At 38.7% G+C, this 576,716-nt stretch overlaps 1 protein-coding gene across 2 annotated transcripts; it reads left to right on the top strand.

Moving 5' to 3' along the window:
* The first annotated feature begins 170,620 nt into the window (after positions 1 to 170,620).
* On the top strand, positions 170,621 to 527,273 carry GHR (growth hormone receptor). 2 transcript variants are annotated; one of them, XM_043990446.1, is made up of 10 exons: positions 170,621 to 170,808; positions 239,256 to 239,386; positions 364,225 to 364,305; positions 488,818 to 488,941; positions 503,562 to 503,722; positions 507,852 to 508,030; positions 512,204 to 512,384; positions 515,950 to 516,040; positions 522,347 to 522,416; positions 524,120 to 527,273. In XM_043990446.1, the coding sequence occupies exons 2-10, from the start codon at positions 239,305 to 239,307 to the stop codon at positions 525,089 to 525,091; spliced, it is 1,941 nt and encodes a 646-aa protein (XP_043846381.1). In that variant the 5' UTR covers positions 170,621 to 170,808; positions 239,256 to 239,304; the 3' UTR covers positions 525,092 to 527,273. The 2 variants fall into 2 exon arrangements, with proteins under 2 accessions (XP_043846381.1, XP_043846388.1); XM_043990453.1 differs by lacking the exons at positions 170,621 to 170,808; positions 239,256 to 239,386 and adding an exon at positions 339,671 to 340,021.
* Positions 527,274 to 576,716: the final 49,443 nt, after the last annotated feature.

The raw sequence follows: 576,716 nt of genomic DNA, 5'->3' as shown, positions 1-576,716 counted from the left end.
TATTCAGAGCACATTGTCTGGGTTCCATTGCATTTATTTTGTTCTACCTTAAATTTGAGTTCTCTAAGTAGATGTCTAATACCTACTTTTAGAGTGTAAGCTCAACAAGGGCAGAGCCTGTGTCCTTTGTATCCTCTGTACCTAGCACGATGCCTTATGCAACTGAGGCCCTTGATGCTTGTTAGATTGAATGGCTGAAGCCATGGTACCACAGGGAGAAAAAGCAATGAGATTTGGTTTCAGACTTCTTGAGTTTTGTTCATAATCCCAATGAAGACAGTGTGATCTTATGGATAAAGAACAGTTTAAAGGCCAAGAAAGACCTGCGTTCAAGTTCTGTCTCTTAAACAAAGTGTCTGTGGGACTCTGTGTGAACAAGTCAATTCACCTCTCCATGTTCTAGGCCATTCTCAAAGACTGGTGAGGTCAAACTCAAATAGAAACAAAGTTACTAATCCTTACATAAGGTCCCTTTCATATGGTATATTGGATTAAAAAACCACATGTTAACATTATCTATGTTTGATTATTATTTTATTTATGTTGCTAAATATTTCCCAATTATATTTTAATCTGGTTTGGGAGCACTGAGGCATGTTATTCACCAAGATCAGACCCTGCCAGGTTTGACACCTCTGCTCTAAAACTTTATGTCTCAGAAAAAGGTGCTGACCTTTTGTGTGTGAAAAGAGAGTTTCCTCATTTGGGAATTGTACCCACTAATGGAACTACAGTTTCAATTCTATCTCTAACCCCAGGGGGAATAGCCAGCGAATCTTCAAAAAACCAAAAACTAATTTGCCAACAATTCAATAAGCCCTGGGCATGAATGTGGAGTAAAAGAGAAATATTGCAACAGCCAAAGAAGAAATTGGAAGGAAAGAGAGAACATCAGGTTTGAATTTTCCTATTCTCAAGTTTTTAGAACTTTCTCCTCAGAAGCCACATCAAGCCTATTTACTGATGATTTGCTGGGTTTGGGGGTAGGGGGTAGGGGGCCAGTTCTGTTTATTCCTCATCCCAACCAGGCTGGATTGAATCTTCAGAGAGTAAATGTACTCTTTCTTTTCTAACAAAAAGGAAAAACAACTAAATGAAAATTTATCCAAGAAAAATAAAGCCTTCTTTCCTTGTCCTATTTCTGAAGTTATCTTCACTGGTTAAGATAATTTAGTTTTATTCTTTTCTTTTCCCTGCTACTATTTTGTTGTGTGATGTTAAGTAATTAAGTTCACCTTAAAAGGCCTCTTTTCCCCAGGCGTATAATAGGATTGTGGGGTTGTTGTTATTGCTGCTGGTGTTTTTGAGTTGTAAGCTATGAACATAAAATATTTTAAGCTCTTTATGATCAGAATATTAAGTAAGAGTATGAAGACTCCTGAGGTTTCAATTATTAATTGCAAAATAGTAAGAGCAGATTGGCATCTCCCCTACCATTTAAAATGCTCTTGACAATCCTTCACAAGCAGAAGCCCATTATGTGTTCCGGGAATATAAACTGGTTTTCTTATTGACCTGCTGATATAGGTATTCATGTAATTTGATTTGGAAGCTCTTATTTTAGTTATCAAAATCTGTCAAATCCAATCAGATCAATTATTCATAATTAGATTTTTCTAGGTAGTCAACCTCTGAATGGTTGACCTAGGTAATGCCATCAACCATACTTTCCCTTAGGTCCACTTTGCCCTTATTCATGTACATAGAGAGAAGCAGTACAACTTACTGCATAGAGAATTGGACTTGGACCCAGAAAGACCTGTGTTGGAATCCTACCTTCTCCTTTACTAGATCTTCATTCACATCATGACCGTGAACCAAGGATATATCTTGGGCCTTCTCTTCACTCTCTATACTATCTTGCTCAGTGATTTCATCAGCTCTCATGCATTTAATGATCACTTCTACGGAGATGATTCCCAGATTCAAATATCCAGTCCTAGTTTCTCTATCCAGCCCTCCAGACTCTGATTCCCATCACCAATTGCCAATTAGATGTCTTGAAATGGATGTCCCACAGGCCTCTCAAACTCAACATGTACAGAATAGAACTCACTATCCTTCCGTTGAAACCCTCCATTTTCCCCAATTTTCCAATCACTGTGGAGGACACTGCCATCCTCCCAATCACCCAGGCTCCCAAGCTCAGCTGCCATTCTCAGCTCCTCATTCATACTCACCCCCCATATCCAACCTGTTGTCAAATCTTCCTATGTCCACCTTCACAACATCATTCATGTCTGTCTCCTCTCTCTACTCATATCATCTTGGTAAAGTCCCTTATCCCTGCTCATCTGGACTATTACACTGATTTTCCATTTGGTCTCCTTCCTTTATGTTTCTTACCGGTCCCTTTCATCTTCCCCACAGGCAGCTAAAGTGGTTTTTTGTAAAGCACATGTTTGATTGTGTCACCTCCCTACTCAATAAACTCCATTGTTATTGTTATTGTTTGATCATTTCAGTCACGTTCAACTCTTCATGACCCCATCAGGGTTTTCTTGGCAGAGATTCTGGAATGGTTTGCAATTTCTTTCTCCAGATCATTTTACAGATGAGAAAACCAAGGCAAACAAGTTTAAGTGGCTTCCTGGGGTCACACAGCTAGTAAATGTCTGAGGCCAGATTTGAACTCAGGAAGATGAGTCTTCTTGACTCCAGGCCCAGCAGTCTATGCACTATAGCGCCACCTAGCTCACCTCCAATAAACTCCATAGTTCCCTATTACCTCCAGGTTCAAATAGGGCATTTGAAGCCTTTTGCAACAAGCCTCCTTCCTACCTTTCCAGTCTTTTTACACTTACACTTCCCTATAGGTTATGATCTAGCCAGACTCACCTTCTTGTCGGTCCTTTCACATGACTCCATCTCTTGACTCTGGACCTTTGTACCTGCTGTATCACCCACCAAGAATGCTCTCCCTTCTCACCACAGCCTCTCAATTTCACTGACTTCCTTCAAGACTCAGCTCAAATCCTACCTTCTGCAGAAGGTCTTTCCCAGTCATTACTCTGGATACACTTATTTACATATTGGCTGTCTCATTCAAATTTCAGCTCCTTGAGGGCAGGGACCGTGTCTTTGTTCAGTCCCTGGCACAATGCCTGCCACACAGTACTCACCTAATAAATACTTTTTGAATCACTCGCTCACTCATTAGCTCTATGACCCTAAGCAAGTTGCTTAAAGTGTCTAAGTCTCTTCATGTATAAAATAATGATAATAAGACCTACCTCACAGGGTTATTGTGAAACTCAGATGAGATAATACATGTAATGTATTATAATGTATACATGTAATGTATTATAACATGTATTACATGTTATATATATATATATATAACTATTGACATGGGGCTTAGGATAAATCAGAAGAAGTTTCTCCTATGAGAAGCAAAACCAAAGATGACCAGATAACAGGACAGACATATGGAGGAATCAAGGGACTCTTAAAGTTTAGATTAACCAACTAGATACCAGGACAGACATACCTAAGAAGTAAGGGGAGATAAAATTCTAAAGCAGGAAAGTCAATTAGGTGTGGCTACTACCTGGCCAGAGTTAGGAGACAGAGATAACCTTCATTTTAAAAAATTTCCCCTGACTCTCAGGAATAAGCATCCAAGCTTTCCCCACCCCACCCCAAAAGGGAACTTCCCAGTTTTCAAGTGGACTCCCCATCTATCCTCTATAAAAGCTTTTGCCTTCCTTTTGTTCTGGGAGGAGGGGAATGTTTCTAAACCCTGCTCCCCGGGGGTGACGTCTTTGACTTCCCACTCGGTCACTTTCCTAGCACCAAATAAAACACCACTTTAATTCTAATTGGACTGTATGTGAGAGTATAATTCTTTACTGAGGAATACCTGAGGACCATTACTTCTCCCCTGTGACAGCTACCTATTATCATTGTTTATTGGTGAAATGAGCATAATAGTAGCAATTATCTCATAAGTTTGGCTGTGAAGATCAGTTGAAGTTCTTATATAAAAAGTACTTTGCAAACCTTAAAACACTATATAAATGTGAATTGTCATCATGACTAATGTTATTGTTGATGATGATAACCCAGCTCTGTATTCTCTGGGACCACCCATCCTCATCTTCACACCACCCTAACTGTATGGCTTCCAAAATGTTCCTCTCCCCCATCCCCATTCCACCTCTCATCCAAAGAATTGTTATGTAATCAACACCATTATGGCCTCTGAAGAGGGCATGTCAATGAACAACCCTCTTGCTCCATTTACCATCTCAATGACTTCTACATCATGACTCTTCCCTGGCCACCACTTCCCTGTATATGTTATCTAGAATCTAAGGTCCCTGAGGGCAGGGATTATCTCATTTTTTTTTAATATTTGTATTCCCAGTGCTAAACATAGTGATTGGCATATATTAAGAGCTTATTAAATGCTTTTCATTGATTCACAACAAAGGTAGGGCTACTGAGATGCCCCTCAGACACAAGCTTCTTAGGCACTTGAATCATTACTGTTTCCTCACAGACAACCCTCTGCTGTCTCAGTGCCTTTGTATCAATTATTCTTGATGCCTGGAATGCACTCACTCACTCATTCACTCACTCAAGCAATAAACGTTTGTTAAGCATCTACCGAAACTACACTAAGTGATGAGTATACACAAAGAGGCAAAAGAAAGGCTCTGCTCTTAAGGAGCTTACAATCTTACTTTCTCTCCCCTCACCACTGCCTCTTAGAGGCTTGCTACAAAGCTCATCTCAACCACCACCTCTTTTTTTGTGTGTGAGGCAATTGGGGTTAAGTGACTTGCCCAGGGTCACACAGCTAGTAAGTGTTAAGTGTCTGAGGCCAGATTTGAACTCAAGTACTCCTGACTCCAGGGCCGGTGCTCTATCCACTGCGCCACCTAGCTGCCCCTCAACCACCACCTCTTAAGGGAGACCTATCCTGATTCACCTAGTGACTAGTGCCTCCTTCCCATAAAATTAACTTGTAGTTTACAATAAAATGTAAGCTCCTAGGAAGTAGAGATTATTTCATTTTTGTCTTTATATCCCAAGGGCCTAGTATGGTGACTGACATGCAGTAGGTATTTAATAAATGCTTGCTAATTAATTGATTCCCATATGCTACAAGTGGTGATTACTGTGCTCAGATACCTTGGACTCCTGGGTTACTGCTTAAACATCTATTCTAACATTGTTTCTGAAATCACATTACACAATTCTGGCCCCAGTTAGATACAGAGAAGCTGGAGTTTTCAGCATAGCCTTTAAAAGTACTTCACTGTTCAAAAGCTTATCTAATAGATATGAGGTATTGATTGGCCAAATCACTTTGATGACAGAGCATGGCACTCTCACCCACCCATTAGGTTCCTTTTCTCATTAAGAATCTCATGGGACTACATCAGGAAGTGAAGGATCCAAGATGGAGTGCTTTAATCTGGTGCTGGGCAAACATATCCCAGACACTCAGGCATTTGGGCTCATTTCATACATGGAAAGAAAAAAAAAGAAAAGAAAACATTTATCATCTCTCCAAGTACATTAGGAAAACATGTTGGGTAATTTTAAAAGCAATTTTTCCCTCTTTCCCACCCTTCATTCTAGTCCCAAATGAAAGCATATGACAGAGTCACAGTTGAACTTACTCTGAACTATGAGTTGGGCTCATGTTGGCCTTCTCTCTATTGTTCTGCCCTCAGTACCATCCCCTCTGCCTCTCTTTGTCCTTAGTAAACAAGTCCTCAGTTACACACAGTGAGGAACAGAAGTGCATACTTGATAACTCAGGCTTGTTGGTGAAAATGTCAACAGTCCCGTTGGTGGATATGGAATAATTTGGCACAGAGTAGAGTACATGCTATATAGAAAATGGAAACTGACAGAGATAAAATAACCTATTGGCATTCTCTTCAGTCATCCATCAGATTTTCCAAATTGATGCATTTTCAGGGAAAAGATAGGAAGAGGATGGGATTCTATTGACATCAATCTGGGGGCATGCCTGAGTGGGGTCTCCTTTATCAGGTAGTCTTTGAGGCTAGATGCTCTAATGTTCTCTGATTCACTACCTCAAAGGACATCTATTGGATGCTAGGATATATGGCACTTTTCCATTGCATGGCAAATATTTCAAGATCTGTATGTTTCTTCAGCAGACTGTTGTGTTTCAATTTTATCCCCAAAGCCCACCCTAACAAAATGTTTCCTACAATCATTGCACAGGTTCAAACATGGACAATCCAGAATAGATGCTTTTCCTCTTGGAGGTTAGTCTGTGAGAATAAGAGCTTCCTAGAGAAGACAAGAAGAAATAATGGTTTCAATAGGCAAGTTCTTTAGTCTCCTGCCCTTAATCACCTTTCACCTGTACTATTCCAGAATATCTTCCTACTTCACATTTCTCCCCTCTCCAATCCATCCCCTAGACAGCTGCCAAGCTCCATATACATTCATACATACATGTATGTATGCATACATACATATGCACGCAAGTATATATATATATAGAGAGAGAGAGAGAGAGAGAGACATGTATTATATATACACACATTTGCGTGTTTACATATACATAGATATAGATATGGATTTTTTTAAATAGTCTGACTATATCAAGTTACTGCTCAGTGAACTCCAGTGGCTCCCTATTACCTCCAGGATCAAATATATGGTGTCCCAAAAGTTTTAGTGCAGCTTTAAGCTTTAAAGGTTTAAAACTTCCCAGGCTTCCTTACATTTTGCTCTTCTCTGTTCACTCTGTGTGTGATCTAGCAATGCTGGCCTGCTTTTAACTCCTTGAACATGTCATTCTAGTCTCCTATATCTCTGTACCTTTTCTTTTCTTTTCTTTTCTTTTCTTTTCTTTTCTTTTCTTTTCTTTTCTTTTCTTTTCTTTTCTTTTCTTTCTGATGAGGCAGTTAGGGTTAAGTAACTTGCCCGGGGTCACACAGCTAGTAAGTGTTAAGTGTCTGAGGCCAGATTTGAACTCAGGTCCTCCTGAATCCAGAGCTAGTACTCTATCCACTTTGCCACCTAGCTATCCCCTCTGTACCTTTTTATTGGCTGTCTCCCATAACTGGAATATTCTTTCCCCTCACTTCTGGCTCTCATTTGGCCTAATCTCCTTCAAGACCTAACTCAAATCTCCCTTACTCTCAGAGGCATTTACAGGTTCCCCTAGCTGCTAATAACTCCCCTCCAAGGTTGCCTTTCATCTGTTTTGTGCATATCTTTTACATACCCAGTTGTTTACATGTTGTGACTCCCAATAGAACATGAGATAGCTGAATAAAAGAACTGGTTTTTGCCCCTTTTTTATATCCCCAGTGCTTAGTACAATGCCTGGAAAATAGTGAGCATTTAATATATGCCTTTTGGCTTGACTCTACATGTCTCAAAAGAACAAGATAGCTCTGGGTCTAGAATGATTGAGATTGGAAATGATTGCCTATTGGAAAGAAGCAAAGCAAATGAAGAGGCTAGGACTATGCTCTCATGGTTGGATTAAAAAGACCAAAACATTAAACCCATTTTATGGCCACAGTTCATTTATAACTGGTTGACCCTTACAGCAGGTGTTGCCTCACCTTATGTACGTGGCTGACTGAAATGGCTAAACTGTCTCCAATATCAATCTTCCTGAATTCTCCTCATAGTTATCAATGCCAAGCTCACTTTGATCTGATTTTTCTGGGAGGAATGAGGAACATAGATGGCTGACCTGTGACTTTAGAAGAGTAGCAGAGCTACTGCTGAAATGAGATCTGAGGCTCAATTTACATGCCATAATTATCAATAACCACAGCTGTTGAGGGCAAGCTGAGACTGGGGGAGGAAGATTGGGGGGGCGCCCATGGGTGAGGAGGCCCTCAGTGGATAAGTGGCAAACCAGGATTAAATGCCAATTGGAGACCCTCAGGCTAAGAGGCAACAAGAAAACTCAGCAAGAAAAGCAATTGAAGCAAGTATTTAATTAGAGATGAAAACTAATTCAAGAAGCTCTAATCAAATATAATTTTACATTTTAATTACTGCTAGTACTTAAATGTTTTTACCTGAATATACTGCCTACATAGATTTTTATCTTGTTGGTGAAGAAATTATTGCAGATCCAGTCAACAAATTAACTAGGATGACAAGAAAGTTGAATTTCTTTAGTCAATTATATTGCAGCTTTCACCCAAGTTAAAATATGGCCTCCATGCATATACATAAATATACCCTTACATATGTGTGTTTATATGTATGTAGTGGAAGCAGCTAGATGGCTTGGTGGATAGAGCACTGGGCCTGGAGTCAGGAAGACCTGAGTTCAAATCCACCCTCAGATACTTATGACCCTAGGCAAATCACTTAACCTTCATTTGCCCTAATCTACTGGAGAAGGAAATGGCAAACCACCATCTTTGCCAAGAAAACTCCATGGACAGTATTAGCATGCTATGGTACATGGGGTCACCAAGAATTGAACATAACTGAACAACCGAACAAAAATGTATTTATGTATGCATGCATGTATGTATATCTCCCCAAGAAATAAACAAAAACCTACCAAACCAAGTCAATAAATAGCAAAATAGGGTGACTCTAAGTACAGCCAAAAATAAAGGATCTCAGAGGCATAAAATGGATATTTCTACTAAAGTACTTGTTAATATTTCCTCTATTCTCAATTCTCAATTCTAAAGTCTGTTGTGGGCATCAAATTGTAATTTGGAGCTATTACTACACTTTGAGAGCTCCAACACCTTCATCATCATGAGGAATGACTTATTATGACAGAGAATCTTTCATCAACAACAGACATTCTTCTGTAGCTGAAAGAAGCCAGGAGGATGCCTATTTTTTTAACTTTACACAATAAGGGAAAATTATGTTTATTTTCTAATTCCACTACCCTTACATTAGAACAAGCCCAGACCAAAGGCGCCTCAGTGTACCAAGGAATGTCAGCGACTGAAACCGCTTAATGTTGCAATGGATTTCATTACCTTTGGGACAGCTCAAGGAATATTAACTAATAGCCTGCTTATCTTAAAAAATATCAGTTGTAATAATAAAACAGGAAGGCAAGTGGCATTCAGCATCATAATGGAATGTGAAAACTGGAAGACACCTCGAGAGTATTTAGTCAAAATCCTTCATATTACGGTGGAAGACCTTGGAACTTAGCTGAAATCCAAATCCAATAAACATTTATTAAGTGCCTACTATGTGCCAGGCACTGTGCTAAGCACTGGAGATGCAATTTAAGAAAAAAAAAGATAGTCCCTGTCCTCAAAGAGCTCACAATCTAATAGTGTGGAGGAGACAACACACAAAAGGAGGCAGAAAAAGGGGGAAAGGGTGGGAGGGAACCAGGGGCATCTTAGAATAAGTTGAAATCAGGCAGAGCAGCTGGTGTAGAGAATCATGGTAGTTAGTTATTAAGAGTGCTTGGAAAGGCAAACCATTATAAAGTAAAGCTGGCCCTTTATAAGATCCTAGGATTTAGAGCTAGGAGGTATCTTTGAAATCATTTAGTTCAACCTTCACATTCTACAAGGGAGGAAACTAAAGCTCAGAGAAAAGAAATATCTCTTCCAAAGTCATCTGGGTGGCAAGAAACAGGGGCTTGGTACATGGTATCCATCTGTTCTGATTACTCTATTTCCAATAATATCCAAAAAAGTACCAGGGCCATGTTGGTGTTGATTTCCTCAAACATTTCATCCATGTAGGAGACAACATGATACAGTAGAAAGAATGCTGGTTCTGACATCAGAAGACCTTTGATGACTGTGTTATAGTAAGCAAGTCACTTAACCTCATTAGGACTCAGTTTCTTCCACTGTAAAATAAGAGACTTGAATTAAATTATCTCAAATATCCCTTCCAATTCTGGATCTATCATCCTCTGAACCCATTTGAAGAAATGGTTACGAAAACATGAAAATCTCTACTCAGTTTCACATTAGACTGTGGTCATTCTCAAGTTATGTGATCTTTCCTCAACCATTTGGGTAAGGAAATCTCTAAGTTATGGGCCACCCTCCACCTCATTAATAACAAAAGAGACAAATTTAAATAACATTAGGTACTAGCTCCTACCCGTTAAATAGGCAAAAAGATTTAAAAACAATGAAATGGGGCAACTAAGTGGCTCAGTGGATAAAGCACCAACCCTGGATTCAGGAGGACCTGAGTTCAAATCCGGTCTCAGACACTTGACTGTTACTAGCTGTGTGACCCTGGGCAAGTCATTTAACCCTCATTCCCCCGCAAAACAAAAAAAAAAAACAATGAAAAACAAAAACAGCTTGGATTCTGGATAAAGAGGTATATTCTTTTATAGTTGGTCAAATATCAAACTTGTAGAATTCCTTTGGAGAGAAATAGGGCAGGATGCAATAAAAGTTACCAAACACACACACACACACAGACACACACACACACACTGAATCAGTAATTTCATTGTGGGGAATATATTCTGATAATATTTTATTAAAGGATCAAAGAGCTATCTATTCAAAGATTTTCATTATATCATTATAGGTAATAAAAAAATTCTGGAAATAGCCTACATATTCAATAATAGAGGAATGGTTAAATAAATTGTGGAACATTAATGTCATGGAATATTATGAAGCAATTAAAATGGAAAATCATGAGGAATACATAGAAATAAAGACCTTTATGATATAAAGCCAAGCCAAAAACCCCCCAAAAACCATAACCAGAAGAATACACTAACTACAATCATATGAGGAAAAGTGAATAAAGAGAATCCCAATGGGACTCTTAGAAGGCAGTTGAAAGAGTATTATAATTTTTTATGTGTTGAAATTAACTTAAATATAAACAGTTAAGCAAGTAGAGTTGCCTATGGTAATCTTTAATGTGAAGTTTATAATAAAACATTTAATTTTTAAAAATTCTATCAAGAATGGTCTCTGCTAACAAATAAAAGCCAGGATGAAGGGCTCCCAACTTGGGTCACAGTATTATATTTAAAGTGCTTTGTGTAATGGTGTTTTGTGGCCCATCTCCAGGTCTCATTGTCATCCTATTACCACATTATTATAGACTGCACAAGAACCTGGGTCAGGGCACAGAACCTAGAAAGAAGAATCACTGTAAACAAGAAAAATTATGTCAACCTACAAGGGGGAAAAAGTAGTTCCATGGGGACCATGTAGTATTGTGGAAAGAACACTGGACATAGAATTGACCCGAAGATATAGGTTTGAAGCTCCCTTGCTAACAGAATAGTCCTGGTTGAGTCATTTGATCTAAGTAGCATAGTGGATAAAGCACTGAGCCTACAGTCAAAAAGACACCCACCCTGGATTCAAGAGGACCTGAGTTCAAATCCGGCCTCAGACACCTGACACTTACTAGTTGTGTGACCCTGGGCAAGTCACTTAACCCTCATTGCCCAGAGTTCAAATCTGGATTCTGATACTTTTTAACTATGTGACCCTGAGTAAGTCACTTAACCTCAGCCTACCTCAGTTTTCTTAACAGTAAAATGAGGCTCATAATAGTACTATGTCCTAAGGTTATTAGGCAGATCAAATGAGAAAATCCTGGTATGGTATATAGCATGGTGTCTGGCACATAGGAGACACTTAACGAATACATATTTCCTTCCTTTGAGCCTCACTTTTCTTATTGTAAAATGGGGGTAATATTTTATATATTGTCTGCCCCAATGAGCCTCTAAGAGGAAAGTGCTTTTTATACTCTGGGGGTTTTATCGAAATCTCTATTTTCATCTATGTCAGAACTCCAAACATTAATGCAGATTGACATTTGTCTGTAACTTTTAGATTGCTGCCTGGGGTGCCTGAGAGTTTGAGCCATTTGATCACAGTCAAACAGTTCATATTTAACATTTAACATGATTGTAATATATAACCTATATCAGATTGCTTCCTGGCTTTAGGAAGGGGGAGGGAAGGGAGGATGAGAGAAAAATTTGAAACTCAAAAAAATATCTTTACATGTAATTGGAAAAAAAATTTTAATGAAATAAAAATTTTTTAAAAGCTAGTATTTATCACAGGTAGCATAGCTACAAACTCAGAGGCTGTGCTGCCTAGTGGGGAGTGCCCTCACATGGCCCACTACAGCTAGCCAGCGTTAGGCATCCTTCAGAGGCACATCCCTCTCCCGCTCCCCGCTTCCTACAACCTTTCTGGTTCTGTGGTCATAACCAAGCTCATAGCTTTGTTGTTCTGGGAAAGGCTCTGTCAGTTTACCCTCCTATAACTCCACTCACTATTCCTGTGACTTTGAAAACCAAAACCCCTCCCTGGCCCCCTCTTCCCTATATATGTTTTTTCTACTATTAGAATATAACCTTTTCTTTTTCTTTTTTCTTCCTTTTTTTCTTTTCCTTTTTTTTTTTTTTTTTTTTTTTTTTTTAGTGAGGCAATTGGGGCTAAGTGACTTGCCCAGGGTCACACAGCTAGTAAGTGTGTGTTAAGTGTCTGAGGCCGGATTTGAACTCAGGTACTCCTGACTCTAGGGCCGGTGCTCTATCCACTGCGCCACCTAGCTGCCCCTAGAATATAACCTTTTTAAGGTTAGGGACTATGTCTCTTTTCTATTTGTATCCTCAGAGTTTAGCATAGTTCTTGGCATATAACTTTTTTTTTTCAGTCATTTGATCATGCCCAACTCTTTGTGACCCCATGTACTTGTCCATAGAGTTTTCTTGGTAAAGATACTGGAGTGGTTTGTCATTTCTTTCTCCAGTGTGCCCCCACTTTACAGATGAGTAACTGAGGCAAATAGGACTTAGGTGACTTGCCCAGGGTCACATAGCTAGTGTCTAAGGCTGGATTTGAACTCAGATCTTCCTGACTACAGCACACTATCCACTGTACCATCTAGCTTCCCATCTGGCATGTAATAAGGGCTTCATAAATGCTTTCTCTTTCATTTTTTCATTCACTCATTCATTCCTGACTCTAAGGCTTTGAGCCCCTCTATTCACTGTATTACCTTTCCTCTCCTGTTATGATGTGCTATTATTAACAAAATGATCATCCTCCCCTGGGGCCCTGGGCTTCTGATTGGTGAGCCTTCTCCATTTCTAGATTGTTATCGGGTTGGGACATATCAAGGAATTTGGGAATATTAAAGTTTAAACTGACCAGCTTAAACTGAAGGATGAACACACCTTGAGAAGAGAGATAAGCCCATTAGGCATGGCTGCTGCCTGATCATTGACAGGGGAGAGAGATACCTCCAGAAGTCCTGACCACCACCTCTCACTCAAGCTTTCCCCACTCCCAAAGGGAACTTTCCATTGTCAGGTGGTTATCCCATCCAGTTACCCCGGTTACCATCTATAAAAGGTTTTTTACTTTTTTCCTGTTAGAGGAGATGGGTATCTCAGAGAATCAGGTCTCTCTGAACCATCTCTGTTTGAGAGAAGTCTTTCACTTCTCTCTTGGTCATTTTTCCCTAGCACCTAAGTAACTGATTATTTTATTCTAATTGGATTAGTGTGGTAGAGGGTGTAATTCTTTAAAGAGGAACACCTGAGGATCCCCTCACAATTTCCCCCATGACATAGATCCTCCCTGTTGCTGGTCCCTGGAGGTCTTCATGTCATTCTGCTATATCTATAATCTACTTCTTAGTTTCTATTTCCAAAAATAGACTTCAGTTTCTTTTGTTGTTGTTGTAGTTGGTTTTGGTTTTGGTTTTTTTAGACTTCAGTTTCAGAAATGGATCCCTGTGCAGTTTGCCCAAACTACTCAGTATAGGGTCAGCTAGGTGGCACAGTGGATAGAGCACCAGCCCTGGAGTCAGGAGTACCTGAGTTCAAATCCGGCCTCAGACACTTAACACTTACTAGCTGTGTGACCCTGGGTAAGTCACTTAAACCCAATTGCCTCACAAAAACAAAACAAAACAAAATTTAAAAAACCCAAATTACTCAATATAGAGAATTTCATGGTTATTGCACCTGCTAGATGGAACTTCAAGTGGATTATTTATCCCTTTCTATCCCATCCCTTTTTTTTTTACAGGGAAATGAGAAAGGTCTGCTGTATAATTGTGAGGGGCCACAAAATAAAGCTCCTACTAAAACAGGAAATGGGCCACACTTGGGGAAATACCTGGGAGTTTTCTCACCCAACCACCCACTAGCTTACTACTGAGGACCCCTTGACTTTGACCCTCTGCTAGGTGAAACCGCTGGGGAAGATGCTTTTCCCACCCACATGATGAAGCCATGATGAATATCCATTATTGGACATGAGAATAGAGAAATGAACCACAAACTAGCATGAAGATAGAGGGAGGCCAAACAGGAAGAGAATTGTGATGGAGGAGACACACAGAAGACATGGGCATTCCTAGATGAAACTCAGCCCTTCCCCAAAGTCTTCCAGAACTATCCACAAACACTCTCCAGGTACAGAGACAAGATGGGACCCATGCTTTCATTTACCAGATTAGTGAGTTTGGAAGACTTTGAATCCTAATTATTCAGGGATGGGAAGGAGCTACTCATTCAAGCATGTGTCTTTTTATTACTTTAAAATTCATTTCTGTTCCTCCCCCGCAATTTTTCAATACCATTTCTTGCCTGATCTGTTAACCCCATTGAGTAACTAAAAACCTAGGTCTGAGATACCTTCAGAAGTCTCCAGTTTTTAGACTGAGTAGAGGTCAAATGAGGTAATTGCCAACTATTTGAGCGCAGGTCCATGTGGAGAGGCCCCGCCTTGGAGCAAAGAAGGGAGAACATTATGGGCTACATACCTATGGTAGGCAATATTATAGTGCAAGCATGTGATGTTATTCCCTGTGAAGTGCAATATGGTAGAAAGTACAGTGCTGCTGCTGGTGGATCTCACCACTGGCCAGCTGCGCCACCAGCCTGCCGAACCAGGATCAAGGGGCCTCAGTTGCTTCCTACTGACTTGCCCCAACTTCCTCCATGCTGTGCAGCGCTGAGGTACACTGGGCTTTCCCACTGCCCAAATGAGACCAACCTTTCCTGAAGTCTTTTAAATTATCTCAGATTGGAAGATTGTATCTCTCTTTCTTTTTGTAGATTCTGATGTTTCAGAATCTATTTAGAGGTTTGATTTTATGTTCTTTCTGAGGGAACCGAAGGAGAGCTTAGGCTTCTCTCTGCCATCTTGGCTCCACCTCCCCCAGGAGTTTCCTTATCTATAAAATAAAGTATTTGGGCCTAAAAATCTCTTCCAGCTCAGTATCAATGATCATATGACTTCCTTACCATTCCTTTTGACTATCCATGGTTGATTCTGCAGGGAATTCTAGAGAAATGCTATAATGTCAAGTTCAGTCATGTTGAAAGTCTGTACATCCTCGCCTGTTACAGATACTAGGGAGATGATTCCATCATTCCTTTGAAGAAAATAAATAGCAACCTCTACAATCTGTATCACAGTCTGTATTTCATTATCACTGAGTTCTGTTACAAAAACCAAATTTCAATGGAATAGAGTCCCTGTGTTAATAGGGAAGCTAGGTTGCACAGTGGTTACAGCACCAGGCCTGGAGTCAGGAACACTCATCTTTCTGAATTCAAATCTGGCCTTAGATACTTCCTAGCTATGTTACCCTGGGCAAGTCACTTAACACTGTTTGCTTCATCTGTAAAATGAGCTGGAAAAGGAAATGGCAAACCACTCCAGTACCTTTGCCAAGAAAATCCCAAATGGGGTCATGAAGAGTCATATGATTGAAAAACAGTGATGACCAGTGTTACTAGAATTGTAATAGATTTTGAAGACAAGGACACAAAGTTGAGTCTGCTCTAACAGAAATGAACCAAGGAAAGACCAGGGACTGAACCTTAGAATGTTAAAGCTTAAAGGAACTTTGGGGTTTTTGTTCTCTAAGTCCCTCATTTTAAAGATGAAGAAATGAAGCCTGAAGAAATAAAGTCATGTGGTCGCTGGTCTTTAGACTCCAAATGAAGCATTATACAGCACATTATTTTTAACTAAGATTTCCTTAAACTTTTTGAAAGCATTGCCATCTTTTATAATGATACAAACACACAGAATAAGAACCATAGCCAACACTTATGTAGAACTTTAAGTTTTTTGAAATATAAACATTTTTATTTATAGTTTTCAATTCCAGTTTTTATCCCTCCTTCCTTCCCTTCCCAACCCCTCCCTGAGGTAGTAAGAAATCAAATATGGGTTATACACATCCAATTTGAAAAGTGCTTTATAAATATTATCTCATTTGAACTTCAAAACAATCATGAGAGGCAGGTACTATTATTAGCCTCATTTTACAAGTGACATGAGGAAACTGGGGCAGACCTAGGTTAAGTAATCTGATCAGGTTTACACAGTTAGTAAGGTGTCTGTAGTCAGATTTAAATTCAGTTCTCTAGCTACTGAAAAGGGCCCAGCACATCCTCACACCAGAGATGCTAGTCCTCCTGAACTCTCCATAGAATAATTACTTAATAAAATGTTAGAGTTGAAAGAAATTGTAAAGACAATCCAGTTCAATTCCTTCATTTATCATATTACCCCAATTTTACTGATGAGGAAATAGAGGCCTATACATGTGACATTCCTGGTTCGAGACTGAACAACTAACCCTCACAGAACTAGTCTCTTCAATTAATCAATTAATCAGCATTTATTAAGTGCCTATTATATTCTAGGCATTGTGCTAATCATTTTGGGATACAAAACAGGCAGAAGACAGTCCTGGCTCTCAAGGAGCTTACAATCTAAAATAGCAATCTCAGTCTTCCAGTGCTTTTTTTTTCCCACACCACAAAGATGACCAATCTTTTATCTTTTTCTGGTTATTTATTATTCTACATACATTTAGAATGCTGCAAAAATCCTATCACTCAACTCTAGGGAAGTAGAAGAAGACAGCAACAAGAACCTTGGCTAAGGTATTTCTCCTTATTGGATCTCATTTTCATAATCTATGAAATAAGGGGATTAAACTAAACTATCTCTGAAGCATCTTTTAGCTTGAAATCTTGTGATCTTGTGTAAAAACAATCATAAACACACACACACACAGGATTTAGAGTCAGAAAATCTGGGTTCACATCCCAGCTCTGCTACTTAATATACTATTATAGGCAAGTCATTTAATTTCTCTGGAGCTCAATTTAATTATCTGTAAAATGAGATAGTTGAATTAGATCATACCTTAGGTCCCTTCTAATTCCAAAAATTTTATGATGCTATGAGAGTTTCCTGGCATAAAAGGTCTGGGAATTTTCTCACTTCTCTTGGCTCATATACACCCACTGAGGAAACTTTAAATAATCTGTGTATGGCAATACTCACAACCACAAACATGAAGAATCCTCCAACTTTTCCCCCAACAAGTGCTGTCTTCCTTTGCTGGTGTGCACCACTCAAATAAAGAGCCACTGCCTCTCCTGCCTCCTGTCATTACTATGGCATTGTTTTCCCCAGCTTTGCAATATGACTACATCTTTCATTCAGCTTTTCAGGCAAATTGGAAAAAAAAACCATCCTCTAGGATCATCAGTCTACCCATTTAACACTTGGGGAGAAATTCATAATTGCCCTTGTTTGGAAGGAGCCACAGATCACCCTATAATCTCTGCTAGTTAACAAGCATAACTCTGGTGTCTATTTCATTATTGTCCTCCTTAAGGACACTGTTATTTATCTTGTCTTTGCATCACTTAGACTTAGCACAGGACCTTCTTCTTAGTAGGTGCTTAATAAATGCTTGTTGAATGAGTGAATGCTTTTCCTCAGAATGTTTCCATTTTCCTAAGTCTGTAGTGGGGAAGCAGTGAGAGAGGCGATACCAACAGGGGACACAACTATTCAGTAGTAACCAAGTATACAAGCATCTGTGGTTTCATCAGTGCAGGGAACTTCCATTGTGGAAATTCTTTCTACCATCACATTTCAATCTAGCCATGATGTGGTAGCCAAATCTAGGAAATTTCCTGGGACTCATACAGGTCAAGTGACTTGCTTTCTCTATCACACAGCTAGCTAGTAACTGTCAGAAATGGATGTGAATCCAGATCTTTTTGACTCCAGACTCACTTTCTTTTCACTATGTTATATGTCACTGCCACAGATCTTTGTCCATCTAATCAAAGACTTGCAGTTCAAAAGACATTCAGAGGTGTTCTCATAGAACTTTGATCAAGACACTGTGGATAATTCCTAAAATGGCATTGGCCATACATAACTCCTCCACACATTATCCTGTCTCTCTCCCATGTCCTCCCATCAGTCCTCCAGAAGGGATACACCCAGTCTTTGTTTTCTGCTGAAATTTCATTTTTAAATCCTCTCAGGATGATCTGACTTAGTGCCTCACTAAATTTTCCACACAAGACCTTTTTCCACCTCCACTACTTCTCTCTATTTGGTGAGGCAGTATGGCTTATAATTTTCACACATCCACCTTCATAACATTTTATAAAGAAGTTTACATTTTAAACCGACGTCCTTGACGGCCAACAGCTATCTTGTCTCTGCTTGGCAAGGACATCTAGTGTTTACTGATTGGGATGATACCTAGGATTTTTTGGTGGAAGAAGAAAGGCATATCATGGGAAGCAGTGTTGAACAATAGAAAGAGCAATGGTTAGGAAACAATATATCTAAATTCAACACATAAACACCCACAAGTAGACTGTTATATTTACTACTACTACTACTACTACTACTACTACTACTACAATCTTGGGTAAATCAATCAATCTTTTTGGGCCCAAGTTTCTTCCTCAGACTATAAGACTTCTGAGGTTCTTTCTCACTCTACAGCTTAGCATCTCATAGTTTTGATTAATTTACATCAATTAATCCTCCTTGGGAAATAATAATAGTCTGCTAATGTTTGTTCTTTTATCCACTTTCCATATATCAGCACCAACAGATCATTTAATAGGTCAGGTTGGAATTGCCTCAGTTGTATACCACATCTCATTTTTATTCTTTCTTGTAATTGATTTTTTTATTTATGGTGAAGGATTCCTCTTCATTTTTATTCATTCAAATAGCAATATTTTGTTCATTTTCCAAAATTGGCATTCTTCTCTTTATCACTTTTACAATCATTCTTTTCCTGATCTCAAAAAATTATTGTCACTACTGGTAGTAAGAACATATTATAAGCAACACTGAACTAATGTTTAAGTCAGGTCTGGTAGCCTACATTTGGACCTACTTAGAATTATCTTCCGGGAAATTCTACCTTATTGCAATTTAAACCAATAAAAAATTACTTTTGAGAAATCTTATTACTTGATTTTCAGTGTACATTTCATATCAGATTTCTATTCAACCTTTGTGTTGTTATTCCTAGCTATGTTCTCTTGGATTCTAAACAATTTCCTTCTCTTGGGCATTTTATAATTTTCAAGTACCAGAGGATGAGGAAATCCTGTTGTAGCCAAGACCTCTGCCTTCTTCAACTCCAGCTTTGATTTCTCCTTAATCCTGAGATGTGTTCCCCAATAACGTAACACAGAACACCAATTCTTGGAAGCAAATATTACCACAGGCGGTAGGACATTGGAGCTGAAGGGGCAGAAATGCTACATCAATTGCTAATCACCTTAATAAGGGAAGCAGCCTTTCTTCTAGGCTGCCTGAAAACCACAGGCTAAGATGAGCTAACGCCTCCAAGCGAAGTGTTAGTTATAGGCCAGCCCACTATAACTATAGATTGGATTGGGGAAGACAGCATGACGCAGTGGAAATATTACTGGATTTCAAGTCAGAAACTGTGAGTTCAAATTCTGGCTTTAGTTACTTATTACATGTTTAACTATTGACAAGTCACTTCCCTTTTTTTACACCTTTTCCCCCCATTTGTTAAATGAAAGGATGGAACTAGAAGATGTCTCTGATCCTTTCTAGTTCCCCATCCATGATCTTAAGAAAGGGAAGTCAGAAAATGAGGTGAGACACTTCTTCAGGCAGGACAGGGAGCCCCTGGGTGTTCTGGGTGACCCTGGGCAAATCATTTAAATTCTCTGGGCCTGTTTCCTCAACTACAGAATGAGAGTGTTGACTCCTTGATTTCTAAGCCTCCCCCAGAGCTTATCATGATACCTAGCACAATTGATTGTTAGATTTTAGCCTCAAATCTGATTCTCACCCTGGGTGACTCAATGCTTTGGGTGAGGGGATAGAAAAGTAGAGGCTTTTGGGGGGAAATAAAAAAAAACAATGAGTCAGTTCTATTAATAAGTGAAAGGTACTGGATTCATCATTTGGCAGCCCAGCTTTGAATTGGGACTGATTTTTCATTTTTCAACCCCTTATGTTGATATTCTCTAGATATCATTAATGATCTAAGATAATTCAAAGACCTTCCTTAGCACCTATGTCATTACCAAGGAATTATTTAGACCCTGGGGCAGATGAGGACCCATAATTTATTACTCTCCCCATTAGGAACAAACATACAGCAGGAACACAGTGGGTATTTTGGAGGAGGAGGATGAAATGATAACGCATAGTTAAGAATACCCCCAAGCTATTCTCCAGAGCAGGCCCCTATCCCTTTAATCTCCCAGCATACATCAATCTCTGTCAATGAGTTTCATATGGCAAAGGGCTTACTCTTGGCACCAAGGAAATACCTAGTAATTATCCCCTTGCCTTAGCCTTCCATCTCTCCCTCCTACCCTTCATCATTGCTCCCCCTTGAACTCCTGCCAAACAGATCTACATCTACCTAGCCCTAAGCAGTCCCAATGGCAACAGAGCATTTCATGTGCAGCCTCATTTAGATATATTTGCCTCACAAGGCCCCAGGGTCCCAAGGCCATAAGGTCAGAGAAAGAGAGGAGTTATTCCTTTCCCAGGCTGTGACATGATGCCTCTTGTAAACCAAAATAACCCTGGCCTTTCTTGCTTTGGGATCACATTGCAAAATCCACATTGCCCCTTCTCCCAGAGGCCTCTTTTCACAATATTGCTTTTGAGGTGGTATCTGCCCATCATAAAGCCTATGGTTTGGATGCTTCTCCCCCCAGTCCCCTCCAGATGCATTAACTTATACTTTGCCAAATGAAGCTCATTTTGTTATTTTCTGCCCAGTACACTTTTATTATTGCTCAGTGCTGGCTGGAGCTTCTACTGCTTCCCTTTTTAGTGCCATCTGCAGATTGTATCTCAGTGCTCATTCTCTCTTCCAGCACACTAATGAAGGCATTCAAAATGATTTTCCCTAATACTGAAGTTTATGCCACCTCACTAGTCTTAAGACATAGACTTTGCCTTTTGAGTCTCCCTTAATTTACAGTCATTCACCCTACCCCCTTTCAATCTGCTTGATTGAATCTCCTAGGCAAATGAATGCTTTCATTAAATCAGATTTTGAGGCATTTTTAAAAATGAAATCCAAATATTCTCTAAGTGGCCAGGTCTCAGCAAAAGTATAAAGCAAGAGAAGTTTTTCTTTGAGTCCCATTTTCCACTTTCTGAACCCCTTTTAAATAACCTTTATTCCCATATTTCCTCCATACTCTCAGCACCATAAGGCTCCCACTTTTGACTATTACTACCTGGGAGACTATATAATAAAGTTACTTAGACTAAAACATTATGGACTTACTGTATTTGTTTCTGTATATATTCACTGTATTTGCTTCTCCAAGAATATCTGCATTTTAAAAGATGACTTGAAGAACAGGGATAGTACAGGGCTGTGCTGGAACCACCTTGAACTGACTCATATAGGAGCTGATGGATAAACTTTCAATGTGATCATTTTATACCTTAGAAATAAGCAAACACTTCAAATCAGCACTTGATTTATTGCTTTGTTGATTTCTAGACTTTAAAAGTATTAATAAGGCAGGTTAAACTTAAAATATGTGTGCATACATTTTATTTTCTGGAGAGAACAGTTATTAAACATTTACCAGCCTACACCTGTATTGTTCTATAAACATTGCCTGAGCTTAATAGAAGTGCAATAGAAGGCTCAAGAAATGAAGCCATCACCAAACTGGAGACCTGGTAACTGTACAATGATGATGATGGTGGGGGGGGGGGTTATGATGGTGGTGGTGGTGATTATGACGATGATAATAACTGGCATCTATTTATATGGTGCTTTAAGGTTTGCAAAGTACTTTATGTCCATTAACTCATTTGAGACTCACAACACCCCTGGGTAATGGTAGGATTTTAGACACAAGTGAGAAGATACATATGTTTTTATGGAGAATGTCTTTCCACTGAGTCTGTGGCCTTGACAATCAAGAACAATATTTCTATAGCAATTTATGCAAAAAAACCCCTTTCATGTTCTTTTATTTGATCTTATAACTTCATAAATTAAAAAAAATAAAGATAAGAAACTGAAACCAAGCAAAATTAGTTAATTTATCTGAAGTCAAAAAGCCACTAAGAGACAAGATCAGGGTTTGAACTCTGGTCCGATGACTAAAAGTTCAACACCTTTCCCACCATACCATAATTCCTCTCTATTTAATGTACAGGAGGGCTGGTACTAGAAATCAGGGCTCTCGTTATTTCTACTGAGCCATGCTGCCTGATGCCTTCCTATTTTCTGCCATTGAATGATTACATAAAATAAAGCCAAAAGTCTTCCTAAAAGCTTCTTCAACATTGAATTTCATCTCTGATAGTTTAGAATCCTGAGGTCATTCCTTTAGTTTGTAAGAGCAATCTGTATCTACCCTGAACATTACTAGTTCTCTATACCCTGGAGAACTTAAGTCTCAACAACTAAGACTAGGAGATCATTTGAAACACCTCAAGGTAAACTGAACTTTTTACTCACTCTCTGAGTTTAAGATTCATGGTTCCCATCCTAAGGATACTTTTAAATGTTTATAGACTTACAAGGTGATGTGGTAGAAAGAACATTAGATTTAGTTCCAATATTTACAAACTGTGGCTCTGTACAAGTCATTTGACCTCAGTGAATCTCAATTTCTCTACCTGGAAAATAGGGTTAATACAGAGGTATTGTGAGGAAAGAGCCCTATAAATGTTTGTTTGGGTTTTTTAAATTTGTTTTGTGGGGCAATGAGGGTTAAGTGACTTGCCCAGGGTCACACAGCTAGTGTCAAGTGTCTGAGGCTGGATTTGAACTCAAGTCCTCCTGAATCCAAGGCTAGTGCTTTATCCACTGCGCCACCTCGCTGCCCCGCCCTATCAATGTTAAAGCCCTTTATAAATGTGAGCTATTATTACCTGTATTATTGCTGTGTTTAATAAAGTTTTGCTTTCATGATGTCTTAGAAGCATTTAATATTCTCCCCATACTTGCCAGCTGATCCATCTCACAGATATGTGAAGGAATAAACAAAAAGCCTCAAGTGAAGGTTAAACTGTTTGTTACTCCTAAGTAGCATGCTTTAAAGTTTGGAGACCGACTTGGGAGTTAATATTCAAGAGTCAAAAGTTAAGAAATTCAGATTGTAAATCAACTTAATGGTATCTTTGGGTTTGGGGTGGGGAGGGGCAGGGTTTGATTGCTATTTCCTACCTTCTCTTTTGGGAATGTACAGATAAAATACTTCAAAGATTCTATTCCAAAGTCATGAGAGCGAAGCCTTGTCGCTATGTAATAAATAATAATTTTCAAGGCTAGTTATGGAATAAACCAGGCTGTCCTTCATTCATTTCCCTCCTTCACCCTCTTATCCAATTGTATTGCTCAAAGATCTCAAAGCATTTTGGCAATGGAAGCAACAGATAATTTGTCTCCCCATCACTCACTGCTCTAAAATACCTGAGAAGTAAAGAAATTGATAGCATATCACAAGCCTATATCGGAGAGAGGATTCTTTGTATATAAGGGGAAAGCTGGGACTCTAGTTCACTGTTTTGTGTATACATATTGTATTCACCTGTTGGTATTGGATTGAGTAAAGTCTCAATTCAAATAAAAATATCTCTCACACAAGAAGCACTGAGAGAATCAGTCCTAAGAGGACCAGCAGCAATGCTCTTACCTTCACTTTACACTGCCAAGTCATTTGTGAGCCCAAATAGCCTTCCAAACGCTTTTCTAGGATACATCAGGTTTGTGCGTTCATTCTCTAGTCTAGGTACTGGTTTCACAAATTCATTCAATTAGAGAATATTTACGGCTCAGTGGTATGGAAAGTAGAAAAGGGAGTATGATCACTTCTTCAATGAGATATTTGTAAAGTACTTGGAACACTGCCTGGCACATAGTAGGCTCTTAATAAATGCTTGTTCTCTCCCCTTCTTGCCTGCAGTGAACTTCCTTTAATTCCCAAACTAAACCAAACAATTCACTCTGGTGGAAATAAAGTGGATATAAACTGAATATTCCTCTGATATGGAGCATGGTAGGTAACATGTTGAATTAGTCAATCAGCATTTATATCTTAGATAGAACATGGGATGGACAATGATCTGGACCCAGAATTGAATAGGAGGAGAAGATTGAGCTGGATTGTATTTGGGAAACTGTGCAAGCTCATCTCTTTAACACCAATGTTCTGATGATTCTATGTGGCTGCAATTATGTTTTCAGAAAATTTAAATGACAATCCAAAGGGCAATTGAAAGATGCATGCCAAGAATGCATGCCACCAAGAGATAACCAGCAAGAGATAACCAGCAGTGCTTGATCTCAAGAGGAAATAAAAAAGACTTTATGGCTAGGAAAGGAGGTGGCCCAGTCACATGACTGTTTATTGTACCAATCATAAAGATGATTGGCATCAACTTACTTCCTGGCCAATAGTCCTCTTTCAAAAGAGGAAATGTTGACTAATGGTTTGAGATAACCTTTCTCCCTCACATCGATCATGTGGAACTACTAGACCAATAGGAGACTCTGGATCCAGTAGAGAGCAGAGCATATTCTTACAGACATAGAGAGGGAGAGACAGCCATATTCTGTTAGCAGAGGAAAAAAGAGCTGGCTTTGAACTCAATAAAGGAGTAGACCCAGAGAGTCCAATTGAGGGACCCCACAAGGAGAGAGAGGACTTCTTGACCTTGCAGTATCAGGAGCTGTAAATTGCCTTTGCCACGTGTATATTCTACACCTGAGTCTAACCTTTCTCTGAAGAACTTTGGAATTGATTCCATGACATGGGAAACACCATCACAGGCCCACCCCGCATGGTGTGCCCTCATCAGAGAGGGTATTGTGCAGGATTTGCAAAGCAGAATTGAAGTAGCTCAAAAGAAATACAGGATGCACAAATCTAGAGAGTTCACCCCAAATATTCCCATGGACCATTTGTGCAGTAAAGCATTCCAAACTCATATTAGTCTGATTAGCCACAGTTGGACACACTTGCCTCTAACATAGTGATGTCATTTTGGTCCTCTTCAAGAACGAAGGACAATAAACAACCAACTCTAACCTTGTATTCTAGGTCTGAGTCTACTCTCCCCATTGATGTCTTTGTGGAAGAAGGCAATATTTTGTCACTATTGTTCTAGCTCTACAATTTGAGTAAATGGTCTTTGCTAAGAACTAATTGATATCCCAGCTGACTGTCATGGGAAACAGGCAGGTAGGGGAGAGCTATGGTGTCAGGAGTGCAACCGCACAAGGGTGGCCCTAGGATCTAAAGGGGAAACTGCCATTTAGGATGCTCTCATACTATTAGTGTGAAAGCAAATTCAAGGGAATTTCCTAAAGGGAGCCTTATAATCCATATTTCATTTAGTTTCATTTCACTCACTGAGAGTACATTGTACAATGTTCAAAGTAAATCCAATTTTCACATTTTTTAGAATACTAGTGAAAGGTATACATGCACATATATACATATATATGTATATATATATATACATATATACATGTATACACACACAAGCAGTCAAACTACTCAGATTAACATGTGAATGTGATTTAATTAATGACTAAACAAAACAATTGGCAAGAAGGAACTAATTACCATATTTATTTGCCTTTCGAACTACATGTGTTTCCCATCAGTCTGAAGTTAGTATTCCTGACTAGCCTGAAAGCTATAAATAAGTTTATAAATATAAGCTTATTTTAAACAGATAGACCATCTAGAAAAAAAATCTTCTAGTTGGAGCTGGTCGAAGTGTTTGCCAATATTGTTAAGTGCCATGTAATTCTATGGAAAAATTATGTTTTTTCATAAACGAGAGAGGGAATTAATGTATTTCAGCAACTACCATAGTTGGAAAAAAAACAAAAAACCTGAGGTGATAAGGAAACCAGGGTTTCTCTTATGAACAAGTAAGATGCTAGAGTCGAATATTATGATCATTTATCTAATCATAGCTATAGTGGGCTATTTCATTTATTAAATGAAGAAAAGGACTTTGAAAGAAATTATCATCTCACAGGACACGATTTAGGGTTGGAAGGGACCATAGAGTCCATATTGTCCTGTCTACCCATTTTATAGATTGGGAAACTAAGGCCCAGAGAAGCTCATTAAGTGACATTCTCAAGGTCCTGCCAAAGTTAAGTTGATGTCAAAGGCAATAAAGCCTATTTTTCCTGCCACCTGGATTGGGTTGGTATGAAAAGAAGAAAATCTCCCCACATTACTAGCCTGTGTGTGGTTTAGTAATGCTTTCAGAGTTAGAGTAAAATTGAAATGGAACAAACTTGACTTTCAACAATTAAATATTTATTCATTCTTTCTGGAAGACCAAATCTAGTATCTCATTATGGTATAGAACTAATCCAGGCAAAGACTGTGCCAGTGGAGAACTGGCTATACCAAACCCCATCTACCAAGACAGAAAGATTTTCAGTATGGCCTAACACCTGATTACAAAAGTCTGACGTCTGAAGAACAGCCTGCCTAAGTTGGGAGAGGGTGACCAGGGGACGAATCTTTTTAGTCACAAAAACTCACAAAAGTATTAACTAGAAAGTGTGGATTTTTTCTCTCTATTAAAGAGAGTTTGGAAGCACATATCTTCCAAAATATTTATTGAGCACTGCCCTGATCCAGGTTTCTGATAGACTGACCTTTATTTAATGAGAAAGATGAGACATTAAAGGGCCTAATCTCTCAACTCCAGACTTTCAATGGATCATTCCATATTTTCTACCTTCTGCTCTGATGGGTGCCTCTGGCTGATATTGCTCTGATTTTTAAAAATTCTATTTTCACTTTATTTCATCCAATACCAGGTGGTCTTTCCTCCTTCTCCTTCTGACACATGATTTGTTCACCTGAATGGAGATCAACTCCACCTTCTTCCCTCCCTTCTCTGGCATGACTAGGAATAACCTTTCATGTGTTATATCCCAGTGACTGGATGTGACATCCCCTGTTCCATGAAACACGCTACACCTTACATACTAGAAGAGACCTAAGGAAATAAAAGACTCAGTTTTTGCCCTCAGAGAGGTACACTTTAGTTCATTTCAATAAGTGTTTTTTGTTTTTTTGTTGTTGTTGTTGTTGTTTTTGGTGAGGCAATTGGGGTTAAGTGACTTGCCTAGGGTCACACAGTTAGTAATTGCTAAGTGTCTGAGGCCAGATTTGAACTCAGCTCCTCCTGAATCCAGGGCCAGTGCTCTATCCACTGAGCCACCTAGTCAATAAGTGGTTTTTGAATACTGATTTTATGTATCTTTCTTTTTGCTAGGTAGCATGGCAAAACAGAGAATGACAAAGCTCCAGTTCTTTAGAAATCTGCCCTTGTATACACTGGAGATGAGATAGAAACCAATGAAAAAATTAAAGGACAATACAGGGAAAATAGAAATACGTGCCAAAATATTTGGTACTGTCAATAAAGGACCAGAAAGGTTAAGAAAGAAATGATCAATTTTGGCAGAGGTTATGAAGGCTCAAATTATTGGATCATTTTCAATGAGAACAAGAAATCTTCTCAATGGTCTTTTTTTTAATGCTACAGTTTAGTTTTCTACCAGACAGATGAATCATCATCATCATCATATTATTATTATTAGTGTTATTTTAGTTTGATTATTATTAAGTGTTTTCTGTTTGTTTTCACTTTAAATGATTCCCGGGAGTTGGGATCCTTAAAACCCCAACAAAATAGACCATGACAAGTGAAAGCATTTTTTGTTGTTGTTTAGTCGTTTTTAGTCATGTCCAACTCTTCGTGACCCCATTTGGGGTTTTCTTGGCAAAAATCCTGGAGTGGTTTGCCATTTCCTGCTACCACACAATAAAAATAGCTAACATTTATATCATACTAACTATTTGCCAAGCACTGGGCTAAATGTTTTACAATTATTATCTCATTTAATCTTTACAAAAACCCTGGGAAGTTGGAACTATTAATATCCCCATTTTACAGATGAGGAAACTGGAGCAAATAATGGTTAAGCGACTCGTTCAGTGTCACACATCTAAGTAAGTGTGTGAGGTGTCGGGCCTTCCTGGCCACTCCATCATCTAACTACCTAGCGCCTCCAGAAAAATGGCTTCCTGAGCAAAACAGCATAGTAATATAAACTACTAAATTGATCTGGTAAAAAATACCATCTAGTCCTCCATGACAGGCTCGGAGAACAAAGAGTGCCCATGTTGGCTTGGAAGAGGACTTGGAAGAACAGTGTGTGGGTTACTACTAAGTTACTACTAGTTGTTACGACTAAGATAGTGTCATACCCTATGAGTAGATAGAGGAAGGAGTTTCCTACTTGTTGAAATCTAATAAAGACCATAGAAAACCTCTCTACTTTTAGCCCCCAAAATAGAGCAACCCTACATGGAAAGGGAACTCAGAAGATATCAAGTCCAATTCTCTCATATTATCCATGAAGAAACCGAGGCTCAGAGAATCTTAAAGGCTACAGGCCCACAGTTGTACAGGTTGTTGTTGTTATTGTTCAGTTGTTCAGCCATGTCAGGCACATCATAACATGCCAGGCCCTTCTACCCTACATTATCTCTTGAAGTCTGTCTAAGTTCAAGTTCAATGCTTTCATGATGCTATCAATCAATCTCATCCTCTGTTATCTCCTTTTCCTTTTGTCTTCAATCTTTCCCAACATTGGGGTCTTTTCCAATGAGCTGTTTTTTTTTTCATTATGTGGCCAAATTATTTAAGTTTTAGCTTCAGTATTTCACCTTCCAGTGAACAGCCTGAATGAATTTCTTTAAGAATTGACTGATTTGAACTAATGAAAACAAATGCACAGGAAGGTGGGCTCACTGTACCAAATCTGAAGCTTTACTATAAAGTAGCAGTCATCGAAACTATTTGGTACTGGCTAAGAAATAGAGTGGAGGTTCAATGGAATAGGCTAGGCACAAGAGACACAGTAGTAAATGACACTAGTAATGTAGTGTTTGATAAACCCAAAGACTCCAGCTTCTGGGATAGGAACCAGTATTTGACAAAAACTGCTGGGAAAACTGGAAGATAGTATGGCAGAAATTAGGCATAGACCAACATCTTACACCTTATACTAAAATAAAGTCAAAATGGATACATGATTTAGACATAAGAGGTAATACCATAGGTAAATTAGGAGAGGAAGGAATGGTCTACCTTTCAGATCTTTGGAAAGGAGAACAGTTTATGACCAAACAAGAGATAGAGAATATTATGAAATGCAAAATGGATTATTTTGAATACATTAAATTAAAAAGGTTTTATACAAACAGAAGCAATGCATCCAAAATTAGAAGGGAGACAGAAAGCTGGGAAACAATTTTTATAGCCAGTATTTCTGATAAAGGCCTCATTTATAAATATATCAGGAACTAAATCAAATTTATAAGATTTCATAAGATACCAAGTCATTTCCCAATTGAGAAATGGTCAAAGGATATGAATAGGCAGTTTTCTGATGAAGAAATCAAAGCTATCTATTGCCATATGAAAAAATGCTCTAAATCACTATTGATTAGTGAAATGCACATTAAAACAACTCTGAGGTACCACCTAACACCTATCAGATTGGCTAATATGACAAAAAGGAAAATCATAAATGCTGGAGAAGCTGTGGAAAAATTGGAACACTAATGCATTGTTGGTGGAGCTGTAAACTGATCCAACCATTCTGTAGAACAATTTGGAATTATGCCCAAAGGGCTATAAAGCTGTACATACCCTTTGACCCAGCAATACCACCATAGAAGAGGGAAAAGGACTGACATGTACAAAAATATTTATAGCTGCTCTTTCTGTGGTGTCAAGGAATTGGAAATTGAAGGGTTGCCCAACAATTGGGGAATGGCTAAATAAGTTGTAGCATATAAATGTAATAGAATGCTATTGTGCTGTCAGAAACGATGTGCAGGAAGAGTTCAGAGAAACCTGGAAGGACTTGAATGAACTGATGATGAGTGAGATGAGCAGAACCAGGAGAGCATTGTACACAGTATCAACAACAATATATGTTGATCAACTGTGATAGACTTGATTCTTCTCAGCAATACAATGGTCCAAGATATTTCCAAAGGACTCATGATGGAAAATGCTCTCCAAAACTAGAAAAAAAAGAACTGTGGAATATAGATGAAGATCGAACCATACTATTTCTATTGTTTTTGTTGTTGTTTTTCTTTTTCGAGGTTTTTCCTTTTTGCTCTGATTCTTCTTTCACAGCATGACTAATGCAAAAATATGTTTAATGTTATTGTACATATATAGCCTATATCAGATTACTCACTGTCTTGGGGAGGGGGTGTGAAGGGAGGGGAGGGAGGGAGAAAATTTTGAAACCAGAAATCTTATAAAAATAAATGTTGAAAACTCTCTCTATATGTAACTGGAAAAATAATAAAATACTTTTATGGGAAAAAAGAAATTGAGTCACAAGGTTAAGAACCTTGTTTTCATCACAAATTTGTTGTAATATGGCTATTTTATTGGTCCTGGATACCTCATTCAAAGACTAAACTGATTTTTCGAAGGAAAATAAAGCATGTAAAGAACTAATTGAAATATAATGAACAAAAAAGAATTGACTGATTTGGGGGCAGCTAGGTGACACAGTGGATAAAGCACCAGTCCTGGATTCAGGAGGACCTGAGTTCAAATCCAGTCTCAGACACTTGACACTTATTAGCTGTGTGACCCTGGGCAAGTCACTTAACCCTCATCACCCCACCAAAAAAAAAAAAAAAGACTGATTTGATCTCCTTGCTGTCCAAGGAATTCTCAAAAGTCTTCTCTAGTACCACAATTTGAAAGCCTAGATTCTGTGCAGCTTTCCTTAGAGTGCAACTCTCACAGCTATACATTGCAATATATTGGTAATGAAAAAAAACATAACTGACTATGCAGACTTTTTTTACTCACACAGGTAATAAGTAAAGAGAGAATTCAAAAGTAGGTCCTTTCCATATCACAATGTAATAATAATGATGATGATGATGATAAAGATAATTCCTGCTACTTTAAGTCTACAAATCGATTTCTATTTGTTATCTCATTTGATCCTTACAACAACCCTAGAAGGTAGGTGCTGTTATTACCCCCACTTTGTAGATGAGGAAGCTGAGACACAGAGAAGGCTGGGCAATTTGCCCAGGGTCACCCAGCTAGTATCTCAGGCAGGATTTGAAATAACTTCTTGCCGACTTCAAGGTCACTACACTTTACCACCCAACTACCTCATCAGTCATGATTATTAGGATTTAGGCAAATAACAGAAGGATAATTCATACTGAGAGACCCTCAGGGCTGGCTCCACCCCAGGCTCTACTGCAGGGATTTCTTGTGGTTATACTCCCCTTGCCAGATCCCACAAGTCCCCCAAAGCACATAAATAGAAAGGAACCTCATTTCCAGACTCTAGGCTTGACCCAGGCAACATAGGAAGTCATGGGCTTGTGAGCCAGATCAGCAGGTGCTAAGGCACCTTCCTCCTCTCCCCTCCTCTGTCCTCAAATAGTTGTCCTTCTATCTTGTGGCCAGCAAGAGGGAGAAAGCAACTGATTTCCTCTGTTGGATATTTTAGTATACATACTCAGGTTCAGCTCAGCAGCCAATTAAAAGACACAGTTGGAGGACAGGAGACAGTTACAGTGTACTCTATAAATGTTCTGATTTGGGATTCGGATCTCTTCATTACACACAGTCACTCCCCGAAGCAGGTTTATCATGCCCCATTCCTTTTCCTTCCTCCAGCTCAGGTTGGCAGTAGTCAGAGCATACTATCTGTGCATTAGGAATTGGGCCCCCAATGGTCAGTCTTCCGTTACACATGCGACTGATGAAAAACAACAAATAACCTATATGTCCAACACTAGGAGAATGGTTGAAATGTGGTACTTTAATGGAACAAAACACAATGAAGACCAGCAATTATGAGGGATATGAGTAAATCTGGAAAAATCTTTACAAAAATGTCCCAACTAAAATCCCATATTCTACAGGAATCCTATCCTAACCCCTCTTAATTCCAGCGTCTTCCATCTTTTAGTCTTTTGCCTATTTATCTAGTAAAAAGCTTATATGTATGTGTTGCATTGTGTCCTTCATAAGATTGTAAGCTCCTTGAGGGCACTGTTTTTTGACTCTTTTTATATTCCCAGTGCTTAACACACTCCTGGCCAAAAACCTGATGAAAACTTAGTGGTTGAATCTGAAGACAAACTTTTATGACTGTTATATGGTGAAATGAGTTAATTTAAAAGTAAATTGTTTCTAAGTAGGCTTAATTGGCTATGTTAATACTCAATGTTCAATTTTAAATGCTACATTTAATATTTTTTTAAATTCAGCTAATGACTTGTTGAAAATCTATGAAGGGGACAGCTAGGTGGTGCAGTGGATAAAGCACCAGTCCTAAATTCAGGAGGACATGAGTTCCAATCCAGCCTCAAACACTTGACACTTACTAGTTATGTGACCCTGGGCAAGTCACTTAACCCTCAGTTGCCCAGAAAAAAAAGAAAAGAAAATTTATGAAGGAAGGCATTCTGTGGGACATAAATGAAGTAGAAAACATGGTTTTTGTTTTTAAGAACATTATGATTTAATATAGTATATAAGAAAGAACACATACATAAAATAACAAATAACATCAATAAATAAATTAATTTAGTGGAAATTAAGGTTTTATATGTATAGGAAAGAAAAGTGAATGAGATCTGTTACCAACAGTGGAGGGAGGAGATTGTAGCTAGAGAGGTATTTGTGCTCAACTTTAGTATATAAATAGGTGAAATCATGAGAGTGGACCAGATAATTACAAGAATGGTATGTGTCTGTATTACAACCAGTCTGTGGAAACCTGCTTATTTAAAGATAGGTGCTGAGTTCCATGGATTGTTTAGAGACATTCAAAACCAACTGAAATGTCAACAGGCTCCAGGAGGGCTTATAGGAATGCAAATGTCAGATTGTTTACTCTATTTAGTTCATTAGAGCTAATGGCAGTGGTTTTGAATGGTTTTGAATGGTTTTTCAGACTTGGTCCACAGCCATCTGGCCAACTGTCAGGAGGGTCAGCTATTTACAGAGAAATGTAGGAGGACTAGAATAGGATGTTGGTAGAAGTTCATTTATCAAGTGAGAGGAGAGAGAGAGAGAGAGAGAGAGAGAGAGAGGTTTGTCCATGTCCAACCAAGACAAATTAATGATTTGAAAGAGAATTTCATAGTATCTCAGACCTGATCCCTTCTTCAGATGGATCTGAGGAGATGGACCCTCAGAACATAGACATTCAGTTTTATACAGGGCCTATGATTTAATTGATATATTGAACTCCCAGGGAGAAATGTCCTTCTACCAATGCAGTTGGCATCAGTTCTTCCACATAGTAGTCTTAAAATGTTTACTAGGGCTCAGACAAGTTAAAAGATTAAGTGACTTTCCAGGGTCACATGGCCAGAATTCAGAAACCAACCCTGAATCCAAGTATACTCTTTCTACTCTTCCACTGTCTTTCTCATAATTGACATAAGAAAAAAAATATTCTGCACATTTTCTTCACCATAATGATTCCTAGTGTTGACCTCTTTACCCGTGTTGCTCATAACATAAACAATTCAGCCTAGATAGAAACTGAGGACTATAATGAAGATTTTGTGTTTTTGCCTCTTCTATAGCCATCTTTACACACCACCTTGGTAAATTCTGTGTTCTGGATCAAAGGACTTTTCTTTCTTTTTTCTTTTTTCTTTTTTCAGGACAATGAGGGTTAAGTAACTTTTCCAGGGTCACACAGCTAGAAAGTGTTAAGTGTCTGAGGCGGGATTTGAACTCAGGTCCTCCTGAATCCAGGACTGGTGCTTTATCCACTATGTCACCTAGCTGCCCCCTGGGTCAAAGGACTTTAAAGCCTAGAGAACCCCACTCTTAAACTTCTCTATCACTCCTTAAACCTTTAACCTTAATTATACCTTACACATGCAGTAGTGGGTACCCAATACAGTTTTGTTAAATATTTAAATGGATGATATGCACCTTGTGCCATCAAGAAAAGGTTAAGTATTTGTTATTATAGTAATTTAAGGAGTCAGGAAAGTATATAGGATATTTGAGAATAATTTTCATTTATTAGTTAAAATAATAGAAAACAAGAACCATGGAAGAATAAAAATTATAAGTAATCTAAAAAAGTACTAGGAAGATCCATGGTAGGTATAAGCAGGCTATGATCTATTACTAGAAATGTTTATGAATACTAACTCCTCCCCAATTCCCCACTAGATACTATGAGAACCAAAAGAGGGACCTCTAGAATCTTAATTGGAAATTCTAAGGAGGTTTTACAGAAAGATATGGAAAAAAAATCATCAAGAAAGAAAAGGTTTAAGAATTTTTCCATGACTGAGTTCTTGTGCTGTGAGGGGTGGGAATGGAGGGAAGAAGAAAAATTTTTACTATATTTTGGAAAATAAAATTCTATTCAAAAAAAAAGAAAAAAGAAATACACAATAGAGTAGCTGCAATCTGTGTTGAAGGAAGGACCATCCACACTCATGAAATCACAATCCTAGACAAGTTCCAAAGTAAGTCAATCAAAAGGCAAAATATCAGTTATCTGGAAAATGAACTTTGACAGAACTGTTCATTCTCTGAAGGTGCAGAATGAATAAGGTGTGATTATATTATGCTTTTGTTGGGAGTCAGTTGAGGTCCCTTGGCTGAGAATTTATCAGTTCCCTTTTTTTCTTGGCAAATTACTTTGCTAACCAATCATTTGCTATTTACTTTAACCTTTAAAAAAAAAAACTAAGCAATTCATCTATATTCACATGGAAGCAAGTAATTGCTACAATGTATGGTATTTGGGAGCCATCACTTGTATGCCAGACCAAAAAAGCAAAAAAAGGTTTTTCTTCCCTGGAAGCTTTTAGGCCAAATGATACTTGTAGCACTGGGAGAGTAAGATGCAAAGTACAAAAGAAACTCAAATGAACAATTTTCTCATCTGTCATTAAATGAACTGCACCACAGCAGAGATCTCAGATTCAACTAGAATGTTCTTCTTAAATTTACATCAATCTATCTGAAGTACATACTACTATCTAAAATCTTTGCTTTTATTCATAAGGATTTGTTAACCCATTTGGGTATTTGCCTAAACAAAGGGATAAAGCACTGTAAAATATGATGGGGGGTTGAAGGAGGGGAGGTCTTGCAAGTAGCCTGAAACATCTATTGGGCCACAAGTTAGGGCACTGGATTAGGTGATAGAACTTTATGATTCTAATATCAAAGGGGAAATGTGAGGGGCAGCTAGGTGGCACTGTAGATAAAGCACGAACCCTGATCTGAGTTCAAATATGACCTCAGACACTTGACACTAGCTGTGTGAACCTGGGTAAGTCACTTAACCCTCATTGCCTGGCCAAAAAAAAGGGGGGGTGGGGCATGTGTTATTAGAATCTTCAAGAAAAGCATACACAGAATAGTAGATTTAAAGCTGGAAAGGATGACCGAGGTCATCTAGTCCACTCCTCTAATTTTGCAGATGAGGAAACTGAGGCACAGAAGGGTTGTCACTCACTCATGGTCAAACAGGTAAAAAGCATCAAAGGTAGGATCTAAACCCACGTTCTCTGACTCCAAATTCTGCCTCTTTTTCACAGTACCCTAACACTTACACAAAAGGAGTGAATAAAATCAAGAAATAGGTGAGGTTTTTTGGTAAAAGAAGCTTCATATTTTCATCCTTTGCTTGGTTTCCATGGTAAGCAATCAGATATATTTTACAACCATTAGAGTCATGTGTTTCTAACTAGAAATAGCAATATCAATAAAAATAAAACTCTCAGTGCTCCAGTGCTCAGAGCGAGAAAACGTGGAGACCTTGCACAGAGATACTTTTGAGAATAGCCGAATATGGGGCCCTGGGGATCTATTCCTCCTTGGCCTAACTCCATCCTGACCCTGCTCAGACACAGAAGCCATGGAGATGTCACTGGATGTGACAGGATGGTAACAATCTGCCATTAAAAAAAGAAAGAACTTCATCTGAAGGAACAAAAAAAATCAACAATCTCAAAAGCTAATAATGAAGAAAAAGAAAAGCAAAGGGGAAAGAGGCCCACATGTACTGGATCTCAAACTATAATACAAAGGTATAATCATCAAAATTATTTGATACTGGTTAAGACTCACAGTCTAGGTATCAGTCTCACTCTTCACACTCTTTCACCCCACCCCTTTCATCCAAACTATTGCCAAGTTCTGGAATCTTACATTCACAAAATCTCTCCTTACACTCCATCTTCTCTCTCTGGTTCTGTTAGACCCCTGGGACCCTTATTACCTCACACAGGGCTTATCACAAGAAGTTGCTGGTTGTTCTCCTGGATGCAAATCTTTCTCCACTCCAGTCTATCCCATACTCAACAGGAAAATCAAAATGATCTTTGAAAGTGAGGGTCTGACCATGTCCCTTCCCTTCTCAAAAAACTCTAGTGGTTCCCCATTATGTCCAGGATTAAATATAAAATCCTCTGTTAGTCTTTTAAAGCCCTTCCTACCTTCCTGATCTTTTCATACCTTATTCCCCTCAGAGTAATCCATGATCCAATGACTGGCCTCTTTGCTGTTCCTCATACATCCATCTCCAGACAACCCATTTTTCTTAGCTGTCCCTCATGCTTGAAATGTTCTCCCTCCTGGTCTCCACCTCTTGGGTTCCTGGGTTCCCTGGTTTGCTTCAAGTCTCAATTAAAATCCCACTTTCTAAGTGGGAGAGGGAAGGAATGGGGGGGGTGTGTGAAGGAAGGGAGGGTAGATTGGGGGAGGGGCAATCAGAAGCAAAACACTTTTGAGGAAGGATAGGGTAAAAGAAGAGAGAAGATGGACTGAATATCATGGGGAGTGGATAGGATGGAGGGAAACACAGTTAGCAATAGAAACTGGGGGAAAATTGAAGTAGAGGCAAGAGCAATGTCAGATGAGGATGATGAGGATGGTAGGATGATGGCACTTACTTTGCTGGGCTATTATGAAGAAAATTGTAAGGCATAAGGTACTCTATAGATGTTGGCTATAATTGTTGTTGAAATAATCAACCTCATGGGTGTTTTGTAAGGAAATCTCCCTTTAAAGTACTATATAAATATAGTCTACTACTTTAAAAAAAAGATGAGCAGGATGCTATCAGAAAAAAACCTGGAAAGACTTATATGAACCAAAAGCAAAGTGAAATGCACTGTGTACAAAATAACAGCAATATTATAGGATGATCTGCTGCAAATGACTTATTTTCGGCAATGCCGTGATCCAAGACAACTCTGAAGGACTTATGAAAAAATGCAATTCATTTACAGAGAAAGAACTGATGTTATCTGAATACAGATGGAAGTATATTTTGTTGTTGTTGTTAGTTCCTATGTCTAAAGTTTTTTTTGTCTGATATGTTTTGCACGACTGCACATTTATAGCAATGTTAAATTGCTTGAGTTCTTAAGGGGGGAAGGGAGGGAGGAAGAGAATTTGGAATGCAAAGTTATAAAAATTGATGTTATAATTTGTTTTTACAGGTAAGGTGGGGGAAATTCTAAACAAATAAATAAATTTATTTTTTTAAAAAATCCAACTTTCTCCAAAAAAGCCTTTCCTAGCTCTCTATAAAGTTTATATCTTCTCTCTAAAATGATCTCCAATTAATCCTAGATATAACTTGTATGTACATAATTGTTCATGTATTTTCTTCCCCGTTAGACTGTGAGCTGCTTTAGGCAGGGACTGTATTTGCTTATCTTTGTATCCCCAGGGTTTATCACAGGGCCTGACACATAATAGGCATTTAATAAATGCTTGTGGACTTGACAAGAAATAGAGAGGTTGATTAGCTGAATACATTAGATACACTACATATACAAGCAAATGAAAACTAGTGTTTGGAAAACCCAAACACCCCACTACTGGAGTAAGAACTTGACAGTCAACAAAAGCTACTGTGGGAAAAAAAAAACTGAAAAGCAGTTTGGCAAAAATTAAAGATCTCAATATCTTATATTGTATGCAAAGATAAAATACAAATTGCTACACAACTCAGACATAAAGTAACATCATAAATAAAGTAGAGGAATGAGAAAGAAATTAACTTTCAGATCTATGAATAGGGGAAAAATCATGACCAAATAAGAGACTGAGAAAATCACAGAAAATAAAATAGAAAATTTTGAATACACAAAATTAAAAGGGTTTTACACACACACACACACACACACACACACACACACCCAATATGATTAAAATTAGAGAAGAAGCAGATAAGGGGGTAGGGAGGGAATATTTGCAGTGTTTTTCTAATCAATCTCATTTCATATCTTTATATCTGTGTACAGATATACCCACATATGTATGCATACATATGAAGAATTGATTGAAATAAAATCCATTCCCCAATTGATATTTCACATTTTCATCAATTTTTCCATTCTTTTGATTCTGTTTGACTAATTCTTGGTGTTTCATAGAGTCATTAGCTTCCATCTGCCCAATTCTAACTTTTAAGGCATTATTTTCTTCAGTAAAGTTTTTGTACCTCCTTTTCTATTTGGTCAATTTTTCCCCATTTGTATTTGTATTATTCCCCATATTGTATTTTTAAGGAATTGTTTTCCTCAGTCAATTTTTGTGCTTCCTTTTCCAGCTGTTGACTCATTCTTCATAATTTTCTTGTGTAACTTTCATTTCTCTCATTTCGAACTAACCATAACTCCAGAAAACCAACTATGAACAATATAAACTGTGATGTCTAAAAAATCTATGGTGTGGTCTCAAGTTAAGTTCAAAGTCTAGCTTCTGGGAATAAGACATCACAGTTTGGTGACCACAAAGGGATTGCTAAACCCCTCAACCTTCTGATCTTCACATTGGGTAAGAAATTTTATGTTTGATAGTTTCTCCAATTTTCATTGATTTTATGTGCCTCTCACTTTAAATTTTCAATTGGGTTTCTTCTACTTGCTAAATTCCTCCTAAGTACCTGCTTTTCTATAACTTTAGTCTGGTTAATCAGACAAACGGGGGATAAGATCATGTTAACGCTTCATTTTTGTGGATTTTCTATTTTGATTTATCTTTACCTGCTTTCGCCTTTAACTAATAACTTTATAAAGCATTCATCTTATGAAAGGACCAACAGAGAAAATAAAGGGGTTGAAGAAAAACAAGAGAAACTTTGTCATCATCATATTTCAAGAATCTACTTCTATTGCCATAGACAGGGCCATATTTTGCAGAAATGCAGAAATAGACAGCAAGATATTAAAATAAGATCTGGAGATTTTATATATCAAAATAAAAAATACTCTAAATTCACTCAGATAAATAATATCAGTTCAAATGTTACATAAAGGTTTTTTTCTATGCTATCTACATTTTTAAATTAATAGCATGAGTTTATTTTATAAAGATTTTCATGCTTTTAAGATTGTGTTTAATGCAGTTCTGATGAACTCCCACTAATCGCATCCAGAAATGAGTTCAGCCACACGAAAAATCCAGATAGGTGCCAACAAGAAGCCCAGAGGTGACTCAGTTGAAAAAGGAACAGTCATGGCACTGAAAACTCCACTGTGCAGTGATATATTTGTTTCTCTTTAATAATAATCTTCTGGAAGCCCTCTTCTGGCTCTGGAATCGTCTAATAAGTGAAATGCCAAAAGAGTTTCCTCATGCCTCTATTACTGACCCTTGACTGTTACTTAAAACAGTGTTATCAAACTCAAACAGGAAAAAAAAGTATCCAGACATAAGGATTCCTGAAGGATGCATACTGATTTATCTCTAAAATGTGATATTATCTATGTTTTATTGTATTTTTGCTTATTTAGTTAACTAAATCCCAGATTTTTTAAATCTGCTTGGGGAGTGTTGTTGGCTTCCTGTAGGGGAGTCGTGTTTAATACCTCTAACTTAAGATAAACAACTTAGAATTCCTACTTTATATTTCCCTCCTTGCCAACATGAACCACCTTGTTTGTTCAAAAGTGATCGGCTAGTTGGTCAGGATCCTAGGCTGATAAGAATGAAATCAAAATCAGAAGCTCAATCTCAAGCTAAACAAGTCTGTATTGTGTCTTCTATGTGCCAGGCACTATACTAAAGACTTGTAAAAAAAAATACAGAATGGAAACAGCCCTTGCCCTAGAGGAGGCAGCTAAGGTAGTACAGTGATTACAGCATTGGATCTAGAGTCAATCAATTGATGTTTATTAAGCACCAACTATGTGCCACGCATTGTACCAAGTGGAAAGGCAAAAAACATTCTATATATATATATATATATATATATATATATATATATATATACTCTTTGTGGAGTAAATAGGAAATAATTAACAAAAGAAAGGTGCAGGAATTAGAGTCAAGAACACATAAGTTCAAATCTGGTCTCAGACATTTAGAACTGTGTTGCCTTAAGCAAGTCATTTAACCTCTGTCTGCCTTAGTTTCCTCAGCGAGAAAATGGGTATAATAATAGCGCCTATCTCCCAGATTGTCAGGAGGATGATATTTATAAAACATTTTGCAAACCTTAAAGCACTTGCTATTATCATTATTTTTATTGTTCTCTTGAAGGAGACAACATGAATAAATCTAAATATATATAAAACATATACAAAATTGATACAAGGTAGCTTGGGGGAAGGGGGCCAGCTAGATGGCACAGTAGATAGAGCACTGGGCCCAGAGTCCTTGAGACCTGAGTTCAAATTTGACCTCGGATACTTACCAGCTGTGTCACTCTGGGCAAGTCACCTAACCTGTGTTTTCTCTAATCCATTGGGGCAGCTAGGTGAACCAGCATATAGAGCACTGGCCCTGAAATTGGGAGGACCTGAGTTCAAATCTCATCTCAGACACTTACTTGCTCTGTGACTCTGGGCAAGTCACTTAACCCCAATTGCCTTAAATATCCGGGGCTATCTCTACTTGTCCTGATATGTATCATGCCACTGCACCCAGATGGCTCTGGAGGAGAGAGAAGCTGGTGACCTTGCACAGCCCTTCCTCACTTAAATCCAATTCACTGTAAGTTATGACATCACCCCAATGACATGGTCCTCTTCAAGAATGAAGGACAAGGGGCAGCTAGATGGCACAGTGGATAGAGCACCAGCCCTGGAGTCAGGAGGACCTGAGTTCAAATCCGGCCTCAGACACTTAACATTTACTAGCTGTGTGATCCTGGGCAAGTCACTTAACCCCAATTGCCTCACTAAAAAAAATTTAATAAGATAAAATAAAAGGAATGAAGGACAAGCAAAAAACAAAAACAAAAACAAAACAAAACAAATCACAAAGGGGCAGCTAGGTGGTGCAGTGGATAAAGCACCAGCCCTAGATTCAGGAGCTCAAATCTGACCTCAGACACTTGACACTTACTAGCTTCATGACCCTGGGCAAGTCATTTAACCCTCATTGCCCTGAAGAAGAAGAAGAAGAAGAAGAAGAAGAAGAAGAAGAAGAAGAAGAAGAAGAAGAAGAAGAAGAAGAAGAAGAAGAAGAAGAAGGACAAGCAACAACAACAATGGCCCTAATTTATTGGAGAAGGAAATGGTAAACCACTCCACTATCTTGGCTAAGAAAATCTCATGGACAGTATGATTCACAGGGTCATGAAAAGTCAGACACAACTGAACAAGACAATGACCTGGGCAATGGGGCAAGGAGGCACCAGTCACTAGGAGAACCAGAAATGGTTTCCTTTAGTTATATAAATTCTTATTCCTCTCCTTACTAGTATACTGATGTTGAGGCATGTCATGTCTATATTTTAAAAGAAACAAGCAAACAAAACATTATAATGATTTTGGATATAAAAGGGCTGAACTAAGATGGGTACATAGTTTCTTCTCAAAACTAATACTATTTTCAGGAAAAAAAAGATACAAAAAGATCAAGTTTAGCCTTTATCATCTTTATCACTAGAATCTTGATTCATTAACATTTATTTATTTAGGCTATGCCTTTTATCTTAATATATCTCAAATACTGGGTAAATATCTTCAAAAATGGAATGCTAACCTAATGACAAACACAAAAGGGTCCTGGCAGGGCAAACACTGGGAGAAGAAATGAAAGGGGAGAGAAATAAATATGACATAGTAAATCCAAATGGCGGCTTAGACTGAAGTACCAACTTTAAAATAATGTCCACCAGTTTTGCATTTGTCCCAGTCAATCATTCATTGAACACATTTTTATTAAGTACTTTTGGGGCCAGATACTGTGCTAGACACTAGGAGTACAAAGACAAGCTTAAAGCAATCCCTGATCTCCACAATACCACATTCACAATGCACTGTTGGCTGAAGGTATATCAAAACTCTGGCTAGCTCCATCATTGCTAATTAAATGGGGCATCTCTCTGAGCTAAATTGTCACATCCCATAATCAGAGGTAATGACACTTATGACTAAGACAATAAGGTTTGGGAATATTGTATTCTAGAACTTATCAAAAGAGATCCCTTAAATCCTTAAACCAGGTCATTGGATCAAAGCAGGAAAACCTCTCCCTATCCACCATCGGCAACCTGTTATTTCCCCTACCACCATCACCACAACCATCAAAACAAACAAAAAATAAACCAAAAACAGAAACCCTGGAAATACAGAATTTCCAGCTAAAGTTCTCTATATATTTATATTGATGTAGCTGAATTGAATTATAAAATTTATAACTGTAAAAAGCAATTTCAAATATAGTGCACTTTAAAATATTAATATGTTTTTTTCACATCACCTTCATTTCTGAATATATCCCTCCCTCTTCCTGTACCCAATGAGCATTTTTAAAAAGAGAGATTTTAAAAGAACAATTTAATGAAATATTATCAGCTAATTCTGACAATGCATGAAGTGTTCCATACACATAGCTCTCCCATCTCCACAAAGAAGGGAAGGAAGTACATTTTAACATGTCTTTTCAAGAGCCAACCTTGTTCATTAAAATTGCATAGTGTAGGGGCAGCTAGGTGGCATAGTAGATAGAGCACCGGCCCTGTAGTCAAGAGGACCTGAGTTCAAATCTGGTCTCAGACACTTAACACTTACTAGTTGTGTGATCCTGGGCAAGTCACTTAACCCCAATTGCCTCACCAAAAAAAAAAAAATTTAATTGCATAGTGTGGCCCTGGATTCAGGAGGACCTGAGCTCAAATCTGGCCTCAAACACATGACACTTACTAGCTGTGTGACCATGGGCAAGTCACTTAACCTTCATTGCCCTGCAAAAAAAAATTGCATAGTGTTGCATTTGTATTTTTTTGTTCTTGCCATTTATGTTGGTGTATTCAAGATATATGTTGTTTTTTGTTCTGATTCTGTTAGCTTCAACTCTGCAGAAGTTAATTTGTCTTCCCATGGTTCTCTGAATTCTTCAAAACTATAGTACATTCTTAATGAAATGTTATTTTTAATTGTATCAGTAGGAAATTCAAGGCCTCACTTGGAGACAGATTTTAGAAGTTACTATTTCTCTTCCTATTGTGCATATATACCCATTGATGGGGTAAGAAAACTAGCTAACATTTATATAACACTTTAAGTCTTGTAAAACATTTTGTATATTTTTTCTTTTTCTTTTTTGGGGGTGGGGCAATGAGTGTTAAGTGACTTTCCCAGGGTCACACAGCTAGTTAAGTGTCAAGTGTCTGAGGCTGGTTTTGAACTCAGGTCCTCCTGAATCTGAGGCCAGTGTTTTATCCACTGCACCACCTAGCTGCCCCCATTTTACATATATTTTCATTGGATCCTAGCAGGAACAATGGAAGACAGGCTCCCCATTACAATGTGAACTCCTTAAGAACAGGGACAAGTTTTGCCTTTTCATTGTCTCTCTGTTGCTAATCATAGTACCTGGCACATAGAAAGAACTAAATAAAGGCTTGATTATTTGACTGAATATAATTCTTTATTTTAAAAGTAAACATTTAAATAGTGTGTAATTACTACCATTATTTCATAAATTTAAAGCAAGATACCATATTAGTACATTTTAATATGATACCATTAAAGTTGGAGTCAAGATCATGGAAGTAATTTAGCCTAGGTTGCCACTATCCTTTCTCCATAACTATTTAGAAAATGCATTATTCCTAATTCTAAATGGGAAAGTCAAGAAAAAGTCACAATGAGTCAGTCATAGTCTGGCCAGGAGCCCTCTCAGGAGTAGGGAGCATTCTAGCACCCAGGGATGGAAAGAAAGACAAGATAGAGCACCAGAGTAGGAAAGGATCCCAGAGAATTCAGTAATTAGAGCTGGGGACAGGAAAAGGTGCCACATAGCAATTCTGTCACCCACTACCCAGTTCTGGGTTACAGATACAAGGGTGGAGAAGAGTGATCCCTAGTGTAAGCCCTGGCTGTGTACTGAACAAGAAACAATGTCTGGAAATGTAGGTGTGTGGCTCTGATTCTAGAAGAGTGGTGACTTAACTCTAGACTTTAGCTCAGCATCTAAGCCTGCAATGGAATAAAAAGGGCAGGAATCCCACACCAAAGCAGAGCCAACAGTTCAGTCATTCCAAAGCTATAGAGTCTTCCAGTAGGCTAAGAGTTACTGAGTTCAGCAGCAGTCTACTAAAGCTCTTAACCATGCATAAGCCAACAGACCAAAAACTGGGTCAGGAATTTGCAGAGTTTATACTAAGAGAGCAGTGAACCTCCCAGATCATGCAACTTTGGGAACTTGCAGGCCTCCAGACTGAGCAGCAGAAGGATGTAAAAAAAGATAAAAGCTCAGACCATACATCCTTCCAGAAGTGTGCAGAGCCCAACATAAAGCCAGAAAAAAAAAAGAGCCCTACCATAAAGAGCTACTATGGTTACAAGGAAGTTCAAGGCACAAACATAAAAGAGCAGAATGATTCAAAAACCTCTACAAGCAAATCATCTAAGGGAAAAAAAGAACACAACTTGGACATAAGCTCAACAAGAATTCTGAAAAATACTAAAGAAGTGGGTTTTTTTAAAGATCAAGGAATGATTTTAAAAGCCAAATGACAACCATGAAAGAGAGTAAAGAAAAAGAGAATTAATAGCTTGGGGAGGAAAAGATACAAAATTTTTCTGAAGAAAATAACCATTTCAAAATTGTAATTGAAAACCTATAAACTAATGATTCCTTGAGATATTGAGAAATAATCAAATGAAATAAAAAATCTGAAGAAACTAGAAGAACATGTAAAATATCTCATAGGCTAGACAATAGACCTGAAAAACAGATTAAAGTGAGTTAATTTAAGAATTATTGAACTTTCTAAAAGCCATGAACAAAATAAAGAGCCTACAGATCATATTTCAAGAAATGATAAAATTACACAGATATTTTAGAAACAGAGGGCAAAGTACAATTCACAGAATCCACTGATCACCTTTTAAAAGAAACACCAAAATGAAAACTCCCAAGAATGTTTTAGCCAACATCTAGAGATTGACATTCAAGGGAAAATACTGCAAGCAGGAACAGCCAAGAGCACACAGAATTTAGCAGCCATTACTATAAAGAACCAGAAAGATTATAATATGATATTCCAGAAGGCAAATGATGTAGTCTGACAACTAATAATAATCTACCTGGCAAAACTGAGTATAATTGTATATGGGATAAACTGGATCTTTAATAAAATAGAGGACTTCCAAACATTCCCAATTAAAAGAAAAGATTGAATAAAATTTGATGTACAGCACAGCAGTCAAGAAAAAGGTAATCATGAGTGAAAAACCATAAGGGAATAAGAAAGATTGAACTGTTTACATTCTTATATAGGAAAATAATATAAGTAAACCCTCAAAACATGATCATTCCAAGAGATCTTAGAGGGAGTCTAATTAGACAGAGGACAGGGTGTGAGTCTATTATGTCTGGATGATATCAAAAGGAAGACAGAAGGGTGGAGACTAGGAATGCACTCTGAGAAGAGGGAATGAAGAAGAAGAAGGAAGAATGGAAAAAAAATATGTCACATAAATGGAGTATAAAAGGAAAAGTTTATGCAACAGAAGAGGTAATGGTGGGAGTAGGTGACATTTGAACCTCACTCTCATTTGACCTGATTAAGTGAGGGAACAACATACATACACACACAGTTCAGAACAAAAATGCATATAATCCAAAAGCGAAGTAAGGGGAAAGAGAATTAAAGGAAAGAGGGACAATAAGGAGGGTAGATTAAAGGAGGGAATAGTCTCACAAGCAAAACAGACTTTAAAAGGATGGGAAAAGGCGCAGCTAGGTGGCACAGTGGATAGAGCACTGGCCCTGGAGTCAGGAGTACCTGAGTTCAAATCCAGCCTCAGATACTTAATTAACACTAGCTGTGTGACCCTGGGCAAGTCACTTAATCCCAATCGCCTCACTAAAAAAAAAAAAAAGGGATGGGAAAAAGGAGAAGGAAATATGGAAATATATAATAGGGTGAGTGAAATGCATATTTAGCAGTTATAACTATGAATGTGAATGGAATAAATTCATTCATAAAACAGAAGAGAATAGCAAAATGCATGAGAAACTAGAATCTAAGAATAGATTGTTCACAAGACAGACACTTGACAGAAAGATACAGAGTTAAAATAGGTGGCTAAGCCATAATTTATTATGCTTCAGCTGAAATAAAAAAGACAAATGGGAGCAAAATGGTAGCAAAAATGTTCTCAAACAAAGCAAAAGCAAAAATAGAACTAATTGGAAAAAAGACAGAAACTACATTTTGCTAAAGCATACTCTAGACAATGAATTGATTTCAATACTAAACATGTATGTACCAACTGTTATAACATTGAAATCATTTTTTTTTTTGGAAGCAATTAGGGTTAAGTGACCTGCCCTGGGTCACAGAGCTAGTAAGTGTCTGAGGCAGGATATGAACTCAGGTACATTGGATTCCAGGGCTGGTGCTCTATTCACTACTCCACCTAGTTTTCCCACCCCACCCCCCATAACATCTAAATTCTTGAATGAAAAGTTAAATTAATGATAAGAGGAAATAGACAGTAAAACTTTAATAGTGGGGGAATTCAATTTATCCTTCTCAGACCTAGATAAATCTAACTATGAAATAAAAAAGAAAGATCTTAAAGAAATAAATAGAATATTAGAAAATTAAGATATGTTAGATTTCTGGAAATTATTGAATGAGAAGGAATGCTATGATATCTCAGCTCTCTCTCTCTCTCTCTCTCTCTCTCTCTCTCTATATATATATATATATATATATATATATATTCACAAAAATTGACCATGTGTTAAAGCATAAAAACACATAAACATATGTAGAAAAGCTGAGATGTTAAATGCATTTTTACTGATCATAATGTAATAAAAAAGCCATTCATTAAAGGATCTCTGAAACAAAGACTAAAAACTAATTGAAAACAAAACAGCTTTATCCTAAAGAATGAGTGGGAGAAAAAACAAATCATAGAACAATAAATAATTTCATTAAAGGTAATGACAATGAGAAAACATGTGAAAATTTGTGGAATTCAGAAAAATCAGTGCCTTGGGGAAAACATATATCTAAACACATAACAATGAGAAAGAGCAGATTGATTAATTTGGTATACAACTAAAAAAAAACCCAGAAAGCCAGAAAATATTTTAAAAATTAAACACCAAAATGAAAATTCTGAAAATCAAAGGAAAAGTTAACAAAATTGAAAGTTAAAAAAGTGAACTAATTTTTAAAAACTACATGCTGCTTTAAAGGGGGAGAGGGGAGCAATAGATACCATTAGCTAATATGTTAATTAAGAAAAAGAAAGAAGAAAATCAAGTTAACAGATCAAAAATGAAAAAAGTTGAACTCAGTGAATAAAGTAATAAAAGTAATTGTTAGGAGCTATTTTGTGTAACTATATGCTAATAAAAACTGACAATCTAAATGAAATGGATGAATATTTGCAAATATATAAATAGCCCAGATTAACAGAACAGGAAATAAAACACTTAAATAACCCTTTCTTAGAAAAGAAAGTGAACAAACCATAAATGAACTCCCAAAGGGAGTGCGAAACAGGACCAGAAGAATTTATAAGTGAATTCTACCAAACATTTCAACATTGAATTACAACCCAACATAAACTGTTTGGAAAAAAATAGGCAAATAAGGTATCTTCTCAAATGTCCTCTATGATACAATATAATATTGATAACCAAAATAGGGAAAGTCAAAACAGAGGGGTGGGAAACTATAGACCAATTTCCCTAATGAATATTGATGCAAAAATTTTTAATAAAATAATAGCAAGATGTCATCAATATATTATAAAAATTATACAGTATTGTGGTAAAAATTATTTGGGGTAAAGATTAATATTCCCGTTTTTAGCTAACTCATTTGGGAGGGGCCAAACCTGGCCCACCCAGAGGTTATGAAGGCAACTTTTTGAAGGCCCTCCCCTTTTAGGGGAGGGGAGATTGAATGCTCCTGGAAGGGAGGCAGGCTACTTCCAGTACAATAAGCTTGCTCTCATTCTTTTCTGCTTGGACCCATGTGGTGGTGGTGCATGGCGCATGCTGGTTCTCGGTCTGGCAGGCTGTTCAGGCTTGGGTGAGTTAATGATGGAAAACCCTAAATTCCTTTGAACTAGCTTAATTGGAAATCAGTCTGGGGTTGCATAGGTTAAGTTTAGAGTTAATAATATGCATATGCATTTCCATTTACCTATTTCCTTTTATTTTTTTATTAGTTTCACCTTTGTTGTTTAATTAATACCCAAGTAATAAAATCTGGTCCTTTTGTGAATGAAAGCTTAGAGGCTCCTTTCTTATTGGCCTGGGAGAAATATCTAAAAAAAGGGCTGTTCAGAAGGGAGGGTTAAATCTTAAAGGTCCCTCATATTTCCGGGACCCCAATAATAAGGCGAGTCACCCAAATAACACTCAGTATATCAAATTTTGGCCCTCATAGTATGACCAGGCTGGGATTATACCAGGAATTCAGTGCTAGTTTAATATCAGAAACACTACATACATAATTGACCATGTTAACCACAAAAACAACAAAAACATATGATTATTTTAATAGATGAAGAAAAAAGCTTTTGATAAAGTATAACTTCCATTTTTGTTATTAAAAAAGAATAGATGTCATAGGAATAAATGGAGCTTTCCTTAAAATGATAACATCTATTTGAAACCAAAAGCCTGCATTATCTGAAATGGGGACCAGCTAGGGAACCAGTAAGATCAGGAATGAAACATCAATGTCCATTATCACCATTATTATTCAATATTATACCCAAAATGCTATTTATAGCAATGACAAAGAAAACAAAATAAGCAAAGCCAATAAGGAAACAAAATTATCACTTTTAATAGATGATATGATAGTTTACTTAAGGAATTTTAGAAAGTCTACTAAAAAACTATTTGAGGGGCAGCTAAGTGACACAGTGGATAAAACACTGGCCATGGATTCAGGAGGACCTGAGTTCAAAACCAGCCTCAGACACTTGACACTTACTAGCTGTGTGATCCTTGGCAAGTTACTTAATCCTCATTACCCTGCCCTAAACCAAGCCAAATCAAACCAAACAAACAAAAAACCCTATTTGAAACAGTTAACAACTTCAACAAAGTTGTAGGATATAAACTAAGCCACATAAATATCAGAATTTATATTTATTATTAACAAAATCCAGTGGGAAGAGATAGAGAAATCCCATTTGAAATTGGACAATAGAAAACACTAGTAAGTCTTCCTGCCAACACACAAAGAGGAATATATTTTTTTCATAAAAGTATTTTATCATTTTCCAGTTACATGTAAAGGTAGTTTTCAACATTTGTTTTCATAAGATTTTTAGTTCCAAGTTTTTCTCCCTTGCTCCTTCCCTCCCTTTCTTCCTCCATCCCCAAGACAGAAAGCAATCTGATATGAGTTATATATGTACAATCACATTAAACATATTTCTGCATTAACCATGTTGTGAAAGAAGAATCAGAACACAAGGGAAAAACCTAAAAAAAGAAAAAAAAAACCAAAAAGTAGAAACAGCATGGTTCAATCTGCATTCATAATCCACAGTTCTTTTTTTCTGGCTATGGAGAACATTTACCATCACAAGTTCTTTGGAATGTCTTGGATCATTGCACTGTGGAGAAGAGCCAAGTCTATCAGAGTTGATCATCACACAATGTTGCTGTTACTGTGTACAATGTTCTCTTGATTCTACTTACTTCACTCAGCATCAGTCCACTTAAATCTTTCCAGGTTTTTCTGAAATCTGCCTACTCATCACTTCTTCTTCTTCTTCTTCTTCTTCTTCTTCTTCTTCTTCTTCTTCTTCTTCTTCTTCATCTTCTTCTTCCTCTTCTTCCTCTTCTTCCTCTTCTTCTTCTTCTTCTTCCTCTTCTTCCTCTTCTTCCTCTTCCTCTTCTTCCTCTTCTTCTTCTTCTTCTTCTTCTTCCTCTTCTTCCTCTTCTTCTTCTTCTTCTTCTTCTTCTTCTTCTTCTTCTTCTTCTTCTTCTTCTAGTGAGTCAATTGAGGTTAAGTGACTTGCTCAAGGTCACCTAGCTGCCCTTACTCATCATTTCTTAAAGCACAATAGTATTCCATTACATTCATATACCACGGCTTGCTCAGCCATTCCCCAATTGATGGACATTCCCTCAATTTCCAATTCTTTGCCACCACAAAAAGAGCTACAAGGCAGATCTAAATACTTGGAGAAATATTAATTGCTCTTGTGTAGGCCAAGACAATAAAATAACAATAAAAATACAATACCAAACAAAACCACCAAAGCTTATTTATTTATTCAGTACCAAACAAATCAAACTACCAGAGGACTATTTTATAGAGACAGAAAAATAATAAATTTCATGAAGAATATTAAAATAAATGAAATAAACAATAAGCAGCATTTGGTCTCAAACTATACTACAAAGTAATCTACTTTTATTTGGTAACATGCAGGAAATAGAAAGTTTGATCAGTGGACTAGATTAGTACACAATATATAGGAGCAAATGAGCACAATAACCTAGAGTTTGATAAACTCCAGAATCCCAAGTATTGGTGCAAGAACTCACTATTTGGCAAAACCTACTGCAAAAACTGGAAAGTAGTCTCGCAGAAACTGGGCATAGGCCAATATCCCACATAATAAGTTCAAAATGGATATATTTTGAGATAAAGCGTGAAAATACAAGCAATTTAAAGGAACATGGAAGAAATTACCTATCAGATCTATGGATGGAGGAAAAGACCATGCCCAAATTAGAGATAGAGAGGTTCACAGGGGTAAAGGATAATTTTAATCACATAAAATTAAAATTTTTCTGCACAAACAAAACTAAAGCAGTTAAAATTGGAAGAAAAGCAGGAAATTGGGGAAAATCTTTGCCAAGTTTTTCTGATAAAGGTCTGATTTCTAAGATATATAGAGAACTGATTCGAATTTACAAGAATAAGAGGCATTGCCCAATTGATAAAAGATCAAAAGATATGAAAAGGCAGGTTTGGAAGGATTTAAGGAAGAAATTAAATCTATTAATAGCATACAAAAATTATTTAAATCACTAATAATTTGAGAAATGAAATTTCAAACCTTTCTGAGTTACCACCTCACATCCATCAGATTAGTTAAGTTGACAAAAAGCAAAATGCAGATGTTGGAGGGGCTGTGGGAAAACAGATTCTTTAATATACTGTGAGTGGAGCTGTGAAGATTCAACCATTCTGAAAAGTACTTTGCAGCTATGCCCCAAAAGCTTTCATACTATTCATACCCTTTGTCCCATTGGGACCCCTACTAGGTCTATATCCAAAAAAGATCAAAGAAAGAAAAGAAGACATATATATATATATATATATATATATATATATATATATATATATATATATACACACACACACATATATATATACATATGTATGTATCTATACATATATATGTATCTATGTATATGTATACACACACACACACACACACACACACATATATATATATATATATATATATATATATATATATATATGTACACACACACACACACACAGCAACTCTTTCTGAGGTAGCAAAGAATTGGAGGAGGGAAGCCCATCAATTTGGGGAATGGCTAATCAAATTATGGTATATGAATGTGATAGAATGCTACTAGGAAGTGTTGTAAGCCAAATATGTATATATATTTATGTGTGTGTATGCACACATGTTATGTATTATGTATATATGCATATGATGTGTGTATATACATGCATGCACACATTATATATGTATACACATACATATTATATATATACATATAAACATAGTTCTCCCAGTTCTGATCAATTTGGTAAAGTGTATGTGTGTATATATATATATGTATATATATATGTGTGTGTATATGTATATGTATGTATATATATGTATATGTATGTAGTAGAGTGAGCAGGACTAAGAGAACAATATATACAATAATAGCAATATTGTAAGGATAATCAACTCTGAAAGACTTGGGAACTGTGAACAGTGGCCAACCACAGTTCTTAAGGACTTATGATGAAATTTGTGATCCACCTCCAGATAGAGAAGAGATCCACAAAGGGAACAAATAAAAATATTTTTCTTTTCTCTTTTTTCCTTACCTTCCTTTTCTTTCCTTTTACCTTTTTCTTTTGTTTCTTTTCTTTATCTCTCCTCTCTTTCCTTCCTTCATTCCTTCCTTTCTTCCTTTTCCCCTTTTTTTCTTTCTTTCACACATGGCTAATGTGGTCATTTATTTTGCATGACTATACGTATTTGTATTGTTCTTTGGTTTTCTTGACTTTTCAATGGGTGAGGGAAGGAGAAAATTTGGAACCAAAAATAAAATTCAATTGAATTGAATTTGGGGGGGGGGGGCAATGAGGGTTATATGTCTTGCCCAGGATCTCACAGCTAGTAAGTGTCAAGTGTCTGAGGCCGAATTTAAACTTAGGACCTTCTGAATCCAGGGCAGGTGCTTTATCTACTGTGCCACCTAGTTGCCCCCTAAATTGAATTTGTAAAAAATATTAATACCAGTATAGTATAGTGGAAAGAGCACTGACTCTAAAGTTAAAGGGTCTTGGTTCACATCCTCCCTCTAACACTACCATGGGGTGTTCTGGTAAATGCCCAACAACTGGCTCTCCAAAAAACAACACATGTTTAGACTGAATTTGCATTATTAATATCTTTCTGATCACCTTCTTAAGGCTAGACAAGTGACAAATGAAGCACAGATTGGTAGTACTAGTGGATTCCCAAGTGAAAGTATTCACATTGAAATTTTAATAATGGGAGAAAGCCATTGGACCTGGCTCCATCACACTCCTGCAAGTTACTACCCATCTAACCTTGGGGAAAAGAAGGGAATAACCGTTTTTTAAACACCAACAATGTGCCAGACACTGCGATAAAATAATGGGACGTGGCAGATGCACAGAAGCCCCCACCTGAAGTTTGATTTGGAATTGATTGAATTGGGTGAGACTAAGAGACTATGTACCTACTTGTGATGATTAAATCAGGACCACACCTGGCTGGCCCTGAGTAGGGTATTATCCTCAGAAGTTGAACCTAGTTAAGGATGATTAAATTGAGATCATACGTGGCCAACCCTGAGAAGAGTGTGTTCTCAGAGGTGATGGACTTCGACATCAAGAGGAGACCATTCTCAACCAATCAACTTGAAGAACCTCCCATTTTGGAGAGGAGGACAGGAAGTAGGAAGTGGGGGGGCACTGGTGGACTGGAGTTGGCTCTTTTGGTTCGAGACATGAGCTTGGTGGCAGGACTTCATGAGGGCTGTTAGGAAAGCTAGGATTTCCATGCTATAAGGAATTTGTTCTCAATCTTTCTCCTCACCAAATTCTTATGCTCCTTAATAAATGCTTAAAAATCTAAACTCTTGCTGATTTTTATTAGTGATTTTAGCCAGTTTCCCCCCAAAACTGGGGGGGACAGATTAGAACTGACATTTAGATTTTGAAACAACACAGTACTTTACAAATATTATCTCAGTTGATCCTCACAAAAACCCTGTGAGGAAGGTGCTATTAAGACTCTCATTTTACAGTTGAAGAAACTGTGGCTGAGAGGAGTTAAATGAATTGCCCAAGGTCACATAGCTAGTAAGTACCTAAGGCAGGATTTGAATTCAGTTTTTGACTCTGGGTCCAGGAGCCCATCTATTATACCATACTGCCTCTTAGAAGCTTTCCTATAAAACTATATCTATGTAGAAAGCATCAGAACTTGGGCAATTCACTTAATTTGTTGATATCCATAAAATAAGGAAGTTGGAACAAATAACTTTTGAAGTCCTTTCTAGCTATAGAGCTTAACTTAAATACAGATTGATATCTTCAGAACACAACAGCTCAACTCTTTGCATTCATTTAAACTAAATATTGGGTTACTTTTTGTGAGAAAATGAGGAATGGTCTCCTCTCAATAAGAATACTCACCATTCAAATTGCACTCCTTTGGACCTGTTTGAGGAAAAGGTCTCCTTCTCCATCCCCCCTCCACCCCTCTTCCAGCAAACAAAATCACATGGTTCAGGGAAGCCCTGAGCTGGTCTCAGGTCAGCTCCTGAGCTATGTCCATATAGGGAAGGATTGAAGAATTGTCCCTGTATCACCTCCCCCATTGGCTAAGAAATACTGCATTCTGGTTAGCTAGTTTTTGCATGCAGATTGTAACTCTTGAGTAATCAGACCAGTGATGAAAAAGGGGAGGGTCCATTCACATTAGAGACTAAGGTTTAAAACAGGGCCTGGGAGCCACATTTCTTGGCACCCACCAGCTTCACACTGGGTTGCCCATTCTCCCGAGAATGACAATAAATGAGCCTTTGACACATCACCCACTGCTGAGTTCCAGAGAATTATTGAACAGGAGTTGTTTTCCTCACACCTTTCATAGAGTTAAAAGCCTTAAGGACTTATTTTGACAGTACTTTGGACTTTAGTTGGACTAAGAAGAGGAGGTATGGCTTAATATGAACTTTTTCTTTGGGAAGAGAGGGTCAGAAGACTTTTATGATCTGCTTACTCTTAATACTCTAGTTGAGACATTACTTATCTTTCCATTCTTCTAAATGCAGGGACCTCCAGGCTTTGAAATTTCTTTTCAAGGAGAATCTTACCACCCATAGTTTCTCTTTGTTCCTTTTTCCTTTCATAGTCAAAACATAAAATGATGAGAAAAATTATCTCTAATCTTTTCCCTGATGGCATGAAGTATGCATAATATCTGAAATGATTTTCTAATCAAATACCTTAACAACCAAATTACTAAATCATTTAATTATCCTTGTCCCTACTTTATCAAGACACAGCAATGAATTATTTATGGGCCATATAATATTATAAATTATATCCCTATAGTATTATACCCAACTCGGACCAATTTTTTTCCTAGAGTGACCAAACCGTTTTTTGTCAAATTATAAACTTATTTGGACAAAACAGAATAGTTTTTTATGTATTTTGTTTCTCATAAACAACATATTGTTGGATACCATTTTTTAATCCTTTCTGCTCTTCTCTTCTTATTTATGGGTGAGTTCATCCCACACACATTCAAAGTTATGATCATTAATTATGTCTTTCTTTTCATCCTATTCGTTTATACTTTTTCATCTCTTTGTTTCATGCCCTCTCTTTATGAAGAAAAAGAGGATGGTGTCTGAAAAGTACTAGTGCTCTACATTCAGTATAATCTGGTTCTTCTTCCTTTCCTTTTCCCCTGGCCAATAATAAAGTCTTACTTTTTTTTTTTCTTTTCCTTTTAAATCCATCTTCTAATCCACCTTGCGTTGTATATTTTGTTTAGTACTAATCTCTCCCTTAACCTACCTTCCCACTTTTTCTCCCTCTTCCTTTTTTCTCCTGTGTCCTCCTTGAATGAAATGCATTTCTAAATCCAACTGTTTGTGTATTCTGCTTCTCTTTGACCAGGTCAAATGAAAGTAAGGTTCAAGTGTCCTCCTCTCTCCTTACCAGTTTCCTCCTTGTTTGAATATTCTTCAGTTTATGCTCCCCAATTATGTGGAATTGTTTCCCTCATCTTTCTTACCTCCCCCATCCCCAGTATATTCTTTTCCCCCTTCCCTTTCTTTGTTCATTTCTTTTTTTTTTCAAGATCATCAAAATATAGCAAAATCACTCTTAGACTCTACGTGTTATTTCATTCCCTCTGTGACCCCTGATGATATTAGTGTTCTGAAAGGACACTTGTATCATTTTCCCCTATTAGGATGTAAATACTTAATCCTTGTTGTGTCCCTTCTGATTGCTCACTCATATTCACTCCTCTATAACTTTGTTATCCTTGCCTCTTTTTTAAAGTTTTTATTCAACTCTATCATTTTTATCAGGTATGCTTGGAAATTCCCTATTTCATGAAAGGTCCATTTATTCCCCTGTAGGATTATATTGAGTTTTGCTGGGTTATAAACCTATATCTTTTATCTTTTGGAATATCATGCTTCAATCTTCTTTTTTTTTTTTTTTTTTTTAGAATAGAATTTTATTTTCCAAAATATATGTAAAAACAAATTTTAACATCAATTAAAAAAAAAATTGTTCCAACTTCTCTTACCTCCTCTATTCCCACCCCCACCCACTAGAACTCAAGCATTTCAAAATAAATTATACATGAGTAGTCATGGAAAACATTCCCACATTAGCTAGGTTGTGAGGAAAAAACAGTCAAAAAACTCCCAAAACTTCAGACTGAGGAATTGTCAAAGAGAAAAAATGTGTTTCCAGGGGCAGCTAGGTGGTGCAGCGGACAGAGCACTGGCCCTGGAACCAGGAGCACCCGAGCCCAAATTCAGCCCCACACCCCCAACACCCACCAGCCACATGACCCCAGGCAAGCCACCAACCCCAATTGCCTCACCAAAAAAGAAAAAAAAGAGAGAAAAGAAAAAAAAATGTGTTTCCAACTATTTCAGATACTATCACTTCTTCTCTGTAGATGGGTTGCCATTTTCATAGTCCTTCAGGGTTATATTGGACCCATTGCCTTGCTGAAAATAACCACATGCTTCCAGCAGGTCATTTTACACTATTGTCTGTTATTTTGTATACAGTGCATTTCACTCTGCTTCAGTTCATGTAGGTCTTTCAGGTTTTTCTAATAGTATCCTGTTCATCATACCCTAAATAATGTACCTTAAACTGACAAAGAATTTTCTTCGTATTAACCCAGCAAAGTCATCATAACTATTTCCCTCCATCCTATTCCCTTCCATGATATTTACTCTATTTTCCATCTTCTTTTAAACTATTCCTCCTCAAAAGTATTTTACTTCTGACTGTCCCTCCCCTACTCTACACTCCTTTTTTCCCACCCTTCCTTCCTTATCTCTTCCCCTCATACTTTCCTGTAAGTTAGATAGATTACTCCTCCCAACTGGGGTGTGAATGTTATTCCCTCCATGAGCCAATTCTGATGAGTTTAAGGTCTTTGAGCTAATTCTATGTTCCAAATTTTCTTCCTCCCTCTCTCCTCAACCCTCCCTATGAAATCAAGCAATTCAATATTTCATACTTGTGCTGTTATGCAGAACGTCTTCACCTTCCTTGAAAGTATTTTGCTTTTTACTACTCTCTCCCAGAATCTGCCCTTCCCTCCTTCCCCTCCCCCCCCCTTATCTCCCTCCCTCCTTCAGGGCAAAATATATTACTATACCCACTTGAGTATGTATGTTAGTCCTTCTTTGAGTCAATTCTGATGATATTAAGGTTCAATCACTCCCCAATTCCTTCCCCCTCTTCCCCTCCCCTCCATAAGCTTTTTCTTGTTTCCTTCATATGCATAACCTCTCCCCAGACCATCTCTCCCCTTCCCCCTCCCCCAGTCTATTTCTCCTACACCTCAACCCTATTTTAAGGATGTCATTATGGGTTAGTTAGGTGGCACAGTGGACAATGCACCAGCCCTGGACCCCAGGAGGCCCCAAGCCCAAATCCGGCCCCATACATAAGACACCCCACAAAGAACAAAACATACCTTCCCTTCGTATTCAGTTCAGACCTGTGTCCTCTGTATTATCTTCCCATATAGGAATGTTAACGTTTGATCTTTTAATATCCCTCATGAAGTCTTTTTCCTGTTTATCTTTTTATGCTTCTCGGGGTGTTGTATTTGAAAGTCAAATTTTCTATTCAGTTCAGGTCTTTTTCATAACAAATTGCCTGAAAGTCTTCTTTCTCCTGAAGTTCCATGTTTGCCTCTGAAAGAGGATGCTTAGTTTTGCTGGGTATGTGATTTTTGGCTGTAGTCCCAGTTCCTTTGCCTCTGGAATATCATATTCCATGCCCTCCGGTCCTTAATGTTGAAGCTGCTAGATCTTGCTTTATCCTTATTGGAGCTCCACAGTATTTAAATTCCTTTTTTTCTAGCTGCTTGCAATATTTTCTCCTTGACCTGGGAGTTCTGGAATTTGGCTATAATATTCCTGGAGGTTTTCCTTTGGGATCTCTTCAGGAGGTGATCGGTGGATTTTTTCAAGTTCTATTTTAGCTTCTGCTTCAAGAATATCAGGGCAATTTCCCTCACAATCCTCTTGGAGGATGGTGTCTAAACTCTTGTTTTGGTCATGGTTTTCAGGTAGTCCAATGATTTTCAAATTATCTCTCCTAGATTATTTTCTAGGTCAGCTGTTTTTTCCAAGGAGATATTTCACATTGCCTTCTATTTTTTCATTCAATTGGATTTGCTTTACTGTGTCTTGGTTTCTCATAAGCTCACTAGCTTCCATTTGTTCAATCCTAATTCTTAGGCAATTATTTTCAGCAGACAGTTTTTTTAATCTCCTTTTCCATTTGGCTTTTCAAACTGTTGACTTTTTTTCTCATGACTCTCCTGCATTGCTCTCATTTCTCTTTCCATTCCTTCCTCTCTTTCTCTACATCTTCGTTCTATCTCTCCTACTTTCTCTTCAAAGTCCCTTTTGAGAGCTTCCAATGGCCTGAGACCAGTTGATATTTTTCTTGGAAGCTTTGGATGTTGGAGCTTTGACCCTATTATTATCTTCTTCTCTGAGGATGTATTGGGTCTACCTTTCCCCCAAAGAAGTTTTCGATGGTCTTCTGCTTTCTCTGCCTACTCATCCTGGCTTACTGTTTCTTGGCTTTTTACTCCTTTAAAGTGTAGCACTGCTTCCCGGACACACCGTTGGTGCTACAGCGTGGCCCAGGGGGTGATTGGGCTTCTTCTCAGCCTGCCTGGCTTGTGAGTAATCACAGCCGCTTTCTCTTTGACCCGGAAACAGAAGTCTGATTGAGCTCTGATTCTCTATGGTTGGAAGCTTGGCGTGCTTTTACCCCTCCCCCACTGGGCCACCACCACTCGATTCAGCCCACTGGTTCAGAACCAGGGCACTTTGCCCCAACTCCAGCAGATACTGCCTCCACTTCACCCCCGGCCCTACCTCCGAACCCCCTCACCAGTCCGTGATCGGAGCCTCAGAAGCTGCTGGTGCTGAAGACTCTGACATGCGCTGGAAGCAGTGTCCCTGGCTGGGTCCGGACTCGCGCGCTGAGCTGTTCAGCCTGATCAGTAGGTGATCAGAATCGCCCTCTTTTGCGGAGAAACAGTCTCACTCTGTTCTTATGTGCATTAGGCTGTTCTGGGTTTTGATTTTTACCGCATTATTTGGGCGTGAATGGACGGGTTTATCTGGAGCTTGTGGGAGTCACAGTCTCTCCTCCGCCATCTTGGCTCCGCCGCTTCAATCTTCTTTTAAGAAGAGGCTGTCAGGGGCAGCTAGGTGGCACAGTGGATAGAGCACAGGCCCTGGATTCAGGAGGACCTGAGTCCAAATCCGACCTCAGACACTTAACACTTACTAGCTGTGTGACCATGGGCAAGTCACTTAACTCCAATTGCCTGAAAGAAAGCAAAGAAAGAAAGAAAGAAAGAAAGAAAGAAAGAAAGAAAGAAAGAAAGAAAGAAAAGAAAGAAAAAGATAGGAAAGAAAGAAAGAAGAGGCTGTCTAAACTGTGTCATCCTATGTTTCCTTTGTACTTGAATCTTTCTTTTGGACTGCTTGCAGTATTTTTTTTTTTATATGGAAACTCAAGATTTTGACTATACTTGAGAGTTTTCATTTTGGTGTTTCTTTTTAGCGGTGATCAGTGGATTCTTTCTGTTTTCTATATATGAATACACATATACATACACATATATGTATATATATACATATATATCTAAACAAAGATCAAGAAAACAGATAGTTATAAACAAATTAAAACACATTATCTTTTTAAAATCTTTTGTTTTTTTTCTTAGTATTTCTTATTGTTTTCTGGACTCACTAGCTTCTGTTTTGTCCATTCTAATCTTCAGGGATCCTGTTGTTTGAGTAAGATTTCAGTCCTTACCGCTAACTTTCTAGAACTTCCATATTCTTCAGCTTCAAACTTGACCCCTTTTTGTGTGGACCCCCCCCCCCCCCATAATACTATTTTTTCATTTAGGGAAGGAGCGTGACTGGTAAGCACAAACTCAGCCTAGGACAAATTGAAACTAGGACAGTTGATGAGCACTTCTAAACTTTCAAGTCCCTTGTCAGTCTAATCTTAACTTGTTTGTTCATACTTTTGGCTTCTGTGACTCTCTTGATTCATTCTAGAGATTTATGGTTTTGGCTCCTGTTTTTGGCTTCTAATCTTGTGTGATTAATTTTCAACCACTCATTTCAGTTCTTTTTTTGCTTTATAACAAATTTTAAGGTGAGCTGGTTGCTTTCAGTTAAGATTTTGATCATTTCTACTTTACTATTTCGACCTCCCTTTTTTAGAGAATGTTGTTATCAGTGGACCAATCTAAGAAAATTACTAACTTCTCTGCTTGTGACAAAGAGGATCAGGAAGAGACAAGAGTGTTGGAAGGTGGAAGAAAATGAAACAAAGGATAAAGGCAAGAATACAAAACCTTGGAACCAAGTAATGGATATTTCTTCCCAAAGAAGAAGAAGTCGACCCTCTTAGAAAGAAGAAATCAGGAAGAAGAATTGGAAGAAGATGAACTACAAGAAGAATTAGAAGTAAGGAAAAACTAGACCAGAAGGAGGAGTAGGAGGCGAAGGGGGACAAAAAGAAGGAGCAGGAGGAGGAGGAGAAGAATGTACCCCAACATATGAACATTTACTTGTAATCATTTTGGTGTTAAGAAATTGAAAACCTTAGGGAATCGAGTGGTGTTTTCATATTGCTACCAAGTTAAGAGTTTCAGAAGAGAATGGCAGGGGAGCAGCTAGGTGGCCATAGTGGATAGAGCACCAGCCCTGGATTCAGGAGTACCTGAGTTCAAATCCAGCCTCAGACAATTACACTAACTAGCTGTGTGACCCTGGCAAGTCACTTAACACCAATTGCTCACCAAAAAAGAAGACGAAGAAGAAGAGAATGGCAGACTGGATAAGAAGAAATTTTTGAGAATGAGAGTTGGATTAGCTGAATAGTGGTTTAAAATAGAGAAATAACAGGCTCTTGGCCAGGCATGGAATGCTCTCTAACAAGAAATTGGTAAAAATATATTTGCCTAAAGTCTTCTAAGTCCAATCAAAACTGAAAAGGAAAGGACAGGGAAAAAAACTGCTTCTACCAAGCTAGATGCCATAAAGAGTCACTATAGTCTAAGGAAGAAAAATAGCAATAGAGGCACATACAAATTTACAGAAGTATAATAATACAAAAAAAGGAATCAAGTATAAAACCTACAGCCTCAGTTGTCAATAAAAAATTACATAAAGTATGGGGAATGAGGTGAACTGTTTGAATGAATACAAGGAAGCAAATTTGACCTCACAGGTATCCCTTAGACCTTTGATGGGATGGAACCCATAACTGAAATGTCAATAAAGGGTATACCTTATTCAAAAGGAGCAGTAGGAAAAGGAGTTTTTGCAGGTAGAGTAGCATTGAATATAAAGAGAATATGTACAAACTAGGGACCCACAGAAGAGAAAGTATTATGGAAACCATTTTGGCAAAGATTAACAGAGACAGAAATAAAAGTGATACTTAGTGATTCTTAATGACGGTCTGAACGGGAAAAAAGGAGAGAAACAAATAAGGAATTTAGAAATGAGACCACAAGATTAGTTTGGAGATATGACATAGTAATGATAGATAGCTTTGATAATCTGGATATCTGCTAGAGCCAGAGTCATAGCTAGATTTTTGTACCCTCTACAAATGGAACAAATGTCTTCAGATAGACAGGTAGATAGATGGATTGTTGATGATGACATACATAGATATATAGTAGGTAATAGATAACTCCATTAAAAGGGATAAATAGATGGTAGAAATTTAATAGTTGCATAGATAGAGCCTTTATTAAGCACCTACTATGTGCCAAACACTCTGCTAAGTGCTCGGTATATAAATGCAAACAATTATGACAGACCTTGCCCCCAATCCCCACCCCCCCCCATATTCTAATAAGGAAACGAGGGAACCAAAAAGCATCTGTTTGGGGAAAGAGGACAACAATTTTACTGAGCTCTGGTTTCAGGCAATATAAAGTGAAAGCTCATCTAGTAGAGCCCAGGGTAGTTCCAGGAGCAGAATGCAAGGTTCCTGGCAGGGAAAGGGGGTGGTGGAAATGAGGGTGACAGCTGGAAAGCAGGTGGACTGGTTTGGAAATAAGAACCAAGAATTCATCTTTAAGGGAGCAGACACTTCTACAGCAGGCTTATTCTTCTCAGGGCTGTACTATCAGAACAACTCCCTCAGGAAAAATGTCTTCTGTCAAGCCAATCAAAGAGTTGGATTCCTCCTCTTGACAGTAGTCATCTGGACAAATTCAGTTGGGGGCATGAGCTTCGAACCTTTTGAGGGGAGAAATAGCAGGTTACCATGCCATGGCAGGAAGATAGAGATGAAACCATGGCTCTCCTGGATTAGAGACTGCAATCCATTAATAGAACTCTCCTCAAGAGGCTCCATCTAGAAAATAAGAAGGAAGAGTACAACTGTCAGAGGGAAAGATGAATCATACCTTGTTGTACTTCCTAGTTAATTATTCTTGTTAATTAGGTGTTAAGCTCAATTATTCTAAACTGCTGGCAAATGTTGTCAATGGCCTCTCATCTGGCTTCCCTAGAGTAAAGCTCTAGTATCAACATCTTAATTCTACCTCTGGTGAGAGTTCTCTCTTTGTCACAAGCAGAGAAGTTAATAATTTCTTAGATTGATCCACTGATAACTTCATTCTCTAAAAAAAGGAAGGTCAAAATAGTAAAGTAGAAATGATCAAAATCTTAACTGAAAACAACCAGCTCACCTTAAAATTTGTTATAGAGAAGGCAAAAAAAGAAATATTTAGTTTACATGCATCCTTGATTTGGGGAGAACAGATTTCAAAGGGTTCTAAGAAAAAGGAAAAGTCCTATGAACTAGACTTTTATGGAGAAAGCCAGCCCAAGGAGGACCAAAGACTTTTGAGAATGAAGTTCTGAAGATAGCAACAAAAGTATTCTATTAAGGAGGAAAGGGTGAGCTCTCCAGCTGATTTAGAATTCATCAAAACTACCAATTAACATAATACGAGAATAGGGGAAATCTGAGTTAAGGACTTGAAGAGAATTTTAGAAAAATTATGTATGATAAACCTTTGTTGATTATTGAATAATAATAGAAAGGAATATATATATATATATATATATATATATATATATCAGATGTGTATCATGCTTTCACAAAAATCAACCAAATATTAGCTAAAAATCTCACAATGTAGAGAAGAAATATTAAGCATATCATTTACAATTTGCAATGCAATAATAATTATATTCAATAAAAGGACCTCTGAAAAAAGCATTAAAATTAATTTGAGATTAAATAACTTAATCATAAATAATTTGTGGGTTAAAGATCAATCAGAAAAGTAATAAATAATTTCTTTAAATATAATGACATTTTAAAATCATATCAAAATTTCTGAGATGAAGCCAAGTTCATTTTATGGGAATATATGTGTCTCTAAATACATTTAGCAACAAAATACAGGAAAAATAGATAAACAAATTAAGGCCTAAAACAATCTATAAAAACCCTAGAAAACCAACAAATTTTAGAACTCCAATTAAACACCAAAATGAATTATGAAAATCAAAGAGATTAACCATGTTGAAAGAAAAAATAATTAATCATTTAGACTAGGAGTTGCGTTTTTGTTTGGGTTTTTGAGTATAAATAATTAATTAGCTTATAAAAGGAAAGAGGAAAACTAAATAACCAGTATCAAAAATAAAAAGAGAAATTACAAAAAAATTAAGAAATAAAGGAAATAGATACTAATTTGTCTAATTATATGCCAATTAAACCAACAATTTAAATGAATTAGATTAATATTTATAAAAATGTAAAATTCCCAGATTAATAGAATAAGAAATATAGAATTTAAATAACCTAATTTCAAAAAAAAGGAATTGAACAAGCCATAACTGAGCTCCCACAAGGAAAATAATTCTGGGGCCCAGATGGATATTTAAAGAAACTTCTATCAAATATTCAAAGAAACTGATCCTTCTAATAATATGTAAAATGTTTGGAAAAATAGGGGGAAAGAAAATAGGAATTATATGCAATTCTTTATACAATACAAATATGAACTTTAAATCTAAATCAGAGAAAGTCAAAATAGAAAAAGAAAGCTGTAGACCAATACCCCTAATAAACACTGATATAAAAAACATTATTTGAAGTATATTACACAAAGTGAACCAAATAAATATTTACATAACATCTCCTATGTGTCAGGTATTGTGCTAAGTACTTTATACAAAGGCTACATCATTTGATCCTCACAACAACCCTGCAAGGTAGGTGCTATTATTACACCCATTTTACAGTTGAAGAAACTGAGGCAATTAGAGGTCAAGTAACATACCCAGTGAGACACAGTTAGTGTCTGAGGCTAAATTTGAACTCAAATTGTCCTGATACCAAAAATAGCACTCTAGCCATTGTGCCATCAATTGCCTACTGATTAGCCACAATTATAAAGTTTATATTCTATGGACAAGTTATAATATATCAGGAATGAGGGATTGCTTCAATATCAGGAAAACTATCATTATAATAGACTACATTAATGACAGGAATAGCAAAAATCATATAATTATATCAAGTGATGTAGAAAAAACTTTTCGCCAGGCATAAGTATTCCAGTTAAAACTACTAGAAAACATAAAAATAAACATACATTTCTTCAGTGCAATGAGTAGTATTTACCTCAAATCTAGATCTGGCTTTATGTATAATGGAAAAAACTAGATGCCTTTCCAATGAGAACAGGGGTAAAGGAAGGAGGTCCATTATTATTGTTAGTATTTTATATAGTACTGTAAATACTAGTTATAATAATTACAAGAAAAGAATTGAGGCAATAATCACAAAGAGAAAACAAAAATCATCACTTTTGCAGACACGATGTTTTAGTTGGAGAGCCCTAGAGTCAACTTAACATTAATTGAAACAATAACTTCAGTAAAGTCATAGGATATAAAATAAATTTACATAATTACTTGCATTTTTGTATATAACCAACAAAATCCATCAAGGATATTTAGAAAGAGAAAAATCATTATCAAATACTACAGAATATCTGAAATACTTGAGAGTTTATCTGCCAAGAACATACACAAGAGCTTTATGAATGCAATGGCAACAACACTTTGTAGAAGTAATTGTTGAAGTGTAGTATCACTTTGTAGTATTTGGAGAAATGTAATAAAATTGACACTACAAAAATTAATTTATATATTCAGCATCATACAAAACTACCATGGGATTATTTCATAGTCAGGAAAAAGATGAAATTCATGTAGAGAACAGAAAATCAAGAATCTTAAAAGAAAATAATTTTAAAATGTGGAGTTTGGAGAAGAAAGAGATCTCAAATTTTACTTAAAAAAGTAATCATCAAGCAGTTTGTTACTAGTTAAGAAATAGAGAGGTCGATCAGTGGAACATAACATACAGATGGAAAAAAAATAATCCAGTAGCATGGCTTTTGATGAACCCAAAGACCCTAACTACTACTGTCAAAACTCAGTATTTGACAAAAACTGGAAAAACAGGAAAGAAATCTGGCAGAAAACTAGGTATAGGCCAACATTTTGTCCTGTATACCAAAATAATTTATCAATATCATATATGTGTGCATATGTATTATTATAATATATTATTCTATAGCTTATACATGTATATACATGTATTCTTATATTATGTATATAAAACACTTTTGTCCGTGTATATGTAATATATATGTATTCTGTCCATGGCACTATAAGGTGCCTGAATGTAAATATATTAATATACATATATGTCTATATATGCATATGTATATTGAGATATATATGTATGTATTTATATATATTCATATATAGTACAGATAAAATGTCATAAGCAAATTAGAAGAGCAAGAATTCAATTACCCTTTAGATCTATGCATGGGGGAAGAATTAATGACAAAGCAAACAGGAAATAGAAAGGGTCTTGGAAGATAAAATGCAAAATTGCTATTAGATAAGATGAAAACCTTTTTGTACAAACAAAATTAGTATAGCTAAGATTAAAACGAAAACAGTCAACTCGGGGGACAATCTTTTCAGAAAATTTTTTGATGAGCATCATTTCCAAAATATATAATAAATTGGTTCAAATTTATAAGAATAAGAGCCATTTCCCAATTGATAAATGATCAAGGTTATGAATGGGTAATTCTTGAAAGAAATCATTCTAAGCTATTACTAGTCATAAAAGAATCCCAAATAATTAAAAATTAAAGAAATGCAAAATAAATCAACTCCAGAGTTCCTACTCCAAACCCTGTCGCCTGTCCTTATCCTCACCATAACTTCTAATCCTTCTACCCCTCAGCTCCCCACCACCACTACCCACCCCAGCCCAAAGCCCCTACACTGGCAACATTCTCTTTACTTCTCCCTCTTGAACCAGTTCAACTGTACACTGTCTCCTTCTCTAGTCCCTTGCCCTTTGAAGATCTTTCCTTTACAAGCCCCAGCTTTGGATTACTCCCACCATCCCCAGCCTTTGTTCCTACTCGCACGCTGCTGAATGAAGCCAGAGAAAATCACAAAATTGTGCTGATTTTCTCCACTACAAGTTTATGTTATTAACCTCAACTGGGTCCTTACAGCAGCAAATATGCCTGAAGCTTTTATCAATCCTCTACCCCACTCCCCATAGGGATTTCTCCAAACCTTCATTCTTCTTTAATCCTCCCATAGCTATCCCTCCTTCACTCTCTCAGATGAGAACTTGGCTTCATGCTTCACTTGAAAAAGAAAAAAAGGGGAGGGGAGAGGAGGGGAGGGGAGGGAAGGGAGGGGAGGGAAGGGAGGGGAAGGGAAGGGAAGGGAAGGGAAGGGAGGGGAGGGGAAGGGAGGGGGAGGGGAGGGAAGGGAAAAGAAAAAAAAAACTAAGGCCATGGTAGAAAACCATTTGTCTCCCCTCCCCCTCATCTCACATTATTCAGCTGCCTTCTACCACTATCTCCTCCTTCATTTCTGTTCCACATAAAGATGTGGTCCCTCCCTTTGCCCAAGGAAACTCTTCAATATACACAAGTAATCCCATTCTAACCCATCTTCTCTAGCACATTGCCCTCTCTATCCTCCCTACTCATTTTCTAATCTCCTTGTCTACTAGCTGCTTTACTATAGCCCCGCAAATATTCTCATGTCTCACCATCCTTAAAAAATACTCACTATAAACAAAAGTTGAGAACTATCTTTACATGTAATGGAAAAAATAAAATACCTTATACATTAAAAAAAATACTCACTTGCTCTATGAGTATTTCATGATATCATCCTATATCCATTTGTCATATCATCCTATATATTTCCTCCCTTTTTTCATTAATCTCCTTAACAAGGCTATTTACAACAGGTGATTTGCACTTCCTTTCCTCTTACTCTTTTCAGATCCCATGGTTTCAATTATTACCTCTAAGGAGATGAGTCTCATTTGTACTTGTCCAACCCTAAACTCACTCCCAGTCCCCAGTTTAAGTAGATATTTTGAACTGGATGTATTGTAGATATCATAAACTCAAAATGTCCAAAATCAAACTAAGTATCTCTCTTGAAAAATTCTCCCCTTTTCCAAATTTCTGTATTACTGTTGAAGACACCACAACACTACCAGTTACCCAGGCTTGCAACCTAGGTGTCATCCTCAACTTCTCCCTCTCTGTCATCCACATATCCAATCAATTTTTAATTCCTATCTTCCCTACCTTCATAACATCTCTCATATGTCCCTGCCTTGGTGCACCTTGCACCTTGCACCTTGTTTCAATCCCTTACCATCTCACACCCAAGACTACTACAATAGTAGTTAGTCTCACTATTTCAAATCTCTCCCCACTGGAATGATTGAATTGATCCTGTATGATTGAATTGATCCTATTTACAATTAATTGATTTTGTCCTGTAACTGCTTAAATCATGTTTATTTGTCTCTAAACTTAGTTTAGAGACCTGTAATGGGTTATGTTTAAAAATCTAACCGTACTGCTGATAACTATTTCATTCTTGCCTCAAAGAATTTCGCTCTCCTTGGGGGATGCATTGTCACCATGGAGTCTTGTGTAATACTTTTATACCAACAAGCTTTCCTTCACGGAATGTATGGTTTTCCAAAACTCCAGTCCACTATCTGTCACCTGTACTCAAACAATGAGCATTTCTTAGTCTCAGGAGGAAAGAAGGGGATCGTTGCTAGCCCCTTGTTTCCAAAATTCCAACCAATTGTGTTGTTCCCCACACCTCAGCTACCAGTTATATTGTCCTCAACCCCATGATGTCAACTACCCTGTTCTATTCTTTGTTCTGTATTCCCCCAAACCCATAACCTTTCCAATTCTGACAATCAGTGATTCTGTGGTGGTTGGGCTCCCATGTAAGCCCATAATTGTCTTAGATATCCAAAGGGGATATATTAAATGTTGTTCCTTGAGATCCTAGTCTTCAGATCCCCAACACCTAGCATAGTGCTTAGCATATGGTAGGTATATAATAAGTGCTGGTAGACTAACTGATATATATTGTAACTTTAGGACTATAGATCGTACCAATCATATATAAAAATCTTTGTAAGCAAAAAAAAAAATGCCTTTTACATTGCAGCTTTGAATTACTGAAATGCACCAATTTTCTTGGAGACTCCAAATCCTGAATTCCCCTGTGACTGGGAAGAGGCATATGTCGTAAGAGTCTTTTGGTCATCATGATCTCTTTGGGATGCATTCTTTGGGTTTCTGTGCCCTTCTCTAGGCTTCTTTACATACACTAACCTTGAGCATGGCAACCTTTATCGTAGGTGCTTCTCCCCTCACCCCCGACTAAGTTCTTAAATCTCTGTCTAATCATACCCTAGAGCTAATATCTTCATTCTTTATCTGTGAAGAAGATGGGATCGATGGTTTCAATAGGTGTTCCCTGGATCCTACTGATCCCTCAATCTAGCCCCACATCATAGCCATATATTTTGGCTCTGTACTTTTTTCCTGGTTCTACATATCTCACTCAGGCTGGAAGTGCAGGAGCTACTTACTGGCCAGTTCCCACTAGTGATAAACCTAGAAGCTCTAACCTACTGTTTACAACCTGGCCTGGCTCACCCCTCCCTAGGCAGCCTGGCACCCTTATACTCTAAAGGATCACCATATTAATGCCAAAGTTGGTTACCCAATTGGCATGACCCATCACTGCTCAGAACTCAAGAGCTGGGGTTGCAGTGTGTACCACCATACAGGTCACATATTTATAAAACACTTCTACCTCTACCCTACAGAGGAATAGAATGTGGTTAATTAACTCAATACCATGTTCTGGAATAATGGAGTTTTGTGCTATTTATAAGCCACTGACTTATTGATATTTCAGGATATAACTAACTATTCATGTCAAGCCCCTGCCCCCAAATTTGCCCAAGTAGTAATGAGGTATTTGTCAGGTGGCAGGTACAGCATTATTTCTGGAGAGGACTCAAATGAAGGCAAAGATAACTAAGAAAACCTCATAACTGTCTCTGAAAGGAAGCATTGCTTGACTCTCATTAATTCTTTAACTCAATTATTCGAGGCTATCCTATTCATCTGGCCATAATCTCTTCTTCTAGCTGCAGAAAATCTGTTTCTGAAAAGATTTATTGCCTCATGGATTAGCACATTCCCATAAATAAAAATGTCAGAGTTAAAACCAGAAATTTTGGCCCCTGAGGTATACTGCTTGAAAACCCTATCCTGAAATCAACTTTTAAAGGTCAATTCAGTTGAGGAAGGGAAAGAGACATCAGGACAGCATCCATTTAGGGGACATCCCAGGATACTGTGAGGTCAGTATTGGGGAGGCCACTGAGGGAAGAATAGTCCTGAGAAGAAGCTCACCTGGGATGTGGGTCCTAGAGATGGGGTAAGGAAGAAGCATGCTATCTTATAAAATAGTTTCCTATTCTAAATAATTATTCTTGTTATTTATGTGCTAAGCTCAGTTATTTCTCTACTGATGAAGGCTAAATTCCATCAATGCCCTCTAAGTTTGGGTGCCCTGAGGGTAAAAGTTCTGGTTACCCCCCTACCCTTTTTATATATCTGTTTGTGCTATTCCTCAAAGATCATTCTCCCACTTTCCATATAATTCCCAGTCAGGACAACAACCAAGTTGGTAAATGGATATAGTACCCACACCCACACATTTTGGGGCTCACTCTACCTACTCTCAATCACACTGGTAGGTTGGATATCCAAAAGACATTTGATTACTACTTTTCTCAAGGTTCTGAGATTGTCAATTGAACCTCTGATGACTCTCATGGATGTCCCAAATTCACAAAGACATTGTCTGTACAATTCCACCTCAGGATGATTTTTCATCTATTTTTTCAAATTGCATTTATTTTATTTTTTTAAGTGATAAACATTTTTATTTATAGTTTTTAGTTCCAATTTTTATCTTCCCCACTCCCTCCCCTAACCCCTCAGGCAGTAAGCAATCACATTTGGGTTACATATTAGTCATTTTGTACAAGAAAACTTGAACATAAGAAAAAATGAAAGAAAGTGGAAAATAGCATGCTTCAGTCTGTATTCCATCAATATCAGTTCTTTCTTTGTAGGTAGATATTATGTTGCATCCATAGTCCTTTGGGATTTTCTTGGATCATGGTATTGCTGAGAATAGTCATTCATAGTTTTTCATCAAACATTAGGAAAGAATAAGCAAACAAACAAAAACCAGAGGCATCATGTGATCACAGGAAAATGGTGCCTAGATGGGCAAAGTAGCTGCCCTTCTCCTCACCCAGCAGGCAGCTCACAGCGATACTGTGTCTTTCACTGCCAGGAAGGGAAAAAGTTGGAGAAGTCTACCTCATCCCTTGTGACACACAACACTGCCCAAGTCATCAATTCTTCCAACTTTGCAGTCAATTAGAAAAATTTTTTTTGTTCTTTCAACATATCAACTCTTCAATAGCTCCTCCCAGAAGTTCCACATGTTGGATTAAAACCAGACGGGGCGGGGGGGGGGGGTGCAGCTAGGTAGTACAGTGGATAGAGCACTAGCCCTGGATTCAGGAGGACCTGAATTCAAATCTGGCCTCAGACACTTGACACTTACTAGCTGTGTGACCCTGGGCAAGTCACAACTCCCAATTGCCTCAAAAAACCAGGCAAGGAATCTCTGCACATGCTCTGCATAGTCCACTAGGAAGGACAGACCTGAACATACTCCAAGAATGAGCCCTCATCATCCACTCTCCCCATTACACTGTTATCTTTCTATAGAGTAAGAGGATAAAGTATGTGGAGATAGAGGAATTTTCTAACATCAGTTACATCTGCTAAGATTATATCCAATCCCTAAAAAGCTCAAACAATATGGACATTTTCAAATTGGTCCATAGCCATGTATGTTTTGAGTGGGTAGAAACAGACAAGGGTTAAACAAGTGAGAGAGAAAACATTAGTGAGGAATGGGGTGTTCTCTCCACCTTTTGAGAAAGCTGGCCCCCAAAAGCCCCCCATACACTGTTAAAATCAAATTGTTATTGCCTTGCAACGTGAATTCCATGTCAAAGCAGATTCCTTTTATTTAGCATTGATAAGCAGTAAGTCATACTCTTAACTTGGCTTTCTCTCATCTTCCATCCACTGAGAGCTGAAATTACACCCCAGGCCTCAGATACATCTTTCATAACTTCAGCTTTGTTTTATAAATTGCCTTCAGGAAAATACCTATAACTACTCCATAGGACATAAAAGCAAGTCTCTCTCCCCTTGATGCTAAGCCATGAACTACAGAGGAGGCAGAGCATTGACTCAGGAGACTAGGATAAAGTAAGAGCAAATAATCCTGAAATGAAAAGTCCCAGGTTAGTTATTTTACTGTTATAAAAGAAGCTCTCGGAGTTGTGCCAAGATCAAGGAACTGGCAGCAATATTTTTGTCCTTTGATTGAGGTCCATGACAGCTGAATTTCCCCAGACTTAAGGCCACATTATCAAATATCATCAGGGGAGTAAGTATTATACTAATCACTTCTGCAAGAGGCAAAGGAAAGCAAGGAATACTTAGATCAGAACAGAGAAAAGCCACTTAACTCCCACATATACTTAAGTTTAGAAAGGAGACTTGATTTACCAAATGAATCCCATCAAAATACCAGGGCCTTAACACAGGTGACTTATGTCTGCCAAACTTGGCTGTAATTCTTCTAAGACTAGGGCATTCATCTGGTGAGACATTGGTAGATTCCTGCTTCTCCAGAGCCTAGAATGCTGGGGTAATTTTTCTCTGGGTATTTCAAAACTTCCACAGCTGCTCTTTTCCAGAAATGGGAAGTGAAAGCACTTTGTAATGGTAAAGAGATGCAGGAATGCGTTGTAATTATTATTCTAAACTAAAAACCATTGACATTTCTAAATAAAACCATTCCAATTAAGATTTTAATTCTAAATAAAAGCCATTCATTCAAAGATCATTTATTGAGCACTAATTCTATGAAAGGTGTTAAACTGAGTGCGGTGAGGGGGTTACAAAGATAAATGGCACATAAATTTATTTTCATGCCTAGGTTATAGTCTAGTAAGGGGGAGAAAAAGAAAACAAAAAATATATTTAATACAAGGTAAACTGTAAAAGTACATTCAGAAGAGCATAAAGAGAAATCCATGGGAATCTCAAGGAGGGAGAGAGATCACTTCCGGCTTGTGGTTGGGAGGGAAGAGAGGAAGAGGATGACTCAAGGGAAAAGATTTACATTTGTGAAAATTTATAACTGTTTATTGATGGTTTTTCCTAGAAAAGTGATTCTGAAATCTTACCCAGAGAGGATGCCCCCTGTTCTTCAAGGAACACAGAAAGAACTTCATGTTCTTTTCCTTTTCCCTGTTGAGTAACAAAAATATCAGGCAAGAGTCAAAGACCTAAATGTCAGGTAGGAGAACCAAGGCATGTCTGTGATAAATAGCTAAATTTGTCTACTTAGGCCAAACTTTGAGAACCCAGACCTCCAAGATCTCAAGCCTAAATGCCCTATAAATAACAATATGACATTCTACAACCAGAACTAGAATGCATAGATAGCAGCTGGGAAAAGCCACAGGAGCTGACATCCAAGAGGAGATGGGAGAGGATGGGGATGAAAATGCTTTCTTTCTTTCTCCATCCCTGCAAAAGGACTAGATGGTCTCTGAGTTAATACATTCTGGGGTTCAGACTGACTGGGTCCAGATGCAGGATAATTGGTGGATCAATGGTGAAGAAAACCCAAATATTCTAGCCACCACCCCAACACCCCCATAGTAAACTCAGACCATGATCTCTCACACATTTTTCTGCCTTTACTTTCCACTATCCTATATGGAACTCTCCTCTACTGATTTATAGAAACAAGGAAACAAAAACCAACCCTCTTTCATTCTACAGCTCTTCTCACCTTCTTTCCATCTTCTAGACAGTTTACTGATACTAAGGTTTTTTTCTAAAGACAGAAAACCTCTTGGCACTTTCTTCAAAGCCGGGCTCCTCTCTCACTCTCTGAGGCACTGGGACAGGAGGAAGAACTTGGCATACTCCTTGCCCCTCATTGACATTTCTAGACCATCCTTTTGCCACCATCACTTAGCAACTACCTCTTCCTTTTAAGGATACTCACTTCTGTCCGGATCTTTGTTGCTGTAATCTAAAAAACCTTCTAATCATTCTCTTTCCTCTCCATTAAATTCGATGCCTGGCTGACAGTCATCTTGAGGCAATATGGCATGATGAATGGAGTGTTGGACTTGGAGTCAGGAAGTTCTGGGTTCAAATCCTGTTAAAGACACATATTAACTGTGTGACCCTGGGACTCAGTGTCCTATCTGTAAAATGAGGATGTTGGACTCAATAACTTCTAAGGTCCCTTCTAGCTCAAAATCAATGATCCTATGGTTTTTTTCAACCCCTTGAACCATGCCCCCTTCAAACATTCTGTCTTCTCACTTCCTTAACCCCATGGCACATCTTCAATTTACCTCAACCATGTACAAATAGTGTCATACCTTAAACTCTCTTCCATCCTCTCCAGAATTCCTAGTCTAAATGTTTCCTACTCTTCTGGTGTCCCAGACACCTAGTCATTGTCTTTCTTTAATAGTATTTCCATCCTCCTAGAATCTTCAGGGAAAGTTCTCTCACAACATGTATTATGAACTATGGCACTGAATGATTTCTAAGTGTTACCCCATTCCATGCCATCAAAGGTCAGGGCAATGTGTTTGTGAAACTGGAGACACTGAACACTAACATATGTAACCCCACGTTACAAAATCAATGTCCACATGTAATGACCAGCTGAATTTTCTGGCATTAAAATATTTGTATTATTTTAATAAAATTGTCCCTCAAGTCATCCCATTGAATCTCTCATCCTTATCTTGTTTCCCTTTCTGCAGGCTCCTTTCCTCTTTCCTACAAACACACAAAGGTCTCCTGTATCCTTCAGAACCTTTTCTTGACTCTCCCATCCTAGACAGGAACCTGCTGATAAATGTTTAAAAACAGGGCTGGGATGGGTGCTGGGATGGGTAGGTGGAGCACGCACACATACTTTTAAATCAATCTGCTTTATTAATCTTTTCTAAAGTCTAGGCAATCACAAAACAATAACCCAAACTGGATTTGTAATATTACTGATTTCTGAGGCATAAATACTTTTACTGAAAATTCAACTACAGCTCTCAAAAGCCGGTCAAAGCTGGTCACAGCCCATCCCTGCTCCTATTTCTCTCTTTTCTTGCTAAATTCCTAGATAAAGCAGTCTACTTTCCTAACTTGCTCAAAAAAGCATTCATTCTTTAGCCATTTGCAAACTGGCTTCCAACTATCTCCCTGCCCAAACTTCTGAAACTATTCTTCAACTATCAACAATGACGTAAATCCGTTCCCTTTCCTCAGTTCTTTATCCTTCTTGACAAACCTATGTGGCTTTGACCTTGTTGACCAACCCCTACTGCATACTCCTCCCCTCCTTGCTTTCTGCTAAAATGATGTTGCTTTTATTTTCTTTTCTCCTATCATTCTCCTCCCATTCCCTAACTGCGGATAGCCCCTTTGGTCTTCCTCTTCTCTCATTATACACTCATTTTGATCTCAACCACTCCAGTGAGATTTATGTGTTAGACTTGTCAAATCTCTCTATCTAACCCTATCTTCTTGAATATCTAGTCCCTGCAGCTGAGTTGCATCTGGGTGGATTTCAGATCCAACAAAGCTAAAACTGACTCCTCTTTTCACTTAACCCTAACCTTCTTCTCCTCCTCACCACCACTTTCTAGTTCCACAGTTTAAATTCTTGGTGCTGTCTTTGATTCTTTCCTCTCCCATACCCCTAATATCCAATCAGTTTTCAAGCCCTAGCAACTCTGCTTTCACTGTATTTTAGCATCCCTTCTGTTCTCCTCATATTGCCACCACCCTAGTTCAAGGCCCTACCAGCTCTTGCTTGGAGTATTAAAACAGACTCCTAGTTTTCTCATTTGTAGTTTCTCTCCTCACTAGTCCTTAAGGCACAGGTGTAACAACATCAGTGCCCTATTCAAAAACCATCAGAGGCTTTCCATTATCTCTAGAATAAAATACAAACTCATTATCCTGGTATTTTAGGTACTCCACAGTCTGTTCCAACCTAACTTGACAACCAGGACTGCTAAAGACAGTATCAGGAATTCCAAGGACCAAAAGAGGAGGCAAACCAAAAATATCATATTTTATATTTACAAAAAGTATTACTCTTGGGGCAGCTAGGTGGTGCAGTGGATAGAGCACCGGCCCTGGATTGAGGAGTACCTGAGTTCAAATCCGGCCTCAGACACTTACAGTTACTAGCTGTGTGAACCTGGCAGTCACTTAACCCCAATTGCCTCACTAAAAAAAAAAAGAAAAAAGTATTACTCTTTTACTATATCTATTTCCAGTATTGTGCTATCTATATCCAGTATCCCCTGATATATGGATCATAATGGTCTCGAACAATAAAAAAAATAATATCAACACAGTAGGCAATGGAGAAGTTGCATTGTGGATATGAGAATGTTCTACTCTATCACCACAAGGAACTTTGAAGGACAATGTCAATGGTGAAATGTATGATTAGGAAAAGAAAAAGGATTACTGGTTCTGTTGGTTAAAGGCAAGTGATGGCAGGCCAAGTTCTGAAGCACTCCACAAGTACAATTTACAATAGCAAGAAAAAGCAAAGGAGGCCTCCAACATGTTTGTGGCCCTGCTGTGGTGATTTTCGGGGAAGCTACTCATTAGTCAGACAGGATGATTGAAACTGCTGGTCTAGATCTGCATCATTGGAGGGAACTAGCTAAATCAGCGAGATTCCTTTTGTGGATTTCCCTCCAAATGCATGTTATTTTGAGCCACTCACAGGTTATATTGGCTTTTGTCAGCTAGGGTGTAGGGCCGAAATTTTAATATACAGAGCGTTAATGGGTGACTCACCAAATATTGGGTCCTGGAAATAATGAAGGACCTTTAGGTTCAAAGTTCCCTCCCCTCCTGAACTGCGCTTTCAGATATTTTTCCCAGGCAATAAGAAAGGAGCCTCACAGCTTCTTTTTTCACAAAGGATTAGATTTTATTACCTGGGAATTAATTAAACAACCAAAGGTGAAATTAATAAAATCAAAGACAAGAAATAGGAAAAAGAAATACAGATTAAATTCTCTTAACTCACCACACCTGGAAAGTCTGCTAGCTTTCTCAAAACCCTGAGACAAACCCATGGAGCAGCTGGCAAGCGCTAGAGCATTCTGGAAGAGGCTCTCCTCCCCCTCAGAGAGCATTCAATCTCCCCTCCCCAAAAGGAGAGTTCCTCCTTCTGGACCTCAGTAGCATATGTAACTTCAGGGTGGGTCAGGTTGTGGCCCCTCCCAAAATGAGTCAGCCAAAACTCCAATAATTGTTTACCACAAATAATTTTTTACCACATGGGATAGGAGCCATAGCATCACTAATATACTTAATATTTCTCTCCTTCTTCTCTATTCTCACTGGCCACTAATGTCATATAAACCCTCTCTACCACCTCACCAGACATCTTTCAATTTTTCCCAGTTCCATTGTCTCCCCCACTCTAATCTATCCCTCATAGCACTTTTAGAATAGCCTTTCTAATGCACAGATCATAGCCATGTCACATCTGTGTTCAAAAATCCTACTCTTACTCCCTATTACATAGTAAGGAAAATCCAACCTCTTTCAAGCCTCCAACAATCTGCAACCACCCCTGTGCTCCTCTAGCTTCTCTAGTATAACTCTCTTTCATGATCTCTAGGTTGTAAGCAAACCGGACTATTCGTAATCTGAATACTGACTGTGGTTCTCCACCTCGTCTGTGTCTGCTATTCCTCTCCCTTCTCTATCTTCACCAACTGAAATCTAAAATTCAGCTCCTTTGTGACGCCTTTCTTGATTTCCTATCCAACTCTTCTATTATTAATCTCCCCCCTTTGGGTCTCATACCACTTCGTATTGTGCCTTTCACACGAACTTACCATGTCCATATCATACATTATTGATACCTGTCTTTGTGTCTTATCTCCATACTTTCCAAAAACTCTGTGAAGAGTTATCTGAACTTTACATCTCTCTCAGTGACAAGTAATTGCTTACCACAGAGCTTAATAAATCGTTTATTGGAATTAACTAATTAACCTCCTTTATACTACGTAATCATAACACACACGTGCCTAATGTTTTGTTAGATTGGATTAGATTGGATTGAACTGAACCAAACTGAATTGAATTGTTATTAGGAGAAAGAGAAATTCTGAGTTCTAAGCAACTGTTTTAAAAGAAACTTAAGATATTGCTTACAATTGGGAACTTCCTGTGCTTGGATAATTTATCCTTGTTAGCCGTGTTTCAAAGTCAAGAAAGGAACAATCTTTTACATACCAACAAAAACCCGAGCTCTTTTTGAAACTTAGATTTTTGTTTTGCTCTCTATGCTGCCTCTCATCCTGCTACTAAGTAAAGTTCTAGTTATGATTACAAAATTTGGAACTTTAAGCTTGGGCTGTACAATGAGACCGAGACAAGATGTGAATGAGAAAACATGATTGGGCAAATCACAATTACAAGTAGGTGGTCTCTTCATTTACTGCATTTGCAGTGAAAATTTCCCACTTGATTTTCTTCTGCTGAAATATAATGCAAGTCTCTTTGTTGCCTAGACATTGATGAGAAAAATCAATCCTGAAACCAACAAAGCACCTAAAACGCAGACTCAAAACCATATTTTTCTATTGGATTTTCTTTTTGACCTGAATTGATTGTTAATTTAAGGAATTATGAAATGGAAGTACACATACCTGTTTCTTCGGGTACTCACTGGAATGACCATGATTGGCAGTGGGAAATGGGGCAGCAATCACACTTTTATAACTACAATGAACGTAGAATGAATCAGTAAGAAAATAAAAGACAGCCAATGAAAAGTAGGGATACAGAGGCCGACTAATGCAGAACAACAAAGAGGGGGGAAGGGTAAAGGGAGACAGGCAGCATGAAAAGAGGGATAGAGAGAGGATGAATTCATTTAAATAACCATGGACTGGAGTTGGGAGCATTCAAGCAGCATGGACACTTAAGAGATGGAAGAATAATGGGAAAGAAATTCTCAGGTGTCATTTTTATGAGTTTTGGGGGAAAGCAGGACCATCTCCTATATGTGCCACCCTGGGGTTAGTTCCCTACATATCCAATTATCTCAATTATCAGTAAAACTCCAAAGTCATATCTAAAGTTATCAGCATCTTTTGATGTTCTGTTGGTCTGGAACTGAGGAGGTTGGGATTTTGTATGGACTTTACTTATCTCGGAAGCAGAGAAGATGAAGCTCTGTATCCAGAAAAGTGATGAAATAAATGTCTTCTCCAAACAGTAGAGCTGAGAGGAAGCCATTGTTTCTGGCATTTGTTGTCTTTTAAAAAATTGTAGTTCTGATATACTTGCATGAAAAGTTCATCTGGGGAAGCAATGTGGCATTACTGAATGCAGAAAACTAGTCTTGGGGTTAGGAAGACCTAGGTTCATATCCTACCGCTGACATTTTTTGACTGCATGACCAAGGCAACCCATATAACCTCTCAATGCCTCAGACAAACTCTCTAAGATCATGTTACAGAACAGGTGCATCTGATTTGGAAGAAGGAGTTTATTACACCAATGAATCTCAGGTTTGGTTCAAAAAAAAAGTCCTTCTTAGTATCCTTCTGTAGGATCTTGGGTCTAAAGTCAATTCTAGACTATTCTAGACTAGAAAACTGCTTTGCAGATGATGAGACATTATTTTTGATGGCTACAACTCAGAATCAAAAGCACCAGAGAGGCACTCAAGAGTGTTATCATAGAATTCCAGAAACATTTATTAAGTGCATAAGATGTTCAAGGCCAGAATTGGCTCCTGGATAGAATCGTAGAATAAGAGGCCATGCAGTGAGGGGCAGGGGCAGTTAGGAGCAGCTCTGAGGAAGTGGGGAAGGGGGAGGGGGTTCCATTGAACAAAGGTAGTGGGGGGGGCTTGTGATACTGAGAGGATTGGCCAGGTTGTTGACTTCACTCTCATCTAGAACCTGAAGAAATCCATATAAGAGTGGCAATTTTTAAAAGACAAGAAACAAACCTCCACTTTGAGAAAAGAATTACATCATTATGAATAGAATGAAGACCCATACCTCTTTTGCCCCAGCTTCCATCTGCTCCTCTCCTCATGTTTTTCAGTTTTCTTACCCCATTTTAACATGTCATTCTCTCTGCTCCTCCTGATTCATCCCCAACTCCCCTCTATACCTCTCGCTTTGGAGAGAAAGAATAGAGGGCATGGCTTAGGGAGATCAGACAAGAAAGAAGAAGGCATAGTACAGAAGCAAATAGAAAGATGGAGAAAAGAAGGGAAGGAAGTTTGGAGTCAGTGAAAAGGCATAGAGATAGGTAATTAACTATGGGGGAGGGGTGTAGCGAGGTGGTGGAGTGGATAGAATACCAGGCCTAGAGTCATGACATCTCTTCCCAACTTCAAATCCAGTCTCACAAGTTACTAGAATGACCCTGAGTAAGTCACTTAACCCTGTTTGCCTCAGTTTCCTCTCTGTAAAATGAGCTGGAGAAGGAAATGGCAAACCGCTCCAGTATCTTGCTAAGAAAACCCAAAATGGGGATCGATGAAGAGATTGGACACAACTGAAATGACAGAACAACAACAAACTAAGCATATCTAGTATCTCACTATAGAAACAAGTCACTTCTCAATGTAAAATTGTACTCATGGGAAAGGGTGTGAAGAGGACTGAAATAAGACTTTCAGGTAAGGGTTTAAGGTGTCCCTCAAATGAAATGTCACCCCATCCCAATACTCCAGTGTGCTTATAGCCCCAGAATAAAAGTAAATTTCACTTTTGAAAAACAATGTCATACATCTATACATACATATACATCATATACATATAATATTCCTTGGGAGGAAAGGGAAAAAAGTCCAGGATACATAGAAGTGGGGTGGAAACAAGAGAAAGAATACCAAGTGTGATTGTGCTATAGTGGAAAAAACACATTTTAGGAGTCCAGTTCCCCACTCTGGCTTCTGACATTACCTGTGTGACCTTGAGTAAGTCAGAGGCCAGAGTTCAGAAATCTCTTGAGTCTTAGTATCCTCACCTGTCAAATGACAGAGTTGACATTTGAGGGTTCTTCTGGCTCTAAAGCTGTGATCCTATAATCCTATCCTATCTTGCAATCATTTTGACTGTCCCTGTAGCACCAGGATACTGATCACTTGCTGACCAAGGAAGATCCCTCAGAGTTTATTAACCAGATTGAGAATTCAGGAGTCAGTGGGTGTATGAGCACACATGCTCAGCCTCTGTCCACTCTGGGACATACGTAATTGTTGTAAACTAGTTTCGGACTTGGTTCAGACCCAGATAGGTCCACAGCTAGCATTTTTTGTGTGTGAGGCAATTGGGGTTAAGTGACTTGCCCAGGGTCACACAGCTAGTAAGTGTTAAGTGTCTGAGGCCAGATCTGAATTCAGGTCCTCCTGACTCCAGGGCCAGTGCTCTATCCACTGTGCTACCTCACAGCTAGCATATTTTAAAATAGTGTTGCAACCATCTTACTAAGCTCCAGAAAGTAGGTCAAAGGCTAGCTCACAGTGCCCATGTCACATAATCATGCTTATGAAATATAGTAGTGAATCCTAAGAGGGAAGAGAAACTTATGAACACAGGGACCACTATGAATTGTAAAGTCATAGAATCCCACCACAGTTGCACCAATGATCACAAAGAATAGAGGGCTTCCATCCAAGTATCAAAGGATCTTGATGTAGAACTGGAAGAACCCCAGAGGCGTCTTTATCCCACACCCCTATTTTAGTTTGATGAACCTGAACCTCAAGGAAGTTACATGTTTTACGCCAAGTCACATAAGCATCATATACCATGAAAATGTAGGAATGGTTAAAGACAAACATATTGATGGTGTGAGAGTCAAAATTGGATATATGGAGCACACACACACATATATATATATATATATATATATATATATATATATATACATACACACACATGAAACACGTACTCTGCCAGGTCCCCGGACACCACCAGCCTGAGCTCCCCGTGTAGGCACAGCTAAGTCAACAGCCAGAGAGCGAACTTCCATTCCTGCCATCACTTAAGAGCTGGCATCCCAGAAAGTTCCTCACGGTTTCCTCCCCAAAAGGGGACGGTCTTCAAAAGCCACTTCAGTAGCATGCGCAACCTCAGGGTGGCCCCTCTCAAATGATTCGGCTAAAACTTTCAATATTAATGTTTACCACAAATAATTTTTACCACAGTGGAAAATGCCAGGTTGAAAACAGTCAATGTTTCCAATATTGCTCCATATAAATAACTAGGGGCAGCTAGGTGGTGCGGTGGATAGAGCACTGGGCCTGGAGTTAGTAGGGTCTGAGTTCAAATCTGGCCCAGACACTTAACACTTACTAGCTGTGTGACCCTGGGCAAATCACTGAACCCCAACTGCCTCACAAAAATAATAAATAAATAAATGAGGAAACCATATAAATAACTACACATATGCTAACTTACCAAAGGAGAATATTCCTTTCTTATGCTGGTCTAATTTCCAAAATGTCCAGATCTTATCATAGTTCTTGATAGATAGTTAGATATATAGACAGACAGACAGACAGACAATTTATTAAACACTTATATTCCGAGCTCAGGGTATACAAATACAAGCAAGCAAGACAGTCTCTGCCTGCCTTAAATGAGCTCACCTTCTAATGGGGGAACACAGCAACATAAAATGGAGCTAGAAGCAGGGATCCCCTACTTTCCAAAAGTGAGTGATGGCCAGAGTGTAGACAGCATGATGAAGACATCAGGCCAACAAATGGCATGGAGGCCTGTTTTCAGGCATGATGAGGCAAAAGTTCACATATTAGAGCATAATGAAAATACTTATACTAACCTATCTCACAGGTGCTTGGTAAATATTCATTGTCTGACTGACAATTCCTAATCTTCTCTGTCTTTCCACTGGTCCTCCAATCTTTCTGACTTCCTACATGCCAACCATGGTGTAAACCATGCATACATGTGTATATCTGCACACACAGATTCCCTCCCTCTTTACCAACATTTCTATCCCTTTAGTCAAAAACTGGCAAAGAAAAATGAGGAAACATATAAGGGACAAGATGAATATGTATTTTGAAAAATATTTTTATTATGAATTTAACATACATCAACAATTAGCATTTCAATATAGACAGAAAAAAGGGATTGTATATGAACCTGACTTCTGTCATGTTCAGTTTATAGGTTCCATTACATACAACTTTTTATATGGTTCAAATTTTAACATTGAAGTTCTAACATTGGCTTGCTTATCTTTGTCCCTTTCTGAAGTTACTTCCGTTCTCTTCAATTTACTTTTTTTTTTTGGGCAGGGCAATGAGGGTTAAGTGACTTGCCCAGGGTCACAACAGCTAGTTAAGTGTCAAGTGTCTGATGCTGGATTTGAACTCAGGTCTTCTGAATCCAAGGCCAGTGCTTTAGACCACTGCACCACCTAGCTGCCCCCCTTCTTCCATTTACTTTTTTTTTGTTTTTTGCAGGGGCAATGGGGTTAAGTGACTTGCCCAGGATCACACAACTAGTAAGTTGTCAAGTGTCTGAGGCCGGGATTTGAACTCAGGTACTCCTGAATCCAGGGCCGGTGCTTTATCCACTGTGCTATCTAGCTGCCCCCTTCCATTTACTTTAATGACTTATTGACACTCTTCTTTTTTTTTTGGTATTAGTGTTTCTATACCTATGCCTTACTCCCCCTAACTCTCTCACACTCACCTTTCAAAATTTTCTTCCTTGTAAATCCAACCATATGAGAAATCATCAGGCAAGACAGTTATAGTAATAATAATAGCTAGTGTTTATCTTTAGTATTTTGTATACATTATCTCATTTGATCATCAGAATATAATTTTTGAGATAGTACGTTTATTTTCATGCTCTGATATAGAAACTTTTTGCAGCATCATACCTGAAGCCGGCCTCCATGCCACCTTGCTGGCCTGATCTCTTCAACATATTGTTGCATCATTCTCATCACTTCTGGAAAGTTGGTGATCCCTGCTTCTAGCTACATTTATGTTACTTGGTTTTCCCATTAGAAAGTGAGCTCAATTTAAGGCAGGCAGGGACTGTCTTGCTTGCTATATTTGTATACCCTGAGCTTGGAAAAAGTACTCAATAAATTGTCTGTCTGTCTGTCTATCTGTCTATCTACTTCCCTATATGTCTTCTGTCCATCTGTGTATCTATTACCCATCTATTTTATCTATCTCCCTTTTGTCCATCTGTTATCCATATCATCCATCTATCTTACTTATCTTCTGTCCATTTTGTATATCTATTATCCATCTAGTTATCTAGCTAAATGAAGAAACTAAGGGTCAGAGAGGTAAAAGTAATTTACCCAAAGTAAACAAGTAACAAAATGGCAGAGCTGTATCTGAACCTAGGTCTTGACTCCCAAGCCAATATGTTTTTTGCTATGCCACATGCTTCTTCAAGGAAAAAAAAAAACAATTTATCATCAGAAGAGCTGTTGTACAATCTACCCATATAGGCTAAAGGAGAGGGTCCCAGGTAGATATTCTTGACTAAACCAATTGGGATGACTCATCATCAGTTCTGCAGGGGGTCAATTATCTAGTAAAGTGCTTTTTAAAGAGAAAAACACTTGAAGGCATGTTGTTGCTCTACCTGCATTCTCAGTCATTTCCTTTGTAGATTCTTAAGAGGTCTGAAATGCTTTCCTATTGAGCAAAATGGAAAGAATAATCTTGAGAGCTAGAGCCCGTCTTGGAGTAGAAAAACCTGCATTCCAGCCCTGCCTCTGACACATATTAAGTATGTGACCAAAGGTAATCATTTCAGATACAGATGACTTGTCAGTCTGCCTTTGGTGTTCATAGTGTGGCATCTGGGACTGTTGGGGACCCTTTCAGGGGGATCTGCAAGTTCAAAATTATTTCACAATAAATACTGATGCTTAAATGTCTAAATTGATCAATATTGATAGATATAGATATAATCCACATAAACAAAAGCTCTTTGCAGGGGTCCTCAGTTTTCAAAAGTGTAGGAAGATCCTGAGAACAAAAAAAAAAAAAGTTGAGAACCACATCGTTTTGGCATTTTCATACTGGGAACCTCCTTATACCATGAATCATAATTTAAAAAAAAACAACATTAGACAGAAATAAAGCTGGCTTAAATTGTTCTGTCTCATCCTGCATGAGAAGTTACCCTTTAACCTCTCTGAGTAGATTTGTAAGAATTCTGTTTCCTTGTTCTGAACAACAAAGAAGCACTTCATGATTTGTTACTCACTAGGAAAAAACTGGGTGTTGGTACAAGAATTCACAAGGACATGATACTTTGTGATTGGAGGAAGAAGCGGGCATGGTGGGGAGAAAAGATACGACATTTCCCCTCCCCCCATTCAAGATCTCCCCATGGAGGGGGTGGGGGTGGCGGCTAGGTGGTGCAGTGGATAAAGCACTGGCCCTGGATTCAGGAGTACCTGAGTTCAAATCCAGCCTCAGATACTTGACACTTACTAGCTGTGTGACCCTGGGCAGGTCACTTAACCGCAATTGCCCCGCAAAAAAAAAAAAAAAAAGAACTCCCCATCACATTTTTTGGTGCCAATCTCTAGCCACCTCTATTAAAGGGACACAGGACTGAGTTCAGAACCTCAGGGCATTGAGGTTCAGACACAAGACTCTAGCTGAATCTTGTACCCCGCATCGTCCAAGTTTAGACTCAATTTGGGATATACTCTGCCCGGTTTTTTGTTTTTTTTTTTTTGATCAGCGCAATACCCTACCTGAGTCCCCACACAGGAATACTTGAGAAATGCATACACACCACATGAGCTCCCGACTACCTCTCCCTGAGTATCAGCCATAAGGGCTACACAAACAAACATGCCAAGGAAGGCAAAAAACAAAAGACAGTAGAACCAAGGACTGCATTTCTCCCTGGAGTCTTATCTGGATGTTAGCTCCCCAGGGTCTCCACACGCTGCACTGTGAGTACCGTTAAATATTGCCTGGTTTGATTATTCTATAACCAGCCATGTTTTGTAGTGCTAGCCTCATCTGAATGATCTCTCCTCTCTCCTCTACCTTCTAGATGGGTCTCAGGTGTTTTCATTTGCCCTCACATTAAATTTAGCAACTTAACTAGAGGGTGACTGAAAGAAATGCTTGGTGTGTGTGGTGTGTGTGTGGTGTGTGTGTGTGTGTGTGTGTGCAATATTTTATAGACAAAAAGGTGACAGGATGAATGATTGGCAAGGGGTTGCTGCATGATATAGTTTGTTTGTTTGTTTGTATATGGGGTTTTTGCTGCGCTATTAGGGTTAAAGTGACTTGCCCAGGGTACACACAGCTAGCTAAGTGTCAAGTGTCTGAGGCCAGATTGAACTCAGTATCCTGAATCCAAAGTCCAGTGCTTTTTCCACTGCGCTACCTAGCTGCCCCGAGTATTAGATTTTTTTAAAAAAGAAAAAATATTTAAAATCCAAAGCCATTTTTTTAAAAGGGAGGAAATCCTTTGAAAGGGATGGAAAGAGTCCCCACTTGTGCTCAAAAGATTTGGTTGTGATCACTGCTCTGCTGCTAAGTAGTTGTATGTACTCAAGCAAATCACAAAACATAGATTGACTCATCTCAGATTGAGAAGGAGGCTCAGAGGCCCTTGGTCCATCTGTACATGGCAGAGTACCCCTTCTATCATATCTCTAAAATTGTTTTCACCTCACCTTTCTCATAAGAGGCCCATCATTCAGGGGAAGGGCAATATGTTCTGAACATTGCATAATCATTATGACATTTTTTTCCCTCACATCAAACCCAAATCTATTTCTCCCACAAACTGCCTTTTACTCCAATGTCTGTAGGCAAACACAAATCTACGTTATACTTACATAAAACAGTCCTTCAAATAGCTTGAAGATAGCACTGGGCTTTGAGTCAGGATGACTTGAATTCAAATATGGCCTCAAAAACACTTACTAGCTGCATATCCCTGTGCAAGTCACTTAAACCTCAGTTTGCTTCCATTTCCTCAACTGTATAACAGTTAATATATTAACACTTGTTCTACCAGGGTTGTTGTGAGGACAAGGTGAGATAATATTTGTAATGTGCTTATGCACATGACAGACACTTAATAAATGTTTGTTTCCTTTCTTCTTTTCCTATATTTCTCCCTCCTCAGGTTCGTCATCCCCATTCCTTCAATAAATATTTGTATTTTTGTAAAGTGCTAGCAGTGTCCTGGGACATAGTAGGTGCTTAATAATGCTTATCCTGGGGCAGCTAGGGTGTGCAGTGGGATGAAGCACCAGCCTATGGATTCATTAGGACCTGAGCTCAAATCCAGCCTCAGATACTTGACAATCTTACTAGCTGTGTGACTTTGGGCAAGTTCACTTACCCTCATCGCCTGTAAAAAATTAAATAAATAAATAAATAAATACAGTAATAATGCTTATTCTTCTTCTCTCCTCCTTTTAACTACTTCTCCCATGACATATTTCCAAAGCTCTATACCATCCTGGTCACCTTCCACTGCCCATGCTCCAGCCTATCTAAGCCCTTTTCAGAAAATGTGGTCTCCATAGCAAATATAATGCGTCCTTATCATAATCAGACCAGAGTGGAATACAATGAGTCTCCCATGCACTTTATTCTTCAACACTATTTCAACCCTAAGGCAACTTAGAGTATCACCAGTTTTTTGGCCCCCCATATCAAAGTGATGGCTCATATTGCCTTCATCCAGTAAAACCCTCTAATAATTTTTTCAGACAATCTGCTATTCTCTAGCCATACTTGTAGCCCTATCTTGAACTTGTGAAGAGAGTATTTTTGAACACAAATAGTAAGACTTTACCTTTTTCCTATAAATTTATCTATTGGATTCAGTTCAATATTCTAGTATGTTTGAGATCGTTTTGAATGCTACTAAGGTAATTATCATTCTCAGCTTTTATCATTTGCAAATTTGATAAGACTATCTATTTCTGCCTTTATTCATGATAAGTGTTTTCACTGAACATCAAAGGACTGGACACACATCTCTGAGACATTCTGTATCTTTACAGATTATATCGAACCTCCAAGGCTCTGCTTTTAGTTCAGTCCATTCAATGAATTTCAATCAATCTAAACACACTATTGTCTAGCCCAGGCTTCTTAAACTTTTTTGCTCAGGGCTTTTTAAACTTTGTTACCATTCACAACGCCTTTCCACGAAGAAACTTTGGGTATATATGTATATAAAATAGGTAGTACATAACATCTTACTGTTGCTGAATTTTTAATGACCCACAAGCCAGTTATGTGACCCCTGCATAGGACCCAACAGTTTAAGAAATTAGGGTCGGGGCAGCTAGTGGCACAGTGGATAAAGCACCGGCCCTGGATTCAGGAGTACCTGAGTTCAAATCCATCCTCAGACACTTGTCACTTACTAGCTGTGTGACCCTGGGCAAGTCACTTAACCCCATTGCCCGCAAAAAAAAAAAAAGAAGAAAGAAATTAGGGTCTAGCTTATTTCCCTTCATCTCTCTTGAAACAACAATACATAATATTTTGTCAATAGCTTTGCTGAATCTAGACAAAGTATGTCCACTACATTTTCCTGATCTACAGTCTAGTGGTTTGTTGTTGTTGTTGTTGTTGTCATTTTAGTTATGTCTTTTTGTTTGTTACCCCAGTTGAAGTTTTCTTGGCAAAGATACTTGAGTGGCTTGCTGTTTCCTTCTCCAGCTCAATTTACAGATGAGGAAACTGAGGCAAACAGGGTTAAGTGACTTGCCTATGTTCACACAGCTAGTATCTGAGGCCAAATTTGAACTCGTGTTCCTGAATCCAGGCCCAGCACTCTGTTCACTGTGCCACCTACCAGCCCGGTTTTCAAAAAGGAAATTAGGTTAGTTTCATAATCACCACTTTTGTTTCTAGATGTTTCTAAATAGTATATATCAAAATTCTTCTTCAAATTGAAATCAAGCTCTTTGGTCTATAGTTTTCATATTATACTTTTTTCTAGAAATTGAAGGAATTAGAATAGGCAAGGAAGAAACAAAACTATTGCTCTTTGCCGATGATATGATGGTATACTTAGAGAATCAACTAAAAAACCACTTGAAACAATTAACAACTTTAGCAATGTTGCAGAATATAAATAAATACATATAAGTCATCAGCATTTCTATACATGACCGCCAAAGTCCAGCAGCAAGAGATAAAAGAGAAATTTCATTTAAATGTATTTGTAGACAATATAAAATACTTGGGAGTCTACTGCCAAGGTAAACCAGGAACTATATGAACATGACTACAAAACACTTTTCACACAAATAAAATAAGATCTAAACAAGTGGAAAAATAAAAATTGCTCATGGGTAGGCCATGCTACTATAATAAAAATGACACATTCTATCTACATTAATTTACTTAGTACCATACCAATCAAACTACCAAAAAAATTATTTCATAGAGCTAGAAAAATATATAACAAAATTCATAGGGAAGAACAAAAGTTAGAATATCAAGGGATTAATGAAAAAAAAGTCAACAGAAGGTTAGCCTAACTGCACCAGATCTAAAACTATATTATAAAACAGCAATCATCAAAACTAATTGGTATCGACTAATAAATAGAGTGGTGGATCAATGGAATAGGTTAGGCACACAAAACACAGCAGTAAATTAATATATTGATCTCCTGTTTGATAAACCCAAAGATTCCAACTTCTGGGATAAGAACTCACTATTTGACAAAAACTGCTGAGAGAGCTGGAAAATAGTATGGCATAAACTAGGCATAGACCAACATCTTACATGGTACACCAAAGTAAAGTCAAAATGGGTACAAGATCTAGACATAAAGGGTGATGCCATAGGCAAATTAGAAAACAAAGCAATAGTTTACTTGTGAGATCTGTGAAGAGAGAAAGAATTTATGACCAAAGATGAGATAGAGAACATTACAAAATGCAGTATGGATCATTTTTATTACACTAAATTAAAAGGTTTTTGCACAAACAAAACCAAATGCAAACAAGATTAGAAGGAAAGCAAAAAGATGGAAAATAATTTTTACAGACAGTGGTTCTAATAAAGGCCTCATATCTAAAATATATAGAGAACTGAATCAGATATATAAGGATACAAGTCATTCCCCAATGGAGAAATGGTCAAGATATGAAACAGGCAGTTTTTCAGATGATGAAATATAAAGCTATCTATTGCCATATGAAAAAATGTTCTCAATCACTACTCGATTAGAGAAATGCAAATTAAAACCGTGGTAAAAATTATTGGAGTTTTAGCTGACTCCCCCTTGTTTTCTTCGAGAAGCATGTGTGGTTTGCTCAAAGAAACAAAACTATTCTGAGGTACCACCTCACACTATCTGATTGGCTAATAACAACAAAAGGAAAATGATAATGTTGGAGACTGTGGGAAAATTGGAACACTAATCTTGGTGGAGCTGTGAAACTGATTCAACCATTCTGGAGGGCAATTTGGAACCACGGCCAAAAGGCTATAAAACTGTACATACCCTTTGACCCAGCAATAGCACTATTAGGTCTATATCCCAAGACTCATAAAAAAGGGAAAAGGACCCACATATACAAAATATTTCTAGCTACTCTTTCTGTGGTAGCAAATAATTGGAAATTGAGGGAATGCCCATAAATTGGGGAATGGCTAACCAAGTTGTGGTATATGAATATAATGGAATACTATTGTGCTATAAGAAATGATAAGCAGGGGTCAGCTAGGTGGTGCAGTGGATAAAGTACTGGCCCTGGATTCAGAACCTGAGTTCAAATCTTACCTCACACACTTGATCCTTACTACCTGTTTAACCCTGGGCAAGTCACTTAACCCTCATTGCCCCACAAAATAAATAAACAAATAGACAGACAGACAGATAGATAGATAGATAGATAGATAGATAGATAGATAGATAAAAATAGATAGAGTGAATAAATTAATAGATAAATAAGCAATTAGATAAATTAAAAAATGAGTGAGTAAGTAAAAGAAATGATAAGCAGATGGATTTCAGAAAATCTGAGTTACATGAATTGATGTTGAGTGAAATGAGCACAACAGGAGAACATTGTACACAGTATCACTACATTGTGTGATGATCAACTGTGATAGACTTAACTCTTCTCAGCAATACAATGATCCAAGACAATGCCAAAAGACTTATGGTGGAAAATGCTCTCCACATTCAGAAAAAGAATTATGGAGTCTGAATGCAGACTGAAGAATACTATTTTCATTTTTGTTGTTGGTTTTTTGTTATTGTTCTTGTTTATTCTTTCTTGCATTTTTTTCCTTTTGTTATGATTCTCTCTTACAGCATGACCAATGTGGAAATACATTTAACATGACTGTAACATATAACCTATATCAAATTGCTTGCTATGCTGGGGAGAGGAATTGGAACTCAGAAAAAATATCTTTACATGTAATGGAAAAAATAAAAATATAAAAAAAAAACAAAAGAAAGTTGGAAGAAAAAGTTATGAAGAAAATATGAACATTGCAATTAAATGTAAAAATGTGTCATGTAAAAAATAAAATAATTTTTAGATTATACTGTTTTCCTTTTGGAAAATTTTGAATTTGTCCATCTTTAGTCCTGTAGTGCTGCTCCCATTCTCTACAATCTCTGAAAGATCACTGCCCAGCACTGCCCAGCACTAAGATTCACCAGTTCTCTTTTGGCATGTATTTCACCTGAGTCTAATTTCTATTAGTCTTCTTTGTTCTGCCCTTATTTAGTCAAAGGATCATTCTCCCAGGCAAAATAGAAGAATCAAATAAAAGCAAAGTATTCTGTCCTTTCTCCAATGTCTGTAATCACCACCTACATCCAACCCAGGCAATGTCCTCGTATAATGAAATATAATTCTTTTCACCAATATGATGGAATATACCAATGTTATTCATTCCTTACCTTTCCTGAATAACCATAAGCTCATTCTGAGCTTTAACACTTTTCACCCGATTCTTATAGAGGACAGTGACTTTTCATTGATGTCCTTTTTCTTTTTTACTGTCAGCTGAGGAGGAGACCTAGAACACAGTAATGACTAGATAAATGTTTACAGGTTGATCACACCATTGTATGTATTCTGAGGCATGCCTCCGCCTCTCTCCCTCTCTCTCTCTTTTTTAAATCTGTTAGTCAATGAGTTTCCTCAGCATCCACAATGGGTCATTTTAAATAGCCCTTCCTGTTCTATTTGTGCCTTCAGGAATTTCATTATTGAATTTGCTATCCCTCCTGACCTCATTTTCCCTTTCTACCTCCCCATTGAATCAGTTCCTAGGATTCTAATTATCCTTTCTCTGAATCCTTTCAAATCTGTTGTCCAAAAGTCTAGAGTGAAAATTAGATTATGGCATCTTCCTTCTCTTTTCATCTCTGTCTTTATCTCCACATCAAGAAGATGTCCCCTGCATGGCTTTTCTCCCTCAAATAACCTGTATCTTTTATTGAATACTGTGACCTTCCTAAAGTTTAAGGAGCTGCTGATGTATGTATGTATACATTTCTACCTATACAATGATGGGTCAAGCTGTGGACAAAGGCTCTGTCATTGTTGTTGTTATTACTTTTATTATTGTTGTTATTTATTGTATTCTGAAACTACAGCACTCCTTTCCTAAGTAGAAAGCACTGTTATAGTAAGTGTGATCTATTAGTCTTTTTTTGCTTAAATGTTAAGAGTTAACGATTTGAGGGCAGCTACATGGCGCAGGTGGATAAAGCACCAGCCCTGGATTCAGGAACACCTGAGTTCAAATCCAGCCTCAGACACTTGACACTTACTAGCTGTTTAACCCTGGGAAAGTCACTTAACCCTCACTGCCCTGCAAATAAACAAATAAATATTTTTTTTAAAAAGAGTTAATGGTTTTCCCTGAAGCATAGCCATATGTAATCTTGTAAATTTGCTTTTCAAAAGTCCAATAAATGAAAGCACTTGTTAAATATATATCCAATTGCTTCCTCTCTCTGGGAGGGGGAGGGAAAGAAGAAAGGGAGAGAATTAGGAACTCAACATTTAAAAAACAATGTTTAAAACATTGTTTTTACATGTAACAAAATAAAATATTATTTTTAAAGTACAATAGGCTTTTTTCCCTTTTTTTATTCTAACTTCTTCAGAAGGTTTCACTCTTTCTCCCCAGAAGATGTTAGTAAGAGATAATAGGTAATATATCTGAGTCAAAGGGCAAAATTGTTTAGTAACTTTTTGTGCATAATTCCACAATTGCTTTCCAGAATGGCAGGACCTCTTTACAGGTCCACAAAACAGTGCACCAATGTGTCATGTTTTCCTACATTTTCCTTTTTCATTATCTTTGCCAATGTCTGGGTGTGAGGTAGAATCTCAGAATTCAATTTGCATTTCTCTAATTATTAGTCATTTGGAGCATTTTTTCATATGGCTAAAGATGACCTAGATTTCTTCCCTTGAGAAATGCCCTATTTGTATCCTTAGATCATTTATCAACTGGGGAATTGTTCTTACTCTTAGAAATTTTGGAAATGAGGCCATTATCAGAGAAATGTACTGCAAAGATTTTCCCTCCCCCATTGTTTCCCTTTTAATCTTAGCTATATGTTTATGCCAGTAACATATATATGTTACATAACATATGCAGTAACATTTTTGTGTAAGTCAAAATTATGCATGTTCTTTCTGTGATCCTCTCTGTCCCTTATTTTGTCATAAACTTTTTTTCCTATCTATAGATCTGATAAGTAATTTCTTCTTTCTTTCTCTAATTTGCTTATGATGTCCCCTTTCATTTCTAAGTCACTTATCCATTCGGATTATTTGTTGTTTCTTACAGAGCATTAATATTCTATGACCACAATTTGGTTTAGCCTTTTCCCAACTGATAGCATTGTACCAATCAGGCATCATTGTACCAAACAAGCATTGATGAAATAATTACTATGTACTAAGTACTACGGATAGAAAATACAAAAGAATGAAACAAGAATAAAGTGGTTGGAGAACATTGGGTTGAAGATCAGTTGAGGAAAGAATGGGAGCAATAATGTGTTGGAGCATATGACAAATAATACACAGAAGGAGAATATGGGGAAATACCAGAGGAAAGTACCAAACCAGGCACAGAGGGTATAATGTATAAGAACAAGGATACTTAGGTATCATGGACATCTGCTGACACTTTTTCTCTCTGCCAGAAGCAAGACAGGTGATACATTATGAGCTACCTTAACGATCATTTTTTTCCAAAATGTGGGCAAAGTAATAAAGTAATAAATGAATGACAGTTGGGTTTTAGGGGAGAAGAGAACAGGAAAGGGCCAATACATTTTCAGTTTGTGAGGGACAAGGGTAAAGATGGATGTAGTCTACCATGCTCACAAGATCTGAGGAAAGAGTTTCTATTCAGAAAAGGGACAAGTAAAATTTCATGTCTTAAATTGTACGAGAAAGTTAGCCCAAGAAGGATGGAGGTCCTTAAGAATGTAATTCTTGGTGGTAGCTAGGTGTGGCGCAGTGGATAAAGCACCAGCCCTGAATTCAGGCAGGACCTGAGTTCAAATTTGACCTCAGACACCTTGACACTTATTAGCTGTGTGACCCTGGGCAAGTCACTTAACCCTTATTGCCCACCTCTATTCAGACTGCTAGAAGTGGCTTGAGTCTCATGATCAAACCATGTAATTCTTACCAAACAAACAATACCAATGAAAAAGAAAAGGGGAAAACTACTTCAAGAGAACAAATAAGTGTGCTGGGAACTGTCAACCATCTTAATTTAACAAAATATGTACAAGAGATGGAGAAAAAAGGCAGGATGAAGATAAGCACATTGAGTGGCACAGGCATGACCCTGCAAGAATAGACTCTGAAGCTTGCAGTGAATGTTAGACAACAAAATTTTTTTTCCTTTTTAAGCTCTATTAAAGGCAAGAAGAATATTAAAAGGATAATAACACTACTGTTCAGAATAACTGGGATTAAGGGAATGGACAACCAAAAAGAGGTTTCCAGATCTGTGAGCTGTTTCTAAGATGTGTGTTTGTGCTTTGTTTTGTAAAGGCCATGCTGTAAATTTAATTTGTTTGTCATTGATGGCTCCCCCGCCCCTCCCCCCCCCACCAAAAAAAAAGAAAAAGAACTAAGTTCTTTGAAGAAAGGGGCCTTCCAGTTCTGCACTACCTTTTACCATATATATAACCTTGGGGAAGTCACAACCTCTCTGTGCCTCTTTCTTCATCTATAAAATGAGCTGATTGAACCAGGACAACTTCTGAGACCCCATCCAACTTTAAATCTATGATCCTATGTCTTCATTTCTGTTTTTGTCTCTGTTGTAGCACCCTAGTACACTGTTAGGTATGCAGAAAATGCTTTGGAGTCATCACCCAGTGGACGTAGCTGGAGAGTGGAGAAGTGGGTAGCCTTACTGGAACAGAGGTTGATAAGGAAATTGGTGAAAAGTCTAAAAACTCCTCACCCAGAATTTGGTTTCAATTCCATAAGTGGCATCTCTAATTTATTATGAGCATAGTTTTACTTCCTAGAAGTTAACTGATACCACATCCTTTGTCACTGTTTTGCATGTGTCTGTGCGTGCGTGCATGCATGTGTGCGTGCATGTGTGTGTGTGTGTGTATGTGTGCTGTATATAACAGAAAGCTTCACAGAGAATTGAACTGCAGGTCCTTTGGCTTAAGTCAGCAGTTTCTGACTCAAGCCCACTTGTTGGTGCCCACCTTGTTGCTTTGGGCACCCCAGTGCTGTCTCCTCTAATCCTGTGTTGGTCCCTGATTGTGGGTTAAAAACAAGGTCCCTGGCAGAGTCCAAGGCCAGAGAAGCAAAAAGCAATAGAGGGTATGAAATTATCCAGGGGTCAGAGAGGCATGAAGTCAGGAATCCCCCCAAGCAAGAACTTCCGAGCCAGAAGGGATCACTGAATCCAACATTTTTATTTTAAACATGATAAAAACTGAGGTAAAGGACATGTCACATCACTATAAGTGGAAGGTCTGAGACTCAAATCTAGATTTTATGGTTCCAAGTCCAGTGCTCTTGGCAGCGTTCTTTCAATACTATAAAAATATTTTTGAGGTAGCCAGGTGGTGCAGTGGAATAGAGCCCCAGTCCTGGATTCAGGAGGACCTGAATTCAAAACCTGGCCTCAGACACCTTAAACACTTTACTGGCTGTGTTGTCCCTGAGCAAGTCACTTAACCCCAATTGCCTCACCAAAAAAAAAAAAATATATATATATATATATATATATATATATATATATGTATACACACACACATATATATACACACACACACACACATTATATATATATATATATTTTTCTTCCTTCAAGATCCATCTCGATTATTACCTCTTGGGGTGTCCCCTTTCTTAGGTATGATCTCCCTATCCCCTCCTCTTCCCTAATATTTTATTCCTCTCTGTGCAGCATTTTCTATTTTGTAAGATCATTATTTGTGTAGTTCATTGTCTCTACTAGATGGTAAACTCTTTGAGGTGAGGAATTTTAAAAATTTCCTTTTTATATCCCTAGAACCTGACAGAGTAGAATGAACATAACAGGCATTTAGGAGTACTTGCTAAATTGGCCCTGAGGGGCATGGGAGTAGCAGAAATCAGGAGGAGGAGGAAAAATCAGTCAGTAGCACTAGACCCACCGTTCTTCATCTCGTTTGTGTCATAGATCTTGTGAGCAGTCTGGTGAAGTTCGTGGACCCTTTCTAATAATAACTTTTTAAAACAAATTTCATAATTGGAGTAAATCTTTCAGTTAGAGGTTAATGAAACTAAGGTGCAATTTTTATTTTCCATCCAAGTTCACAGACCCCATGAAACTCCAGACTAAGAACCCCAGCAAGTCAAATCAAGTGAACAAGCATTATACTATAGACTGGGGATACAAAGAAAGGCAAAACCAGACCCTTCCCTCAACAACTCAGGTACAACAGGACAAAAATATACAAATACCTAAGGACAAACAAAATATATTAAGTGGAAATGGGAGGAAAGACACTAATGCCAACTTCCTCCTTTCTCTATTAAAATTGGAAATATACTCAAACCAAAAAATCTGAATGAGAACTGGCTTCAGCTTTTACCTAATGATAATTTTGCACCAAAATCCATAGTTTATCAAAGATAAGGTTGCCAAACTCCACCTTTCCCCTCTCTTATTTCTTTCAGTTTTCTACCTTTGCATTTTCTGCACTTTTCACTAGAAAGTTAATTTAATACAAAGTTCTGATTCAGGCAGGGGTGTCTTACATACTCTTTCCTTTGACAGGATTAATTCCCAGAGCATGGGCAGCCTAAGCCTGCAGAAGAGAGGTATTTACTGGATTAGAAAGGAAACTGAGGCAGAAGCAACAGAAGGCAGATTCTGGTTCATAACTGGAGCTGCTCACTATTTCTTTCTCTGGTCTCCTCTGCCCTTTCAGGACACTGGTATCTTGGGTTCCTTAGTAACTATTTTCACTAGTGTCTTAATTTTCTATCACTATCTCAGTCCCAATTGCTCCTTCCTCACATGAGTAGCAGAATGGTCTTGGAAATGCATACTTAGTTGAACTTTGCTGCAGCTGCACCTACTGTAGCAGACCAAGCCTTGTAGTTTCCACCACCTCTAATTTATCCTTTTGGCTTTACATAGCAATCCAGGATAGCTGCCAATACCTGTTGTACATGGTTATGCAAAAAGGAATTCTATTTCACGCCAAGTACTCTGAACTAAACCCTCTTATGAAACTGTATGCAGACTTTGTATCTTTTTCTTTGAATCATTGATTCCTGGCCCCTAAAACCTTTGAGATACCATGTATTTCCTCTGTGCTTGGGGTCTTATGCTTACTGACTTAGATAATTATAACATGTTTTCTATTCAAACTCCATTGGCTCATCTTCCCACTGTCACTAACAATCTTCATGCTGAAACAATTAACTGTTGACCTAGGTTTTGGGAAAGATGGTCTGATAACTTCCAGACCCAGGTTATTGATTTAGGATGCTTTGGATGAGAATCAGAATTATTGTTTCCTTAACAGTGGTGTTTGTATCTTAAAGATCCCTCAGGTCACATCTGGTATTTCACAAAGCTAAAGCATGAATTCGTGGTTACAGAGTAACTTCTTCAGGACTAACAACATAGAGGCATCAAATAGATCAAATATTAGTGCCGCAGAATATGTGGACACTCTGAGGGGTTTTGCGAATAGAGAAAATGCAGAGCCTTGCCCTGGTTGTGTTAAAAACAGAGGAAAGATAAACAAATGGATATAATATGGAGAGAAAATATATGTTAGATGAATTTTTGAGAGTAAGGAGGATAAATATCAAGTACTCCATCTCTCACAAGCTCTCGAGCCAAAGGGTTGCCTGTTGGAAGAAAAATTTCAGACTCTCCTTTTCTGAGTCCCAGGACTTTGTGAGAAAGGATGTTCTCAGTTGTCCCTCTAACATCTGTCTGAATTAGGTCACAAAATCCCCAAGGGCAAGGCCTGTAGAATTGCCATATGAGACAGTCACTGGAAGAAAGATCACAATATCCACAACTGATTCCAAACTCTTTTCCTTCTCATTTCCCACTCTCTCCAGCCCAGGTTCTAGAGCTGTTTGGTATGGTTTTTTTCTAGAATTCACCTGCCCAGTTTATCATTTTATAAGCATTGTTAGAGCTAGAAAGGCTCTTAGAAGCATTCTATTCCAACCTCCTCTTTTGAAAAGATAAGGAAACTGGAGCCCCAAAAGATTGTGACCTACCAACATTTCAGCTAAATGTCCCAGTTGAAGTCTTTGACCCTCCCTGTCCAAAGCTCTTTATGCATCTAGATGCTGCATACAGGTGGGTAGGGGGTGGGGGAGGGGAGAAGATGTGGAGAATTTGGGGAGGGTTCCTTTCCTCTTATTTCAGCTGAGACAAGGTTGAAGTTTTTCAAAGAGAACATTTTCTAAGAAGCTTAGGGAAAACACATAAGCAAAGAAATGGGATTTTTTTTTAGTGAGGCAATTAGGGTCAAGCAACTTGCCCGGGATCACACAGATAGTAAGTATTAAGTGTCTGAGGTCCAATTTGAACTCAGGTACTCCTGAATCCAGGGCCAGTGCTCCATCCACTGTGCCACCTAGCTGCCCCAAAAGGGGAATATTTTAATAATATCTAACCACAGGTTAGATTGGCCAGTGTGGTTTGTGAGACTCTCCTGCCCCTGAAATCAAGGATCGTATGGTACTAGATTTAGAGGTGAAAGGGGGCTTTAAGGGTCTAACTTCTGAGTTTTAAAATGAGCAGCTGAAGCCCTGAAAGGCTTTTCCTCTTGGTACATTGAAAAGAGTGCTAGATTTGGATCCAGAGGTTCTGGGATAAATCCCAGCTCTGCCCAATCTGTGTGACTTTGGACAAGTCCCTGAAATTCTCTAGGGATTCAGATTCCTCATTTACAAAACAAGGAGTGAGACTAATTCACCTCCCAGGTCCCTTCCAGCTCTAGACCAGTCATTCTAAATCTAGGGGATCTTTCAAACTTATCTGCCAATGAACATTGAATAATATAACTTTAATCACCATGTGACTGAACGACTCCATGTCACCTGCTTTGCTCAGTATGGTAAAATTTCCAGACTTATAATCTGAAATTTAGGGCATCCTTTAAACTCACTTTCAAATTCCACTAATATAACTTTAATCACTTTATGCGTCCAGATCATCTGCCTTGCCCTGTGTGGTAGAATGGAAAGCATTCTTCCACTTACTATCTGTGAGACCTTAGGCCAGTCACTTACCCTCAGAGCCTCGGTTTCTTCATCTGCAAATTGAGTATAATAATATTTGCACTGTCTGCCTTGTAGGCCCTCATCACCTTTCACCTAGACTCTCACAAAAACCTCCTCACCAGGCTTGGGTTTCCAGTATCTCTCTTCTCCAACTCATCTTCCATACAGATGCCAAAATAAGCTTCCTTCTTTTTCTTTTTTTTTTTTGGGGGGGGGGGGCAATTGGGGTTAAGTGACTTGTCCAGGATCACACAGCCAGTAAGTGTTAAGTGTCTGAGGCCGCATTTGAACTCAGGTCCTCCTGACTCCAGGGCCGGTCCACTGCTCCACGTAGCTGCTCCTCAAAATAAACTTCCTAATCTTCCACTAGTCTGACCAAATCATCAGCCTTTTTCCTTGTTGTCTCTAGACTAAAATACAAACTCCTCAGCTTGTTATTTAAGTCTTTTACTGTCTTACTCCAGCTAAACTTTTAAGACATTTCACATTATGGTCCTTCATGTTTTCTGCATTTCAATTCAACTTATTTACTAGTTGTGTCTGTCTTTACATGGCATACCCTGTATTCTTGGATTGTACTCCCTTGTTTTATCTTAGAATGCTCAGTTTCCTTCAAGGATCAATTTAGGTACTTCCTCCTAGGAGAAAAATTTACTAATTCATTACCATTACCCCCACCCCCACCCCCACACCTAAAGTACCTCTCCTTCTTCAAAGGCATTCATCTATGTAAACACTATATCTTATCCTCTGGGAAAACATAAACTCCTTGATGGTAGGGGCTACTTTGTGGGGGAGGAGGGGATGATGGGAGGTGAAGGGAAAGAGGTGGACATTGTATTAGTAGAACTTAGAACAGATTATAGATTTATAGCTATAGCTATAGATTTGTATATGTGTACATGTAGCTATTTGTAGTTCTGTTCTAATACTGTTCTATATATCCACAAACCCATATGTGTGTATATCAGATTCTTAGTAAATGCTTATTGAAGTAAATCAACGTTTAAATTACAATAGAAATATAACAATAAAACAGGATAGTAGAGCCAAGAGAATGGGGACTCACTTTTCTCTCTTTTCTACTCATAGTTGCTCTACTCTGGACCATTCACATGGACCAGGTTCAGTCATAGATTTTGACTGCCTACAATATGGGTCAGACATCTTTTCTCCCACTCCTTGGTTCATTAGATTCCCCTACCTGAGGGCAGCTAGGGTGGTCAGTGGATGGATTCAGGAGTATCTGAGTTCAAATCCAACCTCAGACACTTGACATTTACTAGCTGTGTGACCCTGGGCAAGTCACTTAACCCCCCAATGCCCCACCAAAAAAAAAGAAAAAAGAAAAGAAAAAGATTCCCCTACTGAAGCTTCAGGGAAAAACACTTAAGGCTTAGGTTTGGGCTTATGTCTAGATTCTTCCCCAAGGAGGGAGGAGAAAGGTATTCCATGTACCACAGGAATCAGTTATTGGATAGATATTTATTTCTCACACTACCGGCTCATTAAATAGCCTACCCCAGAGAAAAATTGCTTAACAAGGATGATTTCAGAAAGGCCTGGAAAGATTTGTATGAACTGATATATAGTGAAGAGAGCAGAACCAAGAGAACTTTGTGCACAGACTCAGCAATATTGTTTGACGAAGAACTGTGAATGACTTAACTGTTCACAATACAATGATCCAATCCCAAAGGACTATTGATGAAACATAGTATCCACCTCCAAAGAAAGAACTAATATTGACAGAACACAGACTGAAACATGCTATTTTTCACTTTCTTTCATTTTTTTCTTTTATTCAAGTTTTCTTATACAAAATTACTAATATGATAATGTTTTACATAATCGTACATGTATAACCTATATCTGATTGCTTACTGCCTCAGGGAGGGGGTAGGGGAGAGAGGGAAGAAAGGATAAAAATTGGAACCCAAAACTATAAATAAAAATGTTTATTACTTTTTAAAAAATTGCACTAAGGAAGGAAAAACTGCCTTTTAAATATTCACTGAGTCACAGGTGCTTTCTGCTCCCTGGTCAATAAGTACCACTAATGTCTTTGCCATCTCAAAGCACCAAGCCCTCTCATCATTGAGTCACACACACATAGTTCCCTGGAAGCAGGAAGGATAGCTTCTTGTAGGGTGAGAAATGACCTTAGTTACATTCCCAACAAACATTAGAAATAACAGACACAATTCACATTAAGTGAACACTAAAAGCCTACAAACACCCAGCACGGTGCCCCTTCTCTTAGGGAAATCAATATTAATTAAATGTAATTGGGAAGGTTTCAAGGGTACATGGAATAAGGAACTATGAACAAGTATCATGTGAACATCTTTCTCCGTGTCCCTTATCTTTTCACTAAAGCAAAGAGCTGAGATCCGACAGCTCTCCCTTTTCTTTCTGTGAAGCAGGGAGCACACTGTGAATCCTTTTAAGCTATTCTTGCTACTCTATCAATATTGTAACTAGGGGAATATAGTGAACCTACTGTGAAAGGAGTGACTAAAGTGCATCAGAAATAATTCAGGGGCACAGTATATGATGAAGCATCCTTTTTTTACTTGAGTGGGGGGGTAGAGAAAGAAAGAAAACAGATGGACTAAGCCCACATAAGCCATTAGTGTGGGGAAAGCCAACAGTGGCAGCTATCAAGGTAATCAAGGACCTAGTATCCTTGAATGTTTAAATACTAGGAAGACAGGAAGGGGGACCTATTAGGGGTATAGCTTTATCCCTATTCAGGGATAACTCATAATACTATGTCTAAGTTTGGTACCTTCAGTGAGGTACAGAAGAGGGAAATATTTATAATTGAATAAATTTTTAAAATAATTTATTAAGTGCTCCCAATATGACAATGGGCTGTGTTGGGGATAAAACTACAAGCAAGCAAGACAGTCCCTGTTCTCGTGGGGCTTATATTATAATAAGGAGAAATGATGCAAATGGGGGACTCATGGCCAAGGAAGGAAGTCTTGGTCTGGAGAATCACAGGGATGGTGGATTGCTCCACAGCACAATTGATTGACACTTCCTGTTTAGAAGCAAATGTAGTATTGATGATCAAAAGGATGAGTCTGTATTGACAGATACAGTAATTCATCTGCAGTCTAACCTACATTTCTGTAAAGTGAATGTAAGACTCGGTCAAGTCTAAGAACCCCAGACTTTATAATTTGTGAGTTTTTTTACTTGTGCAGTAGTTGGTATGCCAATGCATTGTCTTACATTCCACTGAAGATTTTGTTCTTTCATTGATGTTGTCTCCTTCAGAAGAGTAATTCATTGTTGAGGTATGATCTTTCCTTCCTTTAAGTACTTGTCACCCTATGGATACCCAGTGACTTCAATGGATTGGTTAGTCTGCCAGTTCATCAACCTTTAAGGCCTGGCCTTTAAAAAGAGGCGGAAAGTTAGAGAAAGAATCCGACCTGGGAGGTCAGAAAGAGAAGTTGCAAGTCTGACACATTTGGCTTTGTTTCCCTAGAGACAAGCCTTTGAATCCACATAACCCCTTCAGGGACCCATGTGTTCCAGGGAACCATAAGAAGTAAGAATTTCTTGGACAGAACCTCCTGGCCCCAGTACTATAGTTGAACTTGCCTAGACTCAACAGCCTAAAACCTAAAATACTTGATAAAACACAAACTTGTTCCATTAAATAGAAAGACTTAAAGATTGCTGGTCAATATATTTTTATTTAGCTCATTATATATTCTTCTAATTACAGATTTTAAGAAGTTTAACATTAATTTTTTTGTTTGTTTTGTTTTGGTTTTTATTTTGTGGGGCAATGGTGAAGTGACTTGCCCAAGGTCACACAGCTAGTAAGTGTCATGTGTCTGAGGCTGGATTTGAAAGGGCTGATGCTTTATCCACTGCACCACCTAGCTGCCCCTAACATTCATTTTTTTTTAAATTTTGAGTTCCAAATTCTCTCCCTCCCTTCTAACCCACCTCCATCCTTTAAGAATGCAAGCAACATTATACATGTGAAGTCTTGCAAAACATATTTCCATATTAGCCATGTTACAAAACAAAACACACACAGACACATACAGAAGGAGGAGGAGAAATAGAGTAAAAAAAGGTATTCTCCAATCTTCGCTCAGGGTTCATCTGTTCTCTCTCTGGAGGTGGAGAACATTTTTCATCATGGGTCCTTTAAAATCATCTTGGATTATTGTCTTAATCAAAATAGATGTCTTCTACAGTTGATCATCCTTATAATATTAGAGTTACTGTATACAATGTTCTGATTCTGCTCACTTCACTTTATATCAATTCATATAAGCTTTCCTAGGTTTTTCTGAAACTATCCTTTTCATCATTTCTTATAGCACAATAGTATTCCATCACAATCATATATCACTTGTTCACAGCCGTTCCCCAATTGATGAACATCCTCTTTCTTTCCCAGTCTTTGCCACCACAAAAAGAACAGCTATAAATATATTTGTACAAATAGGCCCTTTTCCTTTTTCTTTGATCTTTTTGTAATACAGATCTCATAGTGGTATGACTGCATCAAAGTTTGACTAGAATATGTACAGACCAAAATATAAACAGTTTGATAGCACTGTGGGCATAGTTCCAAATTATTATCCAGAATGGTTACATGAATGTACAATTCCATTAACAGTGCATCAGTGTCCCTATTTTCCCACATCCTCTCCAGCATTTGTTATTTTCTTTTTCTCTCATTTTAGTGAATCTGATAGATGTTGGGTAGTATCCAAGAATTGTTTTAATTTGCATTTCTCCCATCAATGGTGATTTAGAGCATTTTTTCATGTAACTATGGACAGCATTTCTTTCTTCTTCTGAAAAGTGCCTGTTCATATCCTTTGACCATTTATCAATTGGAGAACAGCCTCATATTTTTATAAATTTGCCTCAGTTCTCAATATATTTGAGAAATGAAGCCTTTATCAGCAAAATGTGCTATTAAAATTTTTCTGTTTCTTGTTTTCCTTCTAATTTCGGTTGCATTAGTTTTGTTTGTTCAAAACCTTTTTAATTTCATGTAATCAAAATTATCCGTTTTATTTTCTGTAATCCTCTCTATCTCTTGTTTGGAAATAAAATCTCCCTTTATTCCTATATTTGATAGGTTTTCCCACGTTCCCCTAATTTATTCATGATATCAACCTTTATATCTAAATCATGTACTCATTTTGACCCTATGATGGTATATGGTGTGAGACGTTAGACCCTACATAGTTTTTGCCAAACTGCTTTCCAGTTTTCCCAGCAATTTTTGTCAAGTGGTGAGTTCTTATCCTCAAAACTTGGATCTTTGGGTTTTTCAAACACTAGATTGCTATGGCCATTTACTATATTGTGAACCTAATCTATTCCATTGATCTACCACTCTATTTCTTAGTCAGTATGATATTGTTTTCAGAATTGCCACTTTGTAATATAGTCTGACATTTAATTTTGCTAGGTCATCTTCCTTCACATTTTTCCCCTTGATATTCTTGACCTTTTGTCCTTCCAGATGAATTTTTTAATTATTTTTCCTAGTTCTATTAAATATTTTTGATAGTTTGATTGCTATGACACTGAATAAATAAGTTAACTTAGAATTGTAATTTTATTATATTGGCTCAGCCAATCCATGAGCCAGTAATATCTCTCCAATTGTTTAGATCCGCTCTTATTTGTGTGAAGAGTGTTTATAATTGTGTTCATATAGTCCCTGGATTTGTCTTGGCTGGTACACTCCCAAGCATTATATATTGTCTGCAGTTATTTTCAATGGAATTCTGCTCATCTCTTCCTGATGAATTTTATTGGTAATATATAGAAATGTTGATGATTTATGTGGGTTTATTTTATGTCCTGCAACTTTGCTAAAGTTGTTAATTATTTCAACTAGTTTTTTAGTTGATTCTCTAGGCTGTTTTAAGTATACTATCATATCATCAACAAAGAGCAATAGTTTTGTTTTTTCATTGCCTATTCTAATTCCTTCAATTTCTTTTTCATGTCCTATTGCTATAGCTGGTATTTCTAATACAATACTGAATAATAGTGGTGATAGCAGACAGCCTTGTTACACCCTTAATTTTACTGGAAAGGCGTCTAGTTTATCTCCATTATAGATAATGTTTGCTCTTGGTTTTAGATAGATATTCCTCATCCTTTTAAGAAAATCCTTTTGATTTCAGAAAGGCCTGTATAGACTTGTATGAACTGATGCATAGTGAAGTGAGAAGAACCAAGAGAATGTTGTACACAGTGACAGCAATATTATTTGATGAAGAACTGTGAGTGGCTTAAATATTCTCGGCAATTCAATGATCCAAGACAATCCCAAAGGACTATTGATTAAATATACTATTCACCTCCAGAGAAAGAACTGATATTGATTGAATACAGACCAAAGCATGCTATTTTTCAGTTTCTTTCATCTTAAATCTTCTTTTATTCAATTTTTCATGTATAAAATGATTAATATGGTAATGTTTTACATAATTACACATGTATAACCTATATCTGATGGCTTACCTCCTCAGGGAAGGGAGGGCAGGGGAGGGAAGGAGGAATAAAATTTGGAACTCAAAACTATAAATAAAAGGGCTTGTTATTTAAAAAAAAGAAAAGATTTTTTGATTCCTATGGTTTTTAATAGAAATGGAAGTTGCATTTTGTTAAAGACTTTCTCTGCATCTATTAATATAATCATATTATTCTTGTTGGTTTTGTTATTGATCTGGTCAATTATGTATAAACATAATTTAAAACTATAAAGTTTTCTAATACTGACCTAACCATACAATCTGGTATAAATGCCACCTAGCCACAGTATGTGATTTTTGTGATGTGTTGCTGTAATCTCCTTACTAGTATTTCATTTTAAATTTTTATATCAATATTCATTAGGGAAATTGGTCTGTAGCTTCCTTTCTCTTTTTTTCTCTCCCGATTTAGGTATAAAGCCATATTTAGATGATAAAAGAATTAGCAGGACTCATCTATTTTTAAAATAGTTTATATATTATGAAATTAATTTTTCCCTAAATGTTTGATAGATATTCACCTTGTAAATCCATCTTATCCCTGGGATTTTTCCTCAAAAGCTCATTTTGTGATTTTATTTCCTTATTTAGTTAAGCTTCATTTATTCCTATGCTCTCACGTTATTTATTTAATAGGAATTGGTGCTGTATTTTGCCAAAGGCTTTTTCTGATCTATTGAGATAATCTAAGATTCTAGAGTTTTGTATTGAGATGGTTAAATTATTCTGATAGCTTTGCTAATATTGAACTAGCCCTGCATTCCTGCTATAAATCCCCACCTGGTCATAGGTGTATGATCCTTGTTATAATCTCTTCGCTTGTATTTTAATTTTAAAATTTTTGGCATCAATATTCATAGAAATTTGGTCTATAATTCTTTCTCTACCTCTGGCTCGTCTCTGGTTTTGTTTATCAGCATCATATATGTAGCTACATAAAAGGAATTCAGTAGGACTCCACTTATTTTCACAATAGTTTATATAGTATTGGGATTAATTGTTCTCTAAGTGATTGATAGAATGCACTTGTGAATCCATTGGTGCTGGGATGTTTTTTTTAGGAAGTTCATTGATGGTTTGTTCCAATTTCTTGGATTGAACACAGACTGAATTATTGAATCCCATATGATTTTTCTTTCATGCTTACCTTTTTTATGCTTCTCTTGACTCTTGTCTTTCAAAGTCAAATTTTTTTATTCAATTCTGGTTTTTTCATCAGGATCTTCTGAAAGCCCTCTGTTTCATAAAATACATTTTTTTTCCCTTGAAGGATTATACTCAGTTTTGCTGGATAGGTGATTCTTGGTTGTAGTCCTAGTTCCTTTGCCCTCCAGTATATGTATATTCCAAGCCCTCAGCTCCTTTAATGTGGAAGCTGCTAAATATTGTGTTATCTTGACTGTGACTTCACAATATTTGAAGTGTTTCCTTTTAGCTGCTTGCAATATTTTCACTTTGACCTGGGACCTCTGGAATTTGGCTGTAATATATCCAGGAGGTTTCATTTTGAGATCTCTTTCAAGAGGTGACTGAAGTATTCTTTCCATTTCTATTTTACCCTCTGGTTCTAGGGTATCAGAGTAGTCTTCTTTGATAATTTCTTGAATATGATGTCTCAGGTCTTTTGTTGATCATGCCTTTTAGGGAGTCCAATAATTCTCAAATTATCTCTCCTCAATCTATTTTCCAGATCAGTTGTTTTTCCAATCAAGCATTCCCTTATTTTCTATTATTTTGACTTTGTTTTATTGTTTCTTGGTGTCTCATGAAGTCATTACTTTCCACTTGCCCCATTCTAATTTTTAAAGAGTTCTTTTCTTCTGGCAGCTTTTGTCCCTCTCTTTTCATTTGGTCTTTTCTGCTTTTAAGGGGTTCTTTTCTGCAGTTAATATTTGTGCTTTTTTTAACCATTAGGCTAATTCTATTTTCTTTTAGATATTATTTTATTCAATATTGTTTGTACCTCTTTTAGCAGGCTGTTAGTTCCCTTTTCTGATAGTGCTCGGCCAGCCAGGCGCCAGACCCCGGCGTCTGATCCCACCGTTCGTGGCCCTCTCGGCCGGTGCAGGTAGGTTTTTCCACTGTCCTTCTTGGCCACCAGATTTTTGAACCAGGTTCTGGAAGCCTCAGTTGTTCGGCTGTGGCCTGCAGCTCCTGCTGACTTGCCCCGACCCCCTCGGTGATGGGTTGCTGCCCTGCGCTGGGCCTCCCTTTTGCCCGAGTCAGACCGACCTTTTCCTGAAGTCTTCTAAATTATCTCTGGTTGGAGGACTGTGTCTCTCTGTCTCTTTGCAGGTTCTGTAGTTTCAGAATCCATCCAGAGGCTTGATTTAATGTTTGTTTTGAGGGAACAGAAGGAGAGCTCAGGCAGCTCCGCCTTCTTGTTAAATTCCCTTTCATAATTTTTCTTGTACCACTCTCATTTCTTTTCCTAATTTTTCATATATCACTCCTATTTTTTTTCTTAGCTCTTCCAGGAATTCTTGGTTTGTCAGTGTCATTAGCATTTTACTTTGAGGCTTTGGTTGTAACAATTCTTAAAATGTTATTTTCTTCTGAGTTTGTATCTTGATCTTCCCTGCCAAATTCCCCAAATTCTTTTTTGTTGTTGTTTGCTCATTATTCCCAGCCTACTATTGGCTTTGAATTTTAATTTAAAGTCAAGCTCTGTTCACCGGGGCTTGAAGGCACTTGCAAGCTCTTGCAAGCTTGGCTTGCTATTTCAGAGCAAATTCTGAGGGTCTACAAGTTTTTTGGTGCTTCCAAGGTGGTGCAAAATCTCAGGAAAAGTGTGTATTCACTGCTCCTCTGGTCTTACCAAGGGAAGGGCCCCTGTTCTTTGGAGTTGCCAACTCTAACACTCCTCTTGACCCTGGAACTGTGATCATTTTCCCCTGATTGCCTGCAGCACATGAATACTATCAACTCCTCTCTTCCTTGAACTGCAACCTAGGGCTTCTGCTCCCTTGTGACAAACCGCACACACTTTTCTCCACCCCAGAACTTTGACCCAGAACTGCATTTGGGTAAATAGAACTGCCAAATAGTGCCAGACTCTATACCCAGTGCCAGCAAATGGTTCCCAGTAATCTCTTTCTGACCAGTTATCTAACTCCATTACCATCTCTAGTCTAAGAGTTCTTGAAACTTCTACTGCAGTTGCAAAAGCAGCTGCTTCCATTGCCTACTGCTGGTGTTACCACTCCAAGCACTCCAGGCCAGCTCCAACCTAGGTGAAAAAGACCTCTCCTGCCAACCTCCTAAATTGTCTTAGATTGGAAAAAGTCTCATTCCAAATTCTTGTTGGCTCTGTTGCTCTAGAATCAATTTGAAGAGCTATTTTAAAGTTGTTTGGAGGGGACTTTGGGGAGAGTTCAGATGGGTTGTTGCCTCTACTGTGCTATCTTGGCTCTGCCCCACTGGAACATATTAATTTTCTTGGCTGTTGACTCATATTGAGCTTACAATCCACTAAAATCCCCAGATCATTTTCAAATTAACTTTAATCTAAGTTTTTCTTGTTTTTGTATTTTTTAAGATTGAGATTTTGGTGTGTGTTTTTTAAATTTTTAACAAGAGCATAAAGCTACGCTTATCCCTATTAATTTTATCTTATTAGATTTGACCTGTCCCCCTCCCCTGTAGAGTCTCCATGATCACTTTCAGTAGTAGCTCAACAATGACACCTACCAATTCTTTCCGTATCAGAGGATGTACCTTTACTAATTAGTAACAATGTGACTTTAAACAAGTCACACTGTCTTTTTGAGATACTGTTTCCTAAGTAAGCCTGCTGATATTTAAAATGCTTCCTGTAAAGATTTAAGGCTCAAATAAGTTAATTTAGAGCATTTCGTAAGCATAAAACGCTAGAATTGTGATTTATTAAAGGAAAACATTTTAAAGTTTGAATTATTTTTCCATCTCTACAAATTTATATCATTATCAGGATAACATTTATATAGCACTTTAAGTTTTGTGAAGTGCTTTACATATATTATCTCATTTGATACAACTCTATAAGGTAGGCACTATTATTATTTCCATTTTATAGGAGAAAACTGAGACTTGGGGATGTAGATTCTCAAGGTCATGCAGCTAGTATCTGAAGCAAGATCCAAACACGGGTATTCTTGATTACAAGTCCTGAGCTCTATCTATTCCTCCCACCTACCTGTCTCTTGATTTTTTTTACTGATAGCTTCTGTTTTTACATCCCATTTATTTATTTGTTTGTTTAGTTTGGGAGAAAATCAGGGTTAAGTGACACAGCTAGTCACACAGCTAGTAAGTGTCTGAGGCTAGATTTGAACTCAGGTCCTTCTGATTCCAGGGCTGGTGCTCTATCCACTGAGCCACCTAGCTGCCCCCATCAAATGTATTTTTGAATCTATCTCTATTGGCTCTTCCCTATTGAATAAGCCTTATAGCAAAGATTGAATAAGAAAAAGAAAAAGCTTACCAAAACCAACCAATATATCAATTCATTTGAGAAGATATGCGATATTCCACACTAATAATTGCCCAAGCTTTCCAATGAAGGGAAGGAAGATCATTTTCTCAATTTTTCTCTGGGTCAAAGCTTGTCCATTAAAATTACAGAGACTAGTTTTGGTTTATTATTGTTCCCGTTTGTTGCAGTCATGTATATTGTTTGTGTGGTTTTTATTCTACTCTTTATCAGTTCATATAAGTTTTCCTAAGGCAGCTAGGTAGCACAATGGAAAGGGCACTGGGCTTGGAATCAGGAATATCTGAGTTCAAATCTAGCCTCAGATACTGGGTAAGTCACTTAACCGTGTTTGTCTCAGTTTATTCCTCTATAAAATGAGATGGAGAAGGAAATGCAAACCACTCCAGTATCTTTGCCAAGAAAACCTCAAATGGAGTAACAAAGAGTTGGACATAACTGAAAAGATACAACAACAGCAAGAAATAACTTTTATGTTTCTATGAATTCTTCATATTCAACTATTCTTACAATGTTTCAATCTTTTATTACATCCATGTACCACAATTTGTTTAGTCATTCCCCAATTGATGGATGCCTACTTTTTCTAGTTTTTTTCTATCACAAAAAGCAATGCAATGAACATTATGATACGTGTACATACATGTATATATGACTTTTTTCCCCATCTGTCTTTGACCTCCTTGGGGCATACATCTAGCAATGGGAACTCTGAGTTAGAGTGTAGAGATTTTAATAACTTTTTTTTAAATTCCAAATTACTTTCCAGAATGGTTGAACCTATTCACAACTTCACCAACAGTGTATTACCATACCTGCTTTACTATGGTCGCTCCACTAGCAACTAATTCCATGTTATTTTTATCTTTGCCAATTTGTTGGGTTTGAGGTAAACCCCATCTCAAACCATTATGGGAAGAATGTATTCTTTTAAAAAGTGAAGATGTTAAGAGGTAAAATAGTACTTTAGCTTTATATATAACCTTTGAAACTCATTAGGACTGCAAAAAAGACTCTTAAAAAACTAATTTGCATTGGCCCTTTTATGTCTCTTTGCTCTCCTAGCCAAACCTCTCCTTCATTCATTCCCGTTGGGTTAGTTTTGTTTTCCTACCTGGAATATAAATCTCTCAACATCAAAGACTTGTCTTTCATTCCCCATTGGGCCCATAATAATTGCTCAACAAATGTTTCTTCCTGCCTTCCTGGATTCCCACTTCCCTCCCTACCTCCTCTTTTTCCTCTTTCTTTCCCCCTTCCCTCTCTACCTGCTTCCTCCCTCCCTTCCTTCTTTTCTTCTTTCTTTCCTCCCTTTATTCCTCCTTCCCTGTCTTGGTCCTTCCTTCCTTCCCTCCTTTTTTCCTCCCTCCATCCCTACTCCCTTTGCTCTTTCTTGCCTTCCTTCTTTCCTTCCTTCTTCCTTAAGTCCTACACTCAGCATGGTCCTAGGCAGCCAAAAAGACAGGACTGGAGCTCTGTCAATCCAGTCTTTTCAGCTATGGTGACTATTTCTCCAGATCACTGAACAGCAGGTTCACTGTGTTTCTACAAGACAGATCATGATGAGGATAAAAATGATTGCATGAATCATTTTGGAATTGATTCAGGAGCTCCACCCAGACAAAAGCCTAAGAAACTCTACTATCAAGTGAGAAGATGTACTCTGAAGCCTTTTCCTGGGCTATTAGCATGACAGGGCATTACCCCATTAGTTAATATGCTCATACTCTAGCTAGAAGGTATTTAGCTCTACCCTCCCTGCCATGGATAATTTCACTTCTGTGTTCCCCATCACTCTAGCTGAGGTGATAATGGACCAAAATGTCGATTCTATTCTTTCCATTTTAGCACAGAGACACTGTGGTATCATGGGAAAGTCTAAGGTCCAATCCTATATTCTAGTCCCAGTTTTGCCAACTGTTTGACCTTGGACAAATTCCCCCCTTTATCCCCATGTCAATTTGGGCTTTGTTTCTTTATCTACCAAAGTCGTGAATTAGAGAAATCTATGGTCCCTTCCAGCCCTGACATCCATGATTCCATGATTATTAGAGTATGCCTTCTATGCTTGCTTGGAAGGAACTAAAAAGGATGCCCTCAACCACTTCTGAAACCTATTTTTCCTAAGAAGTTCCATGTGACCCAAAGGACCAGTTATGGAGAAGAATTGGAGGTCATTGCTAAGTCTCTTCAACATCTGAATTTGGACATTTCCAGGAGGAAATGATTTGAACTCTGAGAAGGCATCTCTGTAGCATATGTGAAGGCATCCTGAACCAAGGAAGGATCACTGGAACTGTGCTGGTGAGCAAGCTTCCATGTTCAATACTCCTTCCCTGTTAGGAAAGCAGGGAGGCTGGTACATGCAAGCTATGTTTAAAAACAAACAACTCTGAGTATGCCAAACTCATCACTCTATTGTCACCATGTTATCTTTTTGCTTATTTTACATTCTTGGATTCTGTGACTTCTTGGCTCACTCTCCTGGTTTGCAATCTTTATTCTTGTTTCAACTCTTAGTTCTTTAACCTGAAACAATACCTGTCCCCAAGAAGTTTATATTCTACTGGGGAGAAATAACAGATTCACTGACAAGCAAATACTAAAATAAACAAATGAACAAATGAATAAATAAATAACAAATGAGTGAATGAATGGATAAGTGAGTGGCTAAAATAAATAAATAAATGTGAAGTGATTGAGGGGAAGGCACTAACATCTCAAGGAGAGGCCTTATGTAGAAAGGTTGTATATTAAAGTTGAGTTTTGAAGGTAGTTAGGGATTCCAAGGCAAAGGGAAAACATTTTAGGCATAAAGTATAGTCTACTAAAAGGCAAAGCAGTGGGAGAAGAAACATTGTGTATAAGGAAGAGCAAGTATGCCAGTTTGAATGAGATGTAGGTTGGATAAGAAAAAAATGTGAAATCAGTCTGAAAAAATCAGCTGGCGCCAGACTATGAAGAGTTTTGTATACCAGAAGGAAGATTTTTATGGTCTTACTCTAAAGCAGTAGAGAGTCACTTTGGTGCTGGACCTGCAGTCATTAGGACTCATCTTCCTGAGTTCAAATCTGACCTCTGACATTTCCTAGCAGTGTGACCTGGGCAAGTCACTTAACCCTTTTTGCCTCAGTTTCCTCTTCTGTAAAATGAGATGGAGAAGGAAATGGCAAACCACTCCAGTATCTCTTCAAAGAAAACCCCAAATGGGGTCACAAAGAGTCAGACATGACTGAAACTGAAACGACTCAACTAGGAAAATTTTAAGCAAAGGAGTGACATAGTCAGACACGTGCTTTGGGAATATAAATTTGGCATCCTTAGGTTAGAGAGGAAAGAGACTAGAAGCAGAGAAACCAATTAGGAGGCTATTACAATAGTCCAGGCAAGAAGTGAAGAGGACCTGGAATAAGGTGGTAACCCCGTGAGTGGAGAGAATGAATAGAGATGAGAGAGACAATCCTTCTATTCCAACTGTTAATACTATTCTGTCCCCTGATATGGCTCTTGGGCTCCCATCTTTCTGGTGGGTGGGCATTTGGCATCACCTCCCTATAAACAGTACTCTTTAATGATTTCTGATATCCAGTCAGCTCCTTACCCCAAAACCTAGTTTGCCTGACACCCCAGTACCAATCCAGTATTCCTTCTTCCCTTCTTTCCCAGCCCAGACAAGACAACCTATGGAAGTGCACTGTAGGGGGGGGCATCTACCAGTGTGAAGCTATATAGTCTTGAAGAGGAGCTACCTTAATGCGGTTTGCAGGGCCTTATGAACAAGTTCTTTGAGAGGAACTGTTCTCTTCAAACAGCTGCTTTCGTGTGTTTCAGTGGAGTTATTGCCACACACTACCCTCTGGAGCTGAGAGAGTTACAATGAGCTCTAATACTGCCAGCAGGCCTGGAAACTATTTGAGAGGGTGAGAGATACCTCACAATCTAGGCAGTTGGATGCCAGAGACAAGAGTGTAAGGAGCTATACAATGAGGTGAGTCACTTTAGACAAACCCAACTACCTCCCTCATAAACTTACAAATTCAGGCACTAGAAGTTGCTCAAGTGGACCCAAGCCATCAGGGGCTATACAGAGGAGAAGCTGACCCTGGAAACAACTAGACTAGAGATTCAGTTTAAGAAATACTGAGGTTGTTTAAAGAGAACCCAGAGGCCTCTGTCCTTCCTTTGGAGGAAAGGAATGTGGAAGGCCTCCCTATTTATATACATCTAGGGGTAGGAGAGATGCCATTCCCTTGGCAAGAGAGTGGTAATTCCTTTCTAGGTGATTGGATGATGCCTCAGGAACTCTGTGGAGGGGCTTTAGATGCTTATACAATCAATCAACAGGCATTTATTAAGCTCTTTTTTTGGCAAGGCAATAGGGGTTAAGTGACTTGCCCAGGGTCACCCAGTTAGTACGTGTCAAGTGTCTGATTTGAACTCAGGTCCTCCTGACTCCGAGGCTGGTACCAGTTCTATCTATTGCGCCATCTGACTGCCCCTAAGCACTTATTTTATACCAGGCCCTGTGCTAAGCCCTGGAGTTGTAAAAAAAGGCAAAAATATGTTCCCTGCCCTCAAAGAGCTCACATTATTATAGGGTGAAAACATGCAAATGACCACATACATACAAGATAAACACAGTGTAAAAGGAAGAGAATCTCAGAGAGAAAGCATTGGTGGGAGTGGGAGATAGAGGGCTGAGATAGAAAAGGCCTTGGGCAGAAGGTGGCATTTGGGATGAATCTTGAAGAAAGCCAAGGAAACAAAAAAGTAGAGGTAAGGGAGCAAAGTATTCTAGGTATGTCCAGGGGGACAGCTCACAAAAGGTATGGAGTCGGCAGTCTTCTGCTGGAGTGTTGGGTGTGAAGAATATCAAGGAGATGAAGTTGGCTGAATCATAGAGTGCCTGGAGAGGAGAAAGTGAAAGATTGGAAGGTATGAAGGGGCCAGGTTGGGAAAGTTTATACAGACATTGGATTATAATAATCCTCCAATTCCCATGGAAGGGTGGGGCCCAGGGAAGAAAGCTGCAAGAAAAAGTTTGAACAAGGGAATTTTGCTTTTGCAAGATTATTACACCATCTATCTGGTTTATCCAAACTTCTTATAAGTAAACTCCCCAAACACCAAGAGAAAAGGCGGGGAGGAGAAAACACACACACACACACACACACACACACAAATAAAGTTATTATTCCAGTAATGAAGGAGATTTTATTAACCAAACAGGAACCATGTTCATGTGGCAAACATAAAGGTCCAGGCACCTGAAAAGTTACTTTCAATTCAGCATGTGGGGAGGGGTGGCAGAGGGAAGGAAATAAAGATTTCTACAAGTAACTATTATGCACCAGGCACCGTGCTAAATACTTTACAAATAATGTTTCCTTTTGTTGCATACCATCTATCCAAAGTGCAAAGAGTACTGGATTGCAAGTCCAAGGATCTGGATTCAAATCTCTCTCTGTTTAATCTTGGGTGACTAACTTCACTTTTCCATGCATCAATTTCCTCAACTATACTGAGACTTCACCTACTGATTGGCTGGTTATGCCAGTAACCTCCAATTTAAGAAGGACCAAAGCAAAGATGTCTTCATTCCTGACTCATCTCATCTCTCTAGGACTTCCTCTGCCAAGACCCTACTGGTACTTTCTTCCTATTTCTCACACTCTCTTTTTCAGTTTCCCTCATTGGAATGTAAGCTCCCTAAAGGCAGGTACTGCCTTTCTGTTTCTGTTTGTTTTCTGAGAATATAGCACAATACCCAACTCAAGATAAGCACTTAATAAAATGCTTGTTGAGTGATTGATAAAATGAGGAAGTTGGACTAGATGACCCCACAAGTCCTTTCCGGCTCCAAATCTATGGTGCTAGATTCTGCATGATGGGGAATATAAGAAGTATAAAACATAATTTCTTGAGCCAAAGGGGTGTCTAGTCTCTTTTTCAGAAGGGGTAAACAATGAAATAATTTGGCAGCAGAGAGTAAGCTGAAAATTCAATCCTTCTGAAAGCCTCTTAAGTTCAACATAAAAAAAATTTCAAAGAAATCACTAAATATTTTTAAACTTAGAGAGAGAGCTGTATGGCAAAAGAGGTGGGTGGGTGGTGTTTAGATCACTGAAGGGAAATGGGAAAGCTAGAATGTGTGAGTGCTGGCGAAAGGACAGATAGAAGGAGCCTGAATAAAAAGTGGCCCCAGTGTTGTTTAATGTGGAATCAAATCTGGACCTGGTATCTAAGCAGACAGGAAGTGATCTGAGATGAAACTGTTAAGGAGCCCTTGGAGCACTGGGGAGAGAAGGAAGAGAGGAAGGAGGGTGGGAGGGAGCAGCTGCTAAGGTACTTTTAATGTTATTTCTTTTGTTTGAATTCTAGACTTTAAACAACAACAACAACCAAAAAAAAAAAAGGAACCAGGGTGGAGATCTTGCAGCTGGAGAGAGACTAATGGGAGGAGGAAAGGAAACTTGGGGAAAATGCCTCCAAAAAAGTGTTTTTTGAACTACTTCAAACTGGGCTGTGGGTCATACTAAGCTGATGAAACCAGGGTTAAAACTGGCAGAGGTTTAGAGAAGGAGCATGAAACTAGAGATGAAGGCCAGCAAGAGCTGGGCCCAAGAGCTGAGTTCATACACAATCTTAAGAAATTTAATGAGTTCCCTCCAATGAAGTATAATAATGGCTTCAAGTGGAGAAGCTAAAGTAAATATATACATTAAGCCCTCAGAGATTGTGAGTAGCCTACTACCCCATTTCAGATGCCCCACTTTTGAAATTTGGAGCAACTCAGAGGCTGGCCTGAAAGGATTTATTAAACAAAATAATCATACAAGTAAGATCACTGGGGGAACGTCTACTTTTAATAGTGCTAAGGTACCTTTTTTAGGTAGTCTCAAGCACTTAAGAAGTATACATTTAGGCTTATGTGCAGATTTAATGATAGTATCTTACAGGTGTATCACACCTCTGGGGTAGAATGCATGTTCCTTGTTCCTTGATACCAGGGACTTTTTTTCTCTTTTTGTTTTGTTTCATATCTTTGTGTCACCGGGGACTAACATGTGCCTTGCACACAGTAAGCTTTAATAAATGCCTGTTGAATAGTTGTTGTTCATTCATTTTTCAGTTGTGTCCCACTCTTCATGACCAAAGTTGGAGTTTTCTTGGCAAAGATACTGGAATGGTTTGCCATTTCCTTCTCCATTTTACAGATGAGGAACTGAGGCAAATAGGATTAAGTGACTTGCCTACGGTCACATAGCTAGTAAGTGTCTGAGGCTGAATTTGAACTCATAAAGACCAGTCTTCCTAAGTCAATGTCCAATGCTCTATCCACTGTGCTACCTATCTGACTGATGAATGAATGAGGTCAACATTTTTCAAAGTTCTGTCCTTACTATGTCTCACAGTACTAACTGCTAGAGGATATAAAGATAGGCAAAAACCTTAAGGCACCACATAAATATGAGCTGTTATTATTATTTATTATTCCATTATTCACATTTTGATACTCATTTATAACCCTGTCATTCCATCCTCCCACCCCATTACTTTCCCTGGGGTTACAAAGGAACAACTAAACCACAAAGATCTGAAATGACTTTCCAATAGTCTCATAGGTTGTCAATAAGCCAGCACTAAATCCCAGTTTCCTGGTGCATTGATGTCCTTTCATTAAAACAACCTGTTTTATGGATCGCTGCTAAGCAACATAGACTGAAGGGGGAGGGAGAAAGGTAACAAACATTTCTGAAACACCTACTATGGGCCAAGGCATTGTGGTAAGCTCTTTACAATTATTATCTCATTTGATCCTCACAACAACCCTGGAAGAGAGGTGCTATTTTCCACATTTTGCAGATGAGGCAACTGAGGCAGAGCTTAAGTGACTTGCCCAGGGTCACACAGCTAGTGAGTGTTTGAGACCTGATTTGATCTCAGGTTTTCCTGACTCCAGGCCAGGTGCTCTACCCCTCAAGCCACCAGCTGCCTCCAGAAAATCAGAGCAGTGACTAGAGTTCTTCCAGTCCAAGTCCTTCATTTTTCCAATGAGGAAATGAATTTCAGACAATTTCAGTGACCTACCCAAGATCACATATTGCAAAGCTAATTTGATTTGAACCCAGGTGTCCTGACTCTCAATCCATTGCTTGCTCTACTACACCTCAGTGCCTTTGTAATCTTAGCTCCTAAGGAATACAATTACACATCTTTAAAAATAAAAAGGGGATCTAATGTGATTGAGTCTGACAAAGACTAATGATCCTACAAATTATAATTCCAGCCAAACCGAACCCCTGTTCTCCAGCCTCATCCTGTTTCCTGCTACCTCAATGCCATTGGCTTCCAAACTTTGTTTGCTCACGGCCCCGTATCAGTCTTTGTCATGAGATATCAGGCATGCTTCAAGATAGGCATGCATTTTCAAGAGAATGAAAGTGTAAACCCTATACAATTCTCACTGGCCCTTTGAGAATACAGACTTTTGTGAACTTGCACCTGCTGGTCACCATGCCTGCAGTACATCCCCTGCTTGTCTTGGCTTGGTGACATCCTCCCTTTTTTCAAGGTCTATTCAGATGTTACCTTCTCCATGTCCAGCTTTCCCTGAACCCTGCTGGCTAACACCTTGTCTATGCTTACCTTATTCTCTCCCTTCTCAAGTTTCTGGTCCTACTTTGCCCTCATTACATTCTTTTATCATTCTTATAGGTATTCATATCTAATCTTTCTTCCCTCCCCCTTCTCCCTTATATTATGAGCCAATTGATTGTGTCTAAGTTTCTCCCTTATATTATAAGCTAAAAGACTGTGCCTTCTCTCATTTTTGTATTTCCAATGTCTAATGTGGTACACACAGTGGCTGTTTAATCATATTTGTTCGATTTCATTGACAGTTGTCACAAACCAACAAAATCTAGCCATTTCCCAGGGAAGTAAGCAGGTGTTTATTAGTTAATAAAACAATCACAGATTCTATAGGACTGGGGGCAGGATAGGAAGGAAGAAAGGGGAGGAAGGAAGGAAGGAAGGAAGGAAGGAAGGAAGGAAGGAACGAATGAACGAACGAACGAACGAACGAAAAAAGGGAGGGAAGAAGGGACAAAATCACAAAGCTAGCTATTGGCAGAGATGGGACTAGAACCTCATCCCCTTGACTGCCTTTTGAGTACTAAAGCTCTTTTTCTTTTGAATACTAAAGCTCTTATTCTACCTTGTACTGCTTCTTCCTATAGAATCCCAATCCTGAGGTATTTTTGCAATTTTTCAGTCAATCGGGGTGATGTTCATTGCTGGTGGTTTCTATGTAATATCCAGTAATTCTAGTGATCTTAAAAAATGAATTGTGAAGCTGAGATCACTTAAAAGAACTGACTAGTTATGAAACCACAAAACAAAATTCATTTGGACTGTGTGGGAGCATTCTAGTGGCAGAATTCATCAGTTTAGGGGTGTGGTTCTCAAATATTTTCATCCCTCTCAGAAGTGGCCAACAGCTGGGTTGTGGAAAGAGAACTGGATTTGAGGCAAAGTCTCTGAAGGTAAAACCCTGTTGTACTAACTGAAGCTTGTGTAACCTTGGGCAAGTTGGTTCACCTCTGCTTCTTAGTTTCATTTATAAAATAAGAGGAGTGGACTAATTGGCTTCTGAGACCCCTTTGAGCTCTAAATCTGTGATCCTGAGATCTCCCTACATCAAGAAGCTATAATGTGTCTTTGTATCTAAGTGTCTCCCTCTTAACCCCAAAGCTAAACTTCATGGGGGCGGGATAGGAAGGAAGAAAGGGGGGGGGAGGAAGGAAGGAAGGAAGGAAGGAAGGAAGGAAGGAAGGAAGGAAGGAAGGAAGGAAGGAAGGAAGGAAGGAAGGAAGGAAGGAAGGAAGGAGGGAGGGAGGGAAGAAGGGACAATATCATAAAGCTAGCTATTGGCAGAGATGGGACTAGAACCTCATCCCCTTGACTGCCTTTTGAGTACTAAAGCTCTTTTTCTTTTGAATACTAAAGCTCTTATTCTACCTTGTACTGCTTCTTCCTATGTTCCTGGGTATTCCTTTACAATTCCTTTTTTTTTTTTGGTGGGGTAATTGGGGTTAAGTGACTTGCCTAGGTTCACACAGCTAGTAAGTGTCAAGTGTCTGAGACTGGATTTGAACTCAGGTCCTCCTGAATCCAGGGCCAGTGCTCTATCAACTGCGCCACCTAGCTGCCCCTACAATTCCCTTTTATTAAGTGCTTACTATGTTCCAGGCACTATGTCTGCATAATACAATGGAATCAGACAATCTTTATTCAACTCCCATCTCCAATGTTTACTACCTGCATGACCTTGAGCAAGGTTTACCCAATCTCTCTGTCTCTCAGTTGCTTTACTGGGATATGAGAACTTCACAGTAGATGATCTTTAAAGGGACTTCCAGCACGAATTATTATGATGCCAAGTTAAGTAAGAGGCAGTTAGGTGGCTTAGTGGATAGAGTGCCAGTCCCAGGGTCGGGAAGACTCATCTTCTTGAGTGGCTGAAGATACTTCCTAGCTATGTGACCTTGGGCAAGTCACTTAATCCTGTTTGCCTCAGTTTCCTCAACTGTAAAATGATCTGGAGAAATGAGAAACCACTCCAGCATCTTTGCCAAGAAAAACCCTAAATGTGGTCATGGAGAGTCAGACCCAACTGAAGAATGACTAAACAACAAGATAAGTTAGAAGAGTCAGGTTCTAGTCTCAATATAGAAACTCGCTAGCTGTGTGATCTCTAGCAAGTCTTTTTTGACTCTTTGGCATCAACTTCCTTATCTTTTATAAAATGAAGGGTTGCTTTATATGATCTTCGAGGTCCATTCCAGTTCCATCAATTAATCAACAAGTAATTATTAAGCACCAACTCTGTGCCAGGTGCTGTTCTAGTTTCAAGAGACAGCAGATACATACATAGATCTAGCAGTAGTGTGGTGGTGGTGTATTACGATGCTGATATGAAGACCTAGTCACTCCCTCTCACTGGCCCCCCACCCTAGTGAATGACTTGACAGCCCTGCTTCTTCCCAGCTCCTTCTCTCGGGTCTAGCTTTTTCTCTAGCTACTTCCTCAAGTATACTTCTCTAGAGCAGGGCTTCTTAAACTTTTTCCACTTGCAACCCCTTTTCTCTTAAGAAATTTGTAAGTCGTTCCGGGTGTAAACGTATATGAAAGAGATATACATAACCTTTTACTGTTGCTAAATTTTTCACAACCCCCCACTTTCAGTTACAGTTTAAGAAACTAAGCTCTAGAGTAACAGTTTCCCTATTAAATTAGCTTCAGGAAGACAATGAGAAGGTAAAATGACCAAGCAACCCCCTTCCATAGTAGTCCTAGCTTAGCCTTCTCCCAACAAAGTTACTGTTAATGTGTTGCCTCTGTGTGTGTGTGTGTGTGTGTGTGTGTGTGTGTGTGTGTTTATGTGTTTTCCCTCCCTGCTCTGGAAAGTTACAAAAGAAAAACCAATAATTCTCTTTAGCTCATTTCAATTTCCCAACCAGTAAACTTGTCCTGGTGAATTGGTAATTTGCTGTTCCCTTTGCTAGGCACTCCCTACCTGTTGCTTTTCTCTGCTGCATTTGAGAAATAAAACAAACATCAGTAATGCAATAGTTAGCCATATTCAAATTAGAGAAACCAGCTTCAAAACAAAAAGGAGAAAGGAAGTAAACTATTACATAGATCCAGGGAATAGTCATACCTCCCTTGAGAAAAGAGAGGAAGGGAAGACTAAAAGGAATCACCAGCTTTGGTCTTCAGCAGTCTGAATAGTTTAAGCAAATCCAGTGTCTATTCCTTGTCTCTGACTTTTCTCTGTCACATTGTTGCTCAACCTTCCTGCCTGGAGTTCTGTGTGTCTTACTCCAATGCTGGTCAACACATTTCCCCTCTACCTTGGGCTGCTTCCCATGGCTCCTGTCCTTTCCTCTCTCTTACCACAGAAGGGCAAGCATGTTAGGCAGAGTTTGATCCAATCAGTTGGGGGGGCAAGACTCTGTCAGGGGTCAAAGCAACTCTCTGAAGATCAAGGAGAGGATACCAGGTTGACTGGCTCACCCAGTGTTCTTTTCTAATATCTATACCTCTTTGGGAACTCTAAGGGGCACTACAAACACATATAAAATAAATACAAAGTGTCTTGGGGGGAGATTAAAAGACACCACCTGACTTCTCCTTCTCTTCTCTTTCTTCTCCTCCTTCTCCTACTCCTTCTTCCTGATTAGGAAAGGTCCCATATGTAATAGTGCTTGAAAGAAAATAGAGATTCCAAAAGAAGCAGGTGAGGAGGGGATACCTTCCAGGCATGTGAGACAGCCAATGCAAAGGCAGGAGATTGATTGCCATGTATGATGAAGAACAACACCACCACCACAGTTTGGCTGAACTGTAGTACATATGGTGAAGATTCCCTCTCTTCCTTCTTCCAGCAAGCAAGCTGGAAACATAGCTTGGGGTCAGACTGTGACAGGCTTTAATTGCAAAACAAGGGAGCTTATATTTGATACTGAAGTTTATTAGATGAGCAACACAGTCAGATTTGTGCTTTAGGAAGATCAGTTTTTGTTGTTGTTGGGCTGTTTCAGTCATGTCCAACTCTCTGTGATCCCATTTGGGATTTTCTTGGCAAAGATCCTGGAGTAATTTGCCATTTCATTCTCCATCTCATTTTACAGACGAGGAACCGAGGAAAATGGGGTTAAGTGACTTGCCCAGGGTCATACAGCTAGTAAGGGTCTGGGGCCAGATTTGAATGCATGAACATGAGTTTTCCTGATTCCAAGTCCAGTGTTCTACTCACTGAGCCTTTAGCTATGTGAAACATGGGTCAGAGAGAGGTGATACTTGAGGTAGATGTAATTGCAATAGTCTACGTCTGGGCTTCTTAAACTTTTTTCCACTCAAAAGCCCTTTTCTCCAGAGAAATGTTTATGGGACCTCGGGTATACAGTTATATAAAATAGCTATACATAACCTTTTACTGTTGCCAAATTTTTCACGACCCCCACTTACTCAACCTAATATGGGGTCATGACCCACAATTTAAGAAATTTTGGTCTAGGTGACAAGTGATGTCAGCCTGTACCAGGATGGTAATCTTGTGGGTAAAGAGAAAGGGACAGAGTCAAGAAATGTTATGGAAGTAGAAATCTTAAGATTAGGCAACTGACTGGCTAGGTGGGATGAGCAAGACTGAGGAGCTGAGAATGATGCACAGGGCATGGAGCTGGGTGACGGGAAGGATGTCTATAATAGAAACAGTGAAGTTCAGAGGAGCAGTAAGAACTTTTTGAGCCTATGGCTCTCTTCCAATTCTAACGTTCTTCAGTTCTTCATTTCCTCTCTCCAGGGGCCACTGAAATCACAGCCCCAGACAAAAGGTTCCCATCAACAAAGAAGGCCATCGACTCTCTTTGGCCATGGTGGGGAATTGAGTATTTACACTGAGGAGCCAGGTCAGTTTGTTAAACTCTCACAAGACATGCTCTGAGGAGTCAACTCAGAGGCCCAACCAGAGCTCCATTTAAATACTCCAATCTGCTCAGTGCTTCTTTCAAATTGATTTGGAGATGTAACAGAAGCTGTAGCCCCAGTGCCAGATGACAAACTTTGCATGGTGGTGATATGTAACAGCACTGCAAGCCTGCACAAAGCTAGGAAGCTTTGCAGATGTTCTGGTTAGCATAGGTATTTCCAGCTGCTCTTTGCTGATTCCAAGGGTTGGCATTTTGTCGAGCTCATGTTTTCCCTCCCCTCCCTGCCACCCCCTTCATTTCCCTGGAGATACCAACCAGCTGTCAAAGGATAGCTAATTGCCCAGCAATTACTAATGAGAAGCAGACGTCAAAAAGAGAGGTTCCGTTTGTAGGATGGTGGCACATCGGAAGATTAAAAGGCTATTTCCAGGGAAGATCTATGAAGAATGGACTAATTTTAACATATTTTTAGAAGCTCCGGTGACAGAGTTAAAATGCCTCCAGCCGACTTGCTTCCTACTGAATTAGCTCAGGGTGATGAAGCTCACTGTGTCCGGGATGTCTCCAGCTGACTCACCCTGCACAAACACTGCTGCTCCCTGTTAAATCTAGCCTCATCATCTCCACTCTCTGCCCCCACTACAACAGATCAATTAAGTTCCCCCAGTAACCACTGATGAACTCATAATAAGGTGGAAAAGAGTTGAGCAAATGTATCAGCTTCTCATGAGGAGAGGAGCAGGTTATGGCAGATGTCTTTTAATTCATCTAGGCTGAAATAAGCCTATCAATTTGTTCCTTGGAATAGAATGCAAAGTTCAAACATGGGGAGGCATTCTTGGGATTTTTCTTTCAGAATAGTTTCTGTTGTCCTGGTAGTGATGATTTCATCATAGATAAGTCTGTGTGTTTAGATTTGGGGGACTTAAAAGATAAAGTAGGCCTTTGCTTTTGTCACATAAAGTGAGAGATAAAAGTATAATCTCAGTGACAATACTTCTGAACACCATTCCCAACCCCAACCAAAATGCCCAGAATTCTCACCATTAGCTTCATTCTTTAAGCTCCTTAAATTTGTTGTTGTTCTGTCCTTTCAGACTCTTCATGACACCATTTGGGGCTTTCCTTGGCAAATATATTGGAGTTTGCTATTTTCTTCTCCTGCTAATTTTACAGACAAGGAAACAGAGGCAAGCAGAGTTAAGTGACTTTCTCAGGGCCACACAGCTAGTAAGTGTCTGAGACCATATTTTAACTCAAAGAGATGTCTTCCCATTCCTGAAACTCTATTCCACCATGCCACCTACCTGCCCAAGCTCCTTAAATACATCATGACTATGATAAGGCATTTTATCTCTGAGAAGAATGAGACCAGAAACTAGATAATTAGTGGTAGCCATACTGCTTAATCTGTTTCCACCTATTGGCCAACAACAAGGCCAACAATAAGATCCTAAGGGAATGGGATAACCCTTAGCAAAGTTGCAAAAGCGCTCAGCTCTGACTCCCTCCCTTCCCTTTGGCCTCATTTATTTTATGAGACAGAGTCAGAAGTATTGGGGTTCTGGTCCTACCTCTGACACTTTTTCTGTGACTGTGGGCAAGTCATTCTCTAAGCTTTGTTTTCCCCATTTGTAAAATGCCCCTAATAGCTTATGTGTCATCCACCCCAAAGGGGTCGTTTTTAAACCTTAAGTTATATGTGGTTGTTGTCACAGTCTTTCAACAAATACTAGCTTCTCTCTCAGGTACCGTCTAGCTCTAAGACTCTAAAACATTCAGCACATAAGAGCATAGATGTAGTAAAGGAGATGTTTTTGGTGTCATCTGGTTCTACTTCATATTGCAGATGAAAGAAAGAACTTCAACAGAGGTTGTTGATTATTGAGAGCCTGCTCTGGGCCAAGGTATTGTATTGGGCACCAGGGGCCCTACAAAGATATAATGTGCCTCAAGATACTTAGAAGCTAGTCAGAGAGACATGACCTGCATATACTGTTGCTATTCTTACTTTGTTCTCAAAGAATATCAATGGCATCAGAAGGAATCAATGTCTAGACTTGTGAGTGAAATGTAAGTGAGCCAGAGCTGGGCAAAGTCATCAGCCTCATTCTCTCCTCCAGAGTCATTGGAGTCCAGTGGCAAGACATAAGTCAAGATGACTAACAATGGCCCAGGATGCAGTGGGCAACTAAGGTCTTCGTCAGATCTCCAATTTGTCTGAGGCAACGTTCATATGAAATATGCACATATAATGTCAACACTAGGCAGATAAACACCCTTTAAGATATCTGAAGGCAAGTCAATAACAAGAGGATTTTATCATATTTTCAAAATATTACACTTCAGAAACATGAACAAAAATGTTGCCAAATGTCTGTAAAGACAGCGGACAGGTTTACAAAGCCTTTTTTACATTCACTGTCTCATTTGATCCTGACAGTAAACCCTAAAGGTAGGTACTAGATTCCATTATTCCAGTTTTTATACATGGAGAAAACTGAGTCTGATTAAAGTTAAACAACGAGTCAAAGGAAGTATTCGAACACAGGCCTCTCTTGACTCCAAATCCAAAGTTCTCTCCTTTATCCATGTTACCTTTCATGTTAGAGTGAAGAAATGCCTTTAAACCTAATTTTTAAAAATATATAGGTCAGGGCAGCTAGGTGGCTCAGTGGATAGAGCACCGGCCCTGGAGTCAGGAGTACCTGAGTTCAAATCCGGCCTCAGACACTTAACACTTACTAGCTGTGTGACCCTGAGCAAGTCACTTAACCTGAATTGCATCACTAAACAAAAAACAAACAAAAATATATAGGTCTGACCCTGTCAACCTCCTATTCAATAAACTCTGGGGGCTCCCTATTACCTCGAGGATCCAATATATAATATTCTGTTTGACATTTTAAACTCAACAACCTGGCCCCTACCTACCCTTCTAGTATTCTTACACTTTACTGTCCTCTGTGTATTCTATAATCAAACCACACTCTCCTAGTTGCTATTTTTTTTTAACATGACACTCCCCCATTGTGCCATTATACTGGATGTTTCCAGTGCTTGGAATGTTCTCCATCCTCATCTCTGCCTCTTCATTTCCTGGACTCCAATTTCACCTTCTTCAAGAAGGCCTTTCCCATTCCTCTTTCTACCAGGGCTTTCCCCTCTCAGATTACCTCCCATTTTTCTATAATATATACTTTGTATGCACCCAGTTATTTACATGTTGTTTTCCCTATTACTATATGAGTTCCTTAAGGGCAGAGTCTATTTTTATCTTTCTTTGTATCACCAGCACTTAGCACAGGGCCCAACACACATAAGTAGTTAATGTTGTTTGTCCTTCCTTTTTGAAGAGGACCAATGACATCACAGGATGATGCATAAATTGGATTTGAGTGAGGCAGAACTACAGAGTCGTCGATCACACTTTCCCTTCCTGAGTCATCCAAATCGAGGAGCAAGGCAAAGGTCAAGAGACAGGCAATGGCCCAGGATGCAGCAGATGAACTTGGTATCTTTGATGTCTAACCAAATTTTAAGTGCTCCACAGCACCTGCTTCAGCCATTTTCATGTCCATTAGAACAAATTGTTCTCATCCACTGATTCCACCAGTGGAAGTCTTCACATACTTGAGGGAGACATTTCCCTAATTCAATGATGGGTTTGAGAAGCGTGGGTCACCCTCAACCTGGTTTAGCTATTTGCCAAGATAGTTTTACTGGGGTGTGGCTGCTCATGCTACAGCTTCTTAGAGCCACAGGTGAGAGATGAGTGCCAAGTAGACACCAAAGGTGGGTAAGCAGCCCTGAAAAGAGCTAGGTGAGCCCTCAAACTAGAGGGGCCAGTCCTCCTCAAACACCCATATACCTCAAGTGCTTAAGTACTTAACAATTGCCTTTTGAGTGACTAATTAGAGCAAAGAAACACATTAGACTTGATTTCTACAAGACCTTTGACAAAGTCTCTCACAGAGTCCATAAGGAGAAAAATGGAAAGATGTGGACAAGATGGAAAGATAATTATATGGATTTTGTGGTGTAGAGGGACCCTCCATTGATGCAGAGTCTGCCCCCTCCATTTCTTGATAGAAATGAGCTTCTTCATGAGCTTCTTTTTGAAGAGATTTGCCATCTAGTGACTAACCTTAGGATGGATCCCACTAAATTTAATTAGACTGATCATTGCAGAACAAAGAAATGGTCCATCTCAGGGATTGTGCTTTTTTATCATTACAGTTTAGAGAAGTGTTCAAGAGCTTGCACTTCATAAGTAAGCAGGGCCTTCATGAACATATATGATGTACACATACATATTCTTTTACTACATACATGTATTTGGTATATATAGATATATGCAGAAATTCTGAGGGTCTTCCCACCCCCATCCATCCATCCACCCATCTATTTATTTATTTAGCTGCCTACTCATTCATTTGCTTAATTATTTATTTGTCCATTCATTTGTTCATTCATTTAGTTGTGTTTATCTATCTATTTATTTTTTGAGTAGGTAAAGGAGGTCTTTGCCTCATTTCTTACATAGCCTTAATCACTGAGAGGACATAGTCTCAGACAAACTAAGACCTGGGAAAGGCCTTAGCTTAAAAGGCCAAGGTCTCCCATTGCATCTGGGACCATCTCCAGTCATCCTTACTGATATGAATATCTTGCCACTGGACCCAGTTGGCTCCAGAAGAGAGTGAGGCTGGTGACTTTGCATAACCCCCCCTTAGTTAAATCCAATTCACTGCAAGTTATGGCATAAAATATGTGGGACAGGCAAAGCTTAAATCTTACCCTCATCAAAAATTGGCTCAAAGTTAGAAAAATATACTCAGTTGGATATAGAAATGTATCTAACCTTATAAGGAAGTACAAAAGGGACAGGGATAATAGAAGGGGAGAGGGGACTAAAAATTGGGAAAGGTGGTGATCAGAAGTAAAACACTTGTGAGGAGGGGAAAGTTGGGGGGAAGGGGAGGAATAAAAAAGCAAAAAATAGAATGGAGGGAAATACACAGTTAGTTATCATAATTATAAATGTGAATGGGATCACTCATTAAACAGAAGCAGATAGCAGAATGGATTAAATATTTAAATCCCCCAATATGTTGTTTACAAGAAATACATGTGAAGCAGAGAGATACACACAGGGTAACAGTAAGGGGCTGAAAAAGAATCTGAAGCAAAGAAAGCAGGGTTGGCAATCATGATTTCAGACAAATTAAAAGCAAAAATAGATTACTTAAAAGAAATCAAGAAGGAAACTATCCCATGCTGAGAGGTACAATAGACAGTGGAGTCATATCAATACTTGACATAAATGCACCAAATGGTATACCATCTAAATTGTTGAAGGAGAAGTTGAAAGAGTTATAGGAGGAAATAGATAATAAAACAATACTAGTGGAGGACCTTAAACTTCTCCTCTCAGAACTGGATACATCTAACCAAAAAATAAACAAGAAAGAAGTTAACGAAGTGATTAAAATTCTGGAAAAGTTAGATATGATAGATCTCTGGAGAAAATTGAATGGGAATACAAAGGAATATACCTTTTCTCAGCAGTGCATGGCATGTACACAAAAACTGACCATGTGTTAGGACATAAAAACCAAACAAACAAATTCAGAAAAGCAGAAATAGTAAACACATCCTATTCAGATTATAATGCAATAAAAATGACATTCAATATTAGACACTGGAAAGATTAAAAATTAATTGGATGGGTGGCTAGGTGGCACAGTGGATAAAACACCAGCCCTGGATTCAGGAGTACCTGAGTTCAAATCCGGCCTGAGACACTTGACACTTACTAGCTGTGTGACCCTGGGCAAGTCACTTAACCCCCATTGCCCTGCAAAAAAGAAAAGAAAAGAAAAGAAATAAACATTGGTTAATTTTATTTTTAAAAGGAAAGAAAAAAAAACAAATTACTAGTATCAAAATTTAAAGGGGTGAACTCACCATCAATGAAAATGAAATTAAAATAATTATTATAGACTATTTTGCCCAATTATATGCCAATAAATTTGACAATATAAATGAAATCAATGAATACTTACAAAAATATAAATTACACAGATTAACAGAAGAAGAAATAAAATACTTCACTAACCCAATCTTAGAAAAAGAAATTAAACAAGCCATCAATGAACTTCATTGGATTCACAAGTGAATTCTACCAAACATTTAGAAAACAATGAACCCCAATACTATATAAACTATTTGGAAAAGTAGGTAAAGAAAGCCTACCAAGTTCTTTTTATGAGACAAATATGGTGTTCATACCCAAGGCAGGAAGAGACAAAACAGAGAAAGAAAATTATAAACTAATTTCCCTAATGAATATCAATAAAAAATTTTTAAATAAAATACTATCAAACAAAGAGATTATAGCAAGATATCACAAGTATAATAAACTATGACTTACATAAATTGATGTATAGTGAAGTAAACTGGACGAGGAGAATATTGTATACAGTAACAGAAATGTTGTTCAATGAAGAACTATGAATTACTCTCAGTAATGCAATGATCCAAGACAATCCCAAAGAACTAGTGATAAAGCATACTATCCACCTCCAGAGAAAGAACTGACACTGATTGAATACAGACTGAAGCATGCTATTTTTTACTCTTTAATTGTTTTTAAAAAATTAAGTCTTCTTATAGAAAGTGACTAATATGGAAATGTTTTACATAATTGCACATTTATAACCTATATTTAATTGCTTGCTACCTCAGAGAGAGGATATGGGAGAGAGGAAGAGAGGGACAGAATTTGAAACTCAAAACTTTATTTTTTTATTTATCTTGTCAATAATTTCTCCCATTAAGTTTTATTTTCCCAAATTACATGTAAATACATATTTTGGCATCAATTTTTTAAAACTTTGTGTTCCAAATTCTCTTCTTCCCTCCCTCCCCCACCAAGTACTCAAGCAATTCAATATAAGCTATATATGACTAATCATGCAAAACATTTCCACATTAGCCAAGTTGTGAAATAAAACAAACAAAAACAAAACTTCAGATAAAGGAACTAACAAAAAAATTATTCTTCAATCTGTATTCAGACACCATCACTTCTCTCTCTGTTGATGGACTGCATTTTTCACAGGACCTTCAGAGTTGCCTTGGATCATTGCATTGCTGAAAATAAGCAAGTCATTCATAGCAGATCATCTGACAGTATTGCTGTTATTTTGTATACAGTGCATTTCACATTGCATCAGTTCATGTAGGTCTTTCAGAGTTTTTCTGATAGCATCCTGCTCATCATTTTTTTATAGTAAACTATATTTATATAGTACTTTAAAGAGAAATTTCCTTACAATAAACCCATGAGGTTGATTCTTGCAACAACAGAAATAGATGACATTTATATAGTACCTTATACCTGACAAAATATTTTCTTCACAATAGCCCAGCAAAGGGGGCAGCTAGGTGGCACAGTGGATAAAGCACTGGCCTTGGATTCAGGAGTACCTGAGTTCAAATCCAGCCTCAGACACTTGACACTTAACTAGCTGTGTGACCCTGGGCAAGTCACTTAACCCTCATTGCCCTGTCTGAAAACAAAAACAAAACAACAACAAAAAACCAATAGTCCAGCAAAGTACCATACATTCATCATCATCATCAATTCTCATCATCAGCCCATCCTCATTGTCATCAATCCCCATCTTCATCCAATCATCATCAATCCATCAATCAATCATCATTGTCATCATCTTACATTACTCTTGCCTCTGCTTCAAAATTTTTTTCATACTATTAACTGTTTCCCCAGATCTTATTCCCTTCCCCATGATATTTATTCTATTTTCTATCTTCTTTCACCCAATCCCTCCTCAAAAGTGTTTTTCTTCTTTCTTCCTCCTCTCCCAATCTGCCCACCCTTCTTTCACCTCTCCCTCCTAATCTCCTTCCTCTCCTACTTTCCTGAAGGGTTAGATAGATTACTCCATCCAATTTAGTGTGTATGTTATTCCCTCCTTGAGTCAACTCTGATGAGATTAAGGTCTTTGAGCCAATTCTGATAAGTGTAATGCTCATTTACCACCCCGCTCCTCCCCCATCTCTCCCCCCACTCCCTAAGCCCTTTCCTGTTTCTTTCATGTGGGATTTCACCCTATTCTACCTCTCCCCTTCACCCTCCCCCAGTGCATTCCTCTCACCCCTAAATTTTACCCTAAATATGTCATCATGGGGCAACTAGGTGACAAAGTGGACAAAGCACCCACCCTAGACCCAGGAGGATCTAAGCCAAAATCTGGCCTTAGGCACAAGACACCAACCTGCTGTGCGACCCCAGGCATGTAACCCAATTCCAACCACCTCACAAAATAAAGATAAACTAAAAATAAATGCTTTGGAGATATCATACCCTCATAATCAACTCCCACCTGTGCCCTCTGTCCAAATTTATTTCTATCATCTGCCTTAATACCAAGAAAGTTCTTATGAGTTAGACAAATCATCTTCCCATGTAGGAATGTAAAGAGTTTAAACTTTTAATATCCCTCATGACTTCTTTTTCCTGTTTTCCTTTTTATGCTTCTCTGGAGTCTTGTATTTGAAAAGTCAAATTTTCTATTCAGTTCAGGTCTTTACATCACAAATACCTGAAAGTCCTCTTTTTCATTGAAGTCCCATTCCCCCCCCCCAAAAAAAGATTATACACAGTTTTGCTGGATGGGTTTTTTTTCATTGTAATCCCAATTCCTTTACCTTCTGCTCAGACCTCTCACCAGACCATGAGCTTAGTTCCAGGAGACAGTGGTACTGTAGCTGATTCAGAGGCTCTGGGGGTTTCTTTCTCTGGTGAGGCCTGCCTGGGACTGGATCTGTGTCAGCGTGACTGTGGGGTTTTGCTCCACTCCTGCCCCAGCACAGCGGCCCCCTCCTTCCGACCTTCTAAGTCAGCTTTAGCTGGAAAATGATCTCAGCCCATTCTTTTGTGGGTTCTGCTGCCCCAGGAATTGTCCTATGGAATTATTTGGAGGTTTTTTTGGAGCGATCATGTCATGAATTCTGAGAACTTACTGCCTTTCTTCCACCATCTTGGCTCTACCCCTGAAATCCCCAAAACTCAAAATTTTAAATAAAAATTTTTATTTAAAAAGAGTGAGAGAAAGAGAGAGAGCGAGAGAGAGAGAGAGAGTAAGGCTGATGACTTTGTGCAACTCTGCCTCACTTAATTCCAATTCATGCACAAGTCAAGACATCACCCATGATCTCACTGGTCCTCTTCAAAATGAGGGATAAACAACAACAGGTTCAGGAATCAAAGGATCTGAGTCTTTTCTCTTTGGGACCACCTTTTGTAAAGAATATTTTTGGAAATTAGTAGAAAGGATCAGTCTAAGATTAGGGATACCATTTCCTTACAAGATATATCTAACATTCCACACCACTTCCTTCTTCTTTTCTTCCTCCTGTTTCCACTAGAGCTCTGCATATTCTTTTCACTCCCAAAAGTCATCTTATGAGTAGGTCTCCATAGAAATGTAACTCCAATGGGACAATCAAGACTTTACCAAAGGGTACTGACAACCCGTGTAGCACTTTAGCAATCTAAAAGCAAATTGATTTAGCAAGAATTTAGTTAGCATGTTTTCTATTTTCTTTCTGATTTCTATAATATCTGAAAGTTGACACTTTCACAATCCATTCACTTTCTTCTCCTTTAACCAGAAAGGCAATGGAAGAATGGATGGATGAATAGATAGATAGATTGTAGATGGGTAGTAGATGGGTAGATAGAATGATAGATACCAATATATGTGTCTATAAGTGGATTAATACTGATCCATCTATATCTGTCATATTTTCTTCTATTAAGGACATACATTTCCCAGATGGTTAGCCAGGTTTAGAAGTCAGGGGTCCAAACTGGGTGACTTGTATATACATACACATGCACATACACACACACACACACACACACATACATATGCAAATTCACAATATACATTTATCTCTATAAATGTATGTTGCATAAGATCATAGGAAAATTAATCTAGAGTCGGACAGGACCTCAGAGGTCCTTTAGGCCAACCCCCTCATTTTTCAGATGGAAACTGAGATCCAGGTCACACTTAAGGTGTGCGAGGGCCAAAATTTGATATATAGAGCGTATTAGAGTGACTTGCCTTAATATTGGGTTCCCAGAAATATGAGGGACTCTTTTAGGTTTAATTTCCCCTTTGAACTTTACTTTTTATATATTACTCCCAGGCCAATAAGAAAAGGAGCCTCTGAGCTTTAGTTCATAAAGGATCAGGTTTTATTACTTGGGAATTAATTAAACCACAAAGGTGAAACCAATTAAGGAAATAAGGAAGTAGAAATACAAACAGATAGTCTTAACTCTAATCTTAGTTCATGAAATCCCAGAGTGTTCCCAATTAAGCTAGTTCAAAGGAATTTAGGGTTTTCCGTAAGTGACTCACCGACCCCAGGGTCAGAATGCAGTTTGAGACCCAGACCGCTAACATGCCGCCACCAGACTGATTGCCAGGCCAAAAAGCTCGAACTCCTTGAACATGTCCTGCCTCCCGGAAGTTCCCTCCCTTCCAGTCTTGTTCCATTTTTTTCCCTCCCACAAAAGGGGAGATCCTTCTCAGTAGCATACGTAATCTCAGGGTGGGCCAGGTGTGGCCCCACCTAAATGATTCAGCTAAAACTTATCACAAATAATTTTTACCACAGGTGTGACAACTTAAAGTCACATAGGGAGTAAAGAACAGATGGAATTTGAACCCAGCTTCTCTGACTCCAGAGCTACTTTTCTTTTTTTTTTCCTTGGTAGCAACATATATGTATGTAGATGTAGATAGAGATGCTATAGATAAGTAGATAGAGATAGAGGTATGGATATGGATATGGTTAGAGAGAGACAGAGAGACATAGATAGAAACATATAGGCATGATATAGATATGGATATAGCTATGGATATAAATTGATATAGACATAGATATAGGTATAGGTATAGGTACAGGTACAGGTATAGATATATAGATATAGATATGGATATGGATATGGATATGGATAGAGATAGAAATAGAGATAAATATATGTATAGATATGGAAATGCATATGGGCATGGGTATGGATATGGATATGGATAAGGATATTGTGAGAATCAGAGTGCCACCCCCCCTGCTCAGAAAGACATTGTGAGAACCAGGGCAATGCCCCCGTGCAGAAAGCATGTGACTAGCATCCAGAAGTTGAATCTATTCATAGAACCTATGAGTCATGTCAATCAATGCTACCAGCCAATTAGCTTGGAGCTCTGTGTGGGGACTGTGCCTGGGCAGGTCCACAGGGAGCGTCTACTGGAGGAGAACAGGGGAAAGCTCTTGTGCTTGGAGGTTGTGATAGGAGCAGTGGTACAGACTGGCCCCTTGGACTTCTTATATGATTTTTCAGCAGACTAGTGGGACCCAGCCAGCTTGGGAAGGTCCTTTCCAAGTATTGCTAACAACTCCAACTGCCATCAAAATTGGAGAGAAGGACTCATGGATACACTGCTCCCACATAAAACTGGTACCAGCATATGTAGACCATTGTATTTCATTGTCTCTTATTCTCCCATGTGTATTTTGTTCTGTTCATCCTATCTCTCTAATTTTGAACCAATGCAAGATGATTTTGATTTCATAAGACAATATTAATTCTGGAGTGTTGTACTCCATATTCTAAATTGTTTCTTTTTTTCTAATTGATTATTTGATCAAATTCTATAAAGCATTTCCCTGGCAAATTGATTGCCATGGAAAGTGTAAATTAATTCTAGAAGTATTTGCTAAGCATTAAAAAAGGGGAACATTTGTAAAAGTTTTTTTATATTCATGTAATCAAATTTATTATTGCCATAAATAGGGACATATTTTGCAAAATAATAATATGATAATATGCAATTTGGGGATTTTAGATATCAAAATAAAAAATGTTCTAGACTCACTAAAAAAAGTCAGTTCAAATGTTTTATAAGGGTTTCTTTTTTATGCTATTGCAACAACATTTTGAACTCAATAGTATGGGCTTATTTTCATAGAGATTTTTTATTCTTTTAAGATTGTGTTTTAACCTTTATTAAAATATGTTTTGATTTTCAAAAAGGTAATTTATACATAGTAAAAAATGATTATTTGGAATTATTGCATAATGATATATTATATTCTGAGTCAAGGCAGATTCACATTTTTTGTGGTCATCATTATCCTCAAGTTTAAATCATATGAGACTTGCATTATGAGAAACTTATCATTTAAGACATTAATTACCTTCATTCTGAGTATACCAGATTCCAGGTGGCCTAGATGACAGCCAATCACAAGAGGAATACATGCAAGAGCAGACATTAAACTGTCACAAAAGAGGAGACACATATGAAGTCCAAGTATTGCACTGCTTTGGGAAAGGCCGAGAGAATAGTTATTGGCAAGAGTCAAGGTCAGATTCTCTTAGTTTAATTTTCCCCCCACATGGCATCTGGTGGCCAGGCTATGCCGTCTCATTTGACATCTAACTTCGATTCCCCCTCCTATATGCCTGATATCATGGACATCTCAATCCTATGCATTTGATTAAGCCTGACTCAGTTTCCCCCTGTTTCTTTTATGATAACCCCATAATTATCTCAGATGTCATGATGAATACAATGTTGGATTTGGCCTTAACATATGCTACCAATTATATTAGATCCTTTAATTTCTCATAATGGCATGAGGATAATTAGGCAGATGATGCAAAAAGTGATGAAAAAGATTAAAATTATTTTCTAAATTAACATCAAAATTGTCTTCTCAAGTCATTCTCCACAGGGGGAGTGTAGTAATATTAAGTTTTAGAGAATGTTTTGATTTTTGTTTTTATTATGTTTCATTTGTAACAACTGAATAATAATTTTAAAATCTCTAAAAGAGTATGAATTTTCTTAGACACATTTCTGAGAACTCTCATTGTTTGATTTGATTATTGGCAAAGCTATTTAAAGTTGTGTTAAGCTCAATTTTGTAGGGAAATTTCTCAGCTAATTATCAGTATCAGAAACTCCTAAGGTACTTTACAATCAAACCCAAACTCTACAGCTGAGACTTGCTAGTCTTGATCATCAGCATCCACACCTGAATTCCATTCCACAACTACACCCAGAGGACATCCCAAGAATCATCTGAGAAAAGACTTCCAAAGACTTAAATGGACATTTTCCTGTTTTCCTTTTCCTCATTGTATACACTGTTTATAATGTCCACTTACTAAAGGGGAGTGCCCCCTTTAGCCTTCGTTAATGCATTACTCAATTTCTTTTTCTCTCTTTTCATTCTCTTTACTTTGTTAGTCATAAGTATCTTTAATGTTATTGCTTCATGTAAGGAAACAATGTTTCTTCATGAAGCACAGGGGTGTGTGTGTGTGAGAGAATCAGAGTGCCACCCCTCTGCTGAAAAAGACATTGTGAGTACCAGGGCAATGCCCCCCTGAGGAGAAAGCATGTGACTAGCATCTGGAAGTTATATCTATTCATAGAACCACCTGTAAGTCATGTCAATTAATGCTACCAGCCCATTATCTTGGAGGTGTGTTGTAGGGACTCACACCTGGGTGGGCTTAGCAGGGAGCTTCTGCTCTAGGAGGACAGGGGATCACTCTTACAGTTAGAGGTCATGGTAGGAGGAGTAGGTGCAGGGAGCTAGGCTCTTTCCTTCTGAACTCCATGTGTTCTCTTTACTAACCCCTGATATACTTTAATAAATACTTAATTCCCCAAAATTGATGTTTCTAATTTAAGGCGACCACACATTAGATTTTTAGACATCACAATTAGATTGTAAACATCACAATATGGAAATGGATATAAATATGGAAATTGATATGGATATGGATGTGGATATGGATGTGAATGTGGATAGAGGTAGAGATAGAGATAGAGATAGAGATAGAGATAGAGATAGAGATAGAGATAGAGATAGAGATAGAGATAGAGATAGAGATGAGATAGAGATGAGATAGAGATAGAGATAGAGATAGAGATAGAGATAGAAATAGAGGTAGAGGTAGAGGTAGAGGTAGAGGTAGAGGTAGAGGTAGAGGTAGAGGTAGAGGTAGAGGTAGAGGTAGAGGTAGAGGTAGAGGTAGAGGTAGAGATGGACATGGAGATAGAGATAGAGATGGAGATGGAGATGGAGGTGGAGGTGGAGGTGGATGTAAATGTGGATGCGGATGCGGATATGGATATAGATAGATATAGACGTAGACAAAAACATAGACATAGACATAGATGGATATGGACATAGACATAGACATAGACATAGACATAGACATAGACATAGACATAGACATAGACATAGACATAGACATAGACATAGACATAGACATAGACGCAGACACAGACACAGACACAGACACAGACACAGACACAGACACAGACACAGACATAGACATAGACATAGACATAGACACAGACATAGACATAGACATAGACATAGATGGTTATAGAGATAGAGATGTAGGAATAGATAGATAAAGATACAGATAGAGAGCTAGATAGAAGATAGAGATAGAGATTAAACTAAATTCTATTGGGGGTGACTATGATGATTTTTCAAACATATAACTACATACCCCAACTACCTAAAAATTCCATCCAGGTAAATTGGTGAATGGTTTAGAAGGCAAGCAAGAAATCTCTTAGAACTGAAGGTGGAACAGTTCTACTCCCTCACAGAAGGGCCTGATGCTGCTATAGGTGGTTCTTAGTTATTTCCTAAGCAACACTTGTAATCCTTTGTTGCTCCAGGGACTGCCACAGGATTCCTGAAAGCATAAGTTCATAGATTCAAAGCTGGAAGTCACCTTGAAATGATCTAATCCAAATTTCCCATTTTGTAGTCACAAAAGCTGAGGCCTGGAGAGGTTAAGTTACTTGCCCAAGGTCACACAAGTACTAAGTGGCAGAACTGAGATTTGAACCTTAGTTCTCTTGCTACAGAATCAGTACTTTCCATTTCATCACATAGCCCAGCTACTTGGAGCATGGTTGTGAGATCAGTTCATGCATGAGCTGAATGGATTTGCTGTGTTCTCTAGTTATTGACCACTGGCTCCTAACCCTGACCAGCCATCTGCAAATAAGCTTGCTCCATCATGAGGAGATCAGGAGAGATGGTGATGGATCAGCATGGATCCATTCCCTAACTGAAAAAGTAACACAAAGAACACCATATGTTAGTAGCACCATCTTTGCTTTGAGACCAAGGGAAGACAATGAATTTTATCCTTTATATAGCTTGTTTGTGTATATTTCCTTGCATGTTGTCTCCCCAATTAGATTGTGAGTTCCTTGATGGCAAGGAATGTCTTTTGTCTATTTTTGTATCATCAGCACTTAGCATAGTGCCTGGTACATAGTAGGTGCTTAATAAATGTCTATTGATTGATTGAGTACCAGAGTTGTAAGGAACTTCAGAGGTCTTGTTGCACCCAGACCTGATCGAGAATTCTTGCTTCCACATCAGTCATCCAGACTTTGTTTGAAGGCCTCTAGTGAGGGGGACCCACTTTCTCCCAATTCAGTCCATTTTACCTTTGGATCACTTTCCTTGTCAGGAATTATTTTCTTTGAAATCTGCAGTCAAAATGTGTTTCTGCACAACCCCCACCTATTGCTTCCTTCCAATTATGTTATCTGGGGCCAGGCAGGAAAAAAAATCAAAATATTCCAAACTGTGGTAAGGCCTAAACAGGATCCAGTTAAACCACCACAGAAGCTCTTCTTTCCCAGACTCTATAGAGTTCTTAAAAATCTCCACACCCTATAGGAAACAATAGATAGTTCAAGGAGTGAGAGGAAAATAGTATTTCACCAGCCTCCAAGATGGCCAGCTGTGGCCCCAGGCACTATATCTATTTACCAATATCTACATCTATATCTGAATGTATATCTGTATGTGTCTATCTAAGTATGTATCATCTATCTATCTTTTAAATCAGAGAAGTTTATTTTGGGGAAAGATCTTAATTAGAAATAATTTAATACAAACTACCTTCTCCCTTGAAACCCAGAAAGTAATTTACTAAAGGTCACAAAGGATTGGTGTGAGAACTCTAACTCAAATCCAAGTCTCTTCACTTATAGGAAAATGCTTTTTTCACTTCTCCGTGATGCTTCACTTAGAACAAATGTGGGAAGTAAGAGGGCAAGGGAGGGGAAATAGATTTTATGCAAGGGCCATATTTGGGGAAGGAGCGATTTCTAACAATCATGTACTCCATTATAAAACTCTTTAATATGGTGGGGAAAAGGAGATGTTACAGAGCAATAATAGGGGTTTATGCCATATTTGTTGAGAAAATAACTAATAAATATATTCAATTAGGAGAATGCTTTATGGATACTTATCAGACCTACTGCTATTCCATGTTGATGCCTTCAGATTTGATTTTACAATTAGGAAATATAAGATGTCTTTGGCTTGCCTTAAAATTGATTATTTTGGAGGTGATTTCAGTCTATGGGCTAACTTATGGTCAACCAAATATGAAATGAAACATTGCAACAGATTGCACAGGGCAGTCTCCAAGATACACATATTCATATTGTTGAGACACAATCTAGTATTACAAGCAGGGAAAAGCAAGAAAAAGATGGAGGAAAATCATAGATCAGAATGAAGGAAGCAACTTGAATTTTAACTACCGGCATGTTGCTTGGCAAAAACATAACAGTAAATATCATAGTACCTTGATCATGAGAGCAAACAAGATATACAACTTATCATTTTTACATTATTCAGTAATTCTCAAACTTCACATCTCACAGCCTTGCCAAAGTTCCACTACCCCCACCATTAATATGAACATGCATATAGCCCACATGAATTTTCTTATGCCTTATGAAATAAATTCAATAGGTAGGATTGGTAAACACACAAAACAAGATACCATGCCACATGCTAGAGTTCCCAGGAGTATCACACCATTGATACTCTTTTCCCTTCTGATACTTTATCATTTCATTCTAAATAACTTGAATAAAAAGTACAAAAGCCAAAGGTTCATACAGGGTGTCCCAAAAATCTTAGTGCTGTTTTAAAGTGGATTTGGACCACCAAGGACATGGCATAGCTTGCTGTGCCTATATCATCAGGTTTTTCCTATTGGGATTCAAGGAGTAAAATATGTCTTTCAATTTACTCATTTCAGAAGTGGACTGTATGACAACAAGACTTGAAATATCCCCAAACCCAAGACCCTTCACATTTATCCTTGGCTAATTCCACTGTTCCCACAAAAAGGATAAAAGTCTTCCTCTTCTTTAGATGGCTTTTTTGAGACCAGGGTGTGGGCACACACTCCTCTCCTAGATCTTATTAGCACATCCCATTCCTTGTGGTCAGTCATTTCTATTACAAATGCTACTTTAGCACAAAGATAATAATTAAGGTCAGCAAAACTATCTTCTGATATGCTCATACTTCAATAATTTATGCTTTCACCAGGGTTGGTATTCCCCTCCACTGATACACACCCTAACCCTCTACCTATGCTATAATAGGTTGTCTTCAAAGTTGCTGTGGCTGAAAATAATGTTACCATCCAATGGATGACCCTTTATTTATGAACCTCCTTGGATGACAGCCAGATTGATGATTGCTAAGTCTCTAAAGCTTTCCAGTTTGGCAGTGCCTGCTGGGGTTCGCCTTCCTTGGACACATATCCTCTAAGAAACTACTGTGACCTCTGTGCCACAATGAAGTTATGTGCAGGAGTAAATTACAGAGATGGAAGTTTAGTCCTGGGTTCAATTTAGCCCAGCTTAACACCTAAGCCTGGCTTTTAAAATAGATTTTGTTTCATCACCACACAAGGTAAGCTATCATCCTTAATTCTGATCCTTAGGGAAGACCAGATTCTTTCTAGAGAAGCTCCAGGGGCAACAGCTCTATTAGTCCAAAGTCAAAACGGCATCATCCACAGTCAAACTCATCATGCTTTCCTTTGGCTTCCAAGTATGTGGCCAGAACTCCCAAATTTTTCTCCCTTCTGGGTCTGCTCAGCATAATTAAACTTCCAAGTGAGACTTCTCTCCTCATTCTCTAGAATTAATTCTCTAGATCAACCTTGTTTCAGAGGTGGGAGGCACAATCATTGCCGGCCAACTTCCTTGTATTCAGAGAGGAGGAGTGATTGTCTTCATTTAGGTCACCCTCTTTTCCATATCCTTCAGGTGCTGAATAATCTGGGCATTTTTGAAGAACTTCAATCTCAACCTATATCAAATTTCTTGATGGCCTTGGGAGGGGAGAGGTAAGGGAGGGGGGAGAAAAATTTGAAACTCAAAAAATATCTTTACATGTAATTGAGAAATATTAAAATAAAAAAGAACTCCAATCTCCCAGAAACAGTGAATCAAGTCAGCTATAAAGAGAGGAAGGTGATGGAATGGCTCTCCCTCCCCTTTCCTTTGCTTTAAGAACAGCACAACTAAGTAATTTATGAAAACACAACAAGTAATGGAGAATAGTTATTCTAAATAAATTGATTAAAGGAAATTCACATCAATAAGTGGCTAAAATAGCTGAAACTTCAAGTGTTGTTCAGTCAGACAAATCTAGATATACCTGAGCAAGCTATGCTCATGTCTGCCCAATAAGGGTCCAAAGATGAGAGTCACCTCCTGTAGACTTACCATGGTAATGTGGTTTTGGAATCTGTTTTCTTTGCATATATTTCATTAGCTCTTCTTGATTTTCTTTCCTTGGGGAGTTATAAAGCTTTTTAGGGCTTAACTATTTCCTATCAAGTGAATATCTAACAAAATCCATGTTATAGTATTATTCCATGTTAACACCTCCAGGGAAGCCCAAAACAAGTTTGTGTGTGAGTGTGCATGTACAAGTGACAAGATGTGACCACAAGTCTATATTAGTGTAGCCTTTCCATTTTTTTCCTTAGAATCTTCTGAGTGGTTTAGCTAAACATGGAAATATAAGAATGTCTTGACTAATTTGAAGGATAAACATATAAAAAGAGACCAATATACAGTAAGATAATGGACAATATTTCCCCCCTTTATTAATTATTTTTATCTTTATATATCACCCTTCTTTCAAAATGCTCCAGAGTACAGAGGAAAATGAACTGTCTCTTGAGTCAAAAAACCTGTGTTCAAATGCTACCTCTGAAACTTATCACCTATGGTAATCTTAAGCAAATTACTTACTCTTATTGGATCTCAGATAGGTCCCATCTAATTCTAAATATGTGATCTAATGACTTCCAACACCTCCCATTCCAGTAAACCACCCTTGGAAACAAAAAATGTTCTTCAAAAGAGAAACTAACCCATCAACCAAATCTGACAGTGTGGGCAATGTTCCATAACCACAGTCCCCACCCATGCAAAGGAGAAAAAGAGATGGGGCCAAGCTTGGTCGTTATAATCACATGGTGTTCTAGCTTAGTTATTATAATCACATAATTTGGTTTAATTATTTTCTTACCATTTCCATTTCCATTTTTCTTTTCCTGGTTCTGTTCACTTCATTCTGCATCAGTTCATATGTATCTTCCCAAAGCAGAACTTTTTTCTTTTCTTTTTTTTAACTAGCATAATTGCTGTATTAAAATTACAGACTTTCCCCCACACTCTGGGAAAAGAAAAAGAGAATGACATTTGGTGGACTAAAGTGTATCCACCAAAAATAGAGAAGATGAGTCAGAGAATCTAGTACTAAATCTTGGCTCTTTAACATACTACTTATGTGACCTTGGGGTATTTAATCTCTCTGGTCCTCACTTTCCTTATCTCAGTTTGCTCACCTGCAAAATGAAGGAGTTGAATTAAGTAACTTCAAGATCATGTCTAGCTCCAAATTTATGATTCTATGATTCTACTCTTTAAGAAAATGTTATTTGCATACAACCTCACACCTATCAGAGTGACTAATATGACAAAAAAGGAAAATGATAGATGATGGAGGGGATGTGGAAAAACTGGGGTGCTAATCCACTGTTGGAGTTGTGAACTGATCCAACCATTCTGGAGAACAGTTTTGGAACTATGGGCCAAAGGGCTATAAAACTGTGGGTATCCTTTGATCAGCGATAACACTGCTAGATTTATATCCAAAGACATCCAAAAAAAAGAGAAAGGACACATTTGTAACAAAAAATATTATAGCAGCTCTTTTTTTGAGGTGGCTTAGAGTTGGAAATCAAAGGGATTCCCATCAATTGGGAAATGGCTAAACATGCTGTGGTATATGATTGTAATGGAATATTATGTGCTATAAGAAATGACAAACAGGGATAATTTCAGAAAAACCTGGATTACATAAACTGATGTAGAGTGAAGTGAACAAGAACCAGGAGAGCATTGTACACAGTAACAGCAATATTGTTCAGTGAAGAACTGTGAATGACAACTATCCTCACAAACACAATGATCCAAGACAATCCCAGATGACTAGTGATAGTGATTGAAGTATACTATCCACCTCCAGAGAAAGAACTGATATTGATTCAATATAGACTGAAGCATGCTATTTTTTCACTTTCTTTCTTTAATATTTTTCTTATACAAAATGACTAATATGGAAATGTTTTACATAACTGCACATGTGTAACATATCTGATTGCTTACTGCCTCAGGGAGGAAGGAGGTAAGTGAGGAAGGAAGGGAGGAGCAAAATTTGGAACTAAAAATATTAAATAAAATATTTATTATTAATAAAAATAATAAACATGATTTTACACTCAAATAAAGAAAAGAAAAGAGAATGTGAATTGCTTCTACCCCAACTGTTTCTGCCAAAAGGGAAAAATGGCTTTTGGAAATCTGTCTCAATGGGATGGTTCAGTATGTCCTCAGTCAGATGTTAAGGATCATTTCTTTTGAAAATTCAAGGGAAGATCTAGTATTCTCTTCATGGTGGCAAAGATTCTAGCTTAAACAACGTACATGGGGAATGTCCAGATCTCACTAGGGACAATACTGGGGGAAGGGGTATGAGGAAAGAAGGGAATCAGATACTAAGCTTAGGTTTTCTTAGCACTGAGCCTTTCTTGTTGACTAATTGAATACTGATCACTTATTTTTGGAAGAAAAACTAGGGTGGGAAAATTAGGGTTTTGTTCTAGGGGAATGATAGAAAGAACTTTCCTCTATTCCAATTCCCTGGCCCCTTCCCCAAGCTATTTTTTTGTCTTAGGCGGAAGAATTTCTAGTTACTTCTTGCCTTTTTCAGCATACCTCATTTTATTGTACTTTGTTTTATTGTGCTTCAAAGATATTGCATTTTTTTGTCAAATTGAAAGTTTTTGGCAACCCTGTATCAAGCAAACCTTTCTGCACCATTTTCCCAAACAGCTTGTGCTCACATTATGTCTGTGTCACATTTTGGTAAGTCTTATAATATTTCAAACTTTTTCATTATAATTATTTCTCTTATGGTGATCTGTAATCAGTGATCTTTGTTTTGGGGCACCAGGAACCATGCCCATATAAGATGGCAAGGTCAACTGATAGATACTGTGGTGTTCTGACTGTTCTACCAACCATTCATTCCCCTCCGGTCTCCTTATTTCCCTGAGACACAATAATATTGAAATTAGGCCAGTTAATAACCCTAAAATGGCCTCTAAGTATTCAAGTGAAAGGAAGAATCAAACTTTATTGTTGCCTTATTTTAAAAAATTGCCATAGCCACCTCAACCTGCAGCAATCACCACCTTGATCAGTCAGCAGTCATCTCCATTGAGACAAGACCCTCTACCAGAAAAAAGATTATGACTCACCAAAGGGTCAGATGATTATATTTTTTTAGCAATAAAATATATTTAATTAAGGTATGTACATTTTACGCTATCATACTATTGCACACTTAGTAGACTACGCTATAGTGTAAATATAACATATGCTCTGGAAAAACAAAAAAAATTGTGTGACTCACTTTATTGCACTATTCACTTTATTGTGGTGGTCTGGAATGGAACCTGCAATATCTCTGAAGTATGCCTGTACTCAGGGGCTGTTCCAATCTATAAATGTGAATACACAATTACACTCATATTGAATTACCTCCCAGGGAAGACAGACCTAACAGGGAACTCACACAGTCTGATCATGTGCTAAATGAGGGTCAATGATTCTCTTCAATGATTTATGGGATGGTTTCTAAAGAAGCTATTCCTAGACTTGGCCTTTATCTCAGATATCTCAGTTGGCTAGCACTATTAAAGAAGAGCTAGTTTACTAGGTTTATAATGAGTGAAAGTCGTTCATTTAAATGTAATCAAAGCATAGAACCTCAATAACTATTGGGTTTCATCTGAAACTTGAAAGAAAAGATACTACCATAAATGCTTATGCAAAAAAAAAAGGAAAAAAGATGGGTGATACAGTTTTGATTAATAATAAGTCAGGCAGATTTTTGTGTGAGGTTTACAGTGATTCATGTGGTTTGTGGGGTGGGGGAGATGGGGCTGGACATGAGGGTTAAGTGACTTGCCCAGGGGTCACACAGCTAGTTAACTGTCAAGTGTTTGAGGCCGGATTTGAACTCAGGTCCTCCTGAAACCAAGGCTGGTGCTTTATCCACTGCACCACCTAACTGTCCTCTTCATGTGATTTTTTTTTAATTAAGCATGCTTTTAAACTTAAACCAACTCTCCCAGAGGATGATGATGACATTCCTTCATGAATTTAACTAATGTCAATTTTCTTTGCTCAGCTTCTCGGCTCTATTTTCAGATCAGAGAAATCATAGTTTGGCAAGCAAAATCAATATGTGTATGGACTTGCTAGCTATGTTGTACAAGCTTTGCTTCCCTCATGGGGTGCAAGGAATGCTTATTCAGATATATAACATAGGTTACAAGGATATAAAAGCTCCTGGCTTTAATAGTGTATGGTTCTGGCCAATAAAATGTATAGTCCTTAGCATAACAGTGTGGGGGAAAAAAGAAAGATTTGGACCAAATTTTTGCAAGAAATTCTAGACTCTATTAACTACATAAATCCATTTAGTGCTAGTGATATTTTCCCCAAATGTATGATTACATATCGTATATGTGTGTATTACACATATGTGTATATGTATAAATATGTATACACTGGTGTGAACATATAGGCATCATTTAACCCTGTTTGCTTCAGTTTCTTCATCTGTAAAATGATTTTGAGAAGGAAGGAGCAAATCACTCCAGTATCTTTGCCAAAAAAATTCCCAAAAGGGGTCACAAAGAGTTGAATGTAATTAAGAAAAATAACAAAAACATGTGTGAATATAGATATCAACAGATCATGCCAAACTAAAACTTATTAATACAAGAGAATTTGAAAGATATAACATAAATAAGTTTAATTGATGATCCATTAATATCAAGAGAGTCATAAAACAGAAAGACATATGCATGTCAAAGGGGTTCAACATTGTTGTCAAGGAGATCCAGCATAGATTCAAAGCCAAGGTGGGATTCCTCATACATGATAAGGTCCTATAGATCCTCCTGTTTGTGGGTGGCATTGAATCCAACTGCATGCACCTACCCAAAAATAATTCAGAGGTGATAAATGTGGGCAAGAATTCTTTAAGGAATCTGGCCTCCGGATCCACACAGGGAAAATTAAGTGAATAAAGAATACTTATTGTCTACTAGGGTTTTTTCACCTGAGGTTTGCAGATGACTAAAGAATCCATGGATAGATTTCAAGGGGTTTGTGAACTTGAATGGGGGAAAATTGTATCTTTATTTCAATATAACTGGTTTCCTTGGTAATCTTATGCATTTTGCCTCATGAACTAAAAAACATTATTCTGAGGAGTCTATTGCCTTCACCATATTGCCAAAAAAAGGTCCATAACACATAAAAAAGAGTGACGTTTAAAAAGGTTCAAGAAAATTTTTGGTTGTATTTAAACATCTTATTAATCATGACAGCATTTTAATAAAAGGATAGTTATCTGGTGTCTCTCTCTGAGACTAAAGACCATTATAGTGATGTGCTCACAGTTTTAATGTCCTTTGAAGAGTGTTTCCCATGGTGGCAGTCAACTCTGATTGACTAACAATTAAAGAGAGAATGTTGTTTGTCCTTCCTGAAGAGGACCATGACATTGGGGTAGTGTCATGACTTGCATTGAATTGTATTGAAGTGAGGGAGGACTGTGCAAGGTCACCAACCTCACTCTCTCCTAGATATAGATCAGGACAACTAGAGATGGTCCCGATGTTTAAGGCAGTTGGGATTAAATGACTTGTCCAGGGTCACCCAGATAGTAAGTGTCTGAGGTGAGAGTTGAACTCAAGTCCTCCCAATTTCAGGGCCATTGCTCTATCCAGTGCACTACCTAGTTACCCCAATGAGAGAATGAATATTACAATGAAGGTCTACCCCTGAACTTTGATTGTCATTTACTTCTAAGTTAGCCCCAGTCTTAGGCAATCTACTCAAAGAATTTATCCCTACCCAAACCTGAGTGGAACGCAATGTTTGGATGGAGAAGAATGTTAGCTCAACCTTCAGAGAGTGAGCTCTTGATAGGGGGATAAAAGAAAAAAAATCTGAATCTCCCAAATCAATGGTTATTAATAATTATTCTCTAAAAAGGTTAAGAATACCTTGTTTAGACTGTAATAAAAAGTTTAATGAACAAACTTAGAGAGTCCATCTATCAGTAATTGTATATGTATATATATATGTACATGTTTTCATGTATGTATATGAATAAATGAATTATGAACAAATAAATACATAAAATTATTTAAGTGTTCACTGTGTCTTAGGCACTCTGTTAAGCCCAAGTGATAAAAATAAGCAAGCCTGAAAGCACCTGCCCTCAGGCAACTTATATTCTAATGGGATAGCATAACAAACAAAAGCAGAGTTAAAGACAATGGAGCCCCAATTCCACCATATACTCCCTTCCTAAGAGTTAGTAGCATGGTTACAAAATGATCAGGAAGTATTATGTTGTGCTAATTCTGGGCAAGATAAGGTAAAAGTTCACCTATGAGAGACCAGGGTACTCAAGGCTCTGTGTGTGTGTGTGTGTGACAGAGAGAGAGAGAGAGAGAGAGAATGAGAGAGAGACTGATGGAAGAACTCTCTGATTTGTAGTTTGGGGATCTGTTATTTATCAGTCCATGAAAGGTAAGTGAGCTTCTGTTGTATAATTCTAGCCATCAGTTCATGTCTTCCTAGATATCTGATAAGCACTACATTTTTGCAGTGTGCAATGATGTGTTTTATAGTTCCTGCTGATTCTTTCCTAATCTCCATTGATCTCTCAGTCCAGACTCCTTATGGGTAAACTTTCTGTGAAATTTATGGTGTTAATGACCTGGCTCTAAATTACCACCATAAACCCCTCCATTTCCATAACAAAACATCATGACACTGCCTGCCATTTGTCTTTGTGGACATATTATTGGCTGAGTTCATACAGACATTGTCCATGAAGGGCCTTTTGATTCCACTCGTATCTTAGCTGTTTTATAAGCTCCATCTGCAGGTAAACAGCTTTTCATTATACATTATAAATCTGATGGCATGTACCTGATCAGAATTTACTACTGCTCAGCAAAGTAGTATCAGTTAGTTTCAAAAGTATTTCTAGAGGTTTTTGGTTTTACTTACTTCTTTCTTCTTCATTTTAGGAAAGAACCTATTCATCTGTCCTGTGCTTTGATCATACACAGATACATACATATGTATACATATATGTACATGTTCCTTGTGTATGCCTATGAATGTACATATGCCTACATATACATATATATGCATATCTACACATATACACACAAGTTTTAGTTAGGATACTTTCTAAATCTTTATCCATTTTTTATTATTTTGAAAAAGTACATTAAGACTAAAATTGCATAGGTGATATTTGCTTTAATAGCATTTTCTATTTGTATCCCAATGCTTAGTACATAGCAAGTATTTACATACTATTACATTCATTCAATCAAGTAGACCATGCTCAATTTTAAAAAAAATTTAAATAACCTGGGAAAATATATGTAGAAACAGATATTGAGTGGACTCATTAGGCAGGAGGGAGATGCAATGTTCTTATTATATTCTTCTTGGAAGAAAAATGCTCTGGTATTTGTGAAAGACAGATAGAAGGAATTGAATAATAATAATATAAGGAAATGGCAAACCACTCCAGTTTCTTTTCCAAGAAAACCACAAATGGGGTCACAAAGAGTTGGCCACAGCTGAAAAACAACTGAACAGCAATAATTGCTTTAACTATGTCTTTTGAATTGAGCTTTGATTTCATGATTCTAGTCTCTGATTGTTGTCATTATTATTTGTTCAATAGATTAGATTTTTCATATGTAGTATTATATTGTCCCAAATTTCAGGAAAATAGGTTCATAGGATTATAGATTTAGAACTAGGAAAAAACCTTAGAAGTATTCAATCCTTCTCTTTACAGATGAGGAAACTGAGGCACCAAGAAATTAAGTGATTTCCTCAGGGTCACATGTCTAGTAAGTTTCTGAGGTAGGATTTGGACCTTGTGCTTCTAGACTTTAGCAGTTATTCTGTGCTGCCTCCAATTCAGTTGAGCAGACATTTATCTAGTGCTTACAATGTTCATAGAACTAGAGGCAACTAGATGGCGCAGTGGTAAAGCACCGACCCTGGATTCAGGAGTACCTGAGCTCAAATCCAGCCTCAGACACTTGATATATACTAGCTGTGTGACCCTGGGCAAGTCACTTAACCCTCATTGCCCTGCAAAAACCAAAAAAAAACAAAACAAAACAATGTTCATAGAACTGTGCTAGGCTCAGTGGGAAGAATAACCCATAGTCTCAACTCTCAAAAAATTTACAATCTCAGTGGAGAGACAAGAGGAAGCAATCCAAAAACAATGTAGGTCAATATGCAAGTGATAGAATCAATGGCATAAATAACAAGAACTGGAGGGAAGTAAGAGTAGGGAGAAATCCAACCATGCCTCCATGACTCTCCTTTACTCCCTACTTACTATCCTACTCCCATTCCAATCCACTAGTTATCTCAGAATCCGCCTGGCTTAGCCAAGCAGAAGCAAGACCAGATAGCACCAAAGACAATTTCCCCTTTCTCCCCATTTTAACCTTATACCATCCCAGAAATAATAGGATCTCTGTGAGGTGAGAAGACCTACCACCACAAGGGGCATCTTCCCTCCTTGATCTGAGGAAGTTAGGTGGCATGACTAATAGTTTATTTGACCTGTAGTCAGAAAGACTTGTAGTAGTCAAGTTTCCCCTTAAACACTTACTAGCACTCTGATAGTGGACAAATCACTTAACCTCTGTCTACTTTGGTTTCCTTATCTGCAGAATAGGAACACAAAATAGCACCTACCTCCCAGGGTTATTGGATGGATAAAATGAAATAATATTTGTAAGGTGCATCACAAACCTTAAAGCATTATAAATGCTAGTAGTAGTAGTAGTTGTTGTTATTGTTGTTGTTATGAATCTCCCTTCATCTGCTTCCCCAGGCTGAGCCACCCAAGATTCACCTGGGTTTCTTAGCTACTCACATGTCTTGGATTAGACTGTACTCTGTTCCTTTTGGCAAGATGTAACATTACTAAGCCTTATCATCTGCCTTTGAACAGCCTACTTATGATGTCTAAGCCTTACCATTTATTCTCCTGCTGCATCCTAAGGACTACTGGGCTTTTCCATTGGTCCTACAACTCAGCTTTCTTTCCCAGGTTGCCTCCCCTGATTAGAGTGTGAGTTCCTTGAGATCAGGGGCTGAATGGCATTTCCTATTTGCAGTCCTGTGCTTAGTACATATAAAATATTTAAAGACTATTGCATTCATTCAGTCAATCAAAGTAGAACATGATCAAGTTAAAATTTTTGCAATAACCAACCTGGAAACATATATTGAGTGGAATCAATCATTAGGTCAGAACGAGATGGGGGCAGCTAATTGGTACAGTGGATAGAGCACTGGCCTGGGAGTCAGGAGGACCTGAGTTCAAATCTGGCCTCAGACACTTGACACTTACTATCTGGGTGACCCTGGGCAAGTCACTTAACCCCAGTTGCCTCACCAAAAAAAAAAAAGAAAAGAAAAGAAAAGAAGAAGGAGATGAATGTGCTTATTATTTTCCTCTTAGGAAAAAAACTGCTCCAGTATTTGTGATACAGATAAGAGAGCTATGAAAGCTAAACTGTTACCCATACACAGAGTCTTCAAGATACTATTCTGAACCCAAAGGAATTCAGTCAGCAAGCCTATAGAGATAAGGTTCTGAAACTTAAAAAAAAAAAATAGCAAAATTACTATGCTCTGCTTCTCCTTTGCAAGCTACCTTTGATTCCCAGGAATCAATTTCTTTTTTTGTTGTTGAAATGTATCTATCTATCTATCTATCTATCTATCTATCTATCTATCTATCTATCTATCTATCTATCATCTATCTGTGCACATCTATTTTCTAACCCTTGTACATTTCCTCCCCTCCTCCCTATTGAACAATAAAAAATTAAACCCTAATAAAATATTTTTAGTTCAGAAAAAAAAGAATTCTCACATTGATCACATCCAAATATGTACATCTCCTTCTTCATTTTAAGTCCATCATCTCTCTGTTAGAAAGTCTTATGCTTTATCTCCATCCTCTGGAGTTGTGTTTTATCATGGCACTGATTAAAATTCCAGTCTTTCAAAGTTACTTTTCTTTATAATGTTGTTGTCATTCTGTTTCTGCTTGCTTCACTTTGTATCAGTTCATAGAGATCTTCCTTGTTTTCTTTGAAACTGTCCATTTTATCATTTCTTATGGAGCAATAGTATTCCATCATATCCATATATTACAATTTGTTTAGCCATCCCCCAATAAGTAGGTACCCTTAGAGTTTCCAATTTGGGATTGCTGAAGAAAGTTACTATAAATATTTTTGCACCTATGAATCATTTTCCCCCTTCTTTAATCTCTTTGAACTTTAGTCTTAGAAGTGGTATTTCTGGATGAAGGGATATAGTCAGTTTACTGGTTTAGGGGTATGGTTACAAATTATTTTCCAGAATTGCCAGGCCAGTTCACAGCTCCACCAACAATGCCTTAGAACACCTGCTTGTCTTCAACTCCTCCAACATTTGTCAATTTCCTCTTTTTGTAATCTTTACCAACCTGATGGTTGTAAAGTAGAACTTCAGAGTAGTTTTAATTTGCTTTTCTCATTATTAATGATTTGGGGCACTTTTTTCATGTGGTTGTTGATAGCTACAATCTCTTCCTTTTGTGATGAAATAATGAGATTTAGCAGATACTCAAAGACCCACCTGGAGATTAATCTAGACTGATTGAATCAAGTGAGAGTGATTAACTGCTGATTAGCCTACTTCAAGTTAACTGGATTGTAATCACACCTTGAGAACACCTTCAGAACCAATGGATTTGGATGACACCAACCAATCAGCTTGAAGCAGTGTGTAAGGACCGCCTCTGTTCCAGACCTATAAAAAGCTCCCAGAATCAGTATGCTGGAGAGGGTTCTTGATTGAAGCAGGCTTGTGGCAGAGGACTTGAGGAAGAACCAGACCAGGCTGGAACTCTAGTCTAAATAGGCTTTTTTCTTAACTTTCTGAACTTTATGGGAATATCTGTATGTTTTAGTAAATATTTAATGCCCAAGGACTGGTGCTAAAGCTTCTAATTTAAGGCAACCACAATTTAGATTTTAAACATTACACTTTGAAAATTATCTTTACATATCCTTTGACCATTTTTCAACTGAGAAATGTCTCTTATTCTTATAAATTTGAATCAATTCCTTATATCTTGGAATGAGATATTTATTAGGGAAACTTACTGCAAAGTTCCCTCCCTCCAGTTTTCCCCCCGGTTAACTGCTTCCCTTCTAATCTTAGCTGCATTGGTTTTGTTCATTTTATCTAATCAAAGTCATCTATTTTATCTTTTGTTTTCTTCTCTATTCCTTATTTACTTGTGAAAACTTTCCCTACACATAGATTTATTTAAAAAACAATGTTTTTCCTTACTCCTGATTTTCCTAGGAGGTTACCTTTATGTTTAAGTCTTCATTTACAATTTAAAGTTTCATTTAAAGTTTATCTTGGTATATGGTATAAGCTGTTGGTCTATACCTAATTTCTGCCAAACAGCTTTCAAATTTTGCTATCAGGTTTTGTCACATAGTGAGTTCTTACCCAAGGAACTGGGGACTTTAGGTTATCAAATATTTTGTTTCTCTATGTTGTGTACCTATTTGGTTCCACTGATTAACCTTTTTATTTCTTTATTTTCTTAGCAGCCTCTAATCATTTTAATGACTGTCGCTTTGTAGTATAGTTTGAAATCTAGTAATGCTAGATTCTGTTCTTTCCCAATTGTTTTAATTACTTTTAGGAATCAATTTCATGTGTTTTAGGTACAAACTGCTGATTATATTTTCTTGGTGTTGAAATATAAAGTGAGGAACATGAAGGGAATATATAAGATGAGAAAGAGATTAGTAATTCAATGAATTGAATTTTTGTTGGTCTCCTGATTTTTTTCTCTTCAACTATATTGTTTAAGATATTTTCCAGTTTTTATACCCTTACAGTGGGGGTCTATATGGCAATCTCCTAAAGTGATATGGCTCCATAACAGGTCAGAAACTTCTTTCTTCAGTCTAAATCAGGCGTACCTACAGATGGTGAATGCCCTTAAATGTTTTAAGTAAGCCCCATTAGGCTGTAGACCTTATACCTTCTGTAGGACCTTTTCCTCATGTCTCAGGTTGCCATTTGGCTACAGCATATCAGTTTCCTTAAGTGCCCTGTCTCAACTGTGTTGTTCAGTCATTTTTCAGTAATATCTGACTTTGTGACACCAGCAAAGATAGCCTGGTTTGCCATTTTCTTCTCCGTATTTTACAAATGAGGAACTGAAACAAACAGGGTTAAATGACTGCCCCAGAGTCACACACAGCTAAAAAAAAATGTCTGAGGCCAGATTTGAACATAGGAAGATGAATCTTCCTGAGTCCCAGCCCAGTGTTCTACCCACTGTACCAAATCTAGCCACCGGCTGACTTTAGGGGGACAATGAAGCACAAAGGAAAGTCTCTGGATAGGTATATCTTTCTCCTTTTTATACTTGAAATTGCAAACCCCTTTTCTCTTATTTTATTCTGCTCTTAGAGAATCCTATTTAGCAATTCAAAATAATCAACTATTTAGTAATTGTAATATCCTGTGTGAGCCTTTTCAGCACAGGAGGTTTCTATGAGGAACTGAATTCATATATTGTCTTATCATTTTCTCATTCATATCACCTTGGGCTTTTACCATTTTTTCTTTCTTTAATAGAAGTTTAAGTAAGGAACAAAAAATAAAATAGAAACAAGAATTATAAGGACTAAAAGCTTAAGGAGGATCAGCGATGTTGATGGCAACAGTAAGAGAATAAGATGACCCAAATAGTGTTATAAAGTTCTACTTTCTCTAAGAGTATAGGTCAAGGGCTAACTTATTTAAAATAAAGAATAACATATCTATAATATGAATTATAACTGGTACTAAATTATTTAGAATATTACTGTGTTGTAGTTCAATGAAGTAATCATTTGGTAGTTTGATTTGGCATGGCACTGAATAAGTAAATTTAGGTAATATTGTTTTTATTATAGTGGCTCAATCATGAGCAAATATGTCTCCAATCATTTAGGCATGTGTTTAATTCTATTAAAAGCATTTTATAGCAATATTCATAAAATTTCTATATGTGACTAAATATTTTATACATCGATTAATCTGAATCTCAGTTTCCCCACCTATAGAATGGGGATAAAGATTCTTGCACTATCTACCTCACAGTATTATTGTAAGAAGAGTACTTTGTTGTTCTTGTTGTTTGTCCTTCATTCTGGAAGAAGACCATGACATTGGGAGGTAATGTCATGACTTGCAAAGAATTGGATTTAAGTGAGGAATGGCTATGTACGAAGTCACCAACCTCATTCTCTCCTCCACAGCCATGTGGGCCCAGTGGAAACATATATATCAGGATGACTGGAGATGGCCCGGGATATTTAAGGCAATTGGGGTTAAGTGACTTTCCCAGGGTCACACAGCTAGTAAGTGTCAAGTGTCTGAGACCATATTTGAACTGACTCCAGGGCTAGTGCTCTATCCACTGTGGCACCTAGCTGCCCCTCAGTACTTTGTAAACCTTAAAGCACCATATAAATGAGATTTATTACTATTAAAATAATGAGAATAGCCTATTTATTCATTACTGTGGTCTGAATAAAGATACCTTTCCAGTTTTATACTTCTAGTCAACTGTTTCACTTCAATACTTTTTTAAGTGTTAATTTATTTCTTCTTCCTTTTCATGCTCTTTCCGTCTCCCTAATTGCCCCCCCAAAAAAATTTTTTGTTCCATTTCAATCCATCAATTACCAAGCATTTAGGTACCTCCTATGTGCCAGGTGCCAGAGATACAAATACAAATGTGGAACCCTTGCACAAAGAGTCATTTCATCTCTGTTTGCCTCAGTTTCCTTAAATGTAAAAGGGGATAATAATATCTCCCAGGATTGTTTTGAGACTCAAATAAGAAAATATCTGTAAAGCATTTAGTATGGTGCCTAGCCATATTATATACTAAATGCCTATATTAGGTATTTAATGATAATACCTATCAATATCAATATCACTAATGATAATGAATGCTTGTTTCTTCCTTTATGTCTTCCAATGTAATAATCTCTATAGCTACCAAACAAAGACCAATTAGGAAACATCAGCCCTGAGGCCTGGGCTTATTCTGTTTTGTTTTTGTTTTTGTTTCTTGGTGTGTGTGTGTGTGGGGGGGTTGTTTGTTTGTTTTCTGGGCTTATTCTGATTTGATGTTTTGCTTATAGGCAGTTCAAGGTAGAAGACAGACTTTCTGATACCCTCCTTCAAGCAGCTGTTACCAGCTGTTGCCCTTCTGTTCCCATGGTCCAGTCCTGCCTTTATGACTGTGCTAACAGGCAATCTGTAAAAGAGAGAAGTTTATGAACAGAAGCTGGTGTTGTGTTATAATTAAACAAATCTATGCCAGGCTTGCATATCACACTTAAAGAATTATATGGCAGAAGTCATGTCTTATGTCATAGGCTACAGTCCTATGAAAGTGAGTTCTTTAATATTTCCTTAGGAGTGAAGAGGATTTTAAAATTTTGATTAAAGAGTTTATACTCTCAGGATACCATGATATGGTTTGTTCTTTCTCTTTTTTCTTTTGCCACAAAAGAAAAGCATGGAGTTATCAGAGAAAACATTATGAACCTTCTAGGTGAGAGAGTCTCAGAAAGCCCAATTAATATCATCTATTTAATAATAAATCTAAAAGCCTAAGCAGGCTGCCTATAGCTAAGAGATGGGCTTGGAATAAGAATACCAGAGTGGATTTGAAGCCCACATTGTTCTTTACTGTCTTACTGTGGCCACAGAAAAGTCATTTAATTCCTATGAACCTAAGGCCACTCATCTCTAAAATGGGGAGATACAAAGTAACTACCATACAGCATTGTTGTGAGAAAAGTACTTTGTAAACTATAAAGTGATATATAAATTTAGGTTACTATTGAAAATGCTAGAAAACCTACTAGTAGAAGAGAGAAGCTGCTGGTAGGGATTTCTGTGCCAAGTAGGTTTCAAATTCCAGAACTAAAATGATCATGACTTTGAAGTATATTCAGGGTGAGTAAGAAAGGTATTGTCATTGAAGTCTGGGAATAAGACCAGTGTTGAATTAAGCAGTCGATTATAAAATTAAAGATTAATGAGAAAGCATCAGACTGTACCTAGATACTTATTTCCTTTAAATTTTTGCTTTGCTGTTTAATGTCTATTGTGTTTTATTATTGTAATAAATATATATGTATGCACACATATGTATATATATGTATGTATGTATGTATATACATTAAAGACAGTGGAGTAGGATAAGGATCTCAGATCACACTTTGTTGTTCTGAATGGAGGTCCCTCCTGCCACTTGGTGGCAGCATACTCCAATTGCATAGACAACAGTCTATAGATGCCTAGCTGCAATTTTGAATTGAAAAAATAAATGATCAGCATTATATTATCAAGCACATATTAAACATGTATTGTGTACTAACCATTAGGGACACCAAGAGTTATAAGGCATGGTCTCTTCCCTTAGGAAGTTTGCAATTTAGTTGAGGACATCTAAAATGTGTATATGTATATGTGTGGATATGTGGATGTGTATAAATGTATACTATGTATGTGTATTGGTATATGTATATTTGTGTACTGTTTATGAATGTCTTATATGTGTACTGCATTGTGTATATAGATGTGTTTTGTATGTGTCAATGTGTGCATACTGTTTGCATGGTACAGTAGATAGAGTGCTGAGCTTATAGTAAGGAAGACCTGAGTTCAAATCCAGCATCAAACACTTACTAGGTGTGTAATTCTAGACAAGTACTGTTTGCCTCAGTTCCTCATTTGTAAAATGAGCTGGAGAAGGAAATGGCAAACCATTCTAGTATTTTTGCCAAAAAAAACCCCAAAAGGGAACATGAAGAGTCAGACATGACTGAAAATGACTGAATAAGAATATGTTTATATTTATGTACCCACATGCACAGATACATGTGTGTGCATAAATGCATGTGTATATACACATATATGTAATCAATTAACAATTTAATTGACATTTCAAGTTAACATAGAGCAAATATTAAAATCCCATTAATAAGTGTCATAGGAATTCAGAATAGGGAGAGATAATGGACTGGGACAATAAAATTTTCTGGAAGAGATGGGAAAGATGGAATTTAGAAGAATAAATGAACAACCATTTATTATATGTGCCAGGCACTTACTGTACTAGGTGCTGGTGATGCAAAGACTAAAGTGAGAAGTCCCTGCCCTCAAGGGGCTTACAATTTAAACCAAGGAAGACAGCATGTACATAAATAGGTATATATACAATAATAATAAACAATAAACAAATATTTATTAAGTGCTCATTACATTCTAGTCACTCTGCTAGATGCAGGGGATACATTACAATATCTGAAATAATCCTACTCACAAGATGCTTACATTATAATGGGGGAGAACAAGTACATATATAACTATACATATAATAAATATACAGAGAATAAACACACATAAATACAAAGTATTTAAATACAAGTTAGTTTGAGAATAAGGGCCTTAAGAGTTGGAGGGATCAGGAGATATTTCATATAGAAAGTGGCCTTGAATTATGCATTGAAGGAGGAAAAGGGATTCTCTGACCTGAATTAAGAGGGAGATGGAGAGGGGCAGCTAGGTGGCACAGTGGATAAAGCGCCGGCCCTGGATTCAGGAGAAACTGAGTTCAAATCTGGCCTCAGACACTTGACACTAGATGTGTGACCCTGGGCAAGTCACTTAACCCTTATTGCCCTGAAAAAAAAAAAAAAAGGGAAAAAAAGAGGGAGATGGAGTATGCATTCCAGGGATGGGGAAATGGATAGTGATTGAGAAGGAAGATGGAGTGTCTAATGTGAGGAATAGAGAGAAGGCTAGTTTGGCTTGATTGCAGAGTATGGGAAGAAGGGGAGGACATAATGGGGCTCAAAAACCAGATTGGGGTCAGGTTCTGAAGGGTTTTAAAAGATAAATGAAAGAGTTTATGTCATATCTTAGAAGCAATAGGGGGATGTTAGAGTTAAATGAGTAGGAAAGTGTCAGATTTGAGCTTTTGGAAAATCACTTTTGCAAATGCAAAATAGTTTCTAATAACTTCCTTTTTTTCTTCATTTGTCATGAATTACCTTTTGCATTTTTATTACTAGTAATTAGGTTTTCATCTTTTAAAAAATCAGACCAGTTAGTAGTTTTTCTATTTTATTTTAATTTTTAAAGCTCTTAGTTTATCAGTTCAGTAAGATTTTTTTTGCTTTAATTGCATTCATCTCCTTAGATTTTCAGAATTTCTATTCTGTTGTTTAAATGGTGTTTACTAATTTGTTTGTTTTCTAGGTCTTTAATTTGCTTGACATTGATCTGTTCTTTCTCTATTTTGTTGAAGAAATGTTTAGAGATATACATTTTTCCCTTAGGCTAATTAGGAAGAGGTGGCATTTATCAAGGCTAGAGGTGATGAGGTCCTAAACAAAGGCAATAGCTGTGTGAGTAGAGAGGAAGCATTAGAAACAGAAGATGAAATAAACCTAGTAGGAAGAAATATGCTATCTGAAACCATAGAAAGAACTGATAAACAGAATTCATAGAATAATTTTACACATGCGCGCGCGCACACACACACACACACACACACACACACACACACACACACACCTATTTGTGCCTAATGGTAGCCATCCCTAAAGTAAGGGGAAGAAGAAAAAGAAAATGTAAATGATAGCTTTATTATATGTTTAAAAGGAATGGCAAGTTGTACATAATAGATTTGCAGTTTAATGTGCAATCATCTTTTTATTATACTATGTTATAGAAATGCTTGTTTTATTCCATAGATTAAAAATAAATGAAAAATACCCCCCAAAACAAAGAAAAGGGGGAATTGTCCTAAGTTAATGAACAGTTGTGATCAGTTTTATCTTGTTCAATTGGGAATTAGACATTGAATGTTGTAATCAGAAAGAGAAAGAGAGAGAGAGAGAGAGAGAGAGAGAGAGAGAGAGAGAGAGAGAGCGAGAGAGAGAGAGAGAGAGGAAGAAAGAGAAAGAGAGAAGGAGGGAGGGAGGAAGGGAGAAAGGAAGGAAGGAAGAAAAGAAAGAAGGAAGGAAGGAAGGAAGGAAGGAAGGAAGGAAGGAAGGAAGGAAGGAAGGAAGGAAGGAAGGAAGGAAGGAAGGAAGGAAGGAAGGAAGGAAGGAAGGAAGGAAGGAAGGAAAGAAAACATTTCAAGGGCATGATACAGATGGTGAATTAGCAAAGGATAATGAATAAGAATAGTTTAAAAGGTAAGAACTAGGAGAGAATATCGTCATGAAAACCCAGAGAAGAGAAAATATGCAAGAGATGTTAAAGAGTGAAGGTTAAAGAAGGTTAAAGATTGAAGAAAAAACAATTAGAATTGGCCATTCTTAGTAGTAAATTTGGAGAAAGCAGTTTCAGTTTAAGTGATGAGAAAAAATGAAAGGGGGCAACTTGTATAGATAACTTTTTTTCAAAGTTTACCTGAGAAAGGAAGAAGAGAGAGGAGATGGTAGAATCTAATGAAGTTTTTTGTTTTATTTCGTTTTGTTTTTTAAGAAGGGGAAAAACTTGAGCATGTTTGAAGGCACTTGGGAAAAGACTAGTAGATAGGAAGAGGTTGAAGATAAAAGGGATGATTGGAATTGCAATCTGCTGGAAAAGACAGGATCAGGAGCTTATATTTATGGGTTGGCCTTGGCAAGAAGAGCCACCTTTTTGTCAAGAGACTAAGGTAGGGGCAGCTAGGTGGCACAGTGGATAAAGTGGATAAAGATAAAGCCTGGATACAGGAGGACCTGAGTTCAAGTCGGGCCTCAGACACTTGACACTCACTAGCTGTGTGACCCTGAGCAAGTCACTTAACCCCCATTGCCCCACCAAAAAAATGACTAAGGTAAAGGAGGAGAAAGTTGGGGACGATGCTAAGGATTTTTGAGATAAAGAGAAGGGCAAAAGTGGGACAGAAATAGGAAAGTTCAGAAAAGGACTAGGTTTTAGATTGAGTGAGCCTATACAGCCCAGATACTCCATTGTACAAGAAGCAAGGTCGGCTGAGCTTCTCCAGCACAATACAGTTATCCCTTCCACATTGGGTAGCGGGGGGAGTATATTAAGCATGCAGCACTCCTTTGATCTAGAAAATCTGTGTAAAATTTTTTGACCCTCCCTTCGTACCAGAGAATTCTGGGGTTTTTTTCTTTTTCTTTTATGGGATGTTTATGGTAACTTATTTTAAAATTTGGGTTAAGTATTTGGTCATAGGCTCAGTGTCATCTGTTGGCCTTCATCTGTGGCTTCCACAAAACTCCCAAAATATTCCCTTTTCATTTCTTATGTTGACCTGCGACATATCAAAACTGCGTTGTGAAAAGTTGCAACATGGAAGGGATAACTGTACTGTGTCAACTTAACAGTGGAACAGCTGTGGAACATCACAGAAGTCAGACTTTGAAGTGAATTTTGTGACACAGCCCCTTCACCACACCTACCCCACAAGAAACTGTATCAGTACCTGCAAGTTGCCTTAGACATTTGTGTTACCTACAGATGTGCTGCATTGTCATTTATCTTAGTACAATTTTAATATGGTTCAAATGCCAAAATCCAGTGCAAAGAAACACTGAATACAGAAAACAATACAATAAACCTGCTTTGTTGTATTACAATTAGAAAGCATAGTCCAGAAGATGGAAATAGGTCAGGTTTGCTGGTGCCCCATGTGGAATTGGATGCCCCAAACCATTAAAGTCTCGTGATTTTTATAGGGTTCTTATCTGGGTCTAGCAAAGCCAGCAATTGGGGAAAGGGACAGAGAAGCCTGGACCTGGGGACAGGTGTTCATTCTGGTGGGGGAAAAGGAGATTCCTGGGGAACTGGAAGCTAGTTGATATTCAAGTTCCACCTCTTCTCCCCATCCCCAACAGGAAAGGGACTCTCAGTTTTACCACTGACCTACTCAAGAGTTTTGAACCTCCTTGAGGCATTTTCATTTAGTGGGGTGGGAAGGCTACTAAGGTCCTTATACCACTGTAGTTTCTTTGTGTCCACTCTTCTGGCTACAAACTGTATATTTGCAGGAAAGTGGACCCTAGGTTTTAGGGCAAAAAAGTTTTGTAACAAGTCTCTATTGGCTAATTGTTAAAAGGAAGCACTATGGTGGGAGTTCATGAACTACAGGTTAGGTGGCTAGCCATCTTCAGGGTTACCCCCTAGAATCTTGGCAGTAATACCAACTGCCTCAAAGTAGATACAACTTGCCAGTTTGGGTTAGAGAGTAAGCCCAGAGGGTTCAAGTCTCACTAATTCTTGCTGTGTGACCCTGGGGACCTCTCCTAGCTTTTGATTGTCCTAGGCAACTCTCTTTAAGTTTCATAGAAGATACCCAGGAAAGTCACTGTGAACAAGTGTGGATCTTGCTGAAAAAAAATGGGGGAGAGGGGAGAGCTCTCCAGAAAGGGTAGAAAAGAGGAAGAGGAGAAGAAGGAAGGGAAGGGAAGGGAAGAGGAGAGAAATAGGGGGGAGAGAGGAGGGGAGGAGAGGAGAGGAAAAGAAAGGAAATGAAGTGGAGGGGAAAGTACCTATCTTCTCAGAAGGTCCCTAAAAATCTTTACATGACATTTGTATTGATATGGAAAAATTAAACAAAAGAACACCTAAATGTGACTTGTCTGGCATATAAATGAAACTTAGAATAGGAAAAGAAAATATTTTTTCTTAAATAACATTAAAATAAAAATTGAAAGAACATTTGAAAATCTTAAATCACGATCACAAGTCACATTATTATAATTCACATTATAGTAAATACTAGAAAAATGTAACCTTACATATTGAAATGTTTTTGCAAATTTCTATATTTGTTGTAATGAATGAAATTAAAATTATATGCCTGCAAAATGCAACTATGTTTTTCTAAAAAGTTAAATTCTTAAATGTTCATAATTTTGGCAGAGCTTTTTTATTTGAAAACTAAGAGATACTAGAAATATTTTTAAAAAGTGTTTTGTTTCTAAAATATAAATACCCCCCTTGAACTTTAAGGATTAAAAATTTAAAAATACAATTTATCATAACAAATACAATTGTGCCCCTCATTTTAAAATTACAACTTTATTTTAAAAAAATAATTGATTTAGGAAAAATGGACTGTATATAATGAGATTGCATTGTCAAACCAGCAAAATGTAGAAACAAAGTTCATATAGGGTCAAAAATGCATTAAAATGCTTGGTTCAAATGTACATATATTTTGTTAAGAATTAAAATACAATTACAGTCTGTAATTTGTAATTAGTTATTCTTTCATTGTTTCGCTTTCATTGTTTCATTGTTTTGACCAATAACTGACAGAATTTTTTATATCATTTTTTCTTTAAAATCCACAGATTTTTACAATGGATTTCCAGAACAATAGACAAAAATAATACTACTGAGAAAGACAAAAACACATGTGATATAATTAGCCCCATGCCCAAGACTACTAGAGCCTCGTAATTTGGACTACTTTATTCCCGTTACCCCACTCCTTACCCCTATCTTGCCAGCCTTGAAGATACCAAATGAAATCACAGGCCATATGTGTGTGTTGGTGTGTCTGTGTGGAGTGGGATATAGTCAGTAAAGGACAGGGATCGGAATTAGGAAAACCTGAATAAAAGTAATGACTCTGACATATATTTATGGATGACCCTAGGCGACCTCTTGGGCAGCTAGGTAGCACAATAGATAGAGTACTGGGACTGAAGTCAGAAAGACTCTTCTTCCCCAGTTCAAATCTGACCTCAGATACTTGCTAGCTGTGTGACCCTGGGCAAGTCACTTAACCCAGTTTGCCTCAGTTTCCTCATCTGTAAAATGAACTGCAGAAGGAAATGGCAAACCACTCCAGTATCTTTGCCAAGAAAACCCCAAAAGAGGTCACAAAGAGGTAGACAGGACTGAAAAACAACAAAAGGCCACCTCTCATTTCCTCAAGCAACTCTCTAACAATCACCTGAAGAGCATATGCCGGTATGCATTAATAAGAGGGAGTTTCTTCACTGGGCATATAGACCAGATTAACAGAGAGACAGACAGACAGAGACAGAGAAAGAGAGAGGGGCAGAGAGACAGAGAGAAAGAGAGAGAGAGAGAGGCAGAGAGACAGAGAGACAGAGACAGAGAGAGGTGCTAGTAGATGCTAAACAACCAGCTCTTGGGGTATGGGCAGATGCTACATGTGTGTGCACATGCACTCCTGTATACGGGTGCGTGTACATGCACGTCCATGCAATGGTGTGCTAGTCAATATTTAACAACCAGCTCTCTGGAGGAGGAAATGTTCACAGGATACACTTTCAAATTTAACCCATATTATTGATGTTTTCTCCACCACGTTCTTAAGTCTGGACAATCAAAAACAACAACACATCAAGCCCTTATTTGTAGATTTTACTCATTTCCACTTTAAGGTGTAAATACAATGCAAATTAAATAGGTTCCCACAAGTTTGTTAAAGCTGGCTCCTCCAGCATGCTCCTGTATTATATACAGGTGTATTCATAACACATACGGTATATGCTTATATATGGATGGATATATGGAGCATGTGTATGTTATGTGTGTATAGTTATATATGGAGTATGTATGTATGTATGGTTAGCTAGGAACTATGTGACTGAGGCCACAGGTTCTGATGACCTGAAGCAATCCCTGTCCTTTGTCCTTGTAGCTTGCCCTGTGAGGTTTAATAACCCAACAGTAGAATAAGGTTCCCCATTCTCATATTCATTGGTTCCTCACACCCACCTCTGCTATTCATTCCAGCAACAATTTGATTTTGAGCTCTAGACTAGCCCCAGCCTCAAAAAGGAAAGTAAAGGAAGCACCCAATACAAATCACAAATCTGTCCTCCAACATATTTATTCCCACACAGAAAAGGGAATCCTATGGAAGAAAGAATCAGAATTATTTTATACAGATTTACATATTTTATACTGATTTTTATACAGAGAATTCTGTAACATCACCACTAGAATATAATCATTGAAAGGCTAATATTCAGGTCTTATTGGAACATAAATAGCTTCATTTCAAGGATGCCAATAAGCCATTTTACCTTCCATCTCCACTGAACACAAGCTGCCCAATACCAAGCCAAATCCTCTTTCTAGTGCCTCCCTCTCCAATGGAAAGGGTTTTCTTGTCTCAAGCTCAATTCTGCTACTGCTGCTGCCATTACAACTTCTCCCCTTTTTGCTGGCAGTTACTAAGTCAATGCTAGAATAAAGGAAAACACAACAAAAAAGAGGCAGGGCAGCCAGGGGCCACCTAAGCCTGGCTAAATGAGTTCATGTTCCACATGGGAAGAGAGGACAGCAAAGAATTCTGGTATACCATTATGCTATGGTAGAGGATTCTTCCTTCTTCATCCCTGACTGACATCACCCTGTGTTTTTGATGATTACCTTCAAAAACCCACCAGCCAGAGGTTGCCTCTTCTACTCCTGTGTGGCAGCCCATGACAGAAGTTTTCCAAGCTCAACAACCAGGGGGAGACAGGATAACCAAACCCAGCTTTAACAGCTTTAACAGGAAGTAGGGCAAAAGATATCTATGAATATCCAAATTTCCTTGAAAGTCCTCATGGGTCAGACAGAATATCTGCTCATGCTCTGAAATTGTAAGGTAGGGGTGGAGTGAAGAGAAGCTCATGCATTTGATTGAAATGCCCTTATAAGACTGCAGGATGCTATAGATATAATAAATAGTCAAATCATCATTTCTTCAGCATCCCCACTCTAATTGAGGAGAAACCTTAAATGTCAAGTGTCTTCAAAGTCCTTCAGTTTCTTCCATAAAAGAGGAAACTGCAATGAAGAGAGATATATTGTTTATACCAAAGTGTGCGGAATGATTTTCCTAATACAGATTCCAATTATTTTCCTACTTCATTTACCACTCTTCATATTTCTGTGAGATAAAATCTACAATCTTTACCACGTGCACAGAAAGAATGGTTAATAAGAACACCTCGTCTGGGTATGGCATTTTTCACTTTTCAAAGCCTTGGTGCGTCTAACGTTTTCCTGTTATTCTCAGGGCGTGTCAGCAGGTAGATATAGATGTTATTGATGGATGGAAGAATTCTAGTACAGAGGGCAAATGACTTGGCCAAGGTTCGCACAACTCTTAAGTAGGAAGGTAAAGACTAAGACCCAAGTGGGCCAACTCCAGCCATGTTGTTTTTCTACTTGAAAGAAAGAACAGCTTTGGTTTATAGAATGAGTTATGGCTCACTTTGCTTCATTCAATCCTCCCAACAACCTAGTGAAGTAAGAGTACAGGTATTATCATTCTGTTTTTACAGGTGAGAAAACTGAGGCTCAGCCAAGTGAAAGGCTTTAGCCAAACCAGTAAATTAACAGAGCCAGTCCCTTGGATCCAGTCAATTTCTTTATAACAATAACAATTCACATATGCACACTTTTTATAGTTTAGATAGTGATATATATGTGTGTGTATATTCTTTTCTCATATAGATGTGTATCTATAAATATATATACATTGTCTCTGTCTACATACATATGTTTGTATATGTTTATTTACATAGGCCTATATGTATTATATGGGTAGGTATATATGTATGTATATATATGCACAGGGATGTATAAGACATAGATACACACATTTATGCATGTAGGTGCATGGGTGTCTGTATATATATGTATGGGTATATATGTACATCTATATTTATATCATCTATATCCACACATTCACATATACCTATGCAAAGGTATATGTGTCTTTATACATAGACATATATATTGTATGGGTACATGTATGTATGCATTACCTGTATATAAATATGTGCACATACATACATAGATAGATATAGAGGCCTTCTAAATGTGTATATATATATATATATATATTCCTATGCATGTAGACATATATACCTTTGTGTGTATGGGTAGCTATATAAGTAACAATAGATTCTTATGTATATATGCATATCTACCTATGCATATACATAAACAGATATACCCATGTGTATATATAAATAGTTTTTACTTTATTTGCATTACAAAGAATTCTGAAAGATATCCTCATTCCAAAAAACACCTAATTTTACTGACAGTACTTCGCTCTCTCAGCTCCTGCTGCTTGTCTAGAAATCTTTGACTCCCCACCCCCAGTCCATCCAAAATAGACCTCAACCTTCTGATCTGGTGCTTGACCTGAGACCTCTGGGCACTGAGACCTTTGCCTGCCCCTTCCTCCCCCCAACAAGTGTCTGTATATATGTCTACATATGTATCTATGCCTACCTATTTATGCATATAAATAGCTTTATTGCTGTTCGGTCATTTGTCTGACTTTTCATGACCCAATATGGAGTTTTCTTGGCACAGAAATTGGAATGGTTTGCCTTTCTTTCTCCAGCTTATTTTACAGATGAGGAAACTGAGGCAAACAGGGTTAAGTGACTTGCCCAGGATCACACAGCTAGACGTATCTGAGGCCAGATTTTAACTTACAAAGAAGAGTCTTTCTGACTTTGGGATGGCACTCTATTTACTGTGCCACCTAGCTGCACCATACCTATCTATCTATCTATCTATCTATCTATCTATCTATCTATCTATCTATCTCTATCCATCCATCCATCTAGCCACACATAGACATATATATATATATACACACACATGCATGTGTATATATGTATAACTAGACATATACACATATCTATATGTTTATATACACCTATGCGTTTATATGTACCTGTATATATACACAGGCACATACCTATATAAGCCTATACACACACACACATATATACACGTGAATATGTATGTACCAATGCACATACAATATACTATATGTATACATGCTTATCTATATATGTATATAAAAATATATCTAAGCATATACATATAAACTTATACCTATGCACCCATATATGCAATATACCTATGTATATACAACACGTGTATACCATATATGCATATACACACAGGGTATAGTCAAACTTATGCATATATACATGTGTAATACAAAACATGCATATACACATGTGTATGTGTAACTATACATACACATATGTGTGTATACTGAGATGATATATGTATCGATGCATCTATATGAGGAAAACATTCAATATACATCACTATCGAAATCTTATTATATATACTTATTACATATATTCGTATAAATATACATACATACATACATACATACATACATACATACATACATTCAGATCTCCTCATAGGAGCCCCGTGAAATACTAGGAGTATTATGCCCACTTCGCCCACGAGGCACTGGAGGTTCAGACTGGTGAAGGAACTTGTTCCAAGGTCCCATAACCCGGGTGGTAGAGGTGCTTTTCAAGCTGGCTCCATGTTGCTAAATAGCCGTTTAGAGGCCGGCTGGGCGTTTTAAATCACTTTCCTCCTGAATTTCTCTTTCCACCCCATGAAGAGAGATGACATCAGCGTTCTCCTGCCAGTGCTCGCATTTGTTTATTTTCTATAGTTATCTTTCGGACCCTGTTTTCTTTTCGCGAGTAGGGGTGGGCCTCCCCAGAGGAAGGAAGTGTCCTGCACCAGCCAGTGTTTTCCTCTAGGAGGAGCCGAGTCGTCCAGATGAAAGTGACACGCACCAACTCCAACTCCTCGCAGGCAAAGGCAGCAATCTGAGCTCCCAGGAATTCGCTCCCCGGGCGGCTCTCGCCTCCTCCCCAGTCCATCTCCCACCAGCTGCCTTCACTCCTCCTTTGCCTGGACCTCTCCCTCCCCTCCCGTCAGGAGCCTAGAACCGGGAGCGTGTCACTCTCTCCCGGTTTCAACGCGATCCTCGGCCCGGCCCCCCACCCCCCCACCCCCTTCATCCCAGCAAAAAAGCTGCCTCTCCCTTTCCCTGGTTCCCACCCCTCCCGTGCCCTCCCCTCCCATCCCCTTTACCCCGCCTCCCTCTCCACCCCTCCTCTCCCGAAGCCTGACAGCCAGAGAGCTGCCAAGCGGGGCGCAGCCATGGGAAGGGGAGGAGGTAGAGGCGGCGGCGGCGGCGGCGGCTGCTGCAGCAGCAGCGGTGGCAGCTGTGGCTGCTGCTGAGCGCCCCGGCAGCGGGGACCCCACTGGGGCACCCGGGCGCAACCAGCCGCTGCACGGAGAGAGACCCTCTGCTCGCCCTGCTACGAGGCTCAGCTCCAAGGTAGTGACCGTGGTGGTGGGCAGATCCGCCGGCGAGGGGGTCACTTCCCAACTTTGGGCTGGAACTCGGTGTGGGGGGCGGGCGGGGGCAGGTTTATTTGGGGTGCTGGAGGTTTCAGACTTATCCGCAAATACAGTGGGGGCTAGAGGTGGGGGGAGAGCCCCGATGGCTTGCGCTTCCTCCCCAAGAAGTTGTTTTCCGCTGGTAGGTTGTTGTAATCTGATCCATACCATGGACGTGTGCGTGCGTGCGTGTGTTTCTGTCTGTCTGTCTTTTCTGGATTCCTACCCCCCCCCCCTTTTCTTTTAGGGGAGAGAGTTGGGGTAGTCAGGATAATAGGACTAAACGTGTTTACGCGCAGGAAGCGGGGGTGTCTTATTGAGGGGCTAGTGTACAGAAGGACTTATTTTGGAAGCAGTTTGTGGGTGTCTTAAAAGTTTCCTCTGTGAGACACTCTCTCTCTCTCTCTCTCTCTCTCTCTCTCTCTCTCTCTCTCTCTCTCTCTCTCTCTCTCTCTCTCTCTCTCTCTCTCACTCTCACTCTCACTCTCCCTCTCTGTTTGACATCTTCAGCCTACTTGGGCAGGAACTCCATCTGGAGCTCAGTCTCCAGAGAAGTGGCTGGATGGTGGAAGAGGATAGGGGAACAATGGGGCTCCTCCAGATCCTGCCTTTCTTCTATCCTTGATGCAACTGCTATATATTTTTGTAAAGATCTTTAGCCCTATCGGAGACTTTGGATAAGTCAACTCGGTTTGGTTGGGTAGGATTGCTTTGGAAATTGGGGCTGCAGCAGTTTCCTCACTAGTGGCCCCTCACTAATCTGCGGTTTTGAAAAGACCTCAAAGTTTTGACAGCCAGCGCTAACGGAGGCGGTCGAGAGTGCCAGCGGGTGCCTGGTCTCAGCGACTCCCCGCTGTTCCGTGGCTGGGACTTTAGAGGGAGGCAGAGGGCGTGGGGCGCGCTGTCTGGGTGGGAGACCCTCTTTGTACACCACATTGAAAACTGTTGCTAGAACTCTAGCTGCCTGAGTATGTTTTGCTGTGGTTGGTGGTTGTAGTGGTGGTGGTGTTAGCCGTGGTGGTGGTGGTGGTAGCGGCGGCAGCGGTTTTGTGTGCTTGCACGGCTGTACGTGCTATGTATGTGTGTCGGTGTACAGGAGAGCAAGCACAACGTGTAGGAGTGTCCCTTAGCTAAGAGATCGTACTGTGGGGATAGGCGGAGGCCCTAGGAGGTGGTGGTGGTGGGAGGGTTGTTTATGTCTCTACGGTGGACAGGACTGGGGTAAGGTAACGGGAGGCCGGAGGGTGGGGAAACTGGAGAAGTTCCCTCAGGGGTAAACTCCCTGGTCTTTTAAAAAGGGAGCTTCCCTTCGGGCGAGGGACTGGGAACTAAGCTGTTCCCTATTCTGCATTTGCAAGCAGCAGCCTTACTGTAAGAAGTGGCTCCTTTTTCCCTGAAAAGGAACCCCGTAGAAAGACGAGCACAACCCCAAGCTAGAGCCCTGGTGCCCTGCAGTGAATCCCCGAAATGAAGGGAACCCGGGATCTGCATTCTCGCCCATTCGCTAGGGGTATTCGTTTGCCTTCAAAACTTCAGCCTGAAGAAATATTCAGACACACTGCCCTGGGGTCGTAGGCGTTGCCTGGACTCTCTGGCTTTTAGAAAACTGCTTCTCTAACCCAGAAGCGTTTGCTGGGGATCCCTGATGTTTCCCGGGGTCCCTGAAATCATAACATAGAGTCTCATAGAAAGAAAACTCTTGAAAAAACAAACTACTGAAATAAAGGGGAATAGGGCAGGATGCTGGTCTGTACTTCATTCATTTGATATTTGGCTGAGTGGGGGGATGGTGTGTTTGCTCTATTGGCGGGGGGGGGGGGGGGGGGACCCCATGAAGACCCCGGGAAGAGAAACGGACATGTCTCTAGTCATATATTTGTCATGGAAGATTTGCTTTAGCCTAAAAGTCTGTGAGACATACTGTAATTTGTAGCCAAGAAGTTTTCTCCTCCTACTGCCAACTTAGAAAAAAAAATTGCCTAACATTACTAGTTAGAATAGGTGACTCAATGTTCAGCTTTCCTTCAGAGTAAATATATACATTGAAATTATTCTACCATTGGCCTCCTGAAGTATTCTCAAAGCAAACATTGTGCTGAGGAGGATGGGAGATGAGACACTATAAACAAAAAAAGATAGGACACATGCATTTGTTTTTTGTTTTTTAAGTGAGCATAACTCTGACGTATAAGTATTTGTCTCAGCCAGAGTTTGGGATTGTATTTTTTTTATTATTCCTTAAAAAAAGAAAAGAAAAGAAAAAGAATCCACAGCATAAACCACTTAAAATTGATATTCGCTACAGCCTATCTCAGTCACATCTCTGGTGCCTGGTGAACAGATGTTTACTGTACTCAGTAACCTATTGGACTGTCATGTTGAGTATCTTGTTAGCTCAGGACATAATGTTTATAGCATAATGTAATAAATGGAGCCACAGTTGCAGTTGGCCTGTGCCAAGCTCAGGAAGCGCCCCAGCATGGAAACAATTCCTGAAGTTGGTCCAGCTCTGCAAGCCCTGCTGGCTATCTGCCTGCTAGCATTGTTAATGTAAAGATAAATCTAAAAGATATAATGAGAATGTAGGGCAGCAAGATGTTTAGTTAAAGACTTAAATAATGTTTTCTATATCTGTTCATTTTCAGTGAAAGCTTCACCTACCACCTCACTGATATTTACATATTTATTGCTACACTATGAAATGATTAGGTTTTTTCTTCTTGGTTTCACTTATTTTCCTCATGATAGACTTTGAGTTTTTAAACAATAATTTCTGGAATTATATAGCATTTTTAAAATATAATTTTACAGCAACCCTGGGAAGTAGGTACTACTATTGTCCTCATTTAACAGTTAAGGAAACTAAGGTAGAGGTTAAGTGACTTGTCTAGGGTCACAGACTAGTAAGTGTTTGAGACCAGATTTGAATTCAGATTTTTCTGACTCCAGGTCCAGCATTCTATCCACTATACTACCTAGCTGTCTCTAGGCAGATTTAGATTAAAATCTACAAAGATATATTTTCTATTACAAAACTTCTTAAACTATGTGGGTCGTGACCCCATACTTAACTGAATGGAAGCTTTGTGGAAAAATTTGGCAACAGTAAAAGGTTATGTATACCTATTTTATATACCTATAAACACGGGGTCGAGTAAAAATTTCTTGGGCAAAAAGGGGTAGTGAGTGGAAAAAGTTTAAGAAGCCCTCATCTATAGTACGTATTAATTCCAAAATGTACTAGAGGAGTTCCAGTACAATGGATGCTTGGTTAAATTCTACATCAACTTACTTTTTATCCTTTATTTTTCTTTATGATCATAAGATGGTTATAAGAAACTTCAAAACATTTGTGCAATACTTCTAACCCTTCTGTGAATGCTCAGCCCATGTCCTCTTCATTTCTCTTTGTCAAGGAAGATTTAACTTTAAGAGGTAGTATTTGTTACTATCTGTGTGACCGTGGGCAAGTCACTTTACTCTCATTACTCTGCCAAAGAGAGAGAGAGTGAGGGGGGGGGGGAGGGGGAGAGAGAGAGAGAGAGAGAGAGAGAGAGAGAGAGAGAGAGAGAGAGAGAGAGAGAGAGAGAGAGAGAGAGAGAGAGAGAGAGAGCATTTGTATGACACACTGAAAGCCAGGAAAATCAAAGCTGAATAATTCAGAACAAGTAGAAAATTTGAAACAGTCCCCACATATAATTTAATTAAAAACTCTACTTCTGTTTTGCTCAACTTAAATCCTCAGAATCAATCAGTAGGAAGGGAAAGAATGCCTTCTGTGTTTGTTCCAGAGACATTCTACCTTCTGATTCCAGTGGAGGTAAAAGGTGCTTTGGAAGAAATGCTTCCTGAGGTATGGGACATGTCTAGTTAACAACTCATTTTTGCTCTTGAGGCAAAGGAGATAGGAAATGCAAACATAAAAGAAGTCTGATTTGTTCATTCCTAATGAACCAAAGTGGGCTGCTGCCTTCTGTAGGGCCTGAAGTTTCACACTCCATAGGATATTAGTGAAATTGGACAGGATAGCCTCTCATTCTCTACTTATCTAAGTTTTCCTCAGCAAGAATGAGAGGTAGTGAGGTATGGTGGAGAGAGCATTGTTTAAGGAGTCAAAATGCAAGGGTTTGATTTGTAATTCTTCCATTTTACTAATTGTGTGTCCCCAGGCAAGCCTCTAAGACTCAGTTTCCTCCTCTCTAAAATGGGGTAAAAATGCTTGTTCAGGGGGCAGCTAGGTGGCAAAGTGGATAAAGCACTGGTCCTGGATTCAGGAGGACCTGAGTTCAAATTTGGCCTCAGACACTTGACACTTACTAGCTATGTGACCCTGAGCAAGTCACTTAACCCCCATTGCCCCACCAAAAAAAAAATGCTCATTCAATCTATCACACAAAATTGTTGTTTGCAAAGCACTTTGCAAAGATTCGAGTTCTTTATAAATGGGAGTTATTTCGAGTTAAATTCTACTGTGATGCTTCATCCTGAATGTAAATGTGAACCTGAGACCTTATACTCATCTGGAGTTGGCCCTGACTTCTCAAGGGCTGGGCCTGTGAGAACAAGCTCTGGCAGGCCCTATTAAGCTGAAAGGTTGAGTGTGGGGCCAACAACAGAACAGGCTCAGCAATAGACTATGCACTTTGTCCATGCAACTAAATTGGAAGAGACTCATCACAAAATGGCTTGGGCCACCCAAGTGCTGAAGTTGTTTGGCCACACACACCAACAAAAACTATCTACCTAAACTTAGATTTATTATCATTCTGGATCACATGAATATTGTTTCTAAGGTCTATCCATTTTTTTCAAGGCCAACCTCAAGTCCTTCTTCTAGGAGACACCGATCCTTTCAGTATTATAATCATCTACACCAGTGATGTCAAATTAAATAAAAATGAAAGCCCCTAAACCATACATAAGGATTCCTGTGGGTTTCATATTGACTTAGAAAAACCACATATTAACATTATCTACATTCTATTGTATTCTTATTTATTTTGTTAAATATTTCTCAGTTGCATTTTCATCTGGTTCTTGTTCCACCCTGGAATATTGCCAGAGAAGCACAGGTGGTATATTTCATACCTCTGAAATAGACTACTGATTCGGCATTTAACTTGTATCACCTTAATTTCATAGGATATTCCCCTGCATTTGAGAGCTAGAAGAGACTTAAGGGGTCACCTAGTCCTATTTTCTCATTTTACACATGATGTTCCCAGGGAGTAAATAAGTCTCTCAAGGTCACACAGGTAGTAAGTTTATAAACTGACTTACACCAGAGTCTTTGAACTTTAAATTCAGTATTCTTTCCACTACAGCATGTGATTTTTTATCTTTTTCACTATATGTTTTATCTCCCCAACTATACTCTAGAGATCCTAAAGGGCAGAAATTGGGACTTGTATACCCTGTACTAGCCACAGGGCAGAGCTACTGATATTTACTGTTTATGAAGATACTGCTGCCACTAACAGTTCTGAATATGGGAGAAGCTGCATTTCCTCACCAAGCATAAATGGGAGAAATAATACCTAGTAAATGGTGACGTCTAAGGATGTTTAAGAATCATCTTGGTTAACCCCTTCAAGGCAAAGGTGGTACTGATTCTCCAAGATGGAAGGTCTCAGGAATCTTGTCTTGTATTCAACTCTATTGTTAGATTTTGGGGTTCCATCTAGAATAAAGTTAATTGGGAACAGAAGACAAGATCCAAGATGTCTAAATAATATTAAAAATAGCTGAAATTTACATGATAATTTACATTTTTTCATAGTCCTTTCACTAACATTTGATCTCCATGACAACTCTATAAGGTAATTAGGGTAAGTGATACAATACCCATTTTGCAGATGAGTAATTTGAGGCAACGAAAAGGTCTTTTCTAATCAGGGATCTATTTTATTTTAACAAAAATCCCAGTAGGGGACACTAAACAGCATTTTCTCATTCATGTTATACAGAGCAGTCAACCAAGTATTTATTAAATAACTACTACCGTATACCATGGCCTGGGAACACAAAGACAAAAATGATACAATCGCTGCTCTCAAGAAACTTACAATATAATGGGGAGATAGTGTATATCCATACATATACTCACCCAACATATACATACATGTGATTACATACATATGATTCTTTAGGTAATAGGGAGCCATTGCATTTAATGATGGAGGAGGTGTGACATGATAAAATCATGTTTGAGAAGATCATTTCAATTGATATGTGGAGGATGGATTAGAGTTCTGAGAGTCTTGAGGAAGGGAGACCAATTAGGATTGCAACACCCCAGGTGAGAAAAGATGAGGATCTGAATTAGGGAGGTAGCTGTGTGAGTGGAGAAGTGATATATGTAAGAGATAGTCTGGAGATAGAAATTATTAGCTCTATCACCTGCTTGGACATATGGGTGTGTAAGAAAGAGGAGTCAAGGGGCAGCTAGGTGGAGCAGTGGATAAAGCACCAGTCCTGAATTCAGGAGGACCTGAGTTCAAATTTGACCTAAGATACTTGATACTTAACTAGTTGTGTGACCCTGGGCAAGTCACTTAACCCTCATTGCCCTGCAAAAAACAAAAAAATGAGGAGTCAAAGACACAAACTTGGATGCATGGCAGTGACCTACCTCAATGGTAACAGGGAAGTTTGGAGGAGGGGTATATTCGGGGAGGAGAAGTAATCAATTCTTTTTTGGTCATGTTGAGTTGGAGATGCCAATGGGACATATAGTTGAAAACATTCTATAGGCCATTGGTAATGCAAAATTGGAACTCAGGGAGAATGGCTCTGAGTCATCTGCACAGAAATGATAGAAGCTAAATAGGTCACCAAATAATAGAAAAGAGAAAAGGGCCCAAGACAGAGTCTTCAGTGTGGAGCAGGTCTATCCATAATGGAGGGAGAGGTGCCAGTAAGGAGGGTGAGAGTTGTTAAAGGCTAAAATTCTAGCTATTCTGTCTAAAATATCTAATGAGTGGTTGCCAATAAATTATAACCTTTAGCAAGAGTTAGACTTTTAAGCATTTATTAAGGAGAATAAGAATTTGGTAAAGAGAGAGAGAAAGGCCTACATTCATCTATCTATTAAAGGGAGAGCACATTTCTAGCTCCGCTCTCTGACAGAGTCCCCAGGAAAGAGAGTGAGTCAGAGCGCCAGGCTTCCCCCTTCTTCCTCCCACCAGTAAACATCACTTCCTGATGCCAAAGAAAAGACTCCTCGTCTTGCCCTCAAAGACCTTCACTTCATGGCGGAGCTTTTCTACAGTAAGCCTCCAGCAGGTAGCATCATTCCAAATGTTACAGAGTGAAGATTCATCAGAGGTATGGGATAATTGAGGGCACATCATCATAGAAGAACTGGGAAGGATGGGATCAAGAAAACAGGTAGAGGGAGATTAGAATTAGAAAGGAGAAAGACCACTTCCTTTGTGGTTCTGGAGGAGTGAGGATATGGAGAGTTTTGGAGCTGGGCGAAGAGTTAAGGGAGAAGAGAGTTGAATAACTTCAGTAATTTCAGATACTTAGCTGATTATGAAGGTCAGAGAGAGGAATTGGGAATGCATTCTTTCAGGATAGAAGAGATTATTTGGAACAAGACGTGTATGACATTTAACAGAGTCAATTAAGAGATGAATACAAGGATTGCTAAGGAGCAATAAGGGACCAGTTACCAGTGGACCCATTCTAATTTTATTGTTTTCTCAAGCCCCTTGAGCCACTTAAGAGTCAGTATAAAGGAGATGGGTGCTAGGAGTTACCCAGATTTTAAGATTAAAAAAGAAATAATGGAAGGTCAAGGAGGTAAGGGAGTCAAATGGGTGATCATAGAATCAGAAGGGAGGGTGAGAAGTGGGACCAGAACAGGTTTAATAGATTGGAAAAACAAGGAAGAATTGAAAGGTTCGATTCAATTCAACAAGTACCTAATATAAAATTGGGGAAGATGGTGCTCTGTTATGACCTAGAGGAACCCAGATCGCCCACAAACATCCAAGTCAACTCTAAGAATTCAATGATCAAGGAAACCAAAGAGAAATAGCTGTAATTTCCATTTAGCCGAAGATAACACATGCAAAAAAAGACTGGTAGAATCCTGTAGGAGCTTTGAGCAAACGCAAGGCAGGAAGGTAGAAGGAAAAGCATATAAGCAGCACATACCCAGACCTCTAACTTGTAAAGGGCCCAGGCCTGAACTGCTGTAGAAATCATTGTACGAGGGGGCAGCTAGGTGGTGCAGTGGATAAAGCACCAGCCCTGGAGTCAGGAGGACCTGAGTTCAAATCTGGCCTCAGACACTTGACACTTACTAGCTGGGTGACCCTGGGCAAGTCACTTAACCCTCATTGCCACCCCCCCAAATCACAGTATGAAAAAGGGCCAGAGGAATATCTGAGAATCAATGCACCTGGGGTCCTTCAGGAAGCCCTCTCCTAACAGGAACAACAATGTTTGGTTAGGACCTGTCAGGCTCATAGCAAAGTATGGAATCAGCTTCAGGTTTGAGATTGTGAAAGCAGAAGACAGAGAATGAACCAAGGTGATAGGCCAAGTTGAAATGCCAGGAGACTGAGCCAAAATTCAAGATTTCTACTAAAGTACGATTATAGTTTTTTCCATGGATCCATGGGTCCATGTCTGAGCAGGGTCTTCCTACATCGTTGGTAGGTTGTACATAATAGAGATTCACAATTTTGTTTCCAGTCCTCTTTTTTTATTCTATACTGTATATGGAAATGGCCATATTATTTGGCATTATTGTGTTACTGATTATTCTTAATTGTATTTGTCTTTACAATGTTGTAATATAAATTAAGTTTAGAATAAAGAACAATTTTGTGACGTGATGTGATGCATTTGATTCTGTTAGCCCAAGAATAGAAGTAGACAAAGTGAGAGATAAGAAAATAATTGTTATTGTTTTCCCTTTGTTTTCAAAGAGGATATCATAGGTAATGTCTTGTTAGTGAATTGGAGTTCTGTGAGGCACGGTTGGGCAAAGTTTTCAGCCTCCCTCTCCTTGAGGCATCAAAGTCTAGTGAGAAGACAAGTCGGAATGACTGGAGATGGCCCAGGATGCAGTGGGTGACCTTGACATCTTCAATATCTGACCAAGCTCTAAGCACTCCACAGCACTTTCTTCAGCAGCCTTCATGGCCGGTGAAACAAATTCTTCTCACCTGCCCATTCCATGAAGTTGGGCAGGGAAAGTCTTCACATGCTTGAGGTAGACAATCCCCTTAACTCACTGATGGGTTTGAGCTTGTCAGTTACCTTCAACCTGGTTTAGTCCATTTGCCAAGAGATTTTACATGGGTGTGGCCCCTGCTCCTCTTAGAGCCAGAGATGAGAATTGGGTGACAGGTGGACACCAAAGGTAGATGAGCAGTCCTGAAAAAGGCTCAGTAAGCCCTCCCACCTGAGGTGCTAGTCCTCCCTGAAAACGCCATGCATAGAGAAAGTAAATTGGGGTTTAAAAAAATTATTTTCATAGTTGAGGATTTAGGAGTTCAGATTGTTCTAATGGCTCAGTAAAGTCTTAAGATGTGACTCCACTAGTATAGATAGGCTGTTAGAAGGCTTATAACAGCATCCCCAAGATGATGGCAGGAGAAGTTATGGAGAAGAAGATAGCCAGCTAGGCTAATTTCTTCCTGTCCTCTGTCTTGGGACTATGTTATTCAAGCAATAAAAAATGAAACCACAAATCAGAAAATCACTTTGGTCAACACTTTACAGGGAGACAGAGTTCTTGACATAAATTGCTGTTTGTGGATCTTTCTTTCTTTCTCTCCTTTCTTCCTCCCTCCCTTCCTTCCTTTCCCTTCCTTCCTTCCTTCCTTCCTTCCTTCCTTCCTTCCTTCCTTCCTTCCTTTCTTTCTTTCTTTCTTTTTCTTTCTTTCTTTCTTTCTTTCTTCCTTTCTTCCTCCCTTCCTTCCTTCCTTTCCCTTTCTTCCTTCCTTCCTTCCTTCCTTCCTTCCTTCCTTCCTTCCTTCCTTCCTTCCTTCCTTTCTTTCTTTCTTTCTTTCTCTCCTTTCTTCCTTTCTTCCTCCCTTCCTTCCTTTCCCTTTCTTTCTTTCTTCCTTCCTTCCTTCCTTCCTTCCTTCCTTCCTTCCTTCCTTCCTTCCTTCCTTCCTTCCTTTCTTTCTTTCTTTCTTTCTTTCTTTCTTTCTTTCTTTCTTTCTTTCTTTCTTTCTTTCTTTCCTTCTTTCCTCTTTAAAATGACCATCAGACTTACTTTTAATAACCCCAGTTAATACAATTTCTTTAGGAGATTTCCAACCTAAAGTTAGAAGAATTTGGTTTCAGTGCCAGTGCTACCACTTACTAGCTGTGTGGCCTTGGGCAAATCACTTTACTTTTCTAGGTTTCAATATTTTCTTATCTCTAGATCAGTGATAAAAATACCTACCCTGCCTATGCTGCAAGTTTGTTATGGGGATCAAATGAGATAATACAGAGCTGACAGACAGCTGCTGTGGGGACTCAGCTGCTCGGTATCCCACAAGAGGAAGCACAGGAGTCCATGACAAACATCATTCCTCTGCATATATATTTTAGCTGTTTATTTCCTGTCTTAATAAAAGCCTTTGTGATCATAGGTTTCAAGTTGCAAAGGACTTTGGAGGCCTTTCAGTCCAATCACCTCACCTCAGAGATGAGGAAACTGGGGTACAAGGAGAGTGACTTCCCATGAGCCACACAGCTTATGATATGTAACAAAGGATTTGAACTCAAAACTTGCAGACTTTAGATCCAGAGCTGGACTCTCTGCCACCTTCCTGGCAGGCACCTTAGAAGCAGCTAGTGGCGAAGTAGATAGAGCACTGGACCTGAAGTCAGGAAGACCTGAGTTCAAATGTGACTTCCATCGCGAAAATTTCTAAGTCCAACGAAGGAAAAGAAACAGTGAAGTCTCCAAGCCATAGAAAGATAGGTTTATTGAGAGAGGGTACTTGTCTCACAATAAAGCCAGTCTCAGCTCTAGGACCCAAAGACCCAGAGCAGTGCCGGTCTAAGATTTTTATACCCCTATGAGGCTTAAATGCTTATATACCATACTCATTTTAGACAAACTCCTCCCAATTTACAGTCCATTGTGAAACATAAAAGTCAATTAAAATACTGTATGTTTGGACTTTCAGTCTACAAATGAACATGGCATACTACCATGTAAAATGGGACGGTCTAATTTTTTACTTTATCTAAAAAGATATTCACAATTATCTACAATAAGTATTTGTCAAGGCTGAAGTCAATCTTGTCTTTAATAGCATTTTTGTTTTGTTTTGTGAGGCAATTGGGGTTAAGTGACTTGCCCAGGGTCACACAGCTAGTAGGTGTCAAGTGTCTGAGGCTGGATTTGAACTCAGGTACTCCTGAATCCAGGGCCAGTGCTCTATCCACTGCACTACCTAGCCGCCCCCTAATAGCATTTTTATAAGCCCTAATGCCTTATTTGCTTTATAAGAAATACCTAAACAGGTTAAATCACAATGTATATACTATATACTGATTATTAAATACTGAATAGATTACTTATACCTAAAGACACAAATCACATATCTAAGGTTTGGGGAAAATCTCACTCACATTTCAGACACTTACTAGACACTTACCTCTGTTTGCCTCAATTTCCTCATCTGTAAAATAAAGATAATTACATCACCTGCCTTGCAGAATTGTTGTGAAGAACAAATAAGATATTTGTAAAAGCACCTAGCACAGTGCCTGGCACATAATAGGTATTATTTAAATGCTTATTCCCTTCCCCTGGCCTGTGGGATACAAAGTAAAAGAGAACACTGGACTGGGGAGTCTGGAGGCCTGCATTCTAGTGCTATCATTGTAACTAACTAGAAATCAGAATTAGGATTATTGTGAAATTGCTTTGACCTCTTGGACTCCCCGAAAGAGTATCAAGGATCCCTGGACCATTTTGAGAACTGCTAGTGTAGCGATGCTACACACCTGGAGTCAGGAAGGCTTTGTTAGAATCCTGTCTCAGAATGCCTCTCACGTATGACCTGAGTCAAGTCACTTCTCCTGGCCTCAGTTTTCTCATCTGCAAAATGAGAGGCTTGGACTCACTGATCTCAATAGTCCCTTCCAGCTCTAAAATCCATGAGTTTGTTAACGTGCCTGATGCACCATGAGTGAAACATTGTAAACTTCTAGTCCATCGTCTTTCCTGTCTCAAGGCTCTAGGCAGGCAGATAGAGTGGAATAAAGGCCATTTCGGTGATGTGGAGGAGCATGCACAAAGCCATGAGAGCCTGAACTTTTACCATTACTCTCTTCTTAAAGGAGATGGCAGGAATTGCCCTTCTTCATTTATGAAAAGATGATGGATATCCTGGGAGCTGCCTTGTCTTTTCAATACAATCAGGAGAGACACGATGAAAAGTCAGGACTTTTGTCATGTTAGTCAGCATAGCACCTTCTATTCCTTAGGGACCTTTACAAAATAAATGCTTACTGGGCACCCCTGACTGATTGACTGATGTGTCTCTCTTGGTAGATATTTTTTAAATCACAGGATAAAGGACGATGAAGAAGAAAGAGCAAAGTTGAAGTAGTAAAAAACGTGGAGAGTGGAGAACAAGAAGTAAAAAAGGGAGGAATTGGAATAATAAACCCCATGCTTTCTCCTGCTGTTGATATAACAATAATTGTTCACATCCTTCTAGAGTTTTAAGGTTGTACAAAGAATCTTGGGAAGAGAGTAGTGTGAGGTTATTATCTATGTTTTAAAAATGAGAATCTTGATATTCAGAAATTTTAACAGTGAATATGTGCAGTAGAATTGGAATGACAGCTCAAGGTCATTGGTCCACCTTCCAGCAGTGATCCTATGCAGGGACTTTATAAGTGTCTTGAAACTTCTAGTAAGGCACGATTTGAGAATGTTTTACATTTCTGATGAGGTGTCAGCAGACAAAGGTTCCATTTCTCACTCCACTAATGACATATTGTGATGCTAATCACTGAATCTGTACAGCTTTTATATGCTGTCTTTCAGTTTCCACATTTGGAATATTCTTTTTTGATTACTAACTCTGTAAGAACTAATGACATCATCAATAAGACCCTATAGAGTCCATTCCATAATGATGTGGAGCAGCCAAACTATGGCTGTAATAGATACTGGCCTATAAAATTAGTCAGACCATCAAACTGCTAGTTTTGGAGAAGTGACTCCTAGAATCTTAGAGTCCTGATTTCAGAACCAATGTTCTTTTTCCAATACTGTTTCCAGGGCTGTCCTAGGCACTGAAATACTTAATACAAACATACATCTATACCTATACCTATACACATACACATACATACATACATACATACATGCATACATTCTAAATATGTATACACTGGGCTTGGAATCAGGAAGACATCTTGAGTTCATATCTGGACTCAAATACTTGTTAGCTGTGTGACCCCTGGGCAAGTCACTTGACTCTGCCTCAGTTTCCTCATCTGTAAAATGAATTGGAGAAGGAAATGACAAACCACTCCAGTATCTTTGCCAAGAAAACCCAAAATGGGGTGACAAAGAGTCAGATATGACTGAAATGACTCAACAACAAGAGAGTATTAAGTGTATATTTGTGTGTATATGTGTGGGAGTATGTATACACAATGCATATACATTGAAGTAGCCCTGGGAAGATTGGTCTAAAACACATAAATAATTAAAGAATAATTGAAGATAATATTCATTAACTATTGAATAGGTTAGTGGAAATCTGGTGGAAATTCTAAATTCTACAGAAATTCAGAGAAGTTATGCTTGGTGTACAATGAGTATTTGGGATAGGTCTCATGGTAGATTTGAAGCTTGAGCTGAGCTAAAGAGCCAAGTTTTTATTTGGTTTGTCAGATGTAGGAGGGGACATTCCCAGTGTGATAATTGGGGATAGCATGGCACATTTGGGGTTCCCTGGGGATTAGTAGAAAATAAGATTGAATACTTAATATGGGGTCATATTACTAGGTTTTGAAATCAGTCAGAAAGGTTTAGACTTGATGCAACACGCAAGAAAAGAGTCATTGTAGATTCACAGATTGATAAATCCATATAAGCCTAAAGTTGGAAGGGACTTTCAATGTCATCTAAACCCTAGCTTCTCAAACTGTGGGTCACGACCCCATAGGAGGGTCACATAACTGAATGTGGGTGGGGGGGTCACAAAAATTTGGCAACAGTAAAAGGTTATGTATGCCTATTTTATAAACCTAAATACCCAGGGTTACATAACAATTCTCAGGTGAAAAGGGGTCATGAGTGGAAAAAGTTTAAGAAGCCATGATCTAGAACAATAGTTCTTAACCTTTTTTGTGTCATGGCCCCCGTAGCAGTCCAGTGAAGCCTATGGACCCCTTCTCAGAATGTTTTTAAATGTATAAAATACATAGAATTTCCAAAGAAACCAACTTATTAAAATAAAATTATCAAAATATTTTTAAACAAATTCATAAGCCTGAGGTTAAGAACTCCTAATCTAAACTAATATACTGTCCAGTACATAGATCTCTGCTATAACATCCCAGACAAGTGGTCACCCTCCATCCAATGCCTCAAGTGTTTGTGGGAACTCCTTCCATCACAAGGTGGCCTATTTCCTATTTGGGCAGCTCTGTTAACAAGCTAAGAATCTGCTTCCCTATAACTTCACAGACTGGTCATGGTACTGCCCTCTGGCATCATACCAACCAAGTTTAATCTCACAAATTAGAAGACATTTTGAAATTCTTTAAGATTTTTGAAGAAAGTTATCATGACCTTCTGAAGACTTGTTTTCCAGCCTAAGCACGCCCCAGTTCCTTCAATCTTTTCTTTCATGACATGATTTCCAGACCCCTCTCCCTCCTCTGAAAATGTCCCAGCTTATCAGTATATGAGACAAAACAGAGCACAATAGACCATGTGTAGTCTGGCCAGGAAACTACAATGGTCCTATTAATTTTCTTTTTTCAGGATACCATCTTTGTATTACTATAGCCTTACACAGCACTGGCTTCTTGGGCCCCAGCATCACACTTTTGGCCCATCATCATCATAATTAGAGAGAAATATTGTGGCATATTTGATGAAGTGCTGGCCTTGGAGTCAGGAAAATCAAGGTTTAAACTTTGCATCTAACCCTTAATAATCTGTAGCCATTAACTTAAACCCTTAGATCCTCAATCTACTCCTTCTTTAAAGTGGAGACAATAATACTTATAAAATCTACCTCAGAGGATTGAGAGGATCAAATAAGATAATGTATGTAAAGCATTTTATAAACCTTTCAGTGCTACATAAATATAAATAATATTATTGTTATGCTATTAGCTCGTATAGAGCTTGCAGTAAAAAAAGGGAGCAATCACTATGTCCTAATTCTTCTTCTCTATCAGAGAGGCCAGTTTACATTTAATAAATATATGGTTTGATTGCCTATGGAATTAAAATAGAGGACAGTCTTCTAGTAGGCCACTAGAATAGTTTCCTTGTTTTCAACAATCCTGAATTTCAAATCTGGAGTTTTTCTTGGCTTCCCCAGACAAGTCCTGCTGCTAACTGACACTGAAAACTTTATGACAGCTATATTCATATGCCGTGAGTCCCCTTTGCCTTAGGCACCCTCATGGCTTTTTATATACAGCTTCATGAAATTCTGCTTTGGTCTATTTCTTATTATCCTATGTGTCTTCTTCTGCTAATCTGCCTAGATGCTATCCATCAGTGATCAAAAGTCCACCAAATTCAAAGATACTTTTGTCCTTTCTGTTTGAAGATTAAACAATTAACAGTAGTAGTTATCAGCGTGTGCACTGATTGAAAAAAGTGAAATTATGATCAACAGTTTTTCAACACTATATATCATAGATTCACCTTTGATTTGGGATTGTGACTAGTATTTAGTATCTGTGACTCTTTCTGAAACTCTCCTAGACCAAAAACTTTGCTAGAAAAAAAATTCATTCCATTTCTGATTACTGATCAATTTCCCATTGCCTTTTGCCAGTAAACTACATTTGGTTCCTCAGTATGTCTCTGAAGTGTTTTTATGCCCCTCCTGAACTTAGTAGCCTTACTTCATAATTATATTGCTTTCAAAGTGTTCGTTTCCTGTTTGTGAATTCTTGCTAATGTGCCTACTCATTGATGACTTAGGTTATTAATGAATCAGAAATGGAAAATATACTCAAAGACTTTTCAGTAGCTCATTAAATATGAATTTTAAATTAAATAAAAAACATTCCTAAGAACAGATGTTTCTCATAGAAGTTACCATCTGTCATTTGAGAGACACTAAAAGCATATTACCTTAAGTTTTTATTAGAAAAGAAATAAAGCTTAAATCCTTAACTTCCCACTTATTGGATCTATGTTTGCCAAGGAAGAATTCTAAACTAGCAGCTATGAAAATTGGGTTCTAGCTCTGCCACTAATTTACTGTATTTGTTTTGGAAGTCACAGAATTGCCAGATCTAAGGGTTGGAAGGGAATGCAGAAGTCAGTTAATCCAACTTGTACTTCAACTAAGAACCCCTTTTACAACCTTACAAATAGGTGGTCATCCAATCTCTGCTGAAAGACCTCCCATCTACTGTCTCTCAAGGTGGTCCATTCCACTCTTGGATAGCCCCACTTATTAGGAATTTACTCTCTCATATTTAGCTTAAATTATCCCACCCATTGCTCCTGGTTCTGCCTCTTTGGACCAATCAGAAGAGGGTTAATCCCTCTTCCATATAACAGTCAATAAATCAGTCAACAACTAAGCACACATTATATACAAATCTCCAGGGATATGGAGAAAGGGAAAAAAACAGTACCTGCCCTCAAAAAGTGTACATTTTAATGTGGACAGTCTATCACCCCAAGGTAATTAACATTTCTCTCCACATCTTTTCTTCTCCAGGCTAAACAATTCTAGTTCCTTCAACCAGTCCATATAGGGTCTGGCATCTAGTCTTTTCATCATCCCAGTCCCCCTACTACTATTACACATATAAGGCTTAGCAATGAAAATATGCTTAATATCTTAATTTAAAGTCCTTTCCAATTCAACCGTTTATATTGCACAATGATGGAATGAAACTTTATGCCCATTCATCTTTAAAGATCTTTCTAAAATTAAGCCTTGCACCATAGCCTAATTAGGAACAGTCTAGCACGTGTTGGTCCTGATATAAGATCATGTGTCCAAGTGTCAAAGGTTCCCTGATGTCCAGAAATTAGACCATCTTAATAGACCTTCTGAACATCTTTATCACATCTGGGTGGGATCACTACCTTTTGAGTGACACTCCACTTTTCCAGTCTTGAGTCATACTAACCCCCTCCTTCTACTCTGTGTTCAAGTCAAACGGAACTCCCTGTACTCCAAAAATGCTTCCCTGCCGCCAGTCCTGAGCTCACATCCTGAGCTCACATCCTTTTCTGTGCCTGGAATGTCCTCCCTCCCTCTCTTTGTCTGGTAAGAGTGGCCTCCTTGCTGTTCCTTGAACAAGACATTCCACTTCTAGCTCCAGCTCCAGCTCCAGGCATTTTCATTAGCTGCCCCCCATGCCTGGAATGCTCTCCCTCCTCATATAGGCCTCCTGGCTTTTCTGGCTTCCTTCAAGTCTCAGTTAAAATCCTTTCTTCTACAAGAATTCTTTCCTCATGCACCTTAATGCTGCTTCCTTCCCTCTATTAAGCATATAGTTTATTTGAACATAATTGTTTTCATGTTGTCTCTCCCATTAGACTGTGGACTACTTGAGAGCAGGGATGGTCTTTTGCCTTTTTTTTTGTATCCTTAGCACTTAGCACAGTGCCTGGCACATAGTAGGTACTTAATAAATGTTAACTGACAGAACTCCTATCTATCCTTTAAAGTCCATCTCAAATGCTACCTTCCCCCTGAAGCCTTCTCTGACCTCCCAACTTGATAAAAACCCATTTCCATTTTTATCTAACAAAGTTTTTCGTTTTGCTCCTCTACTCTCATGATAATCCCATCTCGGCTATTGTAGTTATTACTGTATTTCTCATAGCCTTCTTCTAGAGTTTAAGCTCTATGTTGGCAGTCACCATGTTGACCTGAACTGAATTGACTTGAAAGACAGATAAACAATAGGAAATTTCAGGCTAACCCTGGCAAAATACTTTTGAGCTCTAATTATATTCTCAAGGTAAGCAATTTCAAGCTTAGTTTATTTTATATTAAAATTGTTGGAAACCCGGCATTCATATCTGCTAATACAAATAATCTCTGGGCAAAACATGGATTACTGGTTCAAAAACAGCTCTGTCTTCCAAGGAGTTGCAAAGGAACAATCATGTAGAAGCAAGATTTCTTTTTGAAGGCACAACTACATATTAACTGTGACAGGATCCTTGTACAATATTGCAAAATTTCCAGAAATGGAAATTCATCACTACTCAGGATACATGTGCATCCCAGAGCCCTTTTCTTTCATTGATGAGGATGGCATGAACTTGGATCTTATGCATATTTAACTAAAAACAGGTAGGCTTTTAAATTTGCTGATCCATTCAGCTTACCATGACCTTTATACTCATATGGCCTTTCAGTAGGGATTAATCTGAATTTTCAAGACTTGACACATCACTTTATTTCTTTGGTTATAGGGACTTTTATACATCTTCTTATCACTCCACAATAGTGAGTCCTCTGCCTTACACATGGCCAGTACTCAGGAAATGTTTGTTGACTGACTGACTGATCTTTCTACTACCATTTCAGTTTTACATTGGAAGCCCCGAATGGTGTAGCATCATGCTTATTTCCATTGCAGTCATTCAGTTGAGATGCAGCAGCATCTAACAGGTTAGGTGCCAGCACTGGACTCTGGAAGACCTAAGTTCTAATAAGAACTAGCTGTGTGACCCTGAGCAAGCTTAACCTCACAGTAAGCTCACAACTCTCAAAGATTCTAAGGTACAGATTAGTTGAGTCTGCATGTAGGGAGTTTCCCTACATTATCCTAGACTGGGAACCACCACCACCATAAAAATCAGGAATTGATTTTAAAAGAATTATATCGATTTTACTTAATCTTAAATTTTCACACCCTTGTAATGCAAGGGGTTTGGAAAAGTAGTTTCACTAAACCATAGGCAAACTTCCATTTTAACAGAAAATTTTAAATTCTCAATTTAGCCATTAAATACCTCTAGGATTTTGTTGTTTTGTCTTCTTCACATGCAAAGAAAATTGTGTTTTAAATCCATCCTCTAATGAAAAAGTGCCAATTACATTGCTGCAGATAGCCTATTTACCTTTAGAAGGTGGGAAAAAAGAACCTTTTGAGAAAAGCTGAAAAACATTCATTTGTAGTTTGTTAAATTATCACTCATAATCTAAAACTGTCAAAAAAAAAGCCATGCTTGTACTTCACATGATTTAAAGAAGGAAATGAAACACAGCAATAATTTTAACCTTTTCCCTTGAGAATTTGCTCAGCTATTCAAAAGGGTCTTCCAGGCTAACAGGGCAATTCATTTCTTAGCTTGCTTTACTTGACAAATTGATGTTAACTCTTATTTTATGGCTATTTGCAGTTTAATAAATGACTTGGACTTTGATTTATGTCGCTAGAGCTTATGAACTCACAAAGCCTTCAAGAAATTGCAGTCTTTCTATAAAGGATCATATTCCTGAGAAGGTAGAGGGAGGTGATGATTTATTTCCAAGGGATGTTGGATTTGGTGTTGGTGTGTCAGCCTTAGAAGCAGACCCAATTTCAGTAATTATAAACTATACTACCTATTTTACCATCTTTCAAGTGTCAGAGTTTTCTTATATAATTAAAGATCATATCCCTCCTGCTATATACTGTAACGTCCCTGGGGGTAGGGAATTTGTGCTAAATTTTGTATCTTCCTCAAGGTTGCCTTGCTTATGAGTTTATAGGTAGTAAACCTTTTGAGCATGGGGCTTCAGAGGAAGTAGACCTTTCTATCTCTGGAGAATAGTACAGTACTCTACACACAGTAGGCACTGATTAAAGGGCTTGGAGTCAAAAAGACCTATTTTTATGGAACTGAATTGAATCTAGTCTCTGTCTGGAAGGCTTTCTGATGGCTTCCATTGGAGTCACATGATGTCTCCCTTTAACTGGAATTAAACTATGGCAAAGAGCAAATTATACACGTAAATACATATATCTACATAAAAAAGAAATATACTTGAATACATACATATACATATATTCAAATAACAATAGGGACCACACCACTGATTTCATTGCCTATGATCTGCAACTTTTAGTCTCTCTCTCTCTCTCTCTCTCTCTCTCTCTCTCTCTCTCTCTCTCTCTCTCTCTCTCTCTCTCCCTCTCCACACACACACACACACACACACACCCCACACACACATTCTGGTTGAATGAGAGAAAGGACAAGCCACACAGTTACTCCAGAGTTGGATTGGGGTAGGGATTACAGATTGGGTTTTTACAACCACGTTCCCTAAACTGATTTTTTTTTTTACACCTAGCTCCCCATCCCTGACATGTCTTAAGTGGAAAAAGCCTTTGGTGATATGGTAACATTCTGAGCCAATTGTCCTGGACCTGAATTGGGTGGGATGCAGGTTAAAAATGAGTGGCATAGGGGGTGGCTAGGTGGCACAGTGGATAAAGCACTGGCCCTGAATTCAGGAGTACCTGAGTTCAAATGCGGCCTCAGACACTTGACACTTACTAGCTGTGTGACCCTGGGCAAGTCACTTAACCCCCATTGCCCAGCAAAAAAAAAAAAAAAATGAGTGGCATATAAACTCCTTTACGGCAGGAACAATATCATTTCTTTGATCTTTGTATTTCTAGTATCAATGTCAATACCTTCCGGGTAGCAGCCACTTGGGCAGCTAGGTGGTGTGGTTGATAGAGTATGACCTGGAGTCAGGAGGACCTGAATTCAAATCCAGCCGCAAACATTTTCTAGCTGTGTGACCCTGGGCAAATCAATTAACCCTGTTTGCCTCAGTTTTGTCATCTGTAAAACGAGCTGAGAAGGAAATGGCAAAGCACTCCAGTATCTTTGCCAAGAAAACCCCAAGTGAGGTCACGGAGAGTCAGACCTAACAAACAGCTCAGCAACAACAGCAATCACTTAATAAATGTTTGTTGAAATGTTTGGCAAGGGCCAGAAGCATTCACTTAGCAGCACTATCACAAGAAAGCATTTCTTCAGGATCTTCCTATGGGTAGTACTGCATGTTCTTCAAAGCTGCCTTGTGCCAGATTACAGATATAGACAGCTCTATTCCCAGGTAATTCTAATTAAAAAGGCTCCCCTCAGTTTTTAAGACATTAAACCAAGTAAACAGAAGGAGTTAGGCTTCAAATAAGGGGTTCGTCCATGAACTTGAAAAATCTTCTTGGTAAACTACTGCTGGAGGTGATCCAGCAGGGCTACCCTCTATCCCTATATAGTCAGGTCTTTAAAGTGAAAGGTGGGGCAGCTAAGTGGTGCAGTGGATAGAGCACAGGCCCTGGAGTCAGGAGGACCTGAGTTCAAATTTAGCGTCAGACCCCTGGGCAAGTCACTTAACCCCAATTGCCTCAGCAAAAAAAATAAAATAAAGTGAAAGGCACACTTTTCTAGAGCTGTGAGGGCCCAGGAAAGAACAGGGAAGGCTGAATAAGATCTGAAATGTTGAGGAAGAAAAGGTCTTATTGTCTATATTTTATTAACAATTTCCCTTGAAAAATGTAACATTTTTGAATTAAGGTATTATTTTAGGTATGGAGGGGGGAGTTCACAGGAATGCAATATTACATATAATGTTAGCCTTTTTATTTTTTTATTTCTTACTCTTTTAAAAAATTGTTATAACTGTAAAAAATATTCTGGTGAATGGGACATTTAGGCAACGTGAAAACAACAGATATTAATAAAATTTTATCTATCTACATATTTAGAAGACTGATTCTTCCCATCCAACAGATATTAATAAAAATCTATCTATCATCTATCTATCTATCTATCTATCTATCTATCTATCTATCTATCTATCTATCTATCTGACTGGTTCTCCCCAGCTTACCCATAATAACATGTTTATATACTATTTTAGAGATGAAAAGAAATATATATATATATATTCATGTATATTATATATATATATAATTTAGTAAAAAGCCCCTCATGTTAAAGATGAAGAAGCCATCTGTTATATGGCTTATTATATAATATATTCAATAAAGGATGTAGGAAACCTAAAGAGGGTAGTGAGTTACCCCAGAGTTGTTAGGCAGTTTGTATCAGACCTAAGATTTGAACCTCAGTCCTTTCATTCAAAACCCAGTGTTCGGGGGTGGCTAGGTGGCACAGTGGATAAAGCACCGGCCCTGGATTCAGGAGGACCTGAGTTCAAATCTGACCACAGACACTTGACACTTACTAGCTGTGTGACCCTGGGCAAGTCACTTAACCCCCATTGCCCCATAAAAAAAAAAAAAAAAACCCAGTGTTCATTCCACTACCTTATCACACTTTTCTCTCACTTTATGTTGTGAGGTGGAAAATGCAAATATTTTCATCCCTGTTTTTACAGAGGAGGAAATTAAGGCTTAGAAAGGTTTACCCAAACTCACCTAATTAAGTAAAATAGCCAAAACTCAAACTCAGTCTTTCCCAATTAATTTTAATTCAAGAAATATTTATTAAGCAAGGCATTGTCACCTGCTTCCTCCTCAACAATAAATGTGAATATTGTTTTCTAATTGTCTCCTGTTTTGTAAACTCTCTTTCCATAAGTAGGTTATCATTTCCTGAAGGCAAGAACTGTATGTTTTACTTGTACTGTCTCCTGCAGAGAATTCATTCTGGATAGAAAACTTCAGAATGATTTCCTACAACCCAGTCAGATTGAGGACAAGACATCGTCTCTGATCCTGCTAACTTCTCAAACTTCTCCAAAATAGCAGTTTTGTGAAGGAGAAAAGGCAGTTTACACTGTTTTCTTGGTGTGAGGGTGGCCATGAAAGTTCTGATGAACCTTTATGTGTCATGAGCTTAGGAAGGTTATCCCCGAAAGCGAAGAACTTATATTCAATAGTCTACAGGTTTTCCAATATATCAGGATAATCAGTGTGTATATTTTTCTTTTAGTTTCATTTATTTTTTTCTGTATCAGTTGGAGGACTCTAATGCCCCTTTTTAAAAAGAGACCAGGCCAGGGGCAGCTAGGTGACACAGTGGATAGAGTACCAGCCCTGGATTCAGGAGGACCTGAATTCAAATCCGGCCTCAGACACTTAACACTTACTAGCTGTGTGACCCTGGGCAAGTTACTTGACCCCAATTGCCTCACCAAAGAAAAACAAAACAATAGAGCCCAGGCAAAAACATGACACTAAATTTAAAGGATTATATTAGGCTCCTGAGATGCATGTGGCAACTGTATCACCTCAATTTGGAAAGAATTCTATTGTCAATTTATGGACAACTGTGATTCTTGTGGTGTTTTCCATTTGAGTATGATGAAATAAAGGCTTTTCTCTCATTAAAAAAATGGGCTGTGCATTGAGCACATAGTAGGGATTCAACTAAGTTGATAAGTTGATTGAATTTTAAATTAAATTTTCCATCTAAAAGAAGTCTCATAGAGAAGACTTCATTGAATCTATTAATCATAGTTACTGCTAAACTACACAAGTGAAGGAGACATACTTTACCTTTTGGACACATTCAATTCGTTGAGTTCAGATATGGACTTTTTGACTGGATTGTAGATGTTTAAGCATCTTAGTGGTATTCTCTGAAATATTAGGAGGAGGAAATTGTAATATATTCCCAAGTAGAGAACGTCAATAGCTTAATGTATTAAAAGGTCTCCATAAATCTGTCCTTTGGCCAAAGGATAATCAAAAGTGGTTTAATAGTCTGAATTTCCTTTATCCATACAGCTGTAGCTGTGGCATAATGTCAAGAGCACTAGTTTGGAAGTCAGGAGAAGGAATCTCAGATGTGCTACTTACTATGTGACTGTAAGAAAGTCACTTCCCAAGGAGATCATAAAAAAGGGGAAAGGACCCACATGTACGAAAATAGCTGCTCTTTTTGTGGTGGCAAAGAATTGGAAATTGAGGGGTTGCCCATCTATTGGGGAATGGCTGAACAAGTTGTGGTATATGAATGTAATGAAATACTATTGTGCTGTAAGAAATGATGAGCAGGCAGATTTCAGAGAAACCTGGAAGGATTTACATGAAGTGATGCTGAGTGAGATGAGCAGAACCAGGATAACATTGTATACAGTATCAACAACATTGTGTGTTGATCAACTGTGATAGACTTGATTCTTCTCAGCAATACAATGGCCCAAGATAGTTTCAAAGGACTCATGATGGAAAATGCTCTCCCAATCCAGAAAACAAAAGAACTGTGGAATCTAGATACAGATCGAACCATACTATTTCTATTGTTTTTTGTTGTTGTTGTTTTTATTTTTTGAGGTTTTTCCTTTTGCTCTGATTCTTCTCTCATAACATGACTAATGCAGAAATATGTTCATGTGATTGTACATATATAACCTATAGCAGATTACTTGCTGTCTTGGGGAGGGGGGGAGGAAGAAAAATTTGAAACTAGAAATCTTATTTTAAAATGTTGAAAACTATCTCTAAATGTAACTGGAAAATAATAAAATATTTATATGAAAAAAGAAAGTCACTTAATCTCTTTTGCCTCAGTTTCCTTCTGTGTAAAAGGAGGGGGCTAAACTAGGTGATCTTCAAATGCTTCCTAAATGCTACTATAAGCCATGGTTTAGAAAGGGCTCTCAGTTCTAAGGGATGGGGCTCAAACTTGAGGGTTGGTTTGTTGTTGTTTTAACAAAATACTCAATAATGTATTCGCCTCTATCCAGGGGCTCATACTCTGAATGTATCTAAATTGGCTTTTTCTTCACTTTTCACTGAATCTTCAGTTCCCTTCTTAGTATGAGGATAATAATTGACGATTAGAATAATCATGATAGACAACATTTATATAATGTTTACTGTTTCATACTGTGCTAAGCAGTTTACAATTATTATCCCATTTGATTCTCACAACAAACCTGGGTTTAGGTGCTATTATCAGCTCCATTTTACAAATGAGGAAACAGACAAAAGTTAAGTGTCTTGTCTGTATCCTTGGAATATTCTTCTGTCCCCCACACCATGGGCAAAGAACTGCCTACATCCCCCCAGAACCGTGTTGATTATTTTGACATGAATCTACTTGGTGCATGCTCACGATGCTATCCTCTTATGAGCCTAATTAGCAGCCATGTCTATGGTTTTTAGTGAAAAGCAGATAAAAGGTGGTTAGAATTGTTTCTGGGGGCAGCTAGGTGGTGCAGTGGATAAAGCACCAGCCTTGGATTCAGGAGGACCTGAGTTCAAATGCAGCCTCAGACACTTGACACTAGCTGTGTGACCCTGGGCAAGTCACTTAACCCTCATTGCCCCAGCAAAAAAAAAGAAGAAAAAAAAAAGAAGTGGTTCTGTTTATTAACAGAGACTATGAAATGGAAAAAGCTTTTATTGTAACAGGACAGATTTAGGGCAGATAGGAAGAGCTTTTGGGGGATGACGATTGTTAAACAAACCAATACCTGATGCCAAAGGAAGCTATGGCACTCTTTTCTTTTTCCTTTTTTTAAATTTAAATTTATTTATTTTTTGTTACATTTTAAGTTCCAAACTCTTTCCTTCCCTCCCTCCCCATCCCACACTAGAGAAGGCCACCATTTCACACATAGGTAGATAGATAGAAAGAAAGAAAGAAAGAAAGAAAGAAAGAAAGAAAGAAAGAAAGGAAGGAAGGAAGGAAGGAAGGAAGGAAGGAAGGAAGGAAGGAAGGAAGGAAGGAAGGAAGGAAGGAAGGAAGGAGAGGGAGGAGAGGGAGGAAAGAAGGAAGGAGAGAGAGAAAGAAGGAAGGAGAGAGAGAAAGGAAGGAAGGAAGAAGATATGTAAAAGTATACTATGCAAACTTTGACTTATCAGTTCTTTCTCTGGAAGTGGATAGCATCTTCCTCCATAGGTTCTTTATAGTTGATTTGAATATTTATAATACTCAGAATAACTTAGTCGTTCACAGTTATTCTCTGAACAATATTGCTGTTTGCTGTATACAACGTTCTCTTGATTCTGCTCATTTCACTCTTCATTATTTCATTGAGTCTTTCCATGTTTTTCTAAAAACAACCTACTCATCATTTCTTACAGAACGGTAGTATTCCATAATCATATACCACAACTTGTTTAGCCGTTTCCCAGCAGATGGGCATCTGGCACCATTTTCTTTAAATAACTTTTTTAGATATGAGAATCATTTGGCTCATGGTTGATCTCCCCGGGAATTCAGTGCCATGTTTTATGCTGATTTCATGACCCTGAATCACATAGTGCCTTATGTAGCTCTGTAGGCAGAAATGTCTTTGTCACTGATAGGTGGAAGAGCAATTCATTTTAGGCCAGGCCAACATAAAATGAAGGGGCAGAGCCACAAACACCAAGGGCTCTGTAAAGAATAGCCATGATCACCAACATAAAGATGGCTAATCTATGAAATGAATGTTTAAGGGCTCAAAAGCAAGTGGTAGTAGCATACAGCACATTCCATAACTCAACAAGATCATAAATTCACAGCAGGAAGGGACCTCAGGAACCACCAAATATAAATCCTTAATTTTGCATGAGGAAACTGAGGCTCTCAGAGGTTAAGCAAATTTCCCAAGGTCACATGGGTAATAAGTGGCAGAGGTGGGACTTGAACCCAGTTCCTTTGACTCCATAAAGCCAATGCTCTTTCTCTTATGCCACACTGCTCTTTGGGGGGGGGGGGTGTCTGTGTGTGTGTGTGTGTGTATGTGTGTGTGTGTGTGAGAGAGAGAGAGAAAGAGAGAGAGAAAGAGAGAGAGAGAGAGAGAGAGAGAGAGAGAGAGACTTCTCTTTTAGAATACTCTGGGGTTAACGGACATATAACATTCTGTAATGCTTATTCTTTGGCAAAGAAAGGATCTTGCCAGTACCTTCTAAGGATACAAGGAAGGCTGCTATTTATTCTAAAATCCATGGAGATAGAAATGTGGCAGTCTGACACCCATTTTTGAAAACTGGGCCTCTTCATATTTGATCAGGGAAAAACTTAGAATGTAGGCAGATATTTAAGCAAGGTTCTCTTTCCTCTAAGTTCCGGGCAGGAAAAAAATATATCACATTTAAGCAGCAAGTAATAATAATAGCTAAGTTTACATAGTACCTACTGTGTGTCAAACACTGTACCAAACACTTTATAATTCTTATTTCATTTTATCCTCACAACAACCCTAGGAGGTATTCTTGTCTCCATTTGACAGATGAACAAACTAAGTCAAACAGATTAAAGGACTTGTCCTGAGTCACAAAGCTAGTAAGTATCTGAGGTCTTCTAGACTCCAGGCCTGGTTCCACTGAACCACTTAGCTGCCCTTGTGATACTGGCAGACATTCAGTTCAGTTGCAGATCTATAGGCAATGCCACTGTTAGTGGTGGTAATGGGGCTGACACAAGTAGAATTGCCCTCTCTTTGTCCATTCCTAAAAGGGAAACTTCACAGAGAATGGGGTATGGCCCTTGTGAATAGTAGAAGTATAGATAATGCTGTTTCTTCCTATATGATTATTGGGTTGGTATCAACGGTGACATCAACGAGATGCTCAGGTTGTGAATTCCACATGTGACATGCTTCTTAAGGACTGGCTATATTTGTTGACACTATTTCTGCACAATGTTGAATCACTCCTTTGATGGAACATTTATTGCTCCTGATTTCTGCCCTGGTCCATTAACTAAATGTTGCCTGATAGCCCCTTGATTCAATAAAATTTGAGAGTCACCAAAGGTTTTTCAACCCGAATTTCTGCATCAATTTCTCATGCTTTTACATACCTCTTATGAGCTCAATGTACCAGGGCATCCCTCCAGATTTTCTGCTTACTGGCAGAATTGTGGCATTTGCCATTTCGCTTTTGTAGGCAAAGTGTTTAGATGGTGTTCTCTACTTGAGTAGAAAAGAACTGGGCTCCACTCCAGACTCTGCTTCGGATAACTGTGTGACCTTAGGACAAATCTCTTTTCTTTTCAAGGCCTGTGTCTTCATCTACAAAACAAAGTGGGGAGGAAAGGGAGGCAGGGGCTCAGAATTATAGACTACAACCTGCCAGATAAGTGTTCTTCCAGCCTTTGCTTGAGGACCTCCATTGTGCTGCTGGGGCAGCACTATACATATAGGCGTTTAGGAAGCTTTTCTCAAGTCTCAATTTGCCTCTATGCAATTTCCAGCTCTTGATCCTGCCCCCAGGGACCAAGTAGAACAAGCCCAATGCCCATTCCACTTGACCTTCCTTCAGATTCTTGGAGCTATCGTGTGCCCTTGAGCTTTTTCTTCTCCAAGAAAAACACCCCCAGTTCCTTCCCCTGAGCTTCCTCATACTTAGTCTCAATGCCCTTCACCATCTTCTTTCTCTCTCTAAAAGTGTGTGGCCCAGAACTGAATCTAACACACCTGATGCAGACTGACAAGATCAGAGAATGGTGGGACTATCACCTTCTTGCTGATTCAACACAACATGCATTTATTAAGTGCCTACTGTGTAGGATCCAGACACTGCTAGGCACTGGGTATACAAAGATAAGAAAAATAAAAGCAGTCCCTGCCCTCAAGAAGTTACATTCTGTCTGGGAGAAACAAACATGTCCACAATCATACAAAGTAGATACAAAGTCATTTCCTAGGGAAGGGCACTAACAACTCAGAGGATCAGGATAGGCTTCCTGTGTTACTTGAGCCAAGTGTTGAAGGAAGCTAGGGGTGCCAGGAAGTGAAAGTGAGCTTCCATCCAAGGAATAGGGGGCAGAATATCAGCAATGTAAGGAGAACATCAAGTTGGCAAGTTTGCCTCGAACATAGAAGAGCAATTTGGAATAAGCCTAAAAGTGGAGCCTGGAGCTGGGTTATGAAAAGTTTTAAATGCCAAAGGAGTTTGTATTTTACTCTACAGGGAAGAGTGAGCCGTTGGAACTTTTTTTTTCTTTTTACCAGACCTTTATTTTTTTAATTACATGTAAAGATAGTTTTCAGCATTCACTTTTGTCAGATTTTGAGTTCCAAATTTTTCTCCCACCCTCCCTTCCCTCCCTCCGCCTGAGACTAGCTAGCAATCTGATATAGGTAGACATTAGTACCATGTTAAACATATTTTCACATTAGTCATATTGTAAGAGAACAAAAGAAAAAACACAAGAAAGAAGAAGCAACAACCAAAAAAGCAACAACAAAAGTGAAAATAGTATGCTTCAATGTGCATTCAGACTCCATAGTTCTTTTTTCTGTATGTGGAGAACATTTTCCTTCACGAGTCTTTTGGCATTGCCTTGCATCATTGTATTGCTGAGAAGAGCTAAGTCTATCACAGTGGATCATCACACAATGTTGTTGAAACTGCGTACGATGTTCTCTTGCTTCTGTTCATTTTACTCAGCATCAATTCAAGTAAGTCTTCATTGGAACTTCTTGAGCAGGGGGATGATATGATGAGAGATTTTGAAATATGATTTTGGCAGCTGTATGAAGGAAAGATTGTTGAGGGGAGAGACGGAAAGCTGGAGGATTCATGAGGAATTTACTGTGATAGTCTACTGTAAAGGAATGAATGAGGGTGATGACGGTGTGGGTAGAGAGAAAGGGATATATACCAGAGGTTTTGTGGAGGGAGAATGGACAAGACCTGACAATTGGATATGAAGAGGATGAAAGAAAGGGAAAGGTTGATGATGACTCCAAGATTGCAAACTGTGGGAGTTAAAGGATGATAGTGCCCTCAATAAAAATAGCATAGTGAAGAAAAGGGGAAAGTTTGAGGGGAAAGAGAATGATTTCTGTTTTGTACATATGGAGCTGGAACACTGGGTTTAGAGTCAGGAAGACTCCTCATCTAGAGTTCAAATCTGGCCTCAGACACTTCCTAGCTGGGTGACTGTGGGCAAGTTACTTAACCTTGTTTGCCTCAGTTTCTTCATCTATAAAATGAGCTGGAGAAAGAAATAGCAAACTACTCCAGTATCTCTGCCAAGAAAATCCCAAATGGGGTCACGGAGAGTCAGGAACAACTAAAAAATGACGCAACAATATGTGACATTTAGTTAGAGATGTCCAGTAGACAGGTAGTAAGGTGGAACTAGAGTTATGTTTCTTAATGCAGATGAAGATCCCCCTGGCTTTTTTGACTGATAGCATGTGCCTGACTTAGAATGAGTATGCAGTTCACTAAAACCCTTAGATTTTTCTTTTTCAGACAGACACTTGTCTGACCATGCTTCCTCCATCTTATATTTGTGAAGTTGATTTCAGAACTCTAAAATGAACCTTCACATTTATCCTAAGTTATTTCATTTTATTTTAAAGGTGTTTTATTGAATTTTAAACGTCCCTGACTTTTCTCAACAACCCCAAACCTACCTTTTTAATAAAGAAGTTTAAACAGCTAGACGGCCTAGTGGATAGAGCACCGGGCCTGAAGTCAGGAAGACCTAATCCAACCTCAGACACTAGCTGTGTGACCCTGGACATGTCACTTAACCCTGTTTGCCTCAGTTTCCTCATCTGTAAAATGAGCTGGGGAAAGACATGCATGCCAAACTACTTTAGTATCTTTGCCAAGAAAACCCCCAATTGGCTCATGAAGAGTCAGGCACAACCAAAACAACTGAACAATAACAAAATGAAAGGAAAACAAATGAATGCTTTAAACTTGTCTGACAGCATTTACCTGAATCCACAACTGTAGCCTACCACTCCTCTTACTGATAGAAGGGATTAGATTTAGCCTAAGGTTCTAGACTATTGGCATCTTTTGGGATCTTGTCCATTGTACATTGCATTACTTCTCCCTCCCAGTTTTGTGCCACCTGCACATCTGCTAAGAATTAAATTAGATGATCCATTTCCCTTCAATGTCCTGTGATCCTCTGAGTAGCTTGTTTCCCTCGCTTTTCGAATCTGCCAGTGGGTGATCTGAGCTGTGAATTACAGTAAATCAAGTGGATCTTCATACTTAAGCAAGGAAAATACAAGGGTCCTGATGAAGAAGAGGATGTTCTCCATTAAAATCCTTAATGAAGCTGTGTTTAGCACCTGAGGCCCTGCACTCAGGGGCTCTTGCAGAACAGGTTGAAAGCTCAGTTGCTATGGCTATTGAAATGAAGAGGGAAGGATTAGTTTCTTTATACTTTCTCATTATTTTATAGGGGATTCTTAATTAGGCTCTGTTCATTCTTTCGGCTGAGAACTGGATCATTAGCCTGGATGTGAACAATTTCCCTGGGAACAACAGTGGTTTTTTTTTTTTTAAAGGAAATTATAAAAACTGTTACCCTTCTCCCCCACCCCCATGGTTGCTGTAATTTTCGACTTGTTGCTCCAGAGCCCAATGCACTCATTCAACCCAGCCTTGTGGCTTGGCATGTCAACCTTGAAGCTGACACCTGAGGGGAGCGTTGAGCCTATGATATCTGTCAGCATCTCTCTCCGGGCCTGAGACAGTGGCTGTTGAATTTGACCTGAGGATGTTATGTCTTTCTGCAGCTTGAAAATATTTAGCTTAGCTAATGTTTAAAAGGAACCCATGCAGAATCATTCTTTTGTAAAGTGAATAGTCACCCCTAAATATAGATAGATGTCTTTACAAAAGTTCAGAGTTTTGTGTATTAGGTTCCCTTAAACCTAGGCACATCTACAGTACAGAGACTTCTGCTCTTCTCCTTTTCACTTTCCCTGGTGCCAGAGGTTGGGCTGTGGATCTTCTGCTGGGGTTGTCTGTGATCTCATTGTTTTAGAACCCCCTCCAGACATACAGATTACAACCCATCCATGGCTGCCCATACTCTGTGACTCAGGGCCTTGCATTCAGCACAGGAAGGGGTCCACCCAGCATTCTAAAACTTTCTTTCTCTTTCTCCTGACATGTGAAGAGAACCAGTGGTGGTTCTGAGTGTCCAACAGTCCTTCCTTACCCTTATCACATAACCAGATCATCCTCTCTTCCTATCAGACTGTTCCCCAGTGAGATCTTTTTCTCCTATTTTATGCTTCCAAGTTCTTTCTTGGTTAGATGCTGCTTCCTGCTGACACACCCATTATAGGCCTCTCCATTGCCCTCCCAGTGATACTCATTTTCAGCTCTTTGGAGACTGTTGTATTCCCCATCTTGTGGCCATAGGACAGTACAGACAGGATGCTATTAAAAAGATAGGCCTCTGTGTGACCTTGGGCAAGTCACTTAACCCTCATTCCCCCCCCCCAAAAAAAAAGATAGGCCTCTGTGTGACCCTGGGCAAGTCACTTAACCACAATTGCCTCACCAAAAAAATAAAAACAAAACACAAAACAAAAAAAGATAGGCCTTTGTTAAGAAGAAGCTAGGAATCCTCTACAGAAGATGTTTTGTCACAGCTCCTTTAGCATTTCTTCTTCATGCTCCCTCTTTATATGCATCCCATAACAGTATTTCTTGTTGCAGCAAAGGAGGGGGTCGTTTCATTATAAGTGACCATCCTTGGAGTTTGTGGGATGGAACAGGCTAAATCTCTTCACATATTTATTATTAGGCAATGCTGACTGATAGTCTCAAGTCTTTGATGAGACATTGAAGTATTCTCATTCTAGATACTTGGCTGAAAACTTGTGTTGTTCAGGCATTTCAGTCATGTTCAACTCTTCATGACCCCATTTGGGGTTTTCTTGGTGAAGATATAGGAATGGTTTGCCATTTCCTTTTCCAGCTCATTTTACAGATGAAGAAACTGAGGCAAACAAGGTTAAGCAACTTGCCTAGAGTCATACAGCTAGTTAAGTATCTAAGGGTGGATTTGAACTTGGGAAAATAAACCTTCCTGACTCTATACCTGGCATTCTATCTGCTATGCCTCAATTGGTTTGGTTTCTGGGACTAAAGTTATAATTGCACTTTCTCACAAGAAGGAGGTCTCCCAGCGTGTCTTTGAACTACCTATGTCATGGCTTGACCTCGTCAATAAGCTGGTGCTGGAATCTTATCTTTATGTGCATCATCCATGCCAATTTGTTCACAAAAGATTTACTGAAAAAACATCCTCTGTCTGCTAAGTAATTTAATTTATGAATCAAGCCTTTCATTCATTGTTTTATGTGTGGTTGCATGCTTGTCATAACTAATTATCTTTCTGGCCTGCAGCTGATTTTATGGAGAAAATGGTTGCCTTTAAAAAGGAACTACTCTAGTGAGAGAGGACCATAATGTTCTTCTCCAGCTCCTAAGACCAATAATTTTTTTAAAATAAAAGAATTCTTGTTTCATAACTGATCCCGTATACATGTAATGAGGCTTTTCTTCCACTCTCCTGGAGTGGCGTATCAACAGAAAATAAGTAATATAATTGACATGCGCCTCACTGGATACCGCAACTGGCAAAAAATCTGTTTGATTTGCATTGTATGCAAACCCCCAAACATTGATATAAGCCAAATCCTTCTCAGAGTTTATAATATCATAGAAAACAAATGTTGATTAACCCTTGTAGCACCCCTGGAAGGAATGGGAGGTAACACTTCTAAGTGTAATTCAGATCATTATGATTCAATAAACATTCATAATCAATTGCACTTTAAGAAAAAAAAATGTGTTCTATTGAAAAAGAGCCAGGGCAGCTAGGTGGCACAGTGGATAAAGCACTGGCCCTGGATTCAGGAGGACCTGAGTTCACATCCAGTCTCAGACACTTGACATTTACTAGCTGTGTGACCCTGGGCAAGTCACTTAATCCCAATTGCCTCGCCAAAGAAAAAAAAAGAGCCTTGAAAGCAGAATCAGAAAATCTGGTATGGACTCCACCATTTTGGGGCTGTGTTGATAATGGGCATTATTTTACCCTCCTGTGTGTCAATTTCATCATTATGCCAAAGGCAACATTAGAATTTGCATGGCCTAACTTAAGGGTTGTTGTAAAGAAAGCACTTTGTAGAATTGTGAAGCATTATATAAATGTGAGCTATTATTAAAAAGAAGTTTTAAGGTTTTTATGTGAGAAATGAGTGTATGTCATTAATTTTTTTAAGGGGCTAGGGACTTGCCCTGTTATTTCATCAGAGATATTTCTTCCTCTGCCAATGACAGTTGGGAACTTCTCTGCAATTTACCATCTCAGAGAGTTGCTTAGAACATTGAGAGCTTTAGTGACTTGCCTAGGATTTCATAGCCAGCAAGTATCAAATGCAAGATTTGACCCAAAGAACTTAATAAATGCTTGATGATTGATTGGTTCTTGGCTCCTGTATCAGTTCTCTATGTATTGCATTATTCTCTCTCTCTGTCTCTCTCTCTCTCTCTCAAACAAACTCTTAAGTGTAGTTTGTCAATATTTATGTTATTCAAATTAATTTTCAAGGTTAAAGCCATTCAGTATATTCAGATCACTGGTTTATAAGTGGTGAATGTTGTTTTTCCATCTCCTTCAAGTAACTTCTCACTTGAAAGAAACTGGTGGCCATACTACAGAGAGCCGTTCCAAACCACAGCACGGAGTACCAACTTCTTGGCAACAATATGAATTGGTCTTTTGATTAATGTCCAGCAAATTAATGAATTATCCTTCTGTTTATACTGCAGTTCCAAAAGCTAAATGTTAGTTCAGATTCTGCTTTATGCCTTAATCACAGGTGTTTACTAAATTTAGTTCCCTAATATAAAATGCAAGATTTAGGGATTTTGAATACTGTTTCCCTTACAAATGGCCTGTAATCAAGGTACAACTTCTTAGCCCCCCCTCACCCCAAATCAATTGTTAGTTGGTTTGTTTGAAGAATAAATAAGACAGTTCAAGACCTTGATCTTGTTTTGCACTGAAAAGTTTCAGTCTTGGTGAAGCCATCATTTCAGCAGGTTCACACTTGCAAATATCAGGGAAGTTTCTTATTAAATTAATCCAAGCTTTGCCTTAATTCCTATAAAACATGGCTCTTCTTGAGCCCAAGAGGTTTAGAGTAGACCTCTAATGGAAGAATCTGGGAATGGTTGTTTCTCTGCGATGAGGCTTTATCTCCATTTATGGTGGTCCTACTTTCCTAGTTTTATATAGGTGACACCTGCTGAATTTTACCTGCTATTGGACAATTCTGAGGTAAAAAGAGTTATAAAATTGTAGTTAATGGCTAATGGGTTATAACATAGTTAACAGGTACCATAAAACTAAGGAAAGAGACTTGAAGGAAAAACAATGGTTTTTTTTTTTCTCTTGGTTTTTTTGCAGGGCATTGAGGGGTAAGTGACTTGCCCTGAGTTACACAGCTAGTAAGTGTCAAGTGTCTGAGGCCATATTTGAACTCAGGTCCTCTTGAATCCAGGGCTGTTGCTTTATCCACTGTGCCACCTAGCTGCCCCCCAAACACAGTGTTTTCATCAAGGATAGAACAAGGCTCATGTAGATGCTTCTCACTTGAAGTATCAATAAAGAAACCAGAAGGATCAATCAACAAAATTAAGACCTAATATCAGGGATCCAGGATGTCTTCTTTAGACTCTGAAGGTCAGAACACGCTGCTGATTTAGCATGATTTGAAGGATAGCCAAAGGACCATTTTTTCATTTACTGCCAAATGTCTCTTTGGGTCAAGCCCACTACTTGTAGGTACCCATTCTACCATTAATAATACTTTAGCCCTGATTAGTGTTTTATTAGATTAGCTCTAACACATCTCAGAGGTCCGAGAAAAAAGAAGATAGATTTAGCTTTGTTTATTTTTGATGAAAGAGAGAGAGGAAGGAGGGAAAGGTCTGCAGTATGATACTGTGTCCTGCAGGGAAAGCTGGTCAGAGAACAGCAGCACTGTGGGAGACCTGGGCAGGCAGGTAGCAGTGTTTGGGCACCCCACCCTGCCTGGGGCAACGAGAGGAGGAAAGAGGAGAAAGTACTGAGAGAGAAAAGGGGATGAGAGGCATGGAAAACGTGTTTCCTAGGCTTTATACTTTTGCCTATGCCCCAGATCACAGATTCCTACAGGATTATGTAATTACTTCAAATTCAGCAATTCTATTCAATTCCACTAACGTTTTTTAAGCACCTGCACAGATGCACGTCATGCAACGTCTCAGAACATCCACATTCAACTAGATTGAATGTAGACAGGTTCTTAGGACAGTGTTCTTAGTCTGGTCTTGAAAACAGACTGTAGAAAAACATACCTGTCATTTTACATGTGTCCATTCAGCACAATCTCTGAACATAAAATGTGACATAAAATCCTAATATGCGAACTGAAACTAGTACTGTTAGGCCCCATCCCTTTAGGGTCTTTTGATTATTATGGTCTTGTGGAAACTAGAGACCATAGACTTTTCTTCAGTTATGTCTTTATTATTAACTAATTATCCATTATATTATTAATTAATTATTAATTTCTTCAGTTGTCTCAGCAGAAGTCGGTATCTGTAGAACTCAGGGTAAGTCTGACTTTTTCCATGCAGCAATAAGAATTCTGCATGCCAAGTTGTGCCCTCAATTATGTTTGCCTCAGTTTCCTCATCTGTAAAATGAGCTAGAGAGAAAATGGCAAACCAATCCAGCATCTAACCTCAAGTGGGGTTACAAAGAATCAGAGATACAACTGAAACAACTGAACAAGAAGAACAAATTAGATTAGTGGCACCTGGTTTGAATTTTTTTCAATTTCTTAGGGAAAAGAAAGACATAAAGGAAATTCAATGAGGAGTCTTTATATGATAATAATTTTCTAAATAAAATATTGATTTCTAAGTCAAACCAGAACAATTTTAGCATGCCATGAAAAATTATTTTCTGGAGAAAGGTTTTGCATGTTTGTTTCATGGATTATAAAGACATTTTCTTTAAATATGCATAAACTTACCTCCACCATCCATTATTAGAATCCAGCTTATACCCTAGTTCCAATTACATCATGAGTAGAGAAAAATTTGTTTTCAGCATAAGACATCAAACTACTTTTTTGTCAAAGCACATATAGCTAGGGAGCATGTCGTCTTGAAATGAAGACATCTGATAAAAAGAGCACAGTCTTGTTGAGTAGTTTTTTATTAGGTAATCATATATCTGTGTGAAAATAAAGTTTAAAAAAACCTTTATGACACTTTTTGCTCTTAGATCACAGGGTTTTCTTGTTTTGTTTTTTTGGTGAGGCAGTTGGGGTTAAGTGACTTGCCAGGGTCATACAGATAGTAAGTGTCAAGTGTCTGAGGCCGCATTTGAACTCAGGTCCTTCTGACTCCAGGGCCAGTGCTTTATCCACTGCACCACCTACCTGCCCCTAGATCACAGTTATTTCAACACATACCATCAACCTTCCTGGTAGTGGAAGTGAGCCTTCCCTTGATATAAAGAAAAATGGCAAAGTCAGAGCAACTAGGCATCCCCGATCCATAGACTTCCATGTCTCCTGAAAAAGGAGAATGGTAAATTGTCTCATTTTTTTCTCTGAATCTAATATTGATAAGTATGAATATACAGAATTCATCAGTTTTGAGTGTTTTATTTATATTATTATAATCATTATGGAAAGGGTATCTTAAGGCAGTTTTACACTATTGAAGGTTGTGTTGTATAAGCTTTCCCTATGCATGGTGCTGGTTCAGCTTTCTTTACTATAATATGCTTCACTCAATTCTTTATGTCATTTGTTTCTCATGGCACAGTAATATTCTTTTTTTTTGGCAAGGCAGTGAGGATTTAGTGACTTGCCCAGAGTCACACAGCTAGTAAGTGTCAAGTGTCTGAGGCCAGATTTGAACTCAGGTCCTCCTGAATTCAGGGCCGGTGCTTTATCCACTGTGCCACCTAGCTGCCCCCAACACAGTAGTATTCTTAAAATGGACCATCAAAAGAAATTGCTGACACTGATTTTAAGAGTGTGAGACAATTAGAAAAGGGTGGAAAGTAATTATTACTGAGGAATCATGAAACAGAAAGTTTCAATATTTTCCAGATTTGTTCACATTCAAATCAAGATTGAAATAGAAATTTGTTGTAGGCTCTAATTTGAAATTTTAAAGCCCAAAACCATTTCCCGAGAAACAATTTTACAATAACTTATTTTTTGTTCTACTGTGAAAAAACTGATGAAATATTTCCATAGTTAGTTATTAAAGTAAAAATATATAGATTATCTTATTGCTTATACTACAGCCCCGCCAAGACTGCAGAGACGTGAAACATTTATTTAACCTGTTCCTTCTTCATTCCACATAAAATTATTCTGGTCTCTCTGAGCATTCGTGTAATAACATGTGGGTTTACTCTTGTCATTGTAGATTATCAAGGTAAATAGGGAGTGCTCATGAGTGTTTGACAGAGTTTAATAAGAAGGTGTCTCTGAATTAAAAACTAATGAAGTTTTTCTCTAAAATGGCAGTGTAGGGAGTCAGTGAAGAAAGACTTTAAAGCAATTTTATGATTGCTATGCCTTGAGGAAAAATGTACTCACACTTCCATTGTCCTGTTTACCATATTTGTAGACATGGAATTTGTGTAGAAACAAAAATCACATTCAAAGAATATGAGAGGGGGCAGCTAGGTGGCACAGTGGATAGAGCACCAGCCCTGGAGTCAGGAGGACCTGAGTTCAAATCTGGCCTCAGACACTTTACACTTACTAGCTGTGTGACCCTGGGCAAGTCACTTAACCCCAATTGCCTCACTAAAAAAAACAAACAAACAAACAAAGAATATGAGAATTTTGGAAATTCTAAATTGCAATATTGTGATTAAATCTTGAGTGGCCAAAGTATTCCATAGCAACTGAAATAACAAGGATTCAAATTAGATATAAGAAAGAACTCCTGACTAATGATGGAATGGGTAGCCTAAAGGGACAATGAACTCTTTTTTTGGAGGTTTTCAAGATGAAAATAGACATCCATCTGTCTAAGAATGTTAAGCCTCTATTCAGAAGAAGCATCCTGGACTAGAAGCCATTTAAGAGACCTTTCAAAGTTTGCAGCAATTCAGTTACATTGGATCAAATCCTACTTAATTACATGCCATTTTCTAGTCTTCCTATTGATTTATAATACTGATCTGATGAAACTAAAGCATTCTTATTTTTTATTTTCTTCACTGTTGGCCCAGAAGTGTGTTGTCATTCTTAGTTTTTGGAGGGGTTGCTGTTGGCACTTGGACTACCATCAGAAAGAATTCCAGAGAAGGAGTCAACAGTTCATAGTCCTCGGCCTAGAAACCAGTTCATGACAAGGGCTAGGAGAGAGGACTGAATAAAAGCTGGAAAGATGAGGGGAGGCAGGTAACAAAGTTAAGTGAGGAAAGAGTCAAGACTAAATAGGGAAAAGAATAGAGCCAGCAACTATGGATCCTGTGGGATACTCATGCTATTGGATTAAGGGATGTTAACCAGACAGGGAAAAATGCTAATGGGATAATGAGAGAGGAAGCACAAACCACCAAGATTCAAACTTATATCTCAGTTTTTTCATCTATAAAATAATAGGGCTGGGCTAATTGACATTTTGTTATTCTTTCCAGCTCTAATTTTTTTTTGTTTAAAAATTATTGATGTCTTTTTATACCACTTCTGTTTCCCAATACATTTATTGTGCATTACCTACCCTTTTATAACAAGAAATTTTAATTAAAAAATAGTCAGGGAAACAGCTAGGTAGCACAGTAGATAAAGCACTAGCCCTGGATTCAGGAGGACCTGAGTTCAAATCCAGCCTCAGACACTTGACACTTACTGGCTGTGTGACCCTGTGCAAGTCATTTAATTCTCATTGCCCAGTAAAAAAATTAAATTAAAAAAAAATAGTTCATTCAAATTACCAACACATCTGTAGTGTTCCACATTTCCATAGCCTTCCACCTCTGAAAAGAAGGGAGGGGGTACATTCTCATATGTCTTCTTTGGGTACAAGCTTGGTCATTATAATTTCACAAAATTAATTTTCTTATTCTTGCTTCCATTTTTACATTGTTGTAATCATTGTTTGTATTGTTTTTCTGGTTCTGCTTACTTTGCTTTATACCTGTTCTTCTATGTCTTCTCCTGCTTATCTGTATTCATGATATTCATTGTTTTTTTACAATTTAGTAACATTCCATTACAATTTTATTCATGTACCATAACTTGTTTAGCTGTTTCCCAGTCAATGCAACCCTAATCTAAGAATACAGTGGCAGATTGCGCCTAGACCTGTGATTTGATAGATAGAGGGAACTCCCTGAGGAAGAAGTTCCCTTTACCAATGTAGGTCAGCATCCTCTCTGCAACTAATAAGAGTAGAACACCAAGAAGTTAAGTGACTTGCCCTGGGTGACATAGCCAATATATGTCATAGGCGGGTCTTGAACCCAGGACATCCTGGCTTCAAGACTAGCCTTCTATCCTTTATACCATATTGCCTCTAAAAAAATATGAGTATCATCAAAAATAGTCAAGTGCAATTAATTGTTAACGATCATTCTTTAAGCACCCAGGTAGCTTAGCTCAATCCAAACAATCTCTAAATACAGGTGCAGGTCTAACAGGTTTCTGATGTCCTGGGGTCCCCTCCAATGAGTATGTTTTTTATATATACACATACACATACACATACACATACACATACACATACACATACACATACACATACATATACATATACATATACATATACATATACATATACACATACACATACACATACACATACACATACACATACACATACACATACACATACACATACACATACATATACATATACATATACATATACATATACATATACATATATATATATGTCTCACTATTCCTTCAATCTTGTAAGCTCTCTTACCTGAGCCAGCGTGGACCATAAGGTCAGATGGAAGTCCAATTATGGGTAGTAATCAACAGGCCCTTATAATGCAAATAAATATAATTCAATTCAGGACAAGGACCTACATAGAATGCAGTATATTATGAGATAAGATGAGGAAGAGGTCACCACCACCACTACCACTACCACTACTGCTACTACCACTACAACAATAAAGATTTATATAGCACTTTAAGGTTTGTAAAGCAATTTGTATGTCTTCTCTCATTTGATTTTCACCACAACCCTGTAAGATAGGTGCTATTATTCTCCCCATTTTATGGATGAGGAAATCGAGACAGACCAAAGCAATTTTCCCAGGGTTACACAGCTAATAAGTGTCTGAGGCTTAATTTGAACTCAGTTCTTCTTTACTACAAATCCAATACTGAGCCAGCCTAACCATAAAGTGGTTTATAAAGTATACTGTTTCCTATTAGAAGATAAGTTCCTTGAGGTCGGGGACTGTCTTTGGCCTCTTTTCATATCCCCGGGGGTTAGCATAGTACTTGGCACATAATGAGTATTTATTATTGATTATTCTAAGAAATGGCAAGTAGATTGAGGGTCAGGTCTGGAGGCAAGAAGACTCATCATTCTGAGTTCAAATCCTGCCTCATATACTTACTAGCTGTGTGACCCTGGGCAAGTCACTTAACCTTATTTGTCTACGTTTTCTCATCTTTAAAATGGTAAACCATTCCAGTATATTTGCCAAGAAAAGCCTAAAATGGGGTCACAAAGAATCAGACCCAACAAAAAAGCAACTGAACAACAAAAATTCTGAGAAAATAATAATGAGGAGATGAATAAACATTTCTCCTTTCTCTGGAACACTTTATTTTCTATTTCTAATGGAACACCTCAATGAACTTCCTGAAAATAGAACTGAATCATACTGATTGATGTAAATATCATCACCACTATCCTACGAACTATTTAACTCATGGTCTAGTTCCTTTAAGCCCAAGGTAAACATGAAAACATGCAAGATGGAACAAGCTGTACAGTCAACTAATAACACGACTCAGACACAAATAACTCAAGTAACTGCAGTAACAATATATCCAGAGACCCACGATACTGTCAAAGAGGGAGTAAAAACAATGACTTCATGCATAAGAAGGTAGTTTTCTTTATACTGGACTTGATTTGCCCTTTGTGAGCAAAAGCCAGCAAAGGTTTCAGACATGATTAATAGGCGAGTAAGTGACTTTTTTTTTGTAATCTGCTTTGGGAAAGTAAATTTACTGATAAGCCTGATAAACTCTTTTGGAATTCTACAATGGAAAGAAGGCTATTCCCAATATCAGGTGTTTCTCATTCTATAGGGGATTTCCCCCTGACTCAAGAAACAGAGGTGGCCTAGTAATTCGGAACCAAATGAGAGCGGCAACATGATATAGCGTGGGCTTTGAGTCAGGAAGAAAGAGGTTCAAGGGCAGCGTGGACACTTTGACTGTGTGACTATTCTCAGCGAGTCACTGAACCTCTCAAGTAATTCTCTAAGATGCTGTGCCTCAGAAGAGTTGCTGATTTGCATTGTTAGAGGGATGTGCATGATGAAAAATTCCCTATACCTATGAAATCACAAGTCTGGACCAAAGAAACAAGGCAAGGGTCCTAAATGTTTGTCCTTGATAAGAAATCAGTCAGTGAGCATTTATGAAAGCACCTACTATTTGACAGGCACTGTGCTAGGTGGTGGAGATAGAGAGGAAATATGAATAATTCCTGCCTTTAAGGGGTTTACAGTCTAGTTAGGGAGACAATATGTATAAGTACATACAAAATAAATACATGGTAACTGGAAGATAAGAGTGAAAAGCAATATAATGTTTGGCTTTAAAAAAACCCAAAAGTGGGGAAGGGGGGCAGCTAGGTGGCACAGTGGATAAAGCACCAGCCCTGGAGTCAGGAGGACCTGAGTTCAAATCTGGCCTCAGACACTTGACACTTAATAGCTTTGTGACTCTGGGCAAGTCACTTAACCCCAGGTGCTTCACCAATCAATCAATCAATAAATGAATAAATACATAAATACATAATAAACAAACAAACAAACAAATAAATAAATAAATAAAAACCCCAAAAGGGTTGAGTTTAAGGCAGTCCCAAACAGTAGATGAAGTAATGACAGAAAAATGTGGAAGTCCCCCCTTGCTTTAAAACCAGCTAAGCAAGGGTAAAAAAGAGGGGTTCATACCCCATCTGGCAGAGGGAAGGACTGCCTGTGCAAAGTGTGTCCCTGGGCTTAGCAGAGGGGCCATAGAAGAACTTCGCTTCTATTCATGATTCATTGCATTTTCTTTGTTTCTAGAGCTAGGCACTTCACACACCTTCCTATCCCTGGACCTAGTAGAATGAATAATAATGATAATGATAATAATAATAATAATTGTTAACATTTATGTAGCGCTTACTGTGTGCCAAGCATTTTATAATTATTATCTCATTTGGTCCTCACAACCATGGGAAAGTGATTACTATCCCCATTTTATAGATAACAAAACTCAGGCAGACAATTGTTAAATGACTTGTTCAAAGTCACAGAGCTGGTCAATTTCTGAAGTCAAATTTGAACTCTGCTCTTCTTGACTTCAGACCTGGAACCCTATCTACTACCCCACCTGACTAATGCTTCAAAACTAGTGACAAATTAAAGGAAAACCTGGAGATACAAAATCTTGGGGCAGGGAGAGACTTCAGCAGACATCTAGTCCAACTTGCCCTTGAAACAAAAATCTCCATTACAATAAGACTTAACTTACTGGTAGTCTGCTACTCAACAAGCATCTCACATTTCCCTGCTTTTTAAAAGCTTGCAAGTGCAATAGAAAACACAAAACAGAGACAAGGAAACGTATATCCTTAACACCAAGAAGTCATCCTTCACAGATGTACTGAAGACAGCATAAGGTGGATTCCATCCTAGCAGGTAAACCTCCTGTGGCATGCAAAGGAGCCCTCTGTCTGTGTGCTGGGACAGAGAAGACATGTGCCCTTAGGGAACTTGAAGACTAATGAGGGTGATGTATTTGAAGGATTCATAAGGTGAGATTTAGAGATAGAAGAGACTTCCTCATTTTACAGATAAAAGCTTATTCAGGGACACATAGCTATAAGTATCTGAGGCAGAATTTGAAATTGAAGTCTTTCTGACTCTAAGTTCTGAGCCCTACCCACTATACCTGTGATGTCAAACAAATAGAAACAGAGCCCACTAAACCATACATAGGATCCCTGTGTCGGCATATTGACTTAGAAATACACATTAACATTATTTATGTTTTATTGTATTTTTACTTATCTTGTTAAATATTTCACAATTCTATTTTAATCTGGGTCAGCCCGCATTGAGAGTATTGTAGATGGCATGTGGCCCTCCAGCATCTTGTTTGACCCATCTATACTATACCATGACTTTAATCAATTAATCAGTAAGCATTTAACTAAGTACCCTGCCATGTGCCAGGCACTATACTAAGTATTGGGGAGAGAGAAAGAAGCAAAAGACAGTCCCTGGCCTCAAGGAGTTTACAATCTGACGGCGGGGTCTTTGAAGATCCTAGCCCCCTGAGCTTTGTGAATTTTTACAGATAAAGAAATTAATCATGGGCTGGGCAACCCTCTGGTGATAGATTTCCCTACAGATTAGTAGACTGGCCATCAGACATTCAAACAGTCCCACACTGCACGAAACCTGAAGCCTCACCAGATAATATTACTCACAATAATGATAGCTGATATTCATGTAGGATTTTGGTACTTATAGATTCCTCTCCCCATATATCATACCAGCAAGGAGTTACAGTAGATAGAATCCTGGTCTTGGAGTCAGGAAGACTTGAATTCAAATTCTGCCCCAGGTACTTGTAAACCCTGGGCTAATCACTTAAGTTCTCCTAGACTGTAGCAATGGAGATAATAATAGCACCTACCTTACATAGCTGTCCCAACGATCAAATGAGATAACACGTGGAAAGTCCTTTTTGAACCTTAAAGTGCAGCATAAATGGTTAGCTATTAGCATTCCCCTTTAAGCCCCACAACAACTCTGTGAGGTACAGGCAACAGGTGTTATGAAACCTATAGAATTCAGAACATTCACTGTCAGTCCCTGCCAATTACACAACAGGAGAATTAGCTTGGTGGGTGGGGGTGGCACTGGGAAAGACATGATGCAAAGTTAGAAACTGCTTTGGGTCTCCACACTTGTGTACTCTGCCTGGAGCTGTTGCTTCATTTTCTGTTTACTCCCTTCTCTGGACTCTCCTGCCAACCTCATCGTTAGGAGGCTACTGTTTTTAGAATGTCATTCAGATGTTCTGAAGTGAACTCATGTACTGCGTCAGTGTGGACAGTTTTGTACAGATGAAGAAATAGTATCTCTTTAGAGGGAGCCATTGATCAGCTGCCCTTGGAGATTGGAGGCTTCTAGAGTGATCCTTTCATGGTGAGGACAAGCCAGCTTGCTGGAGGAAGAGTGGAGAGCAGTGTGGAAGCACAGATTGGTCTAGGTATCAACGATGGTGCAGAAAGTCATTTGCCAAAGGGTCACATAAACTAGTTGGTGATGTTAACTAACAATGATTTCCTGGATTTCCTTGCTGAAAATCCTACTCTGAATTTATCACCTCTAATTAAACAAGCTTATCATAATCAAAGACCAAAACAAAAGTTTTGGGCCCTAGAGAATTTACATTCTAATGGAAAGTAAGGGTGAAGGAATAACATGACTGGTGGGGAGAGCACTATTGATCATGGGGATAATGAAAGCGGGTGTGCTGTAGGTGTCACTTGACAAAGTGGAACCTTGAAAGGAGGTAAGGATAGTAAAAGGCAAAGGTAAAAGAGGAGAGCATTTAAAGATGGTCAGCTTGTACAAAGGTGTACAGACAGAAGATGAAAAGGTACAGATAGGGAACAGCAAGGAGCTCTGCTTGGATGTACCCTTGATTGGGGAGAGGTAGTAGCATAAAACTAGAAAGAAAGGTTGGAATCAAAGTATCTTTTCAGTCATGTCTGACTCTGTGTCCCCATTTAAGGTTTTCTGGGAAAAGATACTGGAAAGTAGACACATCATCCCATATCTGTAGAATGACCTCCAGCCCTCTTTGGGAAGAAAGCAGATGTGTTCCTCCTCTTTTCTTTTCGTTGGCACCAAGGTCATAATTAATTTGAGCTTGGAGGCATTTTAGTGTTGTTTTCATTAATGCTATTGCATTCATCATGTGTATATGTGTGTGTATATGTGTGTACATGTATACACATACATGCATCTTGCATATAAGCGTACATACATATAGATACATACACACGATGCACACATGTATCTATGTATAGTTCTAGTCTATCCAGCAGTGGATAGAGTGCTGTCCCTGAAGTTAGGAAGACTCATCTTCCTGAGTTCAAATCTGGCCTCAGACACTTACTACCTATGTGACTCTGGGCAAGTCACTTAACCCTGTTTGCCTCAGTTTCCTCATCTGTAAAATGAGTTGATTCCAGGAGCAGTGCTCTTTCAATTTTTGTGTTCCCAGTGCCTAGCCTACTGAGTGCCTCATACAGAATTTGTTCAGTAGTTTCAGTTGTATCCTACTCTTCATGACTCCATTTTGGGGTTTTCTTGGCAAAGATACTGGTGTGCCATCCCATTCTCCAGCTCATTTTCCAATTCTCCTACTAATGAATTGCAGAATTCTTCTATATGATTATTGACAGTTTTCATTTAATTTCTTTTTTTTTTGGTTCATTTCTTTTCTTGAGAATTTTTTACATTCATAGGCTGACCATTCATATCTCTTAATCTTATCTGTCTCAGTTCCCTCTCTATATATTGGACATCAGACTTTTTTTTTTTTTTTTGGCGGGGCAATGAGGGTTAAGTGACTTGCCCAGGGTCACACAGCTAGTAAGTGTCAAGTATTTGAGGTCGGATTTGAACTCAGGTCCTCCTAAATCCAGGGCCATTGATTTATCCACTGTACCACCTAGCTGCCCCCACGCATATTAGACTTTTAAAACAGATATTTACTGTAAAATATTTTCCTAGGGAGCAGCTAAGTGGCACAGTGGATAAAGATAAAGCACCAACCCTGTATCAAATATTTATTTGGACCTTACTGTGATATGTGGTATGTTTGTCTATAGTAATTTTCTGTCAAATGCCTTTCCAGCTTCCCCAACAGTTTTTGTCAAACACTGAACTTTTCTTACATTTGTTTGTGTTCTTTGGTTTATCAAAACCTGACTTACTGTTTTGAGTTGCTTCTGGGTATTATTTGTTTATCCTGTTCTACTTATCTTTTCTATTTTTAACCAGTACCAAATAGCTTTTATGATTATTGCTTTGTAATGTAGTTTGACATGTGTCATGCCCTCTTCATTCCTACTTTTTTCCTTGAGATTTAATAACTTTAGTTACTCCAAATTAATTTTGTTATTGCCAACTTTTAGAATGTAACTCCTTAGTAGTTTAATTGGGATAATACAGAATATATGAATGAATTTAGGTAGTCACATCATTTTTATTATATTGGTTGAGCTCATCTATGAAAAAAAAGTCTCTATGATCATTTAAGATCATTAAATCTTTCTTTGCTTTTGTAAAGAGTATTTTGTAGTTACATTTATTTAACTACTGAGTATATCCTGGAAGGTTAACTTTTAGATGCTGTTTGCACTATGAAATCATTTCATAAAATATCTCTGGTAAATGGTCATTTAAAAAAAATAATTCCCTTTCCATTATTTCCTTCTGGTTTTTGTATCTATTGTATAAAAAGGTAGATTATTTTTACGATTATTTTTATTTTGTGTTCTACTATTTTTCTGAACCTTTTTATTGTTTTGATTAGTTTCATTTTGGATTTTCTGGTGTTTTCTAAGTAAACAGCTATATCATCTTCAAATATCTTTGTCTACTTTGTGCAGATATTTATAACTTTAATCTTTCTTTCTTATCATAGTGTTGTAGCTGGCATTTCTAGAACTATGTCATGTAATTGGGTGGGAATGGGGACAGGAGGAAGTATCCTTGCTTTATGCTATACTTATTGGGAAATCTTCTAATGTTTCTTTAATGCAAATATCAGTAGCATTTGCTTTTAGGTATCTGTCTATTCAGGGTATCTCTCTGTCAAATATTAAATAAAGACCTTACAATGCTTATGCTTTGGGGACTTTTATTTTTTTAGCAAAAATTGATGTCTTTTATGAAAAGATTGTCTATAGCTATTGATATATTCATGTGATTTTTGTTGCTTTTGTTCATCATTTGATTAACAACATTTTTTCCTAATTTTAAACCATCTTTGCCACCTAGGTATGAGTTCAACTTTCTCATAGCAGATTTTTCCTATTATATTGCTATAGCTTCTTTGCTAAGATTTTATTTCACATTTTTGGACTGATTCATTACTGTGATTACATAGTTCATTTAATCAATAAAGTTCCTTATTTCTGATTTATCCCTTCCTGGTTGTTTATCAGAACATATTTGTCTCATAAAAAAGAATTTAGTAGAATTCCTTCTCTGTTGATGATTGAGGATATTTTTATGGCAGATTATTAAGTTTTCTTAAACATTTGATAACAATTAACTTGTAAATCTATAGGTCAGATTGTTTTTCATTGTCTTCCCCTCGTTTGACAGTTGTTGTTCTTTTAATTAATTGTTCAATTCCTATATGTGAGATTAAGTCATTTAAGAACTCCCAGATTGGGTCATTTAAGAACCCTCAGTTTTGTTTTTCAAAAGAAATTATGAAGAATTACCTTTAACCAATGGCATCCCTTATATTTAGAAATGGGTGCTAATAAAAAACCCAGAGCATTCCAGTTCATGCTCTGAAACAAGGGATTTTCACACACAAACTTTATTGTCCTCAATTTCGACTTCCTCAAATACCAAAATTAAGCATTTGACTAATTTTTATGATCCTGGTAAATGTTCGCCAATAAAGGAATGAGCAACCATGCTAATATTTTTAATTATTATAACAACAATAGAACAATTGTCAGATTATGCAACACATGCCTTATCCAGTAATTTGTTATAAAATCTTTCATCCTTCCTTTTACTTTTTAAATGACAGCACAGCACTTTTATTATCCAGAAGTGGGATTCAAAACAATGTCAGGATGAGATAGAGTAAACTTTTTAAAATTCCTGCCTAGGTGCTGAAAGACAAAAAAGCTCATTCCAAGTATGCTGGACTCATTCCATCCACAGCATTAGCCCAACAAAGCCACTGCTGCTGTTATGGGTGCTGTCTCATTTCAGATGAAATATTTAAGCTTGTTTGATTTCTAGTCATTCATGATCTTAACAGCACCTTTCAAAAGATTAAGTTTATGACTATAGCCTCCAAAACCAGCTCTGTCCTATACAGTTCAGGATAAACAGCTTTCATAGATCTACTCTTTGGAGAGAGAAATCCCAAATTAACAAGCTAGTTTTCCTTAGATTCCAGATTGAGAGTTCCTGTGTACCCTTTGATGCCCACAGTGAGACAGAAGCATTTCCCCTCAAACCCTGACCCATATTTGTGAATTTATTATTCCACTGAGCTCATTTTGCTCTATATTTTGCTCTATATTTTTGCTCTTTATTATTGTGGGCTTCTCTAGAAAATTTTTTTAAATCTTTTTTTTTAAAAAAATAGCAAAGATGACCGCATTGAAAAATGTGCAGCAAGGGAATTAGACAAGACGAAAATGCTAAAGTCCAAAGGGGCAGCATCAGATGAGGAATCTTGTGATCTAGGGAGGGAAGAGTTCAGTCATAGAGCATGGTGTGGGGGCTCAGGAAATCTTATTATTCACAATTCCTTCAGGGAGAACAAAAATATAGAAAGAAAACTATAGTCCAATTAGTGCAAAGAATTTTAAATAAAAGACTAGCAAGTAGTTTATAGAAACATATCACAAAAATCATACACTTTGACCAGGTGGAATTTATACCAGGAATGCAGGGCTAATTCAGTATTAGGAAGACTATAAGCATAATTGACCATAGTATATCAAAAGTAACAAAAAATTATATGATTATCTCAATAGCTACAGAAAAAGCTTTTGGCTAAAACCAAGAGCAAGCAATATTTGTAATGGGGATAAACTAGTTGCATTCCCAGTAAGATCAGGGGTGAAGCAATGATGTCCATTATAACCACTGTTATTCAATATTATATTAGGCATTTCAGCTATAACAAGAAAACAAGAAAAAAGAAATTTAGGCAATAAGGAAACAAAACTCTTTGCAGAAGATATGATGGTATACTTGAAACACCTGTTAAGGGTTAAAATTCTAGCTAGTCTGTCTAAAATATCTAATGAGTGGTCGCCAATAAATTATAAGCTTCAGCAAGAGTTAGACTTTTAAGCATTTATTAAGGAGAATAAGAATTTGATAAAGAGAGAGAGAAAGGCCTAGATTTCTATCTATTAAAGGGAGAGCACATTTTTAGCTCCCTTCTCTGCCAGCGTCCCCAGGAAAGAGAGCGAGACTGAGCGCCAGTCTCTTCCTTCCTCCTCCCACTAGCCCGCGTCACTTCCTGACTCCTGGTCTTGCCCTCAAAGACCTTCCCTTCATGGGCAGAACTCTTCTACAGTAAGTATCCAGGAGGTGGCGTTATTCCAATCATTACAGTCCCCCCTGTTGTTCCTCAAGAAACAAAATGTTTCCTTGACGGAACAGTAAAAAGAATATAATAACTATTGCTAACTAATAATATGTGAACAACAATATAGAAAAGGAAGAGAGGAAAGTTTTGTCCAGAGGGGCGATTTTTTTTGTCCTCATGAACTGACGCTTTGACATTAGTCTTGCAAAGGGAGGGCCTCTGCAGAGAATACATATTACAGATGGTGTATATTATAACAGAAAGAGAAAAAGGAAAAAAATAACAAAAACAAAACTTTTCATTTAAAGTCTCTGAAAGTCTTTTCTCAGATGTCCTCTAGGTGTAGTCGTGGAATGGAAGTTTTTTCAGGGGTTGATGTGTGGATGCTGGTAGTCAGCCAGGAAAATTTCCTACAAAATTGAGCTTAACACAACTTTAAAATAGCTTTGTCAACAATCAAATCAAACAATGAAAGTTCTCAAAAACATGTCTAAGGGAATTCAGAATCTTAGTTGTTACACATGAAACATATAATAAAATAAAATTGAAACATTCTTTAAAATTATAATATTACTATAGTCCCCCTTATGGAGGGTAATTGAGAAGACAATTGCTGCAATATTAATTAATAAAAATAATTTTTATCTTTGTTTTATCACTTTTTGCATCATCTGCCTAATTATCCTCATGCCATTATGAGAAATTTAAAAATCTAATATAATTGGTAACAGGTGTCAAGGCCAAATTCAACACTGTATTTATCATGACACCTGAGATAATTATGGGGGTTACCATAAAAGAACAGAGAAATGATGGGATATGAGCATTCCCACACTTGAGCAATATGTACTGCCCATACAGTATGCCAGGCTTAAAATAGGTGGATGGAATATATGTCCATGCCACCGAACATATTGGAAGAAACTGAGTCAGACTTAATCAGATGCATGGGATTGAGATGGTCCATGGCATCAGGCATATAGGAGGGAGCATAGAAGCCAGGTGTAGAAGTGAGATGGGTGGGATCAATACTTCCAGCCATCTGTACAATATTGTGGGGAAAAATAAAATAAAATATTAAACCAAGAGAATCCAACCTCAACATTTGTCAAAAGCCGTTCCCTTGGCCATACCTTGACTTCATGCATGTCTCCCCTCATGTGACAGTTCAGTGTCTGCTCTTGCATGTATTCCTCTTGTGATTGGATGGCATCTTGGCCAACTGGCATCTGATAACTCAGAATAAAGGCAATTAATGTCTTAAATGATAAGTTCCCATAATCCAAGTCTCATATGGATTTAAAAATTGAGGATAATAAATGATTGCAAGAAATGTGAATACATCTTGACTCAGAACACAATATATAGTTATGCAACAATTTCAAATAATATCTTTTTTTTTACTTAGTATACAATTACTTTTGTGAAAAATTGAAACATTTAAATACAAGTTAAAGCACAACACAATCTCAAAGAAAACTTTTTTTTTTTGAAAATAGAAAACTTTTACAAATGTTCCTCTCTCTCTCTTTTTTTTTTTTGGAATATGCTTATCAAAAATAATACTTCTTTACACTTGCCATGGCAACCAATTTGCCAGGGAAATGCTTTAAAGAGTTTGATCAAATAATCAGTTAAGAAAAAAAAAATTACAAAAACAAATAACTCAGAATATGGGAGCACAATACTCCTAGAATTAACATTGTATAATAAAATCAAAACCATCTTGGAATGTTTCAAAATTAGATAGACAAATGAATAGAAGAAAATACACATGGAACAATAAAAGACAATGAAATTCAAACTAAGGAAATCTAAATGAATATGAACTTAATATTAACAAGAGTATTATAAAATATAAACCTGATCACATGACTATAAAAAGCTTTTACAAATATTCTCCTTGTTTTAAAAACTAAGTATAAAACACAATCTCAAAAGCAGGAAAATCTCTACGAAAATAAACCCATACCATTAATTTCAAAATGTAGGTGTAATAGCATAGAAATCCTATGTAACCTCTGAACTGACATTAATACTCTGAGTGAATTCAGAACACTTTCGATTCCGAAATCTAAAATCCCCAACACTCATATCAATACCTTGCTGCTTACTTCTACATTTCTCTAAAATATATACCCTTCCATGGCAAAAGAAGCAGAGTCTTGAACTATGTTGATGGTTGTCATTCTTATTCAGCTTAAGTTTTTCTTCTTTAACCCCTCTATATTGTCTGTCAGTCTTTTCACCATACAAATGCTTTATAAGATTACTAATTAAAGACAAAAGCAGGTTAGCAAAATTATGAACAAAACGAGCATATCTGGAATTTAAAGGGTTTTCTAAGGTTGTCTCAGAAGCACAGCCAGGCTGGGGAAGGGCTGAGCCTAAAGCTGCAAATGCAGGTAGAGAAAGCTGCACATGCGCATCAGATCTCTGGACTTCCCAGGCAGGGGAAGCAATGGGCTTGGCCATGGGAGGAGTAGAGGGTGGGGTTTGGAGAGGAGGGGAGGGACCAGCACAATTAGAATCAGACTTGATTTTGAACTCAGGCCTGGATTCCTCTTCCCCCACTTGGCCTCCAGGTGCTAGGGGATTAAAAGCTTCTAGAGGGTGGGTCATTGCCTCCAGGCATGCAAAATTAAAGCAACAATTAGTGTTAGAACTGGGAAAAGCTGCGGGAATCTCTTCAGGTTTCTCTGAAAAAGCATGGTTGGGAGAGGGAGAAATATTTCCTTGTGTGAGTAAGTTGCTGGCTCTTTTAACAAAAATAAAAAGAAAAATAGAAAATCCACAAAAACAAAGCATTAACATGATCTTATCTCCCATTTGTCTGGTTAAACAGACTAAAATCAAAAATAGGATAATTAGGGAGTTTAAAAGGTCCATTCGAAAAAATTTAAAGGGAAAACACAACCAGTATGCCAGTACTTAGCAGTTAAAGGGAGAGGGAGGGGAAATTTCTTACCCAACCAGAAGATCAGAAGAGTGAGGTTTAGCTTTCCTCTTCGTGGTCAGCCATCTGTTAAGGGTTAAAATTCTAGCTAGTCTGTCTAAAATATCTAATGAGTGGTCGCCAATAAATTATAAGCTTCAGCAAGAGTTAGACTTTTAAGCATTTATTAAGGAGAATAAGAATTTGATAAAGAGAGAGAGAAAGGCCTAGATTTCTATCTATTAAAGGGAGAGCACATTTTTAGCTCCCTTCTCTGCCAGGGTCCCCAGGAAAGAGAGCGAGACTGAGCGCCAGTCTCTTCCTTCCTCCTCCCACTAGCCCGCGTCACTTCCTGACTCCTGGTCTTGCCCTCAAAGACCTTCCCTTCATGGGCAGAACTCTTCTACAGTAAGTATCCAGCAGGTGGCGTTATTCCAATCGTTACACACCACAAAGAATCAAGTAAAAAACTAGTTGAAACAACCAACAATTTTGGTATCCTAATTTTTTTTGTGTAGTGAGGCAATTGGGGTTAAGTGAATTGCCCAGGGTCACACACCTAGTAACTTTCAAGTGTCTGAGGCTGAATTTGAACTCAGGTACTTCTGACTCCAGGGCCAGTGCTCTATCCGCTGCACCACCTAGAACAACCAACAATTTTAACAAAATTGCAGGATATAAAATAAAACCCACACGAATCATTATCATATATATATATATCCAACAAAACTCACCAGGAAGAAATAGAAATTCCATTTAAAGTAGCTGCAGACAGCATAATATATAATAAAAATAACAATCCTACCTAAATTAATTTACTCATTCAATGCCATACCAAAGTACCAAATAATTATTTTATAGATCTGGAAAAGAAAATAAAATTCATCTAGAAGAATAAAAGGTCAAAAATATTAAGGGAATCAAGGAAAGTAGCCTATCAGTATTAGATTTCAATGTATATTACAAAGCAATAATCATGAAAACAAACTAGTACCAACTGAGAAATAGAGTGGTAGATCAGTGGAATAGTTGAGGTACATAATACACAATGGTAAATGACCATAGTAATCTAGTGTTTGATAAACCCAAAGATCTAAGCTTTGGGGGCAAGAACTCATTCTTCAACAAAAATTTCTGGTAAAGGGGCAGCTAGGTGGCACAGTGGATAAAGCACTGGCCCTGGATTCAGGAGGACCTGAGTTCAAATTTGGCCTCAGACACTTGACACTTACTGTGTAACCCTGGGTAAGTCACTTAACCCTCACTGCCCCACAATTAAATAAACAAACAAACAAATAAATAAATGAGTAAATAAATATGCAAATAAATGGATGAATAAAAAAATAAATAATCAAACAAATAAATGAATGAATGAATGAATGAATGAATAGCAATTTTTTTTAAATCCTGAGGACAGTAGTTCAGATTATAGGATAATAGCTGATAGGTAAAAGGTATATAGCAATTTGAGGTTTACAAAATACTTTATCTCATTTTGTCATCTCTACAACCTTGAGATAAGTGCTGTTACTATCCCATTTTATAGATAAAGAAAGTGAGGCTCAGAGTTGAGTGACTTACCCAGCTTCATGCAGATAGCAAATGTCTGAAATGGAATTTGAACTCAGGTCTTCTTGACTCCAAGTCCAGCACTCTATGCACTGTGTCACCCAGAAGGTACCTCAGAGGCCATCTAGTCTAACCTTTTCCTCTTGCAGGTGACTAAACTGAGGCCAATGGAAGTGGTGACTTGCCCAAGGTCATATAGATAGTATAAGATTTGAATATGGATTCTTTGAGTTTGGGGTCAGTGTTATTTTCCACTCTACCACACCGACCTGTGTGGCAACCTTCTGATCATTTTCCCACTGCCATTCATTGCCATTTAGGATTTTTTTTTCCCCGCCTTAAACTAGAATAGCCGGTAGCTCTGTGTTGGCTGAGATTTGATATTTCTAGAAGGAATTGTCCTGTGCAACATTCACATTCCTGCTGTTCAACATCACGTTTTTTAGTTTTGCTCTTATTCTGGCAAGAAGCCAAATGGCACTCACATTCCTCAACCTTTCAGACAAGTAGGCCAAATAGTGCTAGCTGGAAGAAATTCAGTCCATCAAAACAAGCAAAAATATGTGCTGAAATAATGACAGTATCACCTAATATTTAAATATCTACTTCATGTAAGGCACTGTATCCTAAATGACATTTCACTGACAGTTGAAGATAATTCTGATGCATGTGCTAGTTTCATCTCCTATGGAGCAATGTGGTTATGAAGCATTTTAATTGTTTGGTCTTGATGAGTCTAATTGATAAGCAAGTCCTGAGGAAAACAGAGATCTCATAAGGTTCTTATACTCTGATAGGCCATTAGAGCTAGAAAGTACTTTGGGATCATTTTGTCTAACTCATTCATTTTACATATTAGGAAACTGAGGCCCAAGGAGGTTAGGTGACTTGCTCAAAGCTACTTAGTAAATCAGCTGAATCAGTGGAAAAACAAAAGTGTCATTTAACTATCCAACCCCTTAAGAAAGACTTCTGACCTAGTTGGGGCTTAATACTTAAGAATGACATGGGAAATTTGGGGTAGCAGTAGTAGGGGTAGCAGAGACCAACAGAAATGATTGAAAGCTGGTAAATAGAGCCTAAAGAGAAAGTTTTCTTTGCTGGGAACATACAAGAGATTTTTTTTGGAAGGATTGTCTCATGTTCTCCCTCTCCATCAATGATTTTTGTTTTGTTTTGTTTTGTTTTGCAGGGCAATGAGGGTTAAGTGACTTGCTCAGGGTCACACAGCTAGTAAATGTCAAGTGTCTGAGGCTGGATTTGAACTCAGATCCTCCTGAATCCAGGGCCCATCAGCCCTTTACCACTGAGCCATCTAGCTCCCCCCAACACCAATGATTTTTTTACAAAAGAACCCTAACACTAGAATGACCAAGCATTCAAATGATGCAAAAATTTTATCATCATTTTATTTTGGAAGGTTTATTTTCAGCCTATCTCTACTTTCTTTGCTTTAGGATTCATACACACTACATATATGTGTCTAGATCTAGATCTAGATATATCTAGATCTATCTAGATAGGCAGATCTAGATCTAGATAGATAGGCTTCAATTGATGCAGTTTGGTCCATTTAATTATTCTTCAATTTTAGTCCTACACAAAAGGAGAAAATGCTGCATGACAATTAATCACAGGTGTTTTCCTTCTTTACCAGTTGAATCAAAGAGTACTATTGTAGTATCTAGATGTAAAAGGTATGGAATTATCAAAGATAATTTTTTTCTGACTGTACTCATTTAAAATATTACAGGATACATAGTAGGTGTTTAACCAAAGCATCTTCCTTCGATTCAGTTGTTCCATGGGATAAACAAACTCCAAAAGGCCATTTTGAAGTCAGAAAATATGGACATGAAGCAAAATGATCATTGAAATCTGTCCATTTTTCTAAAGTATTCATATTCCCCCACTGTTTCTCCAAGTCTCCTTCTGTCATATATCATTCCTTTTGTGTATACTATAGCCATTTCAGAAGCTAGACTGGTGACACTGGGGCAAGAGTGATTGAATCAGTATGTACAGGTACCCCATTGGTTTGGAAACTTTCTTATCAGCCCAGGCAGAGCAAGAACTCATCTCTGCAGGCCCAATTTTTATCAGAAAAACCTTTTGAGGTATGCAGAGCTGTAATATCCCAGGAGGGAGGTAAATCAGATTAAGTTATTTATTTTAAAAAAGTACTTCAGAATTTTTTTTTTGAGGGAGTAGAGTTCTGATCTGTAATTTCATAGGTTTAGGGGGAATTCCCATTGTGGAAATTCCTTCCTCCAATGCAATCTGCAACTTCCCAGCAATTTATATTCTCCAAGAATCTCCTGGGGGCACAGAAAGGTTAAGTGATTTGCCTGAGGTCATGCAACTAGTATAAATTCAAAGTGACAGGACAGAATCTAGATTTTCCTGTCTTCAAGGCTAGCCTTCTACCCACTGCAAATGTCAAGTGTCTGAGGCCGGATTTGAACTCAGGTACTCCTGAATCCAGGGCCGGTGCTTTTTCCACTGTGCCACCTAGCTGCCCCTTACAAAGCACTTTTAATACATTATTTTATATGACATAACAACCCTGTGAAGTAAGCCCCACAAGTATAGATGAGGAAACAGACCTAGGGAGGGCACTGTGATGTTTAAAATCTAATGTGGGTCCTAACCTGCCCCCTCCCCCATTCTGGGGGGGAAGCTGGCTAAAATCAATGATAAATTCAGCAATAGTTTAGGCTTTTAAGGATTTATTAAAATGTATTAGAAGTTAGCGAAGAGAGAGTTGATATAGCCAGAGAGAAACCCTTGCTTTTCCTAGCAGTCCATGTGAAGTCCCTCACCACACCAAAGTCCTGGATGGAAAGGGGGGCCCTCCTGTTTTCTGTCTCCTGCTACCAAGCCAGTTCCAGACAAAAAGAGGCTGATTTAGCCAGTGAGCCCCACCTTCTTACTTCCTGTCTCCTTCCCCAATAAGGGAGTTCTTTCAAGCTGATTGGTTGACAGTTGTTTCTTGCTGTAGTACACAGTACTACACAGCCTCTGAGAACAACACCACAATCAGGGTCAGCCAGGCATGGTCTCAATTTAATCATTCTTAAGTAGGTACTCAGTCAGTTTCTCAGTCTCACCCAATTCAAACAATTCTAAATCAATCTTCAGGAGGGGCCCCTGGGCATCTGCCAAATCCCATTATTTTATCACATTCCCCCCTGTGCTTCATTAAGAAACAATTGTTACCTTAATAAAGCAATAACATTTGATACTTATGACTAACAAAGTAAAGGGAATGAAAAAAGAGAAAAGAAATTGAGAGATGTATTAATAAAGGCTAAAGGAGGCACTCCCCTTTTAGCATGAGGACTTTACCAACAGAGAAAAACTAAAGGGGGTGCTCCACTTCAGTAAGTGGACATTATAAACAGTGTATACAATGGAGAAAAGGAAAACAGGAAAATGTCCATTTAAATCTTTGGAAGTCTTTTCTCATATGATTCTTGGGATGTCCTCTGGGTGTAGTTGTGGAAAGGAAGTCTTTCAGGTGTGGATGCTAAAGATCAACTAACAAGTCTCAGCTGTAGAGTTTTGGGTGTGATTTTAAAGTTCCTCAGGTGTTTCAGGTACTGGTAATCAACTGGGAAAGTTTCCTCCAAAATTGAACTTAACACAACTTTAAATAGCTTTGCCAATAATCAAATCAAACAATGAGAGTTGGCAAAAACATGTCTAAGAAAATTCAGAATCTTTTAGAAATTTTACAATTATTGTCCAGTTGTTATGCATGAAACATATAATAAAAACAAAAATTGAAACATTCTCTAAAACTTAATATTGCTACATTCCCCCCTGTGGGAAATAAATTGGGAAGACAATTGTGATATTAATTAAGAAAAGATTTTTTTTTAAATCTTCATTTCATCACTTTTTGCATCATCTGCCTAATTATCCTCATGCCATTATGAGAAATTAAATGATCTAATATAATTAGTAGCAGATGTCAAGGCCAAATCCAACACTGTATTTATCATGACACCTGAGATAATTATGGGAGTTACTATAAAAGAACAGAGAAATAATTGAGTCAGGCTTAATGAGATGCATAGGATTGAGATGTCCATGACATCAGGCATATAGGAGAAAGAATTGAAGTCAGGTGTTCAAATGAGATGGCATAGCCTGGCTACCCAGTGCCATGTGGGGGAAAATTAAACCAAGAAAATCCAATCTTGACTCTTGCCAATAGCTGTTCTCTCGGTCTTTCCCAAGGCAGTGCAGTACCTGAACTTCATGCATGTCTCCCCTCATGTGACAGTTCAATGTCTGCTAAAATTGAGCTTAACGCAACTTTAAATAGCTTTGCCAATAATCAAATCAAACAAGAAGAGTTCTCAAAAACATGTCTAAGGAAATTCAGAATCTTTTAGAGATTTTATAATTATTGTCCAGTTGTTAGCACATGAAACATATAAAAAAACAAAAATTGAAATACTCTCTAAAATTTAATATTACTACAGCACATAGATACATTGTCCCATCATATATTGTATTACACATTATCCCATATTACATGTTATACATTTATCCCATTATTCCAGATAACAGTCCTGCATCGTAAACAATAAAAATATGATTTCCATTTTATGGGTAAAACACCTGAGTATCAGAGAGGTTGAGTAACTTTACCATGGTTATATGGATCACAAATCCCTCAAATCCAAGCCCCCAAGCCTAGTGTTCTTTCCATTGTACCATAGTCCCTCTCCAAGAGTTATTTCCCAAATGCTATCAATAGAATGCTATGATTGTCTACACATGTACACACATGCCCACAAGCATGCACAGACTCTTAGCTCCCTTTTAGACTCACTTTCAATTTTAATCACTAACACGTTGAACTTTTAGAAACACAAAGGCAGCACCAGCCCTGGATTCAGGAGGACCTGAGTTCAAATCCAGCCTCAGACACTTGACACTTATTAGCTATGTGACTCTGGGCAAGTCACTTAACCCTCATTGCCCTGAAAAAAAAAAAAAAACAAACACCAAAAAACCCACACACAAAGACAATGAAGCATAATGGACAGAGCCATTGCAGCTAAAGTCAGAGAACCTGAACTCAAAGTTCTACCATCCAGATGCTGTGTGACTCTAGACAGTTCATCTAACCTCTTCAGGCTTCAGTTTCTTCATCCATAAAATGAGGACATTGGATTAGATGATCCCTAAAATCCCTTTCAACTCATCTGATCTATGAATTTTACTTCATAGGGCAGTGAAGATCGAATTGGCGATTTTAAAAAAATAAACAATAAATGCATGTATCCATAAATCCTTCAAATGCAGCACACAAATATCATATACATGTACTTATGTAATTAGCTCATTTAATGATTCAAAAAATGAGATTTGTTAAATTAGGACTAATTGTCTACTGTTTACAAAAAGCAGACCTCTGAAGGAAAAAAATAGGAAAAAATATTTCTTAGATATACCATAATGTGTTTGGGGTTCAAAACATGCTGATCAATGAATGTGGTAGAGAACATAGGACATTTATGTAAGTAATTATAATTCAAAGAGAATATAAAGTCCCAGTAACAGGTACAAAGTACTCTCCATGGAGTTAAGAAGAGAGAGAGGTGATTTTCAGTTAGGGGTATCACAGTAGTCTATATAAATTAGATTAATAAAGCAAAGGCCTACCATACAGATGCTGGTGACTCAGGGCAGGTTGCCTAACCTCTTCATTCCTCAATTTCTTCATCTGTAAAATGAAAACATTGTATTAGACAATCTCTAAAGTCCCTTCCAACTCCTCTGATCTCTAAGTTTTACTTCATAGGGCAGTGAAGAAGGAATTGACTATTTTAAAAAAATCAAACAGGTGCATGCATCCACAAACCCTTAAAGCATAATTTATGAAGCACTTAGTTTGTGAAAGGCACTTAGTATGTGGAAGTGTCCAAAAATTATTTGATTTTTCATTTTTGAGTTTTACTTTCTTAAGCCTTACAATTGTTACATGCAAACAAGTGGAGGGCATACAATGCCCTGCAGCTCTACTCTTTTTGCAGTTTTCAAAGAGGTCCACTTTAAAAGAGTCTTTCTCTGACAACTATTACTTTATACTTGAATTTTTGCAGTTTTTAATAAATAAAAGTTCTTTTCCTGCCCTCTCTAAACTGTTCTCATACAAAAGAAGCATTCCCCTAAATCCTTTACTAGGTGATTCAGCCTTTACATTTATTCAACAATTTACTTGCTGTACTTTTTTGCAACCAATTTGCTCACCACCTATCTAACACTATTTCGTTATATTCAGATTTAGCAGGGTTTTTTAAAATTAAACTAAAGTTGATTTTTCTATTACTTTTGGGCCACCAAATTGTTCATTTGTGGAAGAGGTAAGACCTCACATCCTTTACCTGTTGAATTAGTTATTACTTTTTCCATCCCTTTTGACTCCAAACTGCTTTAGTGTGAAAGGGACAGTGCCTAAAAGGGACAGTATCTTACTTTAAGATGAATCTGCCCATGATATATAGGGTGAATTATAGGGCACTGAATGGGGAACAGGTACAAATTAAGATACTGTTTTAATCATAAATTGTTGTTTTTGTTGTTAAGTCATTAAAGTCATGTCCCACTCATCAGGACCCCATTTGGAGTTTTCTTGGAGAGGTTTGGCATTTCCTTCTACAGCTCATTTTACAGATGAGGAAACTGAGGCAAACAGGGTTAAGTGATTTGTCCAAGGTTTCACAACTACTAAGTGTCTGAGGCCAGATTTGAACTTGGGAAGATGAATCTTTCCTGACTCCAGGGTGCACTTTACCCAGTGCTGCCACCCGTCTGCCCCATTGTAATCATTTAGGCAACAATGAGTAGGGGTCTGGACTAGATGATTAACAGTGGAGGCAGAGACAGGATATGGAATTACAGAGGTAGAAACAATAAGATTTGACAATTGTTTGAATGGTCAGAGTGGGCAGCAATTCTGGAGAGAGGGAGAAATCAGAGATGAGTATGCCCCTTCTTTATTTTCTTTAAATTAGCTTTTGGGATGGGGGAGGGGAAAATTTCCCTAGTGAGACTTGGTGATGAAAAAGCAAGAATTCACAATAAATGATTATTGTCATGCTATTCCTGTTATCATAAGGGCCATGTAATCTTTTCTTTTTGGCGGGGGGGGGGGGGGGGGGGGGGGGGGGGGGGGGGGGGGGGGGGGGGGGGGGGGGGGGGGGGGGGGGGGGGGGGGCGGGCGGCGGGCAATGAGGGTTAAGTGACTTGCCCAGGGTCACACAGCTAGTAAGTGTCAAGTGTCTGAGGGCCAAATTTCAACTCAGGTCCTCCTGAATACAGGGCAGGTGCTTTATCCACCATGCCACACCTAGCTGCCCCCATGTAATCCTTTTTAGAGCCTCCTGCATTCTATTAAAGCAAAACTAATGAACAATGTCCTTGTCTATGGAGGCAGTAGGGGATGAACAGTAGGTATGATAGGGCCATTGTATTGAGCATTCAGGGATTATTTGTTAACTTTAGAACTTTCCACTCGAACATACCCAGTTGTACTTCAGTGTGTTTCCCGTGTCCAATATGAAACTATTTGTGTGTGTGTGGGGGGGGGGGGTGTCAAACCTAAGAATTTTGTTTATGTTAGTATGGGCCACATAGTATATAGAAGACACCAAAGAAAAACTCCTTTTTGCCTAGGGGTTAATCATCAAACTTAAGGAACAATGACCAGGTTAGAAAAGAGTCTCTCCAATGTTTCTTTTCCCTAGGCCTAAACTCACTGGGTCCATAGACCCTACAATCCATGTAGTAGTGCTGGAAGACAATGGGCCACTTCCCAAAGTCCAGACCTGGTGATTGTAATGCTCTGGCCTACATTCCAAGGACTGGCCCTTATTTTTATCTTGTGCTTCAGATCTCAGTCCAAGGTTTTCTCTGCCAGCTCTGTGCACAGAGGAGACACTTAATAAACCCTTGAGGCTGATTGATGGGACTGATTAATTTAGAAACAGTCCCCTCTCTGCCAAGTGCACTTCCTTTACCTTTAAATGCTTAACTATGACGATTTCATCTCTAGCTCTTGCTTGTATATTGCTAACAGACTTAGGAATCCTAGGAAAAGAGATTTTTGCCAGACAAGTATATGACTCACTTAAGGCTGAACTTAGGACTCCGGTAAATGCTGCTCTTTGGACCAACTTTGTAAGCCTCATGTGAACAGGGCACGATTCATTAACTAAAAATATGATTCATACTTCAGCTTAAATTAGACTTCAGACACACATCAGGCAGTTAATCAGTAGGTTGGCCTTTTAGGTCTGGTTGGGGCTGGGGCAGCAGTTTTTCAGAAGTTGTAAATATGATTTTTCAGAGAAATTTTAAAAAAAAGGTTTTCCAGAGGAGTAAGGTAGGTGCTTCCAGGGGTCAGCCAGATTTTGAAGGCTGAAAAATGGGGAATCCAAATGAAAAGAAAAACATGTTGTCTTTGCCTCATCCTCAGGAATATGGGGCATACTACTTGTCTCATGGTCAGGCTCACGGCCCTGATGAGAACACTGAGCTTTCTTTAACTCAGTTTCAACTCAAGGACATCTGCTTTCAGTTCAGTCCCTCTGAGGCATAGCCAAGGCAAGAAAAGGTGGCCTGGGTCCTTTGCCAGTGAATTTCAGTTCAGTAATGAAAACTGGCTTAATTTCAAAAGATTAGTCAAAGGTTCACTGTAGTATGTACTATTCGTTTTTCCACCTTGGTATTTGCTTCAATTCTGGGTCTCGAAGCAGAATTCCTCAGAGTAGGTCTTCCCCTACCTAACCTATATAGAGTCATAGAATCATAGAGCCATAGGATTCTTTCACACAGCTGCCAAAGTGGTTTTCCTAGAGTGGGGTTCTGACCATTTCACACACCGAAGTCTTCTCACATTGCCTCTAGGATCAAATTGAAGTTCCTCTGGTTAGTTTTTGAAACCTTTCACAAAGTTGCTCCAACCTACCCTTCCAAATTTATAATCCATCAATCCCCCTTCCAACACTCTGTTCTGCCTAGTGGGCCTCCCTGCTGTTCCTTATGTTCTACTCTCCATCTCTTGTCTCCTTTGCACTTGCCATCCTCCATGCCTAGAATGCGTTCCCACCTCATCTTCACCTTTAGATTCACCTGTTTCCTTCAAAGCTCTGTCCAAGTGACATCTTCTCCATGAAGCTTTTCCATATCCTCCCAGTGACTGGTGCCTTCTACCTCTTCAAAATTTAACCTATATTCTATTTGTATAACATTTTGTATATTTTTCTTAGATTTATTTTTCCCTCAAATGAAATGTAAGCACCCCTAAGGGCAAGGTCTTCTTGATTTTTGTCTTGTATCCCTAGTGTCTACCACAGTGCTTGGCACAGTGAGTGCTTAAGAAATATAATGATTGGTTATTTGATTGATTAATAGATTTAGAACTTTATTTATTTATTTTTTATTTATTTTATTTTTTGGTGAGGCAGTTGGGGTTAAGTGACTTGCCTAGGGTCACACAGCTAGTAATTGTTAAGTGTCTGAGGCCGGATTTGAACTCAGGTCCTCCTGAATCCAGGACCGGTGCTCTATCCACTGCGCCACCTAGCTGCCCCTGATTTAGAACTTAAAACCCATCTAGTTCAACAGCCCTTTTTTACAGATGAGGAAAGTGAGGCCCAGGAAGTTAAATGAGCTGTCCAGAGGTCCTATAGAAAGTAGGTGGAAAGTTTGAGATTTGAAGCCAAGACACTGACTCCCATACATTGCACTGGGACATAGATAATGCCTTCATAAAACTACTTAAGCAGTGCGTGTGTATGTATATATGTATATGTGTACATAGTGTGCATATATATACATGTGTATAGATATTATACCTACATATGTATGCATACAGTTCATATGTCTTTCATTGAAAAAGATGTCACAAGATTTACAAGATTACGGTTGTTGAAACCAAAACCAGGCTATTCAATTTTACTTTCTGATTCTATTATCTATTTTTCTACTTTTTTAAGACTCCTGAAAATTTTATTTCTTCTTTTTCTTGGTCTGATTCTATAATTTTAATGCTACAGGAAACTCCTTCTAGTGCAAAGAGCAGCTTTGACACAGTGGCTAAAGAACAGGCTTCAAGGTAGGGACAGGTCTGGAATCTAGTATTTTCTCTGATACGTCTTGTCTGGGTGACCCTGCCATTTAACCTCTTATATTCCCAGGCAGATCTCTAAAACTATAACTTTCAGATTAATTGTCAATCTGCATTATAATAACCTTAAAGCTAAAGGGACGTTAGCTTTATCCTGCCTTGTGATTTTACAAATGAGAAAATTGAAACCCAAAGAAATTAAGTAGATAGCTAATTAATAGAAGAACCAAGATGCTTCCTAACTTTACATCCACTAAATTTTCCACTATACCTTTGGTAACAGATTAGATTGAGTGTGTTATCTTCATTTTATCTTCCTTAGTTTGCAAACATGGTCATATTACAAAAGTTTACTTGGGTAAAAAAGTTTACTTGGGTAAAAAAGTCATGCTTGGTGGTGGCCCATAGTCTAAAATCTTACCTTCTATAGAAGCCTTTCCTGACCCCCTCTTAAGCCTGGGGCCTTCTCTCTGAGATTATTTCCAATTTTGTCAGTATATATCTGTACATAGTTTGTACAGTTACATGTTGTCTCTTGAATTAGATTGTGAGTTCCTTGAGAGCAGAGACTTCTTTTTAAACCTTTATTTGTATTCTCAATGCCTAGTGCAGTACCTAACACATAGCAAGCACTTAACAAATGGTTGTTGACTTAGCATTGGCTACCTATTGCCTCTGTTATGTGAAAGAAAGGGAAAAGTCAAAGACTTTCAAAAATTAGGGAATAATTGTGCCATTGATGGTGATAGTGAAGTCAAAGTTTTTAGATCAAGATGTTAATCTTGACTTGGAACTTTTTGAGTTTGAGGAGTTGTTGGGGCAGATATGCTGTAGTCATTTGAAGAGGTAAGTCCGGAGCTCAGAAGAAAGGTTGGGGCTGGAGATTCAGGAATCATCTACATAGTTATAATAGTTGAACACATGGATGTGAATGAGATTGCCAACGGGAGTGTAGAGATATAAAAGAAGGAAATATGCCCAATAAGGGGCCAAGAGAAGGACAAGAACACAGTGAAAACTACAAGTAGATAATGGGGAAGAGACTCAGAGACCCAGAATGGGAAACATGGAAATTGACTGTATGTATCTGTCATTCATACAGTTAGTATTAGTAATTCAAAGACTATGCATTTGTTTATATATTACATATATGTGTTTATTACAATAAAATCGAGGTTATCTGAAGATTTCTCTAGCATCCTCAAACTTCTGAAATGGTAACAAATTTAGGTGTAAAGCAAAAAAAAAAAAAAAGTACTTCTTTCCGGTGTCAAAGAAATAATACTTGAGAGTCAGCACAAGAAGACATTGTGATAGGACACAATAACCCAAGAATTGAACCTAGGATGCTATAATGTTTGGTTTATCTGCCAAAAGAAAAAGTGTTTAAATTTGCCTTTGATATGGAATAATGTAAAGGACACTGGACTTGATGTCAGAAGAGACAAATTTATATCTATTTCTACAATTTAATTGATGTTTGATCAATGACTATTTGTTGATGAGCCTTAGTTTCCCCATCTGTAAAATGAGAAGCTTAGACATGACCTCTAAGGATCTTTCCCAAACTAAAACTTATTATGCAACTATATTTACAAAGACTTCTATTTTTACCCTGGAGCAGAGTGAAAGCAACAGGAGACTTAAGCAAGAAATAAAAAGAGAACAGATAGAAGGAAGAAAGTGGCAGAAATAAAACCCAAGAAGGGATATAGATCAGCAACGGCTAAAAGTATCAGACAGTAACAATAGAAGCAGGAGAGAACAAGAGGGATCTAGGTGTACAGTGGATAGAATTCTGGGCCTGAAGTCAGGAAGACTTGAATCCAAATCTGTCCCCACATGTTTACTAGCTATATGAACCAGTACAAGTCACTTAATCTGTCTGCCTTAGTTTCCAGGTGGTGTGTGTTGTGTGGTGTGGTGTGTGTGTGTAGCAAGTATATACATGGAATTAATACAAATACATGGAAAGTAGTTAAATACAAAGTTGGGAAAGAGGATCAGGCAGAAAACAGTGCCTGAGCTGCATCTTCAAGTTTGAGAGGAATTCTAGGAGGCAGGCAAGATTAAGGATAGAGTGCATTACATGTATATGGAATGGCCACTGAGGATATAAGGAGCTAGATATGCAAAGTGACTTACCAAAGGGCTGCACATTTTGTTAGTGGCAGAACAGGGATAAAGCCCTACCTTCAGAATCTTTGACCCTTTTGTTTTCCCACTTAACTTGTTCTGTTATATTATGACTGATTTAAAAAAAAAACATTTCTTAGAATCACATAATTGTTTGTTTTGTTTGTTTTGTTTGTTTTTTTTTGCGGGGCAATGGGGGTTAAGTGACTTGCCCAGGGTCACACAGCTAGTAAGTGTCAAGTGTCTGAGGCTGGATTTGAACTCAGGTACTCCTGAATCCAGGGCCGGTGCTTTATCCACTGCACCACCTAGCCGCCCCCTAATCACATAATTGTTAGTCATATTCAGTTAACCCCCCTCCAACAAATAAAAGTAAAATTCAGTGACACCATAATACTCTTCTTTGCTTACCAAAAAGCTAGAAATGGTTGAAGCTATACCGCTTCTGAATGAATCTCTATTGTAAATGCCTCCGTTCTTGAAGAGGACCGTGACATCACCCTGATGTCATGACTTGTACTAAACTGGATTTAAGTGAAGGAGGGCTGTGCAAAGTCACCAACCTCACTCTCTCCTCCAGAGCCATGTGGGTCCAGGAGCAAGATATACATCAGGACAACTAGAGATGACCCTGGATGTTTTTAAGGCAATTGGAGTTAGGTGACTTGCCCAGTGTCAGAGCTAGTAAGTGTTTGAGGTGACATTTGAACTCAGGTCCTCCTGACTTCAGGGACAGTGCTCTAGACTCAAGTAATTGGGGAAGGGGTATTTACACAACTGAGAGGGATCCATTTATTAAAATGCTATTGCATCAGCAATACTTCCTTATGGTATTTGTTTGTATGTAAAAGTGAATCAAAATTTTCCTATGCTTAATAATTTTTTTGTTAATGAATGGGCATTTAAAGTTTTGGATTTGAACTTTAAAGGTGATGACTTCCTTCTGGCTCTCAATGATTTTATTTTTACATGCGCTTTGGTTACATTGCTTATCGCCATTGAAAGCCAGTTTATAAATGTGAAACATGAAGAAGTCTGCCAATCAGCTCTCTCCATTTCTAATTCATTCTTAGGATTAACAAGAAAAGAAATCATAGAATCAGGAGCTGGAAGAGGACCTTAATGGGCAAGGATGGAGACAACCTCCTGAAAGCACTATTGGCCAAATTCCCGTGGTGCCAAATCACAAGGCAAGGCTTCCAAGGTCAGTGTGTCAATGGTTATTTTTCTTATTCTTACTCTCTCTCCCTCTTAGAGTGCATTTTACCATATGGATCACCAGATACTTATCACCTTTGGGAATAAGTAGATTCCATTGAGAGTTCATCCCTTATGTTCTTCTGCCTTTGGGTAAAATTACACTTAAACCACCCAGAGAGATTGTAGCCCACACTTTTTCTTTAAAAAGACTCTGCAGTTTCCATTAGTGATATGGCCTAGTGTCTCTCAACCCTCTTAAGCCTGTGAATTCTAACCAGAATCCCTCTTTGGCTAATTTAAGTCCAGTCTGTCTTTTCCTGGACACAGTGGAAAGGGAGAACAGCTGGTCACTGTCACTTATGCAGCAATCCTGCCTATATTTGCAGCAGCCCCCTATGCAACCCTAACCCCCTCCCCATACCCCCCACACATACCCCAGGCCTGAACCTCACCCCTCTTCTTTATGGGCCAATAAAACCCAATTCTTTTATCCATTCCTTCCTCTTCCTATTCTAGGAAGGCTCATAGTCTCAACTCCTTTCTGGGTTTTGTGCCATTTTGTAAAATTATTTTGTCAGAAATCATTATTCATTGTTATTTGTTCTGGATGGTGTTTTGTTTGTAATCTCACAGGTTTCTGGCTATGTTCTTTCATTTTCGTCTCCAGATGCATAAATTATAGCTATTCATCTTCATAAATTCTTCTTTCAAAAAATAAGGAAGCTTGGTATGTCTTTTAATTCATTAGCAGTCCTTGGTAAAACTGACCAGTAGAGCGCCTCTCTTGTTTAGCCTTGAAGAGTTCAGAACTCACCTCTGTGGGTACCTTGCAGGTTACCTGCAGAGAAGAGATGGGTGGAAATGGGGAATGGCAGCAATAGTTGCAAAAGGCAGTGAGTCAGTGACCTGCTCACCCAGAATAAGATAGGAATGGTGCAAACATGTCAAATAGGCATGTGAAAGGTAGGAAAGAAAATATGGAATAGCTCCTCTCATATGAAGAATGGAGGTGTAGGATTACTGAGACATCCACAAACAAATGCAGCACTGATTAGTATGCAAGTAACTTAAGCGTGCAGACGATGGATGAAACACACACATATATAGTTTATATCATAAGATTATAGATCCAGAGCACAAAGGAACTTCAGGAGACCTGGGTTCAAATCCTGCCTTTGTCACTACCCTTGTGATATTTGGAAAGTAACTTAATCTCTCTGGGCCTCAGTTTGAAGGAAATAGCTAACCACTCCAGTATCTTTGCCCAGAAAATCCAAAATGGAGCTATGAAGAGTTGGACACGACTGACCAACAAGAAAAAGAGACTATCGCCATTCTCCTGGAGCTTACAGACTAGTGTGAGATTTAAAATTGGATATTAGATCATAAATCTCCCCTACTTAACCCTTCCCTTAATTTATCTCCCAGACTAGTAAATGGAAGAAGCTTCTGGTTTTCTAGATAGAGCCTTTATTGTATATAAGGTGTTGTTGATTAGAAGGATAGGAAAATAGAAATACAGTACAAATCGTCTTAAATCTAGGCTTAGTCTATATTCCTTATAAAAACTCACCAAACCGAAAAAGGCCACCTTTGGAGTGACTCAGACCGTCTGTGCCGCGCCGCCAGGAGTCCCGCCAAGCCGGCAAAAAAGGCTACTCTCCTTCTCTCCACCCCAGAAGTCAAAAAGCCCGGCAGGCAGTCTGACATGCGCAGCAGGCGGACTGTACCCGGCAGGCAGTCTGACATGTGCAGCAGGCGGACTGTCCATCTCCTCCCCAAAAGGGTGGTCCTTGAAAAACTGGCGTCTTTCAGTTATCCTAACCGACTGTTAAAAACTTTCATATTTTACCACACTAGTCAGGGAATATGACATATAGACAATGCAATGTAATCATATTATTACATAATAAGTACCTTGAGGTGGGGGTAGGGAGCAAAAGAGACCTGTGATTTAATAATCTTTTTGTTGCTCAGTCATTTCAATTACATCCAAGTCTTCATGACCCCATTTGGGATTTTCTTGGCAAAGATACTGGAGTGGTTTGCCATTTCCTTCTCTAGCTCATTTTACAGATGAGGAAACTGAGGCAAACAGGGTTAAGTGACTTGTCTAGGGTCACAAACTAGTAGATGTCTGAGGCCAGATTTAAACTAAGGAAGGTGAGTCTTCCTGTCTCCAGACCTGATACTCTATCCATTGCACCACCTAGCTGCTCCTTAATCATCTGGGAAACTCCTTATTTGGGAACTCCCCCTGCCAATTCAGATCAGTACCTGCTCTGTACCTCATAGTATTAACAATTGCCTGGGGCACTGAGAGATTGTGCTCACACAACTAGTATGTCAGAGGTAGGGCTTGAAGCAGATCTTCCCTCCAAAGCTAGCTCTCTGTGCCTCACTCTACTATATGGTACATTACATAGGTTCAAAATAAAGTCTGTAGTGTATATTGATGCCACCTGTAGAGAATAGTTTTCTCCTCCCTTTATTCCTCCCAGGAGGGCACCACATTCTACCTGAAGCTATTTATACCATCTACCAGTGATTATCTCTTTCTTCTAACAACTATGACCTTGTTGTGACTGGAAGAGTTGAATGCCCTACCCTGCTTTACCATACTGTACATTTTAGTACCCCTTTGGTATCACAAAAGTGTGTAAAGTGTATTTGTATCCTTGGCCTAGAAACTTGAGATCTCTTGGCAAACTCAGATTGTGCAATTTAATGCACCTGATCATATTTACATTTGTGACAGCTGGGATAGCCACTATTGACATGTGCTTGGTGCAGCGTTATCCAGAGCCTTGAATGAAAAATGAAAAATCAGTATGAATCAGAATTCTCTATTGCCTAAGGAAAACTCAGTCAGTTATTTGAAGGGCATCATTCACCTTGCCTCTAATCTGTGACCTGACCTGGTATTCACTAAGGTTCCCAGAACAATTTATTTGGTAGATAGGCTTCCAAATGTGACAGAAGTCTCCATGGGAGGTCTGTTGATTTTTTTGTCTGTTTGTTTTAAATAAGGCATTTCCCTCTCTTTCCTAACCCTTCCCATAAAAAAAGTTAGCATTGAATCCTGTAAACAACATGGTGCATTTTCTCACCAATGCAGATATGATATTGATCTAAAGAAAAAAAACTAACCATATGAAGTAAAAGCCCTCTGTAACGTTTAACCTGTCATACTAAGGATCATCTGATCTTGTGAAGGGACCCCTTTGTGTTTTAAATCACTACACAATTCAAGCATTAAAAGATAAATGAAATTTTTTGTTTGTTTTTATGAAACAAACATGTTACTTGAAGAGAAACCACTACTAACTCATGAGAAAACATTTCATTTTGGTTGCTGAAAATGATGTCATGGTATTCCTAGGGGTAGTGGGGGGGAGGGGCGATAATTCTATCCTCAACGAAATAACTGAGTGCACAGGAATAGTTCTGAAAGGAAGCACTGATACTTGTACCTGGGACTTAATGAGAATTAAGCAAAAGATTTAAATTGTAAAGTCCTTAAAGTTGTAGTGGAACATGGTTTGATTATCTTATTTAGTAAATGGTTATTGAAGGACTACATGTTGGAAGAATGTGATTTTTTTTTTTTTGGTGAGGCAATTGGGGTTAAGTGACTTGCCCAGGATCACACAGCTAGTAAGTGTCAAGTGTCTGAGGCTGGATTTGAATTCAGGTCTTCCTGAATCCACGGCCATTGCTCTATCCACTGAGCCACCTAGCTGCCCCGGATGAATGTAATCTAATGAGGAATTGAAAATATACTCTGTTCTGGATTTTCTGAGCTTGAATACCTCATTTTTTGATTCCCAACAACAAATGTTTAATTCCACACTCATTTCACCCTGTCACTTAACACTCTTACCCTTGGTTTCCTGTCCATCCTTAATTGGTCTATGCTTAGGGAATCCAAAGTAACATTATGAAGTCATATGATTCTTACCAATAAATACTTATTGAGTTATTTGTAAGCCACTGTGCTAGACACTGAGGATGTTAGGAAGTGTGAGGTGGGTTCCCTGTCCTTCCTGAATTTACACCCCTAACTGGAGAGACAGGACACTATAGCCAACAGCTAAATAACAACACAAGATAGCATATGCCAGGTGGAAATGAGCAGGACACACAGGGAGTGTTAAAGCATTGCTATAAGCTGGGATAATTGGGGAAATTTTAATGAAAGCAGACCTTGAACTGTTCCTTCAGGGAAGGGTTAGAAATCAATATAAAGGAGGAAGTAGGGTATTATTTGATTATAGGTGCATGGATAGATGGAGAAATGTCATGAACAAAACCACATAGGGAATATATGTGACTTGTTCAAGGAGCAAGAAGTAGAGACCACTAGGTTTGGAATATGGGGTTGGCGTAGGACCATGGTAGGAAATAGAGAGGTAAGAAGGTACTGTTCTGTGAAGGATCTTGAATGCTAAGTCAAGGAATTATTTTATTTCTATTTTCTCTGGGAAAGAAAATGTCATTTATTCTGAAAATGACAGAACAAAAATGATTAACAAGGTATTGATATCCAAGGTAAGTAAGGAGATGGTAAGGGAGAGCCTTGCAGTCCTTGATAAAGCCAAGTTGTCTGGTCCAAAGGAACTACAGGCACAGGTCCTGAAAGGAACTTGCAGATGTAATTACTGAGCCAATGTCAGTGATCTCTGAAAGGTCATGGAAAACAAGAGAGGTGCCACAAGATTGGAGAAGGGCAAATGTTGTCCTGGTTTTCAAAAAAGGAAAGAGAACAGAGTGTGTAAACTATAGGCCAGTGAACTTGACTTTGCTTCTTAGGGAAGTTCTAGAAAGGCTCATTAAAGACATAAGGTTGTCAAACATCTGCCAGTAGAAAGAGGGAAAGTGAAACTAGCATGGCTTTATCAAGGACAGTTTCATGGCAGACTAATTTCATTTTCTTATTTGATAGAATTATGAAATTATAGATGAGAAGGAATGCTATAGATGTAGTTGGCTTAGATTTTTTAGCAAAGCTTTCAATAAAATATCTCATTCTATTCCTGTAGAGAAAGTAGAGGCTTATAGATTAGATAATACAGATGGATTTGGACTGGTTTGGATGGCAGACTCAACAAATAGTTGGTAATGGTTCCATCTCAACATGGCGGAAGGTCTCCATGGCAGAACCCCAGAGATCTGTGTTTGACTTTGTGCTATATTTAATATTTTCATAAATGACTTGGATAAAGGCATGATAGCTTGCTCATCAGATTCACAGAGGACACAGGGCAGGGATAACTCGATCTGGACAGACTTAAAGCAATGGCTCAAATCTAACAAGATGAGATTCAGTTTGTTGGAGTAGGGATTCTTTTAATAATATGGGTTAGATGAGATGACCATTGAGTTCCCTTCTGACTCTCAGGTCATTCTGTGAGTTTGTAAATTTGTCCTAATGGTCTAACCAAATCACAATTTAATTCAATGTATTCTTCCACTGTCCAAACCCCGACCTCACTGCCACTCCACATCCCTTCACCCCAATCATATACAGGCATTCCTTGGTTTTCTTTGTGGTGTGTTTCTGGAAACCATGTGATATGCAAAACCAGAATGGTGTAAACATGTAGTTTTAGCTGTGTGTTTATATTGCCTGCTAAGACTATAAGTTGCAGAGGAGATAATGTTTGGCATTGATGAAGGATGTTACTACCCGGGACTTTGATGGTTGAATGGAGGTTGGATTGACGTAGGAAGAGACTTGAGGCAAGCAGACCTACCAGCAGGCTATTGTAATAGTCCAGTTTTGAGGTGATAAGGGTGGCAGTGGTGGCAGTGTCAAAGGAGAGAACGAAATGTATTCGAGAGATGTTGCAAAGGTAAAATCAGAAGACCTTGGTAAGAGATTGGATATGGGAAGAGGAGAGAGTGAGAGACAGTGAGGAGTTGAATTTGACAGCTGGGTGGCAAACCTGAGGGATTGAGAGGATGGTGTTGTTCTGAAAAGTAATAGGGAAGGGGACAGCTAGGTGGCTCAGTGGCTAAAGCACTGGCCCTGGATTCAGGAGTCTCTGAGTTCAAATCCATCTTCAGACACTTGACACTTACTAGCTGTGTGACCCTGGGCAAGTCACTTAACCCCAATTGCCCCTCAAAACAAAACAAAAATGTAATAGGGAAGTTGTAGGGTGGGGGGTTGGGGAAAAGATAATGAGTTCAGTTTGAGACATGTTGATTTTAAGATGTCTACTGGTTATCAAATTCAAAATGTCTGGAAATGTGAGATTGGAGGTCAGTATGTAGAGTAGGTGGATCTGAGAATCATCAGCATAGAGATGGCAATTAAATTGATGGGAAATAATGACATCACTTGGTGAAATAGTATGGAGGGGGAAGAGAAGAGGGTCTTTGTGAGATACCTATAGTTATAGAGTGTGCCCTGGCTGAGGATCCAGCAAAGGAGACTGAGAAGTACTCAGATGCAGGAAGAGAAACAGAAGAGAGTGGTGTTCTGAAAACCTAGAAAGAAGAGAGTATCAAGAAGAAAAGAATTATCAATAGTGTAGAAGGCTTCAGAGAAGTCAAAAAAATGAGGATTGAGAAAGGAATGTTGGATTTGCCATTTAAGAGATCGGTGGGAACTGTTGGGTCACTATAGTTTATAGTTAACCACTGTATTGTTGGATAGCATTCCTCCATCAGTAAGATAAAATGGTAAGTTTAGAAAACCTAGAGAAACTGAGCAAGATACTGAACCTGATATGTAAGCATTTCAAGAATAGAAGCTGTGGGCTGTTTGTATTGGTATTGTGGGGTAAACAGATAGATGCAATTTGAAGCAGGAATAAAATGGGGACTGCCTGTCACGCATTTAATTTATTTATTTATTTGGGGGGGGGTGCAGGGCAATGAGGATTAAGCGACTTGCCCAGGGTCACACAGCTAGTAAGTGTCAAATGTCTGAAGCTGGATTTGAAATCAGGTCCTCCTGAATCCAGGGCCAGTGCTTTATCCACTGTGCCACCTAGCTCTCCCTTCAGTCATGCATTTTAACACCATATAGAAATGATTTTTAGATGATTTATGAGATGTCCCATTCTGTATAATTAATTTTTACTTAACTTTTATTCTCTCTGTTTAGCTTTCCTAGAAATAGGAATGTGTATAGGTGAAACACAAGGCAGCTAGATGATGCACCAGAAAGAGTGCTAGGTCTGGAATCAGGAAGACCTGAGTACAAATTTGGTCTGATACTTACTTGCTGTATGACTCTGAACAAGTGACCTAACCTCTGTTTACCTTAATCCACTAGAGAAGGAAATGGAAAAACCACTCCAGTATCTTTGCCTAGAAAACCCCATGGACAATATGGTCCATGAAATCATGACAAATTGGACACCACTGAATGACTGAACAACGACAACAACAGGAATGTAGGTGAAACAAACTGGATGATATTTATCCAGCTAGGTGATTGTGTACTGTTAGTCTTTGGGGGATGGCAGAGAGATGTAGTTGAAAACCAGAGAATATGACATAGGATACGTGGCTGGGATCAGTGCTTAGGCTAAAAAGCAGAATGGAGAAGCACTCTAACAAAGGTGCTGTTTTGTTAAAGCATTTCAAAGAAAGCTATGGTTCTCTTGTGTTTTATATATATGAAAACTTGGATTTCCATTTCATACCTCTTATTTTTTTAAGTACATAATAATTTCAAATGTTACTTTCTTCCTTGTTTTTCTTTTTCTTTTTTTAATTAATAGGCATTTATTTTCTCTCCCGCATCTCCCCTTTTGGCAAGAAAAGAAAAGAAAAAGAAAATACTCATGACTACATCCTACATTTGCCTTGTCCACAAATATATGTCTCATTCTATATCTTTAGCCATCTTGATAGTGGATGGATAGTATTCTTCATTATTGTTTCTCTGAAATAGTACTCGGCCATTGCATTAATCAGAGTTTGTTCAAAGTCATTTGTCTTTACGTTGTTATTGAATAAATTATTTTCCTGGTTCTGCTCATTTTACTAGTTCATACAAACTCTCCCAGGTTGCTCTGAAACCATCTCATTTCTTGTGGCATAATAGTATTCCGTTATATTCATATACCATAATTTGTCCAGCCATTCTCCACTTGATGGACCCTTTTAGTTTCCAGTTTTTTGCTACCACAAAAAAAGCTGCTATGAATATATGTGTGTGTATAATTATTTTATATATGGGTTCTGTTCCTCTGTCTTTGACTTCTGTGGAGATGTATGTCTAGTAGCAGTATCACTGGGTCAAAGGGAATACACAGTTTAGTGGCTTTTTAGTGCGTAACTATTTAGGAGAAAGAAGACTGAAATAGTTTGGAGTGGTTGAATGTTATTTTGGGCTACAAAGTCAAAGAATTATTATTTTAGGAAGCACAGTGGTAAAAGTTCTCTCCTTGATTTTAATGACAGCCTTTCCAGTAACGAGCTTCCAAGTTGGACAGCTTGGGCAGGTGCATTTTTCTATGAACTGGATAAATAGCTTACATTTACAGAGTACTTTGTGGTTTGCAAAGTACTTCATGTATGCTATCTTTTTACCCTGCCAGTTGAAGTAGGTGGTAGAAATACCATTATCCTCATTTTACAATTGGGCAGGTTGTGATTTGCCCATGGCCACATGGTGAGAGCCTTTCAGATCAGGAAGTCAAACTTAAGAGTTCTGACTTCAGATCTGGGCCTCTTCTACCCCACCACAGCTGCCTCTCAAAGTGAGGTACAGGATGGGGTTGAAACATGATGATTTTCAATGAGTCAGGATACAAAGGAAAACCAAACATTTTGTTTCCAGAGGATATGCTTTGAAGAGTCAACAAGTGAATGAATGAATCAAAAAGCATTTGTTAATCGCCTACTAGGCAGCTGGCCCTATACTGTGTTCCTGACTGCAGGAAGCTTACATTCCATCAGGGATGACAACTTGCAACATGTATACTTAGTATATACAAGATACAAAATAAATATAGTGTAATTGTGTGAGGAGTACTAGCAGCTGGGGGGATAAGGAAAGTTTTCAGGTAAAAGATGGTGTTTGAGCTGAGCTTTCAAGGAAAGCAAGGATTCTAAGTGAAGGTGAGAGGAGAGTGCATTCCAGTCATGGAGGAAAATGACTGGGAAAGTAGGTCAGGGCCCAATAGTTAAGGCTTTTCAATAACAAATAGAGAACTTAAATGAGAAACTGGAAAAGCAATGGGATATGGTTGGATAAAACCCTAGTTAGTCTACAGATATTTGAAGGGTAGAAGCATCCAAGAACGTTAGGAATTATTTAGACCACCACAAGTAATAAGTAATAACATTTGTAATAGGATGAAAGATTGGAAATCAGAAGTTTTGCTAAATAAGTTTGTCACAAGATGCTAGAGAAATTCCATGAAAGCAAAAATGGAACTATTTTCAAGGAGGTACTGAAGACCTGAGGTGAAAGGGGGGGTGGGGAGCAGTATGTACATATTTGCTATCTAGATGCTGCTCTTTTAAGGAATTCTATAGGTAACAGAGACTTTTCCCCCCATTGCCAGATATGACAGAGGAGGTACATGAGGAAGGGGTTTATTTTTATTTTTATTTTTATTTTTTTTGTAGGACAATGAGGGTTAAGTGACTTTCTCAGGGTCACACAGCTAGTAAGTGTCAAATGTCTGAGGCTGCATTTGAACTCAGGTCCTTCTGAATCCAGGGCCGGTGCTCTATCCACTGCACCATGTAGCTGCCCCCTTAATTCTTTATTATTTAAACTATCAGGATGTTATCTGTGAAAAAGAAAAAGAAATCTAGTTTGTCTAGACTGGTGTGTGTGTGTGTGTGTGTGTGTGTGTGTGTGTGTGTGTGTGTGTGTGTGTGTGTGTGTGTGTGTAAAGGAGTCATTTTAATAAGATCCGAAAAGCTAAGTAGGGGCCTATTTCCATTTGGCTCTAGAGTAGCAGTTCTCATAGTGTGGTCAGGGAACTCTTGGGAGTCTCTGAGATCAAGATTAGTTTTGAAATAATACTATGATGTTTTCTTTTTTTTTTTCAGGCAATGAGGGTTAAGTAACTTGCCCAGAGTCACACAGCTAGTAAGTGTCAAGTAGTGTCTGAGGCCAGATTTGAATTCAGATCCTCCTGAATCCAGAAGCAGTGTTTTCTCCACCACACCACCTAGCTGCCCCCAGTGTTTTCATTTTTTTAAATTTTTTCTCTTGTTTAGAATTTGTTTAGAATTTATTTTCCAAATTACATGTAAAAGCAAATTTTGACATCAATTTTTAAAAACTTTGTGTTCCAACTTCTCTTCCTCCCTCCCTTCCCACCCCCCCACCCCAATAACTCAAACAATTCAATGTAAGTTATATATGAGTAGTCGTGGAAAATGTCTCTACATTAGCTAAGTTGTGAGAGAAAACAGATAAAAACAAAACTTTGGATTAAGGAGTTGTGAAAAAAATGTGTTTCAGTCTGTTTTCAGATACCATCAGTTCTTTCTCTGTAGGTGTATTGCAATTTTCATAAGTCCTTCAGAGTTATATTGGATCATTGCCTTGCTGAAAATAACCATGTGCTTCCCAGCAGATCATCTTTACACTATTGCTATTATTTTGTATACAGTACATTTCTCTCTGCCTCAGTTCATGTGGGTCTTTCCAGGTTTTTCTGATAGCATCCTGTTCATCATAGCTTTTATATAGTACCTTAAACTTGATAAAGAATTTTCTTCACAATAGCCCTGCAGAGTAGGTATCATACGTTTTGCCATTGTAGTCAATCATCATAACTATTTCCCTCCATCCTATTCCTTTCCAATGATATTTACTCTATTTTCTATCCTATTTTGCCCTATTCCTCCTCAAAAGTGCTTTGCTACTAACTGCCCCCTCCCCTGCTCTACCCTCCCTTCATTCACCTTTCTCTCCTTATCCTCTTCCCCTCCTACTTTCCTATAGGGTTAAATAGATTACTCCTACCAATTGAATGTGTATGTTATTCCCTCCTTGAGCCCAGTCTGATGAGGTTAAGGTCTTTGAGCTAATTCTGTTTTCTTAAATTTTTCTTCCTCCCTCCCTCCTCAACTCTCACTATGAAATCAAGCAATTCAATATATGTCATACATGTGCTGTTATGCAGAACACCTTCACCTTCCTTGAAAGTGTTTTGCTTTTTACAGCTCCCTCCCCCAAATTTCCCTTCCCTTCTTCCCCTCTTCTCCCACCCCCCTTTATCTCCCTCCCCACCCACTTTTCCACAGGGCAAAAATATATTACCATACCCACTTGAGTATGTTTCTTATTCCCTCTTTAAGCCAATTCTGATGATAGTAAGGTTCACTCACTGCCCTATTCCTTCCCTACCTTTCCCTCCCCTCCATAAGCTTTTTCTTGTTTAATTCATGTGAGCTACTTCTCCCCAGACCATTTCTCCCCTTCCCCCTCCCCTAGTCTATTCCTCCTACCCCTCAACCCTATTTTAAAGATGTCATCATGGGTTAGCTAGGTGGCACAGTGGACAAAGCACCAGCCCTGGACCCAGGAGGCCCCGAAGCCTAAATTCAGCCCCAGACATAAGATACCCCAACCTGTTTGCCCCACAAAGAACAAGGATAAACAAAAAATGAATGCTTTATAGATATCATCCCTTCATATTCAGTTCAGACCTGTGTCCTCTGTGTATTCCTTACTGAGAAAGTTCTTATGAGTTGGCAGTATTATCTTCTCATGTAAGAATGTAAACAGTTTAACCTTTTAATGTCTCTCATGATTTCTTTATCCTGTTTACCTTTTTGTGCTTCTCCAGGGTCTTGTATTTGAAAGTCAAATTTTCTATTCAGTTCAGGTCTTTTCATCACAAATGCCTAAAAGTCCTTTTTTGCATTGAAATCCTATTTTTTCCTCAGAAATATTATACTCAGTTTTGCTGAGTACATGATTCTTGGCTGTAGTCCCAGTTCTTTTGCCCTCTGGAATATCATATTCCATGCCCTCTGGTCCTTTAATGTAGATGCTGATAGATCTTGTTTTATCCTTATTAGAGCTCCACAGTATTTGAATTCCTTTTTTCTAGCTGCTTGCAATATTTTCTCCTTGAACTGGGAGCTCTGGAATTTGTCTATAATATTCCTGGAGGTTTTCCTTTTCGGATCTCTTTCAGGAGGCAGTTAGTGGATTCTTTCAATTTCTATTTTACCTTCTGCTTCTAGAATATCAGGACAATTTTCCCTTACAATTTCTTGTAAGAAGATGTCTAGGATCTTATTTTGGTCCTGGTTTTCAGGTAGTCCAATGATTTCCAAATTATATCTCCTGGATTTACTTTCCAGGTCACCTGTTTTTCCAAGGAGATATTTCACATTACTCTTTATTTTTTCATTCAGTTGGATTTGCTTTACTGTGTCTTGGTTTCTCATAAGGTCACTAGCTTCCATTTGTTCAATCCTAATTCTTAGGCAATTATTTTCTTCAGACAATTTTTTTATCTCCTTTTCCATTTGACTTTTCAAGCTGTTGACTTTTTTCTCATGACTTTCCTGCATCGCTCTCATTTCTCTTTCCATTCTTTCCTCCCTCTCTCTAAATCTTCCTTCTATCTCTCCTACTTTCTCTTCAAAGTCCCTTTTGAGTGCTTCCATGGCCTGAGACCAGTTTATATTTTTCTTGGAAGCTTTGGATGTAGGGGCCCTGAGGTTGTTGTCCTCTTCTGAGGGTGCACCTCAATCTTCCTTGTTGCTGAAGAAACTTTCTATAGTTCTGAACTTTCTTTGCTTGCTCATCTTGCCATCTTTTACTTGATTTTTAAATCCCCACTAAGGGGCCCTGCTTCTAGGCTACACTACTGTACCCACCTTCAGAGGGTCCCAGGTGTTTTGGTTTGAGGGAGGGCAGGTTTTTCTCTCACCTGGCCTGTTCTCTGGTCTGAGATAACCTCAAGCCTACTTACTAAACAACCAACCAGCAAAGCTTTCTGTGGTGTGATTCTTAGTTTGGATGAGCCTATGACCCTCCCGACCTGGGCCTCCCACCGCTCAGGATTTCTTCCTGGTTCCCCGCTGGGGAGGGAAAGCTGAATTCCTCCCTAGGTCCTGCTGACACCCCTGAGCTTTCCCCCCAAGCCAGCTGTTCAGCCCTCTCACCTGACCACAAGCTCAGTTCCAAAACATGCTAGTGCTGCAGCTGATTCAGAGTCTCAGGGGTTAAGTTCCTCTGGTGCAGCATGCCTGGGGTCTCTGTTGGTGCAATCGCAGGGTTGTACTTTATCAGTAACTCAGCACAGCCCCCTTTAATCTGTCTATGGCTGGAAAATAATCTCAGCCCATATTTTTGTGGGTTTTTCTGATCCAGGGGTTCTTTTATTGCTGTTTTCGGGGTAATCCTATTAGGAGCTCTATGTGTTTAATGTCTTTCCTCTCCCATCTTGGCTGCACCCCCTGTTTTCATTTTTAATGCAAAAATATCAATACATATAACCTACATGAACAAAAATTCTTTGTTCAAGAATTTTTAAGAGCGTAAAGGATTCCTAGGACCAAAAACTTTGAGAACCAGTGTTCTAGAGGTTATAGGGAGTCACTGGAATTTACTCTGTAGGGAAGTGACATGGTCCAATATATACTTTAGGAAAATCCCTTTGGCACTTGTGTGGAGGAAGGACTGGGGCAGAGGAAGACTAGAAGCAAAGAGACCAATAAGGAAATTATAGCACAGGTGAGAGGTGATGAGGGCCCAAACCAGAATGTCAGCCATGTGAGGAGAAAGAAGGGGATGAATAGGAGAGAGGTTGCCAAGGTGGAAATTACAACAGAGTCAGCATTTAAGTGATTGCAGTTAAGTTTCTGATTTAGCTTTCCAATAAAAGAAATGATGAAAGTTTCTAGCTCTTGAAGTTCCAGTTTCAGAATGTGTAACTCTTATGCCAACATCTTCAGTTTATACTAAAAGGGTAAGGACAAAATTCCATAAGCTTCAGGTATAGTCTATGTGGTGACCTGGTGCTATTAGGCTACAAGAAATCTTGGGGTAAAGAATGCAGAAAGTGGCTCTTTAGGGAAGTATTGTGGGGGAAAAAGGACGGGTACCTAATAGCCACCCAATAATTTTTTGCTAATTGATTGCTTTGCTAATAGTGGGCTATTATTGATGAACAATGAATATTGACATATTTTTATTCTTAGCACTTCATGACCCATTATTTTTTCCAGCAATATAGCAATATGTAGAGATTATATATTTTTTGGATTATCCATGGTATATTTTAAATTCAGGCTGGTTAGCCTATTACCCTCAAATGACCCTACCACCTCTACCTCCAATTCCCTAGATTATTTATTACTAAGATGTCTTTTCTTTTTTAAAATAAGTTTTCCAATTACGTGTAAAGATAATTTTTAACATTTATTTATTTAAAAATTTTGAGTTCCAAATCTTCTCCTCCCTCTCTCACCTCCCCCCTCCCTGAGAAGGTAAGCAATCTGATATACATGTGCAATAAGAAGTCTTTTCTTACAAAACAGTTAGTGCAGGATCAGAAAACACAAATGCATTTTAGTATTAGCCTAAGTAAAGCATAATATAGTATAATATTTTTTCTTCCTTTGTGTGTTTTTCTCCCATCTTTAACCACATAACATACTGCAAAGCCAGATCACAGAATCAGAAACTTAGAGCTGAAAGAGAACTTAGAAATTATCTACTATAAACACAAAATTTTTAAAAAATTATTAAAATTTGTATTTTGCATGTAATTTGGGAAAATAAAATTCTCAATATTGGGAAAAAAACTCCTTCTTACAAGGCAACCCTCTGGTGATATTTTAATATCAATAAAAATTACATTTTAAAAAGTTCAACCAAATAAAAAAACTCAAATAGGAAAAAACATCTACTGTAACCTCTTCATTTAACATGTGTGGAAACTGAGACCCAGAGAGTTTATGTGATTTGTGCCACCAGTTAGTGACAGAACTGTGACAGTTCTCCTAATTTCACATTCAGTGCTTTATCATTATCTGTGTTATTGCATTTCTCTATTAGTCCAGATAATTGAATAGGATCATAGATTTGGAGCTGGAGGGAACCTTAAAGGCTGTCTAGTCTAACTCGCTCATTTTATAGGAGAGAAAACCGAGGTTTAGTGACACCCACAGTCAAAAAGAAAGTGACAGGTGGGATCTGAATCCAGAGACAGAGTTCTTCCCACTGTACCATACTGCCTCTCTCCATATAGCCAACAATACAGTTATAGTATATTGAATGCATATAATTCTTTTCAATACTCTTAAACCAACATTCCCTTATTTGGATCCAAACAATAACCCTATAAGTTAATCAGTGTAGGTATTGTTATCTCTGTTTTATAGACAAACTAACTGATGCTCAAACAGGGGCATCTAGATGGAGCAATGGGTAGCATTAGGAAGACGAGTTCAAATTCTGGCTGTGTGATGCTGAGCAAATCATTTAACCTTTTTCAGTCTCCAATTATTCCCTTACTGTGGAAATAATAATAGCACCTACCTCATAGGGTTATTGTGAGGATCAAATGAGATACCATGTATAATAAAGTGCTTGCAAGCCTGAAAGTATTATTTAAATCCTAGCCATTATTACTTTTGGTAACTCCTTCAGGATTCCAAAGCAGATCTAGAGCAGAACCTAGACTGTAACCTAGACCACTGCTTTTTCTCCATGTCTACACTGCTGTACTGGTTAGCATTGATGAAAAAAGTGAAAATGCCTGACTTGCCACAGTTTTGTAGAGGTGAGGTATAGAAACCCCAGAGGTGTTTAGCTATGTGTGGGCATGGCTCCAGTACGTGCAAGATTATGTGTAGCAAGAATCAGCAGATGTGATTGCTAAGCCACTGTCTATGATCTTTGAAAAATCTTGGTGAAAGAGGGTAGTACACCGGGCCTGATGAAAGGTAAAAGTTGTCCTAATTTAAAAAAAAAAAAAGGAAAAAGGGTGGTATCTGCAAGGAATAGAACAATAAGCTTGACTTGAATTTCTTACCAATTTGTAGAACCCTTTATCAAGGGATTGTGTTGCTGTTATTCTGTCCTTTTAGTTGTGTCTGACTCTTCATGACCTCATTTGGAATTTTCTTAGCAAAGACACTGGGGTGGTTTTTCATTTCCTTCTCCAGCTCATTTGACAGATAAGAAAACTGAGACAAACAAGGTTAAGTGACTTGCCCAGGGTTACACAAGCTAGTAAGCATCTGAAGCCAAATTTGAATGCAGGGAAATGAATGTTCCTGACTACAAAAAAGTCTGGCGCTCTATCCACTGCATCACCTAGCTGCCTCAGGCAGATTTAGGACTTCCTAATAATTAATTGTTCAGGTAGGGAGTGGACCAGCATCCGTCATCACCTGAGTTCTTCAAGGTGACAGCTTGTCAGTGATCTTATAATAGAAAGCTTTCCTGCTCAGCTTTAGTTTGCCCTAGATTGGCCCTGAGGTCCCTCCCAGCTCTTAATTTCTGAGATTCCGTGGCTTTTCTTATAGATTCTGGATGCCAATGTTTTTGTCCTCCACCAAAACAGTTTTAAAGAGCAAGCAGAAATTTTTTTTAAGTTTTTTTTTTAAAATAAGGGTTACCCCTTCCTGAGGGTCCCCCTTTTATCTTACAGTGCCTACCCCAGTGCTCTTTTACAATGGGGTAGATTCCTGACAAAGTTTAATGGAGTCTCCTTCCCCAACAGCTGTTTTGAAGGACTCTGGAAGGAATCCAACTTCCAGATAACTTCTTGCCTTTTCCTTTGTGATCTTTCTTCCTGGCACTGTAGGCTAAGCCTTCTTGCTTGTTTAGATCATAATGTCATGGATCTAAAGCTGGAAGAGACCTTAGACATCATGTGGCTTTCTTCTCTCCCTGCCCCACCCCCTCCACTTTACAGGTGAGGCCCAGGGAGGTGAAGTGATTTGCCCAACATCACACAGGCGGAGATTAAGAATTTGAATTCAAGTCCAGTGACTCTCACGTTTAGCATTCTCCACTATATCATACTACCTTTTTTTTTTTCAGGGCAATGAGGGTTAAGTGACTTTCCCAGGGTCACACAGCTAATAAGTGTCAAGTGTCTAAGACTGGATTTGAACTCAAGTCCTGCTGAATCCAAGGCTGGTGCTTTATCCACTTCACCACCTAGCTGCCCCCTACCATACTACTTTTGTGTCCCCTTACTAGACATAAACAATTACATATATCAATTCTTAATATTAGGTAATGTTTATTCATTCCATAGTTAATTCTTTTTAATGTATTAGGCACTGTTATTGTTCAGTCTTATCTGACTCTTCATGACTCTATATGGGGTTTTCTTGACAAAGATACTGGAATGGCTTGCCATTTCCTTCTCCAGTAGATTAAAACAAACAGAGATTAAGTGAATTATCCAGGGTCACACAGGTATATAGTGACTGAGGTCAGATTTGAACTCAGGTCTTCCTATCTCCAGGCTCAGCTCTCTATCCATTTTACTACCTGGAGGAACAAAGGAAATAAAATAACAACACAGTTTCTGCCTTTAAAGGAACTTATGTTCTATTGGAAATTAACAATGACAACCAATATGATAACAATAAAGCTTTCTGATAATAGAGAATTAGCTCCTCAGTCTTGCATAAAGGCCAACACCCCTGCCCTGTTAATTGGTCTTATATTTCCCTTTTTTCTTAATGATTCAATATGTATGAGAAAGATTATACAATCTCAGAATTTTAGGGGAGTTCAAATGCCTCCCACTTCAACCTGTATCTGAATAAGAATCCCATCCATAATATCTCCAACAACTGGACACTTATTTTTTATTTGAAACCCTCCAGTTAGGTAGAACTCATACTTTCCAAGCTGGCTTATCCTATCATGGGTCAGCTCCAATTATCAGGCTTTTTGCCCTTATTTTAAATATCAGTTTGATTCTTTGCATCTTTTAATTACCAGTCCTGGTTCAGCTTTTGGGGGCCAAGTAGAACAAATCTAATTTGTCTTCCAAGACAGAACTTCAAACACTCGATAACAGATTATGTCTTCTCCTGTTCAAACTAAACATTTCCAGTTCTTTCAACTGGTCCTTATATGGTGTGATAATTAGTATTAGAGGTAGGGAGTCTTATTGTAAAGTGAATGGTAAAATGTGTAACATTCAACAGGTTTGTCAAGGTTTTAGTTATATTCTGCTGAGAGATCTCTGACCACGGTTCCTTCCTAGGTATGTGACATAGAGGTAGTTTCTGAAGTTAAGCAGTTTCCTAATAATGTTTTAGACTGGGTGGCATGGTATCCAGCTAGGTGGTATAGTAGATAAAGTGCAGGGCCCGAAGTCAGGAAGACTCATCTTCCTGAGTTCAAATCTGACCTCAGACACTTCCTAGCTATGTGACCCTGTGTAAATCCTTTAACTCTCTTTGCCTCAGTTTCCTTATCTGTAAAATGAGCTGGAGAAGGTAATTGCAAACCACTCCAGTATCTTTAACAAGAAAACACCAAATGGGCTCATGAAAAGTTGAATATGACTTAAAGGACTCAACAACAACAACAACAAAGAGAAAAGGAAAGACAGCATAGCTAACTACCTCCCTGTTTACCAGCTGGTTTTTTGTTTTTGTTTTTTGTAATATCAATGTTTTATTGTATTTTATTTGATAAATATTTAACAATTCTATTTTTTAAAATAATAAACATTTTTATTTATAGTTTTCAGTTCCAATTTTTATCCCTCCTTCCCTCCCCCCTCTAAGAGGTGGTAAGCAATCTGATATTTACCAGCTGTTTTGAGTCAGTCATTGCACTTCTGGGCCTCAGTTTCATCATCTGTAAAATAAAGGATCTGAGGGGGGTAGCAGTGGATAAAGCACTGGCCTTGGATTCAGGAGGACCTGAATTCAAATCCAGCCTCAGACACTTGACACTAAACTAGCTGTGTGACCCTGGGCAAGTCACTTAACCCTCATTGCCCTGCCCAAAAGAATAAAATAAAATAAGGGATTTGAGACAGATAACTCAGAAGCCATTTCTCACTCTCTTGTCTGTAAACCCTTGCTGTTAGCCCCCTGATTTCCCCGGATTCCTTTAAGTCTTTTTTTTTCTTTCTGAATACAATTTATTTTCCAAAATATATGTGAAAACAAATTTTGACATCAATTTTTTAAAACTTTGTGTTCCAACTTTTCTTGCTCCCTCCCTTCTCAACCCCCACCCACAAGAACTCAAGCAATTCAAAATAAGTTATACATGAGTAGTCATGGAAAACATTCCCACATTAGCTAGGTTATGAGAGAAAACAGTCAAAAAACAAAACTTCAGATTAAGGAATTGTCAAAGGCAAAACATTTTTTAAAAAATTTATTTCCATCTGTTTTCAGATACTATCAGTTCTTTCTCTGTAGATGGATTGCAATTTTCATAAGTCCTTCAGGGTTATATTGGACCATTGCCTTGCTGAAAATAACCACATGCTTCCCAGCAGATCATCTTACACTACTGCTGTTACTTTGTATACAGTACATTTCACTCTGCTTCAGTTCATGTAGGTCTTTCCAGGTTTTTCTGTTAGTATCCTGTTCATCATAACCTGTATATAGTATCTTAAACTTGACAAAGAATTTTCTTCATATTAGCCCAGCAAAGTAGGTACCATACGTTTTGCCATTATAATCAATCATCATAACTATTTCCCTCCATCCTATTCCCTTCCAATGATATTTACTCTATTTCCTATCTTCTTTTGTTTTGTTTTTTGTTTTTTGCAGGGCTATGGGGGTTAAGTGACTTGCCCAGGGTCACACAGCTAGTGAGTGTCAAGTGTCTGAGTCCGGATTTGAACTCAGGAACTCCTGAATCCAGGGCCAGTGCTTTATCCACTGCGCCACCTAGCCGCCCCTTCCTATCTTCTTTTAATCTATTCCTCCTCAAAAGTGTTTTACTTCTGACTGTCCCCTCCCCTGCTCTGCACTCCCTTTGTCCACCCTTCCTTCCTTATCCTCTTCCCCTCATACTTTCCTATAGCATTAAATAGATTACTTCTCCCAATTGGGTATGAATGTTATTCCCTCCATGAGCCCACACTGATGAGATTAAGGTCTTTGAGCTAATTCTGTGTTCTGCATTTTTCTTCTTCCCTCCTTCCTCCACCCTCCCTATGAAATCAAGCAATTCAATTTATCATACTTGTGCAGTAATGCAGAACATCTTCATCTTACTCAAAAGTGTTTTGCTTTTAACTGCTCTCTCCCCAAATCTGCCCTTCAATTCTTCCCTTCTCCCGCCCATTTACTATACCTATTTGAGTATGCAGGTTATTCCCTCTTTGAGCCAAATTCTGATGATATTAAGGTTCACTTACTCTCCCACTCCTTCCCCCTCTTCCCGTGCCCTCTATAAGTGTTCTTCTTTTTTCCTCATGTGAACTACTTCTCCCCAGACCATTTCTCCCCTTCCCCCTCCCCCAGTCTATTCCTCCTACACCTTAACCCTATTTTAAAGATATCATCATGGATTAGCTAGGTGGCACAGTGGATGAAGTACCATCCCTGGAACCAGGAGGCCCCAAGACCAAATTCTGCCCCAGACACAACACACCCCACCCTGTTTACCCCACAAAGAATAAAACATAAATGCTTTACAGATATCATCCCTTCATATTCAGTTCAGACCTGTGTCTTCTATGAATTCCTTACTGAGAAAGTTCTTATGAGTTGGAAGTATTATCTTCCCATGTAGGAAGTCCCTCATGAAGTCTTTTTCCTGTTTACCTTTTTATGCTTCTCCAGGGTCTTGTATTTGAAAGTCAAATTTTCTATTCAGTTCAGGTCTTTTCATCACAAATAGCTGAAAGTCCTCTTTTTTATTGAAGTACCACTTTTTCCTCTGAAAGAGTATAAACAGTTTTGCTGGGTACATGATTCTTGGCTGTAGTCCCAATTCCATGCCCTCTGGTCCTTTAATGTAGATGCTGCTATATGTTGCTTTAGCCTTATTGGAGCTCCACAGTATTTGAATTCCTTTTTTCTAGCTGTTTGCAGTATTTTCTCCTTGACCTGGGAGCTCTGGAATTTGGCTATGATATTTCTGGAGATTTTCCTTTTGGGATCTCTTTCAGGAAGTGATTGGTGGACTCTTTCCATTTCTATTTTGCCTTCTGCTTCTAGAATATCAGGGCAATTTTCCCTGACAATCTCTTGGGGGATGGTTTCTAAGCTCTTATTTTGGTCATGGTTTTCAGGTAGTTCAATGATTTTCAAATTATCTCTCCTGGATCTGTTTTACAGGTCAGCTGTTTTTCCAATTAGATGTTTCATATTGCCCTCTATTTTTTTATACTGGATTTGCTTTACTGTGTCTTGATTTCTCATAAGGTCACTAGCTTCCATTTGTTCAATCCTAATTCTTAGGCAATTACTTTCTTGAGAGAGCTTTTCTATTTCTTTTCCATTTGGCTTTTCAAACTGTTGAGTTTTTTCTCATGACTTTCCTCCATTGTTCTCATTTCTCTTTCCATTCTTTTCTCCATCTCTCTAAATATTCCTTCTATCTCTCCTACTTTCTCTCAAAGTCCCTTTTGAGTGCTTCCATGGCTTGAGACCAATTCACATTTTTCTTGGAAGCTTTTAATGTTGGAGCTTTGACCCTCTTATTATCTTCTTCTTCTGAGGGTGTATTGTAGTCTACCTTTTCCCCAAAGAAGTTTTCGATGGTCTGCTGCTTTCTCTGCTTACTCATCTTGGCTGCCTATTTCTTGGCTTTTAACTCCTTCTTAAAGTGTAGTGCTGCTTCTAGGACACACTGTTTGAGTTACAGTGTGGCCCAGAGGGTGATTGGGCTTCTTCTCAGCCTGCCTGGCCTGTGTATAACCATGGCTGCTTTCTCTTTGACCCAGAAACAGAAGTCTCATTGAATTCTGATTCTCTATGGTCAAAAGCCTGGCATGCCTGTGCCCCTCCTCCACTGGGCCACCACCACTTGATTCAGCCCACTGGTTCAGAATCAGGGCGTTTTGATCCAACTCCAGCAGAGAATGCTTCCACTTCACCTGGCCTATCACAAAACCCCTTCATCAGTCCATGATAGTTTCAGAAGGTGCTGGAGCTGAAGACTGATGGGCGCTGGAAGCACGGTCTACTCCTGGTTGGGTCCAGATTGCATGCCAAGCTGTTCAGCCTGGTCAGTAGGTGATCACAATTGCCCTCTTTTGCTGAAAAATAGTCTGCTCTTGGGTTTTTTGTTTTGTTTTGTTTTGTTTTGTTTTTTACCACATTATTTGGGAGTGAGTGGACATGTTTATCTGGAGCTTGTGGGAGTCACAGCCTCTCCTCCGCCATCTTGGCTCTGCTTCCTCCTTTAAGTCTTTTTTTTTTTTAATGAGATATTTTATTTTTTCCATTACATGTAAAGATAGTTCTCAACTTTTGTTTATACATGCTTTACAATTTCAGATTTTTCTCCCTCCCTCCCCTCCCTCCCCCCCTCCCCTAGACAGCAGGTAATCTGATATAGGTTATATCTATATATCTCTATACGTATACATATAGATATATATATATACACACATATATATATATACACATAATAACATTAATCCTATTTCTGCATTAATCCTGTTACAAGAGAAAGAATCAGAGCAGTGATGCAAAACCTCAAAATAGAGAAAAAAAAAAACAACAGCACCCAAAACAAAAGAAATAATATGGTTCAATCAGCATCTATACTCCACAGTTCTTTCTTTCTTTTTTTTTTCTTGGATTTGGAGATCCTCTTCTATCATGAGTTCCCTGGAACTCTTCTGTACCATTGCATTGGTGAGAAGAATATAGTCCATCACAGTAGGTCAACACTCAATGTTGATGATACTGTGTACAATGTTCTTCTGGTTCTGCTCATCTCACTCATCATCAGCTCACGTAAGACCCTCCAGGTTTCTCTGAACTCTTCCTGCTCATCATTTCTTACAGCACAATAGTATTCCATTGTATTCATATACCACAACTTGTCCAGCCATTCCCCAATTGATGGGCACCCCCTCAACTTCCAATTCCTTGCTACCTCGTAAAGAGCAGCTAGAAATATTTTTGTACATATGGGTCCCTTTCCCCCCTCCATGATTTCTTTGGGCAAAAGACCTAAAAGTGGGATTGCTGGGTCAAAGGGTATGCACAGCTTTATCTCCCTTTGGGCATAATTCCAAATTGCTCTCCAGAATGGTTGGATCAGCTCACAGCTCCACCAACAATGTATTAGTGTTCCAATTTTCCCACAGCCTCTCCAACATTTATTATCTTCCTTTTTTGTCATTTTAGCCAATCTGATAGGTGTCAGGTGGTACCTCAGAGTTGTTTTAATTTACATCTCTCTAATCATTAGAGATTTAGAGCATTTTTTCATATGGGAATAGATAGCTTTGGTTTCTTCATCAGAAAACTGCCTGTTCATATCCTTTAACCATTTCTCAATTGGGGAATGACTTGGATTCTTATAAATTTGATTTAATTCCCTATATATTTTAGAGATGAGGCCTTTATCAGAAGCACTGGCCTCAAAAATTGTTTCCCAGCTTTCTGCCTCCCTTCCAATTTTGGATGCATTGCTTCTGTTTGTACAAAAATTTTTTAATTTAATATAATCAAAATCATCCACTTTGCATTTTATATATACTCTATCTCATGTTTGGTCAAAAACTGTTCTCCTTTCCAAAGATCTGATAGGTACACTATTCCTTTCTCTCCTAATTTACCTATGGTATCACCTCTTATGTCTAAATCATGTATCCATTTTGACCTTATTTTAGTATAAGGTGTAAGATGTTGGTCTAAACCTAATTTCTGCCATACTATCTTCCAGTTTTCCCAGCAGTTTTTGTCAAATACTGAGTTCCTATCCCAGAAGCTGGAGTCTTTGGGTTTATCAAACACTACATTACTAGTGTCATTTACTACTGCATTTCCTGAGCCTAGCCTATTCCATTGATCTACCACTCTATTTTTTAGCCAGTACCAGATAGTTTTGATGACTGCTGCTTTATAGTAAAGCTCCAGGTTTGGTACCGCTAACCCACCTTCCTGTGAATTTTTTTTCATTATTTCCCTGGATATTCTTGATTTTTTGTTTTTCCAGATGAATTTTGTTATTATTTTTTCTAGCTGTATAAAATAATTTTTAGGTAGCCTGATTGGTATGGCACTGAATAAGTAAATTAATTTAGGCAGTATTGTCATTTTTACTATATTAGCTCTGCCTATCCATGAGCAATTGATATCTTTCCAATTATTTAGATCTGATTTGATTTGTGTGAAGAGTGTTTGGTAGTTGTGTTCATAGAGTTCCTGGGTTTGTCTTGGCAAGTAGACTCCCAGGTATTTTATATTACCTACCGTTACTTTAAATGGAATTTCTCTTTCTATCTCTTGCTGCTGGACATTGTTGGTCATGTATAGAAATGCTGATGATTTATGTGGATTTATTTTATATCCTGCTACTTTGCTAAAGTTGTTAATTGTTTCAAGTAATTTTTGACTTGATTCTCGAGGATTCCTTAAGTATACCATCATATCATCTGCAAAGAGTGATAGTTTTGTTTCCTCCTTGCCTATTCTAATTCCTTTAATTCCTTTCTCTTCTCTGATTGCTAAAGCTAACATTTCTAGAACAATATTAAATAATAGGGGTGATAATGGACATCCCTGTTTCACCCCTGATCTTATTGGGAAGGCCTCTAATTTATCTCCATTGCATATAATACTTGATGATGGCTTTAGGTAGATACTGTTTATTATTCTAAGGAAAGCTCCCCCTATTCCTAAACTCTCTAGTGTTTTTATTAGGAATGGGTGCTGTACTTTGTCAAAAGCTTTCTCTGCATCTATTGAGATAATCATATGATTTTGGTTGGTTTTCTTATTGATGTGGTTGATTATGTTAATAGTTTTCCTAATGTTGAACCAGCCCTGCATTCCTGGTATAAATCCCACCTGGTCATAGTGTATTATCCTGGTGATCACTTGCTGTAATCTCCTTGCTAATATCTTATTTAAGATTTTAGCATCAATATTCATTAGGGAAATCGGTCTATAATTTTCTTTCTCTGTTTTTGCTTTGCCTGGTTTTGGTATCACCACCATATTTGTGTCATAAAACGAATTTGGTAGAACTCCTTCTTCACCTATTTTTCCAAATAATTTGTATAATATTGGAATTAATTGTTCTTTAAATGTTTGGTAAAATTCACCCGTAAACCCATCTGGCCCTGGGGATTTTTTCTTAGGGAGTTCATTAATAGCTTGTTCAATTTCTTTTTCTAATATGGGTTTATTTAAGGATTTTATTTCCTCTTCAGTTAACCTGGGCAGTTTGTATTTTTGTAAATATTCATCCATTTCATTTAGATTGTCAAATTTATTGGCATACAGTTGGGCAAAATATTTCCTAATTATTGCTTTAATTTCCACTTCATTGGTGGTAATATCACCCTTTTCATTTTTGATACTGGCAATTTGGTTTTCTTCTTTCTTTTTTTTAATGAAATTAAGCAATATTTTATCTATTTTATTGGTTTTTTCATAAAACCAGCTCTTAGTTTTATTGATTAATTCTATAGTTTTTTTGCTTTCAATCTTATTGATTTCTCCTTTGATTTTCAGGATCTCTAATTTAGTGTCTAATTGGGGATTTCTAATTTGTTCTTTTTCTAGCTTTTTAAGTTGCATGCCCAATTCATTAATCTCCTCTTTCTCTTTCTTATTCATGTAAGCATTTAGAGCTATAAATTTTCCCCTAAGCACTGCTTTGGCTGCATCCCATAGATTTTGGTATGTTGTCTCACTATTGTCATTCTCTTGGATAAAGTTATTGATTGTTTCTATGATTTCTTGTTTGGCCCATTCATTCTTTAGAATGAAATTATTTAGTTTCCAATTGATTTTCATTCTACTTTTCCCTGACTCTTTCTTACATGTAATTTTTATTGCATCATGATCTGAGAAGGATGCATTTACTATTTCTGCCTTTCTACATTTGACTATGATGTTTTTGTGCCCTAATACATGGTCAATTTTTGAAAATGTGCCATGTACTGCTGAGAAAAAGGTATATTCCTTTCTATCCCCATTCAATTTTCTCCAGACATCTATCATGTCTAACTTTTCTAGTAATCTATTCACCTCTTTCACTTCTTTCTTATTTAATTTTTGGCTAGATTTATCTAATTCTGAGAGGGGGAGATTCAGATCCCCCACTAGTATAGTATTACTATCTAATTCCTCTTGTAACTCATTTAACTTCTCCTCTAAGAACTTGGATGCTATACCACTTGGCGCATACATATTCAATATTGATATTACTTCATTATCTATAGTACCTTTAAGTAAGATGTAATTTCCTTCCTTATCTCTTTTAATGAGATCTATTTTTGCCTGCACTTTGTCTGAGATAAGGATTGCTACCCCTGCCTTTTTTACTTTAGCTGAGGCATAATATATTCTGCTCCAGCCTTTTACCTTTACTCTGTGTGTATCTCTCTGCTTCAAATGTGTTTCTTGTAAACAGCATATTGTAGGGTTCTGGTTTTTAATCCACTCTGCAATTCGCTTCCGTTTTATAGCAGAGTTCATCCCATTCACATTTACAGTTATTATTACTGACTGTCTATTCCCCTCCATTCTATTTACCCCCTTTGTACTTTTCCCCCCTTCTTTCACCCTATTCCTCCTCACCGACGTTTTACTTCTTACCCCTGCCTCCCCCAATCTGCCCTCCCTTTTTATCACCCCCCTCTCTTTTCTTTACCCTTTTCTCCCTTGCTTTTGTCCTCCCTTCTATCAGTCCCCCCCTTTCCCTTCCCCTTTTGTTTCCCTAAAGAATGAGTTAAGTTTTTTTATCCCAATGAACGTATATGTTATTCCCTCTTTGAGTCAAATCTAATGAGAATAGGGTTGAAACCATGTTCCCCCCTCCTTTCTTTTCCTCTGTTATAATAGGTTTTTTTCCACCTCTTCATATGATATAATTCATCCCATTCCACCTCCCCTTTCCTCTCCTCCCCATAGACTCCCTTTTTATCCCCTTAATTCTTTTGTATCATCACATCAAAGACAATTTATATTTATACCCTCTCTATAAAGTCCTTCTCTCTGCCCAAATACATTTACAGTTCTTAAGAGTTATGCGTATTATCTTCCTGTGTAGGGATATAAACAGTTTAACCTAATAGGGTAACTTTTTTTTTCCCCTCTGTTTACCTTTTTAAACTTCTCTTGAGTCTTATATGTTGAGATCAAATTTTCTATTCAGTTCTGGTCTTTTCACCAGGAAAGATTGAAAGTCCCCAATGTCATTAAATGTCCATCTTTTCCCCTGAAAGAAAATGCACATTTTTGCTGGGTAATAGATTCTCGGCTGCAATCCAATCTCCTTTGCCTTCCGGAATATCATATTCTAAGCCTTGCGGTCCTTTAATGTTGAAGCTGCCAGGTCCTGAGCAATCCTGACTGTGGCTCCATGATATTTAAATTGCTTCTTTCTGGCTGCTTGGAGTATTTTCTCCTTCACCTGATAATTCTGGAATTTGGCTACAATATTCCTTGGAGTTTTCCTTTTGGGGTCTCTTTCAGGAGGTGATCGGTGGATTCTTTCAATGATGATTTTATCCTCTGATTCTATGATATCAGGGCAGTTCTCCTTAATAATTTCCTGGAATATGGTATCTAGATTCTTTTCTGGTCATGGCTTTCAGGCAGTCCAATGATTCTCAAATTGTCTCTCCTCGATCTGTTTTCCAGATCAGTTGTCTTTCCAATGAGGTATTTCACATTTTCTTCTATTTTTTCATTTTTTTTATTCTGCTTGACTGATTCTTGGTGTCTCATGGATTCCTTATCTTCCAACTGTCCCACTTTAATTTTTAAGGCATTGTTTTCTTCAGTGAGATTATGCACCTTTTTTTCCATTTGGCTAATTGAATTTTTTAAGGTATTGTTTTCTTCAGTGAGATTATGCACCTTTTTTTTCCATTTGGCTAAGTGAATTTTTTAAGGTATTGTTTTCTTCAGTGAGATTATGCAGCTTTTTTTCCATTTGGCCAAATGAATTTTTTAAGGCTTTGTTTTCTTCAGCTTCCTTTTCCAAGCTGCTGATTCTTTTTTCATAGTTTTTTTGTTTTGCTTTCATTTCTCTCCCCATTTTTTCTTCTACCTCTTGCAATTGATTTTTAAAATCCTTTTTGAGCTCTTCCAGGAAGGCTTTTTGTTCTTGCGACCAATTCACCTTCCCTTGTGAGGCTTCAGATGTAGACAATTTGAGGCTATTGTCCTCATCTGAGTTTGTGTTGGCTTCTTCCCTATTGATACAGAAGCTCTCAATGGAGAGGGCTCTTTTTTGCTTCTTACTCATTATTGCAGCTTATTTATTTATTCTTTAAGTTGAGGTCTGCTCTGGGGACACCAGGGTCCCTGTTTTGGGCTTCTTGTGCAGGTGTATAGGTGCTGTGTGACCGGGCTTTTACTCTGAGGCCTTTATGGTGTGTGGAGATCCCCCACCCTGCACTTCCTGTCTGATTGTGCTCGGCCAGCCAGGCGCCAGACCCCGGCGTCTGATCCCCCCGTTCGTGGCCCTCTTGGCCGGTGCAGGTAAGTTTTTCCACTGTCCTTCTTGGCCACCAGATTTTTGAACCAGGTTCCGGGAGCCTCAGTTGTTCGGCTGTGGCCCGCAGCTCCTGCTGACTTGCCCCGACCCCCTTGGCGCTGGGTTGCTGCCCTGCGCTGGGCCTCCCTTTTGCCCGAGTCAGACCGACCTTTTCCTGAAGTCTTCTAAATTATCTCTGGTTGGAGGACTGTGTCTCTCTGTCTCTTTGCAGGTTCTGTAGTTTCAGAATCCGTCCAGAGGCTTGATTTAAGGTTCGTTTTGAGGGAACAGAAGGAGAGCTCAGGCAGCTTGCTGCTTCCTCTCCGCCATCTTGGCTCCGCCCCCCTCCTCCTTTAAGTCTTAACTAAAATCCTACCTTCTACAAAAAGCCTTTCCTAGTGCTCCTTAATGCTAGTCCCCTTCCTATGAGCTTTTCTCCAAGTTTTCTCATCGATGTCTATACCTAGTTTGTTCATAGTCTCTCTCTTCAGGGACTGTTTTTGTCTTTTTTTTACATATACCCAGTGTTTAGCACACTAACTGACACAATGTGAGTACTTAATAAATAATTGTTGCCTTGCCTTGACTTGTAAAAAAACAGATATGACTAAATGCAATGTTTTACTTCATATATTTTTTTAAATTATCTCTGGACATAAAGTTCCTGGGACTTCAGCTGATCACAGAACACCAGATGGAAACATAGAAGTGTAATCATGGGGACACAAGGTTCTTGAAAGGTCGCCAATATTATTTAGCACTGTTTGTTGAGTGACATGTAAGCCTTCTCTTATTAAATGCTTATTACAGCTGCTCAAGGACAAATTGCCTTCAAGGAAATTGTCAAGCAGTGTGACACCACTGATGGGCCAGCACATGTACTAAGTGACATCTTGACACAAAGAGATACCATCCAATGTCTAAGTACAGGGGGCCATGTCAGATGAGTTTGATGACTTCCTAGGTCACACTGTACTCAGTTTTTTCCCAGTCCCAGAGTAATGGAGGGACCCTTCCCTAATTTTGCCTTATTTTTCCTCCTGTCCATGATTTAGGACTGCAAGACCTCATGGAAGAGCTTTAGAGATACTCATTTTGGCCAGTCATGTACAAAATGCAGGATCTTGAGAGAAATCAGTTTTTCAGCAGTATTAATAAGAGCTTCCATTTTTTCTAGCACTTTAGAGAGGGTTTATAAACATTTCACAGCAACCTCAGGAGGAAAGTGCTGTTATTTTATATATAAGGAAATTGAAGCTCAGAAAGAGTCAATAACTTCTTAGGGTCACATAAGAAGTAAGTGTCTGAAGTGAGATTTGAACCCAAATCTTTATGACTCAGAGTTCAGCCCTCTATCATGTCAGATTGCCTCTGTAGGGCAGAACTGTGCAGCAGTATGCTAAGGAAACATCCTCTTAAGCCATTAGAATAACTTCACAGGCCATTTTCTCAATGTTATCCTCAGTTACTTTGTTCAATATTTGTGTCTTGGTCTGTGCTGGTTCCAAGGATTCACAGAATTTTAGATTAAGAGATAGAAAGAACTCTAGTGATTGTCTAGTCCCATACTCATTTTATTGATGAGGAAACTGAGGCTCAGAGAGACGGTTGAAATCACACAGAGTGGCACAGTTAGAACCAGAACCCAAGGCTGGTGATGCCTAGTCTTCCCTTCCTGATATTTCATTACATGCCCTCTTACTGTACACCCTATATATTATTCTATGCCCGACTCTTCCCCTCTCCCCACATTTCTTCTTTAACAAATTTTCATGTGTTTTCTCCTTCAAATTTCTTCAGGTCAACAAGCATGTGCCTGCTAGGTAGCTAGGTGATGCATTGGTTAGATCATTAGGCCTGATCTATTCAAATGTAGCCTCAGACACTAGCTATGTGATGTTGTTGTTAAGTCTTTCAGTTGTGTCCAACACTTTGTGACTCCATTTGGAGTTTTCTCAGCAAAGATACTAGAGTGGTTTACCATATCCTTCTCTAGCTCATTTTAAAGATGAGAAAACTAAGGCAAACAGGGTTAAATGACTTGCCCAGAGTCATACAGCTAGCGTGTGAGGCCAGATTTGGTGGGTGATGTTAGGCAAATAATTAAACTCTTTGCCTCCGTTTCCTCATCTGTAAAAAGGGGATAAAAACAGCACCTAGTTCTCCAGGTTATTATAAGGATCAAATCCTTTTTTATTTGTAAAGTGCTTACCTCATTCCCTGGCACATATATAAATGCTTATGCTTTTCCCTTCCCTAGTAGGCACTATGCTAAGAACTGGAACTATAAAGAAAAGAAGAAGACAGTTCCCTCTCTCAAGTGGAGGAGATAACATGAAAGTAACTTTATACAAACAAGATAAATTGGAGATGACCACAGAGGGAAGTGGCTAGCACTAAGAGGTATCAGCAAAGACTTTTTATAGAAGGTTGGAGTTAACTGGGACATGAAGGAACCCAGGGAAGTTAGGAAAAAAGAGATGAGGAGGGAGAGTATTCCAGGCAAGGGGAACAGCCAGTGAAAATACCTAGAGTTGGGGCAGCTAGATGGCACAGTGGATAAAGCACCGGTCCTGGATTCAGGAGGACCTGAGTTCAAATCCAGCCTCAGACACTTGACACTTACTAGCTGTGTGACCCTGGGCAAGTCACTTAACCCTCATTGCCCCACCAAAACTAACAAACAAATAAATGAATGAGTGAATGAACTAATGAACAAATAAATAAATAAATGAAGGAATGAATGAATAAATAAATAGATGAATAGGTGGATGGATGAATAAATGAATGAATGAATGAATTTTAAATAAATAAATGAAATTAAAGTTAAAGGAAGGACACTTTTATGCACCATCCACACTGCACAATTCATACTCATCCTAAATGAGACTTCAAGCAATAGTCTGGCACATAAAGACATCAGGAACAAGAATAATTTATGGTCTTGATAGCTTCTCCACAAATTTCCTCCCTGCTAAGCAAGGAAATTGGTACACAATATGGTGGGATTGGGACTGAACCTCTCATTTCATTGGTATAAGGCAATAGTGTCAAACTCAAATAAAAAGAGATTTCTGATGCAGAGTGCCTTAAAAAAAAACATTAATTAACATTATCTTTGTTGTCTTTTTATTCATTTTGTTAAACATTTCCCAATTGCATTTTTTTTTTTAGTGAGGCAATTGGGGTTAAGTGACTTGCCTAGGGTCACACAGCTAGTAAGTGTTAAGTGTCTGAGGCCGGATTTGAACTCAGGTACTCCTGACTCCAGGGCCAGTGCTCTATCCACTGCGCCATCTAGCTGCCCCCCAATTGCATTTTAATCTGGTTCAGGCTACTCTAGGGAAGTTTTGTGGTTAGAGTGCGAAACTCTTGGTATAAAGAGCTCCCAGGTGAAGAAACTCTTTGCAACTCTTAGTGAGTTGCCTAGAATATTGAGAAGTTAAGTGACTTGCTCAAGGTCATATAACTGGTATATGTAAACTGCAGGCTTCATAGCTCTGAAGCTGACTCTGTCCTTTACACCAGTCTCTCAGTATGCAATATGGTACGTAAAGTAAAATAGCTTTCCTTTTCCTGAATTTGGTTTAAAACTATAGAATCTTTCTCTCTCAATGCATTTGCTAACCTTCTTTCCAAGTTATCTTGCTTAGTGAATTGCATTTGCTGAGTAATCTTAGATATTGTCCTGTAGCATTCCTGTTGACACACTGGAAAGAGAAAACTTTTATCAGTAAGCATCTATTTTGATTCATTAGTGTTTTTGACACATTAGGAGGGAAGTGTTTTTGTGAGCAGCCTCAGGATTCTAACCCCAGTCTTAAAGGATGACTTTTTCCCCCATGGACCTTCTTCCTTGGGCAAGGGAGGAGAGATCACTGGAAATTATGGCAAAATATATCAAGGCTGCTTTCTCCCTAGGTAAATAATGCTCTTCTCCTATTGGACAGCTGGCAAGATCAGAAATGAATGGAGAGGGGGCAGCTAGGTGGTGCAGTGGATAAAGCACAGACCCTGGATTCAGGAGGACCTGAGTTCAAATCCAGCCTCAGACACTTGACACTTACTATCTGTGTGACCCTGGGCAGGTCACTTAACCTTCACTGCTCCACCAAAAAAAAAAAAGGAAAAGGAAAAGGAAAAGAAAAGAAAAGAATGGAGAAAGGAGATAACAAGATCTTTTTCTTTAAAAAAGAAAATATTCCATCTCTGGTCAGAATTTCTAGAACTTTTCCTTTTGCTTTCAGTAAAAATTCTGTCTGGCTCAGATTTTTTAAAAGTAAGGCATTTTCTTGCTGTGAAGGGTAGCATTTGCAGAGAGGTTGAAGAAAACTCATGGAGATTTTTTCTGCTTTCTGGCATTCTCAGTGCCAGGCTTCCTCTCCTTTGAGAACTATATCTTGATGAGGTGTCTACTGATACTATCAGTACTTAGAAAACGGCCCATATGTGGCAATATCTTGTGATGAGAAGAGTACAGGGTCAGACAATCCAGTTCCTCACCTATATCGTAATGCTGTGACCTTGGACAAACCATTTAGCTTTGTAGGTTTTCAGTTTCCACACCTGTAAAATGAGAAGGCTGGAATGAAATTCTTTCCAGCTCTAGAATTCTGTACTGCAAGTTGTGTTTTCAGTTTTTTTGTGGGGAGAAGAAATATTCTGCCTGATTTATTCTAGGATTGTTTAATTTATCTACAGAACTGTTTATTGAGGATAGGATAGGGGACCATGTCATAAGTATCCTTGCATCTCTCTTGGTACCCAGCAGTGTACTCTTCTTAATAAATATTTGTTGAATGAATGAATCATTGAATACCTATATGACTATTTGGGGATGCTACAGGGAACAGAGAAGAAGTAATAGAAAGCCCTGCTCTAATACATAAGCGCACCCACCCAGAAACTATGAACAAGTGAATTATAATCATTACTACCTAACTACCAAGGGAATGATCAGCAGGGGAGACAATATCTTTTGGGGGGAGGGCAGAGCAATGAGGGTTAAGTGACTTGCCTAGGGTCACACAGCTAATAAGTGTCAAATGTCTGAGGCCGGATTTGAATTCAGGTCCTCCTAAATCCTGGGCTGGTGCTTTATCCACTGCACCACCACCTAGCTCCCCCCGGGGGAGCCAATATCTTGAACCAGGTCATAAAGGAAGCAGTGGATATGGGTTGGTAAAGAAAAAAAAAACAGGAATAAATTAGAAATGGGAGAGGGGGCCAGGAAGGGGTGGGGGGTCTCAGGAGCAAAGCGCTCTGAATGAAGAAATGAACTTTAAGTAAAGAGACTGACTTAGCTCACTACAATCTCCAAAACCTGTTAGGCTTTCCCTGAGGCCAGCTTCATTCGCCTCTTTGTCCTTTTTTCTTTTCCTTCCTCCCCTACTCCATTTAAAGAATATGTTTGTGATGACTTCCATTCTTTGCATTGTGGGCTCACTTTGTGGACTAGCTTAGAAAGAGGGTCTACAATCAATAGTGATTGACCTTTCCCTCGTTCATAGGATATTAGGCTTTGGCACTATTTTCTTCCATTACATTAATACTTTTTCTTTACATCTCCCTCCTGCCCTACTTTCCATGGAAAGAGGAAAAGCCTCCCTTCCTTATCAGTGTTCCCCATTCCTCCTCCCTTAATAAATTACCTTGGCCTTCACATAGAGCCGCTCATGGACTGGATGGCAGATTTCTTGTTCCCGTGTACTTGAAATAAAGCCTTATTTATCTTAACTTTATGTGCAATGCACTTGAATTCACTGCCTTTCCTTCCTTATCACTATTTGCTTTTGTTCCGTTAGCATTTCCAAACTCACAGCTCATTCCATGGAGCAAATGCTGCTTCTAACACTGGATGAACCTGGATCTTGTTATGCCCTCCCTTGTCCCTTCTCTCCCCTACCTCAAGTCACTTTTTAGGTATTGCAATGGTCTTTTAGGCTGTTGTTTTTATATTATATTTATATTTTATGATATGATGGGTATCATTGGTGAGAATCTGATCTCTTACTGAATATTATTTTTTCATTACTTTTCAATTCAATAAACATTAAGTGTCTACTACATGCTTGGCACTGTACACAAGCATTTCATTCAACTTTCCCATATCCTCTGAGAAAAGGAAAAAGCCTGAGTTTGAAGTGGCCTTAAAGAGTTGCTCATTAGATGGAAACATCTTCAAAGTTTACTATCTCCTTAAAAAGTTGTCCAGGGCAGCTAGGTGGTGCAGTGGATAGAGCATTGGCCCTGGATTCAGGAGGACCTGAGTTCAAATCCGACCTCAGTCACTTAACACTTACTAGCTGTGTGACCCTGGGGAAGTCACTTAACCCCAACTGCCTCACCAAAAAAAAAAAAAAAAAAAAAGGTTGTCCATATGTGAAATAAATCATCTAATCAGAATGGATTAGATATCTAAGGTGTCAAGAGAGGTGAGGAGACGCATAAACTCGCATACCTACCAGTTTCCATTGAAATGTGTATGTGCATGTGTGTGTGTGCATGTGTGTGTGTGTGTGTGTGTGTGTGTGTGTGTGTGTGTAATCTAAATATGTTCAGAGAACTGTTTCTGTTTAAGGAAGTTACTCCCTACCATAATATGTTTTCCTAAGAATTAGGCTGGATCTGTTTCCCTCCCTGATTTAGGGAACCCAAAGAGGCTTCCTTATTTCTCCCTCTTTTTGCTTTAACTACAAGCTTCCAGATATAAGGCATGGTCTATCATACTAGTACTCTCAATGTCCCCATTGTGAAAGGCACCTCCTCTCCTGTCATGCCCTAGCCTGCTCCATTCCCTCCTCCTTCTGCCTGTTCACCCCTGCAGGGGACCTCTTCTGCATTCCCAGAGCCATGTTTACTTAGTACAAGTTTGTGCCAGTTGACACAGAGTCAAGAAACTTCTTACACAGAGGCCTGCTCTGTAGAGACTGGTGGAATAGGCTAGACTTGAAAGGATCGCTTGCACAATTTCCCCATGAAAATGAAGACCTAAGAAGAGAACATGGCTATAAAGGACCTCTTCTTCCTCATCCCATCCACCATGTGAATTAGCAGGGTGATAACAGGTGAACAGGTAAGGATGCTAGAAGTCATATGACACAGTCCTTTGCTTTCTCACTTCTAGCACTAGCAGTGGCCAAGAAGGAATCTCTAGGTTTGGGGGTTTTGTTTTTTAAGTCATAAGATTGCTATACAGGTTCTCTCTGGTCGTCCTCACTGTCTAGCTTCTTCCAAATTCTGCCTATTGGCCCTGGACTGTGACACATAAAAAGCCAGGATCCCTTATTTAAGATGCCTTGGCTCAGTGATCTTCATAGTTAAGTGACATGTTTTCTCAGCAAACTCCATTAAACATGATGCTAAAGTGACTATATGCAATGCCATGAGAATGTAGTTATTATTCAGCTGTGGTCAAGTTCAAAGTCTATATTGTGTAGAGCTCACTCACTATTAGGCAGTATCCATTAGATTATAATCATCTCTATCTCCCTTCCCATCCTCTCCTCTCCTTTCTGTCTCCTGTTTCCTTATGCATGCGCGTGCACACGCACACGCGCGCGTGCGCACACACATACACACAAATGCTATTACCCTTTTACATTCAGTTGTGACAGCTTGATATTTATAATCAGTACTTCCAGAAGCCACGATTCTTTTGATCGATCACAACCCTCCAGTACCTTAGAAGACAGTTCTCAGGGTTTTATGCACCCCCATCTGCACCCCCATTACCACCTGAGGCCAGCTTTCTGGAGATGAGCCTTTCTGAACCTGAGCCAAGTTGACCCTCCAAGAACAGATAGAGTCCATTGCCTGAGTCACTTCAACACCAGGATGAAGTATCAGACATTATATATACCCCATCTCCATTCATTAATGATTTTCCCAGGTATGTAAGTACTGATAAACCATGAATCTTTGAAGCATTGGCAATATATGTACATATATATATATATATACACATATACATATACATAGATATAATATTCATTTCGGGAACTGACACAATTCAAGGCAGAAGAATATGTCTTTACATATAATATCCAAATCATCAAATAAATAACATCAGTTTAACACATACATATATGTGTATTTATAATGCACATGTATCTGTTAATTATTTCCTATTTATCCTGAATATAGCTTGCTTTGCATATATTTGTTTACATGGTTGTTTTTTCCCTATTAGATTGTGAACTCCTTGAAGGCAGAACTGTCTTTAGCCTCTTTTTATTATCTCCAGTGCTTAGCACAGTTCAATGCACATAGTAGATGCTTAATAAACGCTGATTGATTGATACCTAAAGTGCCTCATATCACTTATATCAGGCTTTGAATGCCTGAGCAAAGAATCCAAATATGAACTCTAAATAAAAGAAAATAAATATTGATAGCATTGAAGAATAGCTCATCAGTATTTCTTTTGACCAATCTGTAGAACTCTTTTTTTTTTTTTTTTTGCAGGGCAATGGGGGTTAAGTGACTTGTCCAGGGTCACACAGCTAGCGAGTGTCAAGTGTCTGAGGCCAGATTTGAACCCAGGTACTCCTGAATCCAGGACCAGTGCTTTATCCACTGTGCCACCTAGCTGCCCCCTCAATCTGTAGAACTCTTAAATAAGGTCACTATGATTGGCTAAATGCTCCCTATCTAAATACACTGAGCCATTTAGTGATATTCAAATCCAAAATGTAAGTAATCTTTTCAAAAAGGGCTTATAATGAAGAAAATGGCAAGTTACCCATGACTTATTGGAAAGCCTTTTTTTAAATCAACAAATCCAATCAAGGACAATTGCGACACATCCAGACTTTGAGAACTTTAAAAAGTTTTAAAAGTAGTTGCCCAGTACCCATTGGCTACTTTATTCATAGGATCTCAGAGTTGGAAAAGGTAATGTGTTCAACCTTCACCTGAGAAGGAATCCCATGTATGCTAGCCTCAGATTTCCCAGAGTGGTGAATATGATACCTTCCAAAGGAACTCATCCCACTTTTCTGCATTTCTCAACTCTGGGATTTTTCTCCCTTATCTAGCTGAAATCGGCTTCCCTACAATTTCCACACATTGCTCCTAGTACTGCCCTCCGGTGCCAAGCAAAACAAGTTTAATGTCTTCAGATACTTGAAGACAGCTTTTACTTCCCCCTTCTGTCTTCTCTGCTTCCTCCAGTCTGAACATTGCCAATACTTTCAAATAGTCCTTATGTGACTTGCTCCCCAGGCCCCTCACCGCGCTAGACTCCTTCCTTTTTGTATGTGTCCATTCAGCTGGGCGTTATCCTTCTTGAAATGTGGCCTCTGTAACAGCACTTAATGATGACCGATTCACTGCTGAACAAACTGTCATACCCCTTTGACTAATGTGTGCCTCTTTAGATGCTGTATCATGTTATTTTCTAGCCACATTTCTCTATATTCTGTACTTTTATAATTAAATTTTTTTCTTTTTTTTTTCTTTTACTTTTTTTTTTTCTGGTGAGGCCATTGGGGTTAAGTGACTTGCTCATGGTCACACAGCTAGTAAGTGTTAAGTGTCTGAGGCCGGATTTGAACTCAGGTCCTCCTGAATCCAGGGCCAGTGCTCTATCCACTATGCCATCTAGCTACCCCTATAATTAATTTTTTTAATCCATGTGAAGAGTTTTTAAATTTCTTTATTAAATGTTATTTTATTCCATCTTATTGAGATTTTTTTGAGTCCCAGCTTTATCTTTGATCATATTAAATATATTCTCCAACTTCTCCATGGCATCCCTAAATTGAAGCATGCCATCTATGCCTTAGGCCAGAATAAAAATGTTGGTCAGAAGAGGATCAATGACCTATCCTGGTATCATTCCATGAGAAGCTTCCCTGCAGGTTAGCCAATATTTTGTTCTGTTTGTAAACTCCCTCTTTCTTTCCTGTATCTGAACTAATGGTCTGAGCATTTTACATGCACACTGAGTGTACTGTCCACCCCTGTGGCCTCGGCCTCTGATTGGCTGGTTCCTCCCAGAACTTCCATTTTAAAGAGAACGCCCAGCCAAGCCACATCTTCCTCTCCAGGTTTCACTCCTGTGTCTCCTGGACTTTCTTTATAATTGTCCCTCCCTTCAACTTCCCCCACCCTCTTCAGCTTCTTCTAATGTATTTCTTATGTATTTCAGCTTCTTCCCAGAGTAGAATATAAGGTCCTTCGAGGAAGGTCTTTCTGTTTGTGACAATTTTTATTAATTCCTTAGCTATGCAGTTCTTTGATGATAACCCTATTCTTCATTTTCTTCTGCCTGCTTTGTAATTTCTGAGTGCTTTGTTTTTGTTGTGGAATTATTTGGTGGCTTTCTTTTTATTACAATGTGAATTTGGCCTATATTCTACTATCTCCATGGGACAGCTAAGAGGTGCTGCAGATAGAGTCTTGGGCCTGGAGTCAGGGAGACTCATCTTCCTGAGTTAAAATCCTGCCTCAGATATTTGCTAGCTATGTGATCCTGGGAAAGTCACTTAATGCTGTTTCCCTCAGTTTCCTCATCTATAAAATGAGCTAGAGAAGGAAATGGCAAATCACTCCAGTATCTTTGCCAAGAAAGCCCCAAATGGGGTCAGGATGAGTCAGACACAACTGAACAACAGCAACTCAGCTCTGCCATTCTCACAGCCATATGCTGTATTGGGTAACTGAAGGCTTGGAGTTCTTCAGCAATCTCCAAATTACTATGTTTATAAGAACAATATCCCAAATTACAGGATGTGCCCTGAATCCCTGGAGGTCATACTATGGGTTTAGAGTTAGAAGAGAACTTAGACATCATTCATTCTAATCCTACTTTTTTTTTAAATTGAGGAAAGTAAAGCCCACAAAGGTTTAAATGATTTGCCCAAAGCCATACTACACACACACACACACACACACAAACATATATACATATATACATATGTATATGTATATATAAAAACACATAGGGGGAAGCTAGGTGGTGCAGTGGATAAAGCACTGGCCCTGGATTCAGGAGGACCTGAATTCAAATCCAGCTTCAGACACTTGACACTTACTAGCTATGTGACCCTGGGCAAGTCACTTAACCCTCATTGCCCCAGGGGGAAAAACACATATAACTTTATATAAACATAATATACATGTGTATATGTATGTATGTGTACATATATTCTATATATGTTACATGGAGGCATCTAGGTGGCATAGGGAATATAGAACACTGGGCCTGGAGTCAGGAAACCCTGAGTTCAAATGCATCCTTACATATTCACTAGCTGTGTGACTCTGGGCAAGTAAGTCACTTAACCTTTGTTTGCCTCAATCCACTGGACAGCTAAGTAACAACATACATACATACATACACATACATATATATACACACATGTGTGTGCATGTATGTGTATGCAATACATGTGAGTGGTATATACATGCATGTGTGTATATGCATATATACATATGCATAACCACAAATATATGCATAATATCTAATTATATATGTGTGTGTATATATATATATATATACACATCCATACACACATATCCCTTCTTCATCACACACACATAATTCAGTGGGCTCTACCAAACTGTGCTTTTGTTAATGCTAAAACATTAAAGTGTATATTCTGATTGATATATATATATATATATACACACACATATATACACACACACATGTTCTTTGCCTCCAAAGCAGACCCTTTCTACTATCTCACATAATCTAAACAACTTGTGCAACCTCATCCTAATTTATTCCTGAATGTGAATACTATCTCCTTTCTTTCCTTCATTTAGACCCCTGTAGACCAAACCATGTTGTACTAAGATCCTTCCCAAATCTGCAATGGCAATAATGTAATAGCCCAGGAATTCTTAAAACTGGGGTCCGTGGACCCCTGAGTGTCAACAATTGCATGGGGGCCATGAATTTGAATGGAAAAATAAGTTTATCTTCATTTTCACTGACTTATTTCCATTTTCCTCAATGATGAATGCGGGCAACAGACATTATTTGAGAAGAGGTACATAGGCTTTACCTGACTGCCAAAAGGATCCATGCCATAACAAATTTTAAAAACGCCTGTTCTAGGGAGCAGCTAGGTGGTGCAGTGGATAAAGCACTGGCCTTGGATTCAGGAGAACCTGAGTTCAAATCTGATCTCAGACACTTGATACTTACTAGCTGTGTGACCCTGGGCAAATCACTTAACCCTCATTGCCCTGCAAAAACAAAACAAAACAAACAAAAAACAAACTTGTTCTAGCCACACCAAAGTAGCCTCAGTTAATGTTGCTACCCAGACTTTCAAGTGAGAGGCTGAAACACAGCAGATGGGACAGGCTCCCACTGACCCAAAGACATGTCACTTAGGAATAGCAACTGAAAGGGTGCATCAGGACAGCCATGGGGAAGAAAAAAGAAATTTTGAGAGATTTGGTGATGTCTTTGGCACCTGGTTTCTCTGTAGAGGAAGACAGTAATTAGAAACCCTTTTTAAGGGCCTGAAGAGCTAGATGCTGCTCAGAGCTCCTAGACCACATTGGAATGGAAAATACTTCATGTAATAGTATGCCCTATCTTGCTATTAAGGTAGGAAAGTGCAGCCATCAGGTCAGACTGATGACTGTCCTTTGAAGCATTATTGCTTCTTCCTGTTTATTATACCATCACCATTTTTCTCTGCTCCCTCCCTATCCATTACACCTCCCACATGTCCCATGCCCTATTGCTACCTGCTAGAGAAGCTTGAGCCGGCAAGTGAAAAGCTTCATGCTGGAAACACTCAGGCATGTGCCATAGGCATGTTGATGGGAGAGTGTTGTAAAAGGAAGAGGTATCAGAAGCTGGTGTACTGCCCATAGCCAGGGGCCATCCACAAAAAGAGATTACTGCTATCATTTGCTCCCTGAGACAGGAACAGAATGTTCCCAGAAAAGACAAGACTTTCTAACCTGAAAGGAAACCAGAAGCCTCCCTTCATCAGGAATGTAAGGCCGTTAAAAATATAAGAGAAGCTCTGGCCTACCTTAGCCCCAGAGGGCAATAATGTGTCTTGAACCATCCCCTTTTTACCATGAAGCAGGTAAACAATGACTTTCTCTTCTTTGGTGGTGTGGTTTGGGTGTCGGGGGTGGGAAGGGAGAAAACATGGCAAAGTAAAAAGGAAGAAATGAAAAATCGTGTTCCTTGTGTCACCATTATCCCTTCTCATCATGAGCCCACAGAACCCATTTTCCCATAAAACAATGTCATAAATGGTAATTAAGGTCCTGAGCCAACCCACAAAAATCTATTTAACCCATAACATGGTTGCAGTAATACTATAGTTCAACTATGGGTTAAACAGACATTTGTGGGCTGGGCTGGGCAACTAACCACCATTTCAAAAATTGTTTTTATAGGAAAATGATTTCCAAATTTCAACAAGTGAAAATAACCATATATAAATTCGGGACTATCTATATTTCCGTTGTATCTCCTATTGTACCTAAAATAATGCTAGGTATATAATAGTTTTTATTTTTTTGTGTGTGTGAGGCAATTGGGGTTAAGTGACTTGCCCAGGGTCAGACAGCTAGTAAGTGTCAAGTGTCTGAGGCCGGATTTGAACTCAGGTCCTCCTGAATCCAGGGCCAGTGCTTTATCAACTGTGCCACCTACATGCCCCATAATAGTTTTTAGATAAATATTTATTGAATTGAATTAAATGAACTTAGTTCTAAAAAAAAAAGGAAAATCACAATAAAACAAAAATAATTAATGTGAAGATCTACAGGAGTCCAGCAGCTGAAGTATTTACTTTAACTAGGCTGAGATGTGCATCATGGTATCTTTCTTTCTCACAACTTACATCTTTCTAAAAGTTAGAATTTCCAAAAATGTGTGGTCTTTGACAACTTGGTCCTATACAGTGCATGATCTAGTAAATTCTTGATTTCCCCAAATTTTGTCATTCCAAAGTATAGCCAGGAATCAGGACTACTCAGCTAAAGTAGATGTCACAAAGCATTCCATGAACTAGAGAAGTCCCCAGACCCTTACATATTTTGTTACTTAACAGAAATCTGATAAATTTAGTTATCTTTTTCTAAACTTTTCTAAATAGGTTAGAATCAAACCATTTGACATGGGGGGAGACATTTCTATAAGCAGACATGCTAATTGCAGTAAGACGTGACACTTGACTATTTTACAACAAGGAAGGAAGCAAAAACCATAAAAAACAAATATCAGACTACATCAGTCTAAGGCCATGTAACATAAGGTAAATCACCATACATCCAACCTTTAGTAGGCTTAGAGGCCATCACTATATTAAAGCAAATAATATTTTTTATTATGATGACCCTAAAAAGTCAAAAAAAGATTAAACATTCTTCCATATTCTCAGTTTAAGAAAGCAACGGAGCATCTTATGCATCTTCAAAAGATTTCCAAACAAAATGTTATGATGTTTGTCATTCTTACCTTTCTGGAAAACGCTACTATCCAAGTGATCTTTAATCACAAAATTGAAGTTATTAATTTTGGATACCAACTGAGCACCGAAGGCACACCAGAGTTAAGAAACTATGGCGAGATGTGGATATAAATTCAAATCCTGTGCCAGTCATGAAACATAGTAGTCTAGTTTTGGTGAAATTTAAAGAATGAAACCTCATACTATTACCATCACCCATATCTCAGGGCTCTATAGGTGAATGAATGAACAAATTAATGAAAAAAATAAGCACTCTACTAGGCATTGTGAATACAAATATAAAAGCAAGATAATCTCTGACCTCAAGGAGTTTATAGTTTAATAGGAAAACAGAAAATGTATTGGAGAGTGGTAACCAGGGGCTGAAGTTTCAGTCTGGAGAGTGACTGGGATGCTGAGTGGATCCATAGGCTAGTCCCATAGATACAACGGTAGTATTGGTTTAACCAGCAGGAGGTAGGGAAAGGGAAGGGGGGTGTGGAAGAGGGCCACTAGGGCAGATGGTAAGATGGTTGAATGGGATGTAAAGTCTTGGGTTGACTAAGTAAAGTGGGCTAGATAAAGTCATACTCATTGATCAATCATATAGTCGGTAGACAACTCAGTCCCAGAGCAGGAATTCCAATAAATTTTTTTCAGGGCAGTGAGGGTTAAGTGACTTACCCAGGGTCACACAGCTAGTAAGTGTTGTATCTGAGGCCGGATTTGAACTCAGGTCCTCCTGAATCCAGGGCCGGTGCTCTATCCACTGTGCCACCTAGCTGCCCCCTCCAATAAATATTTTATAATTAAAAAGAAATTGTAAAGCCACTTGGCAAAAATTGGCAGGACTAATCTGTACTTCAGAATACTTACCCTCTCCTCTCTCTGTTGCTACTTAATAGCAGCTGGCATTTATAGTGTGTTATGGTTTGTTAATGTGATTTACATATTTTTGTATTTGTTCCTTACAACTTGGCATAGTAGAAAACCTCAAAGACAAGAAGGCCTTATGTGTTCTGACTCTGTGACCCTGAACAAGTCCTTTAATTTCTCAGGTCTCTGGAAAATAAAAATGTTATGTTTTAACGAAGGTGTCAATCTGTAATGTTAGAAGGATTTTCCTTACCCTGGAGTTCCTTATACCAATGCAATAAGTCGAGTCTCTAATCCTATGCTTCCCCAAAGTTCTGCAAGATAAATGCCATTAGTGGATCAGTGGAGGCAGCTCAGTGGATAGAGAACCCAGCCTGGAATCAGGAAGACCTGAGTTCAAATTGAGCCTCAGACACTTACTAGCTGTATGACACTGGGCAAGCCACTTAATCTTTGTTTGCCTTAATCCACTGGAGAAGGAAATGGCAAACCACTACAGTATCTTTGACAAGATATTGGCATATTTTGGTCCATGGGGTCACAAAGAGTCAGACATGACTGAACAAAGTGGATCAATGATGAAGCATGCTACCTTTTGATAGACAGATGATGGACTTGTTATAGAATGAGACCTTTTAAAAATTGTTTTGCATGTGCTTATCTGTCTCAAGGATTTTGTTTTGCATTTTTCTTTGTGCAATGTTAAGAAGAGATGGTAAGGAGAGAAAATAATTTGTGCTAATTGACAAAAAATTTAAGGTAGGTGTTATTATTATCTCAGTTTAACAGATGGGTAAAAAGAAGCTCAAAACGTTTGAGTGACTTTTCCAGGACTACATAGCTAGCTAAGTGACAGAAGGGATTCTATCCCAGATCTCCCTGAGTCCAAATCCAGTGCACTCCCTCTCTCCCTCTCTCTCTCTCTCTCCAACAAGTCCAGTCAGTCAACAAACCTTTATTAAGCAAGTACTATGTGTCAGGCACTGTGCTAAACTCTAGGGATTATAAAGGCAAATGAAATAAAACAATCAAACAGAAACACCAGTTCTTGCTTTCAGGGAGCTCACAGTCTAACGGGAGAGACAACATGTAGACACCTATGTACAAGCAAGATACATACAGGAAAAACTGGAGATAATCTCCAAGGGAAGGCCTTAATATTGAGGAGATTTGGGAAAGTCTTTTAGCAAAAGGTGGGAAATTAACTGAAACTTGAAGGAAGTCAAGAGGCAGAGATTTGGAGACAGAGAGTTCCAGGCATGGGGGATTAACTGTAAAAAGCTCCATATAGAGAACTGGTGCTGTGTCTGGGAAACAACAAAGATGCCAATGTCCTTAGATCACAGGGTGTGTGGAGGGGAGAGAGATGTAAGAAGACTGGAAAGGTAGGAAGGGGGCAGGTTATGAAGGGCTTTAAAAACTAAAAAGCATGAGGCAGCTAGGTGGTGCTGTGGATAAAAGCACCGGCCCTGGATTCAGGAGGACCTGAGTTCAAATCCAGCCTCAGACACTTGACGCTCACTAGCTCTGTGACCCTGGGCAAGTCACTTAACCCTCGTTGCCCTGCAAAAAACAAAAACAAAAACAAAAAAACCCTCAAACAAACAAAAAAACCAACTAAACAGCGGATTTTATATTTGATCCCAGAAGTAATAGGGACTTGATTGCATAGAGAAGTAGCATGGGCAGACCTACAGTTTTCAAAGATGATTTTGGTTGCTGAGGTGAGGATGGCATGGAGTGAGGAGAGATGATGCAGGGAGACTAACCCATTGCAATAAACCAGCCATGACATGTTGAGGGTGCACCAGGGTGGCAGCGTTGTCAAAGGAGAAGGTAAAAAACAACAACAAAAACAGGACTTGGCAACAGGTTAGATATACGTTAGGGTGGAGGAGGGAGTGAGAATGAGTGAAGAGTCAAAGATGACACCTCAGTTTAGAGCCTGAGTGACTGGGAGGATGGTAGTTCCCTCAATAGTCATGTGGAATTTAGGAAGAGGGTAGGGTTTGGGGGGGGGGAAATAATGAGTTTGGTTTTGAATATGTTGAGTTTAAGACATATATAAGATATCCAGTTTGAAACATCCAATAGGCTGTTAAAAATGTTAAGCCTGAAAGTCAGAAAAGAGGTTAGTGCTACACAAATATATCTGAGAATCATCAGCATAGATATGGTCATTGAAAGCATGGGAATTAATCAGATCACCAAGTGAATAAGGATAGAGAGAGAAGAGAACAGGGTCCAGGACAGAGCCTCAGGGAACAACCACAGTTAACAGGCACCATGTGCATGAAGATAGACAAAGGAGATAGAGAAGGAGCAATCAGAGGAGGAGGTGGAAAACCAGGAGAGATCAGTGTCATGACAACCTATCAAGAAGAGAGTATCAAGGATAAGAGAGTGATTGACAGTATCAAAAAACAAAGAGAGGTGGAAGGAAAGAAGGAAGGACGAAGGAAGGAAGGAAGGAAGGAAGGAAGGAAGGAAGGAAGGAAGGAAGGAAGGAAGGAAGGAAGGAAGGAAGGAAAGAAAGCCTTTAGATTTGGCAATTTAGAGATCACTGATAACTTTTGAGAAGGTGGTTTTATAGAATGGTGAGACCAGAAGCCAGATTGCAGAGAGGTAAGATGGAAAAGAAAGCAAGCAGAGGTCCATCTTGTGGAAGACCTTCTCAAGGAGCTTACCCATGAAAGAAAGGAGGATGATGTAGGATATTAGCAAGAAGAAACAGATGAGGGGCAGCTAGATGGTGCAGTGGATAGAGCACCAGCCCTGGAGTCAGGAGTACCTGAGTTCAAATCCGGCATCAGACACTTAACACTTACTAGCTGTGTGACCCTGGGCAAGTCACTTAACCCCAATTGCCTCACTGAAGAAGAAGAAGAAGAAGAAGAAGAAGAAGAAGAAGAAGAAGAAGAAGAAGAAGAAGAAGAAGAAGGAACAGATGGATCAAGCAAGGGGGGTTTTGAGGAGGGCGAGACTAGGACATTTCTGTAAGCAGTAGAGAAGCATCTGGGAGACAGGGAAATCTTAAAGATCAGTAAGAGACCAGGGAAGAGAGAGGGGGTAATCTGTGGGAGAATACAGGCTAGAATTCACATTGCGCCCTCAGCTTGAACCACTCATCAGAAGCGGTTGTAATTTTTATTTGGCTTTTTTGAAAAAAAAAAATGACAGTGCCCTTGTTCCTCTATAATTAGTAGTTGATTTAAAGGTGAAAGAGTAAGGCAGGGGGAAAAATCCTGATTGGACAGCAGGCTTATGAAGGACACCACAGAAAGGAATAGTACAAGATGTTCATTTGGGAAATAAAAGCTGTGATCACAAAGTACCCTCCTCTGTCTGGAAGTACTTCATGAACTCCCAGAATATCAGAGTGAGAAGGAACCTCAGAAAACCTCATCTATCCCCCTCATTTTACAGATGACTTAACTGTTTCTTGCCACTTTTGTAGTATATGCCATATGTTGCCAGTTTTCGTCCTTTCTGTCCCTTTAGGTCTGTTTGCTGAGGTTATATCTCTGTATGTACCAAGAGTAGATAGTAGTGGTGATGGCAGCAGTAGCATCTATTTATAGCACTATTTATATTTATTTATATTTAAAGTGCTATTTTATAGTGCTTTAAGGTTTACAAAGTGCTTTCCTTATGTTAACTCATAGAGTAATATGAGTAAGCTCTATTCCCTTTTATTTTCTCCCAGATAAGCTATGAACTCTTGAAATCAAGCATGAATTTTCCTTGCACTGGTTCGTAAAAGTCTTTGTTCATTCTAATTGCTGATTTAAATTCCCAGCTTCAGTATTTGAGGATTACTGAGTTCCTCCTCATAAAGGATGAAGTACAGTCGCCTGGGCTGGAGCAGACACTTAATCTACCCACAGGCTCCCAGAGGTGGAGACACAGAGGTGTTGGGCTGAGTAAGGATTCAAGGAGATGTCTCCCATACATCCACAAAGCCTCCATAGGAAACCATGTGCCTCTAGGGGATAGCATCTGATGGAGACTTAGAAGGAGACATACTACCTTTAATAGGGACCTCTGGGACTAAGGTAAGAGATATGGCAGCAAAGGAATTCAAAGTCTTAACAAGAGAAGGTAGAAGAAGAGCCAGGGACACTTAGACTTAGAGAGAGTTCCATGGGCCACATTATCTTGATCATCCCAAAGGGCTTTCATCCAAAAGATGAACAATGTATACCGAGTACAACCTAGACATACCCTTCTCTGGTTCTCTCATGTGGTCATGTTTAAAGGGAAGGTGGGACCCATTAATAATCAATCAATAAACATTTATTAAATGTCTACTAAGTACACAAAAGGGAGGATTGCTTGATGTCTTCTGCAGAGGGGAAGGAGAATTTTCTTGACTGCTTCTGGTATAAACCCATTCTGTGTTTTTGTAAGGTTAAATAAAACTTGTGCTATAGCTGATGGTATGCTGGTAAATGTTTAACAACCAGCTCTCCAGGAGAAAAAAGTGCCCTGGCACATGTTTAATTTTAACCTGCATTATTAAAGTTTTCTCCATCTCTTTTTTAAGTAAAAACATCTCCAGGGAGAATAGGATTTCCACCTTGAGGAGCAGGAGAAAGGCTGGATATTTATTCTTTCACTATCAGATTATATCTATCTACCATACATTGTATATTTGTAGTCTGGGGGATACAGTGCTTTTTTTTAGGGTCATGGGGTTCATAAGAATATATATATATATATATATATATATATATATATATATATATATATATATATATATATATATATATATATATATATATATATATATATATATATATGACTTGCCCAGGGTCACACAGCTAGTAAGTGTCAAATATCTGAGGCCGAATTTGAACTGAGGTCCTCCTGAATCCAGGGCTGGTGCTTTATCCACTGTGCCGCCTAGCTGCCCCCTGTATTAAGTTTTACAAGTATTATCTCATTTGATCCTCACGACAACCCTAAGAAGATAGTGCTATTATTATTACCGTTTTAAAGTTGAGGAAACTGAGGTAGGCAGAGATTAAGTGACTTGCCCAGGGTTACACAACTAGTAAGTGACTTAGGCTAGATTTGAACTCAGATTTTGCTGACTCCAGGATATGTGATTCTATCCCTTTGTGAACTTCTTCTTTGTTTCCTCCTGTGTATTTTTGTTATTCTTGTTTGTTTTGTTCTTGTCATTCCCTTCTTAGGAATGAGCATATTCTGTTCCTGGATCATTTTATGTCCATTCCCTTAACTGCCCATTCTTAAAAAGCAAAAAACTAGAGGTCTGAGTCTTCCACACCTGGCACAGCTCTGGAAACCCAAGATCCTGTCCATCAGTGTGTGTAAGTCAGCTTTAGTTGCATCATATTGACATCTGACATCTGCTGTACCCATGAGGAGTAGCCTAAGTACACTTTTCTTTTTTAAAAATTATTTATTTATTTTTAATTTATGGAATAAAACAAGAATTTCTGTAACAATATAATTTTAAGAGATTACAAGTGAAACTGCAAATCTATTATGTATAATGTAATATTCTTTTTAAAAAGTTATCATGTAAAGTTTTTTCTTTTTTCCCCTTTTTTCTCCCACCTTCCCCCACCCTAGAGATGGCTATCATTAGATATAAATGTGTATATATATATATATATATATATATGTGTGTGTGTGTGTGTGTGTGTGTGTGTATGTATACACACATATATGTAAAATCATTCTATACATTTATTTATCAGTTCTTTGGATGCAGATAGCACACACTTTTTTTAAAGCAGAAGAGGAAGAGTTCTAAATGTGTGTGTGTGTGTGTGTGTGTGTGTGTAACAGTTCTTAATCTTTTTTGTTCCATGACTGCCTTTGGCAAGTCTAGTGAAGCCAATGGACCCTTTCTCAGAAGAGTATTTTATTTTATTTTATTTTATTTTATTTTATTTTATTTTATTTTATTTTTAGTGAGGCAATTGGGGATAAGTGACTTGCCCAGAGTCACACAGCTAGTAAGTGTTAAGTGTCTGAGGCCAGATTTGAACTCAGGTACTCCTGATTCCAGGGCTGGTGCTCTATCCACTGCGCCACCTAGCTGCCCAAGTATTTTATTTTTTAAAGTCAAAAGTCAAAGGAAATATTAAAGTTTCGTTAGAAGTGACTGAAAATAAAGATGTGATTTTCTTCCACCCAAGTTCATGGATCCCCTGATATCTATTCATAAATGGCCAAAGGTTCCCTGAACCCAAGGTTAAAAGTCCCTATGGGAGAGACTCTTAATCAGCAGTTTCTTCAGGCTACAGTACCATATTCTGTGCTTACTCAGGTGATAACAGGTGTTTTTCCTAAGACTATTGCAGGATGGGGGGAGGGGGGTGTCTTCTTTGCTTGGTAACAAAGACGGATAGAAATATTCTTTATACATTGATTCAAGTTGCTTCACTGCCACTTTATGAAATGTTTTGCAAGTTTGGGCCTCAGTTTTTCTCATTTGTAAAAAAGAAGGGATTGGATTAGATATTCTTCTACAAGTTCTTTCCAGTTCTAATAATCTAATAATGTGATTTTCTGTGGGAGGGGGTGGGAATGAGTTGGAAGATCACTAAAGGAAAACTGAATTCTGAGTAACTGAAAAATCAATAATGGCCCAAGAGAACATATAATGAAATCAAGCTCCTCCCAGCTCAGGGGATTTGGGAGGTGGGGGAGACTCTTGGAGCAGAATATTATATACATTTTCAGAAGCATTTACTGCATCAAAATGTTTTGTTTAATGTCAGGAGAAAACAAGAACATCTCCAACATCTTGGATTAATTGGCCCCCTGTGGTGACCTTATGGGAAAACATGGACAATAGTCACATAGAATGGGCAGGCAGGTCTATGTGAGCTGTGTTCTGAATCATTAGAGGGACACATATGAGAGTCATCCACCAGTAGAGGTTTTATGCCATTGGTTGTCAGTACCTGTCAGTTGTGAATGCAAAAAAAACAGGTTCAAGGGCTTCCATGAATGTCTTCTTACTTTGGAGTTCTAATTTTCTGAGGGCTTTCCCCCTGTTTGCTAGCTCTCTTTGCCAGTTTTCATAGGATACTAGATATCCTTTTTTTGTACATTAAAAAAACAACCTTTTCTGTCTGCTTCTAGATTGCTGATGCACCACATCCCCACAGCAAACACCCAATTGTCCATTTTGGTCCCAGTTTAGGTAAAGATATCTAGCTTCCTTCTCTACAATGGTTTTAGTACTGTGCCAATAACGGGATTGGCAAACCACAGGTTGGTGAAGGAAAGAAGGAGGGAACACCATATATTCTGGATGATCAATAGCTTTGGAGTCTGGGAGTAGCCCCTGGAGAGAATAATGTGAGGGGAAAAAAACACACTTTAACACTAGGAACCCTAAACATCTTTGGTAGATTGAACTGTGGCATTTTCAGGAATGGAAAAAATACTTTTATACTGGGTACTCTATTATACTGCTATGTCACTTTTAAATCGCTTACCTATATTTGAAATAAAATAATGTATGCAAAGAAATTTCAAATTTTAAAGTGTTAGATGAATGTCATCTCAGAATCAAATGACTATCTGTCTCTATCTGTCTCTCTAATAGTCTCTCTCTGTCTCTGCTTTTTTTCTAATAGTCTCGCTCTGTCTCTGTCTCTGTCTCTGTCTCTCTCTGTCTCTGTCTCTCTCTGTCTCTCTCTCATCTGTTTCTATCCCTCTCCTCTGTTTCCTCCAGTTTAGCCCTCTCACTGCCAGTGAGCTCAGTGAAGCTAGGATCCTCCCCCAATGAGATTTGAGTAATGAAGCCTGAAGGTGGGTGCATGACCTCAGAATTCTTGTGAAGTTAAGTAGTGATTTGGGCATTTGTAGCAAAGATTCTTGAAGTTGTTGCCCCGAAAAGCAAAGAATTCTAGACTCTGCCCTCATTTAAATATTCTAATCTTATCTGTGTTTTGTAGGTGTTGAAATGATATTGGATCCTCCCAGACTTAATTCTCCACGAAGTAACTATGAAAGTGCTTCTGTGTAGTATTCCTTGAGCTTCTGAATTATAGGGAACATTTTAGATTAATCTGGGGAGGGACACACATAAAAAACCACAGTAATAATTTTGCTCATCATTCATTCCATAATTCACTCAGCACATGTTTAATAATAATGCTAAATTTCTCATCATTTGTTAAGACCTAACTGAAATAACATGTCTTCTCTGAAGCTTTCCCTGATCCCCAGAATTCATCGTGAATTTTCCTTCTTTATAACCTACATATTATGTTGTTTGTTCCACCCTTAAGGTGCTACCTATTGGATACCTTAAACTCAAAGTCACATGATGCATCTCAAACTCAGAATATCCAAAACAAAAAAGATTACCCCCCTCAAAAAAAATCTACCCCTTTTCTGAACTTCTAAATTGGTATTATGCCAATTACTGTCTCAGATACCTGATGCCCCAAAGCTTCCCTTTGGCCATTGTCCTGTTCTCTTCTCTTCCCTATACCTCCTCTGCTCTTTGGGCAAAGGCTATCATAACACCCTCCCTTGATCACAGACTCTTAGGTAGATGGACCTTAGAGACAGTCCACATCTCTGCACAATTCTTGAATCTTCATAGAATCATCCTTCTTTCCAGCTTTTGCTTCAGCACAGAGGTGCTCACCCTTGTAAACCCAAGTGTGCCTGGGGGGAAGGACAAATGATAATGTTCATCTGTGATCCATTGCATGCTCCATGAATGCTCATGCTTAAACACCTGCAGTGAAGATGAACTCACCTTCCCAGAACTTATTTGTACTGTATGCCATTTCCTTACAATCCTGGGGAGCTAGACAAACTAATTCATGATTAAGGGTTAATGGATAATAATAGTTTAATGTGTTGCCTATCTCTGGGCTTATCTCAGAATTATTTATCCCATATCCATCAAGATTTTTTGTGACCAGATCTCACATATGTACCTCCTCTGTACCCCCTTGACTACCCTTAGCTACGTCCTTTAAGCCAAGTAAGCAATGAGGCCAAGCTGAATGAATATTTCAAAGGCTTGTGACCAACACAAGTGACTAGGGCTTTAGTCCCAGATCTGTCTTGATTTGCTGTGCATTCTCTAGGGAAGTCCTTTAATTTCTCTGGGCTGGAGTTCCCTCATCTGTAAAAGGAATTTGAGTTTGGATTTTCTTTAAGAGACTTTCCACTATAACATTCTATGATTCTGCCTAAATGGACAGAATGGACAGAGAAAGGACAGTCCTTGATATCTAATACCTTAGCCCAGAAAAATTTCAGATACATCAGCCCTAAGGGAAGTCTTTGGAATTAGGAATTTCTTGATTCCTTCAATCATATTATTACATAAATAATTGCTTATTCCTCCACAGCCACAGGCCATTTTGGATATATGTCAAAGGGTCCATGGACTTGAATTGGTGGTGGGGGGCAGGGTTGGGGGGGAGGTATGCATCTTTATTTTTACTAACCTCTAACTAAAATTAAGCATTTTCTTCAATTAATTGAAAACATTATTCTGTGAAGGAGTCCAAAGGTTTCACCAGACTGCCTAAAGAGTCCATGAAATAAACATGGTTAAGAACTCCCGTCTTAGAGTAAGGCTGGATCTTTTGGCACTATAAATCACTTGGCTGACCTGCTTGTCTGGTTCCTACTTCTCTTCATAAGCAATATTCTTTTTAGCCACCAGGAGGTGAAGTTCAGCCCAGTCAATTTGGTTGTTTTTTAGCAACTCTGAAAAGAGGGTTAAGGGTTGGGGAGATGATTAGAGAGGGAATGAGATTAAAGCTACTGATTAATGAGGGTTGGGGATTATCTATAAATTTTATTTATTTGTGCTCTCTGTCCCCCCATTTCCCAGGATTAGTCAGGAGCTGGTTTTAAGTCTTAACAGGGATTAAGACAAAGATCTTCAGTATATGCTTGGAAACACTTGAGATCAAAGTCAAAAACACTTTTTGCCTCCGTTTTTTTTAAACCATTAACAGTGAGCAACTGCAATGTCTGGATCCACCCATGTTTCTTTGGGCAAGTCATGTCACCACTGAGGACCTCAATTTCTTCATCTGTAACATAAGGGGGTAGGGCTAGGTGATTTCTAAAGTCTCTTCCACTGCCAATTAGTACAAAGTACAGCAGACTGCCTGCTTCAGGCTGGCTGAGTCACCTTTTAAAGGATTTTACCCCCGAGTTTTAGAATGAGCCCAGCCTTCCTGTATGCTTCTGAATGCAATAGTGCAACTCAAGATATTAACAATGGTTTTCAAATATCCTCCTGCATCCCCTGACCCAAGACTCACCTTTATTCACTACAATATCCAGTCCAGGGCTATTAAGGACATCAGAAAAGATCAACTTCCCCCAATATCATTTGGCTCTTCCCTATTTCTGGCCCTAATCCAGATAACAAAAACAAAAACAGTCCATTGCCCTCCAAGAGTTGGCCTATATTCACACATACATGAGAACACATGCATGGACATAGAACCTTATAAGGCCCCAAGTTAAAGGAAGAAGATAATCATCTAATCAAGAGGGAAACAGAGCAATAAACACATGCAATCCAACCAGAAATACTATCAACCAATTCATATTTGGGAAACTGTATTTGAAGACTAGAAATGGAGAGCCTGAAAAACTGATGAAAGGAGGTACTGAGTGAGAATGGAGTGAGGAAGAGGAAGACCGTGACCAGATCAGTGAGGTGATTACTTCCAAAGCAAGTAGGGAACTTGTATAACAAGGTGCTTGAAGAAACCTTATGATTCACTGTTGCTTGTGGAAAATCATAGGATCTTTGTTGCTTCAGAGGGCAGAACTGTGACCCATTGGCTCTTTTGACTTCTATTTCACTCACTTTTTAAAACATACTCATCCATGTGTTCTCTGCCTTCATGTTTAAGGATTTCCATGCATATCTTCTTGAAGAGAAGATCTATTTGCCTGTCCTGTATTCTAGCCAATGTGTTTCTTCCTAATAAAATATACCCTTCCATCAAAGGGCAGTGAGAAGGCAGAGTAAATAAAGTTCTGGCCCTGGAGTCAAGAGGGCCTATGTTCAAATCTTCTTTCAGACACTTACTAGCTGTGTGACCCTGGGCAAGTCACTTAGCCTCAATTGCCTTAAACATCTGAGGTCATCTCCTGATATATATTTTGCCATTGGACCCATATGGCTCTGGAGGAAAGAGTAAGGTTGGTGACCTTGCATAGCCCTCTCTCATTTAAATCTAATTCAGTGCAAGTCATGAAATCATCCTCATGTCATGGTCCTCTTCGAGGACTAAGGACAAACAAAAACTCTTCTATCACCATGGTCCAATCACAAATGCCATCCCACCAATCTCAGTGATCATTGGGAGACACCATTTGCTATCTTAGGTAATAATGTCAAGTTTATTTTGTTTCTTTGTGAAGTGGTATGTGTAAATATAAGATCATGACTTTAATTATTTTTTTGTTTTGTTTTTTGGTTGGGCAGTGAGGGTTAAGTGACTTGCCCAAGGTCACACAGCTAGTAAGTGTCAAGTGTCTGAGGTCAGATTTGAACTCAGGTCCCCCTGACTCCAGGGCCGGTGCTCTATCCACTGCACCACCTAGCTGCCCCCTATGACTTTAATTCTTGATCCTTTCCTTTACCTTTTCATCTGAATTACTGAGCAAATCCACTGCTATTTCTTTTTCTGCATTATAACTACAGTATTTTTAAAATATTGAAACATTTTATTTTCTTCATGCTCCTCAAATTTCAGTTTAAAGTAAATACAGTATATAAAATACAGTAAATATAAATTTCAGTACAAAGTAAATAAAGGAATACCTTTGAAAATATACATGATTCAAACTGTTAGAAGAATAGATTGGGATCTTAAATTATCCAGGCTTAGTAAAGGAAATAAATATAGTTGTAAAGGAACTATAAAAGGAAAAAAATCCTAGTTCTGATGAATTCATAGGAGAATTCCATCAAACTTATAAAGTTAGTTAGTACCCATGCTTTACAAATTATTCTCAAAAATTGAGAAAAAATTGGCCTATTAGATTCCTTTTATGAAACAAATATAGTCCTAATACCTAAATCAAGGAAAGAAAAAACACACAAAGAAAACTATAAGGCAACATCATTAATGACATTGACTTAAAATTTTTAAAGAATATCCTGTCAAACAGACTGCAATTACCTATCCAAGAAATCATTCATTATTATATGAGCATGGCTCAACATTAGGAAAAAGTCAACATAATTAATCATATTAAAAACCAATATATCCAAAACCACATGATCATCTCAAAAGATATAGGAAAAGCCTTTAACAAAGTACAACACTCTTTTATGCTAAAATCCCTAAAAAATATAAGCAGAGAGGGACTTTTTTAATATTGTAAAAAGCATCTACCTAAAATGAAGAGCAACCATTATGTCTGATGGAGATACATTCAAACCATTGTGGACAAGAGTGACCACTCTCCCCTCTATTATTAGATATAGTTCTGGGAATACTAGCAATACTAATAAGACAAGAGAAAGGAATAAAAGGGATAAAATAAAGTGAAGATAAAATTATCCCTATTTGCTGATAACATAATGATTTTCTTGCAGACAATAGCTTCAGCAGAGTTTCAGGATACAAGATAAATCTTCAAAAATGAACAGCATTTCTATACAATAATAATAAAACACAAAAGCAATAATAGAAAGGGAAATCTCATTCCATATAACTACAAAATGCATAAAATATCTGGGGACCAGCCTACCAAAGCACCCTAAAGACTTGTATATATTTAATTGCAAAGTAATTGCAAAGTGCAATTAAATTAAATTAAATTAAATTAAGGAACAACTTAAACAGCTGGAAGAATATTCAGTGCTTATAACAAGGCCAAACCAATGAAATAAAAATAACAATACTATCAGAATTAATTTATACTTTTAATGCTATTTATTTATTTAATGGTATAATCTTATAAGGTTACCAAATAAATGCTTTACAGAACCTGATAAAAATAATAACAAAATTCATTTAGAAAACAAAAGAACTAGAATATCATAGGAAACAATGAAGAGAAATAGGAACAAAGTGGTTATCTACTTTCACAAATTATATTGTGAGGCAGCAACAATAGCTAACAACTGAAAACAAAATAGATATCCATGAATTAGAGAATGGATAAACAAAATTGTGGTACACAGAAGTAATGGAATATTGCCTTGCTATAAGAAATGATGTGTGTGAGAATACAGAGAAACATAGAAAGATTTATATGAACTGATGCAGAGTGAAGTAAACAGAGCCAAGAAAACAGTACACACAGTAACTACAACAATGAAAATAGAAAAAATAACAACACATCAAAAAATCAAAAATAAATGTAAAAAAAACTATAAAGGGGGCAGCTAGGTGGCGCAGTGGATAGAGCACCGGCCCTGGATTTAGGAGTACCTGAGTTCAAATCCGGCCTCAGACACTTGACACTTAACTAGCTGTGTGACCCTGGGCAAGTCACTTAACCCCCATTGCCCCGCAAAAAACAAAAAACAAAAAAACAAAAAAAACTATAAAGACCAATCAAGAGATAAAGAGATATGAGAAAACACCCCTTCCTGAAAGTGGGAGATCTGCAGGTATTACACATTACACATGTTTGGGGACTTTTTCAGTGGTGCTGATTAGTTTCCCTTTCAAAAAAAATGTATTTGTTATATGAGATGGCTTTCTGGGAGAGGAAAAGGGGTGGAGGTACAGATACTTGGGATAACCATTATGATGTAAGAAACGAAGGATATTAATAAAAACTTACTTTAAATTTTTTTAATTAATCAGTTTAAATTTATTTCCCATACTCAAAATATGTATTGCTTCCATGCCAAGAGCCTATCATTTTGAGATTTTAAGCCAGAGTCCTGAAAAATAAATGTTCTTTAATACTACTCAGGTAACCGATTAATCACTTTCAGGGTTTTTCTTTTCCAAGTCCAGAAGCTCAGATGGAAGATTCTACCTAAACTATTTTCTGGGCCAGCTCTGCCATGACACCCCATCTGTCATCTCTTGTCTTCTTTTCCCTGTTGGTCCTCCTTGCCTGAATCGAACTCCCAATTCAGGGAGAGGGGATCTCTTTCCCCTTTCAAATCTCATTTCCTTCAAATGTCTGCTCAAGCAATACTTTCTATTCGAAGTCTTTTCTCTAGCTGCTAGTGCTTTCTGCTTCCCCCCCCCCAAAAAAAAAACCCACTACTTTTTATTTATTTGTATTTGTATTTATTTTACATCTGCTTATTTACACACATCTTGTCTTCCCTCAAAACAAGTGCTTTGAGGACGGATACTGTCACATTCTTGTCTGTGTCATTGACACAGTGCCTGATCCATAGTAGCTGATTAATAAATGCTTGTTGGTTAATTGTCTATTGAAATTTTATTTGTCCTTTAGGGTGCAGCTTCTATTTCATGAAAACTACCTAGATCCCTTTGTCCTTAGAATGGTGATAGCACTTTGTCTTTACTTCTCTTCTAAAACTCATTCACATTCAGTCTTTGTGATAATGATGATGATTGCTATTATATTAATTTGTGGACCTATTTTAAACATCCAATCAGAGGATATATATCATAGTGGAAATAACACAGAACTAGTGGTAAAGAGGCCTTAGTTCTACTAAGTAAATCTGCCACTGATTTACTGTCATTTAATTAATTAACTAGCATTTTTGTTTTGTGAGGCAATTAGAGGTAAGTGACTTGTGCAGGGTCACACAGCTAGTAAGAAGCAAGTGTCTCTGATAAGTTTATATCCCAAAGACATTCCCCCAAAAAAGAAAAAGACCTATTTGTACAAAAATATTTCTAGCAGCTCTTTTGGTCATGGCTAACAATTGGAAATCAAAGGAATTCCCATCAATTGGGGAATAGCTAAACAAGCTGTGGTATATGATGGTGATGGAGTATTATTGTGCTATAAGAAATGATAAGCAGGATGATTTCAGAAAGTCCTGGAAAGACATGTATGAACTGATGCATAGTGAAGTGAACAGAACCAAGAGAACATTGTGCACATAGACAGCAATATTGTTTGATGAAGAACTGTGAATGACTTAACTATTCTCAGCAATACCATGATCGAAGACAATCCCAAAGGACTAATGATGAAGCACCCTATCCACTTCCAAAGAAAGAACTGATATTGATAGAACAGAGACTGAAGCATGCTATTTTTCACTTTCTCTCATTTTTTCTTTTATTCAAGTTTTCTTATACAAAATGACTAATGTGGTATTGTTTTACATTTAAAAAAAGAAGAATCAAGTGTCTGAGGCCAAATTTGAACTCAGGGCTTCCTGACTCCAGGGCCAGTACTCTATCCACTGTGCCACCTAGCTGCCCCAATTAACAGTATTTATTAAGAATCTACTATGTGTTGGGGGGGGGGCATCTAGGTGGTGCAGTGGATAAATCACCGGGCTGAATTCAGGAGGACCTGAGTTCAAATCCAGCCTCAGACATTTGACACTAGCTGTGTGACCCTGAGCAAGTCACTTAACCCTCATTGCCCCACACAAAAAAAATTTAAAAATTAAAAATTAAAATAAAAAAATAAGAATACACTATGTGCCTATTATGTGACCTCTGGCAATTATTCCTCTCTGGGCTTGTTTTCTATTTATAAAATGCAAGGTTACTATTATAATTTATTATTGTGTATTTTATATCTATTCTGTTACATTGATCTACCTTTCTATTCTTCAATTTCTTAGCCACTGCCAGATAATTTTGATAATTACCTCCTTATAATACAGTTTTAGATTGGGTACTGCTAAACCGCCTTCCTTTACTTTTTCTTTCATTAATTCCTTTGATATTCTTGACCTTTTGTTCTTCCAAATGAATTTTGTTATTGTTTTTTCTAGCTCAATAAGATAATTTTTTTGATAATTTAATTAGGATTGCATTGAATAAGTCAATCAGTTGAGGGATAATTGTCATTTTTATTATATTGGCTTTGCCCACCCATGAACAATTAATATTTTTCCAATTACTTAAACTTGACTTTATTTGTATAAAAATGTTTTTAAATTATGTTCATGTAGTTCCTGGGTTTGTCTTGTCAAGTATACTGCCAGGCATGTCTACAGTTGTTTTAAATGGAGTATTTCTTACCCTTGTAGAGTTTTGTCAGTGATGTATAGAAATGCTGATAAATTGTGTGGATTTATTTTATAGCCTGCTACTTTGCTAAAATTATTAATTGTTTCAACTAGCTTTTTAGTTGAATATCTGGGATTTTCCAATTATATCATCATATCATCTGCAAAAAGAGACAGTCTTATTACCTATCCCCAGCATTCTAACATCTACTTCTCACCTCCCACCTTCTCCAAAATGTGATTGAACATGATCCAGACCCATCGATTGGTCCCAAAGCACAGGCCATAAAACTCCACTTCCTTAATCAGAGGGCAACAGGCATTATCCATAGTTGCAACATCCATTTGAAACCCAGCTCTATGGAAAAACATATTTCAGGGAACTGAATATATAGAAGACCAGAAAGAAGTGCAGACGAGCAGGACAGCTTTGAAAGCTACAGGCTGTGAACTTAGATACTTAAAAAAGAAAAGCAAGCGTATATGATAGATATCTTCAGTTTTATATACAAAATAAAATACATTTTCTAGTACTGCCTTTTCATTGGTGAAAATACCTAATAAGCAATATTGTCACGCTTCCCAGACTTTGCCCTCAGACATCCAAAGAGCAATCAACTCTTTGGGGAGTTATCAAATCATTATATTTGAACAGGAGTCTGGTGATCTCTCAGGTCAGGTAGGGCACTTGGGCACTGAAGCTAGCAAAGATTTCAGCAATGAAAGGTGCCACCCACCTTTTATCAAAAATGCAAACTGTCCCCAAGTAAATGACCTGGGCCTAGGGGTCAGGGAATATGATAGCACCTTTCCCATCAGCCTTTTACTATTTCTGTCCTTTAGACTGGAATGACATTGGAACATCCCAGTATGAGAAGCCTTCAGGCTATCATGGTTCTGGAAATCTGGAACAAAAAAATTTTAAATGCCTACAGATCTTAGAGGCTTCATTGGTTTTGGTTTTGGTTTTTTGCAGGGCAATGAGGGTTAAGTGACTTGCCCAGGGTCACACAGCTAGTTAAGTGGCAAGTGTCTGAGGCTGGATTTGAACTCAGGTCCTCCTGAATCCAAGGCCAGTGCTTTATCCACTGCGCCACCTAGCTGCCCCATGTGTTGATACCTTTTGATTTTTATATCTTTTATTTTCAAACACACACTTTTGAATATTCCTCTGTAATAAAGAAAAACACTAACTGAAGAGTGCATATCCTGTTCCAACAGCATATGCAACATTTGGTTCCAGTAGACCCCACCTCTCCATTCAGAGAAGGGTAAATGGGTTTCATTATCTCTTCTCTAGGACCAAGATGGGTCATAACCATTCATCTGAATTCAACTTCCTTTGAATGTTGCTTTCATTTCCACTCTTAGAATCACAGTGTCACTGTGTCCATTATCCTCATGGTTCTGCTCACTTTACTCTGCATCAGTTTATACAAGTCTTCCCATCTTTCTCTGAATTCCTTATATAAATTGTTTCTAACAACACAATAACATCACCACAAATTCACAGGCTACCTTTTGTGTAGTCATTCCCCAATTAATGGATGCTTCTTTTATTTCCAGATTGTTTGCTCCCATGAAAAGTTGCCTACAGATCTCAAAAGCAGTCAGTTTAATTGGTGAAAACAGCTTTTCCTTTTTAATTTATTTTGGCCTTCATGTGCTAGTGACTCGTTGGTCCAGATAGCTACTGTTTACAATGTTTATTTTTTTCCCCTCTAATCCTGGTCCCCCTTTATCTTCCTTCCTTTATGTGGTAAAACCTTGGCAATTTCTAACAGGATGAGCTTTGGGACTGCAGATATTTTTTCTTCTTTTGGATAGTAGTAGTTCATATCTCTATGCTTTAGGTGGGAGTAAGCAGAGTTGGCATCATCTCCCTTTGAGTTGGGGGGGCAGAGAAGAATAAGTTAAGAATCTGATCAGTTTTCAGGGAGGATTCATTTGCTCTCTAGCTTACTAGAATTCCATCTTGTCTTAACACCCTGAAGATGTTAATAGATGAGGGGAGAAGTTAGCACAGGTTGGCCAGGGCTTTTTGGGTTATCTGATAGAGTATTGATTCCCATTCCCAAAGGGGCACCAAAAAGAGAGCTCTAGCTGGAGATTTGGCTTCAATAATAGCTTAGAGAACAGTTCTGAGGACATTTTGACCCTCAGCCTTTCCAAGGCCTCTGCACACTTCAGTTTTGCCTGGAACATGTCTTTAGTTTAAATTAAGACTTATGTGCTCAAAGAGAGAGAGAGAGAGAGAGAGAGAGAGAGAGAGAGAGAGAGACGTGTTCATTAAAACCTCCTCCAGATCCTGAAAAAAAAATTATAACAATAAGAATTGTTTTTAATAGAAACAAAAAGCTGGGGGGGGGGGGGTGTTGGGTCACTGTTGGGGTGGAGAAGAGGTTTTTCTGTTTTTGTTTTTTTAGACATCTGAAGCAGATCTCTGTATTTGGTCCTGGCCTCTGTAAAGATCTTAATGGGTTGGTAGCTGGAGGGGACTAATGACCTTTAAAGAAGCCCCACTCTTAGCACAGGCCATCTGCCCTGAGTGCCTGTGCCTGGTGCAACAGCTGGATGTAAGCCCAGTCTTGACCCCATCAGACTAATGCAGAATAGCAGACAGTGTTCTTAAAGTTGTAGAATGCAATGGGCATTTAAATTGGCTACTTAAGAGAATTATTGCTGGAAGGAAGCTTAGAAATATACATATTTGTGTCTCATGGTAACTATGGGAGGGAAGGGGGTAGGGGAAAGGGAAGAAAAGAAAGTTACAGGATAACTTTATTTCATATATATACATATACATATATATACAGAGAGAGTTGTACATAACAGATTTGGAGTTTTGTGTGCAATCATCTTTTATTAAATTCTACAGTTATGGAAATGCTTGTTTTATTTCATAAATTAAAAATAAAATATATTTTAAAAGTTTCAAAAGAAATAATCCAGGGGACAGCTAGGTGGCACAGTGGATAAAGCACCGGCCCTAAATTCAGGAGGACCTGAGTTCAAATGTGACCTCAGACACTTGACACTTTCTAGCTGTGTGATCCTAGGCAAGTCACTTAACCCTCATTGCCCCCAAAACAACAAAAAGAAGAAGAAGAAGAAGAAGAAGAAGAAGAAGAAGAAGAAGAAGAAGAAGAAGAAGAAGAAGGAGAAAGAATTATCCAGTCCAACACTACTCCCTACTTGATTTTTTTGATAAGGAAACTGAGGACCTGTGGTTAAATGACTTGTCCAAGGTAACAGCTATTAGGTATTAGAAACAGGACTTGGAGGTCACAGAATCCTGTATTTAAAGCTGGAAGGAACCTTAGAGACCACTGAATCCAATATTTTACAGTTGAGGAAACAGAGGCACAGGGTCATAATTAGAACTCAGGTCTTCCTGACTCCAAATCCAGTCTCTAAATCTTCTAATCCCTAATCTTCTATTCTTCCTATTATAACAGTTGCTCTTAAAGCAAGACTTTTCAAAATAGGATTACCTGATTTTTTTTTTGGGGGGGGGGCAATGAGGGTTAAGTGACTTGCCCAGGGTCACACAGCTAGTAAGTGTCAAGTGTCTGAGGCTGGATTTGAACTCAGGTACTCCTGAATCCAGAGCCGGTGCTTTATCCACTGCACCACCTAGCTGCCCCGTGATTTTTTATATAATATTCAGCTACCTAATTATCTCTTTTAAATGTCATTTAAACCTGGATTTACCTCCTGCTTCCAACATGTTCTGGCCTTGTGATCCTGGACATATCACAAAGTTTCAGGACTCTAGGCCAGCTAGAATCAGATCCTTCTGTGGGCTACATATTGACCTAGAAAACCACAAATTAATATTACCTACTTTAAAATCATATTTCTAGTAATTATGTTAAATGTTTCCCAATTACACTTTAATATAGTTTGGGTCCAATGGGCAACATAGGGTGTGTGTTTGACCCCTTTACTCTAGGACCCTCTCTAAGACTCTGTTAGTCTTAAAGAATGTGCCAACCTCCATTGATAAAGGGAGTTCCTCACCCCAGAGTTCTCTGTGCCAATATAATCACAGGTCTAGTCCCTAACTCTAACATTTTAAAATGGACTTTACAAAGGATTGCTCAGTTGTGTTTCCGTTGTTTCAGTCATGTCCAAGTCTTCATGACCCCATTTGGGGTTTTCTTGGCAAAGATGCTGGGCTGGTTTGCCATTTCTTTCTTCAGTTCATTTTATAGAAGAAGCAATTGAGGCAAATAGGGTTAAATGACTTACCCAGGGACACACAGTTAGTGAGAGTCTGGGGGTAGATTTGAATTTGGGGAGATACATCTTCCTGACTCCAAGCCCAACATTCTATCCACTCAGCCAATTAGCTGCCTCTTCAAAAGATTAGACTCTATTACATTATAACCTATTTGAAAGTACATTATAGTGAGTAGACTGAGCACTAGAACTGGAATCAGGAAGACCTAAGTTTAAAACCCTATTAGAGACACTTATAAGCTGCAGGATCCTGGGTAAATCTCAACCTCTCACTGGATCATAATTTTAGAGCTAGATGGGACTTTGGGGGCTCTCTGGCCTATTCCCTCCATCCTCCATTGCATATATAAGGAAACCAAGGCCCAGAGAAAAGTTATGTGACTTATCCAAGTGAAATTCTAACCCAGGCCCTCTAGCTCCATGTCAGCATGCTTTCTACTGGACCATGAACCCTTGTCATTAGTTATCTGTCATTAGAGAGGGGAGCCCTGGAAAGGGAGGGGATGATCTCCATGTCCCCTGACTAAGAACCCTTCCAAGTCTAAAATTCTGAGACTGTGAACCAGGGGACCCCTGACAGAATGTTGTGTTCCTGTTGAAGAGGCCTGTTCTGCAGGGTGTCTTTTTTTTTCATTTGCCTTTCTCATGTAACATGACCCTCTTAGGTTACAGTGCAGACACATGCGTAAGGAACAGAGAAGACTGGTTCATTCATTTATCCAACAAAGATTTATTTATATAGTAATGTCTTGGGGGGAGGAGTTTTGTGGGAAGTGGAGAGAAGAGGCACTTGAGAAGGATCTGAGAGAGGTACCCAGTGATGCTGATTTCTTCTGGCAGGATTGTTAATAATAGCTGACATTTTCATAACACTTTCAAAGCACTCTACAGTCACTCATTCATTTAATCCTCCCCACCCCATGAGAGAAGTAGCAAGTGTTAGCATTGCCAAGTTGGAGCTGGAAGGAACCTCAATAACCATCCAATCCATTCCCTAATTTGATAAATAAGGAAATGAAGATCCCAATAGGGTTAAGTGACTTATCCAAGGTCATACAGGTATTAAGCTGCAAAATCAGAATTTGAACTGAGGCCCCTAACTTGAAGTTCATCTGTCTTTCCACTGTATAACATTGTCTTGCCTCCTACTCCTCATTATAAAAGTAGGAAGGGAACCCTAAATGACTTGCACAAGTCATATAGCTATTGACAGAGCTAGGAGTCTGGCTTAGCTTTTCATCAGCTTTCCACCAACAAAAGATGGGAATGTTTTTGGTTGCCAGTGTAGATTTCCTTATAGGGTACCATCAGGGAGTCAGATGAGATAGCTAGGGGTCGGTACCCACGGTATGAAGCAAACACTCCAGGAGTATTGGGAACAACTTCCCCTACAAACTGAAAAGAGATTAATGGGTGCTGGGGATGAGGGGAGGGGAGAGTAGACTGGTGAAGGACAGGGTTGATCGTTCACATGAAACTAAATTATTAGATTTTCAACCTGCCCTCTGGGAAAGTTAGGAATGAATGACTCTTCAGTGCTTTGGAAAAATTCAAATACCAAACAGTCAGAATTGAGATTTCCAACTGGAGTAGGTAAAAAGTGTGAAGCTTTCCTCAGGTCATGGGACTTGTTGGTTCATTCAGGGGGCCAGCGGGTCTTTGTGGTCTCATCTGGAAAGAGTCACTAACTCATCGTGTCACCTTGGCAAGTCAGCTGATTACCCTGTGCCTTAGCACCCAGCCCAGCTGCAGGAGGGGTTGAAAGCAGGACCTCACTGAAACCAGATGCTGCCTCTGTGCAGGGCTCTCAGCAGTAAATAATATCTTATATACTTTGTTCCTGGCAGCAGATACTAAAGTTTCATGGAGTATGAACTGTTATAACCCCCTGTTTTCACTTGCTTCTAAATTTCTGGAAATTTCTCCTTTGGGCTTGAATTTTTCCGTGCTTGGTCTCAGCCCAAAGCTTTTTGGAAAGTTTGATTAAAATCCACTCAGCTGTTTTTGCTGAGTTACAGAATAATATGGGGAAATGTGGTGTTTTTCTGATCTGAAAGACAACTTCAAATGCTCTTTGCCCTCATGCTTCAGAATGGTTGAAACAGGGGCAGCTAGATGGTGCAGTGGATAGAGCACTGGCCCTGGAGTCAGGAGTACCTGAGTTCAAATCTGGCCTCAGACACTTAACAATTATTACTAGCTGTGTGACCCTGGGCAAGTCACTTAACCCCAATTGCCTCACTAAAAAAAAAAAAAATGGTTGAAACAAAATGCTAACAAGGTTGACACACTTTACCCTGGAAATTTGTGGTATAAAATGAGACAAGGGACATTTCTGAGCATCCAATCCATCCCTCTTTGCCTTTAAGTAGGACCACACATAAGCCACTCAAGAGAGCAAAGGCTCTATCCTATTTTTAAAGACCTCTAATGGGAAGATGTCACACACTCCCTCAGGAATCCATACCAGGTTACTGGTAAGCAACCCCAGTTACTATAAATCCTTCAGCCCTTTTTGGCTCCTTGCTGTGTGTTTTCAGGCCTACATCCAAACCAGACTTCATGTCTGTATGTAGGCCTGCCCCTCCTCTGCATTTTGAATCCAGGTTGACCATGAATACTTAATACTTGAAGATATGCCAACAGCCTCTATACACTTTTGATCAGGAGGTGTAGTTATTCTAGTTGGAAATTTTCCATATTGTGGTTAGGCCTGTTTTTGAGTTATCTCTTATTTTAAAGAATGCACAGAAGTTCTTAAGGAGCAATCACAGACCAACTCAAATAATTCTTTCTTTGGAGTTTCCATATATTAAAGTTGAGACTCTAAGTGGACAACAGACTTCTGTGCATGGAAGACTTAATTCAAACAGTTGTCAGCAACTATTAATTAGCCTCTCCTGGGTCTCTAAGACAGAGTCTCTGGGTTCTGGGAGTTGGTGATTGAGCATTGTGGGTGTCTTGGTGTGAGGTCTGGCTCAAGGGAGTATGTTTATGATGCTGTGGTTATTGAATGAGAAAAGTAGAAAGAGATTTGAGGGGGGAAAAAACAGAGCTTGGATCATTTCCATGATAGAGGAAGAAGGCGAGAGGTGGAAGGAGGAATGATAATTGGGAATAAATGTCTGGGAGAAAGAGTTTGTCAGTTTAGAACCTCATAGTTAATTCTTTGCTTATAGCTATGAGGAAGGGCATCTGTGTGTATGACCTTGTGAACATCCCAGCTAGATCTATGAAAAGTGGGCAGAAGCTGACACTCCTACCAGTGTAGACTAGCTAGAGAGGGTATTCCATGGAGGGATATTAAGGAGGGAACTGTAATTACAAAGCTTTGGCAGGCATAGATATCAGATTGGCACAGTTCTTAGCCTATAGTGGTCTACATGTGGGAGAAGAGTGTGCACAGGAAGTATAAATAAAACCAGGGTTTAGTGAAATATTGAGCATAAGAGCCTTCTCTTGTGGGTCCTTGTCATTATTGCTATACCACTAAGGAACTTATTAACTCATTTAGAGCATTGTGTTATTATTACTTTTTTGGCAGGGCAATGAGGGTTAAGTTACTTGCCCAAGGGTTACACAGCTAGTAAATGTCAAGTGTCTGAGGCCAGATTTGAACTCAGGTCCTTCTGAATTCAGGGCTGGTGCTTTATCCACTGCACCACCTAGCTGCCCCACATTGTGTTATTATTAATAAGGCCAAGGTCAAAGATCCAATGGGTTGGTTGGCTTAACTTCCTCCTATGGCCACAGACCATACCATCCAGCTACTTCCCAAATACTTGTCTTTGGTCAAGAAGAAACAGTCAGAAGAATATGGATATCAGAGCAAGTCTGCCAATATGGTTGGAAAAACAACTCAATGTACATTCTTTTGTTGTTCATTTGTTGTATGTTCATTTGTTATTCACTCATTTCAGTTGTGTCTGATTCTTTGTGTCCCCATTTGGGGTTTTCTTGGCAGAGATACTAGAATAGTTTGCCATTTCCTCCTCCAGCTCATTTAGAGATGAGGCAACTGAGGCAAACAGGGTTAAGTGACTTGCCCAGGGTCACACTTCAAGTAAGTGTCTGAGGCCAGATTTGAACTCAGATCTTCTGAATCCAGCACCCAGCTTTGACCCAATATGCTTTAGAGATAGAATGGAATTTGGGTTCACTGGAAGGGAACTTAGAGATCACCCCCTCTGAGGTGGCTGAGAGGTTGGTTATTCCACGTAACTTATTATACAGTATCAACATACTTAGTTTTATTCTTGTCTTTCCTTGATTTTCCCCTGGACCTGATGGCCCTAAGATATGATGAGAAAATCACTAGACTTGGAGTTAGAAGACCAAGATTTGAGTTCCTGTGGGCCATTTACTTTCTGTCTTTATCAGCGAGTCACTTAAACTTGAGAAGCTAAGCCTCAATTCTCTTACTGTAAAATGGAGATCACACCTGCACTATTCATCTCACAGCCGTAGTGTGAGGAAAGTGCTTGGGGAAATATAAAATCGGGAGCCATTAGAGAACCTAACACTGTAAGGAATGGAAGGAAGATTGGTAGGCTAGGTCGCTTCTTAAGAGAATGTGTTAGGCTCCATACTTCCAGTGGGTTTCCCTCCATTTGACTTTTTTTTAGGTTACTTTAATAATCAGTTATGTATTTACTGTGTGTAGCTCACTGTTGGGTGTTGACTTCCTCCTTATTTCTGTACTTCAGGTGGCTGTGATTTTATCGGTGGGAATATTCCCTCCACTCATATAGTCTACATCCCCTTAAAGATTTAGTTTCTGGTCACTGAATGTTGCTATGGCTAAAAGTTCCATCCTCCTGGGGACAATATGCTGGGCCCAGAGTAAAAGCCTTTTCAGCCTGGTAGTACCTACTGAAGCTTGTGCTTTGTTGATAGAAACTTCAAGAGCCCGTGGTAACTTTCAAGGCTTGATGAGGAACGAGAATAAGGGTGTTAGTAAAGCTAGTTGAGCAGGAATAATATACACAAGGTTTGTGTTCTCAGGGAGCATACAGGCTGTCAGTAACACTATATCATGAGCACACAGAACCATAATACAAAATATCACATGATAAATGCACTGGAAAGAAGCAAGGTTAGATGGGATGGACAAATGCCATTATTGTAATCCCTTTCCCACCCAAACTTGGGACAGTTTGACAGTACTGTGAAACCCATGCTTGGGATGCAAAGAAGGGGGCAGCTAGGTGGTGCAATGGATAAAGCACCCTCCCTGGATTCAGGAGGACCTGAGTTCAAATCCAGCCTCAGACACTTGACACTTTCTAGCCGTGTGACCCTGGGCAAGTCACTTAACCCCCATTGCCCTGCAAAAACAAAAACAAAAACAAAAAAGGATGCAAAGGGAAGCATGCCTCCTGACTGGCTTGAGAGACCTCTGAACCAATGACATAAATACCTTTGAGGGGGAAAGACACTTCAAAGAAGGAGTTAGTGTGCAGGGACCTTAAATATTTGTGTCATCGACTCCTTTGGCAGTCAGATAAAGTCTATAGACCCCTTCTGAGAATAATGGTATTAATGCATAAAATAAATTACATTGAATCACAAAGCTAATTATGTTAAAAGGAAGATATGCATAAGTACATACATATGCATACACATACATATTCACACATGCATTGCATATGTGTGTGTATATATGTGTGTGTATATGTATATATATGTTGGGAATATATAGTCATTCATTCATTCATTCGTCATTCATTTATTCCCAACCAAGTTCATAAATGCTGCAATCTATCCACAGACCCAGGTCTTGAATCCCCAAGTTATAGGGTTTGAGAGGCAAACTTCAGAGCAAAGGTCACTGATCCAATCAGAAGACAAGACTCCCTCTCCTCACTTCACTCATCCCATTGCTGTCCCTTAGGAATAATCACCAGAGGCTTGGGTAGGAGTGGAATTACACTGACTAGCTGGATTGGGTAGACTTTATCAGGATATTACTGCATCAGCTGTAGTTCTCAAAGCTGCCCCAGCTGTGAGCTGTGAGCTGTCCCCCAGACTGTCTTTTCCAATTTACTTAAGACAGGGTTTTTCCCACCTCTATTCTCTGTGGTAGGACTTTGGTATTCTGGCTTCTGCATCTTCCAGATCAAATGTTTATATTCAGCTGAATAAGTCTTCCTTTAATCATTGTCATGAAGCTCCAGTCCTTTCCAGATGTTGAAGCTATATCATCCATGGAAGGTTGTGATCTGGCTCTAGAATTATGAAATCATAGGACATTGAAGCCAGGAGGAATCTTAGAGATCATTTGGTTACTGCCTTCATTTAGTAGGTTTAGGAAATCTGCACTGCTGTTTCCCATCAATCAAAATATCTTACCGTAGAGGTCAAACCTCCTTATCTGAAACATCTCCTACGATGAAACAGTTTTCAGTTTGCTCGCGTTAATGATTTTCATCTGCTTCTGGTTTATTGCTGCTCACTGAGTAAAGATTTTCTTGGTTAGAATATAGAACTAAAGATTAAACTTTTAAGTGTATCTTTTTCACATTGCTTAAAGAGATTGCTTTCTTTTTAAGTCAAGTTTCTTCCCTTTTTTGGATTTGTTGAGAAAATCTGTTTGTATGCCAGGCACTGTGCTAAGTGCTTTACTATTATTATTTCATTTAATCCTCACAACAACCCTGGGAGGTAAGTGCTATTCTTATCTCCATTTTGCAGATGAGGAAATTGAAGCAGAGGTTAAGTGACTTGTCCAGGGTCACACAACTAATAAATGTATGGGGTTAGATTTGAACTCAGGTCTCCCTAACTTTGGGCCCAGCACTCTATCCAATGAGCAACTTAGCTAGAGACAACACTAAATGTATTCAGAATTACAGAATGTGCTTTGTCCACTATAAGATGTCAAAACTTTGCAAAAAAAAAAAAAACAAAAAAAAACTTTGGAAGTGTTTGAGGGGAGGGAAGAAAAGAAATGTTGGCAAATCTGCCACCTTTATCATTTTAGCATGTTTGTGTGGATCTCCAGTATTGAGGATATTCTTCAAGAAGAAAGATCTAAGACCGGTACCCCCTTACCCTCCACACTTAATGTTAACTCCCTGAGCTTGACAACTGGGTGTTATGAATCTCCAAAACAGAGTTTGCTATAGAGGGAATGTGGATGGAACCTTTGTACAAAGTTCCAGAGCCAAAATAAACATCCCATTATTCCCTAGTTTTCTATTGTGCAAAGGAAAATATCTCTGCCATTATTGTACTAAGGGGACCCATATTACCAGCTTTGGAAGGAGAAGCCAGTGGCTAATGGAGGCACTTTGTGAGTGAAGGATGGTACGAAGTTTATTGCCAAAGTTCTATCAATGCAAGAAAAAAAACATTTATACACTTTATTTTTTTCTCTTGCCCATTTTTATTAATAATAACTGGGAGGCAACATGGCATAGTGAAAAGAATGTTGGATATATCAGCAGACTCAGGGCCAGTGCTCTATCCTCTGTACTACCAGGCAGCTACATAGTATAGTGGATAGAACACCAGGCCTGAAGTCAGGAAGACTCATGTTCCTGAATTCAAATCTGACCTCAGATACTTACTAGCTGTGTGACCCTGGGCAAGTCACTTAACCCTGTTTGCCGCAATTTCCTCATCTGTAAAATAAGCTGCAGAAGGAAGTGGCAAACCACTCTCGTATCTTTGCCAGGAAAACACCAAATGGGGTCATGCAGAATCAGATGTGATTTGGATGACAACAAAAATTTTTGTTTGGGGATAAGACCTCCTTCTACTAACATAGTTCAATACCTGCTCTGCAATTTATAGTCTTAGAGCAAGATTTCTTAACTATTTTTGTGTCATGGACCACTTTTAAATCTGCTAAAATCCATGAACTCCTTCTCAGAATCATTTTTTAAATGCATAAACTAAGAAACATGGAGTTACAAAAGAAATCAGTTCTATTGAAATATATTTATACATCAGAGTTCCCTAGGGCACTGAGAAGTGCAATGATTTGCACAGGGTCACATGGCCAATATGTGTGAAAGACAGCTTGACTTCTGCCTGGCACTGCAGTGAGCTCTTTACCCTGCCTGCCTCTCTTAAGATATTATAGTGGTAATAATAAAAACACTGTTTAAAGGTTACAGAGCAATTTCCACTTATTATTTCATTTGATCCTGTGAGGTCATGCAGTTAGTAATGAACAGAGGTGGGATTTAAACTCAGGTCTTCTGGCTCTAACCCAGGGCTGTTCTCCTGTACTCACCACCTTGCTCATTAGTACTTAAAAGAAAAAAAATAAATTTTTAAAAATTTATTTTCATATTTCCTTATGCTGTGGACACACCTTAGTCAAAGCAACTGAATGCTGGCATCTAAAAGTCTCCATAGTAAATACCAAGAAATTCTAATTTAAAACAAAAATCAGTCTTTCTACCATTTTGTAGTTTTCTCCCCACCTTGTCTGTCTCTACCCACCACCTTCTATCTTCCCTTTCTGGGCTTATAAGAACTATGTGACTAACTGATGGAGACAGCATGGTATGGTGACAATGTACTGAATTTGGTGTTGTAGCATCTGGTCTCAAATCCCAGCTCTCCTGCTTATTCCCTTTGTGACATTGGATAGCCTGAGGCAGTGAGAAAGATGGTACAGTGGAGAGCACTGGGCCTGGAGTGAAGAAGTCCTGAGTTCAAATTTGACCTCAGATACTTGCTATGGGACCCCGAGACAAGTAATTTAACCAATGTCTCCTTCAAATGTAAAATGGAGATAATAACAGCATCCACCTCCCAGTGTTGTGAGGATCAAATGAAATGATGTTTGTAAAGGACTTAGAACAATGTCTGGCATATGAGTCCTGGTTTCCTTATTTGTAAAATTAGGTACTTGGACTAAGCTTCCTCCCAGCTTTAAATCTGTGATGTCTTGAACTTCCATCCATAAGTAAGTATCCTATTAGATGTGACAAAATTCCATCCTCTGACCTGATATGACAGCCTCACACTCCTAAGCATTACATTGCACAGTCTAGATGGGCCTCATCATTGTCTAACTCCATGGGTTGTTTCCCTTGCCTTTCTGGCTAAACTGTAGGGGGTCTTAAAACCCAGAAATGATGCACCCTGTGCTTCTGTGTTCTTAGGTACTTCTGTCCAACAAATGACTGGTTTACTAGTGGAGAAAATGTTAAATCTCAACCAATAATAATTATTTAAGCCCTTACTGGGTTCCAGGTACTGTGGAGATGAGGATATAAAGAAAGGCCAAAATAAGTCCCTCCTTCCAAATATCTTGCATTCTAATGGTACTATTATAATATTACTTAGAATTTCTACAAGGCTTTATGGTTTGCAGAGCTCTTTGCTAATAGTATCTCATTTTATCCCCACATCCAACCTAAGAGGTAAGTGCTATTATTATCCCAATTTTGCAGGTGACGAAAATGAGGCAGATGGGATGTAGTGATTTTCCCAGAGTCACATAGCTAGTAAATTTCTGAGATTAGATTTGAACTCATATCCACCTGACTACAGGTCAGATGCTCTTTCCACTGTGACACTTAGCTTCCTCATTCCCTCCTAGAACACACAGATACAAGTCTTTTCAAGTCTGCACAATGGAAGTTCTTTGATCTCTAGTCCTCTCTTTGGGACAGTGGGCATCAATTGTCAAGTCTCAAGTTTGAATTTAACTATGTTTTCTCAAACTCTCTGGCCTCAAATTCCTTAACCTCAGTATGAAACTTGGGTAACTAGGCATAGAGAGGCATAGACAAAGAAACTGACACAATCTTGCCTCTTTTCCACAGTGGGTTACTTGATGGATAGACTGCTAGACCTGGTATCCAAAAGACTTGCATAAATATGCCACTTTAGAGACATCCCAGCAATGTGACCCTGGCCAAGTCCCCTCAATTCTCAGCCCCATTTCTCTGAACTGATGACATGGTGTGGCCCTTATCAAATTCTGCCTTGTATGATGCAGTTGATATGGGATCAGAGGAACCATAGAATTTAGAACCAGAAGAGACCTCAAAAAAAAAAAAAGCTTAGAAAGATTTAACGACTTGTCCAAGTTTTCATAACAAACTGGTAGAGTAAGCATTTTGATTTACCAGTTCCAAATCCCATTCTCACCTGCGTGAATGACTTATTCTGCCCTGCCCCCCCATGGTATTGTAAGCTTCTCCAGGTCAGGAGCTGTGCTTTTCTCATCTCTGAATCCCCTGACCTTCTCAGGGGCTTAAATAAGACAATGCATGCAAAGCATTTTGTGAACTTTTAATGCACTATAAAAATGTGAGCTATTATTACTTTGACTGGTCAGTCCATAATTAGTTAACCAAATAGGGGGCGTGGGGAATGTTTAAGACTAAATGAAGCGTTGAACTGGTCCAGTTCAGCATCTTTTACATTCTCACAGAATTATTTGGCTGCTTTTGCCTTACTTCTTTTGAAAAGACTAGACTATAGCTCAGTATAGCAGGTATTCAAGAGGACTTTCCCCTTGTTTCTACATAACTCTCTCACCTGTCAGCCTTTCAGAAAAGCTGTTTGCAATGAAGACATGTCACAAGGCTGCCAAATATTCTGAGACTCACCACAGCACTCCTTGGGACTCAGTATAAATAATGATTCAGGGTACACATGCTCTTACATTGCATACACTTTGGTAGTCAATGGCATAGGCCACATAATATAGGCAGGGTGAAGTTACTGCCCCACCCAAAAGCAATGACGATCTTGATTTCTCATTTTTCTGAATAAGGAAGGGATAGCGAAACAGAAGATTTCTGGGTATGGCTTTATGGTCTTGCCAGCTCAAACTCCTTGGGAAATGTTTATCAAAGAGTAATTAACATGCATACCAAGTAAACATGAGGGAATTTTTTTAAAAAGAGAAATCCCCACATTTTAAAAGTACTTGTTTTAGAATAAATGCCATAATTAGAATAAATAAATGAGAATAAATACCATAATTTAGAATAAAAACCCTAATTAAAATGCCATGAATTTGTGGGTTTTTCAATAAAATTTTATTGCTATCTTTTGATTTATATATAACCCATGTTTTTACCTTTTTCCCTTCCTAGAAAGATATCCCTTATAACAACAGCAACAAAAAAAGATTTAAAAGTGCAGTTCAGCAAAACTAAGCCATACATCAAAAAAGACTAAAATTATATCCCATCTTCCATGGCCATAGCCTTCTGCCACTTTAAGGAGCTGAAGGGATTTCTTCTCTTCTCTCTCCCTTGTATCTTAAGCTTGATGATTATAATTTTATAGCATTCAGTTTCATTTGTTTTGTAATTGTTACCATTGTTTCTTTTTACATTGTTGTAGTGATTGTGTATGTTGTTTTTCTGGTTCTATTTACTTTACTTTGCATCAAGTCAAATAAATCTTTCTAAGCCTCTCAGTATTCATCATGTTCATCATTTCTTCCATCACAATAATGTTCTATTACATTCATGTCCCTAAATTTGTTTATCCAATACATCTTTGTTGGTTTTTTTACATCTGCTTTGCTTCCAGTTCTTTGTTACTACAAAAAGGCAACTATAAATGTTTTGGTGTCTATGGGGATTTTTCTGTCATTGACTTTCTTGGAGTTAAACCTTAACAGTGAAATCTGTGAGGCAAAAGTATAGATACTTTAATAACTTTCCTTGAATAATTCTAAAATGAATCCAGTTTTTAAGGACTACTTTTATCTGACTAAGTAGATTTTAAGATGATGATTCCCAGTGGTTACAGTAGCCTAAGATAGAACTCAAAACCAATTTAAATATCTCCTACCTTCCCTGTTACTATCGAAGGCAAACAATACTATCCTCCCGATCCCTCAGGCTTATACATTCTCCACTCTTCACATCTCTCACCCCTCTTATCCAAGCAGTTGCCAAGGCCTGTTGATTTCACCTTTGTAACAGATATGCCCCACCCCCTTCTCTCCTCTGATACTGCTATCATCTGCAGAGACTCTCAACACCTCACACCTGGACTGTTGCAATAGCCCACTTGTGGATCTGCCTATCTCAAGTCTCTCACCACTCCAGTCCATTCTCCATTCATTCACAAAAGTGATTTTCTGGAAAGGCATGTCTGATCATGTCTCCCCCTTACTCAATAAATTCCAGTAGCTTCCTATTTCCTCTAAGAGCAAATACAACATTCTCCGTTTAGTATTCAAAGCACTTCATAACCTAATCCCCTCCAACCTTTCCAGGTTTCTCACACCTTACTTACCCCAAAGAGTACTATTCAATGCAGAGACACTATTCTAGGAACAAGATAATCTGTCTTTCAGCTATGGGCATTTTCTCCAGCCTCCATACCGGGAACACTCTCCCTTCCAATGTGGAAGGCTCTGTGCTAGAAACTGGAGGTGGGGATACAAAGACAAAAATGACTTCTTAGTGTAGATATAGCTCAAGGTTTTCTCTCAGATAATGAAGGTGAAAGTGATTTTCTGGGGAGGGGGTGCATAAATTGAGATACTCATGGGTTCAGAGATGACTCCTTTTTTTTGGTGGGACAATGAGGGTTAAGTGACTTTCCCAGGGTCGCACAGCTAGTAAGTGTCTAGTGTCTGAGGCTGGATTTAAACTCAAGTCCTCATCAATCCAGGGCCAGTGTTTTATCCATTGCCCCACCTGGCTACCCCCAGCGATGACTCCATATGAGAGCTGCCCACAGTTGTCACCTTGGGAACTCTGGCATCTACACAGCTGCTGACCAGCACTCTTTCTAGTTAATCACTGCTTTCTTTATCTGTTGCTTTTCAAACATCTGACTCTCATTGTACAATATATTGTATGTTTGTGTATTTTAGTAGATGCATGAGTTTTGCAGTAGACAACCTTGGTAATTTTGTAGGCTCTCTCATATGGTACTTTGATCACCTATAATCCTTCACAGAGAATTCTTTTTAAGGGAAAGCATTTGTGACCTCCTTAAACACAATTTCTTCTGAGTATTCTTCTGTTAAACCTAGCAATACCTAAATTTAAATCTTGCCTTAGACATTGACTAGCTATGTGACCCTGAGCAAATTCCTTAACCTCTATCAGCCTCAATTTCCGTTATCTGTCAAAATGGAGACAATGACAGCACCTGCCTTATAAGGGGGTTTTAAGATTCAACTGAGATAACATGTGTAAACTGCTTTGCTGACCTTAAAGTGGTATAAAAATGCTGATTATTATTATAAGCAAACATAAGCCCAATAATCAAAAAAGAGTGGAAAAAAATCTTCCTTTGGTATGGTTCAGGCTGTTTTAGGAACAAAACTATATAACACCAAACTATACAAAGTTTAGTTTGCTTTTTCTTCCTAGAAGCTGAGACTGGTTATTTATCAAGGAAATATTCCCCAGTCCAACATCTGGGGTTCAGAAAGTTTCCTTTAACTTTAGCGGAGAGACAGGTTTAGCAGAGAAGAGGATTCATTCTGTTTTAGATGTGTTAAATGTAAAGTGTCTATGAGACATCGATTAGATGTGGAGTAAGCAATTAGTGAACTCAGAAGAGAGATGTGGCCTGGAAATATAGATATTTGGGAGTCTTCTGCAAAGGGATGATAATTGAATCCATGTTTCCAGATGAAATCAACAGATATGGTTTAGAGAGAAAAGAGAAGAGGACAAGAGCAGGGTCATAGTTGATGTGCAGATTCTCAGTGATGATAATCCAACAAGGAATACTGAGGAGGAACAATTAGAACAGAGAAGTGAACCAAGACATACAACCACAAAAGCCCCAAAGGGAGAGAGTATACAGGAGAAAGGAATGATTAACAATGTCAAAAAGCTGTAAAGAGGTCTAAGATTATCATTGAAAAAAAAAAAGGTATTAGGACTCACAATTTAAAGAGGGGCAGCTGGGTGGTGAAGTAGATAGAGTACCTGACTTGAAATCAGGAATACTCATTTTCTTGAGTTCAAATCTGGCCTCAGACACTTATTAGCTGTGTGGCCCTGGGCAAGTCACTTAACTCTGTTTGCCTTAGGTACCTCATCTGTTGAATGAGCTGGAGAAGGAAATGGAAAACCATTTGAGTATCTTTGCCAAGAAAACTTCAAAATGGGGTCATGAACAGACACAATTGAAAAACAACTGAACGACAATCTATAACCATTAGTAGAATGGTTACAAACACCTCCCCCATAGTCTAGGAAATTGACTGTGAAAGAGAAGCAAGATATGAGATGGTAGCTAAAAAGAGCCAGAAGGGTTAAGTAGGTTTTTGCTTTTTTGTAAGTTGGAGGAGACTAAAGCATGTTTAAACCATAAAACTTTCATTGACTTCCCATTACCCATAGAATGAAGTATAAATGTTTTCCCTTGCACTTCAGGTCCATTACGATCTACCTGTTACCTACCTTTCCAACTCTCATTTGCTCTGTTCCTCTTCATACTCTCTATGTTCTAGCCAGTCTCTATTCATTATTCTTTTTTATTAATTTTTTTTGTGGAACAATGTGGGTTAAGAGACTTGCCCGGGGTCACACGGCTAGTGTCAAGTGTCTGAGGCCAGATTTGAACTCAGGTCCTCCTGAATCCAGGGCCGGTGCTTTATCCACTGTTCCACCTAACTGCCCCTTTTTCTTTTCTTTTATTTCCTTTTTATTTCTTCTCCATACTCTCTATATTCCAGCCAATCTCTATTCCTTATTCGTGTCCTGCCTCCCAACCCCCTGCCTAAAACACATCTTTGCCTGTTGAAAATGTTCTGTACCTTCAATGTTCACCTCAAAGGCTACTTCCTTTATGAAGCCATCCCTGATCCTCTCCAAATAAAAGTGATTTCTCCTCCTTCAAATTTCTTTTTTTTTTTTTTTTTTTGGTGAGGCAATGGGGGTTAAGTGACTTTCCCAGGGTCACACAGCTAGTAAGTGTTAAGTGTCTGAGGCTGGATTTGAACTCAGGTCCTCCTGAATCCAGGGCCTGTGCTCTATCCACTGCGCCACCTAGCTGCCCCCCTCAGATTTCTTATGCCACTTTGGATCTTTCCTTTGCCTTTATCATATTCTCCACTGTATTATATTTGGTTGGGATCACAGAGAATCGTTGGATCATAGGAGTCATAGGAAGGAGCCTCAAAGAAGAACTAGTTCATCCCTTTTGTTTTAAGGATGAGGAATTAAGAAGTAAAAAGGTTTTTTGACTAGTCTGTGCTGACATAATAAGTAGCAGATTAGGATTCCAATTTCCATACTCTGACTCCAAATACCCTTCTCATCTATACATACATCTTCTCGCTTTTCTCCCCCATGTGCTCTAAGTTACTAAGGGGAGGGATGGTGCCATTTCTTTTTATCTTTGGATAAAGAGTACATAGCCACATAAATGGCAGTAGCTTAATAAAAATTGGTTTAATGAAACTGGATATAATTAGAAATTGAATTTCCAAGCAATGGACAGGTTTGGGGGTCATTAGTACTACCAAGATACAGGTGTCACATTGTGAGAAGAAATTCTTAGATCTAATATTGTGTACCAAATTTATAGATATCATGAGACATGCCCATTTATTAATGTTTGTGTCATTTGAAATACTGGGGGAAAGCCTGTCCCTGTTCTGTTATTGGGGAACTTAGCTGGGGTTTCTAATATATTGCTACTTATCAATTAATGGCTATTGCACTAGTTTTGGGGATTAAGCATTTATTAAATCATATTAAATGTTAGTAAAGAGAGAGAGAGAGCACAAGGCTCCAAGTAGAGTTCAGAAGCCCTATGTTACCTAGATGGAGAGAAGAGCAAGGGGTGACCCATGGCTGCCTTCTCCAGCATCCCAGACCAAGAGCAAGAGCAAGCTTCCTGCAGACCTGAGGAGAAGCAGCCCTTATACACGGTTAATTGGCTAGCATCAATCAAATCTATTGGTTTATGGCACCTGAGGGTGGTCCATATTAAAATGAGCTGTGCTGGCCTGAGTTCAAGGTCAGAGCCTTTGTTCTAAGGGCAAAGGCTTTCAGGTAGGTGTGGTTTCTATTGTCTACTGAGTTAATTTGATCTCTAATGTACCTTTGGGGCTGGCTCTAAGAAATCTGTCAGAGCCCCCTAGGGGAGATTTCCCTTGGTCCCCCCAAAACCTATCACCAACAATTATTTTCTCACACATTATAAGAGGTAGCTTGGTATAGGAGATAGAGAGCCAACCCTAAAGTCAAGAAAAACTGGGTTCAAATGTCACCCACTTTGGACACATACTGGTTGTATGACCTCGGGTAAGTCGCTTAACCTCTTCATACTCTAGGTAACTCTCTAAAGTTGCAGAGAAAATACCAACCTGCACCAAGGAGTTCCTATACCAGCAAAATAACAGATCCTTATCTCACTCCATGAAAGACACAAAGTGAGGAAACTGAAAATCTGTGAGTGTAGGAGTCGGAAGACCTAACTGAGTTCTAATCCTGGCTTTGCTACTTATTGGTTTCACGATATTTGGCAAGTCATTTAATCTTTCTGAGATCCAGTGTTATAATCAATAAAATAAGAAGAATAATACCCTTTCCTCAGACCTCATGAGGTGAGATGTATGCTGTGTAAACATAAACACAAATATGCTGATAGTATTTATGAGCTTCGATGTAATTTCATTAAATTCACAGGTGTTAAAATTCTTGGTCTTACATCAGACATTGACTTTTAAGAATGAACAAGTCTAGGGGCAGCTAGATGGTGCAGAGAATAAAGCATCAGCCCTGGATTCAGGAGGACCTGAGTTCAAATCTGGCCTCAGACCCTTGACACTTACTAGCTGTGTGATCCTGGGCAAGTCACTTGACCCTCATTGCCCCACCAAAAAAAAAAAAAAAAAAAAAAAAAAAGAATGAACAAGTCTTACATGGATTGGTAGCATTGAAAATAGTTTGTATATGTGTTTGCCAGTGTTCATGTGTGGATGAGGAGAAGGAAATGGAAGGAAGGGCCATTAATGGTTTAATGAACCACACACCTCTCTATTCCTCTCTGGAAAATCAAACTTTCATTGTTTAGAGACTGGGATATTCATTACCTGCATCCAGAGAAATTTACTGAAAAATTATGTTCCTCATGAGCTACTTACCTTTTTTTTTTTTTTTTTTTTTTTTTTAGTGAGGTAATTGGGTTTAAGTGACTTGCCCAGGGTCACACAGCTAGTAAGTGTTAAGTGTCTGAGGCCAGATTTGAACTCAGGTACTCCTGACTCCAGGGCCAGTGCTCTATCCACTGTGCCACCTAGCTGCCCCAGCTACTTACCTTTTAACTCTAACTCTATTGCTTTTGTTTGTAAAAGAACTTGTGTTTTTGCTGAATCAAAATTGTACAATTTATCTCCTGTGATCATCTCTATTTCCTGTCTGATCAAGAACTCTTCCCGATCTACAGATGTAAAAAGAATCTTCTTCTGTTTCCCTCAGATATATTTATGATATGATATTTTGGAGATTATTATTGTATATTCCATGGTTAAGTAGTTATTAATAGTGTTTAAGTCATCTTTTTCGGGTAATAATGAAGTCTATGATTCCCCTCCCCCCCCCCCACACACACAAGTTTTTGATGTACTCTAATCTTATAGTTGTCTTGAGAGGCTATTCCTCAAAACTATGCCACTATCTATGCAGAGCTTCTGTATTTGTCACCATCATCATTCATAAGATTTTACAAACACAAATCTACATCCTAAACCAGTGTTCTCATTGGCTCCTGTATCTTTCTTCTTGGCAAGGAGATCAAATATTTGCTGAATAGGTAGCAATTTGCTTATAATAATGGTCTATCTTCTTAGGAAATGGTGCCACTCTTTGTTGATTATTATTAATAATAATTATTATTATTATAACTTTTATATAGTGCCTCCTATTGTCAGCTACTCCAAAGCACTTTACAAATATTGTCTCGGGGGTAGCTAGGTGGCACAGTGGATAAAGCACTGGCCCTGGATTCAAGAGGACCTGAGTTCAAATTCGGCTTCAGACACTTGACACCACCTGTGTGACCTTGAGCAAGTCACTTAACCCTCATTGCCCCACCCCCCCAAAAAAAGTATTATCTCATTTAGTCTTCAGCACAACTTTGGGAGGAAGGTGCTGTTATTATCCTTATTTTACACTTGAAAAAAATGGAGGCAAATAGAGATTAAGTGATTTGCTAATAAGTATCTGAGGCAGGATTTAAACTCAAGTTTGATTGATTCCAGGTCTAGCACTTTATCCATTGTGCAAACTGCCTCTAATCCTCATTTTTCATGGTGAATACCTTATTTAAATCAGTCAAGCTGAAGACTTTTAATTGTGTGCCTTATCTGCCTCTTATTTTGACTGTTTCTTCTAATCTAGTGTTGATTTTGATATCCACTCTTGCTGTAACAAGCCCATACTCTGACTATAACCAGACAGTCCATTTCAACTCTCTCCTGTTTGACTTCTGAACTATGTTTTCCAAAATATTTTTTAGCGATCGCTCCTTTGCATTGGAATCACCAAGGATTAAAGTATATGTTGATTCCATCAGAGGGTCTTCTCAATTTCTATATTGAAGTTTCATTGTGTGTGTGACTACTGTTGGCACATGGGTTGCAATTGGCTTCATGATTTTGGTCTTTTTTACAATGGCTTATTTGCAAACGTTATAACACGAGATACCCACATGTCCCGTGAATTATGTTTTCCTGTTGACTTTGGACTTACAATAAACCCAACTCCTTTATTTTCCTCTCTAAGAACTTAAAAGCCTTCCTTCTATTTGGTAGAAACTTCCCCTTGTCCTCTGGTTTCATTTAAAATGAGAAAGTCAAGGTGCTTATGACAGAGTTCATACAGTGTATATCTGTAGATCTGTAGATCTGTAGATCAGAATCTCACTGTTAGAGTACCAAGAACTAAGTTAATATTTAGAGATAGATGGTCTAAAACAATGGGATTCTTAGTGCTCTCTGCCCCCCACCTCCTTTACCACAGGAGCAAGGGGGTTGCATAGGATTGAAGGGTCATCTGTTTCATAGACTGCCATGGCCAAAGAGCTCATCACCAAGAAATTAGCCTTCTATGGTATGTCTCTCCGTGCTTAGCTGTACTGGTCTAGGAAAGCAGACACAGTCACTGACCAGGACTGCATCTAAAGCCATTTCAGTATACATATCTTACTACTGCTTGTTCTTTGCTGGTGTAGCCTGCCAGAATTTGGGGACATCTCTCTCTCTTTCTCTCTCTCTCTCTCTCTCTCACACACACACACACACACACACACACATGGTAATGGCACATCAGAGCACTTTCAATTCTTAAAATGCCTCAAGAGTATATTTATCCTATTGCCATTATTATTAAGAATAAGACTATTAAATGAACTATGTAACAAAGTCTCTTTGACACTTTCTAAAATTGAGTTGTGCAGTGGACTATTAATGTCGCTGTCATTTTGATGTTATGAATTTGATGATAAACTGATATAATTTAACATACAATGAGATTTTCAACTGAGGAGAGCTGTAATGATAAAAATAAATTCATTTTGAGTCTGTAAAAAAGTATAGGGGCAGCTAGGTGGCACAGTGAATAGAGCACCAGTCCTGGAGTCAGGAGTACCTGAGTTCAAATCCAGCCTCAAACACTTAACACTTACTAGTTGTGTGACCCTGGGCAAGTCACTTAACCCCAATTGCCTCACTAAAAACAAAAAACAAAAAACAAAAACAAAAAAAAAGTATAGTCAAGGGGGCAGCTAGATGGCGCAGTGGATAAAGCACCAACCCTGGATTTAGAAGGACCTGAGTTCAAATCCAGCCTCAGACAGTTGACACTTACTAGCTGTGTGACCTTGGGCAAGCCACTTAACCCTCACTGCCCCTCACAAAGAAAGTACAGTCAATATATGTGTTCAATAATCACAAATGTGACTTCTTTACCCTTCAAAATATGAAAGTCTCTCCTAAAAGTTTTTCTACAAGTTTTCTTTTTTTTAAATGTATATATTTTTACAAGCATTTATTGTCCCTCACTTCAACTGCCCCCCCTTGAACAATTTTTAAATGAAAAATAAAACAACCATAATAAATATGTATGGTCCAGCAAAACAGATTCACCTATTGGCCATGGCCAGAAATGTATGTCTCATGCATTTGAAGTCCATCCCTTCTGGCAGGAAATGCCAGATGAAACACATCTGCTGGATCTTCATTCCTCTGTATTTGGGGTTTATCATTGCATTTATCAGAGTTCTAAAGTCTTTCAAAGTTGTTTTTCTACATGACATTGTCATCATACAAATTTTTCTCTTGCTTTTGCTTACATCCCTCTGCATCAGTTCTTAGAGGTATTCCTAATTTCCCCTCAAAGTGTCCATTTTGTCATGTCTTATGGCACAGTAATATTCCATTTAATTCCCATTCCATAACTTATCTAGCCATTCCCCAATAAAAGGATATCTCCTTATTTTCTAAGACTTGATACTAAATATATATTTTGTCCTCATAGGTCCTCTTTCTTTATTCTATAGGATGTAATTCTGAGGTAGCTTTCAACATTTCAAAGGTTTTGAACTTCTCACACAAACTATATAGCTAGAACAAACATTGGAGGTTATTATTTTACACGTGAGGACACATATACCCAGAAAGGTGAATAACTTGCCCAGGCGTCAAGTGATGAGTCATAGATTAAGGATTTAACCCCAGGCCCTCTGGTTCCAGATCCAATGTGCTTTCTAGTAAATCACACCATCCATCTCTCCAATTCAATCCAATAAACTCTTTTTAAGTTCTTATTACATATATGGCATCATGCTGTATTCTGGTGATACAAAGCAATTTGATGGCCCTATATTTCCAGGATCTTACATTCTACTATAAAGATAGAACATAGACATATGTAAGTATAATGCTATATCTAACACCAATGAGATACAAACTCATGCTCTACCAGAAAACGGGAGCCTAAACCTAGAACCTAAGACCACTTAACCATAAAACCACTAAATTTAAATACATTATATGGCAGTAGAAAGGACCTTGGGCACCAGAGAGTCCAGCTAAGTGGTCCAGTAGATAGAGCTTTAGACCTAGAGTCGGGAAGACCTGAGTTCAAATCCTGTCTCAAACATTCACTAGCTTTGTGACTCTGGGCAAGTCATTTAATCACTCTCATCCTCAGTTTTCTCATCAGTAAAACAAACATAATAAAAGACCTCCCAGGGCTGTTATGAAGGTAATATTTGTAAAGCACTTTGAAAACCATAAAGTGTTAAATAAAACTAGCTATTGTTCATTATAAGCTATTTGACCTTGAGTCATTCACTTCTTACTGGGTATATATTTACTCAAAAGTAAAATGAACAGTTTAAATAAGAACATCCCTTAAATCCCTTCTAGTTTTAAGAGGAAATTATGTGTACCATCCTTTTTATAGCTTTCAAATCCTTTATCATATCATACATTCAAAAGTATCACGCTGTGTTTACCCTTAATTTGCTAATTTTAAAAAAACTGCACCAAAATGCACTGGAAAGAGTTTGAAATAGTCTCAACTACTTTAGTCACATTTTAATTACAAAGAACTTGGCTGAAATGGGATTGTGAGAGTATATGAGAAATCAGAGGACTGAAGATAAAACATTATGGCTTTAACAATTTTTGTTTAAATTTTAATCTTATCTCTATTGATGTCTCTTGTTTCTATATCACCTTCATTCCTGACTCTCTCCCTCCTTCCTCCCCTTTCCATAGCAATAATGAAAAAAGAAAGAGGAAGAATAGAAATTCAGCAAAACCAGCCAGTATACTAACCATGCCTTGCAATACAACTTTGCAAAGAATGTCAGGAAGGTACATTTTATCTATGCTTCTTTGAGCATAATTCTGGTCACTATAATTACAGAGTATTCACTACTTTTTGTACTTTCTCTTTCCATTTTTGTAGTCATTGTGTATTTACCTTTAATAAGTTCATCTTTTGTGGTCTGAATGTTCAGTTTCATTAAGGTTTCCTCCCATACTAAGTTGTTTTTTTGTTTTTGTTTTTGTTTTTGTTTTTGTTTTTGTTTTTGTTTTAGTGAGGCAATTGGGGTTAAGTGACTTGCCCAGGGTCACACACCTAGTAAGTGTGTGGTAAGTGTCTGAGGCCGGATTTGAACTCAGGTACTCCTGACTCCAGGGCCGGTGCTCTATCCTCTGAGCCACCTATCTGCCCCCCATACTAAGTTTTGAAGTGTTCTAGTCTTCCTAAATGTTTAGTTACTGTTTACCTTTTGTTTTCAGTTATTTAAAAATGCTTGAGTTTTGTCCATTATTAGTAATTGGGAAGGATGGGAGGAAGAAATGGGAGAGTGGACTAGGAAAGAGTAGACTTAGAAGGAAGGATCTTGTTGTACTTGAGGAAAGCAGATGGAGAAACTCAGTCCCATTACTGTCCTGTACTACTCCCCACTCCCAAGGCTACCTACCAAAGGAAGTTTTCCTTCCCTTTCATCCTTCTTTGTTCCATCCTTGACAGAGGGATAGGAAAGTAAAATGACTCAGGTAGTTTATATCTTGATTCATTCTGTAACCCCACCATTTTCCCCTGCCCAGCTAAGTATTCTTCCAAAAGTGGATGAAAACCTCCATTTTTCTAATTGTGTGAGATTTGACAAACGATGACACTCTAAACACAGTGACTGGACTTCTAGTGCCAAGATGGCAGAGTGAGGAAGAAACCCTCTGAAGCCCTCCCAAATTTCCCTCCAACCAACTAGATAACCACTTCTGAATTGTTCCAGAAGCAGGGAAGCAGCTTGCCAGCCCAGCATAAAAGATTTGTCTTATCTCAGTGGGAGAGGAGTGAGGTCCAACAGGAGCAGCAACAGTGGCTGGAGCCATGGTGGCCACAACAGCACTGACAGCAGCCTGAAGCAGTAGCAGCAGCTGCAACAGGCCTCACAGCAGGGCACCTACAACAGGGCTCTAAGCCTGGGACAGTTGGCCATTGAGGACTGTCCTTCCTGGAAACCAGTGGGCCTCTAGGCAAGTGAGCAGTATAGGCAAGCATAATAAGGCCTAATGCCTGCGACCCAACCCCCAGCATGAGCCACCAGGGAGGCCTTGACCCCACTGCTGACTAGTAGTAAAGCCCTTCCCTGTGTGCCTACAGTGAGATCCCAACCCTTAAGTTTACTGAAAGAGACTGTTTTCATGACAACCCAGCAGCAGAGGACCCTCAACCAAGTCACCCCTCCCCCAAAAAAAGGCATAAAAATGAGCAAGAAAGCAAGAAAAAGTTTGACTGTAGAAAGTTACTGTGGTGATAGGGAGAATCAAAGCATAAACCTAGAAGAGGACAATATGACCAAAATGGCAACAGGTAAAGCTTCAAAGAAAAATGTAATTTGGTCTCAGGCCCAAAAAGAATTCCTGGAGAAGCTTAAAAAGAATGTTTAAAAGCAAATTAGAGAAGTAGAAGAAAGTTTTGGAAAAGAAATGAGAGTAATGCAAGGGAATCATGAAAAACAAAAAAGAGTCAATAGCATGGGAAACAATATACAAAAATTTATCAAGGAAAATAACTCCCTAAAAAATAGAATTAGACAGTTGGAAAAGGAAACAAAGGGTCACTGAAGAAAATAATTCCTCAAAAATTTGAATAGAACAAGTGGAAATTAATGACTTTATGAGACATAAAGATGTGATAAGACAAAATCAAAAGTTTTAAAAATAGTAAAAATATGAAATTTCTCATTTTAAAAACAACTGACCTAGAAAATAGATCCAGGAAAGATAATATAAGAATTATTGGACTACCTGAAAGGCATAATGAAAAAAAAAGCCTGGAGAATACCATTCAAGAAATTACCACAGAAAACTGTCCTGATATGTTAGAAATAGAGGGTAAAATAGAAATGGAAAGAATCCATCAATCACCACCTAAAAGAAATCCCCAAATGAAAACTCCCAGGAACATCACAGTCAGATTCCCAAGCTCACAGATCAAGTAGAAAGTATTATAAACAGCCAAAAAGAAGCAAGTCAAGTTTTGTGGAGCTACAGTCAGGATTACACAGAATTTGGCAGCTTCTATAATCAGAGGCCTTGGAATATGATATACCAGAAGGCAAAGGAGTTAGGTTTACAACTTCAACTTCTTAGTTGTAAACCTGCCCAGCAAAATTGAATAGAATCTTTCAGGGAGAAAATGGAAATTTAACAAAATAGAGGACTTTCAAGCATTTCTAATTAAAAGACAAGAGCAGAATAAGAATATGATCTCCAAATACAAGACTCAAGGGAAACATAAGAAGGTTAAAAAAAACATGAAAGAAAAAAATATAAATTCAATAAGGTTAAACTCTATATTTCTATATGGTAAGATGATATTTGTAACTCTTAACAGCTTTATTACTTATAAGAGCAATTGGAGGGAGTTTACATAGACAAAGGGTATGGCTATAAGGTAACATTGATCAAATGATTCACTGCGGGACAAAATAAAGGTGTAAGAAAGAAATTGTACTGGAAGAAGAAGCGGGGGAGATTGAATGAGGTAAATTACACCACCTAAAAGAGGCAGAAAATAGCTATTATAATGGAAGGAAAGGGGGTGGGGATGGGCAAAGCTTAAGCCTTACTGACATCAAAATTGGCTCAGAGATGAAATAACAAAGAGGGAAATCTATCTCACCCTATAAGGAAGAAAAAAGGGATGGAGATAATAGAAGAGGCAAGAAGGGATAATAAAAGTGAGGGTATATTGAGGAAGGTGGTACAGAAGTAAAACACTTAGGAGAGAAAGGGGTGGGGTAAGAGAGTGGGGATAAAAAATTGAAAAATAGGATGGAGGGAAATACACATTTAGTTATAACTATAAATGTGAATGGGATGAACTCACCCACTAAATGGAAACAGCATAATGAATTAAAAACCAAAATCCTACAATATATTGTTGAGAAGAAACATATTTGAAGCAGAGATAAACACAGGGTAAATGTAAGGGGCTGAAACAGAATCTATTATCATTCAGCCAAAGCAAAGAAAGCAGCACTGGAAATTATGATTTCAGACAAAGCAAAAGCAAAAATAGATCTAAAGAAGTTGAATGAGTTACAGGAGGAAATAAATAATAAAACTGTATTAGTTGGGGACCTAAACCTTCCCCTCTCAGAACTGGATAAATCTAACCAAAAAATAAACAAGAAAGAAGTTAAGGAAGTAAATAAATTCTGGAAAAGTTAGATATGATAGATCTCTGGAGAAAATTAAATGAGAATAGAAAGGAATATACCTTTTTCTTAGCAGTATGTGGCACCTACACAAAAATTGACCATGTATTAGGATATTAAAAACCTCACAAACAAATGCAGAAAATAAGATATAGTAAACACATCCTTTTCAGATCACAATGAAATAAAATTATATTCAATAATGGACAATGGAAAGAGAGATTAAAAATTAATTGGAAATTAAATAATCTAAGCCTAAAAAACAAGTGGGTCAAAGAACAAATCATAGAAACAATCAATAATATCTCTAAAGAAAATTAAAACACTGAGACAACATTTCAAAATTTATGAGGTACTACTTGGAAAAATAGGTGAAGAAGAAATCCTACCAAATTCCTTTCATGAGACAAATATGGTTCTGATACCCAAACCAGTAGTAGACAAAACAGAGAAACAAAATTATAGATCAGTTTCCCTAATGAATATTGATGCAAAAATTTTAAATAAAATACTATCAAAGAGATTACAGCAATATATCATAAGGATCATACACTATGACCAGGTGGGATTTATACCAAGAATGCAGTTCTGGTTCAATATTGGGGAAACTATCAGCATAATTGACCATATCAATAACAAACCCAACAGAAATCATATGATTATCTCAATAGGTGCAGAAAAAGCCCTTGACAAAATACAGCATCCATTCCTATTAAAAACACTAAAGAGCATGTAATAAGTGGAGCTTACCTTAAAATGATAAATAGTATTTATCTAAAACCATCAGCAACCATTATATGAAATGGGGATAAGCTTTCAGAAGCCTTGCCAGTATAATCAGGGGTGAAGCAAGGATGCCCATTATCATCTCTATTATTTAATATTGTATGAAAAATATTAGCTATAGCAAAAAGAGAAGAAAAAGAAATTAAAGTAATTAGAATAAACAATGAGGAAACAAAACTATCGCTCTTTAAGATGATATGACATTATACTTAGAAAATTCTAGAAAATCAACTGAAAACTACTTGAAATTATTAACAACTTTAGAAAAGTTGCAGGACACAAAATAAACCCACATAAACCATCAACATTTCTATATATTACCATCAAAGTCCAGCAGTAATAGAAGGAAATTCCATTTAAAATAACTGTAGGGGGCAGCTAGGTGGTGCAGTAGATGAAGCACCAGTCCTGGATTCAGGACGAACTGAGTTCAAATTCGGCCTCAGACACTTGACATTTACTAGCTATGTGACCTTGAGCAAGTCACTTAACCCTCATTGCCCCTCAAAAAAACAGACAAACAAACAAATAAAATAACTGTAACAATATAAATACTTGAGAGTCTGCCAAGAGAAATCCAGGAACTATATGAACACAACTATAAAAACACTTCACACAAATAAATTCAGAGCTGAACAATTGGAAAAATATTAATTGTTCATTGATAGGCCAAGCCAATATAATAAAAATGACAATCTTACCTCAATTAATCTATTTGTTTAGTGCTATACAAATCACACTATTAGAAAATATTTTATAAATCTAGAAAAAATAATAACAAAATTCATCTAGAAGAACAAAAGGTCAAGGATATAAAGGGAATCAATGAAAAAATGCAAAAGAAGGTGATCCAGTTGGACCAGATTTCAAACTGTATTATAAAGCAGTAACTATCATAATACTCTGGTACTGGCTAAGAAATAGAGTGCTGGATCAGTGGAATAGAATAAGTACAAATTGCACTATAATAAATTACTATAGTAATCTATTATATGATAAATCCAAAGATCCAAGCTTTTGGAACAAAAACTCATTATTTGCCAAAAATTTCTGGGAAAACTGGAAAGCAATCTGGCAAAAAATTAGGTATAAGCCAACATCTCACACTGTATACTAAAATAAGGCCAAAGTTGGTTCATGATTTACACATAAAGGCTGGTACCATAAGCAAATTAAGACATCATGGAATAGTTTATCTGTCAGATCTGTAGACAGGGGAGAAATTTTAGAGCCAAAGAAAATATAGAGTGTATATAAAATAGATAATTATGATTATATAAAATTAAAATGTTTTTGCACAAACAAAGCCAATGCAATCAAGATTATAAAGAAAGCAGAAAACTGGGAAAGGATTTTTATAACAAGTATCTCTGATAAAGGCCTCATTTTTCAAATATATAGAGAACTGAGTCAAATTTATAATATAGGTCATTTCTCTATTGAGGAATGGTCAAAGGATATGAAGACAGTTTTCAGACAAAGAACTGAAAGCTATATGTAGCCATATAAAAAAAATGCTCTAAATCACTATTGATCAAAGAAATGCAAATTAAAACAATTTTGAAGTATCACCTCACACCCATCAGAGTGTCTAATATGACAAAAAAGGAAAATGCTGGATGTTGAAGGGGATGTGGGAAAACTGGGGTGCTGTTGGTGGAATTGCAAGCTGATCCACCCATTATGGAGGGTATTTTAGAACTATGCCCAAAGGGCTATAGAACTGTACATACCCTTTGATCCAGCTATACCACTGCTAGGTTTATATCCCAAAGACGTTCAAAAAAAGAGAAAAGGGCCCATTTGTACAAAAATATTTATAGCAACCCTTTTTGTGGTGGTTAAGAATTAGAAATCAAAGGAATGCCCATCATTTGGGGAAATGGATAAAGAAGCTGTGGTATATGATTGTAATGGGATGTTATTGTGCTATAAGAAATGACAAACAGGATGACTTCAGAAAAACCTGGAAAGATTTATACGAACTGATGTAGAGTTAAGTGAACAGAACCAGGAGAATATTGTGCACAGGAACAGGAATATTGTTTGATGAATTGTAAATGACTTAACTATTCTCAGCAATACAATGATCCAAGACAATCCCAAAAGACTAATGATGATGCATACTATCTGCCTCTAGAGAAAGAACTGATACTGATTGAACACAGACTGAAGTGTGCTGTTTTCACTTTCTTTCTTTCATTTTTCTTTTATTCAAGTCTTCAAAATGACAAATATTAAAATATTTTACATAATTGTACATGTATAATCTATATCTGATTGTTTGATGCCTCAGGAAGGAGAAAGGGGAGGGAGGGGAGAGAAAGAGGAAGAGATATAACTTGTTTTTTTTGTTTTGTTTTTGTTTTGTTTTTGTTTTGTTTTGTTTTTTAGTGAGGCAATTGGGGCCAAGTGATTTGCCCAGGGTCACACAGCTAGTAAGTGTTAAGTGTCTGAGGCCGGATTTCAACTCAAGTCCTCCTGACTCCAGGGCCGGTGCTCTATCACTGCGCCATCTAGCTTCCCCAAGAGATATAATTTGAAACTCAAAACTTTAAATTAAAATGTTAATTTCAAAAAAAAAAAAAAAAAAAGAATGTCTGTCCATACTTTTTTTGGGGGCGGGGCAATGAGGGTTGAGTGACTTGCCCAGGGTCACACAGCTAGTAAGTATCAAGTGTCTGAGGCCGGATTTGAACTCAGGTCCTCCTGAATCCAGGGACGGTGCTTTATCCACTATGCCACCTAGCTGCCCCCATACTTTTTTTTTTTTTTTTACAAAGGGCTTCTGTAAAAATACAGAAACATAATTTCAGGCTCAGTAATATACCCTATTTTCCCCCCTCCCCCTCAAAATGAATGCTGAGCTTCTTTTGAAGTTTCTGTAAAAACAACACCCCAATTAGGTGGGAAGCCCTACCAAAAAGAAAAAATTCCACACATAGTGGTTAGACAGTGACATTTGCTGTTAAATTAAATCTTCTACTCGTACTGTCTATTGAAAAAAAATGACTTCCCATGGGTGTGCCCTTGGGACAAGTTGTATTCTAAAGCTATATCTGAACCTTGGACCAGGATTATTCTAGAGGTAATCTAAATCTAGCTTGGGAGTCTGGTTTGGTTAGATCACTGGAGGCTACCCTTATTTCCAAATTTGTAATCCAGTTGCCTAAAATAGAGTATGGCTTGTTATGGTCTTTTTATGTCATATGTCCCCTTCTTATCCCCATGATATCTTTCTTTTGACCCTTACTCCAGTGTCTCTGTCTATAAGGTTTGGGGAGTGTGTGTGTGTGTGTGTGTGTGTGTGCGTGTGTGTGTGTGTGTAGTTTCTATGTGGTATATGATTAAACCAATTATTTTGAAAGACTAGTATATGTTCCTTGTGTGTTCACCTTAAACATTGGCTTTGAATACCATCACAGATGCTTAAGAGTGCTATGTTGCATAGTAGAATGCTGTCTTTGAAGCTAGGAAAACCTGGATTAAAATACTGATGACACATACCAAGTGTGTGACCCTCGACAAGTCACTTAAGCTTTTAGTACTCTAGGCAACTCCAAGACCATAAATTGTCAAATTGCTGGCTTACATTAGCAGAAGGATTTCCTTATCTGGGAGTTGTCTCCTATACCAATGGAATCATAGAATTAATACCTATTCCTACAAGAAGTTGCCTAGTATAATTAAGTTAGAGGTAATATCTCAAGGCCAGTAAAGAAATATACACCTGAGTGCTAATTAATGTTCTGGTTTTGAACCAAGAGTCCAAACACCATTTGAATCTAGTTTCTCTCCTGAGCCACAGTTTCACATCACCATCTACTTTTTAAACATCTCAAACCAGATGTCTCATAGATAATTCAAACTCAACAAGTCTACAGTAGAACTCATTACCTTTCCCCCCAAATCCTCCCCTCTTCTCAATTTTCCTATTCTAAGGGCACCACTGTCTTTCCAGTCACCTAAACTCCTCACTCTCACTCCCCCACACATAGCTATTCTGTTGTCAAATCCTGTCGTTTTTACCTTAACAACTTCTATTGTACACATCCTCTTCTCCCCACCCCCACAGCCATGAAACACCTTCATTAAAGTCCTCATCACCTTTTTCCTGGACTATTACAGTCATGTCCTTCCTAATTGTTCACATTTTTCCCACCTCTCAAATCTCTCTCCACTCCAAACCCTTTCTCTATACTCAACTGCTAATGTGACTTTCCTAAAGCTTGTGTCTGACCATTTCATTTCTGCTCAGTAGATTCTAGTGGCTCTTTATTTCTTTTAAGACGGAACATAAATTCCTCTTTGGCATTTAAACTTCACAACCTGATCTTTTCCTACCTCTCCAGACTTTCGCTTTTCTCCCTTCTATATACTTCACATTCTGCTACACTGTCCTCCTTATAGTTTGTTGCACACACATTCTATCTCCTGACTCTGCATCTCTACCTGCTCCTGGAATGGTTACCCTTCTTGCTTCCATAGCTTTCTTCAAGACTCAGCTCAAAACCCACCTGCTGAAAGAATCTTCCCTCCTCCCCTAGTACTTTCCATTTGAGATTGTTGTTCACTTGTTCAGTCGCCTCCAACTCTTTGTGACCCCATGGACTTTGTCCATGAGGCTTTCTTGGCAAAGACACTGGAGTGGTTTGCCATTTCCTTCTCCAGCGTGTCCTTATTTTACAAATGAGGAACTGAGGCAAATAGGGCTTAAGTGACTTGCCCAGGGTCACACAACTAGTAAGTGTCTGAGTCTGGATTTAAATTCACAAAGGTGAGTCTCCCTGATTTCAGACCCAGCACTCTATCCACTGCACCACCTACCTGTCTGCACTGCCCCCCCCCGATTACTTTCCATCTCTTTTATATGTATATATATATATATAGTTATAGATAGTGATATAGTCATAGTTATAGTTACAGTTATAGTTATTTGTACTGTATATATCTTCCCTTTAGAATGTAAGCTCCTTGAGGACAAGGACCATATTTTTGCCTTTCTTTGTATCCCTTGCTTATTATAGACCTCGTCATATAGTAAGTGTTTGTTAAAGGTTTATTGACTAATTGACCTCTGTATGAAGAATTTGGCATTTTTATACTAAAATATTTTTTCCTTCCCTTTAGTAGGAATGGTTAATTTCTTTATATCATCCAATATCACAGGCTGATAAAATCATGGATTTGTAGCTGTAAGGAACTTGGGAGTCCTTCTAGTCCAATTCCCATATTTTACTGATCAAGGGTCAGAGAAGGCAGTTATTTTTCCCATAAGTGACAAATCTGGGATTCCAAACCCAGCCCTCTGACTCCAAAAGCAGTTCTCTTTATCATGCATTTTTTTTAAATTTTTAATTTTAAAAAAGTTTTATTCTGACAATTCATCTCAAGTATAAAAAGTCAAAATTCTTACACCAATCTTCAAAAGAAAACCATGCAGAGCAATTAAAACTGTTTACGGCCTTTTGTTTCCTTAGCTTGCTTCTTTATACTAGGTTGTTGTCAACAGAACAGACTTTTCTTGAAAAAATTCCACATTGTTAGTAAATCCTGGGTCTGAGCCATGTATATTACCCTAGGATTACTGCCTCAGTGGATTCTCAGCACTCTAGGTTCTTTTTAAAATATATATATTTATGTTTTTTTAGTGAGGCAATTGGGGTTAAGTGACTTGCCCAGGGTCACCCAGCTAGTAAGTGTTAAGTGTCTGAGGCCGGATTTGAACTCAGGTACTCCTGACTCCAGGGCCGGTGCTCTATTCACTGCACCACCTAGCTGCCCCACTCTAGGTTCTTAAGTGTTAACAAGTATATACTACCTAATTTTAAAATTAGCCCATTGCTTTCTTTTCTGATCACTGAGGATACTTCTTCAGGGGCTACTTATGGGATCTGAGGTACTTCTTTTGATTTCCATTTAAATTATAGGAAAGCCTAGGAGATGCAATGCCCTACATCTAGGCTTTGCACAGGGAAATGATTTTCCCACTTCTACACCACAGTGAGACTTCTATCCTAGATTCTTGGTCCTGCCTTCCTTGGTGATTTATTGATGAGGACCCTGCAATTAAAATCCAGATTTAATCAGAGCCTGGTATTTGGATAGTAACACTATCTTTGAAGTCTATGGTTTAGGATGCAAAGAGTTTCTAAAAAACAACAATAACAACAACAAATTCAGAGGCATCATGGTGCAGTAGATAGAGTACTGGAATGGTATTCAGAAAGAACTAGGTTCAGCTCCTACCTAGGATGCTTACCAGCTGTGTGACCCTAGGTATACCTTTAACTTTTCTCTGCTTCAGTTTCCTTATCTATAAAAATGAAGGGGGCAGCTAGGTGGCACAGTGGATTGAGCACCAACCCTGGAATCAGGAATACCTGAGTTCGAATCCGGCCTCAGATGCTTGACACTTACTAGCTGTGTGACCCTGGGCAAGTCACTTAACTCCAATTGCCTCACTAAAAAGAAGGAGGAGGAGGAGGAGGAGGAGAAGAAGGAGAAGGAGAAGGAGAAGAAGAAGAGAAGGAGGAGGAGGAGGGGAAGGAGGAGAAGAAGAAGAAGAAGAAGAAGAAGAAGAAGAAGAAGGAAGAAGAAGAAGAAGAAGACGCAAGACGCAAGAAGAAGAAGAAGAAGAAGAAGAAGAAGAAGAAGAAGAAGAAGAAGAAGAAGAAGAAGAAGAAGAAGAAGAAGAAGAAGAAGAAGAAGGGTACAGGGAATGGTTGGACCTAATGGCCTCTAAGTTCCTTTCTAGCTCTAAATCAAATAGCTCTCCACATCTGCTGATATTCCTGTTTCCAAACACCTGTGCATCACTTTTCCTTCTATTCCTTGGTTTGAAAAGAAACCATAGTTTTTGACGTGTTGCATTTAAGATTTATCCAGGACATCCAGTTTGAAATTCCTACTAAGTAGTTAGTGTTATGGGAGTAAAGCTTTGGGGATAGATTAAGGATCTAGCTATACATATATATTTGCATTATGTAATATATCTTATATATAGTAATTTTATCTATGTGTTATATATCTGAGAATCATCTCCCTAGGTTTAGTTTCCACTTAATGATCTTTTCACTTATAATGATGAGATTATTGTGTATATTATTCTATTGGTTCTGCTTATTTCACACTGAATCAGTTCATGTAAATATTCCCATGGTTTTTCTTCATTCCTCACATTCATCATTTTTTTACTACACAGGATATTCGTCAATGTTGCACAAAATTAAATATCATTCAGCTTCTAAAGAAGAAAGAAGGAAAATAAGCAGAACAAGTTGTTTTAGATCTTTCCTTTTGTGACTGACCTGTTTCTGATCAAACTAAACTAAATATCCTCATCTGGTCAGAGAGCAACCTTTGGGAATATCTGAGGGTTGAACAACCTAGACTATCACCAATGAAGCCACACACCCACTGTGGTAACTGCTGATTATGATCCCGGTGTTTTTCTAAGATTCCTTGTCCTCTTGAGGAAAGAAAGGTCTATTCCCTGAGGCAGTCAATGAATCGGATCAGATTGGCAGAGATTCAGATGCACTTCCTTTCGCTGCATCTAATTAGAGGGGTAGAGAGAAGTCATCCCTTGCCCCACTGTGCTGGAGGCAGCTCTAAGAAAGCTGATTGTTAAATTTTGAGTAGTTACACTTTGGAAGTCCTCAAATGCTACAAGTCAAGGCTTGATTTCTTCTTTTGTTGATTGTCTAGTCTTAAGGAAGTGATGTAGAAAATGTTAAAAACCCCATGCTTACAGTGGCTACAGCCACAGATACAAGAAGCAATCATTTGTTTGAACCATAGGGGGAAAAAAACACACCACCCAACTGTTGGCTACAGTTTTCAGCAACAAATCTACAGGACTGCAATCCAAACTTAATGGAAAATATATAACCATAGATTATTAGAGATAGAGAGGACCTTGGAAAGCTCATGACTCTCTTTAAAGAATGAAGTAGGGGTTTGCCTTGTGAGATTTAAAATTAGATATACTAGCATTAAACTACACCTATAACTTTTCCCTTATACATCTCCCAGACCACTAAGAAAAAGAAGCCTCTGAGCTTTAATCAGTGAGGGATTAGTTTTTATTGTTTGGTAATTAATTAAACAACAAAAGGTGATACCAATAAGAGAAATAGGAAAGTAGAAATACAAATTAATAATCTTAGATCTAAGCTCAGTCTATATTCCTATTATAAAACTCAACAAATTCCAAACTTCCTGCCAGGCTGAGAACCAGCACCGAACACCAAAAGCGTGTGCCATCACGGCTAAGCTGAAACGCCAGAGCGAGAGAGTGAGAGAGAGCCAACTTCTGTTCCACCCTCAGTATTTGAACTGCCGTCCCGGAAGTTGGTGCCCTCGGACACGGCATGCTTGGCCAGCTCTCCAGGCAGCAGCAGGTGCACGGCCGTTTGTCGCGGTCTCCTCCCCAAAAGGGTGGTCCTTCAAAAGCTGCTTCAGTAGCATGCGCTCAACTCTCAAATGATTAAGCTAAAACTTCTGTTTTTTACCACGTTCCCCACTTTGTTTCATTTGAAAAATTAATGAGTTTGCTCAATATAACAGCCTAAAGTTATACAAGGAACATTCCAGAAAGACAAGGCTAAAACTCAGGTTTCCTGATTCCTAGTTCAGTGCCCTTGTCATTATATCACAATATGTAAAGAAGTGACTTTCCTGGCACAAGCCATGAGAAGTGAATTTGTAGGTATGAGATAAAGTAATGAAGACCAAAAAGTAATGGTTTTGTTCATTGTATTGACTTGACATCCTTTGTTTTCATTTTTGAGACCAATCCTTCCCTTGCTACATATTAAGAGCATGTTAATCAAATGATCAATTAACAAGGATTTATTAAATGTCATTATGTTCCAGGTATTGTGCTAGGTATTAAGGATACATAGAGAAAAATATATAGTCTCTATCTTCATTAACTTACCTTCTACTGGGACAAACCTGGGTCTGTAGACACCTAGGAGGTCTGTGGATAGATTTCAGGACAGGATGTGAACTCAGATGGGAAAAAAATGTACATCTTTATTTTTAATAATCTCTAACTGAAATTTAGCATTTGTTCCAATTATGAAACAAACATTATTCTAAGAAAGAGGCCTTTTGACATCACCAGACTGACAAAGGATCTAGGACACACAGGGGGTTAAGAACTTCTGTACTAGGGAAATAACATGCACATCGATGCACAAGTACAAAATATACACAAAGGAATTTCATAGGTTGGTGGGAACAACTGGTGAGATCACAAAAGGCCTCACAAAGGAGATGACCTTTTACCCAAACCTCAGAGGAAGCTAGAATTTCTTTTTTTTCTTTTCTTCTTTTTTTCATTTTGAATAGAATTTTATTTTCCAAAATATATGTAAATGGAGGGGGGAAGAGAAGTTGGAAGCTAGAATTTCTAAGAACCGGGTTGGGGTGGAGGGCAATTCTAGGCATGAGGGACAAGAATGCTGTCAAAGAGGCCAAAGTTCAATTATTAGAATTGTAACTGGTCCCATATATAAAATAGTTATAGCCAATTAAGGCCTATTAAAACTTGAGGTTCAGAAGATACTAATGGTTCAACAGCCATCCAACTGTAGCACTGTAAGAATAAAATCTTTTCATACATATACAAGATCAGGAATGTAAGGACCCAGAAAGGCTCAAATGATGTTAGAATTACACAAATTAGCCCATCAGATAAGAAATGACCAGATCACCTTGACAGAATGGTCTTTTGGTCTCTTTCCACCTCTAAGATCATTTTACTCAACTGTAAAAGGAGGGGGTTGGACTAGATGTCCTCTCAGGGTTCATCACTGGAGCCTCCCACTCTAAGACTGTAGTCAGTCAAGTGCATTTCTAGAATTTTGTGTCCCTGTGCTGGCCTGGCTAGCAGGGAGGCACCTCCTGGGAGATTCCAGCATAGCCTTGGGCTGTGCTTCAGCTGGCAGGGCACAGAGGCTTGGTGGGCAAAGGTTAGAGGGCTTGTTTTACATTAGGCAATGGTTCTGTGTGCTTTATTTTACTTTTCTGGTACCAGGGAGTATCAAGGGCACATGCAAGAAGGGAAGCAGCAGAAGGACAGACAGACAGACAGACAGACAGACATTAGAGTAGACAAGGAATGAACTGGACTTGGTGCAAGTTCATAGACCAAAGCTACAAGATGAAGAAACCACAGATCAGGACATAAGGGTTCGGTGAAGAGAAAATTTTCAGCCCTGATTCTACCCCCATTCCAGCGGTCCTTTCCTCCTTGCCAAGTGTTCACCAAATGAGTATCATGTGGCCTGTGGAACAAAGCTGAAGGAAGGAGTAAGGGGAGTGTGTCATGAAGCCTAATGGATACTATGGGACCCCCCAGCCTCTATTTCAGAAATGTCTACAAGACTGTTGGTTAGTAGTCACTTCTCTCTATGTCTAATATAAAGGCCAAAGGGTCAAGTGTTCGTATTTGGTTTTCTGTTATATTTGGAGCTCTGACTTCGGTTAAGGAAGGTGTTGTCTTTCTTTTCCCATCCCTCTTCTCTCTCGATGAGGTCAAATAGATTATGGAATTTGGTGTTTGAGAGCCTGAATTTGAATTCCAGCTCTCTGGCGTCTACTTACCCATCTGACCTTAGAGAAGTTACTTTGCTTTTGTGGATCTCAATTTCCTCACCTCAGAGAGAGGTTGAGAGAGGGAAAAAGACACAGAGACAAAGACAGACAGATACAGAGATGGAAAGAGAGGGAGCAATGAAGACAGAGAAACAGAGGGAGAGAGGAGAGAGACAGAAAGACAGATGGAGGTGGGGGTTGGACTAGCTAGAAGGGTCTCTAAGATCCCATCTACTTTGCTTCTCCATCCTTGTACCTATATGTTCACTTTTTCTATTTCCTGTTCCCCATTCTCTTCAACTAACCTTGCTTTCTCTTTACATTGTCTTTTGCTTAGTGGTATTAAATGTTCATTAACAGAGGCCTTAGAATCTCTGTGATAACACTGATATGTCATTGGGTTTCTATTGGTTGTTCTTTGACTTAAGAGCTAGTCCCTTCAGCAGTTACTGAGAGGGTACAGTTTGTACAAATCAACTGAAGTTATAATTTGCATTCAGAAGAAATTGCAGGCTTTTTCTTCTACTCCTTGTTTTACATTTGAGTTATCTGTCCATGTTTAGAGAAGCTGATGAATGGAAGTAATGACAACACAGTAGTATGTTGGGTTGATATTTAATCTTCCTAAGTCCCAGTTTCCTCATCAACAAAATGAGGGGGTTAGATTAGATTATCTAAGGTTATAGGGTTCATATGGAATGGACTATAAGGTCCACCTAATCTAACCCCTTCATTTTAGAGATGAGAAAACCATGACCCAAAGACATTAAGTGCCCAAGATCCCTTCCAGCTGTAGAATTCTGTGATCTGAACTTACTTCTGTGGTTTTCCAAATGACCTTATAAATATTCAGAGCTTTAATAAATAGGAAAAGGTATTGCTCTGGCACCTAGCCCTGCCTTCTTGCTGTCTAACTGCATTTGTAATTTTCTTCTCTCTATGACTACTCGCGACTATTCTGAATGTGAACTCTGGCACAAACTTCACCAGCTAGATGCTGGTAAGAATTGGTTTATTCGTATTCACAATTATCTAATGTGCCACTGAAAACCATGGAGATAGGGAGGAAATAAAATATGTAAAAATAGGTAAGGAGGATATTCTGGGCATAGGAAATAGCATAAACAAAGTAATATAATCAGGAACATGGTAGATTCAAGGATAAGAAAGAAATGTAGCTTGGCTAGATCATATGAAGAGGTAAATTAGTAAAATAAGATTATAAAGGCAGCTAGGTGGTACAGTGGATAAAGCACTGGCCTTGGATTCAGGAGGACCTGAGTTCAAATCCAGCCTCAGACACTTGACACTTACTAGCTGTGTGACCTTGGGCAAGTCACTTCACCCTCATTGCCCCAAGGGAAAAAAAACAATAAGGGTAGACTGGTGCTGTGTTGTGAAGGTTGTAAAGGTTCTTGAAAGCCAAGCCAAAGAGGAAGAACTTAGTTTGCACCATGCACAATAAGCATCTAAAAAAGATTTTTAGCAGCAGTATGATGTGACTAAATATACAAAGAAAAGTTACCCTGGCAGTAAGATGAAGGATGGATCAATGTTGCTGTTTATCCTTCATCCCGGAAGAGGACCATGACATTGAGGTGATGTCATGGCTTTCACTGAATTGTATTTAAATGAGAGAGGTCTGTGCAAGATCACCAACCTCATTCTCTCCTCCAGAGCCATCTGGGTGCAGTGACAAGATGTGTGTGTGTGTGTGTGTGTGTGTATCAGAATGACTGGCCCTGGATGTTTAAGGTAATTGGGGTTAGGTGACTTGCCCAGGATCACACAGCTAGTAAGTGTCTGAGGTGAGATTTGAACTCAGGTCCTCCCAACTTCAGGACCAGTTCTTTATCCACTGTGCCACCTAGCTGCCTTTGATCAATGTAGGGAAAGAATGAAGTGAAAAAGATTTGTAACGTAGCTATTTCCAAGGTCCAAGCAGGTATTGAGGAGCAGAGACATCACCTTGCTGACAAAGGTCCATATAGTTAAAACATTGATTTTTCTGGTAGCAAGGTATGGTTGTGAGGCTTAAAATATAAGGAAAACTGAGCACTGAAGAATCAACACTTTTGAACTGTGAGTGCTGGAGAAAGCTTCTGAGAATCCCTTGGATAGCAAGGAGGTCAAAGCAGTCAATACTTAAAGAAATTAACTCAGGCTATTGACTAGAAAGTCAGTTGCTAAGGCTGAAGCTTAAATATTTTAGCCACATAATGAGAAGATGAGACTCAATTCAAAAAGACCCTAATGTTGGGAAAGATTGATGCAGAAGGAAAAGGGGATGGTGGAGGATGAGATAGTGTCATGGAAACGATGAGCATGAACTTGGACAGACTTCAAGAGATAGTGATGGATAGAAGGGTCTGGTTTTGCTATAGACCATGGATTCACAAAGGGTCAGATAAGACCGAATGACTGAACAAAAAAATACAGGATGATGATAGTATAAATGACAAGAAAGGAGTGGACAGGAGAAATCCTATGGAAATGGAAACAATTGAACTGATCTCTTTGGGATATAGACCTAGTAGTGGTATTGCTAGGTCAAAGGGTATGCACAGTTTTATAGCCTTTTGGGCGTGGTTCCAAACTGATCTCCAAAATGGTTGTATCAAATCAAATAATAAATGTAAAGTGCTTTGCAAACCTTAAAATGATAGATAAATGACAACTATTATTATAATTAAATAATAATTGTAACTTACATAGACCCTAAAGGTTTGAAAAACATACTGCATCTTCTGATTTGATCATCACAACAAATGACCCTTCAAGGTTGCTGCTAAAGATGTTCTCATTCTTATTTAACAGATGAGAAAATTAAAATTCAGAGAGGTTAGGCGATTTGTCCGAAGTCAGAAAACTAGTTAGGTCTTCCTGACTCTGCATCCAGCCCTCTATCTTCTATACTAGGGAGGAAATAGGAGTATATTGAGTAGGACAGATCAACAATATAAAATGCTGTTGAGAGGTCAAGGCAGAAAACTTTTTTTAAAAAGCCTTTGGATTGGTTGATTAGAATCATTGACGACCACAAAAAAGTAGTTTCAGTAGAATAGTAGTCTTCCTGGGGGCAGCTAGGTGGCGAAGTGGATAGAGCACCCGCCCTGGATTCAGGAGGACCTGAGTTCAAATCTGGCCTCAGACACTTAACACTTACCAACTGTGTGACCCTGGGCAAGTCACTTAACCACAATTGCCTCATGGAAAAAAGAGATTAGATCATGAGGGTAGCTAAGTGCCAGGCCTAGCATCAGAAAGACCTGAGTTCAAATCTAGCCTCTGACACTTCCTTGCTGTGTAACTCTGAGTAAGTCACTGTTTGCTTCAGTTTCCTAATCTGTAAAAAGAGCTGGAGAAGGGAATAGCAAACCACTCCAGTATCTCAGGCAAGAAAACCCCCAAAAAGGTCACAAAGAGTCAGACATAACTGAAAGGGCTTGACAACAACAACAAAAAGAACTGGAATGGGGCAGCTGGGTGGCGCAGTGGATAGAGCACTGGCCCTGGAGTCAGGAGTACCTGAGTTCAAATCCGACCTCAGACACTTAACACTTACTAGCTGTGTGACCCTGGGCAAGTCACTTAACCCCAATTGCCTCACTAAAAAAAAAAAAAAAAAAAAAAAAGAACTGGAATGTGAATCTGGTTCTGACTGACGTAGATTTCGGAAAGGACATTTGAACTGTGGGGAACTGAGGTTTGCAGTCTAACAAACTAGTCATTTTACCTTAACTGGAGCATAGATAGAGACAGGACCTATAATTTCATTAGTATGGAATAAGGAAATTCCCTCTACCAATGCAGCTCAGCACCTTCTCTGAAACTTAGTCAGTCTAAAGAGTGATGCTGTCAGGTTTCTGCAGGGAAAAAATGCAAAGGAGACAAAATTTAACTACAAAATATTTTGTCTTTGTCATCTGTTTCCTCTCATCTGATCCCTGGGCTTCCAGTATCTTCATGCTATCTTATAACTATCTGTCCAGCCTATCTTTATCACCTAAATTTCCTCTTTCTTCCCTTCCCCAATCAAAATTCCTTTATCCCATAGATCATCCCCTTGTAGTTCTCAGCTGGTCTCTGATCAGTTTAGCTTATTAAAGTAATTCACACTAAGGTATGAAAGAAACTTCCATATTTATCTATATCTATAGATAGATATATAGATATATATGGAATCTGCATTTTAGACAGTGAATAAAGACAATTCATTTACATAGTAAGACATCCACTCTATATCTTTACACATCACTCTTCCCCATTCATCTTTTGTTTGTTTGTTTGTTTGTTTTTTGTGGGGCAATGAGGGTTAAGTGACTTGCCCAGGGTCACATAGCTAGTAAGTGTCAAGTGTCTGACACCGGATTTGAACTCACATCCTCCTGAATCCAGAGCTCGTGCTTTATCCACTGTGCCACCTAGCTGCCCCCCCATTCATCTTTTAAAGGAAATCTTAGGGCCTAAAAAAAAAAAAATCAAACAATAATCATTTATTAAGCACCTACTATGTACTCAGCACTGTGTACTGTGCTAAACTCTAATGATAAAAAGGCAAAACAGAGTCTGCTCTCGAGGAGATAAGTGTTCTAAAAGGAGAGGGTGGTATATGGGAGACTCTGTGTGTGGGGAGGGGGAGCATGTAAAAATATATTCAAATTAAGGAAAAGGAATAAATTTCAGGTGTTATAGCTAGTTTATCAGGAAGACAAAGCTTCATTATTTTGCAAGAGATTACAATTTATCAACAACCACAGATGGGGTCGTGTAGAGGAAAGGAGCCCATAGAGATGGAATCAGAAATCCTGGGTTCAAGTTTAGGCTCCCCAGTTTACTAGCTGTGTAGAAAACCAAGCCAGTTGCTTCTAGACCTTCTTTCTCTTGTCTGTAAAATGAGAAGTTTGGACTTGACCTGTGAGGTTCCTTCCAGCTCTAAACCCTATAATACTATGATCCTGTGAAACCATTTCTTAGGATGGGTCACTGCTGGGAAGATTTCCACAGGTGGCTCATCCCATCTATTTAGAGGAATTATTATTAGTTTCATTTTCAAAGCGACTCATTTTTTTTACCTTGTCCCCAAATTCTAGGGTTACTAGACACTATTCAGACCTGGGCATTGTTAAGGGCTAAAATTCTAGCTAGTCTGTCTAAAATATCTTATGAGTGGTCGCCAATAAATTATAAGCTTTAGCAAGAGTTAGGCTTTTAAGCATTTATTAAGGAGAACAAGAATTTGGTAAAGAGAGAGAAAGGCCTAGATTCCTATCTATTAAAAGGGAGAGCGCATTTCTAGCTCCCCTCTCCACCAGAGTCCTCAGGAAAAAAAAAGTGAGAGCGAGCGCCAGTCTCTTCCTTCCTCCTCCCACTAGCCCGCGTCACTTCCTGACGCTAAAGAAAAGACTCCTGGTCTTGCCCTCAAAGACCTTTGCTTCATGGGCGGAACTCTTCTACAGTAAGTCTCCAGCAGGTGGCGTCATTCCAATCGTTACAGCATTGGCTTCTAGGCACCATGGAGATATCTCAGATGGTAAGAAAGAAGCTATCTTGCCTTTTAGATGAGAACTCCTTGGGATGTTTGCTATGTGCTAACAAAAGGAAAAGAAATAAATGGATTATCCAGCTGGAAGGGACCTTTGGCATCATGTGTTTGAATCTCCTCAATTTATGGGTGAAGAAACTGAGGTCCAGAGTTCTTAATAATAGGTCATATCTATATGGACCTTCATGGTTTACAAAGCAACTTCCTCACAATTCAGTGAGGTAGGTAATACCAGTATTATTATCCCCATTTTGCAGATTAGAAAACTGAGACTCAGAGAAGTTAATTTTAGTTAATTTTTCCCATCATGGGAAGTATTCAAGCAGAGGCTAGATGAATATTGCAGCAATTACTCTTGCATTTGGTGGGAGACTGGACTCGAGAATGTCATATAAAACCTCTTCTACATTAAAGGTCTATGGTTTAACTATCAAAACTAGAATTTAAGCCCAGGCACACTAACTTCAAGTCCAATTATAGCGCCTTTCAGTAAGTTGTGATTAGTCACACAATGTGGCAATCTCTGAACTTTTTTAATCATGTACCCCATCAATAAAATTTTGTTGGACATACATCCCTAAATTTACTTATTTATAAATGATATACATGTATGCCTGTATCAATAGTTTTACATGTTTAAAACTTATACGTAAATAGAATTTTAATAATATTTTATTTTCCCCCAGTTACAATGCAAACACAAATGTTAACCTTCATTTAAAAATAATTTTCAAGTTCTAAATTTTTTCTTCCTTCCTCCCTCAGATGGTAAGCAATTTGATAAAGGTTATACATGTTCAATCATGCAAAACATTTTACAATATTAGTCATGTTGTGAAAGAAGACACATATCATAAATAGAAATTTTAAAATGGAAAATAAAAACAAAATAATATTTAATCCTACAGTCAATAGGAAGCCACTGGAGTTTATTGAACCTGGGGAGTGATGTAGTCAGACCTGTGTTTTAGGAAAATCACTTTAACATCTCTGTAATATAGCCTGTATCAGAGAAGGAAGAGGCCTTGAGGCAGGGAGATGAATTAGGAGGCTGGTGCAATAGTCCAGGAAAGAGATGATGAGAGCCTTCAACTAGAGTCATGACTGGGCAAGTAAATAGGACAGATATGAGAGGTGTTGTCGAGGTAGAAATGTGAAGATTTAGCATTTGATTGGGATATGTGGTGTGAAATTGAAGATAATACTAGGTGTACTAGGTGACTAGGAGGATACTGGTGCTTTTAGAAGTAACAGAGGGGCAGCTAGGTGGCACAGTGGATAGAGCACTGGCCCTAGAGTCAGTAGGACCTGAGTTCAAATCTGACCTCAGATACTTAACACTTACTAGCTGTGTGAGTCACTTAACCCCAATTGCCTCACCAAAAAAAAAAAAAGATTGCTAAAAGTAACAGAGAAGGGGCAGCTAGGTGGCACAGTGGATAAAGCACCAGCCCTGGATTCAGGAGGACCTGTGTTCAAATCTGATCTCAGACACTTGATACTTACTAGCTGTGTGACCCTGGGCAAGTCACTTAACCCTCATTGCCCCACAAAAATTAATTAATTAATTGATACATAAATAAATAAATTAAAGTAACAAGAGAAGTTTGGTAGAGAAATAAGTTTAGGGAGAAAGATGTAACAAGTTTTGTGATACAGTTTAACAAGCCGTCAATGCCTGTTCATCTGGTGCCATTCATTCTGTCCCCTGTAAAACTAAAAGGGGGAAGATAGATCTTTTACTGGCCCTTCCCTTGCACTCTCTAAGGGTTCCTGCTACAGCCATGAAGTAATCTGAAGAACAGGAGGAAGATATTTTTGAGAAGAGATGGTGGGGTACAGGGAAAGTGATTTTCCCAATAACATCTAAGCAGTTAGTTACTTCAGTCAGTGCCTGGGCTCTAACTTCTCTGTGGACCTATACTTGGATTAGAAGGAAAAAGGTTGGAAACGTAAAGAGCTGAGAGATGAGGCAGAGTGAGTGGGTGTTGGGGGGTGATGTTTACTGTGAATGTGCTGGAAATAAGCTGCCTTATTGGCCATTGCCCATAGGATGGTATATGCCCCATTATCCACTCTCTGATTAAGTGATCAGATACCCTTTGAATTCAGGCCACAGCTCCCTTGGGGTCAGATGCTGGGTCACCAGGAAGCTTTGGTCTCTACTTGTTATACTACTGACATAATAACTGACCTGACATTTAGACTTTATCATATTTTATTCAGCATTATATTTATATACTCATGGGGAAGGCTAGGTGGCATAGTGGATAGAGTTCTAGGCCTGAAATCAGGAAGACCTGAGTTCAAATCTGATCTCAGACACTTCCTAACTGTATGACCTGGGGAAGTCAGTTAACCCTTTTTACCTCAGTTTCCTCATAAGTAAAATGAGCTGGAGAAGGTAATGGCAAATCTCTTCAGTATCTTTGCCAAGAAAACCTCAAATGAGTTCACAAAAAATCAGACATGACCAAAACAATTGAACAACAACAAAAATTGTATAAAAACTATGAAAGTAGATACCATTTTAAAATTTTCTTTTTATCCTTCCACATTGCCTAACAAAGTGCTCTGTACTTAATAAGTGGTTTTGGAATTTATGGATGAATGACTAGAACCCAGGTCTATTAACACAAATACTGTGGTAGAAATAGCCTTGGATTTTGGAGTTAAAAGACCTGGGTTGGGGCAGCTAGATGGCGCAGTGGATAAAGCACCGGCCCTGGATTCAGGAGTACCTCAGTTCAAATCCGGCCTCAGACACTTGACACTTACTAGCTGTGTGACCCTGGGCAAGTCACTTATCCCCCATTGCTTCGCAAAACAAAACAAAAACAAAAGACCTGGGTTCCTGGGGCAGCTAGGTGGCTCAGTGGATAGAGCACCGGCCCTGGAGTCAGGAGTACCTGAGTTCAAATCCGGCCTCAGATACTTAACACTTAGTAGCTGTGTGATCCTGAGCAAGTCACTTAACCCCAATTGCTTCACACACACACACACACACACACACACACAAAAACAAAAATATCTGAGTTCCTATCCTACCTCTGTGACTTCTCTGGGCGTCATACTCTAGACAACAAGGAACTTGAGACTAGATCCTTCCAGCTCTAAATCCTGGGATCCCAATTCAATTCAATTCAAAGTATTTGTTAAGTGCCAAGTGTATACCAGGTATCAGGGGCACAAAGACAGAAGCAAAGGTCTCGTCTTCAAGGAAATTATATACAACCAGGAAGAAACAACATGTGCACAAATAAGTACATATACAATTATGCAAAACAAATGCAAGTAATGTTGGAGGGAAAGAGAGGAGAATCTCAGTAAATTGGAGAAATCAGGAAAGGCCTTGTGTAGAAGGTGGCACCCAAAGGGATCAAGGGATTCTAAGAGGCAGAGATGAAGGAGGAGAATATTCCAGAAATGGAAGACAGTTAGTTGTATACAGTAACAGCAATATGGTTCTAAGAACAACTTTGAGCAACTAAGTCATTTTGACTATTATGAAGATCCAAATTAACTACAAAAGACCTATGAAGGAAGACAAGATTTGTATTTAGAGAGAGAAATGGTATATAGAAGTACTTATGGGTGCAGTTAGGTGGCACAGTGGATAAAGCACTGGCCCTAGATTCAGGAGGACCTGAGTTCAAATCCAGCCTCAGACACTTGACACTAGCGGTGTGACCCTAGGCATGTCATTTAACCCTCATTGCCCCACCCACCCCCAAAAAGAGTACCTATGGAATGGTTTTATATGCATATTCCCTTCTAGTAGTAGCCATCTCTAAGGTGGGAGGCAGAGGGAAGGGAAGGAAAAAAAAGGGGGGTGGAAGATAGTTACATGATAACTTATATATCTAAAAAGAATAGCAAGCAATACATAATAGATATGTAGTTTCATGTACAATCATCTTTTTTCTATTCTACTATGTTATAAGAATGCTTGTTTTATTTCTTAAATTCAGAATAAAATAAATAAAATTTTTTAAAAAAGAAAAGACACAGAAACAGAAAATGGAATGTTATTCATGGGAACAGTAACTAGCCATTTTGGCTGGAACATAGCATGCTTATGGAGGAATAATGTGAAATTGGTCCAGAATGAAAGGGTAGAGCTAGATCATGAGAGGTTTTAAATGCCAAGCAGAGAAGTTTGTGTTTTGTCCTAGAGATAAAAGAAAGCTGCTGAAACTTCTGGAGCTGGAAAGTCATCTGCACAAATCTTTGCTTTACGAATTGTAACGATTGGAATGATGCCACCTGCTGGAGACTTACTGTAGAAAAGCTCCGCCATAAAAGGAAGGTCTTTGAGGGCAAGGCCATGCGGCTTTTCTTTGGCATCAGGAAGTGACATTTGCTGGTGGGAGGAGGAAGGGGGAGCCAGGCGTTCTGCCTCTCTCTTTTTTCCTGGGGATGCTGGTGGAGAAGGGAGCTAGAAATGCACTCTCCCTTTAATAGATAGGAATCTAGGTCTTTTCTTCTCTCTTTACCAAATTCTTATTCTCCTTAATAAATGCTTAAAAGTCTAACTCTTGCTAAAGCTTATAATTTATTGGCGACCATTCATTAGATATTTTAGACAGTTTAACTAGAATTTTAGCTTTAACAGAATATTAATTTGGGGGGCAGCTAGGTGGTTCAGTAGATAAAGCACCAACCCTAGATTCAGGAGGATCTGAGTTCAAATCCAACCTCAGACCTTTGACACTTCTTACTAGCTGTGTGAACCTGGGCAAGTCACTTAACCCTTATTGCCCCGCAAAAAAAAAAAAAAATTCCATTTGGCATCTATGCAAAAGATTGGAAATGGGAAAAACTAGAGGAAAAGGAAGCCAATTAGGAGACTATTACAGTAGCCCACTAATCAGGGCCTCAACCAAATGCAAGAGATATTAAGGAGGCAGTCTCAACAGGACTTGACAACTGATCAGGTAGAAGATCAAATCAGAACTGATCAGATTGAAGAGTCCAGGATGATTCTAGCATGTGAATCTTGGTAACTAGAAAAATGGTGGTGCCCTTAATAGCAATAGTGAAATCAGGGGGAGAGTGAGTTAAAACCTTAGATAAACATATTTTAAAAGAGTTATCTAAATGCTAGGTATTGTTTGCTATGTAAACTTAGGGTGTTTTATAACATTCCACCTTTCTCTTTTTGTGTACTGATTCTTGACCAATAAACTAAATTTCATCACGAAAAAAAATAAGGGGGGGTGATTTTAGAGAGAAAGACAATGAGTTCAGCTTCAGACATGGTACATTTGAGATGTCTATAGAGCATACAGATGGAGATGTCTAACAGGCAGTGCGTGATGTAATATTTGATCTCTGGAGAGTGATGGGGACTTTATTATGTAGATTTAGGAGTTTTCTGCTTAGAAAAGATAAAACCATGGGAGCCAATGAGATTATTCAGAGAGTCAAGAAGGTCCAGGACAGAACCTTGGTCCAAAGATGACCTGGGAAATGAAACTGAGAAGGAACAGTCAGATGGGTGGGAGAGAGAAGTAATGCACCTGTAACTCACCCCCTTTTTAGAATCCCTACTTTTCTTTCAAGCACAGAAAAGGTGCTTCCGCCTACATGAAGCCTTTTCTGATCTCCCCAATCATTAGGGAGTTATCCCTCTTAAATTACTTAGTATTGCTTTGTATATATTTAGTTATTTACTACCAAATTTTATCTTTCCCAGTATAATGCAAGGTCCACAGGAAATGGGATTTGTTTTTGCTTTATTTATGTTCCTAGTTTCTTGTAGAGTATCATACTCATAGGAGGTGCTTAATAAATCTTTACCGAATTGAATTGAATTGAATTGAAGCCTGGAGATGATTGAGTATCCGTGAAGAGGAAGTTAGCAGTATCAAGCCAAATGTTCAGTACAGAAGGACTCCACATGCAGTATTTTTTTGACCAACCTTACAAATAAGGGATTTGTAGTACTTTCCAATAGTCATTCATTTATTGGTTCATTCATTTATTCAACAAGCACTTGAGACTAGATCCTTCCAGCTCTAAATCCTGGGATCCCAATTCAATTTAATTCAAAGTATTTGTTAAGTGCCAAGTGTATACCAGGTATCAGGGGCACAGTGTATACCAAGTGCCAAGTATATACCAGGTATCAATGCTGTGAGGAGAGCAGTGTTCCAGGTTCAAGGCACCAACAGGCTATTCTAATATCCAGGATTTTGTGATAAATGTATTTGAGAGATCTACAAAACAAGCATCTTACTGGAGCACACTGCTTCTTTTTTTTTACAAAGCTATATGTAGTAACTCTTTATGAAATAGACTATATGGCTATTTGATTAACCAGAACACTCTATTCCTAAACCATGCAAGATTAAAAGTGTTTATGGCATCAGCTACTAAGAATGTAACACGTACTATACAATGACCTAATGTTTCCTAAGATTTGTGCTCATGTTTATGCATGCCAGAAGTTTGTTTGGTTTTTGTAACAGCACTATAGTATAAACTCATGTTTGCACTGTTATTATCTTTAGCTATTTTACCTATGGTATGGGTCTCATCCTACTACTCTAAGACCCTTTTACCTTGTATTTCTACACAGTTAGTTCTTTATTACTCTGTACTTATCCTTCTTTCTTCCCTTATTTTCTTCCTTCCACCCTTCCTTCCCTCCCTCCCTCCTTCCTTCTTTCCTTCCTCCCTTCCTCACACCATTATTGATCATTCATTATGTGCCAGAAAGACATAAAAATACCATACTTCTTCACTAATTGACAAGACCTGCTCATTTCTGGGAAAGAAGTCTCTCTGCAGACAAACAAACAAACAAACAAAACAGCTAAGAGAATGAGCCGCATCTCAGCAGTCGGGATCTCTCTTCCTCTTGAGCAGTCATAGACACAAATACCTTACTCTGTTGACTAAGTGGCTCACCACATGCCTCTCTTCACCCTTAGATCCACTCCAGAGAGTAATTTCCCTTCTTAACAATAGGTGGACAAAATCCAAACTGTTACACCTCCTTTCATTTAAAGGGAGTGAGTGGTATGTCATAAACTTCCTGGAGATGGGATATGACATTGATCTGTCCTGTGTTTGGCATCTCTCTGGCAGCCAGTCAGTCTAGCCTAGTACATGTCTTTCTATTTATAGCCCTTGAAATAGAAGGTAGTGTGGTTGCCTGTGGCCCATAGAGATCCACACCTCCTCTTTTTTACAGAGTTTGTATTAAAGTAGAAAAGACCCTGTGGGAGAGCTGAAGGACCCACATTAATGATGTCTCCTTTCGACACCTACACTGCTTTTGTTTTAACATTCAACATTGAATTAACTTCATTAGAAAATTCTACAAATTACATACGGGCCCACAAAGGTGAAGTAACTTGTCTAAAGTTATATGGCTGGTTAGTAGCTCTAGGATTAGCATTCAGGTCCCCTAATTTGTAGTTTCAGTCTCTTTTCTATAAATCATACCAACAATAGCTTTAGAGTCAAAAGACCTGAGTTTTAGTAATGATTGTTTCTCTTACTTTTTTTTTTTACTTTTTTTTGTGGGGCAATGAGGGTTAAGTGACTTGCCCAGGGTCACACAGCTAGTAGGTGTCAAGTGTCTGAGGCTAGATTTGAACTCAGGTCCTCCTGAATCCAAAGCCAGTGCTTTATCCACTGAGCCACCTAGCTGGCCCCCAAATGATTGTTTCTCTAATTTGCCATGTGACCTTGGATAGTCACTTCAGTGGCCTGGGAATCAGCTTCCCCATTCATAAAATGAGAGAGTTGGATGAGGTGATCTGTGAGATTCTAGGAGTTTATAAATCTCTCTGGCCCATGGTTTCCATTTTGCTCTTAGAAACATGACTCTTAAGAGTTTCTGGTCACTCGTGGTATCCTTTCAATGTCAAGAGGCAGAGGCAGAATGACTTGGTGGTTGTCCATGTTTGGACTTAGAGTTGGGAAGACATGGATCCAAATGCTACTTTAGCCTTTTATTAGCTTAATGACCTTGAGACCCAACACTTAGCCTCCTATACCTCAATTCCCTCACCCGTAAAATGAGGCTATTGAACTTGATGGTCTCTAAGGACCTTTCCAATCTGGACAATGATTCCATAATCTGTGATTTGAGAAAGATAGACAGCATGTTAGATGGACCTCCTATGACAAATATCAGCAGGATATGGACCTAGTTGGGGAGATAGCACTCACAAAGCACCATAGACATCCCTTTTCCCATCTATCTGGGGATAGTGCTTTCCCAGGGTAAGCATCTAAAATTGGGGATGTCTAAAAGAGAGCCACAGGGATATTAGGAAATGATTACAAAAGAGTCTGATTGATTGGACAAGAGTCACCCAGGATGGACAGGATCTGCATCATTAGAGGGAACGTTCACAATATTAAGATCACAGACATATCTAAGGAACAGAATATAAGAGCAACTTGATTCTGCTATACTGGTTTTACTAGAAGGAGAATAAAGAACATGGCCTGATTTGGGGAAGAAGCATTGGTAAAAGTAGGCAACCACATGTACAAGAGAATAACATAGACCTTATGCCTTCACTGGTAGTATGAGTCATGTAAACTGTATAGGTCCTGAGGGAAGAAAGTTGAATTTACCAAAGAATTAGAAGATTTACCTGGCCACTCAAAGGTTCAGATTAGAATCTAATTGCATTTTTATCAGGTTAAATAAACCTAATAGATAATCAAGTGTTTGCCTGAGTGCTTGCAGAGGGAGTGGAACACTTTCAGCAAAAGCCATGAAACAGATTCTGATGTTTCTGGGGAAATCCTTGGTGGAAGCTCTTATGACAAACCCCCTAAGATTATTCCTAGATCCATAGTAACACTGGGTAACACATAGCAACACAATGGGTGCATCTTCAAATAAATGAGTTAAAGATGTCTTTAGTACTCTATGTGTAAATTGCATCCTTCCTGCTCCTTGCTCCCCCAACCCAACCAAAGTAGCATATATGTTCCTTGAAAACAAAGATTGTTTTATTTTATTGTTTTGCTTTGTTTTGTACCCATCACACTTAACATAACGTCTTACACATAGCAGGTGACCAAGAAATCTTTTCCTAAACCAAACTGAAGTGGTATCTATACCTCTTAAATATTTTTAATTTTTAAAAAAACATTAATGATTCCTTTTAAATTTCCCCAAAATAGTAGTTTTTTAAAGCATCACTTAGAAGAAAGTGCTAACATTTTCATTTTTGTTCAAGGCTCATTCTCTAGATGGTAGTTAGAATGTTGGAAAAATGAAGTATGTCACTCCTGGAATATATATCAAGGGAGTACATTTTTCCTTTCAGAGGAACAAGGTGACTGAGGAGAAGTGATCAGTTAAAGTAATGTAACATAAAATTTTACCTAAATGGGAAGACTTTACCCAAACAAGCAGGGCAAGGATCCCTTCCTGGGTCTGTCTCGGAGCAATGTTTCCCTAGAACAAATGTCTTATACTAGGTATGCCTGCAAGAGGACCATGTGAGCATTTACGAGTGGTTATAAAATAACCTGAATGATTACTGCTGAGTGTTCAGGTGTGTCCAGACAGACTCACTGAGTCTGGAAACCCATCTCTACCTGCCCAGAGAGGAGCAAAGGCATGAGTAGAGAGCATCAGCTTTCCCCAGTCTAATGACCTCCTTTGCTAAGTCTTCAATTAAAGGAAAAAGAAAGATCAAGGGTCGTGACCCTAGCAGGCTTCCACTAGTTCTCACGGGAAGATTTTCGACTCTTCGCCAAGCTCCTTATCATTGGAATTCATCTGCCTACTTTTCAAGTAGTAGGAATCCATAATTACACAAAATAAGTGAGCTGTGGATCTGGTCAATTCAGCTCCCCTTCTGCTTTGTCCCACCCACCCTTTGCTATGATAGAAATTCAGGGGGCAGTGCCTGGATTACTCCCCATAGCGTTCCCCTTGGGAAGAGTGCCATTTCACTCCATCCAAGCCAGAATGCCCCATATTTCTTACATCTGAAAGCATGGCCCATTGTCCTGGAAGTGGGAGACAGAAATTCCAGCACCAGAGGCTGCCTGAGTCCCTTAGGTAATGGCAAACAAAAACTAAGCTTTGCATGTCAGAAGCATTAAGTAAACAGGTTTGCACTGACCAACATTTAAACTTGGGACTAGCTCATGGCCCACTTCACAGAAAGACTAGCAGAGCTGGATAGTGTCTTTGTAGCCATTCCCTGAAAGAAAAGTAATAAGTAAATAACAGGCTATGGCTTTCTGGGAGGGAGGCAGAAAGGAGGGAAGAATTTATTGGGAAATATAGGTGATAGTAAAAACCAAAATATGCCAAAAGAAAATTATTTTTAAAAAACAAAACAAACCATGGAATCTGCTAAAGGAGCTATAGTCATTTATTCTAGATTTCTAAGAGTATTACTATGATCTACTAAAGAAAATGTGGTTTAATGGAAATACCAGTGGCCTAGGAGTCAAGATGGGCAGCTAGGTGGTGTAGTGGATAGAGTGCTGGGCCTGAAGTCAAAAAGACTGAGTCCAGATGTGACCTCAGGTATTCAACTAGCTATGTGAACCCGGGCAAGTTACTTTACCCTCTTTGCCTCAGTTTCTCATCTATAAAATGAGCTGTAGAAAGAAATAACAAACCTCCAGTATCTTTGCCCAGAAAACCTCAAATAGAGTCGTAAAGAGTTAGACACAACTGAAACAACTGAATAACAAACAAAGAGTCAATAGCTAAAAAACTAGCTGTATGATTATGGTTTAGTGCCTCACCTTTCTACACTTCAGTATACTTATTTATAAAAATAGTCATTAGGGTCCATAACAGCCAAGTCCTGTTCTAACTCTGAAATATCTCTTCCATGGACTCTCTCCTCTCCACTTCAGGTGGAGAATAGAGCTTTGGTGTTAGCTTAGTTAATTATCACCTCTGTTATTGTAATAGCCTTCTAGCTGGGCTCTGCTTCTGGTCTCTCACCTCTATAATCTATCCTTTACATAAATGCCATAGTAATTTTTCAAGTGCACAGGACAGATCTTATCACTCCTCCACTCAAAAATCTAGCCCTACCCTGCCTTTTTAGCCTTATTCTATCTGGCTTCTATTCACTCATTCTATGATCTTGTCAAATTTGATTACTCATTTTTCTTCAATACCATTCTGCCCTCCACTGCCTCTTTACCTTTTTGATACCTAAGCCCACCACATTTCATCTTAGAATTCCTTTGCCATTTTCCCCTTCTGTCATTCCCAGTTCAAAGACTGCTCTCTCCATTGAAGCCTCTTCTTTCCCTACACCACATTCTCTCAGCCAGAACTAGAATTAATCCTTCCTTTCTTGAACTTAAACCATCCTGATTGACTTCTCCTATGAACTTCATAACTTTCTACCTGTATCACCATTATTTTTGCACACATTTTATTCCCTCTGCTAATTTACAAACTCCTTGAAGACATAGACTTTTTTTAATTGCCTGCGCCCAACACACTGCTTTGTTAATAAATGTAGAATCGAATTGAACTTGTAAAATGTAGAGGCTGAACTAAATGTCCTTTGAATATCATAGATCTGGGGCTGGAAGACAGTCAATCAGCAAACATTTATTTTTTAATCATAAAAGTATTTATTATTTCCAGTTACATGTAAAGATAGTTTTCAACATTTGTTTTTATAAGATTTCTAGTTCCAAATTTTTCTCCCTCCCTCCTTTCCCTCCCCGCTCCCCAAGACAGAAAGCAATCTGATATGTTATATATGTACAATCACATTAAACATATTTCTTCAGCAAACATTCATTAAGCTGCTATAGTAATACACCAAACAAACACTGCTAAGTTCTGGGGGTACAAAGATGAAGGTGAAATACCAAACTTCCTCATTTTGTAGATCTGAGGCCCAAGGAGATTAAGTAACTTAATTCAGGTACATATAGTAAATGTGTATGAATTAGCTATTCTCAGCAATACAATGATCCAAGACAGTTCCAAAGAACCCATATGAAAAATGCTCTCCACCTCCAAAGAGAGAACTGATGGAGTCTTAATGCAGACTGAAGCATACTATTTTTCACTTTATTTTTTTGTGATTTTTTTTCTTTTGGTCTCTTTCTTCTTTTATAACATGACTGATATGGAAATATGTTTTACATGAGTGCACATATATAGCCTATAGCAAATTACTTACTGTCTTAGGGAAGGGGAGGAAAGGGGAGGAAGGAGAAAATTTGAAACTCAAAATGTTTTTAAAGTGATTGTTAAAAAATTGTCTTTACATGTAATTGCAGGGGGGATACTATTAAAAAACACAGATAGTAAACCTCAGAGGTGGATTTTAATCTAAGGCCTCTGACTCCAGAATCAATCTTCATTCTGCTACACCACACCAGTCCTTCCATCTCTATAGTACATGATTCTGCTGCCCCTTTAGGGCAGATAGAAAGCTATCAAGCTGAGCCTGGAATACAATGTCCCTGGCATCTTGTTTCAATGTCAGCAGATTGTTCAATCTCTGTACTCTGTACCTGATACCTCATTTGTAATGCAGTTTCTGTCATTCTGGCCACTATTGCTCAGACAAAAGTACCATGATTTTCTACATTGCTGAAAATAAAATATTCACTGAGACTAATATGTGAGGCACTTTTTTACTATAAATGCATTAATATTTCTATCTCTAAATTTTGTTCCATACGTTCATTCTGTTTAACATATGTATAACAGTGGCATTTTTAACAACATTTTAAAAACCCATCTTATACTTTTGAGTTACTTTCCCATAATTTCTTCCCCTAGCACACAGAGGGAGAACTCAATGAATGTTGTTGTTGTCAGTTGTTCAGTCATGTCCAATTCTTGGTGACCCCATAGACCGTGCTGTCCATGGGGTTTTCTTGGCAAAGGTACTGGAGCGGTTTTCCATTTCCTACTCCAGTGATATTGAATGACCTTATATATAAAATGGCTATGAATTTTTTCTTCTTCCCTAATGGGAATGAAATAAATTGTCATTTAAAAAATGTGTAGACCTGACCAGTTTTCAAGTAGGTCCTAAAGTAAACTTGGGGAAAGAACATGAAATAGAAAAAGATTGCTCCTCAAATCAAGGCCCATCTTTCAGTATTGCCAATTAGACTTTTCAAATTCCCTTTGGGATTAGTCTCTTCCTTGCATAGCTCTGAATTCTTAGAAAAAGCCTGACCGGGAAATCAACTGGGTTTTACTGTTGCAATATTTTATTAGTAATCAACACCACCATCTAAAAGTACACATTTATTTTTCTGTTTACTTGAGGTCTTGGTTTTGCAAGATAACACAGTGCTGTTAGGTGGTGGTGGTAGTGATAGCAGTAATGTATGTGTGTATGTGTTTTAATCAAATTTTTATTATTCATTATCATTAAAGGCTTTTGATCATCAACATTTATATATACATACATGTGTGTATATATGGAGAAAGATAAGGACACAGGAAGGAGGGAGGGGGAGAGAGAGAGAGAGAGAGAGAGAGAGAGAGAGAGAGAGAGAGAGAGAGAGAGAGAGAGTGAGAGAGCTTGCTACTTCTAATGGATTTGGCTCTTGCTTTGGCATTCTCTTTGGTTCTGCCCTAAAAGCTCCATTGGCTCTTATCTTCAGCATTTAAAATATCCTCCCTCTTAATAATACATTAACCACATGTGACAAAGTCTTTGCCACCCCCCCCAATCTCTTCTCTTCTTTTTTTTTTTATCTTTTCTATCAAATTCATGAACCTTTTCATAGAGAATGGAATTTGGTTGGTTTTTTTTTCCCAAAAAATTAGGATTTTTTTTTTTGCAAATCACAACTCCAGATATAATAAGATTACCTCCCATATAGCTTAATGTTTGGGATATTACTAATGAAATAGGTCAGTATTTAGAGTTGCTTTGAGAACTAATACATTTTCAACTAGCTCCTAAAATAATAGAATGTTAACCTGAGAAGGGACCTGAGACGTGGAGTCCAACCCCCTCATTTTATAGAAGACAAAACTGAGACTCAAGTGAAAGAACTTGCCCAAGGTTACACAGGTTAGTAGCAAAAATCTTTCCCATTTAAGGAAGGCTGGCTCTAGACCTGAGGTCTTCTGACTTCCCAGGTCCAAATTACTTTCACTCCATTGTACTGCTTTCTTTTTTTCTGAATACCTTAATGTAAATGTCCCTCACATTCAGCCCAATTCTCACTCTCAAGCTCCAGGCCTATACATTCAGCTGCCTAATGGACATTTTCAGATTTTCTTTTTTGTTTGTTTGTTTATTCTTTTTTTAATTTTTAGATTTCTACATGTCATGCTATAACTTTAAATGTAATATACACAAAATAGAACTTACTACTTGTGCAAAAATCCACATTCTCCTAAAGAGTTCCCAATTTCTATTAATGGCACCATTATTATTCTAGTCATTCAGAATCAAAACTTCCTTTGATTCCTCTTTTTTCTTCATTCCCTAGATCTTTGTCTTTGATCATGCCATTTCTCTGTCCTCAAAAACCTTCTCTGATTCATTAGTTCAAATCTCATCTCTTCTTTCAGCTTAAATTCTATCTCCTCCATGAAATCATCTTATCCCAAATTGATCTCTCAATTTTCTGACCTCCAAATAGCATCAGTGTTCTAACTCATATGATCATGTTGTCATACACTATATTGCTCAATGCTGTTATTTGCTTCATCATGGAAGTATTTTATCTCTCCAACTAGATGGGAAAATTCTACCAGACAGGGACAATGTCTTATCCCTCTTCCATATTTCTGTGCTTAGATTAGAGTGTTAGCACATGACAAGTGTTCAATAAAGAAATGTTGAATTAAGCTGAATTAGCCAGAAAAATTGGTCATTTAAACTCATATGCCCAATACTTGTTTATGTACTATTATATGGTTGAGGCCTAGAGGTTGACTATAGGAACAGTTTTGTCATCTGTAGGCCTCCTCTGTTGTGCTGTCTGAAATAGTAAGGCTCATGCCAGCTGGATACATTGGTGTCCATCCAGCCTTCAGTAGAGGAAGGGTGAGGAGACAAAATGCCTCGGGCATAGAGGGTGGAATTAGTGTGTGTTTCATTATGCAAGAATAGAAGCATGATTTTTTTTTTTTTGCTATTTCAAATCTTGCCATGAGGTTATTGCCGAAGAATGCATAAATATCGAAGGAGAATTAAAGAGGGCTTTTCCCTAGGAAAATATTGCAAGCTTTAAGAGCCCAGTAAAGTAAGGAACAATTTAGTAGATTCCTCTTAAATATCTTCTTTCACTTCTTTTATTAGCCACGTGCCTGGCCCTTTAGAAAAGTACTTTGGAAATACTCCAATACTTTGAGGTTAATGGGACTATGTGATGAGTTTGAGTGTGGCTTGGGGGAGGAAGTTTGGGAGAAAAGGAAAGTAATGAGATGATAGTATTTCTCCTGCTCAGATCTGGGGGGTTTCATATTATGGACTGAATTAAAGTACTATTCCCTTGGGAAAATGCAGATCCACATACATTCATGCCCAGTTATCTCCAGGGAACAATTTCAGCCAGAACCTGCCCCGCCCGCCCCACCCAGCTGCCCCCCTTTCCCCATAAGGTTCTTTCACCCACTCATCTCATTGAGCCTGGTCAAGAGAGCACAAAGTCAACACAACTGAATGTCCAATGACCCAGGCCTTGTGACCAAGTCAGAGAGATAGTTCTCCCCAGAGTTCAGTGAAGGAGTGCAAAGGGGATTTCTTTCATACCCTTTTGCATTATTTCAGCACTAGTAAGAATGCAGTGAGTGACTCCGGACAACAAGCTCTCTCTTTCTATTCCTTGGCTCTCCTCTAATGAAGCAATTAGCCCTGACTAAATCTTACCACATTCCCTGTTCTCCCCATTTCCCTCCCCCAATTAGGACTCTGCTCCTTAGTAATCCTCCCAGGGACAGTTGTCAGTGTATATCAACTCTCATTTATGGGGAGAGGGATATACATTTTAACTCTCTTTTCTACCATTAGATGAGTGCCTAGACACAGGTTTCTTGTTAAATTTTTCTTTGTGAACAGCGGCCTTTTAAAGTAGATTGGGGTGGGGGGGGAGGAAGATGTATTTTTGGAGACTGGCTTTCCAACAGCAAAAGATAATGAAGTGGGGGCAGCTAGGTGGCGCAGTGGATAAAGCACCGGCCCTGGATTCAGGAGTACCTGAGTTCAAATCCGGCCTCGGACACTTGACACTTACTAGCTGTGTGACCCTGGGCAAGTCACTTAATCCCCATTGCCCCGCAAAAAAAAAAAAAAAAAAAGATAATGAAGTAGCGAATGGGGTGCTTCCATCCATTCTCAGCAAAATTCCCTCCATTTGATCTCAATAATATAATTCACTGGGTTATTTCTAAAGCAGAGATAGGTGCATTGTGAGAAAGTCCATCTTATTAATTTGGCTATCAGTGCTTAGTAAGAACAATGGTCTGGGAATCTAGTGTCCAGTGTCAAAATCTGTAGTAGAATGTTAGTGTGTCCTTGTGGGTTTCTCTACCAGGAACAAATTCAGGATGATCTCATAGCAATTGTTTGGAGGTTTTGGAAGATGATATTCCAATATTTGAGGGCAGGTTCCATGTTTTCTCTTTTTCCCCCCATTTTCTCTGTATCCCCAGTGTATAACACAGTGCCTAGAACATAGTAACTACTGAATAAAGGCTTATTGACTATTTGACTGTTGAAATAAAGAGCTAAATTTCACAATTCCTTCTCTGTTGTTTCTTTCCCTCTCCTAGCTCTACTAGAAGGAAATGAAATCATTAACAAACAGAAAAATTACTTTCAATTTACTCTTTTCCCACTCCCATAAATGACAAAATGTTTATATTTCTTTAGGAGGCCTTCACTCTAAAGCCTGTTAAATTTATCAAAGGAAGACAAGGATATCTGAAAGATCAAAGATGCAAATTATAGGCATCTTCCCACTATCTGCTAAGGTTTAAGGCAAAAAAACATGGCTATAAGGTGTTTCTCCCGCCTCCAGCTAAAGCTACCCCCTCACACACAAACCACATATACATAATAGCTTATTCTGGTCCAGGAGGGGAGGAGATGTTTTCCTGCCAGTAAGAGAGACAACTCACTCCTAATGTGAGTTTGTTGGGGCCAAATGCATCTGAAGTAAAGAAAAAAATATGAAATTTGACATCCACAAATGAGAGTCTGGAAAATGAGGTATTTGAAGTCACTCCAAGTTCCAAAGTCAACAGCAACTGCTAGAGATCCATACCTGTATGTCTTATAATAAAGACAACAACAAAATATTACTCACTGATTCAGATTAATTGGGGATGCTTAGAAAAATGCAATTTTATTAGTTTTAAGGTCATACTGTCAGCCAAAGGAAGATAAATAAATATTCCCTATTAGAGATCCTATTAGGATACCTGCTTCAATGAATAGATAGAATTTGCAATCAACATAATTATATGTCCTTGGGTGCTACAAATATGCTTGAAAACCACTTATTTACACTAACTGCAAATTGGGAAGACATGTTTCATGGGGCAGCATGTTTCATAAACAAAACCAAATAGATATCTAGGGATCTGGTCCTAACCTCCCTGGTTTATTTCTATTTATTTTTTTAGAAAGAAGTTTATTTCCTCCAGGTTAATTCAAAGGTTACCTGAGGGAAGCTAGACGCACCTCTCACCCCTCAACATACACATACCAACTTCTACAGAGTTCTATTAAAATGGAAGAACCCAGATGCTACTGAACTTGGGATTCCAATGCTATAGAGCCAAATGTTGGCATGATATCAGGATCGATGAGGTGTTCAGCATTCCTGGGTTTCTCACAGACCACATTCCCTAAAAACCTCATAAACCAAAAATCTACCACAGGCCCAATATGTTGACTCCAGGCCACCTAGGAAGCCACAGTGTTTTGTTTCTTGTATTCTCCTCCCTCTCCACTCCCAGCTGTTTTTCTTCTCCACCTTTTACAAAACTTTCATTTGGTTGGCTTTTTATCCCTATTATTCTATCACTTGAATCTTTTAGTTCTTTCAAAAATAGAAGAAGTTTCACCAATAGGTTATTTTCTTTTTTTTCCTTTTATAGCATGAACAGCGCAAGGCAGCATGCTTAGAGATATTGCTGACATGTTATTGTATTTCCAGATCTAATTAAAGGGAACTACATTTGTCTTATTGTTGTAGCGGTGCATGGGGGTAGCTTGCTGTAAGGTGATTCTGTGGCCATCAGCCAGGATTTGAAGATCTTTGGTGTCCATGTTATTTCCCGAGTCAAGGATCCACAAGAGGCTGACCCTCATAAAGTACTTCACAGCATGATTCTCAGAGACAACAAAAGTTATCATACTCTGTATTTCTTTCATAAACTACAGTGGGTGCTCATCCATGAATTGACCAATTTGTGAAATAGCTCTCAGAGATGATTATTCTTTTTTGACTATCTGAATTTACTTTGTCCCTTTTGCTATTACAGGACCTACAGGTATGGATCTTTGGCAGCTGCTACTTACTTTGGCCCTGGCAAGTTCAAATGATGCTTTTTCTCAAAGCGAGGGTAAGTTTTGTCTTTTTTCCCCCCTTGAAAAGTTTTTAAAGAATCCTGAACTCTGGGTTAGGCAGAAGTTCTTTGGATGAAAGAATTCAGACATTCCATTGTTTGTTTTGTTTTGTTTCCCTGAATTCAAAGAGAAAATATGTCTTGTTTTTAGATTCATAAGACACTAGGAAGTTTTTTGTCTCTAATTTGAGGTGAATTGCAATAGTCGGCTTTGACATTTTGTGTTTGCCTCTCAGAAATAAAACTTGCAGCTACATTAAGAGGAAGGAATAATGCTGGACCCTCAGTTTGGGAGAGGGAAGGAAATTTCACCAAAGATCATAGGGCTTCCTCAGTTCCTCTGTGGCTAATGAGAGGGCCTAGGTGCCGTCAGAGTCTTTCTTAATGGTCCAAGAGAGTGAAGAGTAGAGCTTTGGTTGAATTTTTCATTTCGTATTAAGTAAAAACAATTGTGGCCAGTTTTTTTTTGGGGGGGGAGGGCAATGAGGGTTAAGTGACTTGCCCAAGGTCACACAACTAGTAAGTGTCAAATGTCTGAGGCTGGATTTGAACTCAGGCCCTCCTGAATTCAAAGCCAGTGCTTTATCCACTGTGCCACCTAGCTGCCCCTTGGCCAGTTTTTAAAGAGTAACCATCAGGGTAGTATTCAATGGAGCTACAAATTCTGACTTGGTTTGTTTCTGGCAGCTGATCAAGAAAACCCTCAAACTTTCTTTACATCTCTTCACCACACAGGCTCCTCCCTTTCGTCGAGTGACACAGTAGTCTCCATGTATGGGAAGGCCAGGGTTCACAAGTGTAATGTGTAAAACAGAGGCCTAAGAGAACATGCAGAAGGCATGGCCTCCTCAAACTCTTCTCCTAGGGAGATGAAAGGCCCCACAAGGGGTCATCTTGTCCACTTCTGTTTTACTTGCATGGTTTAGATAGAGGAAAGGAGCAACAAGTTTTCTTCATGCTACAACACAACTTCAGTTTGTTGTTTTAAAATGAAAAGCTTGTGTTATACCCTGAGAAAACACTGGAAGAAGTCATGACAGCTCCTTAAAAAGGACCTTCTGGCCCCCAAAAAGCTCCTAGTCAGAAGGCACTTATGGCAAACAGTGCAACTGAAAGGATGAGAGTAGAGAGAATGTGATTTTATCTATAAAATAATTTAAAAATATTTACAAGAAGGCATTCATATTTGTTTGAAATACTTTGGGTCTTGCTGGTGTTATTTTAAAAAATGTGTCTAGATATCAGCAGTATGCAAGTGAGACATGTAGGGAACTACAGACTTTTTTTCAGCAGCTTTTCCCATGCCTGGTTTTAGACCCTGGTTCTGAGCCAAAGGGTGACAGCTAAGAGCCATGCCTGTAAAGAACTAATGAGGGGAGCTTAATTTTTACTTTCCTCACTAATATGATTTTCACTTTCTCAGCCCTAGGTGGTCAAGGTTGGAAGAATTTTTTAGTTATAAGACTTGGAAATGTGAAAAGTTAAAACCAAGGAGAGGGGGAAAAAAGGAGAAAAGAGGCAGGGAAAAAAAGCAAAAGTGGGAAGGAAAGAAATTGGCTTAGCCAAGACTGGAGAGCAAAAGCTATTTCAATCCTAGAGAATGTACAAAAGTGTCCTAACATGAGATGCTTTAATGCTTTGGCAAAGTCTGCACTTTCAACAGACTAATTCAGAAAAAAAAAACTTCAGTGGTTGGCCTTCCCCCCAGGTTGTTGTTTAGGAGAGGAAATGGAAGAGTTTGCTAATGTCGATTAAACCCAAGGTAACTGACCTACCAGAGACATCCTGGTCTATTGCAAAATGGTCCTGATTCCATTTCTGCCTCTTTTATTGGTTGAGTTACCAACATTTCTTTTGGCCTTCTTGCCACTCTGCAATATGACTTAAAAATGGTTTGGGGTTTATTAATGATGGGGTATGACTGTTGACATAAGCAGGGTTTTGCCAAGTCTCTGGCTACTTATCTAACGGATCCAGCCAGAGAGAGCACATGGTAGGCTAGGCTGTGCTCAAATGACATTCACAGGCCATGTGTTTTCTTTTACTGCCAGATCTGGTCTATCGCCAATTCCTCTTATTTTTATTTTGTCTCCCATTGTATAGTACAAACAGAAAATGAAGGTGGGAAACAAAAGTTTACTCTGGATTAGCATTCTGTTTACTTGAAAACAATTCAGAACAGAGAATTTCTAAATTTTCATCTTTGAGTACTGTTGAATTCACCACTAGATGCATTCACCAAGAGAAAAGTCACCTAGACAACAATATGGTACAGCAGACGTGATTTTTACAGTATATTAGAGATAAATAAGGATCTGGGGGTAATCTGGCATAGTATTCTTGGGAACATCTGCATTTAAAATATTAAAGAACTAGAACATTTTTTTCTTCTTGGGATAAACATATGAAGAGAAATATATTTCCCCTCAGGGGCCTTTTTCATTAAGTCTTATTTCCCCATTAGAAATTAAATGGATAGTAAACACTAAGGAATGTCTTCATTGAACTGGATAAAAGCTCAGCAATAGACTGAGCACTGTCAGTCACCTGAAAAATCTTTCCATCTACTTCTGACAGCAAGGACAAATAATTCTAGGGATACTTCATTTTCAGAGTACCAGAAAATGTTAAACAGTCTCAGATGGTTGTATTAAATTGCTACTAATGGAGTTGCTTAATGAGAAATACATTTTAACACATGACTATCTATAAAAATGTTGCCAGGGATTAATCTGTCTATACCATAGCAATCAGTCATACAGCATTTTCTGCATACCCACTATGTTCTCAGCAGTTCAAGACCCTTGTCAGGGTATGTGGGAGATGAGGAAGTATAAAAAACAGTCCCTGCCCTTAAGTAGCCACCAATCCAGTTTAGGTAATGAGAAATCTGCATACATTAATCTCTTAGAGTGGAAGGTAGTCTAAAATTGCTTGTTAAATGATGTAAGAACTATTTATCAATTCTGCAAAAGGACATCAAAGAGAGAACAATATGAGCCATGGGTGGTTTGCTTAACAAATTCATTCTATCTGCAATCAGAGAAAGAACTGATAAATAGAGGTATTTATGGAATGATTTTACATATATGCATATATACATATATGTATGCACATCAGTGTCTAATGGTAGCCATGGGGGGGAAGAAAAAAAGAAATTTCATAACTTTATTATATATTTTAAAGGAATGGCAAGTTGTACATAATAAATTTGCAGTTTCATTGTGATCATCTTTTTTATTATTCTGTTATAGAAATGCTTGTTTTATGCCATAAATTAAAAATAAAATAAATAAAATGTTTTAAAAATTCATTCCATGAATTTTTTAGCCCCATACTTTAGCTTTTTGATTGATTGGTTGATCAATAGGTGCTGTAAGGGAGACAAAGGTAGAAAGGGCATAGTCTCTGTCCTAGAGCAGATTATCATTTACTGGGAAATGTGGCGTGCCTCGAATATCTACTCTCATGCCCTATGAGGTTGAAGGAATTGGGGATATTTAGACTAACAAAGAGAAGACTTAAAGGGGACCTCCTCCTTGCTCTCTTCATCTATGTGAAGGGCTGCCGTGCTTTTGTGGAGAAGAATATTAGACATACTGTGTTTGGCCTCAAAAGGCAGAAGATAGAGCATCAGTCCTGGGGTCAAGAAAATCTGAATTCAAATCCAGCCTCAAATACTTATTATCTGTGTGACATTAAGCAAGTCACCTAAAATCCAGATTGCCTAAAACAAAGGCAGGGTCAGGGACAATGAGTGGAAGCAAAAAAAAAAAAAAAGGAAAATTAAGACTTGATATCAGGAAAAACTCCATAATATAATTTAGAACAATCCATAAGTGGAATATGCAATCCTCGAAGACCTCATTAGAAATCTTCAAGCGGTGTTGGTTATGTTGTAATGGAAGTTACTTTTCAGGTATGAGTGGGACCAGATGGTGCTTTAAATTGAAGTCCTGGGGCAGGTAAGTGGTGCAGTAGATAGAGCACCAGCCCTGGATTCAGGAGGACCTGAGTTCAAATCCAGCCTCAGACACTTGACACTTACTAGCTGTGTGATCCTGGGCAAGTCACTTAACCCCAATTGCCTCACAGCCCCCCAAAATAAATGAATAGATAAATGAATGAATAAATAGATAGATAAATTGAAGTCCTTCCATCTATATTGCAGATTCCACTTGGCATTATCTTTTTTTGTTGTTGTTGGGGAAATGAGGGTTAAGTGACTTGCCCAGGGTCACACATCTAGTAGGTGTCAAGTGTCTGAGACCGGATTTGAACTCAGGCCCTCCTGAATCCAGAGCCGGTGCTCTATCCACTGTGCCACCTAGCTGTCCCTTGACATTATCTTGAATGAGTAAAGGAATGAATATTTCTGAAGCACCTACTATGTGATAAAGGGTGGGAAAACAAATAGAAAAAGAAGATAGTCCCTGGCATTAAGGCATTTGTTCACATTCAGATCAGGGGAGACAACACATAGGAGCATTCAGTGTAGAGCAGATGGAAAGGCCTGGAGGTCCCAGGGCTGTGGCAGCTGGACATACAGCAAGGTCTGAAATTCTCAGGGTGCATTTTTGTCCACAGCCTTGCATTTCTCTTTCCAATGATGCTAGTCAGACAAGGCAGTTGATACTTTCCTGACTATTCCTCTCAGAGAAAAACTCACAAGAAAATACTCTGGACATATTCATTTAGGCAGGAGACTTGATAATTAAACACAGAAACTTCAGCAGATGGAAAAGATTCCAGATCTCCAAGACAACTGATTGCATCAGCTCACTTGCATGGGGCGTCCCTTCTACCTCTTGCCTTTTCCATCCCCATCCCACTGTAGCTCACCCTGCTGTTGCTGCAGAATGAGAAGGGTCAGTTTAGGTAACATAAGCCATCTATCTTCCTAAAATAGCCTTTAATTACTACCTTTTAGGAAAGGATCCACGGCTGATGCTTCTTGGGGCAGCCCTCTGTATTGCTCACATCCCACTTTGGAGACAACCAGGTCTATAGTTTCTCAAACCTGCCACTGACTGTAAAGTCAAGACTGGGAGATGGGTCAGGACCAGGTTGTGGAGAGCTTGGAATTGGGGGAGGCTTCATGGAGAAAGTGGGAATTAGGGTTGTCCTTGAAGAACAGGTGGGTTTTAGGCAGAGTGGATACAGGGGTCCCCCACTCTTGCTGAATTCGGAGCATGTGATGTGAAAGAGCGCAGCTCAGAGGCAAGTCATGCAGAAGGACCAAATCCTTTATCTGAAACTATTCACCTTTTCCTTTGATGAGAATGACTCAGACCAAGGAGCCTCTTGGAAGCAATGCATTGGTATCTCACAGCTTGAATGTCTGAACCTCTTGAGGTTGATTATTAAAGCCTATATCATGATATGCAAGACAAGTTATAGAAAATAATAACTGACATTTCATATAGCTCTTTAAAGTTTACAATGCACTTCATATACATTATGTCACTTAAACCTCACAACAACCTTCTAAGGTAGATGCTATTATTATCCCTGTTTACAGGGAGGTCAAGTAATTTGCCTATGTATCAGGCATCAAAGGTTGCTGAATTTTAACCCAGGTGTTCCTGGCTCTGGCCCTCTATTTTACCATACTGTCTCCCTATTTGGGAAGTTTGTGTTGTCAGTGGTACCAAAGTATACACCTTTTTAAAATAAGCTCCATTCATACAACCAAGACACCACTCAAGGTGGGGAGATGACTGCCTTCTTGTCAGTATGAAGAGGATCAGAAGACATGGCTGGAGTGCTTGCATGATTTTTTTATATGCCTCCCACCATCACAACTTAAACTCTCTAGCACCTTGAGAACGGCACAATACACTGGCATGTGCTTGAGGCCAGCTTTAGGAACAAGTCCCAGAGCCAGTCAGTAAATGGTACAGCCCCATGACAAGATGGCATCTCTGAAGATAACCACCTGCAGACCTCAGCACATTTGTACAGAGACTTTCAGAGGAATAAAGGTGTTCCACGGGATTGAAGAGGTGCTGCCATTGATACTGGCTCCCAAAAGAAGATGAGAAATATAAGGACAGCAAAGACTGTGGCTGCTTGGTTCACAGCTCACGGCCTACCTGGCTAGAGTTCTGGCCTATCAGGTGGTATGCAAGATGGGTGGGGACTCATGTAAGCTCCTGGAGGGCAGACTTTCTGTCTCTGTCTCTGTCTCTGTCTCTCTCTGTCTGTGTGTGTGTGTCTCCCTTTCTCTTGTCTTCTTATCTCTAGCTTAACATAGTGCCTTGTACATAATAGGAACTCAATAAATGTTGGTTCAGCTGAGTTGAATGTGGTGCTGGAATAATAATTTGACTTTAGACAACCATATGGAAGACATGATTTTTATAGTCTTTTAGAAACAAATAAGAGGATGAGAATGAAGAAGAGATTACTACTACTACTACGACTTACTACTCAAGGGATCCTGGAGTAGTTAGAGGACTTGCCTCCTATGTCACGGTCAGGATAGACAAAGATCATGTCTTGCATAATTATGACCACACTAGAGGGGCAGCTAGGTGGCTCAGTGGATAAAGTACTGGCCCTGGATTCAGAAGGTCCTGAGTTCAAATCCAGCCTAAGACACTTGACACTTACTAGCTGTGTGGCCTTGGGCAAGTCACTTAACCCTCATTGCCCTGCAAAAAAAATATATATATATAACCACACTGTCCCACATGGTCTTTGTAATTCTGGATGCTAGCCTCTCTGTGTCCTAAGAAACATTCTAAGACTATACCTTGCAGTTGTTGTTTTTGTTGAGATGTATCAGTTATGTTCAACTCTCTGTGATCCCATTTGGGGTTTTCATGACAAAGACACTGCAGCTTTTTGCCATTTCCTTCTCAAGCTCATTTTAGAGATAAGGAAACTGAGGCAAACAGAGTTAAGTGACTTACCCAGGGTCGCACAGCAAGTTAAATATCTGAACCCAAATTTGAACTCAGAAGAGGAGTCTTCCTGATTCCAAGTCTAATGCTCTATCCATTATGGCACCTAGCTGCCCATACTTTGCAGAGTGGTTCCCAAACTGCATCAGTAAAGAAAATTAATTACCTCACAGGGAGTTCCCTACACCAGTAAAATCAAAGGTCTTCATTTAACAACAACAACAAAAAAAGCTTACACTTAAATAGTGCTTTCTAGTCACAAAGTACTTTCACTCATATGTCTTATTTAATCCTCCATAACCAGCCAGTGAAGAAGGTGGAGCAGCTGGTATTATCTCCCTTTTAGAGGAGGAAATTCATTCCAGAGAGCATAAGAGATTGGCCTTAGCTCAGTAGTGTCTAACTCAAATAGAAATGGAGCCTGTAATCTCTGTGTATGGATCCCTGTACATGGCATGTTGCCTTGGTTTTAAACTATAATGTTATCTATGTTTTATAGTATTTTTATTTATTTTATTAAAATGTTTCCCAATGACAATTTAGCCTGGTTCGGGTTACTCAGGAGTGTTACCAATAGGCCTCATGTTTGACATCTCTGCTTTAGGTCACCTAGCTGTTACATGTAAACCACACTGGGCAGTACCTACAAGTGGAAGGTAAAGAAAAGCATTTGTGATGATGTAGGAGAACATTAAAATATAGGATACTCCTCCTTTCCTACAATTCCTGCATTTCTTGTCCAATTTTATCTTCACCCAGAATAAGCCCTTCCTAATATTGCATGGTGAGGCAGGATCCCAGAGGATGAAAGACTGAACAAGGTCAGCCTCTCAACATTGGAGTGTGGTTTATGTAGCACAGTTCTGTCAGGAAGTCTAGATGACAACAGGCATTGTACCTTCCATCTGCCTCTTCCCCACCAAGTACCCAGGCCTGCTTGCTCCCCCCACTGTAGCCCAAGCAAAAAACTTATCCTGGCAGTAACTTGGCAACATGATGATTGGTCAAGGGGTAGCATAGGGCTCACAGTTCAACTTCCTTTGAAAACAAAACTTTCAAACTCTACTGTGGGGGTCTTTTGGTGCCCCAACATATTCTCCTAACATAGGCCAGTCCTGATTCCATGGCATTTGAAAGCAGGGTCTTCTTTTAAAAAAAAAGAATACAATTAATGGAATGAGCATGGGATTTGAAATTAGAAGACTTCAATTTATGTCCCAATTCCACCAGTTACTAGCTGTGTGTGTGAGCTTAAACTCAATTAAACTGCGCAGAACCTGTTTGTTCATCTTTAAAATTTGCATAACACAGATACTCCCTATTTCACTGGGATCTGGGACAATGGGGGTGGGAGTAGGGGAAAAAATGTAATAATGTATTTCTGAGCACTTGGAAGCCATAAAGTACTCCATAAACATTAGCTCTTATAATTATCAAGGTTAACTTCATGAGCATTGAAATTCTGGCAAAGTTCTGCTATAAGGCAAATCATCCTGCTTTACAATATCAAAATATACACTGGACAGGGAAACCCTTGGGAAAAAAATGGTAAAATATGGGAACTACATTGGAGAAGGAACATTGAATTTGGAGTCAACTGGGCCTGGGTTCAATTTCTAGTTCTTCTACTTATTACCCATGTGACACTTATCAAGTCAATTTACCCCACTAGATGTGGGTAAATGTCTGTAATAAAATTAAATAATTGAAATATATGTTTCTGGTGTTCCTTGCTCCTTTAGTAGTTCCGAATTCTATGTACTGTTTGTCTCTAATATCTCATGCCACATCTTTATGTCTTCTCCCACCTCAATGGTGCCATAAATGCAAAGACCCCATGCATATATTACAGAAGTTTCTGTGGGGCATGTTTTGTTTTTTTTAAACAAGACTCATACCAAAGCATGAAAACACAGCTGCCAGCAATGTCACTTTGCCATGCAAAGGACAATGATTGATGGCTTGCTCACTTGTCATCAGCTCATCGATAATCATCAGCTCAAAGTTGATGATGAAGTGGAATATTTACATACCTTGAAATCTGTTGCAATTCATCCTTCAAAGGTAATTTTTCCTTTAAGCCATAAGCATTGCATAACCCTGCCAAAATGTCAGAATGCCATGAAACACACGCTGTTGACCTAAACTGCAAGCCAGGGGGCGTTCCTCTTCTATTACACATTTCTAGATCACTAAAATTAATTTGTAGCTTATGGTCCCAGAATTGTAGGAGAGGCTTGTGTTTCTATGTCTCCTTTAAAAAGCTTTGAATGTGAAAGTCACTTTGCAGGACTGTATGTGGAATTAGATTATTGAATTATAATTCACATAGTGTGGTGTGGGTGCCAGAGCAAGAAGCAACATGTTGATAATAATGTGCCCATGGGTGAAGAAATGATTACTAGTGTAGGAATCAGAGGTCTCCCTGAAAGGGAAGGGGGGGGGGGAAATGTGAGAAAACACACAGGTGTGCCATTTTACAGATGTTTAGCTTCATTTACATCAAGGTCTTAAAGGGAGTTTTAATGAATCCTTTGTTTCTAGCCCTGTCTGGGGTGTGAAATATCTGCTTGTACAATCAAACCTCCGTCATTAGGAATAATTGGTGGGAAGGGAAGGGAAGGGAGGGGAGGGGAGGGGAGGGGAGGGGGAAGGGGAAGGGGAAGGGGAAAGTAAAAAGGAAAAGGAAAAGGATGAGGACAGACTGTCCATGCCAAGTTTGAATTGCAAGCGAAGACTTGAGTTTAATCAATCAATCAACCAGAATTTATTAAATACCTACTATGTGCCAGGCAAATTCCTAGAGGTTAAAAAAATAAACAATCCTTGTTCTCAAAGATAATTTTATACCTCTTTTTCAAATGAGGAAACTGAGGTCCACAGAGGTCAAGTGATTTACCCAAGGTCACAGAGGTAGTGTCTGAGGCAGCATCTGAACTCAAGTCTTCCTGATTCCAGGTCCAGTGTTCCGTCCATTTGTCATGTACTTTGGAGAGCTCCTGGCTCTTTTTCATGCAATCTCTCTCTGTGATGGTTAGGCTTTCCTCCTGGTTGCCTAACCTTTTGGCATTCTCATTAGTTACCCCATACTCCTCGGTGCTCTCACCAAGTAAAGTCCAATAAAGAAATTGTAAGCCATCAGAAGCCAGACATTTGCCTCAGTAGGAGTTAGCAGGTGGTAGGTAAGATACCAAATTTCACTTCATCCCCTTGCCATTGTTAAAGAAACATTCCCCCTGTGTGGCCAGGTCTAGACTCAACATGCAAAAGGAGAAGGAAAAAGAGTGAGGCTCCAGGAGGGACTCAGCATGAATGAGAACAAACTATGCTTGCTGATCCCCCGTTCCAGCAAAGCACCGGGTGTCTACATGCCATGTCTGCTTCAGAGGTCCTGGCTTGGCTCAATACTGAGTGCTGTAGGGTAGCAGTGTGGTTGTTCGTGACTGTGCCAGGCACTGCTTGCTTGGTATTAACCTTGCCAGCCAGTAGAGTCTCCGGATGTTTTCACTGAACTTTATGAGCACAGTTGACTGGTTCTCTCTCATGGCATGCATGCACTGGGTCATCCTGGCCCCATAGAGCATGGCTTTCCTGGAAAGCATTCCTTCAGCAGTAGGAGGAAGTCAATGAATTCTACATCCATCTTCCTGTATACAAACTGAGGAGCACACAGCGTGTGAAAGAGAAGTCTTCTGCCTCTATTATGGTCTAACCCCTGCTTTTTTCCTTCTCTTCCTTGGTTTAGTTGTTAATAACCTGAGTTCTCAGATACTATTAGTCCCAGTTTAAAACAAATATTGAAGTCCTGTTAAATATGGTGAGGTGTCCAGGAGAATTTGTGTGAATTTTTTATACCCCTTTCATTATGCAGACATCAGTCAGAACAGAAAAGTCAACAAGTCAAGTCTATAAGCATTCATTAAGCACCTGCTCTGTGGCAGACACTATGTTTAGTGCTAAGGATACGAAGAAAGTCAAAAACTAGTTACTGCCCTCAAGGAGCTCACAATCTAATTGAAGAGACAACATATAAACAACTATGTACAAATGTTATGTATACAGTATAAAATAGAGATAATCTCAGAAGAAAAATATATTTTGTTTACATTATTACATTTTGAAAGAGCTAGGTGACTCAGTGGAGAGAGAGCTAGGCCTGGAGTCAGAAAGACCTGAATTCAAATCTGGCCTCAGACACTTCCTAGTTGTGTGACGCTGGGAAAGTCACTCAACCTCTATTTGCTTTCATCCACTGGAGAAAGAAAGGACAAACCACTCCAGTATCTTTGTCAAGAAAACCCCATGGACAGCATGGTCTGTGGGATCATGAAGAGTCAGACATGACTGAATAACAACAACGATTACCTATTACTTAATCTGGGAAATGTATCTTAGAGAAAAACATACCCTCATATTTCTGACATGTCTTCATCTATGTGATATCTCCAGCACACAGGATTGTAATCTTGGAAAAGGAAACCTTCTATGTGGAAGAGGTGATTTTATGGTATTTTTTACCAAAAGTTGTCAAACAAGTTTTCAGTGTATTTGAATTTCTCTTGCTTTAAATAAATAACCTTAATTTCATTTGATGAAGAGTATCTATGCATGCCATAAACTATACTTCCAGGGCTGAAGTCTTGATACTTAAACCAAAAACTTGAGGCCTTCTCATATAATAACCACAAGTTATAAAGAGCTTCTCTGATGATTTGTGAACATTAATCATCTCCCAAATCCACTTGTAGCTCTTTGAGGGCTTGCATTTCTCTGATGTCCTCTACATCACCTACCAAAGAGCCAGACACAGAGTGTCCACTCAGGAATTACTGGCTGCTGGTTGATTGGCTTTTGCAGTTGGAGAAGGGAGCACACATAAAAATGTGTAGAAACAGCAAGGCAGAGCTTCTGTGTAGATCAGTGGTGGGATGGGGCTGTGGGTGGCCTGGGAGAGAGAGACCAAATGACACAATAATTAGGGTTCTAAGCTGGCAGTTGGGAAGCTCTAAGTCCAAATCATGGACAGGATGTGGTCTGGGTTGGTGTGGAGGGAGCTCCCCACCCCAAACTGTGGAAATTACAGATTGTTCGCATATCCCTGTTTGCATATTGTTAAATATGTCACAGGTTATCTAGCAAAGAAATCATTAAGTAGCTTCTGAGATAGTCTCCCAACCATGACTACCATTTTCCTTTTTAGGTTTTATTCCTCTCTGACCTAGGTCTCTAATGAAGTTATCTCAAACTACAGTGACCTACATAGACATATAATGACATTAACTTTGAAATCAACTAAAAGAATACACAGACAACAAAGTGGAAGCAAATGTATGATGGAATTTCTACTACATCCTAGAGACGTGGAGAAATATGCTAATTGACACAACACGTCTTAATGATCTGCAATTTGAGAAATTTGTATAATGTATAGGGAGAAAGATCTAAGAATGCTGATCACCACAGTGACATATCGATCATAACCGCAAGAGCAAACTGATGGTGTAGGAGGTCTCTCATCTCCTGGCAGAGAGGTGTGGACCATAGGTGAGGGATGAGGCTTACATTTTCCAAAATGAGTACGTCAAGTTATTTTGCTAGACTATGTTTGTTTGTTCAAAGCAAGACTTTGGGGAAAAAAGTAGAATGATGAAGAGAATCACTGAGAAGTAACAAAAAAAAGATGATTAGTAAAATATTTTTAAATATTCTAATAAAAGAAATTTGTAATCACAGGATATGCTAGGGTATATATTAAAAAGTTGCACTTAGATATTTAGTTTATTTTTAATGAAAAATTAGAAAGCATTAATTTTACAAAGTCCCAACATTTAGGATCAAATGATTCAATGATGATGTAGCTCTTCTGTATTTGGTGCTTTTAGTTAGTTTTGGGGGTTTTTTAAAGGCCCCCTAATGAGAACCAGTTCATGAGTTGAAGAGCTTTGTGGTAAGAACTGACACTGTTGCCTGGCTAATATAGCCCTGAGCACAAGCAAAGATGAGTCAAATGAGCTTTGGTCAATTAAGAACATATCCAGTTAATGTACTAGTACGTAAACTTGGAGAGTATGTAGAGCAGTCTCTCCTCATAAGACACACTCAAAATCTATTGAATGTTGTTTTCTAGAATCATCTTTCACCTTATAATGATTCTGTTGCTATCTTCAGAACCCACTGAAGGACTTAAAAGAGAACTATGACATATAACTGCCCATCGATGAAATAGGTTGTTTTAGGAGGTAGTGAGCTCTCATTCCTGTTCAGACTGAGGCTGACCACCTGTCAGCAATGTTGGAAAGGGGCACCTCCCCTCATTGTTTCAGATATAATTTGCATCTAATTTTCATATAGCTATATATACATATATGTATATATACAGATGTTTGTATCTAGATATGTATATGTGTGTATGTATGAATGTGTGTATATATATACATATATACACACACACACACACTTTTGTATATATGTATTCTTCTCTTTCTAGACAAGATAAACTCTATGTTTCATTTCTACCTCTTTATTCCCAGTATCTGGTATAATGCCTGCTGCATAATAGGTGCTTACTAAATGGTGGTTGGTTGGTTAGTTGCTTGGCAGATTGGACTAGAGATCATTTCTAGTTCAAATCTGTGATTCTGTGGTTTTCAGATTCATATGTATGGTTCTATATAAAGAGACTTCATATTCACAGTGATATATTTTCCCTACCTGAATATTTAAAAGGTTTAATTAGATTTCTTCTACTATGCTTCCTCAACCTGGACTAATACATTTTAGAAATATTTTCAACCAAAAAAATACATTTCTCAAGGAACATGAAAGCAGGAAAGGAGTGTTGAGATCATGTAGCAGAACTACCTTTGTTTTACAGATGAGAAGACCGAGTTCCAGAAGGGTGAAGACTTACCCAAATTTAAATAGCCTGGTTAGTAGCAGAGCTGAGCCTAAAAGGCAAGTTTTCTGCTATGGTGAGTGCTCTCACCATAAACCAACCTGCCTTCTAAAGGAAGCTAACCTCAAATTAACTAGATAATTCCTTTCGCAGATACTTCCATTCCTCTACCATACTGGTTATCTGAAATTCCACTCTTCCTAAGAGAATTTATTGAAACGGCACTCCCAAACAGCCTCATTTTTAGGTATTTACAAACAGTGGGATCATTTGATTCAGTGACCATTGAGAACGATCTGATTCTTCAGGTTTTTAAAAGCCCTTAAACTAATATTGTGACTGTTTTAGAAAAAGAGTCCCATCCTTTTTTTTCATACACATAACACATTCCAGGATCATGTTCAGCTCAGGCCCCACACACATGCACCTTCCTCATAGAGGCAGAAGATTGGAATGAACTCTGCCAAAATTTTGAAGCTGTGATTCCAAGACTTTTAAACAGCTGGGGTTTAAACTAAGCTATTCCTCTAAGCTATCTTCCCAAGGGCTTCCTGAATTTGAAGAAACAGCTGAAGCTATGAGGGTTCCAAGAGAGGCTAAACAATGTGTCCATTCTTCCTGAAATATGTGGAAGTATGTATCCAGGTGCTAACTAGCTAAAATTGCTTCTTTTAAAGAAACAAGGAAGAAAAAAATAAGAATAATCCTCCTTCCTAGGTCTACAAGAGATAATAAGAAGACAGCTATTCATTCACATGTTTCTAATTGGGGCAGCAAGGGGAGGGAGAGGAGAAAGAAGGAATGAGAAAATGTTTTGATCATTCCCAGGCTTCCAATTTAAAGGGAGTGAGCAGTAGCCAGTGGGGGCGAAAAGCAGCTTCATCTAGGTCTACTAATAAATATTTGTAGGCTGCACGTAAAGTCAAAAATAACTAGCTAGCATGCATACATTGGTTTGAAGTTTGCAAAGAAAGCACTTAATAAATATCATCTTATTTATCCTCACAACAACCCTATAAGGTAGGTGCTATTATATCCATTTTACATATGAGGAAACTGAGGCAGACAGAAATTAAGTGACTGGCCCAAAGTCACACAGCTAATAAGTGTCTGACACTGGATTTGAACTCAGGTATTCTTGACTCTGGGTCCAGGACTCTTGATGTTGAAAAGAAGTACACTACACACGAATAAGTTTTCAAAAGCCATGGACCCAAGTTACATACCATACCATGCTAGGGAATGGATCAGTATGATGCTGGGAAAAGAATGAGAGGACCTGAGTTTTTATCCAAGCTTCATCATGAACCTGTCCTGTGGCCTTGGGCCAAATCATGGAACCTCCCTGTCTTAAGTTTCTCATACCTGACATACTTATTTAGAGATCTAAATAAATATATCAAAAGGCTCTGAAAAGAACAAAGTCCCTATAAAGCAATACAATTATTATTTGGGGACACTCCTTACTTACTGAATGAAACCCTACCAAGACAATCCTTTAAGGCTGAGGAAAAACTCCTCCTTATCTTATATATAATGTCAGACTTTTCCCATGCATTGGTTAGTTTTCCTAAACTGATTTTTTTCTCTTTTTATTCTTTCTTATAAGGGAAGATCCTCTAGAAAGGGGAAAGTGGATCCATTGGGAAAGGTAGATGATATAAAAATAGAAGATATTGATAAAAATGTCTTTTTTTAAAATTCTTGTTGAGGTTGGACTAGAAAAGCAGTCAACATAATAACATGAATTTCAGTGATTTTTCCAATAAAAGTTAAAGTGTGTTCTGAGAATTAAGTCTCCAGTACATTGCCAAGGCTCTGTGGTTGCTTAAATGATCACGTAGTATCAGGTTAGAAGGAATAGCTGCATATGTGAAGTTGTCCTGTATGTATATTTCTCTCTCCCGTGTCCATTTCAAGCATGCAAGCATGTCCCAGACATTATTAAGGATTAGTCACAAACCCTTGGAGACTGATGAGTAATAGCAGGTTAAGGCAAAAGCTTGGTCCAAATTCTATACTTAGGGTAGACCTAGATATGTTTGTTTCTTGTATATAAAAGAGGACAATTAGTTCAATTTAAACAAAACACAACCCACTCAGCATCTATAATTATGTGGCTTTCTGCTGGTCCCTACTATCCCACTATTCCACTCTCTGTCTTCCTCTGGGTCTGTGGGACTTGCAAATTACCTGCAAGCACCAAGTAAGAGATTGAGGTGTTCAATTTTCAAAGCACCAGAGTTTTAAAATTATGTTCATGAATATTAGAACTGAAAAGGACCTCAAAGATGGGCTAGCCCCTTCCCTTCCATATACACAGGAAGAGTCTTTTGACTCTAAGTCCAGTGTTCTCTTTCCTACCATGCAGTTGTGGATCAAAATGGACAAGCTATGGGGCAGCTAGGTGGCACAATGGATAAAGCACCAGCCCTGGAGTCAGGAGTACCTGAGTTCAAATCCGGCCTCTGACACTTAACACTTACTAGCTGTGTGACCCTGGGCAAGTCACTTAATCCCAATTGCCTCACTTAAAAAAAAAAATGGACGAGCTATGGTTTACCTGTAGTATTCCACCTGAAAGATGGTTCCTTGCCTATTTGATTTATTTTCTTTTTCCTTGGAATCAAGAAGATCTGAACTTATGTCTTTCGTTTGACTCATACTAGCTGTATGACCTAGGGCAAGTCTCTCAACTTCTCTCTGCCCCCAGGCAACCCCCATAAGACTATAAAGCACAGACCATTTTCAGGATGAATGAATGGAGGGTGTCCTGATGGCAGAAATTACCTATCCCAATTTGGGCCCCAATTTTGCTGTCGATCTATATACTGTGTAACGGGAGAGATGTTGCAGATGAGACTTCTGACAGGTAGAAGATAGGATGCTGGATGGGCCCCTAAAGGTCTTTCTAAACTGTTTATTTTTGTGGCATGCAAAATATAGCTTCTTTTCTGAGACCACTTTCTTTCTGCACACTGACTATGCCATTTCCAGGATGCCCGGGACGATGGCTTGTACCACCACCAGCTCCTGCCACTCTGAGAGCCGTGACTTCTGTTTGTTTTGCTAACACTTAAGGTCCCACACTCGTGATTGTTTGGGAGGTACTCAGCAACTGACACATCATTTAACCAATCCCCGCTGACAAGTAGTAATATTTGAACGATTCCCCAGAGTATATTCTATAATGGTCTCTTGATGATCGTGAGTACTAAAGGGTGGTGTAGTGACCTGTTAGCCCTCGAGGAGCGTTTATTTAAAGAAGCACAAGAGCTTAGGATGATTACGAAGCCAGCTGTTGAAATTAATATAATTGGTGAGAGATTTAATTTCAACATCCTAAGACATACATTTGCCACTAGAGAGATCAATCTGTCATATTTAAATGCTCATTACTCTACAGCATTATTGAAGCTTAATTGCCAATGGGTTTTCGCTAAAATGAGTACTCTAGGGTTATTTCTTGAGTCACACAAATGAGAGGCACAGCTTCAAGTGGGTCTGCTGGTGTAGCCATACTCCATGCAGATATACATACACCAGGAGTCATTATTTTGGTTGTCAATTCTACTGTGTTAAAAATGTGAGAAAAAATGTACATTATGGAAACATAAACATGCAGAGTGGAAAATACAAGGAACCTGAAGGAAGGTCTGAATTCAGCTCTGGGATGTTCTACCCATCAGTTACTATGAAAAACTAATTTGTTCTGAATATTTTTAGCAAGTTGCTAAACTTACCTGAGCTTCAGACTCCTCATCTGTAAAATGGGAGTAATATCCCTAAAAAAAATTACCTTTGGTGGCAACCAGGTGGCCCAGTGGATAAAGCACTGGCCCTGGATTCAGGAGGACCTGAGTTCAAATCTGGCCTCAGACACTTGACACTTAGTAGCTGTGTGACCCTGGGCAAGTCACTTAACCCTCATTGCCCCACAAATGTATATGTGTGTGTATGTATGTGTGTGTGTATATATATATATACACACACATACATACACACACATACATATATGTATATATACATGTACACATATACATACATTTACATACATAAATATATACACACACACATACCCTGTTTAGTGGGATATATATGTGTGTGTGTTTGTGTGTATGTATCCCACCAAACAGGGTTGTTGCTCAGTTAGTTTGGAATAATGTGCCTGAAAATATTGTGTAAATTGTCACATATACAACATTATTAGTCAAAAGACTGAAGTTTAAGGCCCAGTTCTGCCACTCATTACCTGTGTGACCTTGGGAAAATTACCTCAGATCTCTGGATCTCAGTGTTTTGACATGTAGAATGAGGGGTTAGACTCTATGTCTAAGGTCCTTTTTGGATGTAACCTTCAATGATTATTATGGAGAGAAGTTGGCCTTCTATTTTCCTCATTCATAACCACCACCAGGAAACTGAAAACCACAAATTACTCAAACCCCCATTTCATGCAGTGTCAACTTCCCCCTTCCACGGACTCACCATGGTCTGAAATTATTCAGAGTCCTTCACCTAACCCTTATGGCCACTTTTGTGGAGCAGAGCGTGAGAACAAACTTGAATTTCACATTCTAACCCTTCTACCTTTTGCCCTCTAGTGGAGGTGACAGTTATCACTGAAATATCTAGAGGGAGAAACTAGGGAAGTGAATTATCAGCAAGCTGGTTCTCCAACCCTTCCCCCAAACAGGTCAGAGTAGCTATCTCTCTGTCCTTGCCAGGAGTTTTCAGAGGCTACCTGCATGTCTGGCTACTATTAGCAGAATCATGGTCTGACATGTCTGTATGCTTGTTGTCTTTTAGTTGTGTTTTTTTTCCTCCTAGTTGTGTCCTATTCTTCATGATCCTGTTTGGAGTTTTCTTGTCAGAGATACTGGAGTGGTTTGCCATTTCCTTCTCCAGCTCATTTTACAGATGAGGAAACTGAGGCAAACAAGGTTAAGTGACTTGCCCAAGGTTACACAGCTAGTAAGTGTCTGAAGCCAGATTTGAACTCAAGAAGATTATGAGTCTTCTTGATTCTAGGCCTGCCACTCTATCCACTGTGCCACCCAGCTGCCCCAGATGCTATATGTCTATATGCTATCTGTATAAAATTTGCATAAAAATATGTAATATGACTTCTTGTGCCTTTTTCATTAACTTATAAAATGTCAACACTAGAAGGACTATTAAAGCCACACTAATTATTAACTAATTATTATTAACCACACTAATTTACACTTGAGGAAACTAAGCCCCAAAGGGGCAAAAGTGGTTTACCAAAGGTCCCACCACTTTTCAAGGTGCATTTTTAAGGATATTGAATTGAATGCTTTCAGTTCTTGGTTTTTATTTTCCTTTATACACATCCTCTATTACTGTAAACATCTCCTGACAGCTGAATAGTGGATAGAGTATGAAGTATGGAGTCAAGAAGATTTGCATTCAGATGTTGCGACAATTATAGTTGTGTCACCCCAGGCAAGTCATTTAAACTTTGTCTGTTTCCTCAACTGTAAAATGGAGATAATAATAGCACCTACCTCAGGATTATTGTGAATATTGAATGAGAATTTGTAAAGCACTTAATATAGTGCCTGGCACATAGTAGGTGCTATATAAATGTTTATTCCTTTTCCCCTTCCTTTCCTTCTACCTTTGCTTATCATAATCTGGCAAAAGAAGGTGATATGCTATTTGTTTGTATGTTGTTTCCCCCATTAGATTGTAAGCTCCTGGAGACCAAAGACTGTCTTTTGTATCTTTTTGTACAAAGAAGACTGCCTCTTTTTGTATCGCAACTGCTTAGTACAGTGACTAACACATAGTAAGTGCTTAATAAATATCGAGAATAATGTTGATGTTGATCTCTCTTTTTCTTCTCATGATCTCAGCCGACATCCAATATTTTAAATTGACTTGTTTTTCTCAAGCTTTTTACTTAGGAATCAAAACTTTAATTTTATGACAGTTTATTTTAAATGTCATGGCCCCTAGTTTCACTCTCAGATGATTCCATTTTACCCATCACTGTTTTGTATTTTGAGGTTGTTTATCCTAAATAATTTCTAGTTTTTCTTAACAAAAATATTTTAATTTGCCGCCCTGTCTCAGTCGTTTCTACCTTTACTGCCCTTCTTTTAGTATTCTTGAATCTGGTCACTATAGGTACATTAGTAATGGACATCAGAAAAGCCAAAGACACTTGAGGCAAGGGAGAAATAGGAGAGAGACAGTGAGAACTAGCATCTCTTTCTGAAACCTCCTCAAGACCCACCTCCAACTAGCATCTCTCTTCTGTGTCTAACAGGAGTTTGAGAACTGACTGGTATCCTGGCCTTTGTAGTTTAGAAGGATAAGCATTCCCTCCCAGCCCCAAGAGCAACTTGGGACTCACAGTCATTGAATGATAAGGCAAATACATCCCAGGATCACCCCTGAGGCCCCTTAAAGGGACATCCACAGTCTACAAGACATGGGCTTGACAGGAAGAAATGGGAGTGAATGAGTTGAACAGCAGTGGTTGGGAAACCAGTCTCCCTCCATTCTTAGGATTTAGAACTGAGACATAAAGACTCTCAGGATGCCAGTCAGTTCTCAAACCCTTTGTCATGATTCTTTTTCTCTCCTCTAGCTTCTTCTCACCTGACTAGAAACATTCTCAGCTCAAATCCTGAAAAACCTTCCTTTGATCAATCCATTTCCATTAAATAACCATTCTGTCTCTCTCCCCTCCTTCACTTCCAACTTTTGGGGAGAAATAATCTACAACTCATGCTTCCATTTTTAAAAAATTTTTTTTTTTAGTGAGGCAATTGGGGTTAAGTGACTTGCCCAAGGTCACACAGCTAGTAAGTGTTAAGTGTCTGAGGCCAGATTTGAACTCAGGTTCTCCTGACTCCAGGGCCGGTACTCTATCCACTGTGCCACCTAGCCACCCGCTTCCATTTTTTTTATTGGTCATTCCTCAACATCTCATTAACTAACCTCTGTCCCCATAAAACTACTGCAGTTGCCTTCTCAAAAGTTGACAGTCATTTCTTTATTGTTCCAACTCAAAGTTATTGTTTCAGTCTTCATTCTCCTCCATCTTTTTATAGCATTCAACTCCTTTGACCAGTCCTACCTCCCCCCCTCCACCAATCTGACTGCCCTCTCCTAGCTTCCTTCTTGCCCCTTTAGTTGCTCTATCTTTGTCTGCTTCTATGTGCCTGCTCTGGAGTCAGGAGGACCTGAGTTCAAATTTTAGCCTGAGACACTTAACTGGCTTAGTGTTACTCTGGGCAAGTCACTTAAACCTGTTTGTTTCAGTTTCCTCATCTGTAAAATGAACTGGAGAAGGAAATGGCAAACCACTCCAGTACCTTTGCCAAGAAAACCCCAAATGAGGTCACAGAGAGTTGGACACTACTGAAATGACTTAATAACAATAAATGAGTCCTCTTCCTAACTCCTTAATGTTGCTATTCTCCCAAGGGTCTATCTTTAGCCTTCTATCTTTTTTCTCTACATTCTCTCCCTTGGAAAGCCTATTCATTTTCATGGCTTCAACTGAAGTTCATTATCTCTAGATAGGTGGCTCATCAATACATATCTTCATCCCTGTCATTTCTTGAAACCAGATGTTTTATATTTGCATCTTCACCTGCCTATGGGACAGCTTCAGCTGAGTATCAAAACAGCTGCTCAGATTCAACATATCCAAAACCAAACTTGTGATTTTTTTTCCCTAAAAGATAATCCCTCCACAGACTTTCTTATTCCTGCAAATGGACAATGCCATTCATTTAATCATCCATGTTTAAAAACTCGATGCTGTCATCTTTGTACTTTCTTCTTTCCCTGAACCCCAATAGCCAGTCAGTTGTTACATTCTATTGATACTCTCTCTCATTCTGCCCTCCTTCATGTCTTCTTTGTAACCTACTTGAACTATTTCAGTGGCCTCCTAATGCATTTCCATACCTTCATTTTCTCTATCTTCCTTCCATTGACAGATTAATTCTTTTTTTTCTCTTTTTTTCTTTTTGGTGAGGCAATTGGGGTTAAGTGACTTGCCCAGGGTCACACAGCTAGTAAGTGTTAAAGGTCTGAGTCCGGATTTGAACTCAGGTCTTCCTGAATCCAGGACCAGTGCTCTATCCACTACACCACCTAGCTGCCCCCCAGATTAATTCTTCATATAAATAGATCTGATCATGATACTCTGCTAAAAACCTTTCATGGTTCATATTCCTTAGCCTGGAATCCCTGGCCTTGCATTCTCTGACATCTTCCTGCCTTTCTGTTCTCCTGCCTTGCTTCTTGCCCCTCTCCTTCTAGTGCACCTGTTGAAATTCTACTTGACTTTTAAGGTTCAGTTCAAATGGTAATTCCTCCATGAAACCTTCCAGTCAGTAAGAGTCTTCCCTTCTCCTCCACCCCCACTCCTTCCCCCATTTCTCACCTAGCATTTCATTTACCATCTCTCTTGTACCCTTACGTTATCTCATTTTTAAATTTTAGTTCTTTGTGTCTGGGTCACTGGATAGTGCAATGGATAGAGGTCTGGGCTTGGAGTCAGGAAAACCCAAATTCAAATATGGCCTCAGATACTTACTAGTTGCGTGACCCCAGGCAAATTACTTCACCTCTATCTACCTCAGTTTCCTAAACAGGAAAATGGGGATAATAATAGCACCTACCTCCCAGGGTTGTTGTGAGGATTAAATGAGATAAACATTATATTTATTTATTTGTTTGCTTATTTTGCGGGGCAAGGGGGATTAAGTGACTTGCCCAGGGTCACATAGCCAATAAGTGTCAAGTGTCTGAGGCTGGATTTGAACTCAGGTCCTCCTGAATCCAAGGGCAGCGCTTTATCCACTGCACCACCTAGCTGCCCCCGAGATAAACATTATAAAGCATTTAACATAGTGCCTGGCACATAGTAAGAGCTATTAAGAGTGTTATTATATTGAATTGTTTTTGTTCTTAAGGGGTGGGAGAGCAAGGAAGAGAATTTGAAACACAAAGTTTTTTAAATGGATGTTAGAAATTGTTTCTACATGTAATTGAGGGAAAATAAAATTATAAATAAATGAAAAAAGAATTTAAAAAGAGTATGTTAGCTATTATATGTATGTATGTATATATATGTGTGTGTGTATGCATATATGTATATATGCATATTATATATTGCTGCCCCAATTATACTGCAAAGTGTGTAAGGACAGTGATGGTGTCATACATAATCTTTGCATCTCTCCCAGTGCCTAGCTCAGTGTTGTTGTTTAATTGTTTTTTCAGTTGTGTCCAACTCTTTGTGACCCCTTTGGGGGCTTTGTTGGCAAAGATATGGGAATGGCTTGTCACTTCCTTCTCCAGCTCATTTTACAGATGAGGAAACTGAAGTAAACAGGGTGAAGTAACTTGCCCAGGGTCACACAGCTAGCCAATGTCTAAGTCCAGATTTGAACTCAGGAAGATGAGTCTTTTTTACTCTAGGCCTGGATCTCTATCCACTACACCATCTAGCTGTCTCCTAGCCTACGCTATACATTATTGTGTGGAGGATAAATATATGTTGAAGGTAAAGTTAAAGTTGGGCATACTTAAGGTCTCATCAAGTCTGGTCATTATAAATTGGAGTTATTAATATTATCATTCAATTCAATTCAACAGTCATTGAATAAACTCTTTTAATGTACAAGGCCCTGTACTTGGAAAACATTCTTTTTCCTTGAAGAACTTGCATTAATTATCATACATACTGGGTACAAGCAACACACTCTCTGAGGAGGCAACACAGACTTGGACTCAAAAGATATGGGTTCAAGGTCATCACTTACCAACTGTTAGGCCATGAGAAAGTCACTAACTTCTGTGAGGTTTGGTTTTCTCATCTGTAAAAGGGGGGAGGGGGATATAATTTTTACCCTGTCTGTTATATAGGGTTGTTGTAGGACTCAAATGAAAAGATTTATGTAAGGTGCTTTGTCAACTATAAAATGCCATTTACAAAGTCAGCTCCCATTACTGTTCAGTGAAGCTCAGCAACACCCACTGCAGCCCTATGGAGCGAAACACCCGGCCAAAGAAATATCTCACCATCCCACAGGGTCCAGCAAGCTTGCTCCACAGGAAATGGGATCAGCTGACATGAGTTTGCCCTCTCTTTTGTTGTTGTTTTGATCCCTTCTTTTTAACCCTTGGCTGTTTATAAACCCATTCCTTGTTTCTTTTATTGCTCAAAAAAGGGGGAACAGAACATAAGGCTTTTTAAAAAAATGATCATAAATAAAAGATGAAAGTTTCCATTTGGAAGCTGTTTCTCTACACCCATCCCTGGTGGTTGTTGTTAGAGGAAGGCAGCAAGAGAACCCGTTCTGTTTCTTAAATAAAGCATTGGCACATATAGGTGCCTGGAGATGATCCTGTGTAAGGGCAGAGAGCGATATTTTTCTTCTTTTCCATTCTGTTTCTGGGTCTGGCTGAAAAAATATTTTGTCTGTTGCACTTCAGTGAAACCAGCCATTTTTTTTCCCTTTGTAGCCAGTGCTAAACTCAAGGAAGTAGGAGTTTCACAGGAAAAGCAAAAGCAGGCTAGAGATAAGATATAAAACATATTTTTCTTGTTTCTTTTTTTAGAAAGGCTATAAGACTGGTTGTGCCCACTTGTGTATAGTTCATTTTTTCACACAACCTACTTTCCAGAGGAGATTAAGGAATTATTGACTTACCCCAGAAGTGAAAGTAAGAAAAAAGAGGTATAGTGGAAAGAGTATTAAATTAAGAATTAGGACCTTGGGTTCTGGTTTCAGCTCACCTTCAGCAAGTCATTTAATTTGTGTCTCATCTTTTCTGCTGCTTAGTAATCACATTAGGCTATTGTGAAGACAAAATAAAATCACAGAGGGTAGCTTGTCCAACACCCTAATTTACCATGTTCAGAAAACTAATACCCAGGAAAGTAGTGACTTGCCCAAGGTCACACAGGAAATAAGTAGTAGAGACAGGCTTTTCAGCGAAGCTTTCTGATGTTAGAGTCAGTGTTTTTTTCCACCATACCGTAATTATATATACATAGATATATGTATATATATGAAAGCACTTTGAGAAAAAGAGAAAGCAGTATAACATGTTTCCATGAATATAGCTCATAACTGCTCCTTTGACACAGCAGATGATCTTTATGATATTTTCATCACTGAAAAATTAATCGACCTGGAGCCAACCTGGCAAAGAGTTTCTCTGAACTTGGCTAGGCAGTCCCCCAGATCAGACACATTGCAGGCAGGGCCTATCCAACATGATGGTTCTTTAATAGTGACTGGCACCTGCTAGGTGCTTAATAAATAGTTATTGACCGTCTGGCTGACTTCCAGAGCTCATAGTCCATTTGCATATCTTCTAGAAATGAGGGTCACTTCCTTACAATAAGGAAGCATTGGAGTAGAACTTTGAAGGAGAAATGGATTTGCTGTTATCATTAAAAGGTAAATAGAATTTAACTGTTTTGCATTTTTAACCAGGCCATAAATGTTATATTCTTGGCCCTAAGAAATATACCACCTCCTGCCATTACTAGAGGTCAGACCATTATACTAGGGTTCCTACCTATTAAGATTTAACCTAAGCCTTATGGGAATTAGAGCCTCTCTGTGGACTAATTGGAGTCTAATTGGAGTTATGATCATCATCTGAAGAATTTATAGGAAGACATAGACAAGAAGCATTATGGATGAGAGTACATGAATGAATAGCAATCTGTTTTTGTGACTATTTCAGTTGTTTTAGTTATGTCCAACTCTTCATGACCCCACTTGGGGTTTTCTTGGCAGATACTGGAATGGTTTGCCTTTCTTCTCTAGATCATTCTACAGATCAGGAAACTGAGGCAAACAAGGTTAAGTAACTTACTGGGGCCGGATTTGAGCTCAGGTCTTTCTAACTCCAGGCCTAACACTCTATCCACTGTGCCACCTAGCAGCCCATTGGTGGATAGAGTACATACACCTATAAAACCATAGATGTGAATTATAGGATTCTAGATTTAGAATGCCAAACAAATTATTTATAAACTTTTGGAGCAAACTTGTTTATAAATTAGGGGCTATATGTACTTTATTATATTACTGTGATGTTTGAGGGAAGAAGGTTTAAGACATGAGTAAATCCAGACCTGAGATTCTGTTGCTATAGAGAAGTAGTGACAGACTCAAATAGAAACTGGGCTAATAATCAGTACATAAGGGTCCCTACCAGCCTCATATCAACTTAGTTCTTAAATGTAATATTATCTATGTTTTATTCCATTTTTAGTATTTTGTTAAATATTTCCCAATTACATTTTAATTTGGTTGGGGCAATTGAGAGCAGATCAGGCCGTGTATTTAACACTTTTCATATGGGAAACTACTTTCAGTGAATAAATTCTTACAATGGAGATCAGCACTTGCTCTGAAATTCATAAAAAATTTCAAAATTTGTTTTAAATTTTTTTAAATTTAAAAACAAAACCTAGAGTTAGCTCTCTAGATGAGACACAGAGTTTTAAAGTGACTTGCCCATGCTATCAAACACACATATATATCAATTGATCAATTGAATGAATGATAGCTAGAAATGTATATATACATAGATTATGTATATGTGTATATATTTACACATGGGCATATACACCTGTGTACATACATACATATATTTGCATGTGTCTATCTGTACACATAGCTGAATGTATGCATATATACACATGAATATTTTTAAATGATTATATGGAAATAATTGTATGAATCTATTGATTAATTCTATTTTCCTATTGGCTTCCATTATAACATCAAAGATGTTTTTATCTTCATTTCTGATTGATATTCAACCAGCAGTGATCCCTAACTCTGATTCTCTGCCCCCTAGTTACTTTGTTGAATAGTTAATAAATGACCTATAAACAAACAACCAAGTGAGCTAGTTTAAAAAAAACTTCAGATGAATCCTTCTATAAAAGAATCCCAAGCATATAATCACTCGGCCTTATAGGCATGATACTTTAACAACCCTTCCCTCACCCCCACCTCAAATATATCTGTTTTAAGCTTGAAATTTCCTCATTCGAGCACAAGTATACAGAGTTAAAAGGAAGGAGTGAGAGAAGGTCAGCACTCCAAGAATGTTGCCTCCTAAATCATCTCCACAATTCTCCAAGCCTCCTTCTCCCAGCCAAATATTGATGAGGTCTGACCTTGTGGAGCTTGTCCTATCTGTTAGTACCTCAGCCCCCTATTTGACAGGCATACAGCATTCTAGCTTTTGTTTGTATATTTTATTTTGTTTCTTTTTAAAAATCAAGATAATGGTTCTGGCTCCTTGAGCTCCAGGGTCTGAAGGACCATCTAGGTGAAGTCATAAGTGTTAGAATAGATATTAGCAATCACTCAACCAACTCACTCAGAGAGATTGGGCCTGGGAAGGTGAGATGAGTTGCCCAAAGTCACACAGTTAGTAGAAGAACTAGGATTCAGCCTGTTTCTCCACCTCTAGAATCATTGTTCTTTTCATTCTATCTGCCATGCTACTTTTTATATATAAAAGAAATAAGCAAAAAGTCAAAGATCTGTGATCTCTTCACTGTAGTAACTTTCTTCACCAAATAGTTGACTTGACTAACTTAAACTCTTAAAGGGTTGGCTGCAGCTCTGGGAAATTAAATAAATAACCTGTGGTCTTATCGCCATTAAGTGTCAGAGGTAGGATTTGAACTCAAATCTTCCTGACTCCAGGTCTGTCACTTGATCCATCACCCTGATAGCCTTCACCTCCTCAGCTGCCCATCTTAATTATTTATAATGGAGGTTACGTGGAAAGGGGGGAGGGAAGAGGAGTGTGAACTTGACGTTTTGGCATTGCCAATGGAGAAAGTAAGGAATAAAGGGTTAAATAAGTCTAAGGGATTTTGGATTAAATAAGCCTAAGGGATAAAGTCCTGGTCATAGATAGTAATGTGTCCATTAAGAAGTCCATTAATAATATATTGTTAAATTCTTTTTAAAAAAATTTCAATAGGGGCGGCAAGGTAGCGCAGTGGATAAAGCACTGACCCTGGATTCAGGAGGATCTGAGTTCAAATCCAACCTCAGACACTTGACACTTACTAGCTGTGTGACCCTGGGCAAGTCACATAACACTGATTGCCCCGCAAGAAAAAAAAATTTCAATAGACACTGAGTTGATTTTATTTAATTAGAATATTCTTTTGCATGATGGAAAGTAGACTGATCAGAGAAAAAGGTCATGGAGTATTGAGGTATGGGTGAGAAGCACAAAACATTGATGCAGAGGGCTTCCTTCTAGCATGTGTTATATTTCCATGGTGCTTTATAGTTACAAAATGCCTTCATACACGTTAACTCATTCAAGTATCACAACAACTCTTTGAGATAGATAGAACAACTATTTTTACCACCATTTTACAGATGGGGAAACTGACACCCAGGGAGGCAGAGTTGCCCAAGATCACACAAGTAGCAAGTGGTAGAGATGGGGCTCACACTGACATCTTTAGACTCCCAGTGAGGCATTCTTTTCCATTATGTCTTTAATTGATTGTGAACCTTAAACAGTAATAAAATCAATGCAATTTACATATTTAACTAATTTTTATGGCACACATAATTCAGTAACAGTTCAGTTGCCACCTCACACTGGGACCTCTCTTTCCATTGTCTATATTTATCCATTAGCCATTGGACATATTGATCTCCTGGTTCTGTTTTCTTTACTCTAAACTGTTTCATATAAGTGTTGCCATATTTCTTTATACTCCATATTTTCCCCTCTCAATTGCGATATAGTGTCCACTCACGAATGGAAAACCATTTCTTTCAATACCCCCGCCCCTCCATTCTGGAGTATTTAGATTGTTCTATTTTTTTGCAGTTCTAAGTCATGCTGTAATAACCCCATCTTTGAACCATAGCTTTTTTTTTCCTTCCTTTTTTGATAACTTGGTCAGAATGTTCTCATGGCCCCTGGTATGTTTTCTCAAACCATGATTCCAGCACCCAGATTAGGAGAGATTTTTCATCTCCGTGCCATTTTTATAGGCTGGCCCAGGTGTCACAGGCTGCCATCCAGTGGTCTTGGCTGCTGTTTTGCTGAGGTGGCAAACAATGGGAAAGCATTTCTGGAACCACCTCCCTCTCCCAAACAAGATCCATGTCATTGCTCAGGTCTTCAGCCCCTCAGGGGCCTTGTGTCTGCTGTGTGATCTTTGCAGTCAGCCTGCTCTTCATCCCTCCTCACCCAAGCTTCTACTGACTTCAAAGGCCCACCCCCTAGCCCCTTTGCCAGGGAGAGCTGCACAGCTGGCCCAGAGGGTTGGGAACCACGCCAAAGTTGAATGAAGGCACAAAATGTGCAACTAAAAAAAGCCTTAGCTTGGCATTGGGTCCAGCAAACAGTTTTGCACACAGTAGCTGTGTTCAGAGGAATGGTCCCTTCATAAAGACAAGTCTAATGAGGACATGGCAGGAGGGGATAGTCAAGGTACCCACTACTTGGGAGCAAGGAGAACTCAGGTCAGACATACTATTCCCAGTGTGGAACACACTGATAATACATAAATCCCAGTGAAAAAAACCACATGTCCGGAGTAGAGTTAGCCCCATTTATGGTTGATTGCTTCATATCAAATGTATTTGAAATTTTTTTGAGTAGAACTTTTCAACAAAGTTTCATTATTAGTTGAAGTAAATGCAAGGAATGAAAAATTAGTTTGTCTCCAACCCCAAAGGCATTGTACTTAAGGCACTTTAACTCTGGAGATGGGAGGGGAGTGAGGCACTTAGGAAGGGAAGTGGAAGTGGACACCCAAATAACTAACAAGTCTGTATATTATACAACTACTGAGCACCCAAAGAATTGTCCCAATGTATGTGGGCTTTTAGTTGTACCTCATGTGTGCTGTAGCATTTACCAAATCAGGACAGAAAGAATCCTACTGGCCAAGTCACAGGTTGGCATGCATCCTCATTTTTGCCTTTGTTTTGATGTCATTGTATCAAGCAATAAGTTCTCCATGGGTTCAGACTGACTCCCTTAAATACAGACTCTAGCTGGTATAACATAGGTAATGCAACTGAGTATATAGAGATCTAGATTCAAAGTGTGGAAGACCTGGGTTCATATCCTTCCTCTACCATGTAGAGCTCTGGCTTTGTAAGGCTGGGCAATGAGTGGTATCAAACACAAACGGGGGCCACCAAACCATACAGAAGGAACCCCACAGGCTGTATATTGACTTAGAAAACCATATGTGTTTATTTTTGTTGTTGTTCACTCATTTCAATTGTGTCTGACTTTCCATAATGCCATTTGGAGTTTTCTTGGCAAAGATACTGGAGTGGTTTGCCATTTCATTTGCTAACTGATTTTGCATATAAGGAAACTGAGGCAAATAGGGTGAAGTGACTTACCCAAGGTCACACAGCTAGAGCCTGAGGCCAGATTTGAACCAAGGAAGATGAGTCTTCCTGACTCTGGGCCTGGCACTCTATCCACTGTACCACCTAGCAACATGTAAGGGACTTCAAAGGTCACCAAGTCCAATCCCTTCCTCGGTTGGGGTTGTATTTGGGAAGGGAAGGGAAGGGGAGGGGAGGGGAGGGGAGGGGAAAGGAGGGGAAGGGAGGGGAGGGAATGGAAAATCTTCAAAGAAATTAGTGTCTGACCTAATGCTCCCAACACAGGGAGGGTTAAGGAAGGCACAACAGTGACAGGAAGACAAGCCATTTATCTCCCACCCTCCCTAGAGACCCCAAAAGCCCCATGGCAATTTGACTGCCTCATTTTCTTTTTTAGTAGAAAATTTTGTTTTTATTTTTATTTTTGTTTTGTTTTTTCCCTGTAAACCTGCTCCCTTAAATCCTTAATGAAGACAGGTGAGTTTGGGGGTTTGTTCATCCATTGTTTTTCTGAATTTGGTAACTTCTGCTCCTCCCAGACCTGGCCTCTTGGCACAGACAAGGCACAGGCTGTCTGAAAAATCCTTTGGCAAGCTCAGGCAAGTTTAGGAAAATCTGAGAGCTAGAAAGATTTTGCTCAGCCCTCTGAAAAACTGGCCTCATCCCTACCCTTCCCACTTTCTCACCCTTTCCCATTTTATAATACATGGGCAGGATTTGCATGAGTTCTAATTATGAAAATGTCTTCCAGTAAGAATGTCCCATTTGGTTTATAACTAGGAGGCTTGTTTTCTGCTAAGTCCAATAATATTTTCACATTGATGAGCAAATCTACCTCTCCTAAAGCTGTGGGCTGGAGCCTATGAATATGTTATAAATATTATAAATTCTGGTTTCATGTTTTAATTGTTGAGAATTGTGGTTCTCATTAGATAGATTAAAAACTCCTTGACGGCAGCTCCAGGGCCTGGCACAGTCAGTCAACAAGTATTAAGAGATCACTATGTTCCATGCCCTGTTCTAAACACTGAGAATTGCAGCTATTTGGAACTTTGTCCCCAAGCTATTAAATTGTACATACCTTTTGACCCAGCTATACTGCTACTACTAGGCTTATATTTCAAAGAGATCAAAAAGGAAAAGGACCAATATGTACAAAAAATATTAATAGCCTCTCTTGGGAGTCAAAACTTGCAGAGGGGTGCCTACCTAATGGGAAATGGTGAAACAAATTATGGTATATTAGTTAATAAAACATTATTGTGCCATAAGAAAAGATGAAATAGAGAGTTTAAGTGGAAGCTAGGAAGATCAGTCTGAATTCATGCAGTGAGGTCACCAAAACTAAGAGAGTTATTTAGATAATGACAACATTAGAAAGAAAAATAACTTTGAAATACTTCAGGAGTCTATCAATACATGATAAACCATAGGTCCAAAGACTGGAGATGAAACAGGGTACCCACCTCCTGCCAAAGAGGTGATAGAATTAAAATGCAAAATGAAGGGACAGCTAGGTAGCTCAGCAGATAGAGCACCGGCCCTGGAGTCAAGAGAACCTGAGTTCAAATCCAGCTTCAGACACTTGACTCTTATTAGCTACGTGACCCTGGGCAAGTCATTTAACCCTCACTGCCCCTCAAAAAAAAAAAAAAAAAAGGAAAGATAGGGTCCTGGCCCTAAAGTTAGAATGACTTGAGTCCACATCCAGCTTCTAACACTTACTAGCTGTGTGACCCTGAGCAAGCTTAACCTTCTTGGCCTTGGTTTCTTCATCTGTCAAATATGCTGGAGAAGGAAATGGCAAACCACCCCTGTATCTTTGCCAAGAAAACCCCAAATGGGATCACAAAGAGTTAGACATGACTGAACAACAACAAATTCTAACATGCCTATATATGTAAATTTATGTGCAATTTACACACATATGCATATATATAAATTTACAGAGTGGAAATAAATTGGGTGAGCCTTATGGTAGACAGAAAGAAGAGCCTAAGTGATACTTTTTGAGGAATAAAGGCCTTCCCCTTCCAAAAATACATTGCATTTCTTCCTGCCAGAAATTCCACCATTAGCTGTAAATTTCCTTGTATTGACCTCTTTTGGAGTATCTCTTTTAAAAGTCTACCAGATTTTTCCCCATTAACTCACCTGAGGCTTAACTCTCCAGGCCCATTCCAGGAAGCTGCTTGGTCTGCAATTCTGAATAACCTATTCTGTTCACCATTTTAAGCCCTGTAAATACCTGTCTAAAACATCTGTTGTTCAATGGAGGGATTCCCAAAAGCCTTTTACCATCGGAATACTCTAGTCTTCTGCCATCTTTCTTGTCATTCTCAATTCCTCAAAGTTATGAAGAGTGGTTCTTTGAATACATCTTCAAATTCTTTCCCAGGACCCAGGTGTGTATTCATCTGGACCTCAAGGTTTAAGGAAACCACATCCTTTCATTACTTTCACCTGTGTTAGGCTTCCCTTACCTTCCAATTGTGTTAGCTCTCTCTTTTCAAGTCTGAATATCATTCTTCTAGACAGAGAAGCAACCAAAATAGCTGTCAAGGAAATCTCTTTGCTATCTCTGTTTCCTCACCATTTTTATATAAATCATATTCCAGGGGCAGCTAGGTGGTGCAGTGGATAAAGCACTGGCCCTGGATTCAGGAGGACCTGAGTTCAAATCTGACCTCAGACACTTGACACTAGCTGTGTGACCTTGGGCAAGTCACTTAACCCTCATTGCCCTAAAAATAAAAATTAATTAATTAATTAAATAAATCATATTCCATTAGGTTCAAGGCTCATGAAACATACCAAAAGGTATGCAATCATTAATGATACTTCATCATAAATCTTGAATAGAAAACTGTTGTGTTAGGAATTATTGGCTCCATCTTTTTCCCCTTTGAAAATGACTGCTGTGTTTTGTTTGTTTTTTATAAACACAAGCATTCCCTAATATGCCAACTTCATTTAGTATTCCCCTATAACAAAAAACTAAGCTACACTCAGCAAACAAAGTGATTGCCTTTGACAGCATATGCAACATTCCATAAATATAGTCAATCTTTTTCTTTTTAACAAGCTTGGAAAGCATCAAATTGTATAGATCTAGAAAGAGCCTAAATTTCTCACACAGAAGGTGCATATGTAATATTTGCTTCCTTTCAGTGTTGCATATTCAGAAAAGCATTTTTGCAACTTATTCAGTCCTAGCAAAATTGCTGGACTAGGAAGCTGCCTATGAGAGAATGATTTAGGGACACGACCCCTGAAAGGTTCCCTTGCACAAAAATATTTCCAGCACTTCATAATGCCTGAAATTCTACAATTAGAGATTCATTCCTTCAAATTGTTCCTTCACCTTCAGTAATTCCCTATTAAAATGCAAATGAGTCCTTCCTTCCCTCCCTCTCCCCCCACCCAAGGGGTAGCTAGATAGTACAGTGGATGGAGTACCCATCCTGGAGACAGGAAGAACAGATCAAATCTGTCCTCCGAAATTTAACTAGCTGTGTGACCCTGTGTTAGTCACTTAACCTCTGCCTCAGTTTCTTCAACTATAGAATAGGGATTATGTTAGCACCTACCTCACAGGGTTGTTGGGATCAAATGAGATGTAAAGCGTTTAGCACAGTGCATGACACATAGTAGGCGCTACATAAATGCTTATTCCATTCCCTAAAAAGCAACACATTAAGCCATTAATGGACATTAGCAGCTGAGTGTCAAATTAGGTTATTATTTGACAGAGTCCCAAGGGAAAAAGGCACAAAAAGATAAGTCTGATGGGAATCAAATCCCAGAAAGGTTGAAAATCTGGGATGTCACTTCCTAAGTATAACAGATTCTGGTGGGGGTGGAGGTGATGGAACACGAAGGGCCATTAGGGAACCCTAAGGTGCCGCAACCAAGGCACAGCACAGAAACAAGAGTGAGAAACAAAACAGAACAAGAGAGGGCCCCACGGAACAGTCTTCTCACAGTGGACTCCATGGGTACGTGTATATGCATATCATATCCATTACCCAGTTAAAGGAAGGAACTGATACAAGAAAATCATGTTCTTTTAAAGCGATCAAGCACAGATATTACAAAACAGCCATAAGAAAGGGACTAAAACAACAAGTGACAAGCCTTGAAGCTCTTTTAAGGGACATGAATTCAAAACCAAAGAGAAATAATGTGTCGGGGGGAGGGTTGTTTTGTTTTGTTTTTGGAGGAAGAGGCATTGGGCGGGGAGGAGGAGGAATGCTCCAGACAGCTTATCTACTCAATTAATAAATACACCATGCCTTGGCTAATCTTCTTCCTTTCACTGCCCAAGTTTAACATGAGAAATGATCCTTTGTTGGCAATCTGATAGACTTTAAATCAAGATAATTGAAATATGTATTCACCATCAGTTCAAGAGATACCAATGTCTACCTACTGCTTCCCCCACAAATGTGTACACACACACACACACACACACACCACTTTCTGTATATTCTAATTGAAAACTGGCTGCAGAAGATCCCCCAATTTTCAGTTATGGCAATTCATTCTACTTGAGCATAAAAAGAGGTAGTCCTGATGTAAAAGTTATTATTACATATCACAATATTGAGATTCTCATTGGTGACTTTCCCAGAATCCAGATACATAGTTTAAAATAAAACTGGTATCTGCAAAGCTATTCAAAAGGGTACGTCAGTGAGATGACTTTTCCTACGTCCACCTTTGATTTCTTTCCACAGCTGCATGTTTGCAAAAACTAGCCTGCTTTCCCTGATATGAGCATTAAAACTTGCTTCCCAATACAACACAGAGAAGCTTCAGCAGAAACTCCCCAAAGGCCACCCACGTTTCTATCTGCAAATAAGACCCATTTCCACAAGCATTCCTCATTAGGCAAATATTCATTTCTGCAGTCAAAATAAAAAATTTAAACACATCAGCTAAGTGATCTACCATCAGCTGAAGCCCTAAACCATAACTGAGAAGAGTATGAGAACTGAGTTTTGAGGCAGCCACAGAAACAGCCAGAAGGGGGTCCCAGGATGACTGGGATGAACTGTGTAGGATATAGAGGGCTCTCAGAATTTGTCCTTGGGTAGAACGACCCAACAGACATTGATTTCCTTTTCTTGATCAGAGTAGTGGAAGCTCATTTATGAACAGAACTTCTGGCATCACATAGTCTCTTCTTTTCTTTGTTTGGTTTCATTTTTGTCTCTAGCACCAACAACTAGCTCAGTGCTTTGCAGAGATTTAATGAATTATTCAAGTGAGATTTTTTTCCTTTAAATGTTCATTCAACAAGCATTTATTAAGGACCTACTATGTGCCAAGCACTATTCTGGGCTCTGGAAATACATGTAAACAAAGGGCCCTGGGGATATATATTTTTTTACAATAAAATAGAGTCTAAAGGGACTCTTGTCAGTGACATCCTAAGGCTCTTCAAGGAACATCACAATAACCTTTAGATGACAAATCAATCAATAAGGCGTTTATTAAGTGTTTCCACTGTGCTTTGAATTGAGGATAAAAACATAAAAATGAAACAATCCCTACCCTTAAGGAGGTTGCAGTCTACCAGATGACAGAGCAGACACACACACATTTTATATATATATATACATGACTGTGGGAAACCCACATTTAACTTCTTAGCCTCAGTTTCCTATTCTGTAGAATGGAGATAATCATACTTGCACTCTACCTATCTCCCAGGGTTGTAAGGAAAACACAAGGTAAGCAGTAAAGTCTTATATAGTAGTAATAATTGTGTTACCCTTCCATGGGGTAATCATTTTAGCCATGGACAATAACTTAATAGAAGGAATAAATCAATCATGAATGATGAAATTTCTGGAATCATTGAAAAGACAATCAGGAAGGAATATTGGGAACCAGGAACCTTCCTTGTATCCTGCCATTTAGGTGACTGCTTATTCCTCTGGATCATTATTCTTTTTTAAAAAATGGTATGCAGAAATAAAGGCCTTATAAGAAACATCCAATGAAGGGGTGCAATGACGTGGCTCATTACCTAAGAACAAGAATTCACCTAGGTTAGATTCTGTTTACACTCTTGAAAAAAAAAAAAGCAAGATCTCCTGGTTTGGTGGAGTCCTGCCCATGAGCAGGAATCATGTACCCCAAGGATTAGGGCGATCTTTTCTATCATCCATATCCTTCAGAGACTGGCTGAGTGACCTATAGGGTCTGTTCCCTGAATGAGGAAATAAGAGAAATAAAAATCTAATCTTAATTTGATAATTGGTTGTTTAAATAATAGCAGATAATAATTTCTCTCACCAGCCTCAGACACTTAATAGCTATGTGACCCTGGAGAAGTCACTTAACCTCTATTTGCCTGAGTTTGTCATCTGTCAAATAAGAGTAACAATAGCACTTATGGACAGCTAGGTGATCAGAAGGACCTGAGTTCAAATCTGACCTCAGGCCTTTTCTAGATGTGTGACCCTGAGCAAGTCACTTAACCTTCTTGACCTCAGTTTCCCCATCTTTTGGATGAGTTGGAGAAGGAAATGGCCAACCACTCCAGTATCTTTGCCAAGAAAACCCCAAATGGAGTCACAAAGAGTGGGACACGGCTGAACAAGAACAATAGCACCTACCTCTCAGAATTGTGAGGAGCAAATAAGATAATATGTGTAGGGTGCTTAGCACAGAAGTAAGTGCTCTGTGAATGCTAGCTACTACTACTATCATTATACAAAATTTCATTAAGATTTGTATTTTTTAAATTTACAGAAGACAAGCTTCTTGAAAAGTTTCCTTTTTTATTTCAATATGATCTGAATTTCAAGTATCAGTTACAAACTGAAGGTGGATTTTTAATATTCTTTAGCAGTATGTCAAACTTTGTTAAAATGTTTGAATTCCTACCAAAGTTTTGATGAAATAACAGGCAGTAGGCATACAAAGACATAAAATTCTCCCTAACCTCATAGGGATTACAGTGCAGGACTATGGATCACTTCATAGTGTTGTCACAGAAAGAGTTCTCACTCAGTCTCCGTAGCGCATGGAGGTCTAAAAAGGGGAATGCACATTTTTGAAGGGAGAAAGCTGGAAGGAAGGCTGCTTTGCAGAGTTTAATTAAGGCAACTTGGAATTCAGACTTGAGTCAGTGAGGATTGCAAATTTCTGCATATCTGCCTGCTTTTTTTGCTCTGATCAGACAAAATCAAATCTTATGACTTTCAGATGCTAATGAGTCTCTCAAGCTCCAAGTTTAGCCAACATCTTCTTAACAAGTGTTGGAAGGTTGTGCTGATGGAGAGAGAAGAGAATTCTATTTAAGACCATACATTTTTTAGGCAGTCAGATGGCACAGGCACCAGGCCTGGAGTCGAGACCTGAGTTCAAATCCAGCCTCAGATAATTTACTAGCTCTAACCCTGGGCAAATCACTTAATCCTGTTTCCCTTTGTTTCCTCATCTGTAAAATGAACTGGAGAAGGAAATGCAAAGGCAAACCACTCTATTAAAACCCCCAATGGGGTTGCAAAGAGTCAGCCACAAATGGACAACAGAAAATACATTTTGTGGACATATTCTTGTTTTGGATAAAGTTCTGGTTTAAAAAAAAAACTCTTAGAATTATTATATAAAGATGTAATATAAAAAATGCATTAAAAAAAGAAATACATTTTCCAGACGGTTTGTTTTTGTTTTTATAAAGTGGCTAGGCCATAACCCAAGCCAAAAAAAACTTCTTTGTTTAAATCTAGGCTATGTATGTGTAAGTAGCAAAGAAAAATGGCCATCAATATCTTCTTGTGTTAAAGCTAGTAGTATATCAGGATAATCCTGTTTAGTTAGGTTTCAGTAGGTGTGTGTGTGTGTGTGTGTGTGTGTGTAGACTTAGCAATAGAGAGATCTTAGTAATTATACTTCAAAGTACTGTGATCCTTATCCAAAACATAGCCCAAGATCATGCAGATATCAAGTTTTGAGCTGAAATGGAAATTCAGGTCTTCTGACTCTGCACTCAATGCTCTTTCTACTGCATCACTCTAGACCAGGTGTTTTTAACCTTTTTTGTGTCACGCACCCCATTGGCAGAATCTGGTAAATCCTAGGATCCCTTTCTAGAGTAATGTTTTAATATAATTGAAGGAAATGTTAAATATCACCAGAGGTTAATGAAAATAAAGATGCAGTTTTTCCACCCATCCAAGTTTGCAGACCCACTAAATCAATCAATCAATCAATCTCTGGAACCTGGATTGAGAAGTTTAAGGGACCTCCCTTAAACTGCTAGCTTGACTAAATAAATAAGAGGGAGACAAACACATACATACCCCCTCCAATAACCATATAACTACATAGAAGAAGCAGAAATTACTGAGATGTGAGGAGAAAACTTTCACTGAGTTAGATAACTGGATTTTTGCATCTTTCTCTGTATCTGTAGAACTATTATACTAGTGAGTCAGAAGTCATTAACAGGTTGTGAGTGCTGCCATTACTTTAACCACAAACCATTCTTTTCATGATTACCTATTTATTAAAAGCTTTGCCTCAATAGTTTTCTCTGCTCATTGGTCCATGAATTGGTCCTGAATGCCAAATAAGAAATATTCTTGTAGCCCCAAGCCTCGTTGTGGGTTCATTATTTTCCATAATCTCATTAAGGTATTAAGGCCAGTGGAATATTCTTCCTCTTTCCTTTCTTTTCTCTTTCCTTCCTTCATCCTCACTAGGATTAATGTTGCTCATCTCTAAAGTCTAATCCGATTTATAATAACTTGTATTATCTAAAAAAAAAAAACCTTCTAATGCCATACATCAAAAGGCAATATTAACTCAAGAAAGCTAAAGAATATATTATACTTCAGGGGATTTTAACCTGGGGTCTGTCAGTCACTAGATAGATTTCAGAGGTTGCATGCTATATATTTGTTTGGAGGTTAATTTTTTAAAGCTATTTGATAACCATATTTCAGTAGAATTGGCTTCTTTTATAGTCCTATGTACTTTGTTTTATGCATTTAAAAACATTATTTTGAGAAGCCTTTGCTATTATTCCATAGGCTTCACCAGAGTCTGCCAAAGGACAGGAAAAAAAATGTAAGACCCCCTTTTATACTTGGATGGCAGATAGTGCAAACCAGAAGGAAATGATCAGAATCTTAATAGCACGGGGTCACTGTTTGCTCCATATCGTTCATTGGATCCAGTGGTCAAAAACCCTGGGTACCTGGGTGCAAAGAAGACTAAGTAGCTAGCATTTATTTAGCACTTTAAGATGTACAAAGTGTTTTATACACATTATCTCATTTAACATGCCCAACGGAGCTTGGCACCATTCTTACAACTTAGGTCCATGAGCACAGTGGCAGAAAAGATTCATCACCTAGGCGATGGCCACCTTCTGGCAATGAGCCTCTCCAAACTTAGTTGGGCTGGGCCTTGGGTGACAGAGTTCATCAATGAGCCCAATACTCAAAGATTTTCCAGCTTGACACCTGCTGCTGAGCTGCTGTCAGAACTCTGAAGAACTCACAGTTCTCTGCACAAAACGATGAGATACTGGAGTAGGACTTGAAAATGTAGGCCTAGATATCTGTTGTCTTTCTTTAAATATTCTCATTTTAATTTGGTTGTTTTCAAATGCAATATTAGTATACTAGAGCCTCCTTATAAAGCTGTCCTTGGAATCTATATAACAATAAGCGATTAACATAGAGCCAAGACAAGGCAGTTATATCTGTCTCTACAGGGGTAGAGAGGGGATCAGCCTGTTCTGGGTATAGCTGGCGATCAGTAAGAGAGAGTCAATGTGAACAGTCAGTAAAGTCCCAGAAATTGGGGTTGGGAGACAGGGGAGGTGGCAGAGGTGGGGTTCTGAATATAGTAACCTCTTGCAAAGATCAAAGAAAGAAATCAATTCAAAGATGCAGTCAAAAATTCCCATGAATGAATGAATGAATGAATGAATGAATGAATGCTTATGTATGTGTCTAACACTGTGCCAAATGCTGGAGAAACAAAGGGAAAAGCAAAACAGTCTCTGCTCTCAGTGAACTCACATTCTAATGGGGAGATCAACACCTATGTTAGGTTTCAGCCGCAAGTCACCTGGAAATGCCCCATGGACCTAAGGGTGCAGCAATAAAGCAGATGGGAACACATCTTCTTTTATGTTATTTTAACAAAAATAACAATACCTGCTTCTGATGTTGAATTATTTAACAGTGTCAGGGACTTTGGTGGTGGGAACTTTCTTTTCTGGATATTTAGGAGTTACAGCTATTGAGAAGGGTAGCTAGGGGGCACAGTGGATTGAGTGCTGGGCCTGGAGTCAGGAAGACTCTTATCTTCCTGAGTTCAAATACAGCCTCAGGCACTTACTAGCTGCATGACCATGGGCAAGTCACTTAACCCTTTTTGCCTCAGTTTCCTCATCTGTAAAATGAGCTGGAAAAGGAAATGCCAAACCCACTTTGGTATCTTTGCCAAGAAAACCCCAAATGGGGTCACAGAGAGTCAGACAGAAATGAATAACAAAAGCTTTCGAGGAGGCAAAGGACAGCAGTTGTCAGGTCAACTCTCTCCACAGGAGTTTCTCCTCTAGATAATGACTGGATTGGAGGAAAGACCAGTGATCTGGGGTGTCCTGCCACTCCAAGATCTTTGGGCTTGGCAGTCCATTAGTAGCAGTTGGTAGTGTTGAGGAAAGTAGGCTCCCTCTCCACTTTGCTCCCTTTAATGGTGGCATCAGAGTCTAGGCTAGAAGCAGGCCTGGTGTTCTGGAGGGCCTCAAGACTCTTGGGTTCAGGGACAGCTGGGTGGCTCAGTGGATAAAGCACCAGCCCTGGATTCAGGAGGACCTGAGTTCAAATCTAGCCTCAGACACTTGACACTTCCTAGCTGTGTGACCCTGGGTAAGTCACTTAACCCTCATTGTCCTGCCCCCCCCCAAAAAAATAGATTCTTGGATTCACAGTCTAAGGGGAAGTGGTAGTTGTAGTGATGTCAGTGACTTGACTTGGCTGGCACAAGCTGCCTCCCACCTCTTCCTTAGGATGCCCCCACTGCCTTGAATAGTACAAATTATCTGTTGATCTATGGGGCTAGATAGGAAGATGTGGTTTGAGTTCATAAAAAAATGGGTCTAGGGGCAGCTAGGTGATGCAGTGGATAAAGCACCAGCCCTGGATTCAGGAGGACCTGAGTTCAAATCTGACCTCAGACACTTGACACTTACTAGCTGTGTGACCCTGGGCAAGTCACTTAATCCTCATTGCCTCACCAAAAAAAAAAGTGGGGGGGTCTAAATCTAAGTGTATTCACACAGAACAGGGTCAAGGAAACTACACAGAAGAAGAAATGGTGTTTGGATTGAGGAAAATTTGTTTTTTGTGAAGAATCGATCCAAGATAACTTTGGTGGCATACTAATCAACCTTTCCCACAACCAACTAATTGAAGGGCAGGGTATCTCTAGGCGCAGAAAATGGGTGCACCCTCCTAAAAGTATGACAATTTTAATTTAATTTTATTTTATTTTGGTGAGGCAATTGGGGTTAAGTGACTTGCCCAGGGTCACACAGCTAGTAAGTGTTAAGTGTCTAAGGCCGGATTTGAACTCACATACTTCTGACTCCAGGGCCGGTGCTCTATCCACTAGCTGCCCCAGGTATGACAATTTTTAATGGTCACTGTATCACATAGAACTTTATATGACAACATAAATATCTACATGCCATTAAAAGCAGAATTTTCTAGTACTAAAAAAGTATATTTATCATTTTTACAAATGAAAAACCAGCTCTCATTTTGCCTTATCTTAAGTATTGAACTCTGGATGTTTCCTTCCTTGCCCATATCTAGTTCCCATTTTACAATGCCAGATAGATGAATCCACCCTATTATGAGGTCCTTCTGGCATTTCCAAAGCTAAGCTTCTGTGGCTGGTGTTCAAGAACTTACACCAAGTTTGGCATGATGGTTAAACCGAGCTGGGTTCCAGTATATTTGTGGTTTGGCAATAATGACCATCAAGAAGAATGGGAAGAGAGAAGACACACTGTCATGTATATTGTCAGCAGCGGAAAGCTGGCTTCTGAAGCTTTCGAACCCCTTCAAGATCTTCCATCTTGGGCCAATTCTCTTCTGGGTTGGCACATAGGCTTTTTTTTTTTTCATCTCTGAATGACTGCCATAAAATTGCTGTCTGGTAAAAGCCATTTTACCTCAAGCCATTTTATGCAAATGGAAATGTTAAGAACCTCATTATACTATTGAATTAAATTGGAGCTGTACTTTCTCTTCACGTGAGGGATGTAATTTGCAGTGGAGAATTCTGCCTGTCTCTTGACAGCTAGTCTTTGAAATAATCTTCTGTCCATAATGTCACCACAGGCAAAGATTTTCCATGTGTTCAGGTCACAGCACGTTAGAGCTTTCTTCACTGCCTATCTGTGTGAGCTTTAGGATCCAGACTTCCTGACAAATCAAGACTAATTTACTCAAAAAAATATATGCGGAATGGTTTTCAGATTGTCATTCCTCCTGGAGAATTGATTTGGTTCAGACAGCTGTTTCAAAGTGAAAATAAATGCTTTTAGAGGGAAGGCTTCAGGGAAATGCTTCATAAAGACATCTATGATTCTGTCTTCCCCTGTCTTCTCTTGCTTTGCAAAATCTACCCATCATTCAAGGCTCAGCTCAAATTCTACTTTATCCAAGAATCTTGGCCAAGCACCTTCTCTGAAGGGGTGGGCAGATTGGAGCCAGGGCACAATGACCACCTGGGAAGACTGTGTGAAGAATTCTCTTTTGTGTGCAGGTTCGACTTGGTGGCTACTTAATTCCCTTGAAATTCTGAAAAACTTTGACTCTGTAGCTAGGGCTGAGCAAGGTGGGCAGGAGTTTAGAACAGCTGAGGATGTCAGGGCACAGCAGAAAGCACTCTGGATTTGACTCAAAAGACATCGATTAAAGTTCTTGAGCCATTTACTATGTGTAAACTTGGGCAAATTATTTAATCTCTTTGGGCCTTAGTTTCCTCAAGTATTAAATAAAAGGAAGTTAACTAGATAATCTCAAAGGCCCTTCAGTCTCTAAATCTATGTTCCTAATAAGAGAATTAATTTATAATGATAGCAATATATAGATATAGAAATATATGTATATACATATTGTATATTGTACAATATACACATCTATATGTATATATATATTGTGTGTGTATATATGTGTGTGTGTGTATATATATATATATGGAAATTGAGGTTAAGTGATTTGCCCAGGGTCATATAGCTAGTAAGTGTCTAAAGCTGCATTTTAATTCAGGTTGTCCTGACTCCAGGGCTCATGTTCTATCTGCTGTGCCACCTAACTGCCTCTAAAGACATATTTTTAATGATAGGCATTGAGGCCTATTGGTTAAAGAAAGCCTTAAAGTAAGAAAAATCTATGTTCTAGTCCTGCTGTGCACAAACAATAACAACCAATAACTGTTATTTGTACAGCACTTTAAAGTTGGCAAAGCGCTTTAGAAATATCTCATTTTTGTCTTCACAACAAGACTAAGGAGTAGATGTTTCTGTTATCCCCATTTTTCAGATGAGGAACCTGGGACAGATACAGGTGAGGGTGACTTGCCCAGGGTCCCACAGCTAGTAAGTATCTGAAGCAGGATTTGAAATCAGGTCTTCTTGACTCCAGGTGTATCATAGCCAACTATGATGCAACTTCTCAGGGTCCCAGAAATCCTCATAATTCTCTAAGGTATAGAGCAGCTGTCAAATGGCATTCAGAGAGGGAGATTCCTCACCAGGAGGTCCCTTGGCCAACAGATCTGCAGATTCCAAACAAAGATATATTTTTAATATTACAAAATTCTCCTCTCTATAACATACATATGTTTATTTCATGATAAATTGAATTGCTTGGGTTACAATAAAAGCTCGAACATCCAGTGGCCAATAAGACATAAGGAGTTGGGGGCAGCTAGGTGGTGCAGTGGATAAAGCACCAGCCCTGGATTCAGGACTACCTGAGTTCAAATCTAGCCTCAGACACTTGACACTTACTAGCTGTGTGACCCTGGGCAAGTCACTTAATCCCCATAGCCCCACAAAAAATAAAATAAAATAATAAAAAATAAAAAAGACATAAGGAGTTGCAATATCCCAATAGGTGGAGTTTTCAACATCCTCCTATTGGTAAGGACTTTCCCCCCCAGGTTTTGTTTTGTGTTTCTGTAATGTATTTATCATGTGACATTATAGGTTTGTGTTACTCCTGTTTGTGTCACATCCCCCTACTAGATTATAAATTCCATGAGAACAAGAACCGTGTCTTATCTACACTTTGAATCTCCTCTATGGCCAGCACAGGACACTCTACACTAACCAGGCCCGTGATATAATTTCATTTAATTGAATTTAATTAAAACTTTGCCTAGGGCATACAAATGCCTTGTTCCAACTCTACTTATAATGCTGACTGTACCATTCACTTCGAAATTAGTCATATCCTGCCTGGTAGTCGCTCCGTATTTGTGTCTTGTGATGTTATTTATTGTGTATTTTTTTTTAATTTCATGCATATAATATGGCTTGTGTCACCAACTAGACAACGTGTTCTTGGAGGCTGTGACTGCATATTCATCCTTGGTGTTTTCACACAGTCTAGTATTGGGACTTGCATACACCCAAGTTAGTCAGGGATGTGAGAAAGAACACTAGATTTATCTTCTGAATACCTGAAAAAAGTTCTAGCCCTTGCTTTTGACCTTCTAGCTTTGACCAAATTACATATTCCCATTGGGCCTTGATTTTCTCTGCTTAAACATGAGGAGATTGGACAAAACTTTCTCTGAGGTGGCTTCCAGTTTGAAGCACCTGATTCCAAGTAGGATGCCTGGCACAACTATGGTAGACACTTAATAAATGTATGATCATTTGTTTATTTGAGGAAGAGAAACAGAGACAGAGAGAGACAGAGAAACAGAGACAGCATTTATTAAACACTTAATATCTTCCAAGGGCAGCTGGGCAACACAGTGGATAGAATGCTGAGCCTGGAGTCAGGAAGACTGATCTTCCTGAGTTCAAAGGTGGCCTCAGACACTTATTAGTTGTGTGACCCTGGGCAAGTCACTTAACCCTGCTTACCTCAGTTTCCTCATCTGTAAAATGAGTGGAGAAGGAAATGGCAAGCCACTCTAGTATCTTTGCCAAGAAAATCCCAAATGGGGCCATGAAGAGTCAGACAAAACTGAAAAACAACTGAACAGCAACTATAACATCTTCAAGGCCCTGAAATAAATACTGAGAATTCAAAGCAAGAAAGTCTTTACCTTTGAGGAGCCTACATTCTAATGTAAGAAGATAACACAAAAAGGGAAAGTGGAAGGGGGTGGTAGAGAAAGGAAGCTGAAAAGAAATCCAAAGTCAAGTCATGAGTGAAATGGGGCCCAGCATGGGACCTTTCCTGAAATAGCAGCCCCATGAAGTAATCACCAATCAGGAGAGCTGGAACTGTGGCCTGAGATTTCTACAGCATGGAAAGAGTTGGGAAGATGGAGGAAAATCAGGAAGTGATTGGTCCTTGTCTGATCCCAAACATCTCTAGCTTTTCACTCCTTTCCTCTCCAAAACTATCTTGTATTTTCTTCATATAAATTGTGTGTATAGGGGCAGCTAGGTGGTGCAGTGGATAAAGCACTGGCCCTGGATTCAGGAGGACCTGAGTTCAAATCCGGCCTCAGACACTTGACACTTACTAGTTGTGTGACCCTGGGCAAGTCGTTTAACCCTCACTGCCCCACAAAAAGGAAAAACAAGTCAGGGATAAATTGTGTGTATACTTATACATATGCGTATTATATATGTTGTCTCCTCCAATAGAATATAAGCTCCCTTAGGACAGAGACTGTGTCATTTTTGTCTCTGTATCCCAGCCCCTACTCCAGTGACTGACATATTTGTTTAGTCATTTTCAGTTGTGTCCAACTCTTCATGACTCCATTTGGGGTTTTCTTGGTGAAGATACTGAAGTGGTTTGCCATTTACTCCTCTAGCTCATTTTACAGATGAGGAAACTGTGGCCAATAGGATTAAGTGACCTGCCCAGGGTCACATAGCTAATAAGTTTCTGAGGCCATATCTGAACTCACCTGGCATATAGAAGATATTTAATAAATGCTTGTCGATTGATTGATTCCAGCTTTACCAAGAAATTTCCCCAAAAAACTGTCTCTAGTTGGCAGTACTACAGGAAACAGTGAGTAGAAATTTCAGATGAACTCAGACATAATAAAAAAGAGTTTATAAATTATTTCAAAGATTTGACTTTTATATTTTCTTGAACGCATAAAACAGACACAAAAATAGATAGGGAAAAGTGGGCCAAACCCTTAAAAGAAAGAGAGAAAACACATTCATGAAGGCAGTCTAGTGATGCATCAAAGAAATGACACATCTTCTCCTTCTCTTCTGGTTCATACACATATGTTTGTGAAGATCCTGGGATTGTAGATTTATATCTAGATGGGAATTTAGAGGTCAGTAGGTCCAATTCCCTCGTTTTAAAGATAAACAGACCAAGAGAAATTAAGTGACATCCAGGGTCACAAAGCTAGTAAGTGACTAAAGAAGAATTTGAACCTACGTCCTTCTGACTCCCATCCCCTCCTTACTATGCCATGCTGCCTAGGCTATTTGCTACAGCCATATTCTCATATTCTCCTAGCCTGACCACATGGGAAACAGTAGATTAGGAAAACTGGAAGCCAAAGAGACTCACACTGAAACATGGACAGGCCAGTGTAACTGTTATGAGCCAACTAGGATTTTTACAAGTCAAATGATATTTGAAGACTACTTATATCTTGGCACAAAAGATTCTTTTCTTGCCATTTGTAGCAGGGAGAAGAGTTAGTATCTGTGATCTGAACCAAACACTGGCCTTTCATTTCTTAAATTTTAGCTTACTGACCCCAGCACCAAAAAAGCCCTCAGCACACAATTTAGTAAAATTAGAAACAAACCCAGAACCTAGAGAGTAACTAATTCTGACACCTTGTTCTCTCGGGAAGTGAAACTCAAGCATTTCTTCCTGCTGGAAGCCTGCTTCCCTGGCCCAAATGTGGTGACTCAATTCCCCACATTCTCTACATCGAGCTCTGTTCTATCCAGAATTCTCAGTAATTACCTATAAGGGAGGCTTCCTAAAAAACTGAGCAAGTATCTAGCTATCTAGATACACCCCCACCCCCACTAGAGAAGAAGGAGGAGGAATATGTAGAACATTTGGGGAAATCACCTATGAAACCGAGAAGATGAGTTTCACATCTGTGGATGTAATATGATTTTCAGCTCTACTATGGGATATGATTCCAAGAGATTCCCTAGATCCTTTTCTTTATAAGAGTAATTGAATAATAATAGCAAACTACTGTCTCTCTATGCCTCTATTTTCTCACTTGTGAAAACAGCAAGAACACTAGTTTCTTACCTCATTAGTGAGTTACAATGATTCAGAAAAACATGTCTTGTGAAGTCCTTGTAGACCCATAGTGAAAAAATCTAAATAGTCAACAAGAAGAATGAAAAAGCATTTACTATGTGCCAAGCACTGTGCTAGATGTTGGAGATAAAATATAAAAGCAGAGATAATCCCTACTCTCTTTGTATGTTCTAATAGGAGGAGATAACACACCTCAGAGAGTGGTGGCCTCAAAGAAGCACTCTGGTCCAGAAAGTACATGAAGAGATCAACATGTCTTTTCTGGATACTATGGCAGAGTTGATTTGATCATGGTTCTAGAAGTCTGGGAGAAGGATGTGGGTAGTAAATGAAGTATGGTTGGATTCTGCCTGAAATAGTGGGCCAAATGTGACTCTCATCAATCAGAACAGCAAGGACCCTAGATCAGAGATTCCAGATATGGAAAGGTTAAAATCTCTATGGCATACTGTCTGGTCCATGTTGCAAGGTGGTTGGAGAGATTGTCTGAAAGATAGCCTGAATCTCATTTCTTTCCTTATACTAAGAAGGGAATACTAAGGAGGGAATCTCATTTCTTTCCTTATACTTAGAAGACCTGAAGTCAGTATTGAATTGAATGGGATTGTAGACATAGGTGCTGACTCAATAAAGTAAGCAGACCCATTTGTGCTATGGGAAGATATAACCTGAAGTTTACCATTCAAAGTACCTAGACTCTATAAATTATAAAGAAAAGGAAGACTCAAACTCCCTAGATGACTATGTCACTACTAATATTTGCTTAGGATAATAAATTGTATTTTCCCTAGAAATATTTACACATTTGACTCACTGTTGCACACATATTTAACTGTTCCCTGTTTATAAGTAGAAACACTTTAACAAATTAATTTTGGTTATTCCAAATTCACTCCACACTTTTACTGTATAATACTGTACTGTGTTGCTCAATTATCTCCAACATTTCATGACCCCATTTGGGGTTGTTTCAATAGAGATACTGGAGTGATTTGCCATTCCCTTCTCCAAATCATTTTACAGTTGAGGAAACTGAGGCAAACAGGGTTAAGTGACTGGTCCAGGGTCACATAGCTAGTAATTATCTGAGGTCAAATTTGAGTTCATATCTACCTGAGTCTAGACCCATCTACTATACCACCTAGTTGCCCATAATTAGAGACATGTACATAAATAAGCATATGCATGATACATTCAGAGCAGATGGAAAGAAGCCTTAGCAGTGGAAGCCTCTGGCTTTGAGGGGTTGAGAAAAAGGAAATAATAATAACACTTACAAACAGTCAGTAAAACAAATGACATATTCAACGAAGCACATGTTTCCATGGTAGGTAGCCACATGTATAACATCAGCCTTTCAGGCACCCTGAGACCTAAAATTCCTGACTTTAAGACACGGGGCAACATACCTTGGCCAACTAAAAGGTGCCAAGCTTCGCATAGGACAAATATCAGAGGTAAATAATCTACCTTCCATAGAATTTTTGGGGGCAGGGCAATGAGGGTTAAGTGACTTGCCCAAGGTCACACAGCTAGAGTGTCTGAGGCCATATTTGAATTCAGGTCCTCCTGAATACAGGGCCAGTGCTTTATCCACTGCACTACCTAGCTGCCCCCCATAGCATTTTTTTGGGTTTTTTTTTGGTTTTTTTGGTTTTTTTTAGTGAGGCAATTGGGGCCAAGTGACTTGCCCAGGGTCACACAGCCAGTAAGTGTTAAGTGTCTGAGGCTGGACCCGAACTCAGGTATTCCTGACTCCAGGGCCAGTGCCCCATCCACTGCGCCACCTAGCTGCCCCCCCCATAGCATTTTACAGTAAACTTCACATCTTAGGAGACTATTGGTTGGTGGTTGTGGTTGTTGTTGTGACAGCTAGGGGATGAAGTGAATGGAGTCAGAAAGACTCATCTTCCTGAGTTCAAATCTGGCCTCAGGCACTTCCTAGCTGTGTAACCCTGGGCAAGTCCCTTAACCCTCTTTGTCTCCCTTTCCTCATCTGTAAAATGAACTGGAGAAGGAAATGCAAACCACTCCAGTAGCTCTGCTAAGGAAACACCAGATGGGGTCATGAAGAATCAGACATGACTGAACAACAACAACAACAACATAAAACCTTTTGTTACAGATACTTCACAAAAAGATCTAAGATGTGTCCTTATAAATATATCTTTGCATTATCTTGAGTGTAATACAATAATTGATGTTATCTTTGGCTTCCTCTCACCAAAGGCTAGGGGTTCTGTAGAACATGTTCTTCACTGTACCAGGGTACTAGAACTTCATCCTGTTGATGCCATATATAGGAGTGATGACAGCATAGGAACAGGGACCCAGGGTGTTCCCTGAGTCTCCTGGATCAATTCCTAGACCATAGGATACACCAAAGTCCCTCTGCAGAGGACAACCTACCAAGGATGTAGCTGTGGCCTTCTACCTTGGCAATCTCATTAATTCCCTTGACATCAGCTATTACCTTGTCAGATACCTTTGAAATCTATATCTCTAGTCCTAACTTCTCTTTTGTACTCTAGAACCATATTTCCTACTGCCTACATGATATTTCCACTTTCTTATTCAACCAGCACTCCATCCTCATCTGTCTCAAACAAAAATCATTATTAATTCCCATAAGCCTATTCTTCCTCTTGACTTTACTCTTACTCCCTATGGCACCATGTTTGAAAATTGGAGATTATCTTGAACTCTGCTCTTTCCCTCATATAATAATAATAGCTAACATTTATATAGCACTTATGCTAGGCACTGTGCTAAGTGCTTTATAATTATTCATCTTCACAGTCCTGAAGGGGCAGGTGCTATTATTATCCCCATTGTCATTCGAGGACACTGAGGCAGACAGAGGCTAAGTGATGTGCCCAAGGTGACACAGACAGGAAGTATCTGAGCCTGTATTTGAACTCAGGTCTCTCTGACTCTAGGCCTGGTGCTTTATGTACTATTCTGCCTAGCTGTCCCTAACATACCCATTCAGTTGCCAGTTCCTACCCATTCCATCTCTACAACATCTTTAGTATCTGTCCCTGCCTCTCTATTTCCAAGGCTACTGGCTTGGTATAATTAGTAGAGAGCTGTCCTCAGAGTTCAGAAGACCTGCCTCTGGTATATACTGTCTATGGGACCATGGACAAATCACTTTACCTTTAAGTGTTTTAGGCAACTCACTAAAACCGACTTTCAGAGAAGCTGCCAGCTCACTTAGGTAGAGGAAACTTCATTGCCTGAGAGTTCCCTGTGCCGATAAAATCACAGGTCCAAGCTCTGTTTCTCTTTTGTTTTTCAGTTGTCAGTGTTTTTGGTTTAGGTTGTTGGGGGGGTTTTCCCTATTCTCCTGCATCATTGTAGTGGGGGGGGGGGTTTGAGGGAATGGGCCATTTCTTATTGAAATGTGACATGTCACTCATCATCTAATATAATATTCTTGTATACATTGTGAGCTTAATGAATACTCATTAAAAAAATGAAGATGAAATATCCATTGACAAGTTACAGTTTCAATCTGCCATCATATGGAAATTCCTTGAGTGATGAGACCATTAAGGCTGGTTTGCTATTTCCTACAATCCCTTCACTATGTCTCCTCTCTGATCATCTTCACCCATCCAGAAGCTGGGATTCCACATTTGCCTCCTCTCGGTGCAGATAGATGAAATCACTGCCTTATATTGCTTGTAGACACACTTGTGTGTCAATACCACTTCCTACATTCTCTTCACTCATTCCCTCATCCCTTCATATGTTGTCTCTCTTCATTAGAATGTAAGCTCCCTAGGGGCAGCTAGGTGGCATAGTGGATAGAGCACTGGCCCTGGATTCAGGAGGACCTGAATTCAAATCCAGCCTCAGACACTTAACACTTACTACCTGTGTGACCCTGGGCAAGTCACTTAACCCCAATTGTCTCACCAAAAAAAAAAAAAAAGAATGTAAGCTCCTTAAGAACAAGGACTGTCTTGTTTGTTTTTCTTTGTATCCCCAGTACTTCGCACAATGCTTGGAATGTATTAGGTGCCTAATAAATGCTCTATCTCTCTGTCTGTCTGTCTGTCATCTCCACATAGCAGTTTGGGGACAAAAAAAAAGAAAGAAGGGAAGCGGTTGAGACCACTGAGGATCACAGAGTCTGTTAAGTGTCCCCAGGGCTAGAATTTAAGGGAAACCTCATAAACAGCTTCTGCACTTGGTGCTACAGCACTGTCGGTGTTGTTCAGTAAACACTTGATCGCTATAAAAATGGGAGAGAGTTGGGGGTGGGGAGAGAGGAAATGGGAAGAAATTTCCCATACAAGTGCTATGTGCCAAGATGAAGAGAACCTAGTAATCACTAGTTTTATCGATACACTCTGCCAAGGTACAATACACAGGATAAATAAAAGACCAGCATTTTCTGGGAACATGCCTAGGTAAATGCAACATCTGTCTAGTTAGTGTTGCTAAGAGCGGACTCTTCCCAATCCAGACGTCCTTCAGCTACTAGGCAAACCTTTCTAAAACCCCCATTTCGTCATGTCACATCACCACCCTGTTTAACAACCTAAAATGGGATAGCTTCCCATTGTATATGGTATCAAGTCCAAATGTCCCTCCTCTGCTTGAAAGGATACCCAGAATATGCTTTTGTTCTGCTGGTCCCCCATTATCTCCTAGTGCTCTCCAATATGTTGTTCTGACCACGTGCCTCAGTGTCACAGGTACACACCATATTCACTTCTCAGTCTAGTGTTTTTATTCATGTTGTCACCCTACCCTGGTAAAAGTTTCCTTCTTCCCTCTGCTCACCCCAACTCCTATCATCTTTCAGTCCTCCTTCTTAAATCTGGTTTATTCCAAACCATTGTGATTATTCTCTTCCCTAAATGCATTTGTCATTAAAATTGGTACCCTATCCTTACTGGTTATTACACTGTGTCGTGATGATTGCACTGCTATCTGCTGCTGCCATTGCAGAAGAGACTCATGCTCAGGAGATGTTGCTGAGCTTGGGAAGGAGATGCCGGCACTCCACTCAGGCCTGCTGCTACACCTCAAAAGAGCTGGCCTTCCCCCTTGGAAGCAATGGAATAGTTGTAACTCTAAAGCCGGGCACTAAACACCTTCCCCTTCTGGTTATAAAACCTGGCCATTCTACAATCTGCTGGCGAGTTATCTGAAAGCACTAGGCCTCTGAGGAATAAAATCCTAAGAAGCTCATATTTGGATCCAGTATGCTGCGAGAAATTCTGCCCTTGTACTGTCTCATGACCCAGCCCCCCCCCCCCTTTCTTCCTGAGTTCTGAATCTCAGAGTTTACTTCTGGATGCTAGTCCATGGGAAATATCTCTGCCTCTTTCTTCTAGAAGAGTCGGGAGTTCCCTCATATCCCTCTTCTTATTTATGTATGTGTACGTGTCATGTGTCTGTGTCTGTGTCTGTGTCTGCCTGTGTTGTGCACACATCTAGGGAAAAGTCAGGGGTATTTCGAGGTGGGTCACAAGCCAGTCAAGTTTTCAGGAGTATATGGCAACTAATGAGAATTGATTTGAAGATCTTTTTTTTTTTTTTTTTTTTTTGCGAGGCAGTGAGGGTTAAGTGACTTGCCCAGGGTCACACAGCTAGTAAGTGTCAAGTGTCTGCGGCCGGATTTGAACTCAGGTCCTCCTGAATCCAGGGCCGGTGCTTTTATCGACTGCGCTACCTAGCCACCCCTGAAGATCACTTTTTAAGACTGAATTTCTGAGGTTTCGTTTTTGGCAGTGGAATGAGCAACTCCTTTAAACTCTAATCATTTCACTGCTGTTCGGTTTCTCTCCAATCAACTATGGGCTCCTTTAGGACAAGGGATTATGTCTTTTACATCTTCTGTCTCCTGACTTGCTAAGTATTCAGTGTATGTTTCATAAATATCTGCTGCCTGATGACTTTTCTACTAATGATGAATACTCTACAGATTACCAGAGTGCATTGCAATGTCAAAAAAATGGGTTTCCATCTCCTCGTAGAAAGAATGGGATGTATATTATTGGACATGGTCCGTACGGGGATTTATTTTGCTTGACTAGGCATATTTGTTACAGAGATTCTCTTTTTCTTTTTCTTTTCTTTTTTTTTTTTAATTGTGGGGCAACTGGGGTTAAGTGACTTGCCCAAGGTCACACAGCTAGTAAGTGTCAAGTGTCTGAGGCCGGATTTGAACTCAGGTCCTCCTGAATCCAGGGCCAGTGCTCTATCCACTGCGCCATCTAGCTGCCCCTTCTTTTTCTTTTCTAATGGAAGGGGGAAATGAGAGGGAGAGAAAATAAATGTTTATTAATTTAAAAAATAAAGTTTAATTTTTAAAATGGGTTTCATAGGGAATTGATTTTCATGCAATAGTGATACATTATCCAATCACTGTTATGCACCATCTAAGTAAGAATATGGTAAATGTGATTAGGAACTGGAGACTGTGGTTATGCCCAAGAATTAAGAAGAAAGAGTTGCAATATAAGACCATATTCTAGTAACAAAAATTTGGAAAACTTATATTTAGTGGTTTATAATTTTAAGAAATTATGTGAGTATAATTCTTAACTCATTTAAAATCTATCATATATACCCTTCAAATGCCAGTCCGTTATTAGGAAAACTCCCAAAGAGGTAAAAGAACTGAAATTATCACTGAGTTTTTGGATCAATTCTAAATATAGAAAAAATATTCCAAGTATTCTTTATACATGTTCATCTTAGAGTTCTGGAAGGCTAGCTTTTCCCTAACCATGGTATGTCAATTATTTTTAATAATAAACATATGTGATTCCAGTTTCTCTTTGGGGAGAGGTTCCTGGAGAGGAAAAAAGAAAAGAATCAGCCCTTCTTTCCCAAACTATTGCCAGCTCTTCCCCTCACCCAGGCTTGGAAGGAACATTGAGTAATCATTCTCTCCACCAATGAGAAAAATCTCCTATTAATGCCTAAACTTGAACCCTAGGTCACACAAATATTTTGGGGGGTGGAGCAATGAGGGTTAAGTGACTTGCCCAGGGTCACACAGCTAGCAAGTGTTAAATGTGTAAGGCCGGATTTGAACTCAGATCCTCCTGAATCCAGGGCCTCTACTTTATCCACTACGCCACCTAGCTGCCCCTGAGGTCACACAATAAGTAATTATTTCTATGTGGAGACAACTTTGTGATATTTTTAAACAGTATATGAACCTTTTTCCATAGCAAGTTTCTCCAGACATTGTCCCATTGTTATCATTCTATTCATTCAGCAAACGTATTTAGTACCCACTGTGTGCAAGACCATGTGTCAAATGCTGTGGTGAAGACCAAGATAATCCCTGCCATCAAGCAGCTCATGATCCAGAGGAAGTGATGAAACCTATGCACAAATATTTATGATACAAGGAAGAATAAGAGCTGTAAGAGAGATATAAACATTGTGCTATAGGAGAACAAAGGAGGGAGAGGTTCTTTTCAGGTGGGGAAATCCTTGGAGGCTCATTCCAAGAGGAAGAAGCATTTGAGAGGGGTCTTGGAAAAACAGGGAAGAGTCTGCAGGCAAGGTCATTCCATGTGAAAGGGACAGCATGACCAAAAAGAGTAGGAGGTAACTGGGGAATAATGAAGAGCTTAGGTTCAGCTCAGTGCATGGCACATGGGACTAGCAAGAAATAATGCTGAAAAAAGATCATGTCTTCCACTTTTAAATCACAAACATTTTGAAATTGGGCATTGGGCCTTAGAAGTTTAATTGAGCATGGTCTTACTCTCGGCTGGACGATTAGCAACTAATCACAAGACTTTGATTATGAAGTGATTATCATGGGATTTTATTGGGGAGAAAAATAGCCAATACATCTTTGAAATAATAATAAGTAGCATTTGAATAGTATTTTAAGTTTGCAAAGTGCCTTTCATATGTTATTTCATTTAATCCTCACAGCAACTCTGTGAGATAGCTTCTAATTTTAATCTTCATTCTATAGATGAGGAAACTGAGAGAGGTTAATTAGCTCACCAAATGTCACAGAGCTGGTACTGGAAGCAGCATTTGAACTCAGGTCTTCTGACTCCAGGTCCAGCACTTTACCCCCTGTGCCATCTAACATGGAGATTCTGGCTTTTAAATATACTGTGCTTGCTGAAGATAAATTAGCTCAAACATAGATGGAGTAAGGTTACATGGGAATGCCATGAGTGCTCCAACTGATTGATAACTCCAGAAACAGAAACAAACATGCTAAAGACAGAACTCAGCTCCACCTCCTAGTTTCCTTCAAGTCTCCGCTAAAGTCTTGTTTTCTATAAGAAAAATAGCTCAGCCCTCCTTAATCACAGTGCCTTCCCCCTAAGTTTACCCATTCTGTTGTTGTAGTTCAGTCGTTTCAGTCATGTACAACTCCCATTTGGGGTTTTCTTGGCAAGGATACTAAAATCATTTGCCATTTCCTTCCCCAGCTTATTTTACAGATGAGGAAACTGAGGCAAACAGGGTGATATGACTTGCCTGGGGTCACACAGCTGGTAAGTGTCTGAGGCCAGATTTGAACTCAGGTCCTCCTGACTCCAGGTCTGGCACTCTATCCACTGTGCCACCTAGCTGCCCCATCTCCATTTACCCATACTTTGTTTGTATATAGTTGTTATTGCCCAATTAAGACCGTGGACTCCTTGAGAGCAGTACTGTCTTTTGCCTTCCATTGCACCTCCGACACTTGGCACAGTGCCTGACATATAGTAGGCACTTAATAAATGCTTATTGACTGATTCTTAAGCACCCAAGATGTTAATGAGGGTAAACTTATGTAAGAAGTGTCATACTTTGTAGGTGAGCCTTTTAACAAGACAAGTACCACTTTGTGACTTTTATTTAAAGTTCTAACCGTGGTCCATATTTTGGTGGACTTCCTTAGACCTCTCTTGGCCCATATGTTGATCCTATTCCTATGCTAAAAATTTTTCCAAATTAATTGGGTATGATCTGAATCTAGCCAACTTGGATTCCCAAAAGAAGGGCAACTAGCCAGTAGCAGATGCAACTCAGTTACAGTTCAGATGTCATCCACACTGTTTCAGCTGCTCTTCAGTAATCCTTGCTAGTGCTGAAAAAGCTAGAGAAAGTGCTTATGATGGGCTGTGGTAGTAGAAATTTATCCATATAAAGAAAATCCCAGATCCTCCACTCCTCCATCAGGCTAGAGAGGCATTTCAAAGCTCCTTGTTGTTATGCCCACCTTACAGTATCCCCTGACTCACCTAAAAGAGCCGAATGAAAGTTCTGTGAGATTCTACCCCCTCCTCCTCCTCCTTTCCCATGCTCCCCCACCCCAACAATAGTAGTTCTGTTTGAAACTTGGCTAGCTGTGTCTTTTCCCATATGTGATCAGGGGCCACTTAAAACCATACAGTATCCCCATTCTGCCAGAAAGCCTATGGGCAGGATTCCCCTTTAGGCTGGTACAATGACACACTGTGCAAGGCATCTATCAGAGAAGTTAACGGCTGCATATGGATCATCAATAAAGCTTTTGTTTTTTTATTCATTTCATATAGTGATTAAATTAAGTATAATTCAAACCAGAAAGCAAAGATATGCCATGTTTTATGTAGTTTCTCCTAATAGACCCCTAGAATATTGGGGCTACACAAGACTTCAAAGGTCATTAATCCAGCCTTCATAATATATACATGCCAAGAAATAATATATGTAATATGTAGATATATACATGTAAATGTGTATATATAGACACATATACGTCTGTGTGACGAAGCCTCTCCCTCTAGAAAGACATCAGATAACAGGATCATTATTTTCTGTAATTTTCCACTTGAATTGATATTGTGTGATTTGATTGGCTCTTCTCAAAAGGGGATTCAATTCTAATTTTGAATGTTCATTCATTCTGCTGAGAGGCAACTTAAACTGGAATTCAGACTCAGTGTATGTGATCACATTTCAGAGAGTATATCTCTGAATAGAGCTAGGTACTTGAGAGAATACCAAGCAGGCAATTCAAGTTTGTGATGATGATGGAGTACCTTTTAACCAGATTCCAACTTCATCAGTGACTATATCTATTATGTAAATATCAAATTAGCTTTCCCTGTAGAGGACTACCTATTTTGGGGGTTGTTGTTCTTTGATTTTACCTTTTTGCAGCACAACATGTTCTTTGGAGTTATTGCCACACTACATAAAAGGCAGATTTTCAATGATTCCTTTGCAGTTAGGTTGAATGAAAATCAGTTGCAACTTTGAATAAAGAATTCTAATGAAGCCATGTCTAAGTTATTTGTTCTTCATTTCTCTATTACATGCTTTCATGATGAGTTATATGTTCTATGCATGGCATTTATTAAAGACATCAGTTTACTTAATAACCCACATTTTGGATAAGAAGGAAAGGTTGTCAGAATATATAAGCAATCATATTTATCTAGTACCTCCTATGTCCAAAGCACTAAGCTAATCACCGTGGATGATTCACAGCCCCCAGTGATCTAGAAGCATCAAGCCTCATTAGGAAATTAGGCCTAAACACATGGAACATTAAACAACACAGGAATTCAGTGGAAACATAAGTCAGCAGTACAATAGATGTCACAAAGTATTGCATGATTGATTGTGGGGTGAAGGATTATAAATCTAGGGTTAGAAGGGACCACAAAGGTCATCTAGTCCAACCCCCTCATACTATAGATGAAGAATCTGAGGCCCAAAGACTTAAATGACTTGCCCAAGGTCACACAGATTGAAAGGATCAGAGATGGGTTAGGAACCCAGCTTCAGACAATAGTTGCTATGAGTTCAAAAAATAGATCATATGAGCTGGAAGAGCCCCATAAAGGATAACAGACTTGGGATGGTTTGAAGCATGAGTAATATTTGGCTTGGTGAAAATTCCAAGGGAAAGGAATGGCATGAACAAAACCAAAAAAAAAAAAAAAAGGAGGCAGGAAAGTAGAAGGAGGTTTATGTGAGAGAATAGTGGAAGGGGCAGCTAGGTGGCACAGTGGATAAAGCACCGGCCCTGGATTCAGGAGGACCTGGGTTCAAATCCAGCCTCAGACACTTAACACTAGCTGTCTGATCCTGGGCAAGTCACTTAATCCCAATTGCCTCACACCCCACCCCCAAAAAAAGAAATAGGTGGGTGTGGTCAACTTATGGAGGTCTTTCAAAGCCTGAGAGGTTTGGGATTGATGCAATAGACAGAGGGAGAGCACCAGAGGTTGGTTCTTTTACAGGGACATGGCATGATGAAAGAGATATTTTTGGAAGATTAATCTGGGAGCACTAGATAGGATTTGAAAAAGGAAATATTAGATGAGCAGTGTTGTTGGGGTTGTCACAACTAACAAATGCATAGCATTAGGATGTTGTCAGTCAGAGGTGTCCGAGTGTGGCCTGAATCAGATTAAAATGTAATTGAAAATCAGTTAGCAAAATAAATTTTCAAAATACAAAAGAGCATAGAAGATGTCAATGTGGAATAGCCAAGTGGCTCAGTGGATAAAGCATACTAGACCTGTAGTCAAGAAGATGTGTTCAGATCTAGCCTCAGATACTTATTAGCTATGTGACCCTGGGCAAGTCATTAACCCTGTTTGCCTCAGTTTTCTCATCTGTAAAATGAACTGGAGAAGAAAATGGCAAACCACTCCAACAGAAAACTATATGAGGTCGTGAAGAGACACAACTGAACAACAACAACAAAGTCAATGTGCCATCCACATAAATCCTTATGTGTGATTTAGTGTCCCCATTTCTATTTGAGTTTGACTCCATTGCTCTAGCTCTAAAGAGCATAAGCAAAATGTAAATTCACTTTGCTCAAGTCATGCTCACCTATCAACCTCTATAAATGACTCCAACAATCACAGATAAGATTCTTCAAGGAAACAAGGGTGTAAGAGAAAGACAGCTTACAAGCAGCCTTACTAGGTACAACTAGATCCATTAGCCCAACCTCTTTATGGAAACAAGGTCATACAATCATAGGGTTCTATAAGGGGTCTAATTCCCTTATTTGATAGATGAAGAAACTGAGGAGGAGAGAAGTCACACATATAGTAAACATCAGAGTCAGAATTTGAACCCAGGTCCTATGACTCTAGAATGAGTCCTTTCTCCTTCCATTGTACCACATAATCCCAGAAAAAGGCCCCAACTTGATGAGGTTGACCCCCATCAAGCCACACAAACATTCAAAGGATAAGAATGAGCGGGATTCTTACACAACGCAGAGTTCTCCCCAGGATCATTGGCCTTGAGCAAGCCTCACAGACAAAATCACACAGCTTCCCTGCTACAATAACCTGCAAAGATGAGGCTAAGACAGTGCACCAAATTAAAATCACTCAGAGAGTATTCACTTCCTTAAGGTCTCGTTTAGTAGGCAGCGGACAACCTTAGTTCCTACCAGAAGTAAAGTAGCAGTCCTTTATCACCGACTGCACAAATGGCATTTGTTTTGGTTTTTCAGATTCGCTGTTATAGCCTAGGCTACCTGCCTTCAAAGAGAGGGCTGGAAGCTAATTGGGACATGCCTCAGCCACGTGGCCACAACTGCCACTTTTCTTCTGTAGCACGCCTGTTGTGTCCATGTTCTCTGAGGCCCCGCATCTCTGACAGCTGCTTCTGCTCCCTACATATCTGGAATAGATGTGGCTTTCAATGCATGCCTGCTGTCCTATTCTTTATCTGCTCCCTCACCCCAAGGAGCTTGGCAGCCTGCTCTACTATCCCTACTTCCAGCAGAAATGTGGTTTGCATTATATGCCTGTAAGCTCTCCTATACCTACATGAAAACACACACATTTATGTATGCAGGCACACACATGTATGTATATATACATGGACTTCCAAAGCAGAAGTAGTTTCCTTCTTATTTTTTTGGTTTTGGTTTTTGTCTTTGTTTGCAGGGCAATGGGGGTTAAGTGACTTGCCCAGGGTCACACAGCTAGTAAGTGTCAAGTGTCTGATGCTGTATTTGAACTCAGGTCTCCTGAATCCAAGGCTGGTGCTTTATCCACTGCACCATGTAGCTGACCCCAGGAGTTTCCTTCTTGTTAACCAAACTGTGCATTTATTTACATGTTGCAATCCCACCACTAAAATGCTAATGTAGAACTGTGGACTCCACCATGAGCACCAGAGATACTTTCAGTTGACCCTGTATCTGAGTTTGTGTATTTTCCTTCGGGTCAGAGCCTCAAACATCGTCACAAGACAGGCATGTTGCATATCTCTATACTCCGGAGAATTGAAGTAGAGGTTCCATGGTTTAGTAGAAAAAAACTCCTCGACCTGAACTGATGAATTTGGCATCATTAAACTCGAGTTTGAATCCTGACCCTGCCACTGTGTGACGTTGGTCAAGTCATGTACACTCTCTGATTCCTTTGGTTCACTTTCCTCATCTGAAAAAATGAGGGGTTGGATTAGATGTCCTATAAAATCCCTTCCAGCTCTTATTCTGTGGTCCTATGATCACAGTAGAGGGATGAAGGAAAGCTCTGCTGGTCTGTATCTATGTGTGTCTGGAAGAAACTGAGGAACTAACTTTGAGTCAGTCAGGCTGCAAGACATGGTGGCTACTAACAAGGACTAGTCCCATGCTAAATGAAGGATGCTACGATATGATTGTACACCTCTGAGGTTCCCTGCATCTCTCCCATCAAGAAAGAACATGAGGGGAGAAGATGATACTTTCTCCCTGGAAAGCCAATTACCAAGAACAACTGTTGGAGTCTCCTACATACCCTTTGGAAATGAGGCTACTAAAATCGCACAGGGCACAAAGGAAGAAAGAAACTAAAAATCTCCCCACTGAAAAAAAGGTGCTTACAAAGAGAATGTGTAAGATGGATGGACACATTTCTAATGTGAAACATATGTAGGCTCAACAAAAACTGTTTTCTTGCTGACTACATTTTGAATCTCGTTGCCAGACTGGTCCCAGGGCCAAGTGCTTTCAATCTTTGTTCTCCCTCAAAACAAACTCAGCAGGTATTAAAATGTTTTGTATGGTGCCTAGTCTGCCAGGGATGCTTGGTGAAGGCGAAGAAATGCTATAACCGTGAAGATTAGCCTCACACTTTGTTTCTGCCAGCATGAATGTTAACATTAGCATCCCATGTTTACGGCTGGGAGCCAGCTTTCTCATAACTTGTTTTTGTTGTCTGCATTGTTTGTTTTCAAGCCCACAATCAACAGCAGTGACTTTGATAGGACCTGGGAATGAGTCACTCTAGATATCCACAGGGCCTTCTGTTGTCACAGCATTTCAGCAGTACACACAAGTAAAGGCATTTCAGAAATTGTCATTTAGTCGTTTTTGCAATCTCTGTTGTTTTTTTGGTTTGGGTTTTTGTCTTTGTTTGTGGGGCAATGGGGGTTAAGTGACTTGCCCAGGGTCGGTCAGGCTGCAAGACATGGTGGCTACTAACAAGGACTAGTCCACACATACACACACAACACACACAACCACACATACACACTTCTCATTTTTCACCAAAACTAAAAAAAAGAATGTGATTACTGAATAGTACTAAGAAATTGTCTGGAGGTAGAAAAGAGTAACTTCTCCCTTCCCTTGCATTGATGAAAGTATCTAAAACCCTTGATCTGGAAGAATACTGTTAGATTTACTTTGTCCATAGAGGGCCCAACATTCTGCAGCCTCTCAGTTTCACAAGGGAGGCTGACCATGTACATTACAAAATCTACCTTGGTGCTAGAATTCTGTCACTCATCCAGCATTGTGTCAATCATGTCTGTTTGCTGTGATTCATAACCACTCACTGAAGGGATATCTACATTCAGTGCAAGAATTGACCAGACTAAAAGATGTGATACTACTTTATCCAGTGAAAAGGGAGATAAGGATAAAGAAAGAAAAGGATGGGGGGGCAGCTAGGTGGCGCAGTGGATAAAGCACCGGCCCTGGGTTCAGGAGGACCTGAGTTCAAAATCCGGCCTCAGATACTTGATACTTACTAGCTGTGTGACCCTGGGCAAGTCAATTAACCCTCATTGCCCTGCCAAAAAAAAAAAGAAAGAAAGAAAGGGATGAAGGATGAGAAAGAGAGGGAAGATAGGAAGGGAATGACAGAAGAAAGAAGGGATAGAAAAATAAAGAAAACAGAGGGTAGAAGGAAGGAAGAGGAATTAATAAATAAATTACCATTTTTTGGTTGGGGGATGGAGAGGGCAAACCTAGACCTGTAACTCATCACCATAGGGGAACTCCCAATGTGGAAATCCTCTCCACCATTGCTGATATGCATTCATCTATAACATATAGTCATGGGATCATGGATCTAGAGCCAGAAGGGCTTTAGAAATCATTTAGTCTCAGGGGCAGCTAGGTGGCACAGTGGATAAAGCACTGGCCCTGGATTCAAGAGGACCTGAATTCAAATCCAGCCTCAGACAATTGACATTTACTAGTTGTGTGACCCTGGGCTAGTCCCCTGACCCTCGTTGCCCTGCAAAAAAAAAAGAAGAAAAAATAAAGAAATCATTTAGTCTCACCCTTATATTATAGAGGAGGAAAAAGAAGCCTAAGGAAGTGATTTGACTTGCCTTAGGTCATCAAGTTGACCAACCAGGACTAGGACCCAGTTCTCCTGACTCCCGGGCCCAATCTTGCCCCCTAGCTAGTGTTGTAGAAATGCATGTGTCTAAATTCTTAGATATTCAAGGAACCATATAAATTGGCCACAGTGATTTGGATCCAAGGGAATTTGTCAGTCTTCATCTGCCATGGTGTGTATGGGTCCAATCTTGTATCCTTCAGAATGTTAGTAGGGATAATTGTCTCGAGATCCTGGTATTAATGGATATTTCTCTGTTTAAACTTTTAACTTAATTCTTTCCCTCTCAGAGAGACAAATTTATTATTTATTCTACCAAAGGTAGAAAGAAGGAGGAAGAATGTTAACATTTCTATTTGCTTTTCCTTTCCTACCCAGTAATTTTGATATTCTCATGCCCTAAACTCTACAGCCCCTAACATCCTTTCAACTAAAAATATGTTGCTGTTTGATATAAAAAAAATTAATGGATACAGCTCTTGTTTCTCTTATCTCTGCTTTCCTTCCCATTAATCGGTCAACAAGCATTTAAGTGCCTACTATGTGCCAAGCACCACTACCTTTCTCAGAGATCATTATATACTGCCCAGGTGAACTATGACCTTTTCCAAAGCAGTGATATAACACAGCTTCCAAGCCAAATCTGTCAGTGCAGCCAACCATGTATGTCTTCTAGCCCCTGAAAATTCAGCTTGAACTGTCAAGTCAACCTTCTCAACCTTAAAAAGTGGCATGGCAAATCAGATCTAAAAATACCCATTACAATATGGAGTGCTTTGCTATTGCCATTGTTGCTTTAACTCTTCCAGAAGCTATCACCATTCATTTGCAAGAAATACTTCCTCTCCATCAAAAATTCCCTCTTGTAATGATCATTTTATCTACTTTCTAGCCTTCTCCTTTTCTGCCACTCTTGTCTGAAGGTTTCTATGCCAGTCCTTCCCAGGAATCAACCCCCTCAAAGGCAGGAGGATGAAAAAGGCAAATATATCAAGAAAAGCAAAAACGATCAGATGTCAAGTCTCTGCTTGGCCCATTCCTAGTGACTTTTTATTATTCTGGTGTAGGTCTGACTCACAGCCATCCCCTGATAGTTTATGTTCAATATTGGGACACAATAAAATACTCTTAGGTCATTCAAAAGTTAACAAAAAGAGATTTATTTAATCATATCAGAAAAATATCAAACAAGGATAAACATTAAGCACCCCTCGCCGAGCTAGTCCAGCTGAGTGAAGCTTCCTTGCTTGAGTTAGTCATTAGACATGAGAAAGTGGTGTCAGTAGTCCAACCAAGTGGCCAGCCAAGTCCCAAGGGAGGTCTCAATACCATTTTAGGAAAAACTAAACTAACTTACATGTGGGGAGGGGTTCTCAGCCCCTCTGGGTTCTGAAGCCTGACTGTCCCTTAACACCACACCTGCCTCAGGACAATTTCTCGTCTATTCCCAGGACTTCGATAGTCATAAGCACCCAGTACAGAACAAGACATTGCTAGGCCTAACTATTCCCTGCCTCAAGCCACACACCCCCAACATACACAACCCACTTCCTACAAGTGGTCCAGCATTGACAAGCCTACCCCCAGCTACTTGCCACTAAGTTAGCCAGCCTATGTAATGGGCAGGCATACAAAAGAAGTCACTGATCAGATTTACAAAAGAAAAATATCTGTGGTGGGGGACGGCTGATTGCCAATCAGAACCCAGTAATAATTATTAAAACAACACCTGAGGGGGCAGCTAGGTGCCGCAGTGGATAAAGCACCGGCCCTAGATTCAGGTGGACCTGAGTTCAAATTCGGCCTCAGACACTTGACACTTAACTAGCTGGGCAAGTCACTTAACCCTCATTGCCCTGCAAAACACAAACAAACACCTGACATTTATATGGCACTTTACAGTTTGAAAAACACTTTATAACACATTTCATTTAAACGTCACAAAAACTTTCTGAAGTAGGAAGGGCAAGTATTGTTCCCATTTTAGAGAAGAGAAAACTGATTTGTCTAAGATCATATCTCTAATGAGGCAGAACCAGGAGATGAGCCTTGATCTTCTGATCCTAGAAACAGCAATCTTTCTATTACATCATCCTGCCCCCTCCCTACCTCAAGTACTCCTCCCAGGCCTCTTTAAACTTGTGGGTGGGAGTGTGAGCACACACACACACACACACACACACACACACACACACACACATTTTATGAATGCAATTGCATCTTTAACTTGCAGCCTTTCATGATCTGCTGAAATGCTAAATGTGAAGCCCCAGCTCCAATATCTGTCCTTAATTACAAGCAGATGCCATCCTTCCCTCCATGTATTAGCTTGTGTCAGAAGGACACTTTTGAAAGCCTACCAAGAGAACAGTGCCAGACAGGAAAGGAGTATGTGAAGCCTGAAGTCATTAGGAAAGCTTGACATTTGTTCCAAAGAGCCAGAGGCAGAGAGAGGGTTGGACTCCAGAGAGAAGGAAGTCTTTGTGGATTTCTCAGAGCAGTGAATCCTGATACCTAGGGGCTGGTGCTTCTTTCCAGCTGAGTTCAGTCCAGCCCTGTCCACAGCCCTGTACCTATACATGCCCCTGTGTGGTTTTCCATGTGTCTGCTTCCCAATCCCAGTCTCCTTAATCTTAATTGCAATTCCACGTTAGCTTAAAATGGTATTTGGACCCAGGGATGTCCATGGGGGTTCATTTCTTTCCTTGTGGTTGGTCTCTGATTCAATGATAAACTCAGGAGGGACCACATTCCATCATAGAGATCTGGGGAGGCTTGTGAGGCCCAAAGATTTCCTGTTCAGATTACCCCATCAGCCTTGTTTAGAGTTGCCAAGATTCATAGTCCGTATAAGATACACTACACTTCATTTCAGAGAGGAGAACTGTGAATGGAAATTCAATTAATCTGAAGCAACAAAAGAAAGGAAATTCCAGCTTAGAAATCTTGTTGCGTTCTGACCTGCTACTATGCTTGTGCCAAGGTACTGCCTGGGGCTCAGGAGGCACTCAGGGCTCACATAACCTGGAGAATAAGCACAACAGGGCTGCTGAGCATGACTTCCACTGCTTGGCCTATCAGGTGCTGACCCTTAAGGGGTTTTCCCTAAGATTGTACTTGGTACAAACCTCCAGGATGCTTCTCTTCAAAAGGGCTGTGGCATTTTAATCACTCCCTGAACAGGTATTTTTAGAGTAGGTAAGTGGTGCAGTGGATAGAGTGCCAGACCCAGAGTCAAGAAGACTCATCTTCCTGAGTTCAAATCTGACCTCAGACACTTAACTAGCTGTGTGACCCTGGGTACTGCCTCAGTTTCCCCATCTGTAAAATGAGCCAGAGAAGGAAATGGCTAAACCACTCCAGTATCTTTACCAAGAAAACCCCAAAAGGGGGTTATGAAAAATCAGACAGAACTGAACCATCAATGAACAGGTATTTACTGATTGCATAAAAGTCCCTACTGTATGCTCATAGCAGAAACTCCAAAAATCTTGTGCACAAGTACAATATAGAAGAGGCTCTATTGAAGAAGTCAACCCAGAAATGAACTGGTTTTCCCAATGGCTGCTCCCAGGTGGCACTCATGCCAGAAAGACCACAAGGGCAAAGGAGTGGTCAGTCTTACCAAACAGGACATTGAATTTGGATGCTGGTCAGAGGGATGAACAAAGAAAGAATTGCCTTAGTAATTATTCTCATCGTGGTCAAATATGAGACCAGAGAGGGCAGCTAGGTGGTGCAGTGGATAAAATATGAGACCAGAGAGGAAGAAATTTACATCCTTGGATCCTGAAATGGGGTAAAATATTGGACTAGGCTTGAGAAGGTTGTGAAGAGTAATCAAGCAGCGTTGAGGTTTTCCAAGGGAATCAAAATTTGGACTAGAGAAATTATTGTTATCTAATTCAGATTTAATTAAGTTTGAGACCTAAATCAAAAGTTTAAAAATATTTCATCATGTTTTCTTGTACAAAATGACTAATATGGTAATGTTTTATATAATTGCACAGGCATAACCTATATCTGATTGCTTACTGCCTTGGGGGTGGGCGAAGGGAGTGAGTGAAGGAGGGATAGAATTTGGAACTCAAAATTTTAAATAAAAATGTTTATTATCAAAAAATAATAATTCATCCTTATCATTTAAAATATTTGATCATCATTTCCATGTGTGTTATTTACCTTTGTTTAGGGATGTGTCTCCCAAAATTCAGCAGTGCTATCTAAGGTTATAGGTTCACAAGTCTAGAGCTGGAGGGGGACACCTGAGACTATCCAGTCTAATGCCCTCATTTTACAGAGGAGAAAACGGAGTGCCTTGCTCAAGGTCGAGTGGGGAACAGAGGCAGGATCTGAACACCCATCTAGCAAATCATAAGAACAGATTTTAAAAGTCAACCAATAAAATTTAAGTTCACTAATTCTTTAATTGGCTTAAAAATTTGCTGTTGTTCAGTTGTACCTTCTTCATGACCTCACCATTTGGGGTTTTCTTGGCAGAGATACTGGAGTGGTTTGCTATTTCCTTCTCCAGTTCATTTTACTGATGAGGAAACTGAGGCAAACAGGGCTAAGTGTCTTGCCCAAGGTCACACAGTTAGGAAGTGTCTGAGGGCTGATTTAAATTCAAGGAGATGAGTCTTCCTCATTCCAAGCCTGGCACTCTGTACCACCTACCTACCCTAACCCCTCACTGTCTCCAGGAAATTATCTGTGTCTATAAATTTCAGAGTAGGTGGAACTCTACATTGGCAGAGGAAGTTCCCTCACTAGCAATTCCCTCCACTGACAAGTCACAGATTTTGGTTTTGGTTTGGTTTTTTTAAGCAATAGTGTGTATTGAATAGTACCTTAATTTCATAACCAGTATACACCAATCTGTGAAATAAATTACTCTTTTTTTGGTTTGGAGAGAGGGGTGCCTATCTCCTTTTATTTCATCAGTGTAGGGAATTCATATTAAGAAAAGAAGGGAACAAGCATTTATTAAACACCTCCTATGTGCTGGGCACTGGAGTAATAAACACTTTACAGATATTACCTCATATGATCCTCTCAACATCCTTGGAATATTGTGATTTCCATTTTACATTGCAGAAACTCCATCAGTAGAGATAGGCAGCGAGCCACAAAATACCCCAGAAAGGCTTAACACAGTTTTAAATTAGTAAACCTTATAAGTGCACTAAAATTTGGGGGATTCCCTATATAACTTAAGGTCAAAGGATCATAAATAAATCTAGAGCTGGAAGGGACCTTAAAAATCATCTATTTCACAGACAAAGAAACTTGGGCCCAGGGTACTAAAATGATCTGCCCAAGTTAGTATGCTTTGGGAAATATTCAGTTTTCAATAAATATTAACTAAAAGAATAAATTATTATATTTATTATGATTTTAATTTCCCTCTCTTCCAAAATGAATCACCATCTAAAAATCACACACACACACACACACACACACACAACTTAAACATCTGATTGTTTCCATTATTTTTTTAAACATAGAGCTATCATTTCTTTCAGTTTCTCTTCTTGTCTTCTTGTGTACTTTGCATTCTTTCCATCAGGCAGAGACCCATCTCTTGAGTCCCTTCTAAATCTGAAATTGCACAATGATTATTACTATCTTGATCACACATTATTGGCTTAACTTCCACAAGGCAGAGGTGAGATTTGAACTCATGTGCTTTGAATCCAAGTCCAGTGCTGTACATATCAGAATTCCCAAGGGGCACCAAGAGGTGAAGTGATTTGCCCATGAACACACAGCTAACATATGCCAAAAGCAGGTCCTAAATAAGGGTCTTCCTGACTCCCTGTCCAGTCTTCTACCCATTAATTACATCATATTGTCTCTCAGAAGGCAAAGTGCTACTATAGAATAATCTGTGGCTCCCCTTTGATATATAGATGAATCATAATCTGTTGGATTTGGCATGAGGGTGGCTAGCTGAGTAAGGTACTCTTTGCCTGTGTGGAATACTACCAGAAACTGACACCATAAAGGGAAAAACACTAGACATCTGCAGAGAAAGCAAATTTATAGTGTTTGCACATCCCTCCTTCTGTACTGGGGCCCACAATTCTATTTTAATCATTCTTCTGGAGGAAATCCCAATAGCCTCATTGCAAATCTGATGTCTGAAAACCATGTTTTTTCTTAATTCAAAGACCATTTGTTGGATAAGTCAAATGAAAATAACCTGTGTTTGGGGACAAATTATCCTGATACTTAAAGCTATTGTCCACTCCATTTGACCTTGTGAAATTAAGCTAATGATGTATGATGAAAATAGTAATGACTACTTTGGAGTCTCAGATTTGGAAGGGACTCAAGAAGTCATCTCATCCTGGCCCTTGACTGATGGACAGAAAGCAAAGTACACAAGAAGGCAAGAGAAGGTAACCCAAAATCTAAAGGATTGAAAGTTCTAGGTTAAAAGAAAGATTCATGGAAACATAATCAGGTGTTCAAGTTTTAATTTATGTGTGTGTGATTTTTAGATGATTCATTTTGGCAGAAAAGGACATTAAAATAATAATAATAACAATAATTTATTCTTTTAGCTAATATTTGTTGAGAAATGAATATGCCCTGAATCACAGCATGGTGTTGTGGAAAGAGCTCTGGACTAAGAATAAGAAGACATAAATTCTAATCTAGGCACATGCAGAAATGTGGGCAGGGACTTGAAATTCACCAAATGAAACTGAGCACAATGGAGTCTATTACTATCCTATCTCTCTTGAAACCAAGACAATACATAGGGGTTATTAGGCAAATACCTACCTGGGACAGAGGAGATGGATCCAAATTGTAAAGAGAACAAAAATAAACTGAAAAGCCAAGTTAGTTGGTACTAGGATGTCTGTGGAACCCCAATATCCAAGATGAATTAGTGACTAAAACCTTTGTTGAGCCCATAATCTGTGCCAAGCATTGTGCTAAATACTGGGGATACAAATACAAAGGTGACATAGTATTTGCCCTTCGGGACCTCATATTCCAATGTGGATGACATCACACAAAGGAGAGCTTAAGTTGAAAGGTGGGAGCTGCCTCATCAGCACGCATAGGCAATGTCTGGGAAATGGCAAAAAAGATGGTGAAATCAGTGGAAAAACAAAATTCATGCTGGATCAGGAAGCAAACTTGGAGTGCCAGAGAATTGACTTTCTCTGACTCAATCTTTCTCAACAAAGCTTTGTGTTTTTTAATGGCATCTGTTGGCTTTCCTGCCACCCCCACCTTCATCGACCTATCAGTGTGACCTGGGGCAGGGTTCACACTGACTCTCATCCCAACTCAGCTGAGTCTGTCTGATTTTTGGCTCGTGTGCCCTTAATGTTTGGGGTTCCAATTTTCAAAATTTAAAACGATGCTACGAACCTACTGGCAAAAATCCCTTGTTTGCTTGCAAGTGATGCTCAATTTTGTACCGTACTTTTATGGAAAATCCACCCTGTTCCCAGATGATAGAGTTTAAAGGACCATAGAAATGTCAGGTCCAAATAAAGTTTGTATGTGCATGACTATAGCTGAAATTGCCTTCACAGTAATATGGAGGAACATTTGGAGAAGGACTCAAATTTGTAAGCTAATGCACTTGTATTAAACATTCCATATCTTCTTAAACACAGTATAATATTAGTAAACATTTACACATGTAAGTTTAACTGCCTTTTTCATATATATGACTCTATTTCCTGACTTTATATAAAAACATGCATTATTTCTCCAGTTCCCCATTACCTCTCCTCTCTACCTCTTCCAGTTTCTTCCTCATTCCCAGTATGTTTGTTTCCAATAGTATGAATGGCCTAGTTATATTTCTTCTGTAAACTTCCTTATTCATCTCTGCTCTAAAATAATATACATTACCTCCTATTTTTCATAGGCTAGTCTATAAAGTCACTTAGGTTGGGGTACAATGACTATTCATAATATGTAGAAGAATGAAAACAAAGATGAATAAAACCATTTATATTCTCAGGTATCTATGAGCCTCAGAGGGTAGGTAGTTTTGTGTTCAATCCAAAGAAAAAAAGGAAAAATATGTAATCAGTTTATCTGAAAAATTTTCTAGGGATATCTAATCTTGTGTCTGTGTGCTTGTCATTCTAGTTAGTATAGTCAGAACATCCTAGTATAGAGTTGACCAGACATAAATGAATGAATGAATGAATGAAGCAATCTATGAGCACATTCAAATTAATGCCTGGTTGTTCTACTTTTTCTTCTTGATTTCTGTAATCATCTGTGCTGTCATTGGAATATGGGTAACTGAAAAGGGTTGATTTTTGAGTACATGGGTTCAGAAAAATATTTTTAGGCTGGCAAGTTTTTTTTTCATTTTATCATTACAGTTCTTTCTTCTCTCTTAGCATCTATTTTTCTGACCTGAGTTTGAATCTTGCCTCAGATACATGCTAGCCATGTAACCCTGGGTAAATTAGCTAACCTCAAGGGGGCAGCTGGGTGGCACAATAGATAGAGTTCTGGGTCTAGAATCAGGAAGACTCAGGTACCTGAATTCAAATCTGGCCTCAGACACTAGCTGTGAGACCCTGGGCAAGTCACTTAACCCTGTTTGCCTCAGTTTCCTCATCTGTAAAATGAACTAGAGAAGGAAATGGCAAACCATTCCAGTACCTCTGCCAAGAAAACTCCAAATGAGGTAACAAAGAGTCAAACACAACTGTGAGGACTAAAAAACAACAAATCCTTCAAAATAGCTGGAAAATATAGCCTATGTAATACTTTATAGTTCACAGAGCATTTTCCTTACTAAAACCTTTGAGGAAATTGAAAGTAGCTCCTTGGGGGAAAAGGAAGAGAAAGGGAGCATGTATTAATTAAGCACCTACAATGTGCTAGGCACTAGACTAAGTGTTTTACAACTATCTCCTTTGATCTTATTTCAGGAAAGGAACCAGTTCATTTTTGTCTTTGCAATTCCAGTACCTAGCTAAGTGCCTTCACATTGTTGACTTGCATATTTTGTGACATCCTTTTTATAGATCAGGACATATTACACATGAGTGTTAAGTGATTTGCCCAAAGTGAGTGTTGGAGCCAGTATTTGAAATAAGGTCTTCCTACTCTAAGGATAGCATCCTTTGAATGGGCTATGTTGTCAGTACTACTGGTTAATTGAATTCTAAGGATGCTCCCTGCTTTATTAGCTTACTATGAACTAAAGGAACATAGCAAAATTTGATTTTTGTTCATTCTGATTCATCTTTCTACATTCATAAAAGTCAGAAAGAACTAATGTAAATGTTGCGCTATTTCCAAGTAAATTACATATAAAAATTAACAAAAAATTGCATGATTTTATATGTATAATGAGTATCATTTCTTGCCTTATCTATTGGTGAGGGAGGGGCAGGATAGCATTTGGAACTGTAAATAAAAATGACAAAAAATTTACAAACCAAAAATAAAAAAGGTAAATTCTACAACCATTTTTAACATGATTCTTCCCCTCAAAGATAAGTTAAGAGGTTGGGGAGGTGGATGAGAAAAAGAAAGGGAAAAGGGGGGGGGGCACAGAACAAGCCTCCAGGGCTGTTACTTCTACTAATGAATGGAATTCCCTTATTAGTAGTTATCCCTGAGTGTAAAAGCTTTAGAACTTAGGTTTCTCAAACATTTTATAGGTACATCTCATCTACTTTCTAAATAACACAGTGGATCCTAAATACCTAAGTCAGGCTATGGAGAGGGTCTTGCCAGAAGGTGTCCCAAAGGCTTCACTCAGCAATTCCTAAAAGAAATCTGATTCCCAAGAGTTAATGTGACCTGGCTAGAGAAATGAAGATGAATCAGTCAAGAATTTATGGCTAATAATTTGAACACTGTAATATATACTCTACTGGACTCGGTTCTGCAAAAGAGCATTATAACTCCCTTAAACGACGTTTGATTTGGGCACGATGACCTTGCATCTTGAGACAGAGATCTTTTTGTATTCTAACCCATAGTGTGACTGCCAGACTGAGTGGCTAGGAACTGATTGTTTGACTTTTGGCAATTTCTTTGTCTATGAATTGAGTACAACAGTGGGGAATAAGCAAAGCTGCAGATCCCAGTTGATGATTGACCACTAAAAAATAATAACAATACAGGGTTAGATAATGACTGTTTGTCTGAGTTCCTGTAGGTAAAAGAGACTGCAGTTTGGCAAATGCTGTCCCACATTGTTATAAGATTTAGAGCTGGAATATACTTTAGAGGCCATCTAATCTAACCTCTTCATTTTTACAGATAAGGAAACTGAGACCTAGGGAAGTTGTGAGTTGCCTAAAGTCACACTTGTTGTTTATTCATTTTTTCAGTCATGTCCAACTCTTCATGACCCCTTTTGGGGTTGTCTTGTAAAAGATAATGGAGTGGGGCAGCTAGGTGGCGCAGTGGATAGAGCACCGGCCCTGGAGTCAGGAGTACCTGGTTTCAAATCCGGCCTCAGACACTTGACACTTACTAGCTGTGTGACCCTGGGCAAGTCACTTAACCCCAATTGACTCACTAAAAAAAAAAAAAAAGATAAGGGAGTGGGGGGGGCAGGTAGGTGACGCAGTGGATAAAGTACCAGCCTTGGATTCAGGAGGACCTGAGTTCAAATCTGGCCTCAGACACTTGACACTTACTAGCTATGTGACCCTGGACAAGTCACTTAACCCTCACTGCCCTACCAAAAAAAAAAAAAAGATAATGGAGTGGTTTGCGATTTCCTTCTCCAGCTCATTTTCTAGATGAGAAACTGAGGGTTAAGTGACTTCCCAGGATCACAGAGATAGTATGTGTCTGAAGGTGGATTTGAACTCAGGAAGAGGAGTCTTCCAGATTTTAGGTCCAGCACTCTATCCATTGTTCCATCTGGTTGCCCTGTAAGGTTACACAGGTAGTGTTGAACTCAGGATTTAAACTAGGTCCACTGACTCCAAATTCAGCCTTCTGGTAGCCATTGGAATAAATCAAATCAACCAGGTTGCTTGACTGAAGACATAGCTTGAATTAGAGGGGACTCACTAATGCTTTAGAGGAGGGACCACTAGAGCTTGCCATTGACCCTGCCATTGTACCCTGGGGTCCTACAAACCTTACCATCAGCCCTGCCTTTACATCCTGGAGAACTCCCAACAGTATCTGTGACCTACTGACATAACCTGATGAACCTTGGGTCTTTCCATCTGCTTTTAGGCTTTCTTACCATCCAGCAACTGAGCTTTCTTTTATGAGTTATCTCTCCTAATTAGAATATAAACTCCTGGAGACAAGGGGCCCTTTAACTTTTTCTATTCATATCCAAACTCAGGAACTAACCATATTTGGCACATAGTAAGAACTGAATAGATGCTTTTTCAATGCTGGTACCTATAAGGACTATGCAAAAGTATATGATAGTTCCTGCCCATATGGGCCTTATGTTATAGTTGAAAATTCAGTTCAAATCTATATTATAAGTAAAAATAAATAAATAAGTGATCTGAATATTTTTAAAAAGATAACAACAGGGGGCGGCTAGGTGGCTCAGTGGATAAAGCACCGGCCCTGGATTCAGGAGTACCTGAGTTCAAATCCGGCCTCAGACACTCGACACTTACTAGCTGTGTGACCCTGGGCAAGTCACTTAACCCCCACTGCCCTGCAAAAAAAAAAAACTAAAAACTAAAAAGATAACAACATAAAAAATGTTAACCGGCAAGAGTCATCCATAGCAAACATTTGTTGACAACTCACTGTTGTTGTTTTTTTCCTACTACATGCTCAGATACAGAATTCAATCCCAGAAAAGACATTTTCCCTTAAAGTGAACCCTACACAAAACTGGGAGGAAAAAGAGACAGTGTGACACAATGGAAAGAATACTAGATTTTAAACCAGAGGAGCAGGTTTTATTACTTCCTTCCTGTGTTGCCCTGGGTAAACCACTGGCCTTCTCTGGTCCTGAGTTTTCTCATTTACAAAGAAAGGAAGTAGACTAGACCAGGAATTCCAATCTATGGATAGATTTTAAGGGGGGTCTATAAACTTGGATGAGAAAAAAATATATCTTTATTTTCACTAGTTTCTAACAGAAATTTGGCATTTGCTTCAAATAATTAAAAACATGATTCTGAGAAAGGGTCCCTAAGTTTCACTGGGCTGCCAAAAGCAGTGCATGACACAAAAAATGGTAAGGAACCACAGGACTAGATGATCTCTCCAATCCATGGCAGCTTGAGATCTATGATACACGATCTTTCACAGCTCTCATCCCCCCCCCCCCCAGACAACAATGGCTCTCTTTATTCCTTTGGTTGACCAGGGCTGCTTGTTACAGCAAGCCTCCTAGAATGGGCCTCCCCTTCCAAGGTAGTAACACGTTGGGTTCTAACCCTTGCCCCATTCATTTCCAATTCTTACTTAGGCTGTGTTCCAAGTAAGAGGAAAATTGCATAAACCAACCTATGTTAGCACCAATTACCCTTACCAGTAATTCATTTGCCCTCTAAAAGGATTAATCTTTGATGGTAATTTCAGGTGGGAAAGACAGAAATTGTTGTTTCTTCAACTGGAAGACATTCAGAGCTCCACAGGTCTTACTATGTGAATATCTACCTCAGCAACACATAGGACCACCTAAAGACAAATATGGATAAGAATGCCCACTTAGGAGGGAAGTGCAGAGGTATTCAGAGATATTTCTGTCACCTTCTAAAGTCACATCATGGCTAACTCCCTCATACAACACTCTATATGTTTTGTAGCTTCTTTGTTTGGTACATGGGGAGGTTGATGAGGTCAATCCCATTAGAGAAGGGAGAGATGAATTCAAACAATAGAGGACCCTAAGTGTGCAGCCATTGGCTACATTTTATAGTCCAATGGCCCCTAGCTTTCTCTAGTAATTACTTTACATAGTGAATTTGACATATTTATTGTATGCTATTGCTGTTGGCAAAGGATTTAATGAATAATTGGGACACATATCCAAGACTCCATTGAATGTAAATACAGACATTCTTAGACAGTCATGCAGCTTTCTGAAACTAGGTCTTTTTCATTCTTTTTTTTTTTGTTGTTGGTCTCCTCTCCAGCTTCTCAGTCCTTCCTTTCATTCCTTCTCACTGTGAAAGTGGAAGGTTAAGTATCAAGTTTATGATTAGCAATATCTGTCTCTCCAAAAGAAAAAGAAAAGCAAATTTTCCATTGGAACAAAATATTGAATGTTGATCGACTGCACTTTGGTGTGAGTCAGACTAGGAATTTCATGACCATTGCCTCTGATAATAAACACTAATTACTAACATCATAGTTAAACTTTCAAGTACTCTATAAAAGGTAATCCTATTAGACAGGCCTGCTAACTATTATTTTTAGGTGGAGAAAGCAGGGCATTGAGGTAATTGACATCTGAAAATAGATTTCACGGAAGAACAGGTGGAGAATTGCCATGTTCTGAGGCAAAAATGAAATTATGTCATTTTAAAGCTACAACTAAGATACATAGGCAGCATATACCCCCTCAATATCTCAGTTAATTTCTGGTGATTAGAGTATACCAGAGTACCCTACAGTTAGAATGCATTACATGGTTCCACATGGGTAAAAAGCGTTAATATGCCTGCCAGGGTCCTTATTATCATAGTAAGTGGCACTGGGGAGAGTAGACTCTTGCCTATTATTAAGGATATCTAAGAGTGAAATAAAATCAATTCATCCCAACTAACAAGTATTTATTAAGATTCTACTTCATATGCTACTTGATGGGAGTATAATGGCCAAAGTGAAACAGCCCTCATCCTCAAAAAGTGTACGTTCTATCAGATCAGAACTAGGCAACATTCGGAGCCCAAGGAGAGTGTAAGATCCTTGGAGACAGGGACTGTTTTGTTTTTTAACTTTGTGTCTCCAGCACCTAGAACAGTTTTTCGAAATGTGTGAAAACAGAGTTACTTAATGACCAGGGCAAAATTTGGGGCTTTTAGTCAGCCACAGAGAACAGATATTTGAGTAAACGATAGCACTTTCAGCTAGTTATCCTTAAAGAAACAGAACAAAATGTAGTAGGCCTGAATATGAACTTTCCCTTTTCCTGGTATCCCCAAGTTTTAACATTAATCAGCCCACCTCTCAGAGTGATTAGGGTAGACTAAGATTGAATGATATGTCTCTTTTTTTCTAAGTCACATTCTGATGATGAGGATGGAGTATAGAACTAGCTAAAATACATCTTTCACTTTTCTTGGTTTTCTTAGCTATAAAATGAAAAACTGGGATTATATTGCATCTTGTCAAGTCTAAATCTATGATCTTATGAAAATGAAAAGGATTTCTCTGGCGTTTTTTCAAGTGGTTGTAAGGAATCACGCAAAAAAGCAGGCATTCTCCAGAGACTTCTTTCCTTAATTGATTACTATACCTTCCATAGAATCTAAAGAATCCTAAAGTTGAATGAGAAGGATCTAATCTAGCCCTCGGTACATATGGATGAGAAAACTAAGGCCAGCTTCTCTCACTATTCATAATTCATTCAAGGAAGCATTAGTATAATTCATATTGGGTTTTTTTAAAAAAATAGATTACTCCGGGGGCAGCTAGGTGGTGTAGTGGATAAAGCACTGGCCTTGGATTCAGAAGGACCTGAGTTCAAATCCAGCCTCAGACACTTGACACTTAGTAGCTGTGTGACCCTGGGCAAGTCACTTAACCCTCATTGCCCCTCCAAAAAAAAAATCGATTACTTGGGAACAGATTAGCTATACGACACATAAATGGCAAGTGTGTCTACTATCCTAGTGACTGATAAACACAAAGACTCCTGCTACTGAAATAAGGGCTCACTCACTATTCAACAGAAACTACTGGCAAAATTGGACAGTAGTATAGAAGAAATTAAATTTAGACCAACATCTCACACCTATACCAAAATAAATTCCAAATGGATATGTGACCTAAAGTTTAAAGCCACATCCTAAACAAATTAGAGAAAAAATGCTCCAAATCACTAAAAGACAAATGCAAATTGAAGCAATTCTGAAATTCTACCTCACATCCATCACATTGGGAAAGATGACCAAAAAGGAAAATAATAAATATTGGCAGAGATGTGAAGAAATAGGTACTGTTGGTGTACCTATGAATGGGTACAATCATTCTGGAAAGCAATTTGGAATTATACACAAAAAGTTATTACATAGTGCATATTCTTTGACCCACATATGCCACTGCTAGGGACTGTACTCAAAACTACTAAAATAGGAAAATGTCCTATATGTACAAAAATATTTATAGCAGGGTTTTTTGTGGTGGAAAAAATGGAAACCAAAGACATGCATATCAATTGAGAAATGACTAAATAAGTTATGATATATGAATGTAAGAGGCAACTATATGGTACAATAGATAGAGCACTGGGTTTGGAATCAGGAAGACTCATATTCCTAAGTTCAAATCTAGCCTCAGACACTTCCTAGTTGTGTGACCCTGGGCAAGCCACTTAGCCCTGTTTCCCTCAGTTCCTCATCTGTAAAATGAGCTGGAGAAGGAAATATCAAACCATCCCAGTATCTTTGCCAAAATGGGAACATGAAAACACACCACTGAAGGACAACATAAATATGAATGGGATGGAATACTATTTTGCTATAAAAAATGGGGAAATATATGATTTCCTTTTTTGGGGGGGCAATGAGGGTTCAGTGACTTGCCCAAGGTCATACAGCTAGTAAGTGTCAAGTGTCTGAGGCCGCATTTGAACTCAGGTCCTCCTGAATCCAGGGCCAGTACTTTATCTACTGCGCCACCTAGCTGCCCCAAAATAGATTATTTCAAAGAGACATGGAATGATTTGCACGAACTGATGCAGAGTGAAGTGAGCAGTGCCAAAATATCAATTTATTTTAACATCAATATTAAAAAATGAACAATTTGGAGAACTCTTAAATAGAGAAATGAGCAAATTCAGGAGAACAATTCATAGAACAACACCACTGTGAAAGAGAAACAATGAAAGCTCTGATCAACACAATTTACCACCCATGATTCCATAAAGTAGACAAGGCAAGATACCCACCTCCTGACAGAGGGGTAACAGTTTTAGGGTACAGAATGTGATATTTCTGTATACATCCAATGAGGGGACTTGCCTTCTCTGTTTATACATATTTCTTATATGGAACTTATTCTCTCTTTTCTTAATGAAGAGAGCAAATAGACATTTTGTTTATTACTTATTTAAAAATAAGGGGGGTCAGCTAGGTGGTGCAGTGGATTAAGCACCAGCCTTGGATTCAGGAGTACCCGAGTTCAAATCTGGCCTCAGACACTTGACACTAACTAGCTGTGTGACCCTGGACAAGTCACTTAACCCCCACTGACCTGCAAAAAAAAAAAGTTTGGGGTGTTATAGATGTGCAAAGTTTGATGAGGTCACTGTATTGTTAGTTTTGCTTCATTGTTTTACTTTGTTACCAGAGATTGTCATAGAATGAGGTCAATTTCTAAAGTCTGAGATATAAAAACAACACATCAATGAAGCTTCTTTTAAAAAACCCATGGGGGGGGCAGCTAGGTGGCATAGTAGATAGAGCACCGGCCCTGGATTCAGGAGGACCTAAGTTCAAATCCGGCCTCAGACACTTAACATTTACTAACTATGTGACCTTGGGCAAGTTACTTAACCCCAATTGCCTCACATCAAAACAAACAAACAAACAAACAAAAAAACCAAACCAAAAAAAAATGGGTATGTGCACACACTTGAGGAAATGAGTAGTCCTGTGTGAAGGAAAGGATCATATATTTGGAGGCTGAAGGGACTTAGGTCATCCAGCCCAACCCCTCAATTTACAGATGAAGAAGTGAGGTTCAGAGACATTAACTTTCCCAGGTTCATATAGCTAGTTAATGTCAGAGATGGGATGCTATAATTAGAGCCAAAAAATCATCTAATCTGTACCCTTCACTTTACAGATGAGGGAACTTAGGTCCAGAGAGGTTTTATGACTTACCCACAGTCACAAAACTGGTAAAATAGCTGAGCTAGCACTCAAACCCAGCTTCTCCGACTGTGACAAATCCATTTCTCCTTAAGAGCTAAATATACCAGATATCTAAAAATAATTTGCTTCTGAAATGAGAACTGTTTCTGTAAGCCCTAGATACAAATGTTCTTTGGGGGGGGGGAGGGCAATCAGGGTTAAGTGACTTGCCCAGGGTCACACAGCTAGTTAAGTGTCAAGTGTCTGAGGCCCGATTTGAACTCATGTCCTCCTGAATTCAGGGCCGGTGCTTTATCCACTGCACCACCTAGCTTCCCCTGATAGAAATGTTTTTTTGTTTTGTTTTGTTTTGTTTTGTTTTTTAGTAAGGCAATTGGGGTTAAGTGACTTGCCCAGGGTCACACAGCTAGTAAGTGTTAAGTGTCTGAGGCCGGATTTGAACTCAGGTACTCCTGAATCCAGGGCCGGTGCTCTATCCACTGAGCCATCTAGCTGCCCCGATAGAAATGTTTTTAACCTTTTTTTAAAAAAAAATTTGTCATGGATCTCTTTGATAATCTGATAAAGCCTATGGACAGACCCCTTCTCAGAATAATGTTTTGAAATGCACAAAATAAAATGCATGGGATTACAAAGAAAACCGGTTATATTGAAACACAGTTATCAAAATGTATATATTTTTAAAACAATTTTACAGATTCCAGGTTAAGAACCCCTGCAAAGGTCCTTAATGACTGAATCCAAATAACTTTTTTTTTTGTACAGTGCCTAGATCCAAGTCATATGTAAGTAGACATTTAATACACTTGAGGAAGAGGAGGGACTGAAAAGTTAACATGAAGAGACATTCTTCTCTTGTCCAGTGTATACTTGCAATCTTCCCAAAAGCATTCCACAGCTCATGGAAAGGCCAAAGTCACCCACTGTATCCTGGGCTATAAACAGTCATCTAAACTTTTGTCTTGCCACTGGTTTCTGATGACTCTTGAGGAGAGAGTGAGGCTGACAAATGTTGGGTAGCTCTGCCTCACTTAAATCCAATTCAAGCACAAGTCAAGACATCACCCTCATGATGTCATTGGTCCTCTTCAAGAACAAAAGACAAACAACAAGGTTCATGGATACTTCCTACTTGCAGAGTTATCTATAGTTTATGAAACCAACGGGCCCATGCCTATCCTAAGGACAAAATATGTGGACTACTTTTAATTGGAGCTAGAAAAAATAGGAGTATAGAGTTGGAGGTAGACTGTATCCGAGGCCATCTCATCTAATGCCCTTCTTTTACAACCTCTATAACTCTTTACTTTATTCTCTTGTCCTCAGATTGTTTGATCATAAGCTTCTTAAGGGAAGGAACTGTATCGTATCCTTCTTTTACATGTTCCCTGTCCCCAGAATTGTTATTGGACATATTGTCTAAGTTTTCCACATTGCTTAGTTAAACAAGCCATCATGTGTGCTATTATCCATATGAGATAGGTGAGATGACCCAACTCAACTTCAATGAAGGGAAAGAGAAAGGAGGGGACTGGGGATTAGGAAAGAAAAGAGGAGAGAGACGATGAAAGATCTGGTCAATGGCATAGGACTTGTTTCTATAATGACAGTCCTTGAATAAGTTAAAAATGACCTCTGTAAAGGATTAAGTGTCTCCCTAAATTTGAATGTGCTTGTGTATGCTATATATACCAATTCCCAGAGTCGTTTCCCTCCCGAAGAATAACACAAATTTTTCAGGGATTCTTACCAAGATAAACATTCTTTCACCCTGCTGACCCTGGTGGGTTGTGGTCAGCCTTTAGCGACTTGGGGTTTTGTGTGAAGCACTCAGGAAAGGCCTCTGGTTAAGAAACCAGCTGAGTTTTCACAGCTGTATTAGGGACCATTTAATTGTATCTCTCAATGCCTCAGCTTCTGAAGCCAATGCCTCTTGGGAAAAAAAAAAAAAGGGGTCAGTGTCTGAATCCAGTGTTTTAGATATTTCCTTTGTGCATACCAAGCCTTAGTTGTATACTAGGCAAGGTTTGGAAATTATGTATGGCCTCTTTTTTATCTTTGAAAATTGTATCCTGCTATGTTACTGCCCACCTGAGGCTCTTCACCTTCATTGTAGCATTTATGACCTGACTCATCACAAAGTATATGCTTACATACCCTGAGGAATGGAATTTTTTGGCATCAAAGACATATTTTGAAGGTCCCTGTGCATGTTATGCCCTAGGGGGATGGCTGACTACCCCATCCCAGTTCCAAATGAGTTAGTCATTTGGGGGATGGCAGATACTGGTGCACTAAACAAACCAATAGTTTACATGAGATGCACCATGGATTAGTGGGAAAGACATTGAACTTGGGATAAAGAGTTCTGCCATTCTGACTATAAGTTATTCGGCCTCCATGAACCTCAACTTATCTCCCTTTCATTACTTCAGGAATCTGACCTTTCCTAGGTGTGGGTACTCTATCTACAAATGCATAGTATAGTCCCTGTGTGGCTTAGCATATGATCTTCAAGAGTTATGGAAACCAGTGGAATTCAGGACCCTGGGCCTTATCTGTAATGAACTAGTCTTCAGGCATTAGAGATATTACATGAAGTCTTTCCAGTGTGGTAAGACCTGACACTGCATGAACTTTCTCAGAGTTGTAATGAACACACAGTTAATAGGGGTTTTTTTCAGTTGCTGACATGGAAAAGAGTCATGTCTGAAATGGTGGTCTCTACCACTGTGGAGGTCATGCCTCCCACTAGGCCCTAGAACTCTTCTGGGATGATTCTTCCTCCCCAGTCCTTTCAGGGACAAATATAAGACTATTTCTTTCTCCTAGGACATGTACATCTTTGGCTCAAATGCCCATGCTGTCTCATTTTTGTTACCTCTCTTTGCAAGCCCCCATCCAATGCCTCTCTTCATGGTATACAGAGGACCACAGAATCTCACATTGGAAGAGACCTCAGAGGCCATCCCTACAACCTCCCTAACAAGTGCTCATCCAGCCTTCGTTTAAAGACCCAACTTCTTTTTTTTTTTTTTTTTGGTGAGGCAATTGGGGTTAAGTGACTTGCCCAGGGTCACACAGCTAGTAAGTGTTAAGTGTCTGAGGCCGGATTTGAACTCAGGTACTCCTGAATCCAGGGCTGGTGCTCTATCCACTGCGCCACTTAGCTGCCCCAAGACCCAAATTCTAAGGGAGCCCATTCCATTTAGAGAGAACAGTCATTGTTGGGGTGTTTCCTTGACTCAAGCCTAAATCTGCCTCTCTACTCCTTGGTAACATACCCATTATTCTTAGTTCTTCCTTACACAGCTAAATGGAATAAGTCAAATCCTTCTCATCCTGGCCTCTTTTTTTAAGCAGTAAGTTGATAGACTACTAGGCCTGAGAGACCTGAGCTCACATCCAGTCTCAGACTCTTACTGCTAGTATGACCCTTTGGCAAGTCATTGAACCACCATCTACTTCAGTTTCCTCAATTATAAAATAGGGGTGATAGTAATTGCACCTCCCTTCCAGGGCTGTTGTGATGATCAAATGAGAAAAAGGTTTTTAAAGTGCCTAGTGTATAGTAAGCACTTAATAAAGGCTTGTTTCCTTCCTTCCTTTTCTACAACTATAAAATAAAGTAATATGGTGTAGTAAAGAGATCACTGATTTCATAGATTTGAAATGGAACTTAAATTCATTTTTGATTATTTATTTATTTTTGCTTGTTTATTTCAAAGACTGGGTCTCCCAACATCACTCAAGATGGAAGTACAGGAGCAATTCATAGACCAAGCCCATCACTGATAAAGAGCTTTGACCTGCTCTGTTTTTTTACCTGAACCAGTTCACCCTTCCCTAAACAATCCAGTAGCCTCCCACTCTTAAGGGCTCTCTGTACAGATGCCTTACTTAGTGTGGATAACCTATCACCATAATTCACTGCAGCTCAGAAATCCTCAGCTCAAGAAATCCTCCAGCCTCAGTCTTCTTGGCAGCAGAGATTGATTACAGGCATGAGCCACTGCAGCCAGCTGGATCATCAATTAAATCCTAGTTCTGACACTTCCTGGCTATGTGACTTTAGGCAAGTCATTCCTCCCACCCTCAACTCCCAACACACATGCACACACACAAACATACATATGCACACACACACAAGCATGCACACTTCCGTTATTTTTGCCCCAAGAGAAAAATATTACTAATAACCCTTCTGTACTTTTGTAGCATAGCCCTAAAACACCCAAGGGCCCTCTTCTTGCCACAATGAGGCATTGGAATAAAACATTAGTGGTATAGGATCTTAAGTGTAAAATGAAGATACTAATGCTTATAATACTAATGTTTGGCTCCCAGCATTATCATAAGCTCAGGAATTTCTTTGTAACTATACTTTTAGAAACTTGTCTGGAACAACTCTAGTCCGAGGCTTTAGATTACCTTCAATGAATTAGCTTCTTAACACACACACACACACACACACACACACACACACACACACACACTCAGTAAGTAGGCCTTTCTGTTCATTGAGTTTATCTGAAATAAGTGCTAGGTATACAGAGTGGACCATCCAAAGTGAAAGGAGGATAAAGAGAAGAATTTTATAAATTTCCTAGCATTATATGCATGTGAAATTAATATTTATTTACTATGCCTGTGTACCCCATGTTTAAGAAAATGTTGAATCAAATGCACAAAGTAGATAAATTATGGGGTTATTTGCATTGTAAAGGTTTTTACTTTACAAAAGCCTCTTATTAGAGGCTTCCTTTATTGTAAATGGAGAGTCCCTCTAATGTGTTTGAGTACATGTGTATCTCACCTTTTTTTTAATTTTTGTGGGGCAACTGGGGTTAAGTGACTTGCCCAAGGTCATACAGCTAGTGTCAAATGTCTGGGGCTGGATTTGAACTCAGGTCTTCCTGAATCCAAGGTTAGTGCTTTATCCACTGAGCCACCTAGCTGCCCTGTGCATCTCACTTTTAAGTAAACCCAGTATCAGAAAATCTAGATCTACAAGTGTTAATTTAAGAGGTGAGTTATTCATCCTATAAAAAAAAGATCCTTCACCTTATGGCAAGAGCAGAAATTCCTCTACTCCAATCTACTTTGATTTAGCTAAATCAAACTAATAGTTAATATTACACACAACTCTTAAGTAACACTAGTATTATTCCAAACAAAATATTCTATATTTGCATATTTTTAACTATGAAATAGCTTTTTAGAAGAAAGGGCACTGGATTTAAAGTTAAGATGGTAAGATTTGAATCCCTGCTCTCTTGCACACTTGGGCAACTGTGAACAAGTCATTTCTCTTCTCTGGGCCTCTATGTCTTCTTCATCTCTAGAATTAAGAGGTTATACTAACAGATTTTCCATCTCTAATTCGCATAATCTATATTCCCATGTGGCAGGGAGGAGAATGTGGAAGATAAAGAAACGTGTCAGTGGAAGAGGTGCTACTGACAGTAAGAGGACAGTCAGAAATGTGTGTTTGTGTGTGTATACATGTATGTGTGTGTGTATAAAGTGTATTACCTTTCCGAAGTGATTGTGAAAGGCCCATGGGTTCATTGCACAAATATTTGATTTTGTCTCAGATTTTTAGGATTACATATACTTGTAAATCCTTGAAAATATAAAGCTTACTTTTCTCTCCATCATGGAAGTATTTTTCCAAGGAATAGTTGCCATTTTCATTATCTCTAACTAATAGAAATTGTCTTTGGTCAACATTCAATAATGATAATACTTCAAAATGCCTTTAAAAATAGCTTAAGGGGGCAGCTAGATGGCACAGTGGATAGAGCACCAGCTCTGAAGTCAGGAGTACCTGAGTTCAAATCCGCCCTCAGATACTTAACACTTACTAGCTGTGTGACCTTGGGCAAGTCACTTAACCCCAATTGCCTCACCAAAACAAACAAAAAATAGCTTAAGGGGGCAGCTAGATGGCGCAGACACTTTACACTTACTAGCTGTGTGACCCTGGGCAAGTCACTTAACCCCAACTGCCTCACTAAAAAAAAAAATAGCTTAAGAATTTAGAACCACACCCCTTCTCTTTATCCTCCATTCACTTTGGATGGTCCAATCTGTAAAAGTATCACTTATTTCAGATAAAGTCATTGAACACAAAGGCCTACTTACTGAATGTGTGTGTGTGTGTGTGTGTGTGTGTGTGTGTGTGTGTGTTTTAATAAGCTAATTCATTGAAGGTAATCTAAGGCCTTGAACTAGAGTTACTCCAGAGAAATTCCTAAAAGTGTAGTTAACAAAGAAACTGCTGAGCTGCATCAGTGGATAAAATCTGTACACTGGGATTTCTCCAGTATTGAAATCATAGGTACATACCCAGTATTTTTTAAAGTCTTGACCTTATGGAGTTGCCTGGGTTCAAATACATTATGTGATAACCTATATCAGATTGCTTGCTGTCTTGAAGAGGAAGCGGGGAGGAAGGGGAGGGAGGGAGAAAAATTTGGAACTAGAAATCTTATAAAAACAAATGTTGAAAACTATCTCTACATGTAACTGGAAAATAATAAAATACTTTTATGATTAAAAAAATAAAATGAAATCAAAAACATTGTGTGCTAGATGACGATGTGATATTTCAGCCCAGAATAATTAGACCATTCTTCTTCTGGACATTTATAAAGATCTAGAAACTGCGGATAAAGTAGCTATGGGAGTTCTGAGAGAGGGGGAGGGTCTGACAAGAGAGGGGAGATTTCAATAGTCAAGAAAGTATTGACTTGTACAAAATAGAAGGGGAATGCTAATTAAGGAATGAAATGGCACTACCAGGGAACTGTCATACACAGCATGATGTAGGCCTAGTAAACATCATATACGAGAGATATTTTACAATGGACACGTTTCCAAGTCTGTCATTAAAGACATATTTTACAGAAATCTGTTTCACAGCCAACTTTGTAGAAACACACCTGTTCCATAAATTCAAAGATGCCTGTATCTGGCCTTGATAATCTATAGGCCTTTGCAACTTTTCAGCTCTGCTCCTATAACTAGGCCCTCAAAAACAAGAAGGTACTTGTGTGAGGATCTTCACCCATGTCATTTCTCTAGCTCTCATTTATAAAAGGCACACAAGACAAAGAATTGGAAATTGAGCATGCCCATCAGATGGGGAATGGCCGAACAAGTTGTGGTATATGATTGTTATGGAATACTACTGTGCTATAAGAAGAAATGATGGGGGCAGCTAGGTGGCACGGTGATAGAGTACTGGCCCTGGATTCAGGAAGATCTGAGTTCAAATCCATCCTCAGACACTTGACACTTACTAGCTATGTCATCCTGGGCAAGTCACTTATCCCCAGTTAGCTCACAAAACAAACAAACCAAAAAAAGAAGCAGAAGAAGAAGAAATGATGAACAGTAGACTGTTATCAATGCATGCCATCAAGTATCTCTAAGCATCAAATCCTGCAACATGATGACATCTCTTGAGGTTGAGGGGCTACTTACCTAGTGTATTTCTGTATTGTTGTGGGAAATGTTACTAGCTGGTCACCATAAATAAGGGTGGGGTGCCTCACTGAGGGAACCTATGCTCTATACCAAAAAGAATCGTAGAACTGTAGAGGATGGGCCTGTCCCACCTCCTTCCTCAAAGTGACAAACCTCAGAGCCAAGAATATGAGGGAGGCAAAGAGAAGAGGCTTCTGTTAATCCTAGGCTAAGAGTTATTTCCCTATTGAAAGAGCATAGTGCACTCCAGCTAAAGAGGGCACCATGATGCTATGACTGAAAAGAACACAGTGGCACTCAGCCAAGCCAGAACTTGGAAGTGGTGGAGACTGCAGCTGCCTGTCAAAGAGTGGGCCCTGGGGGTTCAGCATATTGATCTATCCAGCAGAAATGCCATGCCCTGTGAAGTGCCCAGCAGCCAGCTGATCTGCCTGATTCAGCTTGGTAAGCAGCAGGCCAGTGGCCAAGCAACCTGCCCAGCCTGGTCCAGCAGCATCTGTCCAGAACAGTCTGCCAACAGTCATGCCCAGAGCAGAGTCACCTGCCCAATCGGGACCAGGCCCACAGTGGATTGAAGTATCCATCCAAGAGTCCGTACCCTTCAAGGAGCAAGGACAGATGAGCACCTGTCCAGGAAAGAAGCCATGCCCTGTAAGAAGCCAGCCTAGCATAGCAGCCAAGTGATTCCTCCTCACTAATACCAATGCCCTAGACCAGAGTAAACTTGATTAAAGACTCTCTGGAGAAAGAAAGAAAGAATATTGAGGACCTGCTCTTCCAGAGTTGGGAGTTGCCTTGACCATGAGTGTTCCCTATAATATGTGCCTCCCTACCATGGATTTGAGATTTCTGTCCACTCTCCACCCCACCCCACCCCCCAACTCTGGGTGTCTTTGTGAGAGAGTTTACCTCAAGTTTCTAACAAAAAATTAATTATAACTGCTGCCCTTTCTATGCCATTTGAGTAAATTGTTGTTCAGTCATGTCTGAATCTATGTGACTCCACGCACTTGGTCCATAGGGTTTTCTTGGCAAAGATATTGGAATGGTTTGTCATTGCATTCTCCAGTGTGTCCCCATTTTACAGATGGGGAATTGAGGCAAATAGGAGTTAAATGACTTACCTGAGGTCACACTGTTAGTAAGTGTCTGAGGACAGATTTGAACTCAGATCTTTCTGACTCCAGGCCTGGTGCCCTATCCAATACACCACCTAGCCATCCCCTTTAAGTAAATGCTTTTTGTAAAAGCTAATTGAGTCTACTGGCTGATTATTAATTGGAGGTACATTGTTAGAGAATCATCAGCCACGGTGTCAGTAATCATACACAGGGTTAGCTCCAAAATAAAAGTTAGTAGTCATCCTTCTGGGGGGGGATCCAATCTGCCAGTGTGAGCTGAGGTACTGAGTTCAAAGGGGATACTATACATATTTTACACTGAAAATTCATTATGATCTTGGATTCTCAAGTCTTACCATCAGAGTGGGATTCTATCACTGATTCCAAATATTTAGAGTATGCCTGCAATGTAGTGACACCTCCCTGAGTAATAAGCACATTCTTGCAATGCCCATTATGGTTTTCTTAGAGAATGTTCATTTTTAGTAGCTTCTTGGGTAGGATAGGGACCTCAAGAGATCATTTCATCTATACCCTTATATTTATCCATTAAGGCAGAGGAAAGTGTAGAAATACCAGGAAATAAAAAGTAGGAACAAAATTCAAAAGTTGGAGACCTCAAGAATATATTCATATGAAAAAAATATTTAGTCATTCCTATTCTTGTGGTACCAGTTCAGGGAGAGAGCAGAGTTGAAGAATGCAAAATGAAAGTCTTCTAAATTTTCTGATTGAACACATCACAATAACTTTAATGGTGACTAAAGCAGAATTATCATTTCTGATCTTTTGAAATAGAAAAGGGCCTTTTTGCAAGTCTACTAGTTGGGGAAGTTGCTGTGGAATAACTAAACAAAACAAAATGTTTAAAAGCTAACTAGACACTAAGTGAGAGGCAGGAGAGTGTGTGGTCCTAGACAGTTTCTTGCAAGATATAAATGTTTTCAGTGGAGATGAAAAATAAATGGCTTAGCCAAAACTTAAATCTGCACATCTATGCCCAACTGGAGCTCAGAGGAATTAGCCTAATGACATCATCATCATTATGAATCATGGTAATGTGTCCTTATACACAGGCTCCCTTACTGTCAAACACTTGTACAGCAGTTGTGCTAGAAGGAAAAGAACAATATGGCAAACACAAATTTGTCATGAAAGGAATTCCAAGACCATGTATTCATAGAAGTTGGGGCCTTCAGCCTAGTGAAGCATTTTCATTTACTCCTTGTATTAGTCTCTTTCCCCTCCTGAAATGGGAAAAAAGATGCTTGATCTTCTAATTAAGGCCTCTAATCAAACCAAAGACAAGAAAGAACCAGAAGTAATTCTATATAATCCTAAAGACCTTTTCCATTTTTCTGGATTGCATCCTCAGCTGCCCTTTTTTTCCAAAAAGTACAGGAAGCCTTCAAACCTTTCAAGCACATATATGTGTCACTGCTGATGCCAACCATCTTACTCTCTACTAATTCTTTATACATTCACTGTCCCCTATGTCAGTAGCTGAGGAGACATGCACAGTTGCCAATCACATGAACCTTAAAGGGTTCTTGCATATTAGAGGGATGGAGGACACCAGATATGATATGAATATGAATATATATGAATATGTAATAGAGCCATTCTGTCAGTTGGTTTTGCTTAATGAGATAGTCACTGGGTGTTTTTTTTTTCCTAAATGGGAGGGATCATGGTTGGAAGGGAAGTGGGGAGAAGGTAAATTACATCCAGAAATGATTGTGGATTAAAAACAAAAAGCACTGATAAAACACACTATTAATCAAACACACTATTTCAAAAAGAGCTCCTTCAAATATAAATAAAAACCAAAGGAAAAATAATCAAAAGGATAAGTAGATGTTATTTTTAATAATAATTTCCTCCAATAGTACCTCTTTCTGATTCTTACTAGATCCACCCCCTACTTTCAGATAAGCCTTCCTTGATATGTTTCTGGCCTTATGACACATTGGTCAGTACTCATTTCCACAACTGGACAGGCAATATCTGCTTTTTAAGACCAGCCCACCATAAGTTCGTGACCTGGCCCAAGGAGAGTGAAGACTGTCTCTTTGGCAAAAACATGTCTTGTAGAAACATTTCCCAAAATATCACTCACTGCATGAGGCATGTGCCTGGGCATGGCTCTCCTTACACCAGTCATAGCTGTATGGTTTCCCACAATGCACTGCCCCTACCCTCTTGCACATACTGTTCAGAAGGTAGGGCAAGTCAAAAAATTTGTCAAGGTTTTATCAAGCAGAGCCAAACCAAGGGCAAGTCAGAACACGAGCCCAATCACATTGGAAATGAAGGGACTGTCTGCTCCTGGAGAAGTGAAAAGACTGCCAGGTGTTTAATCTACCATAACCGGCCAGCAGAATGAGTCCTGAAAATTAACTTGTGTATTCCTCACAATACAGGCTGTATGTCTGTACACACAAGGAAGTCTGGAAAAAAGTAACCAACTGTAGTCAGATAACCAGCTATTTAGCAAATAAAGCATCAGTTAGTAACTAGTTGTAAAGTAGTTTAGCAAACATTTGTTTGACAGAATTGAGCTGTGGGGTGTTTGCTTTTGGTCTAAACTATAAAAGAATGTGGCAAAGGGAGGAAAGTGCCAGATTGGGGATTATGGACCTGGGTTTGAATCCTGACTTGGTCATGTATTACCTATGTGACTTGTGTTATCATGTCACCTCAGTTTCCTCATCTGTATAATGATGGTGTTGAACGAGATTAATTCTAAGGTTCTTTCTGATTCTAAGTCCTATGATCTTCTGTGGAGGCACCTCCAAAGACTGTCTCCTGGCACATTCACCTCCATAAGCAAAAGTTTAAGGTGGAATTAAGGAAATAAAGAATGTCCACTGTCATACAAAACCAAAATTCTCCTCTGTCATGATGCACCCTCATGGACCCTGTAGAACATAATTATCCAAACATCATTCAGTGTTCAATCCTTCATGACCCTATGGACCATAGCATACCAATACTGGCCATGAGGGTTTTCTAGGTAGAGATACTAGAATGGATTGTCCTTTCCTTCTCTAGTGGATTAAGGCAAACAGAGTTTAAGTGACTTGTCCAGGGTCACACAACTAGTGAGTGTCTGAGGCCAGATTTGAACTCAAGTCTTCCTGACTGCAGGCCCATTACTCTATCCACTGAACCATCTAGCTGCCTCTTCCCAAAAATTACCCTCAAATTAAATGAAGACTTTTTGGAAGCCCTCACAGGACAAAACAATTAAAGGTCCTTAGTGGAGCAGATTAATACCCCTAATCCTGCCTAGCCTGGATTTTCTTGAGCCATTGTTGTCACTGGCCTGGAATAACATCTCCTGTAACTTCTCATATTGTATTTTCTCCTCCTGGGGTTCTGAATTTGTTGTTCAGAGTACACATTTGAAAAAAATGACTCTCCAGTTTCCATACTTTTATGTCAGCAACAGAGGAGAGGAATGAATCACTTAAAATGAAACAATCCCATCCACTTTAGTACTCTATAAACATAGCCTTGGTCTTTTACTGTAATTATAGCATGTGGGTGATACTGCCGAGAGGATGGTGTTATTATAACATTATTGTTAAGGACTGTCTGGGTAGAAAACACTGAGCTTCGCTGTGCAAAAGTTGAGGTCAGAGCTATGGTCCTTGTCATTGTGGGATAATGTGTAGAAAGGCTCATTAGCCGACTGCAACTCAATGCTTTGTCGTGGCTTATTATCAGTGTTACATAATCTGTGCAGTGAAAGTGAAGAAGTCATCTAATCACACCCACCTTTCTCTGATTTGCACATATTGTTTCCATACATTAGAGCAAAACAGTGAATAGAGAACAGCACAGAATGAGGATCACATGAGGTTACAAAGAGAAACTAGTTCAGAGAAGCTGTTTACTAGTCTGCTTTCTTCCTCCCTGGCCCCTTCCCTCAAAATGTCCAGCACTACTTCCACCCCGTAGCACCCAAAGGGTCTTTAGAGTCCTAGAATATTTAGAACCAGAAAGATCATTTAGTCCAAGTTATCCATTTCATATCCATCATCATTTGAAAACCAAAGATGCTTTTTGCCAAAAAACCATAATCTAGTTATGCAACCATTTTTCCGTTTCCACTGAAATGACACACTTTCCCAAAGGTGGCATGCACTTGATTAACAGGGCTGGGAATTGAGTCTGTCATGTAACGTTTGAAACCAGAGAATGTGGAATTACTACCCATTTGAGTTTTATCCAAGAAGTAAGGAGAATTTTGAGGCTTCCTAAATCTCAAAATCATGGAGAAACCCTATCCCATTGCATCTGACTTTCTCTTAGTTTCATCATGATGGTAGACACTAGCTAATTCATTTTTAGTTCTTCTAACTTCAAATCCTGTGGACTTGCCACTATACCACATTGAGGCTTAAATCGTCCCTTCCACCAAGAGAGAAAGAGAGAGAGAGAGAGAGAGGGAGGAAGGGAGTGAGGGAGGGAGAGAGAGAGAGAGAGACAGAGAGACAGAGAGACAGAGAGACAGAGAGACAGAGAGAGACAGAGACAGAGACAGAGAGAGGCAGAGAGAGAGAGACAGAGAGAATTGTATAAGAGGTAGCTCCAAATAGGAAAGTTCAAGGGGCAAGGATCAAAGGGAACGCAGATACAGGCTAAAAGCTAAGGCTCATCCTTTCTACTTTTTTCTTCCCAGATTCAGTCCCTCTACCTCCAAGCCATCCTGCATTTACTAGATCAAAAATTATATGAATGTCATCAATGTGGGTACCATAAAAAGTTTGAAACCTCTCTACTCCTCAGTAGGTGGTTTTCATAAGTTGCTGTGCCTGAGGGGGATGGGGGGTGGTTATTATCCAATGTTTAAATTTCTAGAGATGAACCTCTCTGCATTTAGCTAGAGGGTAGTCCTTAGGTGTCAGATACACAGTATACCTGAGCCCATACCAGAAACCCATGCAGCCTGGTACCAACTGGTTACTTGTTTTCCAAATAGTTGGCTATCTGATTAAAGTTCATGTTTTTTCTCCAAACTGATTTTTTGTGTAAATATAACTTGGGTTGTGGGAATACCTTTAGATTAATTTTCAGAGCTTATTTTTCTGGCTGGCTATGGCCAAAGCTTCTGCTTTCCTAGCCTTTGAGTACCCGGAGTTGCTTCTATGCCTCTGGAAGACACTGGAGTCAGACTTCAGGAACTTTTGTACATGTTGAAGAAATGTATTTTCTCATATTTGCAATAACTAATTTAATAAATCATTGGCATGTCAGAATTAGGTTGAAAAGTGTAAGATATTAGACCTTTCAGAAGTAAAATAAAGCAAAAATAAAATCATGCTACTTAGGGGCAGCTAGGTGGCGCAGTGGATAGAGTACCAGCCCTGAATTCAGAAGAACCTGAGTTCAAATCTGGCCTCAGACATTCGACACTTACTAGCTGTGTGACCTTGGGCAAGTCACTGAACTCCAATTGCCTCACCAAAAAAGGGGAAAAAAACATGCTACCTAGAAAAGAAACTAATTTTGGAATTCCATGGTAGGAATGAAAAGGTTGCTTGTCTATGTTGTTTGTTTTTAATGTAGTTTCATAACTAATATAGCTGGGGAGAATATACTGAAAGCTGAAGGTAGATATTCAGCAGGATAGAAGAATCTGAAAGTAACAAAAGCAGTATATTTGGTACATGTGCAAAGTGATTTGGGATCCAGAAAAGCATTTCATTTGTTAAAGGGAGCAGAGTAAAACAGGCCATTTTTCCTTAATGACTCCAAAGAGCACTTCTATTCTACTGTACATTAAAGAATGGTGAAAATTATTAACTGAGGCAAGAATTGATACTGTCAGAAATAATTAAAATAATTCAGTATGGAAAGTCTGCCTGTGACTGCTAAAAATTAGGGGATAGGGCAACTATCTGCAGACTTTTAAAAGGAAAAATAGTCCATGCCTACAAGAAACTAATTTGCCTTGTACAATGCAGCATGACTAGCTAGAATATAGTATCATTCAACAAACACTAATTAAGCACGTAATATGTATTGCGCAGTGTGTTAAAACAAAGACAAAAATGAGGGTCTTTGGCCTCAATGGGCTTACATGAGGCTGAGGGTGGGGACTGATGTAGGAAGAAACACATACACAGCTGAATTAATACAAAGTCTATGCTCTAGCAGATATGTATTCTCATTAACATAGGTAATTCATTAAACAGTGATGGAGTCCTTCTTCATGTGCTCTTGACATTGCATGGATGCCAGTGGAAAGTATGAACTGTCATACCTAGCCTATTGTTTTTTCTGTTCAAGCATTTCTAGAATGATCTATTTTATACTCCATCTCCAGTGTAATTACTCATTTATGATAGGCTGTAGTTGCTCCCAAAATATATGCAAAGGAGTCATCCTTCACTCTCCCTTATTCCTTATACCTTACATCAAATCACTTGCCAAGTTTTGATGATTCTGCCTCCATGTTCCTTCTCCCGTTTTTCCCTTTCTCTCCACCCAGTAGCTATCACCGTGTTTCAGAGTTTTATCACCTCTCATGTAGAATACTGTATTGCAACCATTTTCTATTGGACTCTGAGTTCCAGTCTCTCAGCTCCCTAATCCACTCTTCACAGTTGCCAGAAATTATTATCCTAAAACACAAACATGACCTAGTCATTTCTCTGCTCATGAATCTTCAGTACTTCTCTATTGTCCATAGGATAAAGTATAAACTCTTCAGTATAGCATTTAAAGTACTTGACAGTCTGGTTCTTACCTACCTTTTCAGATGTATTACTCATTACTCTCATTTACCCACTCTATGTTCCAGACAAACTGGACTATTCAATGTTTCTCAAACTCAACACTCCACCTCCTACCTCCATTTCTTGTTGCAAAAGGTGTCTGTCCTCCATGTCTGGAATGATCTCTCACCTCTGACTCTGAGAATTGCTGGCCATCTCCCTGGGAAGGTTATCCTTGATCTTCCTCAGTTCTTTGGGCCTTCTCCTCCTCAAAGGATAAGATTTGTACTTAGCTGTTTCCAGGCTGAATTCCCCCTTTAGCTTTTGGGGAATAAGGGCTGTTTATCATTTCGTCTTTTTATCCTCATGGCTAAGCATGGCAACTTGTCCATTAGGGGCACTCAGTAAATCCTTATTGGATTAGATTGGATTGAATTAGAAAATAATTTCAGAAGCAGATCACTAACAACTGGGAGGGGAAAGCAAATGACATGTAACAAATGCCATTCTAGACAAAGGAATATCAAACCTTGAAGGAAGGAAGGAGACGGAGGATCCTGAGAGGGAGAGGCTATGGTGGGGGGGGGGGTCATTCCCTGCATAGAGGACAGCCTTTGCAGAGGCACAGATATGGGATATGGACTATTGTGTACCAGGAACAGCAAGCAGATGAGCCTGTACACCATTCATGGTGACCCTTTATTCTTCTTTAGTTCTGTGAAGTCCCTTGTCATTTTCTGTTGTGCACTATTTCAGGAAGGAACCAGAAAATTCCTTGTTAAGTTCTGTCTATCTATATGGATGCTACCTTAACAATATCCAAGTTCTCTAGTTTTTAACTGGACCACAAATAAAAGGTAGCATGACATTAGAGGAATGGCCTGGGAATCCAAAAGCCTGCCTTCCTTTAACACATATAAGCTGTTTGTACCGAGCCACTCTCAAAGGCTACACATCAGAAAAGTTCCCACACAAGCATTTCCCCCACACCAGTGGAATCACAGACCCACACCAAAGAAACTTTTAAAAAATGTGTCGAATTTCCAAAAAGTCTAAATATATATTGTTTTCTTGATTCTCAGGAGGATGGGTATTGGCTTGGCCATTTTGTAAGTGAGGAAATTGAGATCCAGGAAGATTGTGACTGACCTAAGATGACATGTCTAGCAAGTAGGAGAACCAGGACCAGAAGAACTAGGTCTTCTCATTTCCACTCTAGTGTTCTATAAATAGGCTAGAATGCTGGGCAGCATCAGGCCTTCTTCTTTTCTCCCTCTATACTTTTTCATTTGGTGATCCCATCAGTTGCTACATATTTAATTGTCATCTCTATGTAAATGATTCTTACGTCTATTTATCCAACCCTAACCTATCTCATGACCTCCATTCCAACATCTCCAACTGCCTGTTGAGCATCTTAAACTGACTATGTCCAAAACTGAACACTTCATCTTTCTTTCAAACTCTCCTTTCTTACTAACTCCTCTATTGCTGTCAAGGGTACTACCATTTTCCCAGTTATTCAGGCTCTTTGGGGCACCATTTAGGGTTTTCTTGGCAAAGATACTGGAGTAGTTTTCCATTTCCTTCTCCAGCTCATTTTACTTACAGATGAGGAAACTAAGGCAAACAAGGTTAATTGACTTGCCCAGGGCCTCACAGCTAATCTGAGGCCAGATTTGAACTCAGGAAAATGAGTCTCCTTGACTCCTGTCCTGGTACTCTATCCACTGCACCACCTATCTTACTAAAGTTTAAGTCTAATTGTGTCACCACCACCTGATCCCCATTAAATAAATTCTACTGGCTTCCTATTGCCTACAGCATCAAATAATCTTCTGTTAGGCAAAGCTTTCGCAGTTCTGGTGTTTCCGTGAGCATATTAATAGACCAAAGTGATCTAGGTTTGTGGAATGTCTCCCTGAGTTCTAAGGACCACGTCGGGAAGTTTGTCCAAAAGAGGAGAGTGCTCCAAATGTTCTTTTCTTCCTGGGCTATCTAGCCATCCACCTGGTTATATAGCTCTAGAAGAAAAATAATCGCCCTAGAGCTAGGAAAATTTTAATAATTTTTGGAGATGCCCAGCAATTTGGAGAGGTTTAAAGCATTCAGAGTGGTCCCAAAGAGTACATCTGTTCGGTTTCTTTTAGTTCTGGGTTGATTTTGGATAGTTTTATTTGTGAGGGCATAGCTCCACCTAATGGTATGGATCTCATGGGGTGATCTTTGAACCTTCTTTACCTCCCCCCTCCCCCCCACCCCAGCCCAGCTTAGAATTCCAAAGAAGGCCCAGGCACCAATGTGGGCCCAGGACACCCTGTGAAGACTCAGGGTTGGAATATAAACCTAAGCCATTTGATGACCCAAGTGCTCCCAGTCAGAAGCAGGCTCATACAAGTCTCCCTTATTCTCACAGTAAATCCACAAAGGTCCTCTCAGAGGCAGTACTATGTAGGGAGACACATTGACTCATTCTAGTATTCCCTTTGTTTTCCTTCCCATTTCCTTTCCTAAGATCTTGTTGACTGTCAGTTACTTGAGTTTCTTTCCCTTAAAATTTGGGAGTTGCTTATCTATTGTTCTCAGCAGAATGGACAGGGAATGGAGCCCATTATTGAAAGGGGGAAAAAATTGCCTTGAGTGACTTCAATGGCCTATCTCTCCTCTACTACAGCTTCAATGTCAAGGTTTTGTTCTAGAGCCAGTATTTGTTAGGAGTGTTGGTATGCCCAGCTGATATTGCAGTAGAAACACTGAAAGAAACACGAAGGTCATGTGCTAAAGAAAAGGCTACTATGTTGAAACCATTGGGAAGAGCTCTTTTTGAAATCTTTATAAGAAAGGATTAAACTGTAGTTTGAGGTTGAGGTTGAATAAATGAAAGGGGTTTGGGGCAGTTTCCTTCTTTAATTATCTTACATTTTTGTATGACCCCTTTAAATTACAAGTCATTTGTAATGACACAGCCAGAAAATTCAGAAACTGCGCTTCTGTAGCCTCTGTGCTCTGGGGACCAAATAAAAAGTTACCAGTGTATGCAGTAAGAGTTCAATTCAATTCTACAAGCATTTATCATGTGCCATGTGCCAGGCACTGTTTAAGGACTTGGAATACAAGGACAAAAAAAATGAACCAATCCCTGCCATCAAGGTTCTTACATCCTACTGGGACACAGGGGCACTGGGGCTTGGGGGGTTGAGGGCTCATTTCCACAGACAAGTACAAAATATAAACAAATATATAAACACAGAGGTAAATAAATATAAAATATAGACAACATAAGTACAAAATGTTTACTTTGGGCAATGTATTAACAACCAGAAATTTTTTCACACCATGCCCCAAGGAATCAGGATCCCAAGGAGTGATTTTTTTTAAAACCCTCATTTTCTGGAATCCTTTAAAAATTAAAAATGAGACTATTTGCAAAGAGGACCTGTGATTTCACTGATCTAGGGAACTGCCTCTACTTATGTAGTTTGGTACCTTCTTTACATCTTATAGTCTTAAAGAGGAGCAATTTTGGAAAAAAACAAGAACACAACTGATTTTCCTATTCCAACAGTCAGCAAAGCCATCCAACTTGACGTAAGAAAAAGAAACCTGGCATTTGAAGAAACTAATAGTCAATTTTCATGACATCACTTGTAGCTAAGCTAACTTCCCAGTAGGAAAAGCAGAGGGGGATGGGAGTCATTTCTAGCTTGTGCTGAAGAATAACTTCAATTGTACACAGTCTGTATACATTTATCAAAAAAGAACCAGTGATACTCCCCACCTGTGGGTATTTCATTCATATTTGATCGTGAAAACTTTGGAATGAACAGGCACCATAACATCCATAATTGTATCAGATTATAGCTACGCACCTCTGTGGTGATACCTATTCAATCCCACAAATGAAACCCAGTTAGTACCATGAGAGGAGACCATCCAGGAAACCCCAGTTTATGTAAGAAGTGACAGCTGTGGTTGAGCATTCCATGTTGTGCCCTCTTAAATCATGGCTAAGCTGCTTCTCCAGTGGGATGCTGGAGCCCACTGTGTCTAAGAGACAGGGAATACTCAACAGCTGACCTGAACACTTGTTGCTGCTGAAGATCCTATAACAGTTTTACTTGAGAACAGAGACTTTGTGTTCTAGCCCTGAGCTGAATGTCTAGTGTCTGATGACCTGCAACTTCAAGTGGAATGTTGAATATCTGATGACTTGCAAGTTTATGGAAACTAAATGACATGTTCAGTCACATTCTTGCCTCCTTCCTCTCTGGAGAGAATTGTTTTCACTCTGCTATAGAATAGGGGAGAGGTCCTGGACCTGTGATTTCATCAAGATAGGGAACTTGAAGATAAGGCAAGTCCTTCTACTAATGAAGGTCAACACATTCTCTGGAACTTAGAATGGCAAGAATGTGTAGAGTTGGAGTGATTTGCACAGTGTCAGGGCTTGAAGCTGTCTTCCTGGCTTCAAGGACAGATTTTTATCTGCTCTGTCATCCTACCTCTTCAGTGCTATAAAATACCAAATAGACATTCTATTTCTAGGGGGCAACTACATGGTACAGTGGTTGGAGATGGTGCTTTTTAGCAGGACTTGAGTTCAAATCTGGCCTTAGACACTTACTAGTTGTATGACCCTGGGCAAGTCACTTAACCCTGATTGCCTCAAAAAAAAAGGAAAGAAAGAAAGAAAAGAAATTCTATTTCTAGTCTAAATTTTATTAATATAGTGATTAGAAACAAATATAAATATATACATATGCATATCTGTATATAATGATAGCCCTCTGTGCCTAACAATATGAGCATGCAATTAGTTGTAAAGAGTAATGGCACTGGACAATATGATCTCTTGAAATAAGAACTCTTCTAGTTGCATGGTTTAGGTTTCATAAGTTCATGGGATTCAGTATTAGAAAAGGTCTCAGGAATGAGCTAGTCCCACCCCTTGTTTTAAGATATAAGTAGAGAGGAAGAACTATAGATAAAAGATAAATTTCTATGTATATGTATAAATATAAATACACATATGAATATCATATATAATGATTTTATATATGGAGGAAGGAGAGAGAGACAGAGTAAGGGAGGAAGAAGGAAGGAGGGGGAGAGGACAGAAGGGGAAAGGAGAGAGAGAGAAACAGATAAAAAGAGAGAAAGAGACAGAAACAGAGGGACAAAGAGAGGGAGAATGTATGTTAAGTCCTCTAAGGATGAAGATTAGGCAGCCTCTACCTCTATCTAGTTTCAATGTTTAATCTCCCTTAAGAAATGCTTTTTTCCAGGCCGGAAAAAAAAAATATTTTATTGCAAAATCCCCAGTATGAAGGTAATTAACATTTATCAGAAATCAGCCATTGATCACCTTGGGCAATTTGGAGTTTCTAATTCTACCCTCCAGACACCTTGGAATCCTATGCAGTTGGGCCTACCTTGAAACTGAGGCCACCTAAAGGCTTGCTACTCCATAGCAATATCTGGACCAAGAAAAGCCAGATCAGGATCTCTTGACTCAGTCTCAGAGTTGCAGAGAACCTGAATAGAAGAAAACATCAATTTGGGGACTTTGGGGTTGAAACAAACCATTAATCTCCCATCCTTGAGCATCCTAGTGCTCATCCTGGCCTCCTTTACCATCTCCTTATTGGCATATATGGTTCTGAAAAATGAATGTCAGTTTTTCCAGGCAGCTAGGTGGCACAGTGGATAGAGTGCCAGGCCTAAAGTCAGGAATATTCATCTTCCTGAGTTCAAATATTGACTCAGACACTTAGTAGCTGTATAACCCTGGGCAAGTCACTTAACCCTATTTGCCTCTGTTTCCTCGTATGTAAAATGAGTTGGAGAAGGAAATGGCAAACTACACCAGTATCTTTGCTAAGAAAACCCCAAATGTGGTCAAGAAGAGTTAGATACGACTGGAGAAAAAAAACAAAAAGTTTTTTTAAATGGACATGTATTCAGAATATTGAAACATAGAATAAAAGTTCAAGCAATAATTACTTATGTGTATATACTATTTTGCAATTTACAAAGCACATTATCTCATTTGATTCTCATAATGACCCTGTGAAACTAAGCAAGGCAGGTATTACTATCCCCATTTGACAAATAAAAATACTGACATTTGAAAATGTTAAATGACTTGGTCATGGATACACAGTCCACAAGAAATGGGGCTAGGATTCAAATCCAAGTCTTTCTGACTCTTTGTTAATACTCTTTTCATAACATCACACTACCTTTTCATGCCTAAAGAATCTTTTACTGCTATTGTGTTCATCTTCTCACTCATCTTCCTGAGTCTGGATCCTTCCATTTCCTTCCTTTTAATATTTGTATCCAATCTTCCTTCCTTCTCATATAAATGTTTTTTTCCTCATTATCAGGTTGGAAGCAAGTTCTTCCTGTTTCTGCAATATTCAAAGACACTTTCATTCTTTGCCCTTCCAAGAACCTCTCAATCCCTAAGTCCCTGAAGAATAAGGACTGTTCTTTTATTGGAGAGGTGGGGACCATGGGTCTACGAGGTTACAGACACTTAGAGACACAATCTGTTAGTTTTACTTAACTGTTTTTTTTTCTTTTGTTATAAGGGAAGACACACCAAGAAGGAGGATTATATCTGCAAATAGCTGTTGCCAGAAAGCAACATATAACTTTCAAAAGAGTACAGGTAAAGCCAGGAAAAAGCCAGGTAGGAAGCTATGATCTAGACCAGAACCAAGGTGTATTTAAAAGGCAACAGAGCATATGAGAAGATGCCTTTCCCACTCCTTTGTAGAAGTGGGCCCCCAAAGAGGTGGAACAATGCATATAATGTTAGATTTTTGATGAATTAATTCGTTTTGCTGAATTTTTTCTATTTTTTCTTTGTAAAATATTTGCTTTGTTATAAGGGATGGCTTTCTGGGAAGGGAAGAGGAGGGAGACAGGAGTATCTCTAAGTGATATGAAACGTAAAATAGCAATAACAATCTATTTTTTTGTGGAGTAATGAGGGTTAAGTGACTTGCCCAAGGTCACACAGCTAGTAAGTATCAAGTGCCTGAGGTCAAATTTGAACTCAGGTCCTCCTGAATCCAGGGCCAGTGCTTTATCCACTGCGCCACCTAGCTGCCCCAACGATCTATTTTTTTTTTTTTTTAGTGAGGCAATTGGGGTTAAGTGACTTGCCCAAGGTCACACAGCTAGTAAGTGTTAAGTGTCTGAGGCCGGATTTGAACTCAGGTACTCCTGACTCCAGGGCCGGTGCTCTATCCACTGCGCCATCTAGCTGCCCCAACAATCTATTTTTAAAAGGCAAAAGAGCATGATTCTGCAACCATCGCCTGTGCCCAGGTCCCCTGGAAATACTGAACAAGATTGAAATGACTCCTTTAGGCCTAAGAAAAAGCAGCATAGGATGGGAGAAAGGACACTGGTTTGGTAAAATTGAAACCTAAGTTTGAGTCTCAGGTTTGTCATTAACTAGTTGTTTGGCCCAGTACAAATCACTTCAACTCTCTGGTTTCCTTATTTTTCCAATGAGGCAGGGAGTGGGTTAGGATGACCTCTGAAGTTCCTTTCAGCTCCAACATTCTATGATTTTCTATAATTTTCTTCTCCTACCAATTCATTGCCTTCCCTGACCCTTTCTTTTCTCCTTCTCCCTTCAGTCTAAGACTCTATGCCTCTACTCTTCTCTGTTGTATCTTGTGTGATAACCCTCCGCGCCTTCCCCCTGACCCTCCAATCCCTATTATTCTATTTTCTTTACTGACTTGTCACTGTCCTAATCATGACCCTACTTATGCCAGCCAGGAAAACAGATTTGTGAAAAATATGCAATCTTTCTATGGCAACTTTTGAGTCACAAAGTACTTGGTACCTTGTACTGTCTCACCTGAATCTACTGCCACAGAGCAGTGGGGGAGAGAGTTAAAGAGGTTTCAAGAATACCAGGAAAAGCTTCCACCTTTTTTTAGGTTTATTGAGACAGCCTCTTTTTTTCTAACTGATTTATTGTTATTGCCAACCATCTGCTGCCACCTAGTGTGTCTCAGAGGAGAGAAGCAGAGAATCACATCATGGGAGGGATGCTGTTGCTGCTGCTGTTTGCTGCTTCTTTTTTTCTTTATGAGCCCTGAGAGCTCACAGCAGGGAAGCCTGACCCTTCTCATAGTGACCCTGAAACTTTGCTCTTAATATGGTTGCAGTGGATTGGGACTCTCAGATGTGTGATACTCCTTCTAGGTTTGACAACTAAGAATGGAGTGGGGATGTTAGAAAGCAAAGGGGGAGGGGCAGCTAGGTGGCACAGTGGATAAAGTACCAGTGGACCTGAGTTCAAATTCGACCTCAGACACTTGACACTTACTAGCTGTGTGATCCTGGGCAAGTCACTTAACCCCCATTGCCCTGCCCCAAAAAACAAAAAAAAAAAAGCAAAGAGGGAAAATGAAGATGAAATGTCTTTGATCTCTGGCAACCTAAAAATGTGATATGAAAATTTCTTTAAATTTGCTAATGACTAATATCATCAGATCATATAGTTAGGACTATAAAGGCCCTGCTCCCAAGGTCATCTTGTGCTGTCTCCTCTTTTTATAAATGGTACCGGGCCAAGACTACAAAAGGAGAAGTTATTTGGGATAATACAAATAATATTGGACACTAGGATTTGAGACTCACAGTCTAGTCCCACTCAGCCACTAATCAGCATGAGTTCTTGGACAGTTCAATTCATTTTAGCAAGCATTTATTAGTCACATCCTATATGCAAAGTACTGGGTATACAAAAGTGAACAAATCACAGTAACGTGTCTGGTAATTTACCTCTCTGATCCTCAATTTTGTTATCTCTAAAACTGAAGGGAATAGAATCGATGACCTCAAATGTCTTTTTCAACTCTAAAATTTTTCAATTCATGTCTAATGTGCCTTCTGTTCAGTTCTGGGTTCCCCAAATTCCCTCTCAAGTTAAGAATCCAGTTAAATTCCACATTTGTGAAAAATGTCTCTTTGTACAGAGTTAGGTGCTAGGAAAATAAAGAGTTTAGAAAAGACTAGAGGTTCCCATACTCTCAGGGCTTACTATCCTAGTAAAGAAAAAAAATTGTTTTATCACTACAAATTTTGTACAAACTCTTTTTGGTACATGACTTTGGACAAGGCTGAATGTCTATTTCTTCATCCATCAAAGGAGGAATTCAGATTAAATGATCATAATGTTTCCTTCCAATTCTGATATTTTATGATTCTGATCATGGTTTGAAATGATCAGAACAAAGGAGCAGCTAGGTGGTGCAATGGATAAAGCACCGGCCCTGGATTCAGGAGGACCTGAGTTCAAATCCGGCCTCAGACCCTTGACACTTACTAGCTGTGTGACCCTGGGCAAGTCACTTAACTCCAATTGCCTCACCAAAAAAGAAAGAAAGAAATGATTAAAACAGGACGATTCCAAAAGACTTATGATGAAAAATACTGTCCACCATCAGAGAAAGAACTTATGGAGTCTGAATACAGATTGAAGCATACTATTTTTCACATTCCCTATTTTTTTTAAGGTTTTTTTTCCCTTTGGGTCTGTGTCTTCTTTCACAACATGACTAATATGGTAATATATTTTTGCATGATTGAACCTGTATAATCTATATCAAATTGCCTACTTTCTCAGGGAGGGGGAGGGGAAACAGGGATAGAGAAAATTTAGAACTCAAAGAAAATTTAAATGAATGTTTAAAACTGCCTTTGCATGTAACTGGGGAAAAATAAAATATTATTTTTTTAAAAGAAGTGATTAGAGGTGCTGCCTCGGTAAAGACAAATTAAGAAATTTTCTCATTTATTCATCTTGGTTGCCTAAAAAAAAACTGTTTCAGCCAATTTTCCCTATATTTACCAAGTAAGAGTTAAACAGGCACTCCTTAATATAGACATATCCTCCACCTTTGCCTATATATGTGGGAATGAACATAGAAATAATGTTAATAGAAGTAATCAACTTCCTCCTTTCTGCCTATTTTAATCCTTTCCATCCTTGAAGGCCAACCTCTCTCAAGAGGCCTTCCTGCTCCAGGCCACTTTCATTTTTTAATGAGTGACCAGACATGCTTCATAAGAACATAGTTCTAGGGGGCAGCTAGGGGGCGCAGTGGATAAAGCACCAGCCCTGGATTCAGGAGGACTTGAGTTCAAATCTGACCTCAGACACTTGACACTTACTAGCTGTGTGACCCTGGGCAAGTCACTTAACTCCCATTGCCCCGTCAAAAAAAAAAGAAAAGAAAAGAAAAGAAAAGAAAAAAGAACATAGAACTAGAGCTGATAGGGAGCTTCCAAGTCATCTCTTTAGTCAGCCCCCTCATTTTACAGGTGAGGTAACTAAAGCCCAGCATTGTTACTTGACTTGCTCAAGGTGACCTAGGTGATAAGCATCAGGTGGGATTCCCAAAAGGCATTGTTGCCATTGAGAGTAGAGAGTACCTATGTGCCATTGGGAACTCAACCTTTCTGGGTCTCAGTTTCTTCATCTTTATAGAGGGGATTGGACAAGATGACCTCTAAGACTGCTTCCAACTCTAAATCTATGATTTTATGATTAAATAATAATGTTGGTTGTGAACAAAAGTGCACTTGCCTGATACACATTAAGAAGGGCCAGTACTGGAGGCAGCTAGATGGTGCAGTGGATAAAGCACTAGCCTTGGATTCAGGAGGACCTGAGTTCAAATCCAGCCTCACACACTTGACACTTAACTAGCTGTGTGACCCTGGACAAGTCACTTAACCCTCATTGTCCTCAAAAAAAATTATAAAAAAAGAAGGGTCAGTACTACCATGGCTAGACTAGAATTACAACCACATTTTAGTAGTAATGCTAGTAAATAGGAGTGTTATCTGTGGAATTTAACTTTACTGTCTTAACTTGTAGTTTGCATATTTTATGTAGAAACAGCTCTGGAAATAATGCATGGTTTTCTTTTGGACTTTTGACTCCTTGGTGTAGTCAGCAGCATTATGCTGGTTCTCTCAGGAGCTAAGATGTTTTCCAGCTTCCAAAAGATAATATATCCATTATTTTTAAAATGAAATGAAAAGATGTAACTCTAGCTCTTCAGCAAATTGAAAAGATTACTTGTTTTTCCAGCTAAATAATAACTTAATTTTTTCTATAGCCCCAACAAAACCCTCACATCTTTATTATTTTTTCCACTAACAACCCAATAAGAACATCAGCCCCTTCACAAAGGCATGATCCCCTTTCAACAGATGAGAAAATTTGTGGAGGATAGAGCTGAAACATTCCTGGAGCTTACTCCTCAATAAATGAACAAATGAACAAATAAGAGGTTGTCAGGACAGTAGATCCTTTTATAATAAGAGAAAGAACTTTACAAGATAATGGTGTGCTGTCACAATTTAACACTGGGTAGTTAGAATTTTGGGGGTGGGAGCTGAGAACATGTTTAGATACAAATTCTTATATTAATAAGCAATTTCATTTTAGGCATCTAGTTTCTAGAGGCAGAGTAATTCAATGGAAAAATGGACTTGGGATAGAGGTTCTGGGTTCACATCCTGGCTCTGCCACTTAATGGCTATTCCGCCTTGGAAAAAAATCGCTTCTCTGGGCCTTGGTCCCTCATCTATTACCCCCCCCAAAAAAAGGACACATTAGATAACTTCATAGCAGAATCAAAATGGTGGAGGGAAAGGTAGCTTTTTTCATGCTCTCCCAACACTGCCCCCCACCCCCACTTTCTACCTTCACAACAACCTAGAAAACATGCCAAAATGAATTTTTATCAGGAAAGCCAAGAAAATATCACAGTGAGTCATTTTTCTAGCCCATGGCAGTTTAGGAAGGGAGATAGATCTGTTGACACCAGAATGGGGGCTGGCCAGGAGCACAGCATAGCAATGATATAACAACAGTAGGAAGTTGCAGCAGGCTGTGGAGACAGCAGGGAACAACCCAGCACCCAGGGAGGGTAAAAGCACCAATGGGGAGTCAGCAGTTAAAACCTCTCAGCAGGCTAACTGTAACTGAGTCCATATCTATGGATATTCAACTACCTAAAAGCCAACAGACTCAAACTGGGTCAGGAATTTGCAGAGTACAAAGCAGGAGTAAGTGAACAGACCTCTCCCCAGATCACACAACTTAGGAAGAATTGAAAACTTACAGCTCCCCAGAATGAACTGTGAAGACATATGCATAAAAAACAGAAATACATAAAAGACAGAAGCTCAGGTCAGTCATCTTCCCCCACCCCTCCAGAAGTGAGCAGAGCCCAACACAGCATAAAGTCCAGAGTCAATAAATAAGCTAGAAAATGAACAAACAAAAAAAAATAACCTGACCATTAAAAAAAAATAACCTCTCAGGCCCTTCCAGCTCTAAATTATAATCCAATTTATATTAGAAATTGGTCATCATCAGCTCCAAAAATTAGGGTACTAGATTATTTTTTCCAGGATATACAAAATCATAATATTAACACAGAATTATATATGAAGTGAGCTAGAGAGGGAAGAAAGATGTTAATTAAAGAAAAATTATGAGTATTTAATGTGTTTTCTAGGGCCTTTACTTTTTAAAATTATGAGATTTTCCTTTTTACCCTTTGTATTTGGAGGTTTCCCTTTGAGATCAGTGGTATTACCTGTAATCATATGTTCTCTTCCTTAATGAATTTCATGAAAGTTGTTGGTCTTTACATTCAAATAGTTCTCTAAACCCTGAAGGGCTAGTTGGTAAATCAAAGTGAGGTCTCAGTGAGTAGGTTCCAGTAACAGTTCAAGAAGCTAGAAGGGTATGACCACTTTGGCAGCATTTAGAGGTACTGTCCCATTTGGGGATATAGACTTATGTTCTAGCTGGGAGCCTACTTGAAGCTCTTAGCCCTGTAATCATTTCTGGGGTCTTCTTAAATGCAAAATTCCTGCATGTGACTGTGAATGGCTACCTCTCTTAAAATAATCAGTTTGGAGACTGGATGTACAGGCTCATCTCCAGAGCAGAAGGGAAAAGTGAGTTTGATGAGAAGGACTGATGAAACTGCATTCAATCAGTAAAACAACCGTTTATTAAGGATTTAGTACATGTCAGACACTGTGCCAAGCTATGGAGATACAAAGGAAGGCAAAAATATGGTCCTTGTCACAGTCTAATGAAGGAGACAACACATAAATAACAGTGGACATACAAGATGTATACAGACTATATGGAAGGTAATTTTGGGGAGAGGGCACTAACTGTAGAGAGGAAGGGGGATGAGGAAAGGTCTCTTGCAGAAGGTAAGACTTGTCTTGTGGGTGATGGTGTACAGGTGTTTCATGTTTAGTGTATAAGTGAGAGTCGATGACATTCCTTCCAACTGTAAAATTCTACCTGTTATGGGGAGATCAGCCAATTCTGCCTGAGCACCTTCTGAGTCATGGGATCTCTGGGATCTGGAGAGAGCCAGAAGAATACTCTCTCTCTCTCTCTCTCTCTCTCTCTCTCTCTCTCTCTCTCTCTCTCTCTCACTCACTCACATACATCACACACATCACACACACACAAACAAACACACACAGAGTACCTTCCCCTAGTGACTGATGTCCAAAAGTAAGTTCACCTGGTTTCACTCCATGGTTGGTCAGGAAGCCACTGTACTTTATTTTGAGCCATGTTTATTGTGATTTAGCAACATAGTCTTATGAAGCTTGGTAATCTAGTTTCTCTCTCCTCTGTTGGTAGGTTGGCATTAAGGGCAAAGAGAAAAATTTTAACTTTAAATTATAATCACAGATGTTTATAACCTGTGTTTATCCTACTTGTTGGTCTCCCTTCCTCAGTTCTTTCCCCACTCCAGGCCATCCTTTACTGAGCTCTCAAACTGATCTTCCTGAAGCCTAGGTCTTACTTACCATGACACACACCCCCAGCCCCAGTTCAAGAAACTTCAGTGGCTCCCTATTGTCTCCTGAATTAAATATAAAATCCCATTTGTCTCTTAAAGAAGCAATAATAATATTCATAATATGCCTCCTTCTCACCTTTGGAGTCTTCTTAGACCTTACTCCCCTCCACATATTCTATAATACAGTGACACCAGCCTCTTTGCCATTCCTCTAACATGACACTTTATCTCCCAACTCCATGAATTTCTACTGACTATCCCTTATGCTGACACCTCACTTCTTCCTCACCTCCTCCTCCTGCCTTCCCTGGCTTCCTTCAGGCCACAGTTAAGGGAATCTATGAGGAAACTTTCTGAATACTACTGAATCTTATGCTTTCCCTCCTAGATTAGTTCCAATTTATCTTTGTTTGTACATAATTGCTTAAATGTTGTCTTCCCCTCCCCCACCCAATTAACTCTCCCCACATTAAATTTGGCCCCTACAACTGTGAGCTACTTGAAAGCAGAGACTTTTTTACTGATTTTCTTTATATCCTCTGGCACATAGTAGGTGCTTAATAAATCCTTGTTGACCTATAACAATTACTATAAATTGTCAAGAATAGGTTGGATTACATTTGTTATGCTTTATTTAAACCACAAGTGAAAAGGAAACAGAAGAGTAGAGAGACATGTTGGCAGGAGAGAGGATGAGAAAGAAGGGTTCAGAATCTCTCTCCTCTCCCTCCCTCTTTCCGTCTTCTAGGATACATAGATAAATGGGTAGGTAGGTAGACAGACAGACGGACAGATAGATAGATAGATAGATAGATAGATAGATAGATAGATAGATAGATAGATAGATAGATAGAGATTTATCTATATGTATACATATATGTAGAGAAAGAAAACATTTAAGAATATGTGGGGGGGAGAGAGAAGGAGGAGGACGAGGACAGAGAGAGACAGAGAGATCTCCAAGGAACTTGATATCTTCCAACAAAACAAAATTCAAGGAAATCCACTCAGATGCCCCCACATACACCCAACTACTCTTTAGAGAGGCAGCATGGCATAATGGATAGAGAGCTGGCAAAAGTAAATAGGGTCAGGAAGACCTGAGTTCAAATCCTGATTCTGAAATTTACTGTGTGATCCTGGGCAAGTCACTTAACTTCTCAGTGCACTCAGGCAAATCTTTAAGACTCAGATATAGAAAAGTTGCAGGTGTGCATTGGTGGAACAAAGTTCCTCATTAGGAGTTCTCTGAATCAGCAAAACCACAGGACCAGGACACATCCCTACCACCAAAAAAAACCAAAACAAAACCCATCAAACAAAAAAAACTACTCTGTTCAGAGAAGCAGGCACATACATATGGAATACATTTTCAGAATGCTCTCCATCCAAAATGAATAAACGAAGTGACAAAAGCCTTGATGTTTGAAGAGCAAGCTTCAGTTATCCAGATTCCCTCATATGGCACAAGTCATTTTCATTGGTGCCAATAAATGAGGAATAGAAGCTGAAGGCAGGTTTCAAAAGGCTAAGTCCTGCCTCCTGTCAGTCCAAGGCATAAAAAAAAAAAATGTGTGATGGATGCTATAAACAGATTCCTAAGAGAATGCAAAAGTTTGCATTGACTTGGCATTGATCCTAAAGCAACTGTATGTCCAACATGTATGTCTTTTGAACTCAATGGCCTCACCCTGCTATCATAAAAATATACTGGGAGGGGCAGCTAGGTGGCGCAGTGGATAAAGCACCAGCCCTGGAGTCAGGAGTACCTGAGTTCAAATCTGGCCTTAGACACTTAACACTTACTAGCTGTGTGACCCTGGGCAAGTCACTTAACCCCAATTGCCTCACTAAAAAAAAAAAAAAATACTGGGAAACTGTTCCTAAGTAGGTTAGGATTTTAATTAAAACCACTCCCCCTCCCCCACTGAACAATTTCAACTCCTCAGCTTTAAAAGTCTTCTAAAAGGGAGACTTGCAGCTGTGCCGACACCATTTCCATTGTGAGCTGCAGAAAGATCGAGTATCAAAGTGAATTCCTTACATTTGGCAACATCTAATCCTTAACATCCTGTATTTGCCAAATTCTGTCATTAAACCGAAACTTTTCCTTGTTCCTAGCCTGCATCCCATTTTAGTAAATTGACATTTGTTGTTTCTTAACCACTGGCAATCCTGTAGCATAAGAAACAAACCCAACAGCTTTATAAAGGTTCCATATGCTGAAATAATGTTTGACAGGAGTGATTTACTAAGACATTTATGATATCCATGACAGACCAGCACTTCTCAAGGATCTGTCTTGAATGACTAACTTTATCAAAGAGGTACTGAAGAGGTTCTTAGTTGGAGAGGTTATTGACTTGCTAGAGCTCTTTAAAGGAGCACTTGGGAGAAAAGAGTGCTTTGGAGAATGATGCTGATGCTACACTTAAGGCAGAACTTTTGGAGGATAACTCCAGTGATTAGTAGCAAAGGGGGAAGGGAAGGGGAGGTTGGAACCCAGCTCTCCCTTTCCTGAGAATGGACCTATTGCTGGGAAGCTGCTGGTTAGTACCTTGGGCACATGATATCCATACCACACAAGCACATCAGAGAAAGAGGCAACAATGAACATTACAGAAAATTTATATGATAGAATCCTTAACCCTCAGACAACCAGATAAATGGTTATTATTATTTTGGTCTGAGGGACTTGCAAGTTTAGAGGTCTTTTTGGACTTCCTGCAGACATGCTAGGAGGTCCCACGCTGATCAAGCAAATACTAGATGGAAGTCAACTCTGTTTTCCCATTAGTAACTGTTTCCCCCAAAGCTGTGCAAAATTTTCCTTCAATTATATGTCTGAAAGAAACTGTTACCAAAGACCCTTTGGTTTTAGGGAGTTTGAGATCTGCTGTACTTTCCCCTATGAATACTATAATATTCCCTTCTGATCTGGAGATCAGACTGCCTGTAAAGTCAGTCTTCCAGAATAAGGCAGGCCCACACTTAGAGAAAATGAACTCTGGACAGTAAAGACAGTAATTATAAAGCGTGCTATGCATTATCTAAGCCCGTGTATTTTGTTCTCCAGAAAGGGTTGCAGCCCCTTGTCTCAGGTAATCAGGGTTTAATGATTTCGAATAGTGTGCTAAAGTGTTAGCTTAATTTTATCCCAATTTAACAAAGTTGGTAATCCAATGTGTCTTGGCAGTCCAGTTTTTCTTTGAGTTGTTACAAATAGAAGATTAGGAGCAAAAGGAAAGAGAGTTTCTAGAAACTCTGACATGAAGTGAAAACACCAGAGGCAATAGAATCACTAACTGTAAAACTTAGTTGGCTTTAATGAAAATATAAACAGGCCTACACACCCCAGCATCCCCTAAAGGCATTGCTCTTTATAGTACAATGATTTTCTTTAATAATGGCCTTCAGTCATCAAGCAAAGGTTCAGTTATACCCAGTGTTACTGTTTAGTAAATCAGGGGTTTGTGTAGTACATTTTTAAAAGATTTCTATTAAAATTATTTTTTTTAATTTCAAAGTTAACCTAGAAAATTAAAGTGACAGAATCCTTAACCCTCAGACAACTGGGTAAATGGTTATTATTATTATTTTGGTCTGAGGGATTTGCAAGTCATCATTTGTATTATCCTACTCTCCTCACCCCCACCCTTCCCTATCACTATCCCAACGGGAAACGGAGATTTGTGGAAGCAAAGGTGTTGAAACTATCAACATTTGTCCAGTCTGGTATAATTGCATCCTCATGTAGACACAGTTTTGGTTCCCCCAGAGTAGCTACTTTGGGACTAAGCTGTGTTATTCTACAATTGAAACTCTGTTTTTTTTAATATCTAACTAAAATATAGTGGAGTTTTTTAAAATTATGATTATGGCTGTTTACAAACAGTCTCCCAAGCCACTCTTGTAAGTACCCCAGAGATTTCAGCAGAAGTCTCCAAGAAGTAGGTTGGCCATGTTAGCCCTGCCATCTTTTGGAAAATCTCTCAGCCTGAGTTCTCAGAGAGACCAAAGAGAATTTCACCCACCATCAAGTTTGAATGACTGTAGGTCAAATAGAATGAGTACCCAAGTTGAAAGGGAAAGAACTCTATTTGAGGAAAGGGGGCTCCCTTCCTATAGACAAATTTGGTTTAGATATTTTTAGGCTGGTTTATACACAGCCAATCAGAGGCATCTTGTGGTGGCTAAGTGAAGCTTACCTAGACAATAAGGTGTTAGGTTTCTGTATTGGAAGGGTTATTACTGGAACCTGCAGCACTTCCCTGATCTGGTAGTCACAAAGTTATTGCAAAAGACGGGGAAAAGCTACAGGTTTCAAACCTGGATGATTTGAGGTAGAAGAAGAGCATCATCCGCACATCCTGGTGAACACTGAGGTTTTTAGTCACATACAACATTTCCAAAATGTCATTTCTCCTTCCACATATCTCTGCTTATTATCTCCAGAGGGAACATCACAGTTTCACCATACTTGGCCTTGACTAATGAACTTGTGCAATCCTCAGAACATACGAAAACTATCTCAGTTAACAATAAGTATTTCCTCACTACAAATTACATTCTGAAATCATCCTCCTTTAGCCAGATGAAGTTGACTGAGCATGCTTTGGCTGCTTTTCCCCCTTCTTATACTGACCATTGATTGACTACATATGTAGTTTTGTTTGTGGAACTTCTTTTTGAATGCAAGAATGGGCCAAAAGTCATCCAGTCATTAAGACCTTGTGACTTTCTTCTAGGACCATTTCCCTTTTTATTTTTCAGGCATACTTCATTTTTAGTCTCCCACACATACACACTTATTTCATTTAAGGTAGGAAACAAATATGGCTTAGTGAAAAGAGCTCTGAATTTGGAGTCCATAACTGGTTTGGAATTACAGTGTTAACACTAGCAAGTTATGTAAGTGGATAATTTACTTAGCCTCTGAGCATCTCAGTTTCCTTATCTGTAAAGTAGGAGTATGAATACTTGCAGCTCCTAGCTCACTGGGTTGATATGAGGAAAGCACTTTGTAAAACTTAAAGTGATCTAGAAATATGAATTATTATTATTCCACAAATTTTATTTTGTTTTGTTTGAGAGTCCCTTGTACCATTTTTATTGGGGTTCTTTGTATTGAATTTCAGGGGCAAGGAAGGTGTTCATTGATCCTCTTAGTAAGAAATGATCTTTTTTTCTTTTTTGTTATTTGTTTTTCTTCCCTCTGCGTGGAAGAAGTACTTGTTTACATCAAAGTGAGATCATACATTCATCCAACAGTCATTTCATTCCTTCATTGCACTGAGCACTCTGGGAAATACAACAATAAGTAATCTCTGCCCTCTTGGGACCCACAGCTACATCCTATACACACTTCATTGAAGCACTGGGAATTATTGAGAGGCACAATGGTTACCTTCCTAATTTGTCCAGTTAACTTTAATTAAAAGGATCACAGGAATTAAAGCCATAAAGGATTTAGAGATTATCTAGGTTACTTCCTTCTTGTTTTAGTCATGAGGAAGCTGAGGCCCAGAAAGAACAAGTGACTGTCCCAGTGTCATACAAACATTAAGTAACTGAGCTTACATTCAAACTCAGGTCTTCTGACTCCAAAGTCACTTGTGTGTGTGTTGTTTTTTTTCACTGACCCATGATATCTATCATCCTATTTTATTTTTAAAAACGAATATCCATAACTAATGAAGCTGAAGTTTGAATATCTTCCAGCAGTAATTTTGCAAGAACTATCAGCACACTATCCTTTTCAAATCACTTGGGTGCAGATCCTGCTTCTGATGTTTCCTACCTGTGTGACCTTGGACAAATCACTTAACCCCCCTGGGCCTCAGTTTCCTCAAATGGAAAACAAGGAGGTCGAACTCAATGGAATCTAAGACTCTTCTTAAATTTAGATCTATGATCCTATGATTTTGAGATCCCTTGCTGCCTTTATAGAGCCTACCACTGAGTCAGACAAGATTACAATGAGCAGTTTTTGCAAGTAGATTTAAAATATCCTTCATTAGTCCCAAGAGCCCCACAGCCCTGACTATAACCATAACACATAACTCTGATGTATCTCACAGCAAAGAGCCTCAAGAAGGAGAAATAACATGGCCGTCTAGGAAGAGTACTGACTCAGGAGAGTTGGCTTCTGGTCCTTGATGTGTCACCAGCTAGCAAATCATCTTTGTGACCATTAGGTTCTCTAAGCCTTCAGTTTTCTCACACTCCTTTTCCAAGCTCTCTAAGTGTATTGTAGGGTGATTTTGAGCTCTGGAGATGTGACTTAACAAGAAGGAAAAAAAGCATCTGTCTTACTTTCTTACTCCCTCTTTTCTGAAACAATCCCATTTCAAAGCCTCAGTGACAAATGTGGTGGGAAAATACAATGGGTTTGGAGACAGGACACCTGAGTTTGAATTCCAGCTTTATCATGGGTACTCCAGCTGTGTGACCTAGAGCAAGTCTGGGTAGCTCTCTGGGCTTCAGGGTTTTTTTCTCTGTCATATTTCCTCCTTTCCTGCTTATCTCATCGGTTTGTTAAGAGAGAAGACCTGTAAGGTCATTTTCATGGCTGCCGCTATTGTTCTCATTGCTTTTGTCGTGATACCAGTTAGGACCTGAGGAAAGGTCACACCCAAGTCCTCATAGCTAATAAAAAAAAATCAGCCCCAGCTATTTTCTAGTGTTGATGTTCAGCCGTGATCATAGTAGTACCTGTTTCTAAAGACAAAGCAGGACTTCCAAGTAGGCTAGGAATATTCCCATGGTGCCAGGTTACTAAGCAGGGTTTATCGAATTTGGGGATCCCCTGGGTAATGCCCTAGAGAGCATGGATAATAAGGAGAATTGTTCTCCTGCTCTTCTCTTGACCTCTGGAAAAGGACAAAAATCACTGGGTGTTTGCCTACTCTCTCAGGGCCTATTATTTTGACAGTTTATTTTCTAGGGCTGTGACTGAGAAATTTGGTCTGTGTGAGAATTGATCATGGCATTTAAGCTCTAATACATAAGATTCATTTGTACTGTGCTGATAGCATTCATATTTTTAGTAGATGAGTAAAATTGTAACTTTAATATAAATTAATAGAATTCAACAAATCAATAAAATCCCACCAAAAAAATGAATCCCCAAATGGTCACAAGGTCTTAGATGAGTATTGATTCACTGAATCTTGAACCTGAATAAACTGAACCCATCAAATTGGCCTTCCCAAAACCCAGGTCTGACCAGGTCATGTTCCTCTACCCCCATTCAATCCTCTCCAGGAACTCCCTCTTGCTTCCAAGATCAAATATAAAATACTCTGTCTTGTAAAGTCCTTCTTAATCTGGCCTCCTCTTCCCTTTACAGTCTTCTTACTCCTACTACCTCCCCCTCTTCAACCAAGTACTCAGATCCAATGACATTGGCCTCCTTGTTGTTCCTTGAACAAGACACACCATCTCCCAATCCCCTGCATTTTTTCTGACTCTCCTCCATGTCCACAATGCTCTTTCTCCTTTTCTCTGCCTCCTGGGTTCCTTCCCATCCCAGATAACATCCCACCTTCTGCAGGAAGCCTTTCCAGATCACCCTTAATTATAGTACCTTCTCTCTGTTAATTATTTCTAATTTATCCTGGAGAGTGAGAGGGGGGGGGAGGGAGAGAGAGAGAGGGAGGGAGAGAGGAAGGGAGAAAGAGAGAGATGATAGATAGATAGATAGATAGATAGATAGATAGATAGATAGATAGATAGATAGATAGATAGATAGATAGATAGATAGATAGGTAGATAGATAGGTAGATAGATAGATAGATAGATAGATAGATAGATAGATAGATAGATAGATAGATAGATAGATAGATAGATAGATAGATAGATAGACAGACAGGTAGATAGATAGGTAGATACATAGATAGATACAAAGATAGATGGATAGATAGATACATAGATACATAGATAGACGGATAGATGGATAGATAGACAGACAGATAGATAGATAGATAGATAGATAGATAGATAGATAGATAGATAGATAGATAGATAGATAGATAGATAGATAGATAGATAGACAGGTAGATAGGTAGGTAGATAGATACATAAATAGATAGGCAGATAGGTAGATAGATAGATGATGGATAGATGGATAGATAGATAGACAGACAGACAGGTAGGTAGGTAGATAGGCAGATAGATAGATAGATGGATACATAGATAGGCAGATAGGTAGATAGACAGATAGATAGATAGATAGATAGATAGATAGATAGATAGATAGATAGATAGATAGATAGATAGATAGATAGACAGACAGATAGGCAGATAGATAGATACATAGATAGCTACATAGATAGCTAGGCAGATAGATAGATACATACATAGATACATACATAGATCTTGTTTGTATGTTGACCCCCCCCATTAGAATATGAGCTCTTTGAGAGCAGGGACTATATTTTCCCTTTCTTTATATCCCTCATGATTAGCAAAGTGCTTGGCACTTAATAAATCCTAATTGACTGACCAACTGAGAACATGTGGTCAAAGAAACAGCAAATTCTAAGCAAATGAGACCTGGTTTGTCTGTTTGTCTGTTTGTTTTTATTTTATAAGTCTTTTGGAGATAAATGTGTACCTTCCTTCTGTTTCAGTACCTTAACATTCACTGACTTCATGGTTATATAAATTCATTTCATTTGGGGTGGAGGGTGGAAGAAGGAGGTCACATTGAGAGGCATGGTTTAGAAATGATCAGAAAGGGGTATGGTGACCTTGTTCTACCTAGAAAACTCAACTATCAGAATCCAGGGTCCCAAGGGAACATTCTAAGTGAAGTGGGAGGGAGATGGGGCTTGCTAGAGCACAGACAGCATGAGAAAACAGAGCAGAATTTGGTATAAGGCAGATAAAGACTTGAGTAACAAGTTCTGAAAGAACCTTGTAAGAAGGCAACTTAATCTCTAAGTAGCTTAATCTCTGGGAGCTCAGCCTGGGGACAGCATCAAACCTGCAAAGTACTTTTGCTTTCCAAAGCATATTGGTAAAGTTAAATGGCCTTCCTCATACCTCCCTGGGAAGTAGGGAAGTAACCCTGTCTTCTGTTGTTACTGAGATGTTAATTAACTTGCCTGTGGTCACAGGGCTCATTCTATGTCAGAGACAGGCCTTGAACCTACCTCTTCCACCCTCCAAGATTAGCCCTCTATCCACTATGCCAAGATGCCTCCAGTCTTCTATTTGCAGCTATAAAAACAGTAGCATAATAGCAGAGATAATTTCCTCCAAGTTTCTGGGTAAATTCAAGATCTTTTAGTCAATTACTTATGCACATTCCCAGCAATTGAGACCAGATGGAGGTGCAGAGCCTGACTGTCAGATTGTAGTGGAGGAACACTGGTATCAGAGACCCCAGGTTCACAGAGCAGCTCTGCTCTTTATATAACTTCAGACAAAGAAGTCACTTAACTTCTCCAGGCCTCAATTGCCTCACCTGTAAAATGGGTGATTTTAATTAGATGATCTCTAAGGTCCCTCCCAACTCTAAAACCCATGATTCCTATCCCATGGTTCCCTTAATTTTAGGAGTTATGGGGCAGCTAGGTGGTACAGTGGATAAAGCACTAGCCCTGGATTGAGGAGGACCTGAGTTCAAATCTGATCTTAGACACTGGACACTTAACTAGCTATGTGACCCTGGGCAAGTCACTTAACCCTCATTGCCCCACAAAAAAAAAATTAGGAGTTAAATATTTGGAATTTTGTCCCTTTCCTCAACCAAAGAGCCTCTTTTAGGGCACTTTTAGTTGCTGCTCTGTTTATTTTCCTGTCCAGTTTATTCTTCATTAATGTATGGCCTTAATTAATATGATGCATATGTCCCCAAAGACTTCAGTAACAGATTTATTTTTACCAATTCCTTTTTCAGAAATCTTAAGTGGCCACTTTCTTTGGCCAGAAAGCAACATTTTCTGTTTCATTGCAATATCATACATTTCCACCTGTTAAGTCTCACTCACCAAGGATTGTTTGCCCTGGATTAAAAGAACCTCTTTCCAAAAAACAGAGAAGAAATTGTGCCTTAATATTAGCAATCAACAGTCACACAGAAGTGGGAAGGTACAGATCACTCATTTAAAAAGCCAAGACAAGGGGGCAGCTAGGTGATGCAATGGATAAAGCGCAGGCCCTGGATTCAGGAGTACCTGAGTTCAAATCCGGCCTCAGACACTTGACACGTACTAGCTGTGTGACCCTGGGCAAGTCACTTAACCCCCATTGCCCTGCAAAAAAAAAAAAAAAGCCAAGACAAAACAGAATTGAATAAATATACTCAAAGGAATACTAGTCACGCTGAAAGTATAAGGAAATGAGAATCTATTAACCACCCACCGTGTTCCAGGGAGGGAATCTAGGTGGTACAGCTTAGAGTACCAGACCTGGAGTCAGGAAGCCTCATCTTCATGAGTTCAAATCTGGCCCCAAAAACTTACTAAATGGGTAAGTGGGCAAGTCACTTAACCCTTTTTGCCTCAGTTTACCCATCTGTAAAATGAGCTGGAGAAGGAGATGGCAAACCACTCCAGTATCTTTGTCAAGAAAACCCCAAATAGGGTCACAAAGAGTTGGACACAATTGAAATGTCTGAACCACCACCACAACAATAACAAATGTGCCAGGTTGTGCTAAGAACTTTCCATATATTATCTCATTTGATTCTTTTACAACAACAGTTGAGTAAACTGAGGCAGGTCACACAGCTAGTAAATGTCTTAAGGTAAAATATGGCCTTGGTTCTTCCTGATTCTGGTATTCTTACTACTGGAGCACCTAGCTGCCTCAGAGGCATAGGCCTTTGACTTTCAAGTTAGGAACATTTTTTGCATATGGCTCAGATAAAATTAAAATCTTTGAGGACTTGCTAGATTGCTCATCTTTCATCAGTCTCTTGAGATACTTAATTTTTTTCATTTAATTTTCTTCTTATTCTGAACTTAACAAATAATTGAAAATAATTAGAATTTCCATTTACATGGCAGAACAAAAGATGACTTCATGTCTAATTATACATTCTAAGGAGAGCATGCAGTGAGAGAACATGAAGAATCAAGCATGAGGGGGCAGCTAGGTGGCACAGTGGATAAAGCACCAGCCTTGGATTCAGGAGGACCTGAGTTCATATCCGACCTCAGACACTTGACACTTGCTGGCTGTGTGACCCTGGGCAAGTCACTTAACCCCCATTGCCCCACCAAAAAAAAAAAAAAAAAGAATCAAGGATGACACCAAGACCAAGTACCTGAAGCAAAAATGTGCAATTGTGCCAAACCCTCCTTTCCATTCTAGTGACATGACATTCTTGTGATAGTTGATATGTATTTTATACATATTTCTATGGCCCCTCAGTTTTATGCACCCCAAATGATGCCTCACTTACCTCTCCCTTGTTATTCCTCTGACTCAAAGCATTGTCACATCCCAATACAGTGCAAAAGGGAGCTTTCTTCATGACATGTGTATGTCAGTGCACCAGATGTTGGCACACACTTCATCACATTAACACCAAAACCATGAATTTCCTGTCTCTGACTCAAGATGGAGAGAGAATATGCAACTTTCCATACATCTGGAGTTAAGAAGAAACAGAGACACCATAGCATTGCTAAGTTTAAGCAACAAAATGGGGTTTATATTGGTTTTTACCTCTTATGATAATCAGAAGTTTTAAAGTTAATAATGGTCATTTTTCTTACTTGTTTGTATTTTGAGGAATGACATAAATTTGAGAATTTTCAATGGGAGCATTTACACCTTGGAAATTATCAAACACTACAAATCAGCCCTTGGTTGATTATTCTGTTGATTGTCTAGATTTAAGAAAGTGATGGAGAAAATGTCAATAATATACACTTAACATAAAAGTGTATCCTGTGAACATCCCTCTCCCCGTCCCCTCAAGCCAGTTGTAAAACATTTACTAGCACGCCCCTGCCCTTTTGCAACATGCATAATACAAAAGATATAAAGGAAACTTGAGGTTACTGGTATTTTCTATCCTATCTATTCAAAGATAATTTATATAATGAAGACAAATTAAGTTCTAATCATTCAGTGGTAGCATGTGACTTCAAATGATGACTTTAAACGAGTTATAGTACATGTTGTATTCTTCTGGAATGGTGAGGGAGAGAGTACTGCATCTGGAATCCAGGACCTAGTGTAACTTTAGGTCCTTTCCCCAGCTGGTCCTCATTTTCCTGACCCCTAAAATGAAGAGAATGGACTAGAATCTAGCCTTAGATGGGTCGATGGCCTCTAAGGTCCCTTCCAGATCTTAGTCCTTACTATAGAAAGTTATATAACTTTAAAACTGAGTTTACAGGATGTTTAAGGCCCAGAGAGGTAGAGATAGTTCTTTTACCTGTGCTTTTCAACCCATCCCCTCTGGCCTTCCAAAACTTGACTCCTTCAATTATTCCCTCTCTCATGCAAATCCACCAATCCCTTTCCAGGGACTTTTCCCCATATATCTACAAATGTGCTCAGATGTCTTAAATCCTAGGCGGAAAAAACCAACCTTCCCTTGACTTTCTATTCTATCTAGCCACTTTCTCTTTGCTCATCTCCAATGCTAAACTTCTTGAAAAAGTTGTCTCCATGTGATACATGTGCAACCTCACATTCTCTGCCTTCTCAACGCCCCTGTAATCTGGTTTCTTCCCCCACCACTGTATAAAACTGTCCCCTCAAAGAACACTGATTTTTCCTTTAATCAAATCTCAGTCTGCATCATCTTTGACCTTCTTGTAGCCCTGGTTACTGTTGATGACACCCTCCTTATGGAGAATGGCTCTTGTCCTTTGGCTTCAGAGGCAGGGATAATAGACTGGTTCTCATCCTACCTCTTTGCTCACTTCTCTTTTCTTTGCTCCTGGCTCCTTGTCCTCTTCGTTATCCCTCAAAGTTTGATATTCCCCTAACATCTTATCACAGCCATATTCTTTCTCTGCACACTCTCCTTTGGCAATCTCATTGATTCCTATGGCTTTGACTATTTCCTCTAACTCAGAAGTTATAAACCTTTTCTGTGTCATGGACCAGAAGAGTGTTTATAAAGAAAAACAATTAAGGGGCAGCTAGGTCACACAGTGGATAAAGAACCAGCTCTGAATTCAGGAGGACTGGAGTTCAAATCCTGCCTCAGACACTTGACACTTACTAGCTGTGTGACCCTGGGCAAGTCACTTAACCCCCATTGCCCCACAAAAAAAAAAAAAAGAATGCCTGCTCTATGCAGAGGAATTCCCAATCTACATCTTTAATTCTGACTTCTTTTTCTGAATTCTAGACCCACGTCTGTAATTGGCAATGACATCCTCTATCTGGTTGTTCCAGTGGCTTGTTAAACTTATTATGTCCAAAACCCAACATTATCTTTCACCAAAAACTTTAGTAGTCAAAACTTTCATATCAGCTTTGCTTATTCTCCCTTACCTCCTCTATCAGTTACATACTGTTTATTCCATTTCAAATCAGTCTCCTCATTCGTATTCCAACTGTTACTGCTCATGTAAAAGAACTCATTTCCAACACCTCAGAGATTTTTTTCCTACTTCCACTCTATCCCCCTCTAATCTGTCTTTAACCACTGACAGAATCATCTTCCATCTGCCTAGGTTTGAATCGGCTCTCAATCAGGGGTCAGCAAACTGCAAAGTGAGAGCCAAATCTGTCCCACTGCCTGTTTTTACACAGCCCAAAAGCTAAGAATAGTAAATGTAAAAAAAAAATCCTTAGCCCTCAGACTGTAAAAAAACAGGCAGTGGGTGAGATTTGGCCCACAAATCCTAGTTTGCTGAATCCTGCTCTAAATTATGGGTAGAAATGCAAAAGATTAAGAGAGATGGAGAATATTCTAGGTGTATAGAATATCATTTCACTTTTTTGTTCAAATATCTTCAGAGATGCCCTATTACCCACAAATTGGGGCTTCTTTATATTTAAATCTGACACCTCATTGATTTTCTGACCTTAATCATACATCACTTACTTCCATATACTCTATCCTCCAGCCAAAATATACTATTGTCTCTCCTGAACATTCCCTGAAGTTTCCTCCCTCCATTTTTTTGCTCATGCTGTTCATGGCTGTAATGTTCTCCTTCCTCTCTTAACCTTCTAAATTTTTAATCTTCTTTTAAAGCCCATTTCAAACACCACCTCCCCCAAGAAGCCTTCCCTGATCCACACTGTTGCCAAGACCATCACCCTCAGATTTCCCATAGCCACTTTGTTTTACACCTATCACGTAGTCTATTATATTTCTTATAGCACAATGCTCTGTACACAACAGATGTTCAGTGAGATTCTGTGGAATAGAATTAAGCAGGCTTCTAAAGTGGTTTGTTTGTTTTCCTGCCTCCTCTCCAGTGTTCTTTTCCCCCTAATGCTTCTTCCTCCACCTTGAATGCTGAAATCCTAATGCAGTCTTGAGATCGTTCCTTTGCTCCGATCTATAGACAAAAAAAAAAAAGGAAAACAAAAATCATGTTTCTTCAAGTAAATGAATTGTGTACTCTTGAGATTCAGGGAGAAACTTGCATTAAGGCTGCTTGGTGTAAAAGTATAATTCAGAATTTTTTTTAATCTACCAGGTGGCAGCTAGGTGGCTCAGTGGATAGAGCACCAGCTCTGGAGTCAGGAGGACCTGAGTTCAAATCCAACCTCAGACACTTAACACTTGCTAGCTGTGTGACCCTAGGCAAGTCACTTAACCTCAATTGCCTCACCAAAAAAAAAGAAAATCTACCAGGATTTCCTGTTGCCTCTTAGATATGGTAGACCAAGATAATACAAGTATTATCCCCATTCTGCTTTGGTTGACTTTTTAGTCACTCTAGACTGTTAAAAAAAGTTTATTTTCATATATTTATTATTTTGCTAGCAGTGGGATCATATTTTTCTTCTCTGTTCTGTTTTGCAGAGCCCTCTGGGAAGCCTCAGTATACCAAGTGCCGTTCACCTGAACTAGAGACATTTTCATGCTACTGGACTGATGAAGTTTATCATGGTCCAAAGAGTCCAATAAAGCTGTTGTATAAGAAAAGGTATGAGTTCCATCCCTGTCCATGCTCTTTCCCCACATAACTGAAATCACAGACTGAGCACTGGAAGATGTTCTCAAGTACAATTCCCTCCTTGTACAGATGAGGAACCTCAGGTACAGAAAAGTTAAGGTGCTTGCCAAGGGTCACAGAGCGAATAGTCACTTGAGGATGGATTTTTACCCAAGTCTTTCTGATTCCAAGTCCAGCACTCTATTGAATCAGCCACCAAGCATTTATTAAACACCTACTATGAGCCAGGCACTGTACCTGAGGATACCCCCCCAAAAAAGGCAAGAGAGCCCCTGTTCTCAAAGAGGTCACAATTTAATGGGAGAGATGACATAAAAATATCTATATACAAACAAGATCTATAAATTGTAGACAATCAGCAAAGGGAAAGGACCAGCATTAAGGGCGATCTGGAAAGGCTTCTGTTATGAATTGCTCATTAATTTATGAAATTATGAAATGAGGCAGGCACTCCAAGTTGTTGAGGTACTCACCAGGAAAGATCATGATGGTAACGAGAAGTGAGGCTACAATTAGACTTTAAGAAAGCACAAAGGGAGGCAGCTAGATGGCACAGTGGTTAAAGCACCAGCCCTGGATTCAGGAGTGCCTGAGTTCAAATCCGGCCTCAGACACTTGACACTTACTAGCTGTGTGACCCTGGGCAAGTCACTTAATCCCCATTGCCTGCAAAAACAAAGAAAGCACAGAGGGATGGGGCAGCTAGGTGGTGCAGTAGATAGAACACTGGCCCTGGATTCAGGAGGACCTGAGTTCAAATCCAGCCTCAGACACTTAACACTTACTAGCTGTGTGACCCTAGGCAAGTCACTTAACCCCAATTGCCTCACCAAAAAAAAAAAAAAAAGAAAGCACAGAGGGTGAAGGGTTGAATAGGCAGAGAAAAGAGGTGAAAGGAGTACAGAAGCAGATGGTGTGAAGACGGGGATAGGGTGGTGAAAGGAGACAGACAGGTAGCATAGGGAAGAAAATGGAGAGAGGGGAGAGGCACAGATAATCACTCACATAACCATGGATTAAAATTAGGAGCACTCAGTATCATGCATATAATAGGGATGGAAAGAATACTGGGGAATGGGGTGGGGAGAGTTTATGGTCTCATTTTTATAGGTTTTAGGAGAAAAACTCATCCATGCCACCTTGGAGTTAGTTCGTTAACATGTCAAAATCTGGGGCAGCTAGGTGGTGCAGTGGATAAAGCACCAGCCCTGGATTCAGGAGGACCTGAGTTCAAATCCTGCCTCAGACACTTGACACTAGCTGTATGACCCTGGGCAAGTCACTTAACCTTCATTGCCCCACAAAAAACAACAACAAAAAGTCAAAATCTTCTGAAAGTTCTTAGTAAAACTTTAAGATTAATATATCCACATCATCTCAAAGCTATCAGCATCATTTGGTGTTCTGCTGGTCATAATGAAGATGCCTGGAGCTTATCTGAGATTTACTTATCATAGGACCAAAAGGACCTGGTAGCAAGGCCTAGCTGGATTCCACTGATTTCAGCACAGTTTTGGTTAATATATGAAATAATTGCAAATTATGCTTCTTTGATCTTTGGGATAGTTTCTACATGACTTCTAGGTTCCCCTTTGCTATCTTAGTAGGAACGCTATCGCCACTTTATACTGGCTATTTATAAACTGACTATACTGATTAGAAGGGGAGGGGAGTGGTCAGGGGACCAGAACAAGATACAATTTAACACACTGTAGAAAGTAGGATTTTAGCTGGGACTTGAAGGAAGCGAGGAGGCAAACATGAGGATGGAAATCATTCCAGGCATGAGGAACAAGAGGGAAAGTGTCCAGAGTCTGGAAATTGAGTGTCTTGTTCAAGGAACAGGGAAGCCAATGTCACTGGATGGCAGAGGATGGAAAGGGAGGAGGGAGCCAGGTTGTGAAAGGCTTCTAATGACACTGGAGTGTATGGAATTGGGGAGAGAAGGGCAGTAACATGGTCAGACACACTTTGGGAAGATCACATTGACTGCTGAATGAAGAATGGACTGGAGTGGGGAGAGACTTGAAGCAAGGAGAACAGCTAGCAGGCTATTGGAATAGTCCAGGCATGAAGTAACGAGGGCCTACCCCAGGGAGACTGCAGTGTCAGAGGATAGAAGGGGGCATAAGTAAAAAGATTTGACAAAGATAAATCAAGAGGCCTTGGCAACAGTTTGGATGGGAGGGGGTAAGGGGACATGAGGAATCAAGGATTGAGGTAGTGATCCTGGAAGGCTGGAAGGATGGGGGTGTTCTTGGAAGTAAGAGGGAAATTTGGGGGGAGGGGAGAGGACTTGAGGAAAGTGATAATGAATTCAGTTCTGCTTGTGTCAAATTTAAGATGTCTCTGGGACATCTAGTTTGAGTTTTCCAACAGACATTTGGACATCTGAATTTGGAGACTAGGGGAAAGGTTAAAGCTGGATAAGATCTGAGAACCATCAGCAGAGAGATGATGATAATTGAATTCATGGAAGCAGATGAGATCACTAAGTTAAACTGTACAGAGGAAGAAGAGAGGCCATGACAGAGCCCTGTGGGATACCCCTAGTTAGTGGGTGTGACCTGGATGAATACACAACAGAGAAGATTGAGAAGTAACAGTCAGATAATTGGGAGGAGAACCAGGAAAGAGTTGTATCATGGAAACCTATCAAGAAGAGAAAATCAAGAAGAAGAGGGTGATTGTTAATGTCAAAGACTGCAGAGAGGTCAAGAGGATGAACATTGAAAACAGGCCATTAGATGTGGCAGTTTATGAGATCATTTGGTAACTTTGGAGAGAGAAGTTGCAAATGGAGTCAGGAGTCTGAAGATAAGAGACTGTAGAGAAGGAAAATAAGGAGAGAAAAGGAAATAGGGGCCACTAGGTGATGCAGTGGATAGAGTGCTGGGCCCGAAGTTAGGAAGATCTGAGTTCAAATCCAGCCTCAGATACTTAACTAGCTGTGTAGTCCCTGGGCAGGTGAATTAACCCCTCAGTTCTTCATCTGTAAAATGGGGTACTGTGGAGAAGAAAGTGGCAAGCCATTCCAGTATTTTCGCCAAGAAAACCCCATAGACAAGTCTATGGGATCTCAAAGAATCAGACATGACTGAATGACTCAACAACAACCACAAGTATAGACAGCCTTCTCAAGGAGTTTAGCCAGGAAAGGAAGGAAAAATTCTCTACACCTTGCTGCCTCTCTACAGCATACTGAAATATACAGTCATGTGCAGATATGGACATGGATATTATTGGCCTTGGGGGATATTTTATGACTGTATAATGATGGTCCCTGCACATCCCTTTGAGTCAACAAACCTAATCAACATGTTTCAAGCACCTACGCCATGCAAAGAACTAGGTTAGGTACCAGGGATTCAAAGATAGACAACACACACACACACACCCTGTTCTCAAGGAAATCATTATTTAATGAAGGAAAGGTTGACTGAGATGCAAGGAAGAGTAGGAGAGATACAGAGAAGAGGTATAAGCAAGGTGCTCTTCCTCTCACTGAGCAGGACCAAAGGAAACTCCGTGGGAGCCATGGGGGTATGAATGGAACCCTGACGGATGAAAGTAATCTCAGCAGCACCTTTCACATTTTCAACATTGATTGTAGGAAATAGTAAGAAAATGGAAGCAGAGGTGTGTCAGTACAGTCTTTGACACTTAAAAAGATTTTATTTTCAGTGATTTTTTCCCCTTAAATTATTGTGGCCTCTTCTTGATCTTTCTTGGTTCTACAAGTACAGAATAAATATAAAACTTTTTAAGTTCCCCCCTCTGATGCCTCTGAAGGACAGTGCCACTGCCGCCAACAAATTCAATCCTTATGTATACTTGAGAGCTTTTCTTAATTGTTGTTGTTTTTCGTTATTTCAGTCCAATTCTTGATGATTCCATTTGGGGTTTTTTTGGCAAAGAAAATGGAGTGGTTTGCCATTTCCTTCTCCAGCTCATTTTACAGATGAGGAAACTGAAGCAAACAGGGTTAAGTGACTTGCCCAGGGTCACACAGCTAGTAAGTGTCAAGAGTCTGAGACTGGATTTGAACTGAGGTCTTCCTGACTCCAGGCCTGGCCACTGTGCCACCTAGCTAGGCTAGTTGTAATCATCCTTAATACTTTACCCGATGTTTACTGTTTACTCTTCAGAGTAAACATACTGTCTAGGATTTCCCAGTCTAGTTAGTGACTTCTCAACTAGTTTACCCATGACAAATTCCACCATTTCTGTTTACTCTTACTTTATCTGAAGTTTGAGTTTCCTTCTCCATGTTCAGGCTCAGTTGCTGAGCTTAGCATTTTTAAAACCTCCTCTCTTTCCCTGCCCTGGAAGAGAAGATGTAAAGCAAGCTTAGAAAGAGTTCTTCTACTTAGATTGGTTTTGTATTAGTTCCAAAGGTGATGATCTCCATTCCCAGTGTTGAATGGGAAACAGGGAAAAAAATATGGAGAACTATTGTGAATTCCTAGAACATGAGACACCCTTATTCAAAACATTTTCTTCAGGACAATATAAGCAGTCTGGGGATTATCAGCAGTTAATGACTATGTATATCATTGGCCTCTTTCTCTAGTGAATGTAGCCAAGAGTTGATTATGAGTTCATAATGTGCAAGTAATAATTTATTTTATGAATAATTACATAAAATTACTTATATAAAGGCAATTAGGTACGGAGGCAATTACCTATGGAGCCTAATTTGGGCGCTAGGAGAGATGGAGGCAATCGAAGAGATAACATGAAACAGAAGAAAATTATGATTGAAAGGGAAAGTGGATATAAACTGAATATAAGTTTTCTCTATTTCATGGTTTTTCCTAGTGACAACCCAGCTGACAGACATATGTTGTTTAGACCTGTTTAATTTTGAATGAGAACTGTAATAGTAAAATACAGTAAGGAAAGTAATGGGTATATATGCATACAGGCGATTGAGGGGAAAGTGGGAAATTTAGTTCATCTGAAACATACTGTACATGGAGGGAAAGAGTATGAGAAAGGGGGTGGAAAAGAAGGGTGGCATGAGTCTAAATTTTACACAGTAAATAATACAGTCAATGAAGGGTTTTCAGTGGAGAGGCGACATGATCATATCTATGATAAGTCTGGAATTAGTGCAAATGATGTTCAGAAAAGGAAAAAAGAAGAGCCAGAAAAGACTAGGAGCCCCTTTCAGTAGTCCTGTAATGACAGGTGATGAGATTTATACTAGAATTGTATTCAAGAAGCCTTTTTAAAGCACCTATTTTACTTTAGGCATTGTGCTAAGCATTGGAGAAGAAAGAAAGAGAGAGAGAGAGAGAGAGAGAGAGGTGGGAGGAAGAGAGTAAGGAAAGAAGGAAGGAAGGAAGGAAGAAAGAAAGAAAGAAAGAAAGAAAGAAAGAAAGAAAGAAAGAAAGAAAGAAAGAAAGAAAGAAAGAAAGAAAGAAAAGGAGGAAGGAAGGATGGAAGAATGAAAGAATTCCTGCCCTCAAAAAGCTTACAGTCTGTCAGAAAAAACAACAGGTACACATACACACACATATACAAAGTAAATTAAAGGTATTTTGGAGAGGGAGGGCACTAATAGAGGAATTATCAAAGTCTTTATGTAGAAAGTGAGTATTGGATTAAAAATCACACTTCTTTTAGTGCAGAAAGAGGAAAAGGTTATGCAACTGTGTCTTGGGTAATGAGACTAAATGATAGTGCCTGCTGAAAAAATAAGGAAATAGAATATGATTACATTTAAATTAATATTAATTATTTTTTCATTTATATATATATATATATATATTTTTGGTTAGGCAATTGGGGTTAAGTGACTTGCCCAGGGTCACACAGCTAGTAAGTGTTAAGTGTCTGAGGCCAGATTTGAACTCAGGTCCTCCTGAATCCAGGGCCGGTGCTCTATCCACTGTGCCACCTAGCTACCCCCATTTATATATTTTTTAATTTGGGGGAGATGACATTTACCATGACTGGACATTTTAATTGGGTATATAACATATAACCTAATTTATACACAAATGGGATTTTCAAGTGGTTTCCCAAAGTAATGGTTATCAAGTGTCACCTAATAAAAAGCCATTTGCTAAAACAATATAGGGCACATTTTAAAAGTGCATCAGGGGGCAGCTAGGTGGCACAGTGGATAAAGCACTGGTCCTGGAGTCAGGAGGACCTGAGTTCAAATCCGGCCTCAGACACTTGACACTTACTAGCTGTGTGACCTTGGGCAAGTCACTTAACCCCCATTGCCCTGCCCAAAAAAATTGCATCAGATTGGCTAGAAGTTACTTCAGAGTACAATCTGACCGGGCTTCCTGTCACTCACTAAGAAGATGATACCTATGGAACTGGAAGGGGCCTCAAAGACCATCTAGTTCATCCCCAACACTTAATATATGAGGAAACCAAGGCCCAAAGTTCTGTACTGTTTTCACTGTGCCACATGTTTGTTTATCTTGGGTGAAAACATGGGCAATTGCCTCAATTAGATGGCACAGTAGATAGAGGACTGGGACTGGAGACAGGAAGATCTGAGTTCAAATCCAGACTTAACCACATCCCAGCTTATCATATCATGTATATGACACACAGACACACATATATGCACAAACCTTTTAAAGTTTTGCACAATTGTCAAGTCATGTAAAAATTTTATGTTCAGAGAAGTACTTTGTCCAAGCAGTGGTGGTGGTGGTGGTGGAGGAGGAGGAGGAGGAGAAGGGGGTGGCTAGGTGGCACAGTGGATAAAGCACCGGCCCTGGATTCAGGAGTACCTGAGTTCAAATCTGGCCTCAGACACTTGACACTTACTAGCTGTGTGACCCTGGGCAAGTCACTTAACCCCCATTGCCCTGCAAAAAAAAAGAAGAAGAATTATTGATGATGGAGGAGGAGGAACTGTAGGCTGGGGGGGGGGGTCAACATGCTAATTATGTTAAGCTTTAGTTTTACAGCCACTAACTGATCCAAGCCTACTGGCAACACTAATATAGTGGCAGCCAAGTGGTTAGGACCTACTAGCATACACTAGTCCATGTGGGCTAACTAATTAGGTAAAAAACATTTTTGCTAAAGTTTTCCTGCTGTTCCCTAGACTCAAGTCAGCATTTGACATGTTGGATGCCTAAGCTTTAGTGGCAAAAAAGAGGCATTCTTTGGCATCCCTAAACTAGGTGAAATATCCCCCAATTAGTTATTTACTTATTTTTAGCTTTCATTTTTAAAAAATTTTGAGTTCTGAATTCTCTCCCTCCCTCTGACACCTCCCCCACCCATCGTGGAGGCAAGAAATGTGATGTCAGTTTTATATGTGAAATCATACAAAATTTATTTCCATATTAGCCCATGTTGCAAAAAAGGAAAAATAAAGTGGGGCAGCTAGGTGACGCATTGGATAAAGCACCTGCCCTGGATTCAGGAGGACCTGAATTCAAATCCAGCCTCAGACACTTGACACTTAGTAACTGTGTAACCCTGGGCAAGTCACTTAACCCTCATTGCCTTGCAAAAAAAAAAAGAAAGAAAGAAAAAGAGAGTGTCAAAAAAATAAGCTTCAATCTGCATTCAGATTCCTTCATTTGTTTCTCTGGAGGTGGATAGCATAAGTCCTTTAGAATTGCCTTGGATCTTTGTATTCCTGAGAATAGCTAAGTCATTCACAATTTATCATCATACAATGTTTCTGTTACTGTGTACAATGTCTCCTGGTTCTATTCATTCCACTTTGCATCAGTTCATGTAAGTTTTCCCAGGTTTTTCGTCATTTTTAGCACAACAGTATTCCATCACAATCACATACCACAACTTGTTCAGCCATTCCCCAGTTGATAGGCATCCCTTTGTTTCCCATTTTTGCCACCACAAAAAGAGCTGCTATAAATATTTTTGTACAGAAAGGTAGTTTTCCCTTATCTTTGATCTCTTTGGGATACATATCTAGTACTGTTATTGCTGGATCAAAGGGTATGCACAGTTTTTTTTTGTTGTTTTTTGGTTTTTTTAGTGAGGCAATTGGGATTAAGTGACTTGCCCAGGGTCACACAGCTAGTAAGTGTTAAGTGTTAAGTGTCTGAGGCCGGATTTGAACTCAGGTACTTCTGATTCCAGGGCCGGTGTTCTATCCACTGCACCATCTAGCTGCCCCCTATGCACAGTTTTATAACCCTTTGAGCATAGTTCCAAATTGTTCTCCAGAACGTTTGGATCAGAAATTTCTTACATGGAAATATTATCTTTTTGAAAAAAGCAATCATATAACCATTTAGCAAAGTAAGATGCACTATTCTTAGTACAATTTATCATTCCAACTGCCACACACAAAAAGCCACCTCCTTCCCATTAAAAGACTTATTTTCCTCAGAGTGGTTTTGTTGTTGCTGCTTTAGATTTCCCTGTTGTTTTGTTGATTTAGAAAAAGAAGTACAACTAAAACTCACCAGCTATAATTGAGAGCAGTGAAGTTGGAATGTCAGTGTTTTGCTATTTTTATTATTTCAGCTCTATGTAATGACCTTGGAAGGGAGGAGGAAGTTTGTTACCTTCCAGGCTCCATTTATGCCCTCCTCCCTCCATTCCTTGCTTTTTCTGTCCCCAGCTACCATCATCTCCTCCCCCTGCCCTCCTCTCTACCAGTTAGGGTTCTAACATCTACAGAAAAGAGGAGGCTCTGGGAATTAAACTTGTACATTTGTCCAGAGATTCTGACTGGTCTTTCTAGCCCAGTTAATCTCTATTTCACGTACTCTTTTAGCTTCTCATCTACATTTTTGTCAGTAATCCTAAAGAAGTCAAGGGATTTAAAATAAAATGTATCTTTTTGTTCACGTGTATTTTAAAAGATGTCTTTTCAATGTGAAGTTTACTGACCCAGCATGAATAGGGTGCAGGAATATACTGGTAAGTGTTGAACAACCAGCTCTTTGAAAAAAAAAAAAAGGCACAAGATCTATTCATTTGTTTAATCTGAATTATTAACATTTTCTCCATCACTGTCTTTTTTTAAGGGTCTTTGGGGGGGCAGGACAATGAGAATTAAGTGACTTGCCCAGGGTCACACAGCTAGTAAGGGTCAAGTGTCTGCAGCCAGATTTGAACTCGGGTCCTCCTGAATCCAGGGCCAGTGCTTTATCCACTGCACCACCTAGCTGCCCCCTCCATCATTGTCTTAATTCTAAACAATTCACAAAACAATAAATCAAGCCCTGATTTGTAACTTTTGCCAATTTTCAAGATGTAAATATTCTGAAAACTTAACAATCAGCCCTAGTAAGCCAGTTCAAGCTGCCCCAGCAAACTCCAGTAAGAGTATATGCTGTTAAATTACTTTTTTTAATGAGGGCAATGTTTTAGGGATTTCCAAGCCATCTTTTTCCAGGCTGCCCAGGTGGACTAGGTAGGGGTGGATGCTTGTAATGTCTTGGAAGTCAAGACATTCAGTAAAAGTTACTACAGATCAAGATTGGGGAAAGGGATGGGGGAGAGAAGGGAAAGGAGATCATTAGAAAATGTTGAGAGGACTTTCAGCAAAATAGGTAGGAATGAGCAGAAACCAGATTGTAAGAGCTTGAAGAGAAAATGTACAGGGGGTAGAAGGAGGGGGTGGAGCCTCAATGGAAACAAAATTTTAAAGAAATCTGGCAGTAAATGGGACAGGAAGCTGGGGGAGGTAACTACATGAATTACACAGGTTTAGGGCTGGAGAGCTCCTAGCAAGTTTGCAGGCCTATGAGTGGGTATGAGTAGGAGCCAGGAGAAAGAAAAAGGGAAGGGGGGTGAGAAGAAAGGGATCATTGCTAGAGCAAGGCCCTACAAGAAGTAAAAAGACAGAGTTAGAGGCATCCTTGCCAAGGAGCAAGGATTTCCCTTTTTCTCCTATCACCAGATGAAAGAACAAGAGCGTGGATGATGATACTCACTTTTTTGAGGCACATAGAGATCAATTGAAGGGGCTTCCGTCAGATGATTGTAATCTTCTCAATAAAATATTAGACTATTGCCTGTTGTGTACGGGGATGAGAAGACAGCTATGTGTACACAAATCAAAGTCTTGAAAAAGGCTTTGGAATAGTCATTGTGGAAAACGAAAGGGGTTCAGTAAACAGAGAAGAAAAGGATTGTCAAGCAATAGTGAGGGCCCAGATGTATTGTGCACCCTCCCTGAGAGCCTAAACCATGTCTCTATCATCTTTGCATCCTTCATAGTACTTGTGACACTCAATAAGTGTCTGTTGGGGGGAGCCACAAATAAGTGAACCATCCTAACAGTAGGAGTTAGCGAGAGAGACAATTTCTGCCAGAGAGGCCAAAGAGAAGTCTTTTAGCACCTCGTCACAGCATCTGACATAGGTGAACATCTGTTCTGCTACTGTACAGGGCTTGTCCTGAGCCTAGGACTTACTGAGCCAAGACTCTGAAGTCTACCTACCCAGTGTACTGGGGTCAGGTTGGTGCAGAATAGCATGGAGTCCGAAGCTGGAGAAGCAGCACTCCTAAAGCACTGACTGTCTTCCTTGTGCCAAATCTAGTCTGGATTTCCCATCCACTCATCCCCCAACTTGAGACATGTTCCTGTCTTCCTAAAGACTGTTCATCTTCATAACAGTATTGAGAATATTGTAGAAGAAAACTTACGTATATTCTTTTCTAAAATGCACTGATGACCTCCCTGTGTTCATAAAGACCTAGAGATTTGGGAGAGAGGTGTTTGAATCTAAAAATCTATATTCCCCTTTATTTGACTATAAGAAATAACTAACTAGCAGTTTGTGGGTAAGTTATACTGACAAGAAAACTATCATGCAAAGACATGGATGCAATTCAATTGATTTTCTTATTTTCCTTTTCTTTTTTATCCTGGAATTAACTATGCGTGCTTTTTATGTTATGGAAGAAGAAAAATGTTTTCTATAATCCTGGCTGGGGTCAGAGGGATCTTTTTTATTTCAGAGTCTGTGCATTTTGTCTCTGACAACCCCTATCAGGAACAAAAAAGAATTGCATGCTGCCATTTTTATGAATAATTTTTTTGAACCCTTATTGACAGATCACTATGCCCTCTTATCTTCTGTGATTTCTACCCATGTCCTCCCACCCATCTTCCAACCTACTGAAGGTGCTCCTGAGTTCTACCAGGGCATCGCTGGATCTATCCATCTGTTATCCCTCTTTTCCATGACTGTTGCCTTTTTTGTTTGCATGGATCCTTGATGACCTCTCATGCCACCTTTCATGTGCTGTAGGATAAGCAACATAACTCTAAAGTTGTATTATCCAAAAGCTAATAAAATGCCTGTATCAAATGGTTATTCCTTGAGTCTCCAGCCAACTTTAAATTATTTGGTGGTACTATTTGGAGGCAATCAAAGAAACCACCTTTTTTTTGATTAGGGGTGGGCAAGCCAGGACTGGGGCTAGGGCTGGAGTGGATGTCACTAACTTGGTAACTGCCCTTGAACACTAGTCTTGCGGTCCTCTGAGCCTGCCCCCTCCCCCAAAGGACAATGATCAAGGACCAAAATCAAAGGCTACATCAACAATCAATAGCTACAAATTGTATTTTTATTGTTTTTAAGGAATATTTTAGTAATTTATTTCTTTTTACAAGCGCTTATTATCTCTCCTTCCCACTACCTCTACCCAAATGAACAATTTTTTTAAAAAAAGGAAAATCCTCATAACAGAAATCCAGCAAAATTAATTCCTGTATTAGTGTTCATTAGGCATGTCCCAAAATGTATGTCTCATTCTGCATAGCGGTCCCCATTAGAATGTGAGCTCCATGAGGCAAGGACTGCTTTAGCCATTCCTTGTATCCCCAACACAGTGCTTGGCACATAGTGCTTAATAAATACTTGTTGACTGACTTTCCCTGCACTCCTCTTCTCTCACCCATGCTCCTCCCTGGAAGCTCTGTAAATAACTGCTAAGAGGTTCTTCTCCTTCCCCATCCCCCTTCCCTTTATGTCATGGGAATCCTTGTCTTGTGTGGAGTCCAGAAAAATCAGCCTTTGACTGAGCTGGGTTTTTGTACCAGTGTTCCCTGGGTTCCCTCTAAATGCTGTTTGACTCTACTGCCTTAGGAAAGCAGACAAGTTAGTCACAGGGAGAACTTACTTGCAAAAGTAGCCAAAGATAAGGTGGACACTGACCTCACCAACACTAACACAGACTTGTTGAACCTTGGACATTCTGCTACAACACATTCTTAGTGCCAACAGTTACTCTAAATGTGAAAAACACTCAGTAAATCTTGGATATTACCAGTTGTCCATTAATAGTTTTGTTTTAAAAAGGGAAAATCAGATGCATGATACAGATACACTGTCAGATGTGAGTCATCACAAAATACATACTTGGAAGTTAATTGTCTGACACCAAAACTATGGGTATCTAAGGTAGGGTCTTATGGTACAGTAGATAGAGAGAAGCATTCCCTGAATACACAAGTTTATTGAGAACCCTGTAGGCCTCTGACACTGTGATTGGGAGGGGGGGGAAGGCAAAAAAAAAAAGCAGATTTCCTATAAGTGGTTTTAATATGGGTGGCAGACGGGGTATACATATTAATAAAAGTTATATAAAAAAGAAATCAATATATATATATTTCCTGATAAAAGTATTTTATTATTTTCCAGTTATATAGAGAGATAGTTTTCAACATTTGTTTATATAATATTTCCAATTTCAAATTTTTTCTCCTTCCCTCCCCTCCTGACCCCTCCCCCCCTCCCCTAGACAGCAGGTAATCTGATATAGGTTTTATATATATATATATATATATATATATATATATGTATGTATATAATAACATTAAACATATTTTTGCATTAGTCATGTTATAAGAGAAGAATCAGAGCAAAAAAGGAAAAACCTCAAAAAAGAAAAACAACAGCACCAAAAACCAAAGAAATAGTATGGTTCAATCAGCATCCATATTCCACAGTTCTTTTTTTTTCCTGGATTTGGAGAGCCTTTTCCATCATGAGTCCTTTGGAACTTTGTTATACCGTTGTATTGGTGAGGAGAATCTAATCTATCACAGTTGATCAACACATAATGTTGATGATACTATGTATAATGTTCTTCTGGTTCTGCTCATCTCACTCATCATCAGTTCATGCAAGTCCTTCCAGGTTTCTCTGAACTCCTCCTGCTCATTGTTTCTTACAGCACAATAGAATTCCATTACATTCATATACCACAACTTGTTCAGCCATTCCCCAATCGATGGGCAACCCCTCAATTTCCAATTCATTGCCACCACAAAAAGAGCAGATATAAATATTTTTGTACATGTGGGTCTTTTTCCCTTTAAGAAATCAATATTTTTAAAAATGTGCTTCTATTAAAAAGTAATATATAGGGGAAGCTAGGTGGCACAGTGGATAAAGCACCAGCCCTGGAGTCAGGAGTACCTGAGTTCAAATCCGGCCTCAGACACTTAACACTTACTAGCTGTGTGACCCTGGGCAAGTCACTTAACCCCAACTGCCTTACTAAAAAAAAAAAAAAGTAATATATAAAGATCATCTGATTGTATCAGCCAACACCCCCACATGCAAACACCATTATGTAAATATACTATTACACAAGGCTGCTATCTACCTTGCCAATTCTTTACCCCAGCTCTACTTATGAGGCTCAGCCAGGTAGAATGGTGGATAGAGTGCTGGGCCTGGAAGTAGGAAGACTCATCTTCCTGAGTTCAAATCTGGCCTCAGACACTTACTAGCTGTGTGACCCTGGGCAAGTCACTTAACCCTTTTTGCCTCAATTTCTCCATCTGTAAAATGAGCTGGAGAAGGAAACGGCAAACCACTCTAGTATCTTTGCCAAGAAATGGAGTCATGAACAGTTGGGTACAACTGAAAAAACTCAACAACAACAACAGGAGAAAACACTACTGAGGTTTTACCACAATTGAGATAACTTAATTTAGAAAGAGACAGGAAAGATGGTCTTTTTGGATTTAAAGGTTCATTTTACAGAGGATGGTGTTCTCCATTTCTCCTGGGGATAGAAACCTAACTCACAAATTAGGAAGTACTAATAAGCACCTAATACGTGCCAGCTGCTCTACTTGGAGCTAGGGATAAAAAGACAAAGCTGAAACAGTACCTGCCATCAAAGAGCTGACAGTCTATCAGAGTGGGGGAAAGAGTGATGAACTTGAACTTGGACGTAGAAAGACCTAGGTTCACATCCTACCTCTGGGAATTACTAGCTTTGTAATGTACAAAGTAAATATGAGGAAGCTGAATTAAATTTGTGTGAGACTTGTCCTGAGCTATATAGGTGACACATAAGGAAAAAGTTTCAGACAAAAAAATAAGCCCTCTAGTTTATTGTCAAGTGAGGTCATGAAATCTCCAGTTCCAGAGACTTCTAATTGGGTTTTTTTTAGAGATCACTCTGAGGAAAAGGGTGAAATAAGGCCTCAAAGTCCCTTCTGACTCCACTTGAACCATCCATCTGAGAGCACTTCACTATGTCATTTAAGTTAGAATGGGCACTGTTTAATCTGACCCATGATGCATTCCACTTCTCCTTCAGCCATAACACGACTGCTGAAACAATCCACTCTTTATTCTCTTCATTTCAGGGTTGACGAAGAGTGGAAAGAATGCCCTGATTATGTCTCTGCTGGAGAAAACAGCTGTTATTTCAATTCATCATATACCTCCATTTGGACACCCTATTGTATCAAGCTAAGAAATATTAGTCATGAGTTGGAGAAAAGATGTTTCACTGTTGATGAAATAGGTAAATCTCAGGTTTGTGTTTTGCTTGACATGGTTTGACACTGAGTGACCTGGTATCTTCTAAATCCCTGAAATGATTAAATAGAAATGCCCCATGAAAGCGACCAAGAAAAAACTAACCATAATACTTTATAAACATGTGGAGAGTTATTTTGCAGAATTGGCAGCCAGCATCTTTTCCTAATGAGAGGGCAAAAAGAAGGGGAGTCAAGGTAGGAAGTAGGAGGACTTAGGTTCCTTACATGGAAGAGGAAGGGAGGAGGTTGTAGAATCTTTCCCTTAGTAGCAAGGAGATGGAGCAGATGGACTCTTGAGGTCCTCTAGCCTGATGATTCATTGCTTTTATAATGTAATCTCTATCAACTGAAATGTATTGGCTTTTGTACTGTTTTAATGGAAGATGGAACAAAAGGCAAGATTTTGTTTATTATGGACAACATCACATAGCCATTCCAAAATTTTATGTTCTCATTCGGTGAAGAGCCAAAATGAGCTTAAAGTCATGTTTACATAATACCAAAACAATCAATCCTTTTGGCCAATTAAGTGAAAAAACTAAATCAAGATGATTATTTGGCATGGCATAAGCAAAAAAAAAAAAAAAGTTTTTTTTTTAATCTGATTTATCTCCCAGGGTTCTTGTGAGGATCAAATGAGTTAACATATGTAAAGTGTTCCGCAATTATTAAGGCACTATATATGCCAGATATCATTATTATTATTATTTGGCATTCGCTTATCTAGTAACCACAAGTATCCTGGGGAGAGGGGGAAAAAGAAGAAGGAGGCTTCTGAACAACCCTAGTAGATTTCAAAATGCATGCACTGAGGTTCATGCACTTTACAGAAAACCTCTGAGTTGCTGAAATAGAGGGGAGGAATTTTGCCCTTATTTTGCATTATTTTATTTTTTCTGTTTTTTTAAAGTTATTTTTCTTAATTACATGTAAACAAAAATTTAGCATTCTTTCTTTTATTTTGAGTTCCAAAATCTCTCCCTTCTTCCTCCCCTCTTATTGAGAAGGCATGCAATCTGATATAGATTATACAAGTGCATCATGCAAAACATTTTTGTATTAGCCATGTTGCAAAAGAAAAAAGAGACCAAAAAAACACAAGAAAAATAAAGAAAGTAAAAAAGTATGCTTCAATCTGCATGCAAACTCCATCGGTTCTTTCCCTTAAGGTGGATGGCATTTTTTTCATCATACATCCTTCAAAATTGTCTTGGATCAGTGTATTGCTGGTGATAGCTAAGCAATTTACAGTTGATCATCATACAATATCACTGTTACTGTGTACACTGTTCTCCAGGTTCTGCTCATTTCACTTCGAAACACTTCCTGTAAGTCTTCCCAGGTTTTTCTGAAAGTATCCTACTAGTCATTTCTTATAGCACAGTAGTATTCCATCACAATCGTATACTGCAACTTGTTCAACCATTCCCTAATTGATGGGCATCCCCTCAGTTTCCAGTTCTTTGCCACCACAAAATGAGCTGATATACATATTTGTGCATATGGCTCTTTTTCCTTTTTATTTGATCTCTTTGGGATATAGACCTATTAATGGTATCACTGAGTCAAAGGGTATACCTGGTTTAGTAGCCCTTTTGGCATAGTTCTAAATTGCTCTCCAGAATGATTGGATCAGTTTACAACTCCACCAACAGTTTGCCCAAGATTTTAATGATTGTAGTTAGGTTCCCAATCCCACCAGATTGATGACTACTACAAAGAAAGCAAGAAGAAGCTAATAGCAAGCAATTAGACTTTGACTAATTCTAGAAGAGATCTTAAAGAACATATACATCAACCTCCCCATTTTATTGATGAGAGCAGAATGAGGCCACATCCTAGCATCAATTTATGTTTGGGACAGTAACTCTAAATCATCAAGAAAGAAAGTTATATTGTGGTCAGAAGCCTCTGGGGAAGAAGGGAAGTATGTGATACAGTTTGGAAAGATCTCTATTGAAATTGGTTATTTTTTTTAATTGGAGGGGTTTGAAGGGCACATTTCAGTTATCCGAGTAATTCCCTTGTACTGAACATCTCATTCCTTTATATCATGATATCCTAGAATTTAGTGCTGGAAAGGATCTTAGAAATCATTTAATCAAAACCCTTTATTTTACAGTTGAGGAAGCAGTCTGTGACACCAGATAAGTAGTTGTGTAGACATAGAATAGGAGTTTAACATGCATAATGTAGCCACTAGATTCTAATTCTCTGTCCTCAAAAAGCACAGTTACTAGTATGTTTATGTCATGGAAAAATGCAAAATAACATGCTAGACTTCACTACAGCACAACAGAGAGACCTATTGTTAAAAAAAAAAAAAAGGAAAGAGAAAGTCACAGTTAAGGTCTTTCTCCATTTGTTTTTTTGGTTTTTGGTTGGTTGGTTGGTTGGTTTTTTGCGGGGCAACGGGGGTTAAGTGACTTGCCCAGGGTCACACAGCTAGTAAGTGTCAAGTGTCTTGAGTCCGGATTTGAACTCAGGTCCTCCTGAATCCAGGGCCGGTGCTTTATCCACTGCGCCACCTAGCTGCCCCTAAGGACTTTCTCCTTTGACCCCTGACTTTTCAGTCAGGCAATAAAGGCCTCCAACAATATGTCATTATCTTCTCTCTGATGAATCCTGACAATCCAAGTCATTTCATTTGCTGTGGGTTTATGAATGAACCAATAAATAAATAAATGAAAAAGTATTTATTAAGTTTTACTATTTGTAAAGCATTGGGCTAAAAGCTGGTGTTCACATGAGAAAGCAAGACAGTCCCTGCTTACACAGGGCTCATATTCTAAAAGAGCGAGACTTCCAAGAGAAGAGGTTTTAGCTGCAAGTTGTATGGAAAGACCCAGTGGTTCTTAGGGTGCAGCAGCAAGGCAGGTGATAGTACATCTTTCTTACTGTTATGTCCACAGATAAAACTATGATAACAGATTTTTAAAATGGCAAATCTTATTTTGAATCAATCAATTGTTATTTTCAAAGCCCCTAATACTGAGGACCAAGGTTTAGAAAGTCTTCTTTTTAAATGCCAATGATCAGGCTCTCTATAAAACGTCAAATTAGATATTTGATGTAGACTGGCTTCTACATCACAGCTGCTGTTTCTCAGCTCTGAGAAACCTGGGTTGTGGCCTAACAGGCAGGGTACTACAGAAAAGCATAGCTGAAGATATACAGGTGCATTAGCACCAGTTTTCCAAATACACAGATAGTAGGTTGAGCACAGAGGTCAGAAGATATTGCATCTTCTTTCTTTCGGAGATCAGTTTGATTTTCTACACATGTTATTCTGAGAGAAAATCACAATGACCATAATACTCCCATTGTATCTGAGGATAAGAGTTTTATTTAGTCTTGGTTCTAGATCTGGCAAATTGTTATGGTATTGTAGGTCTTGCTTTCTCAAACTTTTATTGCATTTTAGATGGAAACAGAATTACTCAACAAAGTTCCAAAGTATGACTGTTGTAAGAACTAAAGAAAAACCAGAATTAATAGATACAAGATGCTCTCACCAATCTTCCAAAAGATCCAGATCAGTTTTTAAACTCAAAAGGAAAGTTTCTGTGAATGGCTTAAACAGCAACAAAATGAAAACAGAGACAAGTCATCAATATATAGAAACATTTTTAAAAAATAAAGTGGGGGGCAGCTAGGTGGCACAGTGGATAGAGCACCAGCCCTGGATTCAGGAGGACCTGAATTCAAATCCGGCCTCAGACACTTAACACTTACTAGCTGTGTGACCCTAGGCAAGTCACTAAACCCCAATTGCCTCACCAAAAAATAAATAAATAAATAAATAAAGTGGAAGGGGCAGCTAGGTGGTGCAGTGGATAAAGCGCCGGCCCTGGATTCAGGAGGACCTGAGTTCAAATCCGACTTCAGACACTTGGGCAGGTCACGTAACCCTCATTGCCCTGCAAAAAATAAAAAATAAAGTAGAAATACTGAAAGGATACAGAAAGGGTACAATGAAACTATAGAAAGTGCTTGGAATTTATCAGAAGTGAATATTGTATTAATACAATATGTAATTAATTAATTAGCATAACAATTAAAACAAAGTGGTGTTCCTATATTTATTCGTTAATACACTGTTGAAATGAACAGTACAACCAGATCCACCCATTGGCCTCAACTGGACTTTGCTGAACACCAGCCTAACAGGGATCCATGCAGACATCCAGGTGAGATGGGGGCCACCTCCTAATGCAGATGTTCAGAAAGGATGGATCCTCTTGGAGTATGAACTTCAGTACAAAGAAATAAATGACACCCAATGGAAAAAGGTAAGAAGTGAATATGATAACTTTGGCTTTGATACCTTTTACTTCAAACTTAACTTTCATTTCCAGTAACATTCTGGTTCCTGATGGGGGAAGGGAAAGGAAGATTTGCCAGATATGTCCCCTTAGCAAGCCTCATACCCCAGGGGGTGGGGGCAGAGAATTATAGGGGTTCTCCATGCTCTAGAACTCTGGGTAATTGAGACATTTCATCTCTTTAGTTATGTTGCAGTAGCTGAACTAGTGAATGAGATACTGTTGTGGTTCTGGAAGGGAGCAGAGGGAAACTGTCTATGAGTTTACATTAGAGAACAGGAGGAAGGAAAGACAGACAACTTCCCCCAAGCCCCACTTCCATACGATGCTGTAAAGTCCCAGGGCACACTGACCAAGCAACTCTGTTTGGGAATGTGCCTAAACATGGAGCCCCAGTAGACTCACATGCATAGAATTACAGCTGCTGAGAAGCCCCTAACACAAGTTCTAGGAGGGGTATCCCAGAGGAAACACATCCTCTCCTAGCCATTTCAGAAAGCCATGTTCCTGTGGGAGGGATAAGCAGGCAAAAGGGTCCTTGTGTGAGCAAATATAGAACTGGTTCCCTGTCTCTTTCTGAACCCCTACAAAGGCTTTCATTGCCAAGTCCGTGGGAACTCAGCACTTAGATAAACTCCACATGGTGCAGAACAAGAAGAAAAACAGGATAATCGTGCTTATTCCAGTGTCTGTCTAATTCCAAAGCAGCCTAACCACAGGCCTGACCTAGCCAAGTTGTTTCTGGCTCATCTTCAGAGTATATCCATCCAGCTTTCTGGCATTGTATACCCCTCAGAATTTTGAGGCACTGGGTACTGTCCACTCTGGTGAACCACTGGTAACTGTGCCAGCTCTGTCACTGACAGAAATGTGCACTGTGAGAAGCTTTCAGAATATTACAATGCTGCCCTCCTGGGTTTTGTTTTCTAGATTCCCCCCATTTGGATTAAGTTATCAACTCTAGTTGTGACAGAAAGTTGGGTTAAATGCTGTATCAGAACATGAACAAGAGTATAATCGGGAAGAAAGGGGAATTAAGTAAGCAGAGACAGCTAAAGCTTCAAGACCCTTGCTAAGAGTGACTTAGGAGGGCTGCCATTTTACAGGAAGCTTGGTACAATGAGTAGAACACTGGACTTACAGTCAGGAATCCCTGGGTTCAAATATTACCTCTAATACTTGCTAGTTTTAGGGAAAATCACTTAGTCTCTCTCAGACTTCTAGTTTCTCTGTTTCCTCATCTATAAAGGGAAGAAAGTAACTCACCTCATAGGATTAGTATAAGGTTATGTTTGCAAACTAGGTAGTTTAGTGGATAGAGGGCCAGGCCCAGAGTCAGGAAGACCTGAGTTCAAATCTGGCCTCACATACTTACTACTTGTGTGACCCTAGGCAAGTCACTTAACCCTGTTTGCCTTAGTTTCCTCATCTGTAAAATGAGATGGAAAAGCAAATGCAAACTGCTCCAGTATCTTTGCCAAGAAATGGGATCATGAAGTCAAACATAACTGAAAAACGACTGTGTAACAACTATGTTTGCAAAGCATTTTGCAAATTTTAAAACTTTGTAAATGTCATTATTATTCACAATGATGAGTTTGGAAACACTGCTTCTAAAATAATGCATTTTTAAACATATTTGGAGATATTAGTGACCATGTAGTTATTCTTTGTGCTAAAATGTCCGCTAAAAATAATATAAATATTTGAAGTTTTTAATACAATTAATAATGTATCTCAACTATATAGATAGCATTTTGTAGTTAACTTGCCTCACATCAACTCTGTGGCATATGTAGGGCAAGTAATTTTACTGTCTCTTTTTTACAGATGAGGAAACTGAGAGTCAGAGCAGTTAAAAGCCCTTCGTGAGGTTTGCCAATACAGGGCAGCATTAGCAAAAGAACCTGTCTTCTGACACTGTGTGATCACCAATGGATATGGTTTATAAAGCACTGGACAGTAGATATTCACAGAACCACTTGATACAGTTTGACACTTCTGTCCTGCCTATCTCTGCATCTAAACCAGTAGCTGAATTTGGATTGCTTTATGTCTGGAAAAAATTAAGCTAAAGGGGAGGGGAAAGCAGGAAACAGCAGAATGCATGGGAGTGGATGTATAAAAGGAAGTAGATCACATCCAAAGAAAATAGAAGCCAGTAGTGGGGAGCTAACCAAAAAGGGAAAGATGGAATACAAAAGGAGAATAGGATGGAACAAGAAGAAAACATGATTTGGGTACAGGGGAAATGAGGCAAAGATGGCAATATTCTTACTAGTGAAATCTCAAAAGGGTTATGGTGGTTAAAAAAAAAAGAATCAATCATGGATAATCACAGCAAAAACAATACTCAAGGTTCCAAGGATAAAAACATTTTTAAAAATTGCAACTCAAAAGATAGTGGGTTTGATACATATAATTTTGGCTTACCAGAAAACTATTCAAGGATATGTTTATTACATATATTGTAGTATATAGAATGGGAAAAGTCTTTGTGGATAGGGATTTTTTTCCTGTCTTTGTATTCCCAGCCTCTTATAGTGCCTTGCACGTAGTAGGCACTTAAAAATGCTTGTTGAATTGAATTTGATTGAATTAAAAGAAGCCAAACCACTCCATGTAAATATGAGAAAAATAAATACTTTTCAAGTGGAAACATTCTGAAGTGAAAGGGAAATGTGTTTTAGAAGTCTCTGAGTCCAACTTTTGACTTAATAAAACAAATTATGGAAATTTTATTTATGTGAAAAATCCATGGTGTTGAAAAATTGAGTATCCCACATTTTCTATAAACAGGCACATAGTGTTCTGCCCACAAATATATGAAAAGCACATACTGAATATCTGCTTTGAATATTTGACTTGGGGAGAAATCATCCCTAGTTTGGTCTGCCTCTTGAGTAGCAGTATCTTCTAAAAGACTGTCTTCCCAGTCCAAACATCATCACATCATCCTTACCTCAAAGACTTGATGGGAAAAATGCTGATTTTGAGGGCTATACACCTTACTAAGGGAAACCAGAGACTTTCTTCTGAATATTTTTTCATAGTATATGGAATTGTCTTTCCAGGTAGCTTTAAGCCTTTGGAGAAACAGGAAATCTCTTAGTGAATTCTTTTTTTTGTTTTGTTTTGGTTTGGTTTGGGGGGTTTTTTGGCGGGGAGGGGTTTTTAGGGCAATGGGGGTTAAGTGACTTGCCCAGGGTCACGCAGCTAGTAAGTGTCAAGTGTCTGAGGCTGGATTTGAACTCAGGTACTCCTGAATCCAGGGCTGGTGTTTATCTACTGCACCACCTAGCTGCCCCCCCTTAGTGAGTTCTTAATGAATGGAATTGAGAAGTACCAGAAGACTTCTTTTTCTTTTTCTTTTTTTTAAGTTTTATTGATGTTTTGTTTGTTCTTTGCAAACATTTCTAGATTACCTCTGCCCATGAGAGCTCTCTTTAACAAAGTAAAGCAATTAAGCAAGGCTAACAATACAGTGACCTCATCTGAAAGCCCTTTCTAGGCCTGTGGTTCATGGTTCTTTCTAATTTCCTTGAGTCTCAATGTCCCCTCTGCAGTCATAAACTCTGTATGTTGGTGTGGCTTTTACATATGCACACATGTTTCTATTTTATATGGTTTTATCTGTTCCCTCTTTAATTGCCCCACCTCCCCAATACAGATGTCCTTTAAAGAGCAGCATCCCCCCAAAAGTCTCTTCCAATGCTCTGATAACAGCTAATGGGCATCCAATGACTATTTTACCTCATTGATACATCAAGAACTCAAATAGAGGTGAACCCGTGCTTTCGGAAGACCTGACCTAGAGATGTTGAAATTTATACAAAAGCCCTACCACCTTCCAGGAGGATTCTTTGCTTTAGCAAAAGCCTCACCATGGGATCTTCTTAAGTAATGAATTATTCTCATTAACTAGAAACAATATTAATAATTTTGTGAAATAATTCCAGTATAATCATATATGGAACTGAAGACAAATTTATTGCCTCCTCAAAACTGTTCTAGAGCACATATACTATGTAAAATGAAGCAAATATCATCACATGATTATAACATTTTTTTCTGAGAAGCTTATAGTCCCTTCCACCTTTTTTAACCAGAAAATTGTTGGTGATGTTTTTATCTCTATAGATGGAACTCGTACGCTCCACATCTGTTCCAGTGTACTCCTTGAGATTGGATAGAGAATATGAAATACGAGTCAGATCCAGACAACGTACCTCGGATAAATTTGGGGAGTTCAGTGAAATACTTTATGTAACATTTCCTCAGATGAGCCCTGTTATGAATGAATGTGAAGAGAAAATCAATGGTAATGAAAACCAAAATGGCATTTGTCTACACATGCTACTCATTTATTTGTTACCAAGAGCAGAGACACATTAGGACCCAGATTTCAAGGATGGAAGGAAATCTTCTCTCTTTCCATCTGTTGAAGGCAGACCTCTTTAGAGGAAAAGGAAGGGGAATTAGCTTCCACATTATTTCCTTCACAGCTATCCAAAAGCCAAGGGAAGAGATTAAGTTATAGACCTTTATGGATAGTTAATTATGAGGATCAGATAATGTCTCTCAGAGGTTTCCCAGCTCAGGGTCACCAATATAGTTTTCCTCTAATTTCTTATTAGCCCAATACTGGAATGGGATGAGAAATATTTATCAGGTTTAGGGGGTTTATGACTCCAGAGTCAGAAATATGGGCCAAATGAATCAATAGAAATATAGCATGCAGGAATCATCCAAAAATTGCCCTATTTTCCTCAGTTTTTTTCACACCCTTACTTAAATACTATGGCCAATTCTGAGCTCCAGTTCTAAAGCAAAAATTGTGAATCACTTAAGAGAGAGAATTCATAGGAGGGTCACGAAGATGAGCAATGGGTGGCACTTAAAAACGTATAAAGAGGGGCGGCTAGGTGGCGCAGTGGATAAAGCACCAGCCCTGGATTCAGGAGTACCTGAGTTCAAATCCAGCCTCAGACACTTGACACTTACTAGCTGTGTGACCCTGGGCAAGTCACTTAACCCCCACTGCCCTGCAAAAAAAAACCAAAAAAAAGTATAAAGGAAAGATAAAGGCTAAAAGGCTGAGAGTTGTTTTCAGAAGAGAAAAGAGGACTCCAGGGTGACTTGAGGTAAAAAAACTGGATTTGAAAATCAGAGAGTCTAGATTTGGATCCTAAATCTGCCATTTACAAGACATGTGAATTTAAACATGTAACTTAGGGGAGGCTAGGTGGCACAGAGGATAGAGCACTGGCCCTGGAGCCAGGAGGACCTGAGTTCAAACCTGGCCTCAGACACTTGACACTTATTAGCTGTGTGACCCTGGGCAAGTCACTTAACCCCAATTGCCTCACAAAAAAAACAAAAACAAATAAACATGTAACTTAGTTTTTTGGAGTTTCACTTTCCTCATCCATTGAAATTAAAATAGGGAAATAATACTGCCTGGAAATTGAAGTAATGAGGCTCAATCAGGGTCATTTTGTCCACAGGTGATTATTGAGAGTTTTGCCTTTTAAAAAATGCTCCACGGGGCAGCTGGGTGGCACAGTGGATAGAGCACTGGCCCTGGATTCAGGAGGACCTGAGTTCAAATCCAACCTCAGACATCTAACAATTACTACTTGTGTGACCCTAGGCAAGTTACTTAACCCCAATTGCCTCACCAAAAAAAAAAAAAATGCTCCACAAAATATACAGTTGGGTTCTGAGCAAACCGGAGCCTCTGGAATTCCTATAGCTCAACAGAGGAGTAATATTTTTCTCCAGTGAATAGAATGGAAAGGGCATGGGGAGGAGGGAAGGAAAAAAAAGAGAAGCACAAAGCTATTCAAGTGACTCTGTGAAGACTAACCAGATTAAGTAATATGTTGTTGAAAGTGAAACGCTTCTAGAGCAGGGATATTTTTTTGTGTTCTTTCAATGTCAGCCATTAGTATTATGTGGCCAGTCATCGCTCCAAATTCCATTAACTACTGCCTATTCCCATTGTAGAATAAAGAGGGTATAGGTTAACTGGATGCATAGAGGATATACTTAATTTATATAATAAAGGAAGAATTTCTTAATGGCATTAAATAGTTGAACAAGTCAGTTAATAATTATAAAGCAGTTGCAACCCTTAAGGCTCTATATAAATGCTAGATGTTATTGTTAATTAGCTTTTAAGAGAGGCCATGGAATTTCCATCTTTAAAGATCTTTAAAAATGGGATTGGTTTTTAGCTACCTGGAATGTCTTCAGGATAATGATGACATTTAGGAAATATTTCAATTGACATACTACAGGCTATAGAGAAGTTAACTGCCTACTTTTGTATGTGATATGCAAGTGGAATCCCATTTCAAAGATACCATTAAAGTGAAAAATCTCTGTAACAAAACCAATTCTAAATCCCAGCCTGTGGCCCACTTACTTTTAGTAGTATTTGATATGATATATAATAAGATTTTATCCTATATATGGTACCTATAGTACTCCAAAGCCCCATCATAGGAGGTGACTCAATATTTTCAAAGGCTGTGCTAGAAGAGTACAAACCCTGGTAGACTTTACCAAGATGGAAGGGTTTTGAATACAGTCAGTCAAACATTTATTAAACAACTACTGTGCTCTAAGTACTGTGTTAAGCTCTAGGGACACAGAGGTAAAAGCAATGCCTGCCCTCAGAGAGCTTATATTCTAATGGAGAAGACAACATGTAAATAACTCAGTACATACAAATAATGCATACACATATGTGTGTGACATAGATACACACATATGTATAAACACAGTAGATGGAAGATAATCTCAAGGATGAAAGCACTAGCATCTGGGAGTCATAGACTCTATGTCTGTTGTCAAAAGACCTGTGTAAGCTTGAAAATACTCATCCAAAGGGTGATGGATTTTTCTTCCACAACTTCCAAAGACCATCTACCAAGTCACAGAAACATTACAATGGAGAGAACACACACACACCAACAAAATTTTGAGTTCTTAAAGAATTAATGTATTGATCCTATATGGAGATAGTAACTAGGTGTGGGATTTTATTAATGTGTATCAATTGCTCTGAAACTTTTTGGTCTGTGGACCCCTTTGTACTCTTAAATATTATTGAGAGTCTCTAAGGGACTGTTTTTACCTTAATGACATACCCACATGGGTCAAAGTATTGAAAAATAAATGCCAACAATCTATGAAATGGCTTCGATGGCATATTTTTGTAAAGGAACAAAAAAATTATCAGTGTTGGATGAGTAAACTTTTAAATGCTTTTGAAGAATTAGACAACTAAGTGATACAGTGCAGAGAGTGCTAGGCTAGAGTCAGAAAGACCTGAGTTAAAATCCTGCCTCCGTGGGGCAGCTAGGTGGCGAAGTGGATAGAGCACTAGCCCTCCATTCAGGAGGACCTGAGTTCAAATCTGGCCTCAGACACTTGACACTTACTGGTTGTGTGACCCTGGGCAAGTCACTTAACCCCAGCTGCCTCACCAAAAAAAACAAAAACAAAAAAAAAATCCTGCCTCCAATACTGCAAGCCACTTAACCTGTTGCCTCAGTTTCCTCATCTGTAACATAAGGATCCTAATAACAGCTACCTTCCAGGGTTGTTGTGAGGATCGAATGAGATAATAAATGTAAAGTGCTTAGCAGTGCCCAGTACATAGTAAGCACTATATAAATATTAGCTATTATTATTAAACAAGCAGTGGTACTCTTCCAGGATAGCACCAATGTTTGTGGTGTCAGCTCAGTTTCCAGATAAAATGGCTCCTGACTTCACTAAGTGAATGGCAACTGTGAACTATTAAAACATTAAGCCTAGGTATCCCTTCAAAGACTCAAACCTTTGTGTGAGTGAATTTTTATTTTGCATTTCAGATTTCCAGTTTCCGTGGTTCTTGATTATTATCTTTGGAATATTTGGGCTGACAGGGGTGTTATTTGTATTCATACTTTCTAAACAACAAAGGTAAGTTTGAAATAGTCTTATTTAAAAGGTTGGGGATTTTTTTGGGAGGGGGGTCAATAGAGCTATTAGATTTCCATTTCTTATCCCATTTGTATTTCTTAATAGATTTCCCACAGAATTGTAAGTAAAAATGAAAAACAAAATCCAGTATAACTTTATGCATAGTTCCATATTCATGCCAATTTGGGCCTGCTCCATATACCATTGGTAGTTTACTGGTTTAGACACCATCAACTGTGGCTACAAATTCTTTAAGAACTATATATTCTCTGCCTAGAATGGATGTGTCTACACACACTGGTTTGCCCCTATTTGATAAAGTCATGTTGGAAGTCTTGTCTACTCATTTCTTAGCTTCGGGTCCTGTACTCTTCTTTCAAATGTTCATTCTAATTCAGGCAAAATAATGAAACTACACTGCAGAGTCTTGGGTATACAGCCTATAAAGGTATAACTGTCCAGCTAAGCCACGAGGCTACTAATGAGTTCTTGCCTGATCTGATCTTGTGCTTAAATACATAGGAAGTGAAGAAGAGATATAAGGCCATTTTTTAAAAAACTAATTTTTAAAAAAACTATTCTTGATATTTCAGGTAAAGTGGGGTTTGGACCTAAATTATTTTAATTGTTACAATCATATATTCCTCTTCACATTCTCCTTCTATATCCAGGACAAAATCTTAGAGATGTAAAAAGTGCACTGAGCTAGAATCCAAGAAAACTGGGTTTTTCTTCCTCCTTTGCCACAACTGTGTGACCTTGAAGAAGTCACTTAACTTTTACAGGCTTAATTTCTGGTATCTGTAAAGTGAAGGCATTGAACCAGTGGTCTCTAAGGTCCCTTTTAGGATTAAGATTTTATGATCATGTCCCGAATGCCTGTTGATATGAGTAACTCAATACAGAATATGGGGGGCAGCTAGGTGGTGCAGTGGATAGAGCACCGGCCCTGGATGCAGGAGTACCTGAGTTCAAATCCGGCCTCGGACACTTGACACTCACTAGCTGTGTGACCCTGGGCAAGTCACTTAACCCCCCATTTCCCCACCACAAATACAGAATATGGAAGTTTATTATAAAGTGTATAAAGTAGAATCAAAGATTATTAGACATCACCAAGAGCTTTGCATTTTGGAGAGTATTTGTATTGCCATATCACTCTCACTGCTGGCACCAGAATAAGGTTCAATATTCAAAACCCTGATCCAGCCCAAGGTGGAGCTGGCTAAAACTATCAGCATGAATTCCTTCTACTACCATGCTACAAAGAAGAGTTATGTTTTGAGTTTGGTTTATTTAGAGTTTTGTGGTGGTTGCTATTGTTTCTAAAGGGAAAGTACAGCTTCTGAGCTTTCTTAAAGTGAACCACAGCTAGAGTCTAATTCCCAGAAAGCAGAGAAAGTCCTGCCAGACTATACAATCTCTAGTATGCCAAGATTCTTCAGCTTAGTACATGATATGATACTTTCCTTGGGATTGTATCTTTGATTTTGTGATGTGATTGACTGGAAAAAATAAGTTGGACTATACAAAGTTTCACTTAACATACAACTTTTCAGGAACATTTCCATTTCTTATATCTAAGGATGCCTATAATATAGGTGGTTGGTAATGCTTTCAAGATGCTCGGGGTGGGGGAAAACACAAATGTTTATTTTTTAATTGCATGTGGGCTCTTTGAAGTAATGTCAACAATTTAAAATAACTTTAGATAAAACCCAAATTGTGTATCATTTGAATACTTCAGTGTGTATAGTTGATGAGCTAGTTGAGACAAAGCTAATTTATAGGCACAGTATCTTACTATAAAGTAAGATGATTCAATCTTTTAGAAGTTGTTTTATTTATGTCTTTTGTTTACATCCTACATGATTTTTTCTATATATTATGTCTCCTCCCCTACCCAGAAAGCCTTCTCTCATAACAAAGAAAAAAATAGATAAAACTAATATTTCAGCTGAATCTAATATTTTAATATGCAATGTTCACACCCATAATTCTTTATGTCTGCAAAGAAGGGAGATAGGTATATTCTTATATTTCTTCTTCAGGGTCAAGTCACACAGACTTCGGTCTTGATCATTTTGTTATTCTTGCCATTTACATTGTTAGAGCCATTGTATATATTGTTTTCCTAGTCCTTCTTATTTCAGTTTGTATCTGACCATTTAAGTCTTCCTATGCTTCTCTGTAGTCTTCATATTGATTCTTTTTCATAGCACAGTAATGTTCCATTACATTCGAGTACTGTATTAAGATAATTCACTCTTAGCCAGAGATCATCAGGAAACATTGTAAAAGCCAAGTGAGTTATGGTGTACATTATTTAATTTGTCAGGAATTAACCAGCCAACATTGAAGTGGAAGGAAAGAATAGGATCCTCCCAAATAAATAATGTTAAAGAAATTCAGTAAACTTCATCTTAGAGTTGTGAGGGGGAAATGTAATCTTTTATCAAGAAACTATCTTTTTGATCACTTTTTAAAACTATCACTATTGGGCCCCAGATTTTCTCTGGACTAAAATTAATCAAGCATATTATAGAAAAGGCTTTTTTAAAAAAACTTTCATGTCTTTCAAAAAATATATCTTTTTGTCTCCCACATCTTCAGCATTGACAGGGTTTCCACGTAGAGAAAACATGTCCTCTAATTACCATGTTCTAATAGAAATAGGAAGTATAGATAACATGTGCCAGAAAATATCTAGATTATACATTTTTGGCCCATGTAAGAAAACTTCAAATATTTCAGTACTTCTGCCAATCTGTGCCCTATCTTTGTTCCTCCAATGCTCAACAAAGCACTCTGACCATAATAATCACCTAGTTGAATTTTTAGTTGAGTTACATAGAATCATAAAGACTGCTTTACAAAAACTTTAAAGTTCACTCAGTCCAATATCTTGCCTTTAGGTAACACCACACAAATCAAGTCATCGTCCTCTCATTCAAAACAGTAAAACCCCTGTGTCCCAAGAAAAATATGAAATGTCAAATTCACAGAAAAAAAATTTCCCTTCCAGATCTACATCTACAATCCAATGAGAATAATAATTGTGATAATCGTTATTATATACTATCCCCTAGGTGTATAGGAAAAATCTGAGTGGAAAACATTTAAATGTGTCCCTTGTTTGTTTAAAACTTTTTATTCAAAAATTATCATTATTGAACAGATCTTCTGTATCAGTACAAGAGATGATAATGTCCATGCCCAACCTTTCCAGGACACTAGTGGAAAGCAGTAGAGCAGTTGGCAGAGGACTAAGAGGACAGGATGACAAAGTTGGACAATCAGACCTTTACAATACATCCATATCTTTGAAGTACTTTAATTATTTTGTTTAAAATTTTGCAGATTGCCAGATCACATATTAAAATGTAATTTAAAAAATTCTCGTCCATGCCACATCCAAGTGATTTTCTTATTTATCTAGAGTTGGGGATTATCTATGATACATCCTTCTATTAACCTAGATAACTAAGTTCTCCAATTACTCTTTATACTGTGGCCAGTTGTCATCACTGATGTACACTTCTGAGTCAGTATCATAGGCGCCAAAACAGTGATCTATAATCCATTCCACAACCACACACAGTAACCCTAGTCCCAGGCCAGTGGTTTCAGGGGCCCAACTAAAGAGAGAAAAATTGATGGATTAGTATGAATCACTGATGGAAAACCTCCTCATAGCACCATCATCTTCATAAAAATAACACTGATAACCACAAATCACATTTCTTTTTTCCCCCACAAATTACATTTCTATAAAGCATTAGGGTTCACAGTGTGTACTTCTCACACATGACTCTGGCAGGCAGATAGTTCATATCACAGATGAGAGAGCAAGAGAAGAAGAAATTTGCCCACTGTCACAACCAGAGCCTAGACTTGAACCCAGGCATCTTGTCCCTCCATCTGAGGCTCTTTTCTCTTCTGCCATTGAAAAAGAGGGCATTATATAGCATTACTGGCTTTCCTAGCATTACTATTATTTAGCTGTTCTAGGATATTTGGTTATATTGTCATTCTGCACTTCTGTATTTGGGGAAAGAAGTCAAATGAAAGAAATAGTCTTTGAGGGATACAGAATCAACAGGATGTTACAAGACATGCTTCTGCATCTTATTCCCATCTGAAAGTTGGTGGTTAGCCTGCTGAGTCAGCACACTGGAGGCTTGACTCAAAACAAACAAGGACCACCCAGAAAAGGCAGGTGAGAACATTCTGAGAACGACTTTCTCATTGAAGCTATTCACACTGGTGTCTTCCGAATGACAGCCAAGCCCTGGAATGGCCACAGTATTTGATCAGTTCTTCCTACTGCCAAGATAGGGAAAGTTACTTTCCGTACCTTTTATATGAACCCATAAAACAACTCTGTCGGGGGCAGCGTGTCCTTGACCAGGGGTTCTTTACCTTCTTTATATCATGGACTGTTGAAACCCATGGACCCCTTCCCAAAATTATGCTTTTAAATGTGGAAAATAAAATATATAGATTATTAAGGGAAGTCAATTATATTGAAATACCATTATTTTTTAAAATGTAATCAAGTTTATGGACACCAGGTTAAAAATCCCTAACCTAATATATAGAGGACTGATCTAGGAGCAAAAAGACCTGGGTTCAAGTCCTGCCTCTCACACATACCAGCTTTGTAACTGGGAGTTCCCTAATCTCAGGATCTCAGGGCTAAACCCTCCAACCCCTTCCACCCCACCCCCCAAAAAAGGTTGCTATAGTTCTTCAGGACAAACTTTAGCTCTAGTTTGGAGGTGGGGATAGAAGACAAGTATTGAAAAGGAAGATTTAAATGATCAAGATGGTGTCATAAGATGATAACTAGATTAGGAATAAGAGCAACTAAATTTTAATCTGGCTTGGCTCTGCCACTGCTGCTGACATTGGGCAAATCAATCCACCTGGGCTGTAAAATGTAAAGGTTGCACTAGACTGTCTATAGAGTTCCTTCCTATTGAAAGGCATCATGTTGTGGAAAAAAAACATAGATTTGGAATCATAGGACTCTGGATGGAATCCTCGTTACTCCCTGTGTGATCTTGGGCAAGTCAAATAACTTATTTGACCCTCTGGGGGCAGCTAGGTGGCACAGTGGATAAAGCACGGGCCCTGGATTCAGGAGGACCTGAGTTCAAATCCAGCCTCAAACACTTAACAATTACTAGCTGGGTGACCCTGGTCAAGTCACTTAACCCTCATTGCCTAGCAAAAAAAATAAATAAATAAAATAACTTATTTGACCCTCACTTTCCTAACCTTCCATTAAAGGGATCGACTAAGTGACTTCTAAGGTGCCACCACCAGCTCTTAGGTTGTGATTCTCATAAATCAAATCTTACCTTCAATTATTGCAGTAAGTAATATAATAAACAAGAATAGGAAGGCTGGAATAAGCAGTGCAATGAATGGTGTGTACAATGGTTACATTTTAAGTATCTGAAACTGAAAGACCCAAACACTCAAATGGATCACCTGAACCATTAAATCATCACTGCTATCAGTAGACACTATGACCTAATGGATAGAGGGTTGGTCTAGGAGCCAAGAAAATATGAGATCCCTTTTCTTCATGTGATTTGGGTTTTTTTTTTAATTAAACAAAAGGTCTCCTACAGTTGCTTTCTTATAACTAACCCAGAAATTGTGGGGCAGCTGGGTAATGCAGTGGATAAAGCACCGGCCCTGGATTCAGGAGGACCTGAGTTTAAATCTGGCTTCAGACACTTGACACTTACTAGTTGTGTGACCCTGGGCAAGTCACTTAACCCTCACTGCCTTGCAAAGAAAAAGAAAGAAAGAACGAGAGAGAGAGAGAGAGAGAGAGAGAGAGAGAGAGAGAGAGAGAGAGAAAGAAAGAGAAAGAAAGAAAGAAAGAAAGAAAGAAAGAAAGAAAGAAAGAAAGAAAGAAAGAAAGAAAGAAAGAAAGAAAGAAAGAAAGAAAGAAAGAAAGAAAGAAAGAAATTGTTCCTGAATCTTACTCTAGAAAGTGAAAGCTAGCTACCATCCTTCCATGTATGCATCCATGGAGTAGTTTGCCAGAGAATTGCCTCTGATTTGAAACTGACTACAGTAAAAAGTTTATTTTGCCACATGGATTCTACCTTCTTGTATAATTTTTTCATCACATCCTTTTGCCTCTACCATTTTCTCTTCTTTCTTTCCCTTCTTAGTGATGATATTTCTAAAATAAAGATAATATTATATTTTCTAACCTTTTAGAGAATAAAATGTATACTTTTAAAAGCAGTCAGACCATTTGATTTTTTTTTTTCGGGCTAGGCTCAAGCTGCTGATTCTGCCCCCAGTTCCAGTTCCAAAAATTAAAGGGATAGATCCGGATCTTCTCAAGGTAATCACTAACCTTTTTTGGCCTGTGGTTAGTCCTGAGGCAGGGAACAGATTACACTGAGTTTTCCTGCCCAGGACACCTGCTTCACATTAATTTGGGGTTTCTCAGGGGGCAGCTAGGTGGTGCAGTGGATAAAGCACCAGCCCTGGATTCAGGAGGACCTGAGTTCAAATCCAGCCTCAGACACTTGACACTTATTAGCTGTGTGACCCTGGGCAAGTCACTTAACCCTCATTGCCCCACCCAAAAAACAAAAAAAAAATAAAATAAATCTCATGATGTTCATGATATCAATCAATAAGCATTTATTACGCATATCACAAAGACAAACATGAAATAGTCCCTGCCTTCCAAGAACTTCCATTCTGTGAGGGGAGACAACATAGATATATACAAGTATATATACCATGTATATAAAGAAACTACAAGGTAATCTGGTGGGAGAGACAGATATGATATTGATGGGGCACTAGGGCAGAGCCCAAAGAATAAGGACTTTTTCTTTCTCTCTATTGAAGAGATATAATTCTTCCAGGATTTGAAAGGCATTCCAAGTATCATATGTAATAAAGTAAATTATAATCCCTCTCTGGGATTTGGGCTATGCTTCTTAATAGGACTTTAATAAAGGATCCTCTCTAGGGTTTCCCCAAGTAGAGCAGAAAGAAAACCCCAATTCACAGCTCTGAGCTGAATAATAATTTAGAAAAAGGAAGCATTACTGAAATCTCACATGGCAACACTAAACATGCAAATGGACTACATTAGTTAGGATCCAGGCTGATTTTGCTTATAGGTAAGCAGGGCCCTGACCATGTGAAAAGTTGGTTGCTTCTGTTAGACACAAGAGTTTTGAAACAGGGAAAAGAACAGAAGGGATCCCATCCCTGAATCAGGATAAGATTTGGGGGAAGTCTTCCATCTGAAGCCCAAACAGCCACTTTCTCTGAGAGAATAATACCAGAAAGCATTGATGTGTATGGTAATGTGTGTATTATTCCCAAGTTCTCAAACCCCTAGTGAACTGGCTCAAATTTAAAGAAGTTGCTGCAACCATTCAACCCTCCCCATATTCACTTCTAAATACAGCATAGCCATGGGAGATGGACCAATTGCTATCTACTGCTATACTCAGTTCAAGTAGATCACCAAGGGTTTCAGTCCTCACCGGGTCAGTTGTTTGCAAAATCTAGCATGTACTCCAGCTCCCAGACCCCTCTGGTCCCCCTCCCAAGCTTTTGAAGCTCAAAGACAGAGAAGATCCCCTCCATTTCACATCATTACTTCTAGAAGGATGCTCACCAAACATGCATGTTCCCTTATTGACTAGTCCTCCCTCTTACATATGTATTTGCTTTATTTAGAGGCAGTGAATAGAAGAATAGAAGACCTGGGTTCAAATCCTGCCTCAAGTTACTCAAACTCCCTGTGTCTCAGAGAGCTACCTAAAACCTATCTACTAAGTCAGATAGGTTGTAATCTTCATTAGCATATAATAATATGCCATATAGATAATGCCTTATAAAGAAGATTCGGTGCTGACAAAGTCTTAGGCACTGAATGTGTTTGTGTGCTATTATTATTGTCATAATTCATTGGGTATTTATTGTTTTTATTATTCCGTTGCTGTGTTACTTGACATGTTACTGGATATGATCAAACTGAACCTCTCCTCACAGTCTTGTTTTTCTTCATTTTTATAGAAAGGAAAATTAGAAGAGGTAAACACAATCTTAGCCAGCCATGATAGCTATAAGCCTCAATTCTACAATGATGATTCTTGGGTTGAATTCATTGAGCTGGACATTGATGACCCTGATGAAAAGACAGAAGAATCTGACACAGACAGACTTCTAAGCAGTGACCACCAGAAATCCCTCAATTACCTTGGGGCGAAGGATGATGACTCTGGACGTACAAGCTGTTATGAGCCAGACATTCTGGAGACTGATCTGAGTACCAGTGACTCGTGCGATGGGACTTCAGACATTGCTCAGTCACAAAGGATGAAAGGGAAAGCAGATCTCTTATGTCTTGATCAGAAGAATGATGGGTCACCTTCTAATTGTGAGCCCCCAACTATTCATCCACCCAACGGTGTCATCCTTTCAGAAGGTAGCAAGCCAAGACCGCTTCTTACAAGTGGAATTGAGTCAACTGGCCCACCTGTCCATACTCAGCTGAGCAACCAGAGTTCACTGGCAAACATTGACTTTTACGCCCAGGTGAGCGACATTACTCCTGCAGGAAGTGTTGTTCTTTCACCCGGGCAAAAAAATAAGGCAGGGATATCACAGTGTGATGGGCACCCAGAAGTGGCCTCACTGTGTCATGCAAACTTCATCATGGACAATACCTACTTCTGCGAGGCAGACGCGAAAAAATGTGTTTCTATGGCCCCTCATGTTGAGCCAGAGCCCCGGGTAGAGCCGGGCTTTAGCCAGGAAGACGTTTACATCACCACAGAAAGCCTTACCACTACTGCTGTGAGTTCCGGAATAGCGGGAGGACCTTCAAATTCTGAAATGCCCGTGCCCGACTATACCTCTATTCACATAGTACAGTCTCCACAGGGCCTTGTACTCAATGCTACCGCGCTGCCTGTGCCTGACAAAGAATTCCTCACCTCGTGTGGCTACGTAAGCACAGACCAACTGAACAAAATCATGCCCTAGCCTTTCTTGCGTTTACCCTGCGCATATATATTTAATGGCATAAAGATGGCTTGGGCTTGTCCGCTTAAACCAAAATAATGTTTAAACATTTTTTTGGCGGTTCTTAAGCGCTTTTTTCCTGAAATGTTGAAACATGATAAACACACACAAACACACAAGCGTTAATCGGTCTCTTTCCTATTGTGAATTGTAAATATTTTAAAGCATTGTCTCTCCAAGACCATTGAGTAGCAGTGATTGTCTTGTTATTGTGGGTGTTGATTTTGTGATACTAAACATTGAATGACTATGTTTTTAATGTATAGTAAATCATGCTTTTTGAAAAAGCTAAAATCAGGTGGTTTTGCAGTTCAGGAGAATTTAATGCAAATCATACCATACACTGAGTTGTTTGATGTTTTTTTAATCGGTAATTGGGAAAACCAAATAAAATATAAACAGGAAAGCAGAAGTAGTTTGGGTAAGTAAAACATTTATTTTGACATACAAATTGATAAAGATATTTTAATATTCTAGACTAAAAGCACGGCTGTTTTATATTGCGGTACACAATGTGTGCTGTAATTTATGATGATCCATCTAAAGAATGTATTCGTTGCAATTTTACCAAAACTGATTTAGGTTTTGGTCATTGCAGCAAAAATAAGAAGCAAAAATGAAATAAAATAACAAAAAAAAGTTAGTTTTTTATAGGGTCATTTTTATACCTCCAAAAAAACAATCCTTAGATAATTCTAAAATGATTATAGTGACTTTATTAGATCATATTCATCTTACCATAAGGGTTTTTTTTTCAGCATATTTATACATTTTTAAGTTTTCAGGCAAACCTTAAGTAAGAGCAAAGAATCCATTCACCACCATATTCCAGTCCACGCCCCATAGGTATCAAGAGGAGTAAAAGTTATAGCAGATATTTCTTTGCCAGAACATTTAAATGTTTTAAAAACACTTTAACAAATTTAAAAAACACTTTAAAAAACCAGTTGCACCTTGAGTGATTTTTAAGCCCATGGGAAAATCCAAAATGAGCACTGAAACCTTGGCATCTATATCTTCACAGATAGGGCCTGATTTTTATCCCATTGTTTCACAAGTGGGGGTTGAGGTACATGAAGCATTTTTAAGTTGAAACCAGATGAAATGAAGTGAACAGGGAACAGAGGGCAATGTTGTTCAAGAAACTTAGGTTTGGGTATTTTAGGGTTTCTTTTCCCCCACAGCCTTTATAAAGGCAGCCTCCATCTTTCAAGATAATCAGGGACAAGAGCAACATAGATAAATGAGATTTGTGGATAATACAAGATCCCACAAACCAATATCAGTAGCTTTCTCCCATGCCAAACTTTTTTCCCCCTTAGGGCTTCTGGTGTGTTGTAAAACTATCTGATTTGAACTTTACCTCCCTTAGTTTTTCCTCTAGGATCCCCTCAAGGAAAATGTTGGTGAAGAGTGAGACAGCTACAAAAGCAGACAATAGTAAAGAAAAGGAGAAAGGGAGGATCTATATAATCTGTACAAACCGGATAATCAGTCCCTGAATAAACACTATTTTTTCTTAGTAGATGTGAGGAAAGTTCTCCAAAAAGTACATTATTAAAGAGGAAAATACTATCTGGGCAAGAGAATGGACTTAATTTGAAGCAGCAGCAATATACAAAGTAAGATAGATGAAACTTTGAATTTTTTTAACTTCTCCATCAGTGGGATTTGCCCAGTAAGCACAGGCATCTTTAAGACACGAACAACATCATCAGGGACTTTCAATCCCTCTTTTCCTGCAAGAACTGCAGCCAGTTGCTGGAACTGGGTTTGGAAAGTCCAGCATGTGACTTTGTAGTAAGTGTTTATTAGATCTTCTGCTAACTTGCTACTGCAGTTTTCTAACAGCTCCATTATTTAGTTTCATGTAACATTTCATAAATGTAACACTAATTCAATTAAAGCTACATATGTTTTTGGAAGAAGTCTCTTACTATATTCAAATAGGCTGACAAAGTTTCTATAGCCAAAAATAGTTTAAAAAATACCTCAATCAAGCTCAGAATGTTATTTTGGTACTTTACTGGTTATACAAGCCATTATTCACCAGTATGAATAGTTGTGTCTTTCGGTTTATATTTAACTTCTTTATGTCTGTGGAATTTTTCCCTTCAAAGTTTAATAAATTTATTTTCCTGGATCCTTGAAGATGTGTTCTTTGTTATCAAATGCCAACATTAAAAAAAATCATGATTATGTACTGCAGATTCCTGATTCTGTAAGAAGGGTTTGCCATCATGGATTTGGGCCAGTTTGAGTCAGTGTAAAAGCTAAAATAAATCCAGAGAAAAAAGGAAATGTTGGCTTATGCTAAGTTATCTTAGTCCAACCAGAACCAGACCATGGAGAGACTAAGTTTAGAAACTCCCTACAAAATTTGGTCTGAGAACTCCAACATCTCACCTGCTTAAAGAAAATACTTAAAAGTGAATAAGCTGGGGCAGCTAGATGGCGCAGTGAATAAAACACCAGCCCTGGATTCAGGAGGACCTGAGTTCAAATCCAGTCTCAGACACTTGACACTTACTAGCTGTGTGACCCTGGGCAAGTCACTTAACCCTCATTGCCCCGCAAAAAAAAAAAAAAAAAGTGAATAAGCTGTTTGATGGAAGTGAGACGAGATCTTAGTTCAAACCAATAGAGAGTCCCCAACCTCATCCAAGAAGAATATTTCTGACTTTCTAAGGAGAAAAGCTGAAAATTGGAGACAAGTTGAATATCTAGTTTTTCCTACAATCAGGACTCATATCTCCTTCAAAAAATGCAACATCATACAAAACAGCCTGGTGGGAAGTCCAATCACTTATGTATGGGCTTCTGTGGGCCCTTTTTGTTTTACGCATTTTTGAGGTTTAATAACGACTATCCTTCTCGACATAATTTTAATACCTTGAGTGCTTGTACAGGAACTGAGAATCCCGTCATCTCCGAATAGCAAACCCTAGAAATGATCTATACTTTAAGTATACTCAGTGATCTTCCTGGAGCAACTACAGGTAGGGGAAATGAACCAAGGAGAGAAATTGACCCTTTGGGAGTAGCTCCCAATATGATCCTGGTTTGTATGAATCCAGAGCCTTTGGAGGAAATGCTGAGTCATATTTTCAAGTATGGAAAACAAAGCAAGCAAACAAAATCTTCAGAGACCTAAGGAGGATTGTACATTGGCATTGAGGTACATGATAGGAAAAAAAGAGAGATGCAGGTTTCCCCTCTCTCAGGCATTACTGTCATGTAGTTTGAGATTTGGGCCACTGTTAGGTCAGAAGCTCTCGTGTGTTTTTTTTCTCTATGGTGGTTGTTTTGTAACTAGTTCTTTTTACTTTTGCTTTTGTTAACCCTGTCTATGGGCAAAACTGGATCCTGGGGAATAAGTCAAGCCTAAACAAGAGCCAGAGTAGGGCTCAGTACATCACTGTGAGAATCTTGTAGGCCCAGGCGCAGCCTCAACATATCACAAGATTACTTTGAGATCACGGTGAAGTTGAACCTGTGTCTACCTTGCCAAAAAACTGTGCTCCTGAAAATACTCTTTTCATAGCAGTCTTAAATTTTGTTTGAGAAAAATGTAAAATTTCTGTAGCAATATGTAATATCATTACAAACAACTGAATAAGAATAAATCCTGCACAAACTACTGGGAACATTTTCCTAAAATATGTTTCATAACTCTGAATTCTTCTTAGATACCCTGTTGGGAACTGTTAATGTCTACTGAATGAAAATTACCCTTATCTTTTGGAATAAATACTGACATTATTTGGTAACATTGAAATAAGGGTATTTAAAATTTTTTATGTAAACATTGTCATTTGCACCTCTCGTTCTTGGTTGGTTTAAATTTTTCCTTTGGATTTCAAGGTAACTTATTAAGTACCATCAATGGAAGAGGAGGAACTTACACAGACTATGGAATATAACATACAACACCAAAATAAGTCCAATTGAAATGTTAGCACCAGTGATAAGATTTGAAAAAGAAATTATTAATACAAACATTGACACAAATGAAGTGAAATTTACGGATTATTTAGTTTGGTTAGTAAATCACAGAGAATCAACTAAAAAATCTGTTTGAGACAATAGCTTCTGTAAAGTAGGAGGATACAAAATAAATCCACATATTATTAGTATTTCTATACAGCAATGACAAAATACAAGAATTATAAAAATAATAAAGGGAAATCTCATTCATAATAGCTATAAAACATTAAATATCTTAAAGCCAAACTACCAAGATACACTCAAGATATATAAATACAATTACAAAATGTTCTTTAAAGAAACAGTGACAATTGGAAAAATGTTCATTATAAAAATTATACTACCAAAATTAATTTTCAGATTTAGTGCTACATAAACGAAGCAGATTGTTTCTTCCTCTCATTCCCTTTAACTAGTCCTGGTCATTAGGGCTAGTTTTTTTAATTTCATTTTTTGCATCCCTTTGCATAGAGGGTTTCTCTCACTCTCTTCATTATCCATCCTCTCTTTCTGTCTAATCTAGACCCTCAATCTCCGATTCATAACTCCTATAATGATATAGTTTCTCTCTATTCTTTGTATTTCTCATGGAATTAAAACTTCTGAGACATCCATTCAATGCTCTCATTTTGTATAGCTTGCCCTACACATTTCCCTTTTCCATTGTGCCTCAGTCCCAGAATAATGCCAATTCCTGCAAGTAACGGAGAGGACACTGTCCCATGATAGAACCCTCCCCCTAATTAATTGTCTGATTATGGGGGCAGCTAGGTGGCACAGTAGATAAAGCACCAGCCCTGGATTCAAGAGGACCTGAGTTCAAATCAGGCCTCAAACACTTGACACTTACTAGCTGTGTGACCCTGGACAAGTCACTTAACCCTCATTGCCCCACTCCCCCCAAAATCTCTGATTATGCAGCCCATTACTCTTCTATGACCTTCCCCTGGTTAGCTACCTTCCCCAACTGCCTCAAAATCACTTCCCTGGGTCCATACCTTTCCATTCCCCTAATGCCAGTTGCTTTCAGAATATCCAACTCCCTCCCTCCTGAGGCAACATTAGTAGTCTTTTCAATCACCAAATCCCCCAATTGAGACCCAAGACAAAGTCCCCATCTCCCTTCACAGAGCATCTCTTCACCCACAGGAGTATTCATCAGTAGGCAGGACGATGAGGGTTAAGTGACTTGCCCAGGGTCACACAGCTCTAGTAAGTGTCATGTGTCTGAGGTAAAATTTGAACTCAGGTCCTCCTGAATCCAGGGCCAGTGCTTTATCCACTGCGCCACCTAGCTGTCTCCAAGAGAAATTTTAAAAGAAAAAAATCTATGTAGCAGAATTAACCAACACATCAGCCATGTTTGATGCTTCATGCAGTATTCCCTACTTATAGTCCCATACTTCTGCAAAGAAGGGATGGCCATTTTCTCAGCTCTTCTCCAAAGCTAAGCTTCATTGTTACAATTACACAGTATTCAGTTTCCTTTTTGTGTTCTTTCTGTTGAAACTTGTGTATTTGTATATGTTGTCTTTCTGGCTCTTTTTACTTAACTCTGCCACACCTTCTCTGATGATACCACTAATAATAATTTACATTATTTTCACATCTTCAAAAAACTTTGCAAGTATCACAGTCCATCATTTTAGATTCATAGCAATCTTGTTAAGTTGGTACCCCATTTTACAGATGAAAAAACTGAGGCTCGAACAGGCTAAATGACTTATAAAAAGTGAGATTTAAAGCCACTTAAATACTCCAAGTCTCCACAGAATATCTACTACATTATAATGCCTTCCCAGTAGAAAACTTTTTTTTTAGTCATTTCAGTCGAGTCTGACTCTTCATGACCTCATTTGGGGTCTTCTTGGCAAAGATACTGAATTGCTTTGCCATTTCCTTTTCCAGCTCATTTTATAGATAAGAAAACTGAGGCAAAAAGTGTTAAGTGACTTGTCCAGGGTCACATGGCTAGCAAGTGTCTGAGGCCATATTTGAACTCAAGATGAGTCTTCCTAACTTCTGGCCCAGCAGTCTATCCACTGTGCCACCTCGCTCCCCAGATAGAAGGCTAGGCCTAAAATTTCAGTGGGCTGCATCATTGTATTGTGAAGGAAAGGGGTTGAAAATAGGTTCATTTCTATGAATTAAAGAATATCCTTCTTTCTAATGCGAAGAGATAATACTATAGTCCCAATTTCAGTACAGGTGATAATGATGTTGATGACAATAATGATAATAATAATTAAAGCTGATGTAGCATTTTGAGGTTCACAAAGCACTTTCTTTGCAACCTTTCTCTGTGATAGTTAATAGAGGCATTATCATCCCTATTTTAGAGAGGAGAAAACTAAGGCTAAGAGAGACTAGGTAACTAAGGTCACATAGCTAGTAAATGCCTAGGTCAAGACTTGAACCCAAGTCCTTGCTCCAAATCCAGTGCTTTTCCTTCTATATCATATTTCCACATCTGAACAACTACATCTTTACAGCTTTTACTAATACTTTATAATACTGAAAGCTACAATAGCACATAGAATTTCATATTTCTAAATATAATAATCATTTCGTTATAGGAAATCAGTACCATTTCAAGTTCTACCTCCTCTGTGGAATCTTCTCTGATGCCTTCAGTTTAAAATGATCTCTTTCTTCTCTGAATTCTCACTGAACTTGGTCTCTATGACTCTGAAGGCATTAATGTCATACTCTCTTTTACTTTTGTTGCAATCATACCTCAATTAACAAATCCCTAGGAAATAAACTACCTTGTACAGGTTATTGTTTATACACACACACACACACACACACACACACACACACACACACACACAGAGGTTTCTTAAAGAGCTGCCTGTTTTCTATTACATTAAAAAATAATCTAGTGTACAAGTTTGTTCTAGGTGAAGGTTGTGACATATAAAAAGTTCAGGAGAAAATGGCTGGGTGATTAATCATTTTATTAATCATGCTAGCAATAATGAATAAGAAGGGTCAGTAACACTCAAGAATGCCAAAGACCTGTGAGATTTAAAATTGGATATACGAGCATTAAACTCCCCCTTTAACTTTACCCTTATATATCTCCCAGACCACTAAGAAAAAGAAGCCTCTGAGCTTTAATCAGTGAGGGATTAGCCTTTATTGTTTAGACAACAAACAGGTGGTACCGATTAGGGAAATAGGAAAGTAGAAATACAAATGAATAGTCTAAGATCTACGCTTAGTCTATATTCTTTTATAAAACTCACGGAATCCCAAAACTGCCTGTCAGGCCGAGAACCAGAGCCAATCACCAAAGCATGCGCCGTCAAGCCAGAGTGAGCGAGACAGAGAGCGAACTTCCATTCTACCCTCCGTTTTAAGTTGGCGTCCCAGAAGTATGGCGTGTTTGGCCACGCTCTCCCAGGCAGCAGCAGGCGCACCACTGTTAGTCGAGGTCTCCTCCCCAAAAGGGCGGTCCTTCAAAAACCGCTTCAGTAGCATGCGCTCAACTCTCAAATGATTCAGCTAAAACTTACGGTTTTTTACCACAGACCCTTCATGAAACCCATGTAAGTGAGTGTTCCTGAAGGTGGAAATCAACTATGATTGGTTAACAATTAATGAAAGAATGAATATTATGAGGAGTGGACCTATTCTAATGAAGGTATGGGGTATGTGACTCTGATCCCTGTCTTGTCAAAGAGACTTATCTATGTTCGTATCACCCTCCTGACAAAAGGGAGAATCCACATTTTCTCAGACCTAAAACACTATGAGCCGGAATCCATCAATTCATCTAAACTAAAATTTCTTTACTTTTTGAACAGATTTGAGTTTTCTCCATATCAAGCCTGCACTTCAAAGGCTGCCTGAGTAACCTATAGGGGCTGATTTCTGAAGGAGGAAGTAGAAAAGGAATAAAAGCGTGGTCCTAATTTCAATAATTAGTTATTAATACAAGAGAGAAATAATCATTTCTCTCGAGGTAAATAGAATGAACCTTAGTCAAAGTTGCAAGACCTAAGAAATTTGTTTTTATCTCGAGTCTCCTTTTGCTTCAACTTTCCCACATGGTATATACCCTCTACTACTTTCTAATTTTCACACCATTTACCCAACATGCCCTGTTTCTCTATTTATGTCTTCCACTAACAAAACAAGAAATAATGAAAATAACAGTTTACAATTACATAGCTCTTTGTGGTCACAAAGGACTTTTACTCATATTATGTGTTTCCATTAAATTCAATTTGATGGGGGCAGCTAGGCGGCACAGTGGATAAAGCATCGGCTCTGGATTCAAGAGGACCTGTGTTCAAATATGACCTCAGACACTTGACACTTACTAGCTGTGTGACCCTGGGCACATTACTTAACCCTCATTGCCCCAGAAATAAATAAATAAATAAATTCAATTTGACAACATTACTAATTCCCTACTATGTGCGAAGTATTGGGGATAGAAAAGTAAGCAGAATTCTTCTTTTTATGACACCAGCCTAAAACAGGGCTTTGCACACAGCAAATACTTAATGTATATCTATTAAATTGGTTGAATTCTACATGGGAAATACAACGCCTATGTTCTTGTCATTGTTCAATCATTCATTCATCTTACTCTTCGTGACCCCATAGACCATAACATGTCAGTACTGTCTGTGGGGTTTTCTTGTCAAAGATACTGAGCAGTTTGTCATTTCCTTCTTCAGTATAGCATATAAACAGATAACTAAATACAAGGTAATTTGAGGTATGGCAACCCAGAGAGTACTGGAAGGGAAAGGCTGAGAAGAGGCTGGGATGGCTGAGTCTATTCTTACATGCCCCCTGGTGGCATGTTCAGATACAACACCCTGAGCAGCTACTCCAAGCCACACTTTAGTGCTAGTAAAAACATTGTATCTATGGGACTCTAAAAGTTCCAATACAGAGATAAAAGTGCTTCATCAAATAATTCCTCTTACATATATATAGTATTTTATATATGCAATACCCTGTTATAATAATTAGCTCATTTTAAGCTTGAGGGCAATATAATGATACTCAGCGTTTACATAGTTCCCTCCTGTGTTACTTTAGGGATTTTATATTAAACAAAAAGTTAGAAATACAATCATGATTGCTTCAAGTCCCCAGTTAGGAAAATTCCTAACATTTAGGCAGAGATCTGGCTCTCTGCCTTAATTTACATTTTATATTTATCTCTTTGTGGTTGAGACAAAATTCAGATAACCAGAAACATTACGGTAAAGAAACAAGAAAAATACATCACAATTTCTTTTAATAGGCACTGGGAGGAGTAGGTGGTAGGGGAAAATAAGACATTTTCTTGAAACTCCCCTCAGTCCTTGAAAAGATATGTATGAACATGATTAATATAGAAATATGTTTTCCATGACTATACATCTATAACCTATAACAAATTGCTTACCATCTCAAGAAGGGGGGAAGGAAGAGAGAAAAGAAGAGAATTTGGAACCCCAAATTTTTTTTAATGAATGTTAAAAATTGCCTTTATATGTAAGTGAGAAAAATTTAAATATTGTTTCTTAAAAAAAAGAAAGAAAAGATAGGTATGACTGACTGGTGGTATCAGTCCAAATGTTCTATCCTTTAATGCTAGTGCCTTTTCTCTGTTAATTATCTCCAACTTATCTTGTATATACCTTGTTTGTATGTAGTAGTTTGAAAGTTATCTATCCCATTATACTGTGCATTCACTCCTTGAAATAAGGGAGTCTGTTTTGCCTTTCTTTGTTTCTGTAACACAGTGCCTGGTACATACCAAGCACTTGATAAATGTTTATTGACTGACTGACTGATTGACTACTCCAAGATGCCTGGAGGGATTGTGGCCTTTCTCAGTATCACCTTTCTCTGCTATTGCTTAGTCCTACATTTTCTTTCTACTTTTGCTGGTGGGCCCCACTCCTTCCTCTCTGGAACCAGATCTTCAAATTCTCTCTGGTTCTCACTTGCTCCCACTTCCATAAAAACTCTTCAGGGTTTGACCAAGACCCCTACCCAATCAGAACAGATGTCTGGTCACACTTAATTCTGACTGATTGAGTCACTAAAGAATCATTCCCCCCTTACAAGGTAACTACTTTCAAATGGAGTGGGAACAATCATCAACCAATGAACTCCTACCTCTATAAATATATTATGGTGTCTCATCCTCGAAGGGAATTTAGAGGTCTTAACTATAATCATACAGCTAGTTAAGTGTCACAGGTAGCACTAGAATCCAGGTCTCTGGTAATTCCATTCCTACACTGCACTGTCTCTCATAGGGAAGAGGAGATATATAGCTAGGTCCTTAAGGCCACATATATTCAAATTTGCACTGTTCAAAGTTATAATTATATAACATATGTTCATTGGTTTTAGTCCAATGGAAATACGCAGTGTGAATTTGAATAATGTGACCACTTCAGGGGATTTCTTATTCTCACTAATGGGGAACTAGGTAGAGTAACAGTTTCACAACCTGTAAATGTCTCATAGGTACTTAGTTCACAGAATGAGACATAGAACAATTACCTATTTTCATATTACAGGGCACAGTGGATAGAGCTCCAGGCCTGAAGTCAAGAAGACTTATCTTCCTGTGTTCAAACCTGGCCTCAGATACTTTCTAGTTGTGTGACCATGGGTGAGTCACTTAACCCCTGTTTGCCTTAGTTTCCTCATCTATAAAATGAGCTGGAGAAGGAAATGGCAAACCACTCCAGTATCTTTGCCAAGAAAACTCCAAATGGGGTCACAAAGAGTTGGACAAGACTAAAAAAACTGAAAAATAATAGCCTATTTTCCTCAGCTCTCTCCCAGCTATATTTTTTCTTCCCACTCAGCATTGATAGTGACCAAGTCCAAGAACCATTGCCCTACATTTCACCATCAAGTACTAACCCCACCTTTGCCCACTGGAATCTGCTTCTCCAACCCCTAATCTAGGAATTATAGGTAAGATCGGTAGTTCTAAGGCTATAAGAGACCCTAGAGGTCAGAGAGTTCAACCCCTTCATTTTGCAGATGAAGAAATGAAGTCTCAGAAAAGTTGTGACCTGCCTGAAATCACAGAAATGGTGAGTGGTAGGGAAGGGCTTTCTGACTTCAAATCTAATGGTTCTTGCTTCCTTACCCAGCATTGTGACATGCTGAGAACCCAAATTGGACCCGGGGGTTTTATAATACGATGTCTCCCTGAGCCTTACATAGAGTTAGTTCACATTGCCAGAATAAGGAAGGTGTTAGGTTTTTTAAAGCTATTTTTCACAAGTGTTTACATCTTGGCTTCCCATCACCCATCTCTCAACAGAATAATTTTTTTAAACCCTCAAAATAAATACACATAGTTCAGCAAAATAAATTCTTACAACAAAACAAGCATATGTGGTTATGACCATTAATTTTAAGTTCATCACCTCTCTGACAGGTGCTGGGATTCCTTCTAACCCCTCTGGACTTGTGATTCATCATAGCATTGGTCTGAGTTCTAAAATCATTCAAAGTTGTTTTTCTTTACAATTTTGCTATTGCTGTAAATTGTTCTGTTTCTCCTCACTTCACTCTGCATCAGTTCATAAAGGTTTTTCTAGTTTCCTTGGATACATTTTTTTTAATTGAGGCAATTGGGGTTAAGTGACTTGCCCAGGGTCACACAGCTAGTAAGTGTTAAGTGTCTGAGGCCGGATTTTAACTCAGGTACTCCTGACTCCAGGGCCGGTGCTTTATCCACTGTGCCACCTTGCTGCCCCTCTAGTTTCCTTGGAAATCACCAATTTCATTATTTCTTATGGTATAATAATATTCCATTATATTCCTATACCACAATTTACTTAAGACATTCTCCATTCAGAGGGTACCCCCTTAGTTTCCAATTTTTGAGCACCACAGAGAGGTGCTATAAATACTTTTGTATATATAGATCTTCTTTCTTTGATAGTGTTGGGGGCATAGACCTAGTAATGGTATAGTTAGTTAGTAAAGAGTATACAAAATTGAGTAACTTTTTGGACATAGTTCTCAATTACTTTCCAGAATGTGTAGGCAAATTCACAGCTCCACCAACAATAAATTAGTGCTCCTGTTTTCCCACAATGGCAGCTAGGTGGCACAGTGCAGAGTGCCAGGCCAGGAGTCAGAAAGACTCATCTTCCTGAATTCAAATCTTTCAAAAGATATTAGCTGTGTGACTTTTGTTAAGTCACATAACCCTCACCTGTAAAATGAGCTGGAGAAAAAAATAGCAAACCCCTCCAGTTTCTTTGCCAAGAAAACCCCAAATGAGGTTACAAAGAGTTGGACATGACTGAAACAACCCAAAATTACCCACAACCACTCCAATATTTTCCTCTTTTCATCTTTGTCAATCTGATGTGTATACGTTAGAACTTCAGATAGTTTTTAATTCTAATGTTTCTAATTTTTAGTAATTTGGAACATTCTTTTTTCATATGGTTATTTATAGCTTGGATTTTATCCTTTGAAAAATTCCTGTTCATACTCCTTTGACCACTTATCTACTAGAGAATGGTTCTCTTTATTCTTCATCTGACTGCACTCCTCTGAACTTCTCCATCATGCCCCAGGAACCTCTTTATTCTTTAAAATTACTTCAGTCCTGGATATACATTTCATCAGTATTCCCTGGAATTCACATCTTAACAGTATCCTCTGCCCCCTGGAGCCCCCTCCCTCACTCTGATTAGAGAGTGAAGTATAGAGAGGTTCCTCTCCACCGGGCTTCAGCCTTCACACCCTGTATCTACTCACTTTAGGACAATGTGAGCTATGATCTCCACATTCTTTCTTCATGATAGCTCTTCAGAGCTAAATTAGATCCATAGTCCTGAACAGGTATTCCCAAAAGGGCTAGCCTCTAGCTCCAAAGCCCAGCCGAGATGAGCTCTCAGAGAGACCCAAGGGCCAATGAAGACTGAATATCTTTTCTTTGCCCTCAGCTATTGATCCAGGCCACCCAAGGTTGATGAGTAAGTGACTTGTCTTATTTGTGCTCCTCTTGAGGTGAGGGGGGGAGGGGTGAATCTAAAAGACCACATGTTTTTGCCAGAAGTACAAGCAAGAATTCAGTCATGCCACAATATCAACACACTCTCAAACCCCCTCAGTAATTGTGCAGGGTTACTTTACCACACTCAGTAACATATTTTATGTTTTCAGGCACATTTGATGTTATTTTAGTTATAATTCAAAAATATTTTCCTCACACAACTCTCTTTCCTTCCATGGGTTCATAGACTTAGAACTGGAGGGGACATTCATCTAGTATAATCCCCATATTTTACAAATAAGGAAACTGAGGCAAAAAGAAGTGAAGTGATTAATTGCTCATTAATTTATGGAATAGAAGAATGGGACCAAAAATTAGTCCATCGAGATCAAATTGGGAGTGGGGAACAAATTCACCAGCAAAGATCAGGGAGTGATGCTTCAATCATAATTTAATAAGGGCCAGAATGTACAAGGGCAAAAGGCATATGAAGTACAGAGACAAATGGAGTCGGGGGCACAGAGGTAGATGGAATGGTGATGGAGTGCTAGAGGAAGACAGGCAACACAGAGAGAAGAATGCAGGAGAGAGGCACAGAGAGTCCCTTACACAACCATGGACTGGAGTCGGGAGCACTTGAGCAACATGGACCTTTAGGGGACAGATGAGGTCTCATTTTTATAGGGTTTTGGTAAGGGACAGACCAACTCTCATCCCTGCCACCTTGGGTTAGTTTATTAACATATCCACATGATCTCAAAGTTATCAGCACCATTTGGTGTTCTGCTGGTCTTACTGCAATGCCTGGAGCTTATCTGAGGTTTATATATCACAGGACCAAAGGGCCCTGAGAGCAAGGCCTAGCTGGTTTTCCTGACTTAGCAAGTAGTCCCAGGATATGACTTTTAGTTAATTTATGATACAATTTGCTAGTAACCATTTATGCTTTTTTGTTCTGTGGCACAGTCTATAAATGACTTCTGGATTCTCTTACAATCTTATTTCCTGTTACTGTTACTTTATATTAGCTACTTATAAATTCACTTGCTTACTAACTAGAAGGGGGACCAGAACAAGATACAGTTTTAATACAGGTGACTTGCCCAAGGTCACATGGCTAATATGGTGGCTAAGTTGGGCTTCAAACCCAGATAGTAAGTACTCATTCTACTACACCAAAAATACCATAGATTTTAGTTATAGTTGTATCTCCCCGGAGTAATGAAATTAGTCTTAGAGGAGTTTTCCAAATTATTTTTATTGACAGAAACCTAAGAGGAATAGTGTCTTGTACCCAAGTATAAAAACACCCAAGCACTTACAAAATGATGAATATGGTAAACTCTCTTAAACTCATACACATCTCATTCTCCCAGGGTCTGAAACTTCAGTTTAACCCTAGACTACCTACTCAAACTCTATCAATCTTTTTGCACCAACTCATACTTTTGCTCTAGACCCTTCCTCATCCCCTCTGCTTAGCACTCCATCTCAGGTAAATTTATTTGTCCCCTTCTCCAGTGCTTTTATTCATCTTTTTAGATGACTTCATTCTTTTCAAGTCATGGAGCCCCAAAGCAGAGCTATAGCTAGGGGTGATCAGGGCATTGCCTCCAGGCTGCTGACTTCTGGGGATTGTTCCTCCGCCATGTGGCATGAATGTTTCCATTCCCTCTCCTGATCCTAGACCACCTATCACAGTGCCTTGTTACTATAGTGACCCTCTCCTAAGACCCACCTTTCCCTATCACTCCATTTCCTGCCTTTTATGAGCTCTCAGAGGGTTGCAGAGCCTTCAGACATGCTAAAAGAATTGTTTCATTTCCATCGTTGTATCTCCAGAGCCTACCAAACACAGTCCCTGGCAAATATTCAGTGCTTAGCAAATATTTGGTGAACTGATTTGAACTGAATAACAAATCTAATCTTGTCCTATTTAATAAAGGTCACGTGGACACATTAGTCATATTAGTCATAGATCTCAGAATGGGAAGAGTGGACAACAAATCATTTTGTTCCAACCTCTGACTACTCAAGGTTCTATTATTCCTACTTGATAGAAGAGGCATCTGAGGCTCAGAGAGGTTGTGATTTGCCTCTCAGTTGAAGGAGGTTGAGGTTTGTGAGAGAGATTTGAACTCAGGTCTTCAGCCACAACTCACATTGTTCTTTCCTCTGCACATTTTAATCATTAAGAAACAATTATTTAGCATTCACAAAAATTATTTGCTCAATAAGAAAAATCTGGATTTTTAATATGTATATATGCAGATATATACATATATAATTTTCATAACTATCCTACAAATATAACTATAAAATTTGCTCCAGATCAGATTACCTAGATATCCCATAAATTGCATGTCTCCACTACAACCCATTTGAGAATGCATATCAACAAGAAGCTTGCTAATATCAAATATTCTCCAATTATCTTCAAGGCCTATTAGCAACAGTTGTAATATATTAACTCTTTTCCTTTCCCCTCTCCCTAATGTCTGTGTATATAGTCCCAGGACAGCAAACTCTCTGGAAATACCATGTGTTGTAAGCTCTTGGTATAGGAATAAAAAAGCATTGAGTTAGAAATCTGAAGTCCTGGGAGGCCTTATTCCCACCTGTCTGTTATTAACTATCTATATGACCTTGAATGGGTATTGCCTCAGATAAACTGAGACCTGGAAAAGACCTTAATTTAAAAGGGTCAAGGTCACCCACTACATTCTGGGCCATTGCCAGTTTTCTTTTTTTTAAATCATTAAAGTATTTTATTATTTTCTAGATACATGTAATGATAGTTTTCAACATTTGTTTTCATAAGATTTTTAGTTCCAAATTTTTCTCCCTCCCTCCCTTCCCTCTCCTTAACAGAAAACAATCTGATATGTTATATATGTACAATCACATCAAACATATTTCTGCATTAGTCATATTGTGAAAGAAGAATCAGAACACAAGGGACGACCTCAAAAAAAAAAACAGACAAAAAGTAGAAACAGTACGATTCAATCTGCGTTCAGAATCCACACTTCTTTTTTCTGGATGTGGAGAACATATTCTATCATGAATTCTTTGGAACTGTCTTGGATCATTGCACTGCTGAGAAGAGGCAAGTCTATCATAGTTGATCATCACACAATGTTGCTGTTACTATGTACAATGTGCTCCTGGTTCTGCTCATCTCACTCAGCATCAGTCCACTTAAGTCTTTCTACGTTTTTCTGAAATCTGTCTGCTCATCATTTCTTACAGCACAATAGTATTCCATTACATTCATATACCACAACTTTTTCAGCTATTCCCTCATTAATGGGTATTCCCTTGATTTCCAATTCTTTGCCACCACAAAGAGATCTGCTATAAATATTTTTGTACATGTGGGGTCCTTTTCCCTTTTCTATGATCTCTTTGGGATACAGACCTAATAGTGGTATTATTAGGTCAAAGGGTATGCACAGTACCATAGCCCTTTGGGCATAGTTCCAAATTGCTCTCCAGAATGTTTGGATCAGTCTACAACTCCACCAACAATGCATTAGTGTTCCAATTTCTCCATAGCTTCTCCAACATTTATTATTTTCCTTTTTGTCATATTAGCCAATCTGATGGGTGTGAGGTGGTACCTCAGAGTTGTTTCAATTTGCATTTCTCTAATCAATAGTGATTTAGAGCATTTTTTCCATATGTCAATAGATAGCTGTGATTTCTTCATCTGAAAACTGCCTGTTCATATCCTTTGATCATTGAGGAATGACTTGTATTCTTATGAATTTGATTTAGTTCCCTATATATTTTAGAAATGAGGCCTTTATCAAAAACACTCACCAGTTGTCTTGACTCTTGTCTTTCCACTGGACTCAAATGACTCTGAAGGAGAAAGTGAGGCTGATGACTCTGCATAGCTCTGCCTCACTTAAATCCAATTCATGCACAAGTCAAGACATCACCCTCGTGATGTCATCTATCCTCTTGGAGAACAAAAGATCAGCAAAAACAACAATCTAAATGACCTTAGTCAAGTCATTTAAACGCTCTTAAGTCTCAATTACATCTCATTTTCCTGACATTGTCAATGAGCTTTCATAATCTGCCTTCTGGCATGTCCCCTCCTCCAGACATGTTACTTACCTACCTTCCCTGTCTGACCAATGATAATTTTTAAAAATTCTGTTATAAAACACTATGTATAGTTCACCTGAAGGCCACATCATATTGCCTTTCAAAAGTCTCTAACAGCTGCTTGACTCAGCAAGATATTCCAACCTTATTCTAGATATATGCTTTCATTTCATTATCCCAACTTGCCAGAATTCACTAGATGTTTTCTAGATGCACCAGGGAAGACATGGAAAATAAATAATCACACATGATGGGTACCTATGGATAGGCTGCCATCTGCATTCTTGAAGGAGATTTCTACATCAGTGAGATCACAAATCCATTGAAAGGAACAAAAGAAACAAGCATTTATTAAATGCCTACTATGTTCCAGAGGCTTTACAAATACCATTTCGTTTGATCCTCATAACAATTCTGGGAGGTAGGTGCTGCTGTTAATCCCATTTTATAATTAAGTAAATGAGGCAGATAAAGATTAAGTGACTTACCCAAGGTCACACACCTAATTACATGTCTGAGCCCAGATTTTTATCTCACGTCTTCCTAACTCTAGTCCAAGGGCTCTATCCACTAAGTCACTTAATATTTGAGTTTCACCCAGAAGGTTGAAGCAAAATAATTTAAGGTATTTGCATTATACATGTAAGCAAATTCTCTCCCCTACTCAGGACACCAATGTTCCTCTGAATTCCACAATGGGCCACAACTCAGAAACAAGCTAGAAGGCTCTTCTCTAGAGAAGAACCTTTAGCTATGAAAGTGCAGAACATTATTCATATGTTTATATTTGAATAGGAAGAAATATAGCCTTTGTTTCTATGCTTTGGATTTCTGGTGGTAATAGCATAAAATTCAAGACTAAAAGTGCCAAAAAGAATTTTTGTAAATTTTTTGTAAAATAGTCACAGGAGGTAGCCTCTCTATTGACAAGTAAGAAAATCCCTTTCTAATGGGGATTTTTAAAAAGATTTCTATGGAATGGTTCTGCAGGTATTAAAATAACAGTGTCTTTCTGAAAAGAGGAAGTTATTTTGTAAACCACTATTTTCATTTTGGCTCTTTCAATAGTACCTTATTCTAAAATCCAATGTAAAGAGTGCTCTCATAATTATATTATTTTATATAAAGTCTTATGTTTGACAAAAATAATCAACATGAACCACTTAAAAGAACTCCCTTTGTGGGAAAATGAGCTTTCCTACCTAGTCCACAATCTTACAGGAAGTTTGATCAAATCATGATCCCCACAGTCTCAATCCCACGCCAGACTTATTCCAATCAATATAACCTTGAAGTTTACTCCAGTGGCACAGGACAGACAGACCTCAAAGAATCACTGCATTTCAGTAGTATTTGTTGTTGTGCTGAAGTCTTAGTTGAGACACACAAGGAGCATACCTCCATACAGAAAGCTACGGGATAGAATTTGCAGAATAGAGAGGAATGCAGGCAGTACTTAAGTATCTCTTCCTTTGAAAATTACTTATCCTGGGGCAGCTAGGTGGCACAGTGGATAAAGCACCAGCCCTGGATTCAGGAGGACCTGAGTTCAAATCTGGCCTCAGACACTTAACACTTACTAGCTGTGTGACCCTGGGCAAGTCACTTGACCCCAATTGCCCTGCAAAAAAAAAAAAGAAAAAGAAAATTACTTATCCTAGGGGGCAGCTAGGTGGCACGGTGGATAAAGCACCGGCCCTGGATTCAGAAGGACTTGAGTTTAAATCCAGCCTCAGACACTTGACAGTAGCTGTGTGACCATGGGCAAGTCACTTAACCCTCATTGCCCCACAGCCCCAAAAAATTACTTATCCTATAGACCACATGGGTGTTGTCACGTATCAATAAACAGGTAAGGGACAAACAGAACTTCAACATAACTGAAATAAATTTACATAACTATTATTTCCAGAACCCCTCACTGTACATACTCCTTCCACTGATTGATAGATCACAAAACTCTCTAAAAATTGTAGACTAGAATTGTTATTGTTCTTCCCATGTCCTACTCTTTGTGACCCAATTTGGGGTTTTCTTGGGAAAGATGCCTCTTTTTCGGACAGCTAGGTGGGGCAGTGGACAGAGCACTGGCCCTGGAGTCAGGGGAGCCTGAGTTCAAATTTGACCTCAGACACTTGAAAATTACTAGCTGTGTGACCCTGGGCAAGTCACTTAACCCTCATTGCCTCACCAAAAATGATAATAATAATAATAATAAATACACATACACACACACACACACACACACACACACAAACACACACACCTCCTCCTTTCTTTGTAGAGTTAAGCACCAGTGAGTGTAGAACATTGCATATACTCTCAGACTTCTAGACTCAGTGGATACATTGGTTAATTTTACTGAACTTTTTCCTTCTTCCTTTTTGATTTTTTTTTAATAAGGAATGACCTTCTGAGTGAGGAAGGAGGAGAGGAAAAATATGTATTTAGAAATTAAAGTGATGCAAAAAAAGCCTATCAGTAAAAATGTTTTTAAAAGAAAGAAACATATTAATCTTTTACTCACCATACTTTGGATCTGGTATTTCAACTGGTTCTAAATGTACCTAACCAGGTCTTATCTTTTCCATCTTGTCTGTAAGAATATTGTGTGTGGCTTTGCAGGTAGTTTTCTAAAATCCATATATGTTTACATTTGCAAGCTTTTAATTTATCACACAGTGGGTACTCAATTAATATTTGATATGTACTATAAAAATAGGTCATACTTGAAAATTAAAGGAAGGCCAAATGGCATATCTTGCTATCATTACTCCAAAGTTGTTTGACCATTGATGGAAATTTCACACACTCTTATTTCATGTATATATAAAGACATTATCAGAATGGGAAAAAGTCTTCCCAGAACCTCTTTAAATTGAAAAATGTATGAAAACTTATATCCTAAAGGGATATCCATTTTTAATGCATTTCTATTATAAATCCTGTCTTCCTTCATTTAAAACATTTTCTACTTAAAATTCCTCCTATTCTTAACTGAATTACAGAAGAAACCTAACTTTCCATTCTAATAAATAACAAATGCAGTTTGAATGTTTGGGGGGACTGAGGGGGGTTAATTCAAATACTTTTTTTCAAAGATGAAAAACATTTCTATTAGTTTAATAATTGCAGCTTGAAGTCCTAAGTAATTCTGGCCCCGTGAGCAAGGTGGTCAGCAAAAAGAGATAAACAGAAAATATATTTCTAGCATCACAGAAATATAACAGAGCTAGCTACAGAATAAAGGAGCTAAAATAATCAAGGAAATGATGAGAATCCTTTTAAATGAGGACAGTATAATAAAGGAAGAAGACCCTTCCATTTGAGAGGTCTCTGCATAGGTTTGGTTTTGATATATAGATATAAATATATCTAGATATATTTATATCTTTGTGATATATAGATATATCTAGTTATCTATATCTTTGTGATATATAAATATAGATATATCTATATCTATAGATTAAACCCAAACCTATATATATTCTTTGTGTTCTTATAGCTTTTGCAGAGACCTCTCAAAGGATATATATACATGCCTGGATGCATGGATGGATGGATGGATGGATGGATGGATGGATGGATGGATGGATGGATCGATGGATCAATGGATCGATGAATGGATGGATATCAAACCAAAACCAAGCATGCATCCATCCAGTAGGCATCCCTTACAATTTGACAAGGATACTTTTCTTTTTCTTTCTTTCTTTTTTTTTTTTTTTTTGGTGAAGCAACTGGGGTTAAGTGACTTGTCCAGGGTCACACAGCTAGTAAATGTCAAATGTCTGAGGCCAGATTTGAACTCAGGTCCTCCTGACTCCGGGGCCAGTGCTCTATCCACTGTGCCACCTAGCTGCCCCAACAAGGATACTTTTAAGAGAAATAAAAGGAAGATCCATTTTTGTTAGCTCGTCTCTCCATTAACAAGAACTTGGAACAAGTTCAGGAGATATAATTCAGAAAGCAAGTATTAAATCTGATTCTAGAGCCCTAGGATCACTGACCTTCTGTATACTCTGTGGGTGGGAGACTGGGTGACTCAGACATCATGACCCAGACTAGCAACATCACACCACACTCACCCTCCAAAGAAAAGAGGCCTGCATCAGGGCTTATTCTGGCCCCCAGCAAACTGCTTGCTGGGCCATCTCATAGATTCAAGACATCCAAACAGTATGAAAGACCAAGTAAAAGGCCTTGAGTGGGAAGGCTAACCTGTTTACTGAACCTACCATGTACTCCAGAGTCTGGGGCCTGATCATGATGGTAGAGCTAAAATCAGAAATTCCGGCAATGAGCAAACTTTGGTACTTTCATTCTTTGATTTGCCATGTCCCCTAAGCTAATAATCATCTGTGCAGGGGAAACTGTCTCAGAGTCCAAACAAGGCCAGGAATCCCTCACCCCTATCTCTGGTTTTAAAATGTTGTTTTAAATTGTTTTAACTGTATTATTTCGATAGCACTGCTTTCCTTTGTAATTCTATAAATTTTATGTAATGCCTTTAAATATATTAATCTGAGAAGGGAATCACAGGATCCACCAGACTACCATAGAGGTCCATAACACACGCAAAAAGGTGAAGAACTCCTGCTCTAGTCTATATCTGATGGAGACAAAATGAGAGGTCATTTTGCCCAAACAAAAATGACTCAAAAGTTTGCTGAGATGTCCCAAGTTTCTCTCAGGGATGGGGTAATTGGGGTGGGAAGAGCTAGGTGGCTCAGTGGATAGAGCACTGGGCTTGGAATCAGGAAGACTCATCTTCCTGGGCTCAAATCTGGCCTCAGATGCCAAATAGCTGCATGACCCTGAGCAGGTCACTTAACCCTGTTTGCTTCATCTGTAAAATGAACTGGAGAAGGAAAGGTCAAGCCACCCCAGTATTGTTGCCAAGAAAACCCCAAATGGAGTCAGGAAGAGTCAGACACAACAGAAAACAATTAAACAACAAAGTTTCTCTCAGCAACCTTCCATTGATGAATTTATCTAAACTATCCAGCAACCTGTTAATTTTTCTAGCTTATACCTCCTGTGGAAAGTTCACTACTCATAACATAAGCAAGCTAGGAGAGCAAGGAATACTTTACTGTCAGATCTATGAAGAAGGGAAGAATTTATGACCAAATAAGAGATAACAAACATTATAAAATGCAAAATGACTAATTTTGATTACATTAAATTAAAAGGGTTTTGTACAAACAAAACTAATACAACCAAGATTAGAAGGAAAGCAGAAATCTGGGAAACAATTTTTACATCCAGTGTTTCTAATAAAGGCCTCATTTCTCAGATATATACAGAATTGAGTCAAATTTATAAGAATGCAAGTCATTCCCCAATTGATAAATGGTCAAAGAAAATGAACAGGCAGTTTTCAGATGAAGAAATCAAAGCTATCTATGGTCATATGAAAAAATGCTCTAAATCACTATTGATTAGAGAAATGCAAATCAAAACAACTCTGAGGTACCCCTAACACCGATCATACTGGTTAATATTCCAGAAAAGTAAAATAATAAATGTTGGAGAAGATGTGGGAACACTAATGCATTGTTGGTGGAATTGTGAACTGATCCAACCATTCTGGAAAGCAATTTGGAACTATGCCCAAAGGATTACAAAACTGTGCATATCTAGCAATAGTATTCCAAAGAGATCATAGAAAAGGGAAAAGGACCCACATGTACAAAAATGTTTATAGCAGCTCTTTTTGTGGTGGCAAAGAATTGGAAATTGAGGGGATACCCACCAACTGGGGAATGGTTTATGAATGTAGTTTATGAATATAAAGGAATACTATTATGCTATAAAAATGATGAGCAGGCAGGTTTCAGAAATAACCTCGAAAGACTTACATGAACTGATACTGAGTGGAAGTGAGCAGAACCAAGAGAACATTGTACACAATAACAGCAACATTATGTGATGCTCAACTATGATAGACTTAGCTCTTCTCAGCAATACAATGATATAAGACAATTCCAAAAGATACATGATAGAAAATTCTGTCCACATCCAAAAAAAAAAAGAACTATGGAGTCTGAATGCAAATCAAAGCATACTATTTTCACTTTTTTTTCTTTCTTGTGGCTTTTCCCTTTCATTCTGATTCTTCTTTCACAACATGACTAATGTGGAAATATATTTAACATGATTGTACATGTATAACCTATATCAGATCACTTGCTGTCATGGGAAGGGGGGAGGAAATGAAAGGAGGGAGAAAATTTGGAACTCAAAATCTTACAAAAATGAATGTTGAAAACTATCTTTACATGTAATTGGAAAATAAAATAAAATACTTTTAAGTGGCGAGGGGGAAGAAAGAAAGTTCACTACCCAATGTGAAAAGTTATTAGGTGACTGTGACACTTCAATGTTGGGGGTGTAGAGATTGGCAGGTGTATCATGGAGGGAAATTTCTCTTCCCAGGTCTCCCTGAGGAAGGGAGTGGTTGCAGTTCACTAGGAATAGCTAGCGTGGCCAAGAAGTCGGCAGGGGCCTGTGAAGGCAGACCTAAAATCAGCCCTAAGGGTGAGTCAGGCTCTCTTTCTCCTTCCCTTTGGACTTCCATTGTCCCATCAACCAATTACAAAAGCTCAAAAATCCTCAAACATAAATTTAAGCCTATCTAGTGCTCCTCGGAAACAAAACAAAGCAAAGCGGGCCAGCACATCCAAAATGAGATCTTTACTGTACAAAAAAGGAAAGCTCAGAAGCTATCTTTGCAAGTTGCTAAGCATCCCTCTCCTGGATAGTGCCTCACCAAAAAAAAATACATGGGATTGTAAAGGAAAGCAATGATGTTGAAATAATATGGTTAAAAATAGTTTTTTTAACCACAAATTTATGGACCCCAGATTAAGGACCCCTAAATTAAATTGACTCCTAAACTGGGGTCCATGAGCATCTTTTAGTTAGGGGTTTCTTAACCTGGAGCCACAAACTTTTAAAAAATATTTTATAACTACATTTTTTTTTGCAGGGCAATGGGGGTTAAGTGACTTGCCCAGGATCACACAGCTAGTAAGTGTCAAGTGTCTGAGGCCGGATTTGAACTCAAGTACTTCTGAATCCAGAGCTGGTGCTTTATCCACTGTGCCACCTAGCCACCCCTATAACTACATTTTAATATAATTAATTTTCTTTGTAATCCTATATATTCAAAAATATTATTCTGAGAAGAGGTGCAGACTGTCAAAGGGGTCCATGACATAAAAATGGCTGAGAACCCCTGTCCTAGCCCAGACTGATCCCTACCATCAGGCCAGGAGTCATGATTAGTGTCAGTAAGAGAAAATGGGGATAAAGCAGAGGACCCCTCATGCCCCCCCAAATGTCAGTCCTTAAACAGACCCCTAGGCAGGGGTGTGCCAGAGCCATTTCTAGTAGGCTTTGGAGAACACATTCTTAATTTCCAGTGTGAGCATTTACACCTCAGAAATCACTACAAATCAGGGCTTGAATTATTATTTTGTTGACTGTCTCTACTTAAGAAAGTGTTAATAATGAAGATTCAACTTAAAAGTGTTATGAATGCTTTTTATTTTACTGAGAGCCTGATTGATCACTAGAGATGTTTAACTAGATTTCATCTAGATCTCTTATCCTCCCTCTCTTGTATCCTCAGGTCTTCTTCCCTCAGAGCAGAACTACCTTTTTTTTTTTTTCCTGTATGGCCTCCTGTTTTCATCTTTTTTTCTTTTTTCACCTTCATGGTGGCTTTCATGAGACCCATCCCACTCAGCGGTTTTCCCTTGGCCTTCAGTTGGAGCTGTGTCACATTCAGGACTGAATAGGCCCTTTTGGGACTTAGAGAAGATGCTGTTCTAGAAGTGCTAATGATTAATAGAGGCCACATGTGGAAACAGGAGGAGCCACCTGCCAAGACTGGACTGCCAAGACCAGACCACCAGTCTAGAAAACAAAATCATGCCTGCTCCATTTGGCAGCTCAGGGATTATGGGCAGTCAATCAAAGCCATTTTTACTTGTTTGTTCTTTTTTAATTTTAGATGACTCTAGCACCTTATTAAATGATTTTTTCTGATTAGAACACATTTCAAAAGTTGAGTTTCTCACGTTGAAAAATAATAATAATCCTGATGATTTAGTTTACCACATGAACATCTTCACATAGGCCTCCAGGAGCACCAATTGGTTTGGCAAGAAAAAGAAGAAATTCAGAATGAATCTAAGCATTTCAAAAATCTAGATATGGAGCCATGCTCTTTGTTTCTCCCCTTGTCTTCCCCCCAGCTCTGTTTGGCTCATTTTTTTTTTTTTTGGTGAGGCAATTGGGGTTAAGTGACTTGCCCAGGGTCATACAACTAGTAATTGTTAAGTGTCTGCGGCCGAATTTGAACTCAGGTCCTCCTGAATCCAGGGCCGGTACTCTAACCACTGAGCCACCTAGCTGCCCCTTCATTTTTTTTTTTTTGTGGGACAGTGGGGGTTAAGTGACTTGCCCAAGGTCACACAGCTAGTAAGTGTCAAGTGTCTGAGGCCGGATTTGAACTCAGGAACTCCTGAATCCAGGGCCGGTGCTTTATCCACTGTGCCACCTAGCCGCCCCTGCCCCTTCATTTTTGGTCTTAAAAGAAACACTGACTTCCATGAGAAAGGAATCTTTAATAATAGGCTTAACATAGCACCTTAGGGTTTACAAAGCACTTTTCTCCCAAGAACCTGAGGCAGGAAGAGCAAACATTTTTGTTCCCATTTCACGGAGAAGGAATCTGAATTTAAATGACTGATCTGCCCATAGATCTGATTCTGATTTACTTTCACAGTAAATAATCAGTATAATCTCAAGACCAGGTCTCCTAACTTTGAGTTCATTTCTCTCTTCATTAACCCATCATGCACCATAGCAAACAAAAAAAAAAAGCTTCTTTTCTCATATAAAATGTAAAAATCCAAGTTCTTTATGTGTTTCCTTTCTTTGGTGTATAAGTAATTTACCATAAAAACAAGTGGTAAATTACTTATACATATATACTATAAATACACATGTATACATGTGTATATATATGTATGTGTGTCTATGTGTGTCTATGTCCTGAGATATATATCTTACCCACCTTTGGCACATTCACTGACATCACATAGACTTGGGGAGTTCACAGACTGACAGACTGTACAGAGTTCATAGGATTAGAGATTTACTGCTGAAAGGGAAGGAGGCAATAAGCATTTAACACCATTATGTGCACTGTGCTAGGTACTTCATCTGAACCTCATAATAACCCCGTAGAGATGGGTATTATTATTATCCCCATTTTACAGTTGAAAAAACTAAGGTAAACAAAAGTTAAGTGACTTCCCTAGAGTCACACAGCTAGTAAGTATTTGAGGCAGCAGTCTTGGGGGAAGCTAGGCGGCGTAGCGGATAGGGCACCAGCCTTGGATTCAGGAGGACCTGAGTTCAAATCTGACCTCAGACACTTAACACTTACTGACTGTGTGACCCTGGGCAAGTCACTTAACCTCAATTGCCTCACCAAAAAAAAACAAAAAAGAACTCCAGTCTTCCTGACGCCAGGCCCAACACTTTACTACTGAGCTACCAGCTCCTCAGATTTTAAAATGCAATTCCTAGAGGTTCTGACTTCAAATTCACGATCCTTTTCCGTTAGACCTTGTTTGTGTCTTGAGCTTGCCTTTCTATGTTCATGTTATTCCCCCTCCCCACCACAGAAATTTTTTGTTTTCCTTTTGTCTCTGTATCCCAAGTACATTATCTGGGTTGTTGTTGTTGTTATTTGGTGAGGGACATAGAACTGTGATTCCATTGATGTAGGAATTTCCTTGTTAGGAAAGTCCTTCCATCAAAGCAGATAGTCCTTTTAAACATCACAATTGCTCTGCAATAAAATATCCTATAATGAAGTACATCTTCTGCCTCCTGATAGAGAGGTGATGGTCCCAAGGTGCAGAAAAAAAACCTATGTTTGGACATGGCTACTGTGTGGATTTGTTTTGCTTGCCTGTGCTTATTTGTATATAGGGTGGGGTTTTTCTTGTCTTCTTTTTTTAGTTGGGGTTGTAGTGGAAGGGAAGAAGGTAGCAATATTGATGCCACAGAAAGAGGATCATTGAAATACGTTTTTAAAATGCACAGAAATGAACAGAAAGAAGTTCAAAAGGAAAAACAGACAAGCAAGACAATTTTGAAAGTAATGTGTGAAATTTATTATATACTTTAAAAAAACAAGTGTATGAAACTTTAAAAAAGTTAAAACTTGGAAAGATGTCTGGGTCACTGAGAGGTTAAGTTCAGAGAAGCACAGATAGTACACGACAGGGGCAAGATCTGAACCCTGGAGTAACTCTGGAAGACTCAGAAACCACACTGCCTCTCATGACTAAGCTTCTGGCACATAATAGACACTTGATAAATGTTTGTGTAATTGAATTGAGTTAAAAAGAGGACTCTCTAGGAGCAGCTAAGTGGCACAATGGATGGAGCACCGTCCCTCCAGTCAGGAGAACCTGAGTTCAAATCTGGCCTTAGATAATTAATTATTAGCTGTGAGACCCTGGGCAAGTCACTTAACCTCAATTGAGGGAAGGGAAGGGAAGGGAAGGGAAGGGAAGGGAAGGGAAGGGAAGGGAAGGGAAGGGAAGGGAAGGGAAGGGAAGGGAAGGGAAGGGAAGGGAAGGGAAGGGAAGGGAAGGGAAGGGAAGGGAAGGGAAGGGAAGGGAAGGGAAGGGAAGGGAAGGGAAGGGAAGGGAAGGGAAGGGAAGGGAAGGGAAGGGAAGGGAAGGGAAGGGAAGGGAAGGGAAGGGAAGGGAAGGGAAGGGAAGGGAAGGGAAGGGAAGGGAAGGGAAGGGAAAAGGTAATTCTTCTCTGAAGGCCTTGAAGTCATCTATAGGCGTTGCCTAATTTAAGCTTCACACACCAGGAGATATAAGCAAAAGATGGGTCTTTCCAGCTTAGGCAAGTATTATATCTTAAAGAGATTTAATAAAACTACCCAAAGGGATCTCTTAAGAAGTAAGAGATCTTTAATCTCATGCAATATGACAGGTTACCAGATGAAATGTAGAGGAAGGAACCTGATGGATGGATAGCTTGATAGAGTCTTCATTGTCTTTATACCACTGTTCTCAGACTAGTGGTCCCTCTGAGCCCCCAAAGATGGGCTATTTTCTTTCAGAGCCTTTTGGAGAATGTCATTCACTTTGCTACAGCTTTCCCATCAATAACTCATTAAAAATGATGAAGTTCATTTTTTATCAATTTGATGCTTTTGCTAAAGCCAGAAAATTGATTTTCAACACATTAATATTTTATGTTCTCTCATGGAGCTGTAGGGCAGAAATAGCAAATCTTTTAAAATGTAAAGGAAGCAAGGAAAACGAATCAGGGCTTGACAGGGAAGAACAGAATGTGTTTTCTGAGCAAACAAATCAGAAGAGCAATAAAATTAGGTATCCCTTCCTTGTTGGTGTGATGAATCCAATTATGTAGGCAGGACACATGGAGCTTCTGCCTTAACCTCATTTTCTGAAGGCTGTCTGTGATTGTATAACTTGGGAGATAAAGGACCTGACTGGTGATGAGGCAGCCACTATTTGTTACTCAAAGGTCTAAAATGCCCATGGGGTAAAGTTCAGGGTGAGAGAAGTAAGCTGATAAAAGTGGCTTTCCAGGTGTATCTGCATCCTTTCATGTGTTTTAAACATGTCTATAACCATGATAATGAAACTAAATGTGTGCCAGGAGATGTTTCTTCTATTTTCAGTATCTTGAGGAAATACCCTCACCTACAATATATTGCTTCACCTGAAAGTGTTCTTGATCTAAAAATTGCTTTTGGGGCAGCTAGGTGGCGCAGTGGATAGAGCACTGGCCCTGGAATCAGGAGTACCTGAGTTCAAATCCGGCCTCAGACACTTAACACTTACTAGCTGTGTGACCTTGGGCAAGTCACTTAACCCCAATTGCCTCACTAAAAAAAAATTTTTTTTTAATTGCTTTTTCAGTTACATATATTGCAAGAAACTGAGAGACTGCAGAGCATATTGGATAGAGTTCCTTGCTTTGAAGTCAAGAGGAAATGGGTTCAAGTCCTACTTCTGGCACCTACTAACTGTGTGGCCAAGAGCAAGACATTTAACCTGGAAATTCTCCAGGCAATTCACTAAGACTGCATGTTACTGGTGAGTTGTGGATCTGTATCAATGGATGGGGTTTCTCTACCAAGGAGTCCCCCACAGGTCCAGACCAGTCAATAAACATTTATTAAGTACCAACTATATATGTACACATGTACACGTGTAAAGTCGGTAATTAATAAATGTTTATTGACTGGTTACATTTTTCAGTTCATAGTTTTATTGATAAAACAACAAAGTTAGGGGGCAGCTAGGTGGTGCAGTGGATAAAGCACCAGCCCTGGATTCAGACGCACCTGAGTTCAAATATGGCCTCAGACACTTGACACTTACTAGCTGTGTGACCCTAAGCAAGTCACTTAACCCTCATTGCCCCACAAAACAAACAAAAAAAAGCCAAAGCTACTTATTGGAAAACATAACTAAATGACAAAACTACCTAAATGTCACTATTAAGAAAAACTATTACTCACCATTAAGTATGTGAAAGAAAAGTCTCTTGCCAGAATCAATATTTACTAGTATTTTCTTACGTGTGTATTTGTTGCATGCCTCTTCCCCATCCCCAAGTAGAATTTAAGCTCCTTGAGGGCCTGGACAGTTTCATATTAATCTTTATATTTCCAACATCCTAACCCAGGGCCTGGCACTTGTCAAATCAAAGCAAATTGAAGGTATACTTAAAAGCAGCTAGTAGACAACTTCCTGGTCTTGAGACTTTTAATACCTCCTGAAGATTCCCATAGCTTCTCATATTCCTGCATAATCAAGGCCTACTTCCTAAAGAATTCATCTAAGAGGAATTTTGGCATTGAGGTACAATAAGCAATTCTAATAGAAGAAATTCTAATAGAGGGTAGAAAGGTGAGATTAGATTTCTTCTTTACTTAACAAATGTCATTATAATGATGCTAGGTAGTGGAGTAGATGTAGTGTTGGACCCGGAGTCAGGAAGACCTTAGTCCAAATCCTGTCTTAGACACTTACTAGCTGTGTGATTATCTTCATTTTATATCTATTTGCCTTGGTTTTCTCCTCTGTAAAACGGGGATAATAATAGTACCTCCTTCACTTGCTGTGAGGATAAAATAAAATTATATTTGTAAAGCAAACTTTGTAAACTTTAAAGTACTATTTGAATGCTAATAATAATGGTAATAAATAATATGATTCTATGGAATGGGCCTTTTCCCATGACCTAGAAGATACCTGAAATACTTTAGTGGATCTCTAGGTGTATATAGAATATGATGAAAGGCTAATTGATAATGGTAATGGTGAGGGTTATCTGGCCCATCTGGTCTACCTTCTATGTACACTTATGAAGGAATCCAGGATTTTTTGGATATGGGCAGCCTCTACATTATTGCAAATCAGTTGTTTCCTGCTTCTTTATGATTTTTTATCCTAAAAGGTCCTTGAAATGCCTTTCCACATGCCCTCCACAAATAATCCACCCAACGTGCTAGAATTCACCCTCTGATTCTTTTAACATCTTAGAAAGGCCAGTGTTTCCCTTCTCCAATGATCTCTCATTCTAAATATATAACTGGCCCTTCTTCTTTCAGTCATATATGTCCTTGAGGATGTCCTGAAGCAAGTGTTCAATGCTAAACAGTACTTCCCTGTCCTATTTTCAGTAATTTCTTTTACATGTCAAAACCCTGCATAGCAGGTACTTTCAGCAATCCCTGTTCATCTAGGAATCGGACTCTTTGCTGATTCCTTGTTATTTATAATTAGTAATGTAAATTATGTGAATGCATTTTAAAATGAGAGGTTTTGCAAAAGGTTTGGAGGCATTTAAGATAGTTGGCTCTGGGGGCAGCTAGGTGGCGCAGTGGATAAAGCACTAGTTCTGGATTCAGAAGGACCTGAGTTCAAAGCCAGCCTCAGACACTTGACACTTACTAGCTGTGTGACCCTGGGCAAGTCACTTAACCCTCATTGCCCCGCAAAAAAAAAAAAAAAAGATAGTTGGCTCTGGAATCAGGATGACCTAGATTTAAGGCTTCCTTCTGACATGTCCTGACAATGTGACCCTAGACAAGTCACATAAACTATCATTGTTGTTGTTGTTTGTCCTTCATTTTCAAAGAGGACCAATAACATCTTGGGTAATGTCCTGAATTGTGTATAAATTGGATTTAAGTGAGACAGAGTTACGTGGTAGTCAGCCTCATTCTCCTTTCTAGAGCCATTGACGTCCAGCAGAACAAAAGTCAAAACAACCGGAGATGGCCCAGGATGCAGTGGATAGCCTTGGTGTCTGCTGAGTTCTAAGCACTCCACAGCACCTGCTTTCAGTTGCTTTGATGGCCATTGGATTTTTTTTTGATGAGGCAATTGGGGTTAAGTGACTTGCCCAGGGTCACACAGCTAGTAAGTGTCAAGTGTCTGAGGCTGTATTTGAACTCAGGTCTTCCTGACTCCAGGGCCAGTGCTCTATCAACTACACCACCTAGTTGCCCCACCTTGATGGTCATTTGAAAAAATTGTTCTCATCCTCCCATTCTGCCAGGGAAAAGTCTTCACATGCTTGGGGTAAATAATACAATACAGCATATTTACAATACAAGACAATACAAACAACAGGGATCTCATTTTCACTGATAGGTTTAAGGCCTTGGTTATCCTCAACCTGGTTTAGCCCATCTGCTGAGACAGTTTACCAAGGTATGGCCACTGCACATGTTACAGCTAAATTATCATTGTACTGGCAACTCTCTAAGACTGTAAGTCACAGAGGAGCTGCCAATCTGTGGAGGAGTTTTCCTTTACAAGAGTTCCCCCTCAGAGCTGGGCACCCCCAGGATATTGATGTTTGGGCAAGTGGAGGGAAAGGGTTAATGAAGGTTGTTTCCAGAAGGATTTGAAGATCTGCCAGTTGTAGAGAGGAAAATAACTGACCAACAAACTACAGAGGAGTAGCTCTCAACTACTCAGCAAGAAGCAAAGCAGCTGGGGAAAAGAAATGGCATAGTGTAACACAAAGAACACTGTAGCTAGTCAGAGGATTTGAGTCTGAATCTTGACTTAGCTACTTAACTATCTGTAGCCTGGAGTAAATCACTTAATCCCTCTGGGTTTTAATATCCTCATCTATAAAACAGGAGTTCAGGAGGCTGAACTACATATCCTCCAAGATCCATTCAGCTCTAAATCTATCATGCTGATCTATAACCAATGCCCTCTAGAAATAACATAATACTAGGTATCTGGTTAAAAATAAAATTGAATTTGTTGTTGTTTAGACATGTCCAATTCTTTGTGCCTACATTTGGGGTATTCTTGGCAAAGATACTGGAGTGGTTTTCCATTTCCTTCTGCAGCTCATTTTACAGATAAGGAAAGTGAGGGAAATAGGGTTCAGTGACTTGCCCAGGGTCACACAGCTAGTGATTGAGGCCAGATTTGAAGTCAGGAAGATGAATCTACCTAACTCCAGGCCCTTCATTTTATCGACTGTGATTCCTAGCTGCCTAAAACTGAATATAACATGGTAATTTTGACATCCTCTCACATTTGTTCATTCACATTTGTTCTAAGTATCCTTTATACCATTAGGTAAGTTTAAGGGATCACACAATCTATTTATAATATGCCCAAGGCTGGTTTTCTCTGCTGATGTATTTTTGCCCTGACAACAGTGGCTTGATTAGTATGTTTCTCAGGGCTCTGTCCTTCCCAGCCATTCACAGTTTAATTAAAATGACAATATAACTAAAATGAATTACATGGGATACAGGAAATTGGTCTGATGCTACAAATCAGTGCAACACAATCAATAGGAAATTCATGCAATCCTAGAGTCCTAAGAATATGGGGTTTAATAATTTCCAAAGATATTAGCATATTATCAGTATCATCATTAAATTTTCAATTATCCTAATTATATGTTGCCTTCTTTGACAAGTACTCCTGAACACTGCTACTGGACAACTTAGCCAGATAAAATCTAGTTATTTGCAGATTCATTTCTCCTTTGATCTTCTTGTATGCTGTTTTAACTTTCCTTCTGATCCATTCTAATCTCTCTTCATGATTAAATTGAGGGCAGTTTTATGAATTCTTAATTTTCTCCGAAAACTTGAAGCATTTCAATTCCATTTAATTAAATTCAACAAACACTTCTTAAGCTCTTGATGTTCACTAAACACTAGGAATAATACAAAGATGATCAACAACACAAGATCAGACCCATAAAAAGCCTACAGTCTAATGGAGGAAGGGTGCCAATTTGGGGTTGCAGCAAGAGACATACACACACATTAGTGTGTGTATATATATATATATATATATATAACCTATATCAGATTACCTGCTGTCTAGGGGAAGGGAGAGGGAAGGGAGGGAGGGAGAAAAATCTGAAATTGGAAAGCTTGTATAAACAAATGTTGAGAACTATTTTTACATGTAACTGGAAAAAAATAAAATACTTTTATCAGAAAAAAAGAAAAAGCCATTGGATTTGGCAGTTAAGAGACAGAAAAGTTTTAGTGGAGGGATTGGAGAGGTAGAGCCAAGATGGCAGAGAAAAGGCAGGGACTCACCTGAAGTCTCCCAAATTCCCTTCCAAACAACTTTAAAATAATGACTCAAAATGAATTCTGGAGCAGCAGAACCCTCAAAAGGATGGAGTGAAACAATTTTCCAGTCCAAGACAATTTAGAAGATCAGCAGGAAAGGTCTGTCACACTGGGTGAGAGTGGGTGCAGTCTAGCACAGGCAACAACTAGGTAAGACACCAGCAGGCCTTGGGGACAACTGAATCAGCAGCAACAGCTTCCAGAGCCCTCAGCCCAGCCCACAGATAGTAAGGGGTTCAAACAACTGGTTAGAAGTAGATTACAGGGGCAGCTAGGTGGTGCAATGGATAGAGCACTGACCCTAGATTCAGGAGGACCTGAGTTCAAATCTGGCCTCAGACACTTGACACTTACTAGCTGTGTGACTCTGGGCAAGTCACTTAACCCTCATTGCCCTGCAAAAAAAAGAAAAAGTAGATCACAGGGGTCCTTTTGCTGGCACTAGGTGCAGTACTCTGTTGCATTGCCCATGTGAGGATCCAGGTCACAATCCAAGGGTGAGGAGGAGCACCAGCACACCAAAGCTTACAGCTGAAGGGGAGCAGAGACCCTGGTCACAGTTCCAGGGTGGAAAAGAATGCTTTTGGTCACTCATAGACTAGAGCATAGGCAAGGAGAATGGTAAACCCACCTTTCCTTAGATCATACCACCTTGAAAGAATTGAAAACTTACACCCACCCCAGAACTAGCTCTGGAAATAGTGGCACAAAAAAAAAACCCTGAAGCTTGAGATAGTGTCACCTCCACCCTAGGAGCAGAGCCCAACTTTAACATAGAATTAAAAGTCAAGAAATAGGCTGGGGAAATGAGCAAACAACAACAAAAAAAAGAACCTGACCATAGAAAGTTACGATGATGACAGAGAAGATCAAAACACAAACTCAGAAGAAAATGACAGTCAAAACTTCTTTATCCAAAGCCTCAAAGAAAATGTGAATTGGTCTCAGGCCTGAAAAGAATTCCTGAAAGAACTCAGAAAGGATTTTTAAGATCGAATAAGAAAGGTAGATGAAAAATGGAAAAAGAAATGAGAGTGATATAAGAAAATCATGAAAAAAAAGAGTCAACAGCTTGGTAAAGAAGACACACAAAAATACTGAAGAAAAATACACCTTAAAAACAGAGTAGATCAAATGGGAAAAGAGGTACAAATATCCACTAAAGAGAACTCTTTAGAACGCAGAATTGGCTAAATAGAAAAGGAGATACAAAAACTCACTGAAGAAAATAATTCCTTAAAAATTATTATTGGGCAAGTAGAAGCTAATGATTCCATGAGACATCAAGAAACAATAAAACAATATCAAATGAATGGAAAAGTAGAAGAAAATGTGAAATATTTCATTGGAAAAATAACTGACCTGGAAAATAAATCCAGGAGAAATAATTTAAGAATTATCAGACTACTTGAAAACCATGATCAAAAAAAAGAGCCTAGACATCATCTTTCAAATAATTATCAAGAAAACGTTCCTGATATTCTATAACCAGAGGGTAAAATAGAAATTGAAAGAATACACCAATCACCTTCTGAAAAAGATCCCAAAAGGAAAACTTCTAGGAAGATTATAGCTAAATTCCAGAGCTCCCAAATCAAAAAGAAAAAATTTAGGGGGCAGCTAGATGGCACAGTGGATAAAGCATCGACCCTGGATTCAGGAGGACCTGAGTTCAAATCCAGCCTCATACACTTGACACTAGCTGTGTGACTGTAGGCAAGTCACTTAACTCTCATTGCCCTGCAAAAAACAAGAAAAGAAAAGGAAAGGAGAAAGAAAAGGAAAAAGAAAAAACTTCAAGCATCTGGAAAGAAATAATTCAAATATTTTAGATAACACAAGATTTAGCAGCTTCTACATTGAATCAGAGGGCTTGGGTATTATATTCCAGAGGGCAAAGAACTAGAATTAAAACCCATCCAGCAAAACTGAGTATAATACTTCAAAGGGGAAAATAGACATCCAATAGAACAAAGGGCTTTTAAGCATTCCTGATTAAAAGATCTGAATAGAAATTTTAACTTTCAAATACGAGACTCAAGAAAGGTCTAAAAAGCAAGTTTCTCTGATAAAGGCCTCATTTCTCAAATATCTAGAGAATAGAGTCAAATGTGTAAGAATACAAGTCATTCTCAAATTGATAAATGGCCAAAGAATATGAATAGACAGTTTTCAGATGAAATCATCAATGCTATCTGTAGTCATATGAAAAAATGCTCTAAATAACTATTGATTAGAGAAATTTAAATTAAAACAACTCTAAGGTACTGTAACAATTGGAATGACACCACTTGCTGGAGACTTACTGTAGGAAAGCTCCTTTGTAGCCAAAGGATACCTACCGAGTGGCATATTCCAAAAGAATATTTCAAGTCAGTAAAAATGGTGGCATTCTTCCCTTTGGCTATAGTATAGGCTTGTGTGAGAGCCACAAGTTTAGCAGCTTGTGCACTAAAATGGGAAGGCAGAGAAGCTGTCCAGACAGTGTCATAATCAGAAACTACAGCAGCCCTAGTGAAACGGGTTCCATCTTTCATAAATGAGGAACCATCCATATAGAGGATAATATCAGGGTTTTCTAAAGGTGTATCCAAAAGATCATCATGGGGTTTCTCAGCCATATCAAATAAAGAAGCACAGTCATGCAATGGTTCCCCCGAGAGTGGTAAGTTAGGGAGCAGTGTTGCTGGGTTAAGGACTGTGCAGTGTTTTAGAGTGATATTCTCATTGCCTAACAGGGTTACTTCATACTTAGGCAGCCTTTGATCTAAAAAGGCTTGTGTTCTATTTTGTTGATTTTTATTCCCTTCTGTTTTTATATACACCATTTGTAATATGTATTCTCTGCAGAGGCCCTCCCTCTTCAGGCCAGTTCATGAGGGACCACCCCTCTGGACAAAATTTTCCCTTTCTCCCTTTTCTATATTGTTATTAACATATTGTTTGTTAGGGTATAATATTCTGTTGGTTTTGAAGAAACAAAGGGGGAATTGTAACAATTGGAATGATGCCACCTGCTGGAGACTTACTGTAGGAAAGCTCCACCATGAGGAGAAGGCCTCTGAGGGCAAGCCATGCGGCTTTTCTTTGGCATTAGGAAGTGACATTTGCTTGTGGGAGGAAGAGGGAGCTAGGCTGGCTCTCTCACTCTTTTTCACCAGGACTCTCATGGAGAGTGGAGCAGGAGAACTGTAGCTCCCTAAGATAGATAGCTGAATCTAGGCTTCTTTCTCTCTCTCTTCACCAAATTCTTATTCTCCCTAATAAATGCTTAAAAGTATAACTCTTGCTAAAGCTTGTAATTTATTGGTGACTACTCATTAGATATTTTAGACAGACTAGCTAGAATTTAAGTCCCTTACACTACCACTCCACACCTATTAGATTAGTTAATATAACAGAAAAGGAAAATGAAAAATATTGGAGAGGCTATGGGAAAATTGAAACAAAAATGTACTGTTGGTGGAATTATGAACTGATTCGACCATTCTGGAGAGCAATTTGGAACTATGCCCAAAGGGCTATAGAACTGTTCATACTCTCTGATCCAGCAATACCACTACTAGATCTATATTCCAAAGAAATTTTAAAAAGGAAAAGGAACTATATGTACAAAAATATTTATAGCAGCTCTTTTTGTGGTGGCAAAGAATTAGAAATTATGGGGCTGTCTATCAACTGAAGAGTGTCTGAACAAGTTGTGGTATATGTTGTAATGAAATACTATTGTGCTATAAGAAATTATGAGCAGCATGCTCTCAGAAAAACCTGGAAAGATTAAAGAATAGAAATCAAGATTTAGAAAAACCTTGAAAGAGTCAAGAGGAGAGACCAACCAATCTACCCCACCCCCATCCCCACCATCACCTGGGCCCAGACCCTATAGTGGATAATGGGAAGATATTCACAATGCTGGGAGTAGGGGAGGGGAAGGTGAATAGGAACTAGGAATGTCTTTAGAAGTTTCAAAGCTTTGAAAAAAATTTTAAAAGAAGAATCTCCCTTTTTTGACTATAACCAAGTTGAAAGGGCAGATGAGAGAAAGGATAAGAGAGATAAGAATTCAGTAGAGTAAGGATTATTTCTATAGATAGTCTGGGATATGATTGATAAGGGAAGTGTCTGATCAAAATGTAAAAGAAACAACACAGGTGCATTTTGAAGCATTTTAATCTGTTTAAATGAAAGGAGATAAAGTTTAAGAAAGTGAGAAGAGGAAATGAGTAGAAAGTTAAGAAACTTGTATGTTTAGGGCTGATAGTATGAATACAAGTAAAGGGTTTTGGATATTTGGAAAGAGAGAAGTAAGAAAGGGTTTTATCTCATTTAGTTTAAAAGGATATAGAAAACTTTATGTGGTTATTCTTTATAATATACAGCTTGAAATTCTAAAGCTGAAAAGCTGGGAGGTGGGAATGCTAAATTGCAATTTAAGGCCACTCCTTATTTGAAAACCCTTGGGTACAAATAAAAGGATGAGGACAAAGAACTGATCCAGCTCTTTGAGGAAATAGAGAAATGGTAATAAGGAACTTGGAGTGCCACCTTGTGTCTTTTTAAAATGAGTTTATTTACAATAATGGGCTAGCCCTAAATGGCCCTTGGATAAATCCAGATTTAAATATTATGTTTAACCTATATCTGATTGTTTACCACCTCAGGGAGGGGATGGAGAGAAAGAAAGAGGGATAGAATTTGAAACTCAAAACTTTAAATAAAAATATTAATTTTTTTTAAAGTTGCATGTTGCAATAATTATAAAAAGCAATCTGTAATAATGGAAATATAATTTCATGCTCAAATCTTTTTGTTTTACTTTGTATAAGCAAATGCTAATTTTATTTTTTATTCAGAGCTAAAAATGTTTTAAGTATTAATATATTGAGTTTCATCCTTTATTTTAAAAAAAGAGAGATTTAAATGTTACTATTAGTAATTATAAATCCAGATTTGATTTGGTCCTGAAATTAAATCATAGGGGCAGCTAGGTGGTGCAGTAGATAGAGCACCAGCCCTGGAGTCAGGAGGACCTGAGTTCAAATCCAGCCTCAGACACTTAACACTTACTAGCTGTGTGAACCTAGGCAAGTCACTTAACCCCAACTGCCCCACCAAAAAAAATTAATTAATTAATTAAATCATGCTGTGCTCTCATTTGCAATAAAGTGAATTCTCCTATTAGGATAATTATGATAATTCAGAAGCAAATGAAAAATATACATTTGTTATTTAGCATTAAGGCAGAGAAAAAAATAATACTGGAAGATGAACAATCAAGAAAAACCTGGCATGGGGATTAGGATAAATCTGAAGTTCTCCTGTGAGAAGCAAAACCAGAGATGACCAGATAACAGGACAGATATATCGAGAAATCAAGGGACTATTACAGTTTAGATTGACCAACTAGATACCAGGACAGACATACCTAAGAAGTATGGGGAGATAAAATTCTATACAGGAAAGTCAATTAGGTGTGGATACTATCTGACCTGAGCTAAGAGACAGAGATAAGGTCAGAATCAGCATTTCAAAAACATCCCCCTCAAGTCTCAGGAAAACAACAAGCATCAAAGCTTTCCCCACCCTACCCCAAAAGGGAACTTTCCAGTTTTCAAGCTGACATCCTCATCTATCTATAAAAGCTTTTGCTTTCCCTCAGTCCTAGGAGGAGAATGTTTCTAAGCCCTCCTCCCTGAGGAGAGAAGTCTTTGACTTCCCACTCAGTCACTTTCACAGTGCCAAATAAAAGACCACTTTAATTCTAATTGGACTGTGTGTGAAAGTATAATTCTTTATTGAGGAATACATAAGGACTACCACAACCCCCCCCACACACACACACACATACACAAACCTAAGTCATAAACTCCAGTCTCAGAAATTTATTAGCTGTGTGACTTTCATTTCTGTTTACCTCAGTTTCCTAATGTGTAAAGAGGAAAATGAAATAATTGTATCCAACTCCCAGGGCTGTTGTAAGGATCCCATCATTGTAAAATGCTTGGCATATGGTAAGCAATATAAACATAGATGTGTGTGTGTTGTTATTATTTCTTTATTGAATGCAATTACTCAATATTAGTTTATACCAGGTTTTACATTGATTAGTATAAAATGCTAAAAGTGATAAGATGAATGATTTTCTATGTAAGTTAATTTGGAACTGCATTCAACTGAATTGCAATTACCCTGACTGGTAATAAGTTTTATTTCATATTTCAAATTCATAATATCATTTATGTTATTATGTTTCTAAATTTTCTTATATTGTGAAATTTGGTAAACCATTTTACCAGATATGCTGTTAGAAAAACAACTTCTCTTTTAATCTGGATATTGTTAGAATATAAACTGAACTGTTAAAAGAAAGCAGCAAAAATGTTTGAAAACTGTTATCAATCCTGCTGACTATGTATTGTAATATTTTGATGTGTTAAAATTTAAGAAACTAGTATCTTCCAGGTTGTACTATAGTAAAGAAGTTCCACTTAAAATTATTTGGCTATCACTTATGAAAATTATTAATTGAGTTACTAGGGGTTATTGTTATAATGTTAAAAATCTATCAAATATTTACATGGGCACATTTTAGAAGCTAAAACTTATAATTAATTACTGTATGAGAAAAGGTACAAAGAAAAGACCCTATAAAATTTCCCTATTTGTAAATCTACAGGGTTTCTTGAGATCATCTGCTTGGACAGGGCCATAAAATCTTATCAGCCCTATAAAAAAATTTGCTGGTGTTGTGAAATTCCTAAGCAATGAATTTGTTTACTGAGAAAATGGGAACCCCCTCTTCCACTGCCTTACAAAAATGGGGGTGAATTTTCAAGCCTGCTTATTGTAAAGAATGAGTTTCATCTAAGATCATTTGCCTATCACTTGTAGAGCTTATGAAATTATATCTAGAATAATATATATATACTGAAGTTATATCTTCAGCCAACTTAAATCTTAACAAACTCCAATCTTACAGATTTGTTTTTGCCTTGAGGGGTAAAATATACAATACCTTAAGAGAGAGATAGTCTGGAGGTTTACAGCAACTGGCCAGTATTTCTGGGTTTTGAGTAAACCATCATGTATTCACTATCTATGTGGAATTCCAGAATGTAATTATTTTCTTGATTTCTAATGTTGTTTTTTATAACAAAATGAGTTTACACTCAAGGAGGAGGAGAAGAAAAAGAAGGAAAAGATATTGAGTAAATTTTTAAAGGTCTGGCAAACTTTTATTATTTCAACACCATGAGAGAAATAATAAAACTAAGCCATGATTAGTAAAAATTTTTCTATTTGAGGTAAAAATCTCATGGGGCTGTAATCTGATATTCTAAATTTTGATTTCGTGTATAACTGTCTGCATTGTCATGAGACCAATAGTCCACCTTTCAAGATGATGCCATGTGCTGCCCAGAGGGGGTGCAATCTGGGAACTGCTATAGGACAGACATTTGTCTGTCCCTGGAACACGTTGAGGGGACAATCTTGGCACAGCTGAAAGTAACATCCTCTTGGCTCAGTTTCCCCATTGTGTTACTTCCTTTTGAACAGAAATGTTTCCCACTTGGTTAATCCCGAGTCTGGCTGGTGGCACCCAGTAAATGAAGCAGGACTTTTCTGTATGCTTGGCTGTTTCTAAAACTTAACTATGACTTTCCTGAAATCAGAGCTAAGGATGCTTTATCTTTGAAAACCTATGTTGTGTCATTCTGTGTCCTTGGGCTTACGCTTTGAGGATCAGTTTTGATGTTCTTATAAACATGTCCCTGCTTCTGCCTCTCATAGCACATTTCTATTATCAAGGCAGGTGAATAGGAGAAGTTTGTCATTGCAATATTGAATCTATTAATTCTTAAATTAATACTAAAACATCTGATTTCCTATAATAAGCTGCAAGTGAGAAAGATCTTACTGTTTTTGATATGAATTTGTAGTTATTCTATATCCTAAACAACTAGGTAAATTAGTGATTGAAATTGTCATGTGTATAAGATTAAATCCCTGAAGTCCCACTCTTTCAGGATATGGGAATAATTAGACAATTAGACATTGTGAAACAAAGATATAAATCTACCAACTTGTGAGGTTAAAGTCAGAAACCTCTTCTGTTTTTGTTTTAAGGCATGGAATTTCAATGCAATCAGTTATCTTAGTGGTGAATAACTTAGGAGCTCTCTCATGTTATGTCAATGGGAAATCCAAATTTACTTCGGTTTGTTATTTAATCTAGAATTAAAACTGCATGTACAGCATGTCCTGAAATGAAAGCAAACTACTCAAATTACCTTAAAGATGTTTCCATTACTTAAAGGGTTTCTAAGAGCAGTAGCCATGATACTCATGATACTCATGGCCATAATACACATTTCCTGTTGTAAATTTAAGTCTCCTAGCATATAGCCACTAACACTTGCTCAAAATGATTTGGCACAAAGCAGCAGAGATTGGGACGATGCGGTTGAGGATAAAGGAGTGATATAATACCAAATGTGGTGCTTAACCATATATATATATATGATTATATATATAATTTTGGTGTTCAGTCATTTCCATTTCCATGGTTAGCATCAAATGAGGGAATTATCAAAAGTTATCCTGACTCAGTGAACCATTGTTTTCAGACCTGCTTGTCAATCAGTGTTGGAGAAACCCAGTCTGCAGCTTTTGTATTTCTCTACATTTATCACATACTAAGTTACCCCCCTAGCTGTTTGTACCTATTATACATCACATACAGGCAATTGGGAAGGAACTAAAATACAGTGGCCCATCCCTTTTTCCTGACCTGGACTAAACAGAATTGTCTTTATCTCAGTATGAAAGTTATCAATAAAAGCTGGCTCTATCTTGAATCACTTGCTGATATACAGTGATCGGCCTGTCAACATGTTGCCACCTTCACATATTTTTAACAAACTCCTTTTAATTCTCTTTGTCCTGAATTTTGCTTTGGTAATCAGGGTGAAAGCCTGAACAAAGGATTTTCCTTTTAATAGTTTCTTAACTATCTATGAGATCTGGACATATTTATAGGCAGTAGGGTAGGAGCTAGGAGGTAGGGAGAGACTAAAGCTGACAGAGAGAAATAAATGATCAGTGGAATAACCTGACAGAAGAGATAGGAGGAGATGGGCTCAAGGGAATAAGTAGAGGTATTGGTATTGACAAGAATAAAAGTAATCCATTCCCCAAAGACCAGAGGAACAGAAGAGAGAAAAGAGAAGGATTCAATAAATGCCATTTATTCTACCCAGCACAGTCTTGACAGACCCCAATTCAATTCAATTAAACAAACTTTTATCAAAGGTAGAAGTGTCAAACTCTGTAGGCAAAATTCCCCAAGCTGCAACAACCAGATTAAAATGTAATTAGGAAATATTTAACAGAAAATAAAATTCAATAGCATGTTAAGTTATAGGTTTTTAAAAAGTCAATATGCTGCCCTATCTGTTTCTATTTGAGTTTGATGCTACAGATTAAAAGACCTAATATATGCAAGGCTAGGTTCTGGGGTTTCAGAAACAAAAATGAAATAGTCTCTGCCTGAAAGAGAATTATAGACTCATTTCTCTAATGAATATCGATGTAAAAATTTTAAACAAAATATTAGCAAGAAGATTTCAGCAATTTATCACTAGGATAATACACTATGACCAGGTGAGATTTATACCAGGCATGCAGGGCTAGTTCAACATTAGGAAAATTATCAACATAATCGGGCACATCAATAACAAAGCTAATCAAAATCATATGATTATTTCAAAAGATGCAGAAAAAACTTTTGACAAAATAAAACACTCATTCTTATTAAAAACACCAGAGAGCATTGGAATAAATGGAGCTTTCCTTAAAATGATAAGCAGTATCTAACTAAAACCATCAGCAAACATTATATGTAATGGGGACAAGTTGCAGGCATTCCCAGTAAGATCAGGGGTGAAACAGGGATGTCCATTATCACCTCTATTATTTATTATTGTACTAGAAATGTTAGCTTTAGCAATAAGAGAAGAAAAGGGGATTAAAGGAATTAGAACAGGCAAGGAGGAAACAAAACTTTCACTCTTTACAGATGATATGATGGTATACTTAGAGAATCAAATAAAAAACTACTTGAAACAATGACTTAGCAAAGTTGCAGGATATAAAATAAATCCACATAAATCATCAGCATTTCTACACATGACCAACAAAGCTCAGCAGCAAGACATAGAAAGAGAAATTCCATCTAAAGTAACTGTAGACAATATAAAATATTTGGGAGTCTATCTGCCAAGACAAACCCAGGAACTCTATGACACAATTGCAAAACAATTTTCACACAAATAAAATCAAATCTTTATTTAGATCTGATTGGAAAAATATCAGTTGCTCATGGATAGGCCAAGCTAATATAAAAAAAATGACAATTCTACCTAAATTAATTTACTTATTCAGTACCATACCAATCAGACTAAAAATTATTTTTAGAGCTAGAAAAAATAATAACAAAATTCATCTGGAAGAACAAAAGACCAAGAATATCAAGGGAACTAATGACAAAAATGCACAGGAATGTGGGCTAGCTGTATCAAATCTGAAGCTACACTATAAAGTGGCTGTCATCAAAACTATTTGGTACTGGCTAAGAAATAGAGTGGTGGATCAATGGAATAGGTTAGGCATAGGAGACATAGTCGTAAATGACTATAGTAATCTACTATTTGATAAACCCAAAGACTCCAGCTTCTTGGATAAAAACTCACTATTTTGACAAATACTGCTGGGAAAATAGGAAGATAGCATGGCAGAAACTAGGCAGAAACCAACATCTTACACCATATACCAAAATAAGGTCAAAATGGGTACATGATTTAGACATAAAGGGTGATAGCATAGGTAAATTAGGAGAGGAAGGAATAGTTTACCTGTCAGATCTATGGAGAGGAGAAGAATTTATGACCAAACAAGAGATAGAGAATATTATGAAATGCAAAATGGATGATTTTGATTACATTAAATAAAAAACTTTTTGTATAAACAAAAGCAATGCAGCCAAAATCAGAAGGGAAATAGAAAGCTGGGAACAACTTTCACAGCCAGTGTTTCTGATAAAGGCCTTATTTCTAAAATATATAGGGAACTAAATCAAATTTATAATGATAAATGGTCAAAGGATATATACAGGTAGTTTTCAGATGAAGAAATTAAAGCTATCTATTGCCATAGGAAAAAATGCTCTAAATAACTACTGATTAGGAACATGCACATGAAAACAACTCTAAAGTACCATCTCACACCTATAAGATTGACTAATATGACAAAAAAAGGAAAATAATAACTGTTGGAGAAGATGTGAAAAAATTGGAACACTAATGCATTGTTCGTGGATCTGTGAACTGATCCAACCTTTCTGGAGAGCAATTTGGAACTATACCCAAAGGGCTAAAAAACTGTGCATACCCTTTGACCTAGCAATACCACTATTAGGTCTATATCCCAAAGAGATCATAAAAAAGAGAAAAGGACCCATATGTAAAAAAAATATTTATAGCTGCTTTTTTTGTGGTGGCAAAGAATTGGAAATTCAACAACATTGTGTGATGATCAGGCAGCTAGTTGGTGCAGTGGATAAAGCACTGGCCCTGGATTCAGGAGGACCTGAGTTCAAATCTGGCCTCAGACACTTGACACTTACTAGCTGTGTGACCCTGGGCAAGTCACTTAACCCTCATTGCCCTGCCCTCCCCCCAAAAATGGAGTTCAGATAAAAATGATTCTAGGATAAGTGACTATCCTGCAATGATTCTTTCATGGTTAATGTTGTATAGGCTATTGCAAAGATGGACAAAATTACTGCTTTTTGTAGTTGGATTAAAGCATGGAACTATAAGCTCATTTTGTGTAGCCTCACTGAAAACATCTTCAGAATAGCTTTAATAGCAGACAGGATGATGGGGGAAATCTGTATTTCATCTATGTTCCATTGTGGTTTTGACTTCTTCCACTAATTCTCTAGATTTTGAAAGCTTTTCATTCTGGGTACCTAAGAAATTATGAGTGTTTGGTATGATGAAAGCTATTTAAAATGCTCTTCTTAATTTTTTGTGGATTATCATTGTGTCAGGGAGATTGGGAGTAATGGTTTTGTCTGTGAATGCCACATTGTTTTCTCTTGCACTGCCCTGAACTCCTAATATGCAAGCAATATCACAAGACAGATGATAAATCACCAAATAATCGGTCTATGAATAAGATTTATGAGAAGGAAAGATATGGGCTAAAGCAGCCTAGAGAAGAAAGAAAAAGGGACATGCTATAGAATTTAAAGAATCTATATTCTTCAGATATGGATTTAGTTCTGCGCAAGAGAAGGGGGGATAGTATTCCATCTAGAAAGAACATTCTAGGAACAAAGACATAGAAAGAAGTAGGAAAAAGCACAGCTTTTGTGGATGACAATGGGCAAAAAGTCTAATGGGAACAGATGATTCATGAGATGAGCTGGACTGGTGTTAATGGAATTTGCTATTAAATGGACTCCATGACTGTGCTATGGTGGCAGAAAAAAATTATAATATTCAAGGTAATAGATTGGATTTCACTTCCTAAGTCACTGGTAATAAGATAGATATTGTCTTAATTAACCAGCTAAGTACACTGATTTCAACCCAGTTGCCTGAGCAAGTTAATGGGCCTCTTCAAGTAAGATTCTTATTCCATGGCAAAGAACTGGAAATTGAGGGAATGTCCATCAATTGGGGAATGGCTGAACAAGGTGTGGTATATGAATGTAATGAAATACTATTGTGCTGTAAGAAATGATAAGCAGGCAGATTTCAGAAACACTTGGAAAGACTTAAGTGGACTGATGCTGAGTGAAGTGAGCAGAATCAGGAGAACATTGTACATAGTAACAGCAAGATTATGCAATGATCAACTGTGATAGACTTGGCTCTTCTCAGCAATACAATGATCCAAGACAATTCCAGAGAACTCATAATGGAAAATGTTCTCCACATCCAGAAAAAAAGAATGCGGATTATGAATGCAGATTGAACCATACCGCTTATACTTTGGGGATGTTTTTTGTTTTCTTTTTTGAGGTTTTTCCCTTTTGTTCTGATTCTTCTTTCACAACATGACTAATGCAGAAATATGTTTAATGTGATTGTACATATATAATCTATATCAGATTGCTTTCTGTCTTGGGGAGGGGGGGAGGAAAGGGAGGGAGGAAGAAAAATTTGGGACTAGAAATCTTATAGGAACAAATGTTCAAAACTATCTCTACAAGTAGCTAGAAAATAATAAAAAACCTTTATGTTAAAAAAAGATTCTTATTCCAACAAATCAGTAACTACTAATAGTATCAGGGGGTTCCCCCTATAAAATCCCTGCATTCTAATAGGATCCATTAGGATACGGATGAGCATCTGCTCCAAATCCAGGTAGACTGTAATATATTCTGGTACTCTTTCCTTTAGACTCACTCTATCATAGAAATTTAATAAATTTTCCTCTTGTAGTTTCCCAGACAGCAACTTCCAAGTAAACATTCAATGTGTCCCTTCTGTTTTCCAACTCCTTGGTGTTTGATTGGGGAGTGGGGGGAAGAGTAGAGATGGAGAAGGCACACAGTTAATACAGTTGTGTTAAAGACTTTCTCCTCAGTAGCTGAAACGGCAAAGAACTAATGTGGTTTCTGGTTGACACACACAGTTTGAAACCACTGCGGGGGGTGGGGGTGGGGGGGTCATTCAAAATGCTGACATTCATAAACAAAACTGGAAGAGAAATTTGTGGCACAATCTAAACCAGAATACATCTGCCAGAAGACAAAATTTTTCTTGGTTTGCTTTTGCCTCATTCATTTGAATACCCACCCCACACAAGGTATTGTGTTATCCACTGTGGGGAAAACAAAAAGGAAAAAGATTCCACCCCTATTCCCAAGGAGTTTTAGATCCTGTTAGCAGAAATAAGTAGAGGAATAACTAGAATACAAGGCAATGTGTGGTGCATGAAAGGGTACAAGGTGTCAGAGGGGACAGAGGAGAAAGAGCACAGTACCCCTGCTTTGCTACAAGGTGATCAGATCAGGTGACTGAAAATTAGGTTTGAGTGCAGCAACAAGGAGAGGCTTCTTATGGAAGTTTAGGGTAATCTGAGCCACATGAGAAGATTCATGGATCTCTGATAAATTAAAACAACCAATTGTAAGGGCCACCCTGGACGCTTCTGTGCTTTTCTCCTACCAATAAGAAGTGGAGACAGAACATTTCAAAAAATCTAATAAAAATACATGGATATACACAAGAGCAACACACCAGCTCTGTGAAATCAATAAAGATTATTAAAGGAAGGTTGGCAAATACTTTTGTTGTTGTCGCTAGTTAGATACAGCCTTATTATTTTAGAGTTAGAATAAAAACTTAGAATATTAGAGCCATAAGGGGCCTTAAGGGTTAGCTAATCCAACTCCTTCAGTCTACAGACAAAGAAAAACATTTTGGCTAAGAGTCCTGATAAGCAGGATCTAGAAATCTGGAATCCTACACAATGGACCATACTGCTTTTCAAATAACAAAAAACATAATGAGCAAGCGGAGTTCAGAGAAATCTGGAAGGACTCACATGAACTGATGCTGAGTGAGATGAGCAGAACCAGGAGAACATTGTACACAGTATCAACAACATTGTGTGTTGATCAACTGTGATAGACTTGATTCTTCTCAGCAATACAAGGGTCTGTGGTCTAGGACAGTTCCAAAGGACTCATGATGGAAAATACTCTCCAAATCCAAAAAAAAAAAAAAAAAAAGAACTGTGGAATCTAGATGCAGATTGAACCATACTATTTCTACTTTTTTGTTGTTTTCTTTTTTCAAGGTTTTTCCCTGTTGCTCTGATTCTGCTTTCACAGCATGGCTAATGCGGAGATATGTTTAGTGTGATTGTACAGATATAACATGTATCAGACTACTTGCTGTCTCGGGTAGGGGGGAGGGGAGGGAAGGAGAAAAATTTGAAACTAGAAATCTTATAAAAACAAATGTTGAAAACTATTTCTACATGTAACTAGAAAATAATAAAACACTCAAATAACAAAGAATTTTTGTCAGTACATCAAATTATTACTACAGTTGTAAGTTCCCTTACTGTTGGAAAATGATGCTATATGGAACCACCAAAGACACAGAGAAACTTTCCAACTCCTCTTCCCCTTCGAAAAGAAAAGAAAAGGAGCATGGAATCAGAAGTGGAATAAAATCATAGAGCTGGGAGGAGTCCTTCATATCACTCAGAGGTCAACTGTCTTGTTTTATAGGATTGTAGATTTAGAGTTGGAAAATACCTCAGAAGCCACATGGTCCAACCCAAAGCTTCTTAAACTGTGGGTCAAGACCCCATGAATGTGGGAGTTGTGAAAAATTTGTCAACAGTAAAAAGTTATATATACCTATTTATATACTTATATACCTGGGGTCACATAAAAATTTCTAGGTCAAAAAGGAGTCACATGTGGAAGAAGTAAGAAACCCTGCTCTAGCCCCCTTATTTGGAAATAAAGGAAACTGAGCCTCAGAAAGAGCAGCTAGGTAGCACAAGTGGAGAGAGTACTGGGCCTGGAGTCAGCAAGACTCATCTTCTTGAGTTCAAATGTGGCCCCAGACGCTTATCAGCCGTGTCACCCTGGCAAAGCCACTTAACACTCTTTGCCTCAGTTTTTTCATCTGTAAAATGAGCTGGAGAAGGAAAAGGCAAATCACTGTAGTATCTTTACTAAGAAACACACCCCCCCAAAAAAAAGAAAAGAAAAGAAAAAAGAAAACCCCAAATGATGTCACAGAGAGTCAGCCATGACTGAAAGACTGAAATGAGCCTCAAAAGCATTTGAGTGGCATTCCGAGTCACATAGCTGGTCAAGTATAAAAGGCAAGATCTGAACTTTTGAGTGGACTTTTAAAGTACCAATCCATCTTAGACTTATCCACTAGTTTGGGGTAGGTTTTTGGTTGTTGTTATATCAAACTCTTTGTGATCCCCTTTGCGGTTTTCTTGGCAAAGACAGTGGAATGGTTGGTATGTAAGGGCCTAAAATTCTAGCCATGATGTCTAAAATCTAATGAGTGGTCGCCTTAAATTAGAAGCTTTAGCAAGAGTTTGGACTTTTAAGTATTTATTAAAGTACATCAGAAGTTAGTGAAGAGAGAGAGAGAGAGAGATAGGTAAAAAGCAAACTTCATCTAACTATCTAAGAGAGCCCAGCATCTGCCTTCTCGCCAAGCCAAGGTTCTGAAACAAGAGGCCTCACTCCTCCCAGAAGCCTCCTGTGAAATAGGAAACAGGGCCATCCACAAACACATGCATAGCTCCAAGCTAATTGGTTGGTAGCTCTGATTGACAGGAGCCACAGGTGGCAAACATCACTTCCTGATGCTGATCTGACCTTCAAAACCCCAGAAAAAGTCACTTCCAGACACTAAAGTCTTATGGTTTCTTTTCAGGCCAGAGCTCACAATGTCCCTCCCAGCAGGGGGTGTCATTCCAATTCTCGCAGCTATTTACTTCTCTAGCTCATTTTAACAATGAGGAAACTGAGGCAAACAGGGTTAAGTGACTTGCCCAGCTAGTTAGTGTCTAAAGTCAGATGTGAACTCAGGAAAATGAGTCATCCTGACTCCAGGCCTGGCACTCTATCCACCATGCCACCCAGCTGCCCTTCAACTACAGCACAGCATAGATTAAGAAAACCCAGGATTCTTTCATTTGATTTATTCTGATGGTCTAAAACAAGTTAAAACATTTTAGGTATTCAAAAATAATATGAAATATCATTAACAAAATAAATCACTGAAACCTTCAACTATAATGGAAAATAAGGAGTCTCATCCATCATGTCATAAACAATACAGGCTGAACAAAGTAATTGCTTTCTGCAAAGCACCCTGGTAGATGCCCTGAAGGCACTATATAAGAATTGAGACAAAGTGGGAGAAAAACATGGGGGTGAAGAAAGCCAAGGCTGGTTAGGCAGAGTGGTCCTGCATAAAGCCCACAGGATTTGGAGTCAAGGGGTCTTGGGTTTTGAGCTAGAAGAGCCCTTGGAGATCCCTCTAGCCCATTTTACAGAAGAAGTAAAAAGACTTTCCTCCCGGGGTCATACAGATAAAACAGCACCATGCTATCACTGACCCTGGGGTCTGAGCTCTGGCTCTTACCTCTTATTGACCTGGATGACCACAGACGGGTCAGTTCACCTCCATGGAGGGAATTGGAGTAGATTATGTTGAGCTTTAAGTTTACGGCTCCTAAGAGAGGAAGAACTGGCAGAGTAGTGGGAGAAGGAGCAAGAAAGGATGGGGGTGGGGAAGGGCAGGGGGTGCGGAACCAAGTGATTCCGGAACCTGTTTTAGGGAGGCCGGCAATCTCAGAGCGAGGCCGGACCCAGGACAGGGGAGACCTAGGCGGGCTATGCGGGAGAAGCTGGTGAGGGCATCCTTCTACAGGTAAAGAAAGAATATCAGGTGACGGGTGGGGGGACCCTGGCGGCAGAGGGGGCCCCTAAAGCGATTGAGGATGTTTATTAAGGAGAAGGGAAAACTCCAGGGGCCTCCGCCCTAGAGGTCCGAGCTCAAGTCGGCCGGTTCTGCTTGGCCCTAGAGGCCAGAACTGGGAATTACGGGTACGACGTGTGATGACGTCATGATAGGCCCCTCGTGGGAGGACCCCACCCCCACCCCCTTAGAGGTGCTGGAGGGGGCCGTGGG

The sequence above is a fragment of the Dromiciops gliroides genome, chromosome 1 (genome assembly GCF_019393635.1).
Source record: "Dromiciops gliroides isolate mDroGli1 chromosome 1, mDroGli1.pri, whole genome shotgun sequence".
Lineage (NCBI taxonomy): Eukaryota > Metazoa > Chordata > Mammalia > Microbiotheria > Microbiotheriidae > Dromiciops > Dromiciops gliroides.
This window is presented reverse-complemented; position numbering and strand designations above follow the sequence as displayed.

Bases quoted from the DNA above. Each gene is read 5' to 3' on its own strand.
- GHR (XM_043990446.1), top strand. From the start codon at position 239,305: ATGGGCAAGGATGGAGACAACCTCCTGAAAGCACTATTGGCCAAATTC. The intron at 364,306-488,817 runs GTAAGTTTTGTC...TCTGTTTTGCAG, and splicing joins TGCTTTTTCTCAAAGCGAGG to AGCCCTCTGGGAAGCCTCAG. The intron at 488,942-503,561 runs GTATGAGTTCCA...TCTTCATTTCAG, and splicing joins AAGCTGTTGTATAAGAAAAG to GGTTGACGAAGAGTGGAAAG.